Here is a 576,716-nt window from a genome sequence, read left to right as displayed (position 1 = left end):
GAAGAGAGGGGAAGGAGAGAGGGGGCGAGTGATGAAACTGTTAGGCGGCATATATAGCCGTATTTTCGTCTCTCTGTCACAATGTTTCAAGACAATCTCTGTCCATGGTAGAAGCAGGCAGCCTGCTAAGAAAACCAATAGCTGTGTCAGATTACAAGCCTATGACCGTATCGGAATTCGCGCCAACGCAACTATAGGCAAACAAACCCTAAAAAGTGTTTCGTACATCATTGTTCTTTCCTCTGTAGTATCGGGGGGAGATAATCGATAAAGCTGTTGCACGAGATATCTGTGGTGTTGTGAAGATTCCAGATGCTACCTCGTTGACGAGACCATTAGTGACGGTCCGGAAGCTCCACGTGGGCAAAAACCAGGAGCATAATCGGCTACGGCTTATTTGAATGAACGTTTCCGACATTTTCCAGATTTAATTCAACAAAAACAGCGAGGGTCGTGTTACGAGTACATGGCTTTAAAGCGTGGAAACAGCTACCACGATATAATGAGTGTGCAAATGTCTGCCTCAGATACGTAGAAATCAATATTAATGTTACTAGGGTTATAAAATTATTTCCTGACTGACCCCGCGTGCTTTTCCTGTAGCTATTGTCTAAGCCATAGTTGGTATACAGGGGACAAAAGTTTCTCTCTTCTTTAGGTGACGGTTTGGTCTTTTCCTAACCCTCCTAAATGGGTTCTCGAGGAGACCTAAAAGGCTGGCTCAAGGGCGAGTCATTTTCCCAGGATGACAGGTCTTCCCCAGCAGCTATTGGCAAATCAACGTTTGGAAAAACTTTGGCAACAGGGAGCAGCGGGGCCAATGAGATAGCCTGCATGTGGTTACTGGGTCTGGCTGGCTGAAAACAAATACACAATTTCGTGGAGCGGTCTGGAGCTCGCTACATTGAGGAGTCGGCCGACAGCCTTCGCGGATATGTACTTGGTGTTACCTGGCCTTTCGGACGGAGCTAGTGGTTTAAACTGTGTTTCAGAAGTCAGTAGTTGATGATCCCGAGTAATCAACCCATCTATTTTTCAAGTACGGAAAGTCTACAAGAAGCGAAAGTTCCCGTGAGTCAGCGTGGAGTTCTGGTTAGGCACTTGCCAGTTTTCTAAGCGAGTATTGCCTTCAAGTGAGCGTCCATGCCCCGCAAGGCAGAGCCCTCATATCAAGTAGCGGACGCAGTAGCTCGCTGGAAGGTGCTGTACTACTGAGTGAGATGGAGTTATTATTTAATAGATACTAATAAATTATAACTTTTTCCGTGAAAAGCCCTGAGCAATGTTTTTGTGTAAATTTTTCTCGTCGAAGCATATTTCTGTTTCGTTGTGTGGGTGTTTCCAGCGGAAGGTGCTAGGAACCTGTTGTGAGGCGGCGCACATTCAGAGTAGCAGCCTCAGCTGCCGCCAGCCCGCGGCTGGGCAGCCCCTCTCCGCACTCCACAGCAGCGGGCGGGCCCGTCACGGGCAGCGGGAAGTCGGCATCCCGTCCCGCGCTACCGCGGCTGTACACACGACGCACGCCACGCCGTTCGTCTGCCAAGCGGCATGCGCGTCCTGCCCCCAGCTGCTCTCGTTCAGGTACACCCCAAAATACCAGCTCTAAACTAGGATGATCCGAGCTTAACTAAAACTGTCACTACCGCACCAACAACTCAGTTTTATACACGTCAATAAATTTGAAATAAAATTTTGATAAATCGAACATACATAGCACCACGTGCCATAAACGAATACTTTTTCCCAAGTACAAACAACGGAATACGTAACCTTATCTGCCAAAACAGTTTTAGCAAACTTTTTCACTCATTTGTCTAGGACGGTATAGACACTATCAATAAAACGAAGAGCAGTGAAAACTGTAGAACTAAAATTTCTTCCACAAGCAGAGCTTTGATACACAATAATTTTCCAGCGATGTTCTTAACTGTAGGAAAATGTTCGTCCGTTTTCCGATAAGAAGTCACGTTTTCCTCCATTTTACAGTCTTGATTTAATTCTCTCTTTGGGGTGTCTATATGGCTCAACATAACGCTTTTTACCTAATGAAAAAAAATATATAGAGGCGTTTTAATATATCCGATCACTTCACAAATCAGCGCTAGTGCTTGTGGAAGTGCCATTGAGAACTATACTAAATGCTCCCTCTATTCTTAAAGGTATGTAAACTGTTCCATGGAGTTTCATGGTTCGACGAAGGTCGCTCCCACATTCGACCGGCCGATCTGAGAAAGCAGGGGAGACCAAGAATTCTGCTCACGCCTGTGTTCTGGCGCGAATGTCACAGCACTCAGCCTGGCTGCGCTCTCCGAGCGTGAGGAGGGGGAAACAGCGAACAAACCGCCTTTAAATGGCAATACAGAAGCACTGGATACGATCTGGCATCATATTTCACCTTTCTCAATAACACAGATGACAAAAAGACAAAATATAATTTTTATCTGGTATAGATTGGCTGCATCCCTCGTCATATGCAATCCTCTTTTTAAATGCATCCCCATCAAGTCAGAAATAAGTTGTTTCTCAACTTGCAATGCCTTACTGTGGGTAATGTGCATTTGTGCAGTCAAGTCCACTAAAGACGCGATATCTACAATCCATTCCGGATGTTTACTTTTCGTTTGTGCACTCCTTTTTGCTTCATAAATTCATCAAAGTGCGTTTTAAATCAAACAATCGTTCCAGGCATGCCCCTTGACTTAACCAATGTAGTTTGCAATAATATATAAATCTACACACTCTTTGTTCAGTTCCACTGAAAACTGTCCCAGCTAACAATGGAAAAATGCGTGAGACTTCAGAAATTTTATTACCTGTACCACTAATTCCTTCATCTGATCCATGCAAAAATTCAGCACAAGGGGCTTCTTGACGTAGAGAATAATGAATCGGTCTCTCGCTCATCGTTATTTTTTGTTCTTTCACTGTCGAAAAAAACTTTACATTCTTTCTGCTTGGTACTATAATGTCGTTTCACAGCAAATTTCCATCATCTATCAATTATGTGACTACGTCACAGACACTGAGAATTTTCATCTCTCTAGTCTTTCATTAACTTTCGGTTTTAAAGGCTTGTGATGATAGATCGCTAGTCTGCCTCTTTTCGTGCACGCAGTCACTGAACCTGTGAACGTCCTTCATAACACAAACAAACAGGGAAGGGTAAACCGCTGACACCACGATTCTGACGAACTTGAAGACAGTGTGCCGACCAAAAACTACCACATCGCAATACAAAATCAAATGTCGCTCTGTTCTGTGTCCTTCCGAGAAGGATCGAGCAAAGCCGAGGCTGGCCGAGCCGAGCACACACGCCACGCGTGCGGTTTGGCTCAAATGGCTCTGAGCACTATGGGACTTAACTTCTGAGGTCGTCAGTCCCCTAGAACTTAGAACTACTTAAACCAACTAACCTAAGGACATCACGCACAGCCATGCCCGAGGCAGGATTCGAACCTGCGACCGTAGCGGTCGCGCGGTTCCAGACTGTAGCGCCTAGAACCGATGGGCCACTCCGCGTGCGGTTTGACAAGCCGTGTTTGGCATGAGACAAAGTGTACCCATATATTCTGTAATCATTTTCTATGACAAGAAGACGTGGAAAATTTGCTGACAATACAAACTGTTCTACACACTACGCCGCGCTGAACAAAGCTCTGCCCTTACTCGCCGTTCATATACCGCTGCCCGCACCAGCTGTCAGTGCCACCATCAGCTGGTATCGTACAGGCGATTGGGCGCAGTGTTGCCCGGCCCGTCCGTGCCAACACGCCTCGCTTCTGCCCAGACCGTTCTGGACGAATCGGAACAGTGCAGCCCGTGGGCTTGGCCGCTGTGCACGACTCTGGTGTCCATACCCCAGTTCAGTGACATTTTTATTGGGATGGCCTTTCGGTAATCCCTACGCACACTACCAGACGCAACGGCGAAGGTATCCCACCAAGGTCGGAATAAGAAATGAGGCATACTGTCAAAAAAAAAAAAAATAATAAAATAAAATAAAAAAAATAAAAAATACAACAGCGTAAAAAAAATAAAAGAATGTGTAATCTGTTTCGCGCGGCTCACATCGCAGTGAGTGCATGGATTCAGGCCGGGGCCTCCGGTGTGGCTTCTCGCGGCGCTCCGGGGTACGGACAAAAGGAGCGTTTCACTGTTTTATCGTTTTACAATTTATGTTTAGCATTACGCAAGTTTTGCTATGTTTTCATAGTGTAGCTCTTCTTGACTTTCGCATTTGTACACGTAATGTAGAGACCGCTTGCTCTTTCCAGCCCTGGCTGCTGGCTGCGAGTTAATCTGGCGGCAAGTGGCAGGGCTAATCGGGAGTGTTGTTTACGCGGTGTCCGTCCGCAGGGGCGCGCCGTTCCGGCCAGCGGCTGAGCTGAGCCGAGCCGAGCCGAGCCGAGCCGGGCGCCCGCCCGACATCCGGCGCCAGTCTTGGGTTTCAGTGCCGGCTGCCGGCTGTCCGGGTATTTGGGCCGCACGGTTGGCGGCCTGCGGCGCTCGCGCATCCCCGTTGTGCGCATGCGCCCGCGCCGGCCGCGACAGCTGCTGGCAGCGGCTTGCCCCCTCCCCGCGCCCTGGCCTTCCTGCTTTGCTCGCTTATCGCGGCTTCCCTTGCAACCGTGACGAGGGCCGCGCCGGATGCTGCGTGCATACCGAGGTCGCGCGCTTCTCTCCCACTCCACATTAAAGCCAATATTCTATCCGGGATGGAACGTGCAGTGAAATACGCAAATAATACGGCCCTTGGATGTACAATCTTCACACAACTTAGATGAAACATTCCTATGCTTAGGGCCGGGGCTCAAACCCCCCCTGCCTTCCCGTCCTGCGTCGTAGGCAGGCGTCCACAAATGTGTGTGTGTGTGTGTGTGTGTGTGTGTGTGTGTGTGTGTAGGGCGGTGGAGAGTAACTCGCCCCCACCTGGAGTCAGCGGTACACACACAGTTAATTACAGAATTTTCACCGATTTCTGGCTGGCTGGCTCTGAGCACTATGGGACTTAACATCGGAGGTCACCAGTCCCCTAGAACTTAGAACTACTTAAACCTAACTAACTTAAGGACATCACACACATCCATGCCCGACACAGGATTCGAACCTGCGACCGTAGCGGTCGCGCGGTTCCAGACTGAAGCGCCTAGAACCGCTCGGCCACAACGGCCGACCCGATTTCTGGAAACGACTGTTATCAGACTAGATCTTTTCGTATCATAGGATGCAATTCGAAGCACTGTCGCTTTAGCAAGCGCTACAAAATTTCGCTTTGTTCGGTTGTAAGACTGTTCACGGTGGACTAAACCGCTTGCTTGTTGGAACGGTGGTTTCGGCTCTGTTTTTCGGAAGTGAATCTTTACAGAAATTGCTGAAATAGCGTCCCCAGTGTTACACCTGTCGATTCCTCGTACATAAAGTAGTAGAAAGAGTAAACATGGTCTCATTTACTGTTCCATTCCTTCGTAACTTAATCACAACAGCAGTCTACCATTTTTCTGTGGACAAAGAAGGCCCGTCTAGGAAGGCTGAGACAACATGCATGACAGAGCGGCTGTCGTAGACTCTGAAGGACACCGCCATCGTATACTATGGGTGCGTTCATGCACCTCATACCTGGAACCAAATGAATCATCGAAAAGAAGACATACCATTTTATGCCCTAGAAGAGAGGGAGAAAAGTGTGAAACTTCAAGGTCGAAAAGATTAAAGCTCTGGGAGTTGCCCAACTTCCGAATAGTATGTGGTGTAACATGCAGTTACACAGCTGCAAGTTGTGTAGTCCATTGGCATGCCATCTTAATAAAGAGCCGAGATGCGGAGATGAGGACCGTCTTGGTTCAGGCCTACTCTCTTAAAGACTGTGTTATGCCGACCAATTTAGGCATTGAATTGGAAGCTTTCCCACATTTATCTCGTTGTATGCTGGTCTTGGGTTAAACTTCAGCCAAACAAGCTAAAAAACGAAATTTTCGAAACACATTTGGTTCATCTTTTGTTACGTCAGTCAGCATCAACGAACAGAAGACATGAATGTAATGTATTAGGCCACTATTACACTATCTTATTCCTTTGACAAATAAATATGATCAAATATTCGTCAAATTTCTTTGACAAAGATGTATTTCTTGCACTTCCGTCAAATTTAGTTGCTGGGGTACGACGCTTTTTCAAGCTCATAGAATCACTTACATAAGAAAGTGTCAATTTTTTAAATTTTACGCCCTCCTGAATAAATTTCTGCGGACACTCTTGTTTGACGGACATAACAACAATCATCATCTGCTAAGGCTATTATTTCGGCTACCAACTTACATAATTCTAACACACCAACAAAACAGAGATTGCCTGAAATGATTTGTTTGATGGGAATGAAATCAATAAAACCATAGCCGATCGGAGTGGCCGTGCGGTTCTGGGCGCTACAGTCTGGAGCCGAGCGGTCGCTACGGTCGCAGGTTCGAATCCTGCCTCGGGCATGGATGTGTGTGATGTCCTTAGGTTAGTTAGGTTTAATTAGTTCTAAGTTCTAGGCGACTGATGACCTCAGAAGTTAAGTCGCATAGTGCTCAGAGCCATTTGAACCATTTGAACCAATAAAACCATGCAGTGACATGAAGTGATGTCAGTGTAGACCATTCAGAAATACCGAACCTGAAACCTAATGAATATAGAAACGCCAGTGATGGAGTTAGTTTACTTAAGGCCTGGAGACTTGACCAGGTAACCCAATGTTTAAGCCAATAGCTCGTGAAATTCTGAAAATTCGTGCTCCACGTTCGGTCTCGGACATATTTTCCACTGTCGCAACATACTTAAAATAGAGTACTTAAAACTGAGAGAGAGTATCTCTGCAGGTGTAAACATAAGGGACACGCACATTGGACGAATTAAATCAAATCGGTGACCAAGTGACGTCAAATTGCGTGAAGGGCCTGAGCGTTGGTTCTACCTATCAAAGGAATGCTTTTTCGAAAAGCTAGGCACCAAACCAACAGTAGAACGACCGCTCACAGTAAGAAGCACAGTAAACAGTAAAGATGATTAGTAAACATCGCACTGCTGACCTTATACAAAACTCTAAACGAACTCCCATAGCTGCACGCAACTCAAACTCACTGTTGAAATATAGAAGTAGCTGGTCGTGCTGAACAGTAAATCCGCTTAAAAGTTACCTCTGTTGGAAAGCTGTACAAATCCACGTCCATCGCATACATCACTCATGGCCGAGTCAAGCCGTGTTGTATGCGACGAGCGAGTGTGATTTATACAGGCATACAACAGAGATGGGCCTTAGTTGATTTACGGTTGAATGTTCGAAATACATTTTCGCCACGGCAAACGCGTAACATACTCGTATATATTGCGATTCGGCGTGCTAAAAGAGAACAGTAATGAAAGTAACTGTTACAAAGAAACAAATTTCTATATAATTAAAATTTTCCAGCAGTGAATCCATTAACTCAACTTCATCGATATGGATAAACTCACAATTATTTACACTTTTCTAATATCCGAAAAATGTTTCAATAGTGCTGCATCATCCTCTGTGGACAATCTTTTAATTAAATCATCTTATATTAGGGCACACAGTGACTGTTAGTCAATACGTTACGACTGTTCTTATCTTGATTTACGTTACGGCATATCATCTGCAACTAAGAAGGCACAGCCTACTCAGTACATTGCTATGTCCCACCACCTTGGAGCATCGTCACGCGTCCTAATGTCTAGCGTCGCTGTTCAATCCGTTATTCAGTTCTTGCTCTGTTAAAGCTCCGCAAAAGTATTGTGCTGGAAGTCTTCTTCGGTGCTTGTAAAGCAGGGCATTGTGGCTTTCAGTTTTGTGTCAGATACATGGGTTGTTCAATAAGTAACGCACCACATTTTTTCTGAAAGTAGGTTGGTTTTATACAATACAGACAATATTCCCCATCCTTTTGGCTACTAAACTCTATTTTTCACCATAATCTCCGTTCAATGCGACGACCTTACGACACCTTACTGGAAGGGCCTGTACACCCGCACGGTACCACTCTACTAGTCGACGTCGGCGCCAGAGTCTTGCCGCATCAATAACCTCCCCATCATCCACGTACTGCATCCTTCATGGGGCCAAACTGATGAAAGTCGGAAGGTGCGAGATCCTGGCTATAGGATGGATGAGGAAAGACAGTTCAATGATAAGGTGGATGAGAAAGGGCAATCAAATGAAGTTTTGTAAGCAGACTTGAATCAGGCCTTGAGTTGCCATGGGGAAGGAGAAGTTCGTTTGCATTTTTGCGGCGAGGAACGCTGAAGTCGTTTTTTCAGTTTTCTGAGGGTAGCACTATACACTCCACAGTTGATCGTTGCACTATGAGGGAGAACATCAAACACGAGGAAGAGACATTTCATTGCCTGTGACGATGTTCGACAAAAAATTGCCACAATCAACATCGTAACGCTCAAGGAATTCCGCAAATATGGTCCTTTCTTGCTCTTGTGTTAGGTGGTGTGGAACACAGCGGGCATACACCTTTGAGTATCCCATCTGGTGGACGACTGTCTCAGTGCTACCGACAGAGGCCTCCAGTTGAGCAGCGAGGTGTGTTTGTGGTCCGTCGATCACCTCCAATGAGAGTGTCCACACGTTACAACATTGCAAGAGTCACAGCTGCGTGTGGCCGGCCGACACGCGGTAGATCGGACAGGTTGCGATAGTGACAGACTACTCGCCCAAGGATTCACCGTGCTTTTGTTCACTGCCAGGTCACCGCAGACGTTCTGCAAACGCCTATGAATATCTGTTATGCTCTTGTTTCCCGCCAAAGGAAACTCAATGACGGATGTCTGCTTGGAACCCACTTTCGTACAGACGCCATTTTGAAGCTGGTTTTTGTGCATTTTACTGTAAATTTCTTCGTGATTTTAATTTGTGAATGATCCTAGTGTTCCTCTAATGATTCTACGCTATTTTTCTCCTTCAGGTATCCAAAGAGTCCTTAGAAGAAAACTACTCGTATAGGATGGGAGAGGGGCGTAACACAAACAAAGCAATTGGTAGTACTCGAAGAGACGGCGATGTGCGTAGGTGGCACTGTGAGTTGAGCCGGGGGGCTGCAGCGCCTGATAGCGGAAAACTGTGCCAAACGGTGCGGCGGCCAGCGCACCTGCTCTGTCGCACATGCGCGATTCACTGAGGGAGCAACAGGTGTCCGCGCGTGCATCTTGACACGCCCCGGCTCAAGCATTACTCGGCCTTTCCCGGCTAGCGCAACTTTCACTAACTCCACTTAGCTGCAGGGTTCGAAGAAAGCGACACAAAACCAACAAGTCAACACACAAACTAGACGGAATTACCTTATCTCGGCCCGTGGCGTAAGTAACTTTCAGCAACCGGGGCGCATTCCTCCCAGACGTCATTTCCAAGGGGGAACATTTTGGGGAAAAAAAGAAAGAAAAAGAGGAGTGGGAGGAACAAGGTCAGCGTTTAACGTCCCTTTGGTTGATTAGGTCATTAGAGAGGAAGCACAAGCTCGGTTCGGGAAAGGATATCGGCTGTGGTCTTTCAAAGGAACCATCCTGCCATTTGCTTTAGTGACTTAGAGAAATGAAAAACTTAAATCTGGATGCTCGTGCGGGAATTTGAGCTACTGTGCTCTCGAATATGAGCTCAGTGTCTCATCAGTGCGCCATCTTGCTCCATGTGAGGCAAAAAGAAAAAGCGAAAAGGGAGGAAAAAGTAGGATGGAGGAGGATGAGAAGGAGCAGGATTACCTACGTGTATTAATTATGTGTCAGAATACTCCCAATGAACTGGTGGTGGCAGCGCGTGATTTGAGGCGCCATGTCACGGACTGCGCGGCCCCTCCCGCCGGAAGTTCGAGTCCTCCCTCGGGCGTGTGTGTGTGTGTGTGTGTGTGTGTGTGTGTGTGTGTGTGTGTGTGTGTGTGTGTGTGTGTGTTGTCCTTAGCGTAAGTTAGTTTAATTAGTGTATAAGTCTAGGGACCGATGACCTCAGCAGTTTGGTCCCTTATTAATCACACACATTTGAACATTTTTTTTTTGTGGTGGCAGCAAGTCGAAACCAGTCGTCGTGAATTGTGTTGTAATGTGCGCTCAAGCCGGACATTTGTGAACACATTTTCAAACAGGGTCTCGGTCTCCTTTATAGACTTTGTTTTCAGTTGACAACCGAATTAGCATTAAACATAAAATGGGAAGATATCGGTAAGCGGGGTGGAAATAGGAGCGGGCGTAGGATCCTAAAGTGGGAGCTTGCCCTGAATACCTCTCACCATAGTTGCACCTCTGTTCTCGGCGACGACGATGTTTGATTTTTCGGGTGCTCAACTGTGCGGTCACCAGCGCCCGTACAAAGTCCCAAATTTTACACAGTGAAATTTTTACACAGTCCAATCCAGCCATTGTCACGAATGATGCTGATGAGGAAATGATGAGGACAACACAAACACCAGTCCCCGGGCAGAGCAAATCCCCAACCCACTGCTGTCGGCGAAGTATGCGACCAATCAAAGCTGCCAAATTCCTACGCAGATAGCTGGAGTTCGTGTGCAGTGCTCTTCCGTTTGAGCCATCAGGTCCAGCCACGCGGACGGCTTTAGAGTTTCGTTCTGACACCGTCCATCCTCGATTGCTTCCTACATCCCACGACGCTGTGAGATTAGCACTAGCGTCGACGTCGCGAGGAGCCAGACTTCACGCTTTATCAGTCAAGTACCCGGCTGCTCGAAGAAAATACGGTTGCAATAAATGACTCGTATTACTGTAGAAACACTCTTTGACTCTGTGGCGTATTCTGTGTTGGGTTCGGATATGAGGCAGATAGTTTCCCAAATTAAAGCTGTGAGGTTGGGTAGAAAGTTGAGCCGCTATAGCACATTCGGTAAGAACTGCAACCATGAACGGTAACGGTCCGCATTCGGGTCCCGGTACAACACACAATTTGTCACGAAATTTCGGAAGAACGTTATTAAAGTTGCGACATTACAACTTGTTTTCCACGTTTCCTGCCACTTTCCATTTGCTGTTCACGTCGGTATGCAAAAAGTTAAAATTTAATATTGACACAAAATAAGGTAATAAACGATTTCATTGCAAAGGGCTTAATGGGCATTACGATAGGATACTTTATCAACCATAGCTAAGCTTTCAAGCGGATTATACTTCTCAAGAGCCCTGTTTCTATGTAACTGAATAACAATTTTACAACAGATAAGCTGTAAGAAGATATGTTATGTGGAGAATGCAGTGGGAGAAATGTATGTAACATCAGTGCTACAGAAAAAGAGAGAAAGATTTTCGTAAGTTGCGCTGTAGCGCCAGCACGAGCTTACTTGGCAGTAGAGTGAAATATAATACGTGATGAATCTTCAACGTATGTTGAGGACGTTTTGTTTACCACGAGTACGGAAACGATGGGTTCATACGGACCAGAAAAAAATTAAAAATCAATACAAGCATTTATGACCACAAGAAAAAGGATTTATGCACTGATACGGGAATGTACAAACTACGAGTAAAAAAGAAATTGAAAAACGTAGCAACATTTATTCGGATATGAAAAAAAGCTGACTAAAATTCTATGGGATGGTAAAAGAATAGAGCCAACCAGATTAACTAGACAGCTTGTGGAACTCCATGGAAGTCGCAGTAAAACTGAGTCCATGACGTGATTTGGTGCAGTCAAAGAAGACCTGAAAGAAGCAATAATAACACAACATGGTATACCCATCAGGAAATTTTTTTTCAGCAGAAAACTGACGACTGCTCAGCTGACCTGGTAGAAAATTCCAACCAGACCGCAACGATTAGGTACGACTATATGAGAAGCGTCAATTCAGAGGGAATGAAAGGAGAATTGGTACAAAGCAAATCTAAAACAAAACTCTGAAATGCTCTTAGTTGTGCATCGTGTAGTCCAATACGGTCTCAACATAACAATTATACATGACCTGACAAAAAGAGTGAAGCATCCAGAATGGGAAAAAGACCCGAAATGAAGCTTTACACGTTGAACTGATATGTAATGTTGTCTCATTGACTACAAACGTGAGTCAAATTTACAAAGAACTTCTCAGTATGAACCCACTTATAAATACGACGTTGCAGGCCCTCTGAGCAGAATGCATGCACAGATTCTGTTGGGAAGGGTGTCATACGGCACTTGCATCCTCTCCTCAAGCAAGCTGCCTCTGAACTGTTGTACTTGGTCGTTCATATCCTCGACAATGACATTACGACGGGTTGGAGATCGAGCTGGTTCCACACGTGTTCTATCGGAAAGAGATCTGCGGATCTTCTCTGGCCACGGGAGTAGCTCAACATCATGTGGACAGTTAATACAGAAACGTGTCATTTGCGGAAGAGCATTGTGTTGAGAATTGGCACACGATATCGTCATGTGAGAGGTAACACATAAGGACGCACGATGTCTGTGACGTACTGCTGCGCCGTCTGGGTTCCCTCAATCACTATGCCCCATGCACTGAAGTCATATGTGACGACTCCTCACACCAGGAATAACACCTCTGTGCTTCTCCAAAACGTAGGAAGAATGGGATCTTTCCCAAGGTGTCCGCCATACTCGCTGGCGATGGTTAGCCGGGATACTTCAGAACCACGGTCCACTGTTGAACACAATGCGACGCCAGTCAACAGCAGACCATGCTTCCCAGTCACGGCCCGACTCCAGACGCAGCCGCTTCTATTGTTGTGGTAACGGCAACCTATGCATGGGGCGGTATTTCCGTAGTCCTGTTGCTGCCGGTCTCCGACCAATGGCGCAGGATGACACAGGATGTTCTCCAACGGTAGGCGCATTTGTGAAGGGGTTGCGATGTGCTTGGTGCACAATACTGTTATCCTCTTGACGACCAATATCCTTCCTCGCATGTAGTCCATCATTGGGCTAAATGGAGGCCCATAACGAGGCCCTTTTTAAACTCTGTCAGGGATTGATAATGCTGCCTCACGCGCGTACGCGTCATCTTGCGGCCTTCAGTTATCACTCAACAGCTCACCCGTTATATACCCTACCAGGTCTGGTAACAACACTGAACACGATCAACACTACTAGTACAATCTGGTTGGCGTTCTACCTGTCACAGACATTGGCACTATAATCTGTTACATACTTGCCGATGATGTGTAGATGTGTACTACGTTACACTGACATCCGAACACGTCTTCTGCGTCGTCCACTTTTCTTGACAGGCGGTGTATATACGACAATGCCAAACATTCAGGACACAAACCTCGCACACAGAGCAAGAAAATATGTTATATGGGTATGGGTCCGCACGTCAGCATTCGTTTTTGTTAGTCTTCATAGTAATTTAATGATGGGAAATATGGAGGCGCCGAATGTATCATCATACCACATGAAACTCTTTCATAAACGAAATCACTCTATATAGTGAGTGATGCTCACTCTAAATTCTGCTGGTTAACTGCATATACCCTGAAAATTTCAGAGGTGTAGCACTAGTTATGAATGCACGGTTACGATACGTGTGCAACATATCCGGTTGTTTGATCACATCAGTCCTTCCCTTCCCGTACTCAGTTAGGCTGTGTGCGATTGGAAAGGCGGCATGATTTCCACACGCTCCTTTTACTTCATCGGTTTCTTAATTCCACAACTGCATTATCAGATCGGATATGTCCAGCACCTTGCGTGTACTCTAGCATAATACTAAATCTTTCTCCATCTGCTCTGTGCACTAAGTTACCCTGTAACCTACAACTTACAACTGACCCACAGAGTTCTGCGTCGAAGATGAGATTAAAGCTTTATCTGTTATTATCGGCGCAATTTTGCTCTCGACATATGCCACCTCTTTTCCTTCTGTCCGACAGGGAACCAGTATCCCTCTCACATTGTAAACCACTTGCTATTTTCAACAGATTTGTTTCCTCCCTTCCATCCCATCTGCTAATCTTACCCTAATATTTCTCGCTCTCCCTCTGACCGGACATCATCTTCTCCATACTGATTCCTTCTGAACTGTAGCACCACTGTTTCTTTTGTATGTCTTTACTTACGTTCGACAAGAACACCATCAGGAATTTCTTTAATACAATGTTAATAAGACTGTCATTACTTAACTTCCACATATTTGTTACTGTTCATATTGGCGTTAATATTGTTATATATTGTTCATGTACCGTACAAATTTTAATGTTGAGTTACTAAGGATCACTGGTGGGATGTACGAGAGGACCTGACAGCCCCATTCGTGTAAGGAAAAATAAATTAAATTGAAAGCTCTAAGCCTCGTTGATTTACGGGCACCTGGTAAAAGTTAGTTTAGATTGATTGTGGGTTTCCTTAAACACACAACCGTGTGTGTGTGTGTGTGTGTGTGTGTGTGTGTGTGTGTGTGTGTGTGTGGTGTGTTATCCCAGCACGTGTACGAGACACTGTAGCACTTGTGGGGGATGACTGAGCACTACTCGGCCAATTATACTCACTCCGGCTCGGCTCGCTGATGTTATGCCGAGAGCCTTGGGAAACTAACAGTACCCGCTACAGTCACACGGGTCTGGATGAGAGCCGGCCACAGCAGCAAGTGCGCTATACTAATCCTAACGGCAGAGCGCACCGCCCGTGCCGCGACGATCACTGTACAATAACACCAAAGCAACTAAGCGAAACAGTTACCGCACGTTTCTGATAGTCTCATTTTCACCATACGTACTTCCATTTCGATTAAGAGGCAGATAAGTGAAATCTGAGTAGTGGTAGGAATTCTTTTCTGAAGGTATTTGTCTGGTGTGTAGCCATGTATTGAAGTGAAATATGATCGATAAACAGTTTGGACAAGAAAAGAATGGAAGCTTTTTAAATTTGGTGCTAGAAAAGAATGCTAAAGCTTAGATAGGTAGATAACATAACTAATACGGAAATACTGAGTAGAACTGGGGAGACAGAAATTTGTGGTGCAACTTGATCAGAAGAATGGGAAACGTTCCGAGACATCAAGAAATAACCAATGTAGTACTGGAGGGATGTGTGGGGGGTAAAAATCGTGGAGGAAGACCAAGAGATGAATACAGTAAGCACATTCAGAAGGATGCATGTTGCAATAGTTATTCGGAGATGAAGAAGCTTGCACAGGAAAGAGTAACACGAAGAGCTGCATCAAATCAAACCAGTCTTCGGACTGAAGACCACAACAACATATGATACAAGGTTATGCTTCCTCCCCTCCTTCATCATCTTATTGTGCTTATAGGGGCAACTCTTTTGGTGGAATACTGCCAGAAACGCCTCAACACGAGACCTCTGTTGTGTGTTGTAAGCAAAACTAGAGCACTTCCGTGTAATATTTGTTTACTTGCGTGGCTACATTTCTGCTGTAATCGTTATTAAAGTGGAACTGCCAACCATATTACCAAAACAATATCAGTGTACATATGGCGAAAGTAGTGTCGTTATTTACAGAAAATCTTCGCGTCAATTCAGCGACAAAACGAGCGCGCGGAGATCAGCGAGCGGATGCAGTGCAAACGGACAAAGCCTATGTTGCAAGCTGCGAGTCATCTCATTTCCGTCCAAGGACGCAGTCCACGTCAGCCCGCCGACGCCAACCTTCGCAGCTGTACAGATTGGCCGCTCATGGCGTCTCGCGTACTGTTCTGCAACAAGTCCTGCCGCTACAGAGACCGAGGTCGACACATAATAAAAGTCGCATTGACTCTCGCGGGGCAGACTTTAGACGCCCGTGTGAAGAAGAATGCGTAGTATAGCCACTGCGACTGGCGCATATCCTAATTAGATTTACTGCCTCCTGAGGTTCTCTGGTTCAAAAACTGTCTCTACATGGTGCACGTAAATTGGTCTCTAAACTTAGCTCTAGAAAAACATAATTAATGCTTCTATGAAGTTTCATAACACCAAGTAAAACAAAATTAAAACAGTCAATTAGTTCATTAAAACAGCCCTGAAGGATGAAATAAGGGCAATATGAAACGACCACGACTACACTCGCAACTCCAAGTGAACAAAAGACAAGTCTCCATTTACGACGTTTCTGCTGCGTATATCGGGGACGTATCCCAAATTTTCCGCCCAACGTGCACAACGTCATAACATGCTGTGGTAACTCAGGTGTGCAGTCATATCGTCCCGGTAGTTTACGGCTTCTATTTATCCCCGCAATGCATGGATATCTCGTTGCGGAGTGACTGCAATAATTCTAGACTGTTGATAACTCGCTTGTTACTTGGACGAGAATGTCGCTGACAGCATCCTGGCCACTTACCATAAACAAAAAGAATATTGTTTAACATCCTCAAACGATTTTTTTTCCGACATCATGAATCATCGTTGTCCAGGTACTCAAGGATTCCGAACTGCACGTGAATGACCAATTGACTTACTCTCCACGACAGATCCACGGGGCGAAATAAATGAGCCCAACAGATATAGTCTTTACGACTAGGAATCGCCTCATGTGGGGCAACATTAAACTGTCGACCAAAGGAAGGAGGAAAGGAAGGAAAGAAGAAAGATATCAGTTTAAAGTCACTTCGACGAAGAGATGGAATGGAAGCCTTCATTGTGCAAGAACACTGTCTTGTGTTCATTTAAAGTTACTATCCCGAAATTGCCTTGATTGATTTAGAGAAATCACAGAAAACCTTCTGTACTGGGATTTGAAAAGCCGCCTTCCCGAACAGGAGTACAGCGTCCTACCAGTGTGCTTCCTCAAAACGGTGTCGACGAAAGAGACGGTGCACAGCAACAAGAAGAAGCTCTACGTTCCAACGTGCCTTGATCCTTACAACTGGATTGCTCACAAGCCGTGGGGATACATCGACCACCTCTCTTCTAAAGCGCCGCGTGCGTCGGTAATACGGGTCGTCTTTGCGCCACCCCGTAGAACGTCAGCAGATAATATTCCGACGTGATTCCGGCTGTATGGTTATGTTAGGAAGTAGTAACAAAAGAACCAGCAGCTAAACAAATATAATGCCTACTTGCAGCTGGCACGACTTGTTTCCAGTTACAGAACATCAGTGGATTCGCATTCAGCAGGAGTGCGTCCAGATCCCTGTCATGTCATCATCAACATTCTGGTTTCCCACAGTTCCATTCCAATGAAAAGGACACTTGCAATTTCCCCATCCTCATCCTATCAGAGATTGTGTTCCGCCCTGGATGACCAATTTGTCAACGGAACATAAAAACCTGTCAGATATTAGCTGAGTGCCCGGCGGTGTTTTGGTACGTATTTATTCGAATCTTCTATTAGTCCATTCTTGCTCCTCCCTCTCTTCGCCCCTCTCCTCCTCCCCCATCTCTCTGTCTCTTTCCTCCTCCCACTCTCTCTGCCCATTTCCTCCTCCCCTATACCGTTGTGCATCTATTCCCTCCCCTTGTCCATCTACTCCTCTTTCCTCTCTCTGTCCAACTCCTCCTCTCCCCTCTCTGTTGATTTCCCAATCTCCTTCTCTCTGTTCATCTCTTCCCTTCGCCTTCTATTTACACGTTATCATCCCACTCCAATAGGAAATTGCTGGTTCTTACCCCGAAACTATTTCTTTCCATAAAAGTAGTACGTGTACGAAATTTGGTTGAAATCGATCCATGGGTTTAGAGGGAGTTTTTTACCCGTGGCTTTCCCCGCGACCCACATGTCACATATATTTCACACATATTTTTACACCTCTTTCATCAGTATCTCTATTGAATTTCGCCGTGCAGCTTCGTTTTCACACAGTTCAATGTTTATGACCTCGTATCTTCTGAACTATATGTCGTACAATGATATAATTTTATAGGTACATCCAGCTGCATATTTGGATACTGTCCGCGAAATGTCTTGCGAATGCAGTTAGTAGTAAAGAAGTAATAAACTGAAATTTCATCCTTGATGAGGCAGTTTCACAATGTAGTATGCGTAAATAATTTGCATTCAACATTTTGTGGGGATTGTCAGTGAGAAAACGTTTCGTAAAGGTTAGAAACTATTTATACATACACACATAAAAAAAAGTTCTGCATAACGTTGACTGCGGATATTGTATCACAGACACAGTCCGTTTGCTTGTTCAGAGATGTCACTAAACCTGCCCAAAGATGTAAACAACCATGCATGAGCAGCGCCAATTAGCCGGACGGGGTCCGACAGCCGATCAGTTCCAGTTATTCCACAAGGAAGGAGGTACCCGGCTCGTATTGTCTGTAGTTCAACCATGCCTAGATGGTCAATGCCGCCGTTCGATCTCGTGCGCATTGTTACTTTGTGCCAGGAAGAGCTCTCAGCAAGGGAAGTGTCAGGGCGTCTCGAAATGAACCAAAGCGATGTTGTTCGGACATGGAGGAGATACAGAGAGACAGGAACTGTCGATGACATGCCTCGCTCGGGCCGGCCCAAGGCTACTACTGCAGTGGATGACCCCTGTCTACGGATTATGGCTCGGAGGAACCCTGACAGCAACGCCACCATGTTGAATAATGCTTTTCGTGCAGCCACAGAACGTCGTGTTACGACTCAAACTGTACACAATAGGCGGCATGATAAGCAATTTCACTCCCGACGTCCATGGCGAGGTCCATCTTTGCAACCACGACACCATGCAGCGCGGTACAGATGGGCCCAACAATATGCCGAATGGACCGCTCAGGATTAGTATCGCGTTCTCTTCACCGATGAATGTCGCATGTGCCTTCAACCAGACAATCGTCGGAGACGTGTTTGGAGGCAACCCGGTCAAGCTGACCGCCTTAAGGTACACTGTCCAACGAGTGCAGCAAGGTGGAGATTCCCTGCTGTTTTGGATTGGCATTGTGTGGGGCCGACGTACGCCGCTGATGGTCATGGAAAGCTCCGTAACCGCTGTAAGATACGCCAATTCCATCCTCCGACCGACAGTGCAACCATATCGGCAGCATATTAGCGAGGCATTTGTCTTCATGGACAACAATTCGCGCCCCCATCGTGCATATATTGTGAATGACTTCCTTCAGGATAGCGACATTGAGCGATTAGAGTGACCAGCATGTTCTCCTGACATGAACCCTATCGAACATACCTGGGATATATTGATAAGGGCTGTTTATGGACGACGTGACCCACCAACCACTCTGAGGGATGTACGCCGAATCGCCGTTGAGAAGTGGGACAATCTGGACCAATAGTGCCTTGATGAACTTGTGTATAGTATGCCACGACGAATACAGGCATACATCAATGCAAGAGGACGTGCTACTGGGTATTAGAGGTACCGGTGTGTACAGCAATCTGGACCTCTGAAGGTCTCGCTGTGTGGTGGTACAACATGCAATGTGTGGTTATTATGAGCAATAAAAAGGGCGGAAATGATATTTATGTTGATCTCTATTACAATTTTCTGTCCAGGTTCCGGAACTCTCGGAACCGTGGTGATGCAAAACTTTTTTTGATGTGTGTAGTTTGTTGCAAGTCTCCAGTGTTGTTTCAGCGTTCACCACAATTAATTTGTTCTGCTTCAAAAAATCACTCCATACGCATACTTCCAGATATAAAATGGCTGTTACTGTTCAGTGGTCGGGTAATCGTACCATAAGAACATACCGAGACGACGCCTCAAGGGAGGCGGGTAGATGACGTTAGGAAACATCGAAGGGCACCACGGATGCGTCTAACTAGCAAGTGGACGTGAGGAGGAGGCGCCTGCTGGTGTGCAGGAGCGGCGCGGCTGAGTCACTGCCTGCTGCCGGCGCGGCTCGCGTGCTGCCCCGCTGCGCTGCGTTGCCACGGCTACGGCGGCGTGCCGCGCGCGTGCGGAGCTCCCCCCTCCCCGGCAGGCACGCCACACCACGCCTCGCCTGGGCCGGGGGCAGGTGGCGCCGCCGGCGGACCCGCCCTCTCGCTGCCCGCCGCACGCTCGCGGAATGCGCCCTCTGCGCCGACACATGCTCCTGGTGTGCGCTGCCCCGTCCGGATATACAGTGCGACACAACAGTATCTCAAATTATGTCCCATCTACACAGCTCCTTGTTAGCAACAGACGCAGCTGAACAGGTAGATTCAGTCTTCCTAAATTACTGAAATGCGTTTCACACTGCTTGTCCACTACTAACCACGATATGACCGTATCCAATGTGACTGGCTCGAGGAATACACGAACAAGGCACATTAACGGGCCCGCCACCAATGTTCGACATCAACGTTCAATAACTACTCACAAACAGTAGTGGCACACTAGCCGTGGAAGAAACAGTGTTCGGCGACACGGGGAACAGTGCAGTCGACTACGGTAATGCGGAAACGGAACGATTTTTCTGAAGTGCAAAAGAGCATGATCACTGGCTTTGGGCCAAGGGTGGAAGCATTTCCGAAACGGCTAAGTTCACGAACTGTTCACGTGCCGCCGTCGTTAAACTACGCCGTGCATGGCAAAATGACGCTATCTAAAACGGCGCATATAGGCAACTGTCGCGCACCATGGGCCATAGATGACAGCGTGGACGGCGGCTGCGGAGACGTGTACGGGCGACAGACATACAACTGTTCAGCGACTGACCGACCAGATGAACCAAGGGGCTACCAACGGTCTCTCGTCAACGATCGTTCAGCGAACGTTGCTGCGTATGGGCTTCCGCAGCAGGCACATGGTTCGTGAACGCCAATAGCGCAACTCAACGTCTACTAAGAGGCGACAGGTGGGTTTGTCAGATGAATTACGCTTCATGATCCATAGGACAGACGGCCGTTCACGTGTACAGCGTGAAACATCCCAAAGCAAACACCCTGGAATAATCGTCGGAAGGGTCCAGGACGTAGGAGGGCGTTCACTGGGTGATCTCAACATTCTGGAATGAACAATGGAACAACACGTATTTGCATCTATCCTTGGAGACTACGTCCACCGCTACATTCAAGTTGTTTTCCCTCGGCACGATGGCAGCAACTGTCTGGACAATGCAACATATCACACAGCTCGCTGTGTACGTGCGTGGATCGAAGAGCACCAGGATGAGTTTACCGTACTCCACTGGCCACCAAACTCTCCCGATTTAAACCCAATCGTGAATCTTTGGGATCACCTCCATCTGGCTGTTTATGTCGTGGTTGGGTTATTCAGACTTCTGACAAGAAGTCATATTGACATGACTGGAGCGTGTATTTGACTAACAGAACCTATTAGCTGGTACTAGATGGTAAATGTTAAACAGAAAATTAGTTAACATCGGGCGTACTCCAAAGAAACGTAATAGGCCACCTTATGTTTTCAATATACATAAACGATTTATCAGATAGGATCAGCAGCACTATAACGTCGTTCGCTAATGATGCTGTTGCCTACGGGAAAGTATTGTCGTTGGACGATTGTAAAGAAATGGAGAAAGACTTGAATCAAATTTCCACTTGACATAATGAACGTCACCTCCCTTCCGCACGTCAAACACGTAACATAATGGCTGGAACAACGTGAAAGAGTCCGACAGTGTCCGCAGCTCGTGGTCGTGCGGTAGCGTTCTCGCTTCCCGCGCCCGGGTTCGATTCCCGGCGGGGTCAGGGATTTTCTCTGCCTCGTGATGACTGGGTGTTGTGTGATGTCCTTAGGTTAGTTAGGCTTAAGTAGTTCTACGTTCTAGGGGACTGATGACCATAGATGTTAAGTCCCATAGTGCTCAGAGCCATTTGAACCAGTCCGAGAGTGTCTGATCACCCCGAGATTACTGGTGAACGCTTTGAGCACGTATATATAAGGGAAGGCAAATGAAAGAGCTAGAATTGTGTAGGTTCTGCGAAAGGGCTCTGCATATGTGAAGGAAATCGCATAGGCGAAAATACTTGGAAAAATTCTAGACAATCATTCGAACGTTTGGAATACTTACCAAGTAGGCATTACATCTGACTTCGAAAAAATTCAGAGACGTGTTACTGCAATCGTAACAGGTCAGTACAGCGCACACGAATGTGTAACAGAAATGGTCGGGGAAGCTACGCTTACGTGTATGGGAGTTGTTGGAAGAAAGATGAGCCGGCCGCTGTGACCGAGCGGTTCTAGGCGCTTCAGTCCGGAACCGCGCTGCTGCTACCGTCGCAGGTTTGAATCTTGCCTCGGGCATGGATGTGTGTGATGTCCTTAGGTTAGTTAGGTTTAAGTAGTTCTAAGTCTAGGGGACTGATGGCCTCAGACGTTAAGTCCCATAGTGCTTAGAGCCATTTGAACCATCTGAAGAAAGATGCTGTTCTCGCGAAACGCTGATGGATACGTTTCGAGAACCTGTATTCGTAGACCAGGCCGCCAATATGCTGCCAGCATTGTGTAACGCACTTACGAACCATGAGAATAAGGCAGTACAGAGTCACACAGTCACTTCATATCAGCGCGCACTCCGCTGCAGAGTGAAAATCTCATTCTAACATCCACTTATATTTTACATCTTGCAACTCCATAGGGAAGCACAACTTGATACGAAGACCATGCACCATCTCCTAATTCATGTTTGAAAGATTTCCTCCATGGTTTGCAACGTGGAGCAAGTCTTCGGATATGTGACGTTTGAGTACAGTTAGAAACTTAAGCATCCCACGGCTCCCAAGCTGTGTCAAGTAGGTCGACGGGGATTGTCTCTGCGACATCCGCAACGGATGCAGGTAACCGTCAATAATTTATCAGACTGGAGAGCAATATCGGTTGTGTGACGGTATAGGTCTGTTGTACATAGTTTGGCCACCGCAAAGCCGTCAAATGACGTGAAACGTGAAAAGAAGCTGCTGCGACGCCACTGGGAGCTATATCAGGACGTGACTGAGCTCGAACGCGATCGAACCTGCTTCTGTTATCACGATATTTCAGTTGCTACTGCTCATGCTGCTGCAGTATCTGTGCGTGTGTGATAATATGGGAAAACATGCGCAAAGAGGTGAAAAGGGAGAGGTTAGTGTATAGCGTCCGTCAACGAAGAGGTCATTACTGATCGAAAACAAGCTCTGATTGAGGAAGGAAATCGGCCGTATGCATTCTGTAAGGATCTGTCTCAGCATTCGGGTTATGCGACTTATAGAAACCATGGAAAGACTAAGTCAGGATGGTCGCATGGGGTTTGAACCGCGAAGAGGTGTACTTCCCTGATACCGTCCGATACTCTCTTTCAATGTCAGATAATTTGCAGTAATTCGCCATTCTGCAGAAAAGCATTGGGAACGTTTGAGTACAGCTAGAAACTTCAGCATCCCACGGCTCCCAAGCTGTGTCAAATAGATTGACGGGGATTGTAATGGTGCAGTTCCTACGTATCGAACTTTGCTCTCAGTTATCTCTACCAGGCCCTAGTACAATGATGACCCCAGTTGTTTGCAGGGTGAATCGCAGGCGAGCGCAATGTGCGCAATACACCGGGGTGCGGAAAGTAGACGCGAACATTAATAATTGTTGAGTCACGTTTGTTTCGAGTGGAACGAGACAACATATAATATTCTATGGCGTTACGTGTAGTAGTGACAGTAGACGTATAAGAGGACACATTTCACTTACACACCTGGTTAGCAACTTCGTACCTTGGGAGTGAAGCTATCCGTCAATGCCGTCAAATTCACGAGTCCGATTCCAAACCAATACTACAGCAAAGTAAGGAAGCCAGTATTCAATAGCGAACATAATCTAAAGACCATCGTGGGGCTTCACACATTCCGTGTAATGAGGTTATTTGCTTGGCCCGACGTCAATAGAGCTCAGTCCATCTGAGCTGACCTGGAAAGCCAGAGAGACACGAGGGCGTGGGTCCAGATTTGACCTCGGCAGTCGAGATCCACTGATACGGAATACTGATAGCATCCGCAATGCAGTATCACGAAAGGCGACAAATTGGGAAGCGACTTATTGGGACTATCTAAATCCGGCAAAAAACGCAACAGACATCTGATACATTACGCTAAATCATTTTTTGCAATAAGTTAAAAACATGCAACTTACTGGCAAACACATAATGCCAAGATTATAAAAGATTTAATAAGACTAATCGAGAAGCCTGAAACAATTACCCCCACAAGGTTTCGAAGAGATCCAGTACACAGCAGAAATGTAAAAATGAGATGTTATCGTCTCTTTCCCCAACATACGTTTTTTCCGCTGACGCAGTATTTGGCATAATTTTCCGATAGACACATTAAATGGTTCAAATGGCTCTGAGCACTATGGGACTCAACTGCTGAGGTCATTAGTCCCCTAGAACTTAGAACTAGTTAAACCTAACTAACCTAAGGACATCACAAACATTCATGCCCGAGGCAGGATTCGAACCTGCGACCGTAGCGGTCTTGCGGTTCCAGACTGCAGCGCCTTTTCTCCCCGTGACGATTGGTATTTCCAACACCCAGGACAGAAATTTCTGGAAGTCCTGCCAGGAAGCAGCACCTTACAGAAACACTATTGAAGGATGTTAGAAATGGACAAAGGAAATGCCTACATTCTGCTCCGGAAGGTCGCATTGTTAAATCATTTCGTGTAGCGTTTTTGGAGCTCGTGAAATCGAGAGGTCGGCCGGCATCCTTCGTGAGGTATAAAAGTGTTATAGCATCTGGGACGGAAGCAGTGTTGTCTTTTGTGTATCTGTGAAGTCAGGAATAGCTGATCCTTCGTTATCAGCGAAGTTACGTAGCGTAACACGAAAGACTGTGAGTATCCCAAGTGCGTTCCTGGGCGCGGGCGTGGAATTCTGTTTAGGCATTTTCCTGTTTTCCACGATAAGTGCAGAGGAACACTGAGCGTGGACTTATTCGGTAAAATGAGAAACCTCAGAACAGTGTGCGGAGCCATTAGCTAGCCGGAGGTGATGTTGGATAAATATGATGGACTTGGCTAGGGTTATTTTACACGAAATTAATTTCATTTGTTTCAACGAAAATTTCAGAGTTACTTTTTAAGTGGCTCTTTTCCTTCTGACTTTAAACTGTACTTTCGTTGTAGTGATTACTCGCGAAAGCTGCTAGTGGAAAGTTGGAGGCGGTATATGAACTGTTAATGGTGTACATGTTTCAGTCCAGTGGCCGGATCCCGGAATCTCCCTGAAGGTAGTTGGATTGTTGCTGATCCCTGAATAGTGATGCTGGAGTAGTGAGAAACTTAATCCGGCCTCGCGGGTATAAACAAGCCTGGAGATTAGACATCAGAAATGAGGTCTGTATACTATATGCGCAAACAAAGTTGACACTCGGCGCCAAAGCTGAGGGGAACGACCGTAAAGGCATTTCCCATTTACAGTTACTCCCCTCAGCCACCGCGCCAAGTTTCAACTTTGTTTGCGGGAATATTACACTCTTTAAACCAGTCAGTGGGGTCGAGGCCCATGAGAAAGACAGGCCGCGGCGCGTGCGGAACGAAGATAGGCCTGAGCTCTCTCGCTCGCTTAACTCAGCAAACAAAATGCGTTTCTAAACTTGTTAGCTCGTACCTGGGTGTGTACATGCTAACTAGAATTGAATCTTCTTCTGGAATCTGGTATTATGAAGTCTTACTGATTGCTAGTCGTACAACAAAATTTAAGATCAATTCTCGACATTAATGATTAGTCTCTTCTGCGCAACAGTCCTCATTTCATACAAGATGTGGTGCCTTCTGCAACTTATAATCATTTTGACACGATTTTGATTTTATCGTACCCCAGTACAGCCATAACAAATTATTAGTAGGCCTATGCACTTGTAGGACTAATAACAGTAAGATTCCATAATTATGGATTCCAGTAGAAGACGCAATTCTCTTTTATACATATATACACCTACGGCAGCGAAACTTGGACACTTGGAGAGGACGAAAGAAGAAGGATTCGAAATGTGGTGTCTGCGAAGGATGTTAAAAATTCCATGGACGGCCAGGATGACAAATGAAGAAGTCCTGCAGAGAGCGGAGGAAGTTCCAGTTCTTTGGAAGACGGTCAAGAAGAGGAGAGATATATGGATGGGACACATTCTGAGACATGAAAGTCTTCTCCACACTATAACGGAAGGCCTTGTGGAGGGCAAAAGGGCAAGAAGAAAGTACATAAGCCAGATAATGCAGGACCTAGGATGCGGAAGTTTCACGGAATTGAAGAGGCTGGCCGACAATCGCACTGAATGGAGAGCTGCTGCAAATCAATCTTAGGATTGGCAACTTAAGAAGAGACACCGTTACGAGTTAACAGGCGTAGAAACACAGTTTTTCTGCCGAGTTGAGCGAGCGAGCTCGGCCTACCTTCGTGACGTAGGCGCCGCGGCCTGTCTTTCTCGTAGGCCCCGCAGTGGGGTTCTATGACGTCATCGTCGTACTCGCCGTTTCCGTACGCACGGAGACTCGGCCCACCAGCTGCGCCGCTGGCTATTTAACTGAAAATTCGTCGCTGTAGTCTGTTGCCGGGTACAAGAGAGCTGGGCCAGCGTAGAAAGGACAGCCAGTGAAGGAGTTCGCAAAAATAACCGAGGACTCGCGGCGTTGCCGCTACGTACACAACTGTTGGAACGACGATTAATATTTACCAATACTTTGACCGACTGATTAGCAGTGAACATTCTTCAAATTGTTGAAAACCGTTGTAACTATATTAAGCAAAAATGCAACCATTTTAATTGCACTGAACGAACTTCGTATGTTTCCCGTCTGAAATCTGGACTGTAAAATAGAACTTTTTCCAGACAACACTTTTTCTTTTATGGAGCCCATCTTCCGCCGCTCACAGTCTCACGAAACGCAGCTTTGATGGGGGACACTTTAATCCGAGATCTCGTGATTTTCGCCCTGTCAGTGTTACACTACAACAGCAGTATCGTTCACTCAAACTCTGTGCTGTCACGATTTTACTCTAATGCACGCTTTGTTAACGCTAGATTACAAAACCCTCGTAAAATTTAAGATTGCAGTTCATACCAATTCGCAGTTCCCACCAGTCTGGTATCGTCAGTATAGGGTGTATTTAGCATACGGCACATCACTGGAGATCTTATAATTGTAATTAACTAGTGATTAAACTATAAATCATGAAGTCCTTTGAAAAATTATGTAGTAACATTTATGATGGTTTAGTAACAACGCAACATTTTCCCCCTTTGGTGTTCGATGGTTAAAGAAAACAAGTCGAAGAGTAGGACGCGGTGAAGCGGTCTAGCGCCACCGTTCTCGGACTCGTCGTACTCAACGAACTACAGCGGGAAGAAAGAAAGACAGTTAGTATCGATCTAACAGCGGTGCCAAAAGCCCTCGTACCCACTACTATCGAATGCTAAGTGATTTGATTTGTTTTATTTTAGCACAAGTACTTACTTATATATTACGTGTCCTATATATCGGTATGTTCCCCATCGTGCTGTACACATTTCTATGCGCCTCCATGTTCTTCTGGACATACTTTTGAGCATTTCCAGTGTTAGAGTGCGGAATGCAACGTCAACAGCACTGCGCAGTTCTTCTTTTGTAGCATCACGACGTTCAGATACATGCGCCTCAATAACTCCTCATGACGAGTTGCAGGCGTGGTGAGATCAGGACTTCTTGGTGGCCATTTCAGGGGAACTGGTACTGCTGATGAACCAAGACCTGTCCACCCTCCTTGGAAGTATTCATTTGGGAACTCGTGCAAAGCGAGAGCGTAGTGAGGAGGCGCTCCGTCTTGTTCTGGAACGCCTCTTTCCTCAAGCTCAGCTGCTCACGTGCAAATAATTTGCGAGTTTCACAGTCTCTTCAAAAAGTACGGTCCAAGTAGATGTGACGCCACCGCTGGCCATGTCATTACGTGACGCACGTTTCTTTCTGGCTTGACTGTGTAATGAGGATTCCCTTGGCCCAAATGACAATATTTCAAGCACGTGAGCTGCGATAAATGGCACATTCATCTGAAAACATAACCTTGGCACGGTTCACTGCATTTAGAAACTGAATTAACGAAGCATGACACGCTACAACGCGCTCATTCTGGTCCGCAACTCGATTACGCACGTCGTTCGACCTTTTTTCATGTGATCTCAAATTGTTCTCCTCGAATACAGAGTTCCGAAACACGTTTACATGTCGTCTTCATAGGAGAATGTTCAATCGAAGCGGGGATTCCGGTCCACATTTCTTCTCGCGTCTCCTTCCTTCCACTCCACGGACTGTCTTTAACACTGCCAAACGCCAAAGGAAATCTTTCCCAATGCAGAAGTGTTGCCTTTCGCAGTAGAGCCTTATTAAATCTTCCCTGGAATGCTTCTGTAATTTGTCTAATGGTCTTCCCTAGAGTTGTCGTTCGCGCACCCACAGACTTGTCACTAAGCGCAACTCAATAATGTAACTATGACCGCTCACATCTGCCGTGGGTACAAATTAAAACTCGACTACGACTAAGAAAACAAGTAGACATGAATTCCAACAACTGATAAAAAGTGACATAGCTACCGACCGGCACAGTAACATTTGATACTAAACAGGGATTACAGTGGTGCATGGGACTTCCTGCCCACATAGATTTCTAAAGCATGCAAACGCTCAACATTGGAGTCGTTGTCGCTCAGTCTCTGCTCTCTACTGGAGATCTTTATTTAGACTGATTCGATAGTGTAACCGTATAGATAATTAGTCCGCGTCCGCCAATAAAGGTTGCCAACTAAATCCGCGGTGCCCGTATGGGGCGTATTCTGTGTCGCACGCTGCACATCGCCAAGAGTGCTTGGATTCAGGCAGCGGTCGCGAGTGTGATTTCGCGCGACGCCACGGAAGGAGTTCCGAGGCACGGGCAAAAGGAACGTTTCAACGTTGCTATGATGTGCTTGCAAACGGACCTCGTTAATCCTGTTTTATGGAAGCACAACCACATCCCTTCAAAGTGCCGATGACTGAACAACTCTATCTATCTTGGATGAGATGGGTCTGTCGGCCGCATTTCAACTTTGGCAGACGGAGCAACGGAAGCCAGAGTGGCGCGGCCAGATGATGTATTTTCCGAGACGAAGCCCGCTACTGTGTGTCACTGCGAACGAGTGCGCACCGCGCGCTGCGGACCACGGCTGCAGCAAGCGACGCGCGCTTTACGGCGGGCTATAAATTAAAATTTTGAGCCGGCCGGCGGTAACAAGGCGCGCCTGCCTTACGACTGACCCTTATTGGCCCCGGGCTTTACGAGCTGTCGGGGGAGCGGCCGCCAGACGGAGCGGATGCACAGTCGCAGAGGGAGCCGGGAAAAAATGTCGAAAACAGCGGCGGGCCGCTAGGAAATTGCGAGTCTGAGCAAGAGAGAAGGGCGTGCAATTACTGCAGAGGATCCGATACTCCTGACACATAACGGAAACACACTCGTGTTCAAGTGCACATGTTAAACCTTAAAACCGCGATTTTACGGGCCGACTGGTCTGGCAAGATGTCAACCGTTTCCTCCATGAAACATCCATGCACACACTCGTTTCAGCAAAAATTTAAAACTGGGTATTGATTTCAAAAGATCTCCTTGTGAATAAGACTTCGTTGTTGCCATATCTGCGTCACGTGACGGAGGTACACTAACGCAGTGTCTCGAATTATTAGTTATGTCGATTAAGAATTAATTGACTAGGTGGCTAAGTGTCAAACTACAAATCCAAAAAGTCCATGATTCAATCTTCAGCTACTTCGAGGGTTTTTCCTATCATCACATTTTTCGTCTCTGACAACGATTTGTTAATTTGAAACATGCACCTTCGTTCGGAGATCTAGTTAAACTGCACATCTCCCCCTAAAGCAGGTTGGGAAATTAGGGCAACGATTGGAGAACGGCAAGGGCATACTACCTCCACTAGGATCACGCATGATAGGGCACTGCGATAAACAAAGCACTTCGGTGTCCACGACAGAATTACTTCAGCCGTAACTACGCTAAACAAAAACGAAAAATAATAGGTTTGTTTCAGTCTCCACACCGTCGAAAACAGAGAAATATTCTAGAATATTTTCACACGAAAGGAAATGAAAAATGCAGTACCAGATATAATTTTTTATGCAGCCGCAACAACTAAAAAATGCTTCAACTGAGACAATATTATTACGAGGGGTGTTCAAAACATTTTTCTTGTCAAAGCAGGCTTGTTTTATTCAGGACTCCAATACACCATATTCTTCCCCACTCTTTTGCCTATAGAATCCAATTTTTCAACATAAAATTCTTTCAATGCGACGGTCTTAAGGAACCTTACTGGGAGGGCCTATATGCCCGCATGGTGCCACTCTTCTGGTCCACATGGGAACCAAAGTCTTGCCGCATCAGTAACCTCCAGATCATCCACATACTGCTTCCTGCGGAGTGCATCCTTCATTGGGCCAAAAGGAAGGTGCGAGATCCGGGCACACACATTTGAGTACCCCATCTGGCGGACGAGTGTATCAGCATTACCAACAGAGACGTCGAGTTGAGCAGAGAGGTGTTTGACTGTGATCCGTCGATCACCTCGAATGAGAGTGTCCACACGCTCCAACATTGCAGAAGTCACAGCTGTATACGACAGGCCGGCATGCAAGAAATCAAGACACGTTTCTACGACCTTGTTGCAATGATAACAGCGGCCTCGCCTGACTCACCACGCTTTTGTTCACTGCCAGGTCTCCGTAGACATTCTGCAAGCGCCTATGAATATATGTGATGCTCTGGTTTTCCGTTAAAGAAAATTCAATGATAGCTCTCTGCTTGGAACGCACCTCCGTTACAGACGCCATTTTGAAGGCTACGCAGAGCGCCGCGACCTATCGGAACTTCATGAAACTGTAGGGCCTGAAGCGGGAACATTCCATGATGCTTCACAACAAATTTCGCATTTTTTCAATCGAAACCCGCCAAAAACAATGCTACATTACATATTGAACGCAGCAAACAGCATAAGGTGTATGTCTCCACAGACTTCTTTTCAGAAACATTATTCGCGTAGTTTGAGAGCTCGAAACCTAGGAAACCCTAATTGCCTTCTCTATCTCGCGCTTATGACTTCCAACGTGAGTCTACTACCCGTAAGCCTAAGGTTAGGCGCAAATTGAGACGCGTATAGCGCGTGTGGCGCGACGCAGTGCAGCGCGCGTTTTTGTAACTTCACAGGTTTAAATGGGACCGTGCAAATTCGGACGCGACGCGACTGGGACGCGACACGCGCCTGCGCCGGGCGTTGTGGTTGCGGTACAGTTTCTCGCGACGCGCGCCACGCGAGCACTGTGGGAGGGGTGAGGGGGGGAGGGGGGGGGGGGAGCCTGCCATATGCTCCCTTCGGCATGGCGCATATGGGCAATGGAAGTATTGCCCGTCCGAGAAATACAGCCTTATGGTATATTGAATTTTATTATCACTGAGCAGTGTTTCGTTTTTCACCGTTTAAGGGCTCCATCTATTTTCGTTAGTACGTAATAGTTTTCAGTTACAAATATCTGTACAGTTATTTTGTAAAGAACAATGCACAGTTCAGTAACTGGTGAGCCATGAGTCACTGGGATTATATCTTCTGCCTCCGCAATGTTTTCAGATCGTAAGAAGAGACAGACGATTCATCGTGAGGGTAGTGAATAAGGAAGTAAGGAATATTATAAAATCACGTGATTTAGAAGCAAGGCAGGAAAGTAAAACAAGGTTACCTACTTGCTGCCTGTTATGCAGACGTATCTCTACGATCTGTTGCAAAAAGTCGAAAAGGTGTAATTTCCACAGATATGAAGTACCGTACATAAGTTTCACTATCGTTACTTACATATGAATGTAAAAGAGACATTATACTATGTACATGTTCACATGACATTTCCACTGCAAACTAGGAACAGTCGAATAGCAGTCACAAATAACAATGTTTTAATTGCCTCGCCGTGATGAGAAAAAGCATTTCAATTGTTGCATGCACATTATCAGCATTAATAAACTAATTATACAACAGGCTACACAAATGAAAAAAAATGGTCGGTATTATTACGAAAGCAGGAATATCCTAAAAGAGTGTGGTGGTTAGATATATTTAATTTGTTGAAATGTACTACTGACAAAGGCAGATCTACTTTCATGACAATGTTTTTCGAACTCCAGTTCATAAGGCACACATGGCTAGCTTGTGTATTCAAATGGTTCAAATGGCTCTGAGCACTATGGGACTGAACATCTGAGGTCATCAGTCCCCTAGAACTTAGAACTATTTAAACCTAACTAACCTAAGGACATCACACACATCCAGGCCCGAGGTAGGATTCGAACCTGCGAACGTAGGCTCGCGCTGTTCCAGACTGTAGCGCCTAGAACCGCTCGGCCACTCAGCCCCTAGACTTCCAGTTACTTAAACCTAACTAACCTAAGGACATCCCACACATCAATGCCCGAGGCAGGATTCGAACCTGCGACCGTAGCGGTCGCGCAGTTCCAGACTGAAGCGCCTAGAACCGCTCGGCCACGCGGCCGGCGCATGCATTATCCTCCGCTGCTGACAATACACTGACCATTGCGTTGTGCGACAGATCAATTGTTTATTTTTCTCAGTAACAACTATTTTATTCGCGATCACACATTGGCAGTTTAGCAAGCCGTAAGTAACCAGCATCTGGCATGTGCCCATCATTCCGCCTGAAGGAACGCTCATCATTATTTTAATACTGTTCAGATCAAGAGAAGGAATATAATCCTTTGGTAAGTTTCCATTCCAGTCGATGGGTTACGAGGATTCAACCAAAACTCCAACAGAATGGACAATTTATTTTTGTGTGAGTTGTTAACCTTTTCTCATTCGAAGAAGCATCAACATTTACGAGTAACGGCGACATTCCTCTTGTTGGCAGGTTTAATTGTTCTTCCTTTGCCAAAACACGGTGTAATTTGCACGTACTTATCTTAGCTATTGCGACACAATTCTGAAACAGAGCGCCTCATTAAACAAGTAATTGGCAATCACAGAGCTCAAGAGCTTGCGAGAAACCTCATAGTGTCGGTTTGCAGTAACATAAGAGAAGAAATTGCATGTTTACTTTCATACTAGGAAACTCTTGTTTCGCTAGCTGTCGGTAACTCTAAAAAATATCAGTCACTGGAGTGAAAAAAACAAAACGGGAAGTATAAGTACTGATACATCGCCATAAATAATAAAGTTCCGTGTGTTTACGAATTGGCAAAATACTCTCCTCTTTGTGTGCTATCATTCGCCAAACTTTCGTTTCGATGTCTCGAGCGGTTTAGGAGATATGAAAGATGTTGCGAGTATTTCATCCTCGAGGGCGTAAGATCGGAAGTGAGCGCCCTACATAGGATCCATTTTCTCGAGATCGGAGGCATATAGAGACCTCCTCCCAAGTCTAAACAAAAATTCAACATGTTAGCTAAATTTCATACGCAGCAACATATATGGTGTAATATTTGATCTTGACAAAGTTCTCTGTTTCGGGAAAGCTTTACTTTTTATTTCCAGTCTATACTTCACATCTTACTTCTGCAGTCGTCGGTTATTTGGCTGCCCAGATAGAAAAACTGATTTCTACTTTTAATGTCTGATTTTCTAATGTGATATACCCTTAGCATCATACGATTTAATTTGACCACGCTCGATTACCCTTGTTTTAACTTTGTTCACGGCCATATTGTAACATCTTTTCCAGATACTACCAAATTCGTTCCACCGGCGAGTTCTTTGCCGCCTATGACAGAATTACACTGCCACCTATGACAGAGTTACGTTGCTGCCTGCATACCTCAAATCTTTAAGTTCTTCTTCGTGAACTTTAATTCCCCTTCCAAATTTCTCCGTAGTTTCTTTCACTAATTTCTTTACGTACACACTGAATAACACTAGGAATTGCTTACAGTCTTGTTCACTCACTTCGGAACTATTGCCTCCCTTTTATTCTTGTACGTGCGGGCTGGTTTCTGTACAAGTTGTAAACAAATACCCGTCCTCTTCGTTTTATTCTTGATAGTCTCATAATTGCAAAAAAGTATTCCAGTCAACAGTGTTATTTTTTTTTAATCTAAAAATTCTTTCACCTCAGCTGGAAAACTGGCAGAGTCAGAGGGAACTGCATCTCGCTTGGAGCACGCTTCTGTCTGCTAATAAAATTCTTAAACAAATAGAACATCTAATTTTAGGAGATACGTTGCGTGCGTCCGCAACGACTACTACCCCAACAAGAAACGAATGTCATTTTTTCTTTTACTTCTGCCTTCGGTGAAAAATGAAAATGAGTTGACAGCAGAGATATACACCGTGTAACAAAAAAAGTTAATCGACCAGAACACATGGTCGAATACGAGTGAAGCTTCATACACATCCACACAATGTAAATACTGACTCGGAATTCTCTGTGACAGGCAAAACGTCTATCAGAATGCATTAATGTTGTTACCAGGACTGGTAAGTTATGTAACAGGCGTGAACAGCGTCAGATCTTGAAGGATCACTGTGAAAGATGCAGAGATCCCGCTTACTCGTTTGAGACAGCGTTATCTGCATCTGACGGAGTTTACAAGGGGACTCATAGTGGATCTTCGTTTAAACAGCTGATCGAGTTGTGCGAATTCTAGATTTGTGGAGCATTGAGACGTGACAGTGGCCCAATGCTGGACTGCATGGGAACATGAGGGAAGGCATACTCATTATCAACGTTCCGTTCTGACCAGAGCAATGTAGGATTGCCGTTATTTGCAGTAAGCACATCGTAACCTCTTCACATCAACGCTTGCAATCTTGTAACAAGTAACGGACATCTTGCAACATTCTGTCATCCCGCACCATTGATCGAAGACAGGCAGCAGCTGGACTAGTGAATCGCCGTGCCGTGCTTTCGCCGCTGTTAACACCCCAACACAAAGAGCTGCGTTTGGAGCGCTCCCTGACCACGAAGCACGGACTGCTGATGAATGGCGTTGCATTGTGTCCCATAGTGAATTACGGTTTGCACTATCCTGAATGACCATCGTCGTCGAGGAAGACGTCGACTTGGGTAGGGACCGCATTTCTCCAATGTTTTGGAGAGATAACAGCTGTATTGCTCCCGGTGTCGTGATGTGGTGAGCCGTCAGATACGACTTCAGGTCACGTCTCGTACTGACCAATGTAGCTCTGACGACACAGCGGTACGCCACAGACTTGCGTCCTCACGTATTACGTCTCACGCGAAAGTAACGTAGTGCCATTTTTGCACAGGACAATACTCGTCGACACATGACAGGTATCTCCGTCAACTGTCTGCGTGATGGTGAGGTATTCCCGTGACCAGCAGAGCCCCAGATTTGTCCTGGATAGAATATATATGGGACCACCTTGGACGTCAACTGCATCCCAGTGACAGTATCCAGTATACGAAGGACAGATTACAACAGTTGTGGACCAGCTGGCCCGAGGAGTGGATAGAAGGGCCATGCATCCAGGCCAGAGAGGGTACAACACCATACTGAGAAGTGGCTTCATACTGCCAAGTTCTTTGTAACTATGGCTCTATTTTGAATCCACTGCAGTAACATCACATATTCTCGCAACCTTTGAAGTTTCGTTTCGTTTTCTCCTCTCCCTCTGGGTGCTTCAGTTTTTTCCCGAGGGAATGAATTTGCCCCCTGGGCGCCTAATCGACAACAAAAGGCGCCTGAAAGAAAAAAAAATAATAAAGCATAATCGCGAAACGAAATCGTCTGTGTTATGTCGTACCCGCGGTCGGTGTCGGAGGTTTCAACTACGGCCGCAGGCACTTCGTTCGCGAAATCGTGTGCAGTACAGAAACACTTCACCATTAAGCACTGCGGAGTCAAACTGATCGTCGGTGTGATGATTGTTGAGTTTACGAGCTCGTGTGAGCTCTGATAGTTTTACTGCACGGAGAACATTCAGCGTCGTTAAGTGCTGGGTGTGCGCCGTACTCGAGTTCAAACTAGGGTCATCACTCTTGGAGATGGATGGAGAGCTACTTCTTGCCGGGAGTACGGAGTATGTTAAATGGGCGTGACAGCTGGGAGCAGACAGCATAATAAAAAGCGGAGCCAGCAGTCCCACGAGGCGCCGCGCCGCAGCTGGCTGCAGGATTGGAGCAGGCGCGGCGCCGGCGTCGCAGCTGAGCCGAGCGGAGCAGCGCGGGACGGGGCGGCAAAAAGCGCCGCGCCGGCACACGGTCGCGTGGCGTGGCGCGGCCGCTGCGCTGCACCCACACCACCCAGCCACCGGCCTCCACTTGCCGCTCATCGCTGCGCGTCGAGGGGTGTCGCACGTGAAAGGGCGTGTGGCCGTTCCGGGTATCAACGCTCTACTGTGTATTTCCGTATCATAACCGTGGTACGTTTCTTTGGCAGTAAATGGAGAAAAGAACCAAATAAGCTCGCCATAAAAATACCTGTCTGCCCCTTAAACGAGCAAATCGCTCGCTTTGGAGCGCCGTAGATGGTATGGAACTAGTGTCACGCCCTCGTGTGACCCTCCGCGCTGACGGTCGGTGAATATAGTAGGTCTATACGAACCAGTCTCGGGGCGATAGGAACTGAAGGCAGTTCAATATGAAGTCGGGTACTCTGCAAAACAGCATTTCTCACACTGGCAAAACAACACAGAAACTTGACTAGCGGCATGTGCAGCGGTCTGACATTTCGTGATTTTTCTTCTTTTAAAATCATGCCAAGGCTTAGAGTGCACCGACAGCCCAATGAAGCATTAAACCAGCAGTGGGCTTGAAACTTCCTGGCAGATTAAAACTGTGTGCCGGACCGAGACTCGAACTCGGGACCTTTGCCTTTCGCGGGCAAGTGCTCTACCAGGGTTTGCAGGAGAGCGTCTGTGAAGTTTGGAAGGTAGGAGACGAGGTACTGGCGGAATTAAAGCTGTGAGGACGGGGCGTGAGTCGTGCTTCGGTAGCTCAGTTGGTAAAGCACTTGGCCGCGAAAGGGAAAGGTCCCGAGTTCGACTCTCGGTCCGGCACACAGTTTTAATCTGCCACGAAGTTTCACATCAGCGCACTCTCCGCTGTAGAGTGAAAATTTCATTCCAACAGTGGGCTTGTTTGTGTGTGTGTGTGTGTGCATGTGAATCGTAGTTTTGTAGTTCATGGCGAAGGTAATTTTGTGACGTTATGGGAGCGTTTTTCGAGCCAAGACTTTGGTCCACTCAGCAGGTTACCGCGAACATGGTTCCAGGATGTTTCTCTCACCAGTCTCGGTGACCGTGTATTTTCCTTTTTTCTACAGGCTAATAATGAGTATGACGTGGACAATCCCGTCTTCCACAATTACAACAACCTTGTTTACAGGGCTGTATGTATACGTCCCACGTCTGACGAACGAAATCCGAGATCATGTTGCATCTGAAGCGGCATGAGGGACCATTCGGAACCGTCTGCTTGCAGCAGGATTTGCATCACGTATGCCTCTGGCCGGCGACCATAGACAGCGGGACACCGATAAGCATAGCTAATCTGGTGTCGTGAGTGAGCCGAGTGGTGAGTGGAAGGCTATCTGTGGTCTTCAGAGATTAGGGTAGGTTCTGTCTGTACGCAAATGACGCGTAACCATGCACGGCGTGTACTTGGTGAAATGCCTATTCCAGAGCACATCCGCCCATGACGCACAAAACCTATCCCAGGTCTCATGGTGTGTGACACCACCAGCTAAAATTCGCAGTCGCATTTTGTGTTTCTGCAAGGTAAAGCAAACATTTCCCGCTACATTGCACTGTTGTTATCCTCTTGCTACTGCGACGACGCGCTTCTTCAGCAGAGCGATGCACGCCCACCGACATGCTTCCCGTGGTGACCACAACTGCCCTGGCCAGCAGCATCTCGAGATCTCTCGCCAATTCAACACTTATGGGACTTCAACTTATTCGTTGTCCAGGGCATGTAAGGACCATTGCTGAATCGCAACAAAAGGTGCAAGGTGTTCGAACAAGCTATCGCAGCATTCTAACAGCAACTTTATGACCATTTGCATGCGAGAACTGTCTTGCCGCCAGTCCGTCTGTCTTCTCTGCGATTAATTTTACGCGGTCTTTTCAAAAAAAATGGTTCAAATGGCTCTGAGCACTATGGGACTTAACATCTATGGTGATCAGTCCCCTAGAACTTAGAACTACTTAAACCTAACTAACCTAAGGACATCACACAACACCCAGCCATCACGAGGCAGAGAAAATCCCTGACCCCGCCGGGAATCGAACCCGGGAACCCGGGCGTGGGAAGCGAGAACGCTACCGCACGACCACGAGATGCGGGCGCGGTCTTTTCACATTTGACGCTCATTGCTAAATATTTAAAGCATGCGACTGTTTCCAGTGACTGTCTCAGCAATCTTGCAATCAAATAATGTCAGGTCTTTCCACCGATTTATGTTTGAAGTTGTTGTGGTCGTCGTAGACTGATGTTGACGTAAAATATATATGTTAACTGCAATGGGAACGACTAAGGTCGACGTCAATGGAACACGCTTACTTTTTCAATCGTTATTAGCTGTCTTTTTTTAGGTAGGGAAGTCAACTGCTGCTCTGTGACGGTACTTGTAAGGAATTGACACGTTGCTGGTGTAGTGCGTGTCCGCAGAAGCTTCACATGTTGGCGGCCAGCACGATGCGGCGCCTAGGGCGGATGCGGGTCAAGACGGGGGTGCCCCGGCCTCACAAAGGCTGTGCGGATCGCCCACAATGCCGGCAAGCCGGAAGGGAAGCGACCAGAAGAGGAGGCAAGCCACCCGACTCCGCCCGCTCGCCTCCTGCCCACAGCTGGCCACGCATAGCCTTAGTTCCTCCCTCATGTACCCGGAGGACTGTCTCGTGAAAATCTACAACTCCTTATCATGTAAGACAAATCACAACAGTTCACTGTACCCGCGTTAGTTATGTTCTTATCAACAACCACGACAAGTTATGAATGAGGGTTTTCACCATCATCGTCACTTGGCTACATGTGTTTTTTGCAGTCATCTGCCCTACGTTTTATTTTACTATAAACGTACTTATGCATAAAGTCTAATCCAACATATCGTACTGAATATTGTACAATAGACAGTAATGAAATTACTTACAACATGTTTCAGTAAACTGCACACTTCTTGACATGTTACCTACCTCTTTGTACAGTTATTAATTTGCTTTGACTTAAGAGTACTGCCAATCTGTATCTCCAGTCGAAGCATATCGTCGTCTGGACACATATCCTCTGGGTGGTAGGATTTTTGAACGCAGTTGGTACAGTGTGTGAATATGAAACACCCTGCAATATTCAAGTTAGCCGGCCGAAGTGGCCGTGCGGTTCTAGGCGCTGCAGTCTGGAACCGTGAGACCGCTACGGTCGCAGGTTCGAATCCTGCCTCGGGCATGGATGTGTGTGATGTCCTTAGGTTAGGTATGTTTAACTAGGTCTTAGTTCTAGGGGACTAATGACCTCAGAAGTTGAGTCCCATAGTGCTCAGAGCCATTTGAGCCAATATTCAAGTTACTGGAACTACTTGTAAGTTGCATTGCTATGAAATGAAACATCCCGGCGTATTAAAATGTGTTCCAGGCCGGGACTTCAATTTCTGCTAGTTGCTCTTCTGCTGCCTTCCACACTTCTCAGAATTTCCGCAACACACTTGGCTGACTAGCATACCTGGAAGAAAGGATACTGCGGAAAACTGGCGCACATTCCGCTGCAGACTGAAGATTCAATCTAGAAACAGTCCCTCAGGCTGCAGTTACACCAGTTCTCCGTAATACTCCATCTTCCAGAGTGATTTTAGAAGGTAGAAGGGAAGCTAGTAGGGTACTTGCCCGCAAAAAAGCAAACGTCCCAGATTCGATTCCCGGTCCAGTACATAGTTTTAATGTGACAGGAAGTTTCAAGGTAACTGCATACTCCGCTGCACAGTGAAAATCCATTCTGGAAAGTTTTGTTGTGGTTTATTATGTAAGCCTCAGTACCATATTCCGAATAACAACAAACACAAAGCAAAATAAAATGTAAGGTAGACGACTGACAGCAGTAAGCAAAAACATACATCTCAACTATTGTATCCCCTTACGATGAGCCGGCCGGTGTGGCCGAGCGGTTCTAGGCGCTACAGTCTGGAACCGAGCGACCGCTACGGTCGCAGGTTCGAATCCTGTTTCGGGCATGGATGTGTGTGATGTCCTTACGTTAGTTAGGTTTAATTAATTCTAAGTTCTAGGCGACTATTGACCTCAGAAGTTAAGTCGCATAGTGCTCAGAGCCATTTTAAACCATTTGAACCCTTACGATGAGAATGCAAATCCTTCGTGAATATTGATTGTAATGTAACTGACACCTCCGATTTATTCCCCCATCATTCAGTGCCGTCTTTTATGACTTCGTCACCGATGGGACTTGAAACTCTAATCTTCCTTCCTTTCCCTTCTTGCAAGGTGAAACACTACCTGTGATGCTGTCCGAGATACGCTGAGTGCCGAATATTCTGCATGCACATCGCATCACTAAACCACAAACCAAATAGCTTCGATACCGTCCCAGAAAACCAGGGCGATCAGGGCGTTATTCCAAGCAACCTCAAAGGTCTCAAACGAAGTTAAAGGATTTTGCGCATCAATGGAGAATGTACACAGTTTGACGTCTGTTCCGGATCAGTTACAAATTTACCAAAGTGGGCGCAAACATTCTCATCTTGGAAGATAGGGTTGGAAATGTTACGGGCCCTCTTTAAGAAATGGGTAAAATAAAAAGCACTATTTTGTCAAACTTCGTTGCTGCGAAACTCAATATGTTAGTGTATATCACACCGACGTAGCTGTTATAATTCAAGATACCCGTAACCTCAAATAAAATACAAAATACCCATTGCCTTGCAACTGAGACATCCGAATATCATCAGAAAGCGTCTTCCAGCCTAGCAGTTTTCCGAAAAAGCCTCGTTGGGTATGTGACAAACACAAACGGGCAATAGCGACTCCCAAACACTGCACAGTTTGGCGTTTTACATGAGAATAGCATTTCAACGGCTCCGCCCTAATGGGATTTGAAGAATGAACTTCCAGTTTTGTAGCCCGACAATTACTTAATCAGCGACCAGAAACACCGCCTGAGTACTCTGCTTAAACACTGGGCTCTTTCTTAATGTACTACCATTTCCATTAATTACGACGTTTATATTCACAATGTTAAATAAATAACGGGCTAAACTGAAAAATCAATGCCGTTTACAGTCATAACAAGCATATTAATATTACCAGTTGCAACATTGGCGTCCACAGTCACCAGAGATCCAGACGATGTTAAAACAATTTTATTCGCTTTGTTCGATCACAATTTATTTCAGAAGTAATTTTTTTCGGGAATGGGAGTCTTCAAATCTGTGTAAAAGCATACGTAAGTCGCAAAGAAGCACATATCACGAAAATTTAACCACAGTACTGAGAACTTTTATTTCGAGTCCTATTTGGATTGTGCGCTACGGTGTTTGTACTGAAGAGACAAAACATTATGTCCACCTGCTTAATAGCGTGATCCACCTTCGAAAAGAAATACAGCAGCGATTCTGAGTGACACAGGTTCAACAAGTCCTCGGAAGGTTTTCGTAGGTATGTGCCTCCAGATATTTACGTACATGTCACGCAATTCCTGTTAGTTATGGGACGATGGTTTGTGGGCGTGGAGATGTCGTCCTACCGTCTCCGATGTACTCCATCGGGTTCAGATCAGACAAATTTTATGACTATAGCACCACCGTGAGTTCGCCACCATGTTACTCAAACCACTTAGCGTGGTTCCGGCCTTTTGATACTGACAGGTTAACTTGCTGGAAGATGGCATCGCCGTCGGTAAAAACATCGAGCGTGAAGGAATACAAGTGGTTCTCAAGAGTGTTCTTTTAGTCCACTGCTGTTACGTTACCTTCGATTACTACCACATGTCTCTTGGGGTGCCACGCGAATGTCCCTCAAACCATAATACTTCTTCTACCGGCCTGCGTTCACGGTGTGATGCACCTTTCTTGCAGCCGTTCACATGCCTAAAGGCGTATTCGAATACGATCATAGACCCGGTGTAACAACAAACCAGGCACAGGTTTCCAATGACCCGCGGTCCAATCTTGATGATACCGTGTCCATTGCTATCGTAATTGACCGTATCGTTGGGTCAACGTGTACACAAAGGGGTCGTCTGCTGCAGAGCCCAGTGTTCAAAGGTTTTCGCTGATCTGCGTACTCCGAAACATTTGTGCCTGCGCCAGCATTGTACTCTGTCGTCAGATCCGCACACATCACCACCTATCCTGTTTTACAGAGCGGTCGAGTTTCAGATCTCCACTTTCTGGGGTGAGGCATGGATGATCAACACCTTGTTACACCCCCACGGTTTTATGTTATTCATCCACTTTGTATAGGTGCTCACGACGTCAGCGCGCGAACAGCCGACCCCCTTTACCGTTTCGGAGATCTCACTTCCTGACGCCGAGACATAACAATCTGGCGTTTGTGGAAGTCGCCCATGTGAGTGAATTTCCCCATTTGCAGCTCGTATCGTCGCTCGAATGATCCCCCATTCATCACTTCTCCGCTTACACACTTTCCATACAGCGTCACGTGCCCGCAACTCCACCACAAGGTTCTCGCCGTGGGCACTGGCCATAAACTTTTAGCTCATCAATGTACATGATGCAGTTGTCTGCTTGTTTGTGACTTCTGCATGGTATTATACTTATATGGAGGCGCTTATCAATGAATGAATTAATTATCTTGACTTTAAAAGTAAATTGTTTCCAAAGACATTGAATAAAGTAATTTGGATATAAATTATTGGTCATTATTTCATACAGCGCATACATCAAATTGTAATAACTGAAGTCCAGCTTTATTGTGCCTCTTCACTTCATCCATAGCCTTTAATGTATTCTTCCAAAACGGAAACTCAGATGAGGGAGGTGCAAATAGTTTTGCAAATATGGATCTCTCATGAACCATGCCGACACTTTTAGAATAGGGTAGACCTGTGTATAGTGGGATGGTTGCCTATTCGGTAAACGACAGATTAAAAAAATGTTAAGACAGACGATGTGCCTAGAACAGAAGCCTTTTTTTCTAAAGTTTCAGTATAATCTTTCCGGGTGTACTACAATAGGGCGAGTTCCCCCTACTTTGTTCATTGTAGTGTTCTCGTGCGATGTGAATAGCGGTGACGAACTGCTAGCGTTTATGGACCACAATGATAATTAAATCAAGTCTAAGGGCTAAATTCGCTACAGGTACACAGACTACTCGTTGTCAGTAACACAAAGGAGGCTGTGGAAATTAACGTTCCCAAACGACGGACGCGGCAACATCCACAGCACCACCCCTCACTCCGTAAGACACAGAGGGAATTTGGTCCAGGGCACAGTAGAACAAAGCACGTCCTCAAAAGGCAGATAGTCTAACGGCGTCTATTCTTCACAGTCAAATTTGTTAAACACACTGAGTTATCTCCACGCCGACAAAGCCAGAGTAAGCAATCATTATCCTGACTTGAGATTACCGGCTACGGTCACAGTGACGGACTGTCAAGCACATCTTCACTCTAGAGAGACGCCGCATGGGCGATTAATGGTATCAAACACACGTCTTATAATAAAAATCTTGACGAAATTTGCGGCAGAAGGAAAACTCTGGAAATAATTAAACAAACTCTTACAAAAACAGTATCTAAAGTTAAATTTCTTGAAGCAACTCCTATTCCCTTCAAAATTGCATCACGAGGCAGATAAGAAGACAAGTCACTCACTAATGTCATTCAATTATTTGCTGGAAAAAATTGTAAGAGACGATCTTGTGATAATAGACAGAACCTTACAGAAGGAAAAGAAAGAGACACCTGAGAACAAAGGACTACAAGTATTATTTGAAAAGACAAAATACATGACCAATGAAAGTACCTCACCAACAATTTTAAAAAAGTACGCAAGGCAACATCAAGAAAACAAACAACACTAAATATCTAAGTGAAAACATAAATGTAAAAAAGTGACAATGAAGCAATTAAAATCAAAAATGGAAAAATGAAGTTCGAAATCTGTACGATAAAAAACGTTTCTATAATGATGTGAAATTAACGCACTATAATATATTTGTAAAAGAGGAAGACCTGTATGGGTCAGAAACACTACTTTTTCGGGATGTAAAATAGCATTACAAGATTTGCAAAAGACAGAAATAAGAATCTTACGAAAAATATTAGGTCTAATCAAGAACAAAGATGACAGTTTTGTTTTGAGACCAGAAAAGCAGTTATACTCATTCTGCCCTAAAATAACAGATGAGATCAAGAAAAGACGTGTTACACTCCATGGGCATCTAGGAGAAGTAAGGAAGACAAATAAATAAAGATGATCAACATATTCTTCCAAAATAGGAATACAAAGAAAATGGTTGGGAAGCAAAGGACTTGTAGAAATGCTGACTGAAAAAAAAAAAAAAAAAACTTACTCAACAGAGTCAAATTCAGACTCGAAATGAGATGGTCAGATGAAAGGAAAAGAGCTCATGTTGAGAAATGGAATAATTTTGGAAGCAGATGAAGGAAAAGAGAAATAAATAATTACTCTGACGTGGTCCTTAGTTGGCCCAAAACGAATAAAGAAAGTGGAGCCACGGCAGAACTGCTTTGAAGAAATATTGCGTTTATGCACAGCTTTAAGAAAGATGGACAGAACAACCGTTACTGGAAGAAAATCGGTTTTCTGAAGATCTGCAAACATCAAGGAAAAGGACAGCTTTCCAGGCAACCCTAAATATCTGCGTTTTTCTGTAGAATATCTGTTCGCCCGTAGGTAGTTATCAATATAACAAAGTTAAAGCAATGATTGGTTACTTAAAAGCACAGTACGTACTTCGGTAGAAGCAGAACGGTACGTGCGAAACACAGGAACAATTACTCTTAATTCATGTGCGTCACAACGTACTGACCATGATCCCACGGTATGGAGAGTTTCATTGAACAACGGTTACAAATATTTATTTAAACATATAAAATATAAGGTCACACAGGCACTAACGTAACGTAGCTTTCCACCCAAGAATTCCACAACGCAACGAAACTGTCAAGATGAAAAACTTCAAACATTTACAAACACACTACCAGTCTGTTGTACACTATTTTCATTTCTTTTGGCAGGTTTTCCATGTATTTTGGAGCTGTGTGTTTCCATCATTTCTGGGCTACTTCTAAATTCAGTAGAGGGACGTGTAAGCAATATTTTCTTCCGTACTGAAGATGTTAATATTAGACATTTCATCAGTAAAACACAGCAAACCACTAACACTTTCTAAAAACCATCAACAGTCTATACGACACATCGGCAGTGGAAGACAATTTTCACCTACAACACTTGATGAAGGAAATTAACCTACCGCTTCATGCAGTTTTGCTCTGCTCTGCAAATTAAAAGAACCGTATGTCGTGACATCGAAAAAGAAACTGTAATCGAAAAGAATGATTCAGCGTACAGAAGAGTCAAAACAACCTTCAGTGAAATTAAAAACAAAACTGACAGCATTAAGGGTGCAGGAGCAATTCCACAATCAACCGAGAGGAGGGAGTAGATAGGTGGAAAACGTGCACAGCAGGTCTGTTCGATAGAGAGTAATTGTCTGGCGACGTGGCAGAAGAATAAGTGGGAGTCGATGTGGAAGAGACAGGTGATACAATAAACACTACAGTCAAGAGTTCAACAGAGCTGTCGATGACCTTAGACCAAATAAGGCGGAAGGCGTAGGTAACGTTCCTTCGGGATTTCTAAATTCACTGCGTCGTGAAGTGGCAACCAAATGACCATTCAAAAAAGAAGGAAGATTAATGTTTAACGTCCCGGCGATAACGTGTCGTTAGAGACGCAGTACATGTTCAGAATGCTGAAGGATGCGCAAGGAAATCAGCCGTGCCCTTTCAAAGCAACAATTCCGGCATTTGCTTGAAGCGATTTAGGGAAATCACGAAAAAAACTAAATCCGGATTTGAATAGTCATTCTCCCGAATTCCGGTCCAATGTGCTGATCACTGCACCACCTCGCTCGGTGGAACGACTATTCAAGCTCATGCCGAATCTACGAGACTGGAAACATACCATCAGACTTCCGAAAAAATATCGCCATACAATTCTGAAGATAGCAACCGCTGATATCTGCGAGAATTATCGTACAATTAGCTTGAAAAAATATCGTCCATACAATTCCGAAGATAGCAAGTGCTGATAAATGCGAGAATTATCGTACATTTACCTTAACAGCTCATGCATGTAAGCTAATGACAATAATAACGACAGAAGAATGGAAAAGAAAACTAAGGATCTCTTATGTGACGGCCATGTTGGATTTAATAACGGTAAAGGCCCGAGAGAGCAATTCTGACGTTGCGCTTGATAATGAAAGCAAGACTTAAGAAGAATCGACACATATTCACGGGAGAAACATGTTCGCCAAAGTAAGATGTTCTAAATTCCGAGAAATATGGGAGTAAGCTATGTAACATAAGAACCAAGAATATAATATAAGAACGACGTTCTTAGAAAGGGTGTAAGACAGGGTTGCAATCTTTCTTCCTTACTGTTTACTCTAAGAACTTCATTAGCAATGGCGGAGATAAAGGATACGTTCCGGAAAGGATTGAGATCGAGAATGAAAGAATATCAATGATAAGATTAGCAGATGATATTGCTATCCTCAGCGAAAACGAAGTAGAATTACGGGAAATACTGAATTAAATGAACAGTCTACTAGGTACAGAATATAGACTACGAGTAAAACCAAGAAGGACGAAAGTCATGAGGAGTAGCAGAAACGACACAATCGATAAACTTAATGTCAAAACTGTGGACCATGAAATGGATGAAGTGAAGGAATTCTGCTGCCTCAGAGGCAAAATGTCCGCCCCAGTAGCTGAGTGGTCAGCGTGACGGATTGCCGTCCTCTGGGCCCGGGTTCGATTCCCGGCTGGGTCGGAGATTTTCTCCGCTCAGGGACTGGGTGTTGTGTTGTGTTCATCATCATTTCATCCCCCTCCGGCGTGCAGGTCGCCCAATATGGCGCCGAATGTAATAAGACCTGCGATATGGCGGCCGGACCTGCCCCGCGAGGGGCCTCCCGGCCAATGACGCCAAACGCTCATTTCCATTTCCAGAGGCAAAATAAGGTATGACGATCGACGCAAGGCAATAAAAAGCAGATTAGCACAGGCAGAGGAAAATTCCTGGACCAAACAACTCGACTAGTACCAAACATGAGCCTTAATAATGGGGAAGAAATTTTTGGGACTGTACGTTTGTAGCACAGCATTGTATGGTAGTGAATCACGGAATGGGGGGAAACCGGAACAGAAGAGAATCGACGCGTTTCAGATGGTTTGCTAAAGAAACATGTTGAACATTTGGTGGATTTATAAAATAAGAAATGAGGAGGTTCTACGCAGAATCGGAGAGGAAAGAAACATTTTAGTAAAATACGAGTACTAATGCTGAAAGTGTGCATTGACTGCATACTGTACATTTCTACACACAACACCCATTCTCGAGTACGGAAAGTAACATAAAATATCGGAAGCACTGCTTTAAGACACAAACATAACAAAGATTGAGATCTACTATGTGAAACATCAAAATCAGAGTTATGGAAACGACAAATATTCCTCATGCACTGAAATTAATCATAATTATCGCTGCTGTGCCATTTAATATAAGAGGCAATTTCAACTGTGATATATTTTCCTGCATTTATTGTAGGAGATTCATAATTATCTCAACTGATACTGATTGCTTTCAGTTTTCAGGCTACAATGTAAATAAAAATACTGAAAAAAAGATGGCGTTAAGGAGCCAAAACATGTCTGGGTAATGCTATATTAACAAGAAACCATTGGTAATTTGCATACGGAATTCGTTGCCCAGTATGATAGGTTATACTCGGTTACCGAGCATGATAAGTACTGTAGGAGGCAATTAATCATCTCAAATATTTGAATGTTGCTTACAAGATTTACGACTGTGAACACTATCTGCAATTCCAACTTATTTTGCTTGTGGCAACAGCGTTTTCTGACAGATAATCTACCACAAAATATTATCCAGCAGGATATCAAAGAATGGAAATGCTTTCTGATTATCAGTCATGAGTGTCTTTTGAGTACAAGCAGGCTATTATTATTATTATTATTATTATTATTATTATTATTATTATCTTTCCTTTCTCAGACCTTAGGTCTGGTTCGGAATGAAAGTGACGCGGACCTTGATCAAGCGTCACTTCCTTTTAACTGTACGGTATATGTTACATTGCGTTTAGGAACTTTCGGGTAATTGAACATGTGTCAATAATTACGGATTTCTGAAGTTGTATATATAAGTTTGGATGTAGCTGTATTGCATTGATGTACTGGTGGATATTGCGTGGTACGACTCCTGTAGTTGAAAGTATAATTGGTATAATGTCAACTTTATCCTGATGCCACATGTCCTTGACTTCCTCAGCCAGTTGGATGTATTTTTCAATTTTTTCTCCTGTTTTCTTCTGTATATTTGCTGTATTGGGTATGGATATTTCAATTAGTTGTGTTAATTTCTTCTTTTTATTGGTGAGTATGATGTCAGGTTTGTTATGTGGCGTTGTTTTATCTGTTATAATGGTTCTGTTCCAGTATAATTTGTATTCATCATTCTCCAGTACATTTTGTGGTGTATACTTGTATGTAAGAACGTGTTGTTTTAAAAGTTTATGTTGTAAGGCAAGCTGTTGATGTATTATTTTTGCGACGTTGTCATGTCTTCTGGGGTATTCTGTATTTGCTAGTATTGTACATCCGCTTGTGATGTGATCTATTGTTTCTATTTGTTGTTTGCAAAGTCTGCATTTATCTGTTGTGGTATTGGGATCTTTAATAATATGCTTGCTGTAATATCTGGTGTTTATTGTTTGATCCTGTATTGCAATCATGAATCCTTCTGTCTCACTGTATATATTGCCTTTTCTTAGCCATGTGTTGGATGCGTCTTGATCGATGTGTGGCTGTGTTAGATGATACGGGTGCTTGCCATGTAGTGTTTTCTTTTTCCAATTTACTTTCTTTGTATCTGTTGATGTTATGTGATCTAAAGGGTTGTAGAGGTGGTTATGAAATTGTAGTGGTGTAGCCGATGTATTTATGTGGGTGATTGCTTTGTGTATTTTGCTAGTTTCTGCTCGTTCTAGAAAGAATTTTCTTAAATTGTCTACCTGTCCATAATGTAGGTTTTTTATGTCGATAAATCCCCTTCCTCCTTCCTTTCTGCTTAATGTGAATCTTTCTGTTGCTGAATGTATGTGATGTACTCTATATTTGTGGCATTGTGATCGTGTAAGTGTATTGAGTGCTTCTAGGTCTGTGTTACTCCATTTCACTACTCCAAATGAGTAGGTCAACATTGGTATAGCATAGGTATTTATAGCTTTTGTCTTGTTTCTTGCTGTCAATTCTGTTTTCAGTATTTTTGTTAGTCTTTGTCTATATTTTTCTTTTAGCTCTTCCTTAATATTTCTATCATCTATTCCTATTTTTTGTCTGTATCCTAGATATTTATAGGCATCTGTTTTTTCCATATCTTCTATGCAGTCGCTGTGGTTATACAATATGTAATCTTCTTGTTTAGTGTGTTTTCCCTTGACTATGCTATTTTTCTTACATTTGTCTGTTCCAAAAGCCATATTTATATCATTGCTAAATACTTCTGTTATCTTTAGTAATTGGTTGAGTTGTTGATTTGTTGCTGCCAGTAGTTTTAGATCATCCATGTATAGCAAATGTGTGATTTTGTGTGGGTATGTTCCAGTAATATTGTAACCATAATTTGTATTATTTAGCATGTTGGATAGTGGGTTCAGAGCAAGGCAGAACCAGAAAGGACTTAATGAATCTCCTTGTTATATTCCACGCTTAATCTGTATTGGCTGTGATGTGATATTATTTGAATTTGTTTGGATATTAAGTGTGGTTTTCCAGTTTTTCATTACTATGTTTAGGAACTGTATCAATTTAGGATCTACTTTATATATTTCCAATATTTGTAGTAACCATGAGTGGGGTACACTATCAAAAGCTTTTTGGTAATCGATGTATGCGTAGTGTAGCGACCTTTGTTTAGTTTTAGCTTGATATGTCACCTCTGCATCTATTATCAGTTGCTCTTTACATCCTCGTGCTCCTTTGCAACAGCCTTTTTGTTCCTCATTTATAATTTTGTTCTGTGTTGTATGTGTCACTAGTTTCTGTTTAATGACTGAAGTTAATATTTTGTATATTGTTGGTAGGCATGTTATGGGGCGATATTTAGCTGGGTTCACTGTGTCTGCTTGATCTTTAGGTTTCAGATAAGTTATTCCATGTGTAAGTGTATCAGGGAATGTGTATGGGTCTGCAATGTAACTGTTAAATAATTTAGTCAGATGTGAATGTGTTGAGGTGAACTTCTTTAACCAGAAATTTGCTATTTTATCATTTCCAGGGGCTTTCCAATTGTGAGTAGAATTAATTGCTTGGGTGACTTCATGTTGCAAAATTGTCACTTCAGGCATTTGTGGTATCATCTTGTATGTGTCTGTTTCTGCTTGTATCCACCGTGCATACCTGTTATGTTGTACCGGGTTTGACAATATGTTGCTCCAGAAGTGTTCCATGTCTGTTATGTTTGGTGGATTGTTTATTTCAATGTGTGTGTTATCTATTGTCTGGTAAAATTTCTTTTGGTTTGTGTTGAATGTTTGGTTTTGTTTCCTTCTATTTTCACTTTTTTTTTATCTTCTGAGTCGTTTGGCAAATGCTTGTAATTTCTGCTTCTTTTCGTCTAATTGCTCTGTCGCTTCTTGTTGTGAGATTTTACCTAACCTTTTTCGTTTTTTTTCTGAGATTTCATTTCTTATAAATTGTGTTAGCTGTCCGATGTCTTTTCTCAGTTTTTCTATTTTGATCTGTAGCCTGTGTTGCCATGCTGGTTTTGTGGGTTTCTTCTGTGTGTTGGTTGGTTCTGATCTCTGCCTAGTGTGTATATTTAGTGTAGTGAGTGCTCCTATATATACCAGTAGTTGTAACTCTTCCATAGTTGTGTTTTCATTTATTTTGTTGTGTATGATTGTGTTGATAGTTTTTATTGTTGTTTCGACTTGTGGGTTATTTGGTGGTCTATGCAAGAATGGTCTAATGTCTGTATTTGTGTCTTTGTATTCTATATATGTTAGCTGAAATTTTTCTTCTATATCTAATATCTGTGTCACTTTGTGGTCTATTTGTGCTTGTTCTGGTGGCTGCCTTAAGATTTCGTTTTCCTCTGATTGTTTAATTAGTGTGTTTTGTTCTTTGTTTGTTTGCTCTGGGATGTTTGAGTCCATTACTGTATTTTCTTCTTCTTCTGATTGCACATTATTTTGTTCCAGTATTTGTTGTACTTGTTGTTTGATGTTATCTAATTCTGACTGGGGTATCCTGTTATTTTTTATTATTCCACGGATCTGATCAGCTAGTCGTTGTTCTGTTAAAAATTTTAATTCTGGGTATCTGGTAATAAATGTTGTGTATACTTGTGACCTGTATCCAGTTGTGTTAGTTCCTGGGTTTGTTGCTTGGTAATAACAGAACATGAGGGGTCGATTAACTTCATCTGACCATCTCATCCTCTGTCTTTGTTTTCCTTCTAGGGTGGTTGCAGGAAGCATATCCTGCAAAACACCTCTATTTGGATTTAAATCATTTTCCAGTTGGCTAGCAGTGTCGTTACCATTGTGGGCGGGCATAATAATAATAATTATTATTATTATAGTAAAAGTAGGTGGCCCTAAATGTATTACGGAGTCCACATATTCATTAGTAGTTACGCCCAAAATCAGACCCTTCCGTTCTGTTAACTGTACACTATATTCATCATTGTCAATGTGTTTTTGGTGGTATAACCAGATGAGCTATCTCTTTTAATAATGTTTAAAGCTAACCCATTCGTGCAAAATCAGTACATAACGTCCGTAAAAACTGGTAACAAAATTCGAATCTATTGGGTACAATAGTTTTAGTCTCTGCAACACCTCACATTGTAATACTAAAAAAGACAAGCGGAAACTATACTGTGGCCTACAAAAAAAAAATGTTACTAGTTTAACGTAGACGGACAGCCTTGATCTTTGCACAGGCTTGGAGTGTTGGACAGTTTAAACTCTCCAGAAAGGGGGGACATTGTAATTTAGGCGCCACGTCTGTTAAATTTGGTACTGATGCATGATTGAATTAAAACCACGTGTTGTGCGAAGTTAGAGCCAGCATCTTCTAACAGCCGTAAGGACTAGACAAGCCACGGATTAGATAGTATAGGAAGACGACACACTGAATACCTTAACTTGAACGACACGTCGCGAACAAGGGAGTGGTTTCTCCGGTCGTGAATGGACCTCTTGTTTGTGGACTACGGCTCTTCCGGTAATTAGGGAAACCCTGCAGAATTCGGCAGCTCACTGACTTAAGTGTCACATCACCAGAGGTGTAAAGAATGGTGTTGTACTCCATGCCGCGAAACTCCGCAAATATATATTTGGGATTACCGTCCCGTCTATGATGAGGCCATTAGAGACGGAGGACAGACTCGGATACGACAAAGATGACGAACGAAACCTGCCGTGCGTCCTTTTCGAAAGAACCGACCCAGCATTCGTCTTGAGCATTATAGAAAAGCTAAAACTGGGTCCTGCTTCCCCAGACTGCACCACTTCGATTGGTTCTTCTCTCAGTGGTCAACTTCACGTTTGCCAATCCACACAGATTCTCATCTTTCTTTCGGAAATTTGCAGAGGTTCACCTGGAACGACGTAGGTAAGTTATGAAAAATTCTTATCAGATTTACTTTCAAAGATCGTGGCCTGCATGGATCTGTACCCTATTGGACATAACCCTAGCCTCTCACTCCTCTCACTTACACATTTTCACTAACCACACCTAAAATTACGACGCTTCACAGGTTGCCCCCCCCTCCCCCACCCGTTGTGCAGCTCCACATAAAATTTGTTTTCGGAATTTATAGTAGCTTATAGCATGCAACAATGTTTCTATTGGAACAACGTCTTTGGTACAGGTACGACTAAACCTAGGTTTCTTATTTACTTCGCCCAAATGACATGCTTGTGATTTCTAATAATTTCTGAGTCTACTGTGTAATTTCGTAATAACGAATACGTATACCTTTTCCTGAATCAATTTGCTACGGAAGAGTTTTTTCGACATTTCAATGGCAATGGCGTAGCGAAGTATTTTTGCTTCGTGACTCATTTAGTTTGGTCATTTCAGCTTTTGTCAGTTTGCCTGCATGACCACACTCGACAGATACCTGATTCAACGTGGGGAAGGTGTCGAGAAACAGAGGAGACTGAAGCGTATATTGTGGGCTCAAGTACTGGCACTCACACTGCATGAAAACTATTTACGACAACAAAGAAGCCAAATTACAGCCGCCTTACAAGCCCGTGACCAGTCTACAGGGTAAAAACGACATTTAATTAAATACTACCTGACTATCCAGTGTTGCCCCATTACTTATATAGTTCAGTCTTTTACTTCACAGGAAAAGGAACCTGATCTATCTGTATCATTACATACAAATAATTTGATTTACGTGTTCTTAAAACTAAAAATACAGTTCACAGTTGTGTGTTCTAAAAAATCCAGAACATTCTACAGAATTCTGTTCGACTATATTTGAACTTAAAGAGTTATCGAGAATTTCACCAGTTAGCCTAGCTACCCACAAAACTATGGATTTGACACTAAAATCAACGAGACTTTTAGCAGTTAGCCTAGCTATACACAAAACTATAGATTGGACACTAAAATCAATTATTTTCAATTTTTTTATATGCCAGACCATTCAAATCAAACCCCATACCTACGGGGAGGTGGAAGAAGTGTCCTACCACCGCAGTATTTTGTTTTTGTTGTTGCTGCTGTTGTTGCAAGAATTAACTCGTATGTATAAGAAGTATAGTTGAAACTTACCACAGCGAGCCTAAGTCAGTTATTTACTTATGTCATATCCTTCCAGCCCCTACCTGCACTCCAAGGGGTGCCTTACCCCACGGAATTATTTTCAGACAGTATGTCAAGTATGTAACAACACTGGTTGAATAGCACCATGTGTTCTAGACTCTCTCTCTCTCTCTCTCTCTCTCTCTCTCTCTCTCTTTCTCTCTCTCTCTCTCTCTGTGTGTGTGTGTGTGTGTGTGTGTGTGTGTGTGTGTGTGTGTGTGTGTGTGTTTTTTATCTTCTAAGATGTTGGAGGTTGGTACAACATTTGATCAGATTTACAGCGAAATTATCGCAAAAATAAATAATTTCCAAAAAACATATGCCAAAGCAGGTGGAAAGTCACTGTTTTATCACTGAGGTTTTGGATGCCGTTTAAGAAAGTATAATATTCCCATCGTTGCTCCAATATATCGGTCGATAAAAAATATGCAAGTGTTACCAATACAGTGGATTATATGCCCCTCTGCGTACTATCATTTACCGGAAAGCTCATTTCGATATCTGCAACAAAATGGCCCGGGTGTCCACGTTATATTGTTCACTTCCTTCTATATATCTATTTTCACCGAGCGATGTCACGCAGTTACACTGGCCTAGAGCTCGAGAAGAGCAGGGTTCAAATCCCGGTCGGACCTCCCCGATAAATGTTTCAGGTTGATTTTGTAAAACAGTTCTGGAAAATGTTGGGACATTTCCTGCGACAAGAGCTACGGCCAGTTTCATTTCAAGCCTTGTCCGTCAACTCACATTACACGACGTATGAATGGGCTAAGGGTCGACAACACAAGACAGTATGTGGCATGTAAACTAAGCAACAATTGACCCTACTGGCCAATTTACATACCTAGTGAGTGAGTTACAGTTTCGTGTCTAGTGAGGAGGAGGTCGATGAAACTTTCCTTATTAATGTAACATCACACAACAATGTCAGAGGAAAACATATCAAAAATAACGGCATACCTGACAGAAAACCTTTTTTACGCCAAACTCTTGTCGCTGGTGTGGAACCTCAGGGCTGTGCGCGCCGGCTGTTTGCGGCGATGTGTGGCCCGTGCGTAGGAACTGCGAAATAAAGTGTGAGGCACGTTCGTACCGAAAAATGGAATTTCACAGGAAACGACGTGGAAAATTTTTACAAAATATAGAGGACAAACATGCACCACGAAAATTATTGCCAATTATATCGATATTGTGTGCGTCATATGGCCTGCGTGACATGTAATACTAACACGTAACTTTAAAATAAACAAGCAGGCCACAATGTAGTAAATATTTTAACCCAGACGTGTTTCGGTTTAATGTAGGAAGTTTCACCTGTGAGTGAGCTGAAAAGTATACAATTTTTTTGGTTTAACAAAAACGTTATAAATGGAAAGAAGACAAACGTTTCTTGTTCCAGCATGCGTTTTGAAGTGGTACAAAAAAGCGAAATTCGTCTGGGTTAATATATATACTTCTTCGCAACAAGTAAAACATGCATCCTTTTTAAGATATTAAGACACACTATTTATATAGCCGCTGCGGAAAACCGCCATTCAAGTAACACTGTTAAATACCAAATAACTATCGTGCAAATTACCTACTTATAGCTGAAGATTACGTATACACAGTGGACATAAAATGTACTGGTAAGGAGAATGAGAGAAAATAAAATCTCTTATCAATCATATCGCTGATGGATTCTATACGCATACGAAATAAAGATCTTGCAGCAAGCTACATTGAGAAACACAATTACCTAGCAAAATCACACAAGTCTATCCCGGCGCGAGCTGTTTCTCAGGCCATGGATGGGGTCTGCGCATTATGTCAACGGAAAGCGGGGAGGAACTTTGAAAAAACACTCAAGCATCTCATGAGGGCATCTTACTGACGTTTTACAGGAGGAAGGGTTGGAAAGTTCCTGTTGCTGAGGGCCGGATAACGAAAGGTTAGAGTACATGTCTGACCATTACGGAAACGTCCCGAGTCACCTGCACAGGCTAGGACGACAGACGCCCAAACACAAGTAGATTAATTAAGTCAGATATTCGTATATGTCCAGTAACTCACTGCGGTGTTCACACCAATCTTCAGACTCGTGACAGCTTTAGCTTTTTTTAATCACGATATGTAATTATGATCTGTGGTCATTAAATGCTTCATGTCTATGTACTTCAATAAATTGTATTTAATAATCAAGTGCACAATACGCCAGTACATAAACCACATAAAAGTAAAACAGCACATAGGAACTCTGGCTACTGTGTAAAATGGGCAGGCCGACGCTTGTTGGTTCAGTCCATTGTAAATGCTGTAATCCACTCCGCAAGGTGCTAGCAAATCGTAACCGCGGATTCAACGTTGACAGACGCACTCACGACGACTCACTCAGTCAAACGGCGGGATCTGACTGTAACTCTTGTCAAACTATATTTTTTTTTATACATCCATGAGTAGCGGAAGATTTGCACTGAACCACCTTAAAACGTAAATGCAGCTTTAACCTGCTTTCATTCTTTCGAAAGCGCATCACCTCGATTCAGTGACAGTGCTGGCCACTTAATGCGTTGTCATTCCCCGAACCAGTACACAAGAACATCACACATCGGTTCAGCTAGTTTATACGGATAAGCTGAGGAGATACTGTGAGGGAAAATTACAGCGCCATACACTTTCAAATCCCATCAGTTACGTCTACATTAAACTTTTTTCTTCGAAATATTTCTCGAATCAAGCATGGCCGACTTGTACAACGTAAAGCGCTAGATTGTGAGACAGGAAGGTTAGCCAGAATAGCATACAAGCCGCGCACCGGATTGACGACCATGGCTGGTGCACCGCCTAGCCTAAGTTAGGGATGGCGGTTATCGCTGAAACAACCGGTTTTCGGTTATATCGTTTCTTTTCCATGCCAGTTTAACCTGACCGTTAAAACAGCTGGAAATAAGTGGTTTCTGAAATAAATGGAATAAAAAACAGAAAATCGGTTATTTCCTCTAATAATTGTAGAAACCGAACAAAGAATGAAAAATGTCGACTCTCTCTGTGTCAGGATACATAGAATTAAAATATTAGATTCGCCATTTTTCTCGAAAAGTGATAAATGACTGAATACTGCAAAAAAATCACCGATATTCTCCTACCTATCTTAATTTTTTGAAACTGGTCAAAAATCATGTTGTAATTGGGGTCGTACCACTTTTGGGCATTACGGTCCAAGGGATACAAGTACACAGCACAGACAGTAGATAGCTACTTTCTATTTTTACTGTGTATTATGAATGAATTGTTCCTAAGTTTTTAATTTATTACTGTTACCATAAGTTCCATCCCCTTTCATTGTTTCACAGAAATGGCAGAGAAATAGTTTATCTTTTAAAGCTAATGAAGCATTGTACTTCATTGCTAAGTAACTTCGTAAAAATATTTCGAGACTAGGGTTCGAATCATTCTGCAATATAACGGATGTCCGGCGACGACAGCGAGAAACTATGGTATAGACCAGGAGGGGGCAAGTCTTGCACACCGCACATACACGCGTGCCTTAAGCCACGACGCACGGCAGCTGGGACACCATTGTCTCAGCAATGCTGCACTAATTCTTGTATCATTTGACCCTTGCACGTTTCTGTGGACATGGTTATTAAAACAACACCGATCACATCTCTCATTTTCTGTAATAACACAATATTTTAGCACTGCTGCTAGGGCTAATTTATTTTTTTTACTTAGGTTTTAGTCAAAGATAAAAAACCTCTCTTCTCACTGAGACAAAACACCTACCGAAAAAATACCGGTTATGCCGAACAACAGTATCGTGACAAGTTACGAGCGGTCGATTTTTCCCAACCCTAGGCGTTTAAGCAAATTCTGGGTTGATCCCCTACTTCCACCTCACAAAATACGATAAAAAACAGTTAAAATACGAGCACACAGAGGTCAAAGTTTACACAATTTACAGACAGGTGGCGTACACGATTCCTCGCCTTTAAGTAACTGACGATTGCGTCGATAGGGAGAGCATTTGGAGGCAAAGTCGCATAAAATTGCCAAATCCTGAGTAATGCAGACCCTGTCCACAACGGCATTAACGCTAAGTAAAACAAGTAGTAATTCTCGAAGTACGCCTCAAGGTATTCAAACAAGTTCATTATACCTGTGACACATCTGTTTTGGTATTAATATTTATTTCGTGGTTGTCTGGGAACTTTGTTTCGTAGAGAACCACTTGTTACTGAACGTATGAATTTCATTCATGCTGAATGAACCTACGCCCCCCCCCCCACCTCTCTCTCTCTCTCTCTCTCTCTCTCTCTCTCTCTCTCTCTCTCTCTCTCTCTCTGTGTGTGTGTGTGTGTGTGTGTGTGTGTGTGTGTGTGTGTGTGGGGTTGGGTGGTTTTTTTTTGCCTTGTCTCCGTGACGTGTTACGAATCTGTATTAAGTTCCACCTTCTTTCTTCTTTCTGTACCGTTCAGAATGTTGTACCGTTCAGAATGTTGTACCGAACACTATAAGAATCTTCAGAACTTTATCTCTGATGTCCCCATCATACTGATAAGTGATATCACATCAAAGATTTTTGAAGTGTGTTATCTGTCCTAATGCCGTAATGTGGATGTAGGTTTTTGTCCTAATATTCACTTCGGTAAGCCACGTCAACGGCATTAATTACTAAGATACCACAATAATATCTATTTGATATATTACGTGAACGGCAACAGGTTACTGCATGATTTCGATAACGTCGCTTGGTTACCAGATGTAAAATTTTGGACTCAAAAAATATGGAAAATTAAAAGATTGGTTTTATTGTACACTGAACTCTCGCTAATACGGCCCTCAGTAGTCCGGCCTCTCAGTAATCCGGCGCACTTCTAGCTTCTAGTCGTTGAACCTGAAATGACGCCTACAATAATGAAATTTCGTCTGCAACAATGTTGTTAGTTAATACAATGCTACAATGTTTTTAGTTAATACGATGTTCAACATTCCTGTGCACTTTGAAATTGTGGCTTTCCTTATGGATCATTATCATGGCTTCAAAGGGAAACACGTTATTCTAGACGTCAAGCAGAAACCTGAAATTAGATAAAAACTGAACTGAGGTTCTTCGCAGAAAACCGTTGTTGCTGGCAACACTGTCAGACGAGTAACTATTTATGACGAGCAACTTCAGCAGAAAACAGGTAATCATAAGCTCACAGGGAAAGTTACGATGAAACTGATGAATAAGAGGACACAGGAGGAGAGATATCTCAAACTGCTGGTGCTGAAGCTGGAGACGTCTCCCTGGAGTACATCATGCAACAATCAGAAACATGGCAGGACCTATGAAATGCTTGTAAAGCCGTTGTGTGATAAAGCGTACTACCGTCGCGTATCATCATGGTAACAACTAAAACTCTGGGACATGTTTCATAGTGAATGTCGAATGATACTAATATGCATATACACATCAGACACCCAGCAGACTGCAAACATTGAATTGTCTCAAATCACTACAGCATTTTTTGTAAAACTATCAAATGTCTTAACTAACAGTCATCGATCATCTTCAAAAAAACTTTTTGTTGATGTGCATATTACAGCCATTATCTACCACTCGCTCATCATTAAGCACCCGACGCAGTCCCCGCTCACTTTTGTTGACCACTTGTGATACATTACGCCATAAATTACAATAAAATTTTCCGTGTGTCCCCGAGACGATAGACAGAAATTACATAACATTAGTTTCTCTGTACTGGACTAATTTTTGATCACGTTAAACTATAATTATTGGTATGCAGCAAGATAGTGGTGACCGTTAAAGAAGCTCCTTAGCTTGAAGGAAGCCCGGACTGGGGATACCTTCCCGGAAGGTAGTTGGCGATTAGGACCAGGCAACTGATGGCAACCTAACAGATCTGGCGAGTTCCTCAGAAGTTGCTGGTAAGACAGGTGCGGTCGTTTAGGATGGCAAAACAAAATAGTGCCCATCCCAAAAGTCGGCGCTTTCTTGCTGGACTCCAGCAGGGTCACTCAACCTCACTTACGTCGTTGTCGTTGAGCATTCAACGCGTGGAATCCGTGTTTATCATACAGGACCTCGTGGATAACCGGTAGCCGCCGTCGGCACAACACGGCGAGATGCTACGGCCTAAAGACTAGGTAACACGAGGTCAAGCTCCACTGCTGCTCTTTATTGCTAGCAATTCTTTCTCTCGCTCGTCTTAACCTTAAACGGACTTCAGTAACTACATTTCCGTAAATTTTATCTGAACTGATGCTTGATAACAAGTGGACTTGATACTCAAAACTAATGCACTCCTTCCTTCCGAATTCAGTTCTTAATATTCGTTTTCTGTCGCTTTGTAAATCTTGAATGCAGAATATATCGCAATTCAGGAGTGAAGTTAGGCTCTTCCAATTGTCATGATTGTGGTACTGTCCTTCCTGTTACCTACATCCACATGAATAGCTCTCATTAATCAGTGTTCAAAGTGACTGCTTGATTCACACTTGCAAGTTGTATGGAGTCAAATGCTTCTAAGGCGGCGCGATATGGTACCACCTTCACTAGGTTCCATTTATTAGCCGAAGCGGTGGGCAGGCGACGTGTAACACCACATACTTCTACTCGCATGCCACGAGGGAGAACCTATCATTTTCTTCCTGACACAAAAGAAAGACCAATAATGATATACTTCCTTCCGACCAAGGGATCTATACTCTACCTTCTGAGACATGGTCCATATCCTAGCTACTTACTAAAAATACGACTGTGCACCACAGATACTTTTGAATGTGGAGCAGTCTGGGATTGTGCCACTATGCCAGATGTTACAGATCAGGACAGGAACGCTTCCGGTAATAGAACAGTCTATAATATAACGAGGGATGAGGAACTGTGGTATAAGCTGAACTTGCTGAGTTCTAAAATATCAGCTTATGAACTGCAAGTCTACATGGCTGAGAGGCCGTACATCGTGACAACGAGACGCGCCACGGCAGAACATCCACCTATTACAACCTTCCGAAAGCAGTGAGGAGATGAGCCTCGGAGAGGTACAGGAAGGATTTTCTAAGACCCTGACAGACTCCTCCCCATATCCACACCTTGTGTGGCACAGTAGCGCAGCCCCTGTGAATCCTGAGCCGTACCTCAGTGCGCCGGGGCTAACTATCCAGACAAATGAGAAATCCAGCTTGGTTGTCATACCAAGTACAGTAGTGTAGTGTAATGTTGTATAGCAGTGTAGTCCAGAATTATAAATTACAAAATTTGTGATGTAGCAACGCTGTATACTGTAGCAGGCCAGTAGAGTTTGCCTTCTGGATTCTGGATGAACATATAACTGTGCACCAGATGGCCAAATGGTCGTATGTAGACTCTGTTTTCTTTTACACACACACACACACACACACACACACACACACACACACACACACACACAACAAAAATTATTCTTTATTCTTTTTCTTCTTATATAGATATTCTCTGTAGTTTTCTTCCCTTAAACACATAATGCTTAGTTATTATCAACACATTTGAATTTATTTTAAAGTATTTTGTGCTAAATTCATGCCAATTCATGTGCAATATTTTGTCTGTTCTTGTATATAAATAACAAACTAAAAGAAAATAGCAAACACCTAAATACGTCATCAAGGAACCGTAACATGCAGATCTGTCCGTGGTAAACCACTCGCTCATCGATATAGTTCTTTACATCCCTCTTCTATATACAAGCTAAATATCGGCGACGGCAATGTGTGACGATATCGTACACATTTCCTGATTTTTAGCTTCTTGTATCATTACGTTCTCGTCAGTGCTGTCTATTGCAGGCTGCTTCGGATCAAGGGAGTGGATTACTGCTTTATCCTTGAAGTTGATACACTGCCTAAGAAAAATTTAAGCCCATTCCACTTCATCAATAGCAATATCACAGAAAAACGGTAAAGAGCATGAAATACGCAGCAACACACCAGACTACAAAACGACATCTGCCGAATACATGATTTCCATACCTTGAACCGTTAATGTAATATTAGTATGCACGTCACCTTTAACTTTTATTCCGAACTCACGAGGGACCGAATTCAGCCTCGAAGTGCATGTCGCTTGTAATCGCTGCAATGGCGCTTCAATCACAGAACGCTGGGGACAACTCTCGGGAACTCGTTGAGTAAACGCATTTATCATACAACAAACCATTCGACAAGAAACAACATACAGGGAAACTCTCGTTCTGGGCCTGCCGCGTGGTCACGCGACGAGGGCGCCTCTGCTGGTGCCTTGCTGTATGCTGGACAGAATCAAAACAAGAGCCCTGGTCGAGAAGCGCAACAATTGGGAACGCCGGTCGGCCGGAAGAAAGGCTGCAGTGCCAATTAGGGGCGCAATTAGAAGTGGCCGCCGAGGGCGGGCGTTAATTAATTGCCTTAATTGCCGTTCCCAGCACCTGGCTCCTCGGCGCGGCTTGTTGACGCTTTGCAGACCCGCGGCTGCCGCGCAGAAATGCGAGCGTGCCGGAAAAATTCGCACACAGTCGCACAGCGCAGCTGCAACCTAGAAGAAAGCGTAGACTACTTCCGGCGCAATCGCTATGCAAGCGTCCTCACAAGCCAATGGGATTCGAGACGCGCCATTCTCGTTGTTTCCAACTCACACTCATCGCAATTTACTCTCTGAAAGCGCTGTAGAAAAATAACTAAATTAACTATTGTGTTTATTGATTTTGAAAACCCTTACATTAGTAAGGTACCAACGTTTCATAAGAAAATTGCTTTGATACGGCCTCTTGCGAGATACCTCTTTGTCCAAGAAGTAGAATATTATTCTCAAAGGAAAACTAGTAAAGTTACTAGTAAGGGTACAACTCAATAGCAGGTTTCCACCGTGAATATTTTAACACTGTAGTAGCGATTTGGAAGTTACCAGCTCGACACTTCTACTTACTTAACAGTGGCGTACAGTTCAACCACTCTGAACGCCAATATCAACATCTACAGCTATACTCTGCAAACTTCCATGAGGTGCATGGCAGAGGGTACATCCAATGTATCAGTTATTAGGGTTTTTCTCGTCCCATTCACGTATGGGGCGCGGGAAGATACATTTACATTGTGGGGGCCTCTCTTGGCCTGTTCGGATGTACATTGCCGGCCATTAACATTGCGATACCAGGCGTATATTAAGTGTATACAATATAGCAGTAGTAGTAAATCACAAATTTGGTTCCAGAGACCTTTCCAGGTCTCAAACATCTACCATGTATGTATGCAGACTGAAGCGACGAATGAAAATTAGTATCAATGCCGTAGTCGGAAGCCTGGTCTCCTGCTCATTAGGCAGATGCGTTAACCACTACTACCCGGGCACACTGACTGGCACAACACCATGGACTGCTGCCGTACCACACCTCCGTCCTTACTCCAAATTTCCATTCACGTCTCGGTCCACTTGGTGTTCCCTCTAAACTCGAACTCGTAGGCTCTCCAACTGTACTGCAACAGCACCTCCCCATCGAACAAAGTGGGCTGAGGCGTGAATGGGAATCCGGATTGACGAGGGAGGCGTAGTAGGATAGTAGTCCGTGCTGTTGCGCAAAACCACTGTGCCAGGGTGGTGTAGTGGTTAGCGCATCTGCCTGGTGTGTTGGAGACCCTTGTTCGAATCCCGGCCTTGATACATATTTTCATTTGTCGCTACAATCGACATTCATACATTAAATTTGTAGTTGATTTGCGGGTATACACATAGCAAAATTCAGTACACAGTGCTGCCAACTTTTACACGAACAATGCCTCTAACATGGCTGGGCATAGAGAAATACCAAGCTTGGATGAGAGTTGTGGGAACTTTGCCCCATGCTGCTTCAGCGGAGTTCATGTCTAGGTTAGCTACAGTGTGCCTGTCTCTCGGCACTCCACGAACAGAATGTTTTCATTGCGTGAGAGATCTGGAGAAGTTGCTGCCCAGGGCAACAATCGAACAATCCATGTGTCGGGGTAGGTGAGGACAGCACGCCTCGTGCAGGTATTGAAAGAACTAGCCACAGGAGTGTAGAAGAACTGGAGACTCTCGAACAACACTTTCGTCCTGAATCTGGGGAACTGCGATCACAACTACAGGTGAAAGCATAACCCCCAAAAAACAATTTTCCTTAGGGAAATGATAGGCTCAAATTGAGCAAACAAACAACGCAAAATCGGCGAATCTCTGATCACAGCAAACCTGACGGGCAACGCCAGTTGTATTGGTACAGCTAACTAGTCGGCACTAATAGGAAAGTCGAACACACAAGACAGAAACAAACGCCCAATGACCTCACACAAAGAGCAGCCGATTCCATGATCACATTGACCCGTCAGATGACGAATTTGTATGTTACAGGTACGCTCACGCCAGCTGGCCTAGAAGATACCATCAGAGACCAGCTACAATGGTAACACCCGTCTACCAACATTTCATAACACCCACAAATGAAATGCCAGTAGCCCCAACACCAGCCCAGACTATCGCAAAGGTTCCCTCCCGCCCTCCCGGCATTTGCAGTGGCACTTTCTTCCCTCTCCCCTTCAAACCGCTACTCTTCAATCGCTTTCTGTCTGTTATCTCCTAGATCGGACCATATTGTGGGTGATCGCACCCAGACGTACGGACATCATCACAAACCCGCACCCTGTGATTCCTCGATTCGAATACAAAACATTACACAGAGGCGACAGCAGAATTTTTTGTGTTGGTCACTATGCTACTGCGGGCGTGGAGGGGCTCCGCTTCTTCCAGACAACACATGCAGCATGCACTCTTTCGTTACATTGTTGAAAGATAAGGTCAAAGGGGCCTCAACACGTAAAAAATAATTCCTCTTGTCCAAAGAACCGACTACACAAAACCAGACGTGGTCGTGTTAGTGCGCAATGGTACTCCACACCATCACGCCAAGTGCTGTCCATCGTGATCCTGGGACTCATCTGAAAAGACGAAGTGGTTCACTCCTGTAACCTTGCGTTGTCCTCGGATGTAGCCCTGCCCATGTGTCTCTCTCTGTTGTCGCTTCAAGAGAAGCTATGACAATGATCGCCGTACTAACAATATTTGGTCCTTCACATTGTACTGTCCGTCTGAATACGTCTCTTTCTGCAAATTCATGATGCGTGACGTGGCTGCACAATTTTGCATGGCCGAGCAAACAAAATGTCTGTCCTCTCGAGTGCTAGTCTCACGAAGCCGCCGACACCCAATATGGCATTCAATATAGGCCTCCTTAACATGTCGATTCCATACTCGCATGACAGTCGTGGCATTCCGTCCAATGCAAGCGCGCAAAGATAAACTGCCGGCTCGACAGGCCACTATTCTACCACTTTTGAATTCCGACACATGTTCTCACAAACAAACGACATTAAAATGTGATTTTAGAATGAGAAGTGAACTGTGTAATCTTTCCTTATATGTAGAACGTAACTAAGGCAATTTTGTGTGACTGCGCGGAAATTCTAATCATCTGCATATCCAATCATGTAGTAGACTTCAGCCAATGTGACGTTTCTTGCATGCCGTCCTGATGGTTTTGTAGTTTTAATGACTAGCATTGCACTTTGACAAGTTGCTGTACAACGTATTCAGCTCCTAGTGGTTAGTGTAGAAAGGTGAATTTGATTTTGTAATTTACTTTCTGCATATTTTACTATTGCACTTTTCAAACACAGCAGCTGATGATGACTTGGTAAGAAGTCGAAACCGGGAATGATACCATTTGTGTGATAGGAACACACGGCTTACTAACGTTAATTGTGGCCCTTTTCAGTATCATCCAGCATCATCCTTAGCCATTCTTGAAGACTGCATGCAGGAACCTGGGGACTCTGTAGCATTTACGGTGGGCATCGGTGGAACGGCTATAACTAAACGCTTGTGTCGTCTTTCCAGTGCTTGCATCTGTACCGCCTATGCGTGAAACACGTAGTAGTTCGGAAGCACCAGGAATATGTCACCAGAAAAGATGAAGTGGTGGGTCTCAACAAGACATCGATGCCAATTCTAAGAATCAGCGCACGGCAGCAGACACGGCAGTTCCGACTAAGACGTGGTAGCTGTTGCCAGAGAACAACCGGCGTGTGAATAAAGGTATACAGCGCGATTGTGGACAAAACGACAGAGAGCAGCGTTTTTAGTAGAAGACGATTACTAAGTTTGGAAAGTACATTCTTTTGCACAGAAATGATCATTACCGAACATGAAAGACAACTTTCAGTGCAGAGATGCTCGCTGACGCGAACTGGAGGCAGTTAATTAGCAATCTTATTAACATGGAAAGCAAGGGACGTTAAACCTAGACATCGGGCTACAATGATGGACAGGAATCCAACTCTGACTTTCGTGATTAATGCTTTTACAACAGATTCAACTCGTCACCCTCGAGCCTAGATCCTGCCTCTGTTTTTTCACCATTCATAATCTACAGATTCAAAGACTGAATGAGGACTGAATGATATTGCTACCGTTGAATTGAGTAAGAAAGAAAGTAGATTAGTAATGAAGATAAACGTAGGAACGTACGCTGGTCCCCATGTCCTACACGGGGCAATATGCGCTCGCCTTCTTCCAACTAAAGAATGGAATCACTCAGCCACAGTTGGATCTATATTTTAATGTGGAATCCCAGTCACGGCGATAGGTGACAATTTTCACATACCAAGGCACTTACCGAGCGAGGTGGCGCAGTGGTTAGTACACTGGACTCGCATTCGGGAGGACGACGGTTCAATCCCGTCTCCAGCCATCCTGATTTATGTTTTCCGTGATTTCCCTAAATCGTTTCAGGCAAATGCCGGGATGGTTCCTTTGAGAGGGCACGGCCGATTTCCTTCCCCATCCTTCCCCAACCCGAGCTTGTGCTCCGTCTCTAATGACCTCGTTGTCGACGGGACATTAAAAAACACTAACCTAACCAAAGCACTACCAACGCTGAAATTTCGTTTCGTCATAGAAAAAAGTCCTAAGATCGACCGGGGATTAAATCCGACCTCTTGAATTTGTAGCCGTGACCAAGCCGGCGGATCCGTATCTACTTTTACTATATTATATTTACTGTACTACCTTGTTGATCTATATCTGAAGCAAAACATTCAGCCTTCAAACTCGCAAATACTGAGTTGTATTTCACCAATAAGGTTGACAAGGCGATACAAAAATACTGAACAGTTTCCCATTTGCTGATGACTTTGCTATAGTTTTTGAAAATATGATACCTGCTGTAATGCTCGAAATTTCTGAAAACAGATTGTGACCAAAAAAAAGGTTAAAAACTGAAATATCTTGGGGAGATAATTCAAGAAAATAGTTTGAAAAATCTGCTGTACGGGAAAGGATACATAAACGGGAAGGGCATAAAAATGCCTGTCTAAAATGCAAAAATAAGCCATTACAATGAAGTAGTAAATCATAATGTCTAGCATTGAACTGTTATTTAGATAAATTAGAAATACTAGAAGGAGAATTATTAGGAAAATACACTGAAGCGCCAAAAAACTGGTATGAGCATGCGTATTCAAATACAGAGATATGTCAACAGGCAGAATATGACATTGCGGCCAGTAATGTCTACGTAAGACAACAAATGTCTGGTGCAGTAGATAGATCGGTTACTGCTGTTACAATGGCAGCTTATCAAGATTTCAGTGAGTTTGAACGTGCTGTTATAGTCGGCGCACGAGCGATAGGACACAGCACCTCCGAGGTAGCAATGAAGTAGTGATTTTCTCGTAGGACCATTTCATGAGTGTACCCTGAATATCAGGTATCCGGTAAAACATCAAATCTCCTACATCGCTGCGGCCGGAAAAAGGTCCTGCAAGAACGGGACCAACGACGACTGAAGAGAATCATTCAACGTGACAGAAGTGCAACCCTTCTGCAAACTTGTTGCAGATTTCAATGTTGGCCCATCAAAAAGTGTCAGCGTGCGAACCATTCAACGAAACATCATCGATATGGGTTATCGGAGCCGAAGGCCCACTCGTGTACCCTTGATGAATGCAGGACACACAGCTTGATGCCTCGATTGGGCCCGTCAATACCGACATTGGACTGTTGATGACTGGAAACATGTTGCCTGGTCGGACGAGTCTCGTTTCAAATTATATCGAGCGGATGGACGTGTACGGGTATGGAGATAACCTCATGAATCCATGGACCCTATACATCAGCGGGGTACTATATAAGCTGGTGGAGGCTCTGTGATGGTGTAGGGAGTGTGCAGTTGGAGTGATATGGACCCTTGATATGTCTAGATACGACAGTGACAGATGACACGTACTTCAGAATCCTGTCTGATCACCTGCATCCATTCGTGTCCACTGTGCATTCCGACGGAATTGGGTAATTCCAGCAGGACAACGCGATACTCCACACGTCCAGAATTTGCTACAGAGTGACTCTGAGTTTAAACATCCGATGGCCACCAAAATCCCCAAACATTAACATTGCTGAGCGTATCTCTGATGTCTTGTAACGTGCTGTTCAGAAAAGATCTCCACCCCGTTATACTCTTACGGATTTATGGACAGCCCCGCAGGATTCATGGTGTTCGTTCCCTCCAGCACTACTTCAGACATTAGTCGCGTTCACGTCACATCGTGCTGCGGCCCTTCTGCGTGCTCGCGGTGGACCTACACGATATTAGCCAGGTGTACCAGTTTCTTTGGCTCTTCACGGTATTAGATCTACGAAAAAACTATGGAAGGATGGAAATTACGAATGATGAAATTTATCAAAACACAGAAAACATACAAGACGTAAGGAGAAAAATAAAACTGGTATTTTTGGACATTTCCATCAAGTGCAAAACAATAGATTATCCAAAAAGATCTCCAAATATCTGGGGAATAAAAAGTCAGCAGAAATATGGATTGAAGCGCTAAAAATTGAATTATAAACACATAATACAAAAACTGAAGAAACGACTGATGGAAGTGTTCAGGGAAAAACTACTGAATATTGAAGTATTGCAAGGTAGAACAGTGATAAAAACTTGTCTGAAGCGTCCAGAAGACAGGAAGAAGATAGTGAACGACTGACAGAATGTTCAAAGAAAAGAAAAACACGTGGCAAGGAACTGAAATCGGCAAGTGGTTCTTAGTTGACCCATCCGAGAGGAAGAAAAAGAGTACACAATAAAAGGGTATATTTATAAGATTGGTCCCCGTATCTTCCTCAGTACTCTTCATCCGAATATTAACAGCTTTTCCTTTTCTCGTTTAGTCATGTTCAACGTTTATGAACTGTACATGACTGCTGTGTATAGCACTGTGTTGTAGATCGTCATCTTAGTGTTCGCTGATACTGATTTTGAGGTGAGCGCCTCCCTGAAGGAATACATGCACTTCATTACCACTATTATTCTTTCCTTGATGTCCGTTTTCTTGCTGTTGTCACTAATAAACCAAGATCCCAAGCATATGAAATGGTGAACTCTCTTGAACCTAGTGCCATCTATCTCACGAAATCGTCCCTGCTCTTGTCTTCTTCCTAACTGCATTAACTCCGTTTAGTACTGATTCGTCCGCAGCTCGTGGTCGTGCGGTAGCGTTCTCGCTTCCCGCGCCGGGTTCGATTCCCGGCGGGGTTAGGGATTTTCTCTGCCTCGTGATGACTGGGTGTTGTGTGATGTCCTTAGGTTAGTTAGGTTTAAGTAGTTTTAAGTTCTAAGGGACTGATGACCACAGATATTAAGTCCCATAGTGCTCCGAGCCATTTGAACCAATCAGTACTAATTCACCTTGAACCCAACCTTCTGTGCGTAGTAGTCCATATTCTGATACATTTATTTTGACTCAGGGTTTGATTCACTTGGTAGTACTAAATCATGCGCGACAATTGAAATTCTCATACATCTGTACTCCAACCCTCTCTTGTTGCCAACATTCCCTTATTACTTTCTCTAAGATGACATTGAAAAAACAAACATTATGGAATAAAACAGTTCAAGATTAAATGTGTTGGATTTTACTTCTTCTTTTTTACCATGAAGTGAAAAGCTGGCATGGGAGACTGTTTAAAACAGAATATAAGTGGAGATGCCTGACAATTCAGAAGACTACTATTGTGGAAATACGTCCAACTATTTTACTGACAGCGAACGTGTTACAAAAGTATGACTCGAGAGATAATGAAGTTGGCGGCTGGAAGTAAAACTATTGGCTTTGTTTATTATGATTAATCATCTTCCTATCAAGTTTTTATCGTAATATACAGTATATGGTAGTGCAACAAATTCGGAACGTCTCGTTAAGCTTCACAACATATGAAAACAGGTAAAAACTAGCAGTTTCTAGCATGTAAAAGGCTCGTGTTCGAAGCCCGAAACGCCCACAGAACTTCTCTCTAGGGGACAGGTATCAGTGTTTCGAAGTGCAGACCTTTGCTGAGTTAGGGCTGTAATTCCAGCAATGCCTGGCGTGTTCTGAAAACTTGTAGACCGTATAAAAAAAGAAACAAACGAACTCCAGGCCTCGGAAGGTCCAACGGCACCGACCGAACGCCGTGTCATCCTCAGCCGATAGGCGTCATTGGATGCAGATATGGAGGGGCATGTGGTCAGTACACTGCTCTCCCAGCCGTTGGTAGTTCTTGTGATGGGAGCTACTACTTGTCCATCAAGTAGCTCCTTAATTGGCCTCACAAGGGCTGAATGCACCCTGCTTGCCAACAGCATACGGTAGACCCAGACGGTCACCCATCCAAGTGCTAGTCAAGCCCGACAGGAATCAACTTCAGTGATCTGACGGGAACCGGTGTAACCACTGCGGTAAGGCCGTTGACGCAGTGTACAAAATTGCCTTTAAAACTTAGTACCTTTTCTGTAGTGTAAACTTTACACCTGTCACAAAATTTTTCTGTGGAACGCTGCCGATAGCTCACTAATCAGGCTGTCTGGAGTCCATCGAAATCAGTACTTCTGTTGGGTCATTCCATCTCAAATCAACTAACAGTCTGAACCTTGATATCTCAGATTTGGATGAATTTTTTTTTCGGGTAATGTACCCACAAACACTAGTTTAAATTTGAAATTTCAAATTTTTCTGACCTTTGGCTTTTGAGTTTCAAGGGTTTAAAAATGAAAAAAACCTGTTTTTGATCAATCGATGATTGTTTTAAAATTCTGTAGCTCAAAAACTATACTGCCTAGAGAGCTCAAACTTGCACCATTGTTTTCCTCTAAAAATTCCCTTCAATTTGGTATGTAACATGACTATCTACCTAAATCTGAAAATTTTAAACTATTCCAAAAGAACATTTTTTGAAATTTCCAAAATCCGTACCCTCGGATTTTTCTATAAAAATTGTATGTGTTGTCCAGTCTAACTGACCACATACATGCAAAATGTCAAGATGGGATCTCAATGGATTCTTGTATAAAATAATATTTTACTACCACAATACACACTAGTGAGGTGAAAAACATACTATTTCTAGGATATGAATACTAAGGTAGGCCAATGTAAATCTAACAAACTTAAATTATTATGTTAGCCTTTTTATGCAACATTACCCTCTTATTGTTTGTTAATTCATTAAATGATATTTTACATGCGAGAATAAAATATATAAAAAATAATAACTTAAGAATCTTACGATTTTATACAACATTCACTTTTTATTATAAAAAACGTGAAATTTTCATGTAGGGTCATGGCTCTAGTTTTGGTCATACCCCACTTATGGCCACCTTGATGTAACGGGTGCAATTTTAAGCTCCTTTGGAATACCAGCCAGTCCCACCATGGATTATAATAGGCAATATGAAATGTGCTATTCAATTGTCTATAAAAACATTTCTTTCTTTGGTCTTGTTTGAAGTCACCATATAATGAAAAGATCTGTATTGCAGATGTTTAGTTATGTAGTGTTTTTCTTTAAGCAACACACGATTTTTTTTTTGTTTGTATTCTAGATGTTGTACAAAGCATCATAAGAAACTTACTTTATTTAGAAGTAATATTAAGTATTATATTTTCATTTCCTACAAGTTAAACATGATAAAACCTAACAACATGTCATTAATGTGATAATAAGAAATAAAGATGGAAAGATCCAGGTTCAAAAGAGGCTAGTGTTGGCAAATTTGCAAGAAATACACCAATTATTTAAGGAAAAGATCCCTGCAAACAAACTTGGTTTTCCAAGTTTTGCGAATTTAAGACCAAGGAACTGTATCCTGGCTGGAAGAAGTGGCACACATACTGTGTGTGTGTACCTTACATCAAAACATTAAGCTAATGATGAATGGTCCTAAGATGCAAAACTTTGTTTTGGATGGAGATAAAACTGCTTTGAAATCTTTCATTCCTGCCTAGTCAAGATGATGTGCAATCCACCGTCACAACAATGTTTTATTGATATTTGTAAAGAATGTCCTGGTGTCTATAGACTTTAAGATCTATTGAATGCAAAGTTCACTGACTTTATGATTGATGAAGTTACCTACAAAAACTGGGTAACTGTAGGTAGGTGTTTGACAGAAACTGTAGTAAAAAGTACTGATGACTTTATGGATGAGTTTTTGGACACTCTAATGAAGGTAAAAACTCATTCACTTATAGCTAGTCAGCAGAAAGAATACTACAGTGAAATCAAGGACAATTTAACTGAAGGCCATGTAGTAGTCAACTGTGATTTTGCAGAAAACAACTCTTTCGTAGTACAAGATATCATTCCACTAGACTACCACCCAAGCTACACCGCATCCTTTCATCATATACTATAAATGGGAGGGAAAACTAAAACATCTGCAGTATGTCTTCATATCAGATTGGCTGAAACATAATACAGTTGCTTTCTATGTATTCCAGAAAAAACTGCTAGAAATCATAAAGCAAACCATGCCTTTTGCACTTAAAAAGATTACTTACCTTTCTGATGGCAGCGCTGCACAATATAAAAATAGAAAAACTTCCTTAATTTGTGTTTGCATAAAACTGATTTTGAAGTTGAGGCAGAGTGGGAGTTCTTTGAAACATCCCATGGCAAGAGTACATGCAATGGCCTTGACAGAACTGTTAAGCGGCTAGCTGCTAAAGCCAGCTTACAAAGGGCATATGACCAACAAATCTTAACACCCAATTCACTTTATGTATTTCCCATGGGAAACATAAAAAACATAGACTTTGAAAATTGCACAACAGAGGACTATGAACTGACCAAAGAATACATACTTCCTCGGTTTAGTGAATCAAAAGCAATTGTGGGAACACAAAAGTTTCACTCATATAAACTGTGCACAGAGAGTCAAATTACTGTCAAGCGAGCCGGCCGGAGTGGCCGTGCGGTTCTGGGCGCTAGTCTGGAGCCGAGCGACCGCTACGGTCGCAGGTTCGAATCCTGCCTCGGCCATGGATGTGTGTGATGTCCTTAGGTTAGTTAGGTTTAATTAGTTCTAAGTTCTAGGCGACTGATGACCTCAGAAGTTAAGTCGCATAGTGCTCAGAGCCATTTGAACCATACTGTCAAGCCTTATTGTTTTAGTCTGGATGAGTCTCTTGAATATGTGACAACAATGAACCAAATAACACCGTCACATATGGAACATATTGCTGCTGGTTTTGTGACAGTAGCATATGATGACTCTTGGTGGCTAACATTCATTGAAGAAAAATACAATGACATGTACCAAATAATTTTTTTACACCCAAATGGTCCAGCCCAGTCTTTCTACTATCCACAACCAAGAGATATATTAGATGTCCCATGAAATACTCTTTTACAAACAGCGAATCCAGCAACAGCTATGGGAAGAACCTACACTTTAAGTGCTAAAGAAATGAAAAATTAAGTTTTCTTCTCTTGCTTTGGAAAAATATCTTAAAAGATCATAAAAGAAGCACGTTTAAATTGTGTTACACCTACCCTTACTAAACAGTAAGTTGTATAAATACCATGTGTATTAACTTTGTAAATACCAATTAGTATTAGAAATACAGTTCTATCCATGCAAATATCAGCAAGTTAATCTTTTTCCCTAGTGAAATTACTTATATGCCAATTTTTAATATAAGGAACTTGTTGTAAATGATTACAAATAACACTGGAAAACCAAAAAAAAAAAAAGAAAATCTCCGCCATTTACAGCTAAGGATGAAGGTGAGTGGCTTTATTCAAAATTTTAACTTGTAGCACGTATATTACCAATTAAAATGTGTTCATTTCCATCTGATGCATAGTTAAAAGAATCATGAAAATTAAATTAAAACAACACTATTTCATTTAATGATTTAACAAACAATAAGAGGGTAATGCTGCATAAAAAGGCTAACATAATAATTTAAGTCTGTTAGAATCACATAGGCCTACCTTAGTATTCATAGCCTAGAAATAGTCTGCTTTTCACCTCACTAGTGTGCATTGCGGTAGTAAAATATTATTTTATACAAGAACCCATTGAGATCCCATCTTGAAATTTTGCATGCATGTGGTCAGTTAGACTGGACAACAAATATAATTTTCATTTAAAAAATCCGAGGGTACGTATTTTGGACATTTCAAAAAATGTTTTTTGGAATAGTTTTAAATTATCAGATTTAGGTAGCATAGTCATGTTACATATCAAATTGAAGGGAATTTTTAGAGGAAAACAATGGTGCAAGTTTGAGCTCTCTAGGTTGTGTAGTTTTTGAGCTCCAGCATTTTAAAAAATCATCAATTGATCAAAAACAGAGGTTTTTTTTAAGTTTTAAACTCTTGAAACTAGAAAACCAAAGGTCAGAAAAATTTGAAATTTCATATTTAAACTAGTGTTAGTGGGTACATTACCTGAAAAAAAAATTCATCCAAATCTGGGAGGTCATGGGTCAAATCTTGTAGTAAAATTGGTTGATTTGACATGGAATGACCGTGTTGATGAAGAAGACTCTAGTGTTTCTAATGTCTTTTTCCTTTTTACTTTCACCACATTTCTGAACAAAATATCAACCTTATTGGCTCGCACATGTCACAGGAACAATGCATTTGTGGCACGCTTTCGAGTTCCTACGCACCAGGGACACACCAGCAGTTGGTGGCAACGAACTGAAGGTCACTAGGAACAGATCAATGATCGCACATCCGATTAATTACCTGATTATTCTGTTCTGGAAACCAGTTTTCGCTTGGCGAGCCGGGCTTTACGTAAAGAGGAAGATGACACTCTCTTTCAGGCACGGGTGACAGAAAACTGAAATTACTTGACACGAGGCAGCCCTTGATGTTCTGTAACGAGACGACGGTCCAAATCTGTTTTACATCAAGATGCATAACGTCTTCCCCGAATTTTAAACTCTATGCCCGTTGTTATAGAAAATGTGATTCACAAGCTCCGCCTTGCAACAAAACAGGTTTGATTTCATGCAGACATACTATAATGCAGTACCTGCGTTGTTCACAAGTACCATGAGGAACATTGCATCGTACTTCTTAACAGCATAGGCAGTGAAATATCGTATTTATCCGTCGACACCGGGCAGGCAACTTTAATTAAAATGCCTACCTTGTAGGAGTATACACGTAATGAATGTGCGAGTGCAGGTTAAAGCCAAATGTCTGACGACATATGGAAGTTTGGGTCTGGACCTGAATAGTGCTCGGATGCCTGATGGTAAGGTGACCGCTCGTCATAAAAGGGAAATACGGGTTCGAGTCGGACCTGCACAAATTTTTATTGTCACCACGACATTATACAGCGGACTGTCGTCCATATTCGCATCTGCAAATATATTTCATGTCACTCAAACATGTTCCAAGACACGCTGAGAGTTGTTTCACTACAACTACACTGAGTGCCAATGTTGACAAACACTAACGCTTTCGTCTCCCAATAAGATTTTTTCCCCAATGTTGTAATTTCACGCCAATTTTTTGCTTCATACAAATTATCTGAATATAACTTTGTTGCTCATGGCATACTGCATTCATCACGGATCTGTGGGTGAGATGGGGAGGCAGTCAAGGAAATAACAAAATGAAATCTAAACGTAAGATACAATACAGCAAAACTGACAGAACTTTTACACTTAAACTTAAAAAAAAAACACTGAAGATACCGCAACTGTGGTGAAACATTTGTGAATGAAGATAAAGGTATAAATGTATGTTGCTAAAAGCTTGACCCATTTATGACACAAGATGAATACATTTAAACTACTCATATTCGAATTCACAGCCAATGCAGCTGCTAGTAAAGTTTTCATAAAATACACCATCCAAGGAACAAGCCACCTACTGCAAAAAATACTACGAACCTTTCCATTCATATTAAAAGTGCTGATAAATAAGTTTTTCTGAACATATTCGTAGTATCTAATACCTGTTTCTGTGTGTAAATAAAAGTCGTTCTGCTTGCCCGCTATTCGATTTTCTCTTCTATTATTTACTGACTATTCACAGTCACAACTTTCCGTGGTCCCTTCGTTACTTCTATGCACGGATGTAACCTGTACTCTGTCGTCCTACACTGCCCAGTGTAGCCCATTACGAACATTTACTTGAAAATCTCAAAATTACCACTTCAAGTTTAACAAGAACGTTCTTAAACGCGTGTTTTCTGTTTGCCGTTCGAAACGAATCAGGTAATCGTTATCAAGTTAGAGACTAAAACAGCAAACTTACTAACAAAAAATAATCTTCGGCGCATTGGAGGAGATGTCATGAACAGTTTTCGATATATATTACTGACTGACAGTATCCACAACGATACTCCTCCATACTATCGCAAACACACACTTAAAGATTGCTGTTCTTTAAACTCACTACCTCAGGTCACAATGTAACATATCATTCCTTGGCCGTGCCTGTGTGCCCTTTCTTTAGCCGTTGTCTACGAGAGAATCGTGTTTCTGTATGAAGGGGGCTTGCTTCGGCCTGTAGCAGATGGGCCGGGTTTTCCTCCAGTCCTGAATGGATCCTTCAAGGCGGATTTTAAGGGTAGGTATTTCCCCAGTGACGGGTGGTGTATTCAGCGTCCGTTCCAGAAACAGTTCTTAATGCCCTGCCAGCAGACAGAGGCTCACAGAAGCGCTATAAGAAGGAAACGGTCAATGAGAATGCCTACATTCTGCTCCAAATTCTAACTTGCTGAAATGCCTATACGTTAAATAATAGGCCCGTTCGAGTAACGGTTGCAACTGTTGGAATCACGCGAACGAGTCCATGGAGATATTTTCACCCAGTTCCAGCGGTTTTTGACTGGCCTAAAGTTGTTCCGAGTGGCGGCCATTGGATGGTTACAACTAGTTTCGACCACCAGAGGAATTTCTTCTAGTGACTGCAACGCGTGTAATAACCTCGCTCCAAAGAGATAAGCCTGTGCATGCGCAAATATTTTTGTGTTCCGTATCGCAGTATCGTTGAAGAAAATAAGTACATACTAGGTTCTTGCTTGCAAGCTGAAGAGAGGGTACATCTTATCCATTTGAAAATTTAATGCATCCTTCTGTGATTTTATTCACTTTAGGGATTTTTCTGCAGAAATGTGTTGTATAATATATTACATGAATCCTTGGGTATTGAAAGTAAAAGGATCTCACTATCCGCTGTTAGGTTCACTTACAAAATGAATAACTTACTCTCTTGTATAAAAGGATAGGATAAGAGCGGATAACGTTGGCTCACATACGTTACTCGTTGCCGTTAATGACATGCACACAATAACTTCGACTGTTACACATACATTAGTGGAATTAAGTTGCATAACAGATTCATAACCACAGGACGCACTGGAGCCACTCCCTAGCAACTAAATATGTAATAGTTTTTCTTGCAATCGGATAATTTCCAGCTTTGTAATGTTTGGGCATTTACTGCATTGTAGTTTATTAATAGTGATTCAAAAATGGTTCAAATGGCTCTGAGCACTGTGGGACTTAACTTCTCTGAGGTCATCAGTCTATTAACATTGGTACTAATTACCTTCTATGTATTGTCAATTAGCAACAAAATTTGTGTTACCAAAATCAATGAGACAATCTTATCAAATTTTACATGATATGCATATAATCAAAATAGTAAAAAAACAGGATATTAACGAGGAAAGTGGTGTCAGGAATAATTCACAACTTTTTCAGTTAATTTCCTGGATCACTGCTGCTCCAAGAAGTGATGTTCAAAAATAGGAAGCAGAAATATTTGACTCAATTTCATTCATTATAAATGATGTTTTTGGAAAGCCTGCACCTGTGTAATTAATTACTTAAACACTGAAACACTGCTCCTATTAAGTATTTTCTCATGTTTACAAGACGCGTTTCGAGAATTTCTCATTGTCATGATCAAATATTTACCCAAGTATCTATTTTCTGCGTTGTTCTGCCTCCCTTCCAATAAAGTCGTCTTTTTCACGTAATAAGGTACTGTACGTCCTACATTATGCAGAAAACCACACACACGCAAATTATTAATCATACCGTTTGTAAAATTTCACACAGGGTGTGTGCTTTTCGACACTGTGGAGGACGCGCAGCACCTTCTTACATCAAAAAGACGACACAGCACAGTGGAACAGAGGAAAAACACACATACAAAGATCACACATAACACGTAAGTAAATATTTGCACTCACCAATGACAAATTCTCGAATCGCCTAGCGCCAAACATAAGAAAAATACGTACATAGTGCAGTGTTTCATCATTCAAATCAGAGACGTTTGAGCAACACGAAGAGAGCCTCTCACACATTGCTAAAACGCATTGTTCTGTTGCACCGCTTTGCTAACTTCTGCCTCCATCCTAAATCTCCATTACCACACTTCCTAGACGTTTAAAGTTATCCACAAATTCAATATCTTGTCCTTTAATATTAAATTGTCCCTTGCCTACCCTGTCTCCTCTGGTTACTACCGTATTCTTGCTTTTCTACCCACTGCATTGCATTCCGTATTGCTGGATTTTTTTATTTTTTTCATTTAAGATATCGATTTGTTCTTGAACATCCCTACTGTTGGTTCCCCACACCACAATATCATTGTAAACAGCAATGACGTCATCATTCTTCCTCTACGAGCTTCTTCGTCTCTTCCACTATTTCATCCATCACGACTATAATTAATAATACTGACACCACACATACTTGTCTAAACCCTGTAACATTCCTAAACCGATCAATTCTCGCAACTTTGATCTGGACACAAGTGAAAAATTTTTCATACTTGCTTTAAGAACTTCAGTTGCTGGTTTTGTTTCCCTTTCTCTCCAAGGCTACCTAAACCTTTTCTCTGGGGACACTAAGCCTTCACTAACAACGGGACCACACGGCAATCGGATTTTTGTAATTTTTTATATTTATGGTACGTGAAGTTATACATCTCCCAAAACAATTCGATGTAACTCTCAAAAGTTCTCGAGAAAATCGACTTTGATGAGTTCCAATGATGTTTAATATACATATTTTTCGACGAGCAGTGTGGCGTTGTGGTAGACTGCTTGCTCGCTGTTTCGGGTGCGTGAGTTCGATTCCAGGTGGAACGAAATTTTTAAAGAAAGGTGCATGTTCTACGAACATTTCCGTGAAGCGTAATCGCTTCATCAAATCTCATTTCGGTCATTACTTTTTTTTGTTCAGTTCAATTACCTGCGTTATTCCAACATAAAGTTCATAAAAACAGGCTAAATTAACACAGCTTCCATTTTTATGAAAAATGCCGTCTTCTTATTTCTTATTATATACAAAAATCCAGTTTTCATCGCAAACAAAAATTCTTAATTACCGATCTTTTTATCAAACATTGTTGATCAATAATGTATAACTTTAGAAAATTATAAATTAAATTTATTTCATCTTTTTGTATTTGACACTTAACGTAAACGCTCACGAGACATGCTCCTTTGTTTAAAAATTTATTCCTCCAGGATTAGAACCCAAGCTCCCAGCGAATCGGGTGAGCTCTCTACCACACAGTCACTAAGCTTGCCGAAAGAATACCACTTCAGTTTAGCATTTAAAAACGGTCGGAAAACTTACGAGCCGATTTTCTCGAGAATTTTGAGTGTTGCATCGATCTTCTTTGGGATCAATTCTGAACTTTACGCACCATAAATATAAAAAAAATACAAAAATCCGATTGCCGTGGTCCTCTTGTACGTCAAGAAATGTCATCAGCAGACCATTCCTGTACTCCCAATGTCCATGCATCAACTGCCTCACACTCAAGATTGGGTCCACTGTTGATCTACCTTGTCAAAAACCGTATCCCTCCTCTTCTAACTGACCTTCCAATCTATCCCTCATTCTCCATTACTTTTGCTATTTGTGATGCGATTGTGATCCCTCCATAGTTAACCCATACTTTTCTGTGTCCCTTCTTGAACAGTGGAATAATTACTCAATTCCCCCGTTCTTCAGGCAGACACTTTTGAGTTCATGTGCGTTTTAACAATCTCTATAACCACTGTAACCCAGTAGGTCCAGCTGCCTTTATCATCTCCACACTTATTTAATCTAAAGATATGGGGCGATAAATCTGTCGTGATATTCTCTTGTAACAACAAGGTACACGTGACTGAACGTACAGTCACTCGGATCTGTCCTGTAGTCTTAAGGACGGGTGTAAGTGTTTCATTAGTTCTGGATGTATATCCTACATCAATGCTGTCAGCTTATACAGCAAATAATGTTACCAAATTTGCATCCTACATCAATACTGTCAATTTACGAGACAAATTATGTCGCTACAGGAAAAGCCACTGTCAAATTTCGAGAACGAGAAAAATTTCACTACCGGGAATTTTTGCAGTATTGCATTCTGAAGCTCACAACTTGAGTGTCAAAGTTTCTGACTCAGCTATTGAAAGCTCAGTCATTTCACGAAAAAAAAAAAAAAACAAAAAAAAAAAAAAAAAAAAAAAAAAACACGATAGTTCAGACACTAAGGCAGTAGTTATTCCCTTCTCCGATCCCCGATAAATTATTTCAGTCCTCAGTTTCTAATGACGTAGCAAACGACGAAAATTTAACCTGAGTAGCTAACAACATGACCATCATTTACACAGATATAATATTTCTGCGGCATACCACTTGCTATTGATACCGAGCCTACTCACGCAATATGTGCGTGTAATTTGGAAGCCAAGGCCCTGTGAAGAACGTAATAACGAAGCGAGTGCACGAGACAAGCGGAGACTGTCCTGCCCTTTCCGGGACATGCTCGTACTTCTTATTCTACGGGAAGCTGTGAATTATCAAGCCCGGCGTACAACCTGCCAGGCTAACCACCTGTCGATATTTTACGCCAGGATGGGTATACGGCCAAAGGAATGCGTTGTCGGCTATCAGCGAACGCTCGCTCACCATTTGCAGACACTGCAAATGCCGTGAAAAGGCTGATAATAACAGAAAAGAGCAGACGAACGCAGATCTGTCGATAATTGTTCTGTTTTAGAAGAGTTTCTGTTTCACGAAGGGCATGTTCACTGACGGATAAATAATATGCGAAATTTTATTTTCATAGCGAAGAGTAGTTCGACTAATAAATAACGGTATTCGTACCAAGTCGTGCAGAAATAGAACGAAACTGAGCCACTGGTGAATTATGTTACGATCTTATTAAACCGCGAATTCAGTAGTTTAAAAAATTCTTTGTACAAGGAAATTTGAGGGGCACTGTAAAAGTAAGAACAGTTTCCTTATATTCAAGTACTAGCGAACACGGGAATGCATCGCAATTGCCAAATACGTAAGGGAATTGGATGTCCGTCCTCATCTCCGTTTCTCCCCTTCTGTCTGTCCACCTCTTTGTTCGTTTCCTCCTCTTCCCCTTTTATCTGTCCATCAACTTCTCCTCTCACTCTCTGTTGTTCTCCTCCGCCCCCCTCCCTCTGTCGATCTCCTCCTTTTCCCTCTTTATGTTCATTTCCTGTCCCCTCTCCGTCCACTTCTTCTCCCACCCTCTCTCTTAATCTTAGCCTTGTTTTTTGATGTTACAAAGGAAACATTTATTAGAAATTGAAGTCGCTCGGTAAATCGGTTGGATCATTGGTATACGGGGTACGAGAGAAACATCTGCGGCTGCTGGATCTGTGAGGATAGTAGCTTCAACTACAAAATTTCACACGGTTTTAATCTGTGTCTATGTAGGATTACAAAGTTTCCGATGTTTCAGATTCCATAGTTATACTGTAACCGTAAGCCGGTAAGTTGTTAATATAACACTCCTGTTTTCTTTTGAAACCGACTACGAGCAATAAAACGAAACAGCACATTGTTGTGAGTGCAAATTTTGTTTAAAATTATATACAAGGAGAAATAATATATACAGGAGACATAATATGTCTAATGGTTTAAATGCCCTGATATCGTAGTTAACATTGACAGCAACAAAGAAAAATAAACCACACGTTTTCACAGCAGAGAACTGCATAACGAAACATCTTTTTCCCTCGGTGCCATTTTTAACAGAAAACATGTACAGAGTTGTATAAAAAACTTTGTAGCCTATGACTGACTGAAGGTTTATTGGAGCAATGTGCAAAAATTTTAAGCAAATCGAACAAGAACTTTTCGAGATTTTTGCCAACAACGTTTGCCTACTGTATACAGTCCAGGACCGTCCAAATTTTGTTAGAGTACGTGTGAAAATTTGAAGTAATTAGATAAAGAATTTTTCGAGATTTTTCCTAACAATGTCTTTTCCTTATGTATAACACATATATTTATGTACAGTACATAATTTAAAAATATGTAGCCTCCATCTGTCCGAACGGTTCGTAAAGTATCGTGTAAAAATTTGAAGTGAATCGGTCAGGAACATTTCGAGATTTCTGGTAACAACGTCGAACAACGCCTTGTCCTTACATATTAGTACATATATAGCTACGTACATTAAAACATGTCCATCCAAATGTTTATTAGAGTATTATGTAAAAATCTGAAGTAAATTGTTCAAGAACTTTTCAAGATTTTTGCCAAAGTTGCCTATGTCCGTCAAAACGTTTGTCAGAAGACAGTGAAAAAAATTACGAAGATGCATGAATGCAGTGCCATCTATAAATTATTTACGAAGAGCTTGAAAACACTGATTTTATTAAGTAGTCGTTTGACTGCGAATGGAAAATAAATGTATTCGAAAATAGATACTCATGGCATTTGCAAAGTACCTGATGTAATCCGAATTTTCTGAGCGAAAGGATCTGCAACTGCTCTAATCCATCAGGAGTTGTGCCTTGTTACTGGATTTAGTAACGAGACAGAAAGTTAAAAGTGGCCGTACAAATACGCATGACGAAAAGCGGATGGCTGGCTCAGTACCCCGACCGATGAATGTTTGCAACATGTAGATAAAAAAACTGTGATCTGATCGAGGATTGGTGCTCTGGCTGGTATAAATTTCTCGTTCTGGACGCACCACTATGTACACACTTGTCTCGTAAATGCTCGAATATCGCGACCAACACAAGGAGCAAAGAACGTCAAGGGGACGAGCTTTTTTTTTTTTTAGCGCTATCGACAAGACTGACATGTTTTACCATATTAAGCTTGAAGATGGTGTGGAACCGAAGACCACTGTTATCAAGTAGTTCAATTTCCAAGCGTGTTATTTTCATGCAGATGGACTGAATGTGCTACCGCAGCGTTATGAAAAGTGCTTAGAAGTGAACAGCTTTTACATGGAAAATTGAAACAGATTTGTTAGGAAACTAAAACCGCCAGTAAAAATGAATAGAAGCAATCAAAACGAATACATTTTTTTAAAGATCTAAGCCCCCTTCTTTTCAAATACGCCTACTATCTTCGTTATCTTTTACTTCAATCTAATCTGTTCATGCCAGTGACCGCCAAACAGTTTTGCTCAGGAGCTAATACTGACATTGTGGTGCGAATTCTCGGGTCGCAAATGTAGAGATCTTATTATTAATAGGTAAGCTACCTACATTACGATGTCCCAAACAGACTAGAAATAACGGGGGCGCTTAAGTTGACCGCTCCCCCGCCAAGTATTGTTCGTTAAAAGCCGGCAATATTCGGAATACTTCGTTTCTACTGTTCTTGTTTTCGATTGCTGCTGCCCTGAGCGATTCCAAAGCTGACACACTGAAATTTCCTGAAGAAGTGTTGTCTGTGTGAGAGGGCGATTAACTTGATTAACAACAGTAACTGTACTCAAATGTATTATTCAATATGAGACACGATTACAGATGGTTATTAAATGCCGAGAATGCTGTTTTTCTTCTACTTATTGCGTTATATTATAACGGCTTTAATTTAATCTCATATCCTTTGTTAAAAATATGGACCACATTTGAAAATTATCGTCTCTACTGGGTGTCCATAAAGTTTGGATACATAGGGAATTGTCAGAAATAATAACACAGCACATTTTAGTCACTTTTATGTTATAAGTATTATTTTCAACATGATCTCCGTGCTTTTCAATGCATAATTTGATGCGCTTTGCAAGATTAAGGTGAACAACGTGGAATAGGTCTGTATTATCGATTTAACACATTGACTGGTAATACAGAAATGGTTCAAATGGCTCTGAGCACTATGCGACTTAACTTCGGAGGTCATCAGTCGCCTAGAACTTAGAACTAATTAAAGCTAACTAACCTAAGGACATCACACACATCCATGCCCCAGGCAGGATTCGAACCTGCGACCATAGCGGTCACTCGGTTCCAGACTGTAGCGCCTAGAACCGCACGGCCACTCTGGCCGGTCACAAACAGAAATCAATTAATATTTATTATTATTATTATTATTTTCGATTATTCCCTTTTGAGAAGGCGATTGAGCTTGAGTAATCATGATTTCTTCTTCTTTCTTCGTTCTTCCCAAATTCTCTTCATACGTTCACCGTGTTCTCTCTTGCATTCTTCCGACCATCTTTTTCCCGTTCTGTTCTCCATAAGTTCTTGTTTAAGCGTGTGTTTCTGTATGATGTTTCTAAACTGCTCTCTGTTGTTTATGTTGTCTAGTGTGATCCCCAGTTCTTTAATGTCTTCTTCTGCTTCAGTGATCCACTTTGTCTTGTTTTTGCTCTTGTTTAATATCTCAAAGATTTGTTTTGTGAGGCTGCTTTTATTCATCCTGCTGATATTTCCATAAAATTTCATTCTTCTCTTTCTAATGGTGTCTGTTATTGTTTCTATGTCTTTGTAAATCTCTCTAGTTGGCCTCTACACGGCCGGAGTGACCGAGCGGTTCTAGGCGCTACAGTCTGGAGCCGCGCGACCGCTACAGTCGGAGGTTCGAATCCTGCCTCGGGCATGGATGTGTGTGATGTCCTTAGGTTAGTTAGGTTTAAGTAGTTCTAAGTTCTAGGGGACCGATGACCACAGCAGTTAAGTCCCATAGTGCTCAGAGCCATTTTTTTGGCCTCTTCATCCAAATTCCTTCCCGAAACACTGGTCCATATATTTTCTTCAGAATTTTTCTATCCTGCTTTTCAATCTCTCTGATCTTCGTATGACCGTGAATCACTGCAGTTTCTGCAGCCTAAAGTGCTTCTGGTAGGATTACTGTGTTGTAATGCCTTAGTTTCGCATTGACAGAAATAGATTTCTTATTATATAGTGATTCCAAGTAAGCTTTTTGTAATCTGGAGATTCTATCTTTATTGGCTATTGAGTTCAGTCCTGGTGGTTGGATTATCTCTCCCAGATATCTGAAGTGGGTAGCTTGTGTCACTTCCCGTATTGAGTAGTAATGGGGAGATTATCTACATGTTTGTTTTCGATGTACTGTGTTTTCTCGTAGGAGATTTGTAGCCCAGTTTTCTGTGAGATTTCGTGTAGTTTTTTCAATGCAAGTTTGGCTTCCTCTCTATTGTTCGTTAGAACGGCAAGATTGTCCGCGAAAGCCAGACACTTCACCCTAATTCTTTGCTCTTTTTTAATCCCACGCTGAATTCCTTTATTAATATTTATTGGTATTTATGAAATATAGAATTTTTATTAGGATTCCCTATGTAGCCAGAGTTTCTGGACACCCTATTTAACGTGCATTCACGAATCCTTGTTACTTCCGTGTCAACATTTAGACCATAGTAGCTCACTGGTCCGAGTCGCGCACGCCCGTGACGTGACAGTGGAGGAAGACAAACAGTAGCATGTTACGCGGCTCACGTCTTCTAAACCCGCTATAGCTGCGTTGCTTCAAGGCGTTGGTTACACCTCTGCCCCTGATGGTCCCGGCGGAGGTTCGAGTCCTCCCTCGGCCATGAGTGTATGTGTTTGTCCTTAGGCTAATTTACGTTAAGTAGTGTGTAAGCTTAGGGACTGATGACCCTGGCAGTTAAGTCCCATAAGATTTCACACACATTTTAGCATTTTCTGCCCCTGAGATAAACATGAAGCTTTACTTTGCTGAAAGCGTAAGTCACCAAAGTGAATTTAAACTAGGCGCATCTTAAAACATTATTGCATCTGTACTTTTGTTACGGAACAGTTACTTTAGTTAACGTTAACGTCAGTGATGCTGTTTTTGAATTTGGCTGCTAGTGACTAGATGCCTATAATTACAAAACACTGCAGAGAACAAAAGGCAAACGGCCGCACGAATACATTGTACAGGCAACAGTTTGGCGACCACTTGTATACGTAATAGCATGTTCAGCTTCCTACTGCAGGTAGTAAAGCATAGCAATATTTGAATGCATTGTCAAAATTCAAATGCACATTTAAAACTGAAGTTTCTCTCTTGGGAAAATGGAAGGAACGATCTATATTTAACTTGAAAAAAGTTTTTACACCGAAGATCACAATAATTAATATTTATCATTTACGACCGGATTCTACAGTTGAAATTGCAATTTTCTGATCTTCAAAAAACTTTTGGTTATAAATCGTGTTCCCTTATGGGTGTACCACTCATGCCATGTCGTCATTACGGTGAAGACTATACAGAACATTACACAAATGTTTGTCAAGAGTAAAACCATAAATAGATGCATAAAAGTATGTATAATGTCCTGTGTTTTCTCCACCATAATGACGACATGGCATGAGTGATAACTCGTAATTCAACATAATTTACAATCAAAAGTTTTTTGAAGATCAGAAAATGGCAATTTAAACTGTCGAAACCGGTCGATAATAATAGATATTAATTAGTGCGACCTTGGCTAAAAAAAGCTTTTTTCAAATGCACATTTAGTTTCGTCGAAATTGTATTACTACGAAAATATTATCGGTATAGAACGGTATTTGTGCGACGTATGATCTCTTGTGAGATAAACAATTGCGACTATAAACGAATTAAGCTACAGTATTTCGACAAAGCCACACGTATTCCTTTTCTGTCGTGTATCTGCAAGGGGAGATGGTAGTGTCGTCGTGAGACTAATGGTCCTTTTGCAGTGCAACCCAATCACTAAAGGGCGACATGTCTAAAAGCTGAGCCGGCCGGTGTAGCCGAGCGGTTCTAGGCGCTTCAGTCTGGAACCGCGCGACCGCTACGGTCGCAAGTTCGAATCCTGCCTCGGGCTTGGAAGTGTGTGATGTCCTTAGGTTAGTTAGGTTTAAGTAGTTCTAAGTTTTAGGGGACAGATGACCTCAGATGTTAAGTCCCATAGTGCTGATAGACATTTGAACCATTCTAAAAGCTGAACGAACCAGGACATAATGAGTGGCTGTTGTGCACGGGAAAGCATTTGGTCATTCCTACAAAAATGAACTAGAGTAGTGGGACGTAGTAGAGGCTCAGCTGGTTGGTTGATTAGGGGGATGGGACCAAATAGCGAGATCATCGGTCCCACCAGAATGATTAGGAAACGATGAGGAAAGAAGTCGACCGTCCCTTTCAAAGGAACCATTCCAGCATTTGCCAGAAGCGATTTAGGAAAATCACGGAATACCTAACTCAGCATGGCCTGACGGGTTTGAACCGTCGTAGAGGCTTAGAATGATTTTCGCTATAGAAATTTCTAAACTCAACCACGTGCTTTTCGTAGCCCTCATCATTACAGATTATGCCCAACAGCGATCATGCTTGTTGGATTTCTAACACGACGAATCTAAAGGCGTGCAGGACACAGATACTGTGCGTAAATGTACAAGAAGTCAGTTCTTTGGAGAATTGCGCCTCAAACTGCGACAATACACGTATAAGATAATACTTCACAGAATGCTATGTTACAAAACGTATTCTATAAGAACTTACTGGAGAGCCGAGGGGTGTACTGTCGTAACATACCACAGAATGCCAACAGTGCCGCCTTCTAGCTCTGACAGCAGAAAATACCGATAGGCGTCACCTAGGGACGTTGTGGACATCCTTGTCTTAGCTGTTTGGAATACCCTTGTGTTATTCGGAGCACAGCAGTTATGGACACCCTGCTGAACAGGCATTTCGCTCAATGAACGTACAACGAATGTTTTGAGTCCGTCGGTGAACCAAACCAAGGGCTTAACACGAACTTCCTGTCGACACCGAGGTAAACAAATGAGTAAAAACGCAGTGGGCCACGAAGAGTCGGGAAACAACCACGCTTATATTGAACGAAACACCTAGTACAGACATAAACCGAGTTGGGAAAGTACGGAAGACTTACATCTACATGGATACTCTGCAAATCACATTTAAATGCCTGGCCGAGGGTTCATCGAACCACCGAGACAATGTTCCATTATTCCAATCTCGTATAACGCGCGGAATGAACGAACACCTATAACTTTCCCAACGAGCTCTGATTTCCCTTATTTTACCGTTGTGATCGTTTCTCCCTATGTGGACAGGTGTCAACGAAATATTTTCGCATTCGGAGGAGAAAGTTGGTGATTGCAACGTCATGAAAAGATTGCGTCGCAACGAAAAACGCATTTCTTTTAATGATGTCCAGCCCAAATCCTGCATCATTTCTGTGACATTCTCTCCCATATTTCGCGGTAATACAAAACGTGCTGCCCTTCTTTGAACTTTTTCTATGTACTCCATCAGTCCCATCTGGTAAGGATCCCACACCGCGCAGCAGTATTCTAAAAGAGGACGGACAAGCGTAGTGTAGGCAATCTCCTTAGTAGATCTGTTCCTTTTTCTAAGTGTCCTGCCAATAGAACGCAGTCTTTGGTTAGTCTTCCCCACTACATTTCCTATGTGTTCATTTCATTCAATTTAAGTTGTTCGTAATGGTATGTAGTTCAATTTACGGCCTTTATATTTGACTGATTTATAGTGTAACGAAAGTTTAAAGAATTCCTTTTAGCACTCATGTGGATGACCTCACACTTTTCGTTATTTAGGGTCAACTGCCAATTTTACCACTATTCAGATATCTTTTCTAAATCCTTTTGATCTTCTGATGACTTTATTAGTCGATAACCGACAGTCTTGTCTGCAAACAACCTAAGATGGCTGCTCAGATTGTCTCCCAAATCGTTAATATCGATAAGGAACAGCAAAGGGCCTATAACACTACCTTGGGGAATGCCAGGAATCACTTCTGTTTTACTCAATGACTTTCCGTCAATTACTAAGAACTGTGACCTCTATGACAGGAAATCAAAATCCAGTCACATAACTGAAATGATATTCCATAAGAACGCTATTTCAGCAAAAGCCGCTTGTGTGGTACAGTGTCAAAAGCCTTCCGGAAATCCATAAATATGGAATCGATCAGAAATCCTTTGTCAACAGCACTCAACATTTCATACTAAAAAGAGCTAGTTGTGTTTCACAACAACGATGTTTTCTAAACCCATGTTGACAGTGTGTCAACAGACAGTTTTCTTCGAGGTAATTCATAATGTGGGAACACAATGTATGTTCCAAAATCCCGCTGCATATTGACGTTAATGATATGGGCCTGTAATGAAGTGGATTACTCCTATTACCTTTCTTGAATATTGGTGTGACCTGTGCAACTTTCCAGTCTTTGGGTACGGATCTTTCGTCGAGCGAACGGTTGTATATGATTGTTACGTATGGAGTCATTGCATCAGCATACTCTGAAAGGAATCTAATTGGTACACAGTCTGGACCAGAAGACTTGCGTTTATTAAGTGATTTAAGTCGCTTCACTACTCCGAGGATTTCTACTTCTACGTTACTCACGTTGGCAGCTGTTCTTGATTCGAATTTTCGAAATATTTACTTCGTCTTCTTTTGTGAAGGCATGAAGATGATCCGACGCAGATTTGAATGCTGCTCCTCTTGAATGTTAAATTACATGTATCCTGAATTGGGCCATCTGCTTCGGTGGCCCACATCATAGTAAATAATGGTTAACGCTCGCATTCTGCACCTTTATTAATCCATGCGAAAGTACAGAAATTTATGATTTTCATTCCTAATAGAAGACTGAACGATTTTTCATCACTGATATGATATCAAAGATAGGAAGCGCCATAGCACAATCAAAAGGTATTACAGTTTAATCACGAAACTTATTTTATGTCGATTTCTACTAAGTGAGCCTTGTCAATATCAGCCATGAACATAAAAATATTATCGAAGGAAGCAAAGGTAAGACAACGCAAAACTTTCCATTGACTGGAGACACAATGCCTCGGATTGGCTGCAAGTTCTGCACCAAGTGTTTCAACACTTCCCCAATTACTTAAAACAAAGGAAGTGGCATGTCATGAGCAATTCTGTGGAGCATCTACATCTACATCCATGCTCTGTAAACCACTGATGTCCGCGGGATAGGGCACTTCTCATTCTACCAAATATGAGGGTTCCTTCCCATTGCATTCACATGTGAAGCGCGAGCGCTCCGGCCGCAGCGACGAGTGGAGCCGAAGGGTGAGTTGGAAGAGGAGAATGAAGGCTGCAGCCGTACGTCGCTAGAGCAACACAGTCGCCTCTTCACATACCAGCCCGTTTGCTGAAAATACTACTTGCGTCCAATTAGATTTACGTTCTGTGTGAGGAAAACTGTAACGTCTACGCACTTGTAAAAAAAGAGATTCTTATGAGCGCTGGGTGAACTCTTATTGGAATGTCAATACAACACCAACCACAAAGACAATCTGATGCACTTGTCTTCTGACAAACGACAGTGAATGCTGGGTGAAATGAAGGGGGTCATTAGGAAAGAAACTGAGTTAGAGGTAAGAAAAGTAGTTATAAAAAATTATCTGATTTCATTAAGTGCCGCAATGCAAGAGGAGAATTGTTTGGAAAACGAGATTGATCCTATCAAACAAAAATTAAAGTTATGAAAAAAAAAGGGTTCAAAATCATAACAGGTAACATTTTCCAGGCCTCAGGGCAGTAATTTGTGGACCAGATACGACTGACTACGTTTTAGTAATTGAAACATATCATTATGAGTTCTGAAAGAGATTGCAAGACTTTACAGGACTGAAGAGGATTTAGATTTGTCAGACGAAAGACGGATTAAAGATTTATTTGTCAGACCGTTCTCACTAATAGATATACAGTGCAGCACCCAGTTCAAGAATTCCACTGCAAGAATTTAAAAGACTTTTATAAAATGATTCCCCAAGAACAGTATCCTCAACTGAACAGACAAGCTATTACAGTTATTTCAATTTTTCGTTCAACATACGTATACAAATGTTATGAAATTGACAGAGCCACGCCAACGTTTGGGTTTAACGGATTTTAATCTGCGTAAATCCATGCGTTTCACTATCACGAACCATAGTTCCAGTTATATTACATACTCTAAGATTGAAGTGTGTATCAATTTATAAACATTACGATTCATTGTTAAATGCCTGTGTAAAACACTCTTTTTAGTTCTGATCACGTATTAGCACTATCTAATGTACTTATTTAATTAAGTAATACAATCCATTGTTTCAGCAGAAAAGTAAAAAGTAAAAAATAAACCCATGCCATAAATTCCTGCTTATAAAAGTACCCTGCAATATTCGCCTCTTAGAAGTAGTTGCACTGTGTTGCAAAAACACTTCGACCTAATTTTCCCGCGCGTGTAACCTTCGGCTCGTAACAGTCTCAATTCACATACTCTCGGGATAGCGTAGTGGTGAGGGAAGCCGGAGTGTTGGGCAGACTGGGCAGGCTCACGGAGCGAGGGCCCTCTCTCGGAGCGCAAATCTGGGCCAGGCCTGCTCTGAAGCCTCCCCGCGCGCCACAGTAGCTGTAATCTTGGATGCAATACGTAAGGGGTTGTAGTACATTCCTATATTCCTCACTTAAAACTGGTTTTTCAAATTTTATAAATAGACTTTCGCTGAATAGCTGACATATATCATCAAGCATCTGCCAGTATACAGCCATGTAAGCATTTCTATGACACTCTTGCGTCGGCCAAGCGAACCTGAGACCATTCGTGCTGCCCTTCTTTGTAAGAGCTATTTAGTATAGGCCTCGTGTGTTTTGTAACCAATCTCCTTCTGTAGGCTGACTGAACTTTTCAAGACTCCTACTAATGTACCAGAGTCTGCTACTGGATTTATTTACCACTACCGTTCCGTTTCATATCTTCAGTGGTATTTGCAAGATTAGACTGACTACAACTGTCTCTGACTAGTATTGTAATAATATGATACTAAGTTTTCGCGTTTTGTGAATTGTACGAATTCCTGAATATTTCAGGCAAGTTGGAAATCTTCACACCACTTTGTATCTTATGGAGCGTGACTGAATATCTGAGCACCTTTTTTCAAATAGTACTTCAATACAGATAACAGCATCCTCTACAAAAAAAAGTCCAAGCTTACTATTAATATTATCGGCCAGGTGATTAACCTAGAACACTTAAGGAGGGAAAATGTTACATTGGTACTAAACCATCTTAAACTGTGTTACTCCAAATTTATTTAAAGGAAGTCATAATTTATTGGTTATGCATTATGTAATTACGATTATTTGATCTCCAATGGTATGTTACATACTTAATTAAGTACAAAATATCCTTCTTTATACACTACTGAATCGTAAATTTTACGAGGGTTTAGTAATCTAGGGTTAATATACAATTTGAACGGCAAGGTTCCCAACACACTTCTCTACGATCAGTTGTATCCGGGTATTGGCTGGAGTGCACTCTCTAATATCGAAATCGAATCACAAAATCGGACCGAGCGAGGTGGCGCAGTGGTAGCACACTGGACTCGCATTCGGGAGGACGACGGTTCAATCCAGCGTCCGGCCATCATGATTTAGGTTTTCCGTGATTTCCCTAAATCACTCCAGGCAAATGCTGGGATGGTTCCTTTGAAAGGGCACGACCGACTTCCTTCCCCATCCTTCCCTAATCCGCTGAGACCGATGACCTCGCTGTTTGGTCTCTTCCCCCAAACAACCCAATTCATAAAATCGGCACCATCTATATCCTTACTCTGGAAATTGCTATGAAGCGTATGGCAAAGAATACTTTCCACTGTACCACACATAAAGCTTTCTTCCCATTTCAATAGCATATAGAAAGACGGCAGATCAATGGCGGCGAGCGCGCGATGTAGTCTAATTATGTCATTACGCCACGTAAGGGGAGTTCCTTGCTTAGTACTGGTTTATAGTTTCACGTGGGATAGTTGATATCTGTCTTCAACACTCTGCCTGTTCAGACTCCTCAGCGTTTCCGTGAGTCAAGCAAACCTGTCAACATCCGCGCTGCCCTTCTTGTGTACCTGAAATACCTCGCCATCGTAAGTTTCTCACCTTACAGCACGTTGTGCGCTGAAATGAAGTTGGCTTACCGATTATAACTTTGCGGTCCATCGAGACTTGAACACACATAATATTGCCTCTAACTGACTGTGTTTAACCGTATTGGCTGTGGGAGTACGTTCCACTAACCCACGGGAAACATCACAGGCCAGCCATTCTCTCCACCGATTTTATAGTTTCAGATGCTTGTGTCGTTTGCTAGGCCAATTGACTCGTCGGAGCACATACGAGGCTAACATCCGGCTCGTCGTCTTCCAGGTCATTCAGCGCATCACCCGCTCGGAAAGAAAATGATGTAACAAGAAATGTGGTACAACATGGCTCTGTTCCTCGCAGTTTTTTTTCTGTTGCTTCAGTGATAAAAAGTATTCATAGCGAAGCAGATACGACTGTGTCGCGGTGCCTGCTGCCCCGGTAAGACGTCGCGTACAGAAGCGGCAGCATTCCAGGAGGCCTGGCTGCTGTTACGTAACAGGTGGCAGCGCCGTGTTAGACAACATGGCACGGCTTTGCGCGCTCCGCATCCCTGACATTCCCAAACGACGCAGCCCCCACCCACTCCCGCTGGATCCATTTCCAGTTGTCAGGCGCGTGCGGCTGCTGCCGCCGCTACCCCCACCAGCTGTCAGCCGCAGTTGCTACTCCTCTATGGGTCTCTCTCCCGTCTCCAGAAGACCACTACGGGATGCTAAACCGATGGCCAGTTTACTTCAGCTTATAAAGTCGAACGGTCGTCACCTGCCCATTTACATACGCAAATCAATTTCGCTTCGCTCATTGGTTTGACTATTGTCGGTTTTCCAGAGTGTGACAGTGCAAAACCCCGCGGTGTGTAGATATGTAATCGCACCGGAATGATGGCACTGCCCAGACTCTGTCACACACCACTTAAGGCGCGATGTAAAATTTTAATTGCCCAATGGAGTCGCTATCTCAAAGATGACCCTAACACGGAATCCTAAGATGGGGAATTTCAATGAAATCCTACAGAATGACTATTTTTACTCAGTCGACAGATGATAATAATAATAATAATAATAATATTAATAATAATAATTAGATCACATAACATCAACAGATACGAAGAAAGTAAATTGGAAAAAGAAAACACTACATGGCAAGCACCCGTATCATCTAACACAGCCACACATCGATCAAGACGCATCCAACACATGGCTAAGAAAAGGCAATATATACAGTGAGACGGAAGGATTCATGATTGCAATACAGGATCAAACAATAAACACCAGATATTACAGCAAGCATATTATTAAAGATCCCAATACCACAACAGATAAATGCAGACTTTGCAAACAACAAATAGAAACAGTAGATCACATCACAAGCGGATGTACAATACTAGCAAATACAGAATACCCCAGAAGACATGACAATGTAGCAAAAATAATACATAAACAGCTTGCCTTACAAGATAAACTTATAAAACAACATGTTCCCACATACAACTATGCACCACAAAATGTACTGGAGAACGATGAATACAAATTATACTGGAACAGAACCATTATAAAAGATAAAACAACACCACATAACAAACCTGACATCATACTCACCAATAAAAAGAAGAAATTAACACAACTAATCGAAATATCCATACCCAATACAACAAATATACAAAAGAAAACAGGAGAAAAAATTGAAAAATACATCCAACTGGCTGAGGAAGTCAAGGACATGTGACATCAGGATAAAGTTGACATTATACCAATTATACTATCAACTACAGGAGTCATACCACACAATATCCACCAGTACATCAATGCAATACAGCTACATCCAAACTTATATATACAACTACAGAAATCTGTAATTATTGACACTTGTTCAGTTACCCGAAAGTTCCTAAATGTAATGTAACATATACCGTACAGTTAAAAGGAAGTCACGCTTGATCAAGGTCCGCGTCACCTTCCATTTTTAACCAGACATAACGTCTGAGACAAGAAAGAAATAATAATAATAAATTGAAGAAATTACAAGTTACTCCAAATGAATTACAAATAAAATTAAATTGGTGTTTTACACTTACTAACATGTCTATCAGAAAAAGTGATTGCAAGAAAGGTATGAAGCAATTGGGAGTGCACTACCAACCCTAGCTGCACATTCCGACACTAATACGAATGCAACTACCAACTGTTTTAATTACCTCAGTGATTGAGCGAATATGAAATAAAAACGATACTATGACTGGTACCGGGATTAACGTTACCGTGGCAACGACAGGTCCTCTTTTCATACATTAACGCCAAATTATCGCTGGTGCTGAGCATACTCACCAATATGCTGCGGCGTCAGTCGGCCGTGCAAAAGTCGCGTGCAAGGAACCAGAATCTCGCTCGTCGAGACTGACTGGTACCGGGATTAACGTTACCGTGGCAACGACATGTCCTCTTTTCATACATTAACGCCAAATTATCGCTGGTGCTGAGCATACTCATCAATATGCTGCGGCGTCAGTCGGCCGTGCAAAAGTCGCGTGCAAGGAACCAGAATCTCGCTCGTCGAGACTCGGACACCGTGAAGTCCCATCCACCGTCTGATATCAGAATCCTCGACATCTAAAACCAGTGACCTTGCACCTTCCACATCCAAACCAAGAGTGTCTATCTTCACGTATCCCTGCTCCCGACTCTTCTGTATTCGTCGTTCCGCCCACAACCGTCAGTAAGAAAAATGTTACTGCTTTCCGCCAATAGCGTGAAAACTGCCACGTTTAATAAATCCGAACCAAAGAATGTCTACCGACACGGGCACCTCAGAGCACATCTTCCTCGCCAGTTTGCTCTGGAAATTCCCTTCTGACGTCAGTATGCGACAGAAGATTCAGAGCGCTGTTTATACACTTCTAAATTTCCAGAAGCCTAACAAACGTGACGGGAACTCAGCGAGGCTTCTTCTCCTCTCATCGCCTAGACCCAGACATTCCAAGACTTCGATTTCTCACCATAAATTACTAGGCGGCAGCCCGCACTTGTGACTACCGCCCTATGTCTCCTAGAGATCCGAAGCGTGCCGAATACCGCGAACCACGCCTTAGCTTGATTGACAGGGGAGTCCCCTGAGCTCGCTCAGGTGGCTCCTTGACACGCGTAAGCCGGAACAAAGCGTCTGAATGCCGTGTGGTCTCCCCTGTCACTTTCAAAGTTCTGTGCGAACTGGACGGTTCTCACGCATTCTTAGAACAGGGTGTATACGTGGGCAAGGAAAAAAAATTCCCGGAGTTTTCCCGGATTTCTCGGTTAAAAATATGTTTTCTCCCGGGTGACAGTATATTTTCCCTTATCAATCCATTGAATGGTTACGGTTTTATACCCTGGCGTACAATATCCAGGCATTTTAAAAAACGAAACTCAGGGAGAAAGACACGTTTTGGAAACATCTTTGATGTGCAGCTACATGCACGCTACTTATTTTCGTATTACGGAAGTATACACTGGAATTCCACCAAACACTGCATGTTACTTCCCGAATCATTGAAATCGAGATTTCGATGCGCTTTTGTAGGCCGTTCGTAGCTCATGTCACGTGATCTCGCCAACCGATGACAGCGGATATTCAGAGCATAGGACACGTGATGTAGTCAGCCAACAGCAACATCACTGTTAAGTAGCACGAACACAAAAACAGGGAAAGTTAATAGTTTAAATTAATATACGTAGTGTTGCTACAAGAAAAGCTAAGTTTTCACATATAATATTGTTCTCAAGCTGCAAGAGAAGCTAAGCTTTCGCATATACTGTTGATCTTTTTTGCGCGTGTTACACTTAAAGATAGGTCACACAAATGTGCCAGTAAAATTTTTAATAATGACGTAAATGTCTGACCTTCACGGTTCGAAATTATTCTAAATGGCGCGTCATCAAAGAGTTAATTTTTAAATGAGAGTCAAACGCTCTGTGATTTTATAAATTCATGGAACATTCTTGCACATAGTTCAACTTACGTAAAAGAATATTTACTTTGAAAGGAACGCTTTTCAAACCACTATTCGCAATATTTTCCCGCGACCAGTTAGAAATAGGTTCGTTTCAGCAGTTGCCAGAAAGCGCAGATAACAAGCGACACCGAGCTTGGGTATCTATCACGACGTAGGAAGGCCGTATGTACGTACATGTAAAACATTGAAAGATCATACATTATGTCATAAAAGAAACAAGACATCAGAGGATACTGCAAGAGCATCGGAGTTTCGTGAACAGTATTAAAATGTGCACATTTAAAGTGCACATTCGTATGTCCGGATTCCCAATGATGTAGATCTCGACCTGATATTAAGCTTTCCAGTGTGGTTTTCGGGTTATAAATTTTCTTGGAGCACCAGTACTGTATTATATCATGTTTGGTTCCTTATTATGACATAATTCCATCTGTGCTAGAAAATGAAAACGTGCACTTCAAATGCACCGAACAGTTGAAATTAGCCAGTACTGTGGAATTAAACATTTCGTTTCAAATACATTGACTGCCTCTGAGGAAAAGGTTAACTAAAGTCAAATTTCTTTAGCAAACAGACAAAAACAACTTCATTGCTACGTAAGGCGATTAATGCTTGACTGCCAGAAAGGTGGAAATAAAATAAAATCTGTAACTAATGACATATTTTAGCCTTTCGTAATTAGGTGAATGTGTTTTAATTCACTTGATATCTCCCGGACACAGATATCCGTTTTGTTTTCATTTGACGTGAGAGTAAACGAAGGGGAAACAGCAACATCACTAAATGTAAACACGGGGCATGTGGAGACTACCCACTATAACTCAGACTGCTCTGCGCATCAGCCCCGGATCTAAGACATTTGCGAACCGCGTCAATACTAAAAAAATCGAATTTTCAAAATATGTTCATCTTGTAGCGCACATCTTTCTGAAAAGTCTAAAACATAAAGCATATGTATTCGAGGAAATGTAAGACATATTATTTGGTCTTAAGTACGCAAAAGTGCAGTGCCACGCCTCTTCATAAAGCATTTTTCTACCGCACGTCCAAAATATATTCAGGCGAGTGGAAATTGAAATGTCCTGTGGTGTCTCTCCTGTTCCCAGTCGGCCGGTTTGACAGCCTGCCCCTCTTAAAAAAATATCGGAATTAATAGCGGATGGGATTATTTGTAATCGAGAGAACAAGAACTCTTCAGAAAATCTGAACTCTTTATTGCCTATTAGTTAATAACATGCTGTTTTGTGTGACATAAAATTAAATATAGAATATATAAAACCAATACTGACAAGAGATAAGCAAGAAATTACAAATTTCATCAAACATTAGCTCCTAGCGTTTTTTTTTCTCTCTAATCTTGCTACAGGCAACGGCCTTGCCGCAGTGGATACAGCGGTTCCCGTGAGGTCTCCGAAGTTAAGCGCTGTCGGGCGTGGCCGGCACTTGGATGGGTGACATCAGCCACCATGCGCTGTTGTCATTTTTCGGGGTGCACTCAGCCTCGTGATGCCAACTGAGGAGCTACTCGACCGAATAGTAGCGGCTCCGGTCAAAGAAAACCATCACAACGACCGGGAGAGCGGTGTGCTGACCACACGCCCCTGCTATCCGCATCCTCAACTGAGGGTGACACGGCGGTCGGATGGTCCCGATGGGCCACTTGTGCCCTGAAGACGGAGTGTTTTAATCTTGCTACAGCTTTACATGGCGTGCTTTCCTTTCTATGAAAGAATCTATTACCTCATCAAAGTTCGTCAAACGTTTTGCTACATGAAAAATCGAAATGTTATCTAATACTGAAAACGCCGTTAATACAAATAATACCCAAGACTGGTGTGGTTTCTCGATCTGATTACGTCTATTTTGCCACTGGCTGCTACATAAAACAAAATAGGCCCTTCTAATATGGCAGCAATTTGGTAACACACCAAATAAACGAAACTGTTTTAGCACAAATGGCCATTTTTATAACACGACAGAATATAATCCACGAAGTACCAATATCAAATGCCTATTAGGCCTACCACAAGCAAAAAGCTTTATCTTAGGAAATAATTTCACATATCATTCATACGCACCAGCTTCTCAAGCATGACATCGAAAAGTTGTATTACGAAATTTTTATATAAATATGGAATCGTCTTATTCTTCCATAATTTGTGTCATGTCCCTGTTTCTTTTCCTTCCTCGTTCTAACAATCTTGTCATCACCAATTCTGTAGCTATTGCTGCCAATGTCAAAATTTGTTCGCCGATTAACTTCACTAACCCTGTCAGAATCAAGGGTTTAGTTAACCCGCGATTATTTTCCGGTTGGACGTTATTACGTGTTCGAACAACATGTTTTCCACGTTACTTCCAGAATAGAACTTATGCGTCTGCTAGTCGGGGACTGTACAACTGGTCTTTACTAGTGTAGCGATCTGGCCAAAAATTTTCTGTCAAAATTTCATTTTCTTGGATACACCGAGAGGATAATACGTAATCTTTCTCACCTGTTATTCCTGTAAGTCGTTTATTTCCATTCTGGTAGTCTGAATCTATGGATTTCTGTAGTAATTAGAACAATGCTGATCATTCGCAAACCCAATCAACCACATAATCAGAGAGAAATTGGCATTCATCCGTTTACTCCCTCAGCTAGTATTGCCCCGCCCCCTTTTGTCTGCGGAAAGTTTATTTCTAGATGCGACGAGGATTCTCTTGATAGAGACATCACGTACACTATGCATGCATTCAAGCCAACTTATGATTCATTCAGAAATCAACTTAAAATGTGTTCAAAAATGTTCAAAAACCAACAGGAAAGCGTTTCAAAATCATATGAATAATCGATAGACAAACGTGCGCTGGATGCTAGGCGCTTTGTGAAACAAGTTTTCTTTCCTCAAGAATATGAATTTGGCGCCCCCTTTTTCCGGTAGCATCTAGCTGCTTGCTGCGACTGCTTGCACAGCCAACAGCCACATTCCTGTAGCCAGAAGCGGGAGAATCTACTGCTCAAACGTGACTCAACTGCGCATGCGCATGAGCCCGCGCGTAACTGCTAAAACAAATCGAATGTAAACAGTTGCGACTTCACGCTCATTGGAGACAATTTGTTGTTATGAAGCATTGCAAGTTCTTCCTAAAGCCTTTGACACATTTTCAATTGGCAGACGCTTGCATGAGCACTGTGTCGTTGTTGTATATGGCGCATTTCCTTTGCAATTTAAGTTATTTTCCTTTTTTTCTCTCTTTTATGTTTTATTGTTGAAGAATTATTCTGCAGTAGCGGGATACAGTAATATCCTTTGTTTGAGGTCGGCTCTTACCAGTCAAAATTACAAAAATTTAACTAAAAACCCAAACAATGAAAAATTCCCGCAATTCTACAAATATCCCGGGTTTTTCCCGGTTTTCTCCCGGATGAAAAAATTCCCGGGTTTTTCCCGGATCTCCCGGTTGTCCCGGGTAGTATACACATGTAGAAGAATAGAACAAGCGCTGACAGACAACCACTGCAGTTTTATAAAATACATTCCCAGCATTAAATAACGTCATGAGACTTTTAGCATGATGAAACGAGTCATGCCTGTCGCTAGGCGTGTCAAGAGGCAGCTGAATTTAGCACATGAATGGAAAGAGGCAAGCCAGACGGCTTGTAAACTTTCAGTAGCATAGACAGACAGCAACTGTACCCTGCCTTCAGCGAACTGCGAAGTCCTGGGCAATTGTTAGGCTTGTGAAATGACAACGAATGAGGTGCAGATTAGCATAAGAACGGGAGGAATGGTGTAAGACATAGAAATGCGCAAGCTTGTCACGTTTTTGGGATGGAAAGTTCTATCGTTGAATCGTGATAAATGGCGGCGCATTGTTGAAGAGGTGAAGGTTCATGCCGAGCCGCAGCCCCGAAACAGAGCAGCCATTTCTTTCTCAAGTCGCTACTGAGTTATATTAACTAGTCTCAGCGTCCACCATTTCCCCGCTAAGGAAAAATCACGAGTGGTATGATGCGAATAGTAGTGGAAATCGAAGACGCTTCTCATGAGTCACGCTTCATTAAAAAACCGAGCTTTGGAAAATATTCACCATGTCATGTCAGTTTAGTAGTAGTAACATTAAAATACTAGGAAATATGCAGGAAGACCCAGAAACAGGGCAGCTAACTTCGAGAGGTAGCAGAAGATGTCTTGAGGAACAAATCAAGAATAGGAACCCGTGTACGAAGACGCCATCCTGCGACGGTATAGAGCGTCGAAGTTATAGGCGCCGGGCCTTACAGTAGGCCACCCCTTCGGCAGCAAACGTGACTTCGTACGTTGACAGACAGTAGGCAGAATGCCTCGCAATGTTGTTTGCTATTCAGTGATCGCGACTGATTGTCATGATCGCCAGTGAAGAAGATGGAGCTAGCAGCTGCGCAGATAGGCCTTGTCTCTATGAAGCCGATGCTCTGTCGCCTCAGTGGATGATGGTTTCGGACACGAGTTTCCGTCCACAATTAATTTTTCTCCTGGTACACTCTACAATCTCTAAAGTTTGCCATTTTCCTCCTGGAATGCTCTAAAATCTCCACCGTTTGCCGGTGCACATGAGAAAAATAAACTGCAAATGGAAACCTATGTCCGAAACCGATAGACACCAAGACAACAGAGCAGCGCATTCATAGGCGGAAAGACCTGTCTACGCCGCAGCTAGCTGTCTCCTCCCTACAGCCGTTCGCAATTGGTCAAACATTTCTGGGACACCTTGCATACATGCTTAGAAACGTACTTGAATGCATATCCCCGTCTCCCCTTGTCATTGTTTTAATGTTGAGCCATAAAAACATGGTGACAAAGTTAACGTATTATAAATATTTACTCGTTTGTATATATTTAAGCGTACAACAGTGTATGTACGCTTTGTACATAGTTGTTATTTTTTGCAGATCGCACGATGGCCCACAATACGCAGTTAACTGTTATATTGCAACTTTTATTATCGCAAATAATTACTTACAAATGGTGACCATAATCGAATGCTAGCATTTCACTCAGACACGGTGTCCCTCCAATACCAAGAAAATTTTATATCTATGCTGCATGAAGTTTGCTATACTATTTAAAACTCATTTACTGTGATGCGATGGATTAGGAGCTTTTACGTTCCGGTCTATTAAAGACATCATTATGGTATTATATCTGCAGAGACGTAATACAGTCACGGAAAACCAAAATCGGGTCACTGAATGGGGACTAGAACCGATGTCTACGTTATTTCGTCACTACGATGCTTCCGTTAATCAGCCAGTTATTGTCTGTAATAACAACGAATGTAACGACTTCACGACAGAAAAAGGGTTTTTTTATATATATATAAACTCCTGTTCGTTTAAACGATTTAGGTTTCCGTGTAATATAGTTACGGGATTTTAGGTGAAACCCATAAAGATTACAGCGCTCAAATGGTTCAAATGGCTCTAAGCACTATGGGACTTAACATCTCAAAGTTATCAGTCCCCTAGCCTTATAACTACTTAAACCTAACTAACCTAAGGAAATCACACACATCCATGTCCGAGGCAGGATTCGAACTTGCGACCGTAGCAGCAACACGGGCTGAAGCGCCTAGAACCGATCGGTCACAGAGGCCGGCTTATAGCGCTCATTCATTGTATCAGTGGATAACATTTTTAAAGCTTATCTGTCACATTTCCAGTAACAACGTCGTTAATATGTCAGACACTATATACCAACAAGTGATATTGTTTTTCTCCAATTATTTTCAGTTCCCACTGACTTCAGTGCTGCTGTGTTATTGATATCAGCTGAAAATTGTGCACCGTTGTATTTTGATGTGGAGGGTGATCTTCCCCAATTGTTAAATCCAGCTAATGATCGACAGTTTGTGTCACTGAGACTGATTGTGTATATCAGACAAAATATATTGCGAGTTTAGCTTTTTCTAGAATATACTATTTTTCTATATTTTTTCTGCACTCTTAGATGAAATGTCGCGTGGGGAGGAGATAAGAGTGGCTGACGATCGAGTTCAGTGGCTTGATCGATGCCTAGAATTGGTTTCCCACAGAATCTGTAGCGGAGCAACTATCTGGGAAGGAGACAGTAGTCAGAAACTGGCATAAAGTACGAGGCGCAGCAACAGAGCTTCAAGTTAGTCACCCAGTATTTTTTTTGTTTGTTTGCAGGTATGTGTCTGCATCCGTGGCACACAGTGAAAGCCCCCGTCACCGTACCGTAGGATGCAGACAGAGAAGCCAAAAACATAGTATGGTCCGGAGATACAGTGGAATATCCTGCGATACACAGTTTTCTGCATTTGAAGGTGAAAAACGGCGCTTCAGATGGAGTTTTCAAAACTCCCCATAGAAAAAAAAAAAAAAAAAAAAAAAAAAAAAAAAGATGTGGAATTATCTGCTGAGGGCCGTAAAAATTACTGCACATTTCAAAAAATTATAGTACATGAACTAAAATTGTTCATTGTAAATACAGCAATAGCCCGACCACCAAAATAAAAAACCTGTTCTTAGGGGGGCCATATCTGATTTCTTCACGTTTTTTTCAATTGCTCTACTGATTTACCATTAGCGCACCACGTGTGCACTTTGCAACTCGATAGCTCTTTCCATTACGCTATTGTGAGCACACAAAATCCGTGCCTGTGTTCTCTTACTTACCACTACTGAAGGTTCTTCAGCGCCGATCTGTCACTACCTTACATTTAGTTTTAACGTATCATGGCAACACAGATGCATTTTCGAGAGATCCTCAATATTTGAAACAGCGTGCATTCATTCATAGAACATACACACTATCAATAATACTGATAAAAATTGTCGTCAACGCCGTTGTGCAAGGTTAAGTTGTCAAACACCTAAAACAATGCACCTATTGCAATTACCCTACCCCATGAACCATGGACCTTGCCGTTGGTGGGGAGGCTTGCGTGCCTCAGCGATACAGATGGCCGTACCGTAGGTGCAACCACAACGGAGACAAACGTGTGGTTCCTGAAGAGGGGCAGCAGCCTTTTCAGTAGTTGCAGGGGCAACAGTCTGGATGATTGACTGATCTGGCCTTGCAACACTAACCAAAACGGCCTTGCTGTGCTGGTACTGCGAACGGCTGAAAGCAAGGGGAAACTACAGCCGTAATTTTTCCTGGGGCATGCAGCTTTACTGTATGGTTAAATGATGATGGCGTCCGCTTGGGTAAAATATTCCGGGGGTAAAATAGACCCCCATTCGGATCTCCGGGCGGGGACTACTCCGGAGGACGTCGTTATCAGGAGAAAGAAAAATTGCGTTCTACGGATCGGAGCGTGGAATGTCAGATCCCTTAATCGGGCAGGTAGGTTAGAAATTTTAAAAAGGGAGGTGGATAGGTTGAAGTTAGATATATTGGGAATTAGTGAAGTTCGGTGGCAGGAGGAACAAGACTTTTGGTCAGGTGAATACAGGGTTATAAACACAAAATCAAATAGGGGTAATGCAGGAGTAGGTTTAATAATGAATAGGAAAATAGGAATGCGGGTAAGCTACTACAAACAGCATAGTGAACGCATTATTGTGGCCAAGATAGACACGAAGGCCACGCCTACTACAGTAGTACGAGTTTATATGCCAACTAGCTCTGCAGATGATGAAGAAATTGATGAAATGTATGATGAGATAAAAGAAATTATTCAGGTAATGAAGGGAGACGAAAATTTAATAGTCATGCGTGACTGGAATTCGAGAGTAGGAAAAGGGAGAGAAGGAAACATAGTTGGTGAATATGGATTGGGGGAAAGAAATGAAAGAGGAAGCCGTCTGGTAGAATTTTGCACGGAGCATAACTTAATCATAGCTAACACTTGGTTCAAGAATCATAAAAGAAGGTTGTATACATGAAAGAATCCTGGAGATACTAGAATATATCAGATAGATTATACAATGGGAAGACAGAGATTTAGGAACCAGGTTTTAAATTGTAAGACATTTCCAGGGGCAGATGTGGACTCTGAACACAATCTATTGGTTATGAACTGCAGATTAAAACTCAAGAAACTGCAAAAAGGTGGGAATTTAAGGAGATGGGACCTGGATAAACTGACTAAACCAGAGGTTGTACAGAGTTTCAGGGAGAGCATTAGGGAACAATTGACAGGAATGGGGGAAACAAATACAGTAGAAGAAGAATGGGTAGCTTTGAGGGATGAAGTAGTGAACGCAGCAGAGGATCAAGTAGGTAAAAAGACGAGGGCTAGTAGAAATCCTTGGGTAACAGAAGAAATATTGAATTTAATTGATGAAAGGAGAAAATATAAAAAAGCAGTAAATGAAGCAGGCAAAAGGGAATACAAACGTCTCAAAAATGAGATCGACAGGAAGTGCAAAATGGCTAAGAAGGGATGGCTAGAGGACAAATGTAAGGATGTAGAGGCTTACCTCACTAGGGGTAAGATAGATACTGCCTACAGGAAAATTAAAGAGACCTTTGGAGAAAAGAGAGCCACTTGTATGAATATCAAGAGCTCAGATGGAAACCCAGTTCTAAGCAAAGAAGGGAAAGCAGAAAGGTGGAAGGAGTATATAGAGGGTTTATACAAGGGCGATGTACCTGAGGACAATATTATGGAAATGGAAGAGGAAATAGATGAAGATGAAATGGGAGATAGGATACTGCGTGAAGAGTTTGACAGAGCACTGAAAGACCTGAGACGAAACAAGGCCCCAGGAGTAGACAACGTCCACTGGAACTACTGACGGCCTTGGGAGAGCCAGTCCCGACAAAACTCTACCATCTGGTGAGCAAGATGTATGAGACTGGCGAAATACGCTCAGACTTCAAGAAGAATATAATAATTCCAATCCCAAAGAAAGCAGGCGTTGACAGATGTGAAAATTACCGAACTATCAGTTTAAAAAGTCACGGCTGCAAAATTCTAACGCGAATTCTTTACAGACGAATGGAAAAAATGGTAGAAGCCGACCTCGGCAAAGATCAGTTTGGATTCCGTAGAAATGATGGAACACGTGAGGCAATACTGACCCTACGACTTATTTTATAAAATAGATTAAGGAAAGGCAAACCTACATTTCTAGCATTTGTAGACTTAGAGAAAGCTTTTGACAATGTTGACTGGAATACTCTCTTTGCCGGCCGAAGTGGCCGTGCGGTTAAAGGCGCTGCAGTCTGGAACCGCGAGACCGCTACGGTCGCAGGTTCGAATCCTGCCTCGGGCATGGATGTTTGTGATGTCCTTAGGTTAGTTAGGTTTAACTAGTTCTAAGTTCTAGGGGACTAATGACCTCAGCAGTTGAGTCCCATAGTGCTCAGAGCCATTTGAACCAATACTCTCTTTCAGATTCTGAAGGTGGCAGGGGTAAAATACAGGGAGCGAAAGGCTATTAACAATTTGTACAGAAAGCAGGTGGCAGTCATACGAGTCGAGGGGCATGAAAGGGAAGCAGCGGTTGGGAACGGAATGAGACAGGGTTGTAGCCTGTCCCCGATGTTATTCAATCTGTATATTGAGCAAGCAGTAAAGGAAACAAAAGAAAACTTCGGAGTAGGTATTAAAATCCATGGAGAAGAAATAAAAACTGAGGTTCGCCGATGACATTGTAATTCTGTCAGAGACAGCAAAGGACTTGGAAGAGCAGTTGAACGGAATGGACAGTGTCTTGAAAGGAGGATATAAGATGGACATCAACAAAAGCAAAACGAGGATATTGGAATGTAGTCGAATTAAGTCGGGTGATGCTGAGGGAATTAGATTAGGGAATGAGACACTTAAAGTAGTAAATGAGTTTTGCTATTTGGGGAGCAAAATAACTGATGATGGTCGAAGTAGAGAGGATATAAAATGTAGACTGGCAATGGCAAGGAAAGCGTTTCTGAAGAAGAGAAATTTGTTAACATCGAGTATAGATTTAAGTGTCAGGAAGTCGTTTCTGAAAGTATTTGTATGGAGTGTAGCCATGTATGGAAGTGAAACATGGACGATAAATAGTTTGGACAAGAAGAGAATAGAAGCTTTCGAAATGTGGTGCTACAGAAGAATGCTGAAGATTAGATGGATAGACCACGTAACTAATGAGGAGGTATTGAATAGAATTGGGGAGGAGTTTGTGGCACAACTTGACAAGAAGAAGGTTGGTAGGACATGTTCTAAGGCATCAAGGGATCACAAATTTAGCATTGGAGGGCAGCGTGGAGGGTAAAAATCGTAGAGGGAGACCAAGAGATGAATACACTAAACAGATTCAGAAGGATGTAGGTTGCAGTAGGTACTGGGAGATGAAAAAGCTTGCACAGGATAGAGTAGCATGGAGAGCTGCATCAAACCAGTCTCAGGACTGAAGACAACAACAACAACATTTGCAGTTACGTAGTTATACTGTAGCTTGCAAGCAACAGAAAACAACGATAAGGAGAAAACGGGTCCGATAATGGAAAAAAGAGCGATTAGTAACATGTTAGTTTACGGATTGAATTGAGAACCACAAACATGAAAGGTTTCATAAATTATTTTCCTATGAGCCCTGGATCGTACACATTAATGTTGATACGGAATAAAACAAACTCGAAATACGATAATGAGAGCGAGTCTCGCAGTCGACAAGAGATTATGCTCGAAGTTCAGTTCTCCTAATACATCAGCAAACACAATTAGTAACATTCTATGGATACCTGTAAAGCCAATTATATCTGCCTGGCACGGGAATATTCACCCAGTTAACGCAAAAGCCGGCCAGAGTGGCCGAGCGGTTCTAGGCGCTACAGTCTGGAACTGCGCGACCGCTACGGTCGCAGGTTCGAATCCTGCCTCGGGCATGGATGTGTGTGCCATCCTTAGGTTAGTTAGGTTTAAGTAGTTCTAAGTTCTAGGGGACTGATGACCTCAGAAGTTAAGTCCCATAGTGCTCAGAGCCATTTTTAGTTAACGCAAAACAATTTTTTTACGCATTATGATACTTTGGTGAAATTAACACTCATTTTGCAGACATCTTACTAGTCACTGCAGTTATCTGCATACTTTTTGAAATGGAAGCGGTTTTTCCAAACTGCTATGTAGTTTACGAATCTATACCATATTTTCAAATTAATACAGTAATTACTCTCACAGAGAATCCTCCGTTAACTAACCTAAGCCGGCCGAAGTGGCCGCGTGGTTCTGGCGCTGCAGTCTGCACCCGCGAGACCGCTACGGTCGCTGGTTCGAATCCTGCCTCGGGCATGGATGTGTGTGATGTCCTTAGGTTAGTTAGGTTTAACTAGTTCTAAGTTCTAGGGGACTAATGACCTCAGCAGTTGAGTCCCATAGTGCTCAGAGCCATTTGAACCATTTTTTTGAACTAACCTAAATTGGTCTACACACTGATTACCCTTGCATAAGCCTATTAAAATTGTTTTGAGTTAACAAGCTACCAAAACGTTGAATTTGAGATATGATAGACAGAAAAGCGAATTGAAAACATAAACAGTCCACACTAACGCCATCTGACTGGTTCATGATGCACTGTCAACATTTGAATGGAAAATATTGTGAAAACGTCAATACTTTACTTCACACGTTAAGTGTGTTTGACAATACTGATAAGGGGAGGCCGCCAATTGTGAAATTCAGATTCGATTCATATTGCGCATAATAAAAGCTCATGGCCAGAGGTGTAATGTGGCAAAGCACCAAGATACACTTCTCAGCCGTTGTCGAGAAAATCGGCAGTTAAAAGAAACCGTTGCGGTGAAATACTCTCTACGATTAATAATTTTCTATAGCGTCGTGGCGCAACGGTAAGCGCTCGGGTTCGTAACCCGAAGGTCGCCGGATCGAATCTCGCGCCGTGCAACTTTTTTTTATTTGTTTTTTGTAATTCAAATGTATATACCATACGTACAAAAGAAAGAATTTCACTTTCTGATCGACTCTTGGGGTGGGCAAACGAACCCGGCGTTATACAATAAGATGTTCCAGGACGATAAGAAGTTACCAACGTGCACTATAAAAGTCATTCCTTCAAAGTGCACTCCTTTCGTCCAACCGTGTGACGTGTATTTTTACCGACAGGTGAAAAATTTGATCAAGCGCCTTCAAAATTGTGCTTTTTTAATCGAGCGAAACCGTGACATCAACTCCAGAGACGATTGTATAAAAATCCAATCCATCGTCTACCACCAATTGTCTTCTCCGATTTTTGCCGATATGATACGATACGCGTGGTATGCATCAAACCTGACGAACGATAGAACAATTTTTCAGAATGTCAATCAGGTGCGTTTCCCAACAGATAATTTAAAAAACAATTGTTCTTGTAAAAACGCATCGTTTATCAGATGTGCTCGATGTCGTGCTGCTTTCTGCTTTCCATGTTTCTATGATAACTATCACTCCGGTTCGTGCGATAGTCCAGCTACTTCTGGTCACTAATTGTTAATTATTTGCGAGTGTATACAGAACTTTTCAATAAATTGTATCCACTTGAATATTATTTGCGATATTGTGTTTTATTTCAAGTACTATTTTCCCATGACAAATGACTTTCAACAACTTATTATATGCGTAATTGTTGCAACTTATTACCGGGAATTATATATATATATATATATATATATATATATATATGTGTGTGTGTGTGTGTGTGTGTGTGTGTGTGTATACATTTGAACTACAAAAAACAAATAATAAAAAAAAGTAGCATGGCGCGAGATTCGATCCGACGACCTTCGAGTTACGAACCCGACCGCTTACCGTTGCGCCACGACGCTGTAGAAAATTATTAATCGTAGAGAGTATTTCACCGCAACGGTTTCTTTTAACTGTCGATTTTCTCGATAACGGCTGAGAAGTGCATCTTGGTGCTTTGCCACATTACACCCCTGGCCATGAGCTTTTATTATGCGCAGTATGAATCGAATCTGAATTTCACAATTGGCGGCCTCCCCTTGTGAGACTATTTTGAGGGCCATCAATACTGTTCTTCAATATTTCTAGTATTGACAATACGTCAATACGCGCCCTCAGATGGTCAATACGAGTTTGACGATATTATTGACCATGTGAGGCCCTCTTAAGCAGTTAAGGCTAAGCGGATAAAATACTTCCCCAATTTCGCTGGTACCGAAATTATGTTCCCCAAAAATCAACCCAAAAGGCCCCCGCCTAAAAAAAAAAAAAAAAAAAAAAAAAAAAAAAAAAAAAAAAAAAAAAAAAAAAAAAACTCACAAAGAATAAAAGCAAATCCTGAGTCCCTGTGGACAAGTCTACAACAATCCATGTTAAGTTGGTGGAAGTGTACAACAGTGCTATTCATTTGAGACAGCGTGGGCAGATGGCGTAGAGGCTTCTTGTATGAATGCCGCAGGACGAACTGGCAGACCATCTCTCTGTGGCGAACCGGCAATCGCAAGAGAAGTTGAGCCCTGCTGTTTGACCACCGGCGCAGTACAATCGATGTGACAGTAGAAAAAGTGAAATCAGTTATGGAGTCAGCTTTCAGTTTCTTGCACGGCATAGTGAAGATTATAAAGGGGCGCTGCCCGCTGTGTCCGCGACTACTCACACCCATTCGAAATGCTCGCCGAAACGAGGCAGCAGCGGAACTGTTGCAGCTGTGTCAGGATAGTCCCGGCGACTTCTCTAGCCTCCTAATCATGGACGAATGTCGGCTGTGTCACTATGACCCAGGGATCAAGGAGCAAAGCAAGCTGTGGAAATAAGGGGCTGCCACTGCCGAAAGAGTTGAACACCCACCAGACAATGGGTAAGGGCGATGCTGAGTGTTTCTGGTCCTGTGCTAACAGATTATACTCTAAGATGCAAACGGTCCTAGTGGCATATTACCGAAATCTCCTGACGAAGTTACGGATGCCTGTTAAGACGAATGTCGTGGAAAGCTGTCCAAAGGGAGTGTTTATGCTCTCCCGCCGGGCAGTCACGTATGCTGCTTCTCTTGGCTATCAGATTTTTCCACGGCCCTCATATGCTCCTGACAAGGCCCCGAGTGACTTCACCCTCTTTCCCAAGATGAAGTCACTGCGTGGTAGGTAGTTCACAATCCAGGTGTACCCCAAGTCATCCATCGTTAGAAAAAAATATGTCGCATGACGAGTGAATGTGTGTAAGAACTAACACCAAGTTCATGGCCGCAGTTTGAGTCTTTTCGAGGTGATAATTAAAACTTTTGACCAGATGTGTTTTTACGCAAGGCACTTGTAGGTGGAAGTGTAAAACTACAAAAGTTAACAACAGTTGTTGCGCACTTCAAACTAAGGATCGCTGCAGACCACGAACCTCTTTAACGTGGTCCAAGTGAACACCTTGGTGCTTAGCCACGTTCTTCCTGTGGTACTGCTCGGGACCAGCGTGGCAGGGAGTCTAATCTATCGCTCAGATACTGTTTTTTTTTTTTTTGAAAGTAGTGTTTTTTTGTTTTTTTTTTTTTGAAAGTAATTAATGTGAAACCTGAGATCTGTTTTGTTCATAACGGCCATAGCAGCTACTGCATGGGTCGCGCTTTCTGCCGGGGGCCACGTGTAACTACGGCGTGATGCGCCTTGACACATTGCAACTTCAGGGCCAAGGCGACCTGCTGACGCAAGTTGCGTATCATGTTTGAAAACCCCCACGAGAATAAAACTTTTCCACAGCGACACATTCTTGTAGTGTAGTATCGAGTAGAATCACTCTTCAGGAAGCCAGGAGTTCTAATATCTGGTTTCTCAAAGTCAGTGTAATATAAATAACAGTTGCTACTCTTTATTTGGTTAGATAATGGTGATGACTTGATTGAACGATACGACTGGAGTGGTTTTTAACAACTTTTCGTAAGAAATGTATCTTTTATTTGCCCAAGTGACATAGGAAACCCACAGAAAAACAAATGAAAATTGTGTCGTTCGTGCTAATGACTCTCCTTGAGACTAACAGCACTATTTTACTTCATTACTCTGGCCTCTTGCAAATCGTGGATGGCTCTGATTATGAAGAAAGTCGCCTTCAATTCAATAAATGTATGTTTACGGTGTCAATTAGGAAGAAACCTTTTGCTGGTGATTCTCAGTGATCTTGGGGCTGCATAAGTGCTTCGTCAAACAATAATAATAATAATAATAATAATATTGTACTACATGATAAGACAAAGGAGGTTCACCCCTTAAAACAAATGTGTAGATTGTATCGCTTAAGAAGCTAATACCTATTGCATATTAAGAAAATAAAATCTAAAACGCTAACGGTATTTAGCCAATATGCAACCGTAACGCCCAACAAAACGTTAGCCTTCGTCTCCGGGCTTTTGTGAATTCAGCGCGATGCTCGCGATGTTTCTTAAGGGCACAAAGCGGAGTAGTAAGCAGGAAAGTTCTGCATTCAGCGGGACGCTGCATCAACAAGTGGCCCATGACTGTCTGGCAAGCAGCTTACATATTTCCTGGTGTTCACAAGGGGCGCGTCGCCCTCCTGAGGCGCATTCAGACACTATGCTGCACCTACTTGCTCCAGAGAGGGGGATTTACACTCTTTTTTCATTGCAAATTTAACACAAAAGTGAACAAAGCGCTATGTATTTCTCCGCGTATGTTGTTCTACTGCACTGGCGTCTCCTTCTCGCGGAAATTATATCATAAACTGTCGAATACAGTCGCGTTAGATCATTAAAGCAAGTTTGTCGTGCGGCACATTGCCTCATTGGCGCATTTAACGTACAGCTGCGTCGACTTCTCCGCTGAGACCCGTCCCAGCGTGGATTAAACGTTAGCTGTAATATTTACATATCGTAACAGCCGAACTACAAACCTTCAAGTCCTCTGTATTACGTGACTCGTAACACCACGAACTGCAGGAAAATAATACTGACTTCAAGATTCACTGAACACAATATGTAATAACAATATACGCCGGCCGGTGTGGCCGAGCGGTTCTAGGCGCTACAGTCTGGAACCGCGCGACCGCTACGGTCGCAGGTTCGAATCCTGTCTCGGGCATGGATGTGTGTGATGTTCTTAGGTTAGTTAGGTTTAAGTAGCTCTAAGTTCTAGGGGACTGATGACCACAGCAGTTATGTCCCATAGTGCTCAGAGCCATTTGAACCATTTAATAACAATATACGGTAAAACTCAGTAAGGCGCTTCACGTGATTAGATTAGACTAGACTAGCGCTGTTCGAACCTGTTTGTAGCAGACTAATCTCCGGTAAAATCTAAGATTTTTTCCGGTTGCTGGTCGTATGATGTGATCCGTAGCCACAGGAACGTACGAGAAAAGAGCTTATCCCTTATCCCTGCGACTTGACAGTTGCAATATAGCGTTGTGAGGACGAGGCAACATCTATTATTTTCGCTGCATTACCTAAATAGATGCCACACAAGAGTTTGCGTGCACAATATCCAACAGTATTTCACCGCAGGAAGAGAAACCACAGTTTAACGTCTGGTCGACATTGAGGTCATTAAAGATGGACACTAGCACGTACTGGTCGAGGATGGGAGGTAAAATTGATCGTGAGGAGTCCATCCTGACATTCACCTGAAGCCTTTTACGCTAACCACATAAAATCTAACAGCATTTCGCAGCAAGAAGTAACTGTGGGCACGCCGCTTAATAAGCACGAAAGCTGCGGGTTACGAAGTCTTTATTCGTATTATTCTTAAGAGAGTTATGTGCGTAACTAGTTTGTGCAAAAAATGCAAGTTAGCTAAAATAAGCTATGGAATACGAAGTATGTCAAACGCTCAGTTGATAAACGATAGCGAGATATCAACTCCCATTCTGCCTCATCTCACTGATATCTACAATATCCATATCTATACTTTATACGGCATCTCACGATTTGTGATGAAAGGTACTACTGGTAGCCCTATAACGTCGGTAAGTCGCAAATATCACCTCCAGCTTCTATGATTTTCATGCCGTGGGCATTTCGCGGTGTGATTGTGGGAGAACCTAACGTGTGACTCACCTTGTCACGCATGCTCACGGAACTTTACCAAGAATCTTCCCCGTGATACACATGTCTTCTAGCATCTGCCACTGGAGTTTGCTGTGCATACCCGCAACGCTTTCGCTCCTGCTGAATACAATTGACGAAACGAACAGTTCTTTTTTGGATCTGCTCCATTTATCCAACCTGGTAAGAGTCCAACACTGACAAGCATTTCCTAAGAGCCGTTCGATCGAGTGTAAGTCACTTGATTCGTTGATGAGCTCCATTTCCATGGGATTCTTCCAACGAATTTCAGCCTGCATTTGCTTTATGTACAGCAGACAGACGTTAAAACTCTGGATCGCTGCGGACATATATTTCTGGATAAAGTAGCATTCAGCTACAACTTTCTTTACTTATTTGAAGCAAGTGATCACACACACACACACACACACACACACACACACACACACACACACACACATATACACACCTGGAAATTGAAATAAGAACACCGTGAATTCATTGTCCCAGGAAGGGGAAACTTTATTGACACATTCCTGGGGTCAGATACATCACATGATCACACTGACAGAACCACAGGCATATAGACACAGGCAACAGAGCATGCACAATGTCGGCACTAGTACAGTGTATATCCACCTTTCGCAGCAATGCAGGCTGCTATTCTCCCATGGAGACGATCGTAGAGATGCTGGATGTAGTCCTGTGGAACGGCTTGCCATGCCATCTCCCCCTGGCGCCTCAGTTGGACCAGTGTTCGTGCTGGACGTGCAGACCGCGTGAGACGACGCTTCATCCAGTCCCAAACATGCTCAATGGGGGACAGATCCGGAGATCTTGCTGGCCAGGGTAGTTGACTTACACCTTCTAGAGCACGTTGGGTGGCACGGGATACATGCGGACGTGCATTGTCCTGTTGGAACAGCAAGTTCCCTTGCCGGTCTAGGAATGGTAGAACGATGGGTTCGATGACGGTTTGGATGTACCGTGCACTATTCAGTGTCCCCTCGACGATCACCAGTGGTGTACGGCCAGTGCAGGAGATCGCTCCCCACACTATGATGCCGGGTGTTGGCCCTGTGTGCCTCGGTCGTATGCAGTCCTGATTGTGGCGCTCACCTGCACGGCGCCAAACACGCATACGACCATCATTGGCACCAAGGCAGAAGCGACTCTCATCGCTGAAGACGACACGTCTCCATTCGTCCCTCCATTCACGCCTGTCGCGACACCACTGGAGGCGGGCTGCACGATGTTGGGGTGTGAGCGGAAGACGGCCTAACGGTGTGCGGGACCGTAGCCCAGCTTCATGGAGACGGTTGCGAATGGTCCTCGCCGATACCCCAGGAGCAACAGTGTCCCTAATTTGCTGGGAAGTGGCGGTGCGGTCCCCTACGGCACTGCGTAGGATCCTACGGTCTTGGCGTGCATCCGTGCGTCGCTGCGGTCCGGTCCCAGGTCGACGGGCACGTGCACCTTCCGCCGACCACTGGCGACAACATCGATGTACTGTGGAGACCTCACGCCCCACGTGTTGAGCAATTCGGCGGTACGTCCACCCGGCCTCCCGCATGCCCACTACACGCCCTCGCTCAAAGTCCGTCAATTGCACATACGGTTCACGTCTACGCTGTCGCGGCATGCTACCAGTGTTAAAGACTGCGATGGAGCTCCGTATGCCACGGCAAACTGGCTGACACTGACGGCGGCGGTGCACAAATGCTGCGCAGCTAGCGCCATTCGACGGCCAACACCGCGGTTCCTGGTGTGTCCGCTGTGCCGTGCGTGTGATCATTGCTTTTACAGCCCTCTCGCAGTGTCCGGAGCAAGTATGGTGGGTCTGACACACCGGTGTCAATGTGTTCTTTTTTCCATTTCCAGGAGTATATATATATATATATATATATATATATATATATATATACAGGGTGTTTCAAAAATGACCGGTATATTTGAAACGGCAATAAACTAAACGAGGAGCAGCGATAGAAATACACCGTTTGTTGCAATATGCTTGGGACAACAGTACATTTTCAGGCAGACAAACTTTCGAAATTACAGTAGTTACAATTTTCAACAACAGATGGCGCTGCTGTCTGGGAAACTCTATAGTACGATATTTTCCACATATCCACCATGCGTAGCAATAATATGGCGTAGTCTCTGAATGAAATTACCCGAAACCTTTGACAACGTGTCTGGCGGAATGGCTTCACATGCAGATGACATGTACTGCTTCAGCTGTTCAATTGTTTCTGGATTCTGGCGGTACACCTGGTCTTTCACGTGTCCCCACAGAAAGAAGTCACAAGTCACAGGGGTTCATGTCTGGCGAATAGGGAGGCCAATCCACGCCGCCTCCTGTATGTTTCGGATAGCCCAAAGCAATCACACGATCATCGAAATATTCATTCAGGAAATTAAAGACGTCGGCCGTGCGATGTGGCCGGGCACCATCTTGCATAAACCACGAGGTGTTCGCAGTGTCGTCTAAGGCAGTTTGTACCGCCACAAATTCACGAAGAATGTCCAGATAGCGTGATGCAGTAATCGTTTCGGATCTGAAAAATGGGCCAATGATTCCTTTGGAAGAAATGGCGGCCCAGACCAGTACTTTTTGAGGATGCAGGGACGATGGGACTGCAACATGGGGCTTTTCGGTTCCCCATATGCGCCAGTTCTGTTTATTGACGAAGCCGTCCACGTAAAAATAAGCTTCGTCAGTAAACCAAATGCTGCCCACATGCATATCGCCGTCATCAATCCTGTGCACTATATCGTTAGCGAATGTCTCTCGTGCAGCAATGTTAGCGGCGCTGAGGGGTTGCCGCGTTTGAATTTTGTATGGATAGAGGTGTAAACTCTGGCGCATGAGACGATACGTGGACGTGGACGTTGGCGTCATTTGGACCGCAGCTGCAACACGGCGAACGGAAACCCGAGGCCGCTGTTGGATCACCTGCTGCACTAGCTGCGCGTTGCCCTCTGTGGTTGCCGTACGCGGTCGCCCTACCTTTCCAGCACGTTCATCCGTCACGTTCCCAGTCCGTTGAAATTTTTCAAACAGATCCTTTATTGTATCGCTTTTCGGTCCTTTGGTTACATTAAACCTCCGTTGAAAACTTCGTCTTGTTGCAGCAACACTGTGTTCTAGGCGGTGGAATTCCAACACCAGAAAAATCCTCTGTTCTAAGGAATAAACCATGTTGTCTACAGCACACTTGCACGTTGTGAACAGCACACGCTTACAGCAGAAAGACGACGTACAGAATGGCGCACCCACAGACTGCGTTGTCTTCTATATCTTTCACATCACTTGCAGCGCCATCTGTTGTTGAAAATTGTAACTACTGTAATTTCGAAAGTTTGTCTGCCTGAAAATGTACTGTTGTCCCAAGCATATTGCAACAAACGGTGTATTTCTATCGCTGCTCGTTTAGTTTTTATTGCCGTTTCAAATATACCGGTCATTTTTGAAACACCCTATATATATATATATAATCCTCAAATTTTGGGGGCCCCTCCAGCTGCTAGTGGTAGGAAATATAATAGAGTAGCATGTGCAAATCTGCCAACAGTTATAGCAAACTGGGCTCTACAAAACAAAATAATCTTGGAAGTACCTTTTTATCTTTAACAGATAAAGCTTGTGTAAGTTATAAATTGAGGCACAAAACGCTTGAAGATGAGTGAAACAAGCTTGGAAAGCCTCATTATGCAATCAAGGTGTACCAAAATAATGTATACACTTCTTGAAATTGAATATCTCTTTAATTAAAGGAGATAGAAATGCCGTTTTTGTGGGTAATTATTCAGAAGGCAATGAAAAACATAATAATTTCTTTTATTCCAGGATTGTAAACATGGTGTTATTGTTGGCTCAACGGAAATGCGTACTAAATTGTTACTGCAGAACTGAGTATGTGCGTGAGGCATGATGATATTGGAGGGCTGAAATTGAAACACCATCACCACCAAGGGTAACAATTGCAAGAATCTGGGATAAGTTTGACATCACAGGAGCAGTACAAGATTTGAAGAAGAGACATTGCGGAAGAAAGAGATGTTCAGCAGATAATGAAACGGTTGATGCAGTGATCCAGGCATACTCACAATCCTGAATAAATTTGCAAGGCAATGCTCTCGTGAGATTGGGACTTGCAAATGGAGTGTTCATAGAATTCAGTGGGCTCAGAAAATGAAGCCTTACATTCCAAGGCTGTTCCATGCTCTTAATGAGTACGATCCCAATAGGTGAAGTGAATTTTATGAGTGGTTCGTTAGCAGATGTGAAGAAGAGCATTTCCATTAACTAATACTTTGGTCAGATGAAGTTATCTTTAAACTTAATGGAAGAATTAACCACCATAACTGCGTGTACTGGGCCAGTGAGAACCCATACATAACAGTGGAAAGACATGTTAATCTACCAGTAGTATTAGTCTAGCGTGGTCTGTCTTCTGGAAGGTTAATTGGGCGGTACTAGTTTGGAAACAGTGTCACAGGTGACTCTCACTTAGAAATGTTGCAGATGTTAACTCCTGGTCTTAATGACTTTTTTTTAAAATGAAGATTATTGCTTTCGGCAGGGTGGTGCACCACACCACTTTCACACTAATGTTAGCGTATTTGTCAGTTGACATTCCCTGCAACATGGATAGAACAAAGAGGGAGTGTGGAGTTTCCAGCTTGATCCCCTGATTTAACTCCTCTAGACTTCTGCCTGTGGGGTACTCCCAAGAACATAATTTACACTCCAAGACCACAAACACTGAATGATCTTAGAGAGCAAATTGAGGAGACCTGTGATGCTACTGCATTAGAAACAATAAAGTTGGCATGTCACTCTGTTTCAAGTCATTGCCGAAGGTGTAATGCGGCTGAAAGAGCCCATTTTGAATATTTACCAACTTTAGTTGGACCTTAAGGTACACCACAAACATTGTACTGTATTTCTGTCTCCTTTCATTAAAGAGATATTCAGTTTCAAAAAGTGTATATATTATTTTGGGACACCCTGTATAATAAAGTAACAACATTCCGTACCCTTTCTGATGGTTGGCAAACACATCTGTCGCGTTAAATTCATGAAGACAGCCATAAAGAGAATGGATCGTCTAATATGAGTGGTGAGTTTTCAGCGGAGTTTCTCGCGGATGTCATGCAGAGGCGAAGCGCATGCGCTCTGTAGGTGTACGCGCGCACGCACGCACACACACACACACACACACACACACACACACACACACACACACACACACACAGAGAGAGAGAGAGAGAGAGAGAGAGAGAGAGAGAGAGAGAGAGAGAGAGATAAGATGATAATTTATTATTTATTCGGTTTCCTTCCACAATTACCTTTGTTGCCGAGAAAATACCTTCACAATAACGAAAAAAGCCTGTAATATGCAATCATCAAAATGTACATCATAAAATACAAAGGAATTCAACGATCGGAGATGACTGTCGGTGCGTGAACAACTCAGAGTAGCGCCGATGTCCCGTTCTCCCACTGCATTCAGTGAATATATTCGCGGGGTGCATGTCGGCCAACTCTTCACCAGTAAATCTGTCCACATTGCTGTGTATCACTATGAAGGTACAACCTGTGGCAGAACGGAGCAATACCGAATGGAAGCTTGATGACGAAGAGTAGAGTGGCCGTTATCAGGTGCGTATTCTCCATTCGTTAAATGTATGCTCTATTAAATATGCGAGTCGTTAATTCACACATTTTCTTTGTAAGTCCTTTCGTAATAATTAAATCATAATATAATATCTATTTCACGATCCGTATTTTCTTTGCTTTCAACCGGCAGCTACTTCCTGTGCTGTTCAAGAGAAGGTGCACCTGTATGTGCGCTTCCTTGTTAACAGTTCTCGATACGTATAAGCAAATCGCTGTGGTAGTCTCGACTCCCATTTGACGGCTTGTGACGTCATGAGTAGATGCACGGAACAGGACTGCATTTAAGTTTTCTATTCTGCTACCCTGAATTCAGCGTGCATTAGTGAGCTTTGTAACGGATGAATCCATCGTATCTAATGTGTCTGAATGATACTTTAGCCAGCAGTTTCGTAAAACGAGTGATTGTAATAGCGAGGTTTTTCAATGCATCTTTCCACTCACGGCCATTCACTGAAAAGTTGTTAAGAATGTTCGACCAACTCCAAGTCTCAGCAATTTAACGACAGAGAACAAATCCAGAGATTTCTTACGAACACTTAACCCTAATAACTACGACAAAACAGTTTGGATATGTAGCACTGAAACATTGTTTAAACTTTTCTGCCGATCATGTCTGTTTCCCTGAAAGGACAAATCTTGGAATAGCAAATATTGTGGTTATTCGGACCATGATAATCTATAAACTGCAATTTCACTGTATAAAAATCAGAATTTCATATCTATGCGTGAAAGCCCTGCGTACGTTTGGTAAAATTTGGATCGATTTACAATTAGATGAACAAAAACGTGCAAGGATTTTAAAATCACAAGAACCAGTGAAACAGAACCAGGAAATATTTAGAGAAACTGAAAGGAGCCAGCTGCTTTTTAGGGCAAATAGAATTATCATTTCGAGGATAGGAAAGCTGCGACTCCAACAACGAGGCAATTATTACTTAGGAAAATCCACGAAATTGGGACACAACTGCTATCAACTAAACACGTTGATTTATCATTATGTTACGAGATTTTCAATTTAATTTCCTTTAGTGTCTGTCCGAAGAACTGACTGTACTGAAAGACGTTACAGTTAACATTGTTCAGTCAAAATCCTTAGAATTACATTTTGCAGCGATGAAGTGGAAGACTTGAAAGCTGTGAATTATGAGAGAGAACACTTTTGAGGAAATATGGTTCAAGGCTGAAAGCATACGTGATATTCCAAGGAAGAGAAAAAAAAAGGAAAGCTGCACGGAAATAGGAGGAGGAGATTACTGTTTAACGCCCCGTCGACAACGAGTCCATTAGAGACGAAGCACAAGCTCGAATTAGGGAAGGATTGGGAAGGTAATCGGCCGTGACGTTTCAAATGAACCATCCCCGCATTTGCCTGAAGCTATTTGGGGAAATCGCGGACATCCTAAATCAGGATGGCCGGACGCGGGTTTGAAACGTCGTCCTCCCGAATGCGAGTCCAGTGTGCTAAGCACTGCGTTACTTCGCTCGGAACACAAGAACATACGCAAAGGATGGTTACAGGAGGAAGTACCTTGATCATGCAGTTAAACGTCGGACTTTACTCGCTGCCTGGCTTAAAAATTATCGAAATGTTTGAAGTTTTCAAGCTTTGCGAGTTGTTTCCCGCTGAGGCATTTGAAAAATTAAAGACAATAAATGGGAAGGTTTACCGTATTTTTAGGTTAAGTCCGAAGAGTAGGCAGTGTTTACGTCACATCTTAAAGTCAGTCTCTGAAGGAAATACAAGGTTTCCTATCTGAAAATTTATTTCGCACTGGACTTCCAGAACTCTGTAAACTATTTTAACCATAGTGGCTTCATCGTTATCAGTTGAATTAGCATTGTCCGCACTGTAAAGAATAAAGACCTTGATTCGGAAAGGAAAAGGGAAAGCTAACCTGCCCGCATCTACATCTACATATATACTCCGCAAGCCACCCAACGGTGTGTGGCGGTGGGCACTTTACGTGCCACTGTCAATACCTCCCTTTCCTGTTCCAGTGGCGTATGGTTAGCGGGAAAAACGACTGCCGGAAAGCCTCCGTGCACGCTCGAATCTCTCTAATTTTACATTCGTGATCTTCTCGGGAGGTATAAGTAGGGGGAAGCAATATATTCGGGACCTCATCCAGAAACGCACCCTCTCGAAACCGGGACAGCAAGCTACATCGCGATGCAGAGCGCCTCTCTTGCAGAGTCTGCCACTTGAGTTTGCTAAACATCTCCGTAACGCTATCACGCTTACCAAATAGCCCTGTAATGAAACGCGCCGCACTTCTTTGGATCTTCTCTATCTCCTCTGCAACCCGACCTGGTACGGATCCCACACTGAGGAGCGATACTCAAGTATAGGTCGAACGAGTGTTTCGTAAGCCACCTCCTTTGTTGATGGACGACATTTTCTAAGGACTCTCCCAATAATCTCAACCTGGCACCCGCCTTACCAACAATTAATTTTATATGATCACTCCACTTCAAATCGTTCCGCACGCATACTCCCAGATATTCTACAGAAGTAACTGCTACCAGTGTTTGTTCCGCTATCATATAATCATACAATAAAGGATCCTTCTTTCTATGTATTCGCAATACATTACATTTGTCTATGTTAAGGGCCAGTTACCATTCCCTGCACCAAGTGCCTATCCACTGCAGATCTTCCTGCATTTCGCTCTAATTTTCTAATGCTGCAATTTCTCTGTATACTACAGCATCATCCACGAAAAGCCGCATGGAACTTCCGACACTATCTACTAGGTCATTTATATATAATTACTGTGAAAAGCAACGGTCCCGTAACACTCCCCTGTGGCACGCCAGAGGTTACTTTAATGCCTGTAGACGCCTCTCCATTGAGAACAACATCCTGTGTTCTGTTTGCTAAAAACTCTTCAATCCAGCCACACAGCTGGTCTGATATTCCGTAGGCTCTTACTCCGCATCATGTCCACAGAAAAGGATCTGATGGTGCAGATGGAAGTTCAAATTTCATTTTTCGATGACATTACTGAGGAGTTTTGCAGAACGAACCACACAGCGGACTTTGACTACAGATAAAACCACGAGGAGTGGGCATCACACATACACACAAAACTGGTAAGTTTCATGTCGCATCTCTTACTGCATGCCTTGCCAAGGTTTTCAGGATTCGCCACTGGACGATCTGTTTTCAACAGCAAGAACCGTGAGTGACTGGAACAAGTTTGTTTCCAAACAAGCCACACGTTGCAAGTCGTCGACTTTTGCAGTGTTGTGCAGAAATTTTAGTGTGATACAGATAATAAACGTAGATGGGAGTAAGAAATGCAATTACTCTGCAACGAGACACCGGAGACCAAGGTTTTCTTGTACGAAGCAAATATTTCCGAACAGTCTTCGAAATTACGTCAGTGGAGTTGAGGGTTGAGTCTGTACAGGTGGCGGCAGGCAGCAGCGTGTCGCAGAGCTGCGCCGCCCTGTCCAGGCGCTCCTGCGCCTCGCGTGCCGCATTGCCCGGCTCGCGACGAGACACGGCCCGGCCCAGCCCGGTCCATCGCGGCCGCGGCCCAGCGCGCTCAAGGTCAAAGGCCCCGGCGGCGTTGCCGGTTGCCGCGCCCCAGTAAGCCACGCCAGCTGCCACCTGCCCCTTCCCTTCCAGCGACCACCGCCACCGCCTCCGTCGCCGTCGCCGACGCTGTGCCGTCGACGTCCGCGACTTTGCGCACACCTGCTGCGCCTGCAGCGCCACCACGCGTCCGCTGCCTGAGCCACGAGCAGGGCAGAATGGAAAGGACGTCAGACTAGGGATGCCAGTCCGGCTTTTTATGGTCGTGTCCAGCAAAATATGTACGAGTCTGGCTTTTTACTGATGAGATAGAGAACCCTTAACTGACTTGTTCCCAGACAATGACATAAAAGTCCAAACAGAGTTCACAGAATTTTCAGGCGATTATCAGAGACCCATCAAAATGAAGTGGAAGAATTTAGAGCAAGTTATTCCGTCGATAACGAGGCCATTGGCATACTCTCGGATTAGGGAAGGATGGAGAAGGAACCATCCCGGCATTTGTCTTAAGCGATTTAGAGAAATACCGGAAAACCTAAAACAGTATGGTCGGACGCAGGTTTGAACCGTCCTCCTCCTGAATGCACTCCAGTGTGCTAACCACTGCGCTACCCTTTAGGTAATTTAGAGCAAACATGAATAATATGCACACAAATGCCGAAGACAACTTAAAATCCTGGGCATTTTGAATTTAGTACCCAAGTAAGGACCTTGCAGTGGATGACATTAGCAGATAATCCAACCCGGAAACGAGCAGCGGGGACTATAGATATTTTTCACAAAAAAGGTTGAAGTTGGATGACAACGAAATTCGTGCAAGGAAGACAACTCTGCCTTTAAAAAGCTTCTGGCACTTGAAAAGTGGACAGTTTGTCACAAATCATGGCGCAATGAAGAATTTTATTCGGAATTACTGAAACTGGAAGAACATTACTTTACTATTTCAGCTCTTGAAGCCAACATCGAAAGGATGTTCTCTTTCATAAGCGCTGAATAGACAAAACGAACGTAATAAAATGCGCATTTACACAGTCACAAAGATGGTTACGCAAATTAAAATTACACTTTTAGGAGCTCCACAAAATGATTTCCAAGGAAATAACGTTCTTGATAAAGTGTGTTCAAATGGGAGATAACGATACTTAATTACAGATTACTGGTTTTCTCTGTGAGTCGAATTGAAATGACCAAAGTTTTTGAATATCTCTTAGTTTTCGTCCAAGAAGCATGATTTTTTGTTTGTTTCAGAAAGAACTTTTATTAGTTTATTTTGACATAAAATTATCTTAAGAAGAAGATTGATAAATTGAAAAGACTGAGCACCCAGTGGCTGTAATAACTGGAAAATTACAAGGCTGTTTACTAACAGTTTCTTTTTATTTAAGCACATTTAAACATGATCTTGCAAAAAAACTGAATGTAATTAATTTTTAATAAACGATTGAAAGCACTCTGACTCTCTTTCTATTTAAAATAGGTACTTTACGTTTTAGGGTAAAATGTCCGGCTAAATATAACGCCGAATCCAGCTTTTCTTGTTTTGGAGCTGGCAACCCTACATCCGACGTCTCAAAGTGCACCCCTTGTTTCCGGCTCCTTACCAAAGCTTCGTCTACGGGGTCCTCTCTACAATGACTACAAGCTTGTAACAAGAATTTTGAAAACACCCTGTATCGTCGCTACAGGTTGGTTACAAACCATTAGTAAACTTCCACATATTGAATAATAGCGTGTACCATCGCAACAGCTTTGTTACAAACCATTAGTAAACTTCTACATATTGAATACTATCGTGCTAACTGCGTAGCACACATCAAAGACACTGGTGATTAAAACTAGAATGCTGAATAAAATATACGAATCATTTTTACACCGTATAAGTCAGCAATACACTACAAGCCACTGGCTGGTTCAAACTACTGGCAAGATAAATAATATAATGATACATATCTTAGGCCATATATCCAGTATTACTTCAACCGTCATGTGCCCCTACTATTCTGTACGAACCTGCTTCTTTACGTTCATTTAACCCGCAATTTCCAGTAAATTCGGTACCTATCATTGGAAGCAATCCACACGTCTCTAAAGATACTGGTGATAACTTCTGCGTTAAAATATGGAAGTACACTTACAATTTACTTAAACTCATAATTATCACAAACCGTAAAAACATTTACCTGAAAAGATACGTCACGTAAAGTCAGCACTTTGTAAAAGTACAGTGGGAAGTGGTAAAATATCGTTATGTATCTGTCGTCCATTTTGTCCTCACTGCCGCTAATAGAATAGCTGTGAGAATTTTGTAATAAACCAAAGAGGTTCCATACGTCTACATACAAAGATCCTACCCTTCAACCATAGCAGTCAAGAGAATATTATCAATTGAACTCGAAGGTGCAACAGTGACAGCTCATTCTCGCGATTTCGTAACAGCTAAGGGCGTGTCACTATTACTACAACATAATTATTATATTTTACTCTGTTATGAAATTCTTGTCACCAACGTCTTTTTAAAATGTGTGCAATACAACCAGTATATTAGTGTTGAATATATGGGAGCATACTAATCGATTGTAAGCTGCCTGTGGCAATATGGCTACTGACAATCATGAGTTTCAACTTTTGCGAGTGTTTACTACGAAACTTTCCTGTGTCTTAGTTCTTGTACAGTAACTGCGTCTGCTGTTGAATGTTTATATCACACATACCTACAGACACTTGAATATGGTCAGGCAGACTGAAATCAATACTGAATATCGGTGTTTAATTCAGAAGCTGAGGCTTTTGGTCGCAAAGCCATTATTTTGGCGGAGATGGATGCAGAGCTGAATTAAAGTTCTTGAGCGTTCGGCACCTTGATTTAAAGATAACAACCTTACAGAAAAAAATCACTTGCTAATTTAGCTACCTTGCTCTAAAGCACGGTAAGGCTAACTGTGACGGATATCTCTCTCTCTCTCTCTCTCTCTCTCTCTCTCACACACACACACACACACACACACACACACGTGCGCGCTCGCGCTTGAAGGCAGTGAGCGAATAACGTATAAAATTTGAGGGGAACATAAGGAAAAAAGGAGACTAGAGTGAATCAAGACTTGTTTATCGGAAATGTACTAAAAATTCAGAACGTGAACTTCTACTACTGTATACAAGTTCGGCATTACAGTAAGGAAGGTCTTCGGACTCCATACAAAAAATCAAACTTGAGACTGGTAAGTTGCAGGTTTCATACATTAGCAGGCCTCCTCTCTACCGACAATATCGTAGTGTCTGTAGGGCAATGGCCAGCACCTTTACTTTTTAATTTAGTTTCTGCATATATCCCCATTTACCGAGGTAAAAGGCACAAGCACGTCTATCAGTCGGTTTCATTCACTAGATGTTGAATCTGATTACATTTCTCTCTTTTGATTATAGTCCTAATTTTATAGTTTGAATGTTCTCCTTTTAGCATTATTGAATTACCAATTTTCAGAATTTAAACAAATTAGCTTTGTACCTAAATTCTTAAATATGTAGTTTTAAACTATATGTATTTCTTAATATTTGCTGTCGTCGCCATACAACAAATAAATAAATAACATACTAATACGAAATTAATAACATCAGAAGTTTATCAAAAGCTCTTCTGGTCACCTAACAATACTTGCATTCACTGAATTAACATGAAAATAGTATCTGAATGATAAACACAGCACGAAAGCCTAATTCTTAAGTTTTGTGATGTAAGTTACCGCCGTATAAGTGAATGGTATAATGTTCTCCAATGTCAGACTGTCACTCTGATGGTTTTTTTGTTAACTGGTCACACCACAGACTCATTTTCATTATTCGTGAGTGCGATTACTATGCGGAAAAGGATGCGACACGGTGTCACAGTGTATTCCAAACAGGGTTCTTCGACTGCCACTGTTCGACAAAAAAAAACTTTTTTCTATTTCTGATAAAAAATATTGTGATCCTAGTTGTATTTTGAGTGCTGAATTGAAAACTGTTTTTGGTTTTTTTTCTGCCAGGGATAGTTTATGAGTAATCGCAATTTTATTTCTCTTTTCAGTTTCTGATATAGTGCAGCAAACGTGAGGTGAAATTCGACAAACAAATGCACATCTTTATGATGTTATAAGTTCATCACATTAATGGAGGGTGGGATCTAACATATAACACAGTAACCTTTGTGTATACGCTTTGAAGCATTTATTTGACATGAGAAATTACAGAAAATTGACAAACAATGAGCCACTGCCTTGTAATGCACATCACTTTTTTCTCTTGTATTGTGAATCTTCTCTCGAATGATATTCCAGCAATAATCTGCTAACATAGAAGGTACCCACTTCCTTTCATAGCGCCTTTCTATGGTAGAAATGTCTTTATGGAATCTTTCCCCATGTTCATCTGATACGTCACTACAACTCTCTGTGAAGTAGTCCAGATGAGAGTCCATCATACGTACCTTCAAAGACATATTGCACCCCAAATCCTGATATGCTTTGATCATATCCTTCACCATTGCTTTGTAGTTAGTAGCTCTTCTTCCTCCGAGGAAGTTTTCCGACACCATCTTGAAACAGTCCCATGCGGTTTTTTCTTTATCAGTTAAATATGCTTCAAAATTTGCATCTTTCTGCAGCTCCCTGATTTGTGGGCCCACAAAAACACCATCCTTTATTTTTGCAGCTGAAAGACGGGGGAATTTGGTAGCTAGATATGCAAACCCACAGCCTGTTGGATCCATGGCCTTCACGAATTGTTTCATCAGGCCAAGTTTGATGTGAAGCGGTGGAAGTAGTATATATTCAGGAGCTACCAGACTTTCACGTTGTACATTCTTTTCGCCAACTTCCCATCTTCACCTAGGCCATTTCTTTTTCACGTAGTGAGAATTTCGGTCTCGACTATCCCACTCGCAAAGGAAACAGGCATACTTTGTGTAGCCTTGTTGCATTCCCAGTACCATAGCAATTACCTTGAAATCTGCACATATTTTCCATTTGTGTTCATTGTATTTTAATGAATTTAGCATCCTTTGTATGAATTCGTAATTCTCTTTTGTCAAACTAGCGTAAGCTACTGGAACAGAGGGTATTTTATTTCCGTTATGGAGCAAAACACCCTTCAGATTTGTTTTCGATGCATCTATGAAAAGTCTCCACTCCTGTGAAATATAAGGGAAGTTCAGCACTTTCATCAGGCCAGCAACGTCATTGCGAAATGTCAGTGCTTCGTCAGTTGAAAAATAAGAAATAAAGGCATGTTCTCTGGGCCTGAACACACTGATTTTAGTACTTCGGTGCAGTAGATTACGCTCTTATAATCTTGAACCAAGCAGCTGCGCCTTTTGTTTACTTAGTCCTAGATCACGTACTAAATCATTCAAATCTGCCTGTGTTAACAAATGTGGCGATGACTCACTTGTGCAGTGATATAAAGAATCATCATTGTGATTTCTTCAGTACTGCTTATTTCACTGTCACTCGGAATTTGACCTCGAGCTCTTGAAGGTACTGGAAGGTTGTCGGAATGCTGCACTGGCATTCTCGCTGAAGGCAGATCTGGGTAAACAATGTGCCTCTTCGACTCTTTGTTTGTAAAACCCTGAATTTTTGTTAGACAGAAATAACAATCAGTAACATGGTCCTTAGGCTCTCTCCACACCACGGGAACAGCAAACAACGCCACATTCTCATTCTCTTTATTTTTCCACCACTGAATTAGTTTGCAGTAACATGTAGCACAACAGAAATGTGGTGCCTATTCTTTATCTTGGTTTCCTACCTCTACTCCAAAGCAATGTTTGTATGCTTTCTTTACGACTGAAGAAATTTTCTACTTATTTCTGGCAAAAGTGAACTTCCCACAGATGTAGCAGAAGTTGTCCGGCTTATATAGACATCCACGACGACGTGGCATTTCTGCAAATTTAAAAATACCACTTTGGTAATACACCTGTATTAAATTAATAGTAGGGAACTAGTGGAACACTGATGTGTAAAAACAAGTAGTCGTTTTATCTTCAGCACCAGGCTCAATCAGTTTACACACAGGAACTAAAAAATTCAACCGTGCTCGGAAATATGACAGACAGTTACTTGTCAGCCAAAACACCCACTCGTTAATACTGACACAATTGCGGCTAACACCACTGTTGTAAACTCGATGCACCTGCCCCTAAGAGGCGTGAAGCTTTACTGCCGAGGCAGCGACCGGCTGTCGCCGTTCGAGTTAATGAGATGTTTCAGGTGGTCTTAATGACATAGGTGTGGCGGGGGATAACCTAATGATGTCTGATTCTTCCCACCTGCTGTTGCACAAGAAATTATCACGTTATATCACTACTGGATGTGGCAACATACCCGTATTTCTCTATAACGTCTCTGTGTTTGCCATGAATTGTGAATATACATATATATACATATTACATAAAAAGTATCCCTGACAACGATATTTTGTTTACATATTTGAATTTCCCACGGTAAAATGGTCTAGAAGCACATACTTTAATATCAGAAATAGAACCCATGTCGAACAGTCATTATCGGTGTCCATATTGTCTGGATATCTACTCGCCGTAGAACGATTATGTGGCGCCCGACTCCATAATGGTATACCCTCAAACCATAGACTGGCTGAACACCACAGGAATATCCGTATTGGAGTTGGTAAGCTCTTGCGTTCACCTGTGGTTTGAAATGACCAATCCATCCTCTGATAGGAGGACCTACTGTTTGAGACATTTCTTTCTACCGGGTCTTGGAGCTTCTGTTGTGTCGTGAGAACTCGCACTTGCTACTACGTCCAGAATCCACGTACTTTTCGCGACGTGCGGGCGTGCTGCTGCGCGGATATAATCGGAATCGTTTACTGACGGACCCAGCTTAATTCTCTGCACTGCTACGCATGTAAGATGAGTGTAAATAAGGGTCGCCAGCCACGCACTGCATTATCATTGGCTTTCGGACCAACAGCGGAGGCATTTCCAAAATGGCTCGGTTTGTAAAATGTTCGCGTGCCGCCCGTGGTTAAAGTATAAGCGTGCATGGGAAAATGGTGATATCCAAAACCGGCACCGAGGCGACTTTGGTAAACCACGGGCCATAGATAACAGGGGTGAACGACGGCTGCGGAATGTGTATTGGCGAATAGACGTGCAACTCTTGAGCAACTTAGCCCCAGAAGAACCAAAGCGCTACCAACAGTGTCTGCCCAATGACTATGCAACAGACGTTGCTGTGTAGGGGCCTCCGCTGCAGGTACCTGGTTCACGCACCCATGATGACTCCCGTTCATCGGCGAGGATAGAATTTGTGCCCCAGTACCGCAATTGGATGTCCGCTGTACGGAGTGAGACACCTGAAAGCAAACGCTCTGAAACAATCGCCGGGAAGGTTCAGGTAGTAGGAGGGAGCTTTATGGTCGGAGGAATGTTTTCGTGGCTTTCCCTGGGTGATCTCGTCATTCTGAAAGGCACACTGGATCAACACAATTATGCATCTATCATTGTGAACATGTCCACCCCTACACGCAGTTTGATTTTCTTCGGCACGATGGCATCTACCAGCAGGATAATGCAACGTGTCACGCGTACCGCAATGTACTTGTGTGGTTCGCAGAGCACCAGGGCGAGTTTACCGTATTTCCATGGCCACCAAACTCCCCGGATTTAAATCCAGTCCATCGACAATAAATGAAATTTATTCGTAGTTGCGAATATAGACAACCATCAGCTGTATAATGGAATGACGACAATGAAAATTTGTGCCGGACCGGTACTCGAAACCGGACATTCCGATTATTGCGAGCGGCCACCTTACCATTTGGCTATCCGATCACGACTCACGGCCACACCAAAACTTCCATATGTCGTCAACTACGTGTCTACAACCAGTACTCGTACATCCATTACGTACATTCCTGTACAGGGGAGACAATTTACTTTGAAGTCGTTTGCCTTTTTGATATTTTACAAAGATTCAAAACACAAAGTCCGATGATAACAGGCACAGCTGTCTAGAAACCGGTCATCAAATGAAATGTTTTTTTAGCCACCTTGACTTGAGAAGTTTTTTTCAGTAACCAAAAGACAAATGTGGTGTAAGTTTGTAATTATTGCCCATTTTTAGCACTATTAACGTTATTTATTGTAAAAAAAGTTACGAATCAGTGCAAAGAATACTATTCGCACTGATCCGATATCGTATTCAGAAGTGCACCTCTCTATCCACTTGTAGCGCTGATGCCGGAGCGTGTAACAAAAATGAGCTCGAATGTCGTGATTGTATGTGGTAGGATATGTCCACACTGTAAATGAAGCTGCTCCATTTTTTGGTTTCTCAACACGGATTGTCCAGGTTGTCTACAGGGAATGGTGTACCACTCGCAGCTATGTAAAACGGCGTAAGTACAGTTGTATTAAAAAGATCCAAACCGACAGAGGTCGGAGGTGCGTGTCACGCTTCGTCGATGTCGATCGGTTCCGAACCAGATTGGAGTTGCTGATAGCAGGCACTCAACTGAGACCCATCTCAGTCAGTTTTCGAGCGAACATTGCTAAGGGAACGGCATGCAATGGTCTTAGCAGTCGCATACCTATAGAAAAGGCCACTGTCCACTGCGGCACATAAAGCTGCACGGCCGGCCGCTGTGACCGAGCGGTTCTAGGCTCTTCAGTCTGGAACCGCGTGACCGCTACGGTCGCAGGTTCGAATCCTGCCTCGGGCATGGATGTGTGTGATGTCCTTAGGTTAGTTAGGTTTAAGTAGTTCTAAGTCAAGGAGACTGATGACCTCAGACGTTAAGTCCCATAGTGCTCACAAGGGAACCTCCCCATCGCACCCCCATCAGATTTAGTTATAAGTTGGTACAGTGGATAGGCCTTGAAAAACTGAACACAGATCACTCGAAAAAAGAGGAAGTTGTGTGGAACTATAAAAAAAATTAGTAAAATATGCAAACTGAGTAGTCCACGCGAAGATAGGCAACATCAAGGAGAATGGGACTCTAGGAGCGCCGCGGTCCCGTGGTTAGCAAGAGCAGCTACGGAACGAGAGGTCCCAGGTTCAAGTATTCCCTCGAGCGAAAAGTTTATTTTTTTATTTTCAGTATATGTGACAAACTCTTATGTTTTCATCACTTTTTTGGGAGTGATTATCACATCCACAAGAAAACCTAAATCGGGCAAGGTAGAAGAATCCTTATACCCATTCGCTAAGTGTACAAGTTAGGTGGGTCGACAACATTTTCCTGTCATGTGACGCACATGCCGTCACCAGTGTCGTATAGAATATATCAGACGTGTTTTCCTGTGGAGGAATCGGTTGACCTATGACCTTGCGATCAAATGTTTTCGGTTCCCATTGGAGAGGCGCCTCCTTTCGTCTACTAACCGCACGGTTTTGCGGTGCGGTCGCAAAACACAGACACTAAACTTATTACAGTGAACAGAGACGTCAGTGAACGAACGGACAGATCATAACTTTGCGAAAATAAAGAAAGTAAAATTTTTAGTCGAGGGAAGACTTGAACCAAGGACCTCTCACTCCGCAGCTGCTCACGGTAACCACGGGACCACGGTGCTCCTGAACTCATAATCTCCTTGATGCTGCCTATCTTGCGCATGGACTATTCAGTTTGTATACTTTACTAATTTTTTTCATAGTTCCACACAACTTCTTCCTGTTTTCTCCATTGATCTGTGTTCAGTTTTTCAAGGCCTATCCACTGTGCCAACTTATAATTAAATCTAATGGGGGTGCGATGGGGAGGTTCCCTTGTCAGAGCCATTTGAGCCATAAAACTGCACGTTATCAATGGCCCAAACAACACACAACTGTTCTGCAGGTGAATGCAGGCATGTGGTGTGCTCCGATGAGTCGTGATTTTGCCTTTTCAAATGATGCAAGGCATGCAGTGCCCCGGTGACCTCATGAGGCGTTTAACTCGCAATGTGTGGAGGATGTAGTTCAGGACGTGCTTCTGTGATGCTCTGGGGTGTTTTACGTTCCATGACTTAGGGCCACTCATTGATGTTGACATGAACACGAACCGCGATGTTTACTTCAACAGTCTCCTGCTTCTCCATGAAGTGTATTCTGTGGTCATTCCAAATGGCTCTGAGCACTATGGGACTTAACGTCTGAGGTCATCAGTCCCCTTGACTTAGAGCTACTTAAACCTACCTAACCTAAGGACATCACACACATCCATGCCCGAGGCAGGATTTGAACCTGCGGCCGCAGCAGCTGCGTGGTTGTGGACTGAAGCGCCTAGAACCGCTCTACCAGAGCGGCCGGCTGTGGGCATTCCCATCTTCAAAGATGACGACAGGCGTGTTCTAAAAGCTGCACGCATGTGGCCGCGGTTTGGCGAACGCTCAGGCACTTGCCGTACCTCGACAGGCCCACTAAACCATCTGAGAGAGTGTGTGAAGCACTGGGTGGAAATAATGTAAGTGCAATTACTCACAGAGGTCTAGTGTGGGCTTAATTAACATATGGCAGCGAAACTTGGTATATACTCTAACACATTAATGCAGAACCCATCTACACTTGAAAAATTTAGTATCAATTTTGGCCTGCAGGTTCAAATCTGGAGCTGTGAATGCAAGAAAGACGTGTAGAAATATTTCCATATGTAATGGATTAGGAATGGAGCAACAAAGTCAAACAAGCGAGAAAGGCATACTGTTGACTTCATTATTAATTGCCGGTTAGACAATTTGTTAAATACGTATACTGGAGACGTCCACCAGATGCTGTACAACGCCAGACTTGTACCTGGGGGCCAAAATTAGAACTATTTTTTTCCAGCGTGGGCAGCACTGGCACTGAAAGGTGCATAAAACGTATCGGAGGACGCGGAAACCACTCGCAAAATGGCGCTGATCAAAACCAGCGCCGAGGCAACTGTGGCGCACCACGGGCCGTAGATGACAGCGGTTAACGGCAGCAGCGGGATGTGTCCGACGGTACAGACGTACAACTGTTGAGCGACCACCCAGGTGAAAGGGGCTACCAACAGCGTCTCCTCAAACACCTTTCAGTGAACGTTGCTGCCTATGGGTATCCGCAGCAGGCCCCTGGTTCATGCACCCATGCTGACTGCTGTTCAAATGGTTCAAATGGCTCTAAGCACTATGGGACTAAACATCTGAGGGCACCAGTCCCCTAGAACTTAGAACTACCAGTCCCCTAGAACTTAGAACTACTTAAACCTAACTAACCTAAGGACATCACACACATCCATGCCCGAGGCAGGATTCGAACCTGCGACCGTAGCAACAGCGCGGTTCCGGACTGAAGCGCCTAGAACCACTTGGCCACATCGGCCGGCTGACTGATGTTAATCGGCGATGAAGGCGGTAATTTGTACGCTAGTACCGCTACTGGACGTTCACTGAGATAGGTGGCGTTCTCAGATGAATGACGTTTTATGCTCCACTGGGCAGATGACCGTTGGCATGGACGGCATGAAATGTCTGAAAGCAAAGAAGGTACCAGGCCGCAGGAGGGTGAATTATGGTATGGGGAATGTTTTCGTGGCTTTATCTAGATGATGTCATTTTGGAAGACACAACGGATCAACTCAAGCATGCATCTATCCTTGGGGGCCACGTCCGCCCCTAGATATGCAGTCTGCTTTTTCTCGGCCGAACAATGCAACGTGTGACACAGCTCAGAATGTAAATGATTGCTTCGAAGAGCACCAGGATGAGTTTAGCGCACTCCCCTGGCCACCAGACTCCTCGGATTTAACCCGATCGAGAATCTATGGGACCACATCAATAGGGCTCTTCACCCCACGGATCCTCAGCCGAGAAACCTACTGCAGCTCGCCACGGCACTTAAGTCGGCATGGTTCCTCGCCTGTCGGCATCTTCCAGAACCTCACTGACTCTTCTTGCACGTTTCGCACCGCTCCGAGCTTTAAAAGGTGATTATTCAGGCTTTTCACAGGTATTCACATTAATGTCACTAGACCGTGTATACGTCTGATACTCAAGCACGAAAATGCCCTCTACTGCAATTAGGAGACGTTGAGTACTAACAGCGCCTTATTCCAAATCGCTAACTCTGTCAGTTAATACGGACAGTATGACAGCAGGTAGGATCTTTTGAAGCGTGGCAGCGACCGGTCCGTGCCACGCCTGGCATTTCCGGAGTACCGGAGTCTGGCCTGGGGCGAAGCTCTGCTCCCGCACAAGGCCACGTTTTCAACTTGCAGAGTAAATCCCGTAGACCAGTGTTACCTACAGCATTCTTCCAAAATAAATACACTGCTCATCCGCACAAATGAGCAGTTACCTAGACAATACAGACAGAAAAAACATAACATGTGATGGGAGTATCACAAACAGAATAATGTGAATTTTTAGAACTGGATTTCTCTTACCCTAATCAGTAGTCATCTTATTGAATTTTACAGCACGCGTTAACTACGTTAAAAACTGTACATGAAAATGACGTTCTTGACTGAAACCAATCTCAACTAGTCTTTCTCAGAAAAAAAGGCAAGTCCCTGTAGAGTTCGATAAAGGGGAGTAGATGTAATGAATATGTTGCGAAAAATGGAAATTTGTGGCAGACTGGGATGCGAACCTGCATCTCCTGTTCATCGTTAGTCACGCTGCAGCGTAAGCGAAGATGTGCTGCTACAATGGTGATATTCCCATACACACTAGGCGAGAAGCACTGGTCGTACCATTCGTAAATAATGAAAGGAAACATCAATGACAATGGAAATTTGGTATAAGGCTGGAACAGTGTTTACACGGCCTAATGTTTATGGTGACCGCTTCAGAAAAATCCGGAATAGAATCCCCGTCTCACACACATTTTCATTTGTTACGGTATATTCATTTCATCCTATGGCGATACACAACTCTTATCATGTCATGTCACTGAATCATGATAACGGTGTAAACTTGTAGCTGTGTCACTGGCTGATGGCCGAACGAACTTCGTATATTCATACCACTAATAGAATTCTGAATGCAGTGCACGAAGTGTCTAGTTGGTCATGATGGTTTTATATTGCATCGCCCCAGTTGAACTATATGGGGTGTTACAAAAAGGTACGCCCAAACTTTCAGGAAACATTCCTCACACACAAAGAAAGAAAATATGTTATGTGGACATGTGTCCGGAAACGATTACTTTCCATGTTAGAGCACATTTTATTACTTCTCTTCAAATCACATTAATCATGGAATGGAAACACACAGCAACAGAACGTACCAGCGTGAATTCAAACACTTTGTTACAGGAAATGTTCAAAATGTCCTCCGTTAGCGAGGATACATCCATCCACCCTCCGTCGCATGGAATCCCTGATGCGCTGATGCAGCCCTGGAGAACGGCGTATTGTATCACAGCCGTCCACAATACGAGCACGAAGAGTCTCTACATTTGGTACCGGGGTTGCGTAGACAAGAGTTTTCAAATGCCCCCATAAATGAAAGTCAAGAGGGTAGAGGTCAGGAGAGCGTGGAGGCCATGGAATTGGTCCGCCTCTACCAATCCATCGGTCACCGAATCTGTTGTTGAGAAGCGTACTAACACTTCGACTGAAATGTGCAGGGGCTCCATCGTGCATGAACCACATGTTGTGTCGTACTTGTAAATGCACATGTTCTAGCAGCACAGGTAGAGTATCCCGTATGAAATCATGATAACGTGCTCCATTGAGCGTAGGTGGAAGAACATGGGGCCCAATCAAGACATCACCAACAATGCCTGCCCAAACGTTCACAGAAAATCTGTGTCGATGACGTGATTGCACAATTGTGTGCGGATTCTCGTCAGCCCACACATGTTGATTGTGAAAATTTACAATTTGATCATGTTGGAATGAAGCCTCATCCGTAAAGAGAACATTTGCTCTGAAATGAGGATTGATACATTGTTGGATGAACCATTCGCAGAAGTGTACCCGTGGAGGACAATCAGCTGCTGCTGGTGCTTGCACACCCTGTACATGGTACGGAAAAAACGGTTCTCCCGTAGCACTCTCCATACAGTGACGTGGTCAATGTTACCTTGTACAGCAGCAACTTCTCTGACGCTGACATTAGGGTTATCGTCAACTGCACGAAGAACTGCCTCGTCCATTGCAGGTGTCCTCGTCGTTCTATAGGTCTTCCCCAGTCGCGAGTCATAGGCTGGAATGTTCCGTGCTCCCTAAGACGCCGATCAATTGCTTCGAACGTCTTCCTTTCGGAACACCTTCGTTCTGGAAATCTGACCCGATACAAATGTACCGCGCCACGGCTATTGCCCCGTGCTAATCCATACACCAAATGGGCCTCTGCCAACTCCGCATTTGTAAACATTGCACTGACTGCAAAACCACGTCCGTGATGAACACTTACCTGTTGATGCTACGTACTGATGTGCTCGATGCTAGTACTGTAGAGCAATGAGTCGCATGTCAACACAAGCACCGAATTCAACACTACCTTCCTTCAATTGGGCCAACTGGCGGTGAATCGAGGAAGTACAGTACATACTGACGAAACTAAAATGAGCTCTAACATGGAAATTAAGCGTTTCCGGACACATGTCCACGTAACATCTTTTCTTTATTTGTGTGTGAGGAATGTTTCCTGAAAGTTTGGCCGTACCTTTTTGTAACACCCTGAATACAAGGTCCACTCACTTTAACATGAGCACCTGTCGAAACCCTGAATAACCACTTTTTGCAGAGTGGACGTGCAGGAAGGTCAGCGAGGTTCTGGAAGGCACTGACAGGGAACCGTGGAGCCATGCCCACTCCTGGCTGCATTACGTTTCTCCGTTCAGGAACCATGGCGTGTCAAGCCCGATGGAGGTTGTGTCACACATTCTGGGTCGGATTTAAATCCGGGAAATTCGGTGCACGTACACTAAGAACTGTATGACACATTGCAATTTCCTACTGGTACTTGGTAGAGGCGATCGCGCCGAGGAAAAACAAACTGCGTGTTGGGGTGGACATGCTCCTCGAAACAGATGCATACTTGTGTTGATCCAGTGTGCCTTTCAGAATGACTAAATCACACAGGCAATGGCACAAAAGCACTACCTACATCATAACGCTCCCACCTCCGGCCTGGACTCTTCCGACGTTTATGCAGGCTGCTTGCTTTCAAACGTTTCACGCCGATGAAGCATAAAACGCGATTCAGCTGAAAGGTCATTTGTCACCACGTTCTGGACGTCCAGTTGCGGCACTGCCGTGTAACTTCCAAAGGGGAAAAGTGGATTATGCTGATCACAGCTTAACTCACCGCCATCTCAGAGAGAAATTAATTACGAGGAAGCATATACACAGCTTCTTTTAGGCACAAGTATCAGAATTATTTCATTAAGAAAAAGTTTTAGTATCGTGATTCGACTTTTCGATTGCGTGTGAGGATCCCTCTATAAGACCAATGTAGAACTACTTGTCGGAATCAGAGAAAGATCAGCCGTGTTACTCTGAAGAGACATTTCGTCCTCGCAAAACGGAAAGAGAAAATGTTTCTATGAACCAGTGAACAGAAGGAACATCGATGGTAAGAGTCCAGAACTAGCGGTAAAAAAAACTGGACAGTATTAGGAACAGGTGGCTAAAACCGGATAAGAACAACAGCGAAAATCTAAAGTCATACTGGAATATGTAATACAATGATGAGCTAAAATGATTACGGTTACTTGCTTAACGTGTTGGTCCACCTAGGAAACACAGTACAGTAGCGATTCTGTGCGACATGGATTTGACAAGATGAATCGCGTTTCTGGAGGTACCGTATGTGGCACTTAATGTTTACGTACAAGTCACGCAGTTTCTGTAAATTATATGGCAGTTCTTTGTGCGTGCGGAACCAGTGACCGACAGCGTCCGAGATGTGTTCCAAGTGGTTCAGATCAGGCGAAGCTGATGGCGAAGACATAACCGTGAATCCACTATCATGCTCCTCAAACAATCTTGGGCGTCATTGTGACCTGTTGACACGGACAGATATCCTGCTGGAAGATGCCACCGCCGTGGGAAAGACATCAGGCACGAAGGGTGCAAGTGGTGGGAAGTAACGTTCACGTAGTCCACAGATGTCATAGTGCTTCGATTACTACGACTGGTCCTGTGGACGCTCAGGTGAAAGTCCTCTGTGGCCGGCGTCGGTGCCGCGGTGAATGTTTCCAGCAGCAGTTCGCCTGGATAACGGCGTAGCCGAACAGGATCCATCGGCCTGGTGTAACACAACATCTACATCTACGTGATTACTCTGCTACTAACCATCAAGTGCCTGGCAGAGGGTTCAATCAACCACCTTCAAGCTATCTCTCTACCGTTCCACTATTGAACTATTTTTCTGTGCGAGCCCAGATTTCTATTACTTTTTCGTGATGATAATTTCTCCCTATGTAGATGAGTGCCAACATAATGTTTTCGCAATCAGATGAGAAAACTGGTGACTGAAATTTCATGAGAAGATCCCGTCGCAACGAAAAACGCCTTTGTTCTAATGATTCCCACACCAATTCACGTATCATGTCCATAGCACTACCTCCCCTATTTCGCGATAATACAAAACGAGCCACCATTTTTTGTACTTTCTCGATGTCATCCGCCAGTCCCACCTGATGCGGATCCCACACCGCACAGCAATACTCCAGAATAGAGTGTAAGCAGTCTCTTTAGTAGACCTGTTGCGTCTTCTAAGTGTTCTGTCAATGAATCGCAGTCTTTGATTTGCTCTACCCACAACATTATCTATGTGATTGTTCCAATTTAGGTTATTTATAACTGTAATCTCTAAGTATTTAGTTGAATTTACAGCCTTCAGATTTGTCTGGCTTATGACGTAATCGAAATTTAGCGGATTTCTTTTAGTACTAATGTGAATAACTTCACACTTTTCTGTATTCAGTGTCAGTTGCCACTTTTCGCTCCGTACAGATATCGTATCTAAATCATTTTGCAATTAGTTTTGGTCATCTGATGACTTTACAAGCCAGTAAATGACAGCATTATCTGCAAACAATCTAAGAGGGCTACTCAGATTGTCTCCTATGTCGTTAATATAGGTCATGAATAATAAAAGGCCTGTAACACTTCTTTGGGGAATGCAGGATATTAATTCTGTTTTACTCGATGACTTTCCGTCTATTACTTCGAACTGAGGTTGTTCGCACACGATGCTGTTGTCTATGGGAAGGTTGCAGCGCCAGAAGATCCTGTGTTCTCGGAATCTTTTGCGGTGGCATGCTTCGATAAAATCTTCTAGGTTTACAAGCCGCATCCCTTCGAATGAAATACTCGAGCTTCCGATAGCTGTCTCTGCAATCGTCAAGTGCCAATGACGAAAGACAACTTGTGAATAGCGTTACGAGGCCAAGCTTGCTGCATTCCTTCACACTATGGAGCAACGACTAGCAAGATAGGACGCGTGCTGAAGAGACATGGATTGAGACCACTGTTCCGGCCCGCCTCCACGATAAGAGATACGTTGCGCCCCGTTACAGCCAGTGTAGGTTTTCGAGTTCGTGGCGTGTAAGGTGTCCCTCGTGACTGTGGTAGCTTTTATACAGGTCAAACTATTCACACTGTTGCTGAGCGTTGTGTAGAGCACTCACGACGTTTTAAACAAAGGGAACTTGAGAAGTCGGACGTGGCTGAACGTTACCTAGAAAACGGGCACAAAATGCAATCGGAAAAGAAGAGAGTTTTGGCACAAACTTTATCATACTGGGATTGTGTTATAAAAGAAGTGGTCGAAATAAGAATAAACAGCAACATTTTTATCGGGGACCAGGCGTACACACTTAGTAGGCCATGCAGGCGGCTTTGGACAGTGAGTGAAAGCAAAGACGGAGGGTTGACACTTGCAGGGAAGTGGGAGAGATAGTTTCAAACGTGGCGCCATCTGACATCACTCGGTCTCACGGTGGGGCGGAGTTGTCCAACTCGCCTTCCGCGCATTTTAACTCCAGACTTCTCTGGAACGTTCCAGACGCTGCAATTGCTTCTAGTGATGCGGCTTGTAAACAGAGAAGATTTTATTCAACCAGAAGACTGTACCGAAATGTCCCGATTGGTGCAGGAAATGGTAATTAATCCTGAACGTTAACAAAGGTAACACAGTGCGCATAAATAAGAGAAGGAATTATTAATTTTTAAATTACGCCACTGACGACAAATCAGTGGATACAGAAACAATCATAAAGTATGTATGAGTAACCGTACTGAGCGACGTTAACTGCAACAAAGGAAAATTAACTGCAGCTGCCCGGCTGCGATTCACTGGAAAAATACTAGGGGAATGCAATTCATTCACGAAAGGAGATGCATACAAAACTCTTGTAAGACCGATTCTTGAGTATTGCTCATCGGTCTGGGGATCTTAGTATGTTAGATTAATAAAAGGAACAGAAGTAGGTCCAATAAAGAGGGATCGTTTAGTAAGCGCGAGAAGGGTACGGAGATACTCAACGGAGTACAGCGGCAGGTACTGCAACCAACAGCGTCATCCCCGATACACTATTATGCAAGTGGGAGGAATATTTCTATGTACCTCCTCGAATAGCAAATATGTAGAACAAAAGCTGGATTTTTGAAAAAAAAATTGCGCATTTTTTGGAGTGAGTGAAGTGTGACCGATATAGGGCTGCCCGGTCCAAAAATAGAAACGGCGGATGCGGTGTAATATTTAGCCGCACATTTCGCTCTAAAAGCCGGCCTACTTATTTTAATACAAATAGTCAGCTGAGTATTCGCAGCCAGTTTTTTGGGACATCAACCTTAACCGCGCTTAAACTAAAAAGCAATCAGTAAAGCGGCTTCTAATTTGGCAATTACGATAGCACATAATCCGCTGTTCCGCAAATTCTATTTTGCGTCGCTCGCTCTGCACTCTGAGTGGTTATGACATTGTGCGTTAGGCTCGTTCGGCTTGCGAAGAAAGATATAGGATTCAGACATATGATTAGCACTGGTTGGCGTATCTATAAGGAGCTCTCAGTTGAAAACGAGGCAAATGGAAAAAAGTACGTAAACTTCATTATTTCAAAATGCAATTATCCTACTGTGGGACAATACGACAGTGCCTTCACGAAAAGATGTTTGTGGTTGCCTACGAACCATGGTTGAACCCAACGGTGCACCTCTTCGTACGTAGCAAATTGACGGCTACGAACGTCTCTCTTCAGAGCTCAAAAAACAAGGAAATCGCATGGCGAGTGGTCGGAACAGTGTGGAGGATCTGTATGGGCTTCCCAGCGAAACTTCTGCAACGGAGTCGAAACAATCTTGGCAACATGTGGGCCCGATCTCTCCACACGCGATTCCCTTATTTTAGGAGTCCTGAAGAAAGACGTTCGCTGCCGTAGATTTGCTTCGAGCGAAGAAGTGCACGCCTGGGTACAATCACGGCTCCTTAGGCAACCGCAAAAACATTCTTCCATGAAGATATTGACCGTCTTGTCTCATATTGGGATAAATTTGTTAACAGTTACGGCGATTAATTCTGCAATAATGAACATTTTATTTATATTTACATTTATCCACCTGTCTCTTTTTCCTCTGACTGCCCCTTATGGTGTCTCTCTTACGAGTCGTCGGCTGCATTTTTTCTTGTGTTGCGGGAGATGCTTGTAATTTTGTTTTTCCAGTGTGTAGCTGGAGTTAGCGCAAACAAATACTGCTCATCGAGTCTTTCATGCGACTCCCATTGCTGAAGAAAAGCGTCGCTTTCTTTCCCTTACGAACAAAATGGTTTTTAATGCGGAATTTCACGCGTCCATTCGATTGAGTGGTCGCAAATTAGTCTAGCGCGACATATGTTTTATCTACATGTATTTACAGTGACAGTAAAACACGAAGAATAACTGGTACTCCACCAGCGCCAGAACAGCGCTTCTGCGTGGCGGTATTAGTCAGCGCGGGTCTAGGTGGTGCTGCGCCGCTAGAGTCCTGTGCTTGTCATTCTTCATGTTTTACTGTTCCTATTAATAGAGATTGATAAAAATAAAAGCCGGACTGGATTAATTTAGGACCACTCAATCAAATGGACACGTAAAATATTGCTTTAAAAATAATTTTGCTCGTAACGGGAAACAAACCGACGCATAAAAGACGTGATGATTAGTATTTGATTTGGCCAACTCCAGCTGCACCTGCAAAAACTGAATTGCTAATATCTGTCAAAACACCACGGAAAATGCGCCCGACGACCATAGGACAGATATTTTTACTCCTCCTTATATACACTTACCGCGCTTATATACTTATCGCACAGGCCTCAGATACGCGTTCTCTAATTCATTGCTGAGAAGCCTAACAAAACCCGGAGAGGCCGGACTAATATACACACCCTAACATAAAAAAACGACACACTACGAAGGAGTTATGCAAGTAAGTCGCAAACTGATGTTCATACAGGTATCGATGGAAAACGCAAAACTGTAAAATATGGCGGCCGATGTGTGATGTTGCAGCGCAATTTTAACGCGCATCTGGCAAAGATATTAAACAGAGGACATATCGATACCGGGGCATATAGTCTTTGTGAATTTCATTCTGTATATTCAGTTGGATAGTAACTATGCCTCGCAGACAGGCACGTGATCTATACACGCAGATGTCATCATTTGAGAAAGGACGTGTAGTTGGGCTCAAAGCAGTCGGTTGGAAGAATCGCGGAATCGCCCGACATTTGAATAGAAGCGACGCTACTATTCAACGATGATGGCAGAAATGGTTGACCATGGCCGAACACAGCATCAAGAAGGCAGCAGTCAGTCTAGAGAGACGACAGAACGTGAGGACCGAGCAATCGTCAGACAGGCACACGGAGCACCGGATTCATCGTTATCGTCGATCCGACGTGCAAGTGCTGCTTCAGTGACCACAAGGGCCAACAACAGGACGCTGAGCTCAAGGCGCCTCTTGTGCACGATACCGCTTAGAAGGACATCCAACAGCTCTGCCAATCAGTGGCAAGCCGAACACCTGCTTGCATAAGGGCCATGGGTGGACTAAAGCGATACCGACCGGCTCAATTTGTGAAGCTCATTGTCTTCAATAAATCATCTGATTTTTCTGAAATTGTAATCATTCGTTTGTACATGTACGTCACACAAAATCTACCGACGTCCGTCCCATTCGGATAATTCCTTCGTGGTGCGTCGTGTGTGTGTGTGTGTGTGTGTGTGTGTGTGTGTGTGTGTGTGTGTGTGTGTGTGTGTTTGGCAGGACATACCAGTAAAAAGCCGGATATGTCCGGTTACAGCTGAACGCCTGGCAACCCTGGGCGCACACCAAGTGGGACCAACAGCGGATACTGAACGTGAGAGTGTCACGGAAACGCTGACAATCTAATTTGGCACACACATAAAGAAAGCAATCATCTCGCGAAAGCTCACTCAGAAAGCTTCCAGACCCAACTTTAAATGACGGACCTAGGCATACAGTAAAACCTCATAGGTACTGCAGGCACAGCGACCGCGCAGACGAGATGAGACTAACTACAGCGCGCACAGTAACATTCAAGCATTCATTCTCTCTGCTCTCCATCGGTGACTGGAAAGGAAACGTGCGGTACTATGTTAAGTACCTTCTGCCGTGCGTTTCACAGCTCTGTCCTAGTTTGTACGTAGGTGTAATAGGTAACTGTTTTTAAAGTAGACTGGGTCCGGTTGATTGGTTGCGAGTTACGGGACTAAAACTGAGGTCCTCACTCCCTCGATCAAGACGTAGTTCATCCAGAATTAGTGACGTCCGCCACACATGCAGCCGGATAATGAAAGTCCGCAGGAGTGGCAAAATCTAGGTACTGAAGACAATACTAATGCCAGAGTTGAGAAATAATTTACGGAGAAGTAAAAGTATATGGACCAGGTACACAGGTCAGAGCTAGAGGTGTACTCATTCCGCTTTCAACCTGCCCATGCTTGCCTGTCAGACAGGCAAGGACGCTGCCGCACGTTATAAGTCGATTGGGCAGGCTAAAAGGAGTCTTGCTTTCCTGCCTGCCCGCCTTACCGCAATGTTACGCTACGTAGCAGTTTATTCTGTACGCTTTTATTGTAATGTTATCAGTAGCGTTCGGAAGTTGATGAAAAATCTTTATCTCAAGACGAGACTCAACGAAATATATATTCACTGGGGGTCATTATAGGCCACATAATGGTGGATTTGATTTGTCCTTTTCTTCCTTATCGGAGTATTTCGGGCTGGCTTACTTATTTTGATATAAACGGTTTTCTCTGCAACGTCACCGTCTTTCGACTAGTACTGGCTATTCTCAATTCGAACGGTCATAAGGTCATTGCACCTAAGAACCTGAAGACGCACATTATACGACAACGGCAACTAAAGTAACGTTATGGAAATCTAGTTTCTGTAACCTTAGGTGTTTCAGCCAAATATGACCCCAGTTATACCAATTCTAATTTCATTTTGCAGGGCGTGTATTGCGGATTCGCTGAATTCATTCTAAGTGGTGAAAATAATTCATTATAAATTCCCCAAATGCATTGTAGCATACACGAAATTCGTTTTTCATATTATTTTAATCTAAAAAGCACATACCTGAAAGAAGAAGATTCTCTTTCATATTAGGTTTTCTTCGCACTACGTTACATACGACCAGAGTGCACTTTTTTTATAATCCACTGAACCATTTTTTTTCCTATTCAAACAGTTTTTGCTCTACATTCCGAAAGCTTATATACTGCAGAATGCCCTCAAGACCTTAGCACACATTTGCACAGCTCTATCAGCCACTGAGTCTTTGTCATCGTTTAAAATATTAATGGAACGAGGAAACTATTGTCAGATTTGCAAATATATATACATAATCTAGGTTCCCGAATGAAACTTTAGTAACTTTTTATACAATTTGCACTGCGAGATACGTACCGATTTGCATGAAGCTGCCTCATAAACACACGATAATGTTTCCCTGCTGGACTTCGGCTCTGTCTCGAGATTGGTATATATTCCCCAATTCCTAATTTCGTCTCAATCTCCTGTAAGTTTGGTTTGTTCATTTCGCTGCTCCTACCGTTGTGATAAATGAGCTGTAGTGAAACTACCTACGTATGCAAAATTACACCTGGCTTGTCACGTTGGGTTGATCGCGCAACCCGCTGTCAGGTGCAGCAAGGCTGAAAGGCCTGCTTTAATCACCTTGCTTCAGTATACATCTACGCTTTTGTCTCCATTTTGACAGGTTAAGTTGCTTTACTGGCTGCGGCGGAATTAGGGGCAGGCAGGCTCGAAGCAGAAATTGTCCATCTCTGATTAGAGCAGACGAGTGTTCTCTCAGGATGAGTAAGGTACAGCTAACATACGTCACTGGTCAGCAGTGAGAAGAAGCAGCCTTGTTTCGGTCGCGACGGTTTGGAGCTAAGGATAGGAGAGAGGAGGCGCTGTCTGCGGGACTCGTCACAAAGCGCATTGTCCTCAGGACAGCCGTGAGTCATGCGTGCGGAATTTGACTGGCTAGCCAGCAGCAGGTGGCGAGGGCTTCATCCCGTCTACCAGCAGCTGTTATGTGTTTATTTTATTCCTATCTGGCACGGGTTTCACAATTAAAGAGCCACCCCACGTATACACAAAACAACTACGCCTGTATTTGTATTGTCTGCATATCTACAAAATGTTGATTCCGTAACCAGACACTTTCCTACATACACACACGCATTATAAGCATTTACATACGTTTGAAGATTTGATAGTTGCACCTCCACACCCTCTGCGGCAATGGAGCTAGACAGTCGTTTTAAGAGCCACGGTTTTAAATACACTAAACAACTAGTCACCGTGAAAGCAGTGAGCTCAGTTAAAATACTATGATAGTTTAGTGCGTTATAAGGACGTATTTCAACACTGTAGGTGGAAAGTTAGCGGCAAACCGATTAGGGCTCTCAGTTAGATCAAATATCAGTGTCGACACAGCCACACTTTCTGAAAAAAGCTGTTGAATACGTGTGCATGGGGAATCATTGCAGGAATTTCGCTCGTGGGAGCAGACACTGTTCAAACCACGAGCTGTGTTTGTTGATGTCCAGTAAGGACGCTCTTGACGACGCTGTGAGAGCCCTGCGCCCCCCCCCCCCCCCCCCAACCACCCAGACGTACGCTGTAGGCAGAAACATTGTGCTGCAGTGGGGACTCTTGCACCCAAGTTCAGCAGCTAATGAAGTGCTTAGTCCGCTGCGTATCTCCGTCGATGGTAGGCGAGCACAATCAGGTTAACGTCCTCTTGTTCTCCGTAATCGCATTAAGGCAGCTATCTGCAATCCATGACTGAATTTCAGGTGTGTCACTTTTACGAAGATGTGTTCGGAATACTGTTTACTTCATGTATCTGTGGATTGCAAGGTGTAACGATTCCCTTCTGCAGCACTAGATCTTTTTCATTCACGCTCCCAGTTCTTTCTTAACTTTCCTTTCAACTGAACTACGAAATCTAAGAACAGGATCTTATTGTACTCCTAACAGCTGACAGCAACCGATTCTTTCGTTAACTTGTTTGGCGTGAAAGCCGCGTGGCCTTTTACACATATAACTTCGTCGTTCCTTTCCTGCAAGTACTCCACATTATCAATTATCTAATATACCAGGTTTCCTAAGGACCTTGTTTGAGGTGGTATCGAAGTACTTGTAGGGCTGTTACAGTCCGACAGTATAACAGTCTCCTGATTTACGTTTTAGGAAGTATACTTCAGCATCGCGAAAATTATTTTGGTATCACAATCGATGTAGGCCTACTGTTTACACTCCATTAACATGATCCTATAAGTTGTTATATCGTCGGGTGTTACCTATAACTTCAGAAGCTGTGAATGATACGGTTAAAATTACGCTTACACCACGGTATCTTTGTTAATGTTTCCTCCTTATTTTGAATCTCTTGATAATCCGAGACAAGAGGGAACGCCGTTCTTTCTTCATACAGTATCTATCTACCTGAATAATATTGTACAATAATGTCTCCGATGTTGACCTTTTAATATGGAGTGTTTAACCAAGAGCTTTGCAGTTATCAATCGATGAAGTTGATGCAATGGAAGATCCAGCGCTTCAAGCAGTAGAGAAATGCTCTTTACGAAAGATGCCGGAAAAGACCAGCACTGACGTCGACGCAGCGCTATGCGCTCTACCTGAAGGGCAATAAGTATTTTTGAGTGCACTGTTATAGTTCTTCTATAGTGTGGCTATTCCTTGAGCACATATCTCACTGGTAAAATAATAATAATTATAATGATACAGTGAGGGGGGGGGGGGAGATCCTGGAGCTTAAGATTACTGCCTTTGCCGACTACCTATTCGCACTCCTCTTATGGCAACAACTGTGGCATCTGGTTCCCTCTTCTCCAGCCTAATGTGAATGTAAAATGACTCGCTCCACATAATTACTATTAATCGTACAAATGATCCACGGGACATGAAACTGACATGTCGTGGCCTCACGATTGAGTCCCCAGTTCTCGAGAATGACTCTGATAGCTTGGTGCTGTATTTTTGAAGGTGCATTAGGTGTTCTTAGGAAACCATTCCTTGATCTGAGTCAGAGGCGTGCTGGGTAATAACCGACTAAAGGCTCCACTGGCTACTGTTTCTCGGCGAATAACATGTGGTACCATGCCAGTTAAGCTTTGCAGCTCCTCCAGTGGTAACGCGTGCTGTCAGCTCGTGACAACAGGGCGTGTCCATTGAGAGCCATTTCCGCCATTTTTACGTGCAGGATACAGTGAATACTGGGCAAGTGTATTCACCTGTCGAGTATCACGGCGTGGAAAGTTTAGCATCGTTTTATCCCTATGTTATTTCAATCACCTTCCGCCCTATTTCATCTAAAAAAACACACTTTATGCTTTATGTTTGAGCAGTGGTTCTTGTAGATAACGTCTCGGACCAAGATAACATCGAGGTATTTAATGCACCACAGCGTTCTCTAGCTGCGATACCGAGACAGCTGGCGCACTGGTTGACACACCGAACCCCCATTCGGCGGCACGACTGTTACCACACGGGTGTTGAGATTTAGATCCTCAATGGTTTCGAGAAATCGCTTTAAGCAAATGCTTGTACTCTGTCTCCAACCACTTCGTCGTCAATGGGACATTATACCCAACTTCTAGATGTCATGTTTTTCAGGCCTTATGTTGGCGCAAGAGATGAGGACTTCGTCCTTCAAGACAACTCTCGGCCACGTTGGATACGTCTCGTAGACTACTATAGTCATGAACAGCAAAATGAGTGAACGGAATAGCTGGCTCAGTGTTTCGACTCCAGTTTCACAGAACATATTTGGAAACACGCAAGGGAAGGAAGTGTGGCGCTGAATGCAGACCCTTCAGCATTAGGAGGTGCTAACAGAACAGCATTCATCTCATATTGAGGTTACAGTCACCATCTTTGACAACAGTCCACATCGGGCTGTGTATTGCTTTGCTCATAGGTGTCATCAGAATCTGAAACATATATAGTCATGGGAAAAAGTATTTACACACCGTTGCTCACGTAGAATAACTTTATTTATTAGAACTAAAGATCACAACCAGAGATTTTATTTGGGAAACTAACATTATGGAGTTTCCTCCATAATCTGTACGTACAAAAAGGATTAACGAAATTCGCCTTCTGCAAAAAATGTATAAAAATGTTGTGTCAGGTGGTTTCACACAGTGGGGAAAAATGCATTTATACATACAAAGAAAATTACAACGTACATAAATAAAATGAAAATGCTAATACTTTGTAAAGATCCCTCTTCTATGTATCACTGCTGTTAACCTTTTTGGCAGGGAATAAACCTTTTTTTTTAGTCTCTGAGACAATATTTTGCTATTCTTGTTGTAGACATTATTTCTCAGCACTCTTACTTCATATTTCATGTTTTTTGAGCATTCTTTCAAGCATACTATACTGGAAACTTGAGAGCATGGGGAGTATGGTACATCAACCACAGATGACTAATTGCCGCTGTAAGCTTAGGGTCATCGTCTTGTTGAATGTAGTAATCTGTGGCTGAACCCACACTATCAACACTTTTTGTAGATTTTCCTTCAGGATATTTAAATACTGAAATAAAAACATGTTGCCCATCAGCAGATCTAGCCATACATCCCCATACCTTAATTCCTGCACCACCGTACTTTACGGATGGTTGAATGTGTTTGGGATCCAATGTAGTATCTGGTTGTCTCACACCAAAATTATGCTATCATTTACAAATATGTTCATCTGTGAACAGTACCTTGTCCTAGAAACTTGTGTTCTTACCTATATGCTCTCTAGCAAATTCAAGTCTCAAGTTCCTGTTCTTCTTGTTGGTGTATGGTTTTCTTCTAGATGCGCTAGCTCCGTAACCTGCGCTTACTCAAAATATAGCGAACAGCCCTTGGTGCCATTTCCTTCCTCAACTAATCATTAACATGCGCAGATAACGCAGAAGCTGTCAATCTAGGATCTTTTATGACCATCCTTGTTAACATATTTCGACGTCTTTGTGTCAGTTCCTGTGGTTGACCTCTTGTTTCGCTATTAATGGGAGTATTTCTCTAAAACGTGATCTTGTCGGGCTGCACAATTGCGTCGCTTCTTCCAATAATATCAGGTGTTTCTGAAAATTATTTTCCCTTGTCATATTGGGAAATAACTATTTGCCTATCCTATACAGTTGCTTCCTTCCCTTTGTGGACCATGTTGCCGTTGCACGACATTCACAGCCTATCAGAACCAACCTGCACAAGGTGCAGCTTGTCACGGAAGGCGTTAATAGCTGCTAGTAGTTCATTAGTAGTTTTTATGTTTACATTTCTGGTAGTGTATGAATACTTTTCTCCCACTATGTGACGCTAGCTGGTATAGAATTTTTGTTTCCTTTTTGCAGAAGGCTAATTTAGTTAATTCTTTTATATGTGCAGATTAGGAAAGAAATCCCACACTGTTAATGCACTGATTAATACGTATATTTGGTTGCAGTCTTTAGGTTTGACAAATGAAGCTGTTCTACATGAACAACAGTGTATGAATACTTTTTTCCATGACTGTATTTTGTAAGTTTCAAACTGGTCCTATGAGAGGACATAAAATCCTTTGTCTGGTAATGTGTTTTTATACATTTCAAGTGCTCTTGGCAATGTCTAGGAGTCAGGCTAAGCAATTTCCTACCACCAGAACTATTATCGGCAGCCCTAAAGAAAGTTTTCAGTTTGCTTAACTAGGGATACGAATAAGGGATACATGTTAATGGAAAATTCCTCAGCTAAATTCGGTTTTGGGCACCCTGCTGTTGTTCGTACCTACAGCAGATAAACTTCTATAACGAATAGATCTTAACTGAACATCTTGGAAAGTGGTTATGGGAAGTTAAAATGTGGACGCACAGAGCATTAAGGTATACATGAGGAAGATAGCGAAAACACTGCCATACATCATCAGAGTTGTGAAGTATATGTGAACAACCCTGGTAACGGACGAAACGTCGGAGCACCGGTTTAGACAGATGAAACTATATGACATGAGAATTCTGAAACGGTCTCTACATTTGTAGTACATAGACACTGGCCTGAAATAACACGGAGGTAAGTGGAAAAATACGAACTGAAAAACGTACGGACCATTCGCGGATTACGAAAATATACCAAAGTGTGTACAGTTGCTTGGTTACTGGGTATTTAGCTACGCAGGAAATTACACACGAAATGGGAACATAAGAACATAATTTGACACATACTAATTTAATATGGAGCTCTATCCCAATATTCCAAAGCATTTCAGAAAGCCAGTGGAAACAAGTTTTTAATGCTGTCCGAAGTAAGTTTCCTCTCTACTGTTGTCCTGGAAGGGGTATTCGTCCCAGATGAATGTAAGTGTGCAGCACCCTCATGGATTTATATTGGTAATTTGTGGAAAAGCATCTTTACAGCGCTTCACGCTGTCTGGTATCTAACTTCATGCGGAAGATCTGACAAAGAAATAAAACGGCTCGGTGACATTTTGCATACATGCGAATAAAATTTGTGCGTCTTTTACTGCGACAATACGACAATTCGCGGAATCGGCCGATATTTACGATGGATTTGGTCCTTCGGGGGGCAGTTTCATCGTTTCTTTTACATGTATCTACCCACTTGATTTATGAAACGTAAGTACTTTTCCCTAATAAGCCACGGCGTGAACGGCCGGTTATTCGCGGAAGTAGCATAAATACAGGTAGCTACGTGTTAACACATTTGTGAAAAAACGTAGACGCCATGCGAGAAAGACAGCTGACTGAAGATATTTAAAGTGACAGGGAGACTGAGTTTCTGTAAAAGGTTCATGATGCTGTGAAACAAGACATTTGAGTCCCACAAAAACCACGAAAAAGGACAGCAACAGAAAACGTCAGATCCAATAATCAAACAGCTATGATTTCCTAAATATATTTCCGAGCTACGTGAAGTGAATATCACAATCGATTGCTTGATAAGGTCCAGATATGTTTGTCCTCGATTCGAATTTAATGCTTTGTCACAGAACAATTCAAACAAAAACAGGAACTTCATTAATAAACCTGAATGACGTCCACACGGAGAAGCTAGTAAAACAATAGACTGGCTCGACATTAGCTGTAGTCTTTATGATGAGCCGTCGATTAAATTATTATGCATCGTCATCACACCTAAAGTTTCTAACAGAGGGTTGCCTTAAACAGTGTACATTCCGCCTACACCAAAGCACTGTCCCACAGAAGTGCTGACGACGCCGCCAGTTCACTGGCATGCAAATAACGCTTCGAGAGAAACGCTATTTCTTGTTGCTGCTCTGTTTCTACTTTCTCTGGAGGAGTTCGCACAGGAAAATACTTTGGAACAGATTCTCTAATGACGAATGGAGATTCATTCAAAACTAAGGGACTTACAATTTCGCCTCATGTTATGACTTATGTTTACAAGCACCTGACATTTGCCGTGGAAGTCACATCGACGAAATTTAACTATGGATCAAGGAAGGACGCTCACAAACTAAACTATTTGCTGCAGATTTTATATGACAAGTGAACAAAGTAAAAGAAGTCATCACTTCGTAAAAATTATGTTTAATTCCATAATATTATACTCGAGAGTTTTGTCTCTGTCTGATTCTACGGATAAAGCAGTTTTCAACAGTTCACAGATACGGACTTCATTGTGGCAACATACAGATAGCTCGAGGAAACAAGCTTGTTGGGAGAGTCACTGAAAAGTCACACTGGATGATAGTGAAAAAAGCTTTGTAACTGGCACCAAGAGAGCTGTAGAAAACACACACCTAAAATGTTTCCTCTGTAGCCATTAACTAATTCTCACATCTCCTTCATTTTGCCCATGAGTATGTCAAATATACGTTCGCACATAACCATTTCGTAATTCAATTACTCGGGTAGATAGGTGATACAGGTACAGCACTGCATCTTTTTGAATACGTTGTTAACGACGAAAACAAAAGCGGCAGCATGATGATAAAAGCCACTACATGTACACTACACAAACAAGTTTCCTATGCAACATCGTTTAACACACAACGCAGTTTAATGACATTGGCCTCTTCTACAAATCACTGAATTTTCCCTGTTGATGCGTCTCATGAAAAACAGTGACGACTGTATCGACGCTTATTACATTATACTAGCGAACTGTTCCAAACATATATCATAATGAACAACAGATCTCCGTACTGACGAACGTAATATCAGCAGCCTTTTTTCTTTTTTTTTTTTTTTAGAAAAAAGTGGGGAGGGGTGCTGTCTAATAATTTCAACAGAAGAACTCTTGGATGAAACCCAAACCTACTTCTATTAATGTAGAACATAAATGAATGAGCATAAGCATTCGCGCCACATCGATGGCTTCCCAAAGATTACTAAATTCCAGCAACAGAAACCTGTTGCTATGGATACGCGGTACAACAAAAATACAGAAAAAAACATGGCGCGAAACTGATTTGAGGTGCTTCCTGCCCTAAGGCAATACAGTATCATCATTTATGGAATCAAAATAGCTAAACTATTCATAGCAATGAGTTTGTGAAAGGCTGCGACAAGAAAATGAAACAACGACTGCAACTTACCGTGTGCAAACTGTTCTGCAGGCCCATGTCTTGTTTCTTCTCGGTCTTCTTTGCAGCTCGTTTAGTTTTGGTTTCCAGAAACCGTTGTTTCAGTATAAGTGTCTCCTGCATATTCTGCTCAACAACACCATTGAAACACTGATCGAATCGCGGCACGCAGTCGTTTTGTCTACGGCGATAATTCTCTATGCGTCTCCTTAACCTGTCAAACACAGCCTGCCTCTTTGGAGTTGGCACTTCACCCATGACGTTAGTTGTTGCTCCTGTGCCGCCTCCGCCACCCCCTAGAATACCTGGGGGTGGCGGGACGCCAGGCACCGGGGGCTTCCGGGAACCAAGCCCCGTGTCCACGCAGCCGCCCACGCCGTGATCCAGGACGCCTGTCTCGCAGACACACAGGCCTAAAGGGTATGCCAGCTTGTCACTTCATACCCTCACAATAGAAAGCACAATCACGCCTACTGCCATCCGGCGTTTACGCTACTTTTGAACACGCTCACCCTGGTTACCAAGCACCGTCACAACGCTTGTCTCAGCCACAGCACTGTCACTGTTTCACACTGCTTATTTATCCACCACCACAACACAACAGGTTGTTGCCGCATAACCTCACCACGCGACCCACACGTTTCGTCATGTCAGCGACGTTTGCTTACTGGAACAGGTTTAGCTTCCAGCATCCTAGCAGTGATGCCATGTTAGACTATATTTGCGACACCTTTCACATTTGTTACAATTACTGACACGAATGATACATCACACGGACATTTCTTGATACTGTGACGTACGACAACCTTTATCTCGGAGCTGCGCGATAACATATACGCCAGCGTTCCGCACAATTATCTTTGGGGTCCACATGCGTACGAGGATATTCGTACTTAACCGGCGCGTGGGTTAAAACGAGATACTCAACAGCTCTCTTGTCGTAGCTGCACACAAGTGGCGCGCGTCATTGGCGGCATCTGCTGACTAAACAGCCGACTGTTAGTCACGTGGTACAAAATGGCTGCTTCCATACGGCTACAGCGTGTAGTGAAACTTGGAAATTTAATTTTGCAGAACGAAGTACGTTTTTTACGCCATGAAGCGGCTAGGACATGTGTTTTAAAACGAAGAATATGTGGTAGGTTTACAAACTTATTACTTTTGATACCAAAATACTTCTTGCTGTTTAAAGCAAATCGTGTTGCCGGTTCAGACAATGTGGAATGTTTGGATTGCAGTTGTGTTTATTGTTTAGTATTTACTGACATTTTGTTGACAGTTCTTCAACTCTTTGATTTGAGTAAGTAAGATAATCGTGTACGTCTTTGCACAAGTTTCAACATAAAAGAATAAAGTACATTGTTTTTTAGTGACGTTTGTATAGCAATGTTTACATTTAATGGTGTACATAAATTCCTTCTCTGTTTTGAGAGATTATCTGTGTCAGCCCTTCCTACCATTTTCGCAATCGGTCAGTGGTTTGTGCTTCAGTCATTTCACTAAAAGACATGTACGCAATAAAAGATCAGTGGAAATGTTTGGATATGAATATCTCTCTCTCTCTCTCTCTCTCTCTCTCTCTCTCTCACTCACTCACTCACTCATTGCACGTCGTGGAATACATTTCTGCTTTGTAACATCGTGTTAAATGATTTCTTGTTTTCTTTAGGTCGTGCGCTAGAGTCCTGTGTAGGTGCCAGGACGCAGCTGAGGTTATACAGCACAAAAACTGAAACTGCGTCAGGTGATTCAACAGATTATCATACAGTCATCAAAGATACCGAGAAAGTAACAGGTAAGCCTATGTTTTAGTTAAACTGATATTCTCATTGTCGTAATTTGTTTCACAATTGGAAAAAAAACACCCAGTTCACTCGATTTTCTTTTCAGTGTTTCTGTAATGGCTTTCCACTTGAAGTAGCTAAATATATGTTAACCTAAGGAACTAAATTTTCTTGTGACACTAAAGGTACATTTATATTTAAGTGACATTGTACTGAATGTTTGCCATTTGAATAGCCAGAATTACAAAATAACAAACATCACTTCTGCAGACACTTTCCAGTTTTGTTTATATTTTTTATGACATTAACACAAATCAGAATATTGAATTTTATTATGGTTGAAAGCCTGTGCATCCTACTTTGTGCACTTTTACAGCAAGCTTGCTCCATAACCCAATCAGAAAACAGCTTTAGGGATGCAAAAGTTGCTCTACAGTTCATCTCACATGACAGATTTAAGTTGGTCATTTATAATAAATTTTCAGCCTCCCAAGTAAAAGTTTTATCTCTTATTTTTGTAGCTTAAAATACATAAAATTTTAATGTTTACCTGTAAATAAGCATGGAAAGGCGTTTCCTCAGAGAAGTACTTAAATATTAGAGGTTTTAAATGTTATCCATTCTCTTGTATTCATTTCTTATACTAATTGTCTTGCTATGATAAAAAAACATTAGCTGTTTTACAGAAGTAATTAATTTTCTCTACTGAAATTTGGCTACACAGGAGTAATTTCAGTCTATTTGTACATAAAACTGCGATTGTCTGATCTGATTAGTTGAAATATGTGTATAACTGCAAACGTGCACTCTCTCTCTCCCTCCCTCCCCCCCTCTCTCTCTCTCTCTTTCTCTTTCTCTCTCCTCTCTCTTTCTTTCTCTCCCCCCCCCCCCCCCTTTCCCTCTCTCTCTTTCTTCTCATCAAATTTACATTTTTTGGCTTTGCCAACTCACAGCCGATTGTTGCCATTCCAACTTAACCCATACCTTGGGCTACTGTACAGAATCAGTCTGCCATCACTAGTAACATAATTGGGAAGGATAGGGCGCTCTGTGACACTGCAGACCTTACATACTATGCAGTAAATTTGGCAGTTCCTTTGTTGCAAGAAGACACAGTCAAGCAAATGTGGTTAAATTTTTTTCTGGAGTTTTTCTTATCGTTCACAACAGCATTAAATTAACTTTGACACTGTCCTAATGCTTGTCCAGCTACGTAATTTGATGCTTTTTGTGTCCCAGTCAGTTTAGGTAAAGGATAATGTAGGTAGAATTTGTTTTATGTGTGATTGCTATTATTCTGTTGAACTTCTGAATATAAAATATACAGAAGTGCATGATTTTTTCCAAAGAAATATCTTCTCTGGATTGCTATTTGTGTGTTAGATATTTGTATAATGTTTCAAGAAAAGTGAGACTTGTTCTTAGCAAAACTGCTTGGTGTTGTTAGGTTATGCCATCCTCATCTAAAAATGTATAATAATTATCTGTTTATATCACTGTACACTTCTTTTGCTGTTTCAGTATTTTGCAGTACTTCTTAGGAATAGGTGTTATGTTATAAGTAGGTAAAAAGTGAGAATGATAGCGCACTCTTATAAACCAAGGCCTGAAACTAGATACCTGTGATTGTGCGAGAATTATGCCCAATAACTGAAGTGAAAGGAATGGTTAAGAATACATTGCAACCTGTCAGCTTTGACCAATTATTTGTCAGCAAACAGTGGCGTCACCTACCAGGGACACAATGACCACTGTAATGTTTAGATAAAACAGTGACAGGTCATGCACAATTTGCTTCACTTCATGTTTAGCAGTGGCGCCAAGTGGTGCTTTTAACCCCCTAACATTTTGCCACTAGAGTAGTGGTGGTGGTTGTGGTGGTGGTAGATATTTATTTACCAACTGAGTTTTAGTTAAATGATGTGAGATGGAAGTACCACTAGAAAGCATATGTGACAGTGAAGTTTGAGTCAGTCCTAGAGTTGTGCTCAGACAGCCTAATCACTGTATTGAATGCTTGAAAAAAGCATAAAATCCATCTTTGAGCCCCAGTTTGACACAAATTTTTGTTAGTCATGATATATTCATTATGTTAGAGTTGAACATTTTTTATGTGTACTCCACTGATATAATGGTAAAAGTTACTTCATGGATCCACATTTTTCATATATTATGTATGTAATGTGCATCAAAATACTCAGAAGGAACTTGTCCATAATTTCACATGGTCTTCCTCAATGATCCTTGCAGTTTTAGTTTTTATAATGAAAGTGCATTAAATACAGGACAAATGTGGACATTAGGCTATGCTACAGGTCGACCTGTTACCACAATCTTTATTTGATCTTCACTTTCAGGAGCTTTGCATACTCCCAACTAAATTGTCACCTCCACCCTATCCTAGACATGAGCCTATGCTACAGGTCACTCTGTCACCACAGCAAAGATTTGAGGACGAGTCTGTAATCACACTAATTGATATCATTATGTGTCAGTAAATCAAATCATATTGTTAAAAACATGAATATATCAGTCTACATTGGGATAACAGGGGTTTTCAATGGGACTGTAAATGTAAATAAATATGCACAATATGTAAGGTAGAGAAGATTATCGTGACATATTAATTGACTTTGCCACATTACAACCAAACAACATCCAGCCTAAACTAGACCTCGAGCTGCACTACAGATAAGCCGGTCACTGCATATTATATTTCAAGAATCTGTGCCAATGGTAACGTCATTGTTCAGAGCAGAATCATGAGCTTCACTACGTCGCAGATAAAGAGTAAAGGGATAAATAACTTTGCAGCCATTTAATTGATGTCAACTAATTTACTTTCCACTGTATTTGACCATGTTTTTGCATATAAACGACTGTATACCACATTTTACCATGGATCTAAGAAGTAATAAATGTCGCATCAGCTGACAGTGTGTTGGAATATTTGATGAAAGTATAGTTGCAAAGCGAGGCTTCTAATGTGATTTCTTCCATTTTTGTTCCACCTTGTAATTCTGCACATTACTACGTGGATAAAAGTAAAAATTATACTGCTTTCCAAATCCCAATTTGAGAGTATTTATTGAACACCAGGGGAAAGAAATGTAGAGGATATTGTGGAAAATAGGGTGGGATGCAGAATTAGAAAAACTGGAGGGCATATAGTGGTAGTCCTAACCACATGGTATTCATTTTGTTTTTAGCTATACTCACCAACAGTACTTTTAGTTATATATGAATGTTGGTGCTCATTTGGAGTAACCCTTAACATGAAACAATTCAGAAATGTGTATATTTAGGAACGTTTGGTCTCGTAGACCTCATAATGTTTTTATCACATAATTCCGTATTAGTTGACAAAAATTATGTAAATTGTCAATTAACTCATAAGTTAGTTTAATACTATTCAGCACACATAAAGGCTTTGTTATTTACATTAGTTAAAACAAACTTGAAATATTTTAAGTGCAGTCATTTGGTATTAATATTCAAATGGTTGTTAATATTGTTACACCAGTCACGATATTTGTGAAAAGTTGCAGAAAATGTAAATGAAGGAAACAATCAAATAAAATGAAGATATTCAAACAATGGAAACTCCTGCCTGGAATATTAACAATACTATGAACAGAATGGATTGCTACTTCCAGTAAAGATGATCTGTTCAGTTGCAGACAGTCATGTAACAGTCTTTTTGTTGTGCATTTCTGCAACTAAAGGGGTCCTCTTTATGGTGAATAGCAATCTGCACTTTTCCTAGTATTTTTAGCTGAAGATATTAAACCACAGCACTTTTACACAGTAGAAGTACATCTTTCTGTTATGTTTCAGGTAAATTAGTTGACCACATTTGGTTCACTTGTTCACTGGTTTCCTTTTCTTGGACCCAGAACAGTTCATACACGTCTTCCTTTTTTTTCACTCTATCACTTGGTACGCTAACATGTCATCATAAAATAAATTCTCCCATATTTGAGATTTTGATGGCTTTTGCCCCAAATTCAGTCTTTGGCTGTTAGTCCAGGTGTTCTTCCATTCAAAATGTTGCGCTAAAGTGTTTTTCTTGCTCTAACTGGCCGACAATGTTCCCGCGTTAAATTATTTTGGCCATAAAAGTGCTGTGTTTGCAGTGAGGAATTATCTGTGGTACAGATCACATCAGTCACTTCTTCCAATAAAGTATTTTCTTCACTAATATCATTTTCTGTTTCATAGTCATCATCAACTACCATAAAATCAATCTCAGAATCATGAAAAATGTTGTAGTAATTCCCATTTTCTCTTCACCTATACCATGTAACTCCTGTTGCATCCAAGCTACAAATTTTGGATCAGCTGCAGAAGTCTTGCTCCCCATAGAAAGTCACTCCATGCTATAACTGAACAGTAAGATAGATTCATGCATATAATAAAATGCCATAAAATAAAGAATTGATTGTTGAATTTTTGAACATAGCTGCTTAGGTTCAGTGACCGTGTCAGAATTATATTAGAACAAATAAGCCCTTGGTCACAAATATTAAGCCAAAATTGACCAGGTTTCGACACTACTATGAGCATCATCTTCAGAATTAGACTAACTGTTCTAAAACATATGAAGTATATAATACATTAATAAAATTAAAGTTTGTACTGACTGGAAAAAGATGCAGTATTTAAGTCACATACTAAAAAAGATCTAAGCCGAAAAGGCGGCGTCATGAATAGTTGTAAGTAAGATGGCGAGCCGCTAAGGGCTGCTCGTACTTTAGTGAGCAATGTATTATATACTTAATATGTTTCAGAACAGTTAGTCTAATTCTGAAGACAACGCTCATAGTAGTGTCGAAACCTGGTCAATTTTTACTTAATATTTGTGACCGAGGGCTTATTTGTTCTAATATGATTGTTGAATGTTGCTTTACATGTGGCAAGTATTAAGATGAAGGTACTGAGAAAGGGAAACTGCAGTGCTTGCTTGTGTTACTACACTAGAACTTTAAAAATTAGTGCTGGATATGAGAAACTGATGTTTCAGGTTAAGGGTTATTACTGATTTACAGTAGTTTACATTCAGTAGAATTGCAGAGTGGAGTGTTAATGGTTTGTAAGTTTGGAAAAATTGTTTATTTTAAAACACACACACACACACACACACACGCACACACACACACACACACACACACACACACACACACACACACACTGCCACGATTTTAAACAGTATATGTTGAATTGTTATATTCAAGATAATGTTCCAGAACATTAGGTTTGTCTTTATACATTCCATAAAGTTTTGTTCATGAATGTGTCCAGCATTGCCTCAGGCTTACCAACCACTGTGAATAGACCAGTGCGATTCCTGTAGATTGACATTGTATAGATGCACAGGTGGATTGTTAGTTGACCTCTACATACTCAGTATTATTGGCACAATAATGCAGTATTGTGTCAGTATATTATATGAAAATATGCCTTGCAGAACATGAGCAGAAATTATGCATAGTGGGCAAAGCATATCTGAGAACCTTCTGTGACGATTTCAGTGGGAAAGGGGCTCCTTTATGGAAGCATAGGTTCATAAACCACAGCTACTCATTACAAATTAAACAAGTGAACTGTATACTTTATTGAGTACGTACACTCTTTTTCTATATATCTCTGTTGTAACTATCTGTTGCAAAATCTATAAAACAGGTACTCTTATTGATAGCTGCCATTATCTTTCGTATGTACTGTGACAACAAATGCAAGAAAAACGAACATATACACTCACTGGACAGCTGACTTAACCTTATTTATCAATTCTGAGAATTTCTACATGCAAAATAAACATTTCTGCTTACTGTAAAGACCTCATGATCTCTACAGTTTCCTATGCTGTTACGGACAACGAGGTATCTGCTGTTTCCTGATAAATCAGGAAATCCGTTTCTCCATAGTACTACAAGTAGCTGGGATATACAACATCCAGCACACTTCTTGGTCTCTTTCAGTTCTATATGGCAATTTAATTGGAATGAATTAATTTTCTGTGGCTTCAGCAGGAACTGATAAGTTTTGCGCAATATCGTCGTTACACTCTACTATACAGGACACTCGGACGTTGCATTGTGTTTCCTCACATACTAGCAGTACAAAAATGTCTGTCACAAAATTTCGTCCTGTGCATACTTCCGGCAGTAAATGGTTATTAAAGATTGGCGGTCTGGAAACATTGTAATCACATGTAGATAGTGGTAACTACCTTTATCAGCGTATAGAAGTAGTGCTGTGCAGTTGGTGCAGGGGAAAGCATTTTGGGTTAGCATGCAGGAGGTCGAGAGTTCTGTTCTGGGTAGACCACTTTTTTTTGCCAAATATAGTCTGCATTGTACATTATCACAGCAACTACTCTGGGTCTTCTACAAAACATTTGTACTGCCCCCCAATGGTCCCATTGATTAGTACCAACTATTATAATTGCCACGTTCAGGTCCATTACATTTCCATAGTGCCTTATGTCATCAGTAGGGCTGGAAAACTCTGTTATCATTTGCATGTATTATCACCATGGTACCACTAGTTAAGGTTTTCACTACTTAGTTTAATAAGCACATTCTGTTTCGTAATTATCTCCATGCATTACTATAATAATAGTTGTAGTTGTTGTTATTATTATTATTATTATTATTATGGTTATGGTATTATAATTGATGGAAATATGGAAACACCACATCCATTATCATTATGGAAACAGCGTAATTAGAAAACAAACGTTTAACAATTATTAATTCAACAATTACTGAATTGTGCAAAACAAAAGCTGGAAGAGAGAAAATGCGCATTAGTCAGAACAGCCCGCTGCGACTAATGACATAGTTTATACTGTACGCACTGTTCACCAGACAGGGACTAATTGCTAGTGAAGTAATACGCCCATGGCAGACTCCATGTACATTCATACACATACCGTATTTTCTTCTTGTGTTATGCTAAAACAGTGTGACTTCGTGTGGCATATACAAATGATGAATATATGGATATGCTTCTGGTCCTTGGTGCACCTGATAATGGGAGTGGTGTTGCCACTCGTGAATGTGCTGCTAGGTATCCTGGTTGACATCATCTAGATAACAATGTGTTTTGTCATCTGGAGCTTTGCCATTGGGATATAGGGTACTCTGCTTCCACCATTGCATGGCAGAAGTCGTCCACGGACTCGCTGTACTCCACCTACTGAGGAAGCTATTCTGGAGGTCACGCAGCAAGAGCCCCAGTGAAGTACACATAGCGTAGCAAGGCAGCTGCATGTCTCATAATGCACAGTCATTAACATGCTGCACAAGCATGGGCAATAGCCCTATCAATTTTTCTGTAGAGCAACACCTGCATCCGGCAGACTGCCATCTGCAGATGCAATTCTGTGAATGGTTACAACAACAACAACAACAACAACAACAACAACAACAACAAGAGGCAGCCAGCAATGGCTTCATAGGCACCGTAATATGGTCGGTACAAGCAGCATTCACTTGTGAGAGTGTTTTCAGTATGCAAAATGCCCACCATTGGTGTGATATTAACATGCACTTCACCTGCGACTGTGGATATCGTGTTCACTTTGGCATCGACATCTGGGCCTGAGTATTGGGAGACAGGAGTTTTGGTCCCTACTTGTTGCCTGACCAGTTGACTGCACAAAGGTCTCGTGCGTTCCTCTGGAACTATTTGCCTGACGCACTGGAAGACGTTCCACTTCATATTTGGCTATGGTTCCAGCATGATAGTGCCCTTCCACACATTGGTATTAAAGTGCTTCAGTATTTAGACAGAACATTTCCAGGAATATGACTTGGGCATGCAGGTCCAGTTGTATGGCCCCTGCATTCACCTGACCTAAATTATCTGGATGTCTTCTCATGAGGACACTTGAAGGAGTACATGTATTCTAATCCGCTGACACATGTGAAAGAACTGGTAGCATATGTTCATGCTGCTCTAGTATCTGTGGAGCAAACCATGTTGCAAAGAGTCCAGATCTACGTGATCCAGCGGGTCGCACAATGTTTGGAGGTGCGGGGGAGGGGGGGGGGGGGGTCTCGGTTGGAGTGTCTGCTCTGAGGACTACATATTCGTTTGTAAATCTCATGCTGTCATTAATATGTGAATTATTACTGTTACTGGTTGCTAATGTATTAAAACTGAGTGGACATACTGCATCAAGTGTAAATGTCTAGTAGATGTTACTTAACTGTGCAATAACCTTCAGCTTTTTAAAGTTGATATTGTCTTTGGAGTTATTCTGCTCTATGACAGATCATTTGAGTCATCTGTTTCTAATTTGTCCGAAGTAATTTGATTCAACTGTCTATTTCTGACTGGTCTGATCACTCTATTACAAAACATTGTACTTTGTAAATGTTGGATACAAGTGGCTTAAGAAATGACGTATACTGCAGTATTATATGGCAGAATGAAATTGGAAATAAAAATGAATACGCCTTGACCCAGAATCGAACCCTTGACCTCCTGTGTGCTAACCCAAAATACTGTCAACTGCATAACACGACCCATATATGCTGACAGAGGTAGTTACAGTAAATGTGATTACAGTTTTGCCATATTGCCAGTCTTTAACATCAATTTACTGCCTAAAATATGTGCAGGATGAAATTTTGTAAGACACATTTTTGTGGTAAACCTTCCGGGATGTAAGGTCGTGGTCCATGAAACTCTTCAGCTCCTAACGTTTCGTCCAGAGCTGCGCTGGACCTCTTCAGAGGGGTGTTTCTCCTCCGGTGAGTCTTGCCGACTGACGGGTCGGACGTCTGAGAGCGACTTATATATCGTAGAAAGTGGGCGTTGCCAGAGTTACACGTGATATGCAGAGATAATCTTTGTCAGAGATAAAACTTAACTATCGATCGTAATCTCGTCACGGATAAAACTGTCTAGCAATTCTGTAGTGCTACTGTCCAAATAACTCTGGCCACGCCCACTTTCTACGATATATAAGTCGCTCTCAGACGTCCGACCCGTCAGTCAGCAAGACTCACCGGAGGAGAAACACCCCTCTGAAGATGTCCAGCGCAGCTCTGGACGAAACGTTAGGAGCTGAAGAGTTTCGTGGACCACGACCTTACATCCCAGAAGGTTTACCAGAAGATATGTCATCCAGTCGTGAAAGCCTTCATACTAAGACATTTTTGTATTGCTAGTATTTGAGGAATTGTGCTGCGAAGTCAGAGTGCACCCATTTTTCTTCACCGTGTATATTATTTAATATATTGAATGAGTGTCAGTATTTTTAAAGCTCGCTGTCTTCTTCAACATATTGCACAAACTGTAAAAACCGATCTGAGATGGTCAGTATTATTGCACAGTACTCATTATTGCGCTATAAACATTGAATGTGTGAGAGACCCTTTAGACTTTGTGTTGTTTGTTGGGCTTGTATGGTGCAACAGAGATTTGATACCTGCACAAATTGGTAGTTGTTGTGACTTCTTGCTAACGTCTGTTTTTATGCCTTCTTGCTAACATTTAAGGCTTTGGACATGTTTATCGATTTTAGTAATCTCCCTTGAGTAAATGGAAGCCATTAATTTTAACTGCATCTAGAATTTTTTTAAAAATTGAAATTCATGATACAGTCGCGACCCCTTTCACTGTACTCATCAGTGAAAGAATTTTTTTTTATTCTCTTCTCTCTCCCTCTCTCTCTCTCTCTCTCTGTCTCTTTAATTTAATTTAATTTCTGGTATTGGAACTTCGTGTTTGTGGAACATCATCTTCAAAATATGCCTTTCTGTAGGAGCATGGAATGCAGTACATTTGAGATACATAGAAAGGGTGTGAAATCTTAAAATTTGTTTACCCTGGTCCTGTAACATGCTGCTGACATTTTTTACTAACTTATAAAAGGATTTCATATTGCATTTTTGGAACATCCACTGTTCTATCTGCTACAGTGAGAATATAAGAAAACAGACATCGATCTTGTGGAGTCCTGCATGTAGCCTATGGTTTAGTACCTATTTTCAGTTTTTCCGTATAATATCTTTTGCACTTTAAAGGTGACACCCAGGTTGATTCCATGTTCCTTGACCACTGAAAGGCTTTTGATATGGTTCCACACTGTCGTTTGGTGAGAAAAATGTGATCATAAAAATTATTGGACAAACTTTGTGACTGGATTCAGGACTCCCTAGGAGACAGAACTCAACATGTCATTTGTAACAGAACAAAATCGTTGGATGTAAATATAATGTTGGAAGTACCCCAAGGGGGTGCTGTAGGGCTCTTCTTGTTCACAGTATTCATGTATGTGGTTTATTATGTTGAAAGCTTCATGAGGCTGTCTGTAGATAGTGCTATTGCCCATGGAAAAAAAGCAGTAGCAAAAAAATTACAGTGAAAAGCTGGAAGATCTGTAAGAGATCAACAGCGCAAGGTGTAGCAGTTAACTGTCAACAGAAATAAACATGATTACTCTTGATTAATATGCAAGAAGACTCATAGTGGTTTGGCTATACTGTCAGTGATAAGTCACTGGAAGCAGTAACAGCTCTAAAATATCCAGAACTGGTCCATAGTGACCTAAAGTGGAAACTAGTAACAGGAAAGGCATATTCCAGGTTGAGATTTATTGGAAGAATCTCAAGAAACTGTAATACATCCACCAAAAAAATGGCTAACAAAACAGTTGTTCAACCAATTCTTGAGCATTGTTTATCAGTTCAGGACACTTTCCAAGTTGGATTTATGGAAGAGATCAGGAAGATGCAAAGCAATTCAGCACATTGCACCTGTGGTTTGTTTAGTATGTATGAGGGAATTATGGAGATGCTCATCACGCTCCAGTGCAGATGGTACAATAGAACATTTGATCTTGCAGAGAGGTTTACTGCTGAAATTTCAAGAATGTATATTCCAAGAAGAATTCGACACCATATTACCTCTTCCCACTTATATCTCATTATTTGACCAAGGCGGGAAAATTGGAGTTTATATTCAGGGTTAGATTAAACTAGACACTGTTTTGGACAGTATTGAGGTGATTGAGGAAATAATGTAGTTGTTCATCAGCAAGCTTTATAGAACCACTTCATACTGTTTCTCGTTGAAATCATCTTCTTGCGTGAAATGTGTGGTTGCCTTTCTGCCAAGATTATTATCCCAACAAGGAATGCGGAGGACTCCCAATGTAGTTTACAAGAGCAAACTAAATGTCGTGGCTGTTGTAATCTTAGAGTCAAGTTGTAAGGCATGCTTTCGTGCCTCAGGAGCTATAAAAATTGACTTTGAAAGGGAAAAAGCAGTGTGTGAAACCAAGTCGTAATTGCAGTTTTAATTTTCTAGGGATTTTCAAGTACAGAATTGTTCATTTGTCCATCTTTCTCGAGTATTGCTGAAACAGTGAACTCTTGTGTCAGGTTTTTTTTTTTTTTTTTTTTTTGTGTGTGTGTGTGTGTGTGTGTGTGTGTGTGTGTGTGTGTGTGTGAAATTGCTGTTTGACTAGATCTACATGTTATATATAAAGAACTGTCATTTTATCAGTTCATCTGCTGGAATAACACAGTAATGTTGCAAGTTTTCCTGGGATAGTCTTAATACTTTTATGAGTTAGTTTTAAGTGGCTTTATATTACTGAGTTCAGTTGCACTTCACTGCAGTTGGTTTCATTTTAATTCATGCGAAAGAGCCTTCATGTTTCAAATGTACAATAGCTCCTTGATTAGATCCCAAGGCACAAAATATGAAAAGAAAGGGGCAAGATATATTTTCTAACAAAAACATTGAGAATATTAACTTTTTTATATTGGTGCTGTGTGTGATAATCCTGTCAACTTTTGAGTCTTATCTGCTGATGCTTACAATACACTTTCTGGAGCTATTACTTATTAAAATTATTTTCTGTCTTGTTAGTTATTACATGGTAGGAGCATCTAATATCATACCTTGTTTGTAGGAATAATATTTTGCAGAATTTACTACTCTGCGTAATTTCTTGCTGAATTATGGGCACATACTTAATATTGTGAGGCCTCTCTTGCCTACCATCTCGCTGCTGTCTGATATTACATTGTTGTAATGAGATACACTAGGCTTATTGTATGTATAGTATATTGTAACACAGTGCTGCGCAGTGTAGAATTCAACTGGGCAGCCATTTAAGACAGTGAATGCCAAACTGTGCTCTTCAAACTATTCACATGAATCATGTTCTGGTACACTGTGTCCAAAAATGGCACAGTAGTGGAGGGGGGGGGGGCACTCGACTGTGAATGATCACTGTATACTAGCAGAGATGCAGTTAGACATTTTAAGTGTATGCGTAAGTGTGTATCTCTCATAGCTTGTAAGCTGCAGCTAGCGAGTCGGCAAACAATGGCGTTACCAGATTATGTTAGTATGACCAATAGTTCCATAAATTTAGGCGTCATTCGGTAGATTCTTACTAGATTATCTAAAAAGAAATATTTGCATAAATGAAGGTTCAACCAAAGCAGAACAAGGCTGCCTGTGTGCTGCTAGACAGGAAATTTCATGAAATCTGTGTTTATTTGTCTGGTTATCCTGACATTGGTTTCTTCATGTATATAATCTTTACTGTCATTTCTTATTAACAATATCAGCTTATTCCCAAGACTTAGCAGCTTACACTCAGTTAATACTAATCAGAAATCCAATCTGCATTTGGATCACACTTCCTTGACTCCTGTGCAGAAAGGTGTGCAGTATACTGCTGCATCCATTTTCAGTAAGCTATCACAAGAATTCAAAAATTTTAGCAGTAATCCATGCACTTTCAAATCAGAACTGAAGAGTTTCCTCATGGGTTACTCTTTCTATCCTCTCGAGGAGTTCCTTGAAAAATTAAACAGATTCCTGTGTTATATTGTTGATTGCGTTTACATAAATTTATGACTCGTATTTTTTTGTTCATAAACATTTTATTTTATCTGTTGTTACTTTTATGTTGTAATTTCATTTACAGACACATTACGTGACCTTGGAGATTTACTCCTCAATTTGGTCCTATGGAACTAGATGTGTAAAATAAAATAAAACAAAAGGGCTGAACATGTAGTGCAGCGGACAACATTCTTATTGTGGTATTGACAAAGTGAAATAAAGACTGGGATCATGTGTAAATTATGTGTCAGTCCCCTGAAACATATTTGGTAATACTATCGAAAAAGTTTTTTCCTTGTTCTTCCACATCTTTTTCAACAGGTGAAGCGTGATAGTACTCAGCTTTTAGGCTTACTAGGCTTCACTCTTTTATTCTCTCTGTTGTGTGATTTGAGTAGCTAGCGGTTCCCGAAACCCTCTCCAGAAAATTTTTTAATGCGAATTTTGCTTCCATGTTGACCTTTTACGACAAAAATTTGATTACACCACTCATAATGGTATGTGCCAGAGTATGAAGAACTTTCCCTGCACTTACAGTGTGCGAAGACTGTGGTGCTGTGTTATGTAGTAAAGAGATAGCAATGAGAATGCTCGCAATGTGCAGGTTGGCGTGTGACAGTCAACTGATGTGGCTGCCCCTTTGGAATAATGGGATGGAATTGCTCGGCACTCAAGATGAGAGTTCGTTCTCACACAGGTGCCACATTGTTTTACATGAGCTTTATCCTTCATCTTGAAAGGTTGCCAGATTTCAGCTGTTGCCCCATCAGTTAAATGCTGCCAATGAGAGTTAGTCTTCCTCTGAATATATTGACATTAGTAACTCTGGACGGTGGAAAACTACACTCGTTCAAACGGCAAATTGCCTGTGCTTCAGTAGTGACAGTTCTGTTCAACATTATCTCCAGCAACACTTTTAAAAATTGGCAATGTGGAAAATATCACTCATATTCTGTTGCTGCACTTAAGCAGACCTGCTGCCCTCACCTTTTCTTGTTACTTTCTTGCTCTGTGCATAAACTACCTCCAAGTGTAATGAATATTTTAGTTCTCAGGATGTTACAGTACTGGGAAAAGTAATTGTTTCTTCTGTATGTACTAGAACTCAAGTTACTGATTTTTTATTTATTTTTTTATTTTTATATTGTGCAACTGCTAACGTTAGCCATTGCTGCGGACACCACATGTGATAGACCTATAATCTGATGTGACTATTACCAATAGTATACTAGCCTTCCATCCAGTAAAGACGGGTTACAATTTCCTGTTGCCCATGGTCTTCCTAAATGACTTAAGACAAATGCCCAATAGATTTATATGGAAAGAACATGGCAGTTTACTTCCCCACTTCCTGTCTGAGTTAGTACCCCAGCTCTGATGAACCCATTGTTAATGAGACATAAACCCCACTCTTCCTTTTTTTACATTTCTGAACATTCAAAGCAAGTTGTGAATCTTAGCACCACTTTCAAATCTTATCAAGATCATAGATAATTGCATCATCAGCAAAAAGTCTGAGGTTACTATTACTGTTTTCCACAAGGTCCATATACCATGCAAACAAGAGTCCCAATACTGGGAAACACTCGAAGTTACTTCTAAATATGAGGATCACTCTCCAACCAAGGTAACATGCTGCATCCTCCCTATGCAAAAAAAAAAAAATCCTCAAGTCAGTCACATATATTGCTTGATACCCCATATGATTGTACTTCTGACAGTAAGCATAGTCAAATGTTTCTCGGAAATCAAGAAATAAAGCATGTACCTGACTGCCTTGATGCAAAGCTTTCAGTATGTCAAATGAGAAGAGTGTGAGTTGATTTTCGCATGATCGATGTTTTGGGAATCAGTGCTGGAGTTTTGAGATACCTCATTGTGTTTGAGCTGAAAATATGTTCTGAGATTGATGCCAAGGATTGGATGGTAGTTATGTGGATCACTTCTACTACCCTCCTTTTAAACAGTTGTGATCTCTGCTGTCTTCCAACTGCTGGACACACTCTTTTGTTAGAGGGATCTATGAAAATTATATTTAGAAGAAGGGCTAACTCAGCCACAAATTCAATATAGAATCCGAGGGAGATTCCATTGAGCCCTTTAACTTTGTTCAGTTTTAACAGCTGTAGCTGTTTCTCTACACCACTGGCACTGACACTTATTTCACCTATATTTTAAGTGGTACGAGTGGGGCAATTCTCCTTGGTCTTTCTTTGTAAAGGAAGGTTTGAAAATGGTGTTAAGTGCTTCTGCTTTAGCTTTGCTACCTTCAGTTTAAGTTTGTCTCTCATTCATGAGTGACTGGATACTAACCTTGGTACCACTAAGATTGGTAGGCAAAAGTGTAAATATAGCCCTATTCTTAGTCTCTGTTTCTTTAGAAGTTCCTTTACAGTTGCTATATACCATGGAGCTCCCTCACCCCGAACTCTCCCCCCGGTATGAAGTGTTCTACTGCATATATGCCTATCCAATACATGGTCAACTACTCTTTTAAAATTCAGCCATAGTTCCTCTATACACTCCTTTCCTTTGCTGAAAGTTTTAAGTTCCTCATTGCAATATGAAACTTGTTTTTATTTATTTATTTTTTATTATCTAGTTTAATGAACATATTTATCTTTCTACATGTTTCTGTAGATTAAAACTGTAGAAACTGCAAAAAGGTGGGAATTTAAGGAGATGGGATCTCGATGAGAGAGCTTTAGGGAATGACTGACAAGAACAGGAGAAAGAAATACAGTAGAAGAAGAATGCGTAGCTTTGAAAGGTGAAATAGTGAAGGCAGCAGAGGATCAAGTAGATAAAAAGATGAGGGCTAGTTGAAATCCTTGGGGAACAGAAGAGATATTGAATTTAATTGATGAAAGGAGAAAATATAAAAATACAGTAAATGAAGCAGGCAAAAAGGAATACAAACGTCTCAAAAATGAGATCGACAGGAAGTGCAAAATGGTTAAGCAGGGATGGCTAGAGGACCAATGCAAGGATTTAGAGGCATATATCACTTGGGGTAAGATAGATACTGTCTACAGGAAAATTAGAGAGAGCTTTGGAGAAAATAGAACCACTTGTATGAATATCAAGAGCTTAGATGGAAAACCAGTTCTAAGCAAAGAAGGGAAAGCAGAAAGATGGAAGGGGTATATAGAGGGTCTGTACAAGGGTGATGTACTTGAGGGCAATATTATGGAAATGGAAGAGGATGTCGATGAAGATGAAATGGGAGATAAGATACTGCATGAAGAATTTGACAGAGCACTGAAAGACTTAAGTCAAAACAAGGCACCAGGAGTAGATAACATTCCATATAACTACTGATAGCCTTGGGGGAGCCATCCCTGACAAAACTTTGATCTGTTGAGCAAAATGTATGAGACAGGCAAAGTACCCTCAGACTTCAAGAAGAATATAATAATTCCAATCCCAAAGAAAGCAGGTGTTGAGAGGTGTGAAAATTACCGAGTTGTCAGTTTAATAAGTCACGGCTGCAGAACACTGACACGAATTCTTTACAGACGAATGGAAAAACTGGTAGAAGCCGACCTTGGTCAAGACCAGTTTGCAATCCGTAGAAATGTTGGAACATGCAAGGCAATACAGACCCTACGACTTATCTTAGGAGATAGGTTAAGGAAAGGCAACCTACATTTCTAGCATTTTTAGATTTAGAGAAAGCTTTTGACAATGTTGACGGGGATACTCTCTTTCAATTTCTGAAGGTGGCAGTGGTCAAATTCAGGGAGCGAAAGGCTATTTACAATTTTCCAGAAACCAGATGGCAGTTATAGGAGTTGAGGGGCATGGAAAGTAAGCAGTGGTTGGGAATGGAGTGACCAGGGTTATAGCCTATCCCTGATGTTATTCAGTCTATATACTGAGCAAGCAGTAAACGAAACAAAAGAAAAATTTGGAGTAGGTATTAAAGTCCATGGAGAAGAAATAAAAACGTTGAGGTTCGCCGATGACATTGTAATTCTGTCAGAGACAGCAAAGGACTTGGAAGAGCAGTTGAACAGAATGGACAGTGTCTTGAAAGGAGGATATAAGATGAACATCAACAAAAGCAAAACGAGGATAATGGAATGTAGTCGAATTAAGTCGGGTGATGCTGAGGGAATTAGATTACGAAATGAGACACTTAAAGTAGTAAAGGAGTTTTGCTATTTGGGGAGCAAAATAACTGATGATGGTCGAAGTAGAGAGGATATAAAATGCAGACTGTCAGTGGAAAGAAAAGCGTTTCTGAAGGAGAGAAATTTGTTAACATCGGATATAGATTTAAGTGTCAGGTAGTCTTTTTTAAAGTATTTGTATGGAGTGCAGGCATGTATGGATGTGAAACATGCTTGATAAATAGTTCAGACAAGAAGAGAATAGAAGCTTTTGAAATGTGGTGTTACAGAAGAATGCTGCAAATTAAATGGGTAGATCACGTAATTAATGAGGAGGTACTGATTAGAACTGGGGAGAAGAGGAATTTGTGGCACAACTTGACTAGAAGAAGGGATCGGTTGGTAGTACATGTTCTGAGGCATCAAGGGATCACCAATTTAGTATTGGAGGGCAGTGTGGAGGGTAATGATCATAGAGGAAGACCAAGAGATGAACACACTAAGCAGATTCAGATGGATGTACGGTGCAGTAGTTACTTGGTGATGAAGAAGCTTGCACAGGCTAGAGTAACGTGGAGATCTGCATGAAACCTGTCTCTGGACTGAAGCCAACAACAACAACAACAACAACAACAACATTTTACTTGTCCTTTGTACTTTGGTAATCATTGTTAATACAACTGCATCATGGTCACTGATACCAGTTTTAGTGTGGACGTCTTCAAAGAGTTTAGGTCTATTTGTAGCTATTAGATCTATTTCCATCATGAATGGGGTTCTGAACAATCTGTTCTAGGTAGTTAAGACTTTTAGTAATGTTTCATAGGATGTCTAGTCACACCCATCACTAACAAAACTGTAAATTTCCCAATTAATTGTTGGATGATTAAAGTCTCCACCAGTAATTACATTATTATTGGGGAACTTAACATACAAGCTCATTGAGGTTTTGTTTAAAGTTTTCAGTTACATTAAGAGGTGAGTCTGGTGGATGATAGAAAGATCTACTTTGCATTTTATACCCTTCCCTGATACTGAGTCTTGCCCAAACAGTCTAACATGCAGCTTCAATTTTTACCTCAGTGGATTTGAGTTTCTTGTCTACTGTGACAAATACGTGAGCTCCATTACCCATTTCTCTATCTGTTCTGTGTACACTTTAAAAAACCCTTGTGTGTACCACACACACAGTCAGCTACTTGGGTAGTGCTCTGATGTATACTGCGCATCTGAACCCTGCAACTTTGAAATCTGTGAGGCATGTCTAGGATGTAGCTTGTCACAAACTTTTGGAGTCTCTTGTTCAAGCTTTCCACTTGACTTAGAACACAATGTGTTCTGATGACATGTACGTTGATTGTGAGCTTCGTTGAAATTCTGTGGGCAAGGCTGGTATTTTCAACCCTCTTTGCCAGTCACTGGAACGTAACAAGTGTGACCTCGGAGACCAGATGAAAGGAATTGTTTGTTCTAAGATGGGCCACAGTGAGCAGTTGGCCACATCATGTTCCCTCAGGGTCTGGCAGAATAGCCTCTACATCTTGATTGAGGTCTCCAGGAATATACACTGAGTGCACCTGGTGTTCCTTCCTGCCACTTGCTGCAATTTCTCTGAGAGGTACCATTCTCCGTACATTTGAATTGCCGATGATTAAGAGACCCTATCCTTCTGAGTTTGCCTCTTCTTGACATGAGACAACACAGGTATTGCCAAAACAACTGAAGTGAATGCCATTCGTTTCAGTTTTAGTGAAAGAAAGCACCTGGAACCTTGTGGTTAGAAGGATCAGTATGACATTCTTTGAGTCCACCCTGGTCCCTGTCTACTCTGTACAGGATGCCTAGATTTACCATCGACACGCCACTCACAGTCAAGAGGTTGAGTAAAGACAGATCCGAAACTTCCTGCCGAGGAGACAGGACTCGTAAGGTAGGACAGTACTCGGCGTATGTTTGATACCACATACATGACACTCGGGAAGGCTTTCAGCACACTGGTTCACAGCAGCAGCCAATCGTTTGACAGTAGTCAGGGTGATTTCCAGCTTCTCACAAATGTCAACTAGCTCATACTGTGTTTGAGAACAGCACTGTGTGTTTTGCTTTAGGATCTGTTTCATAATGTAGTGTTTCCTCACAAATCTTGTTATCATCTTCAGTGAAAAAATGCTCAGACAATTCAGAAAATGTTAATTAGGAATTTTTATTTCAATGCTCTTAAATTTTGATTTGCTTTTCACCTGTTGGTTGGTAGCATTAGGACAGTGTGTCATTGGACACATCTTTGTTTTCTTTCTAAGCCATTCATTGAATTGAAATTCTAAACTCTTATCATTTTTGTTTTCGTCCACATGTCCTTGTATTTTGATAACACCTGCAGTATCTCAATACAAGGTATTTCAGTGTCTTCATCATTATTTCCTGTTTCATTGGTTAAGTCGTCATTGTTGGATGGCAGTGCTAGTATGTCCACATCAGTTTCTTCTGACATAAGGTATTGTTCTTCTTTCTAAAACTTCAGGAACATTACCATTTCTGTATTTTTCCTACCCCCATGCTTTGTCGTTTAATGCACCCTGAAGTTTTATAAATTATGTTCAAGTGTATATTTATTCCATGAGCATAAATTACTAACACTAAATCCCAGCATCCTCATTTGAGGACACTGCATAGAAATAGCTGTTATGAAAAGAAAAAAAAAAAATAAACTTAAAGGATTATACATCCATAATGAAAGTACAAGTCTATATTATAATCATACAAATAGTTAAGGATTTTACTAATTCGTATAAAAAAAGAGTAATAAAATAAAGTGTCACTGTGCACTGTGTCACTGTGAACCAGTTGACTTCAACAGACACAGTTTATGAACTGAAGAAATTTTTCACAATAAATTGAGTTTGTACATCACCATCATATTTTTCCATTTTTGCTGTCTCATTCAGTAATGTAGGATTACAAAGTTCGCTGTTGTAACAATAAAAAGTGATGTCTCAAATGAGGATGGTGGGCCGTAATGGGTTAATGTTTTTACATTCTACCAGCACTTTCCATTACCACATATATTGAGTGACCTAGGAAGAATTTTTGTTTCTCATAATAAATGCGTTTGTTTCCTCATTGACCTAAAATAAAGGGTGACACTTGGGAGACGGATGATTTTTTATGAAATAATACTCAGCCAACTTTAAAATTAATGCAAGTTTATTTACACAAAATCAAAGCTTATTATTTGCCATTTTAGTTAACAAAGATATTTGTGAAAGATAATGTCGTCAAGGTGATGTCCATCATTTCGATGCAGGACTCAAGTCTCTTCTCAAAATCCTCCATCACATGGACTAAAATCTCTGCAGAGATGGCAGCAATTTCTTGAGGGATAGCATTCTTCAACTCGTCCAAATTTCGTGGTTTGTGGTTATAGACACAGTTCTTAAGGTACCCCCACAGAAAAAGTCACATACTGACAAGTTGGGAGACCTGGGAGGCCAAGGAACATTGCCAAAACGTGAGATAATCCGACCAGGAAACATGCTTCTAAGAACTGTCATTGAAGTGTTTGCAGTGTGCTATGTTGCCCCATCCTGCTGGAACCAAACGCGTTTTAAAGGGATTCGTCGTCTTCTTAGTTCTGGTTTCAAGAATGTTTCAAGCATATGAATGTAACGAACCGAATTAATGGTAACTGTGGCCTCGTTCTCTTCAAAAAAATAAGGTCCAATAATGCCAACAGAGCCAAGAGCACACCAGACTGTTACTTTTTCTGAGTGTAGAGGACGCTAATGGATAAGGTGTGGATGTTCTGGAGCCCAGTAACGTAGGTTTTGCTCATTCACGGTCCCGTTTAAATGAAAATGAGCTTCATTGCTCATCAATAAAATTTCATTTTCATCTGATCCCAAAATCACGTGCATTCTGTAAGTGAATTCTTCTCGTAAGGCAAAATCAGTTTCCTTAAGTTGTTGGACAATGAGCATTTTGTAGGGATGGAATTTTAATTCTTTATGAAAAATTTGTCCAACCGATTCACGATTGATTCGTAACTCACTAGCATGACTTCTAGCTGACCGTCCTGGGCTTCTGACTGCCACTTGCCTTACCTTTTCAACATTTTCTGGTGTCGTTACTCTGCGTCTCGGTCCAGAATGCTTCTTATCTAGTATGTTTCCAGTTGATCTGAAGTTTTCCACTCATCTGAGGATTGTGTTAAGGCTCGGAACAGCTCCATGTCGACCGCCGTTAAACCGCGCACGAAACAATCGCTGCGTAACAATAATAGACTCACCACTTTTCATGAAACTGTCATAGACAAACACTCGATGTTGCAAGTCCCACTGCTCCATAGTGACTGAGTAAATGAAATGGCGTCTTGTGTGGATCAGAACTATCCCCACCACGACCACCTCTCACCACTGCGCCCTCAGTACTACGCAGTTCAAAACCGTCCGTCTCCTGTGTGTCACCCTGTACTGATCTACCTACTGGCTGGTTGATCTTCACAGTATGCACTGTTTAGATGACAGTCAGTGGTGTCATATGACTAAATTTATAACTGACGTGATGTGATGGATAAAATTTATTTGTCTGTCTATGTATATTTAATGCGAAGAGCTGTCTTGGGGTACTTCACTATACAAAGCTAACTTTAACATCTCATTGAGGTATAAAATGTGCATCAACTTTTGAGAAATAGTTAGTGTTCATTGGTAGAAATCCATGTTAGTTTCTAATGTATGATCATATGTAGTCTGTTGCTATTCTCCTTGAGCGAACTCAACATCAATACATTATTCGTGAAAAAGAAGTTTCACTCAAAAAATTTAATGTGTGTTCATGAAACACCACTCATTGAAATTGGAGCTCTTGCAAAAAGCAATTGCAGACGAACAGTTATATTCTACCAACTAGGAAGATTTTCAAAAAGTATTTGATGCTGTGCAGAATTGTTGACTGATGACGAATCTATTGTGGGCTGTCTTCACTGTTAAGTGACTGAAACAAAGAATATTTTACTTCTACAGCACAATTTATTGAACTGGACAGCAAATGTGTAAAAGTAACAAATGTGATTCAAGTGTATCTCAGCAAAGTGTAATAGGACCATGATATTCATTGTATGCACAGGAAAGTGTTGGTACTGGGTGATTACAAGGAAATGCTCCTGACAGCATTTTCTCTGATGTTCTGAGGAATTCTATTTAAATGTTGTTAAATACTGCAAACAACAAACAGAAAGAGCATTTTATGTACAATAACAAGATTAGCGCTGTACTTTCGGAGCACCTCACAGAAGAATATCAGAAATTCTGAACCTGAAATTGGATATCTTAGGAGGACACACTGTGTTTTCTCACAGAGTACTGTTGAGGTTCTACTACTTCCGTCCTATATAACATGTGTTACAGCTCTCTATTAAAGAAGTGCATGTATTGTATTGTGGCCAGGTAAAAATTCTGTTTTTGTTCCTACTGCAGAAAATACGGGGAAGTTCTATCGAATTCAAAGCCTTTGAGAAGAAAGATACTTTCAGATCAAAGCTATATGCTATCTGTATGTAGAGTTTCAAAGACAAAGGAATTTGCATTATTGTATTTGTTAAGAACTAGATTACTTCTCGTGACAGAAATAATGTTACAGTGTCACAGGACTATAGACTGCTTGTAGTTAGTGTTGAGTGTCGCGAGCACAGTCTTGTACATTGTAGTGGACAGTTTCATTGTAATTACCTAAATAAGAATGCTTAACAAAGGTAGCATTTTCTGTTGGTCAGTGCCAATGCTGCATCACTGTTAAATTTTTATTTTTAATATATCTAGAGACTGTTGGTAATTATCTGTATGAAAATTTCAGTGTTTATTTCAATTGCTATCCTACATTTGTAGGGCTCTCAAATGTAAAGTTTTTGCTTTAGAATTTTTTCATTTAACAATAGTGAATGTGGAAAATCTGTATAAATAAAAATGTAAATGTTTGTTTTGAAATTTTGACACAACATTGTATTCAAATATATGCATGTTTTTTTTTTTGTGTGTGTGTGTGTGTGTGTGTGTGTGTGTGTGTGTGTGTGTGTGTGTGTAAAGGGGCTATGTTATCACCAAAAATCTGTAATGTTCTTGACTGATTTACTTTAAATTTTTACATAATACTTTAATGAACATTATGACTTCCGACCTACTACCAATATTAACCTGTCCAGACAATAGTGGCATCACTTGGCGAGAAATGAGTGTTCGTCAGATACAAGCACGAAGTGTTCGTCAGATACAAGCACGGTGCGTATAACATCAGTGAGCGTACTGTCGGTGTGTAGAATGGGGTAGGTGTGCAATCTATCTGAGTTTGACTGAGGGCAGTTGGTTAGCAGTTTCATATAACATCTGTGCTGTAGGGTCCAGAAATGAAATTCTGCAACTTATTTAGGCGTTTTAGAGATGTTTGCACATTTACTAATGACAGATCTGAACTATATGACCAGGTATGCTTTTTTTTACCAGGACTTGTGTTTTATACCAGTCTGACATCTTTTAACATATAAATAAGTTTTTGCACTTGATAATGACATAAGGCCAAAATCTGTATTGTGTAACTATAAAATAAAAATTATTACAGACAAATGGTGGTGGCATCATTAAAAAAGTGCATTTTTTCCTGTCCAGGAAAAATGTTCTGTGAGCAACACATACTCTAAATGCAGCTGGTGTGCCTTCCATGCTTCGTCATATAGGTGATTACAGTTCCTCCCCTGCCTCCCATTATCATAACCTGCCCTTGTGGGAGGGAAGGGCAGCCATAGTTCCATTGTTGGTAAAGCAGTTAAAGTAGTTTGTAATATATTTTGTTCAGAAGTGCCGTAGTGATCAGCATTTATTCCTTCTCAAATTATCTTATTCGTCCTGGGACATCTGCATCTGCCCATGTAAACACAGTATGTAAGTACCACCTCAGCTGAGCGTATTTTCTTGTACAACTGGTTTTAGAGCCATTTTCAAATGGTTTTTGGTATTGGATGCTACTTAATACTTTAAAAATGGCCTTGTAGGTTTCATTATTCAGCTGAAGAGGAATTCTGCATACTATGGTGAGGATCCTTTTTTTATACAATTGATAGGCAGAGTTATTTATGACATTTTCCTCTCGGCATTGATAATCAGTTAATGTTGATCTGTAATTATTACTTGTGTGCCTTTGATGTGTTTCATTCAATTTATTGAAGCCATCATGAGCAACAAAAATACAACTAAATCCCTCTTTTTTTTGGGGGGGGGGGGGGAGGGGAGCAAGGTGCAGGCCTGCAGCAGTGTCCACCTCCCTGTAGTGTATGCCAAAATTAATCTCCAGCACAGTAGAAAAATGGTCTTTTCAAAGGAAAGTACAGATTTACAAGATAAATTCTTGTTAGCTGTTATCCAATCCCATGTCAGTTAGATGTTACCATTTTAATTATTTGCATTACTTTCTTGATGGACTACACATTGCCTCTCAGTTTTCATAAAAAAATGGTTTTTATTAAGTATTGTAGTGAAATAATAATCTTTCAAGTTTCTGAATTTTGATGTTGGAAGAAGAAGCTATGAAGGCAAACACAGGAAGCTCTCTAATTTAAATAGCAATTTGTGAGGTTAACTAAATAAATGAGATGATAACAGTGGCTAATCTACGTCTACATATGTACTCTGCAGACCACCACACAGTGCATGCCCGAGGGTACCTTGTACTACTACTAGTCATTTGTTTTCCTGTTCCACTTCCAAATGCAGCGAGGGACAAGCAACTGCCTATATGCATTTGTACGGGTCCTAATTTCTCGCACCTTGCCTTCGTGATCATTATGCAAAATGTATGTAGCAGAAATAACACTCAAACAGTGCTCAAGAATGGGTCTCACTACTGTTTTACATGCAGTGTCTTTTATAGATGAAATATACATTCTCAGAATTTTCCATTAAGCCAAAGTCGACCATTTTCCTTCTGTAATTACTCATCTTACATATTCATTCACTATATATTGCTTTGCAATATTACGGCTAGATAATTAATTGATGTGACTATGTCAAGAAGCACACCACTAATACTGTATTCAATTACTGTTTTCAAATGTTACAGGATTGTTTCTCCTAGTCATCTGAGTTAATGTACATTTTTCTACATGTAGGGCAAGTTGCTATTCTTCACAAAAAACAGAAATTCTGCATGTTGTCCTCTGTTCTCCTACAGTCACTCAACAAAGACACTTTCCTGTACACTACCGTTTCATCAGCGAACAGTCGTATATTACTGCTCACCCTATCCATCAGATCGTTTATGTATATAGAGAACGAGAGTGGTTCTGTCACACTACTCTGGTGCAGTCCTGATGGTACCCTTGTCTCTGATGAATACTCGTCGTCAAGAACAATATACAAGTTCCTATTACTTAAGAAATCTTCGAGCCACTCACGTATCTGGGAACCTATTCCGTATGCCTGGACCTTAGCTAACAGTCTGCCTTGGGGCACTGTGTCAGAAGCTTTCCAGACATCTAGGAGTGTGAAATCTGCCTGTTGCTGTTCATCTATGGTTCACAGGATATAGTGATGATTTATGAATCCTTGCTGATTTGTGAACAGAACCTTTTCTATGCTTAGGAAAGTTTTTTATTCGAACTGTCCAAGAAATCTGCTTCAAACTGATGTTAAGGGTATTGGTCTGTAATTTGTCGGTTTGTTCTTTCTATTCTTATATACAGGAGTCCCTGCTATTTTTTCCCAGTCGCTTTTGACTGTGCAGAATATGAGAGATTCGCGATAAATGCAAGATAGACAAGGGGCCAGCACTGCAGAATACTGTCTGTAAAACTGGATTGTGATGTCATCAGGACATGACAACTTTCTTTTTCTCTACGCCAGGGTGTCTGTTACTGTCTTCCATACTGCAGTCTTCATGACAGTCAAACGACGGTGCGTTTGTATGATCCTCCTGCACGAACAATTGCTTAAACGTGAAATTTAAAACTTCATATTCTCTTTTGTTGACTTCTGTTGCCACAAGACTGGTTAACATGTGACTGAATAGGAGCCTTCGGCCTGCTTAGTAATTTTATATGGGATAAGAATAATCTTGGACTCTTGGCAAGAAATTCGACTGATGTATGATGGAGGGGTCTGCTGTATGTATGTCGCATTGATCTGTTTACACAAATTTGTACTAACTTTTACCTGTCGACATCTTAGTATTCTATTTTGAACTGATAGTGCGACAAACTGTTTGCTCAGTATTTTCTGAACCACAGTGGGTCTTCTCCATCCTTATTCCATTTACTCAGCACACGATACCCCAGAGCATGATTTACAGTTAGTTTTAATTTTGCCTATAATTCCTGTACGTCCTTGATATTGGAACTAAGTGATGTCCGTTCATTTTCTAAGTAGGTTGCTAACAACCAGTTATTTGCTCATTCCAGCATAAAAACTGTCTTAGCTGTCTTTGTGGATTTATCAACTTCAGTAACCATCAGTGATCACTAATCCCTGTCTGTACACTGACATTGTCGACCTGTCCTGATTCAATTGGGTATTTTGTCCATCTTTAACCTCCTCATTACTGATGGCATGTGTAATCTTCCTAACTTTATGTGAAGTTGTTTTAAGTGAAATAATAAATCACAAGGAACTAAATGTTTATCTTGCAAAAAAATTGTTCCCTTAGCAATAAACTTCTCAAATCGTGCATTGAGGGTAATGATTAGAACAACCCTGGTGCCAGAATAGGTTCCTGTAATCTCACCTCTCTTGTTATTTTTGAGAAGTGGTAGCATTATGAAGTCGCAGTGGCCCACAGTCGAGGTGATGGAATATTCTGTACACACTTGTCAGCTCACATCGGTGACTGCAGATAAAGACATACATATAATTCTGTATTTGGCAAATAAATGTTAGTGTCGTTGATCCTAAGTGGTTTCCAACAGTTTGTGAAGTTTCTGCTATGAGTTGTAAACTAGACATAAATAAAACAATTATAAATACATGCCCGTAGAGTTTTTTGTCAGCTATAACTCAGTAGCTTTCTACAGTTTTACACGGAAATGACAGTGAAACGCTATACGAAGGGGAGGAGTCGAACACACATGAAACAGTTGTCCTGTGAAAAGCAGTTTAGCCAAGAAACATCAAGGAAGCCATAGAAACGTCAAAGAAAACAGCTCCATTGGTAATAAACATGATTCAAAAGTGGAGTAAACCTACAAAGAGCATGGAACAATTTGTACAAATAGCGAACAGTACTTGAAGTTAAACTTATTTAAAGAAAATAAAAATCAGGAAAGAAAAATAGCACTACTGCAATATGTGCGATTTGCTAGTAAGATATTTTTCTCAGATAGTGCTATAATTGTCACAGTGATCATCTAGGATAAGCAGCGATTTATTGATGTATGGTCAGAATCTTTCTCCTTTATATGATCGTATTTTATAAAGTAAGTGGAGAGATGTAGGTATCCTAAATGCCAACAAACTGGAACAGGTACAAGAAAGTAATTGTGCATCACGGAGAGTCTTACACTTTAAAATTCCGAGAACGGTCGCTTCCATGCGTATCAAGAAACACCAGCTCATGCCAACATATATCCTGGGTAACCACAATGGTAAAATTAGAGGAAATCGGATTGAAACAGGGTAGTGGACAGTTTTTCCTGCGAACAACACAAACGAAGCAATAAAATAAGGATAGTGCAGACAAGTAGTGTGTTCATGCCGTATTGTGGTGTATGAAGTACTTGCGAATAATATGCGCGATCTGTTCAAAAGTATCCGGAAACCCCTATGTAATGCGTAATTGACTGCTAAATGTGACGAGAGTGGACTCACAGGTATAAAAAAGGGAGGGAGTACTGTGTTGTCAGTAACCAAGCAGTAACAGTAGAATGGGCCGGTGAGCTGAGTGACTTCGAACGTGACGAGCCATTGGGTGTTACCTGAGTAACAGATCCATCATGGAGATTCCAACCTTTCTAAAGGTGGGCAGGTAGACTATTGGTGATGTGGTTACGAAGTGAAAACGTGAAGGAACAGTTACAACGAACCAAGACCACGCAGACTTCATGTACCGGCGGGCTGGGACCGTTGAGCATTGCGTAGGGTGGTTGTAAAAAATCGTTTGAAATCAGCGGAAGGAATCACTCGAGCGTTCCAGCAGCCCAGCTAGCGCAATGATTGTGCCTAGGAAGCTAAACAGAGTGAGGTACAATGATCGAGCAGTCTCTAGTCACCTGCGCTTGAGACAATGTAAAGAGTGACGTTCCTGCGCAGTGGATGACTAGAAACGAGTGGTTTGGAGTAATGAATCACACTTTACTCGGTGGCAATCCAAAGAAAGGGTTTGGATTTAGCGACTCTATGGAGGACGTTACCTGCCATCATGTGTAATGCAAACAGTGAAGTACAGAGGTGATGGTGTTACGGTGTGGAGTGCTATTTGTGCTTAGGGTGTGGTTCCCGAACTAACTTCGCTTAAGAAAATAATAAATGCGGAATGATATAAACAAGATTGTACACTATCTTGTGGATAGTTTGGAGATGGTTGATTGTATCAGCATGAAAGTGCTCCCTGTCACAAAGCAGCGTTTGTGAGACAGTGGTTCGTGGACAGCAGCATTCCAGGAAGGGACTGGCCTATCTGAAGCCCCGACCTGAGAGCAATGGAGCACCTTTGGGTGAGCTTGGGACGTCGGCTTCGCCCGAGACCCCAGCGTCCATCATCACTATCTCTCGGTTCGGCTCTTCAGGAGTAATGGGCCGTCATTCCTCCTCATATATGCAGAGAAAGGTAATGTCTTGTGTCTGCGGCAGATTTCAAGCCGTCATAAAGACAATGATTGGACACCATCCATATTAATGTCCACTAATATCTTTTGAAAAGATATGGTGTATGGTGAGGAGCAGGTATTTAAATACGCTTCACCCATCAAGATTGTATTTTTCATGGGTTTTCTAAATTGCCTGAGCCCAGTTCTCAAATAGTTACTTGGGTGTGAAGACGGCAGATTCCTGCCTCGTTCTTGTACAATCCGAACTTGTGCTTCGTCTTTAATGGCCTCGCCATGTACGTAAAGTTCTCTTTCTTCGTTTGATTTTGTTACATTATACAGCCATCCTTTCTACTCTACAAATCATTAACCAAAATTAATCCTTAACATAGTTTAGAATGTGTGTGTTCGTCCCATAGTAATGTTCCTTCTCCCCTTCTTAAATGTAGAGAGGGTATGCCCTTGTTTTCTCCAACATGGAAAGACGTGCCACAAGCCCCTAGTTTCTCTGGAGCGCCAGAGATACGTGAATTTCCGAAGCATTTCTAGAGATAAAAGTCACATTAAGTTGATCAGTGCCTCGTCCTGCGAAGTTCTGCAGATCTGTTTTCCGTGATCCATCTTACGTTCGAGCTCTGATTTCCACGATTGTCTCGTGATGACATATCTGCGCGAGGAAGTAACTTGTTACCTGGCTCTTTGTGGAAACTACTCTCAGAATTTTACCAGTTAACCCCTTCATTACACACTACGCCTCTCGTGTAGCTTGTTGAAAACCTCCATGACGCTTACTGAATGATCTCGTATCGAAACGCGCCACTGTCCATTGGCTCTTCTCCATTTTTTTTTCTTTTTATTCTATCCGATAAACGTCACAGAAAGTTGATCAGTACTCACGAATTGATTGAGGAAATGTTTTGCAAGTCACTTGATTTGTGGATGAATTATGATTTTTTTAAAGGATGTTTCCAATGAATCTCAGCCTGGGTTCTGCCTTTTCCCACAGCTAAGTATCTGTGGTCCATCTACTTAGGTCGCCGTAGAACGTTGGTGTTAGGTATTTTTTACGTCTGATACCGATTTCCTTGGTTTATCCCAGTACTGAAATGGGTCTCTCCTCCTACTTACGCATAGTACGTCAGATATATTTGCATGGAGGATGGTCTGCTAGTCACTGCTCCACCTACTAATCCTTTGCACGTTATTTTGAAAAGGTGCTTCACCCGTGACATTTTGGCTCAGGTGAAGTGAACTTGCAGTCGTAGGCAGTTGAAGAGCTGCACACACACACACACACACACACACACACACACACACACAGAGAGAGAGAGAGAGAGAGAGAGAGAGAGAGAGAGAGAACCGGCGCCCCTTCAGCCGGAGCCGTGCCAGAACCCGTTTGCAGCTGTATCGGGGGTTGAGGAGACGGCCCAGCGCAGCTGTCGCATCTGCTCGCGGGGTGCGCGGGAGACACCGACAACGAGGCGGCCAGCCCCGGCCGTTGCTGCTTTGAGACTTGTCACAGACGAGGATTTTTGTTCTTCATTCATCTACCGAGGTCCGTAGGACTTTGGTACACGAATATTTTCCAATGCATATTGAAATAACGTTGTCCTTATTCGTCTACCAATTGTGTGTGGTGAATGAATTAAGGGAAGGTAAAAGAACGATAAAATTGTTTCAGAGACTTTTCTGTAGCCTATCTTGATTCATGATCAACTGCAAACGCCAGTTTTACGGAAAAGTGATCCGTTGTGCGTGATTTGTCGCGAAATTATTGCCAACACACGAGAGATCTTCACCAATCTTAACGACGTTTCTTTCCAGAATGAGAGTTGTACGAAGAAATGTCGCTGTGGCAAATCTGCATACGTGTGAAGCTCGTGGTGTTCAGAAATCTGTGTTTCGAATGTTTCTGCGATCGATATCATCCAAGAGATGCGCCAAATCTTTCTGGAGAGTAAACATATGAATAAAATATAAGAATTAATTTAAGAATTGATATGAGAATGAAATATGAGAATATGAGGATTTGAAAAGACTGTAACCCGTCAATATACTATACACACGTATATAATAAATGTGACTATTGTTGTGATATTCAGGTGTAATTTTACAGTTAATATAATGCCCATGTATCTCTCAACTTGATAAGAAACATTCGTGTTGTAATCTTGTACGGACATGGGTAGATAAATGACAATAAAAACAAAATAAAAACAATAATCGGGCTTCGAATACGGGACGCAAAAGTGAGAGGTCGCTCGTTAACCGCTGTGCCACCGTATCGGCGGAGAATATCGTGCGCTAAGAGGCATCTTTATTACATCAAAATCTTTGACCGTCGTTTTGAAAGTTACTGTCGAGTATCTACAGACAAGCAGAGACACATGGTCCTTTATTTTCGCTCCTCTTCCACTGAGCAAAGTTTCTGGGATCGGGTTATGGCGCTTACCGTACTTACCCCGTGAGCGGTACAGATGTTCGTTGCGACCAGTACTGTCTCTCCGCCTTTGAATTTAAATTACTGGCGATTAAAGCTGCAACGCCGGCAAGGACAGGAAACAACGAACTTTTGCTTATTGTTCATGTTTATCGTTGATGGGCACTGTCTTGAAAAGAAATTATAAGACGAATGCCAAAAAAAGTAAAACAAGGGTAATATAATGTAGGACGAATTAAATCAGGCGCTGCCGAGAGAATTAGATTAAGAATGACACACGAAAAATAGTTGGAAAGTTTTGACATTTGGGAAGTAAACCGAAGCACAGAGAAACCGCTCCGGTAATAGCAAGAAAAGCATTTCTGAAGAAGATAAATATGTTAAACAGCGAATATAAAATTAAGTTTCCCTAAGTGTTTCCTGAATGTGTTTGTTTCCACTGTAGCCTTCTACTGAAGTGAAACATGGACGATAAACATCTTGATGTTGAAGCTCTTTTTTCTGTGTTTGCTTTAACAATAACATGTTTTTCAGTGGGGTCCACCCTTAGTAAACACTATTTTGTTTTTGTCCCAGACATGTTTCAATGCAATTCAGCATTATCAGTGTTTTTTTATTGTTATGTTCTTTACTGTTTAAATATGTACAAATGTTAGTTTCTAAATCGTAAAATTGTGTGTTCATATCTTCTTACCACATGCTGTGGTTTTCCTGCTGTATTACGTCTTTATAGTGTCTGTTTTCCTTTACAGTTTGTCACCTGCAACTATATACAACTTAATGTAGGCAAAACATTTATGCAAAAATTACGATTTCTAAACTGTTGTGACTATGCTTGGGATTAATAATTTATGTGAAAGGTTTTGTGTGTGTGTGTGTGTGTGTGTGTGTGTGTGTGTGTGTGTGTGTGTGTGTATTTACATTATGTTTCACTTACACACATGCTATGGACCATAAACAGTTCAGACAAGAAGAGAGTATAATCGTTTGAAATGTAGTGCCACTGAAGAACGACGAATCTTAGTTGGATAGAGCGGATGATTGATGAGAGGTGCTGTATGGAATCAGGCAGAAAATAATTTTATGGTACAATTTCAGTAAAAGAAGGGATCGCCTGAAAGGACACATCCTAATGCACAAAGAATCAATCGACAGGGAAGTTTCGTCGATGCAGAATACACTAACTAGCAATTCGCGATGTCGTACCCGCACAGGATACCGAGTTCGGCGCGGAACGGGGTGGCATTCGCGAGGGCAGTGACCTCCCTCCCTCCCTCCCTCAAACAGCACTCGTGGCTCATCTGTAGACACTACTTTTTGAGCGACCGCATTCCACACACTTTGCCTCTTCTAATAATGAACCGTCCGCCACTCGTGGTCTCGCAGTAGCGTTCTCGCTTCCCGAGCACGGGGTCCTGGGTTCGATTCCCGGCGGGGCCAGGAATTTTCACCTGCCCCGAGATGACTGAGTGTTGTTGTTGTTGTTGTCGTCATCATCATCATCATCATCATCATCATTATTCTTCCCCATTACGGTCGGAGGAAGGCAACGGCAAACCACCTGCTTTAGGACCTTGCCTAGTACGGCGGTGCGGGTCTCCCGCATCGTTCCCCTACGCTCTGTCAAGAAGCATGGGACTTCATTTCCATTTCCACTAATGAACTGCTAAGTCCAATCCCAGCTGCGGAGTTTCTAACATAGTGACAACACCTGAAACTGTGTGAACTGTTCTCACTTTGACATTGCAACAGTTGAACTATTAAGTTTCATCTGATAAAAAAATATGTTAATTTTCTTCGATATAGCCATCACTGGACTATACAGTTGTGGACTCTCATATCAAGAACTATTCTGCTAGATATGTATGTATCCTGTGCATGGACAGCAATGCGCTGAAACTTGAGCTATGGTAGTTCTCTATGCTCTGCCCAAAGGGAAATGTTTCCCCTCACGGAACACTTTGACAGCCCTGGTGTTTTTATGGAACAGCTTGTTTATTGTGAATGTTAGCAAAATTGTAATACATGACAAAAACTTGTTTATTCTGTGAGTAATTCAGTTTTAAATAATAATTAATGACACAAAAATTGTAGGATAATTTAAAAAAAATACCGTTAGTATTGCCAAAAATGTTGAAACAAACTGCCGTATTATTGATGGTTTTTGGTGGAGCATTTATTCTCTTCCTGTAGAACACCAATGTTCTGCGGAACACATATTGGGAAACTGTGGTCTAGATTACAAAATATGTAAAGACTCAGAGTTATCATGTATACTTTAGTAATATTAACTGTATATTCCACCCAACATGTTTGACGTTTTTGATGAAATGAAATACAGTTTAGAGAGATAAATACTCATTTATTTTCAGTTTTTTTTTTAAAATTTGGTTTAACATATTATAATACACAAATATAAACATGCACGAAATTCTTAAATGGTTCAAATGGCTCGGAGCACTTTGGGACTTAACATCTGAGGTCATCAGTCCCCTAGAACTTAGAACTACTTAAACTTAACTAACCCAAGGACATCACACACATCCATGGCCGAGGCAGGATTAGAACCTGCTACCGTAGCAGTCACGCGGTTCCGGACTGAAGCGCCTAGAACCGCTCGGCCACAGCGAACGGCTACGAATTTCTTAGGAACATCAGGTAGTGAAGATGCATATGCATCGTATATGCTGCATAATGAAGCACAGCATGCATCGTAATTCGTAGCAGAGACATCCTGTGTGCTGTTCTGATGTGTAAGCTCTGTAAGCGCATTCCAGAAATTCCCAAAAAATCGGTATATGGGCACCATGTGACACAGTGATACACTGCCTTCTGCGTGACTGAACTAAAACACAACAGCTTTCTGAACGTAGATTCCTGACAGTGAGTGCACTATGTGCTATGTCGTTCTTGTACGACGATCATTTCATGTCATTGCAACTATGGTATATCATGCAAACGTGAGGCATCACCTTAATTGCGGTAAATTCATTCAAAAGCCCACAGCAAACATTAACGAAATCAACCGACAGATGCGTAGATGGCTCGTTACCAGCTCCTGAAACAGTATGTGGGGTTGGCTCTGCTTCGAGATGTATCCTCCCCCACCCATCCTATTCACCAGACCTCAGTCCACGTGACTTCGACCTCACTCCACAACTGAAGAACCCATTGCGTGGGAGTCGTTTTGCAAACAGGATGAACGTCCTCACGGCAATTAGCCGACAGGTGGCACACATTGATGGCAACGCTGGTGGCATTCGTCGCTTTCCCCATCATTGGCAGCGCTGTGTGTATGCACTGGGGGACTATTTTGAAGCGCAGCAGTTGATATTGATTCATTTTTGTTCCATTTGTACTCGCACACAATAAATTTGAGTTCAAATATGTGTGTTTATTTCAACCTTTACTGTTACCTCCTCTGCTGGAACCCTTTTCCATGCTTGCATTGAGATACATACTGCCGTACAGGTTCATTGCACATCGTGGAATTCTCATGTCATCGCATTATCGAAAGAAGCCCCATAGTTGCCATGACTTGTGGAAGACCCTCGTGGTTTTTTACTGTTCTTGGATAGTCCTCAACACGTATTGTATGACAATCTAGTAAAACTACAGGCATTTGAACATTGAACAAACACGTATTTATGACGATCTAGTAAAACTACAGGTGTTTGAGCATTGTACATTGTAGTTATTTGTGTTGTATTCTGACTTACTTGGTATTATTCATAGTCTGAGAGCACTACTTTCATCTCACTAAATCGTCGAGTTTCAAAAATTACTATTATGTTTCACTCATAATCTGAGGAGCTACCTACAATTACATGTTTAATGCCAGTCGCATTCAACTTGTACGTTGGGGCAGATAACAGCATTCTCATAGCTACACTACTGGCCATTAAAATTGCTACACCAAAAAGAAATACAGATGATAAACGGGGATTCATTAGACAAATATATTATACTAGAAGCGACATGTGATTACATTTTCACGCAATTTGGGCGCATAGATCCTGAGAAATCAGTACCCAGAACAACCACCTCTGGCCGTAAAAACGGCCTTGATACGCCTGGGCATTGAGTCAAACAGAGGTTGGATGGCGTGTACACGTGCAGCTGCCCATGCAGCTTCAACACGATACCACAGCTCATCAAGAGTAGTGACTGGCGTATTGTGACGAGCCAGTTGCTCGGCCACCATTGACCAGACGTTTTCAATTGGTGAGAGATCTGGAGAATGTGCTGGCCAGGGCAGCAGTCGAACATTTTCTGTATCCAGAAAGATGCGTTCGTGCATTATCCTGCTGAAATGTAGGGTCTCGCAGGGATCGAATGAAGGGTAGAGCCACGGATCGTAACACATCTGAAATGTAACGCCCAGTGTTCAAAGCGCCGTCAATGCGAAGAAGATGTGACCGAGACGTGTAACCAATGGCACCCCATACCATCACTCCGGGTGATACGACAGTATGGCGATGACGAATACACGCTTCCAATGTGCGTTCACCGCGATGTCGCCAAACACGGATGCGACCATCATGATGGTGTAAATAGAACCTAGATTCATCCGAAAAAATGACGTTTTGCCATTCGTGCACCCAGGTTCGTCATTGAGTACACCATCGCAGGCGCTCCTGTCTGTGATGCAGCGTCAAGGGTAACCACAGCCACGGTCTCCGAGCTGATAGTCCATGCTGCTGCAAACGTCGTCGAACTGTTCGTGCAGATGGTCGTTATCTAGCAAACTTCCCCATCTCTTGACTCAGGGATCGAGACGTGGCTGCACGATCCGTTACAGCCATGCGGATAAGATGCCTGTCATCTCGACTGCTAGTGATACGAGGCCGTTGGGATCCAGCACGGCGTTCCGTATTACCCTCCTAAACCCACCGATTCCATATTCTTCTAACAGTCATTGGATCTCGAATAACGCGAGCAGCAATGTCGCGATACGATAAACCACAATCGCGATAGGCTACAATCCGATCTTTATCAAAGTCGGAAACGTGATGGTACGCATTTCTTCTCCTTACACGAGGCATCATGACAACGTTTCACCAGGCAATGCCGGTCAACCGCTGTTTGTGTATGAGAAATCGGTTGGAAACTTTCCTCATGTCAGCACGTTGTAGGTGTCGCCACCGGCGCCACCCTTGTGTGAATGCTCTGAAAAACTAATCATTTGCATATCACAGCATCTTCTTCCTGTCGGTTAGATTTCGCGTCTGTAGCACGTCATCTTCGTGGTGTAGCAATTTTAAAGGCCAGTAGTGTACAGTAAACCGCGGTAGCAGCTCGACGAGTAGTGCAGACGTCGATGAAAGTGGATAGCTGAAGTCTGGAAATAATTCTGCATGCTGAATTGATTTCTGCTCCAGTGTATGACTTTGATGATCGTCGATTGTGTTGGATATAGTTGGAACTTAAATTATGGAAACAATTCTGTGTCCGGATGTGATTTTTATCAGACGATGCATCATAGAGTTGGTATGTGTGCTGACTTAATTTCTGTTGCTGCTCGGATGTATCAAGCACTGCATCGGATATGTTATCGAACTGCTGTGCTAAAGGAGTAATAAAAGAGAATCATACACACCTAACGAATAATAAACATTGAGAGAGAGTAGTAGTTTAATGCTTACAATCCACTGTATGAGTCATTTTTTTCTACCTGGAGGTGGTACATCTCTCATGATGATACTTCATAATGATGATCACTCCTTCATGATAGTGTGCAGAGCACAAGCGGCTGGTCCGCTTGGCGGCTATTAAGTCTGGACACGGAAGATGAGTCGTGGAGATAGACGACTGCAGTGCGGTGGAAAATGGAAGAACTATTTTTGACTAGTGACGTTGCAGTGTATGCTCTTATCCCCAGATCCACCGTCTTAGATCGCTGTGTCATGTTGGATTGCTATCTGTAATTGTAAACTTAGAACATGCAACCTACGCCAGTTCTTTCAGGATCACTATCACTATTTTGGAGCGCTCACATTGCGAACTATATTAAGGTCAGTCGTTTTGTTTGTCGTTTTGGAGAACATTTAGTTACAATTATTGCAAAAACAAATAGAAATGTGGGAAGAGGTTTTACGTAGTCTCCACTGCACAGTGCACTAAATTTTCAATATCCCACCATATGTTCACACTTGATATTGAAAACACAAAATCCAAACTTCATCCAAAATACTGCAGAGTAACCTTCATAAAATCAAACTCCTCATGCCGTTGTATAACTCTGAATTAGTCAATTGTTGGAACTGTTTTACTGCAGTCGAATATATTTCAATGTCCTTCAACCTAGCAGGCTTGTAGAATTACCCCAACTCTACACCCATGGTCGCTTCACATCACATCTTCTGACATCCGCTATTGTGACCAGCAGAAAGACCTCCTGGACAAGCGCCTTTGTTGGAGGAATAATACAGGCATTCATCGGAAATTGATTTTGAAATCCTACTACAGCGTTTATGCTTGCTAATAAAAGTCGCATTACCCCTCAGTTGATTACGAGCAAGGTTCACATATTGCTCACATCTTCAGATTCTCCATCTGTCACCATTTAGAAATCCACTGAAAATGTTAGATGCCTATGTATAACGCAAAGCACGAATTGTGCGAGTCATTTATAAATGCAGTACTAGTCTGGACAATATATCGCATTCAGGGTATAGGAAGGATCATTGAGTTTAAAATTTCATCTACATCGGTATTAAGATTCTCGTCACACCAAGGTGTACCTCTAGCAAAAATCAGTGTTAGTTAAAGAATAATACTGTCGCCATCAAATGTGTGTGTGTGTGTGTGTTGTGTCACTTTGTTACAGCTGGCTGAGAATCCGTGTTTATGACTCTGCTACTACATCTAGTTGGGAACCTATTGCAATCTATGGTATGAATCTACTGCTGTCACCGTACTGAAGTGACTATGGGATGTACTGTGTGAATCTTCTTCTTCTACTACTACTACTACTACTACTACTACTACTACGGCAGGGTTACTCAAAAGAATGGGAAATTTTGGAACGTGTTGTGGCAAAGTTGCATGTAGGTAGCGCCGAATGACATATAGAATGATGCTCACACTGCCTTGCCTTTTAGTAAACGGTAAACATGGAGTAATGGAACGATGTGGAGCGTGCCTTTGCGGTAAATGAAGAAGCGATCTGCAGGGAGATCCCGAACTGCACGTGTAGAAGACGATATCGAGGCTGCGCTAATTTCTTTCATAAGAAGCTCACAGTGCTCTGTTTGACGCCATGTAGTTTCTTTACAATTGCATCGTTCGAGTATTCAACGAATACTGTAAATGGATTTAAAGTTTTATCCGTGGAAGCTGAAGATCGTTCACCAACTTCAGCCTAACGATCTGCTAACGCGCAAACAATATGCTGAACGCTTGTTAGGACACTGTGCGATGACGACAGTTTCATTGGCAACCTGTGGATGTCGTACGAAGCTCACTTCCACCTCAGTGGCTTTATCATTAGACATAATTTTTGCTACTGGTTCCAGCAAAATCCACCTCATCTACACGAGCGTCCATTGCACAGCAGCGAGGTTACTCTGTGGTATGTCGTGTCATTGAGTGACGTCATAAGCCCCTACTCTTTTGAAGATGATGATGGGTGCGCAACTGCTGTAACATCTGCTTGGTATGTTGCCATGATGGAGTGTTTTGTTGCGCATAAACTGCCCCCTTTTCCTGCGAAGAGTTGGTTTCAACATGACGGACCAACGACACGTACGATACGGATATCGACGGGAACTGTGCGATGATTGATATGCGTGTCATTCAAAGCACGGTGACATTGCATGGCCCCGATGATCGTCTGCAGTGACAGTGCGTGATTTTTTCCTTGTGAGACCACCTTAAGAGTGCGGTTTTCGGACGCGACATGCTAACATCGAAGAACTTTCAAGGAAGAAGGCGAGAGGAAATTGCTAGGATTCTTATTGAAATTTTAGGTCGGCCATACATATCGTTCTTATCATGCTGCAGGAATGTGTGCGCCGAGGGAGAGCTCATCTATCAGATGTGATATTCAAGAAATAAAAATGACTGGCATTCAGTAACGGCTTGCTTTGCAGTGTACATTGAGGTAACTGAGCATGTGTAAAGTGATAGTGCTCACCCATTAATTTCGATTCAAAAATTTCTGGTCCTTTGGGGCACCCTGTACAACAACAACAACAACAAAAGCTACTGAAATGATTTATAAAAAATGGTTCAAATGGCTCTGAGCACTGTGGGACTGAACATCTGAGGTCATCAGTCCCCTAGAACTTAGAACGACTTAAACCTAACTAACCCATGAACATCAGACACATCCATGCCCGAGGCAGGATTCGAGCAGACACATCCATGCCCGAGGCAGGATTCGAACCTGCGACTGTAGCGGTCGCGCGGTTTCAGACTGAAGCGCCTAGAACCGCTCGACCACACCGGCCGGCAAATGATTTATACATCCCGTGGAAAGATGTGATGCACATGACAGTAGTTTTTGTATCTTGAGATGTAGGACATTCGCAGTCCAAATCACAAGGGCTTCTTTGCCATGTCTAGATCTATTTGCAATACTTGTAACTACAAGATGGACTACGGTTACTTTAGGTTAGATACAAACTGCTGGAAAACCAATTTCAAAGTAAAATTCTTTGTTTCTGAGGCAAAATTGAAAAATGAAGTTGCATCTCCTCTAGTTGTTACAGTCCTTCAAGCGAAGATGCATGTGGTGGAGCTGAGCGATCTTAAGTCAGTGATACCAAGGGATCAGGTTCATGTAATCTGCTAAAACTCAAGGGGATGGGGGGGACACCAGAAGGACCTGACAAAGATGCAGATAAAATAAGTAAAAAGGTTAAATGTCTTTGGACAAGCCAGTTAAAGTTATAAAACGCAGAATACGAGCAGCTGCTCGAGCGTCATCAGCTAAAACATCCGGTAAAGTAGATGGCAGGGACAGGACAACACGAAATTGACTAAAACTGGGACACGACAATAAAACATGGCGCACTGTTAATGCCTGACCACAAGGGCACTGCGGGGCTGGGTCACCGGAGAGCAGGTAGCGGTGGCTAAACCGGCAATGCCCAATCCGCAACCTGGTCAGAAGGACCTCCTCGCGCCGAGATGGTCGGGAGGATGTTGTCCAAGCAGTTGGTTCAAATGGCTCTGAGCACTATGGGACTTAACATCTATGGTCATCAGTCCCCTAGAACTTAGAACTACTTAAACCTAACTAACCTAAGGACGGCACACAACACCCAGCCATCACGAGGCAGAGAAAATCCCTGACCCCGCTGGGAATCGAACCCGGGAACCCGGGCGTGGGAAGCGAGAACGCTACCGCACGACCACGAGATGCGGGCTCCAAGCAGTTGGGAGCGGTTTTACTGCCCGGAGCTTGTTTCCTTGGAGGGATGACCAAGCATCCCACCACAACGTCACAAGCCTCTTACATACATGCCCACGAACGTCAGATGACGGGACACAATGGGAGGCTGGCCGAGGCAGGAGGACTGCAGCCTTGGCTGCAGCATCCGCAGCCTCATTCCCAGGCACTCCTACATGTCCGGGAATCCACAGAAAGCTGACAGAACCACCATTATCAGCGAAAGAATGGAGGGACTGCTGTATCCGTTGAATCAAGGGATGGACCGGATAGGGAGCTCCAAGGCTCTGAAGAGCACTGAGTGAGTCAGAGCAGAGTACATACGATGAATGGCGGTGGCGGCGGGCATACTGAACGGCCTGATGGAGAGCAAAAAGCTCGGCCGTAAAGCTCGAACATTGGTCGAGGAGCCGGTATTTAAAGGTGGCGGCCCCGACGACAAAGGCACAGCCGACACCATCGTCAGTTTTGGAGCCATCGGTGTAAATAAAGGTGTGACCAGCAAGTCGAGCACGAAGTTCGACAAACTGTGAGCAATACACTGCAGCCGGAGTACCCTCCTTCGGGAGTGAGCTGAGGTCGAGATAAATATGAACCGGAGCCTGGAGCCAAGGTGGTGTCGGGCTCTCACCCTCTCTGAAGGTGGTAGGGAGGGCAAAATCCAATTGTCGAAGCAGGCGACGGAAGCGGACTCCAGGGGGCAGCAGGACAGACACATACAACCCGTACTGACGGTCGAGAGAATCGGCGAAGAAGGACTTGTAAGAGGGGTGGTCGGGCATAGACAACAGCCGGCAGGCATACCGACACAGCAGTATGTCGCGCCGGTAGGTCAATGGTAACTCGGCAGCTTCAGCATAAAGACTCTCGACAGGACTAGTGTAGAAGGCTCCGGTCGCAAGACGTATCCCCCGATGGTGGATGGAGTTGAGCCGGCGTAAGAGTGATGGCCGAGCGGGCGAGTAGACGAAGCGCCCATAATCCTTTTTCGATCGGACTATGGACCGATACAAGCGAAGCAGGACAGTGCGATCCGCTCCCCAAGATGAACCGCTAAGAACTCTGAGGACATTAAGGGAACGTGTACAACGGGCCGCCAAATAAGAGACATGTGGAGACCAACACAGTTTCCTGTCCAACGTGAGCCCTAGAAACTTAGTTGTGTCCACGAATGGGAGAACAATGGGACCGAGATGTAAGGATGGCGGAAGGAACGCTTTATATCGCCAAAAGTTGATACAAACCGTCTTCTCTTCAGAGAACCGGAAGCCATTTGCCACGCTCCATGAGTAGAGGCTGTCGAGACAACGCTGAAGGCAGCGCTCCAGGAGGCATGTTCTCTGGGCACTGCAGTAGATCGCGAAGTCATCGACAAAGAGAGAGCCTGAGACATTAGGTGGAATGCAATCCATAATTGGATTGATCGCGATGGCAAAAAGGGCTACGCTCAAGACGGAGCCCTGAGGCACTCCGTTCTCCTGGAGGAAGACGTCGGACAATACGGAACCCACACGCACCCTAAACTTTCGATCCGTTAAAAAGGAATCAATAAAAAGGGGCAGGCGACCGCGTAGGCCCCACCTGTGCATAGTGCGGAGGATACCTCCTCTCCAACAGGTATCATAAGCCTTCTCCAAGTCGAAGAACACGGCTACCGTTTGGCGCCTTCGCAAAAAGTTGTTCATGATGAATGTTGACAAGGTCACAAGGTGGTCAACAGCGGAGCGGCGGCGACGAAAGCCGCATTGGACATTAGTAAGTAGTCGTCGAGATTCAAGAATCCAGACTAACCGAGCATTAACCATGCGCTCCATCACCTTACAGACACAGCTTGTAAGAGAAATGGGGCGGTAACTAGAAGGAAGGTGTCTATCCTTCCCGGGTTTGGGTATAGGAACAACAACGGCGTCACGCCAACGCATGGGGACTTGACCTTCCGTCCAGACGCGATAGTAGGTACGAAGAAGGAAGCTTTTGCCCGCCGGAGACAGGTGTGCCAGCATCTGAACGTGAATGGCATCTGGCCCCGGAGCAGAGGACCGGGACAGTGCAAGCGCACGTTCGAGTTCCCGCATAGTAAAGGGGGCATTATAAGTTTCCAGATTCAGCGAGTGGAAGGAAGGTCGCCGAGCCTCTTCTGCCTCTTTCCTGGGAAGGAAGGCAGGATGGTAATGGGCAGAGCTTGAAACCTCCGCGAAAAAGCGGCCAAAGGCGTTGGAGACAGCCACAGGATCAACAAGGACCTCATTACCTGAGGTCAGGCCAGGTACCGAGGAGTGGGCCTTAATGCCCGACAGCCGGCGCAGGCTACCCCAAACGATGGAAGAGGGAGTAAAACTGTTAAAGGAGCTGGTGAAGGAGGCCCAACAAGCTTTTTTGGTGTCTTTGATGACTCTACGGCATTGCGCTCGGAGTCGTTTGTATTCAATACAATTCGCCAACGTAGGATGGCGGCGAAAGGTGCGTAAAGCACGTCGTCGAGCACGAATAGCGTCCCTACAAGCCTCGTTCCACCAGGGGACGGAAACGCGACGTGAAGAAGAAGTAGTACGAGGAATGGAACGTTCGGCAGCATTGATGATAACAGCCGTGAGGTATTCGACCTGACTGTCACAACTGGGAAAATCGTGGTCCGGAAAGGTCGCCAGGGAGGAGTAAAGTCCCCAGTCAGCTTTCAGTATGTTCCAGCTTGAAGGACGTGGGGATGGGGTGTGGTGCAGGAGACGAACGACACAGGGGAAGTGGTCGCTCGAATAGGTGTCAGAAAGGACATACCACTCGAACCGACGGGCAAGAGTGGTAGAACAGATCGAGAGGTCCAAGTGGGAGTAGGTATGAGTAGAGTCCGAGAGGAAAGTCGGGGCGCCGGTATTGAGGCAGACAAGATTGAGATGGTTGAAGACATCCGCCAAGAGTGAGCCTCTTTGACAGGATGCAGGAGAGCCCCAAAGGGGATGATGGGCATTGAAGTCGCCAAACAATAAAAACGGCGGGGGAAGCTGAACGATCAGGTACATCAGGTCAGCCCGACTAACAGCAGATGACGGTGGAGTGTAGATGGTACAAACTGAAAAAGTAAAAGCAGAAAGAGTAATGCGGACAGCTATTGCTTGGAGTGGGGTGGTCAATGGGATGGGATGGTAATAGACATCGTCCCGAACGAGCAACATGACCCCACCATGAGCCGGGATACCGTCCACAGGGGTGAGGTCATACCGCTCCGAGGTATAGTGGGTAAAGGCAATACGGTCAGTCGGGCGCAACTTGGTTTCCTGGAGACCAAGGACGAGCGGACAGTGCAGGCGGAGGAGCAGTTGTAATTCCTCCCGATTAGATCGAATACCTCTTATGTTGCAATGGAACAACGCCATCGCTAGTCAAAAAGTCGGTGGAACGAGACGGGGGAAGAGCTGGTCACCTCGACGGCCGCGGAGGGCCAGATTGCGAGGGAACAACGCTACAACCGACGGGAGGCGGATCCGGTTCCATCGACACGTCGCCAGCTGTGGCCGCTGTCCCTGGTTGTGTAGGAGGGGCAGCATCATTTGCCGACGAAAGGCCAGCTGAGCGCCTGGCAGCAGAGCGTCCCGGCGAAACTGAGGACGGCCGGGAGCAGCGACTCACGGAGGGAGCGTCAGACGAAACGCGCCGGGGTGGAGAGGGGGATAGCGACTTCTTCTTGGAGGCCTTCTTGGAAGGCCGAGGAGGCACAGGGATGGTGGGCTGGACCCGAAGAAGGTCCTCACGCGCGGGGTCCGTTTTGGAACGCCGGACCTCGGAAGCTGGGGTCCGGAACGTTTCCCCGATGGACACCTGAGAAGAGGATCGCTTCTCAGGTGGCGTGGGGGGAGGAGGAGGAGGAGGAAGGGTGGCCCCTGGGGCAGAGTGGGTGGGGGCCACGGGGGAGGAGGATTTGGAAGGGAGGGATTTGGGAGGCGGAGGCAGAGCCCCCTGATGGGCAGAGGAGGCGGAGGGGGGACAGGATAGGGGTGAGGAGACTGCGGAAGGAGTGGACACAACTGAGGCAAACGAAGTGGTCAATGGCACGGGATGAAGGCGGTCATATTTCTTCCTGGCCTCAGAATAAGAGAGCCGATCCAAAGTTTTGATTTCTTGTATCTTCTTCTCCTTCTGATAGGCGGGGCAGTCTGAGGATCTAGGCGAGTGGACGCCAGGACAATTAATGCACCGTGGTGGTGGGGTGCATGTATGTTCCTCACGAAGAGGACATCCACAATCGCCACAAAGGGGCTCAGCCTCACACCGTGACGACATGTGCCCAAAGCGCAAACACCTGAAACAGCGCATAGGAGGCGGGACGTAAGGTCGCACGTCGCACCGGTAGCACATCACCTTTGCCTTCTCCGGGAGAACGTCCCCCTCGAAGGCGAGGATAAAGGCCCCGGTGTCGATGCGACGGTCTTTGGGGCCGCGCTGGGCTCGCCGGACGAAATGCACGCCGCAGCGCTCCAGGTTGGCCCTGAGCTCCTCATCAGATTGTAGCAGGAGGTCACGATGAAAAATAACCCCCTGCGTCCTATTTAGTGCCAGATGTGGGACAATGGATACTGGGATGTCCCCTAGGCGGTCGCACGCCTGGAGCGCCGCCGACTGTGTGGCGGAGGTGGTCTTGATAAGAACGGACCCTGATCGCATCTTGCTGAGAGCCTCGATTTCCCCGAAGACGTCCTCAATGTGCTGAACAAAGAACATGGGCTTGGAGGTGGCGAACGTCCCCCCATCGGTTCGAGAACAGACCAAATAGCAGGGGAAGTACTTCGCCCCAAGCCGGCGGGCCTGTCCCTCCTCCCATGGAGTGGCCAAGGGGGAAAGGGCAGGAGAACCAGAACTAGAAACGGTACCTTTTCTTTTGAAAGACTCGGCCGCAGAGCGACCTGATACGTGTTGACGTTTCATCTGCGAAACGTCCGCCCTGATACCACCCACTCCGACCAGGGGCTCTCCCCACGGGCGCCACCCAGCCGCTGCAAGGGCCACCTGGCAGGATGACCATTGCCGGGAGTCCTGATGCCCCAAGGAGACGGGCATCTACTCCTTGGCCGACGTGGGGAGGGTGCAGCTCAGGTATCGGCAGTACGATCCCTGTATTGTCAGGGGGCTACAACCTAGAGGGTACATGACGACCCCACCACAACGGGCTGGCTACCGTGCTGGATTTCTGGTGCCATGGAAAGTCCATCATGATCGCTGGTGCAGATGGAGATGCACTATGGGCGTAACTTGGACAACCCATCAGGCGTTTAGTCCCAATTTGAGGAATAGTGGGTATGGTTACAACGCCGGTGCAATGCTGAGTGCCAAGGTCTTAGTGCACTTAGGACCAGTGTTACACCATGTAAGGTGTCCTTTCCCAAAAGGCTCGTACTTCTGTAGAATTTTGAAAAATGGAGGTCAAACCCCAAGGGGGACCATCACATAGAAGGCCGAAACGGTTGAAACTCCTTTTAGTCGCCTCTTACGACAGGCAGGAATACCTCGGGCCTATTCTTACCCCGGACCCGCAGGGGGGCTGTGAGCTCCAAGCATACGTTTCTTTAGCCATTTGCTTGACGGTTATTGTGTGTGTGTGAGAGAGATTATAGTGATCTGGTGTTCTGTTCGGTTCTTCTTCACGATGTTAACGCAGTGTATTGTTTAAGTTAGTATGTCAAATGCTCATGCTTTGCCTAGCTCTGTTTCCACTAAGGAGCTTGGTTTCATAGTTTGTATTGATAGTAGTCGGTTTTTTGTAAGTGTAACTGTCACAGAACTGTGGACTGTCCATGTAGTTGAGATGAAGTACCATCGTCGAGACTAACAGACATTTGAAGGATACATTGTCAACGGATCTAGGGCAATTTTTAGCGACTGTGTGTGCACAGGACCTTCACGTTTCTTCTGTCAAGTTAGAAAACTGTTCGTAGACGGTGTTTGTCAAAAATGATTAAGAAATCCCTCGGAAACGTTTGATACGTATGCTTGTCATTTACTTACATGTTGAGGTGTGGGATATTCTCAGTCGTGTATCACGTGCTGTGTTCTGTGAATTCCAGGGAATGTCCTACAGTGAAAAGCTGTACCAAACTCATATATGGGAGGGATGACTGAAGTTTTGTGGATCCTGCAGACCAGTACAGTACTGTTCTGATGACTTTGCTTTTAACATATGGAGTTAAGGACTGTTGGATGGCGTTAAATCATCCGCAGCACCTTCACACTGCGTTTTCTACACTGTCACTGCACTTTGTACGTGCCTTGGATTCACTAAGAAGCGTCGTCATCTGAATATATTTCACTCAAGAAAGACGGAAAATGTCTACAAGAGCAAAAATTGCATATTTCAGACCCTTTCAGCTTATCAAGGGCTTTTCCAGTCCATGTAACACGGAATCTGAACACTGTATTGGGTACAAAAGAAGGTTGACTGACACCCTAGTGAGAAGCCATTCCCATTTTGTCAAGAACTGTCACTGAAATGGTGCAAGTAACTGTAGGTCCCTATCGCTACTTCTGCCGACTGAGCGATTTTGTCTCTGCTAATTTTTACTTTAAAATTAGAGCTAAGGTCTGTTCGATGGCGTTAAATCGTTACCAAGTTCACATTGAGCGTTCCGACACGTATTAAGTGCGGCTGTCAAAAACCAGGAAACACATTTCACTGTCGGCCCATTTCTCTGACATTTTGAGAATATTGTACAAGTGTCATTAAGTTGATACACACAACTAAACATCTCTATCGCGTAGCGCCAGTCTGCTGTCCAATTTCATTACATGTCTTAATGCCCGTTCTGTAGACAGAATAACGACATGCATTCCATAAACACTAATTGTGTGGAACTCAACTCGCTCTGTTCGTCAACAAGAGCCAGAAAGCGTTAGATACTATGTCTCTGACTTCTGGACAGTGTTCAGTACAATTCCAAAATGTTACCATTTCAGCAAAATTGTGATATCACACGGTATTTATGATTGAATTGAAGAGTACCTGCCAAGTAGCATGTTGTTATTAAAGATGGAGAAACTCAACTCTGCTTGATCAAGAACCTGGTCGGCGTAACTTTTCGTGTACATCGAAATCAAATTGCCATCACACAAGAGCTGTCTACAGCGAAAATCATTGTGTATAAGGAACATGTAAAATTATCGTATCATTCCAAGCTAAAGACTTTCAGATTTAACCAGAAACGGTGAAGAAACGGTTCCGACCGTGCCATGTTAAAAGAAGCAGAAACGGTTCCGACCGATAGTCTTGGGTCTCTTTCCTCCTCCTAGCACAGTCGGTGTCTTTCAACGCTTTGTCCTTGCACTTTGCGTGAAAACACATCAAACTGTCAAGTAACGGTACTTTGGCGAGAGGAGAACGAGTGAATGCTTCTATACGATTCCTGATCTCTCGTGACTTTGAGGTTCCGCTTAGAGATTACCGTCCGTTCCGCTGGGATACCGCTCTGCACACGCAATTTACGGGAATTTCTTGAACAAATTGGTGCCTTATACCTCCGAAAACGTATCGGTGGCTTCTCGCGCAGAATCATCTATATGTTCGATATAAAGTGTATGCCAATCATATTTTCACTTGTGCTTCCGTACTGTACACATACGAGGCGTGTTCAGAAAGTATCGGGAATTTAGTAATTTCACGGGTAGTACTAGTACGATTCGCACGACTTTTCGTTATTGTGTTGGTAAACATATCTGAAACGTGTCTGTACTCTGGTAGTCGTTTTGGATGTTTAGTCTGTCGTCAGTTCTCAAAAGATTACATATGTTTACTTTCGACTGGCGATTACGGATTTGTTTTAAAAATGAATCAGACAATTTGCATTTAGCACACTGGATTCGCATTCGGGCGGTTCAAACCCGCTTCCGGCAATCCTGATTTAGGTTTTCCGTGATTTCCCTAGATCGCTTCAGGCAAATTCCGGAATGGTTTCTTTGAAAGGGCACGGCCGGCCTCCTTCGCCGTCCGATGACCTCGCTGTTTGGTCCACTCAACGACCAACAGTTTGCATTAAATTTTACTGTAGAATGGAATAAAATGTTAAAAAGTTTTAGAAATGTTGAATATTGCTTTCGATAAGTCTGCTGTGAGTAAAACAAGGTTTTACGAGTGGTATAAGGGTTTCCGAGATGGCCACGAGGAAGCTGAAGATGAAATTATTGTGAACGATCGCCGAATCACAATCAGAGAAATGCCTGATAAGGTTGGCGTATCAGTTGGCTCATGCCACGAAATGTTTTCGGATGTCCTGAGTATGAAATGTGTGACAGAAAAATTTGTCAAATGTGCTGAATTTTGAGCTAAAACAGCGATGAATGGAAGTTGATCAGGAGTCGCTAAATGAAGTCAACAATGACGCAGAACTACTGAAGCGTGTCATAACGGGGGACAAACATGGGCATGACGTTGAAACTAACGCGGAGACCATCAGACCGGTTAGTGGCCGATTTTGATGGCCTTAGCCGGCCGCGGTGGCCGAGCGGTTCTAGGCGCTTCATCCCGGAACCGCGCGACTACTACGGTCGCAGGTTCCAATCCTGCCTCGGGCATGGATGTGGGTGACGTCCTTAGGTTAGCTAGGTTTAAGTAGTTCTAAGTTCTAGGGGACTGATGACCTCAGATGTTAAGTCCCATAGTGCTCAGAGCCATTTGAACCATTTTGATGAGCCTAAGGTGTGTTGTAGACGGACCTGTCCGGAGTAACTGGCTAGCGGCTTACCATGCGACGGCCCCTAGGCTCCAAGAAAATCGATTTTGAAGTTTTACGTGTAGTTCTGCATCTGTAGCTTTAGTTATCTTTCGAACCAGTGGGCGGAACGCGGCGGCTAAATTTTACGCCTACCATGCTGGTGTTACGGGTTCGGACCCCTCCTGTGTACTTCTTTTCGATTTCATCGTACAGAATGTCATTAAATAGTATATGCCATGCAAAATTATTAAAAAATAGCCATTGATAAATCAGTCAGTACAGCAAATATTCTTCAAATGTATATTTTGTTTGTTACGGAACCGTCTTACTCGCTGCCTCTTGCGCGCTATCCTAGAACAGAATTACGGATAGTATTTGTCGCAGAAGCAAATAAAACACAGGTCCATAGACTATCACGCATTTTTCTTGAAAGCTATTGGCTTGCAAGCTCACGAGTTTTCCAGAAGCGTTACAGGAAAAAAGTTCGTTGGAATATAAAAAGAATGTTCTTTCTTCGATTTACTTTGATGCAAAACTCGCGTGTTTCGTAATTCCTGTGAAAATAAGTACATTAACTCAATACAGAACTGAAGAACATATTTTTATAGAATCTTTCCTCGATGCAATTTCTTTGGCAAGTCTGCAACATGTTGAACTTTCTCGTGAAAATTTTAACCTGCCTGTAAAAATAAACATCACAGGGTTGGCAAAGTAGACGTCTTTGGTTGGGATAATTTTTACGGTGTTCGTCTTTCATCTACAAAAAAGTGCGTTGTCATTCTGCTTTCCCCAAGAATCAATAATGTAAATAAATTTTTGTTGTCTCACGTACGGAAAAATGTCGGATTTAAAAAAAAAAACTTTTCGTGGAGTCAGCTCATTTCACACTGTGCTCCCTATGACCTCTTTCTGTTGCTTAAACCTACTGTCAACATAGCCTCCTCTTATGCAGATGGGAAAGGAACGGGCAGCTCTACGTAATGTGCTTCTAGACCTGACGTAAGCTGCAGGTGCTGATCACTTTCTGCATTTAAGTCATCATCTGGGATTAGTCATCGCAGGAAAAATGCTCCAGTTTGCTGCGATTTCTGGCTGTTGTTGTTGTCAGATTTGGACAGCGTGTAAAAGATGAATTCATTTGTGATAACCCTCCTTAACAACAGGGATTTTCGTTGCTCTGTAGACCGTTTACTTATCGCTACCCAACTGACATCACTCTCGCCTTTCGTATATTTTTTTCAGAATTTGTTAGTGTCAAGTGTAATAACTCCTTGCCACAGCAGTCAAAGTGTTTCCTCATCTGCACAGACGAGTCCTTAACTATGATTGTATTTTACTGTGTTAATTAAGTAACCTTTTGCTCAGTCATCAATCTAATTTTACAAACACTCTGTTCTTTAAGGAACTTTATTAATGCGTGGTGGTTATCGTATTACATTGCGAGTCACTTTGTAATGATTTTTTCTAATTTATCCCTCATACCTCTCTAAACATCTGAAAAGAGAAGTTACTGCCTTCTGTGTGCCGTCTAACACGATCCTTCACTGACTTTTTCGTCCTGTCTCCCAGCATTTTTTGGTAATATACAAGTATATTCAGAAGTCTCAAAAAATAGTAACTCATACTTAATTATGCGTTTGAGGTACATTGTAATCACGAACACTTGATTTGTACCACTTAGGGCTACTCAGTTTGACAGATGATGCGCTGTTGAAATTAGTCGCGGCAGAATAAAGTAGTATATGTAGCAACTTTTTGGGCCAATCAAAACATCATTCATGCAACATGTCGAAGCTGTTGAGCACAATTAAAAAATAGATTTACAAATAATTTAGTATTCTTATGTAGTTTGTTTTATTTGGGGAGAAGGCTGGTGGTAAGAATAGAAACTGCTTAGTATGATGCCCAGCGCATATGTTGCTGTGTTAGCCGTGTACGAATGCGTCCAAAAATCACTTTACAGAAATTCCTGACCTGTACTTAGAGGTAAAATAACTTATGAACTGTAAAAACCACTTCTGGGTGGTCTTTGGCGAGGCGATTGTAAGTGTAATTCCTAAAGTAATGGCTGGAGGACAAAAGTGTGAGAAACTGTTGTGGCTTTCACCTCATGTTATGTTTCGAAATCATGTAATCAGGGAGATCAGATGTCACCCTTCAAGTATAAATTATGCGAAATAATTAATTGGATTGAAGTAGTGGATCAGTACCTGTACTTGCACGTATAATCTTATCTCAAGTCGTGGTATGACATGTACCCTGCCTATGCCTTTAGGGCAGTTATGTGCAGTGTTTCCTGGGTTGCCCTTCGTGACACGTGTCAGGTTCACTCCTCTGACCTCTAGGGTAATGGTATAACAAAAAAAGGGCGACCACCCAAGTTCTAGGGCAATTATATAACATAAAAATATCAGAAAAGTTAAAAAAAACTGGTTTCATATTGCTTGAGTATATGATTGCCTACCACCATGAACCATGGACCTTGCCGTTGGTGGGGAGGCTTGCGTGCCTCATCGATACAGATGGCCGTACCGTAGGTGCAATCACAGCGGAGGGGTATCTGTCGAGAGGCCAGACAAACGTGTGGTTCCTGAAGAGGGGCAGCAGCCTTTTCAGTAGTTGCAAGGGCAACAGTCTGGATGATTGACTGATCTGGCCTTGCAACACTAACCAAAACGGCCTTGCTGTGCTGGTACTGCGAACGGCTAAAAGCAAGGGGAAACTACAACTGTAATTTTTCCCGAGGGCATGCAGCTTTACTGTATGGTTAAATGATGATGGCGTCCTCTTGGGTAAAATATTCCGGAGGTAAAATAGTCCCTCATTCGGATCTCCGGGTGGGGACTACTCAAGAGGACGTCGTTATCAGGAGAAAGAAAACTGGCAATCTACAGATCGGTGCGTGGAATGTCCGATCCCTTAATCGGGCAGGTAGGTTAGAAAATTTAAAAAGGGAAATGGATAGGTTAAAGTTAGATATAGTGGGAATTAGTGAAGTTCGATGGCAGGAGGAACAAGACTTCTGGTCAGGTGAATACAGGGTTATGAATACAAAATCAAATAGGGGTAATGCAGGAGTAGGTTTGATAATGAATAAAAAAAAAAATAGGAGGGCGGGCAAGATAGACACGAAGCCCATGCCTACTACAGTAGTACAAGTTTATATGCCAACTAGCTCTGCAGATGATGAAGAAATTGATGAAATGTATGATGAGATAAAAGAAATTATTCAGATAGTGAAGGGAAACGAAAATTTAATAGTCATGGGTGACTGGAATTCGAGAGTAGGAAAAGGGAGAGAAGGAAACATAGTGGGTGAATATGGATTGGGGGAGAGAAATGAAAGAGGAAGCCGTCTGGTAGAATTTTGTACAGAGCATAACTTAATTATAGCTGACACTTGGTTCAAGAATCATAAAAGAAGGTTGTATACATGGAAGAATCCTGGAGATACTAGAAGGTATCAGATAGATTATACAGGGTGATTCAAAAAGAATACCACAACTTTAGGAATTTAAAACTCTGCAACGACAAAAGGCAGAGCTAAGCACTATCTGTCGGCGAATTAAGGGAGCTATAAAGTTTCATTTAGTTGTACATTTGTTCGCTTGAGGCGCTGTTGACTAGGCGTCAGCGTCAGTTGATGCTAAGATGGCGACCGCTTAACAGAAAGCTTTTTGTGTTATTGAGTACGGCAGAAGTGAATCCACGACAGTTGTTCAGCGTGCATTTCGAACGAAGTATGGTGTTGCATTTCGAACGAAGTATGGTGTTAAACCTCCTGATGGGTGGTGTATTAAACGTTGGTATAAACAGTTTACAGAGAATGGGTGTTTGTGCAAAGGGAAAAGTTCTGGGCGGCCGAGAACGAGTGATGAAAATGTAGCACGCATCCAGCAAGCATTTGTTCGCAGCCCAGGAAAATCGACTCGCAGAGCTAGCAGAGATCTGCAAATTCCACAATCAACTGCATGGAGAGTCCTACGAAAAAGGTTAGTTATGAAACCTTATCGTCTGAAATTGGTTCAAGCACTGTCTGCAGCTGATAAGATTAAAAGAATCGATTTCTGTGATTTTATCCTTGCTCAAATGGAAACAGATGAATCTTTCGTTTCAAAGATTGTGTTTAGTGATGAAGCAACTTTCCACACTAACGGGAAAGTCAACCGTCACAATGTCTGTATATGGGGCACTGAGAATCCGCGGGAAACAACTTAGTATGAACGTGACTCGCCTAAGGTGAACGTTTTCTGTGCCATTTCAGCCAATAAAGTTTTTGGTCCCTTTTTCTTCGAAGGTGCTACTGTAACTGGACTACAGTATCTGGAGATGTTAGAGAATTGGCTGTTCCCTCAGCTCGAACAAGAAGCACAACAATTCATATTTTAGCAGGATGGAGCGCCGCCACATTGGCACTTATCTGTCCGTAACTACCTGAACGTCAACTACCCGAGGCGATGGATCGGCCGCCAGGCAGCCCGTGACAGAGCACTTCATCACTGGCCTCCAAGAAGCCCTGATCTTACCCCCTGCGATTTTTTATTATGGGGGTATGTTAAGGATATGGTCTTTCGGCCACCTCTCCCAGCCACCATTGATGATTTGAAACCAGAAATAACAGCAGCGATCCAAACTGTTACGCCTGATATGCTACAGAGAGTGTGGAACGAGTTGGAGTATCGGGTTGATATTGCTCGAGTGTCTGGAGGGGGCCATATTGAACATCTCTGAACTTGTTTTTGAGTGAAAAAAAAACCTTTTTAAATACTCTTTGTATTGATGTATAACAGAAGGTTATATTATGTTTCTTTCATTAAATACACATTTTTAAAGTTGTGGTATTCTTTTTGAATCACCCTGTATAATGGTAATACAGATTTAGGAACCAGGTTTTAAATTGTAAGACATGTTCAGGGGCAGATGTGGGCACTGACCACAATCTATTGGTTATGAACTGTAGATTAAAACTAAAGAAACTGCAAAAAGGTGGGAATTTAAGGAGATGGGACCTGGATAAACTGACTAAACCAGAGGTTGTACAGAGTCTCAGGGAGAGAATTAGGGAACAATTGACAGGAATGGGTCCGCATCTCGTGGTCGTGCGGTAGCGTTCTCGCTTCCCACGCCCGGGTTCCCGGGTTCGATTCCCGGCGGGGTCAGGGATTTTCTCTGCCTCGTGATGACTGGGTGTTGTGTGATGTCCTTAGGTTAGTTAGGTTTAAGTAGTTCTAAGTTCTAGGGGACTGATGACCATAGATGTTAAGTCCCATAGTGCTCAGAGCCATTTTGACAGGAATGGGGGAAAGAAATACAGTAGAAGAAGAATGGGTAGCTCTGAGGGATGAAGTAGTGAAGGCAGCAGAGGATCAAGTAGGTAAAAAGACGAGGGCTAGTAGAAATCCTTTGGTAACAGAAGAAATATTGAATTTAATTGATGAAAGGAGAAAATATAAACACGCAGTAAATGAGGCAGGCAAAAGGGAATACAAACGTCTCAAAAATGAGATCGACAGGAAGTGCAAAATGGCTAAGCAGGGATGGATAGAGGACAAATGTAAGGATGTAGAGGTTTATCTCACTAGGGGTAAGATAGATACTGCCTACAGGAAAATTAAAGAGACCTTTGGAGAAAAGAGAGCCACTTGTATGAATATCAAGAGCTCAGATGGAAACCCAGTTCTAAGCAAAGAAGGGAAATCAGAAAGGTGTAAGGAGTATGTAGAGGGTCTATACAAGGGCGATGTACTTAAGGACAATATTACGGAAATGGAAGAGGAAGTAGATGATGATGAAATGGGAGATACGATACTGCGTGAAGAGTTTGACGGAGCACTGAAAGACCTAAGTCGAAACAAGGCCCCGGGAGTAGACAACATTCCATTGGAACTACTGACGGCCTTGGGAGAGCCAGTCCTGACAAAACTCTACCATCGGGTGAGCAAGATGTATGAGACAGGCAAAATACCCTCAGACTTCAAGAAGAATATAATAATTCCAATCCCAAAGAAAGCAGGTGTTGACAGATGTGAAAATTACCGAACTATCAGTTTAATAAGTCACAGCTGCAAAACACTAACGCGAATTCTTTACAGACGAATGGAAAAGCTGGTAGAAGCCGACCTCGGCGAAGATCAGTTTGGATTCCGCAGAAATGTTGGAACACGTGAGGCAATACTGACCCTACGACTTATCTTAGAAAATAGATTAAGGAAAGGCAAACCTACATTTCTAGCATTTGTGGACTTAGAGAAAGCTTTTGACAATGTTGACTGAAATACTCTCTTTCAAATTCTAAAGGTGGCAGGTTAAAATACAGGGAGCGAAAGGCTATTTACAATTTGTACAGAAAGCAGATGGCAGTCATACGAGTCGAGGGGCATGAAAGGGAAGCTGCGGTTGGGAAGGGAGTGAGACAGGGTTGTAGCCTGTCCCCGATGTTATTCAATTTGTATATTGAGCAAGCAGTAAAGGAAACAAGAAAAATTGGAAGTAGGTATTAAAGTCCTTGGAGAAGAAATAAAAACGTTGAGGTTCGCCGATGACATTGTAATTCTGTCAGAGACAGCAAAGGACTTGGAAGAGCAGTTGAACGGAATGGACAGTGTCTTGAAAGGAGGATATAAGATGAACATCAACAAAAGCAAAACGAGGATAATGGAATGTAGTCGAATTAAGTCGAGTGATGCTGAGGGAATTAGATTAGGAAATGAGACACTTAAAGTAGTAAAGGAATTTTGCTATTTAGGGAGCAAAATAACTGATGATGGTCGAAGTAGAGAGGATATAAAATGTAGACTGGCAATGGCAAGGAAAGCATTTCTGAAGAAGACAAATTTGTTAACATTGAGTATAGATTTAAGTGTCAGGAAGTCGTTTCTAAAAGTATTTGTGTGGAGTGTAGCCATGTATGGAAGTGAAACATGGACGATAAATAGTTTGGACAAGAAGAGAATAGAAGCTTTCGAAATGTGGTGCTACAGAGGAATGCTGAAGATTAGATAGGTAGATCACGTAACGAATGAGGAGCTATTGAATAGACTTGGGGAGAAGAGGAGTTTGTGGCACATCTTGACTAGAAGAAGGGACCGGTTGGTAGGACATGTTCTGAGGCATCAAGGGATCACAAATTTAGCAGTGGAGGGCAGCGTGGAGGGTAAAAATCGTAAAGGGAGACGAAGAGATGAATACACTAAGCAGATTCAGAAGGATGTAGGTTGCAGTAAGTACTGGGAGATGAAGAAGCTTGCACAGGATAGAGTAGCATGGAGAGCTGTATCAAACCAGTCTCAGGACTGAAAACAACAACAACAACAACAACAACATGACTGCAGGCTGCATGGTTGCCAGATCTCCTGTGACATGTGTCAAGATCAATGGTGTTCCTAAAAATCGCAGGAAATTAACAAAAATGTTTTTTCTAACAACACTACGGTCCTTTGACACACATACATTGGAGCAGGACATACACGTCTTCCTGCCATTGCTCGTTGAGCAGCAGCAGCACGCAGATGGATCACCTGATTTATCGGGTCAGCGATTAAAGTTTCTGGCATATCCACAGCATCCTGCAGTAGGTCTGCCTGAGGTATGGGACAAAGGGAAATAGCCATTAGAGTTTGCTCAACTTGCTGAGCCTCAGCTAAGTGGTCTCACTCGAAAAATAAAGTTCAAACTCCGGTAATTTTTAGTAGTGGATTCGGTTGGGTAGAAAATCATTGTGTAACATAAAATTAATAATAATAGTATATGTGATAACAATAAATGAGTCATTTGTGCGCAAATGAACGGAAAATTACAACGGAAAATTTTAAACACGAAGAGAGGAGTGTATAAGTTCTGCAGGGTTCAACGATCTGCCCGATCGCACTTTGTAGATGGAACTGTTATTCAATGAAGATAATTTAAAAGTTACAGCATCTAGCTGCAGCTGTGTAATTGGTATGAATTTGTAGTAACACTGTTCATGTTTACGTAGCACTTCACTTAGCATAGACCGGGACTGAGTCCTAGGCAGGCCCGATGTCAACTGACTGGGCACGGCCCGTGCTGCCTGATTTGTTGTTGTTGTTGTTGTTACGCCGGCAGAGGTCGCGTCCGAATTCTCGCGTGCCCTCTGGTGGACGGGATTCTACTTGCGGCAACTACCGTCCGTGACGCGCCGTGCCGATGTGCGCCTCCCGCGATCTGTCTGGTGGCTACTGCACTCCTCCTCCTTCGGGGGGTGAAGCCACTGTGATCCACTGCGTCGGAAGGTGGAGCGTCGGGCAGGAGCGATGACCTCCACATCCATTGGAAGGCCGTAGTCGAGGGGATCTGCCAACCCTCGAGCCGGAACTTTCGAATACGGCTGGAAGTGACCCACACGAAGAGGCCCCCGTCGTCCCACCACCGGAGCCCGGGACAGAACGGACGACAAACCGTCGAACTCTGGATCCTGTTCCACCTTCGGAGGGGCAAGACCCAGTGGCGGGGACGATGGGAAAGGGACGACCACAGGTGAACCAGCCTCCTGAGAAACCGTGCCTGTGAGGGGGGCCGGCTCTCGCTGGGGCATCTCGAACGATGGCGATGCTGGTGCTGGAGCTACTGGAGGCTGCCCCAGGCTGAGAACCATCGCAGTGCGGCCGAGTCACAGCGGGGAGAGGCGGTAACGTCCCCTGAGAAACCAACACGGGTGCCGGCAATGGGGAAGCCGGTGTCAGAGAGGTCGGAGGGTGGGTGCCAAAACGTGGACGTAGCTAATTTTGGTGACGACGTACCACCCGGTCCCCTGCCTGCAAGGTATAGAGCTCGCGGCCATTTCTGCGCGGGACCACCGCCGGTATCCAACGTGGATTGCGGCCAAACCCACGGGCCCAGACCGACATACCCAGGGGAAAGCCAGGTACTTCGTGTTGCGAAGACTGGCGAGGACCAGGCCGGAGGAGGTGCAGCAGAGTCCTAGGTTGGCGACCATGGAGGAGTTCTGCGGGGCTGCGTTCTCCCATTGTTGTGGTCCGGTATGCAGTCAGGAAAAACGTCAGTGCTTCCTCCGCCGGAAATTCGTGCACATACTTTTTCATCTGCGTCTTAAATGTGCGCACCATGCGCTCGGCTTCCCCATTCGATTGTGGATGGGAGGGGGGAGAGCAAACGTGCCGAATACCGAAGCGCCTACAAAAATCCTGGAAGGTCTGCGAAATAAACTGCGGTCCATTTTCCGAGGCCAGGGTGATTGGCAGACCTTCCACAGAAAAGATTTTGGCTAGTGCCTGGATTGCAACTTCTGAAGCGGTTGAGGAACAGCGAACCACATATGGGAATCAGGAATAAGCATCAATGACAATGTGCCAAAAGCCATTGAGAAACGGGCCCGCAAAATCAATGTGAACACGTTCCCAAGCTTGGGTTGCCGGCGGCCATGAAGAGAACGCTGCCCTGGGAGATGCCTGTTGGCTCGCACACTGGGAACAGGCGGCCACCAAGTGCTCAATTTCTCTATCAATACCGGGCCAGTACACATGTCTGCGAGCCAAGGTTTTAGTACGGGAAACACCCCAGTGCCCCGCACGTAATAACGTGAGGACCTCCCTTCGTAAACTTACAGGAACAACCACGCGAGGAGCTGTATCATCGATAGCCAGAAGGAGAACTCCTTCCAAGACCGAGAGGCGGTCTCGTAGAATAAAATAATTACGAAGAGGGTCCGAGGCCCGGCCTGTAGGGCGGGATGACCACCCCTGCTGAATTAGGCGAACTACTTGCCGGAGGCGAACTACTTGCCGGAGAGCCGGGTCAGCTGCCGTTTCCCTGGCGACTCGAGAACTAGTGGTCGGGAAGCCATCATCCACTTGGCGGGACGCCACATTCAAATGAAAACACATAATCTCCTCTCGCTCGAACGTACGATCCGGGCCCACCGGAAGACGGGAAAGAGCGTCGGCGTTGGCATGCTGTCCGGTAGAGCGAAAATGAATGTCATAATGGTATTTAGAGAGGACCAAGGCCCAGCGCTGTAGTCTGTGGGGCGCCCTATCCGGAATCTGAGAGGCGGGGCCAAATAATGATATTAACGGCTTATGGTCGGTGATTAACTGAAACTTCGTGCCATACAAGAAAGGGTGAAACTTGGTAACAGCGTAGACAATGGCCAAAGCCTCTTTTTCCACCTGGGAGTAATTGGCCTGCGCGGGACTAAGAGTTTTAGACGCAAACGCCAGTGGTTGCTCGGAACCGTCTGCGTTGCAATGGGCCAGGGCCGCCCCCACCCCATACTGCGAAGCATCTGTAGCCAGGACCAACGGCTTATGGGGGTCAAAAGTAGCCAAACAAGGCGCTGACGTGAGGAGGCCCTTCAACGAGGTGAACGCTCGCTCGCATGCAGGCGACCAATTAAAAGGAACACTCTTGCGCAGAAGGCAGTACAGGGGGCGGGCTACGGTGAAAGCCCTGGGAATGAACCGGTGGTAATAGGCTATCTTGCCTAAAAAAGCTTGTAACTCTTTCAGCGCAGCGGGCCAAGGAAGGTCGACGATACCTTGGACCAAACTTCCTAGTGGCTGGATGCCGTGCCGAGAGATTGTGTAGCCCACATACTCAATGGACGGTTGGAAGAAGTTTGACTTATGCAGGTTGCAACGCAAGCCCACAGACCTGAATTTGAGAAAGAGGGTGCGAAGGTTGTGCAAGTGTTCCTTCGTGCTGCGGCCCGTGACAATTATGTCATCCAAGTAATTAATACAATGAGGGATTGTCGACGTGACGTGCACAAGATAACGCTGGAATATCGCCGGGGCACTGGATAATCCGAAGGCCAACCTCTGGTATTCGTAAAGGCCAAACGGGGTGTTGACGACCGCGAGCCGTTTGGAGTCCTCATCAAGTGGTGTCTGATGATAAGCCTCCGAAAGATTGATTTTCGAAAAATATTGGCCTCCCACCACGGCAGAGAAAAATTCATCAGCACGAGGCAAAGGATAGGTGTCCACCACCAATTGGGAATTAATGGTGGCCTTGAAATCGCCACAAAGACGTAATTTTCCCGAGGGCTTCCTTACAATAACGAGGGGCGAAGCCTACTCACTAGAAGAAATGGGAAGAACGACCCCTAGGGCTGTCAGCCGGTCTAGCTCTTCCTTTACCTGAGGGCGGAGAGCCAAGGGGACCTACCTCGCGCGTAGAAAACGCAGGCGAGCCGACGCCTTCAACGTTAAGTGAGCTTCAAAATCTGAAACACGCCCCAGGCCCTCCTCAAAGATATCTGGACAGTCTGAGATCAAAGATTCCAATGATTGATAGGAAACGTCTTCGGAGACCAACTGTATGGTGTCAGCAATAGAAAAACCGAAAGCTTGAAAGGCATCCAGGCCAAAAAGGTTTGCGGAGCGCGCATCACTGACTACAATAAAAGTAATAGGCCGAGTGACTGATTTGTAAGTCACGTCGGTAGTGAGTTGACCCAGTAGGGGAATGAACTGTTTACCATAACCGCGTAGACGCCGGTAAACTGGCGCCAACGGAGGCGATCCAAGGTCGGAATAAGTTTGTGCATTCAACAATGAAACTGCCGCGCCCGTATCTACCTGCAGTTGTAACCGGCGCGACCGAACCGACACCTCGATAAAGAGTTTGCGTGCCGATGCGTCGGGAGCCTGGCCCGATGAAACTTCCTGAATGTCAACGTCCATGTCCTCTGTACCTGCTACCTTCGATTCTTTTGAGGCTGAGCGGCAAACTTTAGTAATGTGACCTTTTTCATTACATTTGCGACAAACGGCCCAACGCTGGGGGCACTCTGACCGATCGTGATGTATATAGCACGACGCACAGGACGGCAACAGGGGCGGCGGCCGGAATTCTGTTTACGCACCGTGCGGGAGCGGCCGCAACGGCCGGATTGTACCGCTCGCACGTCGTCCACCCCGGACACAGTGGACGCGGACGCGCCGCCCTGAACCGCCGCGACGTCGCACCACGCTTCCAGCTGTTGACCTGCGGCGTGAGAGACTTCATACGATTGAGCAATGGACAGGACTTCCTGAAGGGAAGGGTCTTCTAACTGCAGGGCCCGCTGCCGAACGAACAATGACGTCGCGTACCATAACGTGGGCATACGACTCTCGCGACTGCTCCGTGACAAAATGACCCTTGCGACTAAGACCGTGCAGGGTAGCGGCCCACGCCCGGTAAGAGTGAGGGGCTGTTTCTTGCATTGATAGAACTCGACCCTAGCCGCCACAATATGCGTGCGGCGGCGATAATATGAAGACAGCAATGAATACAATGCGTCAAAAGACAAGGACGAGGGTTCCTGCAACGGCGCTAGCTGCCGCAAAACTTGATACAGCGAGGAGATATCCGAGACAAGAAGAGAGCACGACATACCTCCGCATCGGCAACATGAAACGCCTGGAAATGCTGCCGAAGGCGATGTTCATAAGCGTCCCAATCGTCCGCCGTCTCGTCATACGGGGGAAAGGGAGGAGGGAACGGCGCTGGAACAGACGGCGTGGAGAACAACGCCGGAAGCACTTGTTTCATGGTGGCCATGAGCTCCGTCTGCTGCTCAACCAAAACCCGCACTAAATCCTCCATGCCGTGGAGAAGCTGCGAAACCGGAACAACGACAACACGCGAAAGAACGACCCTACTCGTCGCCAATTGTGTAGTAACACTGTTCAGGTTTACATCGCACTTCACTTAGGGTAGACCGGGACTGTGTCCTAGGCATGCCCGATGTTAACTGACTGGGCACGGCCCGTGCTGCCGGAGTTGTTGCTGTTATGCCGGCAGAGGTCGCGTCCGAATTCTCGCGTGCCCTCTGGTGGACGGGACTCTACTTGCGGCAACTACCGTCCGTGACGCGCCGTGCCGATGTGCGCCTCCCGCGATCTGTCTGGTGGCTACTGCAGAATTCTTGCAACGTAAAACATAGTTGCCAAATTTCGTACTTCAACGAAGCGGAATTTTCCTCTTTTTCTTGAATTTGTGTGCGGTCTTCATTGTATTTCAAGTTCTGTGATACATAATTCACTTTTGTAAATATACTCTTCTCCTTTTCAAATATTTTCGAATTAATAATAGTAACTAGGTTAAGTATGGAATTATCCACCTATATAGAAATTATATTTTCCAATTTCAGGATCTGTCGCTGATAAAGGTGAAGCGTGTGGCCTGACAAGAGGAGAAATTTTTTCGATATTGGAAGGTCATTTGAATGAGAATGTGACTGAAGTGTAGGTAGTGATCGAAAATTTGTTGTCTGCTATATTGCAACACCCCTTCGCTCTATCATACAATGTGAAACCTATCCTCCGCAAGTTGTTGCACAACTTGAATAAAAAGTGGCAGCAGGTATCGAGAAATGAAGGCAAATTTCTGCAAAAATATTCTGAATGGTTGAGCGTGTTTCCACGTTCGAAGAAACTAAACAGACTTTGGAGAAATCCCATAATTTGGGTCGACCTTCTTCAGAATGTTCAGGGTCTAGTGACCGGACAAAACGAAGGAGGACTGAAGAATTACGGGCAAGAAATAGTATGGAAGAATTAACGTGTGCCACTGAAATGAGCCTCCGATCATCTGGGAAATCAGATGCTGCAAAAATTGACCGTGATGTTGGATTGGGGAGCCCATCCAAGGGCAAGAGGTATAAGGATTCCATAGATAAGATTCGAGAACAGACTTGATCTGCCGATGCTGCTCCTTCGATCATGGTAGAACTAAAATTATCGAAATCGCAATATCAGGGGCTTCGTAATAGAAGAAAAGAGAACAGATGTGATTTATTTCCGCCGTATAAATTGCTCAAATGTTATCCGCGTACGTCAGATATTTCTATTATTGAATGTAGTGCTGAGGTAAAATTGCAGGCTTTGTTGAATCACACAGCTGACAGGATATTATAAACACAAATGGATGTTGTCAAAAGTTGGTCTGCTAAAAATGTTCGCAACCTGAGTTTAATTTGTAAGTGGGGCTGCGATGGCACTTCTGGCCAAAGTACGTACAAACAAAAGTTCACCAATGATGGTGGAAGCAAATCAGATATTATTATTATTATTATTGTTATTATTATTATTATTATTATTATTATTATTATTATTATTATTTTACTTTAATCGTTCCACTGCAATTTGTATCAGACGACCAAAGATACTAACGCAAGGATAGTTGTATGGAAAAATCCAAGGCCGTCATCTCGTTCTTGCAGACCAATTTGAATCCAATATTTTCACGAGAATCCTGAAGCTACTCTTGAGGAAACGGAATAAATTGAACAGCAACAGAAAAATCTTGTCCCTTTCGAAAATATAGTAGCTGGAAAACAATTAAAGAGTTTCTTTACAACTTGCTTTCACCATGATAGACGGTAAAGTTTGTAATGCTACCCTCACACAATATGTCTACTCAACTACGGTATTTATGTAATGCGACTTCAAAAGAATTTAACAATATCGACGCAGTTTTAGAAAAGGAAATCTCTGAAGATCATCTACAGTTCGGATTGTCAACTTTCCATGCGTGAATGCCGTTTTTCGAATGCTGTTTGCATGTAGCATATAACCTTGGAATTAAAAACTTGCAAGCGCGTAATGATACGGAAATGGCACAAGTAACGTTGCGAAAAAGCAATATACAGAAGGGTAGTCGATTGACCAAAGCCTGGTTTCGGTAGTTCGAATGATGGGAATACCGCTCGAAGATTTTTCGAAAACTCTAGCATTTCTGCTGCTATTAACAGGGGTAGATGAGGACTTGATTAAGCGTTTCCACGTAATATTGCGAACAGTTTCGAGTGGCCATGAAATCGATTTTATAAAATTCCAAAATTATGCCTTACAGACAGCTCGTTACTTTGTGCAGTTATGGTTCAAATGGCTCTGAGCACTATGGGACTCAACTGCTGTGGTCATAAGTCCCCTAGAACTTAGAACTACTTAAACCTAACTAACCTAAGGACAGCACACAACACCCAACCATCACGAGGCAGAGAAAATCCCTGACCCCGCCGGGAATCGAACCCGGGAACCTGGGCGTGGGAAGCGAGAACGCTACCGCACGACCACGAGATGCGGGCTGTGCAGTTATATACATGGTTCTACTTGCCAACTTTTCGGTACATAAGGTATTGATTCATGGCGCAGAAGTGATAAACATATCTGTATTGCCGATAGGGCAGATGCCTGAAGATGTCCAAGAGTCTACAAATAAATACATAAAAACGTTTCGTGAAGATTTTGCAAGAAAATGTTCTCGAGCCAAAACAATGGAACACATTTTTTACGCTTATATTAATATCCGATCGATTTATTTCAAGTTTGCGCGAATTGCCTCGAAAATTCGAAGTCGTTGCTCCCAGAAGCAGTTTCATTGTTAGTTACGCCACGTATACCAGCAAGTACAGTAAGCTCCAGCGATTCAGAAGTTGAATCAACTGATTGCGAATCAACTTATTGTTCAGATGACGATCTGTGAACTTTGAATCACGCAGTTGTATGTTTTATTGTATTATACAACATATGGATATATTTATGTGCTCTCCAAAAGTGATTAATGTTAAATCCGCCATTTTGTTTTATTTCAAATTTTGACTTCGGATTCATAATCAGCAACCCCGAAAACCCCCAAGTACTGACTTTCTGTCAAATTTATTACGTTTCCGACTTTTGGCCAGCTGTTTGGGATTTGGCCCCACTTTGCAACATGGAGAATCGTCTGTTTATTTACGTCATTCGGGTGTCATGAACTTATGTGGTATAGAAAGTTCGTTATGTATTGTAGTAGACAGTCTGCGTCAGTGGCAGACGTATGACTTTGCCCTATTCAGTGAGTTTGTAATCTATTTGTGTCAGCGCAACATTGCCCAAGTCCCCTATAACCTACCCTATTAAATCAATAGAAGCAGAATTTAAAGATGGAATTCCTGGACATATTACTAACCTAATAACCATGAATGTGATACAAGCCAAATTTAATGCCTACAAAAAGCAGTTATTTGGGAGATATTGCAAAAAACAATGACTGTATTTGTAACTATTTTGGTTCGCAATGTATATAAATATATAATAAAATATTTCCAAAAAATTGTTTTATTTCCCCATCCCATCTTGTCCATTAGATTTGAGTTAATCGTCGATCAACATCATGAAGAGTTATCAAAGACAACAGTGACTCCCCTCCGAGACAATAATAAAAAGAAACTTCATAGTTGAATGCGAGTATTATTAACTCCTTCCCCTCATAATTAATTGCTATTTACAGTTTTTGGCAATTTGCTGCAGTTTTGCTGATTTTCTCCCACTCTGTAAGATTAATATTCCGTGAAATTACACACAGATGTCCCATGTTTAATAACTCCCACAGGACAGTATTTAAACAAATATACTCTTGCTACATACCAGTTACACTGTGTGGTGTTGCGGTTTCATACAACACACACTGGATTTGTATGTTGCACTGTAAAAAACAACATAGTTATCACATGTTCAAAGAAATTCCTCTCCATCCACCTGTCAGCTCACAGGGATAAATAGGATCATATTATTATTATTACTACTACTACTATTATTGTTGTTGTTATAAACAATGACAAAAGCTGCAAAGGCCATGTGCCGTGCTCTGTGTGTAGTGTACTGCTGTCGCAGCCACTGTCAACCACGGGCTCCACACACGTTTTCGCTGCCCATCCCCGTGTCTGACTACTTGCATTAGAACTTAGAGATAGCTCTTTCTCCCTAATTAATGGCTGACCAAGCCACCCACGTGCCTGATATGTGATATGATACGAAGCTGCACGCCACACACACACACACACACACAGAACTTCATTATGTTAAACAATAGTGCACTGCTGGGGGGGAGGGGCGGCGAGGAGGTTAATATAGTATTTCTTATCACTGTGGCAGATTATTATCTACATACATTGACTGGTAGTGATTGTCTTTCTGTGTAGCTTGGCTGACACGTCACTGCACATCAGTCAAGAACGGCAGAGCAGTTTCACAACTTTTTCTTAATGTAGCGCTTTCTATAACAGTTGGTTAAAATGTGAATGGTAACATAATATTTATGATACAGTATGGGCCATCTGCGGATTGTATAGCAACTTCTTACTTATAAGTTAACTAAACCATACTTTCCTATACAGCTCCTATACATACATAGAAAAAAATTAGTTAAATAATGTGATTACCCTCCTCATTGTTTATAGTATGAGAATTACGGAGCTTCATCCACAAAATTTTTCTACGCTTACCTTTTGCTAATTGTGCACGGTCTCCTTCGAAATACTGTCCACAACTGATACACCGCTCCAAACGCCATTTCCACTTCCAGAAGTAGTCTTAGTATGCCTCTTGCTGGATTGCGTGAAGTGCTGTCTTCGAGTTTTCTTTTATCTCATTTGTCGTTGTAAATCGTCATCCTTTCAACGGGGTTTTGTACTTTGGAAAGTTAAGATTCTGTTAAGGAATATCTCGTTCTCGTTCATGCGAACCAAAAGCTCTCTCCTTTTCTAGTCTAGACCCACGAGCCAAGAGACGAATTTCGCGACAACACTATGGATTCCAAGATGGTGGATCAGGATTTCATGACATTATCCAACTGAAATGTTACATTCTTCTGCAATCTCTCGTACTGTCTGTCTTTGATCGGCACACACAATTTCGTCGATTCCTGACATGAGCGTCGTCGGCAGACGGAATGGCTGTTATCTTTTAACTTACATCCATTCATAACACAGAGTATGACTTAAGCACTCATCAGCGCAGGGTTTTTGCATCATTTCGTGTGTGTGTTTTCTTGAGTTCCATGTAAAATTTAACCCTAGGACGTCTAAGGGGGGTGTTCGTTGAACCCACAATTTTTTTATGTCCCATGCTTTTGCCCAAGTAACTTTCATACTACGTATTCCCTTTGAGTTATTGTTTGTTGGCTATTTTATGAAACGTTAGTGTCAATATATTTTATAGAAAGAAAGAAAGAAAAAATAAATAAACTTATTATGGGTCCAACAACCCCCCCCCCCCCCCCCCTTAGGCTTCCATGCTATAGAAAATTTCCCTTAGTAGGATTTCGTATTTCTCATCTCTACAACAATGCAAGTTAGTTTCATGTTGGTTGGTATTCTTGATATTCACAACAATCGGTTTACTTTCAGAGGAAGTGACTGTTGATGTCAGTCAGCTGTTATTTATCTTGTAAACTTGCAGTGAGTTAGTGCAGTTTCGAACACGTAGGCCTCCAGTAACTTTGGTGTCCTACACAGCAAAAACGAAACCAAGTAAAAGCTTACTGATGTTGTCGACAATGCACCAAGATAAAAGCACTGTTGGAGGAGAGAAGAATAAAACCGAGATAAATGCATATTATAATCCCACTGAAGGATGGGATTGATACCATGATCAAATGGCGCGTATGTACACCTGCAAGAGGGGAACAAAGAGATGGCCTCTGTTTGTATTTTACTCTCTCATCGACATTTGTGCTGTCAATGCAACCACCATATTCATCCAGCAACATCCAAGATGGAATGAAAAGAAACACAACAAACGGAAACTTTACCTTCTGCAAGCTGCGATGGAACTAGTGGAATTGCAGGCAGAAGAAAGAAGTGCCAATGCAAGAGGGTTATCTAACCAAATTATTCAATAAGTGGAGACTATCCTACAAAATAAAATCAAAGAAGTGACAACAGAAGCACGTTAGCCTCCTGCAGGGAAAGGTCGGTTCCATATTTGTGTAAGAAAAGCTAAAACGTAGAAGCAGAAGTACAACAATCTAAGTAAACCAAAACAGTATTGTGGACAGTGTCATAAGCATGTGTGTAACACACATTCAGAAAAAATTGTGTAGTGTGTCTCTTGCCTTGAAGTTGAGGACTCAGAGTAGTCTATTGTATATGAACACATCTGTATTTTGTATTGTAATATGTCAATTTTTTATTCACTCAATCCAAATTTATAACAATTAACAACATTTATAAACTGATGCCTTAGATAAAATACATAAACCATTTTGAAAGTTATAACTTTTCGTCAGTAAACTTATTTAATACCTGTGGGCTCGCCGAACACCCCCCCCCCTCCCCCCCAAGGCATCCAAGTTAGATAAAAAGGCTTGGGCGTCTTAGGGTTAATGCAGACACGTTGCTCCGGTAACTCTGCCATCTGATAATCCGCATAGTGTGCAACACAATGTTGTATTCAATGCAGCACTGAACAATAACTAACAGACCTACAACAATGAAACCTCCGACAGTTACACATTAGACACAGGTGTGTGCAGGGATGCCAACCGCTTTTTGCTTCACAACGCAATTGGCGCAAATTTACGAATGTTCCACAGTTTTTTTAGTGTGTGTGTGTGTGTGTGTGTGTGTGTGTGTGTGAGAGAGAGAGAGAGAGAGAGAGAGAGAGAGAGAGAGAGAGAGAGAGAGAGAGAGAGAGAGAGGGGGGGGGGTTAGGGGGCTGATCCTGATCTATAAACCAGCCCTTCCCTAAACCGCACTTGTGCTTCCTCAACTGACTGCAGTGGACAACATTACAAGCTCCATGTACTGCAGAAGTACCTTGTAGCATCCAGCAGCATTTTAAATTCTTTTTAGGAGTGGAAACTGAAAGTACAGTTGTAATCACAGGACCTGGAGTACGTGACATCTTGGGTCATGGAGTCTTGGAAAGCACTAACTATTGGTCAAAATCAAACAATCGAAACTCCAGGTAGGAATACCAACAATGTTGGGAAAGACAGATTGCTACTTACCGTAAAGAAATAATGTCAAGTTGCAGACAGGCACAATTAAGACACACTCATAAAGCTTTCGGCCACAGCCTTCGTCAGTAAGACACATACACACAAAAAAACACCATTTCATAGCAACGAGTGAAGATCTTTGGAATATTTAAGATTTTAAACAAACAAACTTGTTTTTATGATTAATTGAAACCCTCAGCTGCCGACAGGTGTTGTTGACATACCTCGATGGGGACAGCTGAAAATGTGTGCCCCGACCGGGACTCGAACCAGGGATCTCCTGCTTACATGGCAGATGCTCTATCCATCTGAACCACTGAGGACACAGATGAATAGCGCGACTGCAGAGACTTATCCCTTGCACGCTTCCCGTGGTACCCACATTCCCAAATATCCACAATTCTACATATGTAATGTACCTAATAGATATTTACCCATTCACTCATTACTCGCGCACACTTTGGCGATTCCCGTAAGAGTTCGGGCAACCTGTGCGCATTCGCATCAAGGTATGTCAACACCACATGTCGGCAGCTGAAGGTTTCAATTAATTATCATTTATTCTTGAGAAAGCGGTCATCAGTAGTGTCTGTTCTTTAGAGAATAGTTACTGTCTTTATATAAACTTTTGCTAACAACACATTCCCTTTACACACACCATATGGTGCTCCAGTAGCAATGTGAAAACACGCTCATATTCAAATTCAACATTGTGTCGAAATTTCAAAGCAGTTGGTGAATAATGTTTGGTGCAATTTTTAACAAACGAACATTTACATTTTTGTTTGTGTAGATTGTGCAGTACTTACACGTGGTGAACTCAATCTCTAAACAAACAGTGCCAAAAACGTAAGCCAGTATACTCCAACAATGGAAATAGCAGTAGAAAATGTAGGAAACTGCTTGTGGTGTCTGTTATAAAGTCATTTGATTCTAGAAAAAAAATCATCAGATTGATGTATGTGTCTAGGAAATGTGCTGAGCTCAAACCGTCTACAAATGATGCACTAAACATAGTCTTGTATTGCACAACCACACAAACAATGATTGAAAGTGCTGGAACCTGAGACAAGAAAAATTAAGGTTATTCATGGTGAATATTTAGCGACATTGTAGCTACTTCTACAGACTGCCTAATAGCATCACCTTCTTCCTCATGGTCGAGGCACGCCAGCAGCATTGTACCATACTGTCCTTGTATGCACTGTCTCCATGTCTCTTCATGACATCACATACAAATGATCTAAAATGCGTCTACAGTGCGACTATCCCGACTGAGGTGAGGGTTGGGGGGCTGAGGGGAGCGGTTACTATTGAGCTGTGAATGGCATGCTAGCAAGTTTTTTGTCCTCTGCTGTCCTGACCTACTTTGATGTGGAGGGTTTTCGACTTTTCCTGTGCTCAACATGCTTCCCACACATCACATAACTGAAAACATCTGATCAAGGGTTGTTGAGAGTGTCACACTTCCACTCGTCAGCCACTAGGATTTATGAACCCTGCCACAGAACTGAAGCAAAATGGAATATTGTATCTGCATCTGTCGTCTAAGCTCAGTTGGTGCCAGAAGTGGCATCTTCGTGTACTAAATTTCACATCGTGGACACCCTCAAACCACATACAGATTTAATCATGTATTCGTCCTACTTTATTATATAAACACAGTAAATCAAAATTCATTATTTTCTACCATTCCTATGGTGAAGTTTTAATAGATAAGTGTATGTTAAATGCGTTCGATTTAAAAGACCGTTTCTGTGTTTCGAATTGCAGTTCAGCACTCATTTACCGTAGTTTCCTCAAAGAAAGCAGACCATAAGGGTGACATTAGCTACGTTGTTGGCTTTTAGAGGTGTTCACGAGATTTGTCCATATTTTTGATGCAATATACGCTGGTCAACCAGAACAGTATGACCACCTACCTTTTATATGTCAGTTCTGTGGCACGGATAACAGCGGCGCTGCGTCATGGCATGGAAGCTGTGAAGCCTTGGTAGGTCGCTGGAGGGAATTGGCACCACATCTGCGCACAAAAGTCCTCTAATGCCCGTTAATTCCGGGGATGGGGGCGACGAGCTCAGACACCATATTCATACACATCTCAGATGTGTTCGATCGGGGTCAGACCAGCGAGTTTTGGATGTCAGCACATCAATTGGAACTCGCCACTGTGTTCCTCGAACCATTCCATCACATTCCTGGCCTTGCAACATGTAGCATTATCTTCTTAAAAATGACATTGCCATTGGGAAACATGAGCGTCATAAAGGGGTGTATGTGGTCTGCGACCAGTGTATGATACTCCTTGGTAATCATGTGTCAAGGAGCTGTACCCATGGAAGACGACAGTTTTGCGCCCTTCCATCAACACGATGAAGAAGGTATCAAGATTCATAAGATCGTGCAATGCTGTGCCACTGCGCCGACATCCAGTTTCGATAGTCACATGCCCATTTCAATCGTAATTGCCGATGTGCTGTTAACATTGGCACATGCCTGGGTCATCGGCTATGGAGGTCCATCATTAGGAGTGTTCAGACACGTTTGTACCCTGGCCAGCATTAAAGTCTGATGTTAATTCTGCCAAGGTTTGCCACCTGTCCTGTTTTACCGGTCTGTCCACCTTACGACATGCAACATTTGTAGTGAAGGGTGGCCGCCCAACCCCACGATGTCTGGATGTGGTTTCACTTGGTTTTGTCACTTGTTGTTTCACCTTGGTTTCGTCACATGTCAGTGACTATCACCACAACATTCCTCAAAGACCTAACAAATTTTGCAGTTTCTGAAATGCTTGTGCTGAGCCTCCAGGCCTTCACAATCTGTCCTTGGTCAAACTCGGGTGTGCGCATTCCCCATTCTACACATGTGCAGCACATTCAATGATACTGCATGCACTGTGCGTGTGCCTGACTAGCAACGATTCCTTGCCAGGTGATGCTCCTATCGCCTGGACAGGTTTACATTGGTAGTATGTCGGTGGTCATAATGTTCTGGCCGATCAGTATGCAAGGAAATACTTCACAGCAAGGCGCAATAAAGGTGCATTGAGCTTGTGTTGTCATCAAGACCGAAAGAGCTGTACAGTGCCACACTCAATGCCAAACGTGCCCTAATGAGATTGTTGAACACAAGAGTACATCTTGTTCTAGAATAGTGATTGAGTGTTTTAGAATAAACTAACAGATGGAAACAGTGTAACAACAACTTAGAAAGTTGTTGCAGTGTTATTTGTTATTTTATTGTCTTTCATCTTTTATTTACTTGGAGACTTGTATGACATTAGAAATCTTGATTCGTTTCCAGGTATAAACAGTGTTGTGATTTGGTCAGGTTCAAAATATAAATGGTAGCAAACAAATGACTTGTTGACCACATTTTGTATTATCTCAGTACTAGATTTATAAGTATAATGACTGTTAGTATAATAGCATGTATGTGTGTATATTAATGAGCAAGTGAATAAGACACACCTACCTAGTGGCATGGTGCATACACTCTCATCTTGACGGCAGTGGCACATGTCTCCTGAAATGCCCACAGTGCAAAATTAGACTTGATACAATGTAAATTGCTACTGGAAGAAAAGAGAGAACCATTGTTTACGTGGAAGCAATGCATGCGAATTACTTTCCACGCAAATGGAGCTAGTGCAGATGCTACATTTTGTACTCTATTGTAAGGTGGCATGAATGTGTTAGTGACTTTATTTTTATTTTTTCCTTGTAGTCCGTGTGTAGGTAGTATCTTCGTGTGTGGGGCATAGATACAATTTTATCTACTATAAACAGTATATGATCTCTGTTTAGTATAAATTTGTGGTCTTTCAAATTCCCATTTAACATGACAGGAGTGCAGGTTAGTCGCATATGTGTATTTGTTTAGTTCCTAAGCGTCATAAAGTATTTGTTATAGAAATTATTGTCTATTACCCATACATCATAAAGTAATTTGTCATTGGTGTAAAAACAAAAGTCACATAAGATCTGTTCCCACTAATTACTATGCACTGCCTCGTGGCTGGTGGCATGCAGGTTCTTACCTTATCAGGCAGGTGAATGGATGGATGGGTTGGTTGTTAACTGGACAGGAAGGTCTATCTCTCTGTTCCATTGTGTGTGGGAAGACAATGTGCTGGAAAGCAAAGACTTAGGTGCTGCTCATGGTTGAAAGTGGCCATGATAGGAATACACTATACACAATGCCTGGCTGATAGCCTTCACATTTTTGGTCGTTGTTTATAATAATGTGTTCCTGTCGAATCCCTGTGGACAGACAAGTGGTTGGTAGAGATTTGTCTCAATGTGGGATATCTGCGTAGTTTGGTTTTTACAGTTCAGTTTATACATAACAAGATCGTGCTATATGAACCGACGCATAGTATGCAGCAAAGATGTATTTGTTTAAATATGGCCCTGTGAGAGTTGTTAAACACAGGACATTGTGTATAATAACAGCTATGTTATTATCGGGGTTCATAGTTCAGATTTATGTTTACATAACTTCTGAGCACAAGTGAGCTCCTAGGGGGAGGATGGTGGGGAAGTGGCTGAAATGTATGTCTGTAAATATTATCTTGTGGGACTGTTTAAACATGGGATATCTCTGTGTAATTTCATGGGATTTATTCTTTCAGAGTGGAAGAAAAACGACAAAATTACCCCAAAACAGCAGCAATTCCTGAAAACTGCAAATATCAATTACTTATGAGAGGAAGGGGTTAATAATACTTACATTCAGCTCTGAAGTTTCTCTTTCTTATTCTGTCTGTGGGAGGGGTGGCTGTTCTCTTTGATGACTCTTCATGATGTTGATATACTGATTAACTCACATTTGACAGACAGGATGGGATGGAGAAATAAAACAGTCTGGTAGGAAATATTATTTTATTGTATGTTGATGTAGCTTGTGAATCACAGTAGTTACAAATAGTCATTTTTTGCTATGTTTCCGAAATAATTGTTTTTGTATGCATTAAATTTGGCCTGTATCACATTCAAAGCTATGGGGGCAGTAATATATATACAAATTCCATCTGTAAATTCAGCTTCTTTAGATTTAATAGAATGGTTTGTAAGAGAGTTGAGCATTGTATTGTGAATGCATGAATTTAACCATTGTCCTAAATCATTCACATGTACACTGTGCTCCCGCAATTAGATTACAAACTCATTGAATAGGGAAAGTCATATGGATGCCACAGACTCAGTCTGTTTACTACAATACACAACATATTTTCTAGACCACACAAAAACCCTGACCAATTTCTTACACGCACTACAGTTTTTAAGCAAATTTTGATGTATGTCTAACGAAGTTTGTTTTCTTAATACGTGTTGTTGTTGTGGTCTTCAGTCGTGATACTGGTCTAATGCAGCTCTCCATGCTACTCTATCCTGTGCAAGCTTCTTCATCTCCCAGTACCTACTGCAGCCTACATCCTTCTGAATCTGCTTAGTATATTCATGTCTTGGTCTCCCTCTACTATATTTACCCTCCACGCTGCCCTCCAGTACTAAATTTGTGATCCCTTGATGCCTCAGAACATGTCCTACCAACCGATCCCTTCTTGTCAAGTTGTGCCACAAACTCCTCCCCAATTCTATTCAGTACCTCCTGCTTTGTTATGTGATCTACCCATCTAATCTTCAGCATTCTTCTGTAGCACCACATTTCGAAAGCTTCTATTCTTTTCTTGTCCAAACTATTTATCGTTCATGTTTCACTTCCATACATGGCTACACTCCATACAAATACTTTCAGAAACAACTTCCTGACAGTTAAATCTATACTCGATGTTAACAAATTTCTCTTCTTCAGAAACGCTTTCCTTGCCATTGCCAGCCTACATTTTATATCCTCTCTACTTCGACTATGATCAGTTATTTTACTCCCCAAGTAGCAAAACTCATTTACTACTTTAAGTGTCTCATTTCGTAATCTAATTCCCTCAGCATCACCCGACTTAATTCGACTACTTTCCAGTATCCTCGTTTTGCTTTTATTGATGTTCATCTTATATCCTCCTTTCAAGACACTGTCCATTCCGTTCAGCTGCTCTTCCAAGTTCTTTGCTGTCTCTGGCAGAATTACAATCCCATCGACGAACCTCAAAGTTTTTGTTTCTTCTCCACGGATTTTAATACCTACTCCAAGTTTTTCTTTTGTTTCCTTTACTGCTTGCTCCATATACAGATTGAATAACACCAGGAAGAGGCTACAACCCTGTCTCACTCCGTTCCCAACCACTGCTTCTCTTTCATGTCCCTCGATATAATTTGTGATAAAATGATTGTGTGTAGTATACTTCATAACTAAGGTGATATACCAAATAAATAAAACGTAATATGAAACTTCCTGGCAGATTAAAACTGTGTGCCGGACCGAGACTCGAACTCGGGACCTTTGCCTTTCGCGGGCAAGTGCTCTACCAAGCACGACTCACGCCCCGTCCTCACAACTTTACTTCTGCCAGTACCTGGTCTCCTACTTTCCAAACTTTACAGAAGCTCTCCTGCGAACCTTGCAGAACTAGCACTCCTGAAAGATGTTCTGGAAGGTTCGCAGGAGAGCTTCTGTAAAGTTTGGTAAGTAGGAGACGAGGTACTGGCAGAAGTAAAGCTGTGAGGACGGGGCGTGAGTCGTGCTTGGTAGAGCACTTGCCCGCTAAAGGCAAAGGTCCCGAGTTCGAGACTCGGTCCGGCACACAGTTTTAATCTGCCAGGAAGTTTCATATCAGCGCACACTCCGCTGCAGAGTGAAAATCTCTTTCTCAAAACGTAGTATTTGTTGAAAATATTTTATGTGAGTAACCACAACAAAAATTAAAATATTGTGAAAGTGAAAACATTAGTTTTAATATCTTATTGAGCCACCTTTAGCAGCTATGAGAGCCTTTATACGACGTGGCATACTGCCGTTGCAGGACTGTACGTGTCCTGCATTTGTGGATGATGATACCACACACAGATGATCTTCTCTAAGAGCTGTGTTTTTGTTGTGATGACATCTTTTGTCACCTCCCTCTTAATTAGCTCCCATACCTTTTTTATGGGGTTCATGTCGATGCTATTATCTGACCAGTCAAACGGAGGGATATTTTGTTCCTTCAGAAGGGATTTGTTCCTTCAGAAAGGATTTAACTGACCTGGCTGTGTGACAGGGAGCTCCATCCTGCATAAAAATAAATGGTTCCCCATTCGGGAACCATTCTCTTAGCTGTGGTATTAAACGGTTTTGCAGGACACCCTCGTGCTGGTCTTGTCTCATTAAGCCTTTAACCACGTAAAGACGTCCTGTACCCTTGCCACGGATGACAGGCCAGATCATCACCTTCGTTGCGTGTTGTACGGTCTGAATAATGCAGTCGGGATGAAATTTTTCTCGTGTTCGACGACGCACATACTGAGATTTGTTAGTTGAAATTTCAAACGTGTTTTCATCGTTGAAGCATACCTTTAAAAATTAAGAAACATAATTAATATACTATGAATAAGTGTACATAGGTTATATCATATCGTAAATAATAGGTAACAGTTGGTAATACCTGTCTGTTAAACAATTAGTTGTGATGTCAATGTTACGAAACCGATAATCAAAGCGAACAAACTATTACACCAGTTACACGCGAGAACGCCGCTGAACAGGTCCTTTCCTGTACGCTGTACTCTGCACATTGATACCTACAATAAGTCAACAATCCAATGTCCAGTAGCAACAATAGATACAGAATTTAACAATGTAATAAGTGCCCTGAATAACTCATGAATTTTCCGATTAATCGCATTAAATATAATACTTAAAATGTGCAGTGCGTCTAATAATTTGGCCAGGGACTGTAAGGTTAGTACACTTGAACGACGCAAATAAACATGCGATTTTCCACGTTGCCTTGAGTGATGCATACCTTCCTGGGCAGATGTTGATAGTAGTATGGGATGTGTCGTATTCATTCATCATTTCAGTGTCACTGTACTCCACCATGCCACACAGACAGTCCGACTCCAACTACGTATACTGCAGTTTAACACAAAGTTTAGCATTCTCTATTTATATGACAACACAATAGACTATCTGCTTCTAGAGAAATATTTGCACAGTTGGATCCACTCACTTACAGTCATATTATATGTAGTGGCTGTCAGTAGTACACTCCCATATTTGAGGTAGGCCTACTGTGGAATGCTATGCAGATGCCAAAAACTTTAATGGCTGATGCGATAAACCAGGTTGCGCCAGCTCGACAAACAATGGTGCAGTGAAGGCGGCGTGAGCGAGCCTCACATTTCTGTGACGTCAATATAACACTGACTGTATAGTCGAAAACAGAAACAACTTTCAACTGCATCCGGCAGCGGACTGCAGCTGTGACGGGTCGCGCGCCCATGGAGCATCTGCACTCCCACCCTGTCTCGTCAGCAACGATTTCCAAGGTGAACATGTATTGCGAGACTAATTTCTCAGGTATCAAGTATGTAAGGGATGTTGCTGCCTCATGTTTGAAGGCAGCTGTGCATGGTTTGACAGCTGATGGGCATGTCACTTCACTGGGGCTGCCTGTAGCATTCTGTGTGGTCTAGTGGACAGGGGGTGGCGGTCGGTGCTTGCACACATTGATTGTGTGTCTCTTGCATTATTTTGCAAGCAGATCTGTAGGCTGTGATATGCGTTATTTGGACAGTTTACAAGTTGATTTTGTGTCTGCACATCAGTGTACTGAATTATTTAGGAGGAGTTTGCATGTCTGTGGTGAAATTATTTTGGTAAATTAGGAGTTGTTTGCGTGTTTGGAGAGCGTTATTTGGAAGTAGTTTACAGGTCTGCAGACTGTATATTGTGACCCCAAGCACATCAGGGCGAGTGTTTTGCGTCAGTGTGATAAATATACTCCATCCCTAAATAAAATGTTCAAAAATAAATAGGGTACACTCCTTCCTTACTTTCCCCAGCAGCCCAGCGCAGGCTGAGTTATTTTCGCGCCATTTTCCCCTCCAGATCACCATCTTGGATTATGTCACAGGAGGGATGACAGTACCCTCTGGTGGGCAGGGCAGTACTGTGTACTAGATCAGTTGGACTCTAGATCTCATGGTGGAGAGGCAGCATGCAAACTAAACACTCATGTCCAGCACAGGCAGAGTCCTTTCTTCGCCATTCTCCCCCTCTCCCCCCCCCCCCCCCCCCACCATCTTGGAGTACATAACGAATCTGACGACAGCGCTCTCTGGTGGTTGTGCTGTGTACTAGGTCTAGACCTCGTGGTGAGCACACTGTTTGCTGCCATCTTGGATAACGGTACTTGCGTCATCAGCTGAAGTCATGGCTGCCATCTTGGATTACATCACAGAATGGACGACAGTGCCCTCTGGTGGTGGTACTGTGTACTAGGTCAGTTGAAGTGCGAACCTAGTGGTGAACACACTGGATGGTGGTGCTGCCTCTAACTGTTATATAAAGACTGGTGCACAATTTCGACAGTTGACAATTAGCAAGCATGTTTGCAGAGTCTTTTAGATGGATTATTATTTTGACAATTTACGAGTTGTTTGGCTCTTTGGACGTAAATTTATTGCATTATTTATGAGTGTTTTGCTTGTCTGTAGGCTGTGCAATGCATTATTTTGGCAGTTTACAATTAGCAAGCACGTGTGTCATGTCAGAGCGTGTGTTCTGTATCACTGTGATAAATATACTCCATCCCTATATAAATTGTTTAAAAATGAATACACTCATTCCTCTCTCCAGCAGCCCAGTGCAGGATGAGTCCTTTTCCCACCAATCCCTAGGAAGTGGTGGCAGTTGGGTGACTCAGGTTAGTGGAGGTGAGCTTTGTTTCCTGCAGTTTTTTTAGGTTGGTAGAGAAACCCCAAATGTCCTTACTTTGCCGCCAAAATTCAAACTTGCCACCAGTTCCTAGGACGAGGTGGTGGTTGCGTGAATTAGGTAGTGGAGGTAGTCCAAGTGTCCTTTCTTTCACTCCATTTTCTTAGCTTAGTAGAGATAACGAACGACTGATGTGGATAGATTTGACAGTGTCTAGCAAGAAAATTAGGATTGTGTCAGTATATTCGCATTGTGAAGGGACAGATCAAGATAAGATGGATAGGTTTTATGAGGCACTCAGTGATGTAGTTGTTAGAGTAAAGGACAAGGACAGTGTTCTGCTCATGGGTGATTTTAACGCCAGGATTGGAAATCGAACAGAAGGGTATGAAAAGGTTATGGGTAAATTTGGAGAGGATATGGAGGCCAACAGGAATGGGAAACAACTCTTGGATTTCTGTCCCAGTATGGGCTTAGTAATCACAAACTCCTTTTTCAAACATAAGAACATTCACCGATATACACTCCTGGAAATGGAAAAAAGAACACATTGACACCGGTGTGTCAGACCCACCATACTTGCTCCGGACACTGCGAGAGGGCTGTACAAGCAATGATCACACGCACGGCACAGCGGACACACCAGGAACCGCGGTGTTGGCCGTCGAATGGCGCTAGCTGCGCAGCATTTGTGCACCGCCGCCGTCAGTGTCAGCCAGTTTGCCGTGGCATACGGAGCTCCATCGCAGTCTTTAACACTGGTAGCATGCCGCGACAGCGTGGACGTGAACCGTATGTGCAGTTGACGGACTTTGAGCGAGGGCGTATAGTGGGCATGCGGGAGGCCGGGTGGACGTACCGCCGAATTGCTCAACACGTGGGGCGTGAGGTCTCCACAGTACATCGATGTTGTAGCCAGTGGTCGGCGGAAGGTGCACGTGTCCGTCGACCTGGGACCGGACCGCAGCGACGCACGGATGCACGCCAAGACCGTAGGATCCTACGCAGTGCCGTAGGGGACCGCACCGCCACTTCCCAGCAAATTACGGACACTGTTGCTCCTGGGGTATCGGCGAGGACCATTCGCAACCATCTCCATGAAGCTGGGCTACGGTCCCGCACACCGTTAGGCCGTCTTCCGCTCACGCCCCAACATCGTGCAGCCAGCCACCAGTGGTGTCGCGACAGGCGTGAATGGAGGGACGAATGGAGACGTGTCGTCTTCAGCGATGAGAGTCGCTTCTGCCTTGGTGCCAATGATGGTCGTATGCGTGTTTGGCGCCGTGCAGGTGAGCGCCACAATCAGGACTGCATACGACCGAGGCACACAGGGCCAACACCCGGCATCATGGTGTGGGGAGCGATCTCCTGCACTTGCCGTACACCACTGGTGATCGTCGAGGGGACACTGAATAGTGCACGGTACATCCAAACCGTCATCGAACCCATCGTTCTACCATTCCTAGACCGGCAAGGGAACTTGCTGTTCCAACAGGACAATGCACGTCCGCATGTATCCCGTGCCACCCAACGTGCTCTAGAAGGTGTACGTCAACTATCCTGGCCAGCAAGATCTCCGGATCTGTCCCCCATTGAGCATGTTTGGGACTGGATGAAGCGTCGTCTCACGCGGTCAGCACGTCCAGCACGAACGCTGGTCCAACTGCATTGCTGCGAAAGGTGGATATACACTGTACTAGTGCCGACATTGTGCATGCTCTGTTGCCTGTGTCTATGTGCCTGTGGTTCTTTCAGTGCGATCATGTGATGTATCTGACCCCAGGAATGTGTCAATAAAGTTTCCCCTTCCTGGGACAATGAATTCACGGTGTTCTTATTTCAATTTCCAGGAGTGTACTTGGGAAGGCAGGGGAACCAGATCTGTCATTGACTATATAATAACAGATCAGGAATTCAGGAAGGCTGTGAGGGACACACGTGTATTCAGGGGATTCTTTGATGACACTGATCATTATTTAATCTGCAGTGAAATTGGGATTGTGAGGCCGAAAGTGCAGGATGTCAGGTCCATATGTAGGAGGATAAGAGTGGAGAAACTTCAGGATAAGGAAATCAGGCACAAGTACATAACAGCGATCTCAGAAAGGTACCAGTTAGTTGAATGTAGTCAATTACAGTCATTGGAAAAGGAATGGACAAGGTACAGGGACACAGTACTAGAAGTGGCTAAAGAATGTCTTGGAACAGTAGTGTGTAAAAGTAGGATGAAGCAAACAGCTTGGTGGAATGATACAGTCAAGGCAGCCTGTAAAAAGAAAAAGAAGGCGTATCAAAAATGGCTACAAACCAGAACCCAGGTAGACAGAGAAAGTTATGTTGAAGAAAGAAACAAAGCCAAACAGATAATTGCAGCATCCAAGAAGAAATCGTGGGAAGACTTTGGAAACAGGTTGGAGGCTATGGGTCAAGCTGCTGGAAAACCATTCTGAAGTGTAATTAGCAGTCTTCGAAAGGGAGGTAAGAAGGAAATGACAAGTATTTTGGACAGGTCAGGAAAACTGCTGGTGAATCCTGTGGATGCCTTGGGCAGATGGAGGGAATATTTTGAAGAATTGCTCAATGTAGGTGAAAATGCGATCAGTAATGTTTCAGATTTCGAGGTAGAATGGGATAGGAATGATGATAGAAATAGGATCACATTTGAGGAAGTGGAAAAAATGGTCAATAGATTGCAGTGCAATAAAGCGGCTGGGGTGGATGAAATTAAGTCGGAACTCATCAAATACAGTGGAATGTCAGGTCTTAAATGGCTACACAGGATAATTGAAATGGCCTGGGAGTCGGGACAGGTTCCATCAGACTGGACAAAAGCAGTAATCACACTAATCTTTAAACATGGAAACAGAAAAGATTGTAACAACTATAGAGGTATCTCTTTAATCAGCGTTGTGGGTAAAATCTTCTCAGGTATTGTTGAAAGGAAAGTGCGAGTATTAGTTGAGGACCAATTGGACGAAAATCAGTGTGGGTTTAGGCCTCTTAGAGGTTGTCAGGACCAGATCTTTAGCTTACGGCAAATAATGGAGAAGTGTTATGAGTGGAACAGGGAATTGTATCTATGCTTTATAGATCTAGAAAAGGCATATGACCGGGTTCCTAGTAGGAAGTTATTGTCTGTTCTACAAGATTATGGAATAGGAGGCAAACTTTTGCTAGCAATTAAAGGTCTTTACATGGATAGTCAGGCAGCAGTTAGAGTTGACGGTAAATTGAGTTCATGGTTCAGAGTAGTTTCAGGGGTAAGACAAGGCTGCAACCTGTCTCCATTGTTGTTCATATTATTTATGGATCATATGTTGAATACAATAGACTGGCTGGGTGAGATTAAGATATGTGAACACAAAATAAGCAGTCTTGCATATGCGGATGACTTAGTTGTGATGGCAGATTCGATTGAAAGTTTGCAAAGTAATATTTCAGAGCTAGATCAGAAATGTAAGGACTATGGTATGAAGATTAGCATCTCCAAAACGAAAGTAATGTCAGTGGGAAGGAAATATAAACGGATTGAGTGCCAAATAGGAGGAACAAAGTTAGAACAGGTGGACGGTTTCAAGTACTTAGGATGCATATTCTCACAGGATGGCAACATAGTGAAAGAACTGGAAGCGAGGTGTAGCAAAGCTAATGCAGTGAGCGCTCAGCTACGATCTACTCTCTTCTACAAGAAGGAAGTCAGTACCAAGACTAAGTTATCTGTGCACCGTTCAATCTTTCGACCAACTTTGTTGTACGGGAGCGAAAGCTGGGTGGATTCAGTTTACCTTATCAACAAGGTTGAGGTTACGGATATGAAAGTAGCTAGGATGATTGCAGGTACTAGTAGATGGGAACAATGGCAGGAGGGTGTCCACAATGAGGAAATCAAAGAAAAACTGGGAATGAACTCTATAGATGTAGCAGTCAGGGCGAACAGGCTTAGATGGTGGGGTCATGTTACACGCATGGGAGAAGCAAGGTTACCCAAGAGACTCATGGATTCAGCAGTAGAGGGTAGGAGGAGTCGGGGCAGACCGAGGAGAAGGTACCTGGATTCGGTTAAGAATGATTTTGAAGTAATAGGTTTAACATCAGAAGAGGCACCAATGTTAGCACTGAATAGGGGATCATGGAGGAACTGTATAAGGGGGGCTATGCTCCAGACTGAACGCTGAAAGGCATAATCAGTCTTAAATGATGATGAGTAGAGATATGGGAATTGACCTATCTTACTGCTAAAATTCAAACTTGACCCCAGTTCCTAGATGAGGTGGCGGTCCGTTGACTAAGGTTAGTGGGGGTGGCCCAAGTGACCTATCTTCCGTCGATTTTCTTAGGATAGTTGAGGTGTGATGCATTATGCTGTTGAAGTTTGAATTCCCGCCATTTTTCTGGGGGGAGGGGGGGGGGTAGATTAGTGAAGGTGGCCCAATTGACTTTCTTCCCACCATAATCCCACCTTCCCCCAAAACCCGCCATCTTGGATGACATAATACGCTGTTACCAAGTCTACACTCCACCTTCTTGGACGACGTCATCGCCACCATCTTGGATACATCTGGCAAAAATGCAGAGCGGTTCAGAACGCAGGTTGCCCCAATGCTAATAGAAACTACGGGTCGGATATTGTTGTTAACAGCAGCCCTCGTAATAACCTTCAGCCTTATGCATGTAGAGGTGAAGGAGCTTGTAAGATATATGAGCAGACATCTGACGATCATACGAATTTTGTGGGACATGAAACGCACAATCCTGTACTCTTAAAATTTTTGTTCACTTGAGTGGAGAAAGATTTAAAAATTGTCGCTTAAGGGTTGGAAACCAAGCATACCGACAGGCCACTTGATATAAGAATAGAGACCGTTTCGTTATTTGTTGCAGTTTCTTCAAAATATTATTACGAAAATAAGGCGCGGTGTTGATGTAATTTGACCTTTGATATGAGACACTTGTAAATAATGTTGACGCAAGTAAATATTATGAATACTAATGATTACTATTTACACAAAAATTAAACAAAGTTTAGCGATTATGTTACTGTCAAAGTGTGCACAGTGGAATGTATGATTATTGTTCATAACTGATATTGTGTCAATGTGAAAAGTATGAGACAGAAAAAGTACAATAATACGAAGAGAACGAATGTAGCTCATAGTAGACAAGTGACCTGGCACATGATGTAGAAAACTTTGACCATCGTTTTCTCAGAAACGGCCGAGACACGTTTTTGCTTATTTTGATTCCTCTTGGACTGAGTGAAGTCTCTGGGAAGTCGGATTAGGCACTTGCCATGTACTCCGCGTCAGATGCGGAAGATTAATGAAGTCTTAAGTTCCAATATGGACAAAAAGCCACAATATCTGAGTTGTTGACCTAAACGATGGTACAGGTGACAGCTGAAGAAATATTGCTATTGGCTCTGAAAATAAAATTCCTTTCTAAATATTGTTTTCTTCATGACTTCGCAGACCATTGAGGTTGTCGACTGTGCCACTGTAAGCGGCGATTCGTGTTTGTTACGCTTAACTATTGACTGCTGAACATCAGCTGTGTTCTACCACCGTTCTGGGAGTTGTTCTCTAATTGAATTCTGTGCCTGAGCTCAAACAGAGGACCTTTCCAACAGGTGACGGAAGTGTTGGTAGACACATGGACTACCCATCTGTGCTGGCTGCTGCGCTGACTTCAGTACTGGGTGCTGAACGCCATTATCTGTCGCTATGGATCACTGATTTTTTCACAAGAGAGCCAAGTGAAGAATCTCACACACAAGATGTATCCATACCATAACCAGAGAATCGAGTGCGAACGACATGAACGCCATCGTTCCCACTGTTTGAGTTCTCTAGGCTAGTGGGGGTGGAGTATTTATGTCATGGAGCTGAGGCTCGAGACTACGACGTTATTCGCAATGACCGAATCAGTTCTTCTCTTCTTGAATGATCAGCGGTCACCAGTTCCACTGCATTTGCTTAACAGATTTGCTACAGAGCCTTTACTGCTTAGTTAAACCGCACGTCAGGCGATGTTGCGCAGTACCTGGTGTCGCTTACATACAATTACGAAGGCAGTTTGGTGAGCACTCTTTTAACGCTTTTCTGCTGAGCTCACTTGCATTCTCGCTGAAGAGTGTTGAGGCTGCTGTTTCCCTGACGAGGTAACGTTGTTGAATTATTTCCACTTACTGGTTGGCGGCTGCTGATACTTCCGCGTGTCTGTTGGAACTTAGTACTCTCCCGTTCCGTTCCTACTGTAATTTGACGTGTAACAGTACATATAAAAATTGCTATGCTATATTCTTTCATCAGCAAGTAGTGACATTGATATCATTGATCAAAGCAGAACTCTAGTATCGCGACCTTCACTGGGGCTACATGTGTCCAATATAGAACACGATCCCAAACCTCCCCTTAATGAATCACCATCTCCACTCTGCCTTTTCTTGAGTCATCAGTCTTCTGACTGGTTTGCCACGGCCCGCCACGAATTATTCTCCTGTGCCAACCTGTTCATCTCAGAGTAACACTTGGAACCTACGTCCTCAATTATTTGCTGCACGTATTCCAAACTTCTGCCTTCCTCTACAGCTCCCACAGCTCCCTCTAGTATCATGAAAGTTAATCCCTGGTGTCTTAACAGGTGTCCTGTCACCCTGTCCCTTCTTCATATGAGTGTTTTCCATGTCCTCGCCGATTCCGCCTATATAGTGCCTACATCGTGTAGTGAACAACACAATCAAGTCACTACCATGAAGAACTGAACAACGTACTGTAAACAAAACATACAAATGACATCTAAAAGCGAAATATACAAACAAAATCATAGCAGACGCCATCTATGTAACATGAGACGACAGACTTCAAAAATTATAACGATGGCTAGTGCTGCTCACTAGACCCAAAAAGAGATAGTATTATTCACTTGATCTAATGTGCGAATCAAATACGAGGAAACCCATGAGAAAAAACAGACGTTTTAACACGGCTAGCCAATAAAACTGCAACACCAAGGATTTATTAACTCATTTATTTTACGTGCCCAGGCCACGAAATTATTTCAAAGAGTGTTAATACGTACATAGATTAATTACATACTAAGTATCAATTACAGAGAAAATTTAATAAAATTAGGACAGAAATCAATAACAATAAAATGCAAGAATTAATATGTACAACAAGATAAAATACAGACGGAAATATTTAAGAGCAACAAGATAATTCTCTTCTTATTCTGTGGAAGGATAGGTATTCGGCAGTTTTGACTGCTGTTGTGTTAGCAGCGGCAAGCTCATTGGCAGTACATGTGTCCAGCAGGTTTCTGCAGACTAGCATATGATGATAATCCTGCACATCACCATATTGACAAATTTCATCATCACTGCTGAAGCACCATTTCCTGACGTGGACTTCGCATCGTGACACCAGGCAAGGAATCTCGCAAAGTCCCTCTTGGTGAATTCCGGCAGATTACGGGATTGCTGTAGCTCTATGCATAAAGCTCTTTCTAGATCTGAATCTGGGTCGTTGAGGCTTGTGTGCAGCTACACAATCACCGGGAATCAAATTCCTGTTTCTCCTTTTCACTTTTTCTGCGAACACTAGGTGGTGTTACACCCATAACTCCCCCCAGGGGGTCCACAACTCTTTTGTGGATACGTGCTTAGCGAGCACGGGACTCCGAGCTAATGTGGCCTTCCTTCCTTTCCAGGCTGCATACCTTCCCTTTCCGCATCCTTCCCTATCCCCCATCTTCGCCCCTCCCCCCTCACCTCTGGCTCTTTCCTTCCCTTCCTCCCGCTCTGGGAGTATGGTTTGTGCCTATGTCCGGAGACGGACGCTCGTAAATGTAACGCATTCTTCGCCTTCTTTGCTTGTATGTCTTCATCCTTCCTTTGTCCTTCTCTTTTCCTTACCTCTTCTCTTTACCCTTTTCTCCGCTGCGGCGTTTGAGACCTCTCTTCTTTCCTTTCCCTTTCTTTGTTTTTCCCTTTCTCTTTCTTCCTCCCTGTGCGTGTCTGAAGGCCGACCCACGCATTTTTGTGCGTAGCCGGTGACGGGGTAACGCGTAATTCCCCGCCCCGGGTAGACAGGTAGGACACGTACGTACCCCCTGGTAACGGCCAGGCCCAGGGAGGGGTGATTACCCGAGCTGATACCTTCCGAAAGTGCCGATTGGTCCCTCCGTCCGTTTGTCGGGAGGTGTGACCTGAGGTGTGAACAATCACCTAAGGCGGGAGTGCCCTCAGAGAGGGCCCCCACAAGGGAGGAGCGCGCCATCGGAGACGCCGGTAATCATGGGGGATTCTTCCGCAATGGTTTTCTCACCTTCCACTGTGTCTGCTCACAAGCGTAAGTTCACTGAGTCTCAGCCACAGACAGTTCTTCCATCGTTGCCACAGTTCCTTGTTGTTTCTCGGTCTGACAAAGGTCACGACTTCTCCACGGTCAACCCTTTCATTATTCAGAAAGGTGTCGACGCAGTTGCAGGTCCTGTAAAGTCTTGTTCCAGATTACGGAATGGCACCTTGTTGTTAGAAACAGTCAGTGCCCTCCAGGCACAAAAATTGCTGCGTGCTTCACTGCTCCACACCTTCCCTGTCCGGGTTGAAGCGCACCGCGCTTTAAATTCCTCTCGTGGAGTCATTTGTGCACGCTCCCTCGATGGATTGTCTGACGAAGAAATTCAGCACTACCTGTCTGACCAGGGCGTAACGGCTGTTCATAGAGTTATGAAAAGGGTTGACACGAACATCATTCCAACCCGCACTGTCTTCTTGACAGTTGACAAAGTTCAACTCCCATCGAAAATCAAAGCAGGGTATGAGATAATTTCCGTTCGCCCTTACTTCCCAAACCCTACGCGTTGCTATCGGTGTCAGCGGTTCAATCACACCAACCAGTCCTGTTCCAATCCGGCCAAATGTGTTACGTGTGGCAAGGATGCCCATGAGGGTGCTTGTCCACCTCCATCCCCTCGCTGCATCAACTGTATGGGTGACCACGCTGCTTCCTCTCGAGATTGCCCTGTTTTTAAAGACGAAAAGCTCATCCAGGAAATCAGAGTGAAGGAAAAGGTGTCGACCTTTGCTGCTCGAAAATTATTCGCCAGTCGACAGCCCACCATGCCTCAGACAGGAAAATACAGCACTGTCCTTGCTTCTCCTCAGCCAACAAAGGAGGCGGCCACGCAGACTTGCGACCTCACCTTTAGTGCCACGGTCGTCAGATCGGCCAGCGCAAAGATCGCCCGTTCAACCTCACCACTCTCGCCTGCCCACTCTATGGTCCACCCTTCATCGGGTTCTGCTAAATCTCGAGCCCAAAAGTCGGACACCAAGACTTCGAAAAAAGAGCATACTTGTGAAGATTTTTTACGTACACCAACTTCACAACCATCCGTTCCTCCTTCATCTAAACATCATATTTCCAAGAAGGCTACTAAGAAACCCAGTTCATCTCCTCCTCCGCCAAGGCGTGTCCCATCTACAGCACCACCTGGCGGAAATCGCCCTCGGCCGTCTTCTGTGTCGCCGAGGCGCACTGCTGGCGGCCGATCAACCGGCCGATCGCTGGTGGCAGGAGCTGCTCCTGAACAACCTATGGATCAGGATCTTCTGCCTTCGGCTGAATGCCATTTCATGCTGTCGGTCGCAAGCTCTAAGCAGTCGTTGAGTTGACGGCAACCTTGGTCACGTTCCTCCATTTTCTGTTCACCCTATGTCCATTATCCACTGGAATATCCGCGGCATTCGAGCCAATCGGGATGAATTGTCGATCCTCTTACGATCCTACTCGCCGGTCATCTTCTGTCTTCAGGAAACAAAGCTGCGTCCCCATGACTGCTTTGTTCTCCCCCATTTTCAGTCCGTCCGATTTGATCCCCCCTCTGTTGAAGGCACTCCAGCCCATGGAGGACTCATGATTCTTCTCCATGATACTCTCCATTATCACCCAATCTCCTTAAACACTTCCTTCCAAGCTGTCGCTGTCCGTCTTTCCCTTTCTGGATATACCTTTTCTCTTTGTACTGTATACATTCCATCGTCCACACCAGTGGCACGAGCTGATCTCCTTCATCTTCTTGGTCAGCTTCCACCCCCCTATTTGCTGGTTGGGGACTGCAATGTCCACCACCCGCTTTGGGGATCTCCACATCCTTGTCCACGTGGCTCACTATTGTTAGACGTCTTCCACCAAGTGGATCTAGTTTGCTTCAACACTGGGGTCCCTACATTTTTGTCTGCCTCCACGACAAATTTCTCTCATTTGGACCTTTCGGTCGGTACTGTTCCGCTAGCTCGGCGCTTCGAATGGTTCGCCCTTGATGATACACACTCGAGTGACCACTTTCCACGTGTCCTTAGACTGCAGCCTCAACTGCCATATATGCGCCCGTGACGCTGGAAGTTTGCCCAAGCCGATTGGACACTTTTTTCGTCTCTAGCGACATTCGATGACCGTCACTTTCCCAACGTCGACGATAAGGTCACACATATTACCGACGTTATTATTACAGCTGCGGAACGTTCAATACCACGCACCTCCGAATTGCCCCGGCGCCCCCCAGTTCCTTGGTGGAACGAGGCGTGCCGTGACGCAATACGTGAGCGGCGACGTGCTCTGCGCGTTTTCCGCCACCATCCTACTTTGGCCAACTGTATCCGCTATAAGCAGTTCCGTGCGCGATGCCGTCGCGTCATCCGCGATAGCAAGAAGGCAAGCTGGAAATTCTTTATTAGCTCATTTAACACCTTCACTCCCTCCTCGGAAGTTTGGAGTCGGCTTCGACGGTTATCAGGCGCGCCTAGTTTCTCCCCGGTCTCTGGGCTCACTGTCGCGCGTGATACATTAGTGGACCCCGTCGCAATTTCTAACTCATTGGGTCAGCACTTTGCTGAGATTTCGAGCTCTTCAAATTACCCGCCAGCGTTTCTCCCGACGAAACGTGCAACGGAAGTGCGACCTCTTGCTTTCTCCTCTCAAAATCGCGAAAGCTACAATACTGTTTTCTCCATGCGGGAACTCCAACATGCACTCTCTTCTTCTCGCTCCTCCGCCCCAGGACCGGATGGTATCCACGTCCAAATGTTGCTGCATTTATCAACTCATAGTCTGCGTTACCTCCTTCGCCTTTATAATCGAATTTGGACCGACAGTACTTTTCCCAGACGATGGCGGGAAGCTATCGTCGTTCCTGTTCCGAAACCTGGAAAGGACAAACATCTCCCCTCTAGCTATCGCCCCATTTCTCTCACGAGTAGTGTATGTAAGGTTTTGGAGCGTATGGTGAATTGCTGTTTAGCTTGGTGGCTGGAGTCCCGCAGTCTTTTAACACCTGCCCAATGCGGATTCCAAAAGCATCGTTCTGCAGTTGACCATCTTGTTGCTTTCTCCACTTATATCATGAACAATTTTCTCCGGAAACGCCAAACAGTAGCATTATTTTTTGATCTGGAGAGAGCATACGATACTTGTTGGAGGACAGGCATCCTCCGCACACTGTTCTCTTGGGGCTTTCGAGGTCGGCTGCCCCTTTTTCTTCGCGAATTTATGGCAGAGCGCACATTTAGAGTGCGGGTGAACACTACTCTCTCCCGTACTTCCTCCCAAGAAAACGGGGTACCCTAGGGCTCCGTGCTGAGTGTTGTACTGTTTGCCATTGCCATAAATCCGATTATGGATTGTCTCCTTCCTGATGTCTCGGGCTCCCTCTTTGTGGACGATTTTGCGATCTACTACAGCTCTCAACGGACCAGCCTTCTTGAACGACGTCTTCAAGGATGTCTCGATCGCCTCCACTCTTGGAGAATCGAAACCGGTTCCGTTTTTTTCCCAGTAAGACCGTTTGTGTTAATTTTTGGCGACGTAAGGAGTTTCTTCCACCCTCCTTACATCTAGGACCTGTCAACCTTCCGTTTTCGGACGTCGCTAAATTCTTGGGTCTTATGTTTGACAGAAAACTGTGCTGGTTCTCCCACGTTTCCTATCTTTCGGCTCGCTGTCTGCGATCCCTCAACACCCTCCGTGTCCTGAATGGTACCTCCTGGGGAGCGGACCGAGTGGTCCTTCTCCGCCTCTATCGCGCCTTAGTGCGCTCGAAATTGGACTATGGCAGCATAGTCTACTCCTCTGCTCGGCCGTCTATTCTTCGGCGTCTCGACTCTATCCACCACCGTGGGTTACGTTTAGTGTCTGGAGCTTTTTACACCAGCCCTGTAGAAAGCCTTTATGCTGAGACTGCTGAACCTCCGCTGTCCAATCGGCGAGCAGTCCTTCTGAGTCGTTATGCTAGCCATCTGTCTTCCATGCCTGCTAATCCATCCCATGACCTTTTTTTCGACGCCTCCTTTGATGTAGGGTATGCAGGCCGCCCCTCCTCCCTACTACCACCGGGAGTCCGCTTCCGTCAACTGCTCCATTCTCTTTCCTTCCGCTTTCCTAAAACCTTCTTGACAACTTGGGGTACAGCACCGCCTTGGCTCCGTCCCCGGATCTGCCTGCTCCGTGACCTTTGTCAGTTTCCCAAGGATGGTACCCCTTCACTTGTTTATCGTCGGGCATTTTCTGCTCTATGTGCACAAATGAAGGAAGCCACATTTATTTACACTGATGGCTCAAAAACATCGTTTGGTGTAGGGAGTGCCTATATTGTTGGCGACACCCCAAATCAATTTCGGCTTCCCGACCAGTGTTCAGTTTATACTGCGGAGCTTTACGCTGTTCTCCAGGCTGTCCACTACATCCGCCGCCATCAGCGGATACAGTATGTTATCTGTTCAGATTCTCTCAGCTCTCTCCTCAGTCTCCAAGCTCTTTACCCTGTCCACCCTCTGGTCCACCGGATTCAGGACTTTCTGCGCTTGCTCCACCTGGGGGGCGTCTCGATGGCGTTCCTCTGGCTCCCGGGACACGTTGGTATCTGTGGAAATGAGGCGGCCGATATAGCGGCCAAGGCTGCAGTCTCTCTTCTTCGGCCAGCTATTCAATCGATTCCCTTCGCCGATCTACGGAGCGTTTTATGTCGTCGTGTTGTTCTTTTATGGCACACACATTGGTCGACACTTCCCCATAATAAATTGCGGGACGTGAAAGCTCTTCCTTGTGCTTGGACCTCTTCCTCCCGAACGCTTCGTCGGGAGGAGGTAATTTTAACTAGACTCCGGATAGGGCACTGTCTTTTTAGCCATCGACATCTTTTAAGCGGCGATCCTCCCCCACTCTGTCCCCACTGCTCTCAGCTGTGGACGGTAAGACACCTTTTAATTGAGTGCCCCTATTTTACTCCGTTACGCGCCCGTCTACGGCTGTCGCCTGATATATCGTCCATTTTAGCAGATGACACGCGCTCGGCCGATCGCGTTCTCGAGTTTATTAGTGCCAGTGAAATGACGTCAGTCATTTGAAGCCTTTTTTGGGGACAACCAACCCCTTTCTGTAATGGATGTTTAGGCCTTCCTTCTGCTTTTAGTTTCTCCAATTTTTTGAGTTTCGTTCCAATTGCTGCTGGTTTCCATTTTCGGGTTTTTACTGCTTCTTAAGTCACGGACCGGGCGCTAATGACCATAGCGGTTTTGCGCCCTAAAACCGAAAAAAAACCCGTAACTTGGCATAGTATAGTGACAGAGTTGGTCGTAGCCGGCCTGTCACAATTAGTCTATTTTCGTTCAAAGCTGTGCCAACCTGTTCGACGTGTACAGCATTTTGTCACACCGTTATAGAATTTTGCCAGACCGGTGCAGAATATTCTGCAAACACAGCGCCAGGGCAAATGTTCGAAGCACTTTTTGTTGAGCGCCCCAGTTGGTTCCCCTAAGTTTACAGATGATGATGATGATGATCCGTGCGGATACTTTGAGCTTTGTTTCTTCGCAGTGGGCTTTGAAAGTAAAGGAACAGACCTCTTTACTCGAAAGTATCTGGGAGTATCGCAGTGGAACAGTTGTTCTCCTCTCCACGTGACGTTCGGTTTTCTTTCAGCTTCCCTGGTTCTTAGATGAAACGCATAGACTTGTGTCTTTCCAGGATTTGACTTCAAATGGTTGTCATCTTAGAACTTGACCAGGTCTTCGAGAGCTCTTGTCAGCTTTATCTTCACCTCCTCAAAGATTTTTCCTCGGGGAGCAATCGCCGGATCATCAGTGGCATAAATAAATGTTTTAGTTCTAGAGCTAACTGGTTTGTCACGAAGAATGATGACAAATAACTAAATTTTACTTAATGTTAGTGTACGCTGAATGAGGCAAATACGATATTTGTAGGTGATTTGAGGATATACAGGGTGAGTAAATTTTTACACTCTGCCGTCATTGCTACTACGGCTCTAACTCGGCTGGTTATTAGAGTAAACCGGTATTAAAATGAACCGCCGCTGGAAGACATACACTTGACTAGATTCTGCTTTAACCCTTTGCCAGCGGCCGTCCGTCGTTTTCCTTGGAATCTTTATCCACGGATACGTCCTTCTGATGCTGTACACAGTACCGGGACTCGGCTGTTGAGGTGACGCGGTGCCACTACGGCGTCAGATATTCTCGTTGGGTGCGCCTCTGTCGACGCGGCCCCCTCTGGTGCCGTGTCCAGGAAAGCCGCAACAGTGGTCGCCATGCTGACAGCCCGTCGCACGGTCTGTGTGGACACGGTATCGGAACAAAAAATTTCATTTCCGGACTAAAGGTACACAATATGGCCGTGCGACCGTACACCGCCGAGCGAAGGACACGTCTGTTCTCAACGGCGTTAGTCCCGCGGCGCCGCTGGGATGCTACAGGACCTTCAGTAAGGCCCTGTTGAACCAATACATTCAGTATTTGCACGATAGTTGAGTCCTCGACCAATGCAAGCAGCAATGATGAACTGCCGCTATCCTATCGCTGTCGCACGTGCAGATGTTGTATTTTACTTTTGGAACGCTAATTATCTACGTATCCAAGCATGTAGTACAATTCACGCCACTGACCTGTGCTGCACGCCGCCTTTACATTTCAATGGCCCAGCAGTGTACATTCACCGTTCGCTTCAGGTATCTCCATAATGACACGTGAAGCACTTTGGAGAAAGATGTCTTCAAAAGTGACAGCGGCAGGCAGAAACGGCCTGCCAGAGAGGTGACGCGCAGAAGACGCGGAGGCGCGGTGGCTCCACCGTGGACAAAGGGGCCGATCTGGCGCGTCGCCAGCCGCGCTCGTCAAGGTGCGGCGCGGCGCGATCAATACGGCGCAATCTGCAGCCGGCCGGCCGTAAACCCACCGCAGCGCAGCGGCCGCAACACCTGTCACCGCCGCCGCTGCCTCTGGCCACACCGGGCCTCGCTACCTATAGTGAGTAGCCGGCGGTCCAATGCGAGACCCAAGCCATAGCGCTTGTGGGTTACGGTCCGTAACGCTGATGCGTGAGACATCTGACGACTGCCAACATTTGATGAGCGTTGTGAAATTTACAAGAGTGTACCGTTGTTGCTCTTGACCTATGCAAAATTTTCATTCCCTGCTCAAGAGTTACCGGGGCAGTTGTACAACCTTGTTCTCTTTAGACGATCAACACAGTAGGCTGGGACCGGGGCAGTTGCGAGTATTTCGAGAACTGAACTGATTAGAACCATCACATTACAATGTCGACAGGAATGGTAGAAAGAAAACAACTGACTCGAATATAACCATCACATTACAGTGTTCACAAATAGTGTCAGCTAAGTCTGAGACACTTTCTCCCAATCAAAATCGCTATAAGTCTGAGGGATCAGAGAGAGAGTGAGGGATCAGAGAGAGAGTGAGGGATCAGAGAGAGAGATTGAGGGATCAGAGAGAGAGTGAGGGATCAGAGAGAGAGTGAGGGATCAGAGAGAGAGAGAGAGAGAGAGAGAGAGAGAGAGAGAGAGAGAGAGAGATTCTTACTCGAAGCTATTGTGGATGTCAGGTGCTTGGTGGGACTTCGTGCAGAACAGCGTCGTAGGAGGAGATACTGAATAAGCGAAATTACCGTCTGTTTTGACCAATAATGTCATCAAAATGGCTGGCATAAAACACACATTTTAATCCAATTGCGTAAAATACGTCGGTTTGTTGAATGAAAGCTCGCCGATAAAGACAAACACCTCGCTTGACACTCGCGCTAACCACGAACGGAAACAGAACCGCACCACACTCATGCCGCTGTTGCGCGCCTTTCTGGCCAGGGGTGACAGTTACTTGAAGGGCCCCTTGGAGGCACGATGCTACAAACTTTCTCTGTACTACGTTAACCGGTTGCACGGTCCTACTTAGGCCATGACGAGACTGCCACCCGCCAAGGGCGCAGACCCGGAGGGGCTGCGAAAACTGACTGTGAAGAAAAAAAAAAAAAAAGAGGCAGCTCAAGAATTAACCAGGAGCGATAAACGAGTTCCCCTGCTCCATGTGTACCTGGCCTGACGGCGAGAGCAAGCCTTTCCTTCGGCCCGAGACTGCGAACGGAAGCTGTTGTCACAGTGTCATTTCTTCCAAGTAGTATCACAAAGAAATGACAACTAGCGAACAGGCGTCACATGGGTTGTGTGCACTTGATTCACAACGGTTCAAGAAACATCACTTAATAACCATTGAAATTGCCAAAAATTACAATTACAGTCACGGATGATGATGACGTGTTTCCAAAAGCATAGACACAATCTTCAGATTTATCTGTTAAGAAAACAGAGTAAATGGTTATATTTACATGATGTAGATGGCCCATACGGAGTCCCAGCATTCGGGAAGTTATCCGCGCTCGAAATCAGACCACATTCGTGGGCAGTAAAAAATTGAGTACACGCGAAAGATACTAGTCAAAACGTACAAAGCATGTCTGCTGAATGAACCAGGCCGGATAACAACCCGTAGGATATACGGCAAGAGCCGCCAGACATCGGCTAAAACCAATGTTAGTAAAACTTAAAACGCCTTGTAATGGCAAACAGATCTCATGTATAACATAACATAACATTTCACCTCACTTTAATTTTCTGTCAGCGCTGCATCACATTCTGAAAAATACACAGCAGATTTTGATGGTGAATGTAGTAGAAATGTCAGTACAGCTGTGCTAGTGAACGAAGCAGCGGCTTTCAAATTCCCTTAGAAACAGCTGATGGAGAGCATTGACACAGCTTCCCATTTGGATATTTTAAAGTATTTTTTGTCTTCCTTCAAAGTATGGGTTATGCAATGCTTATCCAAAGATCGAAATAGCTTTAAGGGTATTTATGATCATTCCACTGACTGCAGAATCTTCATACGCAGACTCAGAACATTAAATGAAGCTGAAGCAGACTGTCAAATTCAGCTATCTTGTCGGTAGAATACGATACAGCTGGTAAATTTGACTTCAGTGACGTAATCAATGTTTTGCTTCTCTCAAAGCAAGGAAATGGAAATTACTTGGAAAGGAATGTGTTTTCAACATTTGATTATAGCCCTTTTTTCTTTCATTTCCATGCACTAGTAATAATTTATGAAGAACAAATCTGTCCTTTATTATACACCACACTAAAATAAATGTACAGTGGCTGTCGTTAACAATAAGACAGACTTAGTTTTACTTTCTATTACCTTAGAAGGTTACGCAATTTATTTAGTACAATGATACATTTAATTTATTGTGTACGATATTTCTTATCTATAGAGCTCATTTAAGTAATGTTATATTAAATTTATGGTATAAATTACAAAATTTCCTCAATCTGTGTAGAAAAAAATAGGATAAAGGCAGATTATCCTTTGGCAGGGGAGTTCTGCTTAGAGCGTAGGATCACCTGCCACTACCTCGTCCGCAACTGCCTGCTGAGCTCACAAGAGGAGTACTCTTCGATGAGCCAACTTCGCTTGAAAAAAAGTGAATAACATTGTCATTATCGTCGTGTATTCATTCTTCATCCTCATTACTCACTGCAATTGCTGACTTTTTTTACGTACGTTTTACTAAACAATCACATAATTTCATCCATTGCAACAACTGTCGTCAAGAGCACCCCGTCCCCACTTTGTCAGTAGTTTCGTTGCTTCCCACACCTGTCCGATTCAGATCAGCCTACAGGCCTCCATCGAACAACTGAGTAGAAAAACCTGCGAGCCAAGTCGCCACACAACTACCGAAGCCTTTAGTTAATTTCATATACGTGTGAAAGACCACTGTTTGGGGCGGGCTGAAACTATCGTTACCGGATGTCAGCTTTGAAATGTGGTGTCATGAAGAAGTCGTCTGCGGCGCCATATGTAGCATACAGTTTTCCCCTCAATTTTGTCCTTCACGCCTCCCTCCACTATCACGGAAATTATTGCCTGATGTCTTGCCACATGTCCTATCGCCCTATCCTTTCTGCTAGTTAGTGTTTCCAGAGGCTTCCGTCCTCGCAGATTCTGCGCAGAAGCACCTCATTTCTAATCAGTTCATTTCATTTTCAGCATCTTTCTGTAAAAACAGATCTCAGACGTTTAGATTCTCTTCTTTTTCCGGTTTCCCGCAATCCATTATTCACTTCCATGCAATGCCGAGGTCCAGACATACATTCTCAGAAATTTCTTCAAATTGGTGCCTTTGTTTAATATTACTACACTTGTTTTATCAAAGAATTCCCTCTTTGCCGACGCTAATCTGCCTCTTCTATCCACTGTGGTTCGACCGTAACACGTTATTTTGCTTTTCAGGTAGGAGAATTATCTCACTTGGAGTACTGTGTGGTTTCTAATTCTGATGTTAGGTTTTTCGTTAATCTCATTTCTGACTCCGCTCATTACTCTTATCTTTCTGTGGTTTACTGTCAATACATATTCTCTGCTTATTGCACTCTTGATTCCAATCAACGATTTTATAATTTTCCCTCACGTATGCCGACGACAGCATGCCATCAGTAAATCTTACGATTGATAAGACGTGTATTTTTCTCATACTGGATTTACTCGTTTGTCAGACATTTCGATGACGTGATTGGTCGAAGTAGAGCAGCTGTTTCGGCAGGTTCATTTCTTTCCATCTTCTGGTCGTGACATCGAATTGGAGATAGAAACAGTCCTCTTATCCGTCAATAAGTGCAAGCGAATCCAATTGCTTCGATGTCTGTATTACAACCACAAGTAATGACGCCGTCACACGTCTAAATTCTTCCGCACACCGTTGTGAAGCTCCTGGAAATTGCTTGATGTCCTAGTGTGCATTATACGTCGAGCCTTGGGCCGGTTCGAGAACATTTTTCCACACAGGCGGTTTATCGTTTGGTGCCCTCCCCCTCGCCTCCCCTTCCTTTCCCTCGTGCACTCTCGCTGAGTCGGCGGACAGAATACGCAGAACATTTGGGCCTCACAGTAAGTCATTTTGCCACCGATGTAGGGGTCTCACTTTCTCAAGCACAGCTCACTACTAATCCGAAAACTGAGTTACCAAAATAATGCCGGCACACAGTGTCACTTTAAACTTCATTATCACTTGGGATCTCGGGGAGTCCCCTCCAACAATGTGGAACAAAAACTGGCTGCCTCACTGTTCGTAAAGTGTGAATGTTATAGGCGAATATCTGTTCTTTGGGATTTATGGCAGGCAGTGCTACCACTCGTCACAATCACGCTGCTTCGCGCACTTGTGTAGCGGGGCCAGGGAGCTGCGCGTCAGCCTGTGGCTCGCTTCACTGCGTCGACAATAAACGCGTAAGCCGGCCCACCTGCAACCTTTCTCAGACGATTTCAAGAAAACTGCAATGTAAAGAAACGTGACTCTCGTGCATATCATAGCTGTACTCGTCAGTTTCATGATGAATTTACCTATATTTCGTTAGTCGTCACAGATATTGTGATATTTCGGGGTTACCCGGGTTCCCGGGTTCGATTCCCGGCGGGGTCAGGGATTTTCTCTGCCTCGTGATGGCTGGGTGTTGTGTGCTGTCCTTAGGTTAGTTAGGTTTAAGTAGTTCTAAGTTCTAGGGGACTTATGACCACAGCAGTTGAGTCCCATAGTGCTCAGAGCCATTTGAACCATTTTTATTTCGGGGTTAAGTAAACTATTGTAATAATTTCGAAAAGTCTTCATTGTAAAACAGGGATCGCTATGAATTTCGTTTGGTGCATGTTAGATCATATGTTTCAGCGTATTAAATGTAGCTAAAATACTGAATTATTCTTTAAACTTAGAAAGATATTTCATTCACCAGTTCGAGAAAATGGATCGAGCGCTTCTTCCGAACTCGCACCCCAGCGAAAAAGCCAGAATGAAATATTCATAACATTCCTCGTATCTCATAAACAGTTAAATATATCAAAACAAGATTTTGGCAAATGATAGTACGCGACGGGGAGAATATTTTTCGACGTGATTAATAGGCGAAACTTCACTATCTAACCGATATTAAACCAATTACAGATTTTTCCAATGAAATAATGTCATTTTTTCGGGCCACTGATAGATGAAACGAGAATTGTTATAGATTCCTAAAACCACAAGAAGTTTTCGAGACATGGTTCTAAGATTCACAATAGGATTTACAACCGTTGTAAGAATTGTGGTGTCAACTACCAAAGCGTTGTGGGGTTGTCTCAGGCCACTTGACCTGCACGTGCCTTTTTCTAAATAGTGTTATAAATACTATTACATAAAATACAGAAATGATAATTAAATGGACACCCTAGCTGCAAACCGACGTTGATATACTTCATTGGGGACATGTTGAAAATGTGTGCCCCGACCGGGACTCGAACCCGGGATCTTACTTGGCAGACGCTCTATCCATCCGAGCCACCGAGGGCACAGAGGATAGTGCGCCTGCAGGAACTTATCCCTTGCACGCTCCCCGTGAGACCCATATTCCCAACATGTCCACACCACTACATTCGTAGTGCGCCTAATAGATGTTTGCCCATCATACTCGTTACTCGTGACAGATTAATCTACCAAGTCCAGTACAAGTTTGGGCATAGCGTGTACGTTCGCACAAGAAGGGCAGTGGCTAGGAAATACAGAACTTTCCAAATACAGTCACTATGTTGACAGAAAACACATTCGTCTAAAATGCCCAGAAAATTCTGGTATAATGTTTTACAGTTATAAAAATTTTCGTTCAATCATACTACAAGCAGTTACAGATACTCTGGGTAAATTTATTATAATCGATGCTGCGGGATATGGGACGGAAGAAGATGCCAGTGGATTTTATTATTATAGTGTATTTCGCTTGCTGCAAGAAGGGAGGCTTAATATACTGCCAGACTCTCCACTACCGAAGACATAAGTTGTGTTGTTTTTGGTATTCACTGGAGATGAGACATTTTATGGAGTCTTACAGTCGATGGGTTTTAGATCTCTGGAATGAATATTTCAACAAACACTTTTCTCGACCACGAACGCAATATGCTAGCTGTGGTTTTCCTGAAAGACATTCTGAAACATTGAAATACACTCAACACTGAGCTACAAGAAAATGGTAAATTAATATATGATCTGATACAAAGAGTGTCTTCTTTCCGTCGCAAGTTGCATATCTTTGAGAAAAACACTGCAAGTCAAGAATTTATTCACTTTCCAACAATTCTTAGATACTGCAGTATTATCAAATTTGATGTAAAAACTTAGGAATGAATTTGCAGCAAGATTTCGTCGACTTCGCAGAGATAGAAAAGTTATCGCCATTCTTAAAATCGGCTTTAGAAGTTAGTCAAGCCTCAGAATGGACTGATGTGGCTGCGAAGTCGTTCCGCCTTCCAAAGCCTTTGCTCCAAATGTAGATAACAGACTTGCAGAAAGACATTTTCTTGCAAACGCCTGAAACTGCATAAGCCGAAGAATCCGGCCGCGGTGGTCTAGCGGTTCTAGGCGCTCAGTCCGGAGCCGCGCGACTGTTACGGTCGCAGGTTCGAATCCTGCCTCGGGCATGTATGTGTGTGATGTCCTTAGGTTAGTTAGGTTTAAGTAGTTCTAAGTTCTAGGGGACTGATGACCACAGATGTTAAGTCCCATAGTGCTCAGAGCCATTTTGAACCGAAGAATTTTGGAGTAAACATGTACACAAAATACATAAATTGCAAAGAAATTAACCATTTTGGCTCCACATATGTTTGTAAAACTTCATTTTCAAAAATGAATTTTCTGGAGAATAAGTATCGCTCAAGACTAACGGCCGCCCACCTTTAAGATGCTCTTCGCATAAGCTCCTCCCCGCGTGAATCTAACTTGAAAAAAACTGGCTCAAGCCTGCAAATGTAATTTCTCATCCCGATTTTTTAATATAATTATGCGCCTTTCCACTGTATTCCTTACAATTTGGTGTGTGAAAATTACAAAACAAATTAGTAAGGAAGACGAGTTTTTTTTTGGGTCCTCGATAAAAATTTTTAAAAGAATTCGGGCATCACCTAAAATTACTTGCCCACCCTACTCTAGACGGATGGCAAGAAGTTCAGTAAAAACATTGACACGGAAGAATTTAGAACATATGATTCGAATTTCTCCGTCTTAGTACTGACAAAATAAGGAGCCGAAAGTATGCGGTATGACAGTACATATCTTTCTTTTGCAAAATTTTTGCTCTGGAAATTGCATAGTTTGCCCATATAATATCTAGGAGTGAAATGTTTTCCATTTTGTTATGTACTGTGTAATGGTGTTCGTAAAGGATTGCTATATATTCTGATTTATTTAACTTTCTCAAAACAATTATTTTGTTCGTACTTGCATTTATGTCACTTGGACCACTTAGGGCCCTCTCTTAGATCTAACCACTAGACAAGCTTACAATTGCCAAGTGCAATGTACATAATAATAATAATAATAATAATAATAATAATAATAATAATAATAATTCCCGTGGAGGCCCGGGAAAAGAATAGGCCTCCGGTATGTTCTACCAGTCGTAAAAGGCGACGAAAAGAACAAATCACTAATAGGGCTAACCCCCCTTTTAGTGTGATTAGTTGGTTCAGGACAGAACTAAAGAAGCCTCGGACAAGCGCCGTCATGGTCGGGGACGACGCTTGAACCCTATGCCCGCCCACAATGGTAACGACACTGCTAGCCAACTGGAAAATGATTCAAATCCAAATACAGGTGTTTTGCAGGATATGCTTCCTGCAACCCCCCTAGAAGGAAAACAAAGACAGAGGATGAGATGGTCAGATGAAGTTAATCGACACCTCATGTTCTGTTATTACCAAGCAATAAACCTAGGAACCAACACAACTAGATACAGATCACAAGTATACTCAATATTTATTACCAGATACCCAGAATTAAAATTTTTAACAGAACAAAGACTAGCTGATCAGATCCGTGTAATAATAAAAAATAACAGGATACCCCAGTCAGAATTAGAAAACATCAAACAACAAGTACAACAAATACTGGAACAAAATAATGTGCAATCAGAAGAAGAAGAAAATACAGTAATGGACTCAAACATCCCAGAGCAAACAAACAAAGAACAACACGCATCAATTACACTGTCCGAGGAAAACGAAACCTTAAGACAGCCACCAGAACAAGCACAAATAGAACACGAAGTGACACATATGTTAGATATAGAAGAAAAATTTCAGCTGACATATATAGAATACAAAGACACAAATACAGACATTAGACCATTCTTGAATGGACCGCCAAATAACCCACTGGTCGAAACAACAATAAAAACTTTCAACACAATCATACACAACAAAATAAATGAAAACACAACTATGGAAGAGTTACAAGTACTGGTTTATATAGGAGCACTCACTACACTAAATATACACACTAGGCAGAGATCAGAACCAACCAATACACACAGAAGAAACCCACAAAACCAGCATGGCAACACAGGCTTCAGATCAGAAGAGAAAAACTGAGAAAAGACATCGGACAGCTAACACAATTTATAAGAAATGAAATGTCAGAAAAAAAACGAAAAAGAGTAGGTAAAATCTCACAACAAGAAGTGATAGAGCAATTAGATGAAAAGAAGCAGAAATTACAAGCATTGGCCAAACGGCTTAGAAGATACAAAAAAAAGTGAAAATAGAAGGAAACAAAACCAAACATTCAACACAAACCAAAAGAAATTTTACCAGACAATAGACAACACACACATTAAAATAGACAATCCACCAAACATAACAGACATGGAACACTTCTGGAGCAACATATGGTCAAACCCGGTACAACGTAACAGGCATGTACGGTGGATACAAGCAGAAACAGATACATACAAGATGATACCACAAATGCCTGAAGTGATAATTTTGCAACATGAAGTCACCCAAGCAATTAATTCTACTCACAATTGGAAAGCCCCTGGAAAAGATAAAATAGCAAATTTCTGGCTAAAGAAATTCACCTCAACACATTCACATCTAACTAAATTATTTAACAGTTACATTGCAGACCCATACACATTCCCTGATACACTTACACATGGAATAACTTATCTGAAACCTAAAGATCAAGCAGACACAGCAAACCCAGCTAAATATCGCCCCATAACATGCCTACCAACAATATACAAAATACGAACTTCACTCATTACACAGAAATTAATGACACATACAACACAGAACAAAATTATAAATGAGGAACAAAAAGGCTGTTGCAAAGGAGCACGAGAATGTAAAGAGCAGCTGATAATAGATGCAGAGGTAACATATCAAGCTAAAACCAAACAAGGTCGCTACACTATGCATACATTGATTACCAAAAAGCTTTTGATAGTGTACCCCACTCATGGTTACTACAAATATTGGAAATATACAAAGTAGATCCTAAATTGATACAGTTCCTAAACATAGTAATGAAAAATTGGAAAACCGCACTTAACATCCAAACAAATTCAAATAATATCACATCACAGCCAATACAGATTAAGCGTGGAATATACCAAGGAGAGTCATTAAGTCCTTTCTGGTTCTGCCTTGCTCTGAACCCACTATCCAACATGCTAAATAATACAAATTATGGATTCAATATTACTGGAACATACCCACACAAAATCACACATCTGCTATACATGAATGATCTAAAACTACTGGCAGCAACAAATCAACAACTCAACCAATTACTAAAGATAACAGAAGTATTCAGCAGTGATGTAAATATGGCTTTTGGAACAGACAAATGTAAGAAAAATAGCATAGTCAAGGGAAAACGCACTAAACAAGAAGATTACATATTGGATAACCACAGCGACTGCATAGAAGCGATGGAAGAAACAGATGCCTATAAATATCTAGGATACAGACAAAAAATAGGAATAGATAATACAAATATTAAAGAAGAACTAAAAGAAAAATATAGACGAAGACTAACAAAAATCCTGAAAACAGAATTGACAGCAAGAAACAAGACAAAAGGTATAAATACTGTGGTGTCACCGCCAGACACCACACTTGCTAGGTGGTAGCTTAAATCGGCCGCGGTCCATTTAGTACATGTCGGACCCGCGTGTCGCCACTGTGTGATCGCAGACCGAGCGCCACCACAAGGCAGGTCTCGAGATACGGGATAGCACTCGCCCCAGTTGTACGGACGACATTGCTAGCGACTACACTGACGAAGCATCGCTCATTAGCCGAGCAGATAGAATAGACCTTCAGCTGAGTTCATGGCTACGACCTAGCAAGGCGCCATTAACCATTTTAAGATAGAGTCTCACTTGTATCATCAAGGAATGCTGTATTCAAATGAAGGATTAAAAGTTAAGTATTATAGCAGCTACGTACTTTTCTTGCTACCATTCATTACGTATCCTGTTTCAGACCTCTCTTTAGCCAACGTGAGATTACGCGTGCCTTTCGGCTACTTCAGTGTGGCCTAGCTGTCTTGTTACGCCACAACAAATATTTATGCTATACCAATATTGACCTACTCATTTGGAGTAGTGAAGTGGAGTAACACAGACCTAGAAGCACTCAATACACTTACACGATCACAATGCCACAAATATAGAATACATCACACACATTCAGCAACTGAAAGATTCACATTAAGCAGAAAGGAAGGAGGAAGGGGATTTATCGACATAAAAAACCTACATTATGGACAGGTAGACAATTTAAGAAAATTCTTTCTAGAACGAGCAGAAACTAGCAAAATACACAAAGCAATCACTCATATAAATACATCGGCTGCACCACTGCAATTTCATAACCACTTCTACAACCCTTTAGATCACATAACATCAACAGATACGAAGAAAGTAAATTGGAAAAAGAAAACACTACATGGCAAGCACCCGTATCATCTAACACAGCCACACATCGATCAAGACGCATCCAACACATGGCTAAGAAAAGGCAATATATACAGTGAGACGGAAGGATTCATGATTGCAATACAGGATCAAACAACAAACACCAGATATTACAGCAAGCATATTATTAAAGATCCCAATACACAACAGATAGATGCAGACTTTGCAAACAACAAATAGAAACAGTAGATCACATCACAAGCGGATGTACAATACTAGCAAAGACAGAATACCCCAAAAGACATGACAATGTAGCAAGAATAATACATAAACAGCTTGCCTTACAACATAAACATATAAAACACCACGTCCCCACATACAAGTATGCACCACAAAATGTACTGGAGAATGATGAATACAAATTATACTGGAACAGAACCATTATAACAGATAAAACAACACCACATAACAAACCTGACATCATACTCACCAATAAAAAGATGAAATTAACACAACTAATTGAAATATCCATACCCAATACAACAAATATACAAAAGAAAACAGGAGAAGAAATTCAAAAATACATCCAACTAGCTGAGGAAGTCAAGGACATGTGGCATCAGGATAAAGTTGACATTATACCAATTATACTATCAACTACAGGAGTCATACCACACAATATCCACCAGTACATCAATGCAATACAGCTACATCCAAACGTATATATACAACTACAGAAATCCGTAATTATTGATACATGTTCAATCACCCGAAAGTTCGTAAATGCAATATAACATATACCGTACAGTTAAAAGGAAGTCACGCTTGTTCAAGGTCCGCGTCACTTTCCATTTTTGACCAGACATAACGTCTGAGAAAAGAAAGAAATAATAATAATATAATACGCTGAATAGTATTACACTAATGCCAATCTTATTAACAATGTGTTACTTTTCTTTACAAGGGAGAGAATCACGCAAACAGGAATGCACGGCAGCAGAACAGAAGGAAACAAATCCGGGGAAGAAACTGATTAGTTCAGGATTGCGTAAAGTTAGAATATGAAAGATTGTTTCGGTTTATGAGGTTAAAGGGACCAAACTACAAGGTCATCTATCCTTTCATCCAATATGTGTCAATCTGGGAATAGTCTGCAGGAAGGAAGGACACAGATGACAAATCCTGACAAACCTGTTACAGGGAATCAATAAAATCAAGAGAAAGTAGCAAGCAGACGTGAGAGAGGGTAAGAGGGTGAAGGTGGATGAGTTGCTCTACACAGAAAGCATCTGCAGGCCCCCAGGTCGTGTTATTGATGGGAGACCACCCTCTGCATCCTTGAACTCGGACAAGTTGACAAAATTTCAGGAAAAAGAACAACGACGAAGACAAAATAGTAAATCAACGATAGATGTAAAAAAATAAGAAGAACCAAAAAACTCTGAAGGGCAGTAGCCAGGCTGGACCACCGAGAAACGGCACTCATGGGGCTCCTGGGTCAGAACAGGTAGCGGAAAAACCGTCCAATCCTTCAAGCAGCTGACGACGCCAATGTGCCCTAACTTACAGGGAGGAACAGAAACCCAATCAGCCACTTTGGTGTCGTCCAACAGCACCAAATGCAGCTTGTCAGCAAGTTTAAGATGTCGCCATAAGGTGGCCAAATTGGGTAATACAGTAGGACACTGTCGCATGGACACCATACCGACAGGAGTGGATCCTCACGTCACAGGATGTGACCATGGGACAGCCAGGTGTGCCCACTATGAAGCCAACAGAGAATGGTAGATTGCCTGTGTGAAGCCCGAAGGGAAGACTGCTGCATGGTCGTGGTCCCATTTATTGCTCACAGTTTGTTTGGAGAAACCACGACACAACAATCCTTGTTCTAAGCCTCCAACAACTGGCGGTGTAGAGTTAACCCTGGGTCCGGTTCCGCTATCGTCACCCCAAAGTCTGCATCCTGGTAGCCAACTTGGCCAACTGGTCAGCAACTTGCCTGGGGTTCAGGCAAAGTCGACCAACATCCAGCTTGATGAAGGTCAGAAAAGAGATCCTGGATAGTCACATCCAAATGGGTGTCAAGGGTAGCACTGTTAGAGAGCATCAAGACTACTTAGGAAGTCACTGTCAGTCAATAACATCTCGCTTGTGCAGGAAAGAACGTGACTGAGGGCTCTAGAGATGCACACTGATACTGCAATGAACATACTGCATCTGTTGGGAAAGGATCGTAGTTGACGATAGAGCCATTAGTGTATACCACTTCCGAACCCGGAAATGCATTAAAGATGGCCGAATATGAAGAGTAAAACGGCAGAAATAAATAGCAGCAATGAAAGCTGTGATAGCGTTCATAGTGTGACAGCAATAGCGATTCACTGTTGAAGGAAAGGAATATAGCTGTTATATGCCGAGGGGGGAAGCAGTGCAGATGATAAAGCTTTAATCTCCTGTGTGGTTTAGCGTCAGTCACATTTTAGTGGGTAGTTCCACCCAGAGAGAGAGAGAGGGAAAGAGAGAGAGAGAGAGAAATTTTTTGCATTACGCATAGGGACAGCAAGATGCAGGACTATAAGGTTATGCACAGCAGTTATGGAACGGTGATAAGTATTTTGTATAGAAGGAAATATATTGAGGATATCAACTAAGAAGCCGATAAAGAAAGCGGCGTATGTAAAAATAATCAGGCCCCCTATGCAGTCGCACCCACTCCAAACGGCGCATAGGTATGCCCTTAATAAACAAACAACCCAACGTTATGCACGTATATTACGAAGGAATTCACGGCTAGATCGTATTGCGTAGTAATTTCGCTATTTATCCCAAGTTGAACTACGAGGGTAAGTCAATTATTATCCTCAAAGTAGTTACAAAATTTTATTCTAATCAAATAGGAAACTTATAAGAACATCTTTTTTGACATAGTCTCCTTTTTCAACGCACTTGGCCCGTCGTTGTACAAACTTCCTGATGCCCTCATAAAAGAAGGTTCTCGGTTGAGCTGCGTGCCAGGTATGCACCGCTTCTTTCACTGCTTCGTCCGACGCAAATATATGGGGGATGATCCAGACTTCAAATTTGAGTTTCTGGAGCGTTTCAGCAGTGCGGGCAACACTATGCGGACAGGCATTGTCGTGCAACAAGACAACACCTTTTGACAGCAATTTCGCCGTTTGCTTCGAATTGCAGGCTTTAGCCTGACGGTAAGCATCTCACTGTAACGTACACTGTTTATTGTTGTGCCCTTTTCTCTATAATGTTCCAGTACTGGACCTTGTGGGTCCCAAAAACCGTAAGCATCAGTTTTCCTGCGTACAGTTGGGTCTTGAACTTTTTCTTGTACGGCAAATTTGGATGTTTCCATTCCATACTCTGTCGTTTACTCTCCGGCTCGTAATGATGGATCCATGTTTCTTCACCAATAATGATCCTGTCTAAGAAGTTGTCCCCTTCGTTACCATAGCGGTCCAAATGTTTTTTTTTTTGCAGATGTCCAAGCGTGTTTGTTTATGCAACTGTGTGAGTTGTTTTGAGACCCGTCTTGCACAAAACGCAAGTCTGTTGTGGATGATTTCGTAGGCAGAACCGTGACTAATTTTCAGACGATGTGCCACTTCGTCAATAGTTAATCTTCTACCTAAGAGAATCATTTCACGTGCACGCTCAATGGTTTCTTCATTTGTGGCGGTAAACGGTCGTCCGATTCCTTCATCGTGCGTAACACTTGTGCGACCATTTCGGACTTTTTCAATCCATTCGTAGACACTTCGTTGTGGCAAAACACTGTTCCCGTACTGTACCGAAAGTCATCGATGAATTTCGGCCCGTGATACGACTTCCGACCACAAAAAACGGATCACTGAACGTTTCTCGGTGCAAATAGCGGGGCAGCCATGATTAACAGCACGGCAGCGATAACGAAACTAACCTAGCAGCATGAAAATTGCAAAGATATAACAACAAATAAACAAAGTATGCGTCATTAACGTAAAACGACAGTACTACCAAAACAAAACAAAAATATAATTAAACTGCGGATAGTAATTGACTTACCCTCTTACATCATGGTAGTCCAGATTTGGCAGTACAAAAGGCAGTAATACTTTTATCTTATTGTAGTATTTTCTTAACTGCGTGTGAGCAAGGGAAAGATTGTCTGGATACTGATGCAGTTTGTTCTTCACTATCTATATTTTCATCCAAAGGTATGCTGACGTCTGTTGTTTTTCAATAGGTTCACTGGATGTCATCATAGAGGGAATTGTTTCATAAAAATGTTGGATAACACACTGATACTGTAGAGTCCAGGCTTCCGCAAATCCAGATCATCCTTTACCGAGCCCAAAAAAGCATATATCTTTGTACGTCGCTGTAAGATTACTTTAACATAATGTTTCTTTAGTATCCTCCCTAAGTTAGACTATATGTTGCCCAAATATCGGAGGAACGACGTGGACTTTAACAGCTCCTTTTCCTCACTATCTTGTGATTGGTCACATTTATTGCTCATTAAAACTGTGCTAATTTGACGCGGGAAAGTCCGTAGTCTGAACACAGACTGTAGGTGTTCCATTTCATTTGCAAGACTGTCTCTCTCAGACAAAACGTGGAGCCGGTATATCAATTTTCGAAGGGCACCCATAATTTGTGGAGGGTGGTGGCATTTAGAGGCCTGAAAATATAGGTCCGCATGCGCTGTATCACGTTATGCATGCGTCTGCGCGCCTGAGATGGAGCAGTATTCGACAGAGTGCGCTGAACTCGAGAGACGGTAGTGACGTGGTGGTAACCTCTGCGCATGCGCCACCGCCTCAATTTTTGAGTATAAAGCTCTGACGCACACCAGCAGTCTCCAGTGCCAAAACTTATCTGAAGGTAGCTGAATCGTTCTCAGCCAAGATACCGTGGCAAAATGGCGATATCATTTGGCTGAAATCGCGAAACCTCATGGAATACTCATTACGCCGGGAAAACTTCAAAATCATAACCACTGGATTAGCGACACTTTTACAAGATCGGCAAACAGAATTTCGGAAGCTATGTAGAAAAGTAGTTTAACGGTTGTAAATTTTTATACAATAAATATTTTTTCTGTATCTGTAAACGTTTGTTGTATATAACCAAACGGAACTTACTTTGTGGACTTACCTCGTATCTTTGATCTTGAACGGAAAGACTACTAAGGAAGTGAAAGTAAAAATGAGTAATTGTGAAGTTCTTGTGGGCAAGTGCGTGCCCCTTTGCGTGCAATATATCTCGAAGACATGTGAATATCGATTGTGAAAAACGGGCGCCGCTCACGCGAAAACTCGTAGCATTTACAATACTGCTCTGTATACTTTCTGGTAGAGATTAGGCAGAGTCCTTTTTGAGATTAGTTTCATTGAAAATAAAGTCGCACGAAATATTAGCATAATCTAACCTTGTGAGAATTCGGAACAGTATAAATACTAATGTGTTTTTTCCTCGTAAAGGTTAAAGAGGGTACTTTCTGAGATTTGTTTTTAAAAAATTCCAAAACGAAGATGCACATAGTCTCTCAAATGTTGTTCCTTCTTTGCTATTATTGTCGGTAACAGGCGAATATGATGCGAGTTGAAACAATCGAAATGCACATGTCCAACTTCGAGGTATATCGCACGCGTATAAACCTAAGGAATATACTTGTAAAGTTTGTCTAGTTCCCTGAGCTGAGGGGTATACACGGTGAGGGCTAGCGAAAACAAAGGCCGCTACGTAACAAGTGATTGGCGTCCTCGCAGTAGTGCCAACACGCTTGCCATTTGCGCTTCGAAGCCCTCGGTTGCTGTGCTGTAAAAAGCACGAAAGTTCTTATTTTTTAATACCAAGTTTCGTGAAAGCTTTAACCGTAAGATATGGTTCATATTTATATCAATGAATATGAAAAAACTGATAAAAGATAAATTCTTCTGAGACACTGAAAACCATGTAAATAATTATTTTAATACTCAGAACAGATATAATCATTAAAAAGTGAATCGCAATCACTACGTGTCCACTGCGCACTGAACGTCTGCCCATTATAGCGCCGCACACTGCAAATTGAGTTCGTTGGCAGCAGTGCCAAGAGCTACGGAACAATCCGGATTCTGCCGACGAGCTCGAGAACAACTGAGGCAGCTCAGGGAACCAAAAAAACTTTACAAGGTATAGTGACACTTGTCTCTAAAACCATGACATTAAGAATAGATATTAAAAAATAAATAAAGCTTCAAGGACTATTGAGAAGTAAATAACTAATAAATACTGTAAAAACAATACTTAGGTTTTTTGGTTTTCTATGTGCTTTATACAATCTCACTCTTCTCTTCTTCTCACACAAAAATTTTCGTAATCGTATGATAAAACACGAAACCAGATAATCTAATTCGCATACGAACCTATATTTACTGTCGATGGCGCTCGATCGATGCAACACGGTGTACTAAAGTACGTGACAAGTATGTGAATGCTTCGTGACTGATGCAGTTTCATTGTCTGGTGCCCATACCGCATGCGCAGTTGTAATAGCTCAGTTCCGGCGCTTGCTAGAAACCTTCGGCTTCGGCATGAACTTCGGCATATTTTGTCCGAAGCCGAAGGTTTGGCAGAAGGTGGCTGAAGCCGAAGGTGAATGTACGGTCGGGCACCAATTACGGCTCGCAATTTCTCACCCACTAACACAGCTACCGTGCGTTACGCGTCGTGGTGTTACATTTTAAGAGTTCGGAGCCCTCTAGCGGCAGAGGGCTGTAAATATCAAGACATGAACAACAACGATGTAGAATGGTGGTAACGTTTGGTTTATTCAAACAAAAAAATTCGGAGGTATTACTTTTCACCACGCTTTCGTGCTTTCGTTTTCATAAACAATCTGAGGTATAAGGGTATTGATTTTGCACTATATGAAAATTACAGAAATGTTTCTAAAGCACAATTGATGTTTAGGAAACTGATTTGTAGTGTTTTCTGCTTAACCTGTTTGTTTCATTTACAGTAATTTTTACTCCTGGAAATTCGTTTTTATTTACCGTCGGAAAGTGTGTGAATTACAGCGTTAAAAGGCCTAAACCAGGCTTATAATTTTAAAACTTTTTGTGCGGTGGGACTCCTGGACACACATCGATATTTGTCATGTGACTGACAGCCTCTTCTCAAGCTATGCTGTTGCATCAATGAGTGATGCAATTTATCTCAGCGAACTGAGATATTTATTACTTCACAAATTTATTAAATTACTTTTTTGTGTCACCTCTCCTTCTTTCTTCAGTAACATTTATATTATTTGAAGTTGCGCGCAATAAAACTTACAAAACACGCTGGTGTATATGAAGTGCAGTTTGATAGAAACTGATGAACACAAGTTCGTATGCGAAAACGTCAAAAGTACATGGGCTGTTGCACCGCAAAAGTTATCACACATTACCAGAACTTCACCAAATGCGCCTGCAGACTTCTAAAACGCACATGACAAATTTCATCCTAATGCGAAAAAAAGTCGTAAATTGGCTGAAAGCCAAAACGACACTTTATATTCAAACAGCAGAAAATGAAAGTAGAGAAGACTAGTTAGTATGCCCCACAACACATAACAAGTTACCGCAAGCAAAAAAATTATCCCAACTTTGGGGAAAAAAAAACAATAATTCAACATACGGTATGTGAACAAGTGTTGTTTTAACATAAAAACTCAGACTGCCAAAGCAAAGAGTCCTAAACGTGAAGCTGAAGATTTGCCGAGAGCAGTTGGTGACTATATGCAATTAGGAGCAGTTGCACAATATCTGAGTCTGTACTCTGCAAACTACTATGAAGTGCATGGCAGAGGGTACGCCACATTGTATCAGTTATTAAGGTGTTTTTTTCCGTTCCGTTCACGTACTGAGCGCGGGAAAAATGATTGTTTAAATGTGTGTGTTTGTCGTCACAATCTGTATGTGCGTGATAAGTAGGTCGTTGTCGTATATTCGTACAATGGCCTTTTAAAGCCTTTGTAAGCAAGCTTTCTCGCGATAAAATACGTGTGTCTTCAGGCGTCTGCTGTTCAGTTTCTTCCTCTGACACTCTCCCAAGCGTCTAACAAACCTGTGACATTTAGTGCTGCCCCTCTCTGTATACTTCACTGTATACTTTATATCCCCTGCCAATCTTATTTGATACAGCTCCCACACACTTCAGCAGTACTCCAGAATGTGTCGCCCCAGTGATCTATAAGCAATTTGCTGTGTAGACTGCTTGAATTTTTTCAGTATTCTACTAATAAGCCAAAGTCTACCATCAGATTTACTCACAACTGAGCCTAAGTGTATCATTCCATTTCATATCCCTACAAAGTACACACCCAGATATATGTAAGAGTTGACCGATTCGAACCATGACTCATTGATATTACGGTCATGGGATACTACGTTTTTTCGTTTTGTGAAGTGCACGCTATTACATTTCTGAACTCTGAAAGCAAGTTGCCAATATAGGCACCAGTTTGAAAGAAGCTGCATAAATATTCAGTTAGATCTTGAAGATTGCATACAGAACTTCATTATGGATAACAGCGTCATCTGCAAGAAGTCTGAGATTGCTGTTAATATTGTCCGCAAAGTCATTAATGTACAGCATGAACAGAAAGAATATTGTCCGCAAAGTCATTAATATACAGCATGAAGAGAAAGGATCGCGACACTCTTTCTTGTGGCACAGTCGAAGTTACTTTTACATCTAACGATGACTCTCCATTCAAGATAACATGCTGCGTCATCCTAAAAATAAAAAAAAATCCTCAATCCAGTCACAAATTACTCTCGATACACCATGTGATTGTACTTTTGACAGTAAGCGTAGATGTGGTGCTGAGTCAAACGCTTTTCAAAAATTAAGAAATACTGCATCTGCCTGACTGCCTTGATGCATAGCTTAGAGTATGGCATGTGACGAAAGCAAAGATTCGTTTCGCGAGGCCGATGTTTTCGGAATCCATGCTGGTTGGCGTGGAGGAGATCATTCTGTTCGACATAATTCATTATGTTCGAACTGAGAATCTGTTTTTAGATTCTATAACAAATCGATGTCAAGGACGTTGGGTGGTAATTTTGTGAATCACTTCTACTATCCTTGTAAATTGGTGTAACCTGTGCGTTCTTCCGACTACTGGACAGGGTATTATGTTCGAAGGATCTACGATAGACTATAGTTAGAAGAGGAGCTAATTCAGCCGCAAATTCATTATAGACTCTGACAGGGGTGTCATCAGGCCCTGGAGCTTTGTTCAATTTTAACGATTTCAGCTTCTTCTCTACAACGTTGACACTGACACGTCTTTCACTCATTTTTTCAGTGGTACGAAGATTAAACTGGGGAAAATCTACAGGGTTTTCCTTTGTACAGGAACATCTGAAAATGTCTTAAGCGTTTCAGCTTTTGCTTTGCTACCCTCAATTTCAGTTTCTCTCTAATTCACAAGTGACTGGATACTAAGATTGATGCCACCATCAGCCTTTACATACTTGCAGAATTTCGTTGGGTTTTGTGAAAGCTCATTTGACTATATTGTGGTACTGTAGTCATTGAGGGCTTCACGCATTGCTCTCTTGACAGCCAAACGCGTTTCATTCAGCATCTCTCTATCTTTAGCCCTATGCTTTGTTTTACACCTATTATGCAGTAGTATCGGTTTCTTTAGACATTTCTTTATAAATGGTTCAAATGGCTCTGAGCACTATGGGACTTAACTTCTGAGGTCGTCAGTCCCCTAGAACTTAGAAGTACGTAAACCTAACTAACCTAAGGACGTCACACACATCAATGCCTGAGGCAGGATGCGAACCTGCGACCGTAGCGGTCGCGCGGTTCCAGACTGTAGTGCCTAGAACCGCTCGGCCACTTCGGCCGGTACATTTCGTTATAGCCCCATGTCTTGTTTTATACCTGTTATGCAGTAGTCTGTTTCTTTACGGTGATTTAATACAATGGAGGGTCCATCCTATTATAAACTGTTCTACTGGTTACATATCTGTCCAGTGCATGGTCAGCTATTTTGTTAAACTTGAGCCATGGTTTCTCCTCATACTCTTGTCCTGTGCTGAAAGTTTCCAGTTTCTCATTGGGATACGACACTACTGCTTTTTTACCCAGTTTACTGAAGATATGTATCTTTCTACCTATTTGAGTTGTCCTGTGTGCTTTGATAATCATTGCTGCCCCAGTTGCGGTGTGGTTTCTGATACCAGTTTCGATGTCGACATTCTCAAAGAGGTCAGGTTTGTTTATTGCCATTATATCTAATAGATTTCCATCATGAGTGGGGTTCCGAACTACCTGTTTCCAGAGAATTCATTTAGTAATGCTTCAAAAGATGTCTTGTCACGCCCACCACTAACGAAACCGTAATTTTCCAACTTGATTGTAGCATGATTAAAGTCTCCACTGATGATTACAGTGTGACTGGTGAACTTACGTGCAAGCAAACTTAAGCTTTCGCTAAAGTTTTCGGTTACATCGGGAGGAGACTCTGGTGGACGATAGAGGGATCCAGCTCCAATTTTAAGCCCATGCTGATACGGAGGCTTACCCAAACAGTCTTGCATGCAGCTTCAGTTTCTATCTAGGTGGGTGTGAGGTTCTTGTCTGCTACCACAATTACACCACCTCTATTTCCCATTAGCCTGTCCTTTCGATAAACACGTAAATTTTCTCCAAAAATCTCATAGCTATCAATTTCAAGTTTGAACCAGCTTTCTGTATCTAGCATTAAGCGAGCTTCACTGCTTTTAAGGAGCGCTTCAAACTCTGGCAATTCATTGCGAATGTTTGACAGTTAACTACAAGGATTTTATTACTATCGCTTGTTGGGGGCATTTTTTTGGACCTTACTCTTATATTTCTGCGTCTCCTACAACTGTCATTATCTGGACTAGATGGCGATTTGCCAAATCTAAAAGACCCTTGTGTGCACACCACACGCCAGTCAGCTACTTGTGTAGCAGCCTCTGATGTGTAGTGCACACCTGACCCGTTTAGGGTGACCCTACAGATCGCAACTCTTTGCAGCCCTTTGGCTCAGATCCAGGAAGGCGCAGCCTAGCTTGTCACAGAATCCTCGAAGACTCTGATTCAGTCATTCCACTCGACACGGAACCAAAGGGCTACGATCAATTCTGCAAATTTTAAGCTTCGTTAAATTCCATGCGCAAAGTCGGCCTTCTCTGCCAGTCGCTGGAATACTCCAAGTATGCCTGCAGAGACCAGATGACAGGCATCATTTGTTCCAGCGTGCGCCATAATCTGCTGTTGATTTCACTCTGTGCCCTTAATGGTTGCCGGAATAGTCTCTTCGACATGCTGAATGAGGCCCCCAGACATACACACTGAGTGCACCTAGTGGTCCTCTCTCTCTCTCTCTCTCTCTCTCTCTCTCTCTCTCTCTCTCTCTCTCTCTCTCTCTCTCTCTGTCATTTCCCGAAGGGTTACCATTATTGGTCATAGTTTGAACTGCCGACGGTTAATAGACCCCTGCCCTTCCAGCGTTGCCTTTCCTTGACGTGGGCAAAGCATGTTTCCCAAAAACAGGTGAAGTGAGTCCCACTGGTTCAGTTTCATTGAAAGACAGCAACTTATACTTGTTGCTTAGGGAGATCAGTATAAGACCCGGAGACCTCCCTGGTCCCTCTCTACCATGCACTGGACGCCTAGGTCTACCGTTGTCACGCCACGTGCAGTGACTTTTGAACATATCACTACTGGAGTCATGTATCATGCTGCTGGCCATCTTCTTCATTGAAACCGAGATTTCTAAAACAACCTAAATGGAAGAAATATTTGCACATAGTTTCTGTGTAAATTGTTTGTAATGGATTTTCCTAAAATTTCAAATTATTCAGTTCAATGGTAGAGTTCATTACAGAAGTTCACTTCTTGTTTATTAATGTATGGTCCTCTATTTTTATGGCTCTGACAAAGCGTGTTTCAAAAAGGACTTTACAACTTTGAAAATTCATATAAATTAATTCGTAGTACCTACAGAGAAGAGTGTAGTGTCAATTTGTTGGGAAATACATCATGTTTTGTCTCGCGTAGTTTGCTACTGCTGAATCGCACCGTAAGGCGCGCTAGCGGCAGTTGCGTTAAAGATGGTTGCCTTCACTGGACGCAAGTGTGCTATCTGTGTGTTTGGGTTTGAAGAGTCGAAGTCGGCGACAACAGTTCAGCGTAATTTCCTTACTAGCTACGCTAAAGATCCTCCTAAACTGAACGGTTATTGTGCATTGTGTACGCCCCCTTTCTTCCCTGAGAGAACCATCAGCAGGATAGTGTACCTGGATATGTTACAACAATTTTTGATACCAATTTGTGCAAGATGGTGCACCACCCCACTACCTGGCTGGCGTCCGGGATTTTCTTAGTGACCGCTTTCCAGGTCAATGGATTGGCCCTGATGCGCCAATTGCATGGCCCCCACATTCCCCAGACTTGACACCACCCGATTTTTTTGGTGGGGATTCATCAAGGATATCGTATTTGTACGTTCTGTGCCGGCTTCTTTATCTGAATTTAGAGCAAGAATTTACAACACCACTGAGCAAATTACACGTGCAATGCTACAGCGATTTTGGTGCAAATGGTTCAAATGGCTCTGAGCACTATGGGACTCAACTACTGAGGTCATTAGTCCCCTAGAACTTAGAACTAGTTAAACCTAAGTAACCTAAGGACATCACAAACGTCCATGCCCGAGGCAGGATTCGAACCTGCGACCGTAGCGGTCTTGCGGTTCCAGACTGCAGCGCCTTTAGCCGCACGGCCACTTCGGCCGGCAGCGATTATGGGCAGAAATTAATTTTCGATGGGATGTGTGCGCAGGATAACCCGCGGAAGCCACATACAACATCTTTAGTTTTAAGATAAAAAAAAAACCTTGATGTGTTTCCCTACAAAATAATATTAAATCCAGCTGTGTATCTTCTTCCAATAAATTAATGAATTTTTAAAGTTGCAAAGTCCTTTTTGAAACGCCCTGTATATATACAGTAAAAAGAAAAAGGCTAACGTCACTGCCTTCTGTGCAGGAGGAGCCGGTTTCGATTCCCAGTATCACCTCAAATTTTTTCTGATGTAGGTCGATCTGGAACAGAGTTCGCTCAATGTCATGAGGCTAGATGTGGAGCTGCTTTAATAAAGAAGGAGCGACATCATCTGAACACATTTCCCATGATCACGTTTCGCTCCTCGTACTACCTTGTTGGCAGCAGTCGGCCAGTCGGAAAAGACCTAGAGACTAATCCATGAGTGGTGTTTACGTTTTTACGTCGTGCCTTTATGAAAGTCATCTGGCTATGTTAAATCGTAATCTTTTCTGATTTCTACTATTCTGTAATCGAAATCAGTAGGGCGTTACTGTTTTGTATACACTTTCAATGCGGCAAAGGCATTGTAGCAAGCGATATGCACTGATAAGCCAAAACGCTACGCCCACCGACCTACTATCTATATAAATCCGTCCAGACGATAGCAGCGTTACCTGATGAAGAATGACTGCTAGTGAGACACATGCATAGTGCATATGGTATCAGTGGGCGTGGTGTCCATATGTGTAAAGGGGATGGCGCGCGATCTATCTTTGTTTGACCGAGGGTAGATTGTGATGGCCGTGAGACTCAGCACTTAGAAACAGCATGACTTGTGTGTTCTAGCAGCGCTGTGGTGAGTGTGGCAAAACTACGGTGAAACCACATCGACACGTCGTGGGGTAGGGCGACCACTCCTCCTTATCGATGTAGAGGAGGAACCAACATCAGACTTTAATACAGGGCAGAGTACAAGTGTATGTAAACACACAGTGCACCGAACATACAAAGGTGGGCCTCCGCAGCCGACGACCAATTCATGTGCCAGTGTTAACATCACGACATTGGCAGCTACGACTGAAATGGGCACGAGACCATCGGCACTGGACGTTGGCGCAGTGGCAGAGCATTGCATTGTCTGATGAATCCCCACAGCTTAATCATCATGCCGATAGGAGGGTGCGAATCCGTAGTCTTCCAAGGCAATAGCGCCACGATACCTGTACTGTGGCATGGAGAGAAGCTGGCGGTGACTCCATTATGCTCTGGCGAACATTCATGTGGGCATCCATGGGTTCAGTGGAGCGCATGCCAGGCACTATGACGGCCAAGGAGTATCGTACGCTGTTTGCAGACCACGTACACCCCTTCATGACGATCATGTTTCCCGACGACAAAGGCATTCTTAAACCAGATAATACGCCATATGACAAGGCCAGTGTGATGGAGTGGTTCGAGGAACGCAGTGGCTAATTCCAGTTGATGTGCTGGTCCCCTAACAACTCGCCAGATCTGAACCCGATCGAACACATAAGGTACGTGATTGAACATGGCGTCAGAGTTCATAGCCTCCCCCCCCCCCCCTCCGGAATTTACGAGATTTAGGTGACGTTTGTGCAAATATGGTGCCACCTCCCTCCAGCGACCTACCAAGGCCTCACTGCTTCCATGCCACCATGCATCACTGTCGTTATCTGTACCAAAGGTGGACATACCAGCTTTAGGTAGGTGTTATAATGTTCTGCCTAATCTGTGTAAAATTTAATACGGGCTTTTGCAGAACAATGCACTCTCCCTGTAGAGACCGTGCAACTTAAGTTAAGCAAATAACAACTCGCACAGAAGTAATCGTTCTTTGGAGGCTTCATCCGCTTATTGTACGGAAAGAAATGTAAGATTGTGAAATAAAGTATCCAGAATGAATTTTCACTCAGTAGCGGAGTTCACATCGATTTGAAACTTCCTGGTAGATTAAAGCTGAACTCCTTAGTAAAAATTTGGAATATCATAGAGTTTACTACTGTGGCTTATAACAATACACCCATTAAGGTTTTTACAATACTTTACTAACAAAATAAATATAATTCCTTCTGAAAACAAGAACGATTTTGGTTAGTTACAAAAAATCATTACGAAAAAAGCAGACTCTCTCCCAAGAAAACAAAAACAGTGAAAATCATTATCTCGTGATGATGATTATCAGTCTTTAGTAGTGAGTATGCCCTTCCCGCACACGGATGAGGTCTTCCACTCTGTGAGGAATACTTTGATGACACCATCAAATTTATCTCTGGGTTTGAGGTCCCACTCCTCAATGGCAGCTTCAGTAAGGTCCTGAAGATTGTCGGGCGGATTCAGACGGTGTGCAAGTGGCCACCTTCAACAGGTCCCATGCATGATCAATTTCATTCATGTCTGGAGACTGTGCCGGTCAATGCATTCGATTCATTTTGCATCATCGAAGATACCGAGACACTGCTAGAGTACTGTGCTGTCTTGCATTGTCATCGACTAGGATGACGTTGTCGCCGACCTCGCATCTGTAGGGGCTTACAATCGCTTGCAGGACGTCTTGGATGTGTCGAGAACCAGTTAGACTGCCGCAGATGGAAGTTAGAGGCGTCCGCCCCCTGTCATTGTTGCGCCCAGAACATTACACTTCTACGTACAAAAGGATAGACTTCCTGAACGTTTCAGCGTTCTTGCTGTCGTGTAGCGTTTCTCCAAACCCTAAACGCCTTGTGCCCGGTCGAAGACCAATCCTGGTCTCGTCAGCAAACATGACATTAGTCCAAGAACCCAGGTGCCGTCCGGGGTGGCCGAGCGGTTCTAGGCGCTACAGTTTGGGACCGCGCAACCGCTACGGTCGCAGGTTCGAATCCTGCCTCGGGCATGGATGTGTGTGATGTCCTTAGGTTAGCTAGGTTTAAGTAGTTCTAAGTTCTAGGGGACTGATGACCTCAGAAGTTGAGTCCCATAGTGCTCAGAGCCATTTGAACCAAGAACCCAGGTCCTTCGAGTGTGTCGGTTCCGTTGGTTCATTGCAAACTTCTGATTGATCTTCTGGAACGAAGACCACCCGGATGCAATCTTCTACGCACTGTTTGGTCTGAGATACGAGTCCCTACTGCCATGGGAAGTCATTTACAATATTTCAGGCAGTTGATGTTGGGAGCCTGCGAGTCAACAGTTGTAGGAAACAGTCCTGGTGTTGTCATAAGAGGACGACCACTGCGAGGTCAGTCGTTCACATTTCCCTTCTCTCCGTACTTTCTCCACGCCTTAGGCACACCATTTTGAGAGACATATAACCGATCGGCAACATCTTGCTGTGTATGACTTGCTGAATGTTAGGCCACTATCAAAGTGTTGTCTGGCTCTGCGTGGCATGGTAATGCAGTGCTGAACGCAAACCGAATGAGGCTGTTGTTGATGCTGGACTGCTTGCGGTGTGCTGCTGCGACAGCTACATATTTACATGACTGGGAAAGAGTCACAAGCTTGCCATCAGTGAACACCGTCCAGTATATGGGCTCTAACTGGATAATGCATGAAGTGCTTAGGTCAGTGAGACTTCTAGTATTGTAGACTACATTTTACCGTAGTATTCCAAGCTTTTGTTGCGTAGTGTATGTGCCAAAACTGAACACAAGCGCGGAATCTTTGCTTTTGCAAGCTAATGTCATAATGTTAGGACGATTGTATGCCTTGTCATATGCTGTATGGTTTTGTGTCCTTCGTAGAATTTAAGTTTCCCTTGTTGGAGCAGATTAAATTTTCACTCTCTTTGGAATAACGGCCATTGTTTTTCGTACATGCTCACCGAATCTTTTCACTAGGAGTGGACGGAAAATCGACATACCTGCTTGATTTTCATTTATATTGTGCACTTCATTTACGTCTTGCTTGTTTATGCTCACCTGCTTTAAGCTTGGTGTGCCGTTCCTGATATGTGTGTTATGTTAACTGATTTTGCTTAATTGCAGCGAAGTCGTCTTAAAGAATAATCTGCTTTTCTTTCTCTTTTAGTTACACATTTGTGTGTCAGAAATACTTTAAGAGTACCTTAATCGGTTTTTTTATGGATCATGGCCATCCTGGCAGGCTCGTTGCTGATTTGGAACCGTGTTATGCTGTGTTGCAGGCTCCAGCGATCGACATGAGTTCCAGGCTGAAACGCGCATGCTGCTGGATATCGTCGCTAAGTCGCTGTATTCGGACAAGGAGGTGAGGGCTCGCGCCTTTCCCTGTGAGCTTGCCACACTGCAAGGTCTGCTAACAATGCTTTGCAGTAGAGTCCCAATGAACTTGCCTTTTCTGAAATAAGGATTATGTTCAAAGTCTGTTCTTGTTGTAGGATGCTACTCATCATATCATTTTCCAAGTACGAGTATTTTCAGGCATCTGGCCCTATTCATTGTTATGAACTAGTGAGGGCTCCTGATCGTATGTACGTTAGTGAGAAATGAAAAATGCATACATAACGCTCTATATTATTTTCAGTTCCAGGTGGAGAATCTCTAGATTTTTTAATCGTGCATGAAATTTGTCCAAACCCTTGTTCTGAACGGTACCTTAAGTAATTTCTGGCCATCTACTAAACGTCTTCAGGTCCTTGTTCGCGCCCCTTACACGTAAAATGTACCAAGTATCTTTGCTAACTTGCGTTATCATGAAGGGCACAGCATTGCGTCACTTCAGCAACCGCGCTATTTACGACGACTATAGTGACAGACGTTAGATATGGATATGGTAATAACTCTGATCTCTTATTGGGTCGTGGGTGGCCGATTCCGTAGGTATAAAGTTAGTGTTACTATCGGGAATGTGGACGCAGTGAAGTACGATCCGAAATCGTGTTCTCTTATTCACAAACTCGCTGGTTGCTCGGCTTTTTATTTATCCCAGTCTTAGAGTAGAGAAGAAAGACGTACATTTAAACACTTTTTCGACTGTTTCACATGTCAGCCCCACCACACCACGTCCTTTTTCACCTCCTCCTCCCTATTGATCCCCGCCTACCCTTCTGTCTGTCCATCTCCTCCCCGTTCTCTGTCAATCTCCAGCTCCTCATCTCTCTGCCCATCTCCTCCTCCCCCTCTCGCTATTCATCTCCTCCTCCCCTCCCTCTGTCCATCTCTCCATCCCCTCCCTCTGTCCATCCCCTCCCACTCTCTCTGCACATCTTATTCTCTCCCCGTCTTTCTGTCCATCACCTGTGTTACCGTTTCTAAATCCACTCTCGCCCTATTGGGAGGTAGGTGGTTCTTAATCTCCACAGTGCTTATTTCCAGATATGATATGTGTACGGATACCCCCTGCTTTGAATGTCTTTGCTCGGCGTTTCCAAACCAGGGAGGCTGTTGGGTTATGATTTCGCACGAGCGGAAGCCAACGACCACGTGCTTCAGCGCGCCTGATGTAACTGTCTCAGGTTTTACGTTAAACTATGGTTTCCACTGTCTACAGAGGCTGCTAACGCGGGCCAGCCGGACAGTTTCTGGGATGGAATTATATTCTGTAAGACCCACAGAAAGAGCCTCTGCGTTTCTACTGTGTACTCACCCGTATTAGTTCGTGCTTCTAGTTTCGCCCTGAGATTTCTCCCACATTAACACTGACGGCTGCAGTCAAAGGTCACGACAGACCTTCCGTCATAAGCAAGTTTACTCTAGATCGTGACGGAAAACTGGCGTACAATGGATCAGGCCGTAGCGCAGGACTACCGTCCGTCGATGTAACGCCGAAACGCTCTTGGTGGGTATCCTTCACGTGGCTTTTCTGTGATGATGGTTCCATTATGTTGACCAGTGCGAATATCGCCCTTTGCATTACAATGAAAAATGATTCACGTTATTTGGAAATGGCATCCAGCGTGCAACGACCGTAAGTACTGTTTGTGTACATATTAGTATATAAATTGAAACGAAGAAAGAGCTCCTGAAATTCCGTGCCGAAAGAAACAATAAAGACCGAGTTAAACCTTGGGTAAATGTATTTTATCGCTCATAAGGTTGTGCATAACATTTTCTTGTCACGCTTAAGTCGTGTGAATCCAGTACTAATATCGGATCTACGAGCAGCAAGTTTCTCAGTAATTAGGAAGTGTGTCGAACTCTAGGGGTTCTGCCATTAGCAGTGAATGTTAATGTACTATTCATTGAGTAAAAGCTCTTAGACACGAGCAAGTCTCCCTTAGCCTTAGTCTCAACTATTACGTACGACCTCAGATTTTTCGGGGATAAAGCCTAAGAGCTCTTAATCCATATATGTTTAAAAGACAAGTTTGTCAGGGTAATAAGACTACCTCTGCAATATGTAACCGTGAAACATGGACGTCATTCTTCCGAAATATTTAATTTACGAATCCCAAGTTGCAGTCGCTATTCATCAATAGAATTTCGATGTGTGTCTGTTATACGCCTGGAATTTTTTCAGGCCACAATAAAACTTCGGTTTTTGATAGCTGATCGGTGCATAACAAGAATATGGTAATTACAGGCAATGGTAATGCGATGATGGAGACTCTTCAAAAGGAACAAGATCCAGAGAAAGTAAAATTAAAGCATCCTTAGGAAGTGTGGTGCAGGGTAACTCTTCAAGTAAAATCAAAGAAAGAAGTTGCATCACAAGATTTTCATCACGAACTATTTTCATCGAGAAGTATAGGGAAGAAAAAGGTGTAAATCGATGGAGAATATCTTTCAAAAAGACAGTTGTTACAAGGACTTTTGCAAAATGCAAACTTTGACTGCCATAAAAGCTAAAATTACTAAAATTTTCCGGGATATCAGGCCATGGTTTTGTGGGATCTCGTAGGTAACGCACCGTTTCGTCGCCGTGTGTGGAGAATATCTTCAGGGGGGACCGTGAGTTCCACGTCGGTATGGCGCCCGTGGCGGTTGGCCATTGACTCAGTGCGAGTCATCGTGTGCTCTGGACCAACATCGAAGCCACGATCCCCCTGAAGATGTCTTTCCACAGACGGGGACGAGGCGTGGGTTATCTCTAAGAGATCCCAGAAGACCACAGCATAGTAGCCAGGACAGTTTTAGTAATTTTAATTACAAAGACTACTGAAATGTGAAAAACAAAGTTGAAATAAAAAAAAAATTCTTTCAGCGGTAAGAATGCATTAGCTCAATACTGAATACTATTTTTCGGACGTTGAACCAAGCGCGGGCGCGGATTCCGTTCTTGTTTTCCGTTTAATTATTTCGTCTTCGACGCCACGTTAATCGCAATCATACTTTCTCCCTCGCCCTTTTTTAAGTTCCATTGATGTTTGGAACGACATTTCGAAAGATTCAGAAGGTCGTTACAATTCAAGCCCTCCCATTTCTTTCTAGGAAGCATCCGCAAGCTTGTGGACAGAACGTATGGCGACGCTGTCCAGAAATGATGTACGAATGATTTTTATAAATGCCATTGCAAGAAAACGTAATGAAATTTATGTCAAGTAATAACTCCCCAGGTATATTGTCTTCAACGAGCTTGTAAATCAGATACATAGAAAATCCATTTTTTGTTACATTATGTCTCTACGTATTCCAGCATTCGTGGATCAACGAAACATTTTTCGTCATTCACTTGGCTACTGAAGTCACGGCAGCAGCACTGTAAAAGGGCATCGATGATGATGAAATATCAGCGATAATCAACGTTGTTTTGATTTAAACACACCGGAGAAATTTCCGTTCTACGATCTCCGGTAAGCTGTGTGTGGAGGTCGCCCTGACGAGGATAGGCCAGCCAGCCTGCCCCTGCTTCCCTCTGATTTCGACCAACTTCAGCATACGAGTCGGAGGACACGCAAAAGTAACTCACGTTTTCAGAAAAACCAGATGTTAAACATTACGACGCACTATGTATTTCGTACAAACTGGGATCTGTAGTGGTTACCAAAACGTATGGTTGATAAGTTAGCACTATCATTATTCATGAGAAGTAAAAGAAATATAAATTTTTATTCGCCGGTTGCCGAAATGCAAGGGAATTACGACATGGTTTAACGGAATGATGAAGGCCAAATTATCAACGAAATCGTCAACTAATGTTGCTAACCTGGGTTTGACTCTCAAGTGCAAACTATGTGTTTTGCGTTTTTCTACCGTATCCTTTCGAAACAAGAGTAGCTTTTGCACATACACGCTCCTGCAAACTGTGAAGTCAATGTATATGCTACCTTTAACGTGTTTTGGTAGTTAAGTGTACTTTGATGTTCATTTTTAATTAAAGTATAATGTTTTCACTGCCTGTAGCAATCAGCAAAAAACTGTAGCAATTTGGAAGAGGAGGGTTTTTTTTGAGGGGGGGGGGGGAGGTTGAGGGTCAATAATCACGTAACATTTTCGTCACTGCTCCATTTTTACGTTTCCTCAAAAGATAATATTTTTTGTACGGAAGGGAAAACAAACAAGAATAGAAACAGTCTACACAGGAAACGGACCCATTTCGTCGAAGTTCGCAGGCACTCCCGTCGATCAACCGACAACCACCTTCATTTAGTGTTATGTTGATTCCACACGGTCTGAGTTGGATTCCGTGTCATGACCTTTGACCTCCTCCTTTCCGTATGGGGAAGTTGTAAAAAAAGATACTTCTGAGAGATAGAGGTAATCAGAATAGGCGACGTGTAGCCTGTTCTTACAAGTGGGGCAGTGTGCGTCCTGTGGTCGCAACGGTGTGCTCGGTTCCGAGCCGGAAGCGCCGTGTTTGCCCTGTGGGCAGCGGACGTTGGGTGCGACACGACGCGAAGGGGCACCACCTCCGGCCTTGCAGCGTATTGATCCCCTCCTCACGCGCGCACGCACGCCGCAGCAGCTTAGTCAACACGCATCCCTGTTCTTCAGGTGCATTAGCTGGTGGTCTGTCGGAAAGGTACAACTGGAGGCCAAGTGGATCCTGAATTGCAACGCTCGTGTTAGCGAGTCCTTCGCAGCGATTGTATTCTTTTCAAGGCCACACCGGCGCCCTGCATCGTGCCGAACTGGCAAGTTCCTGAACTGCACGCGGCCATTCGCAGTGTTCGCGAGGTGCTCTTTTTTTAATTTCGCGTCTTATGCAGCCGGCTACCTGCTAGAATACTGCTGAAATGAGACGTTCCCACGCATATTGAGATCGGTCAGCCGTCGCGTCCGTGGACTGCAGTCTTTACCACTTGAGCCTCTGTACTTGTCTGTAGACGGCAGTCATTTGTTTCTGGTGGTATTGTTAGCAATTCAGTACAGGGGTTGCGGTGGAGCTGCGCGAGATGAAAGTAGGACTTCTGCCATGGAAAAGATAGAAATCGGAGCTTATGTATTTAAGAAAAGTGCAAGTAAACTCGTGAAGACCAGCACGACCCGTCCTCACAGCGTTACTTCCCCCAGTACCTCGTCTCCTGCCTCCCCAACTACACAGGAACTGGCGAGACTAGCACTCGAGGAAGATAGGATATTGCGGAGATATGGCTTAGCTACAGCCTGGGGGATGTTTCTAGAATGAATTTTCACTCAGCAGTTGAATGTGCACTGATATTAAACTTCCTGTCAGATTAAAACTGTTTTCCGGACGGACACTCGATCTCGGGAAAGCTCTCAAAAGGCAAAGGTACCGAGTTCGAGTCTCCGTCCGACGAACTGTTTTAATGTGCCAGGAAGTTTCATATCAGCGCACACTCCACGACAAAGGGGAAATTTGTTCTGGAGCTCTCAACTTGTTAACCTGAAACATGTAGAGAAGACAAATTTTTTTGATCGTTATTCTTATAATTACTTTTATAAAAACACTGTGCGTTAATTTGACGATAGATTCAATTAAACTAAACAGTTAAAATGTAAATGCTTTACTTAGTCCCCATTCCAGTTTTTTTAAGTACGAAGCAAATTTCCCCTTATGGAAAAACAAGTTGTTTCTGGAGTTTGCCAATGCCGCAAGGCATTGAGGTGGTGTTAGATTATCTTGTAACGAAGCCGCTTTCCCCGCAACCACTCCAAAAAAAGATGGTCGCACCTTATCCACCAGGTGGCTTAACGTTCGCGTATCGATGCCATTGTTTCAACAGGAAATGTCAGGTGAAGTGTTTGACACTGTATTGCTACTACTACTACTACTACTACTACTACTACTACTAGTAGTAGTAGTAGTAGTAGTAGTAGTAGTAATTGTAGTAGTAGTAAACATTTGTCGTCATTTTTTCGTAAGACATACTACAAAATCTTTGACATTAGGTGAAACTTCTTACCCGAAGTTCGTGGTCTTTCCTGTGCGTACGGTCGGTAAGTACCACGGCAATGCGTTCCATTTAATGACCCATGTAATACACCATTTTCAGTCGAAACGTAATAATGCACCCTTCCTTGCCACATTAAAGTTAGTTCAGCTTACTGGAGTGTGTAGACTAGGTTACAGCGAAGAACGGCTGCATAATACTTGTTATCATCCTTAATACGTTCTGGTTCGACGTCACATCAGATTCCTTCATTGTCACTTCTGCCAATGGTGAGAGCCCTGTTTTCGAACGTAAGTTCTGTCTACAGCAATTCGTTAAAGATAGAATATGTAATTGTCCAGTTTTGAGGTTTGTAGCTAAAGCAGTTAGCAACGGTGCTCTGTAAGCGTCTACATTAGCCTGCTAGAATGCCCCATCATTATGTAAGCACGTCACCTGCGTGTACACTTCCACGAGCACTTGAAACAGTCATCATAATGCCCATCCCCAATCCTTAAAATGTGGGAAAACATTAATACTTTCTTTGTCGTGGAAGCACGCTTCTGATTTTCACTTTATATCCAGCAGTGCTTCCATCTTGACGACTTTGATTGGTTGTCTCAGTTGGTCTACTACCTATGTCTTATTTGAACGTCGCATATAAAAATTTTAATTTTGTAGTATCTGTCGTAAACCCACACGTAATGGCCATCGGAAGACCGTGAAAAACCTGCTTAGCGAATTATTATTAATTCCTACTACTTGAGATCGTGGTTTACCAGCAAAATCAGCATAGAAATGGGCATCAAGGAAAGAAGAGCAGAGGGAATGAAACGCATGTGTTCTCTCTCGGCGAGACGCTCGGCTCAGAATCAGTACGGCGAGCACTAAGATGAGAATATGTGACAGTGATACGCCCAGCGGTTATGTACGGTTCAGAAATATGGAGCGTGACTAAACGAGAAAAGGAAAAGCTTTCCATATTTGGAGGAAGACACATGAACAGATCTTAAATAAAGGAGACTGGACGATGAGGAGGAAGAACAATGCTACAGAAGCTGAAGAACAAAAGAAGTCCAGTGGGCAGGTCATACAACTCGTGTGACAGAATGAAAAACAGGTGAAGAAAGCACATGATGGGAAACAAAACTCCAGAGACCCCATCGGACGACCAAGGCAGCGCTGAATGGACGACCTGGCGAAGGACCTGCCAGCCCTGGGGTCTGAAGACAGCTGGAGGAACCAAGCACCAAACAGAAAGGAATGGAGGCAGTTTGTGGAAGCAGCACCTGGTCTGCAAGGCCTTGACCGTTGGATATGTATATTTGCGGAGAATGTTCCAAGACTCCGACTCTAGGAAGTAATAGTCTTCCTTGTAACGAATATGCTGCTGTGGCACCAGTGATTTTCATTTGTGAAGGAAAGTTAAGAAGACGGCATATATTTTTGTTCTGAAAATTAAGCAAGAGACTAGTCGGTACTTGCTTCTGTGACCATTTGCAGACATTCAACAATGGATATGGATATGTGAAGAATATCTTACTGCATTTCACATTAACTGTAAAATATCCCATTATTTCTAGATCGTGCATGTAGGACATGACAAAGTCCTTTCCGGATATTTCGGTTCAGAACTTTCTTGCCATTGTCATTGTTCTCAGCTGAAATATCCGAAGAGAAGTTTACCATGTACCACATGCACGCCTGAAAAATAGTGTAATATTTTACAGTTAGTCTGAAATAGAGTGACATGTCCTTCATATTTCTGTATCCATTGGTGAATGTCTGCAAGTGGTGACAGAAGTAAGTATCTGCCATTGTCGTGCTCAATTTCCAGAACGGAAAATATTTTTCCGTCTTTTAAACATTTCTTCCGGAAATATCGGAAGAGAAATTAATTATGCCCCACATACACGCCCGTAAAATTTTGGAATATTCTATCCGCCTAGGAAGCTTCAACAATCGTATTGTAAACTGTTAGTGTCAATCTTCCAATTTTTTTGCGCAGTGCGATCATGACGTGCAGTCTTCTCATGTTATCTCTTCCATTTTCGCAGTGTTACCCCGACGAAGGCAACATACAGCAGGTAGTCTTGTCTGCGGACGCAGTGGATACGTCACTAAGACAGTGTAGACTCCACGTAGGGGAACGAGTTTTGTACCAAGCTATCACCGCAGAAACGCGTGCTCTTTATTCGACGAAGCATCATCCAAACTCTATTCGTCTTGCCTTGTGAGCCCAAATACTCGTATCAAAGGAAGCTGTGCGTTAATTTCAGTATTGCCTCTTGAGTCGTGGGTTGGGGTTGGGGTCGGGGTGTAGCTGTTACAGGAAGCAGCAGAAGTATCAGTTGGTAACGTAATGGATGGTTACTTTATACTCACTGGCGATGTACACATTCCACGTCAGTGCGTCTATCTTTAATCTGTATATCGATTCTCTTTTATATGAAGATCAAACAGTTAAATTCCAGTTCTGGAACAGCCTAGTTTGGGGTGAGCAACAATTTCTTTGGTTCGATATTGCTGTAAGAATATTGCGCGCGCACAGTTCTAACACTGAGTGTAACCATGATTACAGTTTTCTTCTTATTTGTCTCATAATGCTGCCATAACTAGCCTAATTATCATAAACAAATGCTTCAACTGCAACAAAAGATAATCGCTATTTAAATTAAAACTGTCCACCTGCACTGTAGCTACCAGGGTGTAAACTGTTCTAGTAAAGTAAGGCAGAGGAATCTGAAAACTGCAGTCTGCATAGGTTTCGCAAAAGGGAGGGCGACCATAGATTGCCAGAAACATGCGACGGTCAATCGTGATGCCGCCGGTGAAGCGGATCATCACATTTACAAGATAGTGAATTTTTGACAGCTCGTCAACAAAGAAGTCACTAAGAGATGATGCGACTGGACAAAGATGTATGGAAGAAATGGCCACTTCGATTTTTACCTCTAGTGATTTTTTTTTTTTCAGAAAAATTAGAATCAGTTATGAAAAGCTCTCCTGAGTAAGGCCAACAGTTGTAATCACGTAGGAAGGGAGAAAAATTGTTGACATTTGGTATTTTACCAGAAGGAAGCGTGGAAATGCTTGAGCAGTAGTCAGTCTACTGATCGGGAGAGTGCAGTTCGTTTTCTTTTGCGTTGCCTCACGCAGTGCACAACTGCCTAACGTTTCCAGTCTCAGAAATGAAGCTCGAATATTGTTTTGTTACCTTAGGGGAGTCACCACTCTTTGGTGAGTAGATGCTTGGCTACCATGGGGCCCCAGCCTTCCTGTTTCTGTACTGCAAACCTGCCCCTCGACTATCTCTTAACTCCTCTGACTTTCTGTTGGATGGTCCTTTTGGTGCAGTCCCTGCCTGGACTTGGTTCACGATTTTGGTCGTATCTTCTGGTTTCGCTCTCGGCGCTATCTTCACCTGCCATTAACGGTTGTTGTTGTTGTTGTGGTCTTCAGTCCTGAGACTGGTTTGATGCAGCTCTCCATGCTACTCTATCCTGTGCAAGCTTTTTCATCTCCCAGTACCTACTGCAACCTACATCGTTCTGAATCTGCTTCGTGTATTCATCTCTTGGTCTCCCTCTACGATTTTTACCCTCCACGCTGCCCTCCAATACTAAATTGGTGATCCCTTGATGCCTCAGAACATGTCCTACCAACCGATCCCTTCTTCTGGTCAAGTTGTGCCACAAACTTCTCTTTTCCCCAATCCTATTCAATACTTCCTCATTAGCTATGTGATCTACCCATCTAATCTTCAGCATTCTTCTGTAGCACCACATTTCGAAAGCTTCTATTCTCTTCTTGTCCAAACTATTTAACGGTTATATGGTCCCTATTATTCCGTTTGACCAGCCACCTTTACGAAAGTATGTGTCGCGCGGGGAAGGTCGCCCATGTGCTGTATGCTCAGCCTCTATGCCTGTCCACCCTTGCACCTTTCCTTCCTGTTGTCGTAGTACGCCCAAACCACAATACGACGGTAGCCATCCCATTTTGTGTGTGTGTGTGTGTGGGGGGGGGGGGGGGGGGTCGCCAAGTACATACTCGATGGTACACCCGTGACCACGTAGGATCACACTGTTGGTGCCTGTGCTACTGCACACTCCACATGTATGCCATGGACTGTGTGTCCGTCATGACTGGGGCATGGGGACTCCCAGCAATGGATTACTGGCCAGGTAGCCATTGCGGAGGCTGGGTGGCGCCCATGGGGAGAGCCCACGGTCGGAGTAGGTGGCGCCATAGCGGATAGTTCGCGCAATAAGCGACTCAAACTTTCTCCCACTGGCAGTCACAAGGCCCCAGCAGTCTCTTCAAATGGAAAGGCCTCATATGGTGCAGCAAAGTACGATCCCAACACATTCCCTTCCTTGCCACGCCGTGGAAGGAGTGTAGGACTAGACGACAAGGGATAAAATCTCCCCCCCCCCCCAGTCCCCCACCCCAGTACCTGCTCTGTACCGGGACCGACAGGGACAGCTTTTTGGCCACAAAGCCTTTATTTTTTGTGGAAACATTGAAGATAAATACTGGGAACTTGCAGACATCTCAAAGCGGAAGAATGGTTCCTTCCTCATTAAAATGTCATCTCATCCCTAGTCAAAGATGCTGCTCTCTTGTGAAAAAGTTGGGTGCCATCCCCGTGACACTCACTCCCCACAAGAGTCTCAGTAGGGTCCAGGGCGTAATCTTTTGCCGTGATCTTCTTCTGCAATCTCATGGTTAGCTGTGGGACAACTGAGAGCAATGGGGTACGCGTTCTATCCATCGTGTCCGTAGGGGACCAATGGAAAGCAGAGTTGCTGCCTTGGCCTTCATCGTGGCTTTCGAGGCTAATACGTTAGCTGAGAAGGTCAAGTTGATGGTCTACTGGTGTGAGGTGAAACCCTATGTTCCTCCTCCTATGAGATGCTTCAGGTGTATGAAGTTCAGGCATATGTCTTCCCCTTTCACTGTTATCCCTCTCTGCAGGGATTGTGGACATCTGTTGCACGCGAACGTTCCTTGTGCCCCTCGCTCCATCTGTGTAAACTGCGGCGAGCTCGACTCTTCCTGCTCAACAGATTGCTCCATTTTTAAGCGTGGGAAGAAAGTTCAGGAGTATAAGCCCGTGGACAGTTTCACATTTCGAGAGGTCAGAAAAAGTAGGAGCATCTTAATCCCAGACAAACGACACAATCCTACGCTACAGCTGGAGTGTCATCATCGTCTCTGTAGACGGTGCTTTCCTCTATCGCGCCTCTTAAGAATGAGCCCTCAGAGCCGCTCACTGGTACCTGCCCCCAGGGGTTGGGGGCCCTTCTGATGCTTCCACTGCACCTACTTCAGGAACTTTGGCTCGCCACCTGCCAGGGACACTGGTCTCCTTCCCCAGCTGGAGGTACGTCAGCTTCTCCAACTTACCTAGCCAGGAAGAGGTCCATCGGGACTCTTCCTTCCATGGTTCCTGTTGGTCCACAGCGAGACTCCAGCCGGTGGCTGAAGGAACCACTGGCTGCTGGCTATCGGGACTTCTCGTTGTTCCCCTGCCTCTGAAACCAAGAAGGGAAACCTTGTCAGTCGTTGTCCTTAGCTCCCTATCGTAAGGCAGTATCTATCCGGCTGTTCAGCGTAAAAAATGCCGTGTGGCTAGGGCCTCCCGTCAGGTAGACCGTTCGCCTGGTGCAAGTCTTTCGGGTTGACACCACTGCGGCTACTTGCTGTCGATGGGGATGAAACTATGATGATAAAGACAACACAACACCCAGTCCCTGAACGGAGAAAATCTCTGACCCAGCCGTGAATCGAACCCGTGTTATTAGAGATCGTAGGCGGGCTGTCCAACGCCTTAAGCGGCATCCTTCACCTGGAGCACTTCATTGCGTTTAAATGGCTCCGTGCCCGCGTGTGCTGCCTCATAAAACGACGAAAGCAAGAGTCCTAGGAATGGTATGTTTCCACCTTTGGATCATGTGCCTCTCCATCACTGGTGTGGCCAAAGATTAGACGACTCTACTGCTTCCAATACCTTGCAGATGTACCAAGTATTTCCGCAGATGATGCCATTTATATTGAGGATTACAAGTGCCGGCCTTACAAACATTGTAAACTTCCCAAATCTCGTGACGGAAATTGGGGCATTCAGGCTATTATTAATTTATTTTAGAGACCATACTGCTCATTTTCCCAGAAAAAAGTATTGCACGGTCCTTCGACAGTAGCAGAATTACTTACGTAGGATAGGGGTGGGGTGAGGTAGTTACGGACGACAGGACTGGGTGCATGTCTTCGTTATGCAGCACGGAAATGATGCGTGTCATCCTGATGTTCTACAACACGGAATTTGGCTCTGGCGGCAGTAATTTTTGTGATCATGTTGGTTAAGGTAGTTTTACAGGATGGCCAGTGAAGTTCAGAGACAGTGACCTATGTTTCCAGCTCGGGTTGTCATGTATTGACGACTTCTTGACTTAACCATTATTAAACTTGAGGATTTTGGAAGCCAGCTGGAGCATTCCCAGATAAGAAACCAGAGAGAAATTGCAGGGGGGGGGGGGGGGGGGGGCAGTGGTAGCGTTTAGATTACAGTAGGCAAACAGTAACGGAAGAAGCTTGAGAATTGCAGACGCACGGGGCAGCTGTCCCATGGTAGAAGTTTCAGTTCAGAGAATTAACTGGTAACTTCATACGCCGTCTAGACGCTTTTGTAAAGTGCCACAGTAGACGTTAGTGGCAAGCAGGCACGTCTTAGCATATGCAGCAACGTAATCGTCGCTTCTGAGAACAGTAACGTCAGTGGATTCACACTGGTTAGAGTGAAATGGGAAATGAATAAAAATGACGTAAAACACTTCTTGATAGCCATAGTAGCAAGAGAAGTGACAGTGTTTGGCGCTGATCCAAGCAATCACTGTCATTACTGAGAGTTTGTATTTTTGGATTTGCTCTAAACGCTCGGAAGTTGCAGACTCACTTGAACCCCCTTTATGTTATCATGCACGCCTGTGCAGTGTATCAGGATACGATGAGATGATACGGTCATGGTGAAATTTGCCAGGACTTCCTGTCGTGTCCATTTTGTGCTGCGCAGCTGTTGGTCAGCCAGCCAGTTTAAGAACTGAATCGAAGATTATTACGCACGAGTTCACACTAACGCGTTGTCGAGGAGAAAGGAGCGTATTTGCGTCATCTTTGCAGCTGTGTCAAGTCAGTATTTCTACAATGTAACTGGGATGTTTTTGTTGTGGATTGTCTAAATCTAACCAAAGATTCTTCCTATGATCTTCGATAAGTAACCTAAGTAACGAAGAATTGGTACAGTAATCAGCACATTGCACTCGCATTGGGGTGGACGGCGCTTCAAATTCCCGTCCGGCCATCCAGACTTATGTTTTCCTTTTTGTCGCTAAACTGGTTAAACCAAAGGCCAAGATGGTTTCTTTGAAAAAGGCATGGCAAGTTGGCTTCCCCATCTTTCCCACAGACCGAACTTGTGATTTCTCTTTAATGACCTCGTTGCCGACGTGAATTTAAACACTAATCCTCCGCCTCCAGTCACAGAGTCTACGTATTATCGATGATTAGTGTTGTGTTGAGGAATAATAGCTTCTGTCGTGCAGGAATCTTCTTACAGAGCCATTGGTTTTCGTTGTGATCGACACTACAAATTGTGACGATTAAATGTAAGAAATTGTTGTTGGATAAATTATATATCTCTACATCTAATTGGAGCTATTGTTTATTAGTGCTCAATGAATATCCGGACGCTAATATTGTAGATGTTGAGCTCGGGCTGTAACAAGAAACCAATGAATCACGGCCGCAAGTCACACAGAATTGTAGTTCGTAAGTAGAACAATAGTGACAAAGCAAAAGAGGTGCAAATCACCCCTAATACACAATTAAACGACATAATAGTACCTGTGTCTGGAAGCAAGAGGCACGACTGTTATTTCCTGTCGTACTGTTCAGGACGGACCGTTCTGTAACTCTTGGTTCTCTTCTGCCTGTACCCAACGAGTTGAGACTGGGGTAATATAAGTCCCAATTGGGAATAGTTGAGAGAGAATTACTGCCACGTCCTTGGATACAGTGAAAAATCTCGTGGATACTGTGATTGGAATAGCTTGACTGGAATGCTTTCTAATCCATTTCTGTGGCACAACGCCAAGTAGGAAATCTGTGACATGTTCCTATTTTTCAGGCGTGGTGTTCTCTCTCTCTCTCTCTCTCTCTCTCTCTCTCTCTCTCTCTCTCCAGTACCAGTAATGTGGAAACGTTGTTTGGTCCGATCTTTCATAACATTTACGAAATAGCATACGTTGTGATGAGACTTCTTGTGGCCTTCGTTTTCTTCCAGGTCGAATCTGAGTCGATTCCGTCTACAAATTTTTGTTTTGTTTCTCAACAGAATGGAGGCAGATTAGACACAAAGGTACCTTGTAGTTTAGAGCACCACCTATAGCCCTGATAATGGCGGAGGCGTGTCGCGTCTTGGATTTGGATTCTACGAGACGTTGAACTTAAGGGACCAGCCTGATCCATTGTACCAACGCCAGTAAGTCAAGGGACTTTGGAGCTGAGTCCAAGGAGTCCACATCTGGCATTGTGAATTTTGACAAGGGAAGCGCACACTCACCGGTTCACCGATTTTGCTCGTCTTTCCCACGGTTTTACCACCTACTTATCGAGAAATCAAAGTTCAAAGGTTTACCAGCCTGTTGAATTCCATAGGAGAGCTCCAGCCGTCGACCAGCGTCGAGTGCAGGCGCAGCTGGCAAACCGTCAGATTATAAATCTGCGCGTGTGGCGTTCATAGTGTCCCGTATTTTTTTAAACCTTCCACCAAACACTTGTATTATTATTATTATTATTATTAATAGTAAAGGCCGCGACGGCGATCTGCTCTGAAGCACAACCGGGACACAATAATGGTGCAGAATAAGACGCAGCAGCGGTTCACGTGGTGCGTCTTACTTTGTTCTGTTGTTGTTGTTGTTGTTGTTGATGATGATGATGATGATGATGATGATGATGATGATGATGATCATGGTGATGATGACGATGACGATCATAGTGGTACAGTTGTGGCGAGGTATAATCTCTCTGTATAAATGGCAATGCCGTGACTGAGTCACTCATCATCGCCGAGCCCAAACCGCTGGGAATGGAAACTTGAAATTAGGGGAGGGTGTGTATTTTGTTCTATAGTCGTTATTTAAAGAAGGATTTTTCGAAATTCCAACCCTAAGGGGGTGAAATAGGGATGAAGGTTTTTTTTAATGTTGCTTTTTAAGGCAATTTTGAAGGTACACCTACGAAAATTGGTATTTTGTTTCTCGACCAGAAATAAAGAAATACGTGTTTCAGCATTTTTGGAAATTTGACCCTATGGGGGTGAAAGCTTTTTTGAAAATACACCATTATTAAAGAACTACTGAAATATTTTTATAGCTACACCTTTGGATATTGGTATTTGACTCTATTACAAAAAAAAAAAAGTCTTTCAGTTTTTCTCGAAATTTAAGCCTTAAGGGAGTGTAATAGGGGAAGAAGATTTTTAAGAAAATATTTCGTTACATTAAAAAAATTTAAAGCTAAATTTATGAAAATTGATATTTCACCTCTCGGTAATATACGAAGAAATATTTGTTAGAGAATGAAAATTGCCTTGGAAATATATCCACAAAAACTCAAAAGGCATTAGTAACAAAAACTTTGGGTTCTACCTACCAGACTAGTGTTTTGGTCGAAGCACATTCGGAAAGACCAAAGACGATGTTTATAAGGCCTTGATTAGTGTGAAAATCTTAGAAGGTGTTGGAGTTTGTGAACAACATAAAAATTCGGTTAAGTAAAAACAAAACAAAAAACATACTCTGCAAGTAATAGAGCTCACGCTAGTGAAGCAGTGAGCGCTAAGCTAGTAGAAGTATGATAATGAATCGTGATGAAAGGATCATTTATTATAGATCCAGTCATGCGCATATCGCAAATACAGTGATCACTGTTCGAAGCAAACATAACCGGATGCGATTTAACTGCGACGCGCACATGAAAGTATCCATAAATAAATTATTCATATTTGAGCTCTACTAGACCACATTTTCATCGTTTTGTTTTAGATTTCCTCCATGCCCATAATCGTTATTTTCAATCCCTTAGAACAGGCCCTTTTTCGCTCGTCGGATAACTTCTTCCGGTCTTGGGTTTTTCTGCCAGGTAACCTCTGTCCAGTCGTGAATTTTCTGCGTGAATATTTTCCTGCTTGGTTTATCAAGTTGGGTTATCTGGCTTCCTTCAGGTCTTCTTTTACTTCACCGATCCATTTAATTTTTTCAGTTTTTGCTACACCGCGAGTTACGTAGAACTTCACAAACTGTCCAGTTAATGTGGTTGGTTCCATCCTTTTAATATGACCATTGGATTTTACCCTGCGTTTTTCGATATCCGCAGACATATTGATACACTTTTCAGTTTCTTTATTTGCACTTAGTCTGTACGTTTTAATTTTTCTAATGTTCTCTCTTTCTGTATACAATGAGTGTCTCGGCACCATGGAGACACTGTGTTTTGATGACCCTATTATACTGCTTCAGTTTGGCGTATTTTCAGCTGCATTTTCGGTCATTAGATGTACTTTGTAAACCTGAAAGCTGTTTTCATTTTGTGACAGCAAAATTCGTTGCTCCAAGCCACTTTCCGAAATGGTTTCGCCTACGTATTTAAGCTGACAAATCCTTTTTAGTTTAATTTTTACAATTTTGAGTACCAGGTTGTTCCTAGACATACATTTTATTTTTTAGAACAATGTTTCGAGCCCTGTTCTTTCTACTGTATTTAAGGATTTCTATTTGTTTTTGTGCTGTTCGAATGTTCAGACGTAGAATCACCAGGTCGTCTGCTAAAGCTTAGTACTCCATCTAATATTCATTTTTCATAATTTGAATGGTTCGTTAATTTTAAGCACTGTTTTTACATTCTACCATTTCTGGATTACTTTTCTAAAACATAGTTGGAAAGTAATGGAGAGAGTCCATCACTGTGTCTCATTCCTGTCTTAATTTCAAAATGTTCCTAAAATTTCCCTTGAATTTTATGTTAGGTTTTGTACCTTTTAGTGTTTCACTAATAATTGCAGTGGTTTTGAAATCCAGACCTTGTTTCAGAATTTGAAAGAGGGACTTACGACACACTAAGTCATAAGCTTTTTTTGAAAATCTACAAAGGTAAAAACTGCCTTCTTACTATAACTTTTTTAATGTCCAAGAATTCGTTTCAGTACTAAAATTTGTTGTGGACAAAATCTATTTGCTCTGAAACCTGCTTAATTTTTTCCCGTTTTTCTTTCAAATTGTTGCTGTTGTTGTTCTGTTGGGTCCACAATCACTGAGACAGAATTTGGTATGGGACATGTAGAAGCGAAAGCCATCTGTAATTACGAACATTCCTCCTGTCTTCCCTTCCATGATGAGGATATATCAATGCAGTTTTCCAGTCATCCGGAATTTTCCCATTTCGCCACATGTTTTACACGATCAATGTATTTTCTTTTAAGTCTTTTGGGACATTTGATTTCAGAAGTTTTTCAACTGTTCCATCATCAAAATATGATTTATTCCTCTAATATTTGCTCATAGGGCTTGTGAACGTGGATTTGTTTCTAGGGGTATTTCTGATCGAAATCTTCTATAGGATCGGGGAAATGTAGAAGTTTTCCAAAGTATTTGCATATTTATTTGCAGTGCCAATTGTCCATTTTCTTTCTCGAAGCAGAGATTTTGGGGCTGGCTTTCGTTTAGGTTTATTTTATTGGTTTTATGAGAGTTGTTGTGGTGGTGGTGGTGGTGTTATTTGGAAGTCTTTAGTTGTCTTGCTTTCTTTTCGTTTGTCAGTTTTTATGTGTGTTTGTAGTTGCCAGGAACGTGTGACGTGCGTTTTCTGATTTGTCACTGCTCCATGTTTTGAATGCCTTGCGTCGAGATTTTACTACTTGTCTACACTCTTCAAGCCGCCAAGATGGTTTTTTTCCGCCTTTGTGAAGGAATTTGGTTTTGGGCAGTTCTGATAAGCTTGTGTTTGTTCCCAATTTTTTCTTGCGTTTTGTCGAGTTTTGTTTGTTGACAGGAGTGAGGTTGGATTTGTTTAGTAGAGGATCTAGAAATTCGTCAAATTCGTCTTCTTCTTGTTCGGTGTAGTGGTACTAGTGTTTGTCGGAAGATTAGAAAAAATGACGCAGCTAGAACGCCGAACGGGCAGCAGTGTAGTCTGCCTCCTTGGTTGGCTGCGCTGACGCTGGTTGGTACTCTCGTGCGGTATTCAACAAGTTGGTAAAACTTTGAACTTCAATTTCTCTTAAAAGCTAGAGAAGTGTATCATACTAGACACTAAGGATGTTCTACAGTCATACGAAAGTGAGAAAAATAGGTAATCCGTAAGGTGTAGGCTGTGCTTCGCTTGTCAGACGTTCTCATTAGTGTTGATACCAGATAAGTTAGAGGGCCCAAATGACCTGCACGTCCGTGGAGTGTTTCTCAAACCGTACTGTACTGATCAGTTCGCGATGAAATGGCATATGTCTCGCAGAAGGCATATCCATAGAGGCTGCCCTGTTAGCAAACTGGGTGCGTAGCCTCGTGTGATCCTCGACGTGTTCACTGCCTGTCGCCAGCGTGTACGAACGTGTAAAGCTACTCATCAATACATGCGAGCTTTCCCGACGATTCGAGGCTCCAGTGGCCGTGGTCCTGTGCCCCAACTAATATCTTTGCCCTGAGAAGTACGCTGCCAGTCGGTTGGCTTTCTTACATCTAGCGAGGAGGTTGTTGTAGCAGCTAACGGCATGTTATTCTCCGTCGTTAATCGGCGAGTAACTTGCAGTCCAGTGGCGTGTCTGTCCGTTGTTGCAATCTGCTATTAGTCGACGGCTACCCTTGTCACCAACACGTTGTCACAGAAGGCAACACTAGTCCATTTTAATCCTACACTGCTCCAACCGCCAAGTGCAGGAAGTCGAGTCGGCCAGAAACCCTACAAGCCAGTCGTGCTCTGCATATTGGAGTGAATCCAGTTATCGCGTAAATGACCTTAGGTTTGCTACGTGTATTCCGGGTCGTATCCGACCCGACCGTACCAGTAACGTTACTAATTTTACTGTGCATCTTTTTCTCAGATCTTATACGAACAAACAGTTACACCCACCTGTTGCAGTTCTAGCTGTGTTACGCCGGCAGGAAGGTCCTTCAGCCCAAGAGGACGGTGACACTGATCAGGAAGAGTCTGTCTCAGAATCTGACGATGGAAGTCTTCTCAACAGTAATATAAAAGAATATTTTTTTCGAGTGTGTTCATGTGGGTAAGAAGTACAAGAGAGAAGAAGAACGAACAGACGATAGAAATTTCGAGTTAGGTAGAGACGAGTAAACAATCTGGACCGACAAGCCTGTACGTTCAAAATATTCACGAACCCTTTCTTCAAATGTGATTACTCACCTGTCTGGACTTAAAGGGAAGGCGCGAGGGATTGCAGATGCAAAAGCATTATTTTCACTTACTATCACCGATGAAATGATAGAGAAAATTGTTAGTCATACTAATAACGAAATAGAACACACAAAACGCAAGTACAGTGACCCTAGCAATTCATTAGTACATCCGCCAGACGTAACTGAGATAAAAGCTTTTATTGGTCTCTTGTTTATTGTCTCGAAAGAATCTGGCATAAGCCAAGATGATATACTCGTATTTTCCGAGTTGTAAGGACAACCGATCTTTCGCTGTGCTATGTCGCAGAAACGATTTACATTCCTCCCAGAAAATTTGAGATTTGATGGTAAGGGTAAAGATAAATTCGCTGCGTTTCGGGAGATATGGGATACTTTTTGTGGGGACTGATGACCACAGCCGGCCGCGGTGGCCGTGCGGTTCTAGGCGCGTCAGTCTGAACCCGCGTGACCGCTACGGTCGCAGGTTCGAATCCTGCCTCGGGCATGGATGTGTGTGATGTCCTTAGGTTAGTTAGGTTTAAGTAGTTCTAAGTTCTAGGGGACTGATGACCACAGATGTTAAGTCCCATAGTGCTCAGAGCCATTTGAACTATTTGATACTTTTGTAAGTCATTGTTTGCAGTATTATAACCCATCAGAGTATTTGACGGCAGATGTAACTACTGAGTTTCTGCCGTCACACTGAATGTTTATACCAGGGCCGCACAAGGTGCATGCACCGGTGCATCGCACAGTGCAGAGTGCAGAAGACGGCTGCGCTATGTTGACGACGGTGCAGACACCCCCCCCCCACTCCTCGGCGCTGCCTCTCACTTCCTTAGCTTGTGTCGCTCGCGCCGCCTGCCTCGACCTGTTTCAAAGCTTTTACCCTGTTGTCTTTGTCATTGCCAAATACTAATGTACACTAGGTGGAGAGCTTAGTTTGGTGTACCGGTACAAAAGAAATTTATATAATAACTGTAATGGTAACAATTTTAAATTTGGCTTCAACACAAATGCATCTTCCTATGTGCTCTTTATTTTATTTGCAATTATGCTACTAAGATCTGGAACAAGAGATTGGCTGACAGCAATTCTGAGAGAATTTTTTAAATTACAATTAGAAATATTCGCACGCAATCTAGTTTTTGTACAAGACAAAACAGAAAAAAACCTTTCACATACACAAGTGGAACCAAACATAGAAATAATCTTCGCTGCTTCTCTGTGTAACTTGGGAAATTCTTCCTTCGGCAAATTCTGGTAGAATTGGAGCAAACCTTTTGTATTGTAAAACACATCCTTTCGGTGAACATCGCTTTGCAAATCAGTTAGTTCGAAATGTAAATCTGAAGTCGCACTTTCAATATCCATCGAAAAAGGTTTCACAAAAACATCGAGAATTGTCTGCAGGTAGGTAATTTCCTGAAACAATAACAAAGCCTATGTTAATAAATGAAAGTAATGTAAGCCGTTGTTTCGAAGTACTAGAATGCGATAGATTTTAACAAATATGTAATGTGTATTATTGGTTTTAATGTAATGTTACATTTGCATATGTAACGCAATCTCCTTTACTTAGTTGTATGTCATATACCGGCACATTACCTGGAATCGGTCGTTAAACGCATTGTCAAGGGATTGTAGCACCTCGACGTATTTTTCAAAGCGGGCTCCTTCCTGCACAGATGCTGTCAAACAAAAACATAGTACCGTTTTGATTAGAGCGGTTATAAAAATCAGGTTGTTTTAATAAAGGTACAATTTATATCTCGCTTACCTAGTTCAGGAAAGTGTTGCGTATTTTTCTCTGAAAGGTTGTTTTTGAGGACTTTAGTTTATACTGGAAAGCGTTTATTTTGCTGATCATATCGTTGATGAGATTGTTTTCTTTTTGGAGTTTCAGACTTAAATCATTTAGGAGAGCCATAATGTCTGCTAAATCAGCTACCCATTCAGGGTCATGAGAAAGTGGCTCCGGACGTCCTTTGCTCTCCAAAAACTGAGCCACAGTGTCGCGTAGTCGAAAAATTCGGAAAATCACTTTCCCTTTGCTCAGCCAGCGCACCTCAGCGTGGTAGGGAATATCTGGATACTCCTCTTCAAAGGAAATCAAAAATTCTTTGAATTGACGATGAGTGAGTCCATGAGAACGAATGTAGTTCACGATACGCACCACTACCTTCATCACATCTTGAAGACCGATAACTTTTGCACAGAGAGCCTCTTGGTGTGCAAAACAATGAACGGAAGGTAAATTCGGTATGTTAAGTTTTTTCCGCAGTAGGCCAATAAACCCTTTTGCTTTACCGCACATTGCTGGTGCCCCGTCTGTGGTTACGGAAAACGGCTTTTCCCAAGGGAGTCCTATTCCTTCAGCTGCCATTTCAACAGCTGCTAAAATATCCGCCCCTGTAACAGTGTCCTTCAACGAAATCATATCCAGGAGCTCTTCCGTTACATATAGGTCGACGTCCACGCCACGCAAAAATATTGCTAACTGAGCCGTGTCGTTAATATCCGTGGACTCATCAAGTGCGATGGAGTACGCTAGGAAGTTTTCAATTTTGGCTGCCAGTTGTTCATGCAAATTCTCACCAATGCCGTTGATTCTCCGATGGTTCAAATGGCTCTGAGCACTATGGGACTTAACATCAGTGGTCATCAGTCCCCTAGAACTTAGAACTACTTAAACCTAACTAACCTAAGGACATCACGCACATCCGTGCCCGAGGCAGGATTCGAACCTGCGACCGTAGCGGTCACGCGGTTCCAGACTGAAGCGCCTAGAACCGCACGGCCACACCGGCCGGCATTCTCCGATGTATTGTCATTCTGGAAAGTGGTATTCTGCTGTACGCGGGAGCTAATGTGGGATTCATTGCCTCTACTACGTCCAACATAATGTTTTTTATTAATGGCCCGTGCATAAATGGCCTCCCACCTCTTGCTAAACGTAGAGCAACTTTGTAACTAGCTCTGAGAGTCCTTTCGCAACACCCCTCATGTTCTTCACCGTAAAGTAGAGAAAAAAGATACGTAAGAAATAATTTATGCGAAAACGAAATCTAAGGAATCTAAACAAATGTTATTTCGTTTCGCATGACCTTTAACCAAAATATACATGCTAAAGTACTTGCAACAAACCTCGTTTGTAGATGCAGGATTCTCTTCTGCAAGAGTTTGCAACTTCCGTAATTCTTCCTCTCTGGCATCCCCTAAATATCACTATACTTTTCTGAATGCAATTTGCTGTAGTGCCTTTCAATAGACGATTTTTAGACACACGTAATTAGTGTGCCGCAGATTAGATATTTGGCTTTATCGTCACAACGCACAAAAAAGGAGGAGAGTTCCCATTCCGGTTTAAATTGACTTTCGGCAATTTTTTGTCTTGCGCTAACGTATTCCAATGTTGACTAAGCCGTCTGGCAGCGGATTCGGCAGCGCACAGCGTCGGCCTCACCTAGCAAGCCGAGTTGAGACGAAGTATGCCGAGTTGAACCGATGCACTGTGCAGGCACTCGCTGCACCTCGCTTTGCGCGCGTGCGATTTTCCGTGTTTGTGCGGCCCTGGTTTATACCATCGAAACCTGGTAAGTACGGTCTGAAAATAGTTTCATTGTGTGACGCCAGAACGTTTTATTTCATTTCAGGCAACCCCTATATTGGAAAAGACTATTGGAAAAGAGCAAACAAAGAACAAGGATAATTTATCCATACCAACTCATTATGTTCTTAGACTGAAGGACTCAGTGACAGGGAGCAATAGCAATGTGACAGCTGATAATTGGTTCACTTCATATGAGCTGGCAGAGTAACTGTCTTAGCGAAAACTTAAGTTAGTCGGTACACTACGTAAAATTAAGCGTGAGATATCACTATCCATGTTGCCACCAGCCCCAGCTGGAACTGTAAAGTTCGTCTATCAAGACAACAAAATGTTGGTTTCTTTTACACCTGCAAAGAATAAAAAAGTTATCCTAATGTCAACCATGCACCACAGCGATGAATCAACTGAGCCAGAGATTGCTGAATTCTGTAACCTAACAATAGGTGGAGTGGACGTGTTGGACAAACTTTGCAAAGGCAAGACTACCAAACGCAAAATCCGAAGGTGGCCATTGAGATACTTCTTCGGAATGTTATACATCGCAGATGTGAACAGTTTCGTATTATTCAAATGTAATACGAACCAAGATTCATTCCCAGTACGTTTACGGGCCACGTTCTTAAAAAATCTCGCGTTGGGTTTGACCACACCCCTGATGGAAAAAAGAATACTCAACTCACGTATTTCTAGAGCTCTTCGCATGACAATTGCCAAGGTGTTAGGAAAAGAAGAGGATCAATTCACTACCACATACAATCAGAATTTGCGGACAAAACGAAGCTGTAACTTGTGTGATCCTTCGAAAGACAGAAAGGGAAATGAATCTCGTGTCAAATGCAGTTCATGGGTATGTGGCGACCATAAAGGAGTACTGTGTGTTAGGTATGAGACTAATGATTATATTGAGAACAGATATATGATATGCCTTTCTATTTCTGGAAAAAATTCTTTTTTAATTTATATTGTGTTGTGTTTCGTCAAATAAGACAGGAATTGTGTTTCATTTTGTGTAAGTTCTTTGATCGGGATTTGACGGCCATTGTTATGTCTACAAAAAGCATTTTTGTCATGTCGCATACTACCAGTAAACTATATTCTTCAATAATAATACTTACTGTACCTATATGCACACAAACCTCATCGCAGGTCGCAGGTTCGAATCCTGCCTCAGGCATGGATGTGTGTGATGTCCTTAGGTTAGTTAGGTTTAAGTAGTTCTAAGTTCTAGGGGACTGATGACCACAGATGTTAAGTCCCATAGTGCTCAGAGCCATTTGAACAAACCTCATCGAAGAGTGAACGGGTCGGATCCGACCCGACCGTACCATCTATTTCGTCTCCAATCACCGTACCATTTGAGGGTTAAACTCTATGCAGATATAGTGTATGCTACATATACAATTAATGCGCAGCGTAAGGTTCATTTTAGAATTTAGATACGGGGAAAAGTAAAAGTCCAATAACTAAATGCTCACGGCTGTTGACTGGCGGCAGCAGCTTCCCCCGAATTGTTGTGCCCACGGTACAAAGTAGTGGGGGATGCCCGGTGCGAGATAAATGGGCCTATTTTTTCTTTTTTTTTGTTTATTTGGTCTTTGAGTGTGTACTCAATTTAGCCATCGGCAACACATAGTGACAGTGTACACATAATTGAATAAACAAATACAGAAATGCATATTTACAAGAATAAAAAGCTTAACTGTTACAGTTTTGTACATAATGTTTTAAAAATTGAATTGAATTGAATTGGAAAATAATTAAAAGTGTCTTGGCTTACAATTCACACCAATTCTGAAATATCTTCGTCAGCTAGACATATTTATAATTTACGTACACCATTAAAACCTACAGATTGTAACCAGTACTCTTGATGAAGTTAACATCACTTTATATAGACGAACCTCTTTAGTACACAAAAGAGAAGAAGCTGATTGAGGAAGATGGTAGCCCATACTCAGCAATGTCTTCAGAAAGATCAACCGTTCACGGTCAAATTTGGGGCACATAAATAAGATGTGGTTGACATCAGTTTCCGACTCAGGATCACACTCACATGCTAGTGAACTGTAAACGTTGATCCGATGTAGATGTTGTGGGAGAGAGGCATGATTGAAGCGGAGTCTTATGATGGTAAAAATCGTGGATCGGTCCAGATGTGTCCTCATGAACCACGGCTGTGAAGGAATCCGAGGTTGGAGCACTGCGTAATAACCGCCTTTTGTCTGTTGAGAAACGTTCCACATTTCCTACCATTGTTGTCTTGCGTGATCCTTGACTTCACGTAAGTAGTCTGTATAAGGAAGGTGCAGATCCAGGACGGTGCCTAAGGTTGCCGCTTGTTTGGCTAATGCATCAACTTCATCATTATAGAGGATACCAGAGTGGGAAGGTACCCACAACAAATGGATCGTCCAGCCCGTGCGTGTGCTGCGAATATATTCAGATATCACATCCAAGATATAACTGTTGGTTGTTTTGTTCCATCGACTGTACTGAATGTCTTTTAAGAACGCTTTGCGAGTCAGATACTATCAATATCTTGGGGAAGGAAGTGCTAGAGACAAACTTAAGTGCTTCCAGAACTGCCACTGTCTCCGCTGTAAAAATAGAAGTGCTCGTAGGCAGTTTGAAGCTTTTTGCGGATCTGGATCTGAGGGCAGAAAAAAGCCATCGGTATATACACAGAGAAAACCCGGCCATTGTACTTGAACGAGACGATTGAAGCCAACGTTGACATTAGTACTGTCGAGCCAGGTCGCATTTAAATAATAGACTGGGATCTGGGAGCAGAGCGTTTGAAGATCATATTCAAAAACAGGTAGATGCGCTGAACGGCGTATAGAATGTATGACAGGTGACCAAGTGTCAAAGCTGGCACAAACGGCTGGCACTTCATTCCTTCTGTGGGATGCAATCCACAGTCGATAAATGCAGTCTCTACTTTGATAGACGGAACTGTCCATAATGGCCATGTCTTGAATGTAGAATTTGTCCGATAACATTTGGCGCCTAATGCTCAAGGGCATCTCCCCTGCTTCTATTAAAACGGCGTTGGTGGGCGTCGATCGCATGGCTCCAAGACAGGTACGAATGGCTCTAAATTGAAGAGTATCTAATTTGGAGAGATGAATCTTTGACGCAGTGTGGTAGAATTGACAGCCATAGTCTAATCGAGATCGAATTATCACTCGGTACATGGTGAGTAAAACACTCTGGTGCGCTCCCCACCAGACACGAGTGAGTGATCTGAGTACATTTAAACCTTCTTCACACTTGGTAACGGTGCATCGGATGTGGGACGCCCAGCTTAACCGAGAGTCAAAAATCATCCCCAGAAATCGAACGTGAGATTTTATTTGGAAGATGTACTTGCCACAGGTAATGTGATCTTCCTTGCGAGCTGTCGTCAACGTGGAGAAGGGAACGACTGCTGATTTCTCAGCCGAGATCTCCAGCCCATTGATAGAGAGCCACTCATCGATGTGTGCGATGGTTGTGGTTAATGCCGTTTTGGCCTGAAGATATGAAGCAGCAGTAGAATAAACACATATATCATCAGCAAACTGTAGGATTTTTGTGGGGGGGAGTAAGTATGCGTTCTAGGTCGTGCGTATATAGAGTATACAGGAGAGGACTTAAAATTGCACCTTGCGGCAAGCCCTGGGAGACATAAAAAGGTCCGATCATGGTACCTTTGAAACGGACGTAGATCGTTCTTTGAGTAATCAGGGTACTGATACCGTAGATCATCCGTGAAGGAATTCCGAATCCTGCCAGCTTGTGCAAGAGTATCGGTATTTGTACGTGATCATATGCACCCTTGACGTCAAGAAAAGCTGCCACTACTGTCTCTTTCGTTTGAACGGCTGACGTGGAATCCATATTAAGCAAAACAGGTTATGCATGGTCCCTTTGCCTTTTCTGAAGCCGCGTTGACTCCGAGGCAACAAATTACTTTTTTCAAGCCACCATTCTAGTCTCCTTTTTACCATTCGTTCCAGTGTTTTTGCAACACACGACGATAAGGCAATAGGTCTGTAATTAGTACCGACATTTGGATCTTTACCACTTTTGAGAATTGGAATTATTACTTGCGTCTTCCATGTTGATATGAGGTCTTTCTTCATCCAGTACTGATTAAAAATGTTCAAGAGAAAGTCTTTCGCTTCAATAGGCAGGTGTGCAAGCATAGAGTAGTATATATGATCAATGCCAGGGCAACTGTCGCTCGATACTTTAATAGCTTCGTTGAGTTCTTCTTTAGAGAAAGGACGAAGGAGAACATGATAGCGGTCTTCTTCAGCAGGGAACCGATGGTTTAAAAATGGCACCGTGGGAGGAGCGATTGTATCTATGAATTCCTCTAACCAGGCCGTGGTAGCAGGAGTGGAGGAAGAGAGTCTTCTTGTTCTAAAAGCTTTTATTTTATGCCAGATGTTTGCCATACTGGTTTCATTATTTAGGGACAGGCAAAATTGTTTCCAACTGTTCTTCTTGGTTTTCTTCAGGAATTTGTTAACTCGCGCATTCACTTTTTGCACAGCCAAGAAGTTGTCCAATGAAGGATTCTGACGATAGGTTTTCAAGGCGAGTCGTCGCTTCGCAACTTCCCGAGAGCATTCAGAATTCCACCAAGGAGGAGAACGGTGCTTCATTACTGTAAACTCATTTTTCTTAGGGATGCTGATGCCAGCTGCGACGTTCATAGCATTGAGTAAAACTGGGTATGCATCTTCGTACCGTAAGTCACGTCTCGTATTTGCGAGTGCCCGCCGAACCGTTTCCTTATAAGGGGCCCAATTGGCTTCCTTGATTTTCCACGTACTATTAGAGTAACAGATGTGCATAGTATCGACGTTGTTGATAATGTGAAACTCTATTGGGAGATGATCGGATCCCATTGAATCCTTTTTAACGCACCAATTAGATATTTCAGTAAAGGAGGGGGTGCAAAGAGTTACATCAACTGCGGAGGGTCTACGGAGAGGTGAAGTTATCATAGTAGGAGAGCCATCGCTGAGTATCACTAGGTTATTATCTTCGATAGCGCTTATCAAGGTCCTGCCGTTCCTGTCTGTCACGTCTCCGCCCCACGCTACATGGTGGGCATTCACGTCTCCAGCTACGATAAAGGGAGGACGAAGCTGACTTATTAATTGTCTGCAGTCATCTCCCACGATACTGTGGTGGCCGGCCGGTGTGGCCGTGCGGTTCTAGGCGCGTCAGTCTAGAACCGCGTGACCGCTACGGTCGCAGGTTCGAATCCTGCCTCGGGCATGGATGTGTGTGATGTCCTTATGTTAGTTAGGTTTAAGTAGTTCTAAGTTCTAGGGGACTGATGACCTCAGCAGTTAAGTCCCATAGTGCTCAGAGCCATTTGAACCATTTTTTTGATACTGTGGTGGGGAACGTTATACAATGAGACAACTGTAAAGGTTTAGCGGCCAGTTCGTATCTCCACAGCAACTAATTCAAGGTTGGTGACAGGTAAATGTTACGGGTGTGGTTGATGCGGCAGCGAAGTTTTACCAGTATAGCTACGCCGCCCCACCCATTGAGATGGTGTTCCCTTACTATAGAATAATTTTGAAAGCGAACAGTTTCACATAACAGAACGATATCAGGTTGACTTACGAACAGTTCTCGTTGCAAGCTTTCTCTCTTAGGATTAGCCGATCTCGCATTCCACTGCAATACTTTTAAAGCCGCCATAATTTAGGGAGAGAGAGATTGAAATATGCCAGTAACGAGGTGCCGGGTATCGGAATTGTTCATAACACTATTTTGTCTCATGTTTTGCATGACAATATCAATCACATTTATTACCTTATCTATAAGTTTAGCATGACCTTGAGGCTGTCGTTGATTCGGCGCTTGTGGGGTTGCTAATCTGTGAGCAGCAGGCTTGTATGGATTTTGGCTGATAGGAGTGAATGAATGTTGCATGGGATATAACAGGCTGCGGTCTTGAGACCACTCACGAACGTTACTTTGGTTGTTTACTTGCGCCTGCCGCCAGGGAGGTCGGTATGCAACGTGTGTCTGCTGGGGCGCAGTTGCACACTGAGTTGCGTCCCCACTTCCTCGTTGTTGACTCTGCATGCTTGCGGCGGGCAGCGGCGGGAAGAGTTGTGGGTTTTGGAAGTCCGGAGAGCTCAAATTTGTTGGAGCAGGAATGATCGGAGCCGGCAAGTGATGTTGTTGAACCCCGGTGACGGATGCATGGGTTGGCATACGAGCAACAGACAGCGCATCCCTGAAGTCAATGTTGTTGGACGTAGCTAACCCCCGCAATGAGCGCAAATAGTGATAGGTGAGACACAGGATTCAACATCATGTGGACCACTACATTTAATGCATCTCATCTGAGATCGACATTATTTTTGCTGATGTGCCCGTAACGAAGACAATTAAAGCACTGCCTGACAGTTGGTACATAAAGGTCTACGGGACATCTTGTTCCGTGAATAGACACGGCTTCCGGTAAGGTTTGAGAGTCGAAGGTTAACAAACAGGTCTGCAATTTAACGATTTGGTCTTTACCATATCTCTTCGTAAGCCTCCGAACGACTACAACAGGGAAGGGAGATTGTACGACTTCCAAAATCTCCGCTTCTTCAAGGTTGGTGTCTACTTTCCTGATTACTCCCAGCTTATGGACAACAAAGGAAGGAATGTAAGCTTCTATATTTTTTGACTTTAATACCTCACTGGTAACTAGGAAATTAGCCTTGTCTGGGGTTTTCAGTTCCACCTTAACTTTTGTTTTTCCTGCTGAAGAGATGTTAAGTATAGAATTCTTCACTTCTGGCAAGGAAATATGCAATAATTTCCCTGTTAACTAGGAATGGTCCCCTATCTGTACGTTTGTAAAGGTTGAGTGACCTCGGAGTAGGTGCAGGTCCCACAGGAAGGGTGTTAGTTGCAGCATGTTGGTTAGGAGTGAGCCCAGAAGCAGTTGCTACAGGGGGGTCAGCTATATTTGGAACGTCAGTTACAGGTAAGAGTTGATGAGCGTCTGCTATGAAGGTTTTGGAATTTCTTAAATCCAGACTGACCTCACTTTGTCGCATGTTTCTCGTAGCGGAGAAGGTGGAGGAATCCCGTTCCGATAAATCCATATGCTCTTCTGCTGGTTGTATTCCAGATTCTCCCCGAACAACTGTTAACGAGTGGCTGATCACAGCCGTCGTGTTGTCCAATGTAGTTCCTGGAGGAGCTGGTAAGGGTGCTGCATCTCGATGTAGCCGCTGGGCAGGTGGTTGTTGTTGATGTTGTCCCATAGGGGCGTCGAAGTCACCACCCCCTTCTCCATACACCCCACCATACATGGCGGGGCTTGCCGTCAGCGATAGTAATGTCAGTTGTTAATGTGCCTAACAGAAAACCGTACCAAACGAAAGCTGTTACGCGCGTGCACTAAAGTGCGCGCCATTTATGACGGCGGCCGAATTTAGGTTCGTTCTGCGCATCTTACGTCACAAAACACAGTCAGCCAATGAACAGAGAACGACGTTGCCAGAGTTCGACTGCAATACAGAGCACGGACGAGTGTCTTCAGTTTTAGAAACGCTCAGTCATGAATAAAGTAATTGAACAAAAGCGATGTCTTGATAGCAGACTTTCTATAAAAGAAAGTTTGGAAAAAGGATTCTTTATACCAACTGTTTCATATTCTATTAATTAATTAAATCAAACAAGCAATAAGCCTCCTAATTCAGGCGATAGCAAGAAAATTCATTCTCACTAACCGCTTTTTCGTAATAAAGAACAGTTGTAATTGTTTATTTCCTATTGTACTTTGACGAACCGTGAATAGCTCATAGTCATACCAACAGTGCTTGTCGGTATTTTGCTTCATTGTTTAAAGTACTCCAGGAACTCTAATGAACGACGAACTGTGTTAGTGTAACGGTTAAGGTGTTTGGCTACTAAGCAAAAGATTCTGAGTTAAAATCTTTTTCGGTGCTTAATATTTTCTTTATTTAAAACCAATATCAAAGGGTCTTACTTCATGAATTTTATTAGTTTGACTGTAATTTTTTGAAATTTCTAGTGCCAACTAAAATCGACCATACGGAAAGTATACGCTGTGGACTTTTACCTCTGCAAACTCACCAAAATGTCGTGCAATGGTTTACTACATTTAATGCTGCACAATAACTGCGTTGAACATGAAACAAAATTAAGTCATTTGTGGGGGGGGAAGGTATCAGTCAAGAAGATGTGTAAAAATCAAATTTTTGGGCCAAATAGTTTTTGTGAAATCGAATGATAAGTGTGTCAAAGCAGTCGGAACACAATGTGTCAGCACAGGCGAGCAGTGCAGTGATGACAAAATCGCGCACAGCGCGGAATGCGGGGAGCACGTCTCTGTAGCAGCGAAAGGGTTAATGCGGCCGTGGTAGCTTTACTTCATAAACTGCGCGCTCCACCCTAAACGTAAGTTTGTGAACTGTACTATACTATGGCACTGCTTCACTTGGCGCGTGCAACTGGCAACGCAGCAATCTCCCGCGTCTGGGCGGGCATGCGCGAGCCGCCAAGATAAAAGAATTGAACTGTAGTAGGTAGACACAAGCGTCACACGGAAGAGCGACCGCGTAGCACGTCTTAACACTTCCGCGTCTGCAAGCGAACTGAAATGGGCCTATTCTTCTCTAATGTAAACAATGACGTTACTAGATTTTGCCTAGTTGTGGTCACTTGGCTGAGGCCCTTATGTAAACAAAATGGCAGCGAATAGCTGGATCGTAAGGTAAACAAACCCCACTCACTTGGCCTGGCGTCCTTATGTCACAAAATGGCGACCAGATGCATTATGTAAGCAAATTATGCACGTGCTCTTAAATTGCGATTATCAAGCATAATTTGTGGCACTAATGTAAACAAGCTATGTTGCTTGAAATTGCCACTTCTCCCTTGGCCCTCCAGTCCCACCCCTCACCCCCACTCATCTACGTCAGTTGGGTGACGTAATAACGGTGGAAATTCAAGCGCGGCGCTGTTCTCTATGGTCAGGCATAGTGGCGTATTTCACGTAATTTATTACGCAACTAGCTTATTGCCATAATTTATGTCACAATTAGCGTGTTGCCATAATTTATGCCACAGTTAGCTTAATTACTATAAGTTATATTGTTGTACTTCTATCAATGTAATTTATAATCACTACCAAAATATGAGTGCCTCTATAATTACGTCATTCTCATATTAATTACTATCATTTATGACCCCAAAAAAATATCAGTCACTTTGACACTGCAGTGCATCATTGAAAAATGGTAGAGCGTTATTCTATCGCCTGAGTTATTGTAATTCAATGATGTCATGGGTGTCCAGTGGTACTTTCTGCTATGTATGAAGACATCCCATTTCTATATTTACAGTTTTGGGCAATCTGTTACGATATTGAGACTATTTATTACAATTCTTGTTAATTTTCTCCCAGTATTCCAAAGAAACGTATAAATACAAGACTTCAAATGTTTAACAGTTACCACAATGCATTATTTTATCAAAAATGTACTGATGCACCTCGTTTGCAACTTACAACATTGTTAACCAGAAAATCGATTCACTGCAGATCACACACAAAGGCATCACTAATATCCTATGTTTAAATAATTTCCCACACTTGTGCAACCTTAAAACAAGCAGAACTATGGGAGTTTATCTTCCCTGGTCTGCTTTGTTCACACCTTCCCAACGCCAGCAAACCTCTACCTTGCTCATGGCCACCGTCTGTCACCGGTCAGCTGTTGTTGTAGTTGATAGAGACAATGGGAGTACTGGTGCGTGCACGTAGAGTAGTTACAGTTGGGCTCTCTAAAATTACCCAACAGAATTTTGCGAAATCTACGTTTTTGTCTTCCATGGAACTCACGATTCCTGTTGAGATGAGAAATCAGTCCAGGGATTGCATATGCACACATCTGAACAACTGTGAGGCTGAACTGTGAACGATTGCAAATCCTGCACACATGCCCCAGCCTTGTCACCGCAAATTTCTATTTTAAATACGGTCTTTGTTGCGACTAGAATACGCAAAGTCGACTAATAGGTTTTAGATACTGTTCATCAGATTGTGTCTATGCGTAATGTAGATCACAGTGCACATTATGTTCCTTTTCTTATGCGTTGATTCTGGGGTCGGAATGGTTTGTGTTGGATTTGGCATAGTTAAATTAGGATGTCCTTCCTGTCGCTACTCCATTACCAACGCTCTCTCCCACATGGAATGTGACATTGTGAATATTTAGAAAATGTTTCTGAATCGTGTAACTGAGGCATGTGGGACTCGGGTAACAGCCGAGTATTCACCTAGTCAGATGTGGGAAACCACCTAAACACCACATCCAGACCCGCCTGCTCACTGGTCCTGATCGTTAGTCTGCTGGATGGATTTAACTCACTCTTTACGTGGTTGGATAGCACCGTGCCATCTCTTGGTTTTGCAAGTTAAGTGCTTTGCACTATTCCTGCGCTTCCTAGTGCGTGTTTTAAAGTGTACCCCATGTTTGCGACTGTCCTATTGTGTGATGAGTAGTTTGTTGTTATATACTTTCCTGTGGCATTGGATTACTGCTGCAGCGAGTCAGACCATCGTGTGATGCCTCTTCCGTGCGGTTTATTACCGAGATTCGAGACCAGTCTGTTTTCTGACTGCAGCGACTTGTCATAGAATAGTCGAGCAGTCTGCTTTATTCTCTCCTTTATTGGCTGCATTCATGTCATGGAGTTTTCTAGTAGTGAAGTCACTCACGAGCTTCATTATCATCCTCAGTTTCCTACCCTGGAGGCTGTGCAGCCTTCGAATGCTGCAGTCTGCCACTTTGTCCCACACTGCTGCCGCGTATCATGTCATCGGTCTGATGAGGGCGATAAATAGCGTGATACTACGGCACGTGGGTAGGATTGATTCGGGGTTTATTATATGGTACAGTGCTTTCAATTTCCGTACGCTTTTCCCATAATTTACTTGATGTGTGACCCCCATGTGAAGTGCCTGTCCAAGGTCAGTCCAAGGTACTTCGTGGTGTGTGTGCGTGGGATGATCCGGACCGGCTATGTCAATTGGGATCCTTTTCCTCGTAAAGATGATTTCCGGACTTTTGTTAGCATTGTATTTCAGGTGCCACTTTGTGGCTCATATATGTAGAGCGTGACATGCCATATGCAGGCAGCGGCACGTGAGAGTTGCAATCGTGCTTTTAGTGTAAAGCGCGGTGTCGTCTGCGTATAGTGCTAGCAAACTTCTGTTCGCCTTCGGCGTGTCCGAGGTGTATAGGGAGTACAGCAGGAGGCCGAGAACAGACCCCTGCAGCACTGCCGTCTCCTGCACGGACACTGAACATTCGTCCACTGAGATAGGACGCGATGAGTCGGACGTTCGGCGTCGGTACCCACAATAAAACAGTTTGTAGTGGCGGCCCATGTGCCACACGCAGTCGAATGCCCTGGAGACGTCAAGTAGCACTGCCCCTGCGTACTCTCGACATTCCACCAGACGTAGCAGCTGTTGTTGAGTGGCGTGTCCGCGCCTGAAGCCGAACTGTTCCGGCGGGATCAGCTCCTCAGCGTTTACGTACAGCAAGCCTCTTGGAGTATAGGCACTCGAATACCTTCGAGATTGCCGGTAGAAGGCTAATCGGCCTTTAGTCCTGTGGTAGCCTTATGTCTTTGTCCTGTTTGGGTATAGCAACCACCTCTGCATGTTTCCATGAAGAAGGGAAGTTGCAGGCCCATGTAATTTGACTGAAAATCGTAGTGATGGTGTATTCTATCCGGGGTTGGCAGATGTACCTGAATCCTGGAAGTGGCGTGCTAGCATGTGCAGCTGTCTGTAAGGCAACAAAATTTAATTATTATAAAATTCGTGTGGAAGATTCAAGAAACGTGCGAGTGTCCCAAGTGATACTAGTCAAAGTACTCTGTGTATATTTCAATGTTTGCTGAATTGTCGAATGTGTCTGGCAAAGGTGTTGCAGTCGGTACTAGTCTGGACATTAACAGTTGCCGCACAGCACGCTGTTATGTAACTAAAAGGGAACAACTTCGCGCATGTATAGTGTCCATGTGGGACGGGACATGTTCTAGTCTGTTCGAAATCCTATATCATGGGCATGCTATACTAACCATGGTGGAAGAATTGAGTGTACAGACGTAAGGCTTATTTGATGATTGCTCTGGAGAAATATGTCTGCTTTCCACTATAGTATCACAAAAAAAAACTATTGTCCTCGAAATATACAGCAAATTCCGTCTTCCATACTTTCCAGCAATAGACCTAACTGTGATGTGTGTTTCGGCGAGTAGACAGATACTTTTGATTTTATAGTGTATGTGCAGTGTGTATCGCACATTGCATTTGGGCGAGCAACTTTGTCGCTGCTGGTGTGTTGGCTGTTCTACATATCTGAGGTGTTAGTCTACAAAGCAAAATATAAATGTCTTCTTTCTTGCAATGGTTTTATACACCAGTAAGAAATTGCACTCTGCTCACAAAGACAGTGTCTTCAGAAGGTAAGGAATGAGTTTGATTATAAAATAGTTTTTATGTTACTTCCTACCACTCACACATTTGGCGCGAAATGACCACAGCGGGAAAATAGACTTAATATGGGGGTTTACCCACAGTCATTCTTCCCACTCTCTCGAATGGCATGGACATGTGTTTGTGAAATTATTGTTTGAAGAAAGAGTTAAGGGACTCAGATGTAGACATAAATTATAGCTAAAAATTAAGCTGGAGATTATTACAACAAGCAAACATAAAGAATGAGATGTTTTCTGTGTGTAAATGAACATGCAAAAATTGATATTGTTTTTCTACTCAGAGATTAGGACTAATTTGGGAGCGCTCTATCGAATGACTACATGAAATTCCATTTTAAAGTAATTTTGTTAATATAAAGGTAAACATTGTTATATGGCAACAGTATACGTGGTATTGCGCACAATGTCCTTGATTTACATGCTGTCAGAAAAAGGCGAGTTTTTTTAGTATCTAGTTCAACCAACATAGTTAATGTAAATGTCGTGCTACAGAGATGGGATGTTTCAGGGAATATCCAAAACGACTAAGAGATGAGGTGTATAAAATATTCTTGGAGCCTGTTTAAGACGTGCAGCTCCTTCCTGCTCCACACACAGTGGCCATGGCTAATGATGGCTCTGGTAGGAGGCGAAACTAACAAATGTTATTGGTTCTCCAAGCGCTAAGTTGGCGTTGCTTTGCGTGCATGCACCAGCAGTCACATCGCCTCCCCTCAATCACAGTAATAGCTTTCCAGTGGCGGGCAGTGGCAGCGAGCAGTGTAGAGGATTGCCGGCGTTAGCGAGGTGCGGACGTAGCACATGACCAGAAATAATCTTCTATATCGTTGCTTGTTTCAAATAAAGTGTGTACCTCTCTCATTCAGACCCTACGACAGATGACTGTAATCTGTGTTCAGGGTTCCACTGGCGTGGGAAATTTTTTAAGGTTTGGATATAAGTGATGTTTATTTGTGTTTTTCACTTGCAGTGGATGGATTTTATGATTAACAGTGTTAATAGTGGTAAATGAGGGATATCAGAGTGATTCGTTTAAATAATACATTACGTTAATTGCTAAACATTTGAAGCCTAATATTTATGTCTGTCTTTGAAATATTGGGAGAAAGTTAGTAGGCCAGCCGGAGTGGCCATGCGGTTCTAGGCGCTACAGTCTAGAACCGAGCGACCGCTACGGTCTTAGGTTCGAATCCTGCCTCGGGCATGGGTGTGTGTGATGTCCTTAGGTTAGTTAGGTTTAATTAGTTCTAAGTTCTAGGCGACTGATGACCTCAGAAGTTAAATCGCATAGTGATCAGAGCCAAAGTTAGTAACGCAATAGTTGGTCACTGAACAGCCAGCTACGTAGCTGATTAACGCATCAGCGACCATTGGTGACACATCAGGAGGATAGCAACTCGCATATCTAGGATTGTCTGCTTTTATAGTTCACTTCTTCAATTGGTCTTCCTAGGGTGGCTAGGATGTATGCATGCTGTGTGCGGATGCAGGAGGAGCTGGCCGCAGATCGCGCACAACTGCATCTGCTTTTGGCTACGGTCAGTCACCCTCAGGCTGCTGCCTCGGGATGTAGCGGTGGTGAAGAAATGGGCGCGTCGCATGGGACACCTCAGGTGTCACTTGTCTTGCTCCAGAGGCTCTGCTTTCGAGGCACCTCCTAGTACACGCGATGCGGTGGGTCCGCCCTCATAGCAGGGTGAGTGGTGGGTGGCAACGCGTTCGCGTCGCTCGGGCCGGAGGGTCAATGTGGAGACTGGTCGTCTAGCCACGTCCATTCCCGCTGTGAGTGGACAGGTGGCCGCTCCTTCAGCAGGCTCCGAGCAGGCACACGGGGAGAGGGGTTTACTACTTATTGGGAGCTTCAATGTTAGGCGCATAATGGCTCCCCTTAGGCAGATAGCGTTCAGGGCTGGAAAGAAAGCCAATGTGCGCTCGGTAATCTACCGGGGGGCCTCATCCGAGATGTGAAGGCAGCCTTGCCTGTGACTATCGAGTGTTCAGGGGTCGTCTGCACGTTGTCTCTCACGTCGGCTACAACGACACCTTTTGGATGGGTTCTGAGACTATCCTCAGTTCAGTGAATGGTGGTGGTGGTGGTGGTGGTGAAGACGTAACTCGCGGGGTGCAAGCAGAGCTCGCAGTTTGCATCGTGACTATCGAGTGTTCAGGGGTCGTCTGCACGTTGTCTCTCACGTCGGCTACAACGACACCTTTTGGATGGGTTCTGAGACTATCCTCAGTTCAGTGAATGGTGGTGGTGGTGGTGGTGGTGGTGGTGGTGAAGACGTAACTCGCGGGGTGCAAGCAGAGCTCGCAGTTTGCATCGTGACTATCGAGTGTTCAGGGCTCGTCTGCACGTTGTCTCTCACGTCGGCTACAACGACACCTTTTGGATGGGTTCTGAGACTATCCTCAGTTCAGTGAATGGTGGTGGTGGTGGTGGTGGTGGTGGTGGTGGTGAAGACGTAACTCGCGGGGTGCAAGCAGAGCTCGCAGTTTGCATCGTGACTATCGAGTGTTCAGGGGTCGTCTGCACGTTGTCTCTCACGTCGGCTACAACGACACCTTTTGGATGGGTTCTGAGACTATCCTCAGTTCAGTGAATGGTGGTGGTGGTGGTGGTGGTGGTGGTGGTGGTGGTGGTGGTGGTGGTGGTGGTGAAGACGTAACTCGCGGGGTGCAAGCAGAGCTCGCAGTTTGCATCGTGACTATCGAGTGTTCAGGGGTCGTCTGCACGTTGTCTCTCACGTCGGCTACAACGACACCTTTTGGATGGGTTCTGAGACTATCCTCAGTTCAGTGAATGGTGGTGGTGGTGGTGGTGGTGGTGGTGGTGGTGAAGACGTAACTCGCGGGGTGCAAGCAGAGCTCGCAGTTTGCATCGTGACTATCGAGTGTTCAGGGGTCGTCTGCACGTTGTCTCTCACGTCGGCTACAACGACACCTTTTGGATGGGTTCTGAGACTATCCTCAGTTCAGTGAATGGTGGTGGTGGTGGTGGTGGTGGTGGTGGTGAAGACGTAACTCGCGGGGTGCAAGCAGAGCTCGCAGTTTGCATCGTGACTATCGAGTGTTCAGGGGTCGTCTGCACGTTGTCTCTCACGTCGGCTACAACGACACCTTTTGGATGGGTTCTGAGACTATCCTCAGTTCAGTGAATGGTGGTGGTGGTGGTGGTGGTGGTGGTGGTGGTGGTGGTGGTGGTGGTGGTGGTGAAGACGTAACTCGCGGGGTGCAAGCAGAGCTCGCAGTTTGCATCGTGACTATCGAGTGTTCAGGGGTCGTCTGCACGTTGTCTCTCACGTCGGCTACAACGACACCTTTTGGATGGGTTCTGAGACTATCCTCAGTTCAGTGAATGGTGGTGGTGGTGGTGGTGGTGAAGACGTAACTCGCGGGGTGCAAGCAGAGCTCGCAGTTTGCATCGTGACTATCGAGTGTTCAGGGGTCGTCTGCACGTTGTCTCTCACGTCGGCTACAACGACACCTTTTGGATGGGTTCTGAGACTATCCTCAGTTCAGTGAATGGTGGTGGTGGTGGTGGTGGTGGTGGTGGTGAAGACGTAACTCGCGGGGTGCAAGCAGAGCTCGCAGTTTGCATCGTGACTATCGAGTGTTCAGGGGTCGTCTGCACGTTGTCTCTCACGTCGGCTACAACGACACCTTTTGGATGGGTTCTGAGACTATCCTCAGTTCAGTGAATGGTGGTGGTGGTGGTGGTGGTGGTGGTGGTGGTGAAGACGTAACTCGCGGGGTGCAAGCAGAGCTCGCAGTTTGCATCGTGACTATCGAGTGTTCAGGGGTCGTCTGCACGTTGTCTCTCACGTCGGCTACAACGACACCTTTTGGATGGGTTCTGAGACTATCCTCAGTTCAGTGAATGGTGGTGGTGGTGGTGGTGGTGGTGGTGGTGGTGGTGGTGGTGGTGGTGAAGACGTAACTCGCGGGGTGCAAGCAGAGCTCGCAGTTTGCATCGTGACTATCGAGTGTTCAGGGGTCGTCTGCACGTTGTCTCTCACGTCGGCTACAACGACACCTTTTGGATGGGTTCTGAGACTATCCTCAGTTCAGTGAATGGTGGTGGTGGTGGTGGTGGTGAAGACGTAACTCGCGGGGTGCAAGCAGAGCTCGCAGTTTGCATCGTGACTATCGAGTGTTCAGGGGTCGTCTGCACGTTGTCTCTCACGTCGGCTACAACGACACCTTTTGGATGGGTTCTGAGACTATCCTCAGTTCAGTGAATGGTGGTGGTGGTGGTGGTGGTGGTGGTGGTGGTGGTGGTGGTGGTGGTGGTGGTGAAGACGTAACTCGCGAGGTGCAAGCAGAGCTCGCAGTTTGCATCGTGACTATCGAGTGTTCAGGGGTCGTCTGCACGTTGTCTCTCACGTCGGCTACAACGACACCTTTTGGATGGGTTCTGAGACTATCCTCAGTTCAGTGAATGGTGGTGGTGGTGGTGGTGGTGGTGGTGGTGGTGGTGGTGGTGGTGGTGGTGGTGGTGAAGACGTAACTCGCGGGGTGCAAGCAGAGCTCGCAGTTTGCATCGTGACTATCGAGTGTTCAGGGGTCGTCTGCACGTTGTCTCTCACGTCGGCTACAACGACACCTTTTGGATGGGTTCTGAGACTATCCTCAGTTCAGTGAATGGTGGTGGTGGTGGTGGTGGTGGTGATGGTGGTGGTGGTGGTGGTGGTGGTGGTGGTGAAGACGTAACTCGCGGGGTGCAAGCAGAGCTCGCAGTTTGCATCGTGACTATCGAGTGTTCAGGGGTCGTCTGCACGTTGTCTCTCACGTCGGCTACAACGACACCTTTTGGATGGGTTCTGAGACTATCCTCAGTTCAGTGAATGGTGGTGGTGGTGGTGGTGGTGGTGGTGGTGAAGACGTAACTCGCGGGGTGCAAGCAGAGCTCGCAGTTTGCATCGTGACTATCGAGTGTTCAGGGGTCGTCTGCACGTTGTCTCTCACGTCGGCTACAACGACACCTTTTGGATGGGTTCTGAGACTATCCTCAGTTCAGTGAATGGTGGTGGTGGTGGTGGTGGTGGTGGTGGTGGTGGTGGTGGTGAAGACGTAACTCGCGGGGTGCAAGCAGAGCTCGCAGTTTGCATCGTGACTATCGAGTGTTCAGGGGTCGTCTGCACGTTGTCTCTCACGTCGGCTACAACGACACCTTTTGGATGGGTTCTGAGACTATCCTCAGTTCAGTGAATGGTGGTGGTGGTGGTGGTGGTGGTGGTGGTGAAGACGTAACTCGCGGGGTGCAAGCAGAGCTCGCAGTTTGCATCGTGACTATCGAGTGTTCAGGGGTCGTCTGCACGTTGTCTCTCACGTCGGCTACAACGACACCTTTTGGATGGGTTCTGAGACTATCCTCAGTTCAGTGAATGGTGGTGGTGGTGAAGACGTAACTCGCGGGGTGCAAGCAGAGCTCGCAGTTTGCATCGTGACTATCGAGTGTTCAGGGGTCGTCTGCACGTTGTCTCTCACGTCGGCTACAGCGACACCTTTTGGATGGGTTCTGAGACTATCCTCAGTTCAGTGAATGGTGGTGGTGGTGGGGGTGGTGGTGGTGGTGAAGACGTAACTCGCGGGGTGCAAGCAGAGCTCGCAGTTTGCATCGTGACTATCGAGTGTTCAGGGGTCGTCTGCACGTTGTCTCTCACGTCGGCTACAACGACACCTTTTGGATGGGTTCTGAGACTATCCTCAGTTCAGTGAATGGTGGTGGTGGTGAAGACGTAACTCGCGGGGTGCAAGCAGAGCTCGCAGTTTGCATCGTGACTATCGAGTGTTCAGGGGTCGTCTGCACGTTGTCTCTCACGTCGGCTACAACGACACCTTTTGGATGGGTTCTGAGACTATCCTCAGTTCAGTGAATGATGGTGGTGGTGGTGGTGGTGGTGGTGGTGGTGGTGGTGGTGAAGACGTAACTCGCGGGGTGCAAGCAGAGCTCGCAGTTTGCATCGTGACTATCGAGTGTTCAGGGGTCGTCTGCACGTTGTCTCTCACGTCGGCTACAACGACACCTTTTGGATGGGTTCTGAGACTATCCTCAGTTCAGTGAATGGTGGTGGTGGTGGTGGTGGTGAAGACGTAACTCGCGGGGTGCAAGCAGAGCTCGCAGTTTGCATCGTGACTATCGAGTGTTCAGGGGTCGTCTGCACGTTGTCTCTCACGTCGGCTACAACGACACCTTTTGGATGGGTTCTGAGACTATCCTCAGTTCAGTGAATGGTGGTGGTGGTGAAGACGTAACTCGCGGGGTGCAAGCAGAGCTCGCAGTTTGCATCGTGACTATCGAGTGTTCAGGGGTCGTCTGCACGTTGTCTCTCACGTCGGCTACAACGACACCTTTTGGATGGGTTCTGAGACTATCCTCAGTTCAGTGAATGGTGGTGGTGGTGGTGGTGGTGGTGGTGGTGGTGGTGGTGGTGGTGGTGGTGAAGACGTAACTCGCGGGGTGCAAGCAGAGCTCGCAGTTTGCATCGTGACTATCGAGTGTTCAGGGGTCGTCTGCACGTTGTCTCTCACGTCGGCTACAACGACACCTTTTGGATGGGTTCTGAGACTATCCTCAGTTCAGTGAATGGTGGTGGTGGTGGTGGTGGTGGTGGTGGTGGTGAAGACGTAACTCGCGGGGTGCAAGCAGAGCTCGCAGTTTGCATCGTGACTATCGAGTGTTCAGGGGTCGTCTGCACGTTGTCTCTCACGTCGGCTACAACGACACCTTTTGGATGGGTTCTGAGACTATCCTCAGTTCAGTGAATGGTGGTGGTGGTGGTGGTGGTGGTGGTGGTGGTGGTGGTGGTGGTGAAGACGTAACTCGCGGGGTGCAAGCAGAGCTCGCAGTTTGCATCGTGACTATCGAGTGTTCAGGGATCGTCTGCACGTTGTCTCTCACGTCGGCTACAACGACACCTTTTGGATGGGTTCTGAGACTATCCTCAGTTCAGTGAATGGTGGTGGTGGTGAAGACGTAACTCGCGGGGTGCAAGCAGAGCTCGCAGTTTGCATCGTGACTATCGAGTGTTCAGGGGTCGTCTGCACGTTGTCTCTCACGTCGGCTACAACGACACCTTTTGGATGGGTTCTGAGACTATCGTCAGTTCAGTGAATGGTGGTGGTGGTGGTGGTGGTGGTGGTGGTGGTGGTGGTGGTGAAGACGTAACTCGCGGGGTGCAAGCAGAGCTCGCAGTTTGCATCGTGACTATCGAGTGTTCAGGGGTCGTCTGCACGTTGTCTCTCACGTCGGCTACAACGACACCTTTTGGATGGGTTCTGAGACTATCCCCAATTCAGTGAATGGTGGTGCTGGTGGTGGTGGTGGTGGTGGTGAAGACGTAACTCGCGGGGTGCAAGCAGAGCTCGCAGTTTGCATCGTGACTATCGAGTGTTCAGGGGTCGTCTGCACGTTGTCTCTCACGTCGGCTACAACGACACCTTTTGGATGGGTTCTGAGACTATCCTCAGTTCAGTGAATGGTGGTGGTGGTGGTGGTGGTGGTGGTGGTGGTGGTGGTGGTGGTGGTGGTGAAGACGTAACTCGCGGGGTGCAAGCAGAGCTCGCAGTTTGCATCGTGACTATCGAGTGTTCAGGGATCGTCTGCACGTTGTCTCTCACGTCGGCTACAACGACACCTTTTGGATGGGTTCTGAGACTATCCTCAGTTCAGTGAATGGTGGTGGTGGTGGTGGTGGTGGTGGTGGTGGTGGTGAAGACGTAACTCGCGGGGTGCAAGCAGAGCTCGCAGTTTGCATCGTGACTATCGAGTGTTCAGGGGTCGTCTGCACGTTGTCTCTCACGTCGGCTACAACGACACCTTTTGGATGGGTTCTGAGACTATCCTCAGTTCAGTGAATGGTGGTGGTGGTGGTGGTGGTGGTGGTGGTGGTGGTGGTGGTGGTGGTGGTGGTGGTGAAGACGTAACTCGCGGGGTGCAAGCAGAGCTCGCAGTTTGCATCGTGACTATCGAGTGTTCAGGGATCGTCTGCACGTTGTCTCTCACGTCGGCTACAACGACACCTTTTGGATGGGTTCTGAGACTATCCTCAGTTCAGTGAATGGTGGTGGTGGTGGTGGTGGTGGTGAAGACGTAACTCGCGGGGTGCAAGCAGAGCTCGCAGTTTGCATCGTGACTATCGAGTGTTCAGGGGTCGTCTGCACGTTGTCTCTCACGTCGGCTACAACGACACCTTTTGGATGGGTTCTGAGACTATCCTCAGTTCAGTGAATGGTGGTGGTGGTGGTGGTGGTGGTGGTGGTGGTGGTGGTGGTGGTGAAGACGTAACTCGCGGGGTGCAAGCAGAGCTCGCAGTTTGCATCGTGACTATCGAGTGTTCAGGGGTCGTCTGCACGTTGTCTCTCACGTCGGCTACAACGACACCTTTTGGATGGGTTCTGAGACTATCCTCAGTTCAGTGAATGGTGGTGGTGGTGGTGGTGGTGGTGGTGGTGGTGGTGGTGGTGAAGACGTAACTCGCGGGGTGCAAGCAGAGCTCGCAGTTTGCATCGTGACTATCGAGTGTTCAGGGGTCGTCTGCACGTTGTCTCTCACGTCGGCTACAACGACACCTTTTGGATGGGTTCTGAGACTATCCTCAGTTCAGTGAATGGTGGTGGTGGTGGTGGTGGTGGTGGTGGTGGTGAAGACGTAACTCGCGGGGTGCAAGCAGAGCTCGCAGTTTGCATCGTGACTATCGAGTGTTCAGGGGTGGTCTGCACGTTGTCTCTCACGTCGGCTACAACGACACCTTTTGGATGGGTTCTGAGACTATCCTCAGTTCAGTGAATGGTGGTGGTGGTGGTGGTGGTGGTGGTGGTGGTGAAGACGTAACTCGCGGGGTGCAAGCAGAGCTCGCAGTTTGCATCGTGACTATCGAGTGTTCAGGGGTCGTCTGCACGTTGTCTCTCACGTCGGCTACAACGACACCTTTTGGATGGGTTCTGAGACTATCCTCAGTTCAGTGAATGGTGGTGGTGGTGGTGGTGGTGGTGGTGGTGGTGGTGGTGGTGGTGAAGACGTAACTCGCGGGGTGCAAGCAGAGCTCGCAGTTTGCATCGTTCCCAGAGCTGATCGGGGTCCTTTGGTTTGGAACCGAGTTGAGGGTCGCAACCAAAGGCTTCGTCGACTCTGTCACATCCTTGGCTGCAGACATCTAGACCTGCGTTAACGCGTGGGGGTTTGTAGGACTCTCCTAGATAGGTCAGGAGTGCACTACACAAATGAAGCAGCTACTCGGGTAACAGAGTACCTGGGGAGTGCGCCTGAGGGTCTATTTTTAGACTACGCAGTAGTTTGAGACTTCGAATGTCACAGTTTTGTCAGTAAACTGTCGAAGTATTCGTAATAAAGGTCCCTCATTTACTGCCCTCCAAGAAAGTTCAAATTATTTTTGGGACCGAGAGCTGGCCGAAACCCGAAGTGGAAAGCTATGAGATATTTAGCGAGTCGTGGAATGTCTATCGGACAGACAGATTAGAGGCCGTAGCATGGCGGGTTTTCATTGCAGTTGACAAAAATATTGTCTCTGTTGAGGTCAAAGTTGAGGTGTGACAGTGAAATCATCTGGTCGCGTATATAAGGTGTAGGTGAAACCAAGTTAACTGTTGGATTTTTTCCGGCCAGCCGATTCTACTCTGATGAATGTAAGTCAATAGCGCGTAAATACCCATATCACGCAATACTGGTTGGAGGTGGCTTTAACCTGCCGAATATAGGCTAGGATGTCTATGGATTCATTGCCGGGGCTACAGACAGTTATGCGAAATAATTTTGAATACGTTTTCTGAAAATTGTCTGGAACACTAGCTCTCAGCCCACACGCAATGGACCTTGTAGCTACAAATACGCCGGGCTTTATCGACAGTGTCAGTATAGAAACGAGGATTAGCGATCATGATGTCATTATAGCAACTATGATTACAAAGTTAATAAATCAGTCAAGACGGGTAGGAAAGTGTTTCCGCTAGATATAGCAGATAAGCAGTTACTAACATCTCATTAGACAGTGAACTGGCATCACGTAGTTCCAGTAAGATGGATGCACAGGAATTATGGACAAAGTTTAAGCAGATCGAAATCTTGGTCTGGAGAGTTACGTGCCTAGTAAGTGGATAAACGATGGAAAAGACCCACCATGGTTTAGTAACGAATATCGTCGGATACTGAGAAAGTAGAGGTATTTGCACTCTGGGTTCAAAAGGGAACGTATAAGTGACGACAAACGAAGGTTAATAGAGATTCTAGCGTCTGTGAAAAGATCTATGCGCGAAGCATACAACTACTACCACCGTCTCACCATAGCAAAAGATCTGGCAAAGAATCCGAGAAAATTATGGTCGTATGTAAAATCGCTAAGCGGGTCTAAGAATTCTGTTCAGTCCCTTGTTGACCAGTCTGGTGTGGTAGTTGAAGATAACAAAACGAAAGCTGAAGTTTTGAATTTCATTCAAGAAATCGTTCACACAGGAGAATGGCAAAAATATACCGCCATTTGACCGTCAGACTGACTCCCATATGGACGACACAGTAATAAGCGTACCTGTCATACAGAAACAACTTTAAGATTTGAAAGCAAAGAAGTCACCAGGCCCGGATGGAATTCCAGTTCGATTTTACAAAGAGTGCTCTACGGCACTGGCCCCTTACCTAGCTTGCACTTATCGTGATTCTCTCTCCCAGGGCAAAATCCCAAGCGACTGGAAAAAAGCGCAGATTACTCCAGCACATAAGAAGGGTAATAGCACGGACCTACAAAATTACGGACCAAAATCTCTAATTTCGGTTTGCTGCAGAATCCTTGAACATATTCTCAGTTCGAATGTAATAAACTTTCTTGAGTCTCAGAAGCTTGTGTGCACGAAACAGCATGGGTTTAGAAAGCATCGCTCGTGTGAAACTCAGCTTGCCCTTTTTTCACATGATATACTGAGACCTATGGATGAAAGGCCACAGACAGATTCGTTGATTTCCGCAAAGCATTTGACACGGTGCTCCATTGCAGGCTTTAACGAATGTACGAACATGTGGAATAAGTTCACAGATATGTGAGTGACTGGAAGACTTCTTAAGTTATAGAACCCAGTATGTTGTCCTCGACGGCGAGAGTTCATCAGAGACAAGGATACCGTCAGGAGTGCCCCCAGGGAAGTGTGATAGGACTACTGTTGTTCTCTATATACATAAATGATTTGGCGAACAGGGTGGGCAGTTGTTTGCTGATGATGCCGTGGTGTACTGTAAGGTATCGATGTTGAGTGACTGTAGGAAGATAAAAGGCGACGTAGACAAAATTTCAAGTTGGTTCTAAATGTGGAAAAATGTAAGTTAATGCGGATTAGTAGGAAGATCAAACCAGTAATGTACGGATCCACTATCATTAGTGTCCTGCTTGACTCAGTCAAGTCGTTTAAACCTCTGTGCATAACGTTACTGAGTGATATGAAATGGAACGAGCCTTCAAGAACTGTGGTGGGGAAGGCGAATGGTCGACTTCGGTTTATTGGGAGAATCTTAGGAAAAAGTGGTTCGCTTGTAAAGGAGACCGCTTATAGGACGCTGGTGTGACCTATTCTTGAGTACTGCTCGAGTGTTTGGGATCCGTACCAGGTCGGATTCAAGGAAGACGTCGAAGCAGTTCATAGGCGGGCTGCTAGATTTGTTACCGGTAGGTTCGACTAACACACAAGTGTTTAACGGAGATGCTTCGGGAACTCAAATGAGAATCCCTTTAGGGAAGACGACGTTCTTTTCGAGAAACACTACTGAGAAAATTTATAGTATCAGCATTTGAAGCTGTCTGCCGAACGATTCTACTGCCGCCAACACACATTGCGCTTAAGGACCACGAAGATAAGATACGAGAGAAATTAGGGTTCACACAGAGGCGTCCAGACAGTCTTTTTTCCCTCGCTCTATTTGCGAGTGGAACAGGAAAGGAAATGACAGTTAGTGGTACAGGGTATACTCCGCCACCCACCGCACGGTGGCTTGCGGAATATCTGTGTAGATGCTGACGTAGATGTAGAAAGTTATGAAAAATTGTAACATATAGTCTCAAAATTATAATAGATTGCCGAAAAGTGTAAACTAAAAAGTGAAATGTTGTCGTAAAGTTATTAAGATGCCATTGGTTATCCATGACGTCATTAAATTACAGTAATTCAGGCGATAGGATAATGCCCTACTATTTTTCAGTCCGCAGCTCGTGGTCGTGCGGTAGCGTTCTCGCTTCCCACGCCCGGGTTCGATTCCCGGCGTCGTCAGGGATTTTCTCTGCCTCGTGATGACTGGGTGTTGTGTGATGTCCTTAGGTTAGTTAGGTTTAAGTAGTTCTAATTTCTAGGAGACTGATGACCATAGATGTTAAGTTCCATAGTGCTCAGAGCCATTTGAACCATTTTTTACTATTTTTCACTCGTGCAGTGTAGAGTGAAATTCTCTGAAGTCGTTTTTTGATCATGAATAATAGGAATTAATGTAAGAGTGATGTAATTACAGAGACAGCCATGTTTTGATGGTGGTCATAAACTATATTAATTACGATAGCGTAATATAATTTATAGTAATCAAGATAAGGGTCACATAAATTATAGCGATAGACTAATTGGGTAATAACTTGTAAGTTGCGACGGCACCTGGGAAGTACTTGTGACTGTAAACTTGATGTGGCGTACTATTACTGAGGCACATCTAATTATTATCCTCCAGTTGGGCACGCATGCAATCTAGAAAACTCTGTGACTCGTTCAGTGGGAGTTCGATGCAAACTATTACCTTTTAGTCCAAACGACACAAATGCCGCTTGGCATGCAGAATAGCTCATCAGTCAAATTATAAACTTGATGAACTAGCAGGCACAGAAAGCACGTTGAGAAAGAACTAATAAATAATGATTAGAGAATAGATTTTTGTGTAATTAAATTTCTTTGCTTATAAATAAAAAACAGTATTTAACAAATTCCCGAAACAGCGCAGTTCAATTGTATACTATATTCTGTTTCACATAGAAATGAATGGTTTTGTAATATATTTATAAATTGATGTTTTCAATAATTTTGCTAAAAAGAGGTAATCCGTCACTTTCCTTTGTTATAATTTTGAAATGTAACAAAATATCTTGCATTGTCATATTATGAGAATGCATTTTGAGTGAAATTCATTCGTAAATGTATTGTGTAGTGAGTGACCTCCACTATATGTGCAGCCTCGCTGTCTGAAAGGTAAATCTCTTCTTTATGATGTGGATGGCTGATGGAATGTACGCAACAGTCTTTAGTCATTGCCCTCATTTAACTGAAAGCTGAGCGTTTATACAGAATGCTATCTTATGTGAAGTGACTGGCGAGATAATTCTGAAAGTAAAGCTCGCTCTTGTTTGCTACTATATGTTGCTGAATTTAGTGGCATCTTTACAAGTGGTCTGTCGCAAATGTGGGAAATCAATAAATGCAGACCAGCGACTTCAAGTCCTGCAGCACTTAGCAGGTAGTAAACGTACACTGTTGTGACAGCAACCGTGGGATGTCTCCTAATATCGTGTCGGACCAGCTCCTGCCCGGCGTAGTGCAGCAACTCAACATGGCATGGATTCAATAAGTCGTTGGAAATCCCCTGCAGAAATGTTGATTCATGGTGCCTCTATAGCCGTCCATAATTGCGAACGTGTTACAGGATTTTGTGCACGAGCTGACCCAACTGTTCGATGGAATTCATATAGGGCGATGTGGATCACCAAATCATTTGGTCGCATTGTCGAGAATGTTTTTCAAACTACTCGTGAACAGTGGTCGCCCGGTGACAAGGCGCTTTGTCAGCCATAAAAATTCCTTCATTGTTTGGGAACGTGAAGTCCATGTATGGCTGCAAGTGTTCCCCAGGCGTACGTAACCAGAGCAGCCAACCTATTCTATGTAAACACAGTCCACACCATTGTGGAGCTACCACTAGCTTGCACAGTGCCTTGTTGACAACTTGGGTCGACCTAGCGGGGTAGCACAGTGATTAGGACACTGGAGTCGCATTCGGGAGGACGACGGTTCAAACGCACATCCGGCCATCCTGATTCAGGGTTACCGTGATTTTCTTACATCGCTTACGGCAATTGCCGGAATGGATCCTTCAAAAGGGCACTGCCGCTTTCTTCTCCATCCTTCGCTAATCCGAACTTGTCCTGCGTCTCTAATGACCTCATCGTCGACGGGACGTTAAACACTAGTTGTATGACTAATCTCCTCCATCACAACTTGGGTCCATGGCTTCATGGGGTCTGCACCACACTCGAACCCTACCATCAGCTCTTACCAACTGAAATTGGGACTCTTCTGACCAGGCCACTGTTTTCCACTCATCTTAGGGGCCAACCGATGTGGTCAGAAGCTCAGAAGGGGCACTGCAGGCATTGTCGTGCTATTAGTAACAAAGGCGCTTACGTCGGTCGTCTGCTGCCATAGCCCATTAACACCAAATTTTGCCGCACTGTGCTAATGGACAAGTTCGTGTTACGTCCCATATTGATTTGTAATGTTATTTCACGCGGTGTTCGTTGTCCGTTAGCACTGACAACTCTACACAAAAGCCGCAGTACTCGGTCGTTACGTGAAGGCCGTCGGCCATTGTTTTTTCTGTGGTGAGAAGTAATGCGCGAAATTTGGTATTCTCGACACGCTCTTGACACCGTGGATCTCGGACTATTGAATTTCCTAAATATTTCCGAATTGGAACGTCCAATGGGTGTAGCTCCAACTACCATTCCGCGTTCAAAGTCTGTTAATTCCCGTCGTGCGACACATTTTCACATGAATCAGCTGAACACAAATGTCAGCTCCGCCAAAGCACTGCCCTTTTATACCTTGTGCACGCGGTACTACCGCGCCATCTGCACATCGCTGACCCACGACTTCTGTCACCTCAGTGTGGAATGGCCGCTACACGGATATCCTCAAGACAGTATCTCGTAGATGAAACAGCTCGATCGTCACATTCCATAATTTTTAAAAGTTTCCAGTATTATACAGATTTCTGCAACACTTTTCATTATTGCGATATTCTTTTTTATAAATTGAGAAGTCCAACTCTTAGAAAAATTTTGAAACGCCAGGAGCATTGGCATTAAGATAATTGTATGTCCCTACCTGTTGCGAAGAAATGCTAAGAATCGTGAGAGCAGAATGTGAAAATAAAACAAATTGAGTAAACATAGATGAATCACCAGACTCTAGCAGAAAGTGGGATATGTTGCGGTAGGTGAGCTAGAAAATGATAAGCAGTGTTTTCTATTAACATCGAAAGGAATATCAGCATCAAATCACGCAACAATCTATCGCGTATTCAGTGAATCTCTGCAGATATTTTGACTGAATGGGGTGAAATTTGATAGAGTTTTACTCTTACTTGGGGATGCGGCTTCATACACTAAGACGGCAGCCGAGGGCCTTTCTGTAAGCCCCACCATATCTGATACATGTAACGTGTATAGTAAATGGTGTATACAGAGTATTTGAGCAGATACAAACATTGTACCCTAAGGTTGGCAAATTTATCACAAGTGATAAAAAGGTGTTTATGAAAACGCCAACAAGAATTACTTCGTTCAGAGCCAAATATCTAGATTTGGCCCTTCCACCTAGACTTGTTGGGGACATGGTTGGAAGCAGCAGTGTGTTATGCAAACAATTTTTAAAATTTTAAGTCGATGTTTGGCGTACTTAAGAAGGATGATGCTTCTTCACTTGAAATTCTGCAGAACGTACTCAGCGACAGTGCACTAAAAAAATGAATTTTCATACACACATAGAAATTTGGGTTTTTTGTTTCACTCGATCAAAAAATTAGAAACTTCAACCAGCTTGTTAACTGATACAGTTAATGAATTGCATGACACTGAGAAAAAAATGAATTCACTGAAAGGCCAAAAGTGGAAGCTATTAAACAGAAATTTAAAAGCGTGTTCGGGAAAAAAGCAATGTATTTCATATTATGTATAAAACTGCCAAGTTTCTAGAAGAGGAAGTAGACGTTGGCTAACCTGGATATGTGTGTGCCAGTGACGTTCTCTTGATGAAATATCCGAGGCTGTCATCATGTCATGTTGAAAGATGAAAGGCTTTCTGTGTAGGTCGTTACTTCACATGTATTATATTCGTCATATTCGTAATATCTTGATTCGGTGGTTTTTTTTCTCATTCCGGCAAAAAAAAAAACGCTGTTTTCTTGAAGCAATATTCAGAATTGTTTCTGTGCGTTATTGAGTCTAGGAAAGATTCGTAATTTGCATTTTGTACTCTTTGACGATGTGACATTTACGTATTACTTGGTGGAAGAAACAATATTTCAAAACATATAGAAACAAAACAGGACCGAGAAAATGTTAAGTATGTTATTAACAAAAACTTAAATCCGGTGTTTAAGGTGGAAATAATGGAGTGATAAATGCTGAGTACATATGTACATCATTTATTTTAGAACACAATTTGCGAATCAATTGCGGTGACCGTACGAGTCACCTGTTCAGGAAAAGGTTCCCGGATAGTACCTACAGCGGACAGGTACACAGAATAAAAAGCAGTTTTTTCGAAAGAGAATCTCCCGATTTTTGTTTTTTGAAAGTTGGCTGGTATGTCAGTGTTTAAACAATTATAATTCTGAAAATTGAAAAGTCGTATAACTTGGCGACAATTTTGTTGTAGTCTAGGGCTTCCAGCGATTTTGAAAGTGTCTTTCCATTTTCTGTAGCACACTTGCAAGTAATTTTAACTGTTTATGTGAATGTATGGTATTTTCAGCCTAATATGTCAGTCGTTAGCTCATGGTGGCTTCCGTTCCTCGCTCAAGTGGGGGCTTGCAGCCAAGCTAGTACCTGGAATGCCCCCGCAGAAATGTCCCCGCAGCCGATAAACGGATGGTCGTTTGCCACCTAGTTTCCGCCATGCCTTCGCCACAATACATAGCAAGTCCCTGGCCCAACCGTACATAGCAATTCTCCAGCTCTAGAAGCTGGCCACAACATCGTCTAAAATAATTCGCACAAGCCGCTCTTAAGGTTATAAAGTGACACGTAGCATATGCCTTTGCATATAGACGAACGCCCCATTTGAATTTTACGTCCCCAATTTGACCTAGAGGCTTGAGGGAGCGGGGGGAATTTGAAAGGGTACAATTTCTTTTACATTAAGGTCATAAACTACACTTGCATAATCACAACTTAAGATTTCACATGCATGGTTTCTTTGTGTAAGAATCATAGCATGTGGCCGTCATTTTGTTTACATAAGGACGCTAGGGCAAGTGAATGGTTTGTGTACATGAAGATGAAATCATCCACCACCGTTTTGTTCACATAAGGGTCTCACTAATGTGACTGGTTTTTTATAAAATGATGCCACTTTAAGTGCTGTCATTGTTTACGTTAGCAGAACAATGGGCGGACTGATATTGTACTGGTCTTCACACGCTACTCACATTCATGCTGTGCCACGATAACAGCCCAGTGCTTAGGCGAGTTCGTGAGTGGAGTGTACCATTCGTCGGAGACGTACAGTGAGGCCACTACCAAGAGCTCTAATATAGAGCTTGTTGCCAGGTCTGCACCCACTGCTACGCTGACAACCAGTGCAGAGTCGAAGACGTCGCATTAACGTGACAAGTCGTTCTATTAATGTCGCCGTAGGAGCGGCTGTGCTCTCTCTGAAGACACACCAGTTATTTTCTTACTCAATTTCTCGTTATTGAATGCCCTTCGAATCTCTGGTCTCAAAAGATAAGCCATTTCATAATAATAAGATAGCCGCGCTCTCAGGGGCTCAGCATTTTATTTGCTGAGTAATGGCTTGGCGACCCTGGGGTTCCTGAGCTGAGGACTGGTAAGCTCTGGGAATGCTTCAGCGACCACTGTACGGCGCGTCAGTGGAACGTTGTGTATCACAGGAAAAGGGGATCTCGACTTGATCGCCCGGATCGCGAGGATGGTAGGAACATTTGTAAAAGAACCCTCAGTCTGAAGGTGTGCTGTGCGGTGATGCGATGCATGGCTGTTGAGATGGAACAGTCGTTAACGACCAGCCTATGATTATCCTGCCGCACCTCAGGTGTATAAGGCTTACCTAGGAACGCGAAGCTCTGTGTTGGTGGACTTATATTTCCCTAGCTGCTTGTGGGACCCAGATGGAACCCTCGAAATTATCTCCAGCTCCTCCAAGCGGAGAGGGCTCGTGTAGCCAGTCTCCTGAGTCAAGAGCGAAGTCTAAAAGTTTACGGTCTAGTAACAGAACATATGCTGGCAGTCAGTGTGTGTTTTTAAGAGAAAAAATGGAAGGAGGGCAGCTTCGAGAAAGTTTTGCCTTTTTATATTCAAAATGAGTTAGAAGTCATGCATGGCAGTTCAAAATCAGTTAAGCGATTGTATGGGACACTGTGATGGAAACATCCAGTTTCCAACACGTTAAGGACCTATAGAAAGGCCTTTGGGAATATGCCATCGAAACTGATCTGCACACTACCTTGAATTACAGAGGAGGTGTTGTGGCTTGCAGAGTCTGGAGGACATTCCCAATGAGGAATTGGAAGATAAGTGGGCTCCAGACTCTACAATCGACGTGCAAAATATCATGAAGAGGGTGGACGGGAATCTCGTAAAAGTCCGACTCCTTTCTCCTGACGTTTAACAGCGTGGAACTTTCTGACCATGTTAAGGCAGGTTCCGTTCGTTTAAGCGTGCGGCCTTATGTTCCCACCCAATGTGCTGTTTCAAATGCCAGCGCTTTGTGCATACTACTCTTGGGGGTCCTGGAGAAGTTACTTGTGGCAATGCAACCCTCGAAGATTTCCCTTGTTCATCTCCGTTGAAGTGTGTGAGCTGTTGCGAAACTCACCCTGTCTTGAGTCGGGACTGCAGCGTGTATCTGGAAAAAAACGGAAGATACAATAGTTTAAGACAGTGAACTCGTACCGTATCGTGAGACCAAAAGATGTATAAAGCTATGCTGCCCCCAACGTAGAGTATTTGCAATGGAACGACGATTGTTCAAAATGGCTCTGAGCAACATGGGACTTAACTTCTGAGGTCGTCAGGCCCCTAGAGCTCATAACTACTTAAACCTAACTAACCTAAGTACATTACACACACTCATGCCCGAGGCGGGATACGAACCTGCGACGATTGTCATGAAGTGAATTATGCATTGTTTGTCTCGTCTGCTAGGCCATTTCTTTTTGTACTGCATCCACATTACGAGAGCTGTAATGAGGAATACATCGAAAACTGGAACATTTTTCTGATTTGGAACAATGTAGCCCGCCGCTGTGGCCGAGCGGTTCTAGGCGCTTTAGTTCGGAACAGCGCTGGTTCGCAGGTTCGAATCCTGCCTCGGGGCATGGATGTGTGTGATGTCTTTAGGTTAAGTTAGGCTTAAGTAGTTCTAAGCCTAGGGGACTGATGACCTGAGATGTTAAGTCCCATAGTGCTTAGAGCCATTTGAACCTCTCTCTCTCTCTCTCTCTCTCTCTCTCTCTCTCTCTCTCTCTCTCTCTCTCCCCCCCTCTCTCTCTCTCTCTCTCTCCCTCCACATTTTTTTTTTCTGAAAGCATGTTGGTTTTATTCAGGTTTCCATTACACCATATTATTTCCCACTCTTTTCGCTACAAAACCCTATTTTTCAACATAATCTCCGTTCAGCGCGACGGCCTTACGCCAGCTTACTGGGAGGCCCCGTTTGCCCGCATGATACCACTGTTTTGGTTGACGTCGGAGCCAATGTCTTGCTGCATCAATAATTTCCCCATCATCCATGTTCTACTTCCCGCAGAGTGCATCCGTCATTGAGCTAAACAGACGTCTGAAGGCAAGGAACCCATCGGACACACACCTTCCAAGAGTATTCTCAAAGTATGAAACAAAGGGAACTTGAGAAGACGGCCGTAGCTGAAGATCGAGCAGAAAACGGGCATAAAACGTGCTTTGTGCATACTACTCTTGGGTGTCGTGGAGAAGCTACTTCTGACAAATGCGGCAAGGCCACCCTCGAAGATGTCCCTTGTTCATTTCCGTTGAAGTGAGTTTGAAAAACGAGAGTTTTTCTCAAACATCATAGCACTGGGATTCTGTTGTGAAAGAATCGATCGAAATTACAATAAACAGCAACAATTTTAACAGAGACCAGGGATACACACTTAGTAAGGCATGGGGAGTGCTTTGGACGTTTAGCGATAGCAAATATGTAGAGTCGATGCTACAAGGGACGCGGAGTAGCAATTTCAAACGCGGCACCGGTCCGCTCAGTCCCGCTACGGGAAGGAACCGCTACGAGCTGCCCAATTTGCGTTCCGCGCATGCCCCGCTTCGACGCTCTGTTGATGACGATGGCGGAGACAGTTATCAAAAGCTCGAGTGTTTTATTCGAAACGACGAGCCGTGTAATCCGGGAAGATTTTACTGAAGCATACCATCGCGAAAGACTCCGAGGACACACATTTGAGTACCCCAACTGGTGGGCGAATGTGTCAGCACTACTAGCAGAAACATCCAGTTGTGCAGCGTGGTGTTTCATTGTGATCAGTCAGTCGCCTCGGATGAGTGTGTTCGCAAGTTCCAACATTGCAGGAATCACAGCGGTGTGCGGCCGGCCGGTACACTGGAGATCGGACAAGGTCGCGCAAACGCGACCTTGTTCCGATGGTGACAGACACTTTGCCCGACGATTCACCGCGCTTTTGTTCACTGCCAGGTCTCCGTAGACATTCTGCAAGCGCCTGTGGATATCTGCGATGCTCTGGTTTCCGCTAAAAGAAACTCAGTGACAGTTCTCTGCCTGGAACGTACCTCAGCTGCAGACGCCATTTTGAGGGCTACATACAGCGGCGCCACCTACCGGAGCTTCGTGAAATTTTAGGCGTTGAAGTGGTAATATTTCACGATGTCCCACAACAAATATTTTCAATCGAAACTGGCCGAGAAAAAAGATGTGTTGCATTCCTTACGGAACGCCCCTCGTCTAATCGCTGCAGGGAATCAGAGTTTTACGATGACCAGTGTCCCCGCGGACGGCGCGAGCGGTACCCCTCGGCAGGTTCGGGACGGCTGTGTCGGCCGTTGGCGTCGCTGGTGTAACGGCGTGGGCTGCGCGGCGCCGCCCCGCGCCGCCAGATAACGCTAATTAATAGCTGGCATTAATTAATGCTGCCGCCCGGCGCCAGATCTCATCAGCGCGCGTTATTATTAATTGATGTGCTATACCAAACAAGACGGCACGCTACCTGCGAACCGCCTCCGGGACCTATCGCCCTCCTCTGGCCGGAGGACCTATCATCTTTTTTTCCTATACGATATCGTCCTCCGTGAGAGCTGATAAATTTGCCCAACAGTCGGCGTTATAAAACTCCACTTCATTTCCTACAAATAATCATGAAAGAACTAGCATGTAGGATATATGCGACAAGCGAAATACCCTGAGGCTTCGAGAATAACGTGATAATCCCAACGCCAAAACACAGGCGCTGTCGAATGTTAGTATTATCGAAGCATCAGTTACTAAGTAATTTTTGCAATATACTAATACGAACAGTGTGCAGAAAGATGACGAGATTGGCAGAAGTCGGCCTGCTGGAGGACTAGGTTCTGGAGAATGAAAGACCAAGCGAGGGAGTACTCACCCTGCGACGTATCTTGTAAGACCAGCTTGAGGAGCTCAAATAAATGAATAAATGCCTCAAGCATTCCACGATACGAAGTCCCAGATCGAAGTCAAGAAAAAGCAGCACTTTGGAACTCACAAGCGACTGTTTCTGCTGATTTCATGCGATTATTTACAGCCATCCTTCGCAATGCTCGGTGGTCCCTGTCATTCAGTACATGAGTTGTGGCTGTTCGTAGTTTAGCTTTGTGGTTGTGCTTCGCGTTTCCAGTTCACAGTTGCATCATCAACAGTCGACTTCGGCAGGCTTAGGAGGGTTGAAATGAACCTGGCGGGTTTGTTATTCATTTGACAGTCAATGATTAATCCACTTTCTAAGTCACAGCTATCTTGGCCGACCGAATCTGCTGTTACTGCTTCTCTGCTATCGAACACAATACTCCCTGCCTTCTTTTACACTGGCGGGTCCTCCGATCGTGACTTCTAGTGGTCAATTCCGCATCATATAGGGGTGTCCGGACACTTTTGATTTTATAGTGTACGTACTTACTAGACACTCATTGAACCTCGCACCTTCTCAGCGCAACTTTCCCGTGTCTAAAGGTCTCCTCGTCGATGGGACATTAAATCTTGATCTTCCTTTCCTTTCTCTAGTGGGATTCTGTCTACAAACTACTGCACCATCTCCATCGCAATTTTTGGTACTTTAAGGTCAGCTTTTCCCATGTAGCGTCCTGCGAAGTTGACAGCTTCGTGGAAGTCAACAGCTAGTAAGACTGACGGCTGTGTCAGTCATAACTGACTTCGTGTGACAATTTGTACAGGGTTGGCATTATTAGCCCCATCTAATGGAAGTATGTTGAACAGTAAGCCCCGGGCTTCACGAGTTTAGACCGATCTCGTCCTTAGGCATGGGTAGCCACTGCTGTTGGATTTCTTTAACTGTGGCGGTATGCTAATGTCCTGACAGTAGTTGTTTGCCACTAGAAGGGTACAAGACTTGGATATCCAGCGTATGTCGCAATTCGGCTGTCGTGCTAGACTTTCAACGCTGTTGATGATTTCGTAAAACATGCTATTCACAGCCGTATGGAAATCTGTAGTTGCGCCCATATATCTCCGATTTATAATGTAAAAAACAAAAAAAAAAAAAAAAAACATTCATATGTTCGTTATCGGTCGGGACTGTCGTGCTGCACAACAATTTGCAAGCTTATAGAGATATGACATTAGATCCACCGCCATTTTGTAATCATATTTCTGGCGTAAAAATATGACTCCGCTGCTGTTATACAGTGTGTGTATTCCTGCACAAGACATTAAACGAAGTGCCGTAGTGATTTCTTAACACGCTGTGCTTGCAATCCATCCAGATTTAGGATGTCACTGGCTACCCAGTGTATGTCACAACGGTTCCTTCGATAAGGCTACAGCTGATTTGCTATCTTTTCTTTCTCCAGCAGAGCTCATGCTTTGATGATCTCAATACGGAACTTCCTTCCTCTTTACCTAGAAACGACCTAGCAGTGCGAATATAAAATGAATGACCCTTTGGATGTGTGATCTGGAGAAAGCCCTTGGATCTGGACATAAAATCGGAAACGCATTCAAAAATACACAGCGTTTGTGATATTTTGATAATGCAGATTTGGAGTAAAATTCTTGTACAATTTTGCTCTATTTCTGGTTCGCCAGAAGTAGTAGATATGCCCGGTTATGTTCTTCTTCTTGATTCTTTTCTTTCGCTGTGACTCCTGTTCCCTTTTTGTGGCCCATTATGCCTTTCTTCGATTTTGCACAGTACACTCTGAATTTGCCAACGTTATTTCGGAGTATATCTTTCGCTTTTGTGGTAGTCATTAAATTATGATTAAAGGTTTTCGGAGTCATTCTATTCTGGTTTTGTCCGTAACAGTCAGTCATTTTTTTAAATATCTTGTCTGTAATCGATTGCATGTTTCTATGGAAATCTCCAGTTTTTCCTCTTTTTGTCGGTGTCCCGTCTATCTTCTTACTTCAACAGTCATAAGATATGCGTTCAGAAATGTCATTTTCCATGCCTAGTTCTCTTTACTTGTGCAAGACCGGGCATTCCGAACTATAGAGCGCCCTCCCCTCTTCCCCATAGCTCCACGGTTTCACAACTTTGCGCGTACTTTCCCTCTCCTCGGTCTCTTATCTTATATGTATTCTGTGTTCACCTGAATGCTAGTTAAGTCTTCTTGGACCTGCCTGTCTTTATCGATCCCCTAGCACATAATATCGGTACGCATGGGACAGTATGCGTTACCTAATGTGTTCCTAAACGCCGCACATAAAAACCTGATTCTTCCGGGCCTCATACCTCGGGTTCTATTTATGTTAGAAAGGGAGGGTCAAGTGGTTTTGATAGCCCTTGGACTAGGAACCATTTGTATGCCGAACAGAAGGATCGTCTTAATGTCACTACCTTACCGTACAGGTTCAAAGAATGAATATTACACACATGCTCCGTCTTCGGCAAATGGAACAAATCTTTTGGTTTTTTGTGCATTTGATGTGTTCTATGGTGGGCCTTAAGGGACTTATGGAGGCACCATTAGTTTATGGGCGATTCCTTGGAAAACCCTAAAAAGTGTTTTTTTACCATTTTTTCGTACCAAAATCGAGCCGCGGAATCGAGGGAGTCTATGCTCAGCAAATGCTCGAAATTTTTACTATATTTTCCTAAGATTCCGATCTCGAACAGCCTTCGAACTTTTTGATGTCTTTACGCATTTACAAGATATAGGGTGCCGCCCGCCTCCACTTCTGTGATGGTGTCAGACTTTCTGTCTTGACGGAAGGCCGCGACATTCATGTGCACGACTTGATGTACTCTGAGCAGAGCTGGTAGATGTTATCCCTGTGAGCAGTCTACGAAGGAATCATGGGTGAACTGGCCATCGTCTCCCGCAAACTTTGTGGATTCGCATTGAGCGCGGATGCGGTCAACCGCTAAAGGCCATTTCACACCGACATTCGCATCACTTCAGCTCACTTACCGTCAAAACATTCTGCATTGCATTTCAAATGGCGGAATGCACACTGGCCGCCACGTCACGTCGCCGTCGTTTCACTGGAAGTAAGTGTGACCGCTGACTTCATCCGTCCGTCGTCGAACACTTGACTCCCAAGCGCATTTCCTCCGTGCGCGGATCTCCATGTTACGTTTCGTCGTGGTTGATATCATTTGTTCGCTGCCCGTTATATTTTGTGATTATTATAAATTGTTTCGTTACGTTATTTCTTTTGTTAAATTTTATAATTTTACAATAATTGGCGAAAGACTAATTGAAGCCGTGAAGCAGCAGTCAGAATTGTATGACATGATGAACGTACTAAATTACTTTCCATCTTCTACATTTATAAAGCGGATTTTTATACATACTGGTACCATATTTAATATTTTACAATGAAATGGATCACAATATGGCTGGAACTTCAGGTGAAAAAAATACTATGGGTAGAATGAAATTGGTTAATAAGTGGAATTTGTTTGCATGTTGTCAGGCATTTGTAATGTTTCGTTAAGAAGTGGACTGAAACCATTACACACTGCAACAGTTTCAAAGTATACATCAAGTAATGCCTTAGAGTTCTTTGTTTAAATGTGTGTTTGTAGCAGGCTTATGTATTGTTAAGTAGCCCCCTTGATTGTCTGTGAAATAGTTTTGCAAGCATCAGTGGTCAATATTTATGTAGTTTCACTAGCTAACCCCAGTACAAATAATGCACGTGAACTATTAAGAGCCAAATACAAGATGTAAAGAAAGGCTATGAATCTTGAAGGGAATGGTGTTGAGGGAGATATGACTACTGCACAAAGATTTTCGCTAGGCTGGCAACTAAACTTAACGTTAAGCAAACCAATTTTTCACGGTATATGATGGCAGCTCGTAACACTGTGTTCCTTTTCGTAATTCTGGATGCAATTTGACGTAACAAATAAGAAAAACTGGTGCTTCGACGTTCTAAAATACTTATGAAATACAGACTCCTCTTCTTCGATATACTTGTATAGTGTGCGAATTTCCCCTTCTGTACCACGTAATGACATTTTTCGAACCCAAACCTATTTTGCGTTGTTTAGCACTTCCGTCTTCCTTCTCTAATTTGCACGCCATCCCTGCAAGCTGCAAACCGTTTTGAGTCGAAAAGTGCAATTTTCACACAGATTTGGACTCCAGCATCGACGTATCTAAGCCATCCGTTGTGTATGTGCTCTTCGCGCATAAAAAAGGTTGAAAATCATGTTACGAAGATCGCAATTCCCGCGAAAAGAAGTTGAGGACAGCCGTAGGAATTGAGATCACGTGACTTGATATGACGTGACTTGAGATGAGGTGCTGTGACGTGACGGACAGAGTGAATACATGTTGACGTGACGGTGTTGCGGACAGTGTGAATTGCCCTTAACGCGCCTGGGGTGCCCGGCCGGCCTCGTGACGTCGCGGCTGCTCAGCCGACACGCCGCCGTCTGCGTGCCGAGTGCTCAACTGTGCGTTCCACGGCGGAACTGCTACATGAATAGAGTGCTAGATAATTGTTCACTTTGCTGTTCAGAAGTAAGTTATTGACACGTTTCTAGCTATACTCATCATCAGAAATATCTACCAAGAAAGAATGCAAGGCACATCACTTATAATAAATTTTACGAAAGGTGTTGCATAAAGCACAGTAGGAAACATACTAAAAAGAACAACATAGTCTTCATACACAACATGGAATCAAATGGCTCTGAGCACTATGGGACTCAACTGCTGAGGTCATTAGTCCCCTAGAACTTAGAACTAGTTAAACCTAACTAACCTGAGGAGATCACAAACATCCATGCCCGAGGCAGGATTCGAACCTGCGACCGTAGCGGTCTTGCGGTTCCAGACTGCAGCGCCTTTAACCGCACGGCCACTTCGGCCGGCTTCTTTTTCTCAAGAAATTTCAAGAACGACATTTTTCTCCATTTTTGTCGCATGCTGTAATTGTGAGCGATGTGCTTTTCAAAGAAGTGGACGTATTTTAACATATGACTTTTCGGGGTTTCCCGACGGATCTGTTGCAAATACAGTTCTCAAGTTTGCCGCCGGATTGTATTGTGTAAATCCCACAGTATTTCATGGCTGCAGCTGTTCGGCATCTTCAGGAGGTGTTACTTGCTGCTGTCATTGCAAGACGCGAGTGATAATAGTGCGGCGCCATCGAAATTTGTCAAGCCAGGAGCAGGCAGTACTTGTGTGCGGGAAGAAGCTCGCAGTTAAGAGGAAAGCGGCGCTGCCACTGCTCCCTGCTGGGAGTGCAGAAGGGTCCTCCGCGCGTACCTGGACATGGGGCGTCGCATCTTTTGTAAAAAAGGAGGAAATTTTGTCCCCAGTGTCATTTTCTGGGACTGTGTTGTTAAGAAGGCAAACAACCTTATCAACACGTGTGGTTGCAGGTTTTCAGTTAGTCATTAAATCAAAACAGGGAAAACAAGAACTTCCGATTCATGACTCGATGCAACGCACTGCTGAGATGTAATTCAGCTTTTAATCACAGGAGTGTCCGGCTGCACAGTCCCTGCCCACAGCGAGCGCACTGAAGGCCTTTGTGCGGTTCCCATCCAGCAGGGGGCAGCAGGAGCGCCGCTTTGCTCCAACTGCTGCTGCTGCTGCTTCGCACTTGAATTCCTCTTCTTGAGGATGTTGAGGGCGAGTTTGTTGTCGTTAGACATTTACTCCACTTAGATGGGTTGAGGTATGCTGGGACGTTTGGGAATAACTGGGACGGTTGTGCGTGTTTGGGTACGTGTGATTGCCCGTCAGAGACAGGCGGTAGGTCACGTGAATTGACAAGTATGCATCGGCTAGGGGCCTTTACTTGACTAGCCCTGTCGACGCCTGGGACTGTCAGTCAGCGACTGACAGAGCGGATATTTGATGATGATGATGATGATGATGATGGGTGTCGGGCGCAGTGAGGAGGAGAGTCTTCTAAGTCCTCCTGGCGTCAGGGTACCTCTTCTTGTCCTTCTTCTTCTTGTTGTGGTGTGTGTCTGCTTGTGACACTTTAGGATGTGTCACATCCTCCAACTGCGAGCCCGCGCACGTGTATTGCCTGCTCCGGGCCTGATAAATTTCGACGCCGTCTCGCCATTATCTTCATTCGTGTCTTGCAGCAGTAACAGCAGCAACTACTACCACCTGAAGAAGTCGAGCAGTTGCACCGATGAAGTATTGTGGGGTTTACGCAATACGATCCGGCGGCAAACCCGAGAAGCGTATTTGCATATTATATTTTAACTTATTTTCTAATTCACGTACTAAGATATTACATTTGAGAGTCGATGTATTACATCGATCAACAATTTATGCTGGATATACACGATGTAAACAGTTTTTGTTCAGTCCATAAAATACAGCTCGACATATGAACTAATATTCTGCAACGCTGCTTATGTGCGACACCGATTTATGTAGATAATACTTTTTCACACAGTTCTTACTAGGAGACAGAAATACTTCTGAAATCTATCGATAGTTGTAAGGTCCTCGTATTTGTATTCTCTGACTGACAATTCAAAATTCCCCACGCATATTGTACATGTGACAGTTCGTTGAGTGAGAGTACACAGTGTGTTTCGTAGTAAGTGTTGCAAGATTTGTTTTCTTAGTGCTTCTGGCTGGATGTGACAATAAAATAACGTGGTAATACTTTTTTTGTCATGCACATTTATATTTTAGACGAGGACGCATGACGACTGCGTTGTGCACAATAATGCATGGTACGCAATTTTTAAATTAATGATGACCGACAGTGTAGCCACATATGATGTTTGTGTAATGGTACGTCCAATGTAGTTACATTATATGTGTTTAGCTGTGTTTTTGCTAGTGTGTGTTGCTATGTTTTCAGACACACCTCGGAATGGGAAACGCCTGAAACTGGTAGTGTGTACAATAAAGAATTTTATACACAGTCTGGTGTAAAAATTTCGTTCTTCAAATGAAGTCATGCGCATCACCCATCAGTATCGAAACTTAACTGATAGCATGACGGCGTTAGAAAGCTCAATTGATATCACTTGCCGCCAGGCGGTGTGCATTTATAGGACAGCGGCGCTGTATTTTGGACACAGAAATAGTTTAACAACCTTGTGTTCAAAATGTAACTAATAAAATAAAAAAACTGTAAACTTGAAAATATAAAACACAAAATACATACAACATTACGCACAGTTTGTAGGATAAAACATCTTTACAAAAAATTGTTGACAGGAGCTGCCGGCAGACGGCAAGTCTGAGTTGAAAATCACCTAATGTGCACAGCATTCGTAATAAATGATAAAATACGAATTAATCGTAATGCACTATTCATATAAAAATCAAAATGTAATGTAAACCAGTTAATCTGAGTCACAAAATATACCCACAAAACATGGCAGTGAAGAGGCACATTTAGGATAAGAATGCAGAGGTATCTCAAGTGCGTGGGAGTGCTGCCTCGATTAAATATTAAGTACTTGATAAATTTGTAATAAATAATCATTGGTACAGAGGTCTGTATGTGCATTACAGTTATTTCAGTCAGTCCGTACAAAAAAGGGACTATGCGTAAAACAATGCCCGCGCGGATTAGCAGCGCGGTCTAGGCGTCTCGTCACGGTCCGTGCGGCTCACCCCGGCGGGGGTTAGAGTCCTCTCTCAGGCATGGGTGTGTGTGTGTGTGTGTGTGTGTGTGTGTGTGTGTGTGTGTGTGTGTGTGTGTGTTGTCCGTAGCGTAAGTTAGTGTAAGTAGTGTGTAGGCTTAGGGACCGTTGACCTCAGCAGTTTGGTCTCTCTCTCCCATAAGACCTTACCACAAATTAAATAAATTACAAAACAATGACAGAATAACAGAGAACTAATAGCATTAAAACATTCTTAAGAAAAACCTGGTATTAGAAGCTAATGGCATGAAGTACTTAGCCTTAGGATACACGATAAAAATATTTTACCAAAAGGACAGGAGGGAGTGAACAAAAAATTTGTGTTTTGTCTCACATAGCGGTATTAGGATCCGCAGACACAATTGACATGTATGACAAAGAAGTTAATAGCACTGTGGCAATAGTAAGGCTAACATAGTTGAACACTGAGCGAAGAATTTTCCCGAAGATAACTTCCTTCTTTTTTACTTTTTTTAACCACCTTCTTAGAAAATGCATACTTCTTTATAAGAAGAATAAAACTTTAATGGAAAAGACAAAACCTGACATTTTAGTACTGAACTTCGGTTAAGCAGAAAGTACCTCTGCATAAAACACAAGTGCTTGAACCAAAAGCCGGCTGAGCCGGACAAAATACGTGACGTTATTAACAAAAACATAGATAGGAATCAAAATATTCATTTTACTTAGTTAAAAGTTCATGTAATTATCATCCATGACATAAGAGAATTATTGTGAAACGTATGCTTGTTGTAGGCAGTCACATTGCAACAGAACTTATTTGTTCTGTTACCATTTGGCTGTAGGTGAAATGTTAGTCATTTATTACAGCTTTTTGGACTGTCTGGTAATAGCGAGAATCGACCACATAGCTTCTTTTGTTTTATTTCATATTTTCTGAGGCCATTTCAATTTTTGCCGATGTGATAATATCGTTGAAGTTACTAGCCACTATAGGCTATATGTTTTATTTTCTGCACTGACCCAGGAGTGCCGGCCGGGGTGGCTCAAATGGGTTCAAATGGCTCTGAGCACTATGGGACTCAACTGCTGAGGTCATTAGTCCCCTAGAACTTAGAACTAGTTAAACCTAACTAACCTAAGGACATCACAAATATCCATGCCCGAGGCAGGATTCGAACCTGCGACCGTAGCGGTCTTGCGGTTCCAGACTGCAGCGCCTTTAACCGCACGGCCACTTCGGCCGGCAGGCCGGGGTGGCCGAGCGGTTCTAGGCGCTACAGTCTGGAACCGCGCGACCGCTACGGTCGCAGGTTCGAATCCTGCCTCGGGCATGGATGTGTGTGATGTCCTTAGGTTAGTTAGGTTTAAGTAGTTCTAAGTTCTAGGGGACTAATGACCTCAGATGTTAAGTCCCATAGCGCTCAGAGCCATTTGAACCATTTTTTGACCCAGGAGTCACGTAATAGATTATCTACGTGATACACACTAGCAAGATACCCATTGTCAGACTTACAATCCTTGCCCTTCATTTTCCGCAACCAGTATTTTTCCCTGTGAATATCATTAAACAGAAGTTAAAAAAATCAATATGTAAATAAAAAATGTGCGGCCAATAAATTGGGTGTATTAGTACAGACATATCTGACAAGACGCAAATCAGTTTTTTTACATACACAAACGACTACCAGAGATGAAGGAAAAAAAGGGAGGATTGGTAGAATTGACCAAGGTTTGAATCCGAAGTTTGTAGACTGTTAGTCAGGCAGTATTCCACTTAGCCACAAATACACATACTAAAACATGGCATTAAATGCATACGAGTCGATGTAGATGTGATTTTTCAAAATCTGGTCGAAAATGTGAAAGCGTCTTATTGATTTGACAGAGGAAAGAAATTAGCAGGCAAAGCTTTCAATCAAATTTTCATGGAGAAGCGTCCATAACTATGTTACGGAAACACCAGTCCACAAGCTTAATGCATTTTGTCGAGGTCAGTTGACCACAAGCCCGTTCTGCTCCTCCCCGATTGTCACGGTACTCAACAAGAAGCTTGACGTCACACCATGTCCTCATGCTGAGATTTTTCCCCATCGCATCTAACAAACTGCACCGGCTTGATAAGTAGTTTATGAACCGTTTTAAAGACCAATATAACCTTGCTTGCACTTTATTGATGTGGCCAAACCCGGGTGCTCTACCAGTAAAGTACGTCATTGCAAAGTCAGCGAATGTAGCCTGCAGAGGGCTAACGCGGCTTAAAAGGTACAGGCACCTACTCCCTTCAATACACAGATTTTCACTGACTTATACTGTATAGACATTGCCCATACCATCATAGAAAATCCAGCATCTGAAGTGCTGATGCTCCTGCTCCAAAAAGCTCTTCTGGAAATTCAGTAGGCTTAACCTCATCCGACACAACTGATTTAGAATGTCTCCCACCTACTACAACTGTAGCTGTCACTTCATCTTGAAGCACAAATGATTCAGCACCTCTCCTAATCATTAGGCCTAGAGCTTGTGTAGACCTAAATGTATGCCAGATAGTCACCCAACTTTTTCGAGCATTTTGAAGAAAATTTATACTTTTTCCTCTTGCACTGTCAAGAAAATAAAAAGCCGGAAAAGGAATGCTGAGCAAATTGGAATACTAACTTCAACAACCATTAGACAGATGTTAATAGGAAAAAATTTGGGACTCGAAAAAGAAGCTGCTGAAGAACTCAGGAAAGGGCTAAAGTAGAAAAACAAGAGAAGTTGGACAAACATCCAAAAAAGATCCGGTAACGGGCATTTCAAATGACAGACAGACAGCATTGTTTGTGGAGAATTTTTTGAAGAAAAATATATCCAGCGTGAAATTGTGAGGTCTCGGCACATGAACTTCTTGCACACATTGAGGATTCACTGTATTGCTATTGTGACTACCGTAAAATTGAAAAATAATGTGTTGAGCTAAGTTGCATCGTGTGAAAGGAACAAAATATCATTTCCATAAGGGAACTTACTGTTATGTTTTAAGTTTATACTTTAATTTTTTTATCATATTGTACTTTTCGTATATAAACAGATTACATTTGTTTGTGAGCCACAAAAGTCTCTTTTTATTTTAAAAAAATCAGGTATTTTGTTGTGCTGCCCATACTGCCCGACACTTCAACATCCGAATTGTTAGCCGTAGAAAATATTTTCTTGCTGTGTGTTGTTTTAATTAGAAATATTTCTTTCACCATTCACTCAAAAACAAATGTTGAAAACGAGGTTTCGTGCTGTTGTACCTCATTACAAAACAATAACAAAAGCTTTCCCAATTTTGATTGAAGTGTCCCATACTAGCCGCCTTTCCCCTATAAGAACCTCAGTTACTTGTTTTATGTGGTATTCCAGTGGTCTAGAGCGCTTGCAGATAATTAGCAGCAGCACAAGTTAACTTTCCAATTTTACTTACTTTAACAGCGTTGCTTATTAGTTCATGCTTGCTAAACCGCTTCCGTTAAATTTCATTTTTAATATTGTAGTGACGACTTTTCGTATATTTTTGCAGCTAGCTTTCCATCGCAGATTTGAAAACATGATCCCTCTATACACCTTACATGAAAACCATTAACATGCGTAATTGGAGGGTACTGGAAGCCTAATTAGCTAAGCTCGTGCTACAGTTTAGTATATATTCCTGTCCTTTATCAATAGACACAGTAATAATTGTACTTACGTATTAGATTGCGGAGCGGCGGTTTAACACACACTCCGAAACGCATTGCACTTTGGCATTTTTCATGTTAACAGAGTGTAGGTAGAAGTGAAAGAAATGAGAAGTGACAAAAAAGCATTTATGAATCGACTAGTAATCGAGCCTCAGGCCTTTGGATTTGTGGCCTTTGTACCTACTATTTTTTTTAACTTACTCGGTTGTTGTCGTCGTCGTCGTCGTCGTCGTCGTCGTCTTCAGTCCTGAGACTGGTCTGATGCAGCTTTCCATGCTACTCTATCCTATGCAGGCTGCTTCATCTCCCATTATCCCATTACGTGCTGCAGCCTTACTCGGTAACCTTCGTAAATTATGTATAAAAGTGCCAAATGCAGCACTGAGCCATTGTACAACCTAGCGAGACGTCTGTTACTTCGTGAAATTGATCACTACCCTCAGTGCAATTCATAAGATACGATAGGCGAACGTTTAATGTTATGTCATTTATTTTAACAAATAGTATCAGAAAGACATATTTTCGATAGATTTTTAATGCGCCGGCGGCTAGAAATTTTTTGGTTTCACGCAAATTTTAAGATAAAAACTACTAAGTACGACCCTTTCACCTTTAGAACCGTGTAATCAGATGTGGCGTGTGGCTTGTCTATTTATATAGTTACAGCACATGAGTAACGGCAGTCTGTAGTCAGACACTGTTAGTAACGAAAGTAGCTAGTAACGAGTAGTCTGTAACGAGTGTGTACCTCGACAGCTGCGAACACAAGTTTAAAATGTAAGTGGTTACTTTCACAGGCTCACTCGTGAGAACCGAGTCTCAGCACAGGATAAATTCGCTAGGAGGGCTCCGGTATACTCACTTGCCACAATTTGCTTTCTTGTAATCTTTGGACCTTTAATAGACTTTGCAGCTCTTACCTGGCAGTTGATTCGTCGTTTCACCCATGTCACCTTGCACAGTCACAGTTCCAAGTCCTCTCTTTGGTGTCTAAGTAACCAAAACACAGTAAAAACGAAATTACTGTTACTTAAGTAATTACAGAAGCGGCCATGAAAAAATCCAGGCACTGAAAAGTGCCTATTACATGTTTAGCTGTCGGTTGTTTGTTGTGAAAAACAGTGGACCAGTAGATACTGATTCCATAAAAAGATACAATTTCTGAAATTCAGTGGTTATTGATTTTTTTTCGTCCGAAGCTTATTGCAAATAATTAAAGAGTATTTCTTACGAGAAACATTTTGCTTATTTATAAAACATCATGTGTGGTAATTTTGGAAATACAAATTAATAAGTCACTACATTTTGGTAATTATTGATTGAAAAATGTATTTTGACTCTTTTGTAACATCCTGGAACCACTGCTTTTTCTTTAGTTATTAACGTAGATTCGTGTTAGTGAACAATGCTCTTTCATTATTTGTAGTAATATTAAGACGCAAAAGCATTAATAATTGATTATTGTATGGCCATGCAAACAAACATGACATGAAAGTTGTCAGAGGACATACTCTCTCTCTCTCTCTCTCTCTCTCTCTCTCTCTCTAGCGGTGTGCAGCAGCTTGGTAGTGGGACAGCGCTTAGTACCTGTAATGACTGGTGTTGTGCTGTCGGCAGGTGTTCATCCGCGAGCTGGTGTCGAACGCGAGCGACGCCCTGGAGAAGCTGCGCTACCGCAGCCTGGCGGCGGGCGCCGCGGAGCAGGCGGCGGCCGCTGGACCGCTCGAGATCCACATCGCCACCGACAAGCAGGCGCGCACCATCACTATACAGGTGAGGCGGGCGCTGCCGCTCACTTCTTACGAAGATACTAGGCACAGCAGAGCAAAACGCGGCTTAAAGTACGATTCTAGTAGTTCCCAAAACCAGTAGTACTTTATATTTATCCAAATGTCATCGCGAATCAATCCGTCACACATACATCTCGCTGGCATTGGGACCACCATTGCCGTGCACTATCTAGAAACAAAGAGTCTTACATACTGCAGACTAAACTTAGCTACTAGTAAAACGGTATTTAGATTCTATCGGTGAGTTAGCTACCGTAAGGACTCGAGGAAATTTACATTGAAATTAATTCAATGTAGACTCGTGTTGTGGTGTTCAATTCGATGACTGGTTTGATGCAGTTCTCCACGATAGTCTATCCCGTGTGAGCCTCATCTTCCTCACGTAACTACTGCTACATACATCCTTTTCGACGTATTCATTGTATTCAAACCGTGGTCTCGCTCTGCACATTTTGCTATTCCTCACCACCTCCCACCCATGCCATAGTTCCCTCCATTACGAAATCAACTTATCCTTGAAACCTCAGGATTTTTCATAAAACTTATCCCTTCGTTTAGCCCAACTGTGCCGTAAATCTCATTTTTCCAAATTCAGTTCAGTAGGGCCTACCTCTTTGTTACTTCATGATGTTTTTGGAAAGAAGGCGGTCTATGTTTACAACCACGCGTGTTATTTCACCTGATCACCTGCTAGACACTTTATGTGAACTGACAAGGGCTGAAACAGGTGCCCGCGTCGCACAATGCATTATACTTTAATTAAAATATCTTCGTGATTGACGTTTCAGTGATTAGCTTTAAACTCGCCAGCGAGTCCTCTGACGTCATCTCCGAGCTCGCCATCTCCGTATGCTTGCAGACTCGACTTGAGTCTCCGCCACTGCCGCCCACTGGTCAAGTGGGTCTGTTGTCGGGTACGAGTGGAGTCGAATCGCTCAGAAAGGAGAGCGAATACACCAGTTCGCAGATGTAATCGCGAAATCGCGGCGTTCCCACTACATACGAACCTTTTGAAGTATCAGAAGATATGACATGAGGATTAAATGGAGTCTCTAAATAGTGATGAATTATTAAAATGAACTTACAACAGTGTTCAAAAAAGTTAGTGATGTGAATGATAAGCTACACAACTCGCTGTTAGTCTATAAATGCAAGTTGCCATCAAATGAATACAGAAATAGCCCCATTTTTGGTCGCAGCGATGGAACAGGGACATTTCTCTGCGCTGAGTTTTCGTTAGATGCAGCACATATGCTTCCTCGTAGTGGAAGTGGAGTAAACAAGAATGTAACCATTTTGTTCACATTAGACAAAATATATGCCCGTATGTTCATCGTTTGAAGTGCGGACTATACCACGAAATGTGTTCCAGACATCACTTCTCTTCTAATACAATACATTTGCAATTTTCCACACCGCATCAATTAATTTTCAATAAGCCACAACTAACCTTATACTCTTGCATGTCTCAGTAAGGGAGAGCTAGTCGACGAGTATGAAGCGACATGAGTGCCACAGTTCTCAGGCTCGTCATAGCCGTGGAACTACAGCGGGAACGAAGGAAGCTCGTTAGCGCTGTTGTATCAGCGGCGCCTTGATTTGTAAAGTATGCAGCCTGCAACATAGGCTCTCCAGCTCCGTTTCGCAGCTCTTTCTCGGATTCCGCCCTCTCGCTGTTTTGCCTGTTCTGCGTGTGGGAGTACTAGTGGTCAAACCTTTTTGCTCAAGAGCCAATACTGGCACTGTGGGGGGGGGGGGGGCACCTCGAGCCGCATATCTACCGATCTGATTCTTAATTGGTAACCTACATAAATTAGTGTGATCTGTTATTATCTACATTAATTAGTATGTTATGAGCCTCCCCAGTAGACAAGCCGTGGTAAGGGCGCGCGATATGTTTGCTGCTGGCTCCCAGGTACTGATAGAAATCAGCACCATTCGAAAAACTTTTTGTCGACTGTTCTCTGTTTCAGATTACTGTCAACATCAGCGACTCTAGCTGTGTCACTGTAATTGCCTGACGAAGTTTTACTGTGTTGTTTGTGTGAGCGAATGATTAATTGATTAATAAAAGTAATTGCACTTTTAAATGCTTTACACAATATTGGACACGATCAGGAATGCTTACTAAATGTTGTGAATGTCATTTTTCTTCTACTCATCGTGTTGTATGCAACAACCTTAATTAATTTCATTTACCTTGTTATAAATAAGTGCCGCATTTGAAGATGGTCATCTCTATAATTTGCATTCACGAATCCGTGTTAGTACCATTTGCTGTTTGTACCATAGTAGCTGATCGGTACGAGGACACACGTCGCTGCACCGTCAGTACTGGAAGACAAACAATAAAACATTACCCTTCTAAGATGCTCTAAAACAGCAGTAAGCGCGCTACTTACACCTCTGCCCCTGAGGTGAGTAACTTTACGTGGCTCATGTCCGAATTCACTAACCCCAGTTAAAAGTTAAGCGCGTATAAACATACTACTGTATTGTATTTTATTTTTTCTGAGCAGAAAAATATCTCTCTTAAGAAGCGCTCAATGTTGATCGACTTTTTTTTGGATTCGCCTGTTGGTTACATTATAAAATACGGCTGAGAACCGCGACCCACACGAGTACTTGATTCGTGCTGCATGTGGCGCGCAGGCTGCAGTTCGACGACCACTGGACTAGAGGCGTGCCAGGCGTAGCTGTCTGTCGCATGAGCAAGCGGTGTCTAGTGTACGAGCCAGACAGAAGCTGAGCTCTCCACCACTGACATCAACCAATCACAAAGTTGTTTTAATCGAAGTATAGCGCCCTGCTTGTTCTCTCCCACGCATCGTGATCGTAGCTACAACAGCTGTTACACTGCCAGCATGTAGTTCTCTCAGTGGCGCAAACGCCAAACTCGACTGTCCTATGTGGCGCCGCACATTGTACGCCTCCGCGTTCGCCGTCGTCTTAGCTGTGAGCAAGACCTAAAAATAGTGGGATTCGATGTGCGACCCAGGTGACAGCTGCAGACCCAGTTAATAACATTTTCTGCCATGCGTATCTCGACGGACTGTTTTATAATGGAATCCCAAAAAGAAGTAGCACTAACTAAATTGTAATTTTATCTTATTCCATTGTATGCCCGGTGTTCAGCAGTAGCAAAGGCAAGTGCATCGTTGACATTTTACGCAACGTTCTTCCACGGAGCGTGTGGTCTGGTTTACCGACCTAACAGATTGGGAAGGAATTTAAATGCTCCAACCTTCTGCAATAATAAATCATACTTCATCGATGCAAGACGCTGTGCATTCTTATAGGGTGGGCGGACAACTACGTTAACTTTAATTCCGCAGGATCCTGCGTATCTTGAACGAGCTCTTGCCAACAAAAGGGAGGAAAGCTGTAGAATTTGCTGGCATATTATCCTCCTTGTCGTAGTGCTGGTTTTTTATTTTAACTGATAGCGCCAGCTTGATCTGCTGGGCGTAGTATCTATTTTCTTTTTAATGAACACAGCCGTGAGATGAGTGATATCCTTTGGCAAACTCACGCAATCGCGAATTGTGTGCCCTGTGTGCAACTGTCTTAAGGAAACTCATGGTTGGAGACGACTGACGACAACTCGAAGATTGCAAATTTAAATTCACGTGAGGGTCGTTAGTTAAGTTACTGTGAGAGCCATCATTCGTCCGTCTACCTAGAACACCCAAGAACGGCAGGAAACATTGTATTCTGTTCCCATCTGGTAGAGTGGAAGTTTTTATGAGTGTAGTTGACACGATGAAAAAACTCAGTTTTTCTTTCTGTGGGGTCACAGTACAAAAAACGTATCAACATACCTCCAAAATACAGTTCGTTTAAGGCCTGCTGATTTCCGGGCTCTCTCCTCAAACTCCCACATAAAAAATATTGGCCACTAAGGGTGAAAGAGGGTTTCTCACGGCGATTCCCTCTGTCTGTTCAAGAAAGTCCCTATTAAACATAAAATAGATTCAAACAAGAGCTCGCCAGAGTTAAGCTACGATGTTCTCCTGATATTTATTGCCGATCATCGTCAGTGAGAGTGCAACACGGACAACTTGTAAGAAGTGAGGCCTTATGAAAGTTAATTAAGCGATCTGTTTTTCTTGAATGAAGTGCTCGAAATGATTTAGATATCCACGTCCAGCCATCCTAATTTAATCTATTCGTGGTTTTCCTAATTCAAAAAATCAAATGGCACCAAGCACTATGGGACTCAATCTGAGGTCATCAGTCCCCTAGACTTGGAACTACTTAAACCTAACTAACCCAAGGACATCACACCATGCCCGAGGCAGGATTCGAACCTGCAACCGGAGCAGCAGCGCGGTTCCGGACTGAAGCGCCTAGAACCGCTCGGTCACAGCGGCCGGCCTTTCCCTAATTCTTTTCAGACAAATACTAGGCTACCTTTCATCATCGTCCAAACTAAGCTAAATCTGTCTCTAATGACCTAGATGCCGATGGAAAGTTGCCTTTCAACCATCCTCTTTTTGTCCCTGCAATGTGCTCCATGTGTTGTGCAGCGAAAGATACCAATAGTTATGAAGATTTATTGCAAAGTTTCTCAAATGGCTTACGAACATTGACACTGAACTGTACCAGTTCGATGTGTCGAATATATTACACGATATGTGTTTCTTTTGTAAGTTGACAGTTATTTCGAGTTGAGACGGTGCTCTCTAAATTTTCGTATCGTTTGCTAACGATCTGATGTATTGATAAATACTTGATAGAACAGCTCCAATCATCTCCGTATCATATTTTTGTCTTTGCTACCCCAAGAATTTTTGTTTTCAACTGCTGCTCCCAGTGGCAAGCTAACTGTCCCTTTATGCTGCAGCGCACATCCGTGTAACTTGGACCATCCTCTGGTACACGTTTTCCATAGATTTCTCTCCTCAACTATCCTTTGTTATTCCTTTTCATTTCGTGTTTCACTGTCTTAATTTTGAACATCGTATTGGAAATGCTTACTGTTCCCTCTTCTTCGCATTTCCTGTAACTCACCTTCAACTTCTGTGCAGTTCATGCTCCAGATGTGCATTTTCAGACAACTCTTCCTCACTTCTGTATTGTAACATCCCACCTATGTACAAAGTTTGTAACGGTTTCGTCAAGTAGTTTGAGGACACATAAACAACATCCCTATATAAAAAAGCTGTCTGTACTGATAGACTCACATGCACGAGTTCCTCCGACATTGCGCTCCTTCTGGTAACACGTTGGTGTACTGTTAAAGGAGTAAGGGAATAGGTTACTTGGCCGGCAAGTAAATACCAAATTCGTATGATAGAAACAGAATATATTGTTGAGGACCTAAGTCCTATATTAAATTGTCACAAGTATCATGTTTCGATGAAAGCGATATGTGCCTAGCCACCAGAATCCAAGCAGCCTTCTCGGGAGCCACCAATTAAGAGTAATCGTCTTTCCAACGTACTCTCTACAAAATAAACTCACATGAGCAAACATGGCTACCGTATTCGCCCTTGAATTGTGCTGCTTTGCTAAAGATTGCATAGAAATCAACCCAAAGGTCCGGTTTCTATGCTGACTTCACCAATGAATGGAAATTTTCGACTGCATATTTTCTAGCCTAGTACACAATAATTTATTGTTGCACTAAACTTACACTATTTGGTTATGTGACTGCCGGTAATTCTCGTAGGTGTGGATAGGGAAATGAAACTATCACTGCCATGGCACAGTGTCAGTATTCGACTCTGCTACAGTGTTGTTCTTGGCGATGCATTCATCGCCTGCGCTAATCTACTTCAGATACCTTCTTTGCCTGGTCAGCCTATGTAACCTTGCTCCCTACATAGGACAGTTCTCGCGAATTCTGTATTGCTGTGCCTCCTCCATGTAGCTGGTGCCCTTACTTTTCATCACTCTCTCGTTGTTCTTTTTATTGTTAACCCATGCCTTGTCTTGCGCGAACTCTTTGGGAAACGCGAGAACTGAGAATTTTCCCGTGTTCTTGAGAACTGGAATCAAGGGTTCGAATACCACTTTGGGAATAGGAATTCCAGTTTTATATTGCTAATGGGCTCGCTTCGACAGAGCTATGTACGAGAACGGGGGCTTTCGAACACCGCTGACAGCATAGCTAAAGCGTAAACTGCCCCTAGCATCCGGGCTTTACGCGCAGAGTTCTCTGTTATCGGGTGTGTATTCGATACCTATTAGTTCTCGAGAAGAGAATTCTGGATTCATTGAAGTTCTCGGTTCTGTCAGTGACTTACACTGTTGATTCCGTCCAACAAGTTTTCATCTTCGTTCCGGCAGACAAGTTAGCATCTGTCTCTGTCCCTTTGCACTTTCTGTCATCAGCGTCGTTGTTTCATTGACAACAATGCCAATAACCTGCAATTTGATTTACACAGTTCTTAACACTAATACATTTTTCTTGGCCTTCGGCTTTATTATTCCCATATGATTTTATAGAAACTATATATTATTCATCTGCTCCCATTTTCTGTCGCCGTATCTTTAACGATTGGAAGATTTTATTTTACATTAAAATGTAGATATTATTCCGCTTATATTTATTTATCAGAGTCCAGAAAAACACTGTAAGATAATATAAAAAACTAGAAATGAATTTTAATGATTGAGATAATTTCTCACTTTTTGCGTTCAATGTTCAGCAGTCGGAACGCCATGGGACAGTCATTCGTTGCAAAAAAAAAAAAAAAAAAAAAGGCGTTCTTTTTCACGGGTTTCGTTTAGATTACTGCAAACCAGAGTGCTGCCTCGCGCCACTGCACCAAGTTCATCATCACTTCTTCAAGTTTATCAGCCCTGTTCTCTATCTGTCGAAGGTCTTGCAAGTTCCCTATTGGAGATGGCAGCGTGATAGTGGATCCTCTGTTTCTGTCAGTAATCCTCCAAGGGACTTCGTTCTCTGCAGCACAGTTCGGTGGGCTCCTGCGGAAGTTGGAACTGGTGCTGTTGTCAGGAGGAAGCTTTCTCTTGATTTAAAGCATGATGGATAAGAGTGAGTTCCAAACAATGGACGCGGTGAATCTGTTTATTGGTTCTTCTTTTCAGCCTCTGCTGCTACCTTTCTTAGATCTGGAGTTGCTACTCCCACGAGTGGAAAGATTTTGCCGGCCTCTGTGGCTTAGCAGTTCTAGGCGCTTCAGTCCGGAACCGCACTGCTGCTATGGTCACAGTTTCGAATCCTGCCTCGAGCGTGAACGTTTGTGATGTTCTTAGGTTATTTAGGTTTAAGTAGTCTAGGGGACTTACGACCTCAGATGTTTAAGTCCCATAGTGCTTAGAGCCATTTGAACATTTTTGGAAAGATTTTGTTGACTGCAGTTGGTCTCCAGTCAACAAAATCTTTACAAAATGCTTCAAATGGCTCTAAGCACAATTAGGATTTGCAGAGTTCCTCTATACTGGAGTGGCATACAGTGTAGCAAAGGAACACAGAGGACAGGTTGATGAGCAGAGGACCCGGTACTACGCTCCCCATGTGGTTTGTCAGTTTACGGACGAGATTGTTCCTGGTTCATATCTTCTATCTGATGTCTGTACAGTTGTCAGTTGTCACAAATTCGTTGAACATTAATGGGATCATCGTGATTCGTTACATTTAGCCGTCCATTCATCGTAAAATATGATTTCGTCCACTGCCTGCATCGACGGTTGTGCCGGAGTCTAAGTTTCGATGGCGGAGTCATTGACATCCGGAACTGCTCGAACACTGCCGGCGGACGTGCTGTTCTCGACTGACGCGATAGCGCCACGGATGTCTCCGAGAGATGCGGGGACGTGTGCTAGAGAGCTTGCTGTCCTTCCTCGCGGTACTGTCGTGTCGTAGCTTCTTAACATGCTTCACTTCTAGATGACCACTGGCTTCACGATTACTGTGGTGGCTTGTTGCCTACGTCTTGCAGCGATTCATGTAGAAACGGACATGATGCATTTGAGCTTCGCGGTGCGCCAACGATTTGTTCTGTCCACTTTTATAAAGTCAAATAAAAAAAATATGAAATAAAACACGTACCACGAATGAATTATAGAATGGGAAGGAAATCATTAGCCGTGATGTGACGTACATATACGGAAATATAATTGATTAAGATTTCAGAAAAATTGAATGATTATTCAAGAGCAGAGGTTCTCAAAATGAGCCCTTATGCAAAAGTTATTCTGCTTCGTATTGATTGATAGAGTTGTTGTATGTCCTCCTGGTGGATATCGTGCCAAATCTGTCCAGTTGAAACGTTAAATCGTCAAAATCCCGAGCTGGTTGGAGGGCACTGCCCACAATGCTCCAAACGATCTCATTTGTAGAGAGATCCTTGCTAGCCAAGGTAGGATTTGGAAAACGCGAAGACAAGAAGCAGTAGAAACTCTCACTGTGTGGGGGCAGACATAATCTTGCTGAAACGTAAGCCCAGGTTGGATTACCGTGAAGGGCCACAGAACGGGGCGTAGAATATTATCGACGTATCGCTGTGTTGTAAGGGAGCCGCGGATGGCAGCCAGAGAGGTCTACTATGTAAAGGAACAGCACCCCAAACCATCACTCCTGGTTGTCGAGCCGTATGGCCGGCGACAGTCAAGTTGGTGTCCCACCGCTGTCCGAGGCGTCTCCACACACGTCTTCGCTGGTCATTAGGGATCATGTCGATGCGGAACTCATCTACTCCAGTCAATTAGATTCCAGACCGAAGACTTACCTGGAGACGCCCCGGACAGCGGTGGGACACCAACCAGACTATCGTCCGCCATACGGCCCGACAGGCAGGAGCGATGGTCTGGGGTGCTATTTCCTTTCATAGGAAAAGCCCTGCGGTTGTCATTCGGGGCACTCTTACATCAACAGCGATACGTCGACATATTTTACGCCCCGTTTTGTTGCCCTTTATGGTACACTATTCTGGGCTTACATTTCAGCAAGATAACGTCTTTCCACTGCTTGTTTTCGTGCTGGCTAACGAGATCGCCGGACTGTCCCCAGTTGAGAACTTAGGAAGCATTATGGGCAGGACCCTCTAACCAACTCGGAATTTTTACGATCCATCGTGCCAGTTGGACAGAATTTGGCACGATAACCCTCAGAAGGATATCCAAGAATTATATCAATTAATGTCAAGCCAAATAAGTACTTGCATAAGGTCCAGAGGAGGACGAACGCGTTATTGACTTGCTCCATTTCAGAAGCTATGTCTCGTGAATAAATCGTCCAATTTTTCCGGAATTGTGGTCATTTGCTTGTCTGTTCACGTAGATCACACCTACCGATTTCGGCCGCGTTCGGATCATTCCTTCGTGGTGCGTCGTTTTATTATTTTATTATTTTTTTCGGGGTGTGGGACCAAACAGCAAGGTCATCGATCCCATAGGATTAGGGAAGGATGGGGAAGAAAGGTGGCCGTGCCATTTCAAAGGAACCATCCCGGCATTTGCCTCAAGCGATTTAAGAAAATCACGGGAAACCTAAATCAGGGTGGCCGGACACGGGTTTGAACCGTCGTCCTCCCGAATGCGAGTCCAGAGTCTTAACCACTGCGCCACCTCCCTCGGCTTTTTTAAAGTGTATATGAGGCATAGTAGTCTTGATTTGCTGTGGGAGGCCAATCATTTATTAACCAAGCTAGTAACCAGCGTGCTTATCAGCCACGAACGCCGATTTAAGAGCCAAGCGATACATCCCGGCGCTTGGGGCGCAGAGCTGAGAGTGGCGCCAGACGTGACATGACTGTAAGATTTCTATACACGATGTAGAACGATTAGTAGCGGCTCCTGGGGCGCCAAGCTGTGGGGGTTGGAGGGGTTCGAAAAGGCAGGATTTGTATACAGTGGGTTCACTGTTAGTATCGAAAAATGACGTAGGTGAAAGTGTAGAAGGGATAGGGCGGGATGGGTGAAGTTTCCTATTATATTGGTCTATTTTTGTCGTCATCTTCCTTTTTCTCACACGCTGTCCGTGTTGTCGTTACTTTACTCGCTATGTCCTCTGCACTTGTGTCACCGTTGGAAGTAGCAAAACTCGTCTGCCAGTTTTAGTGTGTCATTCCCGAATCGACTTCCCAGTGCATCCACCTGCTTTCATTTGACTACAGTACGTGAGCATTGTTTTGTGATACACTCGTATGTTACATGAAAACACAGGGAGGAGCAGCGGAGGCAGGTGGCAGAGAGAAGCCAGGCGGACCGAGGGGGGGCACCTCTGGTTGCACCGTCGTTTTTAAAAGCGCGTGCTGGCGGAGGACTGCACCAGTGCGTGACAGCGGCCGGCGGATCAATAGCGGGCGATCAGCGTGCGCCAAGCCGCGCAGAGCCGCGCCAAGCCAGGCCGAGCAGTACAGCGCGGGCCGTGGGCGCGTGCCCAGTCGTGTGAAGTTAGCACCCCTTTTTCAAGAAATATACATTTTTTTCACAGTTCTTGATAGATATAGCATAGTTCTAGAGTTCTTTGTACAAACTTTCAATAGTTCTGCAGAATTTAGAGACGAAAACAATACTCGAAAAAATTTTCGTATCGAAAACATTTTTTGTCAATTTTCGCAAAAATTAAACTTGTACAACAGTTCTGAGGACAGTTCTGAACAGAACCCCAAGAGCTCTATCGAAAATCCCAACAACATTTTTCTATGTTGACAATAGTTTATGAGATAAATTGATTTAATGTGGGACACACTTTGTCTACGGAAAAAATAAATATATTCGTACAACAGCTCTTATGACAGTTCTGGACACAACGTGAAGAGTTCTATCGAAAATCCTAGTAGAATTTTTTTGTGCAGGTAATAGTTTAAGAGGTAATTGCAACTTAATTAAGAATTCCAAAAGAGCTCCTACTGTGAAGTTGGCACCCTCCTTTTCAGAAATATATATTTTTTTCAGAGTTCTTGATAGATAAGTCATAGTTCTAGAGTTCTCTGTACAAAATTTCAATGGTTCTGCAGAATTTATCGAAGAAAACAACAATACTCTAAAAATTTTCGTATCGAAAACATTCTTTGGCAATTTCCGCAAAATGTAAATAAGTACAACAGTTCTTAGTACAGTTCTGAACAGAGCTCCAAGAGTTCTTTCGAAAACCCAAGTAACATTTTTTTGTGCAGCTAATAGTTTACGAGCTAATTGCAATTTAAGGAGAAAATCTTTACACTTACTGTGAAGTTGGCACCCTTTTTTTCAGAAATGTATACTTTTTTCAGAGTTCTTGATAGATATGGCATAGTTCTAGAGTTCTTTGTACAAAATTTGAATAGTTCTGCAGAATTTAACGAAGAAAACAACAATACTCGAAAAAAATTTCGTATAGCAACCATTCGTTATTAATTTTCGCAAAAAGTAAATTCGGACAACAGTTCTGAGGGCAGTTCTGAACAGAACCCCAATAGTTCTATCGAATATCCTAATTACAATTTTTTGTGCAGCTAATACGTTACGAGATAATTGCAATTTAAGGAGGGAACCTCTTCACTTACTGTGAAGTTGGAATCCTTTTCTTCAGAAATATATATTTTGTCAGAGTTCTTGATAGAAATGTCACAGTTCTAGAGTTATTTGTACAAAATTTGAATAGTCCTGCAGAATTTAGCGAAAAAAAACAATACTCGAAAAAATTTTCGTATCGAATACATTCTTTGTCAATTTTCGCAAAAAGTAAATTCGTACAACAGTTCTGAACAGAACACCAAGAGCTCTATCGAGGATCCTAATAATATCTTTTTGTGGCGATGATAGTTTATACGGTAACTGCTTTGATGTTAGACCCACTTTCTCCACAGAAAAAGTAAATTCGTTCAACAGTTTTGATGAACAGTTCTGGTCAACACCTCAAGACTTCTATCGATAGTCATAATAACATTTTTTGTGGTTGTAATAGTTTGTATGGTAATTGATTAATACTAAAAAAAAAATTATGTCTGTTCGTATGTTCTGATGCCAGCTCTGGATAGCATTGTAAGAGTTCAATCGAAAATACTAGTAACATATTCTGTGCAGGTAATTGTTTACGTAGTAACTGCCTTTATTAAGGAATGCTTATGAGCATTTCCCGTGAAGTTTGAACCCCTTTTACGATAAATATACATTTTTTTCATAGTTCTTGATATATATGCAATAGTTCTAGATTTCCCTGCTCAAAACACGAATAGTTCTGCAGAATTTCGGGAAGAAAAAAATAACTCGGCAAAATTTTGGTATGATAAAAAATTATTTGTCAGTTTGGAAAAAATAAATTTGTATAACAGTTCTGTTGGCAGTTCTGGATAGCACCGGAATGATAAGAAGATTTTTGTGGCGATAATAGTTTATACAATAATTGTTTTAATCTGATACTCACTTTCTCTACTATAGCAAAATTCGTAGAGTAGTTTTGATGACAGTTCTGAATATCACCCACAGAGTTCTACCAAAAACTATAACAACATTATTTGTGACAATGACATATGAGATAATTAATGTGGGACTAACTTTTGTCGTGTAATAGTAATAAATTCGTACAAAAGGTCTGATGGCATTTCTTAATACGACCCTAAGAGTTCTACCGACAACTGTAATAACATTTTTTGTGGGGATAACAGTTAATGAGATAATAGCATTTTCGAGAGACCCACTTGGTCTACATTATAATAAATTGGCACAACCCTTTTGCTGACAGTTCTGGATAGCACCGAAAGAGTTCTTTTAAAAACCCCCATAACATTTTTATGGTGCCAGTAGATTATGAAATAGATTGTGTGTCCACTCTGCAGTGGATGTGCGCCGATGTGAAACTTACTGGCAGATAAAAACTGTGTGCCGGACCGGGTCTCTAACCCCAGGCTATGACGAAGGAATATCGTCACAATATCCTTTCGTCCAGGAGTGCTTCTTCTGCAATTTTCGTAGGACAACTTCTACGAAATTGTTAACGCTGGAGATGAAGTACTGCTGGAAGTACAGCTATGAGGACGATCGTAAATTCTCACTTTTATTTTGGAAAACCGAAAATCGAAAACCCGGATGTATATTCTACTAAATACAAAAAGTCTAAATGTTCAGCTCTGTACAAATGCCAGTACACCTTCTTAAGACTGACTAGTAACTGTAGGTGGAAGCGTGGGATGTACACGCTTAGATGATTCAAGGAGAGAATGTTTGCAACAGTGCAAAACAAACAGATGGCTGAGAGAGCAGATACATTCACACGCGCCACTAACCAGATGGTGTCACTCCTGTCGAGAAGCGCACCAGAGGTACAATGAGCTGTGGTGGAGTGCTGTTGGCGTGGTTACTATGCAACTTACTTGATGGGCATCAATACACCGTTATATTAATGTACAATACTTGAGAAACAATGTCATTCACACACTCCGAGTTCCTTATCACTCAGTACTAGACTAAATTACCGGCCTAGTGATAAGCAGCCTATGTACCTCACCGACCACACATCTTCGTGTTATAAGAAAAAAGAGAAAAATACCAAGGGACACAAAATATGAATCCGGATAAACTGGAAATCCGGATTACTGAGGACCAAATAAACGAGGTTCTTATTTACAAATTTCGAACTTCTTATTAACTTTAATACCGTATCCCCTCAACATAACAACACCTCTATCAGTCATGTATTGAATTAGGATTTAAACATACTACTTAGTTCGTTTGTACAATATATTCAGGAAATATACTTACATTTCTATACATTGTAAAGACTTTTAACTCTCGCTGTAGTGTAACTCATCAAACTTCCACACTTCCTTTCTAACTAGAACAAATGTTTGCAACAATATTAACGACAGCAATTTCAAATTTATTCGTTACACGCAGCACATGTTTTTATGTATCCTAGCGTCTGGTGATGTTGCCACGTAACTTTCATCCATGAGGGTCCTGGGCATATTTTTAGCTGTTAGTGGGTCCTGGATGTCATGAGAGCTCAAAACAATTATTGTTTTACGTAATAAAATTCATCTGGTTCTTCCTGATTCTAAAAATATACACTTCATGTATGCCTTTCATTGTTGTATGATTCAGTATCGACGCTAATGCTCTCTTGATGAGATATGAGCCGATTGCTCGTTTTCATCCACTGTGCCCTTTCGTATTTCATTTCAGCGATTAATTTATTTGTTTATCAACGTAGTACTTGCTGTAGGATTTCATCCATAACAATAATAAACAATAAAGGCGAAAGTGCACTTCCCTGTCGCAGCCCATTTTCCAGCTTGAACCATGCAGTACGTTCCCTCCCCACTTTCACACAACTCTCACTTCCCTCATACATTTTTCTGACTTTTCGTGTTATCTCTTCATCTATCCCTTTTGCGTTCAGCACATCCCAGAGCTTGTCCCTACAGATACTGTCATACGCCTTCTCAATATCTAAAAAGGCCATGATTAAGTCCTTCCCGTACTCATAGTGCCTTTCCTGCAGTTGCCTTACCGCAAATATGAGGTCCGTTGTTGATCTTCCCGGTCTGAAACCATACTGCTCCTCTTGCAGTCTACTTTCAATACTGCTTCTTATTCTCTTCTCCAGGATCTTTTCATAGATTTTTCCACAGTGGCATAGCAGGGTGATTCCTCTGTAGTTCTCACATCTCCTTTTATCCCCTTTCTTGAAGATCGGGACTATAATTCCTTTCTTCCAATCCTCAGGAATTCTGTTCTCCTTCCACACTACCCTCAGCACTCTGTATAGCCACTGGGTTCCTACTTCTCCTGCTGCTCGTATCATATCCACTGTTACTTCGTCCCAACCTGGTTCCTTGCCCCCTTTCATCCTCTTTATGGCTTCTTCCACTTCATTCCAAGTTAGATCATCAATTTCCCCACTATTATAATCGTCTGCTGCCTTAGGCTCTCCATCGCTGTTAGTTACCCGCTTGGCGGCATTCAACAGATCTTCAAAGTACTCCTTCAAATCTTTTTGAGCTCATGCATTTCCTCCACAACTCTTCCATTATTATCCATGGTCCTCAGGCACTCGCTTCTGTCGTTCCTCTTATTTCTTACCATGGTGTAAAGTACTTTTTTGTTCCCTTCACTGTCCTCTTCTAACATTCTTGTCCATTTTTCCATCCACTTCTTCTTCTCCGCCCTTACTATGGTCTGTGCCGCTTTCTTGCTTTCCTTATATTTTACCCTAGCTTCCTCTGTTCGGGTCTGGAACCATTCTCTGAAGGCTTTGTTCTTTCGAAGTACTGCCTCTTTACATATGTTGTTCCACCATGGGGTTTCCTTACTTCTCCTCTTTGTGCTAGTTCTTCCGCACACAGACTCAGCTGCCTCAACTAGAGCCCTCTTAAAATCTCCCCATTCTTCTTCCACTGTTCTCTGATCTTCCTTTGGCAGCTTCTTCCTGATCAGTGTCTGGTACTGGGTCCTCCGTTCATCCTCTTTCAGCATCCATGTCTTCAATCTTTTCTCCTGTATATCTGTTGCCCTCCTATCTTTTTTCTCTCTCAGGGTGGCTACCAACAGCCGATGGTCACTGTCTAAGGCCTCAGATGGAATGACCTTAACATCTGTGAGGCTGCTCATCATCTGCCTATCCACTAGTACATAGTCTACTACTGAAGTTTGGGACCAGTCTCCACTGTACCAAGTTATTTTGTGGCTACTTCTCTTCTTGTACCAGGAATTTGTGATCGCCAGCCCATTCCTCTTGCAGAATTCCAGCAACAATTTTCCTTCTCTATTTCGGTTCCCCCAGCCCTCTGGTCCCATTATCTCCTCGAATCCTTTCCTGTTTGTGCCAACATGTGCATTGAGGTCCCCTATTATAATCTGATTACCTCCATTTAGCTGCTTTTGCATGTCATCTTCAAATTCCTCCTTCTCCTTTTTTGTACACCCCACCTGTGGGGCATATGCTTGGATGATTTCAATGCTTTTTCCTTTCACTCGTACTCTGGCTTTTATCATTCGATCATTGATACCTTCCACCTCCTCCTGCAGACCCTCTCTGACCACTATTGCCACTCCATTTCTTCCCCTCTCATTCCCTATCCAGTACAGTTTACATCCTTTACTTAGTTGTTTTTCACCAACTCCTCTCCACCTAGTCTCAGCAAGTCCCAAGATGTCCAATTTCCTCCTTTCCATCATTTCTACAATTTCTTCTAACTTCCCAGTTAGAGTCCTTACGTTTAAAGTGCCCAGTCGTAAACCATCTCATAATCCTTTTCCATTGCTTTGTCGGTTTCCTTTAAATCCGTTCCGTGATCCGAGGCACGCTCCCTTTTTAAAAGCAGTTGATTTATCCACTACTGGCTTGCTAGGCCTATCGCAGCTTCACCAGAGCCCCGTTAGCCGTCACGTTTCAGGGTTCCCATAGGGCCTTCCCAGCTACCGTAGCGGTCCTGGGGCACACGAAGTCCCCGCTGTACATCGCCCCTATAGGCAGTCCCCTACTTTGTGCCGTTGCCCATCTCCCACGACTTGGACGAGGGGTTGGACTTATGGGAGACAGCAAGTATCAGATGCAATTGGAGATCATAAAATGAAAGCAGTGCTTTTTGCCGATGACCTGATGTTATGGGGAAATTGCGAGAAGGAGGTGCAAGAGCAGTTAGATGTATGGGAGGCAACGGCAGCACAATATGGAATGCATTTCTCTGCAAAGAAAAGTGAAATAATTGTCACAACAAGGAAGAAGAATAGGCCAAATGTGGATATAACTTGTGGAGGGGAAAAACTACAAGTGGTAGAGAACTTCAAGTACCTGGGAAGCATGATTGAAAGTAAGGGGGGAAACGCAATGGAAATAAATGAAAGGTGCAGAAAAGCAGGGCAGTTCTTCAAATGCATTAGGGGGCTTATTTGGAGCAAGGAGGTGCCACAGAAATCCAAGGGAATTATATACCGAATCTACTTTGTCCCCATATTGGCATATGGAAGTGAGACATGGGTAATGCACAAAAGCGACAAAAGTAGAATACAAGCTAGTGAAATGAAGTTCCAGAGGAGCAGGTTGAGTGTAACAAGACGAGACAGATTGCGAAATGTGTATGTGAGGGAAAGACTAAAGGAGGAACCAGTACAGGACAGGATAGAAAAATCAAGACTGCAGTGGTATGGACACATAAAGAGAATGGATGAGGGAAGAATTCCAAAGAGGATGTTTGATCTGCAACTGGAGGGGAAGAGGCCCAGGGGAAGACCAAGAGATAGATGGGTGAAGGGAGTGAAGGAATGTGTGACGAGAAGAGGAGAGAACTGGACGAAGGTGGAAGAGGGGGAATGGTGGAAAGACAGAACACGATGGAGAGGCTTGTGTTCCCGACAGACCCAGCCAGTGGCTGGAAACTGTCCAAGATGATGATGATGATCAACGTAGTAAGTAGTTCAAAGCTAATCCAGAATGTAAACTGCACTTAAATTCTGTTTGAACTGTTTAATCGTCAGTGTCCGCTGTCTGAACGTCAAATATCAGATTAATACACTGAGCCTGGTTGCGTTATTTTATAGGAATTTTATTATTTTAAGTGGGAAGTACTAGATAATGTTGAAGAAATCCAAAGCATATTGTTCGAAGAGCATAATATTATTCGAAATTTACCTGTACCAATAGGTGCAGCCAAAGCAGCATATGTGATGCTGTAATTACCTCATAGATAACGATATTTGTCTATTGTAGTTTTGTATTCCAATCAGAATTTTGAGAGCATCAAAGCCTCATTTCAGCGTGAGAGAGGGGTAAAATCAATAGATGATATTGAATTGAAAGCCTTCATCAGTCTCTTGTTTTTAATTGTTGTTAACAAAAGTAACAGATAAAGCCTGGAAGATCTGTGTGGAACTGATGGTGATGGCATTGAAAAATTACACCTCGCAAATGAACATAAAACGTTTCAAATTTATTCTGGAGAGCATTAGATTTTACAGTCGCGCTATTCGTGATGAAAGGAGACAACTAGACAAGCTAACAGCTATTCGGGAAATATTTACTGTGTTTCTACGCAACTACCACAAATCTTACACCCTTGGAGAAAATGTTACAGTAGACAAGAAGCTGGAAGGATTCTGTGGAAGGTACAGTTTTCGCCAATATGTATCAATCAAAACAAACGAGTATGGATTCTTAAGTGTGGATTCTTAAGTATTTTACCTGTACAATTTGGAAATATACGCTGTGTTGCAACAAGAAGGATTTACCAACTGAGCAATAAACATTTTGATGTTGTTCTGTGACTGTGTAAACCTATATATCAGTCAGGTCGAAATGTGAAAGCGGACAACTGGTTTACTAGTACTGGAATGATAATAGAGCTATGAAGGGAGAATTTTTCTTTTGTTGTCATGATGAAGAAAAACAAGCGTGGAGATTTCTCTAGAGTTTGCTATCAGTAAAAGAAGGGCTGCCCACATTTCCTTTTTTGGCTTCCACAAGACTGAACTCTAGTTTCCTCCGTACCTAAATAGGGGAAGTGAGTGATCCAGGCATCACGTTTGCATGAAGATAATTCGATAGATGCTGACATTGTAGATAAACGGAAGCCATCCACCGTAAATTTTACAATAGCGTTAAGTGTGGTATTTTCACAGCGGATAAGCCGAATGCTTTGTACAACGCTGCAATAGTTATATTTTTGTAATGATCAGTACAGTTGGAATCTATGCACAAGTGATTTATTGTGGCAACAGTAAGAATTGTATCAGAAGGAAAGGGTTCCTGAATCAGGTATGTTATACAATGTTGTTTTCATCGATAAATTCTGCAGAAGTATTGAAATTTTGTACAGAGAACTCTAGAACTATGACTTATCTACCAAGAACCCTGAAAAAAAATATTTCTGAAAAAAAGGGCCCCAGCTTCACAGTAGGAGCTCTTATGGGGTTCTTAATTAAGTTGCAATTACCTCTTAAAGTATTACCTGCACAAAAAAATTCTACTAGGAATTTCGATAGAACTCTTCACGTGCTGTCCAGAACTGTCATCAGAACTGTTGTACGAATATATTTATTTTTTCCGTAGAGAAAGTGTGTCCCACATTAAATCAATTTATCACAAACTATTATCGCCATAGAAAAATGTTATTAGGATTTTCGATAGAGCTCTGGGGTTATGTTCAGAACTGTCCTCAGAACTGTTGTACAAGTTTAATTTTTGCGAAAATTGACAAAAAATGTTTTCGATACGAAAATTTTTTCGAGTATTGTTGTTTTCTTCGCTAAATTCTGCAGAACTATTGAAATTTATTACAAAGAACTCTAGAACTATGGCATATCTATCAAGAACTCTGAAAAAAGTATACATTTCGGAAAAAAAGGGTGCCAACTTCACAGTAAGTGTAAAGATTTTCTCCTTAAATCGCAATTATCTCGTAAACTTATAGCTGCACAAAAAAATGTTACTTGGGTTTTCGATAGAACTCTTGGAGTTCTGTTCAGAACTGTGCTCAGAACTGTTGTACTTATTTACATTTTGCGAAAATTGACGAAGAATGTTTTCGATACGAAATTTTTTTCGAGTATTGTTGTTTTCTTCGTTACATTTTGCAGAACTATTGAAAGTTTGTGCAAAGAACTCTAGAACTATGGCACATCTAACAAGAACTGTGAAAAAATGTATATATCTCGAAAAAGGGGTGCTAACTTCACACGACTCGCGTGCCCCCGAGCCGTGCGCACTCCACCTGCTGGCAGGGTCCGCGGCTCTGTTCTCTGGGACCAGAGAGACGAGGACTGTTAAATGTACTGCGCAGTCAGCCGTACTAGTACTCGGAATAATTATCGGTTCTCTTGTGTACATAGAGCTTACCTCCCTCCATGCCATTCTAAACAAAATAACACTCTTTCAATGAAGAAAACCTATATCCGTTCCTCAAATTAGTTTTACGGATGACATTTCAGTGTTTCCGTTACAATAATAATTACACCATTTTTGGATCAGCGTGTTTCCTTTGCTATGCAGGTTTCTTATACTATTTTCAAGAAACTATTAGGTTAAAAATATGACGTTGCTAATTCTGTGAGTGGTAATCATAAGCTTTTAAGACAAAGGAATTACAGACGTTGGCTGCGAGCGGACATTGATTGAAATCAATGGGGAAAGTCGGAAATTTTTGCCGGACCGGGATTCGAACCCGGTCCTCCTGCTACTCTGGCCACCGAGCCATCTGAACACAGTGGTCGTTGCATCTACACTGACTCCCGCCAGACTCAAATTCTCAACTTATCCTCACACTGCTAATGTTGTGCCCATTGCCCATTATCCTCATTACTCGCGCCATTTTGCCGATTGCCATAAGAGTGCGAGCCTGGTGTGCATCTGTACTGAAGAGATTATTGGCTACCTCTCCTATATTACCGCCCAGTACGACACATTTTCACCAACGGCGTGACTTGTGAAAACCTCGGTTTTACAGATTTGAATTTTGGCTGTTCAAAAAACGTTCCACGTCGAAAATAGCTTCGTCATTATTCTGACAATGCCGGCAACGCAGTGGCTTCTTCGCCAGAGCACAGAGAAACAAATCACGTAGGAGAAAACATGTGAGGCAGTACGTGATAACTCAAACAAGAACAGCAGCATGTGTGACTTTGTAACGTACAGAAAGAGCTGAGGTGTTATTGTGGAGCAAAAAATGCCCCTACAACAGATTCCCTCTAGATTCGTCTTGACATACTCCCGTAACTTGCTTAGTAGATTTCGGTAGTGTGCTCGTGTGACGGTTTGCCTCATACAAGCATTGTATGTTCGCACCCCACAACGTCAGTTCCAAAAGACACTTAGGGTCATTCTGCGCGATGATGACCGATCTTATTGTTTGTCATACGTTGTGAATCCACATCTTTCCATTAGTTTCTTTGCTCCTCTGTTTCCGGGCCGTAGTGATATGCACATCACAATGTCCATTGTGATTAGACGATTAAAGATGCCATCTGGACTGGTCTGACACGGCTGCGACATTTCCGCCGCTGCGTCGTTTCGGCGTGCTGTTAGAATGGAGGTGAGCAGTCGCAGAGTCCAGCGGGCAGAGAGCTTTATCGCGTTCAAAATGTTGTGCAACATGTTAAAACTGATCCACGTCTGATTTTCACTTCGGTCTCCAATTCCCTTCCAATTCACGGATTCTTACAGGGAGAGGCTTGCCACTTAGTTCTCAGTAATTCACGACTTCTTCATACTGGCTGCTGTATCACCAAGCCATGGAGTGGAAAACCTTGTAATGCAAGACTTGTGTCACGACACTGGAATTCTCTGCGCCATCCAACTTCTGGGTTATGTGAGGGAGTATTGTTGTCGTACACATCCAGCAACTCAGCAGGGATTGATGTATATACGCTGGATGAGGCAGCGAATGAAAATTTGTGCCAAGGGCAGCATTCAAACTCGGGTCCCCTGCTCGCTAGGCAGATGCACTAACCACGTCACCGTGGCTCATTGGCTTTGCACGCCTTCCTCATCAATCCAAATTCCCATTTATTTACGCTGTGGCTGGGCTGAGGCGTGAATGGGAATTTGGAGTGTGGAGGAAGGCGTGCTAAGGCAGTCCGCACAATTGTGCAAAGACACTGTGCCAGGGTGGCGTAGTGGTTGGCACATCTGCCTAGCGAGCAGGGGACTCGCGTTCAAATCCCGGCCTTGGTACATCATAGATGTCTGAGACTTCAAAAGATCTCTGCAATCATATAGTTTACTTTGATTAGCATGAACTGTTGCAGCAATATTCGCCTCCAGATACAGATAACGACTTTTGGTTCCTTCAACGGCGTGGTTCGGTACTGTGGTTAGAGGATTTCAGTGCGTCCCGGTACTGCAGACTTGCACCTGCATAGAAAAAAGTAATTATGCTACTGTACTTTTTCCAGGTGATAATTAAAAAATCTTTCAGTGCAGCAATCTTCTTTTTGTAAAAAATGAACAATTGAAAGCCGTTGCCCGCATACCAACAGTAAGAGGCAGTTAGAAACAAATATGCATCCGCGAATCTGTAATGAGAACGAGCAACAACTGTTCCCGTCGTTGACTAAAGTGCTGCCGACACGAGCTGATCGGCAACGTCAAACGGATTCTGTTCGTCTGGGATGTTCCGTTCGAGTCATTGATGCACTGTCGCACATGAAGTCTCTGTTACGCGTTGGGGTGTAATTCCCCAATTTAGCAGTGTGGTATAAAAGAACTCGCAGATATTTGCTGTTATAACTACTTTCATTTATGTGGAAATGTGTCTGAAAGCCAAAGATTTGTTAGATTTACTAAATTGTTTCGCATGAACATACATTTGTGCAAATGTTAACATAAACTACTATTGATTTTCATGTTTTTATGGAACAAATATGTAAACTGTAATTATTCATATATCTTCGTATAAAAACTATAAATCTTAGACACGTGCGTGCGTCTATGTAGTCCCAGAAAGTAAAATCAATGTTATATAAAAGTTCATGAGGGAATTTTAATTTCAAAGCTGTAGTTGAATAAAATATATTTGTGAGAAGGAATGTAAAACAACATAAACTTGTAAATTTGAAAAAGAGGCGACCGTTAGTCGCTCAATTCGATCACTTTTCTGTTGGTGCCAAATTAGCAATGCACGTAGTTAGAGTAGATTGTAATGATTCTCAGCTAGCCGGTTTTGAGAGTGGATCGATTGGTTACTTTCAACCAGTATTTGTATTTGCACTGTTCAGTTTCTCAATAAAATTATATTTGGAGCAGTAGAATCAGAAAATGTTTTATAGTTATACTCGACAGAAACAAGTACTTGTAGAATGGCATCCAAGGAAAGTAAGATGATATGTGACGAACATTAACGACGATTCGACTCCAGCAAGACATATAAGTTAAGAAATTATATGTACTTCTCATTCTCATATGATCTGTGTGTAAGTGCATGGAATTAGTTTTCCGTAGAATAATATGCACGGAGAAAATTTTGTGTCTTGAGTGAATCGGTGAAAAGGAAAGACACAACGTGTAGTAGTAGTAAACAGCCAACAGTAACATTTAAGCTCTGCTAAAGAACCGGAGGATGTACGAATGACACGGATTGTGTTCTGTTTAGAAGTGATTATTTAAGCCGCAGAAATATTTTTACATTGCAGGAGGGGAGCTGAAAAGTTCCTAACTTATTATAGAAAGTATAGAACCAGGAACCAGTTTTTCTATAGTACAGATTTATTCAACATATCCCCCCCCCCCTCAGACTATTGCAGCCGTGACTGCCGCCTTTACACTCCACTAAAAACGAAATCGTGTGATAGGTGGTCATAGCTGCTCTGAGCAGCATGTTTGTCATGTTCAATGTCGTCATAATGGCTTCACTTCGGAAGATTTTTCGGGTTCGGAAGCAAGTGGTAGTCCATAGGTGCCAGTCAGGTTAATAGGGGGATTGACGACCTTCAATTTGGCAGCCACAACTAGGGATATGTGCGAAGGTGCGGTGTATTGCAACAAAAGGATCTCTTTGTGTAATTTCCCGTGGCGTTTCGTCCTAATAGCCTCTTGCATCTGGTCAAGGAGGCGACGTGATATCCTGCGGCTATATTGCAGCCCTAGGGTATGTACTTCACCAACACAGTACTGCCTTTTTTCTAGAAAACACATAGCAAGTATTTGTTTCACCGTGTTATGAGTGTCGCTGTTCTTTTGACTATTATTTCATTTCAACGTTATAAAAGTGGAACGAGGTTTCATCCTTAGCCACAAATATAGCCAAAACGTCCTTTGTATCTTCAAAGTGGCCATAACACTTCTGGATACCTTAACTCGTGCCGCCTTCTGTTCACTGTTGCAACATTTCAGCACTCATTTCGGTGAAAGCTTCTTCATGTGCACAATACTGTTGATAATGAAACCCACACGCTCCTGGGATGTGCCCAGTATCTTGGCTATCTTTTTGGCGAGTATTCCTCAAGAATCAGCTTACAGATAGCATCATTTGTTGCCGGTCTGTTGATGTTGTGGATCGTCTTTGCGGGGCTATGTTCAGCAGTGAAATGCCCAGCTCTGAAACGAGAAACTCAGTTTCTACAGTGCTACAGGAACGCCAAATTGGATCAAGAAGATATCTATAAACCTGTGATGGGTAACGCAAGTCTGCCTCAAGAGGCCAGTGACAGTGGTACCCATTTGATCTGCTTCGTAATTAACAGTGATGTCTGTATCTTGAGTGTGTGTTTTCAACATGAAAAACATACACAAGTAGATACCGGTGGCACCAGACAGGTAAGCAGTAAATCAGGTGGACCATGTATGTATCCAGAAGCGGCGTACAAGCAGCACAAAGATACGTGAACCTTTAGAGGACCAGATTGTGACGCTGCCCACGTCCTGTTGATAAGTAAAATGAACATTAAATTTAAAAAGGTGTGTAGAATAGCTAAGAAGGCTTTATATTATGATATAAACAGATTAAAAGAGACAGAAATTAAAAGAAAGCATGAGTCAACACCAGCAGAAAACAAGAGTAAATGTGAGTAAAAGGTAGGAGACTCTGATATCAATCAATAGCGTTCTCAAATTAAGGTAACAGTGAACAGGATAGAATCCGAAATTCTAGGGAAAAGGAAGAGGTCACATAAGTTGTGGTTCAATCCAGTGTGCCACCAAGAAACTGAGAAGAGAACGGTGTCTAGGAAGAAATGGTTAGAAAATACGATCAGGAGTTAAAAGACATGTGTCTCAGAATAAACAGGGAAACGGCAACTATAGCAAGGCAGGAGAAATGGAAATATTACAAGGAGCTAATAGAAGAATCCGAAGACGACTGTATCCACCACAGGACAAGGCAAATGTACCAAAAAGTGAGGAAAGTAACACAGAAATATAAGGAAAAAGAGATATTTGTTAAAGACACACAGAGCAAACTACTCAAGAACGACACTGAAGTAAAAAGATGATGAGCAGATTACTTCACATACTTACTGAACTCTGTGGACCCCATTGAGTCTCTTCCAAGTTAGCTGGCATACTTGGCAGACTAGAAAGTAGAGAAACGCAGTGACGATGCAATGCGGCAGATAATCAGAAACGTAAAAAAATAACGCTTTGCCGATCAAATATTAGGAGAACTAATGAAAACGGAAGGACCGCTGTTGGTTAAAATCATTACAAAACTGTTCAAGAATGTTTGGAAATATGGGAGTTTGCATGACGACTGGAAAATGGCCATAATCGGCGCTATATTAAAAAAAATGAGCACCCCCTCGTATGTGATAATTACAGAGGGACTGCACTCTTTAATGTAAGGTACTAAATTCTTTCGCACTGTCCAGTTAAGAGAATGACACCGATTGCAGAAGGAGTTACAGGGGACTATCAGTATGGTTTCAGCAGGAAGAGACCATCTATAGAGTACCTTTGTACACTACGACAGGTAACGGAGAAGGTTCAGGAACACAACTTTGATACTCACACGGTTTCCGTAGATTTCAAAAAAGCTTATGACAGCCTGCTGTGTACATGGCCGAGAGCAAGGTACCTAATGTCAAACCCCGTCGGTAGTTGATGAATTCAGTTTTAAAAGAGTAGACATATTTAAATATTTAGGAAGCATTTATAGCGAGCGGAATAGAATGGAAATTGAGATTAAGGCAAGAATCCCAGGGCCGCGCGGTTAGAGGCGCCATGTCACTGATTGCGCGGCCCCTCCCGCCGGAGGTTCGAGTCCTCCGTCGGGCATGGATGTGTGTGTTGTTCTTACCATAAGTTAGTTTAAGTAGTGCGTAAGTCTAGGGACCGATGACCTCAGCAGTTTGGTCCCTTAGGAATTCACACACACAAGGATCTCGGAGACAAATGGATGTGCTGTGCAGTAGAACAGTTTCGAGAAGTTTTAAAATCAGACTGTACCAAAGGGTAATTCTCCTGGTAGCTTTATATGGCTCTGAAACGTTTACAATAAGGGAAACAGATGAACAAAAACTGGTAGTCTTTGAGGGAAAGGTATTAAGGAAAATATTTGGCCCAAATGGAACAACCAGTCACGGGAATGGAGGATATTTAATAACCCCGTACCTGGCAGATGCATGCTCACAACTGATGTTGTCCGAAGGATGAAGAATAGAAGACTGATGTGGGTTGGATACCAAATTAGGATGGAAGAGGAAAGACTACCGCAAGTACCGTTCTCAGAATCCGTGGAAGGCAGAAGGGGCCGAGGAACGCCACGGACACGTGGCAGGATGATATCGACAGGGATACGGAGACGATGGGCCTCAGAAAAGGAGAATTGCCTACGAAAGCCAGGAACAGAAATGATTGGTTGAGAAATATGGAGAACACATTCGGTCTCCCAGGCCAAATCGACAGTAAAGAAGAAGAAGAAGAAGAAGAAGAAGAAGAAGATACAAGTAGGACATTTCTACTCTGTCGTGTTAGAAGTCTCATTGTGAATGTCATTCACTGGCTTTTTCTGACAAGTAAGCCTCATGACGCCATGTAACTCCACAGAAGCGAAACTTGCGTCTACCACAACCGTGTCACATTCTACTTGGAATTAAAAGTATTTATAGCGAGAGGAAACCCGTGGTATTTGCTCAGTTGCGAAACAAGGCCCGAAGGTTTCGTTTGATCAGTTTTCATTCCCCCCCAGGTAAGTGCCACAGCTGTAAACCCTTTATTTCCCACACCTGTAGAATGCACCAATTGGTGATTGCAGGAATTGCACCGGAAACGCTCCACAAGCACCGAAATACGGAAACAAATCACACTGTGGAGTGAAAATATGAAAAAAAAGTGATTGAAATTCTTGAAGGTGACAGATATGCGTCGGAAATACTCAGTGAGGCGCTGTAACCTTCAGAAAATGTTACTGTGTATCAAATTGTAACGGAGAATATGGACGAACGAGTTTATGTTCGCATTTCCAGAGTGTTCGCTGTATGGCGGAGAGAAACATGGCAGCGTGGAACCCTGCAAAGACTTTCTGTTGTCATCCCAAAGTGATGCACATTTTGATTCTGACTGTTTACGAGAGATGGCGTGCTCATTTCGAGTCTCTCAAAAACGGACAGAACGGAGTGTTCTTGATGGCGCCATTGTTGACACATCAGGAGGGCATCAAGTTGCATATCTAGGATTCTGTCTGCTTTTATAGTTTTCTTCTTCAGTTAATCTTGCTGGGTTGGATAGAATGTGTGTGTGCATGCTGTAGTTTGAGGTACTCTGATGAACATTGCCCAGTCGTTACGTAGTGAGGGAAGTCAGACTGCGTTCAGAGGAAGACACGTCGACCGTACGAATGTTATCAGTAAATTGCCGAAATAATCGTAACAAAGATTCCGAATTTACTGTCCTCCAGGAAAATTTTCGCGCTCAAATTATAATTAAAAAAATGGTTCAAATGGCTCTGAGCACTATGGGACTCAACTGCTGAGGTCATTAGTCCCCTAGAACTTAGAACTAGTTAAACCTAACTAACCTAAGGACATCACAAACATCCATGCCCGAGGCAGGATTCGAACCTGCGACCGTAACGGTCTTGCGGTTCCAGACTGCAGCGCCTTTAACCGCACGGCCACTTCGGCCGGCAAATTATAATCGGAATGGATAACTGCTTCTGTATTGAGGTCGAAGTTGAGTATGACAATGAAGTTATATGGTCGCGTGAAACAGGTGTATGTGAAACCAAGTTTTTTTTTTTTTTTTTTTTTTTTTTTTTTTTTTTTTTTTTTTTTTTTACCGGGCACCCGATTCTGCTGTGACAGTTCTAGAGGCAAAGAGTGTTTATGGTCAGTAGAGCATAAATACCAAGATAATGCATTAGTGGTTGGAGGCGACCTTTATCTACAGAGTATAGACCTGGATATCTATGGATTTATTGCAGGGTGTATAGACAGATAGTCATGCGAAGTACTTTTGAACAGGTTTTCTGAAAACTGTCTTCGAGCACGTAGCTTGGCAGCCCACACGCAGTAGAAATATCTTAGACCTTGTCGCTACAATAGGCCCGATCTTTTCGACAACATCAGTATAGAAGTGGGGATTAGTGATCATGATGTCATTATAGCAACTATGATTACAAAAGTTAATAAATCTGTTAAGAAGGCTAGGAGAGTGTTTCTGCTAGAAAGAGCAGGTAAGCAGTTGTTAGAATCTCACCTAGACAGTGAATGGACATCACTTATTTCCAGTAAGATGAACGTAGAGGAAACGTAGGCCAAGTTTAAGCAGGATGTAAATTGTGGCCTGGAGAGTTATGTGCCTAGTAAATGGATTAAGGACAAAAAGACCCACCATGGTTTAATAACGAGTTTCGGAAAATACTGAGGAAGCAGAGGCTGTTGAACTCTCCGTTCAAAAGAAGACGCGCAGATGACGACGAACAAAGGTTAGTAGAAATTAGTTAGTGTCTTGGAAAAGATCTATGCACGAGGCACACAACTACTACCACCGTCCGATCTTAGCAAAAGATCTGGTAGAGAACCGGAGGAAATTCTTATCCTAAGTAAAATCGCTAAGTGGCTCCTAAGGCTTCAGTCCAATAACTTGCTGACCAGTCTAGGGTGGCAGTTGAAAATAGCAAAACGAAAGCCGAAGTTCTAAAAATCATCTTCAAGAAATCGTTGTCGCAGGAGAATCGGACAGACTTTCTGTCGTTTAACCATCGAACGGAGTCCCGTATGGACGACTTAGTGATAAGAACCCCTGATGTAGAGAAGCAACTGAAGGAGTTGAAAACAAATAAGTCTCCAGATCCGTATGGAATCCCAATTCTGTTTTTCAAGAAGTGCTCTACAGCACTGGCCCCGTACCTAACTTGCAGTTATCGCGAATCTCTTGCCCAGCGCAAAATCCGAAGAGTCAGGAAGAAACGCATATGACGCCTGTGTATAAGAAAAGCAAAAAAAAAAAAAAAAAAAAAAAAACGGACCCGCAAAATTACAGATCAATATCCCTAACATCAGGTTGTTGCAGAGACCTGGAACATATTCTTAGTTCGAATATAAAGATTTTCGTAAGACCGAGATTTAGAAAGTGAACGCAACTTGAACGTTTTGGAAGTAATCGATAATAGTGACTGCACACTAATCATTGTTTGCAGTCAGTGGTGGCGTTGATAGAGACACCCTCACCAGGGAACTGTGTCATCCTCAAGAGGGCTTGCTGGAGATTAGTTCTGCTACACCCACTGACAACGCACTTTAAACTCCAACGAGAAGACTAGCCTCATATATCATTTAATTAAGTGGACAGTGACACTGTTTAAGTACGTCTGCAAGTTAAGCAAAACGGAACAGTCACGAGAATCTTGCAGTTGCTTGACATGCTCCGGATAGAGATTCGCTGAGAGATTCTGAAGATGTAACTCACATCCTCCCTCTAGAAGCTGGAGACGACGCTGTTGTTAGCCGGCTTTGAGTACTACTTGTCTATTAGGAGTTCATATGAGAACGGATTATTTGGAAATCGAAAAAGGCTCAAGATGAACTGTGCCCTCCGTGAGCATGAGCGATACACGCAGTAATGCTTCCCAAAGTCCAGGTGAATCAAGGGGTGGGGGTGGGGGGGCTTCAATGAGGCGACCTACGTGGATCAAGGAAAGGGCTAATTTGAAGGTTTCAGTTTCCGATTTTGTGAAGTTCTACATGACTACTCTCCAATTCTCACTTAAGTGTCTGGCAGAGGATTCACCGAACAACCTTTTCTGTTTCTTTACCGTTACGCGCTAAAAAATCCGGGCGAGCTCTGATTTGTCTTATTTTATTACGTCGGTCGGAATAAATAAAAGAATTTCCCATTCAGAGGAGAAAGTTGGGAATTGAAGTTCCGTGAACAGATCTGGCCTCAACGAGAAACGCCTTTACGCCTTTGTTTTAATCATTGGCACCCCAACTCACTAATACGTGACACTCTCTCCCCTGTTCCACGATAATACGAAACGAGCTGCCCTTCTTTGAACTTTATCGACGTCTTCTGTCAATCCTTTGTGGTAAGGATTCCGAATCACGCAAAAGTGCTCTAGAAGAGGATAAGAGGATAGAAGAACGTAGTGTAGGCAGTCTCTTTAGCAGACCTGTTGCGTCTTCTACATTTTCTGCCAATAAAACGCAGTCTTTGTTTCGCCTTCCCCACAATATTATCTGTGTGATCGTTTCTATTTAAGTTGTTCGTAATTATAGTCAGAAGGCATGTAGATGAATGGACAGTCTTTCAGTTTGTGTGATACATCGCATAACCGAAATTTACAACATCTGATACGCATGTATCGTTCGTACAAAGCTGTGATAAAATTAAAGAAACTGATACATGTACAGAGGTATTCAGGTAGTTGTTGCCAGAGCTTCTCATGCTATGCGGATGAAATTAGAACGAGGTGGAAAGAGGAAGTAATACAGTTGTGTGAAATACAGCCACTGTCTACTTCCCTTCAGTGTTTCAGAGTAATATTGATTGTGTGCTGCATGATTCAGTCACACCGATTAAATGCATGGGAGTAACTCTATCAAAGGACGTGAAATGGAACTGGTGCATAACTTCACACTAAGGGCCGACTTCGATTCGTTGGGAGAGTTCATCGAAGTTGTAGCACACCTATCATGGAGACCGCGTGTGGAAGCCTTATCCGACCCATTCTTGATACTGCTGGAGTGTTTGAATTCCATACCATGTTGGATTAACGAGACACTGAACCAATCCAGAGGCTGTTGCTACATTTAAAAGCGATCGGTATGAGAAAGCTAGGGAAATGCTTTGTGAGGTGAGATGGGAATCGTAAGAGTGAAGAAGAAAATCTTTTCGCGAAACTGTATGGAGAAAGTTCAGAAAACAGCGGTTACAACAGACGTCAAAACGATTTTAATAACACCAACGTACCTGTCGTGTAATGACCATAAATATAAGATAAATAAGATTCGGACGCATACAGAGGCATACAGGTAACTCTTTTTCCCTCGCTCAACTTACGACTGGAATTAGGAAAGAAATTACTGACGATAGTAGAAAGTACACTCCTCCATGCACTATGACGTACAGAACATTTATGCAGACTTACATTTCATTAGGAGAAGTCTGTTTCAGATACTGCGTGACATCACCCGGATAAGTCGACGGCTGGTCCCACCGCAGTATGCCTACTTCCAAAATTTTTGGGGTTTTCCTGACCACTTGTTAACATAAGAGTATTGGCTGTTGGCTTATGTCTCGGGTTCTTCAGCAGACTTTTTTGTACACTTTTTCTGACGTTTCGGCAGTACGAGTGGCTTGCATAACATGGATTCACCCTCCATTGCTGGTGGCGGACTAGAATGGAACCCACGGTAGGAGATTATATGCACCTGACGGACAACGTCAGAGGGCTTTTGTCTGGTCATTACTGCTGTGGCTCTCCTTTGAAACCTGCAGCGGTCGTTCCCTGAAGCACGGGAATCCAGGATCCGTTTATTGAGTCTTTCCTCTTTCTTGCTGAAGTTATTGTCATGTTTTTGGCTTTCTATGGCTTCTGTGAACAAGTGGGCGTGGTAGCTCTCCTCCACAGCGGGAACTTCCGTGTTGGCCAGTTTTACTGTGTGGTCTGTCACGCAGCGCGTGCTCCGCCACACCAACTTCTCTACCTCTCCCAGACTGCACTGTCGTTTATGATTGGATCCTGGTGTCGATGGATCGTCCAGTCATTCCTACATAGCCTTTTCCACCTGTACAGGGTATGCGGCGTATTTTCAACTCTGCTCGTGAGTTCCTTTTGCTCTTTGTCGCTCTGAGATACTTTTTTATCGTCTTGGTCAGTTTGTAAAAATGTAATTGCTTCGCGTTTCCGCAATATGCGACAGATTCTGACCGTCAGCCTGGGGACGTATGATCGAAAGGCCGCACCCGATGATTCTTCAAATAGCATCTCGTTTCACAGTGTGTTACATTTCGTGACACTTCTTATGCAACTGGTGGAATATCCCTTACTCCTAGAACGCTTTCCAGGCATTGTATCTCGCGTCCGAAATGTTGCGACCTACCTTTCCGTCTTGCGCGTTACGAGAGTATTAATCATCCCTTTTTTCTGGCTCGTGTAATGAATGGCCGTGTGTGTCGCTTTCGATTCAAGCTGTGTCCCAGGTTCTCACCATTCCTCGTAACCACCACATCTAGAAAAGGTAGTTGTTGATCCCCTTCTATCTCCATAATATATTTTATGTTGGAGTTGAGGCTGTTCAGACGCCTTCACGAGTCACCGAGCTGTTCGTCACCGTGGCTCCTCACGAAGGAGGTCTCGACGACGTAGCCGTAGCACACATTATGACTACAAGGTGTCAAGTCCAGCACATGCCTTTTGAAATGCTCCGTGAAGAAACTGCTAACACAGGACAAAGTGGACTACCCATGGCGACGCCTTCCAACTGTTCGTACAAATCGTTGTCCTTCATGTAGCAGCTCAGGGTAAGACATGCAGGAAGAGCTCGGTGATATCATGCGGAAAAAGGGAAGCGATATGCTCCAGAGAATCATTGAATGGCACATTGCCAGCTACTCATGCTTATGAACTGTCAGAAAAATCGTCAAGCAGAAGGCAACAGGCTATAAGTCGTACCTAATAAGGTCAACGTCTGCCGCCGTGTGCTTTATATTATTGTGGCATATTAACATAATTGTTAGAGATTTATTAATACTGTTGACACTGTGTTAAATACACTTATCTTTCTCTTAACTTTGTAATAATATGCCAAGAGATAGGGTTGGCCGGAGAATCAAATCTGATGAGTACGTTAATTAGTCTGGGAAAGAGAAATGAAATAAAAAGCAATGGAGCCGGAAAAAAATAAATAGAAACAAGAGAACTGGAAGAATGTTGATATTGTGACAGAGATACTGGTTCGCTGTTGGACAGGAGGAAGACAGCTGGGATAAGCCCGACAGGGAAGCTGTGCTGATGATAACAAAAAAACATTGCAGTATGTTTCTGAATGCAGCGTACATAGTATTGCAGCAGACGCTAGTTAATCGTGCAGCTTGTTGCATAGAGCTATGGCTGAAATTGAGAATGAGGTGGTGAGAGCCGTGCTGTTCAATGTAGGTACAGGCAAGATGTTGGCCGTATCGGGTCATGTGTTGCTGTTTCTGGTATGATGCTGGTTACAGGATGGCCGGACCGGGAAAAGTGTTAATGCTGAGGGATATGCTCGGAAACGATTTAATTGCTTTGTAGGTCAACCGAAAAGATAGATGACAGGATAGAGAAACCACACACGTAAACTGTGCAGGTGTTCGTGAGATATTCTATGAGATAAGGACTGTCACAAAAGGGAGTAAAATCTGAATGTCTCCAATATCAGTTGACATCTCCGCTTGTGATTTGTTACTATTGGGGCAAGAGGAAGGGTCAAGCGTACTCACATAACCCCTCTATACTGTAAGAGCTGCAACGGAACAATGAAAAGCGTACTGCTGCAATCCCTCGGGCAGAGTCATTACACGTATCATGCCATCGCCCAATCCCCTTAACTGATTTTAATAAGGACTAAGATGATCAAACAACCAAATGTCACACACGCCTTGCACAAAAACTCATGGCTAGCTTGAGTCGTCTGCTGTCCGCGCTACGTTTCTCGTGCTGGATTTCATCACAGTTGTCATAATAATAATAATAATAATAATAATAATAATAATGTCATATAGGAAATGTCATATAGTCTTTCAACTGGACGCAACTTCGGCGATTTCCATGTCCGTCAGCCAACGGCATCCAAATTTCCCCAGATGATCGTCCATCCATATACTAGCCAAGTCCAACGTAGCTTCACTTCGGTGATAGGGCGGGAACCGCTGTTACCAACGCGGCAAGACCATTGGGCGCAATAATAAAAGATTCGGCAGATAAATAACTGATCAGAATTAGTTTTTTCCCCTTTGTTTCTAAGTTCTATTTAAGCAGCAGAGAGCTTATCTACACGCTGTAACTTTCTATTCTGCCCATTTTAGGTGGCTATCCAGGATTATACCGACATTTTTTACTACTATTTTCGTTTTTTGTAGATGTCTTGTTTTTGAATATGTACAGAGCGTTATCAAGTACTATGGGAGAGACGATTTCACGACAAAGTTTACTGACGATCTTACGGCTTGCTGCTTGTGGTACCAGGTGGTTGTAATTAAAGTGCAACTACTCACGAATGTCCAGTGTGGGCTATAATTATCGTATGGCAGCGATAGTGGGGAACTGACGTACGCTGGAAAAAAATTAGTTCCGATTTTGGCCACCAGGAGCAAATCTGGCACTGTACAGCAACGTGTTGACATCTCCGGTGCTCATATCGAACGTCGGCAGTTAACAATAAAATGAACATTATGTCTTTCTCACTTGTAGGATCTCTTTTGCCCACGTCCCATTCCTAATGTATTATTTATGGAAACATTTCTTTAACTTTCGCCGGCCGAGGTGGCCGAGCGGTTCTAGGCCCTAGAGTCTGGAGCCGCGCGACCGCTACGGTCGCAGGTTGGAATCCTGCCTTGGGCATGGATGTGTGTGATGTCCTTATGTCAGTTAGGTTTCAGTAGTTCTAAGTTCTAGGGGACTGATGACCTCAGATGTTAAGTCCCATAGTGCTCAGAGCCATTTGAACCATTTGAACCTTTATCTTTCTCCTGCATTCACAGTGCCAGAGTTGCACCGTGCAGGACACACGTTTCCATCCGGAGTTTATTTTCCCCTGGAATCCTCTAAAATCTCCATTGTTTTTCGGAACACAGGAGAAAAATTAACTGTAGATGGAAATCCGTGTCTGAAATTATCATCGACCAAGGCAACAGAGCATCACATCTGTGGGAGACAAAGTCTGTCTACGAAGCAGCTAGCTCCATCTTCTCCACTACCAGTGGTAACAGTCAAAAAATCGTGATCAACGGTAACTTCGACGCTCTGTAACGTTATTGGGTGACGTTTCCGGACACGGGTCCCTATTCTCGATTTGTTCCTCAAGGCACCCACTACAACTCCTTGAAGTTTGTATCAACATTTCTGGTACACCCTGTGTGTGTGTGTGTGTGTGTGTGTGTGTGTGTGTGTGTGTGTGTGTGTGTGTGTGTGTGTGTGGAATAAATAATGTTGTTGTGATCTTCAGTCTGAAGACTGGTTTGACACAGCTCTTCATACTACTCTATCCTCTCCAAGCATCTTCATCTGTGAATAACTACTGCAACCTACTTCCTTCTGAATCTGCGTAGTGTATTCATATCTTCGTCTCCCTGTACGATTTGTACACCCCCCGCTGCCCCCTCCTACACACACTTCTAACCAGTACTAAACTGGTGATGATGCCTTGATGTCACAGAATGTGTCCAATCAACTGATCCCTTCTTTTAGTCAAGTTGTGCCACAAACTTCTTGTCTCCCCAATTCTATTCAGTACTTCCTCATTAGCTTCGTGATCGACCCATCTAATCTTCAGCATATTTCTGTAGCACCACATTTTGAAAGCTTCTTTTCTCTTTTTATCTATGCTGTTTATTGTTCATGTTTCGTTTCCGTACATGGCTACACTACAGACAAATACCTTCAGAAAAGGCTTCGTAACACTTAAATCTATGTTCGATGTTAACAGATTTCTCTTCTTCAGAATTGCTTCACTTGCCATTGCCATTCTGCATTTTATATTCTCTCTTCCTTGGCCATCAGTTATATTTTGCTGCCCAAATAGCAAGTATCATCTCTACTTTAATTGTATCGTTTCCTAATCTGATTCCCTTAGCATTACCTGATTTAATTAGACATTATTTTTTTTTTGAACATTTGTGGTAAGGACTTATGGGACCAAACTGCCGAGATCATCGGTCCCTAAGCTGACACACTACTTTACCTAATTTAAACTAACTTACGCTATGGACGACGACGACGACGACGACGACGACGACACACACACACACACACACACACACACACACACACACACACACACACACACACACACGCGCGCGCGCGCCCGGGGAGGAGTCGAATCTCTGACGGGGAGAGCCGCGCGGACTGTGACAAGACGCCTTAGACAGCGCGGCCATTTAATTCGACCATATTCTATTATGCTCGTTTTGCTTTTGATGAACTGTCAGTTTAATAAGTCACGGCTGCAAAATACTAACGGGAATTCTTTACAGACGAATGGAAAAACTAGTAAAAGCCGACCTCGGGGAAGACCAGTTTGGATTTCGTAGAAATATTGGAACACGTGAGGCAATACTGACCCTACGACTTATCTTAGAAGGAAGATTAAGGAAAGACAAACCTACGTTTCTAGCATTTGTAGACTTAGAGAAAGCTTTTGACAATGTTGACTGGAATACTCTTTCAAATTCTAAAGATGGCAGGGGTAAAATACAGGGAGCGAAAAGCTATTTACAATTTGTACAGAAACCAGATGGCAGTTATGAGAGTCGAGGAGCATGAAAGGGAAGCAGTGGTTGGGAAGGGAGTAAGACAGGGTTGTAGCCTCTCCCCGATGTTATTCAATCTGTATACTGAGGAAGCAGTGAAGGAAACAAAAGAAAAATTCGGAGTAGGAATTAAAATCCATGGAGAAGAAATAAAAACTTTGAGGTTCGCCGATGACATTGTAATTCCGTCAGAGACAGCAAAGGACTTGGAAGAGCAGTTGAACGGAATGGATAGTGCCTTGAAAGATGAACATCAACAAAAGCAAAACGAGGATAATGGAATGTAGTCGAATTAAGTCGGGTGATGCTGAGGGAATTAGATTAGGAAATGAGACACTTAACGTAGTAAAGGAGTTTTGCTATTTGGGGAGCAAAATAACTGATGATGGTCGAAGTAGAGAGGATATAAAATGTAGACTGGCGATGGCAAGGAAAGCGTTTCTGAAGAAGAGAAATTTGTTACCATCGAGTATTGATTTAAGTGTCAGGAAGTTGTTTCTGAAAGTATTTGTATGGAGTGTAGCCATGTATGAAAGTGAAACATGGACGATAAATAGTTTAGACAAGAAGAGAATAGAAGCTTTCGAAATGTGGTGTTACAGAAGAATTCTGAAGATTAGATGGGTAGGTCGCATAACTAATGAGGAGGTATTGAATAGAATTGGGGAGAAGAGGAGTTTGTGGCATAACTTGACTAGAAGGAGGGATGGGTTGGTAGGACATGTTCTGAGGCATCAAGGGATCACCAATTTAGTATTGGAGGGGAGCGTGGAGGGTAAAAATCGTAGAGGGAGACCAATAGATGAAACCACTAAGCAGATTCAGAAGGATGTAGGCTGCAGTAGGTACTGGGAGATGAAGAAGCTTGCACAGGATAGAGTAGCATGGAGAGCTGCATCAAACCAGTCTCAGGACTGAAGACCACAACAACAACGATGTTAATCTATTATCCTCCTTTCAAGACACGGTCCACTCCGTTCAAATGTTCTTCCAGTTCCTTTGCTGCCTCGACAAACCTCAAAATTTTTGTTGCTTCTTCCTTGATTTTAATTCCTACTCCAAATTTTCCTTTGGTTTTCTTTACCACTTGTTCGATGTCCAGGCTGAATAACATCGGGGACAGGCCTCACTCCCTTCTCAATCGCTGCTTCCCTTTCTTGCCCCGCGACTCTTGTAATTCCCGTACTGTACAAGCTATAAATTGTCTTTCGGTTCCTATATTTTACCCCTTCAGAAATTCAATGAGTGTATTTCAGTCAACATTCTCATAAGGTTTCTTTAAGTCTGCAAATGCTGTAAATGTAGGTTTCCCTTTCCTTAATCTACCTTGTAAGATGAGCCGTAGGGTTAGTATGGGTGTTCCTACATTTCTCGAGAATCCAAAATTACCTTCCCCGAGGTTAGCTTGTATCAGTTTTTTCCATTCTTCTGTAAAGAATTTGCGGTAGTATTTTGCAACCATGATTTTTTAAAATTTATAGTTCGGTAATTTTCACATCTGACAGCAACTGCTGTCTTTGGAATTAGAATTGCCACACTCTCGTTGTCGGTTGAGGGTATTTCGCCTGTCTCATACAGTTTGCACACCAGATGGAAGAGTTTTGTCATGGCTGGCTATGCCAAGGCTGTCTGTAGTTTTAACGGCATGTCGTCTAATCCTGGGGTCTTGTTTCGACTTAGATCTTTCAGAGCTTTGTGAAATTATTCTTATCTTCATCTACGACCACTTCCCTGTCTGTAATATTGCCTTCAAGTCCCATATCCGTTGAACAGCCCGCTAAATAATCCTTTCAGCTTTCACGCCACTGCTTAATATTGGTTTTCCTTCTGAGTTCTTGATATTGATTCAGCTGCTTCGTATTCTCCAAAGGTCTGTGTTTAATTTTCCTGTAGGCTTTATCTATCTTTCCCCTGGTGAAATATTCTTCTAAATCCTTACATTTGACCTCTAGCCATTTCTGCTTCGCCATTTTGCTTTTCCAGTCAATTCCTCTGAAACTCTCAGCTAGAACCTTATCAAGGGCTCATCTCCTTAATTTCGTACCGTTTTCCAATTTCTTCAGTATGTTTAAACTGTTAATTTCCATATTCAACAAATGATGCTCAGAGTCCACTATGCTCCTGGAAATGTCTTACCATAAAAATACAGTTAACGAAGCAGCCGAAAGAGAATAAAAACATATAAAATTTGTCAGGTTAACAGTAGCAAATTACTAATGTGGTCCGCACGATTGATAGATTTGTAGGACATAAAATCTGGAAATTGTTAGGAAATTGGCAATTTGGTAGGACAACAGATCTGCGCTGATTGTATAATTGACAGATTGGATTTTCGATTGCGTATTGTGGCACGTACGCCGCAATTACGCCAGAAGTGCCCCACAATTATGCCACAAATACGCCACGTGTACCCCGTACATACACCATACCTTCACTGCAATCACACCATAATTACGTCGTACGTACACCGTGGGGAGGTACATAGACAGTACAAAATAATGTCGTAGCGTAGCCGAGTGGCGCCAAATCTCGAAATTGATAAATGGACAGTGTGGGAGGAGACCAAATCTGGAAACTGGTAAAACTGATCGTAAAAATGGTAGGACGCCAAATTTGAAAATTGGTAAACCTTGTAGACTACGCCACAAAAAACAGAACTCGTTATGCGGGTGTGTATCAGCCTAGTGTATTGTATCCATTCTTCTAGCGAAATATGCATGTGAATGATTAGCAATTGAAGATCTTTGCCCAACAGCTCTTGTGCAAGAGCTGATCGATATGTCGCAATGTAACCTGTACTGAAAAGTATCCGAACGATCTGAATTATTTGTCAAGCCTGTGCTGTTGATCTGAGCCAATAGCTGTAGCGCTGCACTGCTCTTAGCAAATGTGCTCCCCATTCTAGGTCTGTGCTCTGTAGTGAGAGGATTGGGTTGTGGTCCTTTGTTATAAAAGATTCTTTTTTTTAGTATTATTCCAATTACAAGGATTTTCGTCATTCACTTTAGTGGGAGGTAAAGAAAAAAAATAGTGAGGTGAGTACTTTGGCGCTGCAGTGTATGTAACTTTATAGCATATTCCGCAAAATGGTGGTAAATATTAACTTAAGGTTGTTCGGGGTTTCATTGTTTGTGGATTCTCAAGGAAAATTGATTAACTGATCCGAAAATAGTACTCTTAATTAGCGTAATTAATGCGTTTCTGTGTAGGAGTCAAGCTCTGGAGACTTCCTGTAAACGCTCCACAAATAAGAGACTGTGTAACGCAATTGTATTAAATATTTAGGTGTTGTGAATATGTATTAGAATATTTTTTCGATGTAATATCGCTATAGGCAGCTTGCATTTTTGCTGTCCATACACACATGCATTTCTACTCAATCGCTGATTGCTGAAAGTACTGACCAGGTAGTTTGCAGGCCCCAGCTTGTCAGGACGAGTGTTCTGCGTACTGCTTTGTGTGTAAACCGGCGACCGTGTTATTGCAGTAGGAGAAACATATACATTTTACCACAATACTGTCAAGTAATGTTATTCGTAGGTTCTAATCAGAATCGACAGCAGACCAACACCGACAACGATAGTTCAGGTATACATGCCGACGTCGCAAGCTGAAGATGAACAGATAGAGAAAGTGTATGAGGATATTGAAAGGGTAATGCAGTATGTAAAGGGGGACGAAAATCTAATAGTCACGGGCGACTGGAATGCAGTTGTAAGGGAAGGAGTAGAAGAAAAGGTTACAGGAGAATATGGGCTTGGGACAAGGAATGAAAGAGGAGAAAGACTAATTGAGTTCTGTAACAAGTTTCAGCTAGTAATAGCGAATACCCTGTTCAAGAATCACAAGAGGTGGAGGTATACTTGGAAAAGGCCGGGAGATACGGAAAGATTTCAATTAGATTACATCATGGTCAGACAGAGATTCCGAAATCTGATATTGGATTGTAAGGCGTACCCAGGAGCAGATATAGACTCAGATCACAATACAGTAGTGATGAAGAGTAGGCTGAAGTCAGGAAGAATCAATACGCAAAGAAGTGGGATACGGAAGTACTAAGGAATGACGAGATACGTTTGAAGTTCTCTAACGCTATAGATACAGCAATAAGGAATAGCGCAGTAGGCAGTACAGTTGAAGAGGAATGGACATCTCTAAAAAGGGCCATCACAGAAGTTGGGAAGGAAAACATAGGTACAAAGAAGGTAGCTCCGAAGAAACCATGGGTAACAGAAGAAATACTTCAGTTGATTGATGAAAGGAGGAAGTACAAACATGTTCCGGGAAAATCAGAAATACAGAAATACAAGTCGCTGAGGAATGAAATAAATAGGAAGTGCAGGGAAGCTAAGACGAAATGGCTGCAGGAAAAATGTGAAGACATCGAAAAAGATATGATTGTCGGAAGGACAGACTCAGCATACAGGAAAGTCAAAACAACCTTTGGTGACATTAAAAGCAACGTTGGTAACATTAAGAGTGCAACGGGAATGCAGAGGAGAGAGCAGATAGGTGGAAAGAATACATTGAAAGCCTCTATGAGGGTGAAGATTTGTCTGATGTGATAGAAGAAGAAACAGGAGTCGATTTAGAAGAGATAGGGGATCCAGTATTAGAATCGGAATTTAAAAGAGCTTTGGAGGACTTACGGTCAAATAAGGCAGAAGGGATAGATAACATTCCATCAGAATTTCGAAAATCATTGGGGGAAGTGGCAACAAAATGACTATTCACGTTGGTGTGTAGAATATATGAGTCTGGCGATATACCATCTGACTTTCGGAAAAGCATCATCCACACAATTCCGAAGACGGCAAGAGCTGACAAGTGCGAGAATAATCGCACAATCAGCTTAACAGCTCATGCATCGAAGCTGCTTATAAGAATAATATACAGAAGAATGGAAAAGAAAATTGAGAATGCGCCAGGTGACGATCAGTTTGGCTTTAGGAAAAGTAAAGGGACGAGAGAGGCAATTCTGACGTTACGGCTAATAATGGAAGCAAGGCTAAAGAAAAATCAAGACAGTTTCATAGGATTTGTCGACCTGGAAAAAGCGTTCGACAATATAAAATGGTGCAAGCTGTTCGAGGTTCTGAAAAAAGTAGGGGTAAGCTATAGGGAGAGACGGGTCATATACAATATGTACAACAACCAGGAGGGAATAATAAGAGTGGACGATCAAGAACGAAGTGCTCGTATTAAGAAGGGTGTAAGACAAGGCTGTAGCCTTTCGCCCCTACTCTTCAATCTGTACATCGAGGAAGCAATGATGGAAATAAAAGAAAGGTTCAGGAGTGGAATTAAAATACAAGGTGAAAGGATATCAATGATACGATTCGCTGATGACATTGCTATCCTGAGTGAAAGTGAAGAAGAATTAAATGATCTGCTGAACGGAATGAACAGTCTAATGAGTACACAGTATGGTTTGAGAGTAAATCGGAGAAAGACGAAGGTAATGAGAAGTAGTAGAAATGAGAACAGCGAGAAACTTAACATCAGGATTGATGGTCACGAAGCCAATGAAGTTGAGGAGTTCTGCTACCTAGGCAATAAAATAACCAATGACGGACGGAGCAAGGAGGACATCAAAAGCAGACTCGCTATAGCAAAAAAGGCATTTCTGGCCAAGAGAAGTCTACTAATATCAAATGCCGGCCTTAATTTGAGGAAGAAATTTCTGAGAATGTACGTCTGGAGTACAGCATTGTATGGTAGCGAAACATGGACTGTGGGAAAACCGGAACAGAAGAGAATCGAAGCATTTGAGATGTGGTGCTATAGACGAATGTTGAAAACTAGGTGGACTGATAAGGTAAGGAATGAGGAGCTTCTACGCAGAATCGGAGAGGAAAGGAATATGTGAAAAACACTGATAAGGAGAAGGGACAGGATGATAAGACATCTGCTAAGACATGAGGGAATGACTTCCATGGTACTAGAGGGAGCTGTAGAGGGCAAAAACTGTAGAGGAAGACAGAGATTGGAATACGTCAAGCAAATAATTGAGGACGTAGGTTGCAAGTGCTACTCTGAGATGAAGAGGTTAGCACAGGAAAGGAATTCGTGGCGGGCCGCATCAAACCAGTCAGTAGACTGATGACAAAAAAAGGGTCTTAAATAAAAAAGAACCAGTGTTTATGAAACGAAAACTATTATCGACTTGTCTATAAATTATTTAATGAGGAAACAGATACCCTGTTGCACGTGGTTGATCTAATTTTGTGTGTTTCGCTTCGATTTATAACTGCAGTATTTACTGTGCACATACGTGGATGAAGATACTGTACTACTGCACAGTGGGTACATCGAAAAATGACGTTAACACATGTTGCCCTTGTCCACCGTGAGCAGCTGTAAAAAGTGGTGAAATAGACCAAAATGCAAGCGTAAAAAAATGTTAGAATTAGGTGCTTGACGTTACGATAACACATCTTCTTTTGAATAGTTGCATAACTTACTTTAAAACCATCATAAGCATTGCTTCCGTTACGAAGAAAGACAAACTTTTACCAGCTGCCAAAGAATTGATGCTTTTTCTGTAAGCCCTACAAAGCATGACCATCGCCCATCTTTTACATCCTTGCACAGTACAGCTATAGACCTTTATCTGTAGCGTGATTCGTCTTGTCACATGACACGTCCGCCTAACACAATGGACATTCCCCTTGCGGGTTGGGGGTTAGAATAGGCCTGAGGTATTCCTGCCTGTCGTAAGAGGCGACTAATAGAAGTTTCACACGTTTCGGTCCTTACGTGATGGTCCCCTGTAGGGTTTGACCTCCATTCTTCAAAATTTTCCCGAAGAGCGGGCCAATTGGGCAAGAGCGCCTTACATGGTGCATTGTGTCCATCGTACATTGAGATCTTTAGCCCACTTTCTCGTCGTCGTATTGCAGTCCCGCCCATTCTCCATCTCCTGGGCGAGGACACCTTCCTTGGTGCGTTTTCCACAATGCACTATGCAGTGTCGCTTTCTGCGTCGACGATGAACATGGACTTGTTTGCACCTGATACCCAGCACGGTAGCCAGTCCATTGTGGTGGGGCCGCCATGTACCCTGTTGGTTCTAGCCCCCTGACCATACAGGGATCGCTCTGCTGATGCTTGCGACGTTAACTCCCCACGTATGCCAAGGGGTAGATGCCCATCCCCCTGGGGCATTGGAACTCCCGGCAATGGCCATCCTGCCAGGTGTTCTTTGCTGTGGCTGGGTGGCGTCCGTGTGGAGGGCCCCTGGTCAGAGTGGGTGGCGTCATGGCGGATGACATGCAGTGAAGCGAAGTCCATCGTTTCTTGGTGGTGGTGAAACACCAGCAGTCTCTAAGCGTACACGAGCTCAATTCAACCAACAGAAGTACGACCCCAAATCGTTCCCTCCCTGGCCACACCATGAGAGGAACTACAGGCTAAGGATGTCAGCGGATCTTATCGCCCCAATACCTTGTATGTTCGAGAGCTGACGGGGAATCTTTCATGATGATGAAGCCTCAGTTTATTGTTGAGAATCTAGAGGACAAGTTTGGGGAAGTGGAAGGCTTGTCCAAAATGAGACCTGGGGAAGTCTTGATCAAAACAGAATCCACTGCCCAGTCACGGGCGTTACTCGCTTGTGACAAGCTGGGGAATGTTTCTGTAACCATCACGCCCCATAAGAGTTTAGATATGGTCCAGGGTATCATATTTCACAGAGACCTTCTTTTGCAGTCTGACGATGAGCTGCGCGCCAATTGAGAGTGGCGAGGTGTACATGTCATCCGGCGTGTCCATCGGGGTCTGAGGGATAATCAGGTTGCCACCGGTGCCTTCATCTTAGCCTTCGAGGGTGATACATTGCCCGAGAAGCTCAAGGTGATGGTCTACCAGTGTGATGTAAAGCCCTATATCCCTCCCCTGATGTGGTGCTTTAAGTGCTGGAAGTTCAGCCATATGTCTTCCTGCTGTACTTCCAACGTCACATGTCGAGATTGCAGACACCCATCACATCCCAATACTCCATGTGCCCCGCCTCCCATCTCTGTCAAATGTGGAGAGCACCATTCGCCTTGCTCGCCAGACTGCAAGATTCTCCAGAAAGAAAGGAAAATCATGGAGTACAAGACCGTGGATCGACTGATCTATACTGAGGCTAAGAGGAAATTTGAATGCCTGCATCCTGTGCGTACGACATCGCCTTATGCTGCCAGTACAACAGTTCTGGCATCATCAGCTGTACTAACCCCAGTCACCTCTCAGAGCCGGAAGACTACACCTGCCCCCTTGATGGTGGGGAGCATTTCCCTTCTTATTGCTCCTGCACCACTGCTGTGGGAGCAACACCCCCCAACAATCGGGGAAATCCATCCCCACTTCAAAGCCGGAGAAGCATAAGTCTTCTTTGGCTTCTCGCTAGGAAGTGGTCCCTTGGGTCACTCCCTTCCCAGTTTTCTTCTAGTGGGAAAGACGACACCCGCCAGTGGCCGAAGAGCCCAAAAGCAGCTGGTCGTAGGGCTTCACACTCATTCTCAGTCCTGGAGACTGAGCCAGTGAAGTCCTTCTAGCCAGGGAAACCCAAGGAGCAACGAAAGAAATCCAAAAAGAAAACCCCTAAGACCAAGGAAATTGCGGTGGCACCCACACCACCACTACCTACAAGCTCTGTGTCTGAGGATGGGGTGGAGATTTTGGTGTCCGCTGAGGACCTACATCTCGTCAGATCCTCAGACACATTGGTTATGGACTGCTCAGGCAATAAATCGGTGGCAGCAGGTGATTCTGAGGCGTAAACTACCTCATTGAATGCTCTATGCCTTCCCAGTGTCACGATGTCATCCTCCTGGCTGAGCTACGGCAACTGTTAAGCTTTACATCTGCTATCTGCATTGCCCTCGAGGAAACTTGGTTCCCAGCAATGCGGATCCCTTCCCTCCACAGTTACAATGGATATAACTGGAACCATAGCGACAATAATCGAGTGTTCGGTGGAGTTTGCATTTATGTCCTAAACTCAGTCTGTAGTGAACCTGTGCCCCTTCAAACCCCTCTTGTAGCTGTGGCTGTCAGAATAAGGACGACGCAGGAAATAGGTGTCTGCTATGTATATCTTCCTCTAGATGGTGCAGTACCCTTGAATATATTAGCTGCACTGATTGATCACCTTCCTAATCCTTTCCTACTTTTGGGAGAGTTTAACGCCAATAACCCCTTGTGGGGTGGTACTGTGCTTACTGGCCGAGGCAGAGATGTCGAAACTTTACCGTCTCAGTTCGACTTGTGCCTCTTAAATACTGGGGCCGCCACACATTTCAGTGTGTCTCATGGTAGTTACTCGGCCATTGATTTATCAATTTGAGGCCCAGGACTTCTCCCATCTATCCACTGGAGAGCATATGACGACCTGTGTGGTAGTGACCACTTACCCATCTTCCCATCACTGCCCCAGCGTCAGGCCCATAGACACCTGCTCACATGGGCTTCAAACAAGGTGGACTGGGGAACTTTCACCTCTGCTGTCACCGTTGAATTTCCCCCACACGGTAACATCGATGTGATGGTTGAGCAGGTACTACAACAATTATTTCTGCAGCAGAAACCGCGATCTCTCGTTCTATAGGTTGCCCGAGGCACGAGTCAGCCACAGGTGTTCCTGGTGTTACCATAAATGACATGTTATCTACCGACTCAGACGCGATTGGCGAGCACTTAGCTCGAGTCTCTGCGTCGGAGAATTACCCCCAGCCTTTCGCACACTCAAACTGTGGCTGGAAGGGAACGTCCTCTCATTCGCTACACGCCACAGTTATTCCTATAACGCCCCATTTACAGAGTGGGAACTCCTCAGTGCCCTTGCACATTGCCCCTACACAGTTCCTGGGCCTGATGGGATCCACAGCCAGATGATTAAATATCTCTCGCCTAACTACAGGCGACATCTCCCCATCGTCTTCAACCGTATCTGGCGGGAGAGCACCATCATTCCGTTGCTCAAACCCGGTAAAAACCCGCTTGATGTGGATAGCTATCGGCCCATCAGCCTCACAAACGTTTTTTGTAAGGTGCTGGAACGTATGGTATGTTGGCAGTAGGGCTGGGTCGTGGAGTCGCGTGGCCTACTGGCTCTATGTCAGGGTGGCTTCCACCACAGTCGCTCTACCACTGATAACCTTGTGTCCCTCGAGTCTGCCATCTGAGCAGCCTTTTCCAGACGCCAAACCTGGTTGCCGTCTTTTTTGACTTACGTAAAAAATAGACACGACCTGGCGACATCATATCCTTGCCACATTGTATGAGTGGGGTCTCCAGGGCTTGCTGCCTATTTTTATCCAAAACTTCCTGTCGCTCTGTACTTTACGTGTCCAAGTTGGTGCCTTCCATAGTTCCATCCATATCCAGGAGAATGGAGTCCCACAGGGCTTTGTATTGAGTGTAACTCTATTTCTTGTGGCCATTAACGGTTAACGGTCTAGCATCGCCTACAGGGAGCCATCCACAAGGTGCAGTCATGGGCTCTAGCCTACAGGTTCCAGTTTCCAGCCACAAAGTCGTGTGTCATGCACTTCCGTCGGCGTCGTACCGTTCATCCGGGTCCAGAATGTTACTGTCATGACAATCCACTCACTGTAGTGGAAACATATCGATTCTTAGTACTGGTTTTCGACACTCGTTTGTCTTGGCTTCCTCATCTTCTTTAGCTTAAACAGAAGTGCTGGAAGCACCTCAATGCCCTCCATTGCCTGTGTAACACCAATTGGGGTGCAAATCGCTCTAAGCTGCTGCGGCTCTACAGAGCCCTTGTCCAGTCCTGAATTGACTATGGGAGTGTGCTTTATGGTTTGGCAGCGCCCTCAGCATTGCATTTACTCGTTTGTGCACCACTGCGGTGTTCGACTAGCGACAGGAGCTTTTAGGACGAGTCCGGTGATCAGTGTACTGGTGAATGCTGGGGTCCCTCCATTGCAGATCAGACGTGCGCAACTGCTTGCCAGTTACGATGCACACGTTCGTAGTTCTCCTGAGCATCCGAGTTACCATCTCCTTTTCCCGCCCGTGGTACTGCATCTCCCGCATCGGCGGCCCAGGTCCGGCTAACGATTGCGGTTCGTGTGCGGTCCCTTCTCTCCGAACTGAAGTCCTTCCCTTTACCACCTCTACTTGGGGTCCGTTCACGTACACCTCCAAGGTGTACTCCTCGGCCGTAGCTTCGTCTGGACCTTTCATGTGGTCCTAAGGACTCCGTTATCCCTGCGGCTCTCCGCTGTCACTTCATCTCGATTCTTGGCATGTTCTGGGGCTCTGAAGTGGTTTACACCGACGGCTCGATGGCTGATGGTCGCGTTGGCTTTGCCTACGTTCACGGCGGTCATATTGAACAGCATTCCTTTCCCAATGGCTGCAGTGTATTCACTGCAGATCTGGTGGCCATTTCTCGTGCACTTAAGTATCTCTTTTGATGCCCTGGGGTGTCTTTTCTTTTGTGTACTGACTCCTTGAGCAGCCTGAAAACTATCGACAAGTGCTAACCTCGTCATCCTTTGGTAGTGCCCTTCCAGGAGTCTATATACCCTCTGGAACGGTCCAGTCGTTCAGTGGTGTTCATCTGGACACCTGGTCACGTCGGAATCCTAGGGAATGAACTTGCTGACAAGCTGGCCAAACAGGCTACACGGAAACCACTTTTGGATATGGACATCCCCGCAACCGACCTGCGTTCATTATTAAGCCGCAAGGTTTTTCAGATTTGGGAGATGGAATGGCAAAATCTCAGTACACACAACAAACTGCAAGCCATTAAGGGGACCACGAATGTGTGGAATCCTCGATGAGGGCCTCTCGTAGGGACTCTGTGGTTCTCTGCCGGCTCCGCATTGACCGTGCCTGGGCCACCCATGGCTACCTCCTGCGCCATGAAGACCCATCTCAGTGTCGGTGCGGTGCCCGGTTGACAGTGGCACATATTCTTCTGCTCTGTCCTTCTTTGGCTGCCCTGCAACTTCATCTTCGGTTGCCGGACTCGTTATCATGGATTTTAGCAGACAACGCCTCATCGGCTGATTTGGTTTTACGTTTCATCCGTGAGGGTGGGTTTTACCATTTGATCTGAGTTTTAGCGCATGTCCTTTGTCCCTCTGTGTCCTCCACCCTAGTGCTTTTAGGGTGGAGGTTGTAATGTGTTGCAGGGTGGCTGGCTTTTCCTTTTTATTTTCGTGGTCGGCCAGCCACTGTAATATGCTTTCTTGTTTTACTCTCTTCTAACTGTTTCTTGCATATGTCTATTGTTTTCTTGTCATCTTCCAAGGGACCGATGATCTCGTAGTTTGTCCCCTTCTACCGCCTCTAAACAAACCAACCAACCAACCAGCCATCTTTCATCTGCATACAGTCACTCAAGGACGACACCTTCACGTACACCACCGCATCATCAGCAAACAACTGCAGATTGCTGCTCACTCTGTTTGACAGATCACTTATGTATATAGCAAATAATGTAACGTTTCGCCTGGGCACTCTGAAAGATCCCTGTGTCTCAGAAGACGAACACTCGCCATCGAGGACAACTCACTGGATTCTATTAAGAAGTCTTTCAGCCACTAACATATGTGGGAACCTAATCTGTATGCTCGTATCTTCATTAAGTCTGCAGTGGGGCACCATGTCAAATGCTTTTCGGAATTCTAGGAATGTGGAATCTGCCTATTGCCCTTCGTCCATAGTTCGAAGGATATCATGTGAGAAAAGGACAAAATGATTTTCGCAGGATCGATGCTTTCTGAAACAGTGCTGATTCGCGGACGGACGTTTTTCCGTCTCATATTTAATATATTCGAACTGAGAATATATACAATAATTCTGCAACAAGTCGACTTTAAGGATATTCGTGTGTAATTTTGCTGGTCCATTCTTTAACCCTCCTCATATACGGGAGTCCGCAGCTCGTGGTCTTGCGGTAGCGTTCTCGCTTCACGCGCACGGGGTCTCTGGTTCGATTCCCGGCGGGGTCAAGGATTTCCCCAGCATCGAGATGACTGGGTGTTGTTGTGTTGTCTTTATCATCATCTTCATCATCATTCATCCCTATTACGGTCTGAGGAAGGCAATGGCAAACCACCTCCGCTAGGACCTTGCCTGGTTGGCGGTGCGGGTCTACCGCATCGTTCCCTACGCTCCTCGGTGTATGGGACATCATCATCATCATATACGGGAGTCGCGTGCGTTTTTCTCCAGTCGCTTGAGACTTCGCACCGGGCGAGATGTTCTCCATAGACGCTAGCTAAGTCTGGGTGTACTCTTTGCACTAAGACACTAAGTGTACTGTACTCTTTGTGAAACTGGTTTGGGATTCCATCCAAACCTGGTGACTTATTTGCATTCGTTTCTGTACAGCAGGGATATTTATTCCTATGTCTTCAATACAGGGGTCTGCACAGTGGTCAAACGATGGTATGTTTGACGATTTTCTTGCGTAAAAAGTTTCTTAAATGCGAAATTTAAAACCTTGGCTTTCCATCCGATATTTTGTACTGTCCCTCGTGACAGGTCAGGAAGTGACTGGATAGTTGCTAAGCCCGACTGCCGCTGGCGTTTGGGTAGGCGCAGGATGAAGTGCACTTGGGCGCCTGATCCCCAAACCTTCCTCGATACGTGTAAATGAACTTGTTATCACGAGGTGTCGAAGAGTTTGTTGAAGAATGGCTACGTGACCTATTGTGGTAGCGACTCCTGTCGTTGCTAGAGTTGCGACAGGATAACAGTTCGCTGATTTGTTTTGTTAACAGACGACCTTGGCTGCGAGAGAATCGTAGTCCGGCCATGTAACCAATGGCGTCTTGTATCTTTTCACCCAGGCCTCCGACTGCGTCTAAAGGCATCTCAGTCTGCGAAGCTGTAATAGCTTTGACTTGCGGGGGTTGGCGGCTAGTCCACTAGATACGTAGCAGGTTGTCTGGTACGATCCAAGTGTCGACTTTGGTTCTCGAATGCCTCAGGAACTGCGATGCTTTTCTGTCGCAGATGTCTTCCTGTGTCAAAAATTGGTGTACGCATTCTTATTATGAGGCAGAGATTTTGCAAATAAGTTCCGCCTTAAGTTACCCGTGGAAGTTGGTCTCAGGTGGCGACATTATCACGTCCTCGACGTCTCCAGCGAAATAGTGATCGAGGTGGCTGACCACCTTGGCAAACTTCGTGGAATCTGTAGATATTCTAGTCTAATGAAAGTTTACCCCAACTTGCTCAAACCGTAGTAAGAGGTTGTGTGGCTAGAAAGACGGCAGCCACACTGCGTGTGGATACTGAAGGTATTGCCGCAGCCGGTGCGCCTGTCACTTTTCGAACTTGGTTTTATGGAAGTCCTTGCCTTTTTTTGTGCTGCTTACGCATGTTGGTTATGTCGGGCCTTTTGTGTGCTGTTTACGCATGCCGATTATATCGGGGTCACCAGTTTCGGAAAGGCTCGTTATGGGCCGTCTGAACAACTTCATTTTTCGTGTCATAATATTCAGATACATTGGACTTGAAATATAATTCTTGCACACCATGGAAAAATCTTAGCACATCTCAGAAGGAGACTATCTTGTTAGGAAAGGTAGCTTAAGAGAAACTTTCCATTGAGTAGATACAACTCTTTAGAACAATAATGTGGAACTATGTACGCTATTGTCACCGAAGAAAGTTGTGCTGTAAAGTCAAACAATAAACGTATATTGTTGATGCTGAAACACAGCGCCTCTGGCAGCTAGTGCGTAAAAAATTTGACAGCCGCGATAAAAACGAAGACTCAGCACAAATACAGCAGACGGCAATCTCGATCGCTACACGCGTTCAACTTTGAGAATTATGTTGTTTCTTTCATTTACTTTACGGATATCGGACTTTTTTTCGACGTTTTTCGACTATGGAGAAGTTTCTTCAAGGTTGAGAAGTTTCTTCCGCTTATTTCACTTCTCTGCAACACGAAGCCAGCTGTGATTTAGTGGTGTTCGCAAGCATTCCTCGTGATAATTTAGACTGACCCAGAACTGTGTTAATTTGATCAAAGTTTAGTGTGTACGACATAGAGAATTCAAAACTGCTCTCCAATCAACAACGTTTATACAGTCGGTCGTTAACGAGACAGATACGAGGAGATGGTTAGTCCAAGCGATGTGGAGTGTTTTCGTGGTTACTTGGACTTTCGTGTTTGCTACCCTTTTTTAGGTGCTCTCCCCCCCTGCTGATTTACGCCAGCCGTTCACCAGCAGCGAAACTGTTGTCACCGTCAGTCAGGCAGTCTTCTCGCCGACAGCATTCGTGTTCATATAGTTTCATAGGCCTAAGGCACTTGAATTCTATACAGTGGGAGTAATTGAAATAATGACAACAACGAAAGGGAAGCCTTTCATTCTCAAGGATGATCATCGCTACCGTATGCACAGAATATATGATGAGTATACGATCTGGTTGTGCGTGAATTCCGAACGGAGTAAGTGCCGAGGCCGACTAAAAATTGTTGTTGCAGAATCATAGTTGAAGAGCAACATTATTGTCAACGTGACGAAGCAGATGTGCTGATTAAGAAACGAATTCGTAACTGCTAGAAAATACTCCCCAAGAAAAAGATGCTGCCAATTTTCCAAATTTTTAAAGAGATATTTCACGATTTGAAAGATAAAGGTTTAGATTTCGTCGCAAATATTTCAGACTATGGGAACTACAAGACTGAATTGTGTAAAGCAAACAGGGAAGTTATTGCGACGTCCCAGAACCTTGGCATTGGTTTGCAGATTCAACTGAGCGAAGACATATTGAAATTAACTGCAGGTAACAGTTTCTTGAAAACTGTCTTCTGGTCTGTTCCTGACAGAAGAATCCTAGCGTTCGACTGGGAAGAAACTGAGAAAATTCCGTGTCAAAATGGAACCGATCTTACGGACAGGTCATTTGAAATTGTTCGAAACACATCAAACAACTGTACACCATACACGCTGACATCGGTAGCACAGGAGATGAGGCGAAGGTATTTCCTGTTTTATTTGCTTTGTTACCTGACGAAAGTCAACATACATATGACAGATTTTTTTCTGCATTGAAAAACACGATGCCTGGGTGGTCACCAAAAACTATAGTGCTTGGCACTTAAATGGCTAGAATTAAAGTTGTGAAAACAGTGTTCTCCGAAACGCCCCTTTGCGATAGCAACTTTCACTTCATCCAATGTTTGGGAAAGAAAATACAAGAACTGGGGATAAGGGAGGAATGCATGGATCGAGAAAAAAAACATTGTTTTGCAGCATGTGTGCCTACAGTGACACGTCCTCCAGCAAACAGTTTTGATGAAGCGTGGGTGGTAGAGGAAATGCCCAGTGGACAAAAGGTCAATCAATGGATAGAAGATCCTAGTATACCAATTGAAATGTGCAATGTTTTTAGCTAGCGACACAGGATCACGAATATCTTCGAAGATTCACATAGGAAACTAAAATGTATACTTGTTGATAAATAAACAGAAGGAAAAAGCGTTAAATGCTATATTTGAAATTAAATAAGATTCTCGTCTCCCTCTTCAAAAAAGAAGAAAATAAATAAGATTATAGTCTCCCTCCTCAAAAAAAGAAGAAAAAGATACATAGATGTTGACCAAAGGTTAAAAGACGTTAGAAGAGTATTTAACGTCTGTGGGGTTTAAGATTACGTTTAAAATATGTGGCTTTCATACAAAAAAAATTGCTTGAGAATTTAAAATTCATAAAATAATAAGTTTAATCATTTGCTGCAGTAATGTAGAAAGAAAAATTTGAAATAAACCATAATAACTACAACGCAGTTGGGCAAAACTCCCCCCCCCCTCCCCTCTCTCTTTTCCCTACTCTGTTGCAGCGTTCTCTGTCCGGCCAAAATATTTGTAGGCGGAAACACAACGTAGACCTCACGGGTCGCAAAGCTCACGACACCGTTTACGTGATTGGCCGTGGCCTCCGCCTTGAGCACTGGCTTGTTCTGAAGTACGGAGGGAGCGAGGGAATGAGTGTGACTGCTCTCCTTGGACATTAGGACAAAAGAAGACAGTATCCATTTAAGGTTGATCAGCATTTTCGGAACCACATGTGAATGTCTTAATCGCTTCTGTTTACTGCATTTGTACGTCTGCAGTGAATATATCGTTAATGAATAGCGTTTCTCTTTTCGGGAGCAGGCAGATTTTGTTTCAAGTGTAAAGACATGGAAAATGTATTTAGAAATGTTGGTTAGTCCGGTGACCAGGGTCATTTAGGATGTGGTTTTATTAAATCGCGTTTACTGTTCAACTGAACTGCTTCTGCTTCAAGAGAGAGACGATAAACGCGTTGAAGAATCTCCTGTGGGTCAGCCAATTTCTAAACAGTGGCTAGTTACGTAATTTGGATTTTCCGCAACATAATTTTGTCTGCCAGGAAGTGGCATCGAATATCAACAGATATTTCCAAGAGCAGACGTCCCTACATAGGTTCTAATGCAGTGGTAGTGTATTTCTCTTAATTCGGGAAGTGCTAATACTGTATGATGCCAGTGTCGTAAAAGATCCCACTGTAATCTAATAGAGGTCTCGACAGCGATCATTACGTTTTGCGCATTGTGACGGGATGTGGGCCCCTACAAAGAATGGGCCAACGAACCGAGAAAGTTTGTTTCTTGTTCTAGTCTGGGAACCTGGTATCTGCACGCAGGCTGCGAGTCGTACATTAGTCCCAACATCGTGCGGTCGAGGTAACTGATATCGTTTGGTCTAACAGCATCATCAGCAGAATAAGATTCTGTACACCTTAGCGAATAGTCATCGGCACTTGTGATTTGAGAGGTCGTATTGCTGGGCTTTTTGTGTACCAGCCATCCATCAAGATATACGACAGCTCGATTTTGTTTACTGGAGGTAACCTGGAGAGATGAATTTTGGTTAACCCACATTCCAGTCGTGTTTTTAATAATTATTTCAACGCATTTGCTGATACAGGGGCTTACCAAAGTTGACCTATGGCATTCGACATGACGAGACTAAAAAAAAATGACTCTGAGCACTATGGGACTTAACATCTGAGGTCATCAGTCCCCTAGAACTTAGAACTACTTAAACCTAACTAAACTAAGGACATCACACACATCCATGCCCGAGGCAGGATTCGAACCTGCGACCGTAGCATTCGCGCGGCTCTAGACTGAAGCGCCTAGAACCGCTCGGCCACCACCGGCCGGCCATGACGAGACTCTTCTCTGTTTCACTATAAGTACGATTATTTTCCCTTGTTGTACAGAGACATTTTGCAAGGTACATTCTTTGAAAACGATGTAATGCCTGTGAAGGCAAATGTTGTCGGTGCCATGGGTGCTGTTACGGGTTTGCTTGATTGGCACTTGAAGTTCTTTTCATTGAATGGGATGCAGAAAAGTGCTGCTTCACTGTGAGATCAAATAAAATTGTTTATGACAGGCAGATGATTGAGCGACTGGACTGCGAAGTCTTCTCTTCAGCCAGTGACTGTATCTCTAGTGATGTGGGCAAATTTTTTGTTTGTAAACCAGTTCACGTTCCACCATATATCCACCGTTTTAGCTTTGCGGTTGTGTCTTGGCGGCTTTCTGGGCAGAGCCGTTTTCGTCCAATCAGATCAAATATTGCTCTCTTTGGGTCGATTGTGATTTTTGTTTGCCGAAAGGCATAACTATAATTGTTGCAACGTATCCACGTGCAGCGAAGACTTGCGGTCTACTTTATTTAGAGTCAGTCTTATTCTCTTCACTATTATAATAGGACATCATGGCAAGTTCATTTCGCTGAAATTTGTGACCCTGATTGAGATTAGGGAGTTAAAGATTTGACCTTCGCCACTAACTCAAATTGGTACCACTTGCTCCGTAGCCGTCACTGTTTCTGACTTTCTACACCGATTTCAAACTATCGGATTTAAAGCTGCTAAACTCCTCTATACGCTGATGCTCTGCCGTTCACTGTAGTAAATAATAGAGTGCGAACCAATGAACGCTCGTGTAATATAGAAACATTCTCGGAGCCACTCACAAGCGGTCAGTAAATGTCCTTTTCAGCCATCCTCCGGATATTGTATACCTAAATGTCCTTCGACAACGGTTATTCTTTGCGAGGACCGTATTTCTTCTTAAATTAAATATGTTTGACCACCAAAGTCGTCAAGCGAAAGAAATACCGTGATAATGGATTGAAGAGTGGGTTTAAGTGCCAAATGCTGTGGCTAAAGGCTCTACACGCAGTCAGACTCACATTGAAATCAGAAGACACTGTTCTCACTTAAATGTGTTTGGTTGCTGAATTATGCACACAAAGATGGATCCAACAGTTAGGAACTGTATCATGCGATACACATGTGTACTTATTTTTATTCTGACGATCGATTTCGGTCACGGTCTGACGATCCTTGAGCCACGAAAGATGTATTTAACTGTGCATTCCACAATTACAATAATTAAACAATACGTTGAAATGCCCTATTTTCTTATTAATTGTAACTAATACTGTACTCCTATCTTCCAGTGTAAACAATACGTCTTTTATTGGCCTAGGATGGTCAGACTGTGAAGTGGTACAGCTATTATTACGCGACACAGTTCCTACAGCCTACAAAAAATATAGATGTGACAGCTGAGAAGCTGTAACTGCGCCAAATTACCAGAACACAGCGCGATGTGTACGCCAAAGCAATGAATATTTTGTTTTTTGTTGCAGGACACCGGCATCGGCATGACGAAGGAAGAGTTGGTGTCCAACCTCGGAACGATCGCGCGATCGGGATCCAAGGTGAGTTCAGCGGCTCCCCTTAAAGGCGTGGGATTACTGCTACAGCATATTGTGTCGGTATGAGAAAATGAGGTCAGAATATGCAAAACAAAAAAAGAGGTCAACGCTCCAAAAGACCACACAACACGAGCTGTAGCGCTACAGTGGTGTAGAACTTGCACCAGAAGATCATATGACCCTCCACCACTGACGTAAGTTGTAAGACTGAAGTGACGTGTCGTGTGTATGTGATAGCTTAGTGTATGAAATCTCCAGAATACGGTGGGTTGACATGGAGGTGTGACATAATGACAAAAAGGAGCTACGCTGATTGGACGTACTCCTGAACACATTTGAATGAAATTGCCCGATTTGGTAGTGTAGCCTATCAACGTGAACTTTCCAACGTACCTCCAAGGAAAAGGTATCTAACGCGGTGTGAGAACATCGGTCTTAAAAGATCCTAACCGACAGACGTCAGATTCTAGTGCCTCGTACTGACAGTAACAGTGAGTTTTAAACCCGACAAAAATCGCTGCTCTCAGTGAATGCTGCTTCAATTCGACCAGTTTCCTGCCGAACGTCGCGAAGGAAAGTGCTTGCAATAACACTGAGAGTAGACCACATCGCCAAACACCGTTGTTCACAGCTGCGCATTTAGCTGCATCTTTTCAGTGTGCCATATAACACAGAAACTGGATGATAGCAGTCTCGAGGCGGTAAGTTTCCGATGAGCCGCGATTTTTCCTCTTCCCAAATGACGATAGGTGTCGAATGCACCTGTAACACGTTGAGGCAGTACGAGGGCTATGCCGAAAGTTTTTAGCAGCCCGTAAACCGTAAGACGGAGGACAATGGGGTTGTTTTCATTCGAAAGAGCGATGTTTTTCGACCTTGGGACGTGCGCGCGCAGCCCCTAGTTAGCGGTGATCCCCCCACAGTGCGGTAAGAAAGCACAGGCAGTGCTGAGTCAGAGACGGCGCAGGATGGAGCTGTCGCGCCGCGACTTTCGCGCCATGGCTTTTTACGATTATAAAAAGGGTTTAAGTGGCGAAGAATGCCATTCTTCTTTGCTGCGTGTTTTTGGTGAAGCTTCCCCTTCTAGGGCCACAGTTGGAAATTGGTTTCGAGAGTTTTCGAGGAGTCGGCAGCCAATTGAAGATGAACCTCGTCCCGGTCGGCCAACAACAGCTGTGACTCCTGAAAACATTGATGCTGGGAGGAAAATGATCAAAGAAGATCCATATCTTACATTTTGCGACATTGAAGGGACCGTAAATATTGGATCAACAGCAGCACAGACCATCGTTCATAGTCACTTAGGCCTTACTAAGAGATGTGCCCGTTGGGTGCCACATTCCCTGACAGAAAGCCAAAAGGAGGCGAGAGTGGACTAGTGTCGTATCATGCTCGAAAAATTCAACGGAGAGAATTCTCAAGACACCTACAATATCGTCACAGGTGATGAGACGTGGGTCTACCATTATGACCCCGAAACGAAGAGACAGTCTTCTGTGTGGTGCTTTCCAGGGGAGGAATCACCACAAAAGTTCGACGAAGTCGGAGCTCTGGAAAAAAGGTGGTGGCAACTTTTTTTCACAAAGATCGGGCATCTCACCTCTGTGACATTGGACATACGTCGTACAGTCAATGTTGAATGGTACGTGAACGATTGTCTTCCAAAAGTCATCGCCACATGGAAGTTACAGCATCCAAAGTCCAAGAGTGGGCACCTTCTGCTGCATCACGACAATGCATCTGTGCACAGGACTGCCAGAACGATGGACTTTCTGGAGAAGGAAAGAGTGGAGTGTAACCCCATCCCCCCTATCACCTGACCTGGCCCCCTGTGACTTCTTTCTGTTCCCTAATACTAAGGAAAAAATTCTAGGGCAACGGTTTTCATCAGATGAAGAGGCCATTGCAGCGTACGAGAGTGCACTGAGTGGCATCCCAAAAGAAGCTTGGACTGGCACATTTTCTAAGTGGTTTCAGAGAATGGAAAAATGTATACCTACTAATGGAGAGTATTTTGAAAAGTTGTAAACTTTTTTTTTGCAAATAAATTTTTTTTCACACATTCTGCTAAAAACTTTCGGCATAGCCCTCGTATGCGGACGCTGTATTTCACGCCTGAGATTGTTCAGTGATGTATTGCGGATGTTTTTTGTACCATGTTTTGGGCTCATTCAGGTTACAGTGAACATCAACCAGGATCTTTATTTCAACATTCTCTATGACCAAGTGTTGACTTTTCTTCTATATTTTCTTGATATGTAGCCTACATTGTGGAAATTCTCGTCTTCCAAGATGGCAACATCCGTTTGGATAGGGCTACAGGTATACGTCCGTGGTTTGACGAAACTTAGACGCACTATTACATCTCCACTGGGCCACTTAATTACACCGTCTTAATTTCGTAAAAGTATATGTCAGAACCACTTGGAGAATGGGGGGAAATGTAGCCTGTCAATTCGGCACCTCTAAAGGATGTACTCTTCAGTAAGCAGGCTTAGCTGGATAGCACATATCTAAAGAAACTTGAGGACTCTCATCCTCAACGAATTTATGGCAGAGGCAGCCTTACACGGTATTAGCGTGATGTGCCCAGAGTGACTAATGTATTGTAGGATGTGGATTTGCAGCTCGTATAGAAGTGGAAAGGGGCGCAAGATCAGGATGCGTAAAAGTCCCACTGGTTGAACGCAGATCACGATTACTTTGATTTATGCATTTAACACCAACAAACAAAAGACGTAATCGAAGTTGTTTCTCATTCCCCTCCATACCGTTGACAATCGAGATATGTAGCTGTTTTCCCTTCCATTTGTCACAGGCACAAATATTTCGAACAAGTGTTGCGTACGGTACAATTCTTGTTTGTGCCACTTGAAGCACAGCAAAATATTTCAGGATCATTCAATCAACTCAATATTGAAGAAGATACACTATGTGATCAAAACTACCCGGACACCTGGCTGAAATGACTTACAAGTTCGTGGCGCACTCCATCGGCAATGCTGGAATTCAGTATGGTGTTGGCCCACCCTTAGCCTTGATAACAGCTTCTACATGCGCAGGCATACGTTGTCAGGTGCTAGAAGGTTTCTTGGGGAATGGCAGCCCAATCTTCACGGAGTGCTGCACTGAGGAGAGGTATCGACGTCCGTCGGTGAGGTCTGGCACGAAGTCGGCGTTCCAAAACATCCCAAAGGTGTTCTATAGAATTCAGGTCAGGACTCTGTGCAGGCCAGTCCATTACAGGAATGTTATTGTCCGGGTAACCACTCCGCCACAGGCTGTGCATTATGAGCAAGTGCTCGATCGTGTTGGAAGATGGAGACTGCATCTCCGAATTGCTCTTCAGCAATGGGAAGCAAGAAGGTGATTGAAACATCAGTGTAGGCCTGTGCTGTGATAGTGCCACGCAAAGCAACAAGGGGTGCAAGCCCCTCCATTAAAAACACGACCACACCATAACACCACCGCCTCCGAATTTTACTGTTGGTACTACACGTGCTGGCAGATGACGTTCACCGGACATTCGCCATACCCACACCCTACCATCGGATCGCCACAGTGTGTACCGTGATTCGTCACTCCACACAACGTTTTTCCATTGTTAAATCGTCCAATGTTCACGCTCCTTACACTAAGCGAGGCGTCGTTTGGCATTTACCGGCGTGATGTGTGACATATGAGCAGTTGTTCGACCATGAAAACCAAGTTTTCTCACCTCCCTCATAACTGTCATAGTACTTGTTGTGGATCCAGATGCAAACTTTCTGGCAGAAGGTGTGCAACAGACCGAGACTCGAACTCGGGACCTTTGCCTTTCGCGGGAAAGTGCTCTCCCATATGAGCTACGCAAGCACGACTCACGACCCGTCCCCACAGCGTTAATTCTGCCAGTACCTCGTTTCCTACCTTCCAAACTTCACAAACGTTCTTCTGCGAACCTTGCAGAACTAGCTGTGGGTAAGCCACGTCTGGACAATATCCCTTCTTCCGGGCGTGCTAGTTCTGCAAGGTTCGCAGAAGAGCTTCTGTGAAGTTTGGAAAGTAGGAGATGAGGTACTGGCAGAATTGAAGCTGTGGGGATGGGTCGTGAGTCGTGCTTGGGTAACTCAGTCGGTAGAGCACTTGCCCGCGAAGGGTAAAGGTCCGGACTTCGAGTCTCGGTCCGGCGCACAATTTTAATCTGCCAGGAAGTTCCATATCAGCACACACTCCGCTGCAGAGTGAAAATCTCATTCTGGATTCTGATGCAGTTTGTAATTCCTGTGTGATGGTCTGGATAGATGTCTGCCTATTACACATTACGACCCTCTTCAATTGTCGGCGGTCTCTGTCAGTCAACAGACGAGGTTGGTCTGTACGCTTTTGTGCTGTACGTATCCCTTCACGTTTCCACTTCACTATCACATTGGAAACAGTGGACCTAGGGATGTTTAGGAGCGTGGAAATCTAACGTACAGACGTATGGTACAAGTGATGCCCATTACGTTACCACGTTCGAAGTCCGTGAGTTCCGCGGAGCGCCCCATTGTACTCTCTCACTATGTCTAATGACTACTGAGGTCCTTGATATGGAGTACCTGGTAGTAGTTGGCAGCACAATGCACCTAAAATGAAAAACATATGTTTTTGGGCGTGTCCGGATACTTTGGTCACTGTCATTGTGTATCTTAAGGCCGATAGTACACACACCGTCGACCAGTAACTAAAATCTCCCAATACCGAGGAACTCGCAGATTTACGCGAACAGGCGTGTTAGTTTCGTTGCTGCGCTTGTAGGTTTTTCTTTTTTTATAGTGGGAGTAGAGGGTCAATGGCTAAACGGTAAAAGAACATACTAGAGGTTGAAGGGCCTCGTTCGATCCCCGTTCAGCCCTGTGATTTTCGTCTGTCAGTTTTCAGTTCTGTCACGTTTGAAGTGTTCTCTGTACATACATCTTCCCATAGATCATGGGGCGACAGCAGTTACTATATCCCTAGTATCTAAAAATTAGCCAGTGCTTGTTAATGTGAAATGTGCCGAGCAGTACCACGGTTCTTAATCTCCAGTAAACAGGGACATGACGCTACACAAATGATTAGCATTACAGACCTACACATGCACTATGACTGTGGAAATTCACCAAGGAGTAGCTGCACATGTGTTGCAGTCATAGACACTAGACGTCGTGGCATGGAATCAAAAAGCGCCTGAATACGCTGCTGGGGAAAATTCTGCCACGCGGTTTGTAGGAGCGTCCACAGAGCGTCAAGAGAGGCTGCAGGAGGACCTGAACGAACAAGTTGCCGGCCGACCGTATCCCCAGACATGTCCGATTGGAGATATGTCAGGTGAACGGGTAGGCCAGGAGAGAGCAGTGGTAACCGTCATTCGTCGAAGACGGCTTGCACTTTCCTCGCCACTTGCAGCCAGGCCTTGTCCTGTTGAAACACGGCATGTAGAACTTCCTGCAGGAGGGGCAGTGCCTCGGGCTGTAAAACATTTTTGATGTCGCGGTAGTTACTCAGATTGCCCTCAAGACGTAGGAGGCGAGATTGCGTGTTACAGACAATGACTCCCAATGCCATCACACTTGGCGTTTGTCTGCTATGACGCTCAGCAATATAGTCTGCCCGATTGCGTTCACCACGACATAGAACGCTTACATGGCGGTAACTGTAGGACAAGTTGAAGCGGGACTCGGCCGAAAAACTACATTTTGCCACTCAGCACACCAGTGTCGGAGTTCACATGCCATTTGCAGTCTGCAGCGTTGATGGGTTGGCCGATGGAAGCCGACGCAATGGCATGCATGCCACCAGTCCAGGCCACGGAACACTGCGTCGAACCGTCGACGCAAACATGTCCAACACCCATTGCAGTGCTCCAGCTTCGCACCAACACTGCGAACGAAGCTGTACCGTCCGTTACGGCCAAGTGGACAAGATGGCGCTGTGGTCATATTGTGTCCTCCAGTACCCTGTCGGAGCTGTGTACGGCCCTCTTCTTTCCACTGGTCCCATACACGCCTCAGTGTTGAAGCAACGTACCCTGTACTAGCCGCAGTATCACGGAACGACAGATCGCGTACCGGAGACCAATCATTCTGTCCCATTCGAACGCTCTCACACGCCGATATTCGACCCTGTGATGTCGGCGGATCATAGTGGCACTTGGTTACAAATTTCCACTTCGTATGACGGCTCCGCATCGACTGAGCGTTGCGTAACACTGACCTGCCCGGTCACACAAAAGTGGGCCTACGTGCGCGCCACCACTGTGCCATTTAAATCACTTATTATGATTGTGCTGTTCTACATACCGTCTTATCGTGGCGTGTTGCAGACCATTGCTTCTGAGTGGTTCAAATGGCTCGGAGCACTATGGGACTTAACATCTATGGCCATCAGTCCCCTACAACTTAGAACTACTTAAACCTAACTAACCTAAGGACATCACACAACACCCAGTCATTACGAGGCAGAGAAAATCCCTGACCCCGCCGGAATCGAACCCGGGAACCCGGGCGCGGGAAGCGAGAACGCTACCGCACGACCACGAGCTGCGGGCGCTTCTGAGTGGTACACTTTTTATAAATAGTAGTGTAATGTTGACCTGCGTTGTTACAGCGTTGCGATTGCAACGCTGTTTACTTGTGGTCCTCTGGAAAGAAGTCTTCTTGCTTCTTGCACATATTATTAATTGAGTTCGTCTTATACCTCTCGGTAGCTCATTCATAAAGTGCTCTAGACCACGGATCTCAAGGTCGCGTATTCGACACCATGCCGGTATTACGATTTTTTCGTGTCACTTATCAAGTCTTTCGTTATGACGGTATTTGTTAATGTGAAAACCACTGTTGCTCACGACTACAACTATTAAGATGAGAACGAACTGTCTTAAAAGACCTCTTGGTCAGTGGCTACTGAGGAAAAATACCCGAAGACGTCTTTCTTGGGATCTTTAAGTTCATAAGATTGGACCTTCAGTATCAGTTTACCAGCTGAGCGTAGAAGAGATTGCACAGGACGAAAATACACTCGTCAGTACCACGGTAGATTCTGTCGTTTGCCCCAGGAGGATGCGGAACGGATACTTATAACACGCAAAATGTTAATCACTTTATTACAACATAGATAATAAGAATTACTTAACTTTGTACAATTGATTTCCATAGGAATTGTATAATTATTTACTAGTGGCTCAGAACCTTATCGTATCACTTGATACAGACTCAGTACAAGTTTCTCACCCAGAGTACATTTGACGTCACGTTTCACTTAGGGTTCTGGCTAAAGCATTGATCACACTGCTGGCCTACTAGGAGCCCATGATCGCGGACTGAGGCTGAGCGGTCCTGTGCCCGGCTGTAAGTGGAGGAGCGGTTGCGGCGGCCTACCGAAACGTTTCTGGAAGTGGTTACGCCGGTGTATTCGTCGATGCGGCTTGCAGCGCGTATCTCCTCCTGTGGTTGCGTTACGAAATACCTACCTTGTTTCGGCACCTCGCTCTACGGGTGACACCAAAGAAGGCATAAGTAGAGCAATGAGTGGATGTTTATCCAGAACACAAAGAACACCAAAATGATGTCTTACTCAAAGTAATCCGCGTAGAAGACGATGTACAATTTCACAGCAGCGGAGATTACAGGCTTTTAGGTGGCAACTGCTAACAACCGTCCTGAATACGGACTGCCAACTTATCTAAGAAACAGCCTTAGCAGCTATGAAGTGTTGCCTTCAACCTCAGTTGACAACGTTCTCAAAGTTACATTTGAAGTGGGGAACTCGACGATAGTCAATTTGTACAAACCACCAGGATGCAATTAGTCTTCTACACCTGAGACGCCGTGCTAAACCCACAGGACAGGGCAAGTACTTAAATTGTGGAAAGGGGCCAAAATAAGCGGCTGTCAGTTATACACTCGAACTTACAACTTTATGTATTTGACCAAACATTACAAGAGCCAAGAAAATTAAAAAAAAACAAAAAACACAGCATTAATTTTTGGAACTTAATAACCGGTTGAATACGCCATACAATCTCATGCCTTAAGGGAAAGACCACTTTAATTTAAAATCGGCTGAAAGCCAATAACTTAAAGCTCAAACCAAAATCAGAAATTTAAAAGGCAGAAGGCCTTATCTTAAATCAGTTCTTTTAATTAGGCTGAAGGCCCAAACGATCTCCCACCTTAAGAGCAAAACAACTTTAATTCAAAATCGGCCCATCACTTAAGACTCAACAAAATTAAATTTTTAAAAAGGCCAAAGGCCTTACTTAAAACAGTTCTTTAAATTAGGCTGAAGGCTCAAACAATCTTACACTTTAAGGGCAAAACGACCTTAATTTAAAAATCGTCTACAAGCCATAAAAAAAACAACAACAAATAAGAAAAGGCATTACACCCAACGGCGCTCACAAGTTTCCGCGGGTCGGCCTGGAATTCAAACACTAACGCTCACTTAGGTGAGACAGGCAGTCGACTCAACCATTCTCGATCCGACGACAACCCAACCGACAGACGGTCAACGGACCCACCGACAAGATAACTTCCGCTCCACCCGAGCAGCTCACAACAGATGGTTCAGTGGAACAACGTAGAGAGTATTGGCGCCCACAACCAATTATACATTGAGCTGTCAAACTACACATCGTACTGGACAGCGACAACACGATGAGGAAAATACACTGCCTGAATTTACGCCAACGGCCAAGGCAGGTAACCGGAACGTTAACGGTCACAAGGCAGGAGATTCCGCTGGTGCACTTCAATTCAAATAACCAAGTAGAGTTAAACTCCACCGGAGGGTGGCCAAAATTTGACAACTTGAAAACTCACGTTGTTGCTCGCTGGAATGTCCCAACAACCGTCAATGAAATCCAAACGACACCATGTGAACAGTCGAGACTAGCTGGTAGATTAAGTGAAAACTCAACTTTCGTGTCCAGGATCAGTGAACGACGGACGTCGTAGCAATGGGAACAGCACCACACACTCCGACCGCGCGTAGACGACGCAATCTGCGCCGGCCAAACTACGCGCCGCGGAGATTCCTCGCTGCTCCACGCCAACCGACCAACTGCCCGCACACAGCACAGCCGGAAACCATAAGCGCCAGGACAAAGATAGTACAAGGTGCGAATATCGATACACACCGCTGCTGCCACTCGCGGAGAGAGAGAGCATAATAGCATAATCGCGATAACCGCGGGAGACTAAACACAGAATAGCAACCAAGGTTTAGTAAAACGCATAACATGAGCCATCCACGGCTCACCACCTCTGCTCACGACACAACAGGAAAGTATCGTCGCTGCTGGCTTCAAAAGCCACTGTATACTCTGGGGATGTAAGGAATTTTACGAAAATGGATGAGATGGATAAAACTCACCTTCAAAAACGACAACAGATTGATTAGCGAACTGGAAAACGCAGCAAAACTATGCATACCAAGGGGTTACCACACAGAATACATTCCAGGCAGGAACTAAGACAGCGAAAGGCTTCTCAAGGAATTTGAAGACACTGGTGACCCTTCAACTACGTTCGACCTTTTACAATCACCAAATGTGAGCAATCAGATGGAAGGAAACAGTAGCCTCCTTGGGCCGTACTCACTCCATGAGGAAGGCCTGGTTCTTAAGGAGGAAGCTGGGTACAGCAAACACCACCATCCGACAATAATAAGAAACAGTCGGCTCCACAAACATCAGAGTTTTCCGTCCCATTTCATTTGGAAGAAACCATAGAAGCTATAAAGAACATGCAGCTTACAAAGACAGCAAGCATTGATGGTATTCACCCTGAGTTTCTGTTCCACAATGATCCTGCTTCTGTCAAACGGAGGAACACATTCTTTTTAAACATATTACGAGTCAGATCTTCAAGAAAACTAAGATAATTGCTGACTCAAGCCAAACAAAGATCCCTCAAAAGTTATAAACTACCGTCCCATTGCTCTCCTTAGTGCCAAATGCAAGCTCCTGGGGAGACTTATTCATAATAGAATCTGCTCAACCATCAACAACCGTAAACCCTTAGATCAAGCTAAGACGGGGAAGAGGAGGTGAGGAAAAGGTTCTGTTAAAAGCAGTTCATATCGAAAACGGCTTTGAGAAGCAGAAGATAAACATGGGGGTCTGCTTCGAACTGTCTACAGCCTGTGATACCGTGTGGCATGACAGACGCTTGCTCAAATTCATCAGTGCCATTCCGTGTCGGAAACTAATCACTCTAATTGGAAACGTGCTGAACAGTAGATACTTAGGTGTTCTCAGAGAACTCTAAAAGCTGAGTTCACATAATAAATAATGGTATCTCATAAGGTTCCGTTATGGCCCCATTCCTTTTTAATTTATGTATGACCTTCCAGAAACAAAGTCCAGGAAATTTATTTACACTGATGATATTGCTGGGATCGCTCAGATCAAAACCAAACATCAGACCTGAAGATAATGGCTGAATACTTCAAATGTAATTCTCTCCTCGAAAGATAGTTGTATCAACTTTCCAGCTACGGAATAAACAAGCAAATTACAAAACTAAGATCACACTTAGAGATAAGACTCATATCGCAACACTCCAAAATAGCTTGGAGTGACCCTAGACAGGTCTTTGACATACAAAATCCATATACAGAATGTGGCAACTAAAATCAAAACTCATAACAATACTCCAGAATTTAACAGGAACCGCCTGGGGTGTCACTGTAACCGTCCTCGGATCATCAGCTTTAGCCCTTTCATATTCAGTCGCGGAATATTGCTGTTCTACTTTGTTAAACAGTGCTTACACTAATACAGTTGACACACAGCTCAGTCAATGAGTGCACCTCATCACAAGGTGTATTCGCTCCACAAACACACAATGACTACTGAATCCTTAGTAATATGCCATCACCATTAAAGAGATAACAGTCATTGCTGATCATCTAAACAAAAATAATTTAAAAAAACGGCATTTTGTGTGTGTGTGTGTGTGTGTGTGTGTGTGTGTGTGTGTGTGTGTGTGTGTGTGTGTGTGTGTGTGTTGGGGCTTATGGGCACTCAACGTCGAGGTCATCAGCGCCCTGACACACATTAAAGGGAACGAATGTGGGCAGACATTACCAGTTCATTCAAAAATTATATTATAACCCTAGCGATTTGGGTCTACAAAGGCATCGTGGCACGCATCAATCAGTCTGCAGGACAATAACGTCAACATGCAAGAAGCCTGAGGCAATCAATGGTATGAACAATCTTCCAATAAGCATCACCAACTGATCAAAACTCCGTGGAAGCAACCAGCAGGTTGTCATCTACCCTGACGACACTTGTGCTTACTGAATCAGACCAGAACCGAGTGGGACAGACGTGGAGCATTACTGCGCCAAAGAGGATAGAAGTCCTGTCCCCAGTATGACTTTGACGAGCCGGCCGAAGTGGCCGTGCGGTTAAAGGCGCTGCAGTCTGGAACCGCAAGACCGCTACGGTCGCAGGTTCGAATCCTGCGTCGGGCATGGATGTTTGTGATGTCCTTAGGTTAGTTAGGTTTAACTAGTTCTAAGTTCTAGGGGACTAATGACCTCAGCAGTTGAGTCCCATAGTGCTCAGAGCCATTTTGACTTTGACGAAGACTGCAAACAGTGTAATGTCCTTTCAGGAGATTCAAAGAGATAGTTGAAAACTTTTACAATTTATCTGCAGAAACTTCTGACTAGATCACAAACCTTGACTTAAGAGGTATAAACCCATTACGAACTTAGAGATTGTTTGTATCTGCATAGAAATGTATATATCTGTTTTAAATAGTTATCTAGTATTTCCCACGTCATCATTCGTTAAATACATAAAATGTGAAAATGTCGAGTAGCACCATTGTTGGGAATCCACGTAAAACTGTAGGCTATGTTAGTTGTTTCAAAGATCGGAGCAAGATAATGGCTCCCACCTCCGACACTACCATGCCTGTAGTCGAGACGGCTAAGTTGATCCATGGCAGTCGCAGTGCGCTGGGCGTGGAAGCTTCACGCTCCTACCTCAACCAATCACATAAGGCGATTTTTTAAACGTCTCTATGCCAGCGCCTCAGTGTTGTCAAAGTTCTATAGACGGTCATTGTTTTCGCATGCAGCCGTTTGAGCTTTACAGTTTAAGCTGGCAACAGTGCTGCTAGCTGTCAGGGTACTTCTACGCAAACTCGACTGAAGGAAAGGTCGACGAACAGTATGTTGCTTTTCCCAGCAGTGTCAGTGAAAAGGTTGGTACGTCTCTGGCTCCTTGGTATCAAGAGATGACTTCTGTGTAAAGACAGAGTGGAACAAAGTGTTCCGATTGTCCGAGACGTTTTCTAAAGCGAGGAGTAGGGAAATTTTTCTCCCCTCGGCGCGGGTGTTGAGACGGCGGCGGGGGCTATACCTCTCCCCTCGGCTGATTGTCGCTATAGATCTGCACGGCGGGGCCAGAGTCCGGCAGACAGATGACTCAATCTGCGGCCGGACAAAGGCGTCCGTCACACCGCGCCGGGCTTGCAGGTAGCTGGCTGGCCTGGCTAGCTAGCTGCTGCTACTGCTGCTCCTAGCCAGGGACTGCACACAGCTGTCGTGAAACATCCACCGTTTTGTCAGGAAACTTGTGCTACCGATAGCTAGATACCTCCAACATGTCGGTCGAGTTATCGACTTTATTCTTCTACACACATGAACAAGTACTTAACGGCGTAATGTAATTTGATTTAAAATTACAATACTTCATAGAAAAGTGAAGCACTCAGAAAAAATGGTCGGATGTCAATGTAGCTTTGTACACGAACATTTACTGTAGCCGAGTTTGCGTAAGAAGTACCTTGACATCTAGCAGCACAGTTGGCAGCTTTCAGCTGTGAAGCTCAAACGGCTGCAGTCGAAAACAATATCGTCTACAGAACTGTGACAACACTGAGGCGCTGGCGTAGAGAAGTGTATAAAATCCCCTTGCGTGGTTGGTTGAGTTAGGAGCGCGAAGCTTCCGCGCCCAGCGCACGCTAACTGTCAGTTTTGCTCCGTCGATAATACCCTCGATGTGAACGCGACGTTAAACTGTAATCTTCCTTCCTTCATTAAGCAGAGCGGTCGTAAGCGCGTGTGGCAAGAAGTATGACAGTGATCATCGTCGCACCAACATGTTTTTCACATTACTATCAAGTGCCAACTAATTTAAATCAGACTTTCGGCCCTTAAAATCGTTCCATTGCTTCTCTATTCCGACAAAGGTTTTCGGTAGTGTTGCATCTGTTGTTCAGTACATACGACTGTGGTGGAGCATGCTTCGTGATTGCTTTGGAAAGATAGATGCAGTATGTTGCTAATTATTCTGTTGGATTTGAGCAACGATCTTATCTTTCCTTTGGAAGACACTAGATGAAACACCTACGACAGGCAAATGAGGGTTAGCGTGGGAATAATTTATAAAGTTTTGAAACTCAGAGAAAATACTCATAGGGGATAGGATTGTAAGAAACAGAAAAATTCTCTCCCCCTTGCGCTTGCATCCCCCTCCTCCACCTCTTAATTTTTTTACCTTTCGCAGTCATTAGGAAAAACTGTTCATTTTTCGAAGGTAAAAAAAAATTCTTGTGAAGTTCTGCTCAAAGGAGGTCACATGCCTGTTTTAATAAAGATAATTAGTTTTCAGGACAATCTATCTGGAAGATTAAAAATCCATTAGTTTCTAATTTTGGCATAACTGTCAGCTTCGATTTTAATTCAATTAATTATTTCTTCTGTTTCTCCACAACTACTTACCCTTTATACAATTAGAAATACATATGTAGCACATAAACGTTAGTATTAAAACCGGAGAGTAAAAACCGAGAGATTGAAATTCCTATTAAAACTGACATTTATTGATTCAGAACAATTCTACTATACTGATTTTTGCTCGGAATTATGCAGCTTCATATTGGAATTAAAATCATTTGTCATGAGACTTACGAATTATTATACACTCCTGGAAATTGAAATAAGAACACCGTGAATTCATTGTCCCAGGAAGGGGAAACTTTATTGACACATTCCTGGGGTCAGATACATCACGTGATCACACTGACAGAACCACAGGCACATAGACACAGGCAACAGAGCATGCACAATGTCGGCACTAGTACAGTGTATATCCACCTTTCGCAGCAATGCAAGCTGCTATTCTCCCATGGAGACGATCGTAGAGATGCTGGATGTAGTCCTGTGGAACGGCTTGCCATGCCATTTCCACCTGGCGCCTCAGTTGGACCAGCGTTCGTGCTGGACGTGCAGACCGCGTGAGACGACGCTTCATCCAGTCCCAAACATGCTCAATGGGGGACAGATCCGGAGATCTTGCTGGCCAGGGTAGTTGACGTACACCTTCTAGAGCACGTTGGGTGGCACGGGATACATGCGGACGTGCATTGTCGTGTTGGAACAGCAAGTTCCCTTGCCGGTCTAGGAATGGTAGAACGATGGGTTCGATGACGGTTTGGATGTACCGTGCACTATTCAGTGTCCCCTCGACGATCACCAGTGGTGTACGGCCAGTGTAGGAGATCGCTCCCCACACCATGATGCCGGGTGTTGGCCCTGTGTGCCTCGGTCGTATGCAGTCCTGATTGTGGCGCTCACCTGCACGGCGCCAAACACGCATACGACCATCATTGGCACCAAGGCAGAAGCGACTCTCATCGCTGAAGACGACACGTCTCCATTCGTCCCTCCATTCACGCCTGTCGCGACACCAGTGGAGGCGGGCTGCACGATGTTGGGGCGTGAGCGGAAGAAGGCCTAACGGTGTGCGGGACCGTAGCCCAGCTTCATGGAGACGGTTGCGAATGGTCCTCGCCGATACCCCAGGAGCAACAGTGTCCCTAATTTGCTGGGAAATGGCGGTGCGGTCCCCTACGGCACTGCGTAGGATCCTACGGTCTTGGCGTGCATCCGTGCGTCGCTGCGGTCCGGTCCCAGGTCGACGGGCACGTGCACCTTCCGCCGACCACTGGCGACAACATCGATGTACTGTGGAGACCTCACGCCCCACGTGTTGAGCAATCCGGCGGTACGTCCACCCGGCCCCCCGCATGCCCACTATACGCCCTCGCTCAAAGTCCGTCAACTGCACATACGGTTCACGTCCACGCTGTCGCGGCATGCTACCAGTGTTAAAGACTGCGATGGAGCTCCGTATGCCACGGCAAACTGGCTGACACTGACGGCGGCGGTGCACAAATGCTGCGCAGCTGGCGCCATTCGACGGCCAACACCGCGGTTCCTGGTGTGTCCGCTGTGCCGTGCGTGTGATCATTGCTTGTACAGCCCTCTCGCAGTGTCCGGAGCAAGTATGGTGGGTCTGACACACCGGTGTCAATGTGTTCTTTTTTCCATTTCCAGGAGTGTAGAATTAATCAACGTTTTATATCTTTATAATACATCTACAACCACCATATGTACGATGTTGCAACGCAGGGACTGCAATATCGTATTAGCTGTTGATACAAGGCAGCGAGTTTCAATTAAAAATACCCTTCACTGGGCGGGAATAATATAATGTTTGCACGAGTACGACCTGTGACGCAGGAACGACGAGCTATACAGGGTGTTACAAAAACGTACGGCCAAACTTTCAGGAGACATTCCTCACACACAAATAAAGAAAATATGTTATGTGGACATGTGTCCGGAAACGCTTGCTTTCCATGTTAGAGCTCATTTTAGTTTCGTCAGTATGTACTGTATTTCTTCGATTCACTGCCATGATTTCATACGGGATACTCTACCTGTGCTGCTAGAACAGGTGCCTTTACAAGTACGACACAACATGTGGTTCATGCACGATGGAGCTCCTGCACATTTCAGTCGAAGTGTTCTCAACAACAGATTCGGGGACTGATGGATTGGTAGAGGCGGACCAATTCCATGGCCTCCACGCTCTCCTGACCTCATCCCTCTTGACTTTCATTTATGGGGGCATTTGAAAGCTCTTGTCTACGCAACCCCGGTACCAAATGTAGAGACTCTTCGTGCTCGTATTGTGGACGGCTGTGATACAATACGCCATTCTCCAGGGCTGCATCAGCGCATCAGGGATTCCATGCGACGGAGGGTGGATGTATGTATCCTCGCTAACGGAGGACATTTTGAACATTTCCTGTAACAAAGTGTTTGAAGTCATGCTGGTTCGTTCTGTTGCTGTGTGTTTCCATTCCATGATTAATGTGATTTGAAGAGAAGTAACAAAATGAGCTCTAACATGGAAAGCAAGCGTTTCCGGACACATGTCCACATAACATATTTTCTTTCTTTGTGTGTGAGGAATGTTTCCTGAAAGTTTGGCCGTACCTTTTTGTAACACCCTGTAGAAGTTGGGTCTGGCCGTGAATTGTGCATGGGTAGCCATCGGTCAAAGCGACCGCTCGCCTAAATCCTGGTACGAGTCCTGGTCCGTCGCAGATTTTCACTATCGTCATTTCCTTATACAGCTGATCGTTGTTCGAATTCGCAACTGTGAGTACATTTCATACAGCCTATGTACAACACCAGCACAACTAAAATACCACAATATCTATTGAACAAAAATGCTTTGTATATAATCATCCCTGTTACCTTCGGAGGAAGGCAATGGCAAACCACCTCCACTAGGACCTTGCCTAGTACGGCGGTGAGGGTCTCCTACATCGTCCCCTGGGCTCTGTTACGGAGAATTGGACTTCATGATCATCATATAATTATTTACAAAAACCATTTTATATTAAATAGGAAAAGATATTTAATATTCCTACAGCGTAATACACGATGCCCATAGCTTGAAAAACATAATTTATTCACACGTTTAAATACGTAAATTGTTTTTCGCATTACTTACTTCCCAATTACAACTCAATTACATCCTAGTGGAGTGAAATATCAGACACTTTCACCATCCAACCTCGCAGTAAAGGAAATTGAGGATTTGAGACTAATGCAAGAGCACAGTTGCGGTGTGTGGAGTCCTTATCAAGTAATAGGCCGGCATAACCCTTACGAAAGTGTAACAGAAATGTTACGGAAGCTTAAACAGGAATCCGTGGGAGGAAGACGACGTAGTTCTCTCGAAACCCTGTCGCGTAATCTTGGAGAATGCTGGTACGATCTACCTTCCACCGTGCCCTATACTATGGCTTGTGGAGCATGTACAGAGTGAACCAGAACTCCACAAACTTTCAGAGCTTGTTCAGGGATCTCTTCTGAGTATTTTGCTACAATGGGCCCACTGTCTCCAGTGGCTCGTTACAGAGTTATTGCATTTCATTCGGACAACGATGGATTTGTCGCGGAAGGCGTTACAGATTTATCTTTACATGTCACCCCTGTCTGTGTGTACACACACAATTTTTTATGTATAGAGAAGTGATAGCGTTTGGAAATCCTTTGCCAAAGTATTTGCCATAGCTTTCGTATTGTAATTTATTCAAATCCTTTTGGACAGTGAACAAGCGCGTTGTACATTTTGCTTTCAATTTCTTGGCACTTCTTGATTCTATGTTGCATGTTGAATTTACCTAAATGTACGTACATAATCCGCAAGCCACGGATGGTGCGTAACGGAGGGTACTTTGTACCAGTTCTATTCAGTTCTTTTCCTGTTCCACTCGCAGATAGGTCGAGGGAAAACGACATTGTATATACCTCCGTACGAGCCCTAATTTCTCTTGTCTCCGTGGTCCTAATGGGAAATTGTACATTGGTGGCAGTAGAACCCTTGTGCAGTCACCTTGAAATTCCGGTTCTCTATAGTTTTCTGTATAGTGTTCCTCGCAAAGAACGTCGCCTTCCCTCTAGCGATTCCCATTTGAGTTCCCAAAGTCTCCGTTGTTCAAATCTACCATAACAAATCTAGCAGCCCGCCTCTGTAAAGTGTCAATGTCTTCCTTCAATCCAACCGATTGGAGCCATACGAGGGGGAGCGTTCATTGCAGTTGACAAAAATACCGTCACTGTTGAGGTCGGAGTTGTGTGTGAAAGTGAAGTCATCTGGTCGCGCATAACAGGTGTAGGTGAAACTAAGTTAATTGTCGGATGTTTTTACCGGCTACCCGATTCCGCTGTGATTTTCTAGAGTCATTCACATAAAGTCTACGGTCAATAGCGCGGAAATATCTAGATAATGCAAAACTAGTTGGAGGCGACTGTAACCTGCCGAGTATAGACTGGAATGTCTATGGTTTTATTGCGGGGGGTACAGACAGACGCATCCTCATCCCCAAGCCACATACCGGGAGGTTCTCTCGTGACGGGATCCAAGGACACCTTCGTGGACAGTCCGGGCCATGGGATAAGTCTCGCCGGGCTCTCTCACTTAACCACCAAAAGTGGGCCTACTGTGTATATTTGTGACATTCTTTAAGGCCACTAAGTCGGCTGTGAGGCAGTAATTTCAACAAACGAAGCTCTGTTCTATTTCGTAGCATGACATTTCACTATAACAGTACGTCTGCAGCAAGCAATTAAGATACTAAAAAAGCATGTAGATCATAGTGTTTACATACCGTAGCATGTTTGAGCAGTGCATAGTTTCTCATATATTGTTGAACGTAATTCGCAACTGTTCAGTGCTATACATCATTGTAATAGAGTTGATTACATACCGGCAATAGATCGTTACAGAATACGTGTTTGTTTGCAAATGTGTCAGCTGTATCATTAGAGTTTAATTAAAGAGCAGCAAGAACTCCTAAATCTTGATATCTAAGTTGCGCCATTGCAAATCGTGGAACACTCTTTATTCTTTCCAGTGTGTCACAAATACTGGCAAAGAACAAAATATTCTTGGAGCAACGCCGGCAGATTTTTTTTGCTCATACTACTGAGTTTCTGCTTAAGATTTATATGTAGGGCTGAAGTAGAGACAGGCAGCCACTGAAGTTGCAACTTAAGTTGCTTTCATTTATTCCACTAAACCATCCACTACACCACGGCTCGACGTTCTGGGCCATCTTTTGCATCTCTTTTCATGTTACAAAATTACTCCTGTTAACTTAGTAGTATATCCACATTCATCAAATTAATGAGTGGTTCATGAAGCTACCAATATGTGAACAATGATTTTTACTATCACGAACATTATTTTATTTGTTCATCGTCCAACATCCAGGCAAGTTAAAGAAGGCATAATAGATTGTGCACGACGAGGTGCTACTAAAACTTTTCACACTGAAATGCTAGATACTTGTAGGATATTAAACAGTCTTCAGTAGCAAATTTCTTCCTTTATTTTAATACAGATTTCCAACATTTTGATCATCATCAGATATGTCTTGTGCTCTTCAGGTAATATATAAAACATAAAAAAAACTTGTAGGCAAGATAGGCACCGTTAATAGGTGTAAGGATGTAACAAAAGTGTAATAAACACAGTCTACCAGTGATGTGAGGCCACTATCAGCGTACACCGTGCGCCCAGGATGTTGCGAGACTGATATTATCCCTGGCGTATGATCGATATGAGTGCAGTAACTACAGCGTCAGGTTGAACTAACAACTAGAATCGAGGGATGTGCATTTGACCAGTCAGTTGTGAGCAGGCAGTGTCAAGTGGCGGGGTGCGACCGTGGGTGTCTGCCTTATTGTCCCTCAGATCGCAGTGGAGAATCATTCTAAATCAAGGGTTCCTTATGTAACCTCCCCCTCACTTATCGACCTTAATGACAGTGAAAAATGAAACCGCGTGTACCTAAAGGGAATTTTGGAAAAGCAATCGTCACCGAAGTTAACCTGTCGGTAAAGAGGGAGGAAAGGGTTACATCTAAATGAAAGGAAAAATGCAAGTGAAACTGGTGAAAATTAATTTTGAAAAGGGATAAAGTTAATGAAGAAAGTAAATGTGCGGCCGTTACGTTAACAATTAACTAGCGGTAATTAGATATTTGAGATTTGGGGGAAATTACGGTCGCCAGTCCTAAGGACAATTACTATAGTAACTGAAAAAGAAAGGTAATTACACATATAATTAGCACTAGAAACGTGGCAACTGAAGGTTGACACGTGTAGTATGAAAACTGAAAGTTTGTCAGAAGTAATAAATTTCGCTACACTCTGACTTAATTTAGCAAAAGAATTAATAAAACTGGAAAATCGAAAGTTAATTTAGTGACTGAAGTTAATAGTGAGCTTTCTTTCTGAAGCACATCGACATTCAGTAAAATAAGGTTAGTCTTGGACTACCTCAACAATCATTTCAAAAGCTACTTGAATCTACGCAATTTAGAAATAAGAGAATTAACTTTGAACTTGAATTAAATGATTCTGAACAATTAACAATAGTAAAATTTAGTACGTACCAAGCTGAGCTGCAGTCACAGGTAACTAAAATACGGTAACAAAACTCGCACTCTTAATTTGTGCTTGTGCAATCTAAATATTGTAGCCAGCTGAACTTTGAAATTAAAGCAGTGAAATCGAATGATGCTGGCGTTTGAATTTCAATGACCCTCGGGCTCATTTCGGAAAAGGAAGGGACCCTGCTTGGCAATGCAATTGGGACAATGAGCAACAAAGGTTCATGCTAAGTTGCTGTAATTTTGCGAGGCAAATGGAACAATTTGAAAAGCTGAGGTCTGCCATACAGTTCTGAAACTTTACGTGCTTTTAGTCTTCCTTGTTGGTTGATTGAAGGTTTGAAGCCGTCGATCGAGGAGGTGGCGACAGTCACTCATTGTCGGCCGTCGCTGTTGCAGAAGCTGGATGTTGGCGCGCCTTCTTCTCGACACGGTCACCAGGCGAAACGGGCTCTTGATGTGCGCCAGCTAATGCTTCCCGTCCGCGACACCATGTCAGAAACTATCATCGCGAGTCGAGCGCAATTACATGCTGCCAAACCCCGAGAGAGCGGCAACTCGCGGGAGCGTCACACAACCCACCTGCTCCACTCGCTACTCCAGCCAGACCCTCTCTGCCCGCGCTCCACGCGGCAGAGTTCACACTCCAAAGATCCTACACACTTTGATTCTTCACACGACCCATCGATGTAATCGTTCGATAGCAGTTTTCCCTAGGCAAGACCCAGCGTAAAAATACAAATAATATTTACGAAACAAACCAATTATACATCGACATGAGTGCATAAATATATATATACAAACAGTAAAACAATTACAATATATAAAGAGACAGAAATGTCATATCTTGAGGTAACAAAACAAGGGAAAAAAAATAATAGTACAATAGATGGAAATAGGAGGATATGCATTTCCGGCGTTACACGTGCCCCACATTGTCTGAGGATGTTCGTGTAACGTAAACAGACTCAGAAAATGTCCCAAAAAAGAAACAGCGGAAATGCATATGCTCAAAACATCAACAAAATTTAGCATTCGTCTAATTAATCATAAATCAATTATTAGACCATAATAATTGAGCGGAGACACTCCTAATCTTATCCCACTCTGTCATATTGCACAAAATAAAACAGGTTGACAACATATTAAAATTCATAGAAGATATAGAAAATGGTTTAGCTATTCCAAAATCGTCAAAATCCGTAACACTATCATGAAATGGAATACTATTTACAAAATTAATCAGAGTACATGGTCATAAAAACAGGTAGATCAAAATACGCAAATTAATTATTAATTACATAGAATACAAATTTTATATAACCTTTTCGTAATTAATACGCTTGCCATGAGAGTCCACTTAATGCTAAACAAGAAAATAATATTCAGTAGATCGAAAAAAACATAAGTATTGACAGCAGAATTCTTTCACATCATCTGTCCGTGAAGAAAAACAATTCCGCCTTCCGTACTCGCAAGTACAAAGAATGCCGACAGCGGCACAAGACCCGACAGCGGCACCGCCTCGCCAGTATTGTTGCGCCCGCCTGCGCGGCACGCTTGATCTCACTCGCCTGTGTAACGGCATTTCCAGAACGTCCGTTTCACTGAATTCTTTCGGAAAAACTCACTCCCGAGTAATCTCAAGGAGTCCATTAACACTATCACAGTGGATAACTCAACACTGTCCATCATCACACATGTACAAGCCTGAAACTTAAAACAGCGTCTAAGTACATCGGCAATGACTAGTAAAACACATATTCATGGAATCTTACAGATAGTTACAAAATCATATTTACATTGCTTAATCTACTGTGACTCAGCTGAAAACTTAAACTAGCAGCTTGGATTTTTAAATTGATTAATATTCAGTAACTCTTAAATCATTTAATCAACATAAATTACTTATTAATTACAACTTCTTTAATGACCTCTAGGTCAGGCAAAAGCATCGCCACATGGCACATCCTTAAATCTTACACTCTATATCTACATACTGTACAAATTACCCTATCTGTGGTACTAATCAATCCTTGTTTGGTACAATTTCAGGTCTACAATGTTTCGTATACCTAATAGCTTTCCAGAGCTTGGATACTCTAAGCAATAAGCATTTGTGTGAGGTATACCAATGACTTTATATGGTCCATTATAAACAAACTTAAATTTAGAGATTTCATGGTCTATCTCGCTCGATTTCTCATGAGCTTTTACAAGTACTAAACCTCCGATTGCAAACTTAGCAAAACGCGCTTTAGCGTCAATACGACGTATGCCAGCATCGACTTTTAGCTTCATTACATCTCGCAAACGATCTTTTTTCACACCAATACTAATGTAAATCCGTGGAGGGAATTTGATTATCTCTTCCAATTCACTTTCTACACTTTTGTCAATGCCGAGATTCCTCACGTTATGGCAGTTCAAACTCATTCGTACGCCAATGTCATCCGGCCAGTTAACAATGTGTATAGGCTGGTATTGCCCATGCACACCGTCTCCTGCCTCGTCAAAACCAACTACCATTGTTTTATCTAGTGACATACATGTCAAAGTTTTGCTTTCGCAGTTAATCACTGCACGGTACTTTAATAGCCAATCTAACCCGATAATTACTTCTGTAGTTAAGTCTGGCACGACGACAAACTCTTGTTCAAATCGTACCCCACGTATCTCGAACTTGACAAATATCTGTTCTGTGACCGGTTTACTGGCCTTCCCAGTAGCACCTATAATTTTCACCCCTGTTACTGGCATAACTACGATGCCGGGTCTGTCTTTCAGTAACTCAAATATTTTCCCAGATACAGCACTCAATTCTGCACCGGTGTCAATCAACACGTTTAGTTGTAGTTCGTGCATATTAACAGACACTACTATCTGGCTACACTTATCCTCGACGGTTTCTTTGTTTTCCCACAGTAAACCCTCGTCTATATCCAGGTCATTCCAGAAAAAACCATCCGGCTTTGATCCTAAATCCGGTTTATCCGGCGGCTTTTTCAGCCTCTGTTCACATACAGTTTTAATTTCAACACGTCTGTCCTGAGGCTTAGTCTGTAGCTTCGCCTCCAATACCGAAACCTTTTCCCGTAACTCGTCAACTAGTGAGTGTTGCTTTGCTATCAATTCACTAATTGTCACCTTCGTTGATTCCTCTTTAGTCAGATTGATCTCATCTGCCAATCTACCTGGAGAAATATGCCCAGTAGTATCTGCAATTACTTCCTCTAGATCTGCGCAACCCACACTGCTATCGTCTGACCGTATAATGTCAGCTCTAACCTCATACACGCTGTAATCTATGTGCTTTTCTACCAATTGTGTCCGGCTATCAGTAAAATTTTCGTAATCTTTCTCCTTAATACTCTCGCAATGTTTAAACTGGAGGTTTGCGTCGGATGGGTCGGCTACTTCTACCACTATAACTTTCGGTAAAGTCTGCCGTTTAGGGCCAGAACTTTCCGTTACTACTTCAACATCTAACTCCTGCGGGTCGAAACACGACGAATCTTGCTCGTGCTCCCCATTAACATCAACTATTTCTGGTAAAGTCTGCCGGTTAGGGCCAGAACTTTCCATCACTTCACAAATACTATCTCCCTGTGGGACGAGACGCGGCAAATTCTGCCCGCGCTCTCCATAAATGCTTCTCCCGTACAGGCCCTATAATCTCTTAGTTCGTCGTATAAGCGACCGAACTGCCTTAACCAGACCTCATCCCTCTCTGCATCCCCTCGCTCAATGACGGACGTGTTATCCGACATCTGATCTTCTCTCAACAATTGCGAATCATTCTTAAACTCAATCTCCAGTTCCGCTGTGGGTATTACAGCTGCCCCTTTATAATCGATTTCCGGAACACTTCTTAAATTGTTCTCACTGACAGTGAATGTATTTTCTACTGCCGTGTATACAGTTGATCTACTACTTGTGGGCGCACTCCTTTCTCCTAACACTGGCACACTCTCCCGCCGTTGATTATTCCACACGGAATTTTCATAACGACGACACCTGGGTTTTCTCCTGTTATTGGGCCGCCAAAATTTCTCCACGCCTGGTCGGCCCCTCACCGGCGCGGCTAATGGTTTCCCTGTCTCGTCCCAGCAGATACGCTCCCTGGATGCTGCTGAGGCGGCTGATCACACCCTCTGGCGTCATTACTATTCTGTGAAGCCCGTATCACGTTAGTATGATACTGGTTTCCGTCATTCCTGTTATTATTTGCATTGTACCGATTGTTATTACGGTCCGAACCATTATTGTTATTGCTGCCATGGTTCCGGTATGCATTATTCCCGTGGTTATCGTTGTTGTGGTTGCTGTGGTACCCGTTGTTGTTACCACGGCCTCTGCCACTGTCGCGATTATTGCGCCAATTGTCCTCGTCCTCCACTCTTTCCAGGAAATCGTTGATTGTCCTGTAATTGCTTCCTACGTATCGTTTTGTATCATCTGGAAGCTTCTTGTAGAGTTCCCAGACTATTTCGGATTCCGAGCGGCGGTCACGCAAATATTCCAACTTGCGGATCCAGCCCTCACAAAACTCCTTCATCGAAAGGCCTCGATACGACAAATTCGCGCCAGACACTTTGCTGTTTTTGCTCTGACCAGTATTCAGCCAGAAACAAATTTTTAAATTCGTCAAAAGTCAGGTTCGTAATGTTGAGGTTTAAGCCCCAACGCTTGGCATCACCAGCCAACACATCAATAATCGCATTAATTTTTCTCTCATCAGTCCATGATCTGGGTAAAACTCTTTCACAATTCTTAATGAAATCCGTCGCGTGTATACCGCCTTTTTTCAAGGGGTCGAACCGCTCCTCTTTCGTCAACAATTCCGAACTATGTGCATAGATTGGCACATAGCTCTGTTTTTCGTCAAGTTTCTTTTCTAATTCCGACACCCTCGTAATTACTTGGCAAGTGGTTGTCGCAAGCGTTTCTACTTCCCTTTTTTTCTCTTCGCAGGTATTAGCCTGCTTCGTCACTTTGGTATCTACTTCGGATACTAAAGCCTTTAAAGTTTCCACCTTCTTTTGATCCTCTTTTTTCACTAATTGAATTTGTTCCGTCACCTTATTCTCGATGATCGGAGCAACTGATTCTCCTACACTTTTCTCGATTCTGCTAATTTCAGAATTAAAACGAGTATTTATGCTCGCAATTTCCGCCTGAACGCCTATCATTTCCTGTTTAAGATTACCGATTTCGGTATTAATTACAACAATATCTTCTTTGATTTTATCAACTTTTGTGTTAACAACTCCAACATTGTTGATAACAACGTTAATAGCTTTGTTCTGATTGTCTAGCATCCGTTCAAATTTTTCAGACTGAGCTTCTTGCTTGGCAGCCTGATCTTCTTGCTTGGCCGATTGACTCTTGATTTCGTTAATCAAAACATTCAATAAATCAGTTAAATTCCCGGAAACTACCGGTTTTACTTCCGCAGCGGCTTCCTCTTTAATTTTCCCCCCGCATTCGTCATCAAGGGATTCAGATTTGATTTTCACTTCCGATTCCGAAACATTTTCTAAAGTTTGGAATCCCATTTCTGCTCTTTGTTGCGTTTCGGCGGTCGCGTCTTTCATGCTAGCCGCCTGCCCCTGAACAATGGGTACCGCGGTGCGCGTTTCCCACTGTTCGACCGATTGTTCCGTATCCAAGTCTACCAAATTTTGGTAATTGTTGCCTTCACTATAATATAAATGACAAATCTCATTAGGATTCCTCCCACTACTTAATCTCGCTGACGTAACGACCTGTTCATAACCAATACTTTGTTACGAGATTTGCACCATACAAAATTCGTGTCCAGAACAACCTCAAATCTAAAGATTGTCCTGTCACCAGGTCGCCACGTGTAACCTCCCCCTCACTTATCGACCTTAATGACAGTGAAAAATCAAACCACGTGTACCTAATGGAAATTTGGGAAAAGCAATCATCACCGAAGTTAATCTGTCGGTAAAGAGGGAGGAAAGGGTTACATCTAAATGAAAGGAAAAATGCAAATGAAACTGGTGGAAATTAATTTTGAAAAGGGATAAAGTTAATGAAGAAAGTAAATATGCGGCCGTTACGTTAACAATTAACTAGCGGTAATTAGATATTTGAGATTTGGGGGAAATTACGGTCGCCAGTCCTAAGGACAATTACTATAGTAACTGAAAAAGAAAGGTAATTACACATATAATTAGCACTAGAAGCGTGGCAACTGAAGGTTGACACGTGTAGTGTGAAAACTGAAAGTTTGTCAGAAGTAATAAATTTCGCTACATTCTGACTTAATTTAGCAAAAGAATTAATAAAACTGGAAAATCGAAAGTTAATTTAGTGACTGAAGTTAATAGTGAGCTTTCTTTCTGAAGCACATCGACATTCAGTAAAATAAGGTTAGTCTTGGACTACCTCAACAATCATTTCAAAAGCTACTTGAATCTACGCAATTTAGAAATAAGAGAATTAACTTTGAACTTGAATTAAATGATTCTGAACAATTAACAATAGTAAAATTTAGTACGTACCAAGCTGAGCTGCAGTCACAGGTAACTAAAATACGGTAACAAAACTCGCACTCTTAATTTGTGCTTGTGCAATCTAAATATTGTAGCCAGCTGAACTTTGAAATTAAAGCAGTGAAATCGAATGATGCTGGCGTTTGAATTTCAATGACCCTCGGGCTCATTTCGGAAAAGGAAGGGACCCTGCTTGGCAATGCAATTGGGACAATGAGCAACAAAGGTTCATGCTAAGTTGCTGTAATTTTGCGAGGCAAATGGAACAATTTGAAAAGCTGAGGTCTGCCATACAGTTCTGAAACTTTACGTGCTTTTAGTCTTCCTTGTTGGTTGATTGAAGGTTTGAAGCCGTCGATCGAGGAGGTGGCGACAGTCACTCATTGTCGGCCGTCGCTGTTGCAGAAGCTGGATGTTGGCGCGCCTTCTTCTCGACACGGTCACCAGGCGAAACGGGCTCTTGATGTGCGCCAGCTAATGCTTCCCGTCCGCGACACCATGTCAGAAACTATCATCGCGAGTTGAGCGCAATTACATGCTGCCAAACCCCGAGAGAGCGGCAACTCGCGGGAGCGTCACACAACCCACCTGCTCCACTCGCTACTCCAGCCAGACCCTCTCTGCCCGCGCTCCACGCGGCAGAGTTCACACTCCAAAGATCCTACACACTTTGATTCTTCACACGACCCATCGATGTAATCGTTCGATAGCAGTTTTCCCTAGGCAAGACCCAGCGTAAAAATACAAATAATATTTACGAAACAAACCAATTATACATCGACATGAGTGCATAAATATATATATACAAACAGTAAAACAATTACAATATATAAAGAGACAGAAATGTCATATCTTGAGGTAACAAAACAAGGGGAAAAAAAATAATAGTACAATAGATGGAAATAGGAGGATATGCATTTCCGGCGTTACACTTACACTCTCCAGAATGTTTTACAGAAGAGAAAAATGTATGCAAAGTTTGTCGCGCACACCTTGACTCTAGAACAAGAACGACGACGGTGGACGCCTGCCGCGACTCGATTGAAATGTGAAACGCGGACAATTTTTTGTGGAAAAAATCGTCAGGGGTGACGAGTGTTAGTGTTATGAATATGAACCTACCACAAAACGACATAGTATAAAAATTCACATTAAGGATCGACGCTTTGACGACGTAACCGACGTTCGAGCCAATGTGACGCGTGGATTGAACATCATTCCAAATAAGAACATTTCTGACAGTTTCACCTGCTCTTATGAACGTTCTGTGCGTTGTACTCAAGTGGGTGGATACTATGTAAAACATTTGAGGTTTTGAAACCACCATCTCAACTCTATTTTTTTTTTATTGACTAAGTGTCGAAACTTTTTTGACCGACGGGGTTACATGCAGAATGCTGACGGTGACCTTTACATCTTTTGGCGGTGCCTTGTCTTGGCTATTAGTTTCTTATGTTGGAAATAATAGTTTAGAATGGAAATAGTGTCTGACGAAGATCCTATAAATCGCAACTGCTATTAAAATAAAAACACTTGCAACTAAAGACTTTTTAGTGTTCTACAAGTATTTTACAACGGGTTGCTATGCCCTTCAGAGTGATAATGTCACATTTCACCGAAATACTAGATCGCGTGTCAATTCCCGACGCGGACGCTCAGCATAACTTTGTAATCCGATTATTTTATACTGTACTCACATATTAATCGAATGATGAGAATAACCTTTCTCCACACCGCTACACAGCACTTTGGCTCACAGTGTACCCTCTGTTGCCGGTTAGCGACATCATCTTGTTTTTCTTCCAATAGGTAGGTAATATTTGACCTGCTATTACGTACTCACATTAATACACAGCCATACTCTGTATGAAAGAGTAAGAAATGCTAAATGCAAAACTATACAATATAATTTAGAAATATTGCTTGCGAGGGAGCAATGTTCTACTTTTAATAAACTTGTATAATGCTGCAAGATAGTGAAGTTGTTCAGTTCATGCACAACTTCATAGCAATGTGTTAGGTTGGTTATAACAATAGTAAAAACTGTTTAATGATATCTCATCTGGATAGTGAATGTGGAGTGGAGAATGACTTGCAAATGAAGGAAATCTTAACTTCGTAATGAATCCTGGCGTTACCCTCCCTCACTACTTTCTGACAGAGAAGGTAATATTCTTCTCCCAATGATCTGAAACTGTGTACATTGAACTTACCTTCTGCAAGTCGCACTTTTTAATTAATTTTGTAATGAATTTGTCAGATGGTCCTGTTGCAGAAGTTCCTGTCCTGACCATGGCGTCCCAAGTCGTCGTCCTCGTCAAGGGAACAGGCTGCGATAACGAAGTAAGAGAGCAAGCTTAAAATAGCACTTGAAAGCCCCTGAGGCGGTCATGTCCGTTGTCAGTAACGTAAATGAGCTGCGGAATAATGAAGCCCGTAGTGTGGAACGCGCGTAATCCTGTCGCTGCCTTCCGAAGAGAGACGATGGTCGATTCCGCAGCAGGGTAGTGTCTCATAGTGCGAGTTCCAGCTCCAGTAGGCTGCCCGTGGCGGGGATTCGGCGGGCACCGCGCCGGCTCGTTGTGGGAGCACCTGGCTCGCTTTTGCCCAGTAATTTAGTCGAGCGACAAGCTGTTTAGCTGCTGAACGTGTGTGGACGACATTGTGTAGTCGTGTAGTTTAGTAAAAGGGTTTAGTGGGCATGATCCAGTAAGTCTAGAAATAAACAGCCAGTTACACTGCTTACAACACCAGCAAGGATAGCAAATAACGAAATTTTAATTACTGTACGTATACAGTGTAGTAGGAAGAATATATTATTAAAATTTGTAAACGATTTGGAGGTATTCATGGTGCGGAATTTAGTTCACGGAGCTGCCGCGGTTGCAGCATCAGTGGCTCTAATCCGTCTGGGCATAGAGTCGAGATGATTGTGAGCTTGGATGATGGATGCAGAAACATCATTCCATGCTTCTGCAAATCTCTGGCAGTGTTTATCAATCGTAGTGGCTGGCAAGTGGTGCGCTGTCAATCCCTTGGCAACCCGGCACCAGCTGCTTCCATTGTGAGAGAGGTCTGAAGATCGTGCTGGGCAGGCCAGAAATCATATATCCTACGAGGCGTTTTCCAAAACTAAGATACACTGGTCAGAAAACAAATACGCTCATGAGTAAAGCTTTTTAATGGCAGTAGTATTTTACTGCATATCTTCTTTACTTTTCCACATAATCGCCGTTCACCTCTATACCCTTTCTGTAACGTTGCACCAATTCTTTAAGTCATCTGCATAGAAGTCTGCTGCCTGGAAATTGCACCAGCTGGTAACGCCAGTCTTTAGTTCATCGTCATTTTGAAATCGTTGTCCACCCGGCCACTGTTTCAAATGCAAGAAGAGGAAATATTCGCTTGTGCAAGGTCGGAACTGCACGGAGTGGGACCAAAGGTTTCCAACGAAAATCTTGAATCTTCTCCTTAGTTTCGGCAGCGAAGTGAGGCCGTGCGCTGTCGCGGAGGAGGAATATGACAGACGACAGTTTCGCGTGGCGTCGATTTTGTATAGCAAATGTCAGTTTGGTTAGCATTTCACAGTATACGTCAGCTGTAATTGTTGACCCACGAGCCATGAAATCAGTCAAAAGGACGCCCTTCTCGTCCCAAAAAACGGTTCCCAGCATTTTTCGACGTGATAACGGAGATTGCTTAAACTGGCGCCACTGTCTTGACTGTTGTTTTGATTCTGCGTTGGTATACTCGTCCCCCGTTACCGTGTGAGAAAACAAATCATCTCTATCTTGTCGATGTAAGTCCTAATACTGGACCTGCCACTCCGCTGTTCACCATGAACATGAGTGCATCCACTTTGAAATTCTCGACACCGGTTTCGAACTTGTTTGTCACTCATTATTTCAGGTCCAAACACTAGATGGATTTCAGCAGCTGAAGATCCTTTCGGCAACAAAAATCTAATCACACCGCGCACTTCACAACTCGAGCGATCTGCGATTGTCTCGGCCAATCTGCTCTTCTCTCACCGACTGGCAAACGACTGCTGAGTCAAACCAATACTGCAGTAGTTTCCTAAACAGTCAGTAGATAGCGCTGCAAGCGCGAAACTTCATTCAGGGGTACCGTCAGTTAAATATTGGTCACCAGACCCTAGTTTGGAATACACCACGTAAAAGTATCGAGGTGGGTGAGGACCGCACAGGCACTAACGGGTCTTGCATAATCTTGTTGAAAAATTACACCATAGAGACCTCCAAGATAAGCCACAGCCACCGACTTCAACTCGTCAGAAATCTAACGCCTGCTGTCCAAACTACTGGCTAAGGGAATCAGAGGTAATTGTGTTTTGTGCTTAATGCTACCCCATACTGGCACGGGAGGTAGTGTCGATGACGACTTCAATTTGGCAACGGTCATTCGCTCCGGAAGCTCTATACTCGAGTAAGTCCATCGTAATGCTGCACGCAGAACTGGGGCTCGCCTGAAAAGACGACGTGGCGTACTAGTCCTGAGTTCATACTACTGTGGGCGCGCCTCTCTCTGCCGCCGCGTCAAGGCAAGCTGCAAACGATGGTCGCGCTGCTGTCACTCTGTGGTGCTCCAACCTGTCCGTGAGGATACTTGTCTTGTGCAGACAAGCCTGTTTCTGAATGAAGGTACGTGACGTGGCTGTACGATCATGCACGGCTGAACCAAGTCGATATGTATCGCCTTGAGCACCTGTCACGTATGGCTGTTGAGATCCTGCATGGGGTTGGGTGCGGATCTCCTGAACCCGTCGATTCTCTATTCACTTGATACTAGTGCGGTTCCGACAAACCCGATTATCTTTATCACGGAACAGTAGACCGCACTCTCGACACGCCTCTATCCATCCGGTGCCAAATTCCGGCAAACAAGCAACTTTGAAGTGCGGTTCCTGAAGCACCCACCCGCTGCTTAATCTTTCCTTACGCAAAGAATGTAGATGACGTCACTCCTACCTTTTGAACTTTGAAGTGCGGTTCCTGAAGCACCCACCCGCTGCTTAATCTTTCCTTACGCACAGAATGTAGATGACGTCACTCCTACCTAATTTGTGCGATTGTCTTTAAATGCTGATAATTTGTGCGTTCAAGCACGTTGTACACTACACACCAGTTTGACGTTTTTACGCTTGTTGCTTGCTGCTGAAGTGTGTTGCAGTTTTAATGCGTAGCAGTGTAGCATCGTCCGCGTCGATTCACTTAACTACTTGAGTGGAGTGAACACCACTTGTTCTGTTTCCTTCTCCGTTCCGATCTCTCTTTCCTTCTGGATCAGCAACGTGCCTCCTTGCAGTGACTCTACAACGATCTAATTCGTGACGCTTATGCTGAACAGGGGTGCATGCAGAACTGAACGTCCCAGTTCGTGCTGCATGTATATCTGCTATGCTAGTAATTTTTTGAACTCATTTTTTTCGTTTTTACCGTTTTAATCTTGTCTTTCACCCCTTCCAGGATAAGCATTGCTGCAAGATACATTGTTTGATTCTCCGTTGCTCCCCGAACCATCTCTCAGTGCTTACTTCACGGAAGTCGACACTTGACCACCAACAAAGCAGTGTGTGGTCCCACACTCGCCACTTTTTCGTTTAAGTAGACCCACTAAATTACTGGCATAGTGTCAACCGGCATTACGAAGCGCAACTAAACTCTAGACCAAGCAATTCAGTTTAGTTTATATTAGGCTCCAGCTAAGGCATCCTCAATCTTCCGTAACTGAACTAGTTAAATACAGATCGACGCTGTATTCATACGTGATCATAATGACGCTCTTGGCTAGATCTGAAATGCAAATGCTCTCTCTCTCTCTCTCTCTCTCTTTGTGTGTGTGTGTGTGTGTGTGTGTGTGTGTGTGTGTGTGTGTGTGTCACATGGATCAGACCTTCAAGAGAGGAACAAATCCAACAACAAACCGCCGACCAATGACGACAGTCAGTGCCACGGAAGTAACTGTTCCGTGAATGTGTGAATCTACGTGAGGATCAAAGTCGACCAGACCTACCCACTGGCGAGTCCAGGTTACCGTAGATCATGTCATTGGTATCCCAGGTTCTCAATCTGCACAGGTTTCAACACGGCAGACGTATTACACTTGGACATTCACATGTATCCGATCCAGGTGCCACCCCTTCTCCCCTACCCACCCAAATTGATGGGGACACGTTCATAGGGCAGTGCACTGTCATTGTAAGCGGCTACAAGATCTGAATGATACACAAAGAAACTGATACAAAGGCAAAGGCTCACTAAACTGAACGAAAGAACCGAAGAACGACTTCTAAGGAACGGTCGTTCATCGCTGACTTCAAGTCCATCTCCTTCGGTCGATCTCGTACTTTTTTAGTTGATCACTTCTAGTTGCGGCGTTCTTCGATCTCGCGTCGGTCTCATTCTTTTTCAGTTGGTCCCTCGTTCCAGTTCCATCCGTCTTCTTTCAGTGCAGAGTTATAGCTGCTTTCACTTATTGTGTTCGCCCGTTTTTGTAAAATTTCAAAATTGCTCAAAATCGCAATTTCAAGTTATTTGCGAACGCCGTTTAGCATCGACAACCGGTAATTTATAACTTTGTTATAATTACATATTAAAATTAAGCTAGGTTTCCGACATCGTAGTTCTTGCTTTTTTTAAAGAGACTAGACTCGCGTGTAGAAGCACCAGAGTTCAGTTCCTAGTTCGGCCATCGCGATTAATGTTTTCCTGAACCGTTTAAGGCAAATGGCTAATATGAAAAGGACATGGCCGATTTTCGTTCATCCTTGCCCTTCAGCATTTTAAGCAATGCTCTAGCTGTAATGACTCGTTGTCGGTGGGACCTTTCCCTTTTTTTGAGAATCGAACTACACATACATCTTTTTCTATATTCAGGTCAGAGGGGCACTAATTACTACCCCAGCTTCAAACGTGTACGGTTGTAATTATATTCATATTATTTCGGGTAGTATTCCATTCAGTTTGGCTACTTCGTGGTTTGATCGCTCTGAAATCCCCGAAAAGTATTTAATTTTTTTAAATTGAAACTGGCATAGAAGAAAGGAGAAAAATGAAAGCGTAAGCACAAAGAAAAGAAAACAAAAAGCGGATTCACAGTATGTGGTGTCAGAAGGCTATTCCGAATCACGAGAGTGCTGGAAGGCATTACAGAGATTCACGCTGTCACCTACTAAACATAAAATGCAGAACCGATTTGCAAATTGGGGCGTTTCCTCTCTGTCAGTCAGATGGCTCAACTGAGTTCATCTAAAGAGGGCACAGATTAGCAAATAATAAAATAAGTCGTTTTTACATAAATGAATTTCCGCGTCATGGAAGCAACCTATATTAATGATGGACGTTTAGCTTCATGACAGTACCGTATGGCGTAATTTACTAAATATCTGCTACAGTGGTATACACATCACATGTAGAAGTCCATCATCATTTACAGTCTTTTACAATAGGTTCTAGAACAGTCAGATTGACACAATTTTCACAATAAAACGTTACGTACATCAAGGGAAGTGATGGATAAAATATCTCAGGAGGGTTGAGTGATGCAGTAAACGAATGAGCAGAGACAGTGGTCGGTCGTTGACCTTCGAACAATCCACCGCCAACCTCTCCTATCTGGCTGCCGTGAAACATTAAAAATACAATTCAGATTATGTATATAATAAGACAGGATGGTTGTTCTCATTAAATAATGAACACGACAAAGATTAGCGAAATAGATAGTTATATAACCAGAAGTATTACAAGACCACCTAACTAACATATGCTCAGCACACCACCCCAATGAAGAAAGGCGACATGAACATGTCTTTTATTTCAACGACATTACGTTCACAACACACAGTTTCTGGAACTTTCGACGTATTCACACAATTAGAGAAATGTTCCTTGGTTCTTCGACGAGTAATATCTTTCATCACAGGGGTTTTTTATGAACAAACTGATTTCTCTTATCATTTGTTTTCTACACATCAGTTAAATGAGCGGAAACTAAAGAAAAAAAGTAAAATCAAATACTTCAAAATGTAGACGCTGTAGAGGAAATTTATCTTTGAGTGAAACCAAAACTTGGTGAGTGCAGAAGTGCTTAAACATAAAAGTAATAGCATGTCATAAAAAATAAGGAAAAAGAGACATCAAACCTCCAACGATAACCATCTACCATTGTTATATGTTCTCCTTGGAACACAAACACAAGGTCCTACTTTTACGATCAGATGCAATAAAGGGTCTGCCCTTACATTTGATGGAAGCAGTACTCTGAGTTTATTTTGAGTGTATTGTTTGAGACAACTGTGTAGCCTTTTACACTTCGACTCGTTGCACAGAAAAACAACCAACAAGAGTAAGGTGAGAAATAATAAAGTTTTAATTATCACGTAAACTTGCGATCATGAAACCTTATGGTCGTGTTAGTCCTTTTCTTCACTTCACCCTCCCATGCTCCAGTTTTCGCAACTCTGGATAATTTGGCGGAATCCTTGGTTGTGAAAGTCTGCGACTTAACTGTTCAGGAAACATTCCGCCTCTAAAATGACTTGGCTGTCATTCTGGAAATGCATGCCATGGAATGGTTTCTTTAACGGAGAAAAGAGGAAGAAGTAACTGGGTGCCATCTCAGAAGAATACTGGGGTTGGGGCAAAATTTAACTGTCCAGAGGTGCTGCATGCGTGCGGGACTATGTCGTGTGGAAAATGACCTGGAGATTCGTCGTGGAACCAAAACACGCCTTAAGCTTTCCAAGGCAATTTATTTTGAGTGCCTCCTGTGACCTCGTCAGGAGATTTCGGTAGTAAACTCCTGTCCCCGATGGTGTTACACCGATGATAAATCCACATTTTCTTGCTGTCCGCTTTGGTCATTTGACTTGGGATCACAGTGACACACCAGGCACTCGTCTATGGCGAGTAGGCTAGTAAAGGAGTCATCCAGATTGGCCAGACGTAGCTGCAACACTTGCACGGCTTCCTCGATTCGGCGAGCTGGGTGTGAGCAGTCGTGGAACTGAGCGCGCGACAGCCCGTCATCTTCAGAATCTTGTGGAAGAGGTTACAAACTGATCAGTGGTTGACTTTCACGTTCTGCATCGTGGCCTCAATGGTGATACATAGGCTTTCGAGCACCGGGACCACCAATTCTCAAGCGATTACCGATTTTTCACTGAGAGATGATTCGCCGCTTCGTTCTTCTCCCTCCAGACGTTTTTGTCTAGATTGGAAACGTTTACGCCACCTACCCACTGTACCATATGATGGTACATTATTGCTGTACAGTTCTTACAACTCAGCATGGACTGTTGTTCCACTTTATAAATGGTCTGCGACATTTTCTTTTGTTTTGGCCCCTCTGTCGGCGTGCCGCCGTACTTGGAAGCGGGAATTTCAGCATGTACCAGGTCTGTAAACATTGACCAGCAACCAAACAAACAATTAGTTACGTCATTTTGTTCTTCGATGTGATACAACTTTCTGACCTCCCCTCCCCCGCCCGTAATGCATGTTGTGCAGCTCCAAACATGAGTAAATTACACTGAAGAGCCAAAGAAACTGGTACGTCTCTCCCTAATATCGTGGAGGGCCCCCGCGAGAACGCAGAAGTGCCGCAACACGACGTGGCATGTACTCGACTAATGTCTGAAGTAGTGCTGAAAGGAACTGACACCATGAATCCTGCAGGTCAGTCCATAAATCCGTAAGAGTACGAGGGGGTGGAGATCTCTTCTGAATAGGACGTAGCAAGGCATCCCAGATTTGCTCAATAATGTTAATGTCGGGGATTTTGGTGGCCAGCGGAAGTGTTTAAACTTAGAAGAGAGTTCCCGAAGCCACCCTGTAGCAATTCTGGACGCACTATCCTCCTGGAATTGCCCAAGTCCGTTGGAATCCATAATGGACATGAATGGATGTAGGTGATCAGACAGGATGCTTACGTACGTGTCACCTGTCAGAGTCGTATCCAGACGTATCAAGGGTCCCATATCACTTCAACTGCAAACGCCCCACACCATTACAGGGCCTCCACTAGCTTGAAGAGTCCCTGCTGACATGCAGCGTCCATGGACTCATGAGTTAGTACACCAGCTCGATACAATTTGAAACGAGACTCGTCTGACCAGGCAACATGTTTCCAGTCATCAACAATCTAATGACAGTGTTGACGGGCCCAGGCGAGGCGTAAGCTTTGTGTCGTGTAGTCATCAAGCGTACATGGGTGGGCCTTCGGCTCCGAAAGCCCATATAGATGATGTTTCATTGAATGGTACCCACGTTGACACATGTTGGTGGCCCAGAATTGAAATCTGCAGCAATTTGCGAAAGGGTTGCACTTCTATCGCGTTAAACGATTCTCTTAGGTCGTCGTTGGTCCCGTTCTTGCAGGAACTTTTCCCGGCCGCAGCGATGTCAGAGATTTGATGTTTTACCGGGTTCTTGATATTCAAGGTACACTCATGGTCGGGCGATCTGAGTGCCGAATCATTCTCTCGAATTGTCTGGAATGTTCTTCAAACCAGTCGCGAACAATTGCGGCACAGTGACATGGCGCATTGGCATCCATAAAAATTTCTTGGTTGTTTGGGGTCATGAAATGCATGAATGGTTGCAAGTGGTCTCCAAGTAGCCGAACGTAACCATTTCCAGTCAATGATCGGTTGAGTTGGACCAGAGGACCCAGTCCGTTCCATGTAAACACAGCTGCAGGATTGTGGAGGCACCATCAGTGTGCACAGTGGCTTGTTGACAACTCGGCCTATGGCTTCGTGGGGTCTGCATCAAACTCGAATCTTACTATCAGCTCTTACCATCTGGAATCGGGACTCCTTTGACCAGGCCACGATTTTCCAGTCGTATAGGGTCAAACCGAAATTGTCACGATCCGAGGAGAGAGGCTGCAGGCGATGCTGTGCTGTTAGGAAAGGCACTCGCGTCGGTCGTCTGCTGCCATAGTACATTATCGACAAATTCCGCTACACAGTCCTAACGGATACGTTCGTCGTACGTTCCACATCGATTTCTGCGGTTATTTCACGCAACGTTGCTTATGTGTTTGCACTGACAACTTTACGCCGATGCCGCTGCTGTCGGTCATTAAGTAATAAGTGAATGCCGTCGGCCAGAGCGTTGTCCGTGGTAGTGGTGTTGCCTGAAATTTGATGTTCTGGACACACTCTTGAGACTGTAGATTTCTGAATACTGCATTACCTAAAGATTTCCGAAATCGAATGCCACATGCGTCTAGCTCCAACTACCAGTCCGCGTTCAGTGTCAGTCAGTTTCCGTCGTGCGACGATAATCACATCTGAAACATTTTCGGATGCATCACCGTAGTACAAATGATAGCTTCGCCAACGCACTGCCTTTTTATACCTTGTGCGCGTGGTGTACCATCTTCTGTATATATGCATATCGCTATCGTGTGACTTTCTCAGTTCATTGTAGATCATTCGAGACTAAAAGGGACACCCTGCGACTAGCGCGAAAATACTTGAAGCGGAGGTGGCAGTTTGAGACTATTTTACCTTTTGGAAACCGGCTCTCAACAAGAGTGATGAAATCTTAGGTAAAAGTTGTGCCGTATGGCTTCAAGTTTGCGCTGCCGTTGCAATGTGGCCGCCTTCACTGGGATGAATTAGTTGGCGAACTCGCGTGTGATGGCTAGGCGTCGTACAGATAAGGTGCTGTGGGAACACTTGTTGGGCTATAAACAGTGCCACGTTGACGGTGTGCTTGTATCGACACGGGGCGACAGCGAGGCGACGCGTGGGTGGCCACAGCGGCGTCGGCGTCGGCGGCGGCGGCGGGCCAGATGACGCGGTGCGTATTGATCCCGCCACGGCCAGCCGCCGCTAATTGGCGTGCGGGGGCGCGGGGCCCACACCGTCCACCGGCGCGGCGTCCCAACAATGCAGGAGCAGCGCAGAACTGTGCCAGGCGCTACGTGCCGCTGAGGCTGCAGCCGCCGCCGCGAAACCAGGGGCTCAAGGCCGCGCAGCCCACTTCCCTCCAGCTGGCCAGGCAGCGCAGTCCGCCATCTGCATGTTGCCGAATTTAGCTTTGTTCTGTGAAATCTTTATACTTTATTGTTCAACATGACAGAACCGAAGAGAAGCAGCCTGAGTATTGTATAGGGTAGATTATAAAATCACACTTTATACATGAGATACGTTCTTTCTTCACGTTTTTTCTTTCTTTCTTTCTTTCTTTCTTTCTTTTTGCTCTGTATATTTAACGGACTGCTGTTACCTGCACACTCTTATCACAGCTCTAAAGGCGCTCCATCGAAAAATGTTTGGAGGCCAATACTGTACGAGTCCGCGCGCCTTGTAGTTGACGGTATCTGCCACGAATAAATTGCGTTCCCAGGTGGCACGATACGGTAATAATGTGTCGGTGTCACCAAAATTGGTCTCACTATTTTCTCAACAACTTTCGCCCTGCAGGTTTGCACGAGAGCACAAATTCATGAACGATTCTTTTTACGTTACACCGGCAAAATAATTTCATGTCCGTCATTATTTTATTTTTGATGTTGATAGACCTGCACAGTTTCAAAATGAAGTATTCATTGCATTCATGTGTAACCCTTGGAAGAAGTTCCATGAATTTCTTTCTCAGTTCACATTTGTTGATACTTCCTGTATTTAAATAAGAAAAAGTTAATTTTTATATTTTTCGCAACAAGTAGCCAAGAATTTACTTTTCAGATGTAGTCCATCATATTCTAGGAAAAAATTGCTGAGGTTGAAACGCTCGTAACTTTTTCCAGCATGTACTCTTCGTGCTGCTGCCTGACTCTATCTCTATTACTACTGTTTAAGATAGTTTTACAAAAGTTTGTAGAACTTCCAAAACGTTCAAGTGCTTTACAACAGCCCCGACTACAATTATGTATATGAATGAAATCAATGTTCTCTACTCCAGGCTGTATATAATGCGCTGATAGCTAGATTTTAGGTCACAGATATTTAATGTGTCAGTGGACAACGTTGCCACAAAATCTTCTAGCTGATCAAAATTTAACTCAAAGGACCACGCCCTCCTGTCAGATACGATTTAATGCAAAACGTTTTTAATCCGGTCCGCTTTATACATGAGATTATCCGTCGGATTGCTTTTCTCTTTACATCTGACGCAGTCGTCAATGCACATTTACACCCACAATCACTGTTAAAAAAATTGAATACAATCAAATACCTAAATAGATATGAAGACACACATAATGCAGGATGTTCCACTCGAAACAGGCCCCATAAGCAAACATTTTCTTAGATTACACTTGAAGGCTTTGCATAGAAATCAGCAAATACCGTGCTCATTGGGAAATAAAGGTGAATCACAAAAGGCGCTGGAAGTGACCGACCAGACTTATAAACGGAGTTGAACACAATGCTACAGATTCTCGAACGTTGCTACCAGTAGCTCTGGTATAACTGCCTGGATTTCACGGATGATGTTCTCTGGTAAATCTTCCAAGTTATGTGGTTTGTTCCTGTAGACCTTGCTTTTAGGGCACCTCAGAGGAAAAGGTCAGATTGTGTTAAATCAGATGGCCTTGGGGTCCACAGTCCTTTCGAAATTACTCTTCCGCGGAAAAATGATTCGACATCAGCCATGGTCACTCGAGACGCGTGGCGGCATCCTGTTGGTACCAGCCGAGGATAAGTTCTTTATCATCCAACTGGATCACAAATTCCCGAAACATTTCAATGTAAACTGCACTTGTCACAGTAGGCTTGAAGAAAATTGGTCCGATGATGCGACACTGTGATATTACACAGAACACGCCAATCTTTTGTGCACCCCTCACCTATGTTGCTGGCACTCCAGGGCACGATGGTCGTTCAGATTACATAGTGTGCGTATTATGGGATACAGACCACCATCCACGTCTCTCATATTGTCTCTAAATTCCACCACCTGATAGGGGGCTATAAAAATAATGGCAGTTAAAGACGAACTTATTAAATAAGGTATCATAACATTGTTGATTTATCAAAATGGGTCAGTACGTTTGCATATGCAATATTTCTCTAAGTCGTGCATAGCAGTAGTTCAAGGTTAGCTAGTGTTCTCACGCAAAACTGACTTTGTTAATAGCAAAAAGAATTGACAGATACTTAATGTCAGACTGCTTCTGTCCAGCTGATTGCTGGTACTGGTGACGCTTAGTACCAGCAACTATCGGCTCGGAACGTAGACTGATCCTCGACTGGTGTCGTCCAAAAGAAGAAAAATTGTCTAGTAAACCTGGGCTCTAAAATGTATACCTTAGAGCTGTGAGAACTTCTACAAGTAGAAGAGACATGTGAAGATGAGCAGTTGCTAATAGCTCTTGAGGTAAGCATTTTAGAGGTTATGGTTGCTAGACTTTCTTGCTTCGAACGGTCGTTCCTGTCACATCCTTGAATATTGATCAGTTCTCCTGGACACCTTGTATATTGTCAGTCTTGTGGTGGGCACTGGTCATAATGTTTTGTCTTATCTGATTTGACTTTATCTAATCCTTAGTCCTGGCAGGGCTAGGTGAAACGTGGTACAGGGTTGGCGTTTATATCAACGATACTTTGTTTTTGTTTCGTTGGTACGTGCTGCACAATAGTGGGAAACGATACTGGGAGTTCCAAAACTTTGGCGTCTATTTCTAGAGATGGTAGAAGATCGTAGACTGAATGTTTTGAGATAAGGAACCAGTGACTGGATATAGTGTTTGATTTGTTAAGTTTGTAGCAGCCATCCAAAATGATGACCGTCAGTTCAGTGCATGTGTTAAGGTAACACACACAATTTTGTCGCACTCTCTGCAAAATCCCTGTTGTGCAGTGGAACAGGCAGGTAGGGCCGCACTAAACAGATGCAGCTCAGTTTCTAGTGGGGTTAAATACACCCAAAGATTTCGGGGGAAAAGAATCTATGCAAATGTGATCCGACCATCACGCTGTCCATGGCAAAGGACCGCCCATACCGAACCAGCGTTGAGGCTGTCTTTTCAGGAGCGTGTGACCACTAAAACACTAAAGTAAGGTGCTGCACCCTTAAGCCGTCGGCCGGCCGGAGTGGCCGTGCGGTTCTAGGCGCTACAGCGTGGAACCGGGCGACCGCTACGGTCGCAGGTTCGAATCCTGCCTCGGGCATGGCTGTGCGTGATGTCCTTAGGTTAGTTAGGTTTAATCAGTTCTAAGTTCTAGGCGACTGATGACCTCAGAAGTTAAGTTGCATAGTGCTCAGAGCCATTTTTTAAGCCGTCGGCACACGGACCGAGCGTTGAGCGTGCCGAGTTTCTGACGTCATAGCGTGGAATAGCACGCTCGGGAGTCTTTCCGAACGTGCAGACCAATATCTGGCATGTCAGATATTCTGAGCGTGCGTCTGAGCGTTGACCAATGAGATGACACAATGCCACCTACGTCATAAGCACGCTGTCTCCCTTCAGTACAAAGTTGTGAGGCGCCATATTGGCATTCACTTCAAGCCTATATGTATATATATGCTGCTTCTGAGCACCAGCAACTTGAGAATCACTGGAAAACCCGTTGTTAACTGTGTGATTCGTTCCAATAAAATAATGAGAAACATCATACTCCTGGCAAAATAATTATTGTAACTTCCGTATTATGAGAGTAGGCTATTTGAGGGCAGCGACACACTGAAGATCCACCCAAAACGCAATGTTCTTCGTACAATTTGCTATAATTAAATCTCAAGTAGAAACATATCTACGATTAAGGTTTTCAGCAAGCGGTAACATAAAATGATTAGACGTGAGGGGTGTGATGTTGATTTAGCGTAATGAGTAGCCCCACTGTCCAGTATTGTGTTGTTTGTTGGGGGCAGTCGTTCGCGTCTTGAAACTTCCAAGTTTTTTTTCCTAACATTCGCGTTTTTATTAGGTTCTGGTACTTTATTATTAGTTTAATATAAGTATATAATATATCTGATGTTATGTAAACATAATTTCACCTTTTTTCGAGGGGTGACTTTGTTTGATTGGCTTAATCTACAGGACAGCTTGTGCTACTTGTATAAAGATATTTTGCTCCTTTTTCTTTTAAGCTTCGTAATTCACATGTTGCAAAGATTCTGCTACTGGGTAGGAACAGTGATCAAGTAAATCTGACCTTGGGGTTTTTCTAAAATGTGGGAATGATGAAATAACGTTTATCTTATGCGGAGAAGTATTCCAAATTTGTCACACACTGTTTGTAATGGAACTTTTATAAGCCTGTGTCCTTATTGATTCGACTTGGTAATTTCCTTTTCGTGGACGATGGAGGAAATGTGCGTTTTAATACAGCTAACGTGGGAATTTTACGCGTGCCCGTTGAGTAAACAGTATGATTTACGAACTACACTCCTGGAAATTGAAATAAGAACACCGTGAATTCATTGTCCCAGGAAGGGGAAACTTTATTGACACATTCCTGGGGTCAGATACATCACATGATCACACTGACAGAACCACAGGCACATAGACACAGGCAACAGAGCATGCACAATGTCGGCACTAGTACAGTGTATATCCACCTTTCGCAGCAATGCAGGCTGCTATTTTCCCATGGAGACGATCGTAGAGATGCTGGATGTAGTCCTGTGGAACGGCTTGCCATGCCATTTCCACCTGGCGCCTCAGTTGGACCAGCGTTCGTGCTGGACGTGCAGACCGCGTGAGACGACGCTTCATCCAGTCCCAAACATGCTCAATGGGGGACAGATCCGGAGATCTTGCTGGCCAGGGTAGTTGACTTACACCTTCTAGAGCACGTTGTGTGGCACGGGATACATGCGGACGTGCATTGTCCTGTTGGAACAGCAAGTTCCCTTGCCGGTCTAGGAATGGTAGAACGATGGGTTCGATGACGGTTTGGATGTACCGTGCACTATTCAGTGTCCCCTCGACGATCACCAGTGGTGTACGGCCAGTGTAGGAGATCGCTCCCCACACCATGATGCCGGGTGTTGGCCCTGTGTGCCTCGGTCGTATGCAGTCCTGATTGTGGCGCTCACCTGCGCGGCGCCAAACACGCATACGACCATCATTGGCACCAAGGCAGAAGCGACTCTCATCGCTGAAGACGACACGTCTCCATTCGTCCCTCCATTCACGCCTGCCGCGACACCACTGGAGGCGGGCTGCACGATGTTGGGGCGTGAGCGGAAGACGGCCTAACGATGTGTGGGACCGTAGCCCAGCTTCATGGAGACGGTTGCGAATGGTCCTCGCCGATACCCCAGGAGCAACAGTGTCCCTAATTTGCTGGGAAGTGGCGGTGCGGTCCGCTACGGCACTGCGTAGGATCCTACGGTCTTGGCGTGCATCCGTGCGTCGCTGCGGTCCGGTCCCAGGTCGACGGGCACGTGCACCTTCCGCCGACCACTGGCGACAACATCGATGTAATGTGGAGACCTCACGCCCCACGTGTTGAGCAATTCGGCGGTACGTCCACTCGGCCTCCCGCATGCCCACTATACGCCCTCGCTCAAAGTCCGTCAACTGCACATACGGTTCACGTCCACGCTGTCGTGGCATGCTACCAGTGTTAAAGACTGCGATGGAGCTCCGTATGCCACGGCAAACTGGCTGACACTGACGGCGGCGGTGCACAAATGCTGCGCAGCTAGCGCCATTCGACGGCCAACACCGCGGTTCCTGGTGTGTCCGCTGTGCCGTGCGTGTGATCATTGCTTGTACAGCCCTCTCGCAGTGTCCGAAGCAAGTATGGTGGGTCTGACACACCGGTGTCAATGTGTTCTTTTTTCCATTTCCAGGAGTGTAGAAACATCCGTCAACTGCCGCTGGAGTGCGTTGCGATCGCGTATAGCACGTTGGGGCCCACGTACCTTAAGCACAAGTCGCATCGTTCCTGAGCGTTCAGCAGCACGTCGAACTTGGCACGCTCAACGTTAACGTTCGACAGCATGGTCCGTGTGCCAACGGCTTTATGTCAGAAATTGCAAACTAACAAGAGGTACAGTCTCCAACAACTGCAGCACCACATTTCAAGTGAATAGCAAGTAACGTGCAGCGTTCAGTAGTGATGGTAGAAAGTAAGATCCTTCTATTTGATTTGAGATGATGTTGCGGCACTTACAACACCCTCATAATTGAAAGAGGCCTTTCCCGTGAACAAAACAATCTACAGGAAGTTAAGCACTGCTGTACCATGCAGAATAATCCATTAACAGACCTAAAGTCTGGGTTTGTAATGACCCCATCGCCGGCCGGTGTGGCCGTGCGGTTCTAAGCGCGTCAGTTTGCAACCGCGTGACCGCTACGGTCGCAGGTTCGAATCCTGCCTCGGGCATGGATGTGTGTGATGTCCTTAGGTTAGTTAGGTTTAAGTAGTTCTAAGTTCTAGGGGACTGATGACCTCAGTAGTTACGTCCCATAGTGCTCAGAGCCATTTGAATGACCCCATCACGTAGCACCATTGCTTGCACATGTCGTTCGAGCTAGGACTGTAATAGCTATTCCATCAGTACTCTCCTCAGTGCAGTTTACGGTCAACACTTGTTGGCAAATCCTCCCGCACAAGATCCAACACGGCTTCCTCAGACTGGCTGTTCTTTGTCGTGAAACTTTGACCAGCTGTCTGTGGATTCTTCCCACGACGATAAATTTCTTCCATATTAGGAATATGTATGTTGCGAAACTTTTCTCTGTTCATTCGTTTGGTGTTCTAGATAAAAACAAATTAAATTCATGTTTGAAAGTTCCTGTAGCGAATGATGGTCCATCTTCGACAAACAGTTGTGAACAGTAAACAGTGGAAAACAGCATCACATTTTTCAAGACAGTACGACCGACTCGATACTACAGCAAAATGCTATTTTTGAATCACAAGCGGAAGCATGATAGTCAATAAACTGTATGTGTATGGTGTCTATTCTTTCGGACATGTCCGACATTACAGTGATCACAAGCCAAGGATCATTTCTGTGCGGATGCCACGAGCGTTGAGATTAATGGGCAGGGAGCACTACTTTCGTAGTGTGTGGAGTAAGTTGAGAATGTGGGTCTACAGGGAGCAAGTCCGTGTAGCCGCGCTAATTCCTGTGTCCTCGGTGGTGTAGGGGCTAGAGCGCCTGCTTAGTAAGCGGGAGATTCCGGGTTCGAATCACAGTCGGGCACACATTTTCAACTCTCCCCGTTGATTTCTATCAAAGTCCCGTACACAGCTGGTATTTGTAATTCATCGAACTTTCAATAAACTGTTTTTAAGAGAATAATCTGTTCTAATTTGTGGAATTTGTATCAGTATTTGAGCACAAGGTTTTTTTTTTTTTTTTTTTTTTTTTTTTTTTTTTTTTTTTTTCTCTCCATGTGGTTACCAATTTCGATCAATTATGATCGTTTCCAGATAGATCTGTGTCAATGAAATGGTATAAATACATGTAAGTTACAGCAAAAAAGTCAGTGGCAAAAAGTGTAAAGCATGATACCTGTCGCACTTTACCGATGTCTACGTGTACATCTACATATACAGGGTTATTACAAATGATTGAAGCGATTTCACAGCTCTACAATAACTTTATTATTTGAGATATTTTCACAATGCTTTGCACACACATACAAAAACTCAAAAAGTTTTTTTAGGCATTCACAAATGTTCGATATGTGCCCCTTTAGTAATTCGGCAGACATCAAGCCGATAATCAAGTTCCTCCACTCGGCGCAGCATGTCCCCATCAATGAGTTCGAAAGCATCGTTGATGCGAGCTCGCAGTTCTGGCACGTTTCTTGGTAGAGGAGGTTTAAACACTGAATCTTTCACATAACCCCACAGAAAGAAATCGCATGGGGTTAAATCGGGAGAGCGTGGAGGCCATGACATGAATTGTTGACCATGATCTCCACAACGACAGATCCATCGGTTTTCCAATCTCCTGTTTAAGAAATGCTTCTGCTTTAGCCTTTTCCGTAAGATTTTCCAAACCGTCGGCTGTGGTACGTTTAGCTCCCTGCTTGCTTTATTCGTCGACTTCCGCGGCTACGCGTGAAACTTGTCCGCACGCGTTCAACCGTTTCTTCGCTCACTGCAGGCCGACCCGTTGATTTCCCCTTACAGAAGCATCCAGAAGCTTTAAACTGCGCATACCATCGCCGAATGGAGTTAGCAGTTGGTGGATCTTTGTTGAACTTCGTCCTGAAGTGTCGTTGCACTCTTATGACTGACTGATGTGAGTGCATTTCAAGCACGACATACGCTTTCTCGGCTCCTGTCGCCATTTTGTCTCACTGCGCTCTCGAGCGCTCTGGCGGCAGAAACCTGAAGTGCGGCTTCAGCCGAACAAAACTTTATGAGTTTTTCTACGTATCTGTAGAGTGTCGTGACCATATGTCAATGAATGGAGCTACAGTGAATTTATGAAATCGCTTCAATCATTTGTAATAGCCCTGTATACTCCGCTAGCCACCAAGCGGTGTGTGGCGGAGGGCACAATTCGCGCCAAAATCATATTTCCCCCCCTCTGTTCCACTCGCGGATCGCGCGAGAGAAAAACTACTGTCAGAACGCCTCAGTACGAGCTCTTATTTCCCTTATCTTTGAATGGTGATCATTGCGCGATTTGAAAGTTGGTGGTAATAATATATGCTCTACATCCTCGGTGAAGATCGGATTTCGGAATTTAGTGAGCAGCCCCTTCTGTTTAGCGCGTCGTCTATCTGCAAGTGTGTCCCACACCAAACTTTCTATGAGATTTGTAACGCTCTCGCGATGGCTAAATTTACCAGTCACGAATCTTGCCGCTCTTCTTTGGACCTTCTCAATCTCTTGAACCAGACCCAACTGGTAAGGGTCCCAAACCGACGAACAATACTCTAAGACTGGTCGAACTAACGTATTGTAAGCTATTTCCTTTGTTGAAGGACTGCATCGCTTCAGGATTCTACCAACAAACCGCAATCTAGAGTCCGCCTTACTTGTGTAATCTGATCATTCCGTTTGAGATCATTTCGAATAGTCACACCCAGATACTTGACGTATGTTACCGCTTCCAAAGACTGATCATTTATTTTGTACTCATACATTAATGGGGATTTTCGCCTTGTTATACTTAGTAGGTTACACTTACTAATATTGAGAGATAACTGCCAGTCATTACACCACGCATTTATTTTCTGCAAATCTTCATTGATTTGGTTCAAATGGCTCTGAGCACTATGGGACTCAACTGCTGTGGTCATCAGTCCCCTAGAACTTAGAACTAATTAAACCTAACTAACCTAAGGACATCACACACATCCATGCCCGAGGCAGGATTCGAACCTGCGACCGTAGCAGCAGCGCGGCTCCGGACTGGAGCGCCTAGAACCGCACGACCACCGCGGCCGGCTTCATTGATTTTTTCACAACTTTCGTGTGAGATCCTTTGTGTAAATCGTAAAAAGCAGAGGACCTATTACGCTGCCCTGGGGCATACCTGAAGTTACGCTTGTTTCTGTTGAAGTCACCCCGTTCAGGGCGACATACTGCTCCCTGTCTGTTAGAAAACTTTCTATCCAATCGCATATGTCATCGGATAGACCGTAAGCGCGCACTTTTTGTAGCAAGCGACAGTTCGGAACTGAGTCGAACGCCTTTCGAAAGTAGAAAAATATGGCATCAACCTGGGAGCCGGTATCTAGAGCCTGTTGTGTATCATGCACGAAGAGGACCAGTTGTGTCTCGCATGACCGCTGTTTCCTAAAACCATGTTGGTTTATGCAGATAAGCTTCTCAGAATGTAGAAAGGTCTGAACACAAAATATGTTTCATGATTGTACAACAAATCGATGTCAGTGAAATTGGCCGGTGATAATGTGCATCCGATTTTCTACCCTTTTTATAGATTGCTATGACCTGGGCCTTCTTCCGGTCCCGTGGAACTTTCCGCTGTTCCAATGATCTCTGATAGATGATGGATAAGAATGGTGCTATATTTGTAGCATAGTCAACATAAAATCTTTCAGTTTTAATTTTTTTTCTTGTCAGGAAAACATGGTTGTCGGTAACGTGCGGGCTTCAGTAATAATAGTAATAATACTAATAAAAACAATACACAAATATCGATAGTGACATTATAAAACGTAGGATAAGACTCCATGCACCAGACAGACATACGAACCGCGCGACCGCTACGGTCGCAGGTTCGAATCCTGCCTCGGACATGGATGTGTGTGATGTCCTTAGGTTAGTTAGGTTTAAGCAGTTCTAAGTTCTAGGGGACTGATGACCTCAGAAGTTAAGTCCTGTAGTGCTCAGAGCCATTTAAACCAGACAGACTTAGAAAACAACTAGTCGAATTCTTTGATAAGAGGAGTAAAGCCAAATTGGACCCAATGAAATGGATTGTCGAGATCAAAACTGATGTGAAATTGCATAAATTATACCATAAGATACGCAAAACCGCGAAATCTTCATGTCCAAAATTCAGAAATGGCAAGGCGACTAAGAGGAAAGACTGGAACAACATGATTTGAAGAGAGAAAGGAAACCCACAGGAAGGGAATGAAAGAAATGTGGGCACAAAGGAAGGCAGATGGTAGCCTGTAAGTACAGTACTTCCCTTAGTCCTAAACGCTTATTCGCTAATAACGATAATGAAACTGATTTCTTAGATGGCATATTACGGTGTCCAAATGATAAAAATACGTTATTTTAGTTTTAGCAGAATGTGTTCAGTTACATTTACCAACCATACTGATACAGTTTCGGGTTTCGTTACGTTATCTATTTCACTGACTAACTGTAATAATTTCGTGACAAAGGCTTCCCATAGTGATCGACATTCGGTGGGTGATAGTGTGGTTACACATCTGCGAGTTAAAATAAATAAATAAATAAATCTGTACACATGATGGATGGCATCACAACCGTTCTTTGGGCAACTATCGACTCGATGCTAAATGAATGGATTTGTATTGCTGTATTCTTGTTTGGAAAACATTTTCTACAAGTAGACGTTATTTGTATCGCTGATCGTGTTTTTACCTAAGCCACTTCATTGAATTGGGTGTTCATTCAGTTCGGATAAAGATGAAGTCTTCTTCTGCGTCAGTGTGATTCCTCCAATTTTCCAGCCAGGAGATTCATCCCTGAAACACCATTCTGGAAAGTCTGCAAAATAATAATCTGAAACTGTCATAACGACATTGGAATCAAACGCTCACAAATTTCTTTGCGATGAAAGACTGTGGATATCAAATCTGGCGAGAAAGTTGTATATCCCAATTAGCTTCCCAATTAGCCAACCTTGCAATGCTTCTCAATTGTTAAATATATATGGAAACTACATATACATCCAAAATGCCTTCACCCTTCCTTCCCTGTCCATCTCCTCCTCTCTCCACCTCATCCCCTCCCTCTCTATCCATCTCCTCTTCCCCTCGTCCGCCCCCCGCTGACCTTGAACCTTGCTTATTGTTATTGCCAACGAAACCTTGATTGGGAATTGAAGTAACTTAAAATGAATTGGGCAGTCGGTTGGGGGTTAGTTATTATATGGGTTATGAGAGATCTCTCCTGTTGCTGAACCTGTGAGGATAGTAACTTCAGTGACAGTACTCTGATTTTAATTTGCAAACGGGTAGGATTACAGAGTTTCAGACGATTCATGTTCCGTAATAATTCTACCTGTAAGTCTATTACCAATAAATAAAACTTTCTTGTTTTCTGATAACACTGACTGGGAGGGAAAAACAAAATGACACACAACTATATATACAATTTTTGTTTAAAATTGTATATAAGGAGAAAGAATAGAAATCTACTAAACAGTTTGTCTAGTGGTTTAAATGCCCTGCTATGGCAGTTAATACTGACGGCGAAATAGAAAATGAAACAGCACATTTTTACAGCACAGCATAACACAGTGTTTCCTTTTTTGCAGTCAGTTTTAACGGAAAACCTGTACTTTCGTGTTTTAAAAAAAATATAGCCCATGTCTATCTATATATTTATTAGACCAGCGTGTAAAAATTTGAAGAAGACGGTCAAAAACTTTTCGAGGTATTTGTTATCAACGTTCCGTCTATATACAGAGTGTCTCACCTAACTCTGCCACCTCAAATATCTCTGGAACAACAGTAGATACTCAAAAACGGTTTTCACCAGCATGAACGTACGGCATGGAGCTTAGGAAACCAAATACTATGCGAAATTTTAAAACGTAAACAAGCACTATTTTCAACACAAACTTGTGTATTTTTAAATGAACATCCCCTGTTATTTCGTATGCTATCAATAGCATGAAAAATCACAAAAATAATGGCGTTGGTTGCATCGCAATACGTCAGTTACATCCCGAGAAATTGCGAAGCGAAGCTGACCCGTGAAATAAATGGTTCAAATGGCTCGGAGCACTATGGGACTTAACATCTGTGGTCATCAGTCCCCTAGAACTTAGAACTACTTCAACCTAACTAACCTAAGGACATCACACACATCCATACCCGAGGCAGGATTCGAACCTGCGACCGTAGCAGTCGCGCAGTTCCAGACTGAGCGCCTAGAACCGCGAGACCACCGCGGCCGGCACCCTTGAAATGAAGCACACAACTAGCGCAAGTCCTGAGACTCAAGCGTGCAACTCACGCTGCCGGTAATCGTGATGTGATTTACGTACTACGTCAGTGGAGTGTTAATATATGGTGTGGTATTGTATGACAACACATCATTGGCCCATATTTCGTTGATGGTACTCCTAAAGGGGGATAGTATAGTCCCTTGAGCTGTACCTTACTTGAATCGGTCCACCTCTTATAATGTGTCAAATAATCCGGTGTCTGAATGATGGATGTTCTGCACATAATGTTTATTGTTGCGAAATTACAACTAGAAGTACAGTTAGTGATAACACACTTGGTTTCACGTTTATAAACCTCACTGCATCAAGAACTGTACGGGAATGACATTGAATCCCGCATTTCATTCTGTCGTTTTGCACTTCAGCAGTTGCAAGGTAATCCAGTATTCCTAAGCAATTCGTTGTTTTCGGACGAGGCCTCATGTACAAAACATGGTAATGTGAATCTGCGGAACGTGCACTACTGGTCCGTGCAACATCTCCACTGGATTCGCCAAGTTGCTCATCAACGACAGTGGAGTGTCAATGTTTGGTGCGGTATCATTACTAACTGTATTGTAGGTCCCTGTTTTTACCGTGGAACACTGAATGGACTGCGATATGCATAATTTCTTCAACACACGGTAGCGTTGTTCATGGAGGATCTAGGATTGGAAATACGTCTATCAATGTCGTTCTAACATGATGAATGTCTCGCACACAGTTCAAAAGTTGCCAGAGACGTTCTAGATGCGACATTTCCAAGTAGATGGATGGGGCGGGGAAGTACTGTGCGATGGCTAGCACGGTCCCCCGACCTGACACCATTAGACGTCTTTCTCTACGGCGCATTGAGAGACAGAGTGTATCAAGAACCTCCAACTACAGTAGAGGATATGCAACATCGTATTATTGCGGCGTGTGCGCCAATATCTGTAGAAACTCTACGATATTTGCAATACTATTTCGTTACCCGTCTGCAAACGTGGACTGCTGCAAACGGAGGGCGCTTCGAACATATGTCGACGTGACACAGTTTCATTGGCCAAGATGTGAGTGTATTTTGTATGCTGGATGTAATGCACAACAGTACGGTTTCTGTGGGCGACAGGACAGTAGTAAATGTGTTTAGCAAAGTGAATTCAAGTGTTTCATCTCTAATTGTAGCTCTAGTTGTCATTTCGCTAGAGTAAACATACATTTCAATTTGAAAACCGTAACTTTGCGTTGGACGTGTTACTTGCTTATTTTTATGCATTGTGCATACCTCTACATTGCGTGAGGCCCTGACACAGGCAGCGTGAGGGTCACGCTTGAGTCTCAGGGCGTGGGCTAGCTCTGCTCTTCATTTATTTCAGGCATCAACTTCGCTTCGCAATTTCTCAAGACATAACTGACGTATTGCGGTGCAACCAACGCCATTATTTTTGTGATTTTTCATGCTATTGTTTGCATACGAAGTAATAGGGGGTGTCCATTTAAAAATACACAAGTTTGTGTTGAAAATAGTATTTGTTTAAGTTTTAAAATTTCGCATAGTATTTGGTTTCCTTAGCCCGTGCCTTACGTTCATGCTGGTGAAAACCGTTTTTGAATATCTGTTGTTTTTCCAGAGATATTTGATGTGGCAGAGTTAGGTGAGCCACTCTGCATATTATATACGCATGCATATGCAATGTATATGTGCGTTTATTACAAAATATTTAGCCTATGTCCGTCCAAATGTTTATTAGAGTGTGGTGTAAGAATTTGAAGAACGGTGGTCAATAACTTGTTGGGAATTCTGCTAACAGCGTTTCCACTGAACTACAGTATTGTCTATTACCCTCTTTTCGCCCACTTATCAGCAATTTCTAATGGTGAGCAAGTAGAATCAGAAATGGTTCTCGGACGTACTGTCCGATTTTATTGTTGTATCTCCACCAAAACTCTCCAGGTATAGCAGATGGCGTAGGAACTCAGTATCATAAAACATGCGCACAAAACACAGGATCTGCGCTCTTAAATAATATATAGACTCTAAGATTCAACGACCATTGCGCCAGCCTCTCTGCATGCAACTAACGTATATCATATTTAAGAATGTTATAATAATTAAAAGATACAACTTTCTAAAGTAGCGTATGGTCTTCCTCGTGGTTCAACTTATCTCCATACTAAGTACTATCGGAATCGATTGAGCAGTAGAGTTGTGACTGAGTGAGTAACTTTCGCAGTTAATAATTGTGGTATTAGTATGAAAGTATTGACTAAACATGTTGAGAACTGAATAAGCATTGTATTGATTACGTTGAATCATATTACGTAGAACATATCAACCAACAAAAGTATTTTCACAAATATGATGAAGTTCAAAAGTGAAAGAGTAAATGGGTTCCCTGTGCAGAAAAGATAGCAAGCTCATGGTGTATGGAGAGTGTTGGAAGAATACAGTTCGTACTTGTGCGGGGTATGCAGCAAGATATCCCAGTAGTCCTCAATCATCTCAGCGCTTATCAACCTATTCAACGAGATACGTGAAAGCGGTAGGGTAACACCTAGACAACGTAACAGAAGGAAACAAGTGACGACAGAAGAGGGGAAATCAGTGTTCTTGATGCTACAGTTGATTCGCATGTTAGCTCCCGCGCAGTCTCTCGAGGAAGTGGCATGAGTCAGGCAAGTGTTCTAAGCATTTAACATAGATTCCATTCCTCTCACATCTCTCTCCATCAAGAGCTGCATCGAAACGATCTGTACACGGGCATTAAGACACGATACTCCTGATGTATCATGTATCTTGTTTAGTGATCAAGCCACATTTACCGATCATGGCCATGTAACCCGCCAAAACATGCACTGTTGATCTGTTGACAATCCCCGTTGGCTTCGTCAGGTGGAACGTCATCGTCCATGGAGTATAAACGTGTGGTATGGGATAGTGAACCATCAGCTCATGGGGCCGTTTTTCATAGACGCAACACTGAACGCCCACAAGTATCGCAGCCTCCTAACAGACTATCTTCCACGGTTACTAGATGACGTTCCTCTGCAGACTAGGTGGAACCTGTGCTACCAACATGGCTGTCCAGCCCATAGTGCACGAAGTACTACAGCTTGTCTTCACGCATTGTTTCCAAATCGCTGGGTTGGACGTGGAGGACCTGTACCTTGGCCAGCCCGTTCCCCGAATTTGACGCCTGTATGCATTTTTCTGCGAGGAAATCTGAAAGGCGCTGTCTACAAGGACATACCAACCACACTCAGTGATATGCAACGAAGTATTACTGCAGCGTGCTCGGACAGCTCCGATGAAATGCTAGCACGTGTGCAGCAGCAGTCGTTCCATACCAGACAGGAAGAGTGCATTGCCGCTGCCAGTGGTCATTTTGAACACCACGTGTGATGATCAGTTGTCTCGTTACTGGTCAGAAACCAAATAACCAGTGTATGCACTTGTGTTGTTTAAGTAATTCGGTGAAAAAATTTCGAGCTTTTTTGTAACAACGGTAAACGACGAGCAGTGCAGTAGTATAGATAATTCATTCTTTAAATCCTTCACTTTCCCTTGGACATAGCGTCTTTGCGGGCATTTTCATAGTTACGAATATAAATTCACTTTTCTTTTCCTTTCTATATCTCTTATCACATACATCTCTTTATCTGTTTGATCCATGAGACTGCCGTAGAATAGGCCATTTATTATTGTAATATTTGCAGAGCGACTAATGATATTATTTTGCACTGTAAAAATATTGCCGTTAAAGTTTCTTGTGGTTAAGGATTTCCCGTCTTGTTTACGTCTGGAGGATGGTGTGTGTGTGTGTGTGTGTGTGTGTGTGTGTGTGTGTGTGTTTGTGTGTGTGTTTTAAGACCTGAGAGCGAAATCGTCCAAAGCGGGAAGTGGCCGGCCAAATCATGAAACGGCCAGTGTCCGATCTTTTCCTTATTTCGGGATTTGGCCGGTTGTTTAGCGAAAGACATGGAACCATCGGCCAAAGTCGGAAGACAAAAACTGAGCCGATTTGAAGAGTCTGTATAATTTCAATCTTTATACAAGCTGTTGAGTTTATCAATCTCTGTTATTACTTAAACTACTATATGAATTTTTACGATATTTTAAATTGCACAACTGTTTCAATTCGATAAGTGAAACCTATATTATTTTTAGCCTTGTACAATCCATCACTTTATCACAGTTAGCCATGACTTATTACAAGGAGATAAACTTTTATGACATTTTGAATCGCACAACTGTTTATTTCTTCATTTTCAGCTATTTGTTGCTCATTTAGTAGTGAAGTTGCATCGCGTGTACCCTTGGCCGCCGGTCAATGATTTGTGAAGAAGAAATGGTTCTCAATGATTTTTATTCTGTAAACACGGATTCCAGCGTGTGCAGTTTCTCGTACAGAATTGAAAATTTACTTCTTGAATACAGTTCTTTAGAATACCATTCTCTGTTCTTAGCTTGGAGGAAACACAAGACAACTGCAAGAACGCTCATGGGATCACCACGACCCCTGTCAACATCTGGTATACGGTCGTGAACATTGTCTTCAACTTTTGCTGGTGGGGGTTTTGCATCCGAATTTTTAAACATTTTTACACCTTGTGTTTGCAAACTGACATGAGCTCCTGACCTTTTCCTGGTTTCGTGTTTATTTTGATATAGTCTACAAGTAATTCTCTCTCCATACTCTTCGTCCGCTTCGGAACTTCCACATATCCCACGGACATATTTGCCGCGGGATACTCAACAATGGGCTGCACTAAACTCTGTTTGACACATCACACAAAATATTTTCGCATTTTATTGGTAAGACAACTGGTCTGTAGATTGCGATAGTTCCATCGCCACGGCCGCAGCTTCGTTATGGGGGGATTTTTTCTGCATTTGCATCATCATCTAATTCTTGTTCACCGTTCTCAAAGGTCTTGATTTGTCACTATGTTATCCATAACCACTCTATACAGATCTGAGGTAAACAGACCCACTTTTCCTTTGGAACCAAACATGTCCTCATATGGCGATTGCTGACTGCCTGGATGAAGCGAATGGTTTTTCATGACTTGAATAAATCGGAGACACTCAGCCCAACGTGTTGATTGCTTCGTCTGCATCCGTGTCATTCTCATCTTCTGGACAGCCTTGTTGACGCGTCTGATATACCCTTGGCTTTGGCTGTGTCTAGGTTTTCCGTGTACCAGTTCGGTTCAGGCCACATGTTCTTTAGTTCATTTATAACTTGTTCGAAAATTTTCTCCCGTTACCTGACTGAAGCACACTTGGACCACCTGTAGTGGTGAATGTATCAACTAGCTGGTAAGCAACTTCTTCCGCTCTTTTTCTTTTCAGTGGTCGCATTAATATCAACCTGGGTTAATGATCCTGGTAATTGAGGATAAACTTGCACTCACCGTCAGGATTACTGTGTAGGTATATCAGATCTACCTGGCTCCGTGAGTTAAATTCTTTAAATATCAGAGTTTTTTAAACTAATGCTTTCTTGATATGTCAGTCGTAAAAAGGCTTTCGTAAGCGGAAATATAATATAATGACTTCTTTGGTGACATTTTTGTATTTAGTTTGTAGTTTTTCCATCCATCTGCGACGTCCATGTCCAATATTCAAGTGAGTGTCATGCAGTACGTCGAACTATTATTCTGCATTAACGTAGTACAAAATAACGCTATTGTCTCCTGTTACTGGCGCAGTAAGTTTTTCTTTCTCCTCAGAGTCAATAACGTCATATTTTCCTAGCCGAAGATAGTCAGCATTCTCTTTTCTCTGCCTTGCCTTGGCTCGTTTTACAGCCTCTGTAACAGAGCAATACCTATCTCTTGTGAAGATTCCGCTATTATTTGCTTTTCCTTTCAGCAGAGTATTCAAAATGTCCGAAGCCTGCTTTTCGTATCAAGTATTGGTTCCGCATTTGTATATATGCCAACTTTGCCTTGCTGATTACTCCTGTGTGAATTAGCCATGGGACAGCCTACGGGAAAATGATACGATTGAAATTTTGAAATGGACGTACCATTAAATGGGACAGGCCAAATAATTATATTCGGTTGCTGATTTACTACATTTATAGCGAAACATCAGGAAGCATATCAATATCACTCATAAAAACGCAGTAGAGGACCGGTCATCCGACTTTCGCTAATCCGACATTCCATTTAAATCGAACAGGTCGGCGGAAAAAACTGTAAGAAATCATCAAATTAATGTATTTTGTCAGTTTTAAAAGTAGTATTTGTCAATTTCCGCATCATTCGACTTTCTGCTCAACCGGATTGGTCACGGCCTGTTCAGGTCGAATAAATGGGGCTCTACTGTATGGTATAGTACACTGATGTGACAAAAGTCATGGGGTACCTCTAATATCCTGCCGGACCTCCTTTCGCCCGGAGTAGTGCAGCAACTCGACTTGACATGGAATTACGACGACGTTGGAAGTTCCCTGCAGAAATATTGAGCCAAGCTGTATCTATAGCGTCTGCGAAACCGTCGTCGGTGCTGGCCGTTGTACACGAATTGACGTCTCGATTATGTCCCATAAATGTTAATTGGGATTCATAACTGGCGATTTGGGTTGCCCAATCATTGCTCGAATTGTCCAGAATGGTCTTCAAACCAGTCATGAACAATTGTGGCCCGGTGACATGACATCATTGTTTGAGAATATGAAGTTCATAAATGGCTGCAAATGGTCTCCATATAGCCGAACATAACCATTTACAGTCAATGATATGTTCAGTTGGACCAGAGGACTTGGTCCATTCCATGTAAACACAGCCCACACCATTATGGAGCCACCACGATCTCGTGGAGTGCCTTGTTGACGACTAGGGTTCATGGCTTCGTGGGGTCTGCGCCACACTCAAACCCCACCATCAGCTCTCACTAACTGAAATCGGGACCCATCTGACGTGGCCACGGTTTTCTAATGGCCTAGGGTCCAACTGATATGGTCACGATCCCAGGAAAGGCGCTGCGGGCGATTTCGTGCTGTTAGCAAAGACAGTCACATCGGTCGTCCGCTGCCATAGCCCATCAACGCACTGTCCTGGCTAATACGTTCGTCGTACGCCCCATGTTGATTTCTAGGGTTGTTTCACGCATTGTTGCTTGTCTGTTAGCACTGACAGCTCTAAGCAAACGGCGCTGCTCTGGGTCGTTAAGTAAAGACCGTTGGCCACCGCGTTGTCCATGGTGAGACGTAATGACTGAAATTTGGTATTCTCAGCACACTCTTGCCACTGTGGATCTTGGAATATTGAACTTCGTAACCATTTCCTAAATGGAATGTCCCATGCGTCTAGCGCCAACTATCATTCCGCGTCCAGAGTCTGTTAATTCCCGTCGTGCGGCCATAATCAAGCCGGACGCCTTTTCGCACGAATCTCCCGAGCACAAATGACAGCTCCGACAATGCAGTGGCCTTTTATACCTTGTATGCGCGATACATCCTCTATGTGTAAACGTACATATCACTTCCCAGGACTTTCGTTATCTCAGTGTATAATATAAACTCCGGGAATCACCACAATACTCACAATGAAACCGATTTGTCTAAGTAAGAACAAGTCACATAGGAAACACAACTACCAGGAATTATCATAGTACTCGCAATGAAGTGGATTTGTCATAAAAGAGCAAATCGCAGTTTCAGAGGCGGGACCTTATCCGAAAAGCAGCAGCTACTATGTGCACGGCACACGTCACACTGAAAGCGGAAGAAGTGCTGCCGACCGCACATTGCTGTATCATCAGATCGAGCTTGGGCCAGAGGTTTCCAGCGAATGCACGAAATGGCCTGTCAAAGTGGCATACACAGTGTTACTTTTAAGTAATCGGACCATGTTCACACCTCTCGCCAAAGTGGGAAATGGCCGGCCAATTCGGGAGCTGGCCGCACTTCGGACTTTTGCCATGTAGGAACGCTTTTTAAGAAAGTTGAAAAAGAATGGTGTTGCCTAATTATTGTGGCCTCCTGGCGCTTAGTTGTACCGTGCTCATGAGAAACACATTCCACAGAACCTGCACAATCTTTGCACATAGTTAGAAGCAAAGCAAAAGCCTCAGCTCATCATAAAAAAAATGCAGCCAAATAGCTTGCACTTCACTCACACTGCATTTGCAATCATCAACGTAAAGCCAACAGATGCGATGTAGTTTTCATGTGAATACGAGACCACCACAAATTCACGCAAAGACGGCGTAAGTATCAGTAGGCATTTCTATTATTTTTTAAGTGCCTGTTGGATACGTTCTTATTCAAAAGTTAAATCATGACTGTTGCCATAAAAGGCAAACTATAAACTTTCAAAATAACGGAAATTACTGAAAAACTCGTAAATAGTGTAGATTCAAATTCACTTTTTACAAAAGATAGGAGAGATGTTTTACATCACTTTCAATTTACTCCGGCTGTTATGATGTAATATATTGATTATTTGGTGTCTTTATCTCTTGTGGCACCCATGTCAAACGAAACTAGCACAGTTCTTTACGAACGCAACATGTACCTCATTTATCGATATTTGAAAATCCATGCAGTGTTGCGTGCGAGCTGTAATGCCACCTTTTTGACTGAGCGTCAGAATACAAGGAGAAAAGTGTTACTAGTCCCAGTGGCTCTATTTGACTACGGCAGTATTTGGTTTGGTTCTGCATCTCAATGTGTGTTACACATACTGGACAAAATACACTTCAGAGTAACTAGGATGTGTCATAGTGCAGTGGATTCCACACCGAATAATAGCAGCCAAGCAGGAAGTTATTACCTGACAAATTTATCCTACTAAATGCCACAATTATTAATCATCTTCTACTTGAAACCGGAAAACTGACAATCAAATTACGTCGCAGGAGGGGATTCGAATACCCATCAGTAACAGAATAGGTATTACCTCACGGTATAAGCTTATCACTTAATCTACGAGATTGTCTTCCAGTTTTTTAATATGACTATGAAGCTAGCTTTCAGAAGCACCAAATAATATTGTCAAGACATTGTATTCAGCAACTTCTGCTGCAGTAATATCGTGGGTTGCATACATTCCAGATGACAATCATATTCAGAATGAGATTTTCACTCTGCAGCGAAGTGTGCGCTAATATGAAACTTCATGGCAGATTAAAACCGTGTGCCGGACCGAGACTCGAACTCGGGACCTTTGCCTTTCGCAGGCAAGTGCTCTACCGACTGAGCTACCCATGCACAACTCACGCCTACCCATGCACAACTCACGCCCTGTCCTCCCATCTTACCCGCGAAAGGCAAAGATCCCGAGTTCGAGTCTCGGTCCGGCACACAGTTTTAATCTGCCAGGAAGTTTCATATCAGCGCACACTCCGCTGCAGAGTGAAAATCTCATTCTGGAAACATTCCCCAGGCTGTGGCTAAGCCATATCTCCGCAATATCCTTTCTTTCAGGAGTGCTAGTTCTGCAAGGTTCGCAGGAGAGCTTCTGTAAAGTTTGGAAGGTAGGAGACGAGGTACTGGCAGAAGTAGGGCTGTGAGGACGGGACGTGAGTCATGCTTGGGTAGCTCAGTCAGTAGAGCACTTGCCCGTGAAAGCATAGGTCCCGAGTTCGAGTCTCGGTCCGGCACACAGTTTTAATCTGCCAGGAAGTTTTGACAATCATATTCTTATATACACTGATCGGCCAGAACATTATGACCACTGACATGCTATCGATATAAATCCCTCCAGGCGATAGCAGCGTCACCAGGCGAAGATTAACTGGAAGTCAAATACAGGCATGGTGCATGTAATATCAGTGAGCGTGCTGTCCGTGTGTAGAATGAGGAAGGCGTGTGAGCTATCTGAGTTTGGCTGACAGCAGATTATGATGGCCTGGAGGCTCGGCGCGAGTATTAGGGAATTGCACGACTTGTCAAGTGTTAGAGGAGTTCTGTGGTGACTGTCTTCTGCACGTGTGAAACCATGTCCAGACGTCATGGGGTGGGGCGGCCACCCCTCATTAAAGATGTCGGACGTCACAGGCTAGGCAGACTGATAAATCAGGACAGGCAGCCAGCTGGGACGGAACTAACATCAGACTTTAATGCTGGGTAGAGTGCAAGTGTGCCTGGACACACAGTACACGGAACACTCCTAACGATGAGCTTCTGCACCGACAGCCCGTGCATGTGCCTTCGGCAACTACGATTGACTAGAACACGTGACTGACGTCACTGGACTTTGGCGCAGGTGCAGAGTGTTGCATGGTCTGATGAATCCCGATACCTTCTTCACCATGCAGATGGGAGGGCACGAATCTGTCGTCTTCCAGGGGAACAGCTCCTTGAGACCTTTACTTTGGAACGGAGACAAGCTGGCGACGGATCCATCACGATCTGGGGAACATTCACGTGGGCATCCATTGGTCCAGTGGAGCTCGTGCGATGTGCTGTGATGATCAAGGAGTATCGTACACTGTTTGCAGACCACGTACCCCCCTTCATGACGATCATGTTTTCCAACGGCACTTCAGTGATATGAGCCATGAGGCAAGTGGTTGAGAGCGGTATTGTGTAGGAATGTACAAGGATATTGTATAGGTGTGGTGGGCAGTGGAATACCACTCTGGGAGGAGTGGGAAGGATAATGAGTAGGACATTCCTCATTTCAGGGCACAATGAGTGATAGTCAGAACCCTGGTGTAGAACGTAATTCAGTTGCTCCAGCCCTGTATTGTACTAAGTCACGATGGAATTCTCCTCTGTGGCCAAACAGTAGGGCTTTGGGAGGTGATGGGTGACTAGAAAGATAAATCAGAGGAAATTTGTTTTCATACAAGGTTGGGAGGGTAATTATCGTCTGCAAATGCCTCAGTGAGACCCTCTGTATATTTCGAGAGGGACTGCTTGTCACTGCAGATGCAGCAGCCTCAGGTGTCTAGGCTGTATGGGAGAGACTTCTTTGTATGGAATGGGTGGCAGCTGTCGAAGTGAAGGTATTGCTGGTGATTGGTAGGTTTGATACAGAGAGAGGTACTGATATAGCCATGATGAAATGAATGAAGTATGTAAAAACAAGATGAAATCTGAGGTAGTAGGCTGATAGTGAAAGGCAAAAACCAACTGAAGTAGACGTGTAAACACTATGAGATCAAAGAAATAAAAAAGTTACATTCACGTAAAGGAAGCATCACTGGCAATTGGAGAAGTTACTTAAAAGGTTATACCTTCTAAACCATAGTGATGAGTTGTTTGCTCGTATAAATGTCACCAGTTTGGTGGCTTATGAGATTTTTCTTGTGATTTTGCAAAACTTCCAAAGTTCAGAATAAGTTGACAATATTGCATTCAACAAGATCTTTCCATTTTTCCCACCATTTTTTCCACTGTTTTTCTCTTCATTTACAGAAATGTTTAAAATAATGGGTGGATAGGTGGTAATGTTTAAGTTTATACATATATTGTATTACTTGACAAAAAATTCAGTGTTACATCTTCTGTGCAAAAGAATATTTGTTTCTGACTGTTGTCATGTTAAAGGTGTTATGGTTTGAATAGAAACTATTTGTAATGTGTGACTTGATGTGTGTTTTTCAACTCCGTTTTCTTGTTTTAAAGGCATTTCTGGAACAAGTGAAAGAGAAAGGCAGTGAAGCCTCCAACATCATAGGGCAGTTTGGTGTGGGTTTCTATTCCTGCTTCATGGTAGCAGAGAAGGTGGAAGTCTACACATGCTCCTGTGAACCTGGCTCTCCTGGTTTGCGGTGGACATCTGATGGGTATGTTTCAGCGTGCATCACTTCACAGTATGCTAAACAATAGTTATTACAAAGAACAAAATTATGTGACACTGTATCACTTTCATCTGTGTGTCCTGTGCCCTGTGTGTGTGAGAGAGGAAGGGGGTGGGGGGGGGGTGGGGGGCGGGGGGGGAAAGAAATGGTTCAGAAAGCATTATTTGTTGCAGTTAGGGGGACAGCTTGTGAGTGCAATAATTTGAAGCCCTATGCTGAACCTAATTTTTGTGAATACTTGGACAGTATGTCTGATTTTAACGGAATATGTGTAATAAAGTAAAATAGAAGTTGTTTACCAAGTTTCTTTATAATATAAAAATTGTTCCTCAGCAAAAAAGTAAGTTAGTATAGTGTTTTCTGTGTGGTGTGTAAACTGCTGAAATGGAAAGTAGTAACTACCTCAGGAAAATTGTTGTGTGTGTGTGTGTGTGTGTATATGTGTGTGGGGGGGGGGGGGGGGAGAGAGAGAGAGAGAGAGAGAGAGAGAGAGAGAGAGAGAGAGAGGAGGAGGGGGCCGGGGGGGGGGGGGGGGGCAAGGTAACAAAAAAGAGTGGTAAAAAAATACATTTAAAGATACCGCTGTTACTTGCTATTTCTGTGAATAAGTGATAAGATTTTCAAAAGAACACATCAACAACATTTTCAAGTTTTTATTGTCTCAGCTGGAATGAGAGACTATTTAATTTGTGAAAGTATAAGCAACCATAAGGATAAATCGTGATTAGAGGGACATGAAAACAGCAACTAAGACCAGGAAGTTTCCAATTCCATGAATTAATGGCTTTGATTTTTGTGCTTTCTGTTAAATGAAGTGTGTATATTTTCTGGAGAAGGTCAAAGTCCAGTGGCATCATCATACTCATTGATCATAGCACGCTTTTTTTCTCTCTGTGTACAAGAGCTTTTTGGAAAATAGTTTCCATTTTCAAGTAGCCTGGGAAACATTGAGGAAAAGAGACATGCTGTACATGTACACCCAATAGGTCAGTGTGCTTAGAGCTGCCACAGTGTGAAAGCCCCACTGCATTAGATGCCTACAGTAGCTATTCAAAGTAAGCTGAGAAGTTCTTAATACTGATATTTCTTAACTTTTGCTTCAATGATGTGCACCTTTTCATGCACATCAAACAGTGGCTGGGCTCCCAACGTGTAGACTCCAACAATGAAGAGCTTCAAGATACTGTCACAGATGGGCTCCAATCGTATTATGCAGACTTTTATGGAGAGGGAATTTGTTAACTTGTTAAGAGAGATTTTCAGTACTTAAACCTGAGAGGTGATTATGTAATGAAGGAATGAAAAAGATGTAGTTTTAAGCTTTTGGTAATAAATTTGGTTTAACTATTCAAATTATTCACAGCCTAACAAAGATTACTTTATGAAAGGCCCTCATACATTTTAAATTTGTGTCCTCCCTGCTCAGTACTACCTCTTTACAGCTAGTGCAAACCCTCTTAGTAAATTATTTGTCTGTCCTAGTCAGTTACCTTATACCATTGACTTTTAACTAGTTATTTGGTTGGTACTGTGTAGTTATTGCTTGCTTCTCAAATGTGAAGACTGCAATTAAGATAAAGATGAGTGTCTCTCTGTAATAGACAAAGCATTGGGGGGGGGGGGGGGGCAGAAAGATTTGACCACATAGTTCTTTATCTGATGCAGACAGTTGTTTATCTACATTCACACTTTTCAAACTATGCCATGAGTACAGAATGAGACTACATTCTTAGTAGACAGTTTGTTTATGTGCTTGGTGTATTTTATTTCAGTCATCATACGCATTTCTATTTTGCAGATCAGGAACTTATGACATCCAAGAAGCAGAGGGTGTGCAGCAAGGAACTAAGATAATTATCCATTTAAAAACCGAATGTCGTGAGTTCAGTGATGAAGACACAGTTAACAGTAAGTTGATATAATATTGTCTCTGCAGAGTAAGGACTCACACACTGTTCACATATTTAAATGTTTTATTTGTATAAATTTCAGATATAATTAAAAAATACAGCAATTTTGTTGGAAGCCCAATTTATGTTAATGGAAAGAAAGCTAATACAATTCAGGTAAGTGTGTTTTTTGACTGTTCCTAAACGATTTAGTTGCATGTTACTTAATAGATGTTGCTCTGAATGTGTACCTGGTATCGTGATTGAATTGTTTTATGTTTGAAATTGTGAAGGCAATAGAAGAAGAAGAAGAAGAAGAAGAAGAAGAAGAAGAAGGAGAAGAAGTTACAAACGCTCTCTCCCTCCCTATCTCTCTCTCTCTCTCTCTCTCTCACTCTCTCTCTATCTATCTCCTCCTTACCCCCCCCTCCCTCTCTCTGTATCTTGTTCTGTTGTGGTTTGAAAATACAGGCATGATATGTAAAATCAAGAACCAAATCTTAAGTTTGTGGATAAAGGATTGAAGTCCAAGTCCTTCAACACATTTCTTGTGCTTTGGTGCAGCAAGAGACTTTGTCAGTACATCAGCCATCATATCTTATGTTCGCTGATATCCCAGTCTCAGTGGGTACTCTTGTAGAGCTTAGTGTATGAAATGATATTGTATGTGAATGGGCTTTGTCTTTGAGTGAAAAACTGGGTTATATGGTAACTTTCCTCCTGACTGGCTGTCACTGAACAAGGTGATGCATTGAGTTCCCTAAACCCAGCTCCTTCATGACTGTTGGCAGGTGAACTAATTCCTTTGCTGCTTCACACTAACTTTGGTCTGCTACATTTCCATTTTGTCATTGTGTTGATGCAGTTGCGTGTAGGCGGAATAACTCCGTCAAAGGCATAGATTAATTCATTGTCTGATGATGGCTCTGACTCAAGAGGGGCAAACAGCATTAAGAGTAAATGATACATTGGTGACATATGTGTATAGTGTTGCAGAACTTTTGAACGAACATTTTATAACTGTTACTGAAAATATGGGGTTGTCAGGTTCTGTATATGCTGCCATGGGATAGCTCCTACTAGACATTTCAAGTAACTTCCATAATATGAATTTGACCTTCACTACCCCAGCAGAAGTAATGTCCATCATAAAATCTTTAAAATCAAAAACATCTAGTGAGTATGATGAAATATCAACAAAGTTCATTAAAGAATGTGATTTTGAGTTAAGTAACATATTATGCTATCTGTGTAACAAGTTGTTTGTCAGTGGAATATTTCCTGAGTGGTTGAAATATGCTGAAGTTAAGCCACTGTTTGAGAAGAGAGGTACAGAAATAGCATTAAATTTCTGTCCAATTTCACTTTAGCCAGCATTCTCAAAAATTTTAGAAAAGGTAATGTACAATCGGCTTTATAACCAGTTTATCACAAATGACATACTGTCAAAGTCACAGTTTGCATTTGTAAAGGGTTCTGATATTGAGAAGGCTATCTACATTTATACAGTCAAAATGTACTTAATTCATTAGGCAAAAAATTGTAAGCAACTGGTATATTTTGTGATCTGTTAAAGCCATTTGACTGCATAAATCACAATATCCTTATAAGTAAATTAGAATATTATGGTGTAACAGGAAATGCTGCAAAATGGTTCAAATCTTATGTCTTTGGCAGGAAACAAAGGGTGTTATTAGGACAAGACGTATTTCCAACTGGGAACTAATTACATGTGGGGTTCCACAAGGTTCCATCATAGGCCCCTTACTTTTCCTTGTGTATATCAATGACCTTTCATCAGTAACATCACCAAACGTCAAGTTTGTTTTGTTTGCTGATAATACAAACATTGCAATAAATAGCAAATCAAGTGTAGTCTTAGAGAGATTGACTAATGAAATTTTTGTAGACATTAATCACTGGTTCCTAGCCAATTCTTTGTCACTAAATTTTGAAAAAGCACACTACATGCAGTTCAGAACTTGTGTGGGGTGTCCCACGAGTATATGCCTAACATATAATGACAAGCAGATGGAAGAAGTGGACAGTGTTAAATTCTTGAGATTACAGCTTGATGATAAGTTCAATTGGGAGGAGCACACCACAGAACTGCTGAAGTGTCTAAAGAAATCCTTATTTGCAATGCGAATTCTGTCAGACATAGGGGATATAAAAACGAAAAAGCTGCCATACTATGCTTACTTTCACTCCATAAAGTCTTATGGGATTATTTTTTGGGGTAATTCATCAAGCCAAACTAAAGTTTTCTGGGCATAAAAACATGCAGTAAGAGTTATATGTGGTGTGAACTCAAGAACATCCTGCAGAGGCCTTTTTAGGGAACTAGGGATACTAACTACTGCTTCCCAGTATATTTATTCCTTAGTGAAATTTGTCATTAAAAATATATCTCTTTTCAAACCAACAGCTCAGTTCATGGAATCAGTATTAGAAATAAGAATAATCTTCACAAGGATTTAAAGTCACTTACTCTTGTAGAAAAAGGTGTGCACTATTCAGGAACACACATTTTCAATAACTTTCCAGCAGCCATAAAAAGCTTAACAAAAGCTGAGTAACAAGAGAAGCCTAAAGGATTTATTGGCGGCCAACTCCTACTCCATTGATGAATTTCTCAGTGGAACCAACTGTGTGTGTGTGTGTGTGTGTGTGTGTGTGTGTGTGTGTGTGTGTGTGTGTGCGCGCGCGCGCGCGCGTGCGTATGGTTCTGTTATATGTTTATCATCTTATAAATAATTTTTTTAAATTTTAAATTCAGTGCATTAATGCAATCTTAGTAAATGAGTGTTATAAAATGATCCTTTCATATAGTGTTCATTAGAAAAAAAGTTTACGATCATTCCACGTGTGGCCTGTGGAAGGTACATTAGTTGTTTAAGTTGTAAACATTTGTCATGTATTATTGTTTTTCTGACATATTCTACATCCTTGAGGACCACCTCACTACGGATCAATTGGAATGAAAGTAAATCTAATCTAATCTAAAACTCACTGTTTGTATAAACATTGAAATCTCCTCCTATAGAATCATAGAATTCATGTTGATGCCTCCTTATTGGTGGTGGTCTGACTCATCTTCATAGAAGTTCACATAAGTTTGTTTGGGTTCAAAACCGTTGTGATCGAGGGACTGCACATCTCTTGACATGTGAATCGTGTGATTTCTCATTACCCATACATGATAGGTTTTCTGTCAGTCAGAATAGTCTACAAAAATACGTTCTTTGCCTTTAGAATTAAAATTTTCATTCTTTCATAGGTTATCCAAGAAGACAATCTTTAGAGCAAATGTACGAATACGAGATAGGTCAGGTTTTCTCATATAGAATTCACACAGATAGTCCTTTAGTTAACCAACAATTCTGAATGTAGTTAGCTGTATTGATGGCTTTGACCTAAAATGATGGTGGTTGTTCTGACTCAAGCAGCCTGCAATGAACCAATTCAGCCAATGACTGGCTCTTGTGCTTGGAGACACCATTCTGCTGCAGTGTGTATAGAACTGCTAGCCTTCACTTTATTCTTACCACTCTGAGGATGAAGTCCATTCTTTCATTGCACTACTCCTTACTGTTTTCTGTCTGGAAGGTTTTAATTTCACGACCAATCTGCTGTTCAGCTTGGTTTCTGAACTCAGCAAATTTGTTCACAACTTCTCATTTATATTGAAGAAAATAGGTGTGATGACATCTACTGTGGTCATTGAAAAAGATAAGAAAAAATTGTGCATGACCTAGAGATGTTTATCTCATTAGCCCACAGATGTCAGTGTGAGTTACTCTAGAAGTTTGAGTCCCCCTTTCATTTGGTGAAGAGAGTGGACTTCATTTTACATTCAATACACATGGTGCATCAGGTGTATCTCGTGTAGCTGTACTGGTTTTCTCAAATGATACTGTGTGGTTATTGTCCACAACTTTGCTACTGAAATGAGACTGGTTCTGAGTTTCAGGGCATACAATATGTTTTTCAGTGTAAAGGAGTTGGTATCACTAGCTTCAGTTGCAATGTATACGTCACCTTTAGTTGTTACTTGTGAACATTTTGGACTGCAGGCATTAATTTATAATGCTTTTCTGTCACACGCGTGAACACTTTTGGACTGTCACTCTTATATAATGTGCGATTACTGATCCCTACATTGGAATTTGTGAAGTGTGAGGCATTTGAGCAGTGCTGATCTGCAAGCAGGTTCTTTGGATGTATAGATTGAGTCTAATTTAAGCCATACCTGATGTGTTTTAAGGCAGTCCTTTACTTGCTTCAGAACTGGTGAATAAAATCAAGTCTGCTTTTGCTTTTCTCTCTGTCATTAGTCATACTTTGTATGTAGCAACTGTAGCACTGAGCTTTTCACCATCACCAGTCACCACATACATATTCCTAAGTGTCGTTTTTGATGAATAGTGCTTCTACGGGGTTCTCCTTGTGTTGTAATTATTGCATGACAGAGCTTACAGTCAAACTCCATGTGCAGCAGTCATATACACCACATACATCATCTGAGTGAACTGGTTTGTTTATGTCCTTTGGAGCTTATGACTTTAAGCTTGCATAACCTGGTCCATAACCTGTTGTGTTGTGGTTTTAATTTCAGACCCAACATGTAATTACTGAAATCCTTTATTCATAGTTTACTGTATGGTGGATAACATAGAACTTAAAACAACAAGCTTCAAGATATGCATTTAGTGACATCTATGGACACCAATGATATTACATTGCAGTAAAATTTAAATCTTGACATATTTAACTCATGGTTTCCTTATATGTGGTATGCTATACAGTTTAAAACTGGAAAATTTTGTCGCTACTATTGATATCCCCCCCATGAACCATGGACCTTGCCGTTGGTGGGGAGGCTTGCGTGCCTCAGCGATACAGATATCCGTACCGTAGGTGCAACTACAACGGAGGGGTATCTGTTGAGAGGCCAGACAAACGTGTGGTTCCTGAAGAGGGGGAGCAGCCTTTTCAGTAGTTGCAAGGGCAACAGTCTGGATGATTGACTGATCTGGCCTTGTAACAATAACCAAAACGGCCTTGCTGTGCTGGTACTGCGAACGGCTGAAAGCAAGGGGAAACTACAGCCGTAATTTTTCCCGAGGGCATGCAGCTTTACTGTATGATTACATGATGATGGCGTCCTCTTGGGTAAAATATTCCGGAGGTAAAATAGTCCCCCATTCGGATCTCCGGGCGGGGACTACTCAAGAGGATGTCGTTATCAGGAGAAAGAAAACTGGCGTTCTACGGATCGGAGCGTGGAACGTCAGATCCCTTAATCGGGCAGGTAGGTTAGAAAATTTAAAAAGGGAAATGGATAGGTTGAAGTTAGATATAGTGGGAATTAGTGAAGTTCGGTGGCAGGAGGAACAAGACTTCTGGTCAGGTGACTACAGGGTTATAAACACAAAATCAAATAGGGGGAATGCAGGAGTAGGTTTAATAATGAATAGGAAAATAGGAATGCGGGTAAGCTACTACAAACAGCATAGTGAACGCATTATAGTGGCCAAGATAGATACGAAGCCCACACCTACTACAGTAGTACAAGTTTATATGCCAACTAGCTCTGCAAATGACGAAGAAATTGAAGAAATGTATGATGAAATAAAAGAAATTATTCAGATTGTGAAGGGAGACGAAAATTTAATAGTCATGGGTGACTGGAATTCGAGTGTAGGAAAAGCGAGAGAAGGAAACATAGTAGGTGAATATGGATTGGGGGACAGAAATGAAAGAGGAAGCCGCCTGGTAGAATTTGGCACAGAGCACAACATAATCATAACTAACACTTGGTTTAAGAATCATGAAAGAAGGTTGTATACATGGAAGAACCCTGGAGATACTAAAAGGTATCAGATAGATTATATAATGGTAAGACAGAGATTTAGGAACCAGGTTTTAAATTGTAAGACATTTCCAGGGGCAGATGTGGACTCTGACCACAATCTATTGGTTATGACCTGTAGATTAAAACTGAAGAAACTGCAAAAAGGTGGGAATTTAAGGAGATGGGACCTGGATAAACTAAAAGAACCAGAGGTTGTACAGAGATTCAGGGAGAGCATAAGGGATCAATTGACAGGAATGGGGGAAATAAATACAGTAGAAGAAGAATGGGTAGCTTTGAGGGATGAAGTAGTGAAGGCAGCAGAGGATCAAGTAGGTAAAAAGACGAGGGCTAGTAGAAATCCTTGGGTAACAGAAGAAATATTGAATTTAATTGATGAAAGGAGAAAATATAAAAATGCAGTAAGTGCAACAGGCAAAAAGGAATACAAACGTCTCAAAAATGAGATCGACAGGAAGTGCAAAATGGCTAAGCAGGGATGGCTAGAGGACAAATGTAAGGATGTAGAGGCCTATCTCACTAGGGGTAAGATAGATACTGCCTACAAGAAAATTAAAGAGACCTTTGGAGATAAGAGAATGACTTGTATGAATATCAAGAGCTCAGATGGAAACCCAGTTCTAAGCAAAGAATGGAAAGCAGAAAGGTGGAAGGAGTATATAGAGGGTCTATACAAGGGCGATGTACTTGAGGACAATATTATGGAAATGGAAGAGGATGTAGATGAAGATGAAATGGGAGATACGATACTGCGTGAAGAGTTTGACAGAGCACTGAAAGACCTGAGTCGAAACAAGGCTCCCGGAGTAGACAATATTCCATTGGAACTACTGACGGCCGTGGGAGAGCCAGTCCTGACAAAACTCTACCATCTGGTGAGCAAGATGTATGAAACAGGCGAAATACCCTCAGACTTCAAGAAGAATATAATAATTCCAATCCCAAAGAAAGCAGGTGTTGACAGATGTGAAAATTACCGAACTATCAGCTTAATAAGTCACAGCTGCAAAATACTAACACGAATTCTTTACAGACGAATGGAAAAACTAGTAGAAGCCAACCTCGGGGAAGATCAGTTTGGATTCCGTAGAAACACTGGAACACGTGAGGCAATACTGACCTTACGACTTATCTTAGAAGAAAGATTAAGGAAAGGCAAACCTACGTTTCTAGCATTTGTAGACTTAGAGAAAGCTTTTGACAATGTTGACTGGAATACTCTCTTTCAAATTCTAAAGGTGGCAGGGGTAAAATACAGGGAGCGAAAGGCTATTTACAATTTGTACAGAAACCAGATGGCAGTTATAAGAGTCGAGGGACATGAAAGGGAAGCAGTGGTTGGGAAGGGAGTAAGACAGGGTTGTAGCCTCTCCCCGATGTTGTTCAATCTGTATATTGAGCAAGCAGTAAAGGAAACAAAAGAAAAATTCGGAGTAGGTATTAAAATTCATGGAGAAGAAATAAAAACTTTGAGGTTCGCCGATGACATTGTAATTCTGTCAGAGACAGCAAAGGACTTGGTATAGCAGTTGAATGGAATGGACAGTGTCTTGAAAGGAGGATATAAGATGAACATCAACAAAAGCAAAACAAGGATAATGGAATGTAGTGTAATTAAGTCGGGTGATGCTGAGGGAATTAGATTAGGAAATGAGGCACTTAAAGTAGTAAAGGAGTTTTGCTATTTGGGGAGCAAAATAACTGATGATGGTCGAAGTAGAGAGGATATAAAATGTAGACTGGCAATGGCAAGGAAAGCGTTTCTGAAGAAGAGAAATTTGTTAACATCCAGTATTGATTTAAGTGTCAGGAAGTCATTTCTGAAAGTATTCGTATGGAGTGTAGCCATGTATGGAAGTGAAACATGGACGATAAATAGTTTGGACAAGAAGAGAATAGAAGCTTTCGAAATGTGGTGCTACAGAAGAATGCTGAAGATTAGATGGGTAGATCACATAACTAATGAGGAAGTATTGAATAGGATTGGGGAGAAGAGAAGTTTGTGGCACAACTTGACCAGAAGAAGGGATCGGTTGGTAGGACATGTTCTGAGGCATCAAGGGATCACCAATTTAGTATTGGAGGGCAGCGTGGAGGGTAAAAATCGTAGAGGGAGACCAAGAGATGAATACACTAAGCAGATTCAGAAGGATGTAGGTTGCAGTAGGTACTGGGAGATGAAAAAGCTTGCACAGGATAGAGTAGCATGGAGAGCTGCATCAAACCAGTCTCAGGGCTGAAGACCACAACAACAACAACTATTGATATTGTTGTTTTGAAGTAGAGTAACCCATAAACTTATTCAAATACATCTAAATCGACATTTAGTCAGCATGTTGCACATTTCAATGTCTGGCAGAGGGTACATAACATAGTGTTGTCACTTTCCCCCTTCCTGTTCCAGTTGTGACTAATGTGTGGATGGAATTACTATTGAGAAGCTTCCATATGAAATTTTTCTTGGTGAAGAATGACAAGCTGTTTAGTTGCATGATATTCCTTTTGTTCATCCTGTTCTTCCCATTCCTTCCCCTAACTAGGCAACAGTGTTGAACTGTGTAGAACATATTCAGAAAGTCTAGGACCATAGCACCAACATGAGCACCAGTATGTACTTCCTTTGAGACCTTTTGGATGAACAGAATAAGTTAGGTTTCATGAGGTGGTTTTTGCCGAATACATATTAGTTCAACAAAAGAGGTTTTTAGTCTGCAGAATATTATAATACACAAGCATAAAATATATTCCAAAAGCTTACAACAGTTTGACATCAGCAGTGTAGACCTATAGCAGTATGCATCTATTCAATAGCCCTTCTTAAAAATGGGTATGACCTGTGAATTTTTCCAATGATTTAAAGTCTTTGCTCCTCTAGCAAGCTATAACAGACTGCTGCTAAACCTGGACAAAGTTCTTTTGTATAATTGATGTGGAATTGTAAAGATCCAACAACTAGTTTCTTAATCATTTTACATTTGGTTCATTTTCTATCCTGTGGTCACTTATCTTGATATCTGTTATTTTGCAACAGTTAAAGGGAGGAACCGTACTATGACTGCGCTAAGTGAAACAGTTTCAGTGAACAGAATTTAGCATTTTGGCTCTTCTCTTTCATCTTCCATTTCAGTACCATCATAGTCATTGAGTAACTGGATAAATTTCTTTCACCTGTTTACTGACTTAAGACCAAAACAGCTTATAATGTTTTGTCAAACCATTTTATAGAATTCTACATTCATATTTGTCAAACATTCGATGCATATCTTTCCTTACACTCCCTTTGCCTTGCCCAAGTTTTTAAGTATCAGCAAGGCTTTGGCCGATTTTAAATATGAAGTGACATTCCCCTTGCTTCCACAGCAATTTTGTAACAAGCTGTTTCAAATCTTTCCCATCTCTCACAGCTTTTCTTAGAATATATCTATGTAATGCATATTTGTACAATACTTTTTGTAATTTATACTCAGTGTTTTCAGTCTTCGAGGTACCCTCTTAAGGTACTATAATACTATCAAGAAATTTGTGAACAATCTTTTCCAAGTTACTTCTGAAACTTCTTACTAGTAAGGGTCCTGAAGCTGGGCATATATGAAATGTTCCAATTTCCATGTTTGACTCACCTGTAACACTTTTATTCATCCTAATTAGTAAATGTTCATAATGAGTATTAACCTCACTAGATATTATTGTATTATTTATGGCTATAGCTGTGCCTCCACCATTTGGTGTCCAGCCTATCATTGTGATATACATTCTGATCAGGATCTAATATTATATTCACTTCGGTTTCAGCCACCAATATGCACCTAATACCACTGGTTATATACTCCTAGTACTACCGCGTGGTTTTAATTAAAGTTTAGCTAGTCATGGAGGTCCAGCGTGCGCTGCAATTGTTGTATGAGGGCAAAACTTGGTAGATGTGCTAATACATTAATGCAGAACAGATTTACACTAGGAAAAAATTAAGCCCAATTTTGGTCACCAGATGAAAATCTGGCACTGTACGCTGTTTGTATGATGATGTGGCATCCACATTTGTCATTTTACAAGCCACAATGTGAATGAACAGCATAGCTATCTAGAAGAGAGGCCGTGCACTGTTAGTGAAACTATTTTATGTGAACAGCAGCAATTACAGCGGTGCATTCAGACTGACTGAAAGGTCTGAAGAGAGGCCTGCTGTCATTGAATGGTTTAACGAAGTCGATGATGAAATTTGAAAACATGGGTGAGATTGGTGTTTCTCCTGGAATGTGTCCTATCCCAGGAGAGGTTGTTGATGCTGTAACTGATTATTCAGTTTGTGCTCTGTGTAGTGCTTGTGCTCTAGTAGCATCATGAGAACTGTCCATTCCATAGTCAACAATATAGAAAGTTTTGAAGTCTGTTTTGCACTGGCACCCTCACATACTATGCAACAACTGAAACTCATGATCCATAGCAATGTTCTGAATTTGCTATTCAGTTTCTGGAATGAAGCTGATGACATTTGGCCGAGCAATATTCTGTGGAGTGACAAGGCACATTTGACACTACAGGGAGCAGTGAATATGCAGAACTACTGAATTTGAGGTACTGATAAACCACATGTCGTGCACAAGGAGCCATTGCTCTCACCATATGTGACTGTGTGGTGTGGATTCACAAGTGCCTTTATTCTTGGTCCATTCTTCTTTGAAGAGAATATACCCAGAAGGCCTGTCAGGTGTACCACAACATCTGCACAGTATTGGGACCAACTTGCACAGCATGTAATTCCTGCTTTGGAAGAACACAACTGTGTGGAAATAAATGTTTTCACGCAATGTAGGGCAAGACCTCATGTCACTCACACAGTGAAAGATTGCCTTAATCCAACATTTCATGAATGTGTTATCTTCAGAGGTTTTCCTGATGCATGGCTTGTAAGATCACCTGGTCTGAATCCCTGTGACTGCTGGCTCTGGGGATATTTATTTTTATTTATTTATTTGCTACAGGAAACAAAAAATTCTAATTGGTGACACACTGTCACATTCTTGATTGTATTAGTAATAATACTGCCCACAAACTGTTACATAGATAGTGGGTCCTGGGGATATAATAAAAGAATGCGTTTGCCAAGGGCATGTTTGGTCCTACCTGATATGAAGGCCATTATACAGGAACATGTTGCTCAAATTCCACAGGAACTGATGCAAACAACAGATGATCCTGTTGTTTTACAGATGTGGTATCTCATCGACATCTCTGGTGCCCATACTAAATAAGTTGCATAAGCAGCTATTAATAATAAAAACAGCTGTATACCTTCCTCACTTGTTTGACCTTTTCTGCCTGTGTCCCATTCTCATTTCATTATATATGGAAACATTTCTATGTGTCTCCCTTGCATTCATTGTGCCAGATATGCACATGGTTGAAAAAATTCAAACTAATTTCTTTATAGTGTAAATCAGTTCCACATTAACACATTAGCATAACTACAAAGTTTCGCTGCCACACAGTGATTATAGCTCACGCTGGACCTCCGTGAGTAGTGGCGCACACACACATTCTACTATTTTAATAGTCACTTCCTGCATTAGTTCGCAGCCAATAGTGTAGGTTGAGAAATCTGTATCTAAGAATGTGTGTGTGTGTGTGTGTGTGTGTGTGTGTGTGTGTGTGTGTGTGTGTGTGTGTGTGTGTGCGCGCGCGCGCTTTTTGCTGTGCCTATCTGCAACTCAGAATCTCTGCTGTATGGCGAGTAGCAACTATCCTTTTCATAATAAAGGGTATATCAAAAAGAATCATCCAATTACAAAAAATTATAACTATTATGTTATTTGAGATACATGCATAAAAAATGTACTGTTGGAAGGAGCAAACTCTCAAGTTTTACATGGTTGCCGCAAGGTAGCAGCAGTGAGCGCCCACTTCAGTGGTAGTAAAAATGGTATTGGGACAACAGAAAGCGTTTTGTGCAGTGCGGGTCTGTAATAACTGTTCAGTGTCACTTTCATGCTAGGTATGGTGTGGATCTTCCTACGGCACAGAGCATTAGACGATGGCATGAACAATTCTGAGAAACAGGTTGTTTGTGCAGCTCGACAACCCCCCCCCCCCCCCCCCCCCCTGCCCCCCACACACACACATGTCCATCTGGCATGTGTAGTGTCGACATTTACACATGAAAGCATACAAAATTCAGCTACTGCAAGGTCTTTGTGAAGGTGATGAACAGCAATGTGAAGAGTTCTGTAGTTTTGTTCTTCGCAAGATGGAGGAGGACAGTTTTCTTCCATGCTTAGGGTTTAGTAACAAGGCAACATTCCATTTAAACAGAAATATGAAACATCATAACATGAGGATATAGAGTACAGAACAACCACATGAAGTTGTGCAACATGAGAGGGACTCTCCAGAATTTAATGTGTTTTGTGCAGTTGCACGGGAAGAGGTGCATGGACCGTTTTTCTTTGCTGAGAACACTGTTACAGGAAGCACATATCTCGACGTGCTTGGGAACTTTCTTTTCCTACAGTTGGAGACTGATTCGAACAACTTCATTAACCAAGAGGATGGGGCACTGCCACTCTAGCATGTGGAAGTACAGGAATTTTTTAATCAAAGGACTGCTGAACGATGGATTGGTTGCACTGGACTTGAATGAGTCAGCCTTAGATTACTGGCCTCCAAGGTCATTGCACTTAACTGTATGTGATTATGTTAGTGGGGATTTATGAAAGACTCCTTTTATATGCCTCCATTACCAACAACAATGAATGGACTAAGACACTGACAAACTGCCTATTGGCTTCTGTCTCGGGTTCTTTGCCCGATGTTCATCTATTGATTTTTCTGACGTTTCGCCAGCACGAGTGGCTGGCATTGTCAAAGCTTCACCCTCCATTGCCGGTGGTGAACTGGAGCCAAGCTCGCGGGCGCAGACTATATGTACCTGGCGCGCCAACGTCCGAGGGCTTCTCCGCGCTCATTTCCGGTGCGGTTCTCCTCTTGCTACCTGCGACGGTCGTTCGCTGCAGTACGGGAAGCCAGGATCCGATACCTTAAGGCTTTCCTCTTTCTTGTTCAAACTGTTCGCGTGTTTTTGTATTTTTACAGCTTCTCTGAACAAGCGCGTGTGATAGTGATTCTCTACAGCCAGAACTTCCGTGTCGGCGAATTTTATTACTTGGTCGGTCTCATTCAGTGCGTGTTCTGCCACGGCCAATTTCTCCACCTGCCCCAACCTGCAATGTCGCTTATGCTCCTTGATCCTGGTGTTAATGGATCGTCCAGTCATTCCGACATAAACTTTTCCGCATGTGAATGGTATGCGGTACATTCCCGACATTGCCAGTGGATCTCTTTTCTCCTTCGCCGATCTAAGACACTCTCTGATCTTCCTTGTCGGTTTGAAAATCGTCTTTACGCCATGTTTGTGCAATATACGGCCGATTCTGTCTGTTACTCTGGGAATGTATGGCAGAAAGGCTGTACCCGACATTTTTTTTTCTGGTTCCTTACTTCGCCGAGTGTTTGGCTCAGTTACACTTTTAATATAATTTGTGGAGTACCCATTGCTCCTCAGGACAGTTTCCAGGTGTTGCATTTCTCGTTTGAGGTGTTGCGGCTCACATATTCGTCCTGCTCTCGTTACGAGCGTACTAATCATGCCTCTTTTCTGGCTCGGGTGGTGGTTTGACAGTTTGTGCAGGTATCGGTCTGCGTGAGTCGGTTTTCGATACACGCTGTGTCCCTGGTTTTCGCCGTCCCTTGTGACCAGCACATCTAGAAATGTCAGTTTCTTGTCCTTTTCTACTTCCATGGTAAATGTTATGTTGGCATGGAGGCTGTTCAAGTGTCTTCGGAAGTCACCGAGCTGTTCTTCACCATGGCTCCACACCACGAAAGTATCATCGACGTACCTGTACCACACCTTAGGTTTGCAAGTCGCCGAGTCCAGTGCCTGTGCTTCGAATTGTTCCATGAAGAAGTTGGCCACCGCTGGACTAAGAGGACTACCCATGGCGACGCCTTCCAGCTGTTCGTAGAAATCGCCATTCCATGTGTAATAGCTGGTGGTGAGACATGCATGGAAGAGCTTTCTGATGTCTAGCGGGAAAATGGAACCGATGTGCTCCAGTGTGTCACTGAGTGGCACTTTCGTAAATAACGAAAGAACATCAAAGCTGACCAGGATGTCGTTTGGTGCAAGTTTCAATTTCTTCAGCTTCTCAATGAAATGTCCTGAGTCCTTAATGTATGTGTCGGTCTTCCCCACGTGTGGCTGGAGCAGAGAGGCCAAGTGTTTTGCCAGTTTATATGTCAGTGATCCATGAGCGTTAACGATTGGTCTCAGTGGAACGTTGTTCTTATGGATCTTGGGTAATCCATACAACCGAGGTGGTAGGGCTTCTGTGTTGCGCAGGTTTCTCTGTATGTCCGCCGGCAGAGAAGATGCCTTGATTAATTGATTCGTATTCCGTGTGATACGTTGCGTCGGATCTGCGCTTAGTTTTCGGTACGTCGTCGGATCTAATAGGTCTTGGATCTTTTGCTCATAATCTTCGGTCTTCATTACGACGGTCGCATTCCCCTTATCGGCAGGCAGTACCAATATACTCTTGTTGGCGTTGAGATTCTTAATGGCTTGTACCTCTTCTTTCTTCAGGTTGCAAGCTGGTGGTTTTGCTCGGCGCAGTATCCTGGCTGTTTCCGTGCGTATTTCCTCTGCCCTTTCACAAGGAAGGGCACGAATGGCTGCTTCGGTGTTGGCAATGATGTCCTCCATAGGGATGGTTCTCGGGATGATAGCGAAATTCCCTCCGTTTTGAAGAACAGACACTTCCTCTTCAGTCAATTGTCATTCAGTGAGGTTGACCACTGTGTGTGACATGTCGGGAGTCGCCTTGTCGGTCTGCTTCCGGCATCTTTCAAACTTTTTCCTCTGTCGCTCGGTGCAGCATTCGAGTTCGTTCTGCATGCTCCTGAGAGTGATGCTGTCGCTCTTGTCCCAGTCGTCTCGATGCATTCTGCTACTTAGTTGATAGAAAATGTCCAGAAGTTCCTGATCCGTTCTTGCCAACTCTCTCGTGTTGTATGTATTCGCTCACGAAGAAAAGCTCGTTCCATCCTGTCGTAGATACGATGTGCTTGGGAGGTGGTGAATAGGCGCTTACATCTCAAGAACTTCGGTGTAGCACATTCTTCTCGGCAAAGTGACAGAAAGGCGAGAGAGGACATCAGTCACGCTTTCTTCTTCCGTCGTCGGTCAAGGCGTCGGTACGATCTGCAAATCTCCTCCCCGTAGAGGCGTAATACAAAATTGTTGAGGCTTTCGTGGCCACTTGTTGACAAACTGCCTATTGGCTTCTGTCTCGGGTTCTTCGGCCGACGTTCATCTAATGATTTTTCTGACGTTTCGCCAGCACGAGTGGCTGGCGTTGTCAAAGCTTCACCCTCTATTGCCGATGGTGAACTGGAGCCGAGCTCGCGGGCGCAGACTATATGTACCTGGCGCGCCAACGTCCGAGGGCTTCTCCGCGCCGACAAGAGTATATTGGTACTGCCTGCCGATAAGGGGAATGCGACCGTCGTTATGAAGACCGAAGATTATGAGCAAAAGATCTAAGACCTATTAGATCCGACGATGTACCGAAAACTAAGCGCAGATCCGACGCAACGTATCACACGGAATACGAATCGATTAGTCAAGGCATCTTCTCTGCCGGCGGACATACAGAGAAACCTGCACAACACAGAAGCCCTACCACCTCGGCTGTATGGATTACCCAAGATCCATAAGAACAACGTTCCACTGAGACCGATCGTTAGCGCTCCTGGATCACCGACATATAAACTGGCAAAACACTTGGCCACTCTGCTCCAGCCACACGTGGAGAAGACCGACACATACATTAAGGACTCAGGACATTTCATTGAGAAGCTGAAGAAATTGAAACTTGCACCAAACGACACCCTGGTCAGCTTTGATGTTCTCTCGTTATTTACGAAAGTGCCACTCAGTGACGCTCTGGAGCACATCAGTTCCATTTTCCTGCTAGACATCAGAAAGCTCTTCCATGCATGTCTCACCATGAGCTATTTCGCGTGGAACGGCGGTTTCTACGAACAGCTGGAAGGCGTCGCCGTGGGTAGTCCTCTCAGTCCAGTGGTGGCCAACTTCTTCATGGAACAATTCGAAGCACAGGCACTGGACTTGGCGACTTGCAAACCTAAGGTGTGGTACAGGTACGTCGATGATACTTTCGTGGTGTGGAGCCATGGTGAAGAACAGCTCGGTGACTTCCGAAGACACTTGAACAGCCTCCATGCCAACATAACATTTACCATGGAAGTAGAAAAGGACAAGAAACTGACATTTCTAGATGTGCTGGTTACAAGGGACGGCGAAAACCTGGGACACAGTGTGTATCGAAAACCGACTCACGCAGACCGATACCTGCACAAACTGTCAAACCACCACCCGAGCCAGAAAAGAGGCATGATTAGTACGCTCGTAACGAGAGCAGGACGAATATGTGAGCCGCAACACCTCAAACGAGAAATGCAACACCTGCTCCTGAGGAGCAATGGGTACTCCACAAATTATATTAAAAGTGTAACTGAGCCAAACACTCGGCGAAGTAAGGAACCAGAAAAAGAAATGTCGGGTACGGCCTTTCTGCCATACATTCCCAGAGTAACAGACAGAATCGGCCGTATATTGCACAAACATGGCGTAAAGACGATTTTCAAACCGACAAGGAAGATCAGAGAGTGTCTTAGATCGGCGAAGGAGAAAAGAGACCCACTGGCAATGTCGGGAATATACCGCATACCATGCACATGCGGAAAAGTTTATGTCGGAATGACTGGACGATCCATTAACACCAGGATCAAGGAGCATAAGCGACATTGCAGGTTGGGGCAGGTGGAGAAATTGGCTGTGGCAGAACACGCACTGAATGAGACCGACCACGTAATAAAATTCGCCGACACGGAAGTTCTGGCTGTAGAGAACCACTATCACACGCACTTGTTCTGAGAAGCTGTAAAAGTACAAAAACATGCGAACAGTTTGAACAAGAAAGAGGAAAGCCTTAAGGTAAACGGATCCTGGCTTCCCGTACTGCAGCGAACGACCGTCGCAGGTAGCAAGAGGAGAACCGCACCGGAAATGAGCGCGGAGAAGCCCTCGGACGTTGGCGCGCCAGGTACATATAGTCTGCGCCCGCGAGCTTGGCTCCAGTTCACCACCGGCAATGGAGGGTGAAGCTTTGACAATGCCAGCCACTCGTGCTGGCGAAACGTCAGAAAAATCAATAGATGAACATCGGGCAAAGAACCCGAGACAGAAGCCAATAGGCAGTTTGTCAACAAGTGGCCGCGAAAGCCTCAACAATTTTGAACTAAGACATTGTATAATAACAGCTGTGGAAGCTGTAACTCAAGACATGCTCACTGCAGTGTGGGAACAATTTGAATACCACATTGACATATGCTGTGCATCTCAAGGGGGGCATATTGAACACCAATGAAAAGGTCAGAATAAAAACTTTTTGAGTTTTCCGTTCACCAAAAAACAAAATTCATTGTTTTATTTATTATTTTCAGAAATATAGACATGCCAAATAAGGGGACTCTTTTTGATACACCCTATATTATTACATTTCATCCTGGATTTTCCATTGTTTGTCTATCCAACAATTGTATGAGCCTCTGATGGTTGGTTTCAGTCTGGGAAAATGCACATACTGTAGTATATGAACACTCGTGTTCTAAATAGTCTTATGAACAGCTTGTTTGCTACTAGGAACAGTGTGTAATGGTAGTATGCAGTTATTGGAATTATGTCACGTGGTTTGAGTCTGAATGATTAATAAACATTATTGACCGTATGAAACTCAGTGGGAAATAAAGTAAAACATTAAATTATCATACGATTTTTTAAGAACACAGAAATCTGTAAATATACAGTTACAAATACTAATGAAGTGCAGTGTCTCGTACTACGATAGTGATACAAGAATGGTTGTTTTATTGAAATTATGGTATTGCAGTAAATCAACAACAATATAAAAAAGTTAAGAGTATCTTAGATTTGAGACCTTAAACATTCTACTTTGTGAGTAGAAAAAAAGCATTAATTGATGATCCAGAAATACACTCCTGGAAATGGAAAAAAGAACACATTGACACCGGTGTGTCAGACCCACCATACTTGCTCCGGACACTGCGAGAGGGCTGTACAAGCAATGATCACACGCACGGCACAGCGGACACACCAGGAACCGCGGTGTTGGCCGTCGAATGGCGCTAGCTGCGCAGCATTTGTGCACCGCCGCCGTCAGTGTCAGCCAGTTTGCTGTGGCATACGGAGCTCCATCGCAGTCTTTAACACTGGTAGCATGCCGCGACAGTGTGGACGTGAACCGTATGTGCAGTTGACGGACTTTGAGCGAGGGCGTATAGTGGGCATGCGGGAGGCCGGGTGGACGTACCGCCGAATTGCTCAACACGTGGGGCGTGAGGTCTCCACAGTACATCGATGTTGTCGCCAGTGGTCGGCGGAAGGTGCACGTGCCCGTCGACCTGGGACCGGACCGCAGCGACGCACGGATGCACGCCAAGACCGTAGGATCCTACGCAGTGCCGTAGGGGACCGCACCGCCACTTCCCAGCAAATTAGGGACACTGTTGCTCCTGGGGTATCGGCGAGGACCATTCGCAACCGTCTCCATGAAGCTGGGCTACGGTCCCACACACCGTTAGGCCGTCTTCCGCTCACGCCCCAACATCGTGCAGCCCGCCTCCAGTGGTGTCGCGACAGGCGTGAATGGAGGGACGAATGGAGACGTGTCGTTTTCAGCAATGAGAGTCGCTTCTGCCTTGGTGCCAATGATGGTCGTATGCGTGTTTGGTGCCGTGCAGGTGAGCGCCACAATCAGGACTGCATACGACCGAGGCACACAGGGCCAACACCCGGCATCATGGTGTGGGGAGCGATCTCCTACACTGGCCGTACACCACTGGTGATCGTCGAGGGGACACTGAATAGTGCACGGTACATCCAAACCGTCATCGAACCCACCGTTCTACCATTCCTAGACCGGCAAGGGAACTTGCTGTTCCAACAGGACAATGCACGTCCGCATGTATCCCGTGCCACCCAACGTGCTCTAGAAGGTGTAAGTCAACTACCCTGGCCAGCAAGCTCTCCGGATCTGTCCCCCATTGAGCATGTTTGGGACTGGATGAAGCGTCGTCTCACGCGGTCTGCACGTCCAGCACGAACGCTGGTCCAACTGAGGCGCCAGGTGGAAATGGCATGGCAAGCCGTTCCACAGGACTACATCCAGCATCTCTATGATCGTCTCCATGGGAGAATAGCAGCCTGCATTGCTGCGAAAGGTGGATATACACTGTACTAGTGCCGACATTGTGCATGCTCTGTTGCCTGTGTCTATGTGCCTGTGGTTCTGTCAGTGTGATCATGTGATGTATCTGACCCCAGGAATGTGTCAATAAAGTTTCCCCTTCCTGGGACAATGAATTCATGGTGTTCTTATTTCAATTTCCAGGAGTGTATGTTTTACTTCTCAAAACTTTTCTCTCAGCTTGGTTAAAACAATTTCTTTAATCATCACTATTGATTTGTTATCTTCTACTCCATCAATTGCATCAATCTTTGTTTCTTGTATGAAAGATAAATGTCATTCACCTTTAATCTGACATTATTTCTCCCTCTGTCACTGTCGTCTCTGGACAGACCATTGCATAGTACTTACCAATGTACCAACTCTGACCTACTGTCTGTATTGACTCCTCCTCCTACCATTGCCTACACTACAGTTGACTCTCATCCTGTGATCTGAATGATCTGCCCCCTTTCTTTTTAAGTATCACCAACATATCCCTCGCTCCTCCCAAAGGGAAGGCTTTTAGTTGTGAAAGCTGGGTAATGTATCATTTACATTCGGATGTGTCTTTTGGTAGTACAATTGATTTTGCCTTCCGAAGGTAAATTTGTGTCCAGCTATTGGGCGTCATAAAAGCTTTCCTTCTTCTCACTTCACAGTCTGTTTCCTTTGTTTCTAACAGTTAATATGTACAAAAATTCCTTTGTATTAATTCTTATTCCTTGGAGCAAGAAACAAAATTGCAAAGAAACAAGTATGTTGGAAGTTAAATATCAGACTGCTATCTTATATTTTAAGAAGGCAAATTGAAAAATCACAGACTGTTTTTAAACAATAAATGAAGTGATATAACCAACAGTAAAATGGGATAGAAAAGTAGTTTTGACATCAGTGTTTGAAGCAACATGAACTTTGACACAAAAGTGATACAATGTTTTCCTGTGTCCTGTGAACCACTTCCCCACTTCACCAAGCCTGTTATGGTGATACTCAAAATTTAATGTGCAGTCACAGCTCTTCTTTGGATGACACAGCTTTTTCCTTATTGACTAGTCCCAGGTGAGGTCTCGGTGGTAAACACTGGACTTGAATGTGGGAGAGGGTAGTTCAATTCTCCTCCAATTAGTTTATCTGTGATTTCTGTAAATGGCTTAAGGCAAATGCTAGATTGGTTCATTTGAGAGGGTAAAGCAAATTTCCTTTCCCATTCTATACAAATATTTAAATGGATTAAACATAAACGGTGACAGACATACACTGAAGCACCCAAGAAACTGGTATAGGCATGCATATTCAAATGCAGAGATTATATAAACTGGCAGAATACGGTGCTGCAATCAGCAAAGCCTATATAAGACAACAAGTGTCTGGCACAGTCATTAGATTCATTACTGCTCTACAATGGCCAGTTATCAAGATTTAATTGAGTTTGAATGTGGTGTTATAGTCAGCCCATGAGCAATGGGATACAGCATCTCCGAGGTATGATGAAGTGGGGATTTTCCTGTACAACAATTTCATGAGTGTATTGTGAATATCAGGAACCTGGTAAAACATCAAATCTCACACATTGCTGCAGCGGAAAAAAGATCCTGTAGGAACGGGACCAATGATGACTGAAGAGAATTGTTCAACTTTACAGAAGAGCAACCCTTTCACAAATTGCTGCAGATTTCTATGCTGAACCAGTAACAAGTGTCAGTGTGTGAACCATTCATTGAAACATCATCGATACGGGGTCATGGAGCCAAAGGCCCACTCGTTTATCCTTGATGACTGCACAACGCAAAGCTTTATGCCTCACCTGGGCCCATCAATACTGAAATTGGACTGTTGATGACTGGAGGCATGTTGGCTGGTCAGACGAGTCTTGTTTCAAATTGTATTGAGTGGATGAATGTATACGGGTATGGAGACAACCTTATAAATCCATGGACCCTGCATGTCAGCAGTGGACTGTTCAAGCTGGTGGAGATTCTGTAATTGTGTGGGGTATGTGCAATTGGAGTGATATGGGACCCCTGATATGTCTAGATACAACTCTGACATGTGACATGTACATAAGCATCCTATCTGATCAACTGCATCCATTCATGTCCATTGTGCATTCCGACAGACTTGAGCAATTCCAGCAGGACAGTGTGACACCCCACACATGCAGAATTGCTACAGAGTGGTTACAGGAACACTCTTCTGAGTTTAAACACTTCCACTGACCACCACACATGAACATTATTGAGCATATGTGGGATGCCTTGCGGATGTGTTGTTCAGCAGAGATCTCCAGCCCCTCATACTGTTATGGATTTATGGACTGCCCTGCAGGATTCATGGTGTCAGTTCCCTCCAGCACTACTTCAGACATTAGTTGAGTCCATGCCACATCTTGTTGCGGCACTTCTGCATGCTTGCGAGGGCTCTACACGATATTAGGCAGGTGTACCATTTTCTTTGGCTCTTCAGTTTATTACATCTCTCCACCCCTCAGTCGACCTCCCGTGTGGCTTGTGTGTGATTGTGCCAGAAAATAAACCATTCCCTGAACAAGTTAAATAATTTCTGTACTTTTTGTTGGTGTTGAACACTATGAGAGTGGCTACAGTATTTGTGAATATGGCACTTAAAACAGTGTGAAGAAAATACTCTGTACGTATATGACAATAGGATTTTTACAAAATAGTACACAAAGTACTGAAAAATAAAAAACTCTGTTCACTGTACGTGCAGTTTTAGAAGGAGAGTTTCACAATTTTGTGGGAAATTTATATAAAGTGATGGTGGTCAGGGTTGTATAGAAAGAAAAATGTTACATTTTCAGTTTCTCAGTATATGTACTGCATGTATTTTTAAATTGTTTATGAGTGTTATCTATCTTGCTTTCAGTTTTGTGCAATATTACTTAAACTCACATCTACCTCTGATCAAACTTTTCTATCATTCCGCACATAATTACGTTACTATTTTAGGCATTGTGGTTGATGGACCCAAAAGAAATCACACCGCAGATGCATGATGAATTCTACCGATTTGTGGGAAATGCATATGATCGTCCAAGGTTCACACTCCATTACAAGACAGATGCTCCTCTGTCAGTCCGTGCATTGATTTACTTCCCAGAAGGAAAACCAGGTGGGTACACAGAAAACAGTACAAGTTGATATGTGGCACTAATCATTTATTTTTAGTAGTTTGATAGCACAGTATTTGAAGCTATGCATAATGCGCAAAACCCCGTCATGGTGAAATGGAGTCTGCAATGTACTCACCTGTGGACCAAGTAGCTGCTATATCAGAACTGTAAACTGAGAGATACATCATCCCACTGCTAGCTTCTCTGTTCAGTATGTTCTTTCCTTGTAAGTGAAAAGCTATTGTGGGAGTTCAGTATTGATTGTCAGCTGTTTTTGCTTGTTGTACGTCGAGTGAGGTTAACCCAATGCTTGAAAGCATAAGGGAATTGAAGAAGGAGAAAAACAAAAAGGAGAATAATTACATCTTTGTACAAAAATGTGGTTTTTATGATCTGGTCCTTACATAGATGTAGCCAGGCAGAAAGGAGAACAAAGTGGGAGTGGGTTTGTGCATGCTGGATGAAGGTCTGAAATTAGTGTTGCAACAGTAAAGAAGGATAAGAGACTGTTTTGTCGACGTGATTAGAAATTGACATATTAGCAGCAGACAGAAAATTAGATCTTACAACAAAGATGGGAACTTTACAGGTGAAAAATAAACTACAGTGAAATGAAATACTGAAGTGTTATGCTTCTCTTGTGTGTGGTGAGTCAAATTTTTAAATAAATAATAATTTACAAATTAATATACATTAATTATTGTACACAATATCAAATGTCAATTGTTGTTGCTACCTTTCAGTCTCATTTTACACTCGTTTCAGAGAAACTCTTCAGAATGCACCTGGAATAGCTGAGCATAATCATTATCATCTTGGTAGTGTGCATGTGCATTGCTAAACCTTTCTTTTTGTATATTGTGAGAGGTTGTCTTTCCTCATAACATTGTTTATATTTATTATATGCTAAGAAACTAATACTTTTGTTAACCTTACAGAATAAGACCAATTTTCTAACATATTGGAATTTTAAATGTTAAGATTTTAGGTTAGACTTTTCCGCGACTGTTATTGAAATCAAATGAACAAAGAGTTTACTGTTACCGGTCATTGATTTATTTATACACATAGCGTTTTCTGAAATATAAACCTACATCATCTGGTGACTTTACAAGTGTTAGTATGGCGAGTGTGTTGTATTACGATTTTGGGGTAACTTGGGGCACTGTCTCCTGTGGTCACAGGCTTCTTTCACTATCATAACACATCACATGTAAACTATTATAATTTTGTAAATATATTGGAATTTGTTGATTGCTCTCTTTTTCATTGATTATTGTTTCATAGACCATCAATATATTAAAGCGTGTGATGATGAATGCGCAATAAGTCTTTTATAATAACAAAGTTGCCGAACTACTGAGGAAATACGTGCTTATATTAGGAGATCCTTCACTTCCTGCCACTTCTGTCATTAGTTCCCCCTATCCATCCCTTCTTACACATTTGTCCTCATGTACACTGAAGTGTTGAGGTGTTTTTCTTGTTGTGGGTTGGTTTTATGTGATCAGTATATTGCGAGATGCCAAGTCTTTACTCATCGTCTGTAATGACAGTTACCTTCTTTTCTGAATTTCCTGAGCACTGTCTTGTTTACTATTGATGTTGTGGTCCTATTATGCAGTGCCTCGTATTTGACTATTGACTTCTTTTCCAATTGTAGAGGGGCAAGGACTATAAGAGAGCTTCTACATTTAAACAATTCACTTCGAAATCACAAAACAGAGTTTCCGTAATTCTTCTGTATTAAAATAAGTTCTCATCTCACAACAGTTGATAATTAACAAAGCATTTCAGACAACATGTTCATGCATGATGCTTCAGTGCTTGACCACAACCATAAGTTCGTACTTAACTTGAATAGCATAGCCTAGAGTCTGTGTAACAGCATTCGTTTTTCCTTCCTGCTTGACCATTGTCATTAGGCCCCTTTCTTCTGTGGAGTCCACAGAAGCCCCAAAGCATGACTGCAAAGTGCAAGTTACCCACCACCGGCCAATTCGAATTACACAACCGTCGTCATTTTCTGCACTGTGCATGCATTTTTCTTTCTCCTGTCTGCACATAAATTCCCCAAACCCAGGCACAATAGATGCTCTTTACACTACTACTAATTAAAGTCACGTTTTTTCACACAAACATTTTTCATCGGTGTAGTAAAAGGAAAGTGGGATGTGTTGCTATGCATTATAGCAACATGTTCCACTACAGTATGTACAGACTTTGGTTGAATTAAAAAAAATACCTGTTGACAAACAGTTATTGTCTGATAGAAATAATTGTGACAATTATTCTGAGTAAGGAAAAAAAAAAATCCATCAACAATTCATTCACCTACGAGGTGCATTCAAGTTCTAAGGCCTCCGATTTTTTTTCTAATTAACTACTCACCCGAAATTGATGAAACTGGCATTACTTCTCGACGTAATCGCCGTGCAGACGTACACATTTTTCACAACGCTGATGCCATGATTCCATGGCAGCGGCGAAGGCATCTTTATGAGTCTGTTTTGACCTCTGGAAAATCGCTGAGGCAATAGCAGCACGGCTGGTGAATGTGCGGCCACGGAGAGTGTCTTTCATTGTTGGAAAAAGCCAAAAGTCACTAGGAGCCAGGTCAGGTGAGTAGGGAGCGTGAGGAATCACTTCAAAGTTGTTATCACGAAGAAACTGTTGCGTAACGTTAGCTCGATGTGCAGGTGTGTTGTCTTGGTGAAACAGCACACGCGCAGCCCTTCCCGGACGTTTTTATTGCAGTGCAGGAAGGAATTTGTTCTTCAAAACATTTTTCTAGGATGAACCTGTTACCGTAGTGCCCTTTGGAATGCAATGGGTAAGGAATATGCCCTCGCTGTCCCAGAACATGGACATCATCATTTTTTCAGCACTGGCGGTTACCCGAAATTTTTTTGGTGGCGGTGAATCTGCGTGCTTCCATTGAGCTGACTGGCGCTTTGTTTCTGGATTGAAAAATGGCATCCACGTCTCATCCATTGTCACAACCGACGAAAAGAAAGTCCCATTCATGCTGTCATTGCCCGTCAACATTGCTTGGCAACATGCCACACGGGCAGCCATGTGGTCGTCCGTCAGCATTCGTGTACCCACCTGGATGACACTTTTTGCATTTTCAGGTCGTCATGCAGGATTGTGTGCGCAGAACCCACAGAAATGCCAACTCTGGAGGTGATCTGTTCAACAGTCATTCGGCGATCCCCCAAAACAATTCTCTCCACTTTCTCGATCATGTCGTCAGACTGGCTTGTGTGAGCCCGAGGTTGTTTCGGTTTGTTGTCACACGATGTTCTGCCTTCATTAAACTGTCGCACCCACGAACGCACTTTCGACACATCCATAACTCCATAACCACATGTCTCCTTCAACTGTCGATGAATTTCAATTGGTTTCACACCACACAAATTCAGAAAACGAATGATTGCACGCTGTTCAAGTAAGGAAAAGTCGCTATTTTAAGTATTTAAAACAGTTCTCATTCTCGCTGCTGGTGGTAAAATTCCATCTGCCGTACGGTGCTGCCATCTCTGGGACGTATTGACAATGAACACGGCCTCATTTTAAAACAATGCGCATGTTTCTATCTCTTTCCAGTCTGGAGAAGAAAAAATCGGCGGCCTTAGAACTTGAATGCACCTCGTAGTTACATGTCCTGCTGACAGGCATAGTGAGAAAGACTACTAAGAATTTAAGTTATAGGACAAAAAAGTCATTTTTCTGAAGTAGAAAACACACACACACACACACACACACACACACACACACACACACACACATTCACACAACCACAACTGAAACACACGCACCCCAGTGCCTGGAGACAGTGGCCATGTTTGTGTGTGTGTGTGTGTGTGTGTGTGTGTGTGTGTGTGTGTGTGTGTGTTATTGTGTGTGGTTTCTAATTGTATACATTTATGATTCCAGGATTATTTGAAATGAGTCGTGATATGGATGTTGGAGTGGCACTATACTCACGTAAGGTGCTTATTAAAAGTAAGGCTGACAACATACTCCCAAAATGGCTACGTTTTGTAAAAGGTAAGATTACTCATTTGCTTATTCTCTTCTTTTTCATTTTCTGGTTAGGAACTTAAGAAGCAGACAGTTTTACTAATTAAAATTGAGGAAAAATGCAGTCTCACAGAATGCTGTTCCTGTGGCAGCAATATAAACCACCTTCATGTGGGTGACATGCTGCCATTAATGTCTATAAGGTTCAAAATGGTTCAGATGGCTCTGAGCACTATGGGACTTAACATCTATGGTCATCAGTCCCCTAGAACTTAGAACTACTTAAACCTAACTAACCTAAGGACATCACACAACACCCAGTCATCACGAGGCAGAGAAAATCCCTGACCCCGCCGGGAATCGAACCCGGGAATCAAACCCGGGAACCCGGGCGTGGGAAGCGAGAACACTACCCCACGGCCACGAGCTGTGGACCTGTCTATAAGGAAGTACAAAAAATAATCCCATGTTAGAAGTAAAGACTGGGTTAAAATATTTTATAAATAAATGGTAGCTTTCATCTTCTGTGTAGCACTGTTACTGACATTCTTCCAAATTGAATAAAATTATGAAGTTTTTCATTGTTGGTGGGATGTTACATTACGAAACCTTAATCACAGCTACAACCAAACTTTTGGTTGTACCTAGAAAGCGATCAAATCTCTGGTTTTTTTCTTTTCTTTCTTTTTTTCTTTTTTTTCCTTTTTGTTTTTTAAATAGATCTTTCATCAGAAGAAACAAAAATATAGTAAATGAGGAATAGATAAAGATGTTCAGGTGTTGGAAAGAAGGTAAAGTTTCATTTAGTATGCTAACTCTGACCTAGTGGAAATCTGTGTGTGCATCTACATTTACAAATACACCTCACAAGTAATTGCCTAGTGCAAAGGGAAGGAAACATTTTTGCTAATACTAACAATTTTTTTGTCCTGTTCCAATCATTTATTGAGCAAAGAATGTTTTCATGATCCTTCTACCAGGAATATGGTGGTGTCAGCAGAACTGTCTCGCAGTCTTTCTCTAAATTTATCCAACAGGATTTAATGAGACAATTGTTGACTTTCTTTCAAGAATCCCCTTTCACCCTTTATTGCCTGATTCTCTCTCTCTCTCTCTCTCTCTCTCTTTTCTTCAGGAGGAAACCTGTTTCAGTGAAAAAAAATATTAGGGTTAGTGTCTGTCACACAAAATACTATGTAATGGGTTGAATATAGAAATTTTAATTTTGATTTACTCAGTATTTTATATTTGTTGACATATGGCAACAAACTGAAAATATTGAGTAATCGTTAATCATTTAGTTGAAGAGACATGGGAACATAATCTTTGCCATCATTAAGCCTCATTTTACATACATTAAAAATCTAACTAGATGTGATCTAAGTGACAGAAATATTTAACTCTTTCAACTGCTTTTGCACGTGTTTATGTACATTCAACCTATGATTGATTTTCAGCTGTTTCTGCCAACATAATGATGCTAAACAAAGTCTAGCTTGATGGAGGCAGACTATGGCAACATCAAGCAATAAAGGGCAAAGTTAGCAAAGTACATCTGATATACTCCAGTATGGTCTCTCACATTGCCAGTTGTCTGCATTTGCCTGTTTCCTGCCAACTCCAAATACTGAAGCATCACTCGAGAACTACTCACACAAGAGTCTTGCACGCAGGTCCCTTTATAGGCACACTGCATGTTTCTAGAATCCTCCCAAAAAATATGTCTTCCATTCAGTTTCACTACTCCAGATTTTATGTGATCGTTATATTTCATACTGCTTACTAGTATTAGCCCTAAATATATGTGCTTGCAGTTATACACATTTAAAGGAAATTTCTATTCATTACATGAAATGGGAAGTCTTTCTCCATTTGCTTAGCAATCATTCAACTGTGACACCTTTCTGTAGACAACAGAGAGAGAGAGAGAGAGAGAGAGAGAGAGAGAGAGAGAGAATAAGGTCTCTCAGGGTCTAGTGCCTTGTTTACTTTGAATAATCTTAATTTTTTTCAGTATTGGTAGTTTTTATTCCGATATCTATCATTTCTGATTGTGTTGTTGAGGCCAAGATACATACAGCAATATCCTCATCCATCAATACATTTTTAAATTCTTAATTCAGCATTTTAGCTCCCTGTCTGCTATCTTCAATTTCAACATCTGAGTGTTCCATGAAAGACTAGACAGATGGTTTTATACCCATTTATTGACTTTATAAGTGATCAGACCTTATTAGGATCATTTATGGACCTTTTGCGAGAATGTGACTTGAAATTATTGTAGGTTTCATGCACAACTGTTCTTGTGAATGCAAATATTGCCAGTAAGTTTCCCTGTCACTTCCCCTGCCGTCTCTTTTGTTGCAAGAGTATAGCACTGTCTGGTTTTTGCAGCATTCTCTGGATGGTGACATGAAACCAAGATATATCTTTGTCACCTTTTTTATATTTTCAGTGGTACATACTTAACTTGACTATGGGGTATGATGTCGATAGTCTGTTAGTTTGACACAGTAAAAATACTGTCTTAGGTATCTTGTTGACTTTATTGCTTTCAGTGACCATCATCCATTTATAGTAACTTGGTCAGTATCACCTCTCTCATTGGTAACACTGTTGAAAGTGCCGGATCTCTTCATAGCCAGAAAGTCTAAAAAATTTCTGTATTGTGAGGGCTGTCAGACAATTTGAGGAAGTTGTCTGACAAAGTTTCCAGTGTTACTTCACAAGAATATTTGCCCTAGCTACCAATAATGTATGTGTAGTTTTCCCAGCTGATACTGGGCAAATTAAAGTTAGCATTACCATATGTTTGGGGTATTTCCAAATGATTGAGTTTAGGCTATAGTTGAATGACTGTGCAAACAATGTTTTCTGAATTTATTGGCCAGCAGATTTGTTTTGTATTTTGCTAGACTGAATTATTGTGCATGTTGTTATACACCAATCCTTCTCCGGAGGGACCTAATTAATCTTCTTGATATATAAATGACAATATGTCATCTATTATTTCTGATATATGTTCCACATTGTAAACAACTCTCAGCTCCTAGTAAAATGTGGGGCCAGTTGCTTTATAGGAGTGTCGTGGGTTCTGGCACTTGGTTGTGAATGCTCCAAAATTTTAGCAACTAACATCTCAAGATTCACATTCTCTGCATTTTATAAATGATGTGTTATACACTCCTGGAAATTGAAATAAGAACACCGTGAATTCATTGTCCCAGGAAGGGGAAACTTTATTGACACATTCCTGGGGTCAGATACATCACATGATCACACTGACAGAACCACAGGCACATAGACACAGGCAACAGAGCATGCACAATGTCGGCACTAGTACAGTGTATATCCACCTTTCGCAGCAATGCAGGCTGCTATTCTCCCATGGAGACGATCGTAGAGATGCTGGATGTAGTCCTGTGGAACGGCTTGCCATGCCATTTCCACATGGCGCCTCAGTTGGACCAGCGTTCGTGCTGGACGTGCAGACCACGTGAGACGACGCTTCATCCAGTCCCAAACATGCTCAATGGGGGACAGATCCGGAGATCTTGCTGGCCAGGGTAGTTGACTTACACCTTCTAGAGCACGTTGGGTGGCACAGGATACATGCGGACGTGCATTGTCCTGTTGGAACAGCAAGTTCCCTTGCCGGTCTAGGAATGGTAGAACGATGGGTTCGATGACGGTTTGGCTGTACCGTGCACTATTCAGTGTCCCCTCGACGATCACCAGTGGTGTACGGCCAGTGTAGGAGATCGCCCCCCACACCGTGATGCCGGGTGTTGGCCCTGTGTGCCTCGATCGTATGCAGTCCTGATTGTGGCGCTCACCTGCACGGTGCCAAACACGCATACGACCATCATTGGCACCAAGGCAGAAGCGACTCTCATCGCTGAAGACGACACGTCTCCATTCGTCCCTCCATTCACGCCTGTCGCGACACCACTGGAGGCGGGCTGCACGATGTTGGGGCGTGAGCGGAAGACGGCCTAACGGTGTGCGGGACCGTAGCCCAGCTTCATGGAGACGGTTGCGAATGGTCCTCGCCGATACCCCAGGAGCAACAGTGTCCCTAATTTGCTGGGAAGTGGCGGTGCGGTCCCCTACGGCACTGCGTAGGATCCTACGGTCTTGGCGTGCATCCGTGCGTCGCTGCGGTCCGGTCCCAGGTCGACGGGCACGTGCACCTTCCGCCGACCACTGGCGACAACATCGATGCACTGTGGAGACCTCACGCCCCACGTGTTGAGCAATTCGGCGGTACGTCCACCCGGCCTCCCGCATGCCCACAATACGCCCTCGCTCAAAGTCCGTCAACTGCACATACGGTTCACGTCCACGCTGTCGCGGCATGCTACCAGTGTTAAAGACTGCGATGGAGCTCCGTATGCCACGGCAAACTGGCTGACACTGACGGCGGCGGTGCACAAATGCTGCGCAGCTAGCGCCATTCGACGGCCAACACCGCGGTTCCTGGTGTGTCCGCTGTGCCGTGCGTGTGATCATTGCTTGTACAGCCCTCTCGCAGTGTCCGGAGCAAGTATGGTGGGTCTGACACACCGGTGTCAATGTGTTCTTTTTTCCATTTCCAGGAGTGTAGTAACTGGTTTATCCAATGCTGTTTTTTGTACTGCTCATCTCAGCATTTAATGTACATTTGACATTATACAACTTCAGAAATCTTCGCCCTGTGCCACAAGCTGAGGAGTCTGATCTCATCACAGAATCGACAAAGTTTCAGGTTTAGAATCTTCACTAATCCCAACCAACAAATCTCAATCGCTTCAAACTGACAGCTTCACTGAGGTCCTCAAATGAGCTATCTGTTTTCACCGTTTTCAGTAGGATGCAGGAAGAATAGAGAATGTCTCAGATCTCAGGTGGCAGACTTAGTTGATATAAACATCTACAACTGACTGCAACATGTGCTCTCAATCATACTTTCAGTTACTCTCAGAATGGCCTTTTCCACCTGGTGGATGCTTGCTCCGTGGATACACATAAAATACACATTAAATTTGTTTCCATCCTGTGCTATTTCTGATAGAGGAATCATCATGTGCTAAACATTTGAACTGCCTACAACTTAACGGCACTTTCTTTCCCCTTTGTAACTGCCTTGATTTTGTCAGAGAAGAGACAGCCGATTAAGCAGGAGACATGAGGCCCACAGTTTCTAATTGATTATCAGTGGAAAGCAATGTCTCAAACCTGTTTGTTAGAAGCATGGTACTAGCCATTTGACCATTTGCTGAGTGAAACCTTCCCAATGAAAATCCTCAGATCTGGGCATGACTTTGCAGTCACCATCAAGTAACAACTTGGTCTGGATCAGGATTCATTATGGACTAGGTCTGTTACAGGAGCAGCTTGCAAACTCAGTGCCACATTTGTGAGTGATGGCAGCCATTATATCGCTTGCATCTGTCATAATTTTGCAGTGTCCCCATGAACCCAACATTGCCACCAGTGCATATTCCAGCCATGGACAGATAGCAGCTAACTCTTTCTAGATCTTGCAAAGGCCAGAATCCCTAGCTATATCCACTAACGAATGTAACTCCTCTAAAGAGGAAAAGATGTAAAGAAATTAAGTCAAAATCTTGCTGCATACTTCCGAATAGATGCATGTGGAAAACTAAAATAAATGCAAAGTACAACATTTAAACTGCATTTGGTGCTAGTATTTTTCCTAACTTGTGTTAGTGTCCCAATATCTTTGGTTGCTTACTGACAATCATTCTCCCATAAAATGTAAACTTTTGCAGTCAGAAAGGTCACAGTTAAGAAAATGTTCTGGGCTATTATGCTGTGGTTGAATGGATTTCACTTTTAAACCGAACATTTCGTCCCCATCTGCGGAGGACATCTTCAAGTGTGATTATAGCTACTTTGAATGTCCAGTTCACATTGTGGCTCACTACTGACTACAGCAAAATTCTATTTCTGTGTGCTTCTGCACAGTGCCAAGATGTCATATGACTTGAATGCGCCATTGTGTGGTGTTGCTATCACCCCATGATGGAAGACTGGTACACATCTTCTTCAGCACCAGAATCCAGATGTCAATCAATGTCATGACCTCTTCCTCCCTACTGAAATTCCTGGAGTGTTTTATGATCTTTATGGTCACTCTATATAACTTTCATGGTATCCGCTTGTGGCTGCCAGTGCTTGAGTCCTGTCAAAATGAATGTGGTTGTCTCCTGACTGCAAAGCATGTTCCAGCTGCACGGAACCAGAATTTTACTGTAGTCAGTACTGAGCCAGAGGATGAATTGGACATTCAAAGTAGCTACAATCCCCCTTGAAAATGTCCTCCACAGATGGGAAAGAAATGTTTGGTTTTAAGGTGAAATCCATTTGACCACACATAACAGCCCGGAATATTTTACTAAGTGTGATTCATTCTTCCTACACACCATTCACGCTCTTGAGTGGCTTGCAGAGTGTGATGTAGATACAGATGCACTATAGTGTGAGAGGTCAATTAGAAAGAAACTAAGCTGTGAAAATGGCATAGAAAGACAGAAGTAGTATGAAAAAGATGATTTGAGAGGGAAGGGACAAAATATGAGACAAAAGGGAAATCATATCAGGAAAAAGTCAAAATTGAGAATGTGCTGGCACAGTATTGCATCACAGCTGTAGGTTCTTGGACATCTTTGATTTTGTTGCTGTTGACAGTTTTTTGTTCCCACTTGTTTTTATTGACTGAATAATAATGGTCATGGAAATGTAAGATAGTGGTCAACACTTTCTAATTTGTTGTTAGATCATTTGTATATTGTTGGTGTCATCCTTTCTTTGGTTGGATGTGTTTTGCCAGCCTTACATTTGGCAAGTTTTAGAATGAAGTTTCTGACATGTATAAGAGGAATGCATCAAGTAGGTACAAGTAGCTATGCTGTAGCCAAAAGAACAATTGTCTTGGATGTTGCTTGGGCAGCTGAAGACTATTTGAGAGCTAGAAAATGATTCTCATCAGTACCAATTTAATTTCATGAGTGAAGAGATCAAATACCATTTGTAAAACACCTAAATAATAAATTCTGTATGTGATGATAAAGTGTAAAGAGATGAAATAATTTTTCTTTAGCTTGGTAGGTATCATGCAAATTTGCCAGGGCCCTGAGGTCATGAAAAATAAACGGTTGTACACATTATTATCTGAGTAGTTTTTGGATACAGATATCGCTGATTCACATCTTGTTTGGTTTCATTCTGCTTTTCGAATTATGCACAAAATATTGATTGTAAGTTCTGCTACAGCATCCAGCTGAATATTAACAGAGGGTGGAAAAATCAAAGCAAAACAGAGACACAGTAGCTTAAAATCCTTATTCTTTTCAGGTGAGGCCTGAAAGTATTGCCCTTTCATGTCAGTTATTAAGTTATCGATGTTGTGGACACCTGTTAAATTAAATCACAGGAGTTTTCCACTTTCATATATCATTGCATTATCATTACAGCTTTCAAGTAATTTGTTAGAATTACAGAGTACTCATTTTAGAATACAGGTAGACATTTAAGTTGTGAAAATAATAATAAGTTTAATATTGATTTTCCACTCCCATCTGTAGGTGTTGTTGACTCTGAAGACATTCCTCTAAATCTTAGTCGAGAGCTTCTACAGAATAGTGCCCTAATAAGGTAAGAATGTAGCTGTTATTACATTAGTAATTCTATAAAAGCATGTATCTGTGAAGTAATATTACTTAGAAGTATATATCACATTGCATGCTGTTTTTTGGTACATTATCCATTAGAAATTAACACAGTTAATTGGTATTAAAGTAAAACTATTATGGTCATTCAAAATAATGTGTCATTCTGAAGCTAATGTCAATAATAGATCTGAACTTGCAGTCTTAAAACTTTTGGGATCTTGTGAACTAAGAAGGGAACAGGTTTCAGAAAGCGAAAATTTTATTCAAACTTCCACCTCGGTAGCACATTCAGTTTCTCTGCAAATGGCTTCAGTGTAGAATTTTTGAGGAAAAGCGGAGTTAATCCAAAGAAGCCAACAGGGGAATGTTTCCAATCCCTCACTGTAATACAGATGATAAATCTCTCATGCTATGTGCAGGCACACTCTCTGCTCTTTCCCCTTTACACTCTCGTTTTCAAAGTACAATAGAGTGTTGATTATCCGAACGTCGGTCAACAGAACGACCGCTTAACCGAACTGTGTACTCGCTCGCACCTGTTACTCATCCCCCTCACTCCCAAACCAAGTTTCCCACAGTAGTTGCTGCACTGGGCCACCGCTGGCAGAACATTGCTTTTAATGGGGCCTTCACAAAGTGCTGCTGACCGGCCAAGCCGCCAGTTGCTGTGTTTCAACAATCAGCACACTTCTGTCCGCTTGGAACTGGCAGTAGGAGTAGCTGCAGTATCAGAGCTGTTCACAGCAACAGCTGCGGCAGCTTAGAGTTGAGGCGTGCCACTCCGTGCAGTTTGAAGGATTGCGCACCCCCAAGAAGAGCTTCTCACAGTGCAGTCAGTCACCTTCTGTTCTCTGTTACGATCACTTGTGTGCTGCTGCGTGAAGAGGTGAACTTGACAATACAAAATGCTTAAATGTAAATGTGTTGTCCTTTCTATGAGGGATAAGTACGAGATTATTAAAAGGTTAGAAGAAGGTGAATCTGCAACCACTTTCTCCAATTTTTTGGCAAATAAACATGTACAGTTCGATTATCCGAACAAACCAGTTTTCCGAACACCCATGTCCCCCGATTACTTCGGATAATGGTCGCGCGCGCGCACGCACGCACACACACACACACACACACACACACACACACACACACACACACACACACACACACAACACTTCTGCAGCTGTCTTGACACTGTTTCCTAAGCACCTGCCTTGGCAGAGGTGTGTGAGGTGATTGTGAATGGATCATGGCAGTTGGGAAGAGGAAGATGTACAAAGGGTATGAGTTATTAGAAGATCTTGGAGAAGTTGGAGGGGATGGGGTGAGGGGGAGGGAGGAAGGGGGGGGGGGAGAGAGAGAGAGAGAGAGAGAGAGAGAGAGAGAGAGAGAGAGAGAGAGAGAAAGGGGGGCATAGATGAGACAGGATAGGAAAGAGTGAGGTCGAGGCCAAGGTTGGGGACTAGTGAGATTTAGGACAGAGGTATTGCAGTATCAGAGGAGATGCTGCATGGATATTTTCCACCAGTTGAATTGATGATAGGGGAATCTAATCAAATGGAGTGATGTACATCATGTTCAATGAATGTGTGGTCAGGTTCATAGTTAGCCACTGTTTTTCTGTTGCTATTCACGAGAGTAGAGATTTGGTTACTTGCTGTACCCATATACAGTGCTGCACAGTAATTACAGCAAAATTCATGTATGGCATAATTTCTTTCAAATGTGGCTTTACAGTACTAGTGAAGGATGTGATTGAATTTTAAAATGCTTGTTTTATGTTGGATAATATGAGTGTTACTGGCCATCACAATGGCCATGGGACTGTTGATGTTCAGAGGAAACAACGAGGGAAATCCATTTCTGCACTAGCTGGACTGTAAAGCCTCTGGTGAGGTTATAAGAATATTTGGATAACTCGCACTTTACATTGTTGTCCAGTGCTCACAGTCTATCAAAATGAATGTACTGTTTCTGATATGAACAAGGGTTTTTATGGAGACACCAGAGACATGGGACTCAGCATTGAGGTAGATAGCTTGTTCAGTCAAGAAGGGCAAAGTGAAGAGGATTTGGGAGTAGTGCTGTGGTTCTGGAAGAACAAGCTGAGGCTGATCAGTCCTGGGGCCCACATTGTGAAGGCATAGTCAGTTAATCTGAATCAGACAAGGTGTTTATGGTGTTGGGTAGATAAGGAAGATCCATTCAGCTGACCCATAAAGAGATTGGCATAGGAATATGTCAGTCTACAATAACAAGAGCACTGCATGTGGAAGACAAAGTTTCAGGCTTGAGTTCTAATGTGGTACACAGTTTTAATCTGACAGTAAATTTCTAAAAAGTACACACTCCAGTACAGAGTGAAAGATTAATTCTGGATATTGATGTTTCTGAACTGCTCAACTTGCCAAGCTGTTAAAAAAATATTTTAGCAAGCCTTGAACAATGGGCTCAGAAACATTGAAACACTCTTAGCCAGTGTGGTTTTGTTAAGGGTAGCACCATCAGTGCAATCCATGCGACATGCCTATTAATGCAAAAGCATAAGGTGAAATAGAAGTGTATACACATGACATTTCCAAACACAGTAAAAGCAATCAACTGAGTCTGCATGACCTCATTAGACAAGCTGTTTGTTATCATGAAATCCCAGAGACCTCTGTGAGTTGGGTACAGACTCTTTATCACAAAGCCACTAGTGTGACCCAGGCCCATTTGGAATTTTTCCACCATCTGATATCATTGTTGGTGTTCATCAGGGCTATGCCGTATTACCACTTTCTTTACATGCATACAGCAATGGTTGACATACAGACACCACACACCTAGATACTTCTTTACATGGATCATACAATCCTAACACAAGAAACATCCCTGTATTCAAAAATCAGGTACAGATTTGGACGGACAGACTGGCTGAGAATGAGTTGACCTCAGTATCAAGAAGGCTGAATATGTGGAACATGGTCACCAAACCAGTGGCACTGCAGTAATTGGTTATCAAGTCCAGCCAAAGACCATACATTTTAAACACCTGCCAGACTGTGATGCCACTTCTGATAACTGGATGACAGTAAATGTAGCTTGGCATAAAATGCAGACAAGTTACCTGAGTCCTTTGTGATTAAAATGTTCTGCAAAATATCAAGACAAAAATTTACATTGCCACAATATTCACAGCACCCATTTTTGGTGCAGAATACTGCCCAGTGAGGAAAACTATGTGAAGTCATCATCATATGATAAAGTTGAATATGCATTGAAGGACTCGCGGACTGACTTGATATGACCAAGTAAGAAATGATAATTTCCAGTTTTAAGAAATGAGAATATTTGAAAGAGAATTTCCATTGTTCCAGTTGTGGATAAAGTAAAGGATGCTCGCCTTTGCTGGTATGGACAGGTAATGAAAAACAATCTTCAGTCTGACCCAGCTGGTTTACAATTGTATGAAAACTGACAAACCAGTGGTCTTAACAACATTAAGCCTGATGTGCAGGATGTTGCTTTTAACTCTGACCTGAACGTGTCAACAACAGAGTAAAATTTAGAAAATATAGTAAAGCAGCATATTAAATATGTGTAGAACAAATAGTAAGAAAATGAGACTGATATTTGTGGGGGTGATCTGTGTTTTATTTTATTCTTTTCTCTCAGCTGCCTTGTGTGTTAACAGTATTTATTCCCAAAATAGTGGTTAGAAAGTATTCTTGTGCATGCAACTTTTTCTGTTGTAAGAGATTTGGACTTGTTTTAGATACTACAAGATTGAAATGATTTGAAGTAGTCCATGAAACATTTGAGAAATTTTGTGCAGAATTTTTTCTCCCAGGAGGTACATGTCTTCTTGATAATCCTTTTATGTATCTGACTGCTTCACACAGTTTTATTTTGCAGGAAACTACGTACTGTTCTGGTAAATCGTATCCTCCGATTTTTGCATGACCGTTCCACAAAAGATGTTGAAAAGTTTGATGCCTTCTACAAAGACTATGGTCTATTTCTGAAGGAAGGTATTGTCAGCAGTGAGGAACAGCTTCAAAAGGTTTGTATTTTGAGGAATTTCTGATTGGGCAGGGTCAGACAGAAATTATGGTGACTCTATAAGCAAATTTGTTGGTAAATTACACTATATGCATTACTTTGTTCATTTGCAAAGCAGACTAACACAAAAATATGTCCAGTAAAATATTAACCTGCAGCTGTGACAAAGACATATTGCATCATAACAAAATGTTATGATGTACATTTGACAGTGTGTGTGGTTTTTGCATCTTCTTATGTAAACACCTTTTCTTTATAGTAGTCATGTAAGCAGGTTCTTCCTCTCACAAAAGTGGAAAATAAAGGAACGATGAACCTGTTTTGAGTGGCCCACACATCAGTTTGCATCTTTGTTGCTAGCACGAGTAACCTACCAATATGCATTTGTTCCACATTAAATTTTAATTTTTGCTACTACATATTGCATTGTCTTCTCAAAAGAAAACTTTCCATTATTTCAAATTAATCTTTGTTACTTAGAAGAGAAAATATAAGGAGAGTTTAGAAACATTAGAAAACTTGTACATACAGACCAGTAATTTAAATCTGATCATGTCACAGCAAAATGGTAATGGAACATGTTAAACATCTTGCACCCAGTCAATTCCCTTAACCTCTTAGTAGTTCCTAACATGCACCTTTCCATCTTTCACTTCATAGCTATCAGTTTTTGAACGGTTTTTGGATTAAAGGTTCATGTCATGCTGCCGTAAGTAAAACTTATGCATATTTTAATCAGTATATTAGCAATTATACTGGTTGTAAATTTTTCATTGCAGAAACATGGAAACCTCATTTTGAAAACCCTACTTAATTTACCAAAATAATGCCTGGCCATTTTTCACTCTTTATGCTTATTTCTCCTGCAGCCACCCAGTGATCTTCAACTGCCATAACTGCAAAAGCTTGTGGCGTCGATAGGTCATCATTTTGACCATAGACAACCTTAATCTTTGGGACTCAGGTCACTCATCCAAGCCGCCATGTTTATTCCATCTGTTCTTATACCTTGTACTGTGTGCACATGTATGGTAATTGTCGAAATATATGTATGTGCAGATATTAATGGAGACAGTTTATTCCATATGCTGCTATTTGTATCCTGTTCCCATATTGGTGACCCCAAAGTTTCTATGTCTTCCACAACTTCCGCGCTGGGTGTTGTAAATAAACAGGTTATGCGCATGCCGCCATGGCCATCTCACCCAATGCTTTGTTCGAAGATTTGGAAGCCCAACTACGACCGCTGAGCCCCTTCAATCCTTCGCCAATGGCCGGCTCTCCATTACTCCATAGTGATTCGCAATCTCCAACCATGTTAACTTCAAACTTTGTTGTTCTACAATGGTCGAGTTCTACACCGTTAACTCAGACAATGGACTCGGATTTCATGTCACCAGACTGTGCTCGCCAAAATGTGAAGTGGATAATATTCAGAACTATGTACCTACCGATCGGTCGTATAATGTTCAAAGCGATCTACATTCGCACATGTACTTTGACTCTCAATGGGCCGCAGCAACAGTTACTGTCGTGCCGTGTGCAATGCCGCCATTTGTGCAAAACGCACCCGACCACTATCAATCGCGACCTGTTATGGTTTTTCCTCATTTGCAGACTAACGATGGACATTTTCATGTGCAGAATTCTCCTTGCTCACTCCAAAGACCTGTTGCTCAACTTTTCGACTGCGTGGGTTTAAATACATCTTTCGGCATTTCACTTTCCAGGGGCGTCTTACCACACCGCAGTGATCTTCCACAAGTTCCACCAGTAATTTATAGTCCGTCCCCCACGGGGCATGTTTTCAGTGTGTGCAGAGAACTTACACTTCTGTCACACGAGTTACCAACCCCCTCTCCCACTCGCAGGATGCCCTGGTTCAGACAGCTCAGCTGCTCGCCTGTCCCACAGCTCGGTCTGTGTCTGTCCTGCTGACCTTCTGCATTATTTCCAAGTTGGGTAAATTCAAATCAGTACCTGTAACCTATGGTCCAGTTTCCGGGACCCCTACACGTATTGCGCAACCACTCGTTCCCACGGTACCGACCATGCCAGCTGCGTCGTGTTTTCACGACACGTCAAAGTCAGTGGAACCTGCTGCTGCTACGGATGTTCTTGCCAACAACACATCCACGCCAACTGTGCCAGCCTGCTGTACGGCCTCTCCTGCGACAGACCAGCTGGTTTTCCAGGGGACACTGAAGCCACTTGACATTTCGTCATGGCTTGTTTTCCTAGTCGACACTGGTGCTGACGTGTCCATCATACCTACATCTTTAGCTTCCCCCGACTTTTCACTGACGAAGTCACTTTTATGAGCTGTCATCGCATCAACGTTACAAACCTCAGCCCTGTCAAAGTTACGGTGTACCTATCTCCTTCTCTGTGTTTCCCATGGACTTTCTACATTGCTGACATCGATGTACCAATTCTCGGTATGGATTTTTTGTTCCATTACAAACTCCTTCCGAACGTAGTTCAGGGCTCAGTGCTACATCATCCCACTAACACTCAGATACTGTGCTCCCATACTTATTTTCCAGTTCTGTTTCTCTCGTGACATGTGAGTTGGTACACAAGTGCTCTGTCCTCGCGGGCAACATTGTGACCTGCGTCACTAACCTACTGTCAGAACACGACTCGGCAGCTGCCCCGCATGTTGATAAACATTCCCCCTCTCTTGCGCAGCAGCCACGTGACTCGGCAGCCATCGGTGTTCCACGTGCAACGCCAACGCTGCACTCGCCCGCGCCAGGTACCAAGTGCAAGGGTGACAGCAGACAGTTGCCCCGCATTCTGACCCGATCCGCACTGCACGTGCAGACGCCCTCTCCAAACAAGCGCACGCCATGCTCACATACTAGACATGTGATTTTCATGCTCCCTTTTCCCACTTGCACAAACGTCTATGCCTCGTCGCGCCCTACCCATCCAAAAACTTCGCGTCAGGACATTGATCAGTCTGGTGTGCAGTTCTCAGTTTCTTCTGTCACTGACGGAATGACACACAAGATGGTTACCACTGCCGGCCCTCCTATTAGGCACAAGGTTAGTTGCCTCAACCCTATTAAGTTGCGCGCAGCCCGGCAGCAAATTAACGAACTTTTGGAAACAGGTATGCTGCAACCGTCAGACAGCAACTGGTCTTCACCGATCCGCCTTGTCCTCAAACATGATGGCTCTTTCTGAATGTGCGGCAACTACAGATGTTTAAACACTGGTACTGTCATGGACAATTACCGCGTGCCTGACATAAATGATTTCACTCATGTGTTATCGGGTGCTACAATCTTCAGTGTCATTGATTGTAAACGCGCCTACCACCAGATTCATATAACGCCGGCTGACGTCCCTAAAACAGCTATTATGACACTGCTTGGTTTGTTCCAATACAACTTCATGCCATTCGACCTAAAAACCACGGCACAAATGTGGCAGCGTTTCATTGACTCCATTTTACGACAGTATACTCATTTTCAGCAAATCAGCTGAGGAACATGAAAATCATTTATCCATGGTCCTCCAGACCTTGAACTCCAATGGCGTCGAGGTGAACAAAGGAAAATTGCAGTTGCGTCAGCCTTCCATCACTTTCTTGGGTTACACTGTCTCCACCGATGGAATACAGCCTCCCAAATCTCACATTCGTGCCATCACTTCACTGCCGCCCCCGGCTACTTACAAAGAACTCTTGACGTTTCCTGGGCACAATAAATTATTACTGTCGTCATCTGCCTTCTGCCGCCACCGTGCAGGCCCCGCTGACAGACTCACTGTCGGGTAAACAGACTTCAGGACTCAAACCTGTTCGCTGGACTGCACCTATGCTGGAGGCTTCCAATGCATTAAAGGCTTCTTTAGCTCCCTCTGTGACACCCGCCGACCTCGACCCCTCAGCCGAGTTGTTCATCACTATGGACACCAGTGACATCGCAGTGGGAGCATTATTACAGCAACGCAAGGCAGACACGGTTTCCCCTCTTCATTTCTTCTCTAAAAAACTATCAGCAGCTCAGAAGAAATACTCCGCTTTCGATAGAGAACTCCTTGCGGTCTACAAGGCCATCAAACATTTCCGTCCCGCCGTGGAGGGTTGCTCGTTCTTCATCCTCACGGATCACAAACCACTTGCAGCAGATGCTTTCTGCAACCCCCCACCCCCTTCCCCTGAGGACCCACCCCTCGGCGTTTCTGTCACTTTGATCTAGTCTCCCAATTCACAACTGACATTCGCAACATCAAAGGCACGGACAACATCACCACAGATTTTTTTCTGCGGATCAATACTGTTTCATGCATCATTGACTTATCCAACCTGGCCGCCCTACAAGCCTCCGATGAGGAATCTCAAGCTCTCCTCATGGACCCTCAAACTCCCTTGTGTTTACTAAAGCTAAATTCCCCAGCATTGTGGACGAGGTGTGGTGCGACTCTCCTACCGGTACCTTACACCTGTTACTCCCACCTCCCCCACGCCTGCATCCACCTATCAGCCACTCCCCACCGGACACTTATGTGCCAACTGGTCTCAACACTTGCTCCCATGTAATGCTGAGAGACGATTCAGTCCGACAACCTCTGCAACCACCTTTCTTGGCCCCTTTAAAGTCCTCTGGTGGGGCGATTCAACTTTCAAAATCATGTCAAAGACAGTCTGCAAATTGTTTTGTTACACTGACTCAAACCAGCATTCGTGGATCCCAATATCCCTCTGCTGGCTTAGTGTGATTCTCCTAATAACTCTCCCGCCAGTCTACCTCCGACAATGTTTCTCCTCGGGCCACCACACGGTCTTTTTCACCCGACGCCTCTTCATCGCCTTCGTGGGTTTCTCAGACACGTCACCCTCCACCCCCATGTGCGGGTTTCGCTGCTACCTCATCGACTACAGAAACACCCTGTCCCATAGTCACCCTGCTCTGCAACATACCCCCACACCACGTGGATGACATTTCAGTTGCCACTCTTGATGGCTGAGTTCTCATTCTACTCACAGACACAGTGGCCCCACCACCCACCGACAAGTTAAACGTCAGTGTTGTGCATTGCCTCACCCTTCCTCGTGAGTGTGACCCGATGACAGTTCGCGCCTTCATCTCACCAGACAGCTCGATTAGCATCCGGGCTTGCCTCACCTACACCCCACCATCCACCGTTCAACCCGCCTGCTCTCAGGCTGGCCACCGCATCGTCTGTCCTCAGTGGCTAACGACTTCAAGGTGGACCTGCCTCCTGTACCCTGCCCCGGTCGAGGTGGAGGTCCCGGTCATCTGTCTACCATCTCGTATGACCACCAACAGTGTTGATGCCCACATGATCTTCCCTCAAGACTCACATGTACTCCATACTGTGGTCGCTCATCTGAGCCGCCATGTTAATTCAATCTGTTCTTATACTTAGTACTGTGTGCACGTGTATGATAATTGTCGAGGTATATGTATGTACAGATATTAGTTGGTACAGTTTATTCCGTATACCACTATTCGTATCCTGTTCCCATAAGCTCATCAGCTGTTTCTCCGACTTCATTGTTAATTTTTACTATTTTCTTTTCCTTCTGTTGGATGTACTTTTAGTTTTATAGTAATTAAGTTTTAAGATTATTTTCAGATTTGCTCTATTAAGATTTTCCATTCATGTTTGAGTTTATGTACAAGAGGAACACAGTACACTTTGATCGGCAAGAATAGAGATATTTCATAAATGGTTGCTTAAAACACATTCCTTCTTCTTTTTAATAGTTTCCGGATTCAAGACTTTCTCAAGGGCTGCTAAGAACAGTTTTCATGATGTGTAAGTTCCTTGACTTACTCTTCCTTTTCTTAAAATGTCAAATTTCTGACAATCGCAGTGAAGTTTAATGAAAGTTTTGCATATGTTAATCAGTATTTTAGCATACACGGAATCAGTGCCTAATTTCTAAAAGGCTGCTAATATGGATTTTGTGTAAACTGAGTGAAAAACATGTTTAACAAAACATCATAATATTTACTCTAGTTTGAATTTTCTTTTGGACTTCGCATCACCACTTGTGCTTGTAGGTCCAAAAATTCTGACACATTTTCTGTCAATGATTTATTCTTCGTAATTTAAAGGATTCATGCAACTTGCAGTAGATTTTGGATTCAAATCATCGAATAATGGAAAGTGTGGTTCATTTTATACAAAGACATAATCCATCATTTCCTTGAAAAGTCATATCATTTATCTATACTCATAAAATTTTTATCCTAAATATATATATTTCTCCACTTGATTGCTGTAATGTAAAAGTTATTAGTTGTGAGGAAAGTGGATTCACTTCTTTCATTTATTCTCTGATTCATCCGGCATTCATACCTGCACATACATGGAAATGGATTTTCAAACACAATTCCAAAGTGAACAAGACCCATTAAATAACTACTATCTGTATGAATCTTAGTTTCTTTTGACATTCAACAATAAATCAAGAACTCTTAACGTCTAATTACGACACTTTTTTGAAGTTCAACATCAATCAGTTTCCCCTCGCGTTTGATGCGAGTCTCTTACAAAGCATATCTGTGTCACTTCCTGGCAGATTAAAACTGTGTGCCCGACCGAGACTCGAACTCGGGACCTTTGCCTTTCGCGGCAAGTGCTCTACCAACTGAGCTACCGAAGCACGACTCACGCCCGGTACCCACAGCTTTACTTCTGCCAGTATCTCGTCTCCTACCTTCCAAACTTTACAGAAGTTCTCCCGCGAACCTTGCAGAACTAGCACTCCTGAAAGAAAGGATATAGCGGAGACATGGCTTAGCCACAGCCTGGGGGATGTTTCCAGAATGAGATTTTCACTCTGCAGCGGAGTGTGCGCTGATATGAAACTTCCTGGCAGATTAAAACTGTGTGCCTGACCGAGACTCGAACTCGGGACCTTTGCCTTTCGCGGGCAAGTGCTCTACCAACTGAGCTACCGAAGCACAACTCACGCCCGGTACCCACAGCTTTACTTCTGCCAGTATCTCGTCTCCTACCTTCCAAACTTTACAGAAGTTCTCCCGCGAACCTTGCAGAACTAGCACTCTTGAAAGAAGTTCAGCGCACACTCCGCTGCAGAGTGAAAATCTCATTCTGGAAACATCCCCCAGGCTGTGGCTAAGCCATGTCTCCGCTATATCCTTTCTTTCAGGAGTGCTAGTTCTGCAAGGTTCGTGGGAGAACTTCTGTAAAGTTTGGAAGGTAGGAGATGAGATACTGGCAGAAGTAAAGCTGTGGGTACCGGGCGTGAGTTGTGCTTCGGTAGCTCAGTTGGTAGAGCACTTGCCCGCGAAAGGCAAAGGTCCCGAGTTCGAGTCTCGGTCGGGCACACAGTTTTAATCTGCCAGGAAGTTTCATATCAGCGCACACTCCGCTGCAGAGTGAAAATCTCATTCTGGCATATCTGTGTCGTCTATATCGATTCTAACTCTCGCGCCGACATGAGTTGTTTTGCGCGGGAAATTATCTTTGCAGCATTAACCGTCACTCATGATTCACTGCCTAAACGCATCACTTCACACGTTTACACATCTAAGCGTGCACTTGAAATTATATATGAACATTCATTGGGAACCTCTTTTGATTATGCAGCGTCATTTTCGGGAAACATTTCTTTCTTCTTGAAGGTCATTCAGATCCTTTATAAATCTTGATGACATTAGCAGTGCTAAAGTTCCATGTTTACCCAAACACAGGGGAAGCCTATCTCCACTATCTTCTTTGCTGCACTCGATAGTAATAGTTAGTCTCTATTTCTACAATCTGTGTCACAGATTAATTATTTCAGTTTAAAGTTTTCTAACACTAAACACACACAATTTATTATTATGTTTTTACGAGCGTCCATCTCTGTCACTCGCAACACCATTCCTCCCTATCTTCTAATCTTCATTAAATTTTTTCAAGTTGTTATGGGAAAATAACCCTTTAATTTTGTTAGATCCCGGGTATGCTAACAGATAAGCCATCTGATCCGAAGGTTGCTGTTGTAACCTTTGAATGACACTTCCCCATTGAGCATCTCTTTTCTGTAACTGTGCCATATGCGCACACAAATTGACGTAGTACGTCTTATATGGATTTTCCTGCAGCAGCAATACAGGGAATTCTGAGTTATTATTTACTTCAATCTCTTTGGTCAAACTCTGTGGTGACCTTGATAGAGTGTCAGCAATAATGTTTTGCTGTCCTGAGACATGCACGATCTTAAATTGGTATTGTTGCAGAGCGAGAGTCCATCTAGCCAGTCTGGGGTGTAACAGTTAATGATTGATGATCGCAATATACAATAGTCTTTGACCCATATAGATAATAATGAAATTTTTTAAATCCCCAGATGACTACAAGAGCCTCTAATTCTGTCGTCGTGTAAGTTCGTTCACAGTTGGACAAAACACGACTAGCAAACGCAATAGGACAGAAGATGAGTTGTCCATTTATCTTGCATACTTGGAAAAGGCACGCTCCAATACCCACATTCGACGAATCTGTTGACAAGTAAAATTCTTCTTGCATGTCCGGATGGTACAAAAGCGGTGCATTTACTAATTGCTTCTTTATCTCTTCGAATGCTTCTTGACACTCTAATGTCCAGAGCCAGGGCACATCCTTCTTCAGCAGACTATTTAGAGCTGCTGCGTTCATCGCCTGATTTGTTATGAATCTTCTAAAAAATGAGGCCAGGCCCATAAACCATATTAATTGCCTCCTATTCCTGGGTGTTGGAAACTTACTAATCACAATTAGCTTCTCCTTGGTTGGTAAAATTCCCTTTGCGTCAATTATATGCCCCAGGAACTTGATTCTGTTTACTGCAAAATGGGGTTTCTGTAGGTTAGCAGTTATTCCCATGGTTTTGAACACGTCCAACACTCGGTTCAGTAAGGTAACATGCTCCTCCCAAGTTTTCGATGCAATAAGCAAATCATCAACAAACACTGTTATCCTGCTTCTGAGTTCTGGGCCTAGTGCATAATCTAGAGCTGCTATAAAGATTCCGGCACTAATGTTGAGTCCGAAAGGAACTACAGTAAATTGGTAACTTCTTCCGGAATAAATGAAAGCCGAATACTTCCTTGATGACTCATCCAGCTTGACTTGCCAATAAGAGCTCCACAAATCAATGCTTGTCAAATATTGGACATCCTGGAACCGTTGTATAAGTTTGTCTATGTTTTCCGGATGTGTTCTCACTGGAATTATGATTTTATTTATTTCTCTGGCGTCGAGTACCAGTCTAACAGTCCCATTTGCTTTTGGCACGACTAACAATGGGGAGCAGTATGGGCTTGTAGAGGGTTCGATCAAACCCCATTTCAACATGCGATCTATTTCCTTTTGAACTTGAGCCTTTAACCTCCAGGGAACAGGATAGAAAGTTCTACAATACGTTTCGTGCGGCTTAACGTAGAGATGGCATTTGTATCCCTTAATAACTCCTGGCCTTTCATCAAAAACTTTATCATACGTTAATAATAATTCATTGAGCTGCTTCTTCTGATCTTCGATAATGCAGTCGGATTTATTTAACTTTTCAAACACTAATTGACTGAAATCTTCTTTGACTTGGAACTCATTAATTACGTGCTCTTTCGAATTTTGGGCTGTCGTGATTACTTGCACACTGATCCCACAATTATATTTTCTCGTAAGGCTTTTTTTCAACAACTCAAACTCAATTTCTTGTTTATTAACATTCAACCAAATTTTTCCTGTTTTAAAATCTATTCCGCTTCCGTATTGACGTAGGCTGTCGTCTCCGATAATGCAATCTACCACCAAATTTTTCACAACAAGGAATGTGCTTAATATTGCTACATTTCCGAATTCCACACCAAGTAGTTACTGCACCTTTACATTAGCCGATCGAGCCCCAACGGCGCCTATTATTCTGCAATCTTGAACTGGAAATACTGGTACTCATCTTATATTTCTGATCCTGTTGAATAGTGCCTCTGAAATAACATTTGTGGTTGCAGCTGTGTCTAAAACTGCCACTATAGGTACGGTCTCCATAATGACTTGCACTTCAGCTACTGCCACCTGTTCCTTATCCTCATCTTGTGGTTCTAAGTCCTCGGTCAGTTCATCTGCTAGTAATCGTCCATCATTATACGTTAGCATGAGTACACATATCCTGTTGCCCCTCAACCAATTGTTGACCGCTCCTCCGGGGCATGAGTGGGTCCTTAGATTTTGATTTGTCTGCTGGTTGACATCATCCGTCACTTCGGTAATTACCGGTTGATTCGTAGATGTCTGTCCCCACTGATGTTGGCTATTTGAATTCATTCCTCCCGGTTGATTCCACTTTCTATTATTGTTATTATTCCAGGCTTGGAGTCTGAAATTTCTTTCGTTCCCCCACACGGGATTGTATCTTTTCCCATTCCTGTTGTTCCTTGAATAGCCCCTCGCAAGACCATTGCCGGGATTACTATTGAGATTTTGAGGGATTTCTCCATTATTTAATGATCTCTAAGTGTCGATTGATCGCCATTGGTATAACACATACTTCCACCTTGCCTACCGTTTGGCGGGGGTTCTATCTCCCTGTATTGGAATCTGTTATTACGTGCTTTCTGGTTGTTCTCTTCGATAATATCTATATGGTCTAACGTTGTGAGGAACGACTCCAAGTCTTTGTCATTGCCGTAAATCAATTGATTCCGGATGCTAGTTGGTAGTCTTGCCTTAAGTATGTTTATTATGTCTGGCAAGGGCATAGATCTGTCCCAGTATCTCGTTTTATTTATATATTTTTCGAAATACCTTCTAAGGCTTCCTTTCGAAAAGGAGAAAGGCTCTGGGTAGAGCACCTCCTGCCTTAGGCGTTCCAGTACCCCTTCTGACCAGAACTTTGCTAAAAACGCCTTCTCAAAATCGTCATATGTCGGGCAAACGGAAGTCATGTCCGAGGCCCAGATCGCCCCCAAACCTTGTATATATCCTGTAACAAAACTGATCTTCTGCCACTCCGACCAATTTCTGGGTAGCACTCCTCTGAAACTTCGAATAAAAACAATTGGATGGACCCCCCTTTTGTCAGGGTTAAAAATTTGGAATTGCCGATGCTTTATCATTTTTTCTTCGTCATGGCAAAGGCTTTCGTAATCTCCGTTAGATAAGAATTCACGCGAACAACCAGCTTGTGGCAATTTAATGTTTGAATTACTTACACAAGTCGGTATTGTGTGCGAATGGGCAGTAACTGGCTCTATAGTCGCTGCCAACTTAAGCTGCTGCCCTGTATTCATTTGTTCTGAGCTTTGTTGTGAAGCGCGCATCGACTCTTCTATCGTTTGTTTCCAATGCTCCAAATCAGCACCTAACTGCTGTCGCACCTCCTCAAGTCCTTTCGCAAACAAATTCTCTTCCTGTTTGCCAGATAAACTCTGGAATGCTGCCTTAACATTTTGCTCAACGTTTTCACACATTAGCCTTTTGTTTTCTAATGTGATTTCGGATAATTTACCCATTAGTACGTTAATTTGGTGGTCTATAACGTCTTGACGCTCTGTCAGATGTTCAACGCTTTCCTTTAGGTTAGCCTGTGTACGTACCAATTCAGGAAGTTGCGCAATTGCACATGACATGGCGTCTTGCTTTTGTACTAATTGCGGAACCATTTCCACTTGTTCCCGTACAGTATCTATCTTAATAGCCACATACTCCTTCATTTCGACACATACGCGGTGAGTAGATTCCTCACATTGTGCTTTCACCAATTCTATTTGTGCAGTTAATTTTCGTTCCGTCTCTTCGGCCTGATCTTTGAGTTCTTTGGTCTTCGCCTCTATCCGCTGCTCTAATTCGGAAAAACTGTCTTGTAACTGCTGCTTAATCTCAGTCTGGACTAATTTCATTTCTTCTTGAGTTTGAGTGACTGTCACTAATTGTGCTTTAATATCGGTTTTCAGATTTTCCTGCCCTTCAGTAACTGAGGCTAATTTTGTATTCAAATCATTTTGCCCTTCAGTAACTGAGGCTAATTTCGCATTAATGTCGGTTTTCAAAGTATTCATGCTCTCGGTTATCATCTGCATCTGTCTCATGATCATTACCAATGGATCTAATCCCTGCTGCGCACTTGCTGTTACACCTCCAACTGTGTCTACAGGGCGTTCTATTGCGCTATCTGTAGCCATCGGTCCTACAACACTTCTTACTGTGTCATTATTATCAGTGCTAACAGCTGAAGGCTGTTGCGTGCTGCTTTGCTCTGCTTGACTCATCCTAAACATTGCCCTAGTTAAAACCATATAAATGTTCTACTGTCACTATATATAACTCCCTTCTACTGTCACTATATGTAACTCCGTTCACACAAGAGTACTTCTGTGTCTACTTTCTTAATGTACATATACAGATAAATGCAACTGGGACAGGTCAATCAAAACACATCCAACATGAACACAGTTAATCAATGTTCAAATATCAAATAACACTAAACAGAAAAGTGTATACTTCAACTATACTAGCAAGCTTTAATAATAAAAATATAGATCTGGCCTTTTCTCTGCGCCCAGCGTGCTGTCTTTCGGCTTTATTTGTAGATCCAATTATATCACCTGCGAGTCTTTCCTCTCTTTTCCAAGCGTCAGTTAGGTTAGCTCGTCTTAGTTGACATGAAACAGAGAACAAAATTATTTTAGAAACGTCCAAAAACGTGTCCTGTCACGGATTGGCCATTTTAACATTTTATTATTACTGTTAAACACTGCATTCAGTCGAGAGAATTAATCGTGTGGACAATTTGTTCCTTTTACGAAAGATTGCGAATTCCAGATGTGTACGAAGCCTTTTTGGATGATTTAACACAGACTCAGTGATTGCAGGCTCTCTTCGACACAGCTGAAACTTCCCCACTAATTACAGGGCCAACGTGATCATCAAATGATTTAGAAAAAACTCATTCGTTCATTCACTCCAGAACAAAAAAAGTCACAAACCTTATTTATGAATGAAATTGTGTATTAAATCCATCTCCATTACATGTCCAGATCTCCGGTGATTCCACGTCTTAATTATTTTCCGTTTACAGTCTCTTTCTCTTCAAACATACCGCTAGCAGCACAAATGTTAACTGGCTCGCTTTAGCGAGAAGAAAAGCAGAATATGTATCTCTCAGAAACTCGTCAATCCTTCAACCGATACTCCAGAAGCTGTCCTTGTTACCCCTCTAACAACCATGGAGAATGCATATATGCATCTCTGTTATTTCAAAGAATAAACGCACTAGAAAATACTTTGGTGTCGTCGAGCTGTCGCCGCATATGTTACAAGAAAAACAGATCAGATACTTTTCCAAAGTGAATGAATGTGGATGGTTTGATTGACAATGATTAATTGGTGCGTGGTAGAGGGTATTTTCTGTGGGGACCTTACACATGCTTGAAATCTATTAATTCCAAACAAACTGGTCTTCATACTCATTGCTCTGTTTTAGTAGTTCGTTCACAACATGTTAATGGCCAATATAAATATTTAAAGAAATCTGGAAGAAAGTTTTAAGGACAAAAGTGTTCTTCTACATGGAAAATTCTACCAACATATCATTCCTGATGTTATGTCCAAACCTTCCCACTGAAGAATTGCTGTATAAGCTTTCTTCTACGTTTCCTTTGAAATCTCTCAGAACCTCTACTACATTGTATAAAGATCTAGGGCTTCTTTTTGAATCATTTTTTTTGCTATATTGTGAACACCTTTGTGACTGTCCGTATTACAGCATTTTTATGCACACTCCTAGTACTAATTATCTCACATCATCACTGTTAAAACCTGAAAGGTGAGACAGTGGCATCATATACTGGCTGGCATCCAACCACAGATATGCTTCCTTTGTCTTCATTGAGGCTGAATGTAGATTGAGAGGCTGGGTGTACTAGCAATGCTTGACGCACTTATCACAAAGACATGACAAATGCTATGATGAGAAATGTGACCCACATGCCAACTTCCACCACATTTATAATTTGAATATTACCTTCCAGTGGCAATACGTTATAGCTTTTCAAATGTGTGTTTGGTTCATGTTACTAACTTCACCTCAAGCTACATTAATCACTGTCCTTTCCGTACCTCTGCCTTGTGAATTATGATCTCTTTTAACTTTCAGGTTCTGATCTCATAGCATTTCATTGTTGATTATCCTTTTCACCTCCTCCTCCTCCTCCTCCTCTTCTTCTTCTTCTTCTTCTTCTTCTTCTTCTTCCTGCTCTTCCAATGCTCTGTCTCCTTTGATCTAATGATACCCTACACTGTCCTTCACCAGTATTTACTTAATCAACCCTTACTAGTTTTACTTTGCCCGTCATTGTTATCCCTTTGGCCGGATGAAGGAACCATGGATTGGAAACTGGAATTTTTGTGTTTTCTTTTTAGTGTGCTTATCTTAATTGCTGTTTGGTAAGTTGATAAAACATTTCGTATCTCATTCTAATATATTGAAGCACAAGCGTTGAAAGAAAAGACAGATCCTTATTTAAGCAGTTGCATCTAGAACAGAAGTACAGTATAGTTGGAAAAGACAACATGCCTCTGTTTTCTGGAATCAGTCGTTTAGAGTTTAAAGGAAATGGTGATTGATTATCAAAATACAGCTATTGTTTCTTGTAGTAACACTCATCTTCGAAGATCTCATGCCTTCTAGCTCCATTTAATTAAACACTTGAATTTTCAAATATTAGATTTCCTCCAACATTAGAAAGAATCCTTAAGTAATAGTAAAATGTAATAATACTGTACCAACAACTCTTATTTTGATATTGTTTTACCAGGCAACCAGTTTTGATGTTCCAGTTATGTCATCTACCAACTTGTTCCATGAATGACATCAAGTACCAGTCGTTTCTGTATAAGACAAGGCACCAATAATTATATCTGGTTCCATAGATAGGAGCATGTTTGCTCTTCATACATGTTACAGCAAGTTTCATATCTTATAGAGCACAGATGCTCATGAAGTTTGGGTATCTAGAGAACCTGATACAATTATTGGTGTTGTGTCGTATTCCTTCTTTATGCTACTTGTACAAATGGTATGAAGAAGAAAACCTATTCTCGTTTTCTTTGTGCAACATATTGCTGCAGAGTTTACTGAACAACTACTTATTCAGTTCTTCTTTTAATTTAGATTCCTCTCAGGTCTGCCCAGTCATTTCCATCATAGCATTTGGTTGATTAAATCTTATTTTTATATCAGCAAATATCGTTTCTAACACAGTCCGAATTTTCATTTGTCACATAGCTTCGCATTCAGCTTTGAAACCCTTTATGGAATTACTGTGATTTTTATTACAGGAGGAGATTGCAAAACTGCTGAGATTTGAATCATCTTCAAAGCCAGCTGGTGAGAAGGTGACATTGCCCGAGTACTGCAGTCGCCTTAAGCCTGCTCAGAGGGACATATTCTATCTTGCTGCACCCAGGTAACTGACACCATGAAATGATACAAATGATTTAAAAGCAGGTCTTAAATAATGCATTGGTTACATTTGGATATTTATTAATTGAGAATGAGAGTATTAGAACAATAACTATGCTGGCAACCCTGTGCATGAACAAACAGCACTGTAGCCTCCCCCTTTGCATGGGGGTACTGTAGCCTCCAGCTTTGCATGGCAGCTAGGTTGAATCACACCCTTTACTTGGTAAATGCTGCACCACAACAGTATGTCCAGGTACATGACAATCTCCATCAAAGAAATTTTGACAAGAAATAGCAATCATGTTGTTTCTGAACCGCTTATTCATGGGATCTCAGTCACTATGCCTTCTTTTTATTCCCGAAGTTCAAAAACCAATTGAAAGGCTGTGATTTGGATACTTTGAATAATACCCAGAAGAGCATAACCAAAAAACTGAAAGGTATTCCTGCAGAAACATTCCTGAACAGGTATGAAGAATGGAAACACAGCCATCACTGTGTAACTGCTAAAGGCAACTACTTTGAAGTAGAAAACCTTCATATGAAGAAATAATAAAATTAGTAGATACAAAATAATCAGTCTTGTTTATTTTCTAACATACTTCATTTATGAATGAATGGAAGATTGAGGATGGAATGTGACAATATAACTCACCATATAATGGAGGTGTGAATCGCAGAAAGACACAACAAGAAGACTTCAGAATGCTAGGTTTTGCCCAACAAGGCCTTTGTCAAAAACACACACACACACACACACACACACACACACACACACACACGCACGCACGCACACCCACACCAGCACCAGCACCCGCACCCGCGCGCGACCACAGAGACTGTGTTTGTGTGTGTGTGTTTTTTACCTATTTTTGACAAAGGCCTTGTTGGCTGTTTCGACGTTTTGACAGTCTTTTTGTTGTGCCTCTCTGTGACTCAGTATCTCCGCTATACGGTGAGTAGCAACTGTCCTTTTAGTTATATTGATGCTTCGTACATGTAATTGTTTAAGTAAATGTGAGTAATTTAGAAAAAAATGCAAGCTTTCATATGCATACATGGTAATAAAAACAATGTATACAAAATTTTTGCGTGTTTAGAGGAGATAAAAAAAGAATACTTTTTTGTGTGGCAAAAGTGGCACAGGTGCGCTGTTTTCCCAAGAGCAGGCTATTAAGGTTTTGATGGTAGTGACAGTGTTCAAACACATCTTTCATATATATATTATTATAGAAATGTTGCTGAAAAATGTTATTTGTTTACATTACTGCACAACTGACATGTGTGCTAATGATTGTATGATACACCAGAACAATGTAGCATTTTATGAATAATAGCTGCAGCTTCAACCAAATGGGCTACCAGCTTTTCTGCAGTGTCTTGTACACCAACGTTTCGTCTCCGCTCACAAAAAGGAATCTTTATGAGGTGTGGTTGAGAGAACTTTGATGTAAATGCAACATAACATTAAAACTAATGATATAATTGTTTATCAAGGGATGTGGATACTGCCAGCAGCAGTGAGAACTTACCCTTTTTACCAGTAAGATGTAATCATGTTGCAGATCATATTCCAATGTCAAGATGTTGCATACGAAGCTTTGTCCCTGAGCATCATGTCTTCTGTGGTTCTGCCTAGTTCCTTTAAGTCTTCTGTAACTTCTTTTATCTGTGCTGTGGTGGCCTTCTCGACAACCTGGTTATGTCCAGCCAACTTCAACCAACTTTTCCCTATTACATCTCACAATTCTTTTGTGGGGCGGCAGGTGGAATTAATACTTGTTAATTAATGATGGAATGTAGAAAAGAAAATATGCTTTTCCCAGCCGATGCACCATTTGTGGGGCGGCAGGTGGAATTAATTGTTATATAAATGTTCCTATTATTTATGCTGTCTTTTGCCGTTCTCAACACTGGCTCTCTAACTACAATATTGGCAACCAGAAAGTGATTAGCAAAATGTGAAGCCTGTAATTAGAATTCCTAGTGCCCACTTCATCTGAGAAATACACTTATATCTACAGCTTATAGCTCTGAGGAATTAGGAGATTGTCTGGGATTCATAATCAAAAACGATCGTGTAAAAATGTTCGCTATATTCTGAAAGTCACAGATGAAAAAAAAAAGAATCCACACAATCTGACTAACAGAGCAGTTCAGAGTCTAATGCGCTGATACAACTATAACTGTTCAAATTAAATGTATAAGTGATGCTCGCCATAATTTGATGATAATGTTCATCAAACGCCACGCTAAATAATGGTAGAATGTCTGTCCCGCAGCGGCACGTGAAAATACGACATACGCAAACTGAAGATAGATCATTAAAGTCATCCCAGAATTAACACTTCACTCGAAAACGATTTCATGGTTACGCGTATCCCGAGTAACTTATTACGGCATCCGAGGCTGTTTATGGCAATGATACCGACGCGACGCGACTCCTGGCACAGGTGGTGTGCTATTCAGTGTCTGGAGAGAACTGGGGCCTTGCTTCCTCGCGCAGTGTTCTTATATATAAAGCCGCGGTGCGGACGGCTAAGGGAAAGCCTGATCAAATTGGCTCTCCCGACTAGCCGCTGGGCTAGTAATGCACCACATTAAGTTATTGAATAAATCATCGCTTCCTTTGCTGATGGCCGATGGAGCTCTCAATTTAAATGTGCATTCAGCACACAGGTAAGTAATCATAATAAAAGTCTGACATGGCTAAGTAAAATATTTTGGGCGAGAGAATTAATTTAATTACACTACACGCAGTAGACGAGCTCTGAACTTGCCCTTTGGAGATACGCTATCGCTATAGTTTTATAGTTATTCAGTTGAAACTTCTCACATCTTTATGATTATAGCGGATCTCCATTCTACTTAAATTTAGACATCCTAGCCTTATTTATTCGCCTACTTAATCTATCTTGCTTCCTTAATTTTTAAGACAAAAACCAGAAAATCATGAATTTCCACTAAAATTTTAATTTGTGAGATCCAAAGTACTGTTTCTATTAAATTATTATGAAAAGGGAATGTAAATATAAATTTTTAAGTCTCTAGCTCTTTTCTGTTGCGCCATTTTTACAGAAAAATGTCCAAATTTCGAAAATGGTTAAAGTTATTGAACTGACATTCAACACATGTTGATTTAGTATTACTCCTGACATGCTAGAAACGTTTCAGGTTATTTACTTGATTTTTAAAGTATTGCGCAACATTTATGACGTCGGAGCTAGTTACAGCGGACTAGGCTGGCACACAATGGAAAGACTGATGAGAATTTTATAAGGCGTGAGTAGGCTGCTTCCCTACACTTTGATCTGTGTGTACAGTCCCTGTTTTTTCCCCTTTTCTTCTGAATTTCACTTTTCTTTTTAGGGCCCAATATCTTTTGTAATATTTTCCTCTCTATTTTTGCCATCTCCTAGGTCCTGTTTAGTTTTGATGATTATACGTATTTCGTTGTAAATATGTTGCATGAGGTTGTAAACTAGTTCCATTTTTCTTGCTCCCCACATATTTGAATTTGCCTACATTGATTATTCCGTGTCCTGTTTGCAATTCTGTTGTCACTTTCATTAATTGTGGTTTTTTAATGATATTCTCAGGCCTGTTTTCTGGGCTAGTTCATGTAGATTTTGCAGCTGTGTCTCTTTCTGAAAGTCTTTTTCAGACCACTAGCCATCAGCAAAGGTGAAGCAGTCTGAATTGCAATTTCTCCATGTAACTGAGGCTTATGCCTATTGCACCTTCTTTCTGGCATTGTTATCTCCATTCTCAAATTATCTTTTCTAAAGCTAAATTAAATAGTGCTGGTGAGGGTCTGTCATCTGGTCTCCCTCCTGTGTTAAACTCAAAACTTCCTATACTTTTCCCTGAAATCACACATATTTCATGATTTAACATGCATATATTACACCCTTTTGTGTCTTTCACATTTATTTAGTCCTCATTGTGATGCGTTTCCACCTAATTATTAATTATCTCATTTACAAAATTTTCTTTTTCAGTGTAGTACATTTCAGTATTTTGTTTTAGTTTTAAGTGAGTAGTAATTTTCGTACATATTATTTTTTGTGGGATTAGTGAAAAACAGATGATTATATTGTTTGTTACATTGTGAATTATATACAAGGTGTGTTAACTTCACACTTATATATTTTCTTTCTTTGTTCTCATTTTGTTTTGTTCTCCAAACTTCAGTCGTGCTTTGGCAGAAACCTCTCCATATTTTGAAGCACTGAAACAAAAGGATGTAGAAGTACTATTTTGCTATGAACCATATGATGAGCTGGTTCTAATGCAACTCAGACAGTTTGACCGCCACAACTTAACATCTGTCGAAAAAGAGATGCGTCAAGATAAGGAGCCTGATGATCTTTCAAATCTTGGTATGTAAAATTCTGTGATTCAAGTGAATCAATTGTCTTTCTTGTTCCCAACTGTAGAGATGATAAACATGAAAAACCATGGTAATTGAGAGCATGGAGTTAGAGTGTGTGTGTGCGTGGGTGGGTGCGTGCGCGCGCGCGCATCTGCGTGCTTCATAATTTATGTTCTGAACTGAACAGTAAAAGGTTTCATGTATCTTTTTTATATTCTATGACATTGTAAGATGGTTGAAATACTCCTCTCTCTCTCTCTCTCTCTCTCTCTCTCTCTCTCTCTCTCTCTCTCTGTTTTTCTGTCATTGAGGAGGTACTAAGTAACAGTAACTGGTTCATTTTCAGCTACACAAACATGTATTATGCTAACTTGTCATCCAAGTATGGTGCAGCTTGTCATCAAAACTTTCTGCTCTAAGTGCTAAATTCATTTTTTAGTGAAGATAAGCTGAAATCATTAGACTGAACCAATTACAAATATTGTAGATTTAGTCACTTCAGAGAAGGAACCAACATAGATGATGCTCCAGTTGATATGTAATCTCAACTTATCTTCTTATGACTCCAATTTATGTCCTGATCATGACTTGTAAACCTCTAAATAACATTCTAGAAGTATGTAATAGACCGTGAAGAAAAGTTATTTAAATTTTGTATTCTTTTGTTGCACAATAGTGACAGAGTCTGATTTACGTAAGCAGAAGCAGTACTTCTTGAAAAGCCAAGAATTTCAGTTTAGATTCTATAACTCACTATTACAGTTATCTTTGTAATCATGTATCTTAGAAAAGATAGTCTCCATGGACAAATATGCCTAAAAGGAAATTCCTAGGTACTTTATATAAGGTTGGAGTCATGCAGTAACATGCCCAAACAGAAATCACAACCAAGACAGTAATTCAGTAGTTTGTGGGACCAGTCATTAATAGTTTGTGTGGATCCCATCCACTTTCTAGCATCTATTCAGAAAAATGCAAAAAGGTGTTATGGAGATCACTGGACATTTTTGAACATTTATTATCGTATGTTGGGTAAAATGTGGAATAAAAGTGGCTTTTTGAGATAGAAACCAGATCAAATTCTTCATTTGACAATAAACTGACAATGGCTGTTAAAAGGAATTATAAATAAATTAACACTGAAAGTGCTTAGGTCATGCTGGTCAAATATGTAGTGGAAATTGTAATTTTGTTGTTCAGAATGTAACAAACACTCACAGGAATTGACAGATGTGAATTTAATGTTGAATTTGACTTTTCTAATGAAGACACAATAGTAATTGATATCAGATAGAGAAGTATATGCTCTAAGAGCTACGTTATCACTTAAAACAAGCAGACATTGTTTTCTGATGGTTGTTTGATATGTTTTATAATGGACAAAAGTGGCAAAGCAATGTTGTAATGTATGGAAAAGGAAGATGTTTACCACTCACATTAGCCTCAGCACTACAGCTGATAGGATGTGGAAACTGTTACAAATATATGTAACTGAATGAAGTAAACTGGATCAGCGAGGCAATTCACTTTGATGAGACAGTGAAGCGTTTACTTATGGTGACATGGGTAAATGATAACTAATTTAATTTGCTATTTGTACAGGAGGATTAAATATAGTGAAAGCACAGAAATAGTTTTTTTAACTACATGAAGATCTTAATCCTGCCTCTCAGAGTTTTATTTATTTCATCCAAGGATCATCCCATATTGTAATTATGCTCTACTAGGATAGGACAGATGGTCAGCCATCATCTTGATGAAGGGACCATCCCAGCATTTGCCTGAGGTGATCTAGGAAAACAATGGAAAACCCAAATCGGATTGGGCAGACAGCCATCATCTTGATGAAGGGACCATCCCAGCATTTGCCTGAGGTGATCTAGGAAAACAATGGAAAACCCAAATCGGATTGGGCAGACAGAGTGAACCCCATCATCCTGAATAGGAGGCCAGTGCTTTAACAGCTGTGCTCTCTCATTTGCTTGATTTCTATTATACAATGTTGTTTGATTTACACACACAAATCTTCATACAACTAACAATATAAAAGTGGAAAATCCAGGAAGAAATAATGACAGTATTATGAAATGGATAGATTGCTACTCGCCATATAGTGGAGATGATGAGTTGCAGATAAGTACAACAAAAATACTGTCAAAGAAATAAGCTTTTGGCCAGAAAGGCCTGCATCAGAATTAAACACCACACACACACACACACACACACACACACACACACACACAAGCACATGTATGTGTGTGTTGTGTAATTTGGATGAAGCCCTTTTTGACCAAAAGCTTACTTTTTTTACCATCTGTCTGTCTGTAACTCAGCATCTCCAATATATGAGTATATGGTGAGTAGCAATGTGCCCTTTTCATAATATTGTTCATAATTGTTAATACTGGGAATAAAAACAATCTACATAAAGACCTAAAATCCCTTACCTTGCTTCAAAAAGGGGTCCAGAATTCAGGAACACACTTTCAGTAAATTGCCAGCAACCATTAAAAACTTGGTTTCAGATAAAGCACTGTTTAAACTGAGTTTTGTTTTGACAGGCAACTCCTTCTACTCTATAGATGAATATCTTAACAGGGACTGTTAGACCAGCTTAAGTAAAAATGTCTGTTAGATTTCAGTTTTTGACTGCACTTGTTCACAACAGTCCAGATTAGGTATTCTGTGTGTGATAAATTTATTAAAAGTGCATAACTATGTTTTGCTGTGCCAATGTATTAAATCTGTAAACATTAGCATTTCCAGTTTAATATAATGTATCCACCTATTTTGACCGTCTTCTGACAAATGATTAGGGTAAGCGAGTATTATATTCAAATGTTATATGCTTTTTATATCATACTTTCTGACTTGTTCTACACCCATGATAATCATCCCATTTTTGGGTCTGTGGAATGAAAACAGTCTAATCTAATCATAACACTGCTGGCATGGGTAGTGATAAAATACGAGGGTTGCCCAGAAAGTAATGCACTGCATCTTTTTTCTAAGCCAAAAACAGTGCTACGTATGTGAAGCATTACGTATGTATTATTTGAAGTCTCCTGAGTGAGCGCACCAAGTTTCCGTCACTTCCGACAGATAATGTAGCTGCAGGACAGTTTCAAAATGGCATCTGTAGGTGATGAACATTACAAGCAATTTGCCGTCATTTAATTTTTCACTGCAGAGAAAGAAACTGTGGGGGATATTCACAAGAACCTGTGCAAAGTCTATGGAGCATTTGCTGTTGACAGAAGTACAGTTAGTCGCTGGGCGTGGAGGGTGATGGCATCAGAATACAGTTCGGCGGAGCTCCATGATATGCAGTGGTCAGGGAGACCATCCACAGCTGGCACACTTGACATGTTGCAGCAAGCTGATGTCATTTGTGAGGACAGATGCATTATGACTCGGCAGTTGGTGCGGCATCTGTCATTGAGGAGGAGGTGATACGCACAGTGAAGCACTGTCTCTGCCACAGGACAAGAATTAGTACCTGAAGCACTGTCTCTGCCACAGGACAAGAATTAGTACCAGCAGGGCATACATGCCCTTGTTTCGCACTGGAGGAACACCATAGAACGGGACGGAGATTATATGGATAAATAGGGTGTATAGGTAAACCACCATGTAACTCTCATTATGTTCAATAAAGAATTGTTGAAGAAGAAAAAATGTGGTGCTTTACTTTCTGAGCAACGTTTGTAGTTGCTGCATGAGGGTAACTATTTCAGGCGACACACATTGGTTTAGGGCTCGCCAGCCAAAGGTGAATCAGAATATGGCTGGGGTTGGGTCCAGCAAGTCAAGCAGGCACAAAAACTTGTGAAGTGTCATGCAGTATTACTGAGGATTGTTCCAAAGTCCTGATGAATAGGACACAAATCCCAAACGTGGGATTCTTGAGTTTAAGGAGATGATTATGGAGCCCTTAATCTGTGGAATGTACAAGAATCATGTCTCTGATGAGGAAGCTCTGTAGATCTGTTTACTTTGATGGTTAGTACACTGGAACTGACAGTCAAAGGATAGACCCAGTAATTTGGTTATCACTCTGGAAGACAGTCCACAAACCTTATGGTAGCTAAATACCTTATGACAGGCTGCCGCAGTGTGCACTTGAGAGTTGAAATATTCTAGTAAGCAAGTATTTTAGCACCTTAAGTATTAATAAACTGCTTCAGCTGTATTTAGTCCTTTATTATTGGATCACTAATGGTTTTGTGGCAGTAAAAGTCACATCTTCAGGTGAATTTATAACCAAAACATTAGAGCGTGAAACGCTCAGAACTTTGTACCCAGTACCTGAAGATGTGGCTTTTAGTACCACAAGACCGGTAGTGATCCAATAATAAAGGACTAAATACAGCTGAAGCGTTTATTAATACCCAAGATGACAATTCATAGCTGTGGTTGCTCTACCTCCAAGGTTGTCTGCAGAAGTACTTAAGCATTAAAAGTTGTACAAGGCTGGTCCATTTTCAACAGCTAGGGAGTGGATAAGCTGAGGTCAAATTTAGCTGTATTTATCTTGAAAATGATTCACATAAAGTCCATCCTAAAACTGCAACCACAAATAGAAACATTGACATAGTGGTGTAAATGGTATTGGGTATCCCATTATTAAAGGTGTATGAAGAAGAAAACACAGTGAATATATCACAAGAAAAAGTTCATTTCACATGAAGAATTAACTGTGAGGAAGCTTTGTGGACACATGCTGTATTTGTTGAATAGTGAGAAAAAGCAATTATGAGTCTGTCTCAAATTTCTCAGCCATTTTGAAAAGATTCCAGTTGAGTGTGAGAGCCCATTTGTTACAGTGGGTAAGACATGCAACAGGCATTTCAATCCAAAACCAGACCTTCTAAAATTATGTAGCACAACTTACATAAAGACTTATGTTGTAAATGACCACACCAAACTTCAAAAAGTTGTTTTTTATTTTGAAACTGTTGTTGATATAGCAGTCATGACCTGCCAGAACTTTCAAAATGTTTATTGGTGAACACCACCTGCCTATAATTTTAGGCTTTGGTTTGTATGTGAATATGTGGCCCTTGTGTGTGACATGATGTTATCAAGTTTGAAACTTTTTTAATGCCCTTATTCATATGAAATGAGTCGACTATCATTAATTTACACTCTGGGACATTCAGTTGTCATTCCATATCACCCATCATACAGATGACATGTCATGTCACATTTTCACACAAACACAGTTGAACCACCTTTACTTGAGTGAACACAAGCACCAAACAGTGATGCCCCACTTACCAAAGCAACATGAAGTTGATGTTTTTTTGTGAGTGGAAAACTCTTCTCTCTTTTCTGTACCAGCATTAAGTGGTTTAACTTCAGGCCATTATCTCGCAAGCTACTATCGCTGTAGATAGGATATATCTGGATTTCTCAACAGATTCTCAAATTAATTTGTTCAGCATATGTGTCTTTCGTAAAGATGGTCTAATTAATGTGATGCGTGTTTATTATACTGCATTAAAGTACTTTTGTCTTTAATCATTAGTTAATAAAATATTATGCCATTATACATCATATTGCTTTCAGGATCTGATAGCCTGTCTCGGACATCAGTTGAAGCATTGCTACCATGGGTGAAGAGTGTGTTAGCAGGAAAAGTGCATAATGTCCGTGTGACACAGCGTTTGGACTCACACCCTTGTGTAGTCACAGTTGAAGAGATGGCAGCTGCACGCCACTTCATTCGGACGCAATCACACCAACTACCTGAGGATGCTCGCTACACTCTGCTGCAGCCGCAGTTAGAAATTAATCCTCGGCATCCCATCATTAAGAAGCTTGCTTTTCTTAGAGATTCAAACCCAAAGCTGGCTGAACTGGTTACTAAACAAGTACGTAAGTTATATGTCTACTTTGCTAATAAAATGAGACTACCAAGACTGATGAGAGACTACATTAAAAGCATTTAATGATAGTCAAAGTGTAACTTTTAATAACTATTTATTATCATGCAGAAACTAGGTTGGGATAATATCAATTGTATTTTCTGCATTTTGTTTTTATCACTGATTTTTACATTGCCTATAATGGAATATTAGATGTTATAGGACTTACAAAAAAAGGGTTCTTAAATGCAAGAGAAGAGTAATTCTTGTTGTTTTAATGTGATGTAATTCAGTACTTCTAAGTAAATTAGTGATATAAGGATGTGGCCACAGGTGGACAGTGGCCATTCACACATCTTTCCCCTATGTGGCCGAAATACTAACTGTCTTTTTCCAAAGCTGTTTCACAGAGGAAGACTGCGCTGTAGTTCCTTCTCTAGATTGTCACACAGATGACAAAATGGTAGATATCGAAATAGATGACAGAGGGATAGAAAAACAATTAAAATCGCTCATAAGAGGAAAGGCCGCTAGACCTGATGGGATACCAGTTCGATTTTATACAGTGTACGCAAAGGAACTTGCCTCCCTTCTTGTAGTGGTGTACCGTAGGTCTCTAGAAGAGCATAGTGTTCCAAAGGATTGGAAAAGAGTGCAGGTCATCCCCGTTTTCAAGAAGGGACGTCGAACAGATGTGCAGAACTATAGACCTATACCTCTAACGTCGATCAGTTGTAGAATTTTGGAACACGTATTATGTTCAGGTATAATCACTTTTCTGGAGACTAGAAATCTACTCTGTAGGAATCAGCATGGGTTTCGAAAAAGACCATCATGTGAAACCCAGCTCGCGCTATTCGTCCACGAGACTCAGAGGGCCATAGACATGGGTTCCCAGGTAGATGCCGTGTTTCTTGACCTCCGTAAGGTGTTTGATACAGTTCCCCACAGTCGTTTAATGAACAAAGTAAGAGCATATGGACTAGAGCATATGGACTATCAGACCAATTATGTGATTGGATTGAAGAGTTCCTAGATAACAGAACGCAGCTTGTCATTCTCAATGGAGAGGAGTCTTCCGAAGTAAGAGTGATTTCAGGTGTGCCGCAGGGGAATGTTGTGGGACCGTGCTATTCACTATATATATAAATTACCTCCCCCCCATGAACCATTGACCTTGCCGTTGGTGGGGAGGCTTGCATGCCTCAGCGATACAGATGGCCGTACCGTAGGTGCAACCACAATGGAGGGGTATCTGTTGAGAGGCCAGACAAACTTGTGGTTCCTGAAGAGGGGCAGCAGCCTTTTCAGTAGTTGCAGGGGCAACAGTCTGGATGATTGACTGATCTGGCCTTGTAACATTAACCAAAATGGCCTTGCTGTGCTGGTACTGCGAATTTTCCCGAGGACATGCAGCTTTATTGTATGATTAAATGGCACAGGATAGAGTAGCATGGAGAGCTGCATCAAACCAGTCTCAGGACTGAAGACCACAACAACAACAACAACATAAATTACCTTGTGGATAACATCAGGAATTCACTGAGGCTTTTTGCGGATGATGCTGTAGTATATCGAGAGGTTGTAACAATGGAGAATTGTACTGAAATGCAGGAGAATCTGCAACAAATTGATGCGTGGTGCAGGGAATGGCAATTGAATCTCAATGTAGATAAGTGTAATGTGCTGTGAATACATAGAAAGAAAGATTCTTTATCATTTAGCTACAATATAGCGGGTCAGCAACTGGAAGCAGTTAATTCCATAAATTATCTGGGAGTGGGCATAAGGAGTGATTTAAAATGGAAAGACCATATAAAATTAATCGTCGGTAAAGCAGATGCCAGACTGGGATTTATTGGAAGAATCTAAGGAAATTCAATCCGAAAATGAAGGAAGTAGGTTACAGTACACTTGTTCGGCCACTGCTTGAATACTGCTCAGTGGTGTGGGATCCGTACCAGATAGGGTTGATGGAAGAGATAGAGAAGATCCAACGGAGAGCAGTGCGCTTCGTTACAGGATCATTTAGCAATCGCGAAAGTGTTACGGAGATGATAGGTAGACTCCAGTGGAAGACTCTGCAAGAGAGACACTCGGTAGCTTGGTATGGGCTTTTGTTGAAGTTTTGAGAACATACCTTCACCGAAGAGTCAAGCAATATATTGCTCCCTCCTACGTATATCTTGCGAAGAGACCATGGGGATAAAATCAGAGAGATTAGAGCCCACACAGAGGCATACCGACAATCTTTCTTTCCACATACAATACGAGACTGTAATAGAAGGGAGAACTGATAAAGGTACTCAAAGTACCCTCCGCCACACACCGTCAGGTGGCTTGCGGAGTATGGATGTAGATGTAGATCTAGATGTGTCTGTCTTAATCTTTTAAATAGCATATAATTCTGTACTTTATTTCGTTTTTATAGCACTGTGCTTATATTCTTATCATTGCTTGCCTCTCTTGCACATTTCTGTCACGTCATTCTGTATTATCTCAGGATGTCCTACATATAACCACTGGATAATGGCCTTGAGGACTGACACAGGTCATGGTATTTAAAACAAAAGTAAATGTGAAACTGGTGTAGTCATTTTATTTCAGATCAGCACGACACCTGGACCCGCATCATCATGCTCCACATGCTGGACAATAAACTAAAAGAATATGTTGTGTTCAGCGGCATGCTCTGTCAGTGGTTGATGTGGTCACATTTGGGCAGTGGCTGTTCACACAAGTTGGCAGTTGTGGAGTAGATACTTACTCCCAATCTCACCTCAGTGCTCTCCCACAGCCATTCACTCCTAAAATGTTGTGCAGTAGTTGCAGTGGAAATGCTTTAGGTGTCTCTCTCACAGTTGGGATGGGATTTATCAGTGTCTGATTTGGAATATGAAATGCTCGGTGGACTGATCTTCCACATGGCTCTTGGTCATGAAATGACTCGTGTAATAAAGTGTTGGAACCAGCAGTGGTATAAGAATAGATTGAGTTATGTGAGTAGGCATTTTCAGAAGCTTGCTCCTAGTGTCAGGGGATGTGGTTAGCATATTAATCCTTTCACTGCTGTGGGTGTGTGTACACTTCCCTAAAGGGCTATAGATGTCTGAATGTATCCTGAGCTGCCAACTTCTCACTGCTGTGGATGAGTTACTTCCATATCTTCGTGAATCAAAATGTTTTGAGTATTTATCTCACAACATATGTGCCTTATTGCATGCTATCATTAAAAAAAAGCCTTGTTTTGATGTATTGTATTGTCTAAGATATGACAATTGTTGTGTCAGCATAATTTGCAATGTGCAAGGGCATGAGTGGGCACTTCATGTGACTGTCCTTTGGATATAAAATCCAATTATCAAGAATGAAATGAGATACCTTCCACTTTCAATTTTAAATAAAATTTCAATATCTTATTAATATTTCATTCACTCCAGTGTATGAGCTAAAATCAGCTTTACCCAAAGTTTATGTAATGTATCTTTACCTCTGCAAAATCTTCAGAATTTCATGTAATGTCTTATTTAATTTGATACAGTACAGTAAGTACGGTGGATAATAAAAAGAAATTCAGTACATTATCAAGCAAAAATATCTCACTGTAAGATGTGCAAAAATAAATTTTTTTCATGTAATAGTGTTTGAAAAGTCAGAAGATTAGTATTTCATATTGGCCAGAACACCATCTCTCAGCACAAACACCAGAATTTGGTGAGCATCTTCAACTTTTGTGGTCCTGTCCTCCTCAGTTGCGTGTAATACTACGGTATGTTGATGATTTTCACTTATGGACCGTCTGACAGCAACTGAATAAAACACAGTTTTAGTGCCATACGCGTTTCGCCTTTATTTTCTGCAAGGCATCATCAGTGGCAGGTTGCGTAGACAGTTTCTTACATATTACGCTCCTGTTGCATTTTTGGTCTTGTTCTTCTTCCTATGAGCGCCAATTTGCTGTTTTTTCCGCATTCCACAGCACTATGCACTGAACGCTTGTTTTAATGCATTGTTTTGGTTGCCGAATTGCACACTTTGTTGATCCATGTAACGAAACAGTTCAATGAAAAATAACATTAAAAATATTCTCAAATTACTTTTTTTATAATTTAGTTTTAAATTAAATAATTATTTCCAGTAATAGCATCAACTTACAACAAGTGAATGTGACTGCAATTCACAACAGATAAAGTAGTGCAATGTTTTGGTCGGCAACAGAAACCAAAACATTGCATTAAAACAAGCGTTCAGTGCATAGTGCTGTGGAATGCGGAAAAAACAGCAAATTGGCGCTCATAGGAAGAAGAACAAGACCAAAAATGCAACAGGAGCGTAATATGTAAGAAACTGTCTACGCAACCTGCCACTGATGATGCCTTGCAGAAAATAAAGGCGAAACGCGTATGGCACTAAAATTGTGTTTTATTCAGTTGCTGTCAGACGGTCCATAAGTGAAAATCATCAACATACCGTAGTATTTGGTGAGCAGTATGGCCATAATAAAAGCCGCCTCAGCGCAGGATTCAAAAATCATGTCTGAAGCAGTGAAATGGTTAAGAGAATTCGAGGATATGTCACAGAGGATATGTTTATAGAAATTGCTTGGTAGTTTCTGCTTGCCGGCCGGAGTGTCTGTGCGGTTCTAGGCGCTACAGTCTGGAGCCGAGCAACCGCTACCGTTGCAGGTTCGAATCCTGCCTCGGGCATGGATGTGTGTGATGTCCTTAGGTTAGTTAGGTTTAATTAGTTCTAAGTTCTAGGCATAGTGCTCAGAGCCATTTGAACCAAGCCAGTTTCTGCTTGTTAGTAAAAGACCTTGGCAAGGCATTCAGTGTGCTAGGAGGAGGCCTTTACAGGTTTGTGTGGATGGGTTGTTTGTTGTTTAATTATGATACATAGAATGGAGTATAATTGCACATACTCCAGTTTTTGTTTTGAAACATTATAGGTGAACTTATTTTCTGTCACATATTGCCGATTTGTTAACGTGTGGGTTTGTAATAATAAAACTGAGTTTTTGGCAGCATTCAAAAAGTGCACAAATGAATTATTAATTGTTTGTTGTTCATAAAGATATCATTTTAAATGTAATCATTTTCTTACAGCTGTTTTCCAATGCAATGGTCTCAGCAGGTCTGATGGAAGATCCAAGAACACTAGTTACAAGTATGAACGAGCTGCTGACTCTAGCTTTGGAAAAACACTGAGGCATTTGGCTGTGACTTAAATACTTTCATTAGTTCATCTTTCAAGTACAGGAGACATCTCAACAATGATAATATATGTTTATATCATGGCCAAAGGATTATGTATCTATCACATGTCATAGCTCATCACAAAATACTGTCAGTTGTGAGTTTGTAAATAAAATAACTGAAATCCCTGAGTGTTTCCATCATTTTCTTATAAAAATAAATTGAAAAGTAAAAAGAATGATTGAGTTCATACAAGTCAGTGTACTAGTTACTCATCATTTGGTTTTGAAGCTTTTGCAGTAGATATGTTTGCAGACAAAACTATAAGATTTCAGGTCTGCCTGTTACACAAACAATTGTTGTTTTTCTTTTATTTTTTTAATATAAACCTAAACATGCTCCAGAACATATATGCCATTGTCCTTGGGTACTTATTCAGTTGTGCAAAATGTAAACAAGCCTTAAGTAATAGTTATTAGAGATGAAAGACATAGCTGTTTGGCTGAATTCTGGCTGTCCAGCCGTCCTGTAAGCTAGGTAACCAGATATCAAGTGGCCTATAATCAGCCAAACATTGCCACAGAGCAGCTGTAATGTGCAATTCTGAGCAAGTCTTCATAGGTCAGGTGTGGACGATCGCATCGAATTGGATAAATTTGGCCAACATCATTCATGAGTGAAGCTAGCAAGTGGCAATTGATTGGATTGATTGATTGATTGATTGATTGACTGACTTGACTACTTTATCTGTTGTGAATTGCAGTCACATTCACTTGTTGTAAGTTGATGCTATTACTGGAAATAATTATTTAATTTAAAACTAAATTATAAAAAAAGTAATTTGAGAATATTTTTAATGTTATTTTTCATTGAACTGTTTCGTTACATGGATCAACAAAGTGTTTAACCATAGGTATGATCATTAATATCATTGAGTATATTGAATACTTGGTTAATTAAACATGTTTGGGATGTGCGAATCGTTTTGTGAAATATTGTTATAAAACACCATATAAACTGCACTGTGCAATAGAATTAAAGGATCACTATTTTGAAACCATGCAATTCCCACACATTGCGGCATGTAAATTTGAAATTTGGCTCAAAGGTGTGTGCAACCTTCCTCTGTAATGGTGCAAAAACAGGGTGCCATGCGATGTAACCCTTGGGCTCGATGTTGCTTCTAACAGCAAGTTGTCAACAATTGTGACAAGAATCTCACATTGACACAAATTTCACCACACTTCTGTCTAATGCCACTGTGGACATGTCACACGATTGGATGATTGTCACAGCCCCTCTTACCCACACTTATGTATAAGCTTTTGGCCACAGCTTTCATCAGAAAAAGAGAAACATGCACCATTCATTCACATAAGCAAGCACACCTCATGCACACCTGACTGTCAATTCCGGCAGCTGGGGGCAGAATGTCTTCCAGACACAATGCCACTCACAGTCTGCACAAAAAGGCCATAGGGGGTGGCAGGGCATCAGTGAAACAATCCCTTTCCCTGGGGCATTGATTCCTACACATTTCACAGCTGAAAATGATAGCTCACTGTGCGATGAGCAACAGGAACATGTTCTTCACAAAATTTGACACTGCTGACACCCTGTGGTACTTCAGTCCTCCTCTAAAGACTTTGGGCGGGGTTTGGACACCCATTTGGAGCACAGCACAACTGCAATTTTTGATCTCTTGTACAGATTGGAACCACAAGGAACCATTCATTTGATGAAATCTGAACATGCCAAAGGTGCTTATGCTTTTTTGGTGCTCGTGTTTTGTGTAATCCTTTGGTGTGATCGTGGCAGGAAGAGACATTGAACACATGCATAAATAAAATGGCAATGGACTCCTATAAGATCCCCATAGTTCAGTGTAACCGTCAATGCAACCATCCACCTGTATTGAGAATTTTAAAAATTTATCTTTGCAAGCAGGACCTCCGATGAGAGTACAAGGTTCTTGCAGGCAGACTATACTGCTGCTCTTTCACTGCTACATTGGTACTCTTGCACCTGATAGTAGGCCATCCAGAATCGGAGTGTGTCGAATGGGTTGTTGGATGTTGTCATGAGTTCTGTCTGTGCAGGTACAGTTTTAAAAATCTCAATAAGGGTGGGTGAATGCCACTAAGGGTTCTGCCGAACTGGCAGGTCTTACACAAGTGTCAATGTCACAACTGCACACATAAACGTTAGTTTTGTGGAGGTCCCGCAGTGCCGTGACCAGCACTTGGTAAACACTGCTGTGCGAGCCATGTGTGAACACTGAGTTTAACAGGCTGCAGCTGACTGAAACAAAATATCATATGAGTGCAGTGCCAATTGCTATGATTGAGAGATAGGAAGTATGCTAGACATGGCCTACATCAGAGTAGGAGAGCGAAAGGTGGGTTGCCTGAACATCTTGCAGATAATATATGGGGAGCCACCATCACACATAGCAAGATCCCTCTGGTTACTTATGTCAGAGGGCCACATTTTTTAGGTCTAAAATCAGAATTCAGGCACCCTGTTTTGAGAGAAGTTAAAATAATAGAAGAGCCCCAAAAATGCTTGCTAATGAATAGAAAAGTAGGGTTAGCTAATTTCATCAAAATATTAGAGGTCTGAGTAATAAAGTAGAAAAGCTTTTTGTCTATTTGGAAAACTTAGGGTGCTCAGAAAAGATAGACATTCTGTGCCTGTCTGAGCACCACATAACTACAGGGTTAGATAAGTTACATATAAAAGACTATTCTATTGCAGCTTACTGATGCAGAGCGAACATTGGAAAAGGAGGAGTTGTTACATACATTAAAACAGTACACAATTTCCAAAAAATTGAGACCAAGAACACACCGATTTAGCCAAAGGGAGGGGGGGTTATGCTTTTCATTTTTACAGTTATATATAGTCTGAGAAATATCCAGATCATGATTAAATATTTCACCCTATTGGCAAATGAATTAACATTCTAATATAATGCACTGCCTCTTTCCTAAAAACAATAAACCACAGTTCAGTCTTCTAATATAAGGTGCTGGCTCAGTGACCCAATGTCCAGAGCTACCCCGGTCATTGGAGAATTTTGAAAAAATTGTTTGTTGTACGTTATTTCAAAAGCTGGAATTCTGATATTGCATTGATTTCCTTTAATTGTATGTGTTTGGTCATTTGATACTCCATGCATATTTTAAGATTTAATTGTGCATGAAATTCCTGGCTTCAATTATAATAGTATTACAAAAGTGTAAAAAGATATTTGCCAACTCGCTAAAGGTTGGGCAATGGAGGGGGGGGGGGGGGGTGAGATGGGGGGAAGGGGGGGCCGACTGCACTTGAATGGATTGAAGCAGCTCACTGAAAAACTTCCCCTGCAATACATCCTACGTTCCTGTAACCCTCCTGGCCTCAACCTTCTTTAGTCGTTGTCCTTCCCCATCCAGCCCCTTCCCTACTCCCATTCGAGCACTACACAGCCATCATTCCACCACCACTTCCAGCCTTTTTTTATTTATTTAATTTATTTTATATTTTTTTATTAATTTATTTCTCTCTCTTTATCTCCTTTTCTGCTACTTCCCACCCCTTCCCTGCCCGCCGCCCAACCTGCAGCACTTGACTGTCTGCCATCCCCACCATACTATCCCTCCCCCTCCCCCTCCCCACCCCAGCCTCTTCCTTTACCCCACCCAGTCGCCACTCCCATCATGCACTGGTGCTGCTGCTCGCAGTGTGGTTTCAGTTGCCTGAGACTCCAGTCGTGTGTGTGAGTTGTGTGTGTGTGTGTGTGTGTGTGTGTGTGTGTGTGTGTGCGTGTCACTTACAAAGGCCAATGGCCAAAAGCTTTAAGTGTGAAAATCTTTTGTTGTGACTATCTGCGACTCAGCATCTCCACTATATGGTGAGTAGCAACTTTCCTTCTCATAATATTGTTACATTCCATCCTCAATTTTCGTTTGTTTGATTTAGAAATCAAGAAATGAACAAACTGTATAGTGAGCTTTTTTTAAATACCCTTTCCGCTCTTGAGAAACCCCTCCACATCATTCTGTACCGGACCTGGTTTTCATAATTGAGCTCCACACAGGTGACCAGATGAGGTAATATTTTGCCATTTGGACTGTTAATGACAGAATTTAGAGAAATTGTTTTAAAGAAATGAGAAGCATCATTTCAAAATGTGTTAAATGCGGTCGGGTTCAGAATACAGTTTGATGCGTTTTCACAAGATTGTGGTATTCTCTTTAAAACTGTCAAGTTAGATCATATCATTTAATATTCCTTCCCATAGTAATTTAGTGTTGAAAAACGTGAATCTGATCAAACTGTATTGTGTGCATTGCAGCCGACAGGTCAAAATGTATTATGTTAAGGGAAGTTCCACAGCCTGCGTTACTAGCCTGCCCTTTTGCTTGCTGTTTCTGATATTTTATTTTCTTCTTACACCTCAGAGTGTGGTGTTGATTTCTTGACTGTACAGTTTTGTTACCATGGGGGGAAATTAACCCGTGGGAGAACGATCAAAATTAAGTAGAATGAGAATTAGACCTGTGAAAACTAAAAGGTTATGTGAAAAGGAAGCTTAGTAAGTAATAACACTTGATGTGTTTTACAAATGATAATTTTCTGTGAAATTTGTAATGACAGTGCATTGACGTGTTATTACTGTGGGAAAGATTGCAGAAATGCATGGTTTCATAGTTTGATTGAGCTTTATTGTCTGTAGTTAGTACATGATGAAGTGTATTTCATTTTAAGTACTTCAGTTGGGATCTACATAAAAATAATTTTGAGCCACTTTATAATCACAAAGTAGGCAGATTCAAGTGTGAAAGAATCCTGGAATTCTACATGGTGAAAGCAAGAAATAAAGTTTATATCATGCAGAACAAAGTGGAATGTGATCTAAGGCTCAGTTATATGATGAGGAACTAGAAAACTTTAAGCACAAACGCGCAGTTGAAATTCCATTGATAAACCGAATTTCGTGATGCTAAGAGAGTGGATGTTGATAAACTGTTGAATACAAGATTTGGAGACAACTGAAAAGGGGTAGATAGTTTGCAGTTTTATGTTTCGGCGCTTTTCATTGATGTGACATCAGCTGAAACTGGTTGGCCAACTTTAGAGGACAGTGAATGACACTGTTCACGTGAGAAAGAACAACTTGTGTGAGACTGTGACACATTGATCTTATGTCAATAACACATTATTCATGGGTTGTGTACATCAATAAAATCAATAAAAAATTGAAAGAATGTTTCAAATCATAGTATGTGAAAACACAATTCAATCAAAGCATAGTTTGTTAAGTGAATTGATTCAAAACATATTAAGTGCAATTTAAAAATTGAAACGGTGCCTCCATGCAGTGGGAAGTGATCTTGATCATGATTGATTCTGGGACATAATTTAAATACTTTGATCCTGCAGTTGAGAATTTTGACATATTTCATTTGTCTAAGAAGATAAATCATTTTGTGGTAAAATTACAATCTGCATTTGAAGGGGGTGCTTCTCAAATGCAACCACTCTTATTTGTGTAATTTTTGGGTGACAGGCAAATCTGAATGTATTTTTATGCATTTAATTTAATGTAATGTTATCCATAATGATGTTTACCACTCTGCTGCCTTGTGAAATAGCGAAATATTCCAACCCCAAAGTTCTACCAATATCGAAGTAACGACTCCACTGCTGACATTTAACTGCTAAAGAGAGGTAATTAGACTATTATAGTAGTGCATACATATTTTAACTTACCATAACACTAGTAGATGAATCAAAAACACTTTTCCTTTTCTTTCTTGTTACAGACTTACCCATAATTACAAACCACACAAAAGCAATGAATAGTAGTACTTTGATTAAATTCTACAGCAAGTAAGAACTGAACTGATTAACAAAACAAGGCCAACAAAGGAGTGGGCCATAGCTGATAGTGTTATTGATATTTGATAGTTTAAGTCTATTGGTGGTGATGTTTCCTACTGGTAGTACGTATCCCTTTTTTGTTGTACAATTGAAAATCAAAATATCTTTCAATTTCACTGCACGGCAACTGGATCATGTGTAATGTCCAGACCACCTAGAACCCCCCCTTTGGCTACATCCTTGTTGAGACAAGCAGATTTTGTAGTGATCAGCTCACAGAAGGGTGTGCCTGTGAATTAATACTGAAAAATAGTTCCCTTTTAATTGTAACTGTATATAGATCCCCACTGGGAAATTTTGAACTGTTTGTAAGGAATCTGGATTCCTTACTGCACTATCTGTCAGACAGCTGCAAGCAGTTAATAGTCTGCAGTGACTTCAGTGTAGATTTCCTAAGGGATTCTGATAGGGATCTTAAAATATGCTCTCAGTAATTATCTTTCAAACACAAGAGGCTAAAGACATTAGGCCCTAATTGATAATGTTTCCTATGATGAAGCTCAAAGCAAGAAAAAAACTCTTTAACCAGTAACAAATACCCTCTTTGATAATGGTGCACAGTTAGTTAGGATAAATAACATAGCATATTACAAAATGGATACTCCTCAGTGGAAATCAGTTTGTATAATTAATGACTCCAGGACAAATGCTTTTTTAAAGAATAGTTTACAGGAAATTACACAGGATGTAATTTATAATGAACCAAATGCTAGCATAAAATTTGATATAGTCCATGATAAATTCAGTGTATGATGGGAGAGGCAACCAGGTGGGGGTAAGGAGGAGGCTGAAGTGGGGAGGGGAGGGGGGGAGAGCAAAGTAGGAGTGGGGAACAGTAAAGTGCTGCTAGAGAGCAAGCAGGGATGAGGTGGAGAGAGGGTAGGGCAGCTCGATGCAGTTGGGAAGTTGTATTGAGAGTGGAGGGGGGGGGGGGGGGAGTAGGTAACGGCAGAAAAGGAGAAAAGTAAAAACACTGGGTGCATTGTTGGAATGAGGGCAGTGTAGTGCTAGAATGGAATGGGAAATTACTAACAAAGACTGAGGCCAGGGTGGTTACGGTAACATAGGATATATTGCAGGGATATGCTCACCTGCGCAATTAAGAATAGCTAGTGTTGGTGGGAAAGATCCAAATGGCACAGGCTGTGAAGCAGACATTAAAATCATGAATGTTGTGTTGTGTGGTGTGCTCATCAACACAGTTATCCAATTTTTTCTTGGTCGCAGTTTGTCGGTGGCCATTCATGCGGACAGACAGCTTGGTTGTCATGCCCACGTAGAATGCAGCACAATGGTTGCAGCTTAGCTTGTAGATTACATTACTGCTTTCACAGGTAGCCCTGCCTTTGATATGATAGGTCATGTTTGTGACTGGACTGGGGTAGGTGGTGGTGGGAGGATGTATGGGAAATGTCTTGCAAATAGCTCTATTACAGGGATATGAGCCGAAGGGGTTGTGTAGGGATGGGCAGGGATGTTGGGTAGATTCAGTGGTCAGCAGAATACCATTGTATGTGTGTGTTGGATTTGGTGGGGGGGGGGGGGGGGGGGGGAATAGTGGGTAGGACATTTCTCATTTCAGGGCACAAGAAGAGGTAGTCAAAACACTGGCAGAGAATGTAATTCAGTTGCTCTAGTCCTGGGTGGTATTGAGTTATGAGGGGAACGCTGCTCTGTGGCCGGATGGTGGGGCTTTTGTAGGTGGTGGGTGACTGGAAAGATAATTCACGGGATGTTTTTTTTTTTTGGTACAAGACCTGTAAAGGCCTCAGTGAGACCCTCGGTATATTTAGAGAGGGACTGCTCATCACTGCAGATGCGACGGCCACCGGTAGTTGGGCTGTATTGAAGGGACTCCTTGGTGTGGAATGGGTGGCAGCTGTCGAAGTGGAGGTATTGCTGGTGGTTGTTAGGTTTGATACGGATGGAGGTACTAATATAGCCATCTTTGAGGTGGAGGTCAATATCGACGAAGGTGGCTTGATGGGTTGAGCAGGACCAGGTGAAGTGAATGGGGGAGAAGGTGTCAAGGTGTTGTAGGAATGTGGATAAGGTGTCCTCACCCTTGATCCAGATGATGCAGATGTCATCAGTGAATCTGTACCAGGTGATGGGTATGGGTTTTTGGATGTTTAGGAAGGATTCCTCTAGAAGATTCATGAATAGGTTGGCATAGTATGGTGCCATGCGAGTGCCAGCAATCCACCGGCTGTTGTCAAAGGCAGTGTTCAATAGCAGTAGGACCATGTGCATTAGGGATGTTAGTGTAAAGGGAGGTGGTATCAATAGTGACGATCAGGGCACCTAATGGTAAAAGAACAGGAACTGTGGAGAGTTGGTGGAGGAAATGGATGGTATCTTTTATATAGGAGGGTAGGTTGCGTATAATAGGCTTGTGTAGTTCCCCCATCCAGTTCTTTGTAAGCCTTACTTGTGTAAAGAGGTGAATAAATGAACTCCTGATTGTAAGGTGTTGTTTGGTGTATCTCACCCGAGCATCCACCTCACTGGTGACCCCGAGTTGTGACGTCTTCAGTTTTTGCTGTTTTACTGTGTCCCCGGCCTCCATGTCAGTTATTTTCGTGTGTATTACATCAGCACAACATTTGAACAATGGCTTTGGCCCAACATCTAACACCGGATTTTGTGATCGCCATGCATCATGTGCGGGCGATGTACACCCGCCAGGACTGCAACACGATGCCTCTCACTCATCGATTGTGCCGATTTCGCTGGATGTTTTTGTGCCTGCAACAGTAAGTGAGGTTAGGAGTGTGCATGACTCCAGTTATCAGACGCCTTTGTTCCCGTCACATGTGCCCTCCCTCATCGATGGTGCAGTTACCTCTTACGGATCTCCATTCAGTGCGGAATCGATGCCGATTTCTGCAAATGCTTTGTTGGATAACCTACCACCACCAGGACAATGGTCTGCCACGCCGCAATCCATGCAGTACCATGCGGATTCCTGCCACATGGCCGGAACTGCTTTGTTCGCAGGTCAACCTCCCCAGCATCCGACCGCACCCGCTTCTGCCTCGGTTCAGCATCACAGCACATGCCTTCCTGCTTCAATACGCCTGCAACAGGAACAATGGCTTGTTATCTGTGCCTGACCTCCATCTCCGTCCTACTGCTATGCCTCAGTGTTTTGTGCCACGACATTCACCTTATCTGCACACCGTTTTGAGTGAAGTGACTGTGAACAGTGAACACTCACACATTCCGCCCAACATTCAACATCATTTTCCTCACTATGCTTCTGGACAGCCCGCACTTCCGCAGCCTCCCTGCAACACAGGTGGCTCCAACTTCGATCGCATGTTGAGTTTTCTGCGGACTGGCACGCATTTTCAAACTTTGAAGTTTTTCTCACCTGTCGCCCCCGCGCTGGCTCCAGTCGAGCTTCTGCTCCCGTTCTCAGCACATCTCGGTGCCTCATCCACATCAGTTTTCCGCGACACATCAATCAGAACACACCCGTAACGTGTCGAACTTCCGCAACCGCAGTTGACACATTACGATGTCTCACCCGCGTCGACCTTCCGTGTCGCGACGGATAGCCCTCAACCAGAATGCATCACCTTCACGCTGCCACCCGACCGGCCGGCATCGCCACATACCCTGGAAACTCACTCTCCTGGAATATTGTAGCAACAACAGCTTGTTTCAGGCAGTGCCCTGATGAATTCAACTTGCCCTGTCTTCCAAACGTTCTACAACACTTACTGACGCTGCCGCCGTTCAATCCCGACAGGGCAACAACCTGGTTCAAAATTGTGGATGAAGTGTTCGACCATTACAAACTCAATGAGTCAACCAGGTTTCTGTGCCTCATCACCCACCTGCACGACCAGGAGGACTTGATTGCTGACCTGGTCGACGCCCCAGACTCAGCTACCCGGGACACTCTAGCCAAAAAGACAGTGCTACGTCGGCTTGTGCGCTCAATTGAGACAGCAATCCAGCAAGTGCTCCATGTCGAGCAACTAGGCAACGACAAACCTTCACAACTTTGGAGACGGCTACAGGCGCTGGTCATCGACGATCTACTCTCTGACACAACTTTCCTCGCCATCTGGACAGATAAACTACCTCCCCATATCTGCTTTGCTCTGACTTGGAGGTCTCTGAACCTGTCGAGCAACGAATTACAATTGCTGACAAACTACATGATGCATCACTGCTCTATTTTGCCAGCCACTGCCTACCTGGCAAGTCTCAGGTTCAGGCTTCTCGCCCCGCAGCCAGATGCGACCAGGGCCGCACTGTACCGTCTGTTCCGCTCACTCCGGGACGCAATATACAAACAGCTGCGACGTCACCGGCTCCGCCCTTGGTCATGCCCCTTCCTGCAACTGAACCGGCTGCGACCACCGAACCTCAGCCACCACCTCTGGCAACGAACTTTCTGCAGGAAATGCAGCCGCACTACCCATATTGTTACTTCCACACGCAGTTTGGTGAAGCGGCACGGAACTGCAGACCACCCTGCTGCTTCCCAAATGCAAATTGCAGGTAGATCCAGGTGCCACCTCCTACGTGCCACATGACAGGCACCTCCCAGTGCTCCATTCTGTCCGGGAACAATCGGATAATTACGGACGACTTTATATTAAAGACATTTTGTTGGGATACTTTTTCCTAGTCGACCCTGGCGCCGATGTTTCGCTGCTGCCTACATCCTTAGTGTCGTCGAACATCCACCCTCATCATACTTCACTGCAAGCTGTGAATTCTACTAAACTACAATGCTTGGGTTCAGCCTCCCACGTCGTCTCACTCTCCGCAAGGTCCAAACTCGATTGGACTTTTTTAGTGTGCAATATTGAGGAACCTATACTAGGCATTGACTTCTTGCGACACCACAAACTTTCACGGGACCTAGTGCGAAACACCGTGTTTCATCACCCATCCAAAACTCACCTCCCCTGTGAGTGACACGTCGGTTCGGGCTCATCTCATCCATACATGCTTGGCTCTGTCGACGATGTTACAAGAAAAAACGCACAAGTGCCTTGTCGAGCTTTAAAACGTCACTCGCTTACGCAAGGAAACCTTCAAGCTCTCCCTCCGGCTCCACGAAACTCAGCTCCAGCTATCCGATGCAGCAAAGGAATTACAGACACTGCGGCAAGGACAAAGCAAGCTCAGTAAGTGTGCCGAGTCTGCTTGTAGTCCCAGCAATCGAGCCTCCGTGTGCTTACGTCCCGCTACCCCTCACAACTGTGCTATCAAGTCTACCATAACGTGTACTGACAGTTCCACAGGACCACACCCCCCCCTAACAAGGCAGCATTTGACACTCGGCTGGACACGAGTGCGCATGCGCGACGAGCATCATGTGTTCCCGTACTGACAGCTTCTACCCCTCCCCTCGTGGACAGCACATCAAACTATGCAACTTCGGCTCCTGCGCGCCGCCCAACGACCGCCACTGACAATACAAACAGTGTACTCGCGCCTAGCGCTTCGCCCGCGACCGTGCTGCCACAGGCCACGCCCTCGGACAATGAACTCACTAACCCTTCATGAGCTCTACCGAGCTCACCTGATCACGGTGCCACTGCTTCGGGCTGGCGGCCATCTTGTCACATTGACTCCTGGGACACTTTGCCGCCTCGGCTTCGCCGAGTGGCTCCGACCTCGCCTCGCCTGCCCCGTCGGCCTCACATTGTAAACAAACCACCTCCCGTGCCGCCGGCAACATTTCCGTCGTCACCAACGGCACGGTTCACATGCTTCGCCTCATGCCAGGCCCCCCAATCTCCAGTAAACCACATCGACATAGTTCCGAGCGCCTCTCCGACCTTAAAAAGCAGATTCCTGAACTTCTAAGCTCCGGCATCATTGAACCCTCTGCCAGCAGCTGGTCTACGCCCATTCATATGACACCCAAGAATGACGGGTCCTGGTGCATGTGCAGAGACTACCGTCGACTAAACGCATGAACAATTATGGACGCCTACCCCATACCCAACATTGCTGACATTACCAGTTCACTCGCAGGTGCGACCACGTTCTCTGTCATTGATTGCAAACGGGCCTACCACCAGATCCCCATGGCTCCTGAAGACATCGAGAAGACAGCAATCACCACCCCAATTGGGTTACTTCAGTTTCGATTCATGCCCTTCGGTCTGAAAAATGCAACCCAGACCTGGCAACGCCTCATCAACGAAGTGCTATTCAGACTAAAATTCTGCTTTGCATCTCTTGATGACATTCTTGTGTTCAGCTCGTCTGTCGAGAACAGCATTCGACGTGTGCAAACTGTTATGGACACTCTCGCGGCAACAGGCATCGAGACCAACCAGGACAAATTGCAGCTATATCAACCAGCTGTCACTTTTCTTGGTTTTCGGGTCTCTGCTAACGGCATTTCACCGCCCCCTGACAAAGTACAAACAATACTAAACCCACCCAGACCATTGTCATTCAAAGAGCTCCGGCGCTTTCTGGGGACAGTTAATTATTATCGCTGTCATCTACCTCGGACTGCAGAGATTCAGGATCTACTGACGGACACCTTGGCAGGCACCAAGACTTCTCGATCTCTGCCCGTTCCATGGACCCCTGCTATGACTGACTCTTTCACTGCCCTCAAAAATCTTCTTGCCGAGACCTGCACCATCGTGCATCTTCATCCCAATGTGCAGCTTTTCATCACCACAGACGCGGCAATACTGCCATCGGCTCTGTCCTTAGCCAGACCATCGACGGCCAAACTTCGCCTCTGCAGTTCTCGCACAAGCTCACCAATGCACAATGGAAATATTCCGCGTTTGACAGGGAGTTGCTCGCGGTCTATGAAGCGATCAAGCATTTTAAGACCGACGTTGAGGGACGCCCTTTCTATGTTTTAACAGACCACAAACCCCTGGCTGCGGCCATTTCAAACCCGCCAGCTGACCCGCCTCCTCGCCGTTTTAGATACATGGATTTCATATCTCAGTTTACCAGCAATGTCAGACACATAAAGGGTGCTGAGAATATAGTTGCTGATTTCCTTTCATGAGTTGATGCCGTTAATTCGCTGTTAGATCTCTCTGAACTGCCTAGCCTCCAACCCGCTGACAAGGACACACAAAACCTGATTTCAGACTCTACCTCTTCACTACACTTCGTCCGCACCACCTTCCCTGGCATTTCTGGTGAGATCTGGTGCGACGACAGCACGGGCACGTTACGCCCCCTCATCCCAACCACGCTCCATCGAGCTGTCTTCAACACACTGCATAATTTAGCCCACTCCAGTGTTCGTGCATCCACCCACCTCTTAGCGGAGTGCTTTGTGTGGAGAAATGTCAACAAGGACTGCCAGCAATGGGCGCGCTCCTGTGTCGCGTGCAAACACTGCGAAGTACACAAGCACACTTCACCACCCCTCGGCGCCTTTTCGATCCCTCCTGGGCGTTTCCAGCATATTCACATTGACATTGTCGGCCCTCCCCCCCCCCCCCCCCCCAATGGCTTTTGTTATGTTCTCTCGTCTATCAACCGACTATCAACCGAGCAACTCGCTGGGTCGAGGCTGCCCCCCTCCCCAATATCATAGCAGAAACTGTTGCTCGAGCTTTCGTCGAATCATGGTTATCACGTTTCGGATGTCCAGCTATCATCACGACCGACCAGGGCAAACAATTTGAGTCGGCCCTGTTCAATGAGATTTGTAACATTTGCAGCATCCGGCGCATCCATACCACAACATATCACCTGCAAAGTAACTGGCTAGTTTAGCGCTGGCACCGCACTTTCAAGGCGGCTCTTTGATGCCACAACTCTCTTTGGACGGAGGCCCTTCCCCTTGTGCTACTTGGCATTCGTGTGATCTATAAGAAAGGCCTCAAAGGCACAATAGCCGAGTTCGTATAAGCCAGAACATTGTTCTCCCTGGCGAACTTGTGAGCCCTTCCGCATCTCTCCCTCAGTCTGACTTACCTTCCTTCGTGGACCACGTCAGATGCCACTTCATCAACCTCCACATCCCTCCGCCTGCCAGCCATTCGCACCCTGAGGTTCACGTCCCGAAATCTCTGAAAAATTGTGAGTACGTCATGCTCCGAGATGACACAGTCCTTGCTCCCCTCCAACCCCCATATACGGGCCCGTACTGAGTTCTCCGGCACTCGGCCAACATGTATGACATCCAGATAAAAGATTCAGCTGTTACCATCTCTCTCAACAGACTTAAGCCTGCTCATGTCGAGCCCGCTTCTACCCCCCTTCAGGCCAAGACCACGTCACTCGCTGTCGTGGCTCACGACACTCCGACCGCTCCCTCCACGTCGGACTTACTCAGTCGAGTGACTTCCAGCTCCAATCGTTGAGATCTTCTCTGACCTCGCCCTCTACTCCGGTCTCACGCACTCCGTCAAGTAATCACATGCTCCCCACGTTGAGCTTACATATGATCACACCCTCGCCGCCAGGCCCTTCTCCGGTCCCTTCGACCTCTCCCCCATCATCTGCCTCGCCCTGTCGAGGTTTCTCACGCCCCCCCCCCCCCCCCTCGCCCCCATCTTGAATGTGCCCTCGCTCGAGGTGTTTGTGCCTGTCCCCCCAGACATAATCCACGACATCTCTATAATACTATGCGATGACACACTGTTCGTCGTGTGTTTTCCTTCATCTGGTGCACATGACACAACCTCTGCCATTCCCTGCCACCTGGTGAAATGTGTTCCCCTCTTGCTCGACGTCGACCTGGACATGCTTCATGTGTTTGCCACGCCCACTGGAGACATTGTCATCGTCGCTCCGTTCCTCCATCAAACTGCCGGCCTACCTGTCGCCACACAACCAGCACGCCCAGTACGACGCCCGGCGCGCTTCAACGACTTCCAGGTTTGGTGGCCGGACCTTCCTTCACGACATCTACCCATCTACCCACACAGCTCCCCGACGACGCTGTCCCGCGGACCACCCCTGCCGACACCATAGTCAAACCCCCCCGGCCTCTCAGGAGTACTCCGTATGGTAGGGGGGGGGGGGGGGGGGGGGCTGGCTATGTGGCGCCGATGAGGTCGACACCAGTATCTATCTAAGCATCATCTCTGAACTAAATAAAACATTATCTTTGTGTAGTTCTGCCATCGAGTTCTTTGTAAGCCTTACTTGTGTAAAGAGGTGAATAAATGAACTCCTGATTGTAAGGTGTTGTTTGGTGTATCTCACCCGAGCATCCACCTCAGGCTGAAGGTCTTTGTCTACCAGAGCAGAGATTGTCTCAGTGGGTCACAGTAACTGGCCACAATGGGGTGTCCTGGGTGGTTGGGTTAATGGACCTTAGGAAACATGTAGAAGGTAGGAGTGGTAGGGGTGAGGAGGGAGATGGACTCTGGGAAGAGGTTCTGGGATGGGCCTAAGGATTTGAGGAGAGACTGGAGATCCTGCTGGATTTCCGGAATAGGGTCACTGTGGCAGGGTTTGCAGGTGGATGTATCTGACAACTGGCAGTCATTCAATCAGGTAATCCTTGCAGTTCAAACCAACTGTGGTGTAGCCTTTGTCAGCAGGTAGGGTTATAAGGTTGGGATCAGGTTTTAAGTTGTGGATTGCGGTTCTTTTTGTGGATATAAGGTTAGTTCCAATCTTGAGGAATTTGGATAATGATGATGAGGCAAGGTTCAAGGTTAAGAAATTCTGGAACATTAACGGGGTGATTTGGGTGGATCATGGTTTGATAGAGCATTGAACTGAGTCATGCAGGTGTAACATTGGACTTTGGTTGAGTCTGATTGGTAGGGTTGGTAGTGAAATAGTGTTTCCACTGTAGGGACTAGGAGAAGGAGAGAAGATCTGTAATAAGTCATGCATGATTGAATTTGGGAGTGGGGCGAAAATGAATCCTTTGGAAAGGACTGATATTTCTGCGGAGCTAAGGCTTTTGGATGAAGGGTTCATGACTGTGTTTCATGTCTGTTTAGGGCCTGGATTCTGTGTGGTGGTGGGAGGGGGTTTTGGAGGGTGGGGTAAGTGTAGTAGGTCTGCAATACAAGGTTTGTCAGCTGTGAGGGGTTGTGGGGGAGGTTTGGAGATTGTTGTAGAGGTGATGGACTGTGGTACTTCAAGGCGAGAGTAGGAAGTGAGCAGGGTGGAGAGTTTTTTTGAGGTCGCATTGTGCATGTTGCTCTAGTTCCTGAAGGGTAAGAGTTTTAGTATGTGTTATGAGTTTCAGTACTTTGGGACTGCATTGCAGGAGAATTCTACAGATGGAGAGAAGGTATTGTAACAAAGAGATAGAGGGGCTGGCCAGTACTTACCTCAGCTCAGTACAGCCGATAGATACACATAAAACAGAACCGAAAATTTACGTTCCTAGCTTTCGGAACAAATGTTCCTTCATCGGGGAGGAGAGAGGGGAAAGAAAGGGAAGAAGGGAAAGGAGATTCAGTTACTCACAACCCAGGTTATGGAGCAACAGGGAAAGGAAAATAGGGAGGGTAGCAAGGATGGAGGCATGGTTGTCAGAGGGAAGCCAAAGATATTCTGCTGTAAGTACTGTGCCAGCTTCAAACCAAAGAGGATGCATATAGAAGTAAAGAGGTATATAGTATAAAGATAAACACAACTATGTAGGATGAAAAGATGCGTGAATGGCTAAAGAGGAAAGGGAAAGAGGAGAAGACTGAAGAGTAAATGGGATTGAGGTTGTTTAACGTAGTTTCAGTCCAGGGGGATGGCGGGATGAAAGGATGTGTTGGAGTGCAAGTTCCCATCTGCGCAGTTCAGAGGGACTGGTGTTGGGTGGGAGAAGCCAAATGGCACATACGGTGTAGCAGGTTCCTAGGTCCCTAGAATTATGCTGGAGGGCAAGCTCCGCTACTGGGTATTGGGCATCTCCTAGGCGAACAGTTCGCCTGTGTCCGTTCATGCGCTCAGGCAGTTTAGTTGTTGTCATGCCGATGTAAAAGGCTGTGCAGTGCAGGCATGTCAGTTGATAAATGACATGTGTAGTTTCACACGTGACCCTGCCTTGAATTGTGTATGTTTTACCAGTAGCGGGGCTGGAGTAGGTGGTTGTGGGGGGATGCATGGGGCAGGTTTTGCAGCGGGGTTGGTTACAGGGGTAAGAACCGCTGGGTAGAGAAGGTGGTCTGGGAATATTGTAGGGTTTAACGAGGATGTTACGGAGGTTAGGGGGGCGACGAAAGGCAACTCTGGGTGGTGTGGGGAGAATTTTGTCACGGGATGATCTCATTTCAGGGGTTGACTTGAGAAAGTCATATCCGTGACGGAGTAATTTGTTGATGTTTTCAAGGCCAGGATAATATTGGGTGACAAGGGGGATGCTTCTGTGTGGTCTGGGGGTAGGAACATTGTTGTTGGATGGGGAGGAATGTATTGCTCGGGAAATCTGTTTGTGGACAAGGTCTGCGGGATAGTTGCGGGAGAGGAAAGCATTGGTCAGGTTATTGGTGTAATTGTTGAGGGATTCGTCACTGGAGCAGATATGTTTGCCACGAATACCTAGGCTGTAGGGAAGGGAGAGTTTGATGTGGAAAGGATGGCAGCTATCAAAGTGAAGGTACTGTTGTTTGTTTGTGGGTTTGATATGGACAGAGGTGTGGATGTGAGCTTCAACAAGATGAAGGTCAACATCCAGGAAGGTGGCTTGGGTTTTGGAGAAGGACCAGGTGAAATTCAGATTCGAAAAGGAGTTGAGGTTATGGAGGAAATTAAGGAGTGTTTCTTCACCATGAGTCCAGACCACAAAGATGTCATTTATAAACCTATACCAGGCCAGGGGAAGCAGCTGTTGGGTCTTCAGGAAAGCCTCCTCCATGCGGCCCATAAAGAGGTTGGCATAGGACGGAGCCATCCTGGTTCCCATGGCCGTTCCCCTGATTTGTTTGTAGGTCTGGCCTTCAAAATTGAAGTAATTAAGGGTGAGGATGAAGTTGGTAAGAGTGATAAGGAACGAGGTTTTTGGAAGATCTTCGGGTGGGCGTTGGGAGAGGTAGTGCTCAAGGGCAGAGAGACCATGGGTATGTGGGTTGTTTGTGTAAAGAGATGTAGCATCTATGGTGACAAGAAAGGTTTCAGGTGGGAGAGGAGTGGGAATGGATTTGAGGCGTTCTAGGAAGTGGTTTGTGTCTTTGATGTAGGGTGGGAGTCTGCGGGTGATAGATTTGAGGTGCTGGTCTACCAGAGCTGAGATACGTTCGGTTGGGGCTTTGAAGCCTGCTACAATGGGATGGCCAGGATGGTTCTCTTTGTGGATTTTGGGTAACAGGTAGAAGGTAGGGGTACGTGGCTCAGGTGGAGTGAGTAAGTCTATGGAAGCCACTGTGAGGCCTTGTGAGGGACCTTGGATTTTTAGGATTTTTTGCATCTCAGTCTGGATGGAGGGAATGGGATCCTGGGTAACAGCTTTGTAGGTTGAGGTGTCGGAGAGTTGACGCAGTCCTTATGCCACATATTCCACATGGTCAAGTATGACAGTTGTGGAGCCTTTATCCGCCGGGAGGATGACAATAGAGCGGTCTATTTTCAGCTCCTTAATGGCATGGGATTCAGCTGGGGTGATGTTGGGGGTTGTCGGGATGTTCTTCAAGAAGGACTGGGAGGCAACACTGGATGTGAGGAATTCCTGAAATGTCTGCAAGGGATGGTTTTGGGGGAGGGGAGGAGGATCCCTTTGAGAAGGCAGTCGGAACTGTTCTAGACAGGGTTCAACACTGGGTCTAGTATTTGGGGACTGTGTTTGGGTAGTGAAGTGATATTTCCAGTTGAGGTTCCGGGTGAATGAGAGGAGATCTTTAACCAGGGCAGTGTGGTTGAATTTAGGCGTGGGGCTAAAGGTTAAGCCTTTTGATAGAACAGATGTCTCTGGAGGAGAGAGGGATCTGGATGAGAGGTTTAGTACTGAATTGGGACTGGTGATATGTGGCATTTGACTGTGGTTATAGTTGAGATTTGGTCTGTGTGGGGTATGTGCTGGGATGGGGAGATTGAGTAGGGTGGCTAGGCTAGGTTTGTTGGCTATGAGGGGGATTTGTTGAAGGTTCTGTTGTGGTTGGTGTTTGTGAGGGACAGGGAGAGGGACCCCACTTCTTAGGTGTTGCACTAGCACTGTGGATAGTTTTTTCAGGTGGTGTGTGGCATGAAACTCAAGTTTGCAGCTGGCTTCTAGGATGATGTTCCTGAGTGTGTTCTCCAAGCAAGGGTTTGAGAGGCAGAGGACTTTGAAGAGAGATAGGAGCTGTTGGGAGTGGTGGTTACATGAAGTAGTGTAGAGATTCAGGACAAGTTGGGTAAGGGCTAAGGATTGAAAGTTCTGGAAGTCCAGGACATCGGCATGACATCAACTAAACTGGCTGAGCGCATGAACGGACACAGACAAACTGTCCGCCTAGGAGATGCCCAATACCCAGTAGCGGAGCATGCCCTCCAGCATAATTCTAGGGACCTAGGAACCTGCTACACCGTATGTGCCATTTGGCTTCTCCCACCCAACACCAGTCCCTCTGAACTGCGCAGATGGGAACTTGCACTCCAACACATCCTTTCATCCCGCCATCCCCCTGGACTGAAACTACGTTAAACAACCTCAATCCCATTTACTCTTCAGTCTTCTCCTCTTTCCCTTTCTTCTTTAGCCATTCACGCATCTTTTCATCCTACATAGTTGTGTTTATCTTTATACTATATACCACTTTACTTCTGTATGCATCCTCTTTGGTTTGAAGCTGGCACAGTACTTACAGTAGAATATCTTTGGCTTCCCTCTGACAACCATGCCTCCATCCTTGCTACCCTCCCTATTTTCCTTTCCCTGTTGCTTCATAACCTGGGTTGTGAGTAACTGAATCTCCTTTCCCTTCTTCCCTTTCTTTCCCCTCTCTCCTCCCCGATGAAGGAACATTTGTTCCGAAAGCTAGGAACGTAAATTTTCGGTTCTGTTTTATGTGTATCTATCGGCTGTACTGAGCTGAGGTAAGTACTGGCCAGCCCCTCTATCTCTTTGTTAGTATTTGTTTCACATCTCATATGAGATTTTCCATTAATCATTTTGAAGGTATTGTAAGGAGCTTTGGGCTTGATTGATATGGTTTTTCAGGACTATGCTCGTGAGGGCTAAGGATTGGCAGAATCTGAACACATGGAGGTTATTGTGGAAGGAAGGGTGGCAGCTGGGATGGGTAATTTGATGGTAAGGCAATTTGGGGCATTTCATGAGCCAAGCAACAATGCAGGAACAGTGAATGGGACTGGGTTCTGGCTAGGGATAAGGAAATTTTCATACCATTATTTGAAAATAGCTTTCCACATAAGCTAATCAGAAAGGACACATACAGCCATGTTAAATATCATGTACCACTAGAGGCATTAAAGTATGTTGTGAAAGGAAAATGAAAATGTATCTTTTGGCAAGAAGTAGTAAGGAACCTGCAGTAGTTGCGCACTACAAAAACTACTTAATATTATTAAGAAATGTTATTAATAAATCGAGGAACATTCACATGATGTCTGAAATTAGTACTTCTGACAACAGATTTAAATCTATATGGAACATAGTGACAACCAGCCACAGAACAAGAAAAGATCACTTGAACTGAATGGAAGGGCTATAAATGATGAGTTACAAGTAGCAAATGCATTTAATAATAATTTTTTAACTGTAGTAGAAAGCATAGTGACAAACAGTTCAAGAGCAAAGCACAGCAGTGTGTTGAAAATGTAACTTTCATAAAATTCAGTTATGAGAATGTGTTACCAACTTCTCCTTCTGAAATTAAGAAAATTATACAGTCTCTAAAAAATAAAAGCTCATTTGATTTTGATGGTGTTTCCTGTAGAGTACTAAAAATTTGTTCCTGCATAATAATCCCAGTCTTATCTGAAATATGTAATGCTTCACTAACTCAACACAGACTGAAATATTCCATTGTTAAACCCCTCTTTAAGAAAGGTGACGAGAGATGTATGTAACTAATGACCTGTTTCTCTGCTGATGTCATTCTCCAAAATGAGAATATAATGGAAACTTCAAAATTCTTAGCGATCTATATTGATGAGAATTTAAATTGAAAAAAACACATTTTGGAACTCCTAAAACAACTTAGTTCAGCCACATTTGCACTTACAATCATTGCAACTCTTGGGGAGAGACAAATCAGTAAGTTAACATATCTTGCATATTGTCATTCAATATCATATGTTGTTGTTGTTGTTGTTGTTGTTGTCTTCAGTCCTGAGACTGGTTTGATGCAGCTCTCCATGCTACTCTATCCTGTGCAAGCTTCTTCATCTCCCAGTACCTACTGCAACCTACATCCTTCTGAATCTGCTTAGTGTATTCATCTCTTGGTCTCCCTCTACAATTTTTACCCTCCACGCTCCCCTCCAATGCTAAATTTGTGATCCCTTGATGCCTCAAAACATGTCCTACCAACCGATCCCCTTCTAGTCAAGTTGTACCACAAACTTCTCTTCTCCCCAATCCTATTCAATACCTCTTCATTAGTTACGTGATCTACCCACCTTATCTTCAGCATTCTTCTGTAGCACCACATTTCGAAACCTTCTATTCTCTTCTTGTCCAAACTGGTTATCGTCCATGTTTCACTTCCATACATGGCTACACTCCATACAAATACTTTCAGAAACGACTTCCTGACACTTAAATCTATACTCGATGTTAACAAATTTCTCTTCTTCAGAAACGATTTCCTTGCCATTGCCAGTCTACATTTTATATCCTCTCTACTTCGACCATCATCAGTTATTTTACTCCCTAAATAGCAAAATTCCTTTACTACTTTAAGTGTCTCATTTCCTAATCTAATCCCCTCAGCATCACCCGATTTAATTTGACTACATTCCATTATCCTCGTTTTGCTTTTGTTGATGTTCATCTTATATCCTCCTTTCAAGACACTGTCCATTCCGTTCAACTGCTCTTCCAAGTCCTTTGCTGTCTCTGACAGAATTACAATGTCATCGGCGAACCTCAAAGTTTTTACTTCTTCTCCATGAATTTTAATACCTACTCCGAATTTTTCTTTTGTTTCCTTTACTGCTTGCTCAATATACAGATTGAATAACATCGGGGACAGGCTACAACCCTGTCTCACTCCCTTCCCAACCACTGTTTCCCTTTCATGCCCTCGACTCTTATAACTGCCATCTGGTTGCTGTACAAATTGTAAATAGCCTTTCGCTCCCTGTATTTTACCCCTGCCACCTTCAGAATTTGAAAGAGAGTATTCCAGTTAACGTTGTCAAAAGCTTTCTCTAAGTCTACAAATGCTAGAAATGTAGGTTTGCCTTTTCTTAATCTTTCTTCTAAGATAAGTCGTAAGGATAGTATTGCCTCACGTGTTCCAACATTTCTACGGAATCCAAACTGATCTTCCCCGAGGTCCACTTCTACCAGTTTTTCCATTCGTCTGTAAAGAATTCGCGTTAGTATTTTGCAGCTGTGACTTATTAAACTGATAGTTCTGTAATTTTCACATCTGTCAACACCTGCTTTCTTTGGGATTGGAATTATTATATTCTTCTTGAAGTCTGTGGATATTTCGCCTGTCTCATACATCTTGCTCACCAGATGGTAGAGTTTTGTCATGACTGGCTCTCCCAAGGCCATCAGTAGTTCTAATGGAATGTTGTCTACTCCCGGGGCCTTGTTTCGACTCAGGTCTTTCAGTGCTCTGTCAAACTCTTCACGCAGTATCTTATCTCCCATTTCATCTTCATCTACATCCTCTTCCATTTCCATAATATTGTCCTCAAGTACATCGCCCTTGTATAAACCCTCTATATACTCCTTCCACCTTTCTGCCTTCCCTTCTTTGCTTAGAACTGGGTTGCCATCTGAGCTCTTGATATTCATACAAGTGGTTCTCTTCTCTCCAAAGGTCTCTTTAATTTTCCTGTAGGCAGTATCTATCTTACCCCTAGTGAGACAAGCCTCTACATCCTTACATTTGTCCTCTAGCCATCCCTGCTTAGCCATTTTGCACTTCCTGTCGATCTCATTTTTGAGATGTTTGCATTCCTTTTTGCCTGCTTCATTTACTGCATTTTTATATTTTCTCCTTTCATCAATTAAATTCAATATTTCTTCTGTTACCCAAGGATTTCTATTAGCCCTCGTCTTTTTACCTACTTCCTCTGCTGCCTTCACTACTTCATCCCTCAGAGCTACCCATTCTTCTTCTACTGTATTTCTTTCCCCCATTCCTGTCAATTGTTCCCTTATGCTCTCCCTGAAACTCTCTACAACCTCTGGTTTAGTCAGTTTATCCAGGTCCCATCTCCTTAAATTCCCACCTTTTTGCAGTTTCTTCAGTTTCAATCTGCAGTTTATAACCAATAGGTTGTGGTCAGAATCCACATCTGCCCCTGGAAATGTCTTGCAATTTAAAACCTGGTTCCTAAATCTCTGTCTTACCATTATATAATCTATCTGATACCTTTTAGTATCTCCAGGATTCTTCCAGGTATACAACCTTCTTTTATGATTCTTGAACCAAGTGTTAGCTATGATTAAGTTATGCTCTGTGCAAAATTCTACCAGACGGCTTCCTCTTTCATTTCTTCCCCCCAATCCATATTCACCTACTATGTTTCCTTCTCTCCCTTTTCCTACTGACGAATTCCAGTCACCCATGACTATTAAATTTTCGTCTCCCTTCACTACCTGAATAATTTCTTTTATCTCGTCATACATTTCATCAATTTCTTCATTATCTGCAGAGCTAGTTGGCATATAAACTTGTACTGCTGTAGTAGGCATGGGCTTTGTGTCTATCTTGGCCACAATAATGCATTCACTATGCTGTTTGTAGTAGCTAACCCACACTCGTATTTTTTTATTCATTATTAAACCTACTCCTGCATTACCCCTATTTGATTTTGTATTTATAACCCTGTAATCACCTGACCAAAAGTCTTGTTCCTCCTGCCACCAAACTTCACTAATTCCCACTATATCTAACTTTAACCTATCCATTTCCCTTTTTAAATTTTCTAACCTACCTGCCTGATTAAGGGATCTGACATTCCACGCTCCGATCCGTAGAACGCCAGTTTTCTTTCTCCTGATAACGACGTCCTCTTGAGTAGTCCCCGCCCGGAGATCCGAATGGGGGACTATTTTACCTCCGGAATATTTTACCCAAGAGGACGCCATCATCATTTAATCATACAGCAAAGCTGCATGTCGTCGGGAAAATTTACGGCTGTAGTTTCCCCTTGCTTTCAGCCGTTCGCAGTACCAGCACAGCAAGGCCGTTTTGGTTAATGTTACAAGGCCAGATCAGTCAATCATCCAGACTGTTGCCCCTGCAACTACTGAAAAGGCTGCTGCCCCTCTTCAGGAACCACATGTTTGTCTGGCCTCTCAACAGATACCCCTCCGTTGTGGTTGCACCTACGGTACGGCCATCTGTATCGCTGAGGCACGCAAGCCTCCCCACCAATGGCAAGGTCCATGGTTCATGGGGGGTCAATATCATAATAATAATAATAATAATAATAATAATAATAATAATAAAGTTCTGGGGTAACTCATCTTTAAAAAAGTAAGTCCCCATTGCACAAAAATATGCTGCAGGAATAGTATGTTGTTTTCACCCACTGTCATCTTGTAGACATCTGTGTAAGAAGTTGGCATTTCAATTACTGCTTCACAGTATATTTATTCCCTCATGAAGTTTGTTGTAAATAATTCACTACACTTCAAAAGGAGCAGAGAGGTACATAAGTACAATACCAGAAGGAAAAACAACATTCATTACTTAACATTAAGTTTGTCTTATGAACAAAAAAGGGTGCACAATGCTGCAACAAAAATTTTTGATTACTTAACCAGTGATATAAAATATCTGATAGACGGTTAAGTAAAATTTGAAAACGAAGTGTCAAAGTTTCTGCAAGCCAACTGTTTTTATTCCGTAGAAGAATTTCTTCCTCAAAATAAAATAAAAAAACCTTAGAAATGTTCAGAATGTAACCATATACAGGGTGTTACAAAAAGGTACAGCCAAAATTTCAGGAAACACTCCTCACACACAAATAAAGAAAAGATGTTATGTGGACATGTGTCCAGAAGCGCTTAATTTCTATGTTAGAGCTCATTTTATTTTCGTCAGTATGTACTGTACTTCCTCGATTCACCACCAGTTGTTCCAATTAAAGGAATGTAATGCTGACTTCGGTGCTTGTGTTGTCATGTGACTCATTGCTCTACAGTACTAGCATCAAGCACATCAGTACATAACATCAACAGGTTAGTGTTCATCACGAACGTGGTTTTGCAGTTAGTGCAATGTTTACAAATGTGGAGTTGGCAGATGCCCATTTAATGTAGGGATTAGCATGGGGCAATAGCCGTGGCACGGTATGTTTGTATCGAGACAGATTTCCAGAACGAAAGTATCCCGACAGGAAGACGTTTGAAGCAATTGATCGGCGTCTTAGGGAGCATGGAACATTCCAGCCTATGACTCGCGATTGGGGAAGACCTAGAATGACGAGGACGCCTGCAATGGACGAGACAGTTCTTCATACAGTTAACGATAACCCTAATGTCAGCGTCAGAGAAGTTGCTGCTGTACAAGGTAACATTGACCACGTCACTGTATGGAGAGTGCAACGGGAGAACCAGTTGTTTCCGTACCATGTACAGCGTGTGCAGGCACTATCAGCAGCTGATTGGCCTCCACGGGTACATTTCTGCGAATGGTTCATCCAACAATGTATCAATCCTCATTTCAGTGCAAATGTTCTCTTTACGGATGAGGCTTCATTCCAACGTGATCAAATTGTAAATTTTTACAATCAACATGTGTGGGCTGACGAGAATCCACACACAATTGTGCAATCACGTCATCGACACAGATTTTCTGTGAACGTTTGGGCAGGCATTGTTGGTGATGTCTTGATTGGGCCCCATGTTCTTCCACCTACGCTCAATGGAGCACGTTGTCATGATTCCATACGGGATACTCTACCTGTGCTGCTAGAACATGTGCCTTTACAAGTACGACACAACATGTGGTTCATGCACGATGGAGCTCCTGCACATTTCAGTCGAAGTGTTCGTACGCTTCTCAACAACAGATTCGGTGACTGATGGATTGGTAGAGGCGGACCAATTTAATGGCCTCCACGCTCTCCTGACCTCAACCTTACCGCTCCGGCATTAACTAATCACCTTACAAAGCATTATTCAGAATCGAACCTTGAGTAGAACTTTCCACTTCCTTGTTGCCTCAAGAGATCATAAATGGGATTCAGGTTGAAGATGACAGCAATACTGAACAGTATGAAGACAGTGATTATGATAACATTGTGAAAATTGACACAAATGACATTCAAAATGCTAGAAAAATTGCGACAGAAAATTAAAAACAAGCTAAAAGACAAATCCCATCCACCAGGTGACATAGGAGACAAAGTAACCATACTTATTCCAGATGTAGATAACGGCAGAGGTGACCTTCGAAACATAATTGGAGTAATACTTAAAAAGACGTGAGGGCCTTTATAAAGGTGGCACCAAATGTGGCATATTTCAAAAACATTATTGCAGGTATAATTGTATTAAAATTTTCCATAATTTTTTGTAATAAAATATTTAAAAAAAATTGTTTTAACTTCTTTTTTATTTTTTAGAACTGATTTCGACATCTGCATTCAGGAGTTTTTAGATGTGGGAGATATTAACCAGGATATTGAAATATCTTTAAGTACTGCAGCCTCAAAAGACTTTGTTGAATCAGGCCAAGGCTTTGTGGGGGAAAAAAAAAAAAGCAAATTACAGAAAAGGTGAGTTCTGTGGATGGATATATGTAAGTTGATCTAGTGACAGATGTGAAATTATTGATTAGTTAATAAATAATTTTAATGAATCATATTGACTATTTTCTATTTCTTTATTCAGTTTACTTTGAAAAACTTATAGAAGATACAAACTAGGTGAAATTAGTTCAGACTAGGACATACCAGTTTATCCTAAAGCATGTAAAGTGTAACTAGGATAAACCAATTCGACCAAGGCTAAACTGTTTTATCCTATCAGTAACAGGATGAACGAGTTGATCTAAGCAAAACTAGTTCGTCCTAAAATCGGGTTTGGCTGGTAACATATACAAATTAATGTGCAATGTGACTGTAAAGAGACTAATTCCCCGTAATTAGCCGGCCGCTGTGGCCGAGCAGTTCTAGGCGTTTCATTCTGGAACCGCGCGACCGCTATGGTCGCAGGTTTGAATCCTGCCTCGGGCATGGATGTGTGTAGGTTTAAGTAGTTCTAAGTTCTAGGGGACTGATGACCTCAGATGTTAAGTCCCATAGTGCTCAGAGCCATTTGAACAATGCCATTATGATGTCTCATCCAAAGTAATCTGCAGAACATGTAACTAACCAACTAACTGCCCACATGTGTCACAAATGTCAGTGATTGTACAGAATGTCTTCCTCATCACACTGCAAATTATTGTTTTCTACCGTGAAATGTGTGGGAATCCATGTCCAGGGAAAGGGGTGGTTTCATTGATACCCCTTTATGCCATCCCCTGCTGCCTTATCATGCTGATTCTGAGTGGTAGTATGTCTGGAATGTTTTCCTTGGTGATTCATAAGAATATTGTGTGATTTCAATGCTGGGCATCATAGTTTAGACCTCCATCACAGAGGTGTCCAAAGAAGAGGTGAAAAGTGGGTGAGAGGGGATGTGACGACCGTCCCATAGTGTGACACGCCCATGATCGCACTGAGCAGAGTTGTGGTGATATTTGGCTGCCATGAGTCATTATTAACCCATGTTGCACATCATATGGACTTCTGAGCTCCAGTCATTTTTTTCACATATGTCAGCACGTTGCTGTCTGAAGTATTACTGAACCCAAGGATGATACTGCGGGGTGCCATGCTTTTGCGTCATTACAGAGGAAAGTTGTTTGCACCTTTGAGCCAAATTTCAAACTTAAGCATCACAATTGGTGGCAATTACAGAGTTTTGAAAAAGTGATCCTTTAATTCTGTTGTGCAGTTTAATTGAAAATACGTAACCTACCTTAAACCAAATGGTTTTTTGTCTAACAGGAACTTCAGCTATGGAAAATTATTAAAGAATGATATATGCAGATAAACTCACTCATAAATTTCAAATAGTTGCTAAAGCTACAGTCATCGCTGGTACACGATCATGTTCAATGTGGATAGAAAATCAGTTTATTGTGCCAGAGTCATTTGAAAGGAAATTGTTTTGGGATGTAAACAATACAAAAGCTAAGAAATGCCATTATTTAACAGAAAAAATGATTGTACTGGACAGTGAGCTATTACACTGGGTAACATTGTTTTGGGCCTTTTCATGAAAGTAGGTGCTTTTACATTCTTAGGGCTGTTGGCAAATATGGCAGTGTATTTCCTCTGACAGCCACAGTTTTTATGTAATTTCGTAATTCTGCTTCTTATTAAAAACTTGAATACACAGTATTAATTTTGCGAAATAATATCTAATAGTTTGAATATTTATTTAATAGTGCATAACAGGTGGAATATTCCATAATTATTGTCGTATCATACTTTTGATACAGCAAAAGGAGGAGATTTTACTCATTTTACTCAACTATTTATAGTGCTCTGAGGGAAACACTATGAGAGGAGAATGAGAACACTGAAACAGTGATAATGATTAGTGACAAGAACACACACATTTATTGATGAACACTCAGGTTTGTACAAATCAGCTTAGACAGAAGGTTCCAGAAGCTAAGGCTGGGCAGTTAACAGTTCTTGTCCCATTAGAATGTCCACTGAAGACGGGCTAGTGTGGACTCATTAGAAGCAGATGATGTGGCACAAAGTACACAAGCAGAAGGTGGTCTTCTCAGTAGTCAAGCTGACTTGGAACTGCCCGTTCAGCAGTGGTGCCGGTACATCTCACTTCCGTGTTGGTGCCACTGCTCACTGGGCTACACGCTGTCTCTGGAGTGGGTTGTTGATTTATCGATGTCTGTGGTGCTGCCTGCTGCCTGGTGGTGCATGCTGTGCTTACGACACCACAAATATTAATTCTGCTTCCTTTAAAATTCATATTTAACAATGTAGAGTGGTTGATATATGTATATATTAGGGTAATTGAAAATATCAGATATGGTAAGACTGAAACATTCTGATGATATGTTCACACAGAAATGCTGCCACTGTTTCTTTTTTTTTTAAATATGCCTTTTATACCTCTTACATTTACCAGTCATTTAAGATTTAAGTTTGTCTACAAATGGAAATCTCATCAAGATGACAGTGTGTAAACGATCGCACCTCATTTTGTTTCGTATGCAGCTCATTTATTTTGAAATTAAGAAGGGAGAATATAACCTCATTCATGAAAAAAGCTGAGTGTCATATGTGTTTTATGGGATTAAGTAAATGGATCCAGGGGAAACAGAAGTCATTACCTTTTGGAGCTCTGATGATGTGCCAATAGCAAACCAACCACATTGGTGATGGTTGTTTTTCCATGGTAAAAGGTGAGAATGTAACAAAGAAAGTAGTATTAAAAGCATTGTATATTGAAGCCTGAAAGCAGCCAGTAGGCCTGTACCACATGGAACAAGCATTCCTGAACTTAAATTCCCTGTAATTCCACTGTCATCATCATCTGATTCTGCAGATTGTGGTGAAATTTTGATATCCATAGAGGAGATAAACCCGAGGTTTACACAAGGTGAACTAAGTGACATAGTAAAACATCTGGCTCACTCAAAGGAGCTCATCACAGATTTTGGCTTCTTGTTTAAAGGAGAAAAACTTGTAGCCCCTGGTACAACTTTCAAATGACATCAAACAAGAGAAAAGGAATTTCATGAGTACAACCCAGAAAATCGACCTCTCGTTTACTGTAATAACAGTGAAGGAGTAGTATCAACACATGGAATCACATACAATAAGAAAGAATGGAGGTTATTTATCAATGTAAACCAAAAAAATATAAAGTCTGTAATATACAGATACCAGCTTGATACCAGTACTGTTATGTCTTGAAGGAAAACTATGAAATGCTTGCAACAGTACTAATAGCAGTCAAGTGTTCAGAGCATGAATGGTTTGTGTGTGGTTATCTAAAAGTTATAGGACAGCTTCTTGAACAACAGTCGGGATTCACAAAATACCTGTGTCCTCTGCCTATGAGGTAATTGTGGACATGATTTATACTGGGTTATAAAAGAATGGGCAGCCAGAACAAATCTGGATCCAAGAGACAAGAATGTTTGATGAAATGAGAGAAAATCATTCTGTCATCCCTCCAGATAAAACTTGGGTCCATCAAACAATTCATAAAGGGATTGAATAAAGGTGATGAAAATTTTGAGTACATCTGTCAGAAATTCTCCTTCCTGTGTGCTGCTAAATTGAAAGAAGGAACCTTTGTGGGACCACAGATAAGGACTCTAATGACAGACTATGATTTGAGGATCTGATGACATACACAGAAAGAAGGGGTGGGGTAGGATTCAAGAATGTGATAAACATTTTTTTGTGGGAGAACAGAAAAAAACCAGATTACAAGAAATTTCTGGGACATATGTTGATGTCTATGAAAAATTTAGTTTGTAATATGAGTATAAAGCTGCATTTCCTTCATAGCTCTCTTGTCTTTTTTTTCCGAAAAGTTGGGACATATTAGTAAAGAATAAATGGTGTGGCACCAGGACATAAATATCAGGTGAAGTGGAATTCTGTGATGTTAGCTGACTATTGCTGGTCTGTGAAGAGGGACAATATAAAGTTGCAACATGTAAGGCAATCTTGAAAATCTAACTTCTGCAGCAACAAGAAGTAAGTTTAAATCATCAAATGCATATCTTGGACTTGCAATGTGCCAAAACTAGTGTTGTATGTTGAAAAACAATTAATACATACACTGTGTTCTTTAATGATTTTATTTTAACACAGTTATTAGTTACATTTCTGTGTTTAATTTCCTGTGCTAAGTCCCATAGTGCTCAGAGCCATTAATTTCCTGTACCAATTTACAGGTTGAGTAAATATTTAAATTCAAATTTTATAAAATCTTTATAGGATACAGAAAATTTCGGATTCATAAAGAGTAAGCAAAATTACATTAAAGTTACCTGTCAGAAATAAAAGCCTTGACAAAAAATAAATTTTTGTAGCTATGTGTTATATTTTGTAGAAAGGTCTGGGATTGCAAGACTCCTAGAACAAACTTTACCCCACTACAAAATACCAGGTCATTCACAGCTTTTCTAAAAATATTGTTCCTGGTATCTGTATAATTTATGAAAAAATCAGAAGAAACATTTCAGATGCTTTCCTGGTTTGTGTAACTACTGAAATATGGACCTGTTTGTATAATGACAGCTTGTATAACTGAGTCTCACAGCTCGTTTGTTGTCTCCTAAATTCCGAGTTTTTGCTATGAGGCCTTTTCTAGGTAGTAGGTAGTGATTTTGTCAAACAAAGGTCCAAATTACTTGATTGACAGCTTTCTATACCATAGATACAAGACAGAATATTTGGGAGTTGGAACAGAAAGAGCTTGGCTGAAGATTCAATTGGAGTTTTGTGAAGAGCGTTCCACCAGTAATAGTTCATCTCCAGTGCCTGCTAAAAGAAGTAGAGAAGACAAAACTGAATCGACTGTGACTCACAAAGCTCACAAAACGTTTTGGGATTTCTTTAATGAAATGGTAAATGTAAATAACAATAGCCAGCTTGACTGTTATTTGTAGACAGCTCAAGTTGATCACAATCTTAGATCAAATTTGACAAACTTTGCCGGAATTTATTTTTCAGTCTCATACAGTAGTGCATATGGTGAAAAACTCTACTCTACAGCTGGCAGTGATTATGAAGACAAGCAAAATTGGTTATTACCTCTTAATGCAGAGAAATTGATGTTCGTTCACCATAATTTGCCCACAGTCTGTACAAGTAATACTCTGTGATTTTGCTAAAATGAATAACAATAAATGATATTTTGATTTGAAGGTACTGTGGTTTGATTTGTGCTTAGTGTATCTTACAGGTGAATTAAATGAAATCAGTTTTTGTGGAACTTTCATAACTTATTGAAAATCTGGTATTCTGCGGATATTGACCTACTATCTGATGTCTGGCTGTATGGTAAAATTAGACAAGATGCCAGATAGTTGCCAGGTTTTTTCATCATCATTATTATTATTATCTTCTTTTCCTTCTTCCACTTCTTCTCTTCAAGTATTAGGCAAAGTTGCTTGTTATGGTACTCATCTTTCCCAAGGTCATCCTTTATCTCTTCTTCCTTTGCACCTGTAATTTCTAGCCTTTAAGGAAGTCTGTCACTCTCCATTCTTTCTAGCTTCTCATTCCATTTTCTTCTATAATCTAGAATTTTATCTTTTAGACTAAAAATGTTTGTAATTATTCTCTAATATTTTGATTTTTTTTTGTCTGTTTTCTGTTGTGCAACCATTAATTCATCTGAGGAATTTCATTTCGTGGGCCTGAATATGGGTTTCTTGCTTTTTGCTAATCGCCCAGGTCTCACAGTTTGAGAACTGCAACAGTTTTGTAGAATTTAATTTGAGTAGCTCTCCTAATTTTACTTTCAAGATTTTTGTCAATTGTTGCACATACCTAGCTGAATTTACCAAACTTACTTTCTATATCTTTGCTGTAGCCACATGTCACCTCACATCCTAGGTAATGGAAGTGGCTTACTTGCTCTAAAATCTTATAGTCTATCACTGTTTTGCTTCTAATGTGTTCTTTCTCCATGAAGGCCATTGCTTTAATTTTTCTGTTGAGATCTCCATGTCAAATTTTGGACTTACTTGTTTTAGTAAGAACATTCCTTTCTTAAGGCCCCCATCTTCATCCACTAGGATCATTGCTTTTTCAGCTTGTAGTAAGTTATTTGAAAGTGTCCTCCTGTATAGATATATACCTTTGTGAAATTCTGTTTCCCATTTATACGTTATTTCATGTACACAAATGTTGAACAAAGATGGAGATACAGCAGCCTTGCCATATTCCTTTGTTAATTCGTATCTCATAGTCATTTTTCCATTCAGATCTAAAGTGATAGTCATGCTCTGATACAATCTTTATATCACATTGTCGCTATCTGTGATTCATCATTGTCTTCCAAAGTTTCTGTCCATTGAAACTGTCACAAGGTTGTCAAAAATCGATAAAAGCGAAGTTCATTTTATTATTATATTCTTTGCGTTTTTATATTAACTGCTGTAAAATAAAACCTGCATCTATCACAGAGCATCTTTTCCTAAAACCTATTTGTTTCTTTAGCAGTACTACTTCTGTTATGTTTTTAAGTCTTGTGTTTAAAATCTTAGCGTCTATGTTGTAGGGTGAGTCCAGTAAATAAATAGGCTTTTATCTCCCTTTAAAAAAATGCTATCTCTCTAGCAGTCTTACAGTCTTTGGGGATACTCTTGCTCTTCCAACATTCGTTTAAGAGCTGTAGCAGTTGTAGATGTAGCATCAGTCCTCCATATTTTAGCAGTTTGGCATTAATATCTTTCCAGTTCCCAAGCGATGATAAGACAGGTGTTATTTTGTGAGACTGTATTTTATCGAATCCCTTCTCATCTTTTATTTCTCTTTCAGTTTTTTATGCTGTATCATCATACCATAATCTCTTGCAATAATTTACCCATTCTTCTTCTTCTGTACTGTGTATTTGTATCTTCTCTTTTTTGTCTCTAATAACTATTCTACTGAAATTAAGCCTGAAAGCAGTTTTTGTCTGTTGTTGTCATTAATTTTTCTATGTTGTAGTGTTATGTAGGACCCTGTGCTAATTCATAATGTTACTTTGCAGTTGGTTGTTGAAAACACATCATTTTATCTATAAAGTAATTTTTGGGTGAAACTAATTTTTAACTATATTTTTTGTATTACTTTCAATTAGTTTCAAAATATTTGCTCTCATCTGCATTCCCATCAGTTACTGAAATGTAAGACAGTCAAATGTCATTTATAGTTGAAATGATTTGTTAATTCACCAACTGAACTAACAGCAACATCTTTTAATTGCATATGACAAGCTACCAATATACTGTGTTGTACAGAGGGGCCTTCACAACCTAACAATGTAGAAAAATTAAGGTAATGACAACAACAGACAAAAATTGTTTGCAGGCATAATTTCACATTTTACAGAATTGAATAAAAGTACTGACTGATGATGGCACAAAGATGTTGAAATTATTTGGGTTTATATAAAAACTGCTGTTTGTGTTACAAGTGGACCTGAAATACAGTAATTCTGTGTACTGATAACTGAAAATAGAGTTATCTCCAGTTAACATATTCATCCAGTGCTACATAGTAATTTTTTATCTCTATGAATATTTGTCACTATTAAATCAAAAGATAGCCCACATTTTCTCCTGAAATAAAATATTACACCATTATTAATGCAGCACAATAGCAAGTGTTATCAGAGACAATAGAAAGAAAATCCAGTCCTTTTTAAACCAGGGCAAATAATATAATAAATTTTCAAACTAATTTGTTTCAAGTGTTGAAGATTACAAACTAAACTAAGTTTAATTTTTATCTAGAGTGAAGTGATAAGCACTGTGACAGTAAAACACCATTGCCAAGGAGAGGACTCACAGCAAGCCGTAATTATTTAGGTCATGAAATTTACTTTATTTCATACTGATTGGTTGTAGATGTTTCACATTCTTCTTTCAAAGTAGCACATTCATTTAGTTTAAGACTATATGTTGCAAATAGAATTGCCTTTCAAATACTTCTTCATGCTGGTATGAGGGTGGATTTTGTCTTCAACTTTTATTACTAGATTAGAGATCAGTTTAGATTTACTTTCATTGTAATTGATCCATAGTGAGGAGGTCCTTCAGGATGTAGGACATGTCAGAAAAACAATAATACATGACAAATATTTACAATCGAAGCAAATAAGCTAATGTACCTTCCACAGGTCCCAAGTGGAATGATAGTCCTTTTTTATTTATAAGATAATAAACATATAATAGAACTAGTACAATACTAATTTACAATCAACACATTACTGCACTGAAATGGTGCACATTTACTACGGTAGTCATACTTACTGCACTAATGACTGGGTAATATTAGACCATAAACAAAACACAGATTAGATAAAAAGTTTCAAACGTGATTTGCTGCTTCAATCAGCCGTTTTTTCTGCACATTACAATGACAAAAGGGCTCAGTGATATAAACATACCATAACTCTGCCATTGTACACAAACTTGTTGTTTTTGCTCAGTGAAACAAAATTGTAAAATTACTTACAATAAAAGGCCATGCATGCTGCTGAACATATGCGTACAAATGGATTGTAAGGGTAGTGGCAATGGTATTACACTGAAAATAAGCAAAGTTTATATAGTTATGATGTTCAGACATCTTCTGTGTGTGATGTATCAGTAAGCAGAGAACTTACAATTTTATTTCACATACAAGACATTAGCTTGGACAATACAGTAGCATTGTAACTTCATTTTGTCCCAAAGTATAGTTACAGTAGTATTGCTCTGAACCATCAAAATGTTCTTGCACCAGGGTAGTACAATTTAGCACTCATTAGTTATACAGTTGACAAAAGAGCATGATCCGCACTTTGAAATAACTACTCACCCACCCCATGTGTACAAAACCAGCCTTACTAGTCAACCCTCTAAACATTTTATCCCTCCTAGAGCTCAAGTGTAGAACAGAATCTGTATCTGTTAGTGTAGCATGATCTGCATCTAGATTTCATCATGCTGTGAGGGAGACAATAGTGTTATAAGTGGACTGTCTGATAAACTTGGCAAGGTTTGTGTTTTAGATAATACTTTTGGGACAAGAAGAGGAGGTGGCAAGCTCTCCATGTGGAGTGAACTTCCTGTGATGATGCTAGGTGAAAGCATACCAGCTGAAATTGACATGTGGAAAATATTGCATTACATTCATTAGTCCAGAGAATAACTTTTTGGCATCATACTCTCAGCTAGTAAGGGCGTTTATAACAATGCTGCTCAGAAATACATCTCTCTTAGATATAAGCTCAACAAGACAACTGATTTCTCTTCACTGACCTCATTGCTTCATCAGAAAAGTACAGGAGACTGAAGAGAGAGTACAGCACCATATGAAAGCTATACAGAGTCATTGGACACTATTTCTACAATACTGTATATGTTACAACTATATTTAATGAGGGGCTGCAGGCATAGACTTTCCGGAGGATGGCTACTAACAAGTACTCTTTTGACATGGTATGCGAAGGTAATATTTAGGTTTCACTGTGTGTCTCATGCGTACATCATGGAGCACTGTTCTCATTATGTGGATAGCTGATTTTAAGAATACAGCACAGAATACATGTGTTCCTGAGTGAAATAAATTTCATGTGTCTAATTAAAAAACACAGACCACCAGAAATGAAATTAAGGATGTGTTGTACACTTTTTGGTTCTGTGTCTTCATATGAGAACTTAATGTATGTATGGAAAAGAGTACAATCTTTCAGTAATCAAAAAGTAGGCATTGCGAGTTCATACCTTAAATTGCAGCCTCATATCTGTATTTTAATTACTTGTGAAGATGATTGGTTTGAAAATGGATATAACGTCTGAAACTAGTGATCCTCAATAAAGGATACTTCTTAATGTCACTTTTGACAGAATTCCAACCATTTATTTTAGAGTCAGAATATGTTATGATGTAAGTGAATGGCTGGCATGCCTTGCAGAAAGTCATACTCTGTCGTAGTCTATGAACCCAACATCCAACTTCATGAAAACTATCATTTTAATTTTCATAATCTCGAAAGAAAATTATTTCCCTGTTCCACTGACTTGCCTGAATACTGCAGAAAAATCAGAAATGGTTAACACAATTTTCAAATAATGAAATCTTCTCAAGCTTCCACCTGTATGAAAGCTTGAGAGGGGGTTCTTCACCAGTATTCACTGGGAAAGTCTACATTCCATTTTTCATTGTTCCTTTACAAAGGAAAATCCAGTAGTATTGCCACAATTTAATTCTCATACCTCTGAAAAATCCGTGAAATATATTGTAGTGCCAGTGGCATTAAAAATGCTGGAATAGTTAAAACTGTACTATGTTTCAGAGCTCAGTGGAATCCCTATCAGATTCTATACTGATTTTGCAGATGAGTTAGCCCCTCTTTCAACTAGAATCTACCATAAATGCCTCAGACACAAAACTGTGCACAGTAGTTGGAAGAAAGCATGAGTCACACTCATCTGCAAGAAATGTTGTACAACTGTTTCGCAAACTGCTGTCCATTATCCGTGACATCCATTAGTTGTAGAACCTAAGAAGATATTCTGAGTTCAAATGTAATGAGGTGCCTCAGAACAGAATGAACTCCTCCATGCCAACCAGTGTGAAATCTGAAAATATCATTCATGTGAAACCCAATGCAGACTCTTCTCACATAATTTACTGAAAGTCATTGATTAAGGCAGTCAGGTAGGTGTAATATTTCACAATTTCTGAAAATCACCTGACTCTGTACCACACCTATCATTATTATCAAATTATGATTGTATGAAGCATCATGTGAAATTTTTAACTAGGTTGAAGATATTTTAGGAAAGAGTACACGACAAGTTATCTTGAATGGAGATTCATCAACAGATCTAGAAATAACTTTGGTGGTGTCCTAGGCAAGTGTGTTGGGATCTTTGCTGTTCATGTTGTATATTAATGGTCTTGTGGATAATAATAGTAACCTAAGACTTTTCATAGATGATGCAGTTATCTATAATGAAGTACTGTCTAAAAGAAACTGCACAGATATTCAGTTAGATGTTGATACTATTTCATAGTGGCACTAAGACTAACTATTTGCTTTAAATGTTCAGTAATGTAAAACGGTGCACT

General features: G+C 43.0%; 1 protein-coding gene across 1 annotated transcript; it reads left to right on the top strand.

The window, feature by feature from the left end:
• Positions 1 to 155,585: 155,585 nt before the first annotated feature.
• On the top strand, positions 155,586 to 539,092 carry LOC126412152 (heat shock protein 75 kDa, mitochondrial). The gene is made up of 16 exons (XM_050081610.1): positions 155,586 to 155,741; positions 156,273 to 156,398; positions 278,378 to 278,460; positions 348,683 to 348,838; positions 404,811 to 404,882; positions 467,819 to 467,979; positions 469,793 to 469,902; positions 469,987 to 470,060; positions 492,119 to 492,281; positions 496,222 to 496,335; positions 503,898 to 503,967; positions 507,876 to 508,023; positions 523,335 to 523,462; positions 527,656 to 527,843; positions 533,408 to 533,712; positions 538,812 to 539,092. Exons 1-16 carry the CDS (start codon positions 155,621 to 155,623, stop codon positions 538,911 to 538,913), a joined length of 2,121 nt encoding a protein of 706 aa, XP_049937567.1. The 5' UTR covers positions 155,586 to 155,620; the 3' UTR covers positions 538,914 to 539,092.
• The last annotated feature ends 37,624 nt before the right edge of the window (positions 539,093 to 576,716 follow it).

This window comes from Schistocerca serialis, chromosome 7 (assembly GCF_023864345.2).
Source record: "Schistocerca serialis cubense isolate TAMUIC-IGC-003099 chromosome 7, iqSchSeri2.2, whole genome shotgun sequence".
Lineage (NCBI taxonomy): Eukaryota > Metazoa > Arthropoda > Insecta > Orthoptera > Acrididae > Schistocerca > Schistocerca serialis.
This window is presented reverse-complemented; position numbering and strand designations above follow the sequence as displayed.

Excerpts from the sequence above, each read along its gene's own strand:
- LOC126412152 (XM_050081610.1), top strand. The coding sequence starts at position 155,621 with ATGGCTGCTTCCATACGGCTACAGCGTGTAGTGAAACTTGGAAATTTA. Across the intron at positions 503,968-507,875 it reads CAGAATAGTGCCCTAATAAG|GAAACTACGTACTGTTCTGG; the intron begins GTAAGAATGTAG and ends TTTATTTTGCAG. Across the intron at positions 527,844-533,407 it reads TGATGATCTTTCAAATCTTG|GATCTGATAGCCTGTCTCGG; the intron begins GTATGTAAAATT and ends TATTGCTTTCAG.